The sequence below is a fragment of the Balaenoptera ricei genome, chromosome 6 (assembly GCF_028023285.1).
Source record: "Balaenoptera ricei isolate mBalRic1 chromosome 6, mBalRic1.hap2, whole genome shotgun sequence".
Taxonomy (NCBI): Eukaryota; Metazoa; Chordata; class Mammalia; order Artiodactyla; family Balaenopteridae; genus Balaenoptera; species Balaenoptera ricei.
The window spans coordinates 14,471,699-15,048,414 of record NC_082644.1 but is presented as its reverse complement, the minus strand read 5'-3'; the positions used below and the strand labels follow the sequence as shown (position 1 = coordinate 15,048,414).

The 576,716-nt window shown below is 38.0% G+C and overlaps 3 protein-coding genes and 1 pseudogene across 3 annotated transcripts; 2 read left to right on the top strand and 2 right to left on the bottom strand.

Annotated features, from left to right (window-relative positions):
• Window positions 1–26,469: 26,469 nt before the first annotated feature.
• Window positions 26,470–39,137, bottom strand: STC1 (stanniocalcin 1). The gene is made up of 4 exons (XM_059926863.1): window positions 38,812–39,137; window positions 36,651–36,793; window positions 35,718–35,929; window positions 26,470–29,575 (listed from the first exon to the last, which is right to left on the bottom strand). Exons 1-4 carry the CDS (start codon window positions 38,927–38,929, stop codon window positions 29,305–29,307), a joined length of 744 nt encoding a protein of 247 aa, XP_059782846.1. The 5' UTR covers window positions 38,930–39,137; the 3' UTR covers window positions 26,470–29,304.
• Window positions 39,138–169,496: 130,359 nt separating this feature from the next.
• ADAM28 (ADAM metallopeptidase domain 28) lies at window positions 169,497–528,784 on the top strand. Its single transcript, XM_059926284.1, has 25 exons — window positions 169,497–169,504; window positions 170,314–170,414; window positions 478,683–478,786; window positions 482,705–482,781; window positions 484,285–484,363; window positions 486,195–486,271; window positions 487,895–488,087; window positions 489,839–489,910; window positions 490,811–490,882; window positions 495,536–495,705; window positions 498,286–498,370; window positions 504,729–504,859; window positions 507,455–507,632; window positions 508,920–509,009; window positions 511,815–512,010; window positions 514,706–514,808; window positions 516,841–517,000; window positions 517,707–517,787; window positions 518,110–518,188; window positions 524,233–524,341; window positions 525,262–525,340; window positions 526,110–526,166; window positions 526,637–526,699; window positions 527,577–527,639; window positions 528,187–528,784. The coding sequence occupies exons 1-25, from the start codon at window positions 169,497–169,499 to the stop codon at window positions 528,205–528,207; spliced, it is 2,448 nt and encodes an 815-aa protein (XP_059782267.1). The 3' UTR covers window positions 528,208–528,784.
• On the bottom strand, window positions 385,601–386,002 carry LOC132367651 (ribosomal protein uL24-like; annotated as a pseudogene).
• A 26,205-nt stretch (window positions 528,785–554,989) lies between the features above and the next one.
• ADAMDEC1 (ADAM like decysin 1) lies at window positions 554,990–574,154 on the top strand. The gene is made up of 13 exons (XM_059926247.1): window positions 554,990–555,077; window positions 555,306–555,424; window positions 555,988–556,064; window positions 563,942–564,020; window positions 565,517–565,593; window positions 566,769–566,955; window positions 567,145–567,204; window positions 567,895–567,966; window positions 568,469–568,638; window positions 569,001–569,082; window positions 569,797–569,927; window positions 570,875–571,052; window positions 574,074–574,154. The coding sequence occupies exons 1-13, from the start codon at window positions 554,990–554,992 to the stop codon at window positions 574,152–574,154; spliced, it is 1,401 nt and encodes a 466-aa protein (XP_059782230.1).
• Window positions 574,155–576,716: the final 2,562 nt, after the last annotated feature.

The following is a 576,716-nucleotide window of genomic DNA, read 5'->3' as shown; positions in this document are numbered from 1 at the left end:
CTACATCTGTGAGTCTGTTTCTGTTTCGTAGATAAGTTCATTTATGTCATATTTTAGATTCCACATATAAGTGATATCATATGGTATTTGTCTTTCTCTTTCTGACTTACTTCACTTAGTACGATAATCTCTAGGTCCATCCATGTTGCTGCAAAAGGCATTATTTCATTCTTTTTTAAGGCTGAGTAGTATTCCATTGTATATATGTACCACATCTTCTTTATGCATTCATCTGTCGATGGACATTTAGGTTGTTTCCATGACTTGGCTACTGTAAATAGTGCTGCTATAAACATAGGGGTTCATGTATTTTTTTTTTTTAAATTTTTATTTTATTTATTTATTTATTTTTTATTTATTTATGGCTGTGTTGGGTCTTTGTTTCTGTGCGAGGGCTTTCTCTAGTTGCAGCGAGCGGGGGCCACTCTTCATCGCGGTGCACGGGCCTCTCACTATCGCGGCCTCCCTTGTTGCGGAGCACAGGCTCCAGACGCGCAGGCTCCGTAATTGTGGCTCACGGGCCCAGCTGCTCCGCGGCATGTGGGATCTTCCCAGACCAGGGCTCGAACCCGTGTCCCCTGCATTGGCAGGCAGATTCTCAACCACTGCGCCACCAGGCAAGCCCTCATGTATGTTTTTGAATTATAGTTTTGTCCAGATATATGCCCAGGAGTGGAATTGCTCGATGATATGACAACTCTATTTTTAGTTTTTTGAAGAACCTCCATACTGTGTTCCATAGTGGCTGTACCAATTTATGTTCCCACCCACAGTGTAAAAGTGTTCCCTTTTCTCTGCACCCTCTCTGGCATTTGTTATTTGTAGTCTTCTTAATGATAGCCATTCTACTGGTGTGAGGTGGTATCGCATTGTAGTTTTGATTTACATTTCTCTAATAATTAGTAATGCTGAGCATATTTTCATGTGCCTGTTGGCCATCTGTATGTCTTCTTTGGAGAAATGTCTAGGTCTTCTGCCCATTTTATGATTGGGTTGTTTGGGGTTTTTTTGTTATTAAATTGTACGAGCTGTTTGTGTATTTTGGAAATGAATCCATTGTTGGCCACATCATTTGCAAATATTTTCTCTTAGTCTGTAGGTTGTCTTTTTGTTTGTTTATGGTTTCCGTTGCTGTACAAAATCTTGTAAGTTTGATTAGGTCCCATTTGTTTATTTTTCCTTTTATTTCTATTGCCCTGGGAGACTGTAAGTTGGAGTTCTTTTTAAAAACTTTTAAGATTAATTAATTTTTATTGGAGTCTAGTTGATTTACAATGTTGTGTTAGTTTCAGGTGTACAGCAAAGTGAATCAGCTATACATATACACATGCCCACTCTTTTTTGGATTCTATTTCCATATCGGTCATTACAGAGTATTGAGTAGAGTTCCCTGTGCTATTCAGTAGATTGACATATACACGCTACTATATATAAGTCAGGGTTCTTGATGGAGTGAGAGTGAGTTGCTGGTGGAGGCAACAGCTCTACCTAAGGCAATAGGTGATGCTTATACTGAGGTAGTGTGTAGACAAAGCAATTTATTGGACAGACAAGTTCAAAAACCCAGAGCAGAATCTAAAATGGATCGTCAGACCATGGAAGGAGTTGAAAGCAGATATTAATAATTTCTATATTATCTACTATAGTAATAGAGCATTTATTATCAAATAAGCACTTTACATGTGTTTAAGCTTTGTGACAAACTTATGAGGTAGGAACTTCCAGCTTCCATGTTACAGATGAAGAATTCAAGGCCCAGAGAGGATACTTTTCCTTGCTCAAGTTCACACAACTAGGAGAACTAGGATTTGAGCTGACATAGTCTGGTTCCAGCATCTTCACTTCCAACTACTACATCAACTACTGCCTCTTAAAAGTTGGGGTGTAGAGTCAGGGAATGAAAAAGCAAGGAAGGATAGATTGAAGTGGGTGGTTTAAGTTGGGGGATAGGGTGGGGGAGGCTGGCAAATGTCTCCATCAAGTGCTGCTGCCCACAGCCGGCTTTCGTGTGGCGTGTGCTGGGATGCCGGCCAGGTGTAAAGGGTAATGATGGAGTGGACAGAGTCTCTTGAGAGTCTGAAAGCAAACAGTATGTATTTATTCATCCGTGTAAGTCCAGTGCTTGGTACTGGGCACACAAGATGCATCAACAGCCTGGTACCGAAGAAACTTGCAGTTCTTTCCAAAAGGAATAGAAAGCTGAGAATCTGACAGTTCATCTTTGAGGCTGCGTCCTCCCCTTTCAGAGCCTTTCCTGCTCCTTGATGCCTTTCTCCTTTCTGTCCTCCAGGGTCCAGTGCCATCATCCTTGCTTCTCTGCTAAAAAGTTTGCTCTCAGGAAAGGAAGGGAAACCCTGTTAGCCTGGGGTGTACATAACTAGGGAGGCATAAACGTTTACACTTCCTGGATGTTATTTTAAGCATGTTCTGTCTAGCTCTTCACTTTTACTCCTATGTCTCCCTGAAGAATCATGTAGTCAGCACCACTACGACTAAGCTCCAGACATCCCTCCACCCTCATTCTCAACCCAAGCTCTGGACCCTGCCCCAGCACAGGTTTCTGAATTTTCCTCTTCTTTCTGTGCCTGTGCTCGCCTTGGAGCTGATGACAGCATCTATCTCTTCTGTGACACCGCCTGGCTGCTATCCTTGTCACCCATCCCCAGCTCTGTCACGATGAGCCTGGCTGGGAACTGGGGCTGGACTGGGTAGACTTGGGCTGGGGCAGCTACTTAAGGGGCCTGGTATTGGGAACAGCCAGGGGATGAGTGTGACCATTCCTGAGGTCTTACCAGCCTCTGGACTTTCCATACTTTATCTTATTTAATCTTCCCCATAACCCTATGAGGTTAGTGACCTCATCTTACAGATGAGAAAACTGAAGATTAGAGAGTTTAAAATACCTTGTTCAAGCTCACACAGCTAGTGAATGACAGAGCTGGGACTCAATCCTTATGTGTCTGATTGCAAAGCCTCTCTGTGATATTTCCCCTTCCCTAATACCATGGAAGCGGAATCCTGTTGTCCAGTCCAAGGTGGCAAGGAAAGGACCAGAAATGAAAGAGAAAAGTGAAAGGGTTAGATGCTGAGTGGGCATTGAAGTGAAGCAACCAGAAAAAACCAGCAAGGGAAAGCACAGAACTAGAAAGTAAAGACAATCACAGTGAGTGAAGCTGGAAAGCCTGAATCTTCTTATATTTTGGCTTTGGGTCCCATGGTTGGTGGGAGGGGTGGTCTGGTGTTGGGACACAGGATGGGTCTTCCCAGCCGTGCTTTGACTCTCATTCCTGGACCTGTTCTGCTCATAATGACCACTTCACACATGACTTGGCTCCAGACCCCAGGACAGCACCCCAGCCTTGGCCAGCAGCTCCATGGGGCTCACCCCAGACTGTGCAGCAGGACCAGACAAAATGGGATCAAAGACTGTAAGCCTGTGAGCAGAGCTGGCAGCCTAGGATTTTAAGCATTAGCAGGTTTGTGGGGAGGGCAGTCTTCTTCATTCAAGGGGTCCTTCTCAGTATCCCTAAAATCCTACCCTGGTCAGTAGCTGCCTATTTTCCATAAGCCTGAATCTGGCTTCAGATAAAGTTATGCAGGTGATATTAGCCCCCTGGATGCTCTTACTTTGGTTTTCTGACTTCCTCTACAGATCCTTTCTCAGGAGAATGATATGCCTTTTCCTTTCCCTTCCCCACCATTATATACTTCCTGGCTGAGACGTGAAATGGAGTCCACAGATGGCTTGGGGGAACCCCAGTGGTCTTCAGCTTGGCTCTCGAAGCTGGAACAAGAGGATTCCAGCTCTGACCTGAATGGCTGACTAAACTCAGCTCCACTTGCAGAGCTCAGGGTTGTGTTGTTCTCTGCTTCTGGGCATTAGGCAGTGTCTTGAGAACCGCGTGGCTGAGAGAGAGGAAACAGGTGCACAGCACGTGGGCTGGAGGAAGCACAGGGTCACCAACTCCCGCTGGGGCCCCGGATGATTGCTCTTTTTGGAGAATGGCGTGTTAATCATCAGATCACCAAGGTGTCAAGCTGTAGAGAGGAAAGTGAGAGGGGGGCTTGTTAGGTTTGCGATGAGGAACCAATTTAGCACGGGTTAGAGTCACTTTCAGTTCCTTTTCTCAGTGATAAGTCGGACGTTGGAAAAAACCTGAACGTTGTCATTGACACCAGGCAGATTGCACGGCCCTCTACGCTCTGGAACTGGATAACTGGAAGAGACCACCTGGTCTAGTGCCTGGTGCTGGAGGGGCTCTGTCAATGTTTATTGAATCTTACTGGATTTTATAGAGGAGGGCAGTGACCTGCCCAAGCTTGTGCTGTACATTAGGACTGGAAGAGGTCGGTCCCAGACAAGGACGCCCTTCCCTATGGGGGAACATTGAATTCTGCACCGCCCTGGAAATCTGTCATAAATACGATTGCCAGAATGAGTTAAGTGGATGGGCAAAGATAAATAAGAATTTCACACATCACATGTTATTTTCCTATCGATTTGTTATTTAGAGATAATTTATCTTAGTTAACATCCTTCACATTAATTAGAATGTGGATCTCTAAGCCCTTCTCCCTTAGCTGCTCTGCCAGGATTTGCTTTGTTTTGTTTTGTTTTTTGGCACTTAATACTCTACAATCATTGCATGTTCTGTGGGGTCTACATATTTGTTGGGGTGGCAGTGTAGTTTAATAGAAAGAGAAATGGATGAGGGACTGAGCAGTCCTGGGCTTCAAATCCTGTCTCCACTGCTGATTAGATATGTAACCTCTGGCTTGTTACTTACTTTCTCAGAATTTCTGTTTTCTTATCTGTGAAATGAGAGATAGTAAGAACGCTTTCTGTGGGTTACTGTGAGGATTAAATGGGATAATACATGCTTAGCCTGGCATCTAGCACCTAGTAAGCCCTCAATAAAGGTTACTGATATTTAAGTCTTAAACTGAACAATATTTAACATTAGTTTTCTTTCACTTATAGGATATTCTGTCTTCAAAGTAGGAACCTCCCTGCCCACCCCCCTCCCCTGCTTTTAAAAAAATAGCCAAATAGCCTTTACTTTGTAAAGTTGAATGTTCTTATATTGGCTGACATACATGGAAATACATCATCTGTATTTTAAATTAGATCACCTGGTGTTTATAACCTCTCTAGGGTATACAAAGGACTTTTACATCAGTTTAGTTTTTTTTTTTTTTTAATAAGCTCATTAGTTTTCACAACATTCTTATGAGACAGGGATTAGACATATTGTTCATGAATTAATGAAAATACAGAGAGGTTTTGGCACTTGTCCAACAACACAGAAAAATCAGTGACAGCCAGGAATAGCATGGGCATCTCCAGGCTGCAAACTCCGTGTCATCTTGCTCTCAGCTGACTATGTGCTCCATGTTCATGCCTTTTCTCCTCTGCTTGGGTTGTGTGTATCTTAGGTCCTCTGTGGTACACGAAGGGTATGAGGGATGCACAGGTAGCCCCTACCAGACGATGACCACTGACCATTCCTGCTGCCCCTCCCCCATGCCACTTTCAATTAGATGAGAAGGAAGGGACCACCTGGACCAGCACTGCTGGAGATAAAATGAAGTGTACGAAATACCTAACTTTCTTCTATCCCACTTTCCATACCCTTTTGCCTTCCATGATGTCCATGTTTTTTGACCTTTCTGCAGCCAAGTTCCTTTCTTACTCTGACACTCTGTTCCTAGGGAAGGTGCTCTCTATTCCTCTCTCCCTGTTGATGGCATCTTAAGTCTTATCCTGAACAAAATCCATTAAGTTCTATTCCACGACCAAAGGCATCAGGCATTAGTGTGGTGCTGGTAGGTTATCTGGGGACCAACATGCCATTCCCTGTGTTCCTAAAATCAAGTTGTAATGTTGGGGACCTTTCTACCTCTGGGTGAGGGGTGCTGGTTGAAATCAGGGTGTCAGATCTGGGCTCCAATTGCCTTGCTCAGAGGGTGGACATAAGCCCCCCTGTGGTAGAAGAGGTCTGGTCTTCATAGGCAGCCTTGAGATTGACTCTGGAATGACCAGGTGACCACTTGCTCCCATATTTGGTCTCCTTGCTAATGCTGGCCATCTCAAACCCTGGGGTTGACTCATGGACTCTTCCTCTTCAATGTTTTCTGCAAAGCCTTGTTGTCTTGTGTTGCCTTGCCTGCTAACTGAGGACCTGGGGCCAGTCTTAACTCTATTTTGGCAGCTTTCACTGTGTTTCGATCTCCTTCTTCTAGATTCCTGGCAGCCTAGACTTGCACCATCTCTGATTTTGGCCTCAAACACCTCTCTTAGTGTTGACTGTTTAGTTTTGTCCCTCCTTGCTGTAAGATTAGAAGGAAGAGGGTAGAACAGGCTGGTGATTCACACAAGGTTTCCTGCAGGAGCTAAGAATTGAAATGGTACTTGAAGTTTGGGTGACATCCCAACAAGTGGAGAGAGTTGGGGAGGGGGCCCCAGGCAGAAGGAACAAGAGTTAGGAAGTGCAACATGGTGTCATAGAAAAAGCATGGTTTGGTGTTGGACAGAATTGGGCTCAAAGTGTCAGTGGCATCCGGTACTTATGGGACATCTATGCAGGTTTTATGTATGTTTTAATTACAGTGATCTTATTGCAGAGTTTGGGTCCAACAAGAGAGTCACACTAAAAAAAATTTCACAGGAAATTCTTTTCTCTTTCCCCAAACTACATACAAGATTGAAGCTGTGGTTGTATATACTTGCATATGCACGCATGTATTTAGCTTCTAAAGCTCCCTTTTTATCATAAAAGTAGTGAAGTCTCCATATAAGTTGTTTTCTACTATAAAAGAAGCAGCTTCTGAAAAATGTATGACTAGCGCTTTGAGTGTGAGGAATTATCAGAAAGGTTCTTGGGCAGACCTCTTAACTTCTCTGGACCTTGCTTTCTTATCTGTAAAATGGGGATAATATAACTTACTTATCAGTGTTGTTGGGACTATTAAATAGTACATGTGAAAGCAGCCAGCACGGTGCCCCCGGGTGGGTTCTCAAACAGTATGAATTTTTTGTCATTTCATGCCTTTTATGTCATTTCATGCTGCCTGAAATGCTGGTTTACTTAGGTAGTCTGGAGAAAGCCAGAGAGAGAGAGAGAAAAGCTCCTGTTTCTGCTCTAACCTCTTGCCTGGCCAACTGCTCAATTCTGAGCACTGAGGATGCTTCCTACAGATACGCCTGTTCCCCTGGGCCGGGCTTGAGTGTCTCAGTGCTAGAACTTGCACACCGGGCTAATGATGCTTTTTCTTGCCCTTAATAAAACTCAGCCTGGGAATGAAAAGTGGTATCAGCTCCTTCCCCTCCCAGGTGCCCCGTGTCCCTCACCCTCTTTCCTTGCGATAATGAATTCTAGCCGTTGGTGGCCTTGCACATTTAACACCAGGCATTGTTATGGAAACTCTAGATTTATGCTGAGTTTAGAGAGAACCTGATGTTGGGAGGAGCTTGGGCTCTTGTTAATCGGATGTGCTTGTGTGCTTATGAGGACATATCTTGTTCCAGCTCAAGAACCAAGGTGCCTATCTGAAGCTCTTTGTTTTAGGATTTCCATCTTAGGACTTGAACTTCTGCTGACAAGATGAAGTCGTTGTCTCTGGTTTTTGATTCCTAGTTTTTCCCTTACGTTTGATGTAGATGCTTCATCAGGCTCCATCTTTTTTCTTTAGTATCTCAAAATGCTACGGATCATTTTCCAGGTACCAATACTTTTGTCCCTGATATTGGATGTCCAGGATTCTTCAATTCTATCTTTAGCTGAGTCCCTTTAGCTTTTTATAGGTCAGAATCTACCTGACCACCTGCCAGAAATGCCCTGGGTCTGGAAGTACTTCTAGACTCCAAACTCTAATTCTGATTCAGCAGAGACTTTGATTTAGAAGGTTGGCTAGAGAAGGGGCTGGAGTGATGAAGAACTAAGGGGAAGTGGAACCTAGACCTGCCCAGAACTCCAGGTGCTTCTGATACAGGTGGCTCATGGATCATTCACTTTGAGAAACACTAACACTGAAGTTTCTAGAAATCTGACTTTCGTATAAAGGGAAATGTTGTCATCTTGGCTCACAGAGCTTTAAAGCCACAGGTAAGAAGGACTTGTTTTAAATCAGAGCTTCTTTGGGGACTGAAAACAGTTTCCTTTCCTAAGTAAGCTAAACATTCTTTCTATAAGTTTGTCTATCATAAGCATCTTTCTTCAGAGGAAACTCAGAGGTGAATTTCAGGCCATGCTTTGTCAAATAACTTTAAAATTTGAATTTGTTCAAGTCTTTGTTTATGAATTGTGCCTGGGCTCACAAAGTATAAAGTGTATTCTCATTTGGTACCATTGTCACTTTCCCCACCTGCCTCCAATCCTTGCCCTTAATCTGCCCCACACTCCTGCCAGCTCCCAGTAAACCTTAGTAATGTCTTTCTAATAAGTGCTTCATGGGTGATCTTTCTCTGAGCCGTATTTTTAGCAGAAGAGATGAAAGGAGACTGAAAAATTAAAATCAAGATAAGCAATCTCCCTCTTGGAATGTTATTGAGAGGATATAGTCATTTAAAAGTACTTTCCCCTCTTCTTCTCAGTGTTTGACATCTGAAGTCATGGAAGATGCTATCACACCTTGCTTTATTAACATAGCTAGAGTCACCTGTTTTGAAAGGCCCAGAACATTAACCTTAAATGAAAAGAAAGTGGAACAAAAGGGAAGATAAAGGGAGACTGGGTTTTGGCAGCAATAGATGCAGGCTCTCAGCCAGGCCCCTTCAGCTATGCTGTTAAATGGCCCCTTGAATTTATTTTACAGGGAGATCATTTCCACTATCTGAGTATACTGAGTCTGCTGTTGTTCAGACAAGATCCAGAAGCCCAGTTAAGTTATGTAACGTGTTGATCTTCCAGGAGAACAAGGGAGGGAAGTAGCAAGTTAACGAAGGGAATAGACAGGAAAGATGAAGCGGATTGGCCTTTGGAGCCCAGCAGGACTTGTGGAGAAGGGTCAGGGGTTCAAGAGAAGTTGGGCTGAGGATTATATACACTAAAGCCACAGTCATTGAGCCTGAGGCCAAAGGCATGTGCTGATAGAGCATGGCTCTTGCAGGAAAGGCGAGGTGAAGCAGAGCTGGGAAGGTGGGTATTACAGCAGTTGACAGAAGCCTTAAAGCAAGGCACTGTCACTAATTCCATTTTTTTTACACTGAGGCCTGGGCTTATCATTTTATTTCTTGTTGTTAGAGATTGAATGTTCCTGAAAGGTGGATGGGGTAGGGATGGGATAGGAGTGTGAAAAACTTATAGCCCAGATTTTACAAGATAGGCAGATTCCCAATGTCCTTCAATGACTTCATAACCCACTTGTCAAACTGTATGTCCTGACTTGGGGGGCTGAAGACCTTCATGCTTTGTTTCTCTGATAGTTTGTCACAGAGTGGCTTTGGGTTCTGTAAAACTTCACTTCCAGGTCTGCTACTTGCCTTCTAGAGTCTAATGAGGCAAGTGATTTTAGTTCATTAGAATATTAGAATAGCTTGTTATTCAGTAGAATAACGAGGATTGAGGAATGGGTTTGATCAAAAGTGCAACAGGTGGTTTTGCTCTGGTTCCTGAGCGCAGACAGAACTCCCCTACCTCAAGCTACCTTGCAAATGGTTTACCTCTGGTCGTAGAGCCAAAGGGAGAGTGAGGAGGGGGCAAAGATCAAGTGTGGATCCATTTTGCCATTTGGGAAAACAGCTCAATGTATGTGTCTTCTTGATGGCTTCATCATTGTATGGAAGAGACAGAAAATTTGTTCCCTGGTAGGAAATGTTTTTCATTCACATAAAAAATAAGGAAAAACTATAAACTGTTACCATTTAGTAGAGGTGAAAGGTGTTATAAGTTCTGGAATGTGATGAGTACAGAGCCTGGCACTTACTAGGAGCTAGATAATGATGTTGTGTGACGTATGAATTGCCTTAACCTTGAGTTGTGTGATTCAGCAGTTTTCTAGGAAAAGACACATGTCTCTTAAATTAAAATCATTGGATGTATTTATGAACAACTGGAAAGCAAATAAGACAAGGGAGTTTGCTACTTTATTTATTTTCTTTATTTTTGGAGTCAAAATGACATTATTATTATCTTTTAAACATCTTTATTGGAGTATAATTGCTCTACAATTTTGTGTTAGTTTCTGCTGTATAACAAAGTGAATCAGCTATATGTATACATATATCCCCATATCCCCTCCCTCTTGTGCCTCCCTTCCACCCTCCCTATCCCACCCCTCTGATGGTCACAAAGCATCGAGCTGATCTCCCTGTGCTATGCAGCTGCTTCCCACTAGCTATCTATTCTACATTTGGTAGTATTTATATGCCAATGCTACTCTTTCACTTCGTCCCAGCTTACACTTTCCCCTCCCAGTGTCCTCAAGCCCATTCTCTATGTCTGCGTCTTTATTCCTGTCCTACCCCTAGGTTCATCAGAACCATTTTTTTTCTCTTTTCAGATTCCAAAAATATGTGTTAGCATATGGTATTTGTTTTTCTCTTTCTGACTTACTTCACTCTGTATGACAGACTCTAGGTCCATCTACCTCACTACAAATAACTCAATTTTGTTTCCTTTTAGGGCTGAGTAATATTCTGTTGTATATATGTGTCACATCTTCTTTATCCATTCATCTGTCGATGGACATTTAGGTTGCTTCCATGTCCTGGCTATTGTAAATAGTGTTGCAATGAACATTGTGGCACATGTCTATTTTTGAATTATGGTTTCTCAGGGTATATGCCCAGTAGTGGGATTGCTGGGTCATATGGTAGTTCTATTTTTAGGTTTTTAAGGAACCTCCATACTGTTCTCCATAGTGGCTATATCAATTTACATTCCCACCAACAGTGTAAGAGGGTTCCCTTTTCTCCACACCCTCTCCAGCATATATTGTTTGTAGATTTTTTGATGATGGCCATTCTGACCAGTGTGAGGTGATACCTCATTGTAGTTTTGATTTGCATTTCTCTAATGATTAGTGATGTTGAGCATCCTTTCATGTATTTGTTCTCAATCTGTATACCTTCTTTGGAGAAATGTGTATTTAGGTCTTCTGCCCATTTTTGGATTGGCTTGTTTGTTTTTTTGGTATTGAGCTGCATGAGCTGCTTGTATATTTTGGAGATTAATCCTTTGTCAGTTGCTTCATTTGCAAATATTTTCTCCCATTCTGAGTGTTGTCTTTTCATCTTGTTTATGGTTTCCTTTGCTGTGCAAAAGCTTTTAAGTTTCATTAGGTCCCATTTGTTTCTTTTTGTTTTTCTTTCCATTTCTCTAGGAGGTGGGTCAAAAAGGATCTTGCTGTGATTTATGTCACAGAGTGTTATGCCTATGTTTTCCTCTGACAGTTTTATAGTGTCTGGCCTTATATTTATTTAGGTCTTTAATCCATTTTGAGTTTATTTTTGTATATGGTGTTAGGAAGTGTTCTAATATCATTCTTTTACATGTAGCTGTTCAATTTTCCCAGCACCACTTATTGAAGAGGCTGTCTTTTCTCCATTGTATATTCTTGCCTCCTTTATCAAAAGTAAGGTGACCATATGTGCATGGGTTTATCTCTGGGCTTTCTATCCTGTTCCATTGATCTACATTTTTGTTTTTGTGCCAGTACCATACTGTCTTGATTAGTGTAGCTTTGTAGTGTAGTGTGAAGCCAGGGAGCCTGATTCCCCCAGCTTTGTTTTTCTTTCTCAGCTTGCTTTGGCTATTCGGGGTCTTTTGTGTTTCCACACAAATCGTAAAATTTTTTGTTCTAGTTCTGTGAAAAATGCCATTGGTAGCTTGATAGGGATTGTATTGAATCTGTAGATTGCTTTGGGTAGTATAGTCATTTTCACAATACTGATCCTTCCAATCCAAGAACATGGTATATCTCTCCATCTGTTTGTATCATCTTTAATTTCTTTCATCAGTGTCTTCCAGTTTTCTGCATACAGGTCTTTTGTCTCCATAGGAAGGTTTATTCCTAGGTGTTTTATTCTTTTTGTTGCAGTGGTAAATGGGAGGGTTTCCTTAATTTCTCTTTCAGATTTTTGTCATTAGTGTGTAGGAATGCAAGAGATTTCTGTGCATTAATTTAGTGTCCTGCTACTTTACTAAATTCATTGATTATCTCTAGTAGTTTTCTGGTAGCATCTTTAGGATTCTCTATGTATAGTATCATGTCATCTACAAACAGTGACAGTTTTACTTCTTCTTTTCCAATTTGGATTCCTTTTGTTTCTTTTTCTTCTCTGATTGCTATGGCTAAAACTTCCAAAACTATGTTGAATAATAGTGGTGAGAGTGGGCAACATTGTCTTGTTCCTGATCTTAGAGGAAATGGTTTCAGTTTTTCACCACTGAGAACGATGTTGACTGTGGGTTTGTCATATATGCCCTTTATTATGTTGAGGTAGATTCCCTCAATGCCCAGTTTCTGGAGAGATTTCAATCATAAATCGGTGTTGAATTTTGTCGAAAGCTTTTTCTGCATCTATTGAGATTATCATATGCTTTTTATCCTTCAGTTTGTTAATATGGTGTATCGCATTGATTGATTTGTGTATATTGAAGAATCCTTGCATTCCTGGGATAAACCCCACTTGATCATGGTATATGATCCTTTTAATGGGCTGTTGGATTCTGTTTGCTAGTATTTTGTTGAGGATTTTTGCATCTATGTTCATCAGTGATACTGGCCTGTAGTTTTCTTTTTTTGTGACATCGTTGTCTGGTTTTGGTATCAGTGTGATGGTGGCCTCATAGAATGGGTTTGAGAGTGCTACTCCCTCTGCTATATTGTGGAAGACTTTGAGAAGGACAGGTGTTAGCTCTTCTCTAAATGTTTGATAGAATTCACCTGTGAAGCCATCTGGTCCTGGGCTTTTGTTTGTTGGAAGATTTTTAATCACAGTTTCAATTTCAGTGCTTGTGATTGGTCTGTTCATATTTTCTATTTGTTCCTGGTTCAGTCTTTGAAGGTTGTACTTTTCTAAGAATTTGTCCATTTCTTCCAGGTTGTCTGTTTTATTGGCATATAGCTGCTTGTAGAAGTCTCTCATGATCCTTTGTATTTCTGCAGTCAGTTGTTACTTCTCCTTTTTCATTTCTAAATCTGTTGATTTGTGTCTTCTCCCTTTTTTTCTTGATGAGTCTGGCTAATGTTTTATCAATTTTGTTTATCTTCTCAAAGAACCAGGTTTTAGTTTTATTGATTTTTGCTATTGTTTCCTTTGTTTCTTTTTCATTTATTTCTGATCTGATGTTTATGATTTCTTTCCTTCTGCTAACTTTGGGTTTTTTAAATTGTTGTTGTTCTTCTTTCTCTAGCTGCTTTAGGTGTAAGGTTAGGTTTCTTATTTGAGATTTTTCTTGTTTCTTTTTTTTTTAGTTTTTTTTTTTAGTTTTTTAGTTATTTATTTTATTTATGGCTGTGTTGGGTCCTCGCCCCTGTGCGAGGGCTTTCCCCAGCCGCGGCAAGCGGGAGCCACTCTTCATCGCGGTGCGCGGGCCTCTCACCATCGCGGCCCCTCCCGTTGCGGAGCACAGGCTCCAGACGCGCAGGCTCAGCAATTGTGGCTCACGGGCCCAGTTGCTCCGCGGCATGTGGGATCCTCCCAGACCCGGGCTCGAACCCGTGTCCCCTGCATTGGCAGGCAGACTCTCAACCACTGCGCCACCAGGGAAGCCCCTCTTGTTTCTTGAGGTAGGATTGTATTGCTCTAAACTTCCCTCTTAGAACTGCTTTTGCTGCATCCCATCGGTTTTGGGTCATCCTGTTTTTATTGTCATTTGCTCGTAGGTATTTTTTTTTTTTATTTCGTCTTTGATTTCTTCAGTGACCTCTTGGTTATTTACTAGTGTACTGTTTAACCTCCATGTGTTTGTATTTTTTACAGTTTTTTTCCTGTAATTGATATCTAGTCTCATAGTGTTGTGGTTGGAAAATATACTTGATACGATTTCAATTTTCTTAAATTTACCAAGGCTTGATTTGTGACCCAAGATATGATCTATCCTGGAGAATATTCCATGAGCACTTGAGAAGAAAGTGTATTCTGTAGTTTTTGGATGGACTGTCGTATAAATATCAATTAAGTCCATCTTGTTTAATGTATCATTTAAAGCTTGTGTTTCCTTATTTATTTTCATTTGGGATGATCTGTCCATTGGTGAAAGTGGGGTGTTAAAGTCCCATACTATTACTGTATTACTGTCGATTTCCCCTTTTATGGCTGTTAACATTTGCCTTATGTATTATGGTGCTCCTATATTGGGTGCATAAATATTTACAATGGTTATATCTTCTTCTTGCCTTGATCCCTTGATCATTATGTAGTGTCCTTCTTTGTCTCTTTTAATAGTCTCTGTTTTAAAGTGTATTTTATCTGATATGACAATTGCTACTCCAGCTTTCTTTTGATTTCCATTTGCATGGAATATCTTTTTCCATCCCCTCACTTCCAGTCTGTATGTGTCCCTAGGTCTGAAGTGGGTCTCTTGTAGACAGCAGATATATGGGTCTCTTTTCTGTATCCATTCAGCCAGTCTGTGTCTTTTGATTGGAGCATTTAATCCATTTACATTTAAGGTAATTATTGATATGTATGTTCCTATTACCATTTTCTTAATTGTTTTCAGTTTGTTATTGTAGGTCTTTTCCTTCTCTTGTGTTTCCTGCCTAGAGAAGTTCCTTTAGCATTTGTTGTAAAGCTGGTTTGGTGGTGTGAATTCACTTAACTTTTGCTTGTCTGTAAATGTTTTAATTTCTCCCTTGAATCTGAATGAGATCCTTGCTGGGTAGAGTAATCTTGGTTGCAGGTTTTTCCCTTTCATCACTTTAAATATGTCCTGCCCCTCCCTTCTGGCTTGCAGACTTTCTGCTGAGAGATCAGCTGTTAACCTTATGGGGTTTCCCTTAGTTATGTTATTTGTTGCTTTTCCCTTGCTGCTTTTAATATTTTTTCTTTGAATTTAATTTTTAATATTTTGATTAATATGTGTCTTGGCATGTTTCTCCTTGGATTTATCCTGTATGGGACTCTCTGTGCTTCCTGGACTTGATTAGCTATTTCCTTTCCCATGTTAGGGAAGTTTTCAACTATAATCTCTTCAAATATTTTCTCAGACCCTTTCTTTTTCTCTTCTTCTTCTGGAACCCCTATAATTCAAATGTTGGTGTGTTTAATGTTGTCCCAGAGGTCTCTGAGACTGTCCTCAATTATTTTCATTCTTTTTTCTTTATTGTGCTCTGTGGCGCTTATTTCCACGATTTTATCTTCCAGGTCACTTATCCATTTTTCTGCCTCAGTTATTCTGCTATTGATTCCTTCTAGAGTATTTTTAGTTTCATTTATTGTTTTGTTCATCATTTTTTGTTTGCTCTTTATTTCTCCTAGGTCCTTGTTAAATGTTTCTTGTATTTTCTCCATTCTATTTCTATGATTTGGATCACCTTTGCTATCATTACTCTGAATTCTTTTTCAGGTAGACTGCCTATTTCCTCTTCATTTGTTTGGTCTGGTGGGTTTTTACCTTGTTCCTTCATCTGCTGCATATTTCTCTGTTTTCTTATTTTGTTTAACTAACTGTGTTTGGGGTCTCCTTTTTTCAGGCTACAGGTTCGTAGTTCCTGTTACTTTTGGTGTCTGCCCCCAGTGGGTGAGGTTGGTTCAGTGGCCTGTGTAGGCCTCCTGGTGGAGGGGACTGGTGCCTGTGTTCTGGTGGGTGGGGCTCTATCTTGTCCTTCTGATGGGCAGGGCTTCATCCAGTGGTGTGTTTTGAAGTGTCTGTGAACTTAGTATGACTTTAGGCACCCTCTCTGCTAATGGGTGGGGTTGTGTTCCTGTCTTGCTAGTTGTTTGGCATGGGGCGTCCAGCAGTGGATCTTGCTGACCATTGGGTAGAGCTGGGTCTTAGTGTTGAGACGAAGATCTCTGGAAGGGCTCTCACAGATTGATATTACGTGGGGCCAGGAGGTTTCTGGTGGCCCAATGTCCTGGATTCGGCCCTCCCACCTTGGAGGCTCAGGCCTGACACCTGGCCGGAGCACCAAGACCCTGCCAGCCACATGGCTCAGAAGAAAAGGAAGAAAGAAAAAACAAAAAACAAAAATCAAAAACAAAAAAATGAACAGACAGAACCCTAGGACAAATGGTAAAACCAAACCTATACAGACAAGATCACACAAAGAAGCATACACATACACACTCACAAAAAGAGAAAAAGGAGAAGAAAAAAAAAATATATATATAAAAAAAGGAAGAGAGCCACCAAACCAATAAACAAATCCACCAATGATAATAAGCACTAAATAGTAAACTAAGAAAAACATAAAACCAGAAACAAATTAGATGCAGAAATCAAACCCCAAGTCTAGAGTTGCTCCCAAAGTCCACCTCCTCAATTTTGAGAACTTTTGTTGTCTATTCAGGTATTCTTCAGATGCAGGGTTTATCAAATTGATTGTGGGGATTTAATCTGCTGTTCCTGAGGCTGCAAGGAGAAGTTTCCCTTTCTCTTCTTTGTTTGCACAGCTCCTGGGGTTCAGCTTTGGTTTTGGCCCTGCCTCTGCATGTAGGTCACCCTCAGGAGTCTGTTATCCACCCAGACAGGGGGGTGTTAGAGCAGTAGCTGATTAGGGCTCTCTTGCTCACTCAGGCCGGGGAGGGGGAGGGGTACAGTAGTCATAATTGGAATGCAGGGCAAACCTGAGGCAGCAGAGGCCGGTGTGACATTGCAACAGCCTGAAGCATGCCATGTGTTCCCCTGGGGAAGTTGTCCCTGAATCACGGGACCCTGGTAGTGATGTGCTACACAGGCTCCCAGGGGAGTGTGGATAGTGACTTGCTCTTGCACACAGGATTCTTGGTGGCAGTGGCAGCAGCGTTAGTGGTTCATACCCGTCTCTGGGGTCTGAGCTGATAGCTGTGGCTCGCGCCTGTCTCTGGAGCTCCTTTAGGCTGTGCTCTGCCTTCTGTGGGCAGAAGGAGGAAGGAATCCCCTCTCCTCATGCACCCCGAAACAATGGTCTCTTGCCTCTTAGGCAGGTCCAGACTTTTCCCCAGACTCCCTCCCAGCTATCTGTGGTGCTCTAGCCCCCTTCAGGCTGTGTTCACACAGCCAACCCCAGTCCTCTCCCTGGGGTCTGACCTCCGAAGCCCGAGTCTCAGCTCCCAGCCCCCACCTTCCCCGGCAGGTGAGCAGACAAGCCTCTCAGGCTGGTGAGTGCTGTTCGGCACCGATCCTCTGTGTTGGAATCTCTCCACTTTGCCCTCTGTACCCCTGTGACTGCGCTCTCCTCCGTGGCTCCGAAGCTTCCCCCCTCCGCCACCCGCAGTCTCCGCCCACGAAGGGGCTTCCTAGCGTGTGGAAACTTTTCCTCCTTCACAGCTCCCTCCCAGAGGTGCAGGTCCCATCCCTATTCTTTTGTCTCTGTTTTTCCTTTTTTCTTTTGCCCTACACAGGTACATGGGTATTTTCTTGCCTTTTGGGAAGTCTGAGCTCTTCTGCCAGCATTCAGTAGGTGTTCTGTAGGAGTTGTTCCACATGTAGTTGTATTTTTGATGTATTTATGGGGAGGAAGGTGATCTCCACATCTTACTCCTCTGCCATCTTGAAGGTCTGTCGAGTTTGCTACTTTAATGAGGAGTTTTATATAAATATATATGGTGAGAACATGGTATTAATATTTTGGACCCTTTAAGGTCAAAATAAAGTAGTTTCACAGTAATAAATGACTGTGTAAGGCATGATTTTTGATTCTGATTTTGTAAAATTTTATTTTCGTTGTATAATAAAAATAGTACATTAGAAGAGTACTGGAAATACAGAAAAACCTCCAAAAAACAAAAAGCCAAAATGGCAAGTTATTCTATGAAACAAAAATAATCACTATCAACATTTTATTATGTAAACTTCTAGTCTGATATATAAATATTTATGGATACATACACACATATCTATATATTTTTATAAAAATAAGATCATATTGTACATGAATTTTTTCTAAGTTCTTTTTTCACTTATGTGTTTTGAATCTTTTCCTATGTTTATAAATATGCTTTGTATCCTTTTTAATGACAATATTATTTCACCACAATTTCTTTAGTCAATTTATTATTGTATATATAAGTTATTTTTGTTTATTTGGTAATAGAAAAGTTTTTGTGATAAATATCTCCATAGCAAAATGTTGTATATAGATATTTTCCTATAGTACATTTCCATATGTGGAATTTCTAGTTTAAAGCCTTTGTAAAACTTGAAGACCTTGGACAGATACTGATAAAATAGTCACCAAAAAGTCACTATTTTGCATTATTATCGGTAGTGTTTGAGAGTTTTCCTTTCTTTAAACACTAACACTGGAAATTATTATTTACAAAATCTTTCAAGTTAGATAGGTGCAGGTATACACATCTTGAACCTTTTTCACCTGAATTGGCCAACTGTATATGTTCTTTTGGAACCTGCTTTCATTTCCTTTGCCACTTTTCCTACCAGAGTGTTTATGTTTATAGATGCTAAGAGCAATTTGTGTCTCACATGTGTCTTGCTGTTGTCCCAGAATGAATCCTCCTAGAAAAAGAATGACCACCTTTTAATTAATTTAACTATGCCACATTCTTCTTCAGTTAAATTCAAGAAGTCTTTATTGAGTAACTATTATGTGCCAGGCACTATGCTTGACAATAGGCATTCAGTTTTCAAAAATGACACTGACCCAGCTCTCAAAGAACATATATTCTAGTGAAGGAAGAGAAACAAGTCTATAGGCAATTTAAATTCTCCAATAGAGAAATAAGCACTAGAAGCTTTGGAGGAAGTAGAAAGAGTACCAAACTCTGTCTTAGGTAGTCATAGAAGGCTTCTTGGGTAAAGGGATGCTTCCACTGAATCCCAAAGGATGAATGGCAGTTTAGCCAGACATGGAAATGTGTGTGTGTTTGTGTTTGTGTGATACAATAGTACTAAAAAGTTTTATTGTATTGTTAATACAATAGTATTAACAAAGGTCAAGGAGACCAAGGTAAGTGTATGGAATTGCATATACAACATGCGTGGCTGGAGCTCACAGTGAGAGAAGTAGGAAAGGGGTTGAACTGGTTAGTAAGAGGTGAAGCTGAAAAATCAGAAGTGGCCAGATTATATAGCATCTTATATTGCATGCTAAGCAGCATGCAACTTTTTCTGATGTTTTAGAGTTGCCACTGACAGTTTTCAAGCCATGGAGTAATGGAGTCAGATTTACTCTCTGGAAAGAGTCTTCTGGCTCTAAAGTAGGAAATGGATTTTGGGGCAAAGGCAGGGCATTACTGGAGTCTCAGAGAGAGTTTAGGAGGCTCTTGAGAATGGGGTAGCAATGTGAATGTGGATAAGTTGACCGATTAGAGAGATAATTAGGGAGAAAAACAATGGCTAATATTTGCTGAGAGGGATGAGGAGAGAGGAGTCAAAGGTGGTACCTATATTTTGGGTGGCTGGAGACGCCGTGAAATGAGTTTGGGAGCACAGTTTGGGAACACAGAAGAGGAGCAAGTCTCTGAGGATGAAGGCGTTTGGAGAATTCAGTTTTGGATCTGCTGTGTTGTTGGGGGCTATCATACATCAAAGTGGAAGTATCTTGTTGGATATGTGTTGGATATATGGATCTGAAGCTCAGTGGAGTTTTCAAGGGAAATACAGAGCTTTGGAGTTATCAACACATAAACAGGAATTGAAATATGAGTTCCAAAGAAGAGTATATAGAATGAGAAGAAAAGATGGGTCAGGACAGAAAGCTGAGGAATTCCAGTATTTAAGGGATGAAAAGAAGAGATGAGATGGAGTAATCAGAGAAAGAAAAAATGTTGCCATGGAAGGCCTTTTAAGGAGGACAGGATGTTTATCAGTGCCAAATGGTGTCCATTAATCAATAAGAATTTTGGATTTAGCAACAAGAGGTATTTTGACCTAGTTTACAGGTATTTCAATGGAGGTGGATGCCACATTCCAAAGCGTTAAAGAGTAAATGGGAGATGAGGCATGAAGAAAATAAATGCAGACACCTCTTTTTAAAAGACTGTAAAAGGATGAGAGAGATAGGGTGGTAGCTGAAAGATGGCTCTGAGAGGAAGCAGAGCGGGAGAGGCTGCTGATGTAGGAGAGAGGACACTTGAAATGACGGGTGAAATGGTTGGGCTCTAGAACTCAGGAGCATTCATTCTTCTGAGACAGCAAGAGAGATTCTGCACCTTTTGTGGCAGGAAAAGTAAATAAGGATAGGTGTAAATGGGTATGGTAGTGGGGAACTGAGGGCTTTTTGATGTGATGGTTTCTATTTTGTTTGTGCAGTAGGAGGCAAGATTCTCTGCTGGGTGTTAGAAGAGTCATGGTTGGGTAGGAGATTTGAATAGATTGGGGGTTTTAATTGCTGCTGTGGAGAGTGGAAAGGGGAGCCAAACGGGGATGGATAAGAAGATGCCCAGGCAACGCTGAGGGTCCTGTGGAGCTTGAAGCTGATAATTTTAAGTGACATCATATCTGTGCATGGCTTTATAATTTTCTTCTCTAGCTGAGAAGGCAGACTTCGAGGTTTGGGATTTTTCCAGTTGAGTGTGACGGAAGATTGATGGGGTAAGCTATTTGAGGGCAATGCAATTGCATGGTTGAAGTGAAATTAGCCATGGGTTTAAGGCTGGGCAGGGAGAGGATCATGATAGGAGGGGGGCTGAAAGATCAGGAGACTGTAGATGGGTCAAGGTCCTGGAGGGCGGGGTAAAGTTAAAGAACTGGTGTAAGTACAAATAAATGAGTAGGAGAGCTGTAAGGGAAAGATGTTGCAGTCAGAAGTGGAGATTTTGGATTTAAGTTTTCAGAATTGTACCATTTTCAGAAAAGGGTTGTATTCAGCATATTTAAGTGGTCTGATGCGGACAATGACCTATCAGAGTAAACCATACACAGTCATACTGATGTGTGCCTTTTGATTCCAGAGCGTAGGTATGGGGTTGAACTGAGGAAGGATGAGGAGAGTGAGTGCTGGATGAAGCATTCCCCTGAATATTGAATTTTTCCAGACTGAAGATGTGACCTGAGGATGAAAAGGAAAATCATGAGTCTGTTACCACTATCATCCAAAATGAGAGAGGCAATTCTTGTCAGTATCATGCCAAGATAATTTTGGGCTGGTTAACTGTGATAAAGAGAGGAGGAAAGTGGTAGAGTCAGGTGGGGCTGCTATAATAAAACACCATACATGGGTGACTTTCAAACAACAGAAATTTATTTCTCACAGTTTTGGAAGCTAGAAATCCAAAATCAAAGCATTGGAAGGTTTGGCGTCTGGCGAGGAGCTGCTTCCTAGTTCATAGATAGGTATCCTCTCACTGTGTCCTCACATGGTGGAAGAGGCAAGGAAGCTCTCTCAGGTCGCTTTTATAAGGACACTAATCCCATTCATGAAGGCTCCACCCTCATGACCTAAGCACCTCTCAAAGACCACACCTCCTAATACCATTATCTTTGGGGTTAGGATTTCAACATATGAATTTTTTTTTTGGCGGGGGGAACACAAACGTTTAGACCATAGCAGCCTACGCCTCAGTTGGTCAGAAGTTTTACAGGACAGTGGCAGAGTCATATTCTGAACCAGTGTTAGGAGAAAGGCATATGGACCCCACTCTCCAACCTTGGGGATTTGGAAAAATAAGCAGCCATTTGGGAAGATTGCAGGGAACAGTGTTCTTTGAGGAACCAGTAAAACAGGAAATCAGAGGGGATATTAAAAGAGAGGGTGAAGATACAGTAGACTGTGTTTACCCTGCAATGGGCAGAGTTTGGAATGAGGAGAGCAGTGGGAGGTTGATTCAGGGAAGAAGGACATAAAGCAATATGAAAATGTGCAGATAGGAGGATGCGAGATGTCAGAGAGGCTTACACCTTGAGTGCTATCTTTGGAGTGATTAACAAGCTGCAAGGTTTCCACATAATTAGTCTTAGCAGTCTCCTGATGGGTAGGGGATGGGGAGGATACGAGCTCAGGCCAGTGTGGAAAGAGTGAGCCGTGGCCTGGAATGATTGTGCTTCCAAGAAATCCCAAGACAGGTGAGCAGGCTGTCACTGGAATTGGTTCCAAGATTTTGACCAAACGTTGGAAACACCAACCGTCTCTTGTGGGACATGTATCTGGTTTTCCTACAGCAGAGTACACCTGCAGTGTGACTTAATTGTGCTGAAGTTGAGAATAACATTCTATCCTCAAATGGAAGCCACGAATCCCTTAGTGCAGAGTGGGGAGCTGAGATGCATTTAACTGGAAAGCAAGGGTCTGAATTAGTGAGTACTCAGTTTAGCCTTCTGTACGCTGTCTCCAGATACAGTGTCAAATAGCACATAGGTCTTCAGATGATACTTATTCGATAATTGGGCTTCAATTAGTTGTTTGCAAAACTGAGTGATGTGCATTGCTTTTCAGATTTTACAGTAGAGTGATGGGGTGGGCTTGGCCAATATCTCACTCTGGTCCTCAAGTTCTTCCTTGAGGTAAAAAATCAAAGGACCATGGGGAATGCTGTTTATGGCAGAGCTTGAGTATAGAGGAGAAGAATTAGTGAACTGAAGGGTATTATAAAAATAAGTACATGACAAAATAACTAAGGATACAAGAAAACTTGATGTAGCTTGACTTGCAGATGACCTTATTCCTTCCCTGTTCCAGCTCTCCAATATGATGCCTTGCACAGAGTTAGTGAATATCTAAACATGTTTGTCAATGAGTCTTTTGTTGCTCAGGTTACCAGGAGAAAGTAACAGCAAATGTATACTTTTATCAAGGGTAGTGCTGGAAAGGAATATAGCTATGTGGTATTGTTACAAGCTGGCAGACTTAAGGATACCCAACTGGCAGCTGGAATTAGTTTTCCTGCTCACCATGGTAACATGCTCTCCATTCCCCAGCATACTCTGCTATTGCTGCAAAGGCCCCAGCATCCTAGTGGAGGAAGAGTCATGGATTAGTTGATGGTGGTCAAAAGACTTCCTTCCTTCCTTCCTTCCCTCCTTTCTCCACTCACAAATGCTTAGCGCATGCCAGCTTTGTGTTAAGTACCGGGAATACAAAGATGACGAAATCCTCTCTCCTTGCAAACAGCCTTCAGTGCAATTCGCTACAAACTTGGGTATTCTGGGAAGGCTTCCCGGGTGATACAGGCTTTGGAGAATGAAAACGAGTTTGGGGAGAAGAATATTCATTAGCAGGAATGATAGGTGTGAAGTTCATATGTCAAAATAATGAGGCAGAAAAGGTCATGGTGTCTTTGGGGGAAGAATGAGAAATCAGCATTAACAAAATCTAGGATGCATACTGTAGAGAAGGGCCCAGATTTTGAGAGGCTTAAATTTGAAGTCAAGATGCCTGATTTTTGTGCTTTAGGCAGTGGGGAGCTACTAAAGCAAGGAAGTGAAATGATCGTACTTGCTGTTTAGTAAGATCCTTGTCGTGGCTGTGTGGAGGTCTCTAGGATTCAGTTATGTCAGAACAACTGGGACCTTGCTACTCGAATTATCCTCCGTGGAGTATCAGCTTCAATATCAGCATCACCTGGGAGCATGTGAGAAATGCAGACTCTTGGGCCTCACCCAGAGGTACTGAATCATTTTAATGAGATTCCCAGGTGATATGTGTGCACAGTAAATCGGAAGCTACATTGATAGGTAGCGCTTATGGCATTCATGTAAGACCCATGGGAGGGATGAGCTGAACTTTTTCCTTCTCTTATACCACAGATTCACAAACCACTCCATGATCTTTTTATCCCCATTTTTGAAATGCTGAGAGAAATTTTTAAATGTATATTTCAATAATTTGAGAAATTTTGAAAATTCTTTTAAGCCATGGCTTTTTGAAACATTTTTGTCACAGGTTGTTAATGTACGAGTGGGTTCAGGGACTCTTATATCTGTGCTATTTTATTTCTTAAGCTTGGTGATGGGATGCAGGTATTCATATATTACAATTTGCTGTTTTTGGTAGGTTGCAGTATTTTATCATTCATATTCATAAACTCTTGATTCAACAGTAATTTTTAGTGATGTACAAAGGGAAAAAGAGCAAGAAACTTCATCCAAAATGGTACCTCAAGACTCATGTCAGGGGTGGGAGAACATAAATGATGGTGATAATATTCGTGTGAATGGTAATAGTTACATTTGCTGAGTGCTTAATAGATACTATTTTGGGTCTACTCACTATGTGCTAGACACCATTTTAAGTGCTTTATATATAACTTGCTGAATGCTCATGACCGCTCTAGGTGGTAGGACCTATTATTTATCATGATTTCATAGGGACATATTTTTTTAAATTTTATCGAAGTATAGTTGAATGACAATGTTGTGTTAATTTCTGCTGTATACCACAGTGATTCAGTTATACCCATGTATGCATTCTTTTTCCTATTCTTTTCCATTATGGTTTATCACAGGATATTGAATATAGTTTCCTGTGCTATACAGTAGGACTTCGTTGTTTATCCATTCTATATATAATAGTTTTTGCATCTGTTAATCTCAAACTCCCACTCCATCCCTCCCCCACCCCCCATTCCCCTTGGCAACCACAAGTCTATTCTCTATGTCTGTATGTTTCTGTTTCATAGATAAGTTCATTTATTTCATATTTTAGATTCCATATATAAGTGATATCATATGGTATTTGTATTTCCCTTTCTGACTTACTTCACTTAGTATGACAATCTCTAGGTCCATCCATGTTGCTGCAAATGGCATTATTTCATTCTTTTTTATGGCTGAGTAGTATTCCATTGTATATATGTACCACATCTTCTTTATCCATTCATCTGTCGATGGACATTTAGGTTGTTTCCGTGACTTGGCTATTGTAAATAGTGCTGCTATGAACATAAGGGTTCATGTATCTTTTTGAATTATAGTTTTGTCAAGATATATGCCCAGGAGTGGAATTGCTGGATGATATGGCAACTCTATTTTTAGTTTTTTGAGGAACCTCCATACTGTTTTCCATAGTGGCTGCACCAATTTACATTCCCACCAACAGTATAGAAGGGTTCTCATAAGGATATTTTCATGGATGGAAAAAAAAAAAGTGTGAAGGTGTTAGATACCTGGCCCAAGGCCACAAACTAGAGTTTGGACTCAGTTCCCAGAAATCCCAGGTCTAAGTTCTTAATCACTACACTATAGTATAGTATGTACACAGCCTCTCTGCATAAATAGATATTGATTGAAGACGATTAAGGATAAAGGATCATAATGAAATAAATGTACTCTTTTTCCTTGGCCAGGTCAGAGCAAAGCAAATGCAATACATTTTTGGTTTTGGGGAGACAATTCTTATAGCATTTGTTAGCTGTCTTCTGTATATCTGAACTTGGGAAAATGCAATTTGGAGCTAGAAATGAATGATATTGAGAAACATCCCATTTGAATTTAAAATATGGAGAAAATCCACTAATTAAAAAAATAAACTATATAAGACCTCTCTTTGAAACATCTACACTGCACAAGTCCCCAATTTTCTGTGACTGAACTTGTAACCATCCTTCAAGACCCAGGTAAATGTCATTCTGCTGGAAATCTTTTCCCCATTTTCCAAGATGGGCCACCTCCTCCTTTTGTTCACGTCCCCTCTACCTGTGATGATAATAATAATAGCTGACACTTATTACATTACGGTGTGTCGAACACGTTGTTAGCACTTAACTTATTTTATCTTCTTCTAACAGCCCCATGGACAGTTATCACTATCCTCATTTTACAGAGGAAGAAACTGATATATTTTGAGATTAAGTAACTTGTCTGACATCATGCAGTTAATAAATGGCAGAGACAGAATTCAAATTTCAGAAGTCTGACCCTGGAGCTGGATCTTTATCACCACAGAGCTATCTGCCTCCCTTCCCACATTGATTCAATTGTCTTTTCCCCTCTTCTCTTTCTAAATCATTCATTAAAGTATTGAGTGTATCTTGCGAATTGGGTTTTCTTTCCAGTGCTGGGAACGCATTGGTGAACAAGCAAAGGTGCTTCCCCTCTCGGCAAAGGGTGGAGGGCAACATCTTCTAGAAAGTGAGAACAGCATAATTGAAGGTGTGGAAGGGAGAGAGTGAACAGTCCTTCCCAGAGCTCCTTCATGGATGGAGCCTAGAGTTCAATGAACAGAAGGGTGAGTCTTGAGGCTGGAGAGCTGAGCAGAGCCAGACCATAAAGCTGCTTCTAGCGTTGTAAGGAGTTCGGGTTGCAATTTCACTGTGAGGGTAATGGTTTTGAGGACATTCAGAAAATGTTCATTTAAACTATATTCATTTACATATTGGCACTTCATTAGCGACTTTAAGGAAACTAATCAGCCATTAACTTCATGTTCAGAAAGTCTCATTCAAGAAGTTTTTTTAAAGAATAACAATGAAAGACATTGGGGAAAAAAAAACCCAATAAAACGTAACACTTTATTATTATTTTTTATCTTAGAAGGAATTCACCAAAGGCTTCATATTATGCTATGGCATCTTTAATTATAAAAATAAGCAAATAAAATAACTTGCATCTGTCATTACCATGATATGTTTCATAACCTTTATATGCACATGGAGCTTAAAAATGTAATTTAACAATAAATAATGACATATACCAGATATGCTCACTGTTTATTCCAGTACTCAGCCAAAAACCTAAATATCATTTAAATTATAAATACATAATGCAAATATAATGGCACAAAAATGTCTAAAGTGCAACCAAATCACAAGAGAAGAATCATGCAAACTGGTCTAGGTCAGCCCCGGAATCACTCTGTGCAGCAAACACAAGACAAAGCTTTGGAAGTTTAAGGGGGAGTTGGAGGGAGCAGGATGGGAAGAAGAGATGCAAAAAACTAGCAACATTGTGAGAACTGCTTCTTTCCATATGTGTAGATATATGTATTATAGATACATATATAAATATTATTGTGGGGAGAAAAGGAGGGGGGTACCACGGTTTGAAGAGGTCACAGCAAATCAAAGAGAATCCACTGGACGGAAGTAAGAGAGAATTTTGTTAGGAATACTCATGAACTACTCATCGCATTGGGGTCCTGGCTTAGTGGGTTTGAGAAATGGACACAACACACAAAACTGTAATAGCTTTTCTGGTTTGGAGAAGCCAGCCTTGCCTGCAGGGGAGGAATGGGTGAGGGAGGGAGAGGGATAGTCAACTTAGAGTATGATCTACCTGATTTCCAAGAGGCTAAGGCAGTGTCCATATGTCTGGGGACCTGGGGATGGGACAGTTCTGAGTATAAAAATGCTCTTAACGATCTGATGTCAGCACGCTGAGAGGCTGTGTGGGGACAAAGGCAGCCACGCTTGTGCTGCTGCTGGGTCTGTTGCATTCGCTCTTGGTCCTTGAGCAGCACGTTACTGGTTTTAAAGGCTTTGTGGTAAAGTTGTATTGCTTTTTCGTTTTTCTGGGGATGTGCCCCCCCTCCTCCCACCAGCATCCCTAACACTCGATTTGGGCAAATCTGGAGTTTATCCTAGTGAGAGTCAAGCACCAATGGTTTCTACCTAAGCGAGTTTGGAGTGGCCCTTACAGTCCTACCCCTCCTCCCTCTTCCTCTCTCAACATTGACCTTTGGTGGGCAGTGACGCTCCTAAGGGACTGTTGGGTTCAAGGACAGTGACCCTGAGAAACTACTGTTGTTCATAGCTAGGTTAATCATTTGGCTTTGGTGGTCGCCATCTTGTAAACATCACGGCAGAAATGATCAAACCGCCAGCTCTTTTTTTCCTCTTTCTTTCATTTTTTTTTTTTTTTTCTTTTTTCTTTTTTGCAATCCTACAGAGATGGCCCAGCTGCCAGGACTACTTTGGCAGGCAGCGTGCTACAGGACAAAAATGTAAGAGGAGTCTATTAAGGCTGGACAGCCCAGGGTTATTTATACCCCCTCAGCCCCAAGTCCCCCAAACTAAAGACCCAAAGGCTGATTGACTCATTCCTGATTGAGTTAATGGAAAGCCTCCTACCCCATCATCAGGCTGCCAGAGTACCAGGCACTGATGAAAGGCAGAAAGTCAAGAACTGCCACTTCCCAAGGTATAGCAGGCCTTATCACACTCTAAGTGGTCCAAGCCCAAAGGGATGCTCTTTTTGGTTCCTGTAATTCTCAGTTGGATGTGACAGAGCTGTTTCAGGATAGGTCTAAGTCAAGAGTAGCCTCTGGGTTGAGGTGGGCTGGGAGATTAACATCTTGCCTGGGGTCCTTCAGATAAACCTGTTGGTTTTTCCTATCTCATACAGGCCCATCTTAAGTTTTGATGTTGAATAAAACTACTTCTACCCCCTTAGTTATAAAAAAGGCCACAAGGAGCATTTATGTGGATATCTGGAAGTGAGATAGTTATTCCATTCCCAGGAAAAGAAAAATAAAGCTAAGTTACAAAACTAAATCTATATGCAATAAAGTTATTATATACTGCTTCGTTTAAGCAGAGTCCTCTGGAATTTATGTACAGTACATTAGTTTTCACCTATTTATATTCCACAGTTAGACCTTAAGATTCTCTGGATTTAAGACAATTGTTAAAGATACTTTTAAAGCTCTGAGCAGTTACAGTACATAGAGATGTTAGCTTTTTGTTTTTCATTAGATGCAAGAAGATGCAGGCTCCAAGTCTGGTTGAAGGGCCAGGCTCGAGCAATTTGGTAAATGTGTTGGGAAGGAAATTAGACATTGAGGATCAAGACCGTAAGACACTAGCTCATGAGAGATCAAGAATTCAAATATGACATTCATATTCGTCCATGGCCAGCACAGATTCATAACACGAATTCCACTGAGCATCTTTATGAGCGTTTTAAGACATGCATTTAAATTAAGTTGCTTCTTACCAGCTAACTCTACTGGGGCAACCATTCTAAAGGGTTCCACATCTTCAAATTACAAAGTCTGGGGAATTACATGAATGTTTTGTGTTTGAGAGTCATTGGAGGGGAGCTGGGAAAAGACCTGGTAGAGGAAAGTGGGAAAAGAGGCCACTTTCTCCTGAGGAGAGGCAGAAAGATCACACGTGTTCTGTTGGTGAGAATGCCGCCATCGAAGAATGTTGAGAGATTGATTACAGAAGCCTAGTTTCATGCAATTTTTTTTTTAAGGGGGGGATAGAAAATAGGAACTACTTAAAAAAATCAAACCAGGCACAGTACACTCGAAGTTGGTGAGCGAACACCCTTAAAATGATCGTAGTTTGGTGAGGTTGTGAATACCTCTCCCCGGCTATGCACTCTCGTGGGAGGTGCGTTTGATGAGGGAGGGAGAGGCCACCTCACCTCGGAGGTTCCTGAGGAGGACTTTCAGCTTCTGTGGCTCGTTGGCACGCCTCCTGTTGAAGTCAGCTCGCTGGTGTGTGTGGGCACAGTGGTCTGTCTGCAGGATGTGAAAGAGGCTGGCCATGTTGGGTCCGATTTTCTCCATCAGGCTGTCTCTGATTGTGCTGACTGTGTCTTCATCACATTCCAGTAGGCTTCGGACGAGTCTGTTATAGTATCTGCATTGGGAAAGAGAGGGTCATTCAGTGAGAGCAAGGCAAGACCCAGGCTTTCATGTGGGCTCCAGTCAACACCCGTCCTGAATGGCCAGATCAAGCACCCACGAATAGTTGCCTCAGCTGAAGGTGGCTTTTGCTTCTAACCTTTAGGCAGTGTCTTCTTAGTGTGAGTGCTTGCGCTGCCTGGATTTACCACCCAGCGCAAGACAGCTCTGTGTTCATGTTTAAAGCTCAGGAGACTGAGATCTTACTTTGAATAGTAGGCTCGTGGCAATGTCTAAAATTTTTAGAAAGAGAGAATCATGGACCTAGATGGGATCGCAGAGATGATTTAATGACTCTTTCATCATTTCATTGTATAGAGAAGAAACTAAGGTGGGAGAGCTGAAGTGACTTGTCTGAGGTCATACAATGGGCTAGTGGTCGAAGCAGGACTTAGTCAAATGTATGAGGTGACCCAACACTCACACTTATGTTTTAATAGTCACTGCACATGGATGCAATCATTTGCAGTTATTTTGGTGCCTCTTTGCGATTTTCCTTTTTCTTGGTGGTGTGTGTGTGTGTGCATATTCTGATTAATTTCTATCTTTTTTTTCTTTTTTGGCCGTGCCGAGTGGCATGGGGGATTTTAGTTCCCTGACCAGGGATCAAACCTGTGCCCCCTGCAGTGGAAGTGTGGAGCCCTAACCACTGGACTTCCAGGGAAGTCCCTAAATTTCTATTTTTAAAGGAGATCCCTGTCTTCAGTATCTCATGCATTTTTCTACTCAATCTAATTTCCCTATCATACACTTGGCTAGCCTCTCTGAAGGCTATTGTCTCATCTCATTTTCAGTCTTCTTGCAAAGGTATATTGCAGTCAGAGGGCCAAATGCCAGGCAACAAGGATACTTAAATAGAAAGATTGGTGATGCTTAGTGGTTTGTGCTTCAATAGTTTCAAGAAGCCTTCTCCCACTGCTCTAGATTTTGCTGGCCTCTCCTTTTTTTGGGATGTTTTATAGATATTGGGTTACCATCGCACAGGTCAGCATTTGATGGTTTACTGATGGTTTTGTTTTCCTGACTAGGCTGTAAACTTATTGAAGGCAGGATATGTGTCCTTATTCTTTGTATCCCTCATGTGCCCATGTCCTAGGGTTATAGTGCCGGCTCACTGTCATTCTGTTGATTTATTTTGTGGCCACTGAGAGAATGGAGCTTTCAAAATAGAGTTCTTTCCAATGTCATGATTCCCAAAAGAAAAAATTATCTGTAGGTCTTCTGGTAAGTTTTACAAAAGAATTTGTGTTTGGTATAAATTTCCTTCGTCTTTGGTGCAAGTTCTTTAAGCCTCCAAAATGCTGCAGCTAACTGTTACGGCTCAGAAAGGATAAAACTGTCTAATATATATTTTTTCCTGAAGACTATGGTTTAATCATTTAAAATAGTCACAGGGCATGTTTCCACACATAAGATGACAGTGCAGAAGATGTGAAAACAATTGTGTAAATGTTGTACAGCAAATAGTCCTAGGTAATACTCCCTTTGATGCAGGTTTTTGAAACATCAGTACATATGGGTTAGACAGCATGGAAACTACCAAAAAAAGATGGAGTCTTTTATGACATAGAGAACACACTTAAACCGTGTCATTGACCTTTTATCAGTAAACTGTCTAATAGTTAAGGCATATAAATTACTCGTCCTATTCTTTGGGAAGGCACTTCGGGTATTTTCCAATTTGAATTGGGATGCATTTGCTCCATTTCGAGGTGGCGGTTGTCAGAACCCATTAGCTCTGTGTTCACTAATTAGGGACTGTCCTAATGACAGTGGTCTGCAGCATTTATGTGGAGAGACCCTTTCCTCAGAGGAGCCCGAGGACTGCCGGACCACAAGATCTTCCGTGAAAAGAAACCTGTTTATTTTTAACTCACCTCACAGAGCACAGGATCAAACATCTTTCCAGAATAACTTAACCCCCCAGAGAGGTCCTTTCAAGGATGTACAGTAAATAGAGTGGAATGTGGGCACTGAAGCAAAGCCATCACCCTTCTGTGAGGCAGCAGAACGAAGCTGGGCACGGAGGGAGAAATGTGTCTGGGTCTCTGATATAGTCCTGGCTCTGCCCCTCCCATGAGGGAGGATTATATCCAGCTGTTGTTAAAACTGGGATTCCCTGGCACAGAGACACATTTTCCAACCCTTTGGAATTATAAAGCACATGAGTCAAAACAGATCTCACTTGGATGGGGAAATGGGGAGAAAAGTGGTTTTGGAAAAACTGAGAATAAACTACTTTGTATCATCAGCTTCAGACATCTACACACCCACACAGATCCCCAGGCATCTCTTGGGCTCTGCTGGGATGTGGGTCCCCTGGATCTCTTTGTCTATTTCAAAGGGTGATTAGATTCTAGAGAATAAGGTTTCTGACCCCTCATCTTCCTGCCCCACAATAAGGACTTTATAACTTAGAAATTAACCCTTCCACTTCTAGAAAGAAAGAACTGTTCACACCAAATGATCTTCCAAATGGGCTGGAGAGGATGATCTTTCCTTATATCAACATTGAAAACTCTAGTCTGGGTGAAGAAGTCTAACATCAGTAAGGAAACTAAGCTTCTGTAACTAGCCTCACCTCTTTAAGGTCAGACGTGTTCTTCTGGCCCCCACTTTGTCAAAACACCTCTTCTCCATCTCTGAGAGAGCCTACCTTTACTGTTACTTTCTCTGCTGGCCCTCATAGGCCACCTGTTCTTGGTGCTTCTTGAGGATGACCCTTGCCAGCCTGACTGTTCTTAGTGACTCCCCCCAAATCTACCCTTAGCTTCGCCCATGGAGCTGGTTACCTCAGCAAGGGCAGGCTAAGAGAGCTCCTTGGAATAGATAACAACCATGGCTCCAGTAGAGGCTCCTGCAAGTGTGGGAAACCTATCAGGCTGCCTTGGTGACGACACCGTTTGCCTGAGCAAGCAATAGATTAATCCCACGCCTCTCCATTAAGGGCTGGAATATGGCATTGACCTCTGGGGTTGTGTGGGCTGATGAGACAGACCTTTCCTATCTCTAAGCCACTCAGTGAGGTTACTGAAGAGATTGTGTCTCCAGCGAAAGTTGACTTAGCAATTGTCATGTATTTCTTGATCCCTGTCTTGGACCAAGACTTGATGTTACTATAGCTATTGGTGAGAGGTGTACACAAATTTAATTGTTGATCACCAGGGGGTACATTTATTCCATTCTACTTGGAATTCCACTTTTGGATTGTGGATATTATCTGCAGGTTTTACTGGATGCCATTTTTGAAGTGGAAATCAAATAGCCTGGCGCAGGGCTGTGTGAATTCTAGGCTCAACTCTGTCATTCACTAGCTGTGTGACCTTCAGCAGGTCACCCCTCTCTCTGGGTCTCTGATCTTTAATCAGTAAAATGAGGCAGTCTAGATAACCTTTATGGTCATTTCCAGCTCTGACATTTTATGTTTCTGGGGTTCAGTATCTATGCTCCTTCTGAATTTAACAAAAAAATAGCGCAGCTCTGCTTAAGGCCCATCCTTGGCAGGAAGAGTTACAACTATTTAAGAGGATTCCTTTTTTCATCTTTATGGGGAGTGGTGGTGAGATGTACTCCCAAGACTTAATGAACTAAGTGTTCAGATCACCCAGCCTGGAAGGACCCTTTAAAGCATGTTTCTTTCCTCCCCCTTTGAAAATTCCATCACTGACTTTTTTCCTCCGTAAAGAATAAGATCAGATATTCTCCATAGCTACTGTTTCAGCCATGCTTACCCAAATACACACATACTGCCTAGGAACGTTCTGTGTGAAGGTTTATAAATAGTCCTTTGTTTCCCTTGATCAATATTATTCTTCTGTTTCCTGTTCCTTATCCATGCCCTAGAGAGTTGGAAGCTTTGTCAGTTTTCCCATCTGGATCTGGATTGGTATAATTTCTTCTCAGGCCTCATGCTGTCCAGCCTGCCCGATCAATTATGCCTGCTTCCCTCCTGGTTGAAAGTAGAGTTTGCAAATTCAGCCAGGGGGACACTCCAGCTATCCTTTGTGTTCTAAGTGCATTTCTGTCATGGAAAACCTCCCTGTTCTGGCTCCTGGTCCAGTCACAGGCTTTTGGATTCTCCCAGGCCCAAATCTCATGCTAGATAAGTCACAGGAAGGTGGAATGAACCTGTAACTACTTCCTTTCACAATTCTTTGCCAACTGGCAAGACGTAGTGTGTATCTATGGTGGGACAGAGGCTGGGAAAGCAGGATGTTTCAGAAGAGTGAGGAGATTAAATAGAGCAAATCGAGCCCAGCATGGAACCGGAAATCTCTAGCTCTGAGTAGGAATAATATTAGCCAGTTCAAGTGAAATAACTGGAGAAAGGTGAGAGCTGCATGGAGGATTCTAGTCTTCAAGAGATGACCTTCCTTAATTAGGATGATTCTTCTAAGATGATAAAGGGAGATAACTAAACTCCTGTGACCATTTTCTAAAGGTGGTGAAAACAAGGCACCTATTGAAAAGAACAATGGCCTGGTTAAAAACTCCGATTACTAGTCTCTTCTTAGATTGTTAGGGTCACCAATCCAGAATTTGTATTCTCCTTTCTGTAAGACCTCCTCTTCACAATGGAAGATGTTACCTCAATTGAATTCGAGATATCAATATTGTCTCAAAACTGGCCACATGCCATATTATAGATCATGAATTGTCACTGGACCATTAAAGATCAAAACTTGTAATAATGACTGTGCTAACATATTCCTGCCCCCCAGCTACCACACAAACACATACTAAAGAGACAGGGCACTTGAGATAAATGCTGAATTTGATTTTCCTGTTCTCAGAAAATCAGTTAGGACCATGACAGAGTCACTTCCAAGAACTGAACAAACGATTTTTATAAACTGACATGAGGTTCTGAAGAACAATGATCTGTAGTTAAGAGTGAATCAGAAATTTACAAAGTTTAACGTCAGAGACCTTAACCTTTCCCCGAGGAGGAGCCACTTTTCTCATTTTCCAGTTGCATGTATGTACATGACTAACCCACTGGTAAGCCCCAGTAGGACTAGGTTATTGCCAGTACCGGAAGAAGGGTGGCAGCATCTGGCTAGGAAATTAATCAGGTAAGTCTGCGTTAGCGCTCCTGTGGTCAGAATAACACGTAAGGTCTGATCTTTGTGAATATGTGCAGATTTGGCTGGAGAGTCAAAGAATCACAGCACTTCAGGACTAGGAATCAAGCCAGTGGCATCACAGGAGGCTGAACTTGACCATTCTGCACTGCCCCCGCCATGCGTCCATGCTAGCCCCATCAGCACCTTTCTGAACTTGATCACATATGGGGAAGCCCAGGTCTTGCCAGAAAACTTTCTACGCCATGGAATGAGCATGTCTGCCATCTCATGTCTTAGATGTTCACTCCTGGCTGGTAAAGACAGTGAGTCAAGGGCACAGAAAGGCACGATGCTCAGATATTACTAGCTCAGTGGCTTGGGATCAGTTTAGAATACTAAGATGAGAATGTGATCTGGGTAGTCACCAGAACATCATTCCAGGAAATCTTGGACTAGACAAATGGGATAACAGACCTGGAAGGGACCATAGGAATCATCTAGTCTAGCCACTTCACTTTTCCCAAAGGAAATTTGAGTCCCACCGAAGTCAGATGGTTCGCTCTGGGCTACCCAGTGAAATATCTGATTGGGCTTAGGATGGACTCAAATATATGCAGTTCTAAAACTCTGCATTATGACATTTGACTAAGGTTTTCATAATGGCCAATTGTACTGTGCATAGTCATGATTTCAGCCCAATTTGATATCTCAGAATCTTGTTTCCATAAACTTCACAATTCCCTTCAGGCTTATGGAAGGAAATGGACAATGCACCCAGGGATGCTGCAGATGAAGTTTTCTATTAGCTGCATGGAGAGACTTTTCCTATAACAGTGGAAAAAAAAAAAAAAATCCAGGCTGCTTAAGCTGTCACAACCAATCACAAACATATTTTTTTCCTGCAAAAGCTGGGAAGACTGCAAGCTAAAATAAGAGCATCACTGTGGCAATTTAACTCCTTCTGTGTCTGGCTCTGCCGACCAGCCACTCCCCCTCCCCCTGAACTGCCGAACGAGTGGACTCATCTTGTACCTGTTGGAGTAGTGATTAGGGAGCTGGACGACTTCCGTGATGGCTTCAGGGTTCCGCTTGGCGACACTACACACGTTCAGCTTGCTGTAGCACTCTTCCTGCACCTCAGCAATCATCCTCTGGAAAGTGGAGCACCTCCGAATGGCCAGGAAGACCTTGGAGGTGACCCCGTTGGCGATGCACTTTAAGCTCTCTTTGACAAATGCTTTTCCCTGCCGAGGAAGGGGGGTAGGAGGACACGATTTAGCTTGAGCTGACAAGAGAGGACAGGGCCTATGATATGTGGAACTTAAGGGGGCTCACCTTGGCACTGTCTCATGGCCCTCTCTGCATGTCCTTGCAATAAGCGAACTGTACCCCGCGACCAAGATTTTTTAAAAAGTCCCTATTCCCTTAGACTACCTTGAGAATTGAGCTACATAGAAATGAAACGAGACGAGAAAAAGAGAGGAACCATAAACAACTACCCTTCAGCCTAAAAATAGCCATAATATGGCTTTGTATTCTTGGGATTGAGATTTGATAACTCAAATCACAAGCTAGTAAAAAAAAACCAAAAAAAAAAAAAAAGCTAGTATGCTGGCTCTTCGTGAGAAGAACTTCTTTGTTAGAAGAACATTTTTATTTCCACTTGAAGAGGCAAAGATTTTCCGCTCATCACCCCTCCCTTAGAAGACAGCCTCTGTCAGCCTGTTGCAATTGTGCATTAGAGTGGGTGGAGAGTGGCTTATATAGAACCTATTTCTTGGCCAAAAGTGTGTGTGTGTGTGTGTGTGTGTGTGTGTGTGTGTACACACGTTGGAGATGAGAATTTAGACTGGGGAGGCTGAGAAGCAGAGCTGGTTCCCTACAAGGCTGGCTCCTAAGAACAATAGTCTCATACACTGTTAAAGACAAGCAGCCAGTTGTGAGCAGGGGTCAAGGTCTTATTACCTGAGTGTCAAATTTAGCAGCGCTGTACAAGAAGGATTTACAGATGTCGTACATCCCATCTGTGTCACAGGTGGAGTTTTCCAGGCATGCAAAAGCTCCACAGCCAACCTGCAGAGCGCTGTTGAGGCAGCGAACCACTTCAGCTGAAAGAGACAAATCCATCCAATCTGGGTCAAACGGTGAGGACAGTCTGGAGGGATCAAGTTGATGTGGCGGCAAAATTCAAGGAAAAGGGGTCAGAAGAACTTATCCTAGAAGTCTGTGATGGGGCCAGTAGATAGACCCATTCCGAGCAGGGTGGGAGTGAGGAAGAGAGGGGACAGGCAGATCCCTTTTGCTTATAAGAACCAGAGAACATGGAGGAGAGGGAATGAGTTTCCCCTCGGAGATACACTCTCTTGGTCTCACCATCACACACAGTTTTGGTGGCTGGAAAAGTAAGGTTGGAGTATGAGGCATGCCCGGTGCTTAAAGCAGCTCTGCAGAATCCAAGGGCATCCCTTAAAGGCTGAAAGCATGGGAAGGTAGATGGTAGTGGTGGGCAGTCAAGTTTAGGAGGAGGAAGGGCCAGGGAATCCATTTGGCTTCCAAAAAATACACTCCAGAGTCATAAGGATGGAATTTTGGTCTAAATGGCAGAGAAGAATTTGCCAGGAGTCCACTAGGAGACCCTTCTGATTTAGGGCTTTTAACTTACCTTCCTATTGACAGAAAGAAATATGATCCGTTCATGTTTCCTCCCAACCCCCCACTATAGGACAGTGCTTAGAGGTATGCATAATCTCTCTCATATTAAAAGCCTTTAAAAAAAAAAAGAAAGAAAAAAGAAACACAGGTGTAGAATAACCAGGCCAAGGCAACACTTGTGCAAGACGGGAAGAAAACCGCAGAGAACTTGCATGAGGCTTTCTACATTCTGGATAAGATCTTCCATAAAAGTAATTTCTCTCCTACAGAAGAGGGGAGTTCTGGCAGGCAGCTCCGCGAGAAATGATCTGCAGCCTTCATACCATAGGAGTCTCCTCCGAGATCAAAAGCACGGTTCGGTTAGGCGGCCCCTCCCCCTCCCACCACCCGCAGCCTCTGGGATGTTACAAGTCATTTCCCTAATTATATATTTCCACGGGTTCAAATGATAACTTTGCTTTAAGCAGTTTTAATATGCATTAGGATTGCTATTGTTTTAGGCAAGCTTGAATTGTGAATCACTGCATCTCTATAGCAACTAAGTACAAAAGGAAGTGAAGCAAAGCCCTCCGCTCGGCAGGGACCTGTGCTCTTCCGAGGGCAGCAGCGTCTGCAGCATTTGGACACCTGCGAGCCCATCTTTGCTGACAGTTGGGGGAGAGAGAGCAGTCATGGAAGGGGAGGAAGCTGGACAAGCGAAGTCCAAAGACAGAGGTGTCAATGCCGGCTTCCTAAGGACTCTTTTCCTTTAGAGACCAAGATGATACACAATTAACTGCTCAAGGAGTCAGGGCTAGAGTGAGACCTCCCCCTTGGAGAAATAGCTGCTACGTTTCACAGATACTCTTTTTCGAGGGGCTCTCTAGCCACGGGGCTGCGTGGGGACTGAATGGAGCCCGAGAGAGCAGGGAGGGACAGAAGGAACAGTGTCGAGGGTGGGATGTGTAGGGTTTTCTCTGAATCTGCCCTGGATTTGTCAGACTGGAGGGCTATGGTTCCGTAAATCAGTCTGCAAAGGGAGCTTTCTGTGTGTTCTCTTGAGGGGCAGGGCAGTCAAGTTATAGGGTCTTCAGGGTAAAGAAAGAGGGACAGCATCAGACAAGTCACGTCTCACCTTAAGATCAGCTTCAGCTTCTGGGAAGTATAGAGAGCGCTTTGAAGCATGCCAACATTCAAGTCTTTCCCCCGCCCCCTCCCCCCCAAGAGGGTACGTGCCAGATTTCAGGCAATCAGGCTAGGCTTATGCAATGAAATACCCTCAGCAGAGCGCCCAGCTTCTTCGTTAGTTGCATGCAATTTATTAAACAAAGGAGCTCCACTTCCTAAGGCTATTGGATTACACTGGCAGTTTATTGCCATCAGGCATGAAGCACATTTATTATCAAGATCAGCCGTCACAGACACAGTTGCAAAAGCGAGAGGCAAATGAGGACAGCTCTTTGGGGGAGAAACCGGTCCTGGGTTTGCCGCTTACCTGAGTTCTGAGCTGCCACCCGGGCTTTCCTGGGGCTCACAGAATCATTCTGCTCCGCCTCATGGGTTGCAGAAGCACTGATTACCAGCACCAGAAGCACTGCTGAGTTTTGGAGCATTCTCTGAGAAGTTTCCGCTAAGTTGTTGGGGTTTTTTTTTTTTTTTTTTCCTCCCCCCCTTTCCTCTTTCCCTCTCCCGGCTTGAGTGAAGATGTGGATCTGGATACACTGAGCGCCTAGGTGAGGATTTGATGAGGATTTTTTTTGTTGCTGCTGATGCTGCTTCTGCTGGCGCTTTTGCTGCTGCAGTCGCTGCTTCTTGCACCTCTGGCTTTTGCAAACTGGGGGCCCAAGAGCTGCACCCAGGGATTTTATAGCCGTTCTTATCGGTCCTCAGGATCAGGGACCAATCAGGTCCCTCAACTGGTCTGGCCAGCCAATCGGAGGGCATGCTCATTGGGCTGGAGCTGTTTGACTTCTTAGAAATATTTTCCAGCAAATTAAAAGTACCTGCTGCCAATGTCTTATACGTGTGTGTGACTGTGTGTGCAGAGATGTGTGAAAAAGCTATTTTCACAGAATTAAGGGATGACTTTGTATTGATCTAACGAAAGGGAAATCATATGACCATCTCAACAAGGTGCCTTGGGAAATCTATCCATCTTTTTAAAAAATGTGCTACGGGGAGGAATGGGCAGCACAGGCAAGATGAGTAGTGTGGTCTCTTTGGATTCGAATTTAGCCTCATTATAGCAGTTTTACTATCATTTTCACAGCACATTCTCTGTGTTGTAAGCTACATACACCATACCTCCCCATCTTCTCAGTTTAAGCATGTTTACAGGTCTGTGAGGCATTTTGGTTGTATGTGGACATCCTGAGTTTTCACATGTATGAGCCCTTGGGAAGGGACATATAGGAGGGGGAAGGGCCCCCATGGACTGAAATATGACAGCTCTGAGCTGTGGCCCGAGTTCCTCTTTTGATTAGCTCTATGACCCTGGTCAAGTCCTTTTACCTTGTTCTACCTGTTTCCCGATCTGTCAAATGCCAAAGTTGGAGTCTAGCCTTCTTTACGCCTCTAAAACTATGATTCTCTAGTAACACAAAGTAACCTCGACTCCATCTTTTTTGTTACCAGCAGGACTACAAACTCCAAGAACGTTACTTACTACAGGTAGACACATGCACACCTATGTACACTACACTCAACAGGGAGACATCATGAATGCCTGGAAATTAATAAACTGTGTATTCAAGCCCAACAACTTCATAATCACGTTGAAACAATAAGCTGGCCAAAGTAAGACTAAATCTGCTGGGTAAACCAATTCATTTCTTGGGGCGGGGGGAGGAGTAAGGTGGTGGGCAGGACAGAGAAGAAGGGGTTGGAGACCAGAATGTGTAGGAGAAAAGACTGATAAGCTCTAGACATAATAAGAAAATTACAGTGGCATCACAAACATGCCTAGGATAGAAGCTCATATTTTCTTATAAGTGGGCTGTAGGCAACACTGAGGCTTGTCGCTAACTTGTGAAGGAAGCTGATGATCTCAGAGAGGACTTAGGGTAGAAAAGTGGTCATTAAGGGCTGGGTTGAAGCAAAGGATTAAGCAAGACAACCTATAAACATTTTGGGGAGGTAAATGAGAAAGGGCCATTGGAGATTCATACAGACAGGGGCAAGATGACCTTGTAAGGAAACAGAGCCAGTGGCTTCTGTGTAAATCCTCAAATCTTCAAACAAAGGTTTGAAGAAAGAGCACCAACTCTATTAACCACAAACCAAGAATCGACCCTACATGTGTGTGGGGAGTGAGCTTGCTGAGTGATTAGAGGTTCCCTTGCCAAAAAAAAAAAAAAAAGTTGTTTGGAAAGCATGAAGTTTGCTAGAAAAAGGGATAGAGGAAATAAAGGATAGAGGGACTATCCGAAGAAAAGAAAGGGAATTTTCAAATTTCCATTAAATAATAGTGTTTTTCAATTTAGATTAACTGACAGTATTTCTCAAGTGTCTTCTAGGCTGGGAGCTAGTGGATGGGTCGGAAAAGGTAAAGGAGAAGAGAGATAGAAGGAGGAAAAGTAATGATTCTTATCATCGAGGAGCTTGTAATCAAGTTGGGAAGACAGTCAACCCCAGTCATATTTCCTAAAGGTTCAGGATGTCAGGACCTTGCATGGTAAGAGAAGAGCATGGTCAACATTGGCTAGAGATGTGGGGAAGGCTTCATGGAAGGGTCAGTGCAGGAAAGATGTGAGCTGCTGTTAGTGTCTTTTAAGAATTGAGGAAAAAGCCATGATATTTCATTTTTTTAAGTGCTTGTGTTCTGGAAATCTCAGAGGTTGTTTTCATTGCTTTAGGCAGGAGTGGTAGATGTGTGGCACTATGGCACTGCAACATAGTCATTCAGTGTTTTCTTCTAGAAGGAGAAAAAGAGGACAGATGCACGCCTATTATTCCCAAGGATTTGGATTTCTGTTCCTCAGCATTCTCCGCCTCCTTAGCCATTGTTTATTTTTCTTATTTTTTAAAAAATAAATTTATTTATATATTTATTTTTATCTTTGGCTACGTTGGATCTTTGTTGCTGAGCGCGGGCTTTCTCTAGTTGCAGTGAGCGGTGGGGCTACTCTTCCTTGCGGTGCGCGGGCTTCTCATTGCGGTGGCTTCTCTTGTTGCAGAGAACTGGCTCTAGGCATACGGGCTTCAGTAGTTGTGGCGCACGGGCCCAGTTGCTCCATGGCATGTGGGATCTTCCCAGACCAGGTATTGAACCCGTGTCCCCTGCATTGGCAAGTGGATTCTTAACCACTGCACCACCAGGGAAGTCCCAACCATTGTTTATTGTTAATGGCAGTGCTGTTTCTCTTGTTAGACTTTCCCTGTGTTGACCTACTGGCTTTGTAGGGTGATGACTTACTTCCCACCATCCACATTTTTCCCCCTACACTGTGGTGCTCCCACCAGAACAGATTGTTCCACAAGCGTCAGGATGTGTTTTGCGTTTTCTCTGATGTTGATTTATAGTTTCTCCTTATTTCACTCACTTACTATCATGTGCCTGGAGGTTCCTAGCGGGGTGTGTGAAGTGTCTCACAATGACAGATAAGCTGTCAGCTGAAGAAATCCAATAGTGGGCAGCCATATTGGTTTGCATATAATTAGTGCATCAGTACATTTGAGAACATCAAAGGCAGAAGCTGAAGCCTGAGTAGAAATGCCCAATGGAAATGAAGTTTCTTCCCCAGAGTTCAAGGATCTCTAAATGTCCACTATCATTGTGCGCCTCTTGGACTTTGATATAGCAATGACAGAAGAGTCTTGGGAACACTGAAGGTGATGTCTAGTTTCTAAGGAGTCTGAATATCAGATTTCAGAGTTTGAATACTATCTTGCAAGCAACAAGGAGTCAAGGATTCTTGAGTAAGAATTGTTAAATGTGTTGAAATTAGCATTTGGAGAAGGTCTTTTGATTGTACTCATGATGGTTTGGAGGAAGAAAAGAATGGCGGTTGTAAGACTAGTTAGTAATATCAGTTTGCGTTGATGAGGTCCTGGACAACCCCAGTAGTAATAGGAAAGGAAGGGAGAAAATTATGAGAGATATTTTAAATAAAATGGAAATTATCAATTAACCTAAGAAATTTATCAGAAAAAATCTTTCTCCTAGTTTAATGATAATGGAGATAATGTACATCAGGGTTTTCCCTTCCCCATTTATTGGTTATGATTTTTAGTGGATAAGACTACCTAGCATCTCGGTTAGGCAGGCACTTTCTGGGGTTCTGTTAAGGTAGTAATTTACCCAACAAAAGGACTTGATGTGCTTAAGGTAGGTGAGGAACTGTGCAGTAGGTGGGAGGGGAGGGAAGCCTTTGCCATCACCCCCAAGCAGGGAAAGTGCAAAGGAGTGGGTGGGAGAAGCTGCCAGCACCTAAGGCTGGGTGATGGTGCCCTGGCTGCGCCCATGCAAGGCTGGCATGAGTTCAGCGAGAAGATTAAGCCAAAGATCTCTGGGGCTTTGTTGGATTTGGCTAGCTTAAAGCTGAGCAGTGAATGGCTCTGGGCCTTTTGGTGAAAGCAGCCAGGAGCATGGTTTCTTGGTAAATGTTTCTTTTGTTGTTAACAGAGTGCAAGACTCATCAAGGTTGGTATGACATGGTGACCAAGGTTGGAGTGTCATCATCATTCTTTTATGGGAATTTTAGGCCTGACTGCACTGTTGGACTATTGAGTCATGCCTTCCTAACCTCGAGAAAAAGGAGGAGAGGAAGAGGAGAAAGATGAGGGGGAAAAATTATTTTCATCCTTCTATAAAGATACCAGGTTTTCTGTGTGTACAGTCTCAAATTCTTGAGTCTTAAATTCTTTACCTCTCTAAGTTGCCTTTGATTGCTTTAAACTCTGCCAAAGAAAGAAAGGGAGAAAATATATTAAGAGGGCAAACTCCCCTCACCCCCACTGATTTAGGGAGGGTTACTGAGTGCTTGGCACTAGGTCAGGTGATGTGGGAAATGCAGAGAAACATTTGATGTTTTCCTGTGCTCCATGAATTCCCAAACTAGTTCTTAACGCACGAATGTTGTATTTGATGAGGAAGAATATCTGTTTTCTGGAAATATAATACGGTAAGTGGGTTGGACTAGAGTTTACGGGTTTAGATTCAATTAACATTTACTGGGTGCCTATCTGCTCTATGCCAGGCATTGCTGCAGATGCTTCTTATCTGTGAGAAAAAAACCCTGCTCTCCTCTCCTCCCACAGGAAGAATATGGGACCAGAGAGAAAATGGTTTATGCATGGTCATAGGGTAGATGGTGGAGCTAGGTTACCTGAGATTTCTTATTCTAGAAGGTGCTCTGGGTTCTTCAGTTGTGTGACCCCCGCAGTGCAGGAGAACTTAGTGCCCGGCCCCTTGGGGTGGGGCGGGGGAGGGAAAAGAAATACACAGGATGACCTAACATGTTTAAACCAGAACAGGTAAGTTGACCTTAGCCTCAACACCTGTGAACACGGACATACCATCCTTTCAGGTGTAAGTTACAATGTCACTTTATATCAGGGAGGACAAGTTCATAGTCCCTGTCAATCTTCCGCTTCATACGAGGCTCCTGAAACAAGTACAAAGAGGAAACGTGTGTCATTGAATCTGTCAGTACCGATGGCCCTTTGGAGACTTGAAGGGACATTACTCTATTGAGACACATGAGGGCGCCCGAACCAACCAGCAAGGAGATGTTTCTTCTACATTAAAAAAAAGTGTGAATCCTGGCTATGTTAGATTGACCATTGATTGTTTCAGGCCATTAGTATGCTTTTTTAGGGAGTTGACTTATGTTTGTGGTTTAGGTCAGTGGTCCCCAACCTTTTTGTCACCAGAAACCCGTTTCGTGGGAGACAATTTTTCCATGGACCGGGGGTGGGGGGATGGGGTTGGTGGGGATGGTTTCAGGATGATTCAATCGCATTATATTTATTGTGCACTTTATTTCTATTATTATTACATTGTAATATATAACAAACTAATTATACAACTCACCATAATGCAGAGTCAGTGGGAGCCCTGAGCTTCTTTTCGCTTGCCACTCACTGATAGGGTTTTGAGATGAGTCTGCAAGCAACTGATTTATTATGGTCTCTGTGCAGTCAAACCTCTCTGCTAATGATAATCTGTATTTGCAGCCTCTCCCCAGCGCTAGCATCACTGCCTCAGCTCCACCTCAGATCATCAGGCGTTAGATTCTCATAAGGAGCCCACAAGCTAGATCCCTCGCAAGTGCAGTTCACAGTAGGGTTCGCGCTCCTATGAGAATCTAATGCCGCCGCTCATATGACCGGAGGTGGAGCTCAGGCGGTAATGCGAGCAGTGGGGAGCGGCTGTAAATACAGATGAAGCTTCTCTCTCTCGCCCACCTGTGGTTCCTAACCCCGGGGTTGGGGACCCCTGGTTTAGGTAACACACCTGTGACTTAGCCAGTGAGCTTGCAGATGACTAGCATGGTTCTACATATTTAGAAATTTTGTGATATAACCATTCTGTTTACCATCCTATTATTACTTAGTAGGGAAATAGGTTGTAGGCAAGTTTATTAACTATTCTACCCCAGTGCTAAGGGGAGGATCACGTCCGTACCTAACTGTTCAGGGCAGATGAGGGGATACGTCAGATAACACATGTATTATTTGGGCTCTTTGGTTTAAAAAAGGGATTCTATTTCAAGGTGGCAGTGAACATTTCACTTTGTTAGTGAAGAAAACAAAACTTCTTTGACCCATTTTTCTACTTAGCGTTCTTTCTTCCAGGGGTCTGCAGACAGAGGTCAAGGCTGACTAACTTTCCACTCAATTTCTGACACATTTTTGCATCTATCCTATGGCTTGGAAATCTTCCTGGGGAGTGTTGGGAGGTCGACGTGGAGGCAAACCTGTGCATGAGTGTTTTCTCCTGCTTCTTGGTCCTGCCCTCAAACGCCTTTGTGAAGAGGACATTTGTACTCCGTTAGATGCAGGAATACCTGAGGGATGGGACTGACCTGTCACACTGCACACTTCTGGGAAAGCCTTCCACCCAGCACTTAATGCAAACCTCTCCAGTTAGAGACCAAGGCTTATCACTTGTTGACTGATCCATCCATCAGTGTGTATTCCTTAAGCTCTCAGTGCCTGGGATGGTGCTAGCACTGTGAAAATACAGACAGTGCAGTGTGGGGTGAGACATAGAGGGGTGGACCTGAATCCAAGGCAGCAAATCCACAGGACCCAACTGTGAGCTATAATGAGTGAGACTGATGGGTGATGCCAATGAGTTTGTGAAATAGAAATTTTAAAAAATCCACTCCAGCAACCCATGCTGAAGCATCGTTCTGACATATGTAGCCTAAAGCCAGCTTGTCATTTGCAAAATGCTGTCCAAGTATAAAGAAGTGTCTTGCAGCCATTCTTGAGTGCTAGACAAATCTATTATTCTGAATTTATTGGCTGAGAAAGGGAGATGTGGGGAGGGAGCAGCCTCTATACAAAGTGACCTTGCAAGTTAGCAAAGGGACCAGTCTAAGAGACTAGAGATTTCTCTACTTGATGTTTGGAAAGCTTGCCAAGAAATTGATTATGGCAATTCAAGTGCATTTTATAATCAAGTTGCATTTAATATGCTTTAGGCTAACGTGCAATGAAGATAAACCGGTTCCTGGCTCTGGATGGGTGTCATGGGAATCTCATCATATTCTGATTACTATATCAGTGTAATAAAGTGTAGAAAGCAGAGTCAGAATTTATACTGTAAGGAGTTTATAATGGTAGCAAAAATGGTCGCCAAGTGCCATTCTGTTTGCTTTCATGGAACACGGTTTTTGTCAGCTGTTTGAGAAATGGACTCTCTCAGCTCTTTTAAAAATTAATTGTAAGGAAATTTAGTGGAATAAATGGAAAATCCTAGTGCAAAGGAAACACACTCTGGCCTCAAGGCAAGTATTTTCTTGAAGATGTCATTCTGCACTCTCCAGTGACAATAATAGGAAGGGGGAGGAAGAGAGAGAGAGAAAACGTTACAGCTTTGGAGGAAGTGGTGAAGTCCTTAAGGGCAAAAAATGTCATCAGGGAGTCAGTGCGCTAAGACAGGAAAATTTAGCTCAAGAAAGTGTGGAACAGCAGAATTTTATTCTTCTCATCCAGCAAATTTTAATTATATTTTCAGTGCTCCTCATATTTGTGCCTATAATAATTTCTTCACATAGTTGTGATTGATTGCCTTTACTGTTTTTTCTTGTTAAGTTAACAAAGGAAGTGCAGTTTCCTGTGTGTGTGTGTGTGTGTGTGTATGGGGGGGGCGTGGTGGTTTACCCTTCACTTGGCATTTAAATCACTCACAGCAGACTTTGGAATATGGAAAACAACTAGAAGTGAGCCACCCTGTTAAAATCAAACATTAGAAGTGAGAAAAAAGTATTTCCTAACATGATGTTAAACAGACCCTGAGAAGTAGATTGAAGGATGGGTCAATGTTTGGAGCTTTTAAAGTCATAGCTTCCCCCCCCCCTCTTTTTTTCTCCAAAGAAGTAGAGACACCGACTGATAGTTTTGCCCTATTCCATGAGTCCAGATGTCTTTCTGATCATGGAGAAAGGTGCAGGGATACGGAGTCATGTCTCTTATGACCTCAGGTGTGGCCCGCACATACAACCATCTCATCTCAACCTGGGCTGATCCAGAGCGGGACTCGGGGAAGCTGGCTATGTCCGTAGTTACAAGACTCTGAGTATCTGTACCTTTCCTTGTGTGTCTCTTTTCCAAAAAGTGATAAATTTTAAGAAGACCTTTGAAGCAGTGAGATTTTCTTTCAGCCCCTCTCAAAACCTTTCCCCCACTCGCTCCTTAAAATGTTGCCTTTTGCCATGAATTGGAAAGAACCCCTGAAAGCCCAGAGCTGCTTTCAGAAGCAGTGAATGCAAAGCCATCAGCTGTAAAATAGGTGCCCTGAATGGCTTTGCATAGGGAGGGGGAGAAAGCTTTGCCTTGCTGCAGCCTCTGTGGCTATTGCCAGAAAGGATTTGCTACGTGGTTGAAAATCCAAACCTTACTGAGTCCTTGAGCACTGCTTGTGAGAGGTGGGGAGAGGGGACCCCCAACCGACCTCACTATTAAGTGATTGAATCTGACTGCTGCTCTCATGCCAGGGGCTTGGTTTATAATTTTGGTTCCTAATTGGTTGGAACTTCTCCAGCTCCTGGTTGTGTGTGTGTGTGTGTGTGTGTGTGTGTGTGTGCGCGCGCACGCACACGCGTGCACATGCGCTTATGCACCTGCATTCTTGTACATTACGTCATTTAAAGGTATGGCCCTTATCAAGGTAACCAATGGTCTTTCTAAACTCTAGGCTTTCATTCTAATGGAGCTCCTGAATAGTAAATGTGTTATGATGCACCTATATTCCAGGAAAAGTACATTTTTATGTAATTATATATGATGTGTTGAACAGCAGTTGACATAATATCATGATGGTACATTTTGTAGACATTTACTTAAATATCTGTTTCAAATTTTTGCAGTTTTCTTATTTATTTTTTTTCCTTTGGAACCAGCAAAATTTTTCCCCAGTTCTTCATCATCTTTAAGCCCTTGAAGGGCTCAAAGATGCTGGGTACCATACTATAATGCCTAAGGTACAAGTTGGTTCTGAGCTTTAGACTTAAGAAGGAGTTATCAGACAACCCAGAGGCCCATTCATTTAAACCAACATTTCCTAGATTGTGTTCCAAGAGGTAATAGTCCCACGAAATGCACCATGAAAACAGGACCCCATGCTCAAATCCATTGGGGGTGGGTGGTTCGTGGTGAGTATCTAGCATATCAAAGTCACCCAGAAACCTTGCAATAAGAAAGCTATTAAATTGTTTAATCCAATGTTTCCCAAATACATTATTTAGAAAGATTTAAAAATAAGTAATACTTATCAATATCCTGCAGGACTAGTGTTCCTTGGAACTAACTTTGGGAAATGCTAGTTTTAAGCTGGTCAGCTCCTGGTCACCTCCTCTGAGTTTACCTTGGTCTTGCTCTGGACCAGCTTTCATCCTTGCATCCTCAAGCTCCCTTCTTTACAACCATAGTCCTAATTAGACCTACCTTTACTTGAGTGTCTACAGAGCTTTAGATGCTCGACACATCTCATTTAATCTTCATAACAACAGTGCAACACAGGTATTATTATGAATATTGTACTTACAAAGAGAGTGAGGTTCAAAGAAGTATAGTCATTAAGAAGTAGTACCTTGATTCAACATTGGGGCTGACTCTAGAGCACGTGATTCTAACCAATGATTCCATAAAAGAAAACTGAAACACTTAATTCAGATGTAGGTGTATTTAGGAAGACAAGAGAAAGAGTGTGTTTCTCTGTAGATTTCTGAAAACTCTACCTTCAACTGAACAAAACTCTTCCAAACTGCCTGTTGGAGCAGAGCAGAGAGGGAAGGAGAGCACAGGCACTCCTGAATGGTGTTTCGCCTCCAGCTTAGAAGATCCTCTCTGCTGCTACCTGTGATTCAGGGTTGTCAGGCCAGGCTGCACCCAGAAGTTTAGGAGGGCTGCTTCCTTTGGAATTTACCTGCTGGGTTCAGCTCCTCATTGGCTGTCTCCCCACACTACTTCTTCTGCTGAGTTTGCTACCGGCTACGCAAAATACTGCAGCAAAACAACATCATCTGGGTTGCCCTTGTCTGTGCTTTCTTTGTTGTTCTACCACCATTGCTCTTGCCTCTTGCTGGGGAATGGCTCAATCTCTGACTCAGCGTAATTTTCTTGTCTGGAGAAAACGGGAGGGGCAGCACAGTGGTGGCTTTGATGAGTCTGAGAGAGTTCAGTGGTGTGTTGGCTTTCTCTCTACTTGAAGAAAAGACTTTTAGAGTTACAACTATTACTGCTGTTCATTTGAGGGGTCCTGAGTCGTCACTCCTCAAAACTGCTGGGGAAATTCTAAGCTTATGCCTTTCCCCATTTGTATGTAGTATAAGCGATGTATACCTGGTAAAGACTATAAATCTAATTTTTTAAAGCACCTCTTTCATGGGAGGACATCTATGTGCCATCCCAATAGTTGATTCTCCATGTGAGGTCTTTTGTCTGTCTATAAAGGTATGTATAGTAATAGCCTTCCTATGTCTCTTATTGGGGGAGTGAGGGACAGAAATTTGTATATATATATATATTCTCCAGGCTTCACAATTATCTGAAGCTTTTTATTTTTATTTGATTTTTTGGCCGTGCAGTGAGGCTTGCTGGATCTTAGTTTCCCAAACAGGGATCGAAACTGTGCCTCCTGCAGTGGAAACACGGAGTCCTGACCACTGGACCGCCAGGGAATTCCCTTCATAACTAAATGAAATGACACATGGAAAAGCCAAATTATGGAAATGGAAAGGATTATCCATGTTATTTTTTTTTCTTTCACCTATTTATAAGCCAAGAACATCAACGGGGATAGGGAGAAAAAATGTGTTGTTAAATATTACTTAGGCGCTTGACATGTTATGAGGGGCAAAGTCCAACCACATTTTTATGTATATCATTATGTTCACTCCTCTATTAATATCAGTAGTTTGACTAAGTGGCAGTTACAGGTTAACGCAAACAAAGAGTCATCAATGTGCTGAGTGTTACAACTAAAAAATTCAAGACAATAATCAGACCGCGTGGTCAAAGAAGGTTTCCTAGAAGAGGTGTTTAAGCTGAAATCTCAACAATAACCATGATGTAGTTTGGCAATAGTGAGGGTAGGGCGGTTGGGTTGCACAACTCTGGGAATCACCAATCATAGCCCTCCTAGTCTAGATATATGATAACCTCTAGTTATTTAACCCTGATGTGGAAATGTGTGCAATGGAAGAGGGGGAGAGGTGTCTAGTGGGAAGCAGCAGCATATGTGGCCATCCTGAGATGCAGTATGGTGGGCCTGAGGAACTGAAATTTGTACAGTAGGTGAAACTTAGGGAGAGGAAGAGTGATATTAGGTGAGACCAAAGAGGTTGAATCTAGCTAGATCAAGCATGATTTTGCAGTCCATGTTAAGATTTCTCAACTCTTTCCTACAGGGGAATGAGAGACCATTAAAGAGGTTTAAGCAAGCAAGTGTAGTTGGTAAGATTGGTATTTAAAAATGTGTATTTCATACTACAGCATGAAGGAGGGATTGGTTGAGAACTAAGGTAGGGTAGGCACACTAATAGGAGATGAATGATGTTTGGACTACAGTGATAGTGGGATTAGAGAAAAATGTATGGATCCAAGAGACATTTAGGATATTGGATCAATGGGATCAGGTGATTGATATTTTGGGGTGGGGTATAGTAAGGAGAGAGAGATGGTAGATTCAGAGATAATTTCTGGGTTTCTGTCTTGAACTGGATGGATGGGGTGACATTTACTAACATATAAGACACTAGTGGGAGAGATTTTTGTGTGTGAATGCAAAATCATGACCTCAGTTTTGGACTGAATTAAGATGCTAAGTTGTCTAAAGGGAGATTTTGAGAGGGGGCTTATAGATCTGGGAGTCAGGAGGGGAATCTGAGCTGTAGTTATACATTTGGTGGTTGTCAGGGTTTAGAAACCCTGGAAGTGGTTGAGATCATTTAGGAGAAAGTGTTGGGTTAGAATCAGAGAAGACCCCCAAAGAAAGAGGTTTCTGGAAATCACACATTAAATGGTTGGGTAGATGAAGAGGAGGTTACAGAGGAGATTTAAAAGGAGAGTCCAGAGAGATAAGAGGGTGCAATTATCAGAAGCAAGGGAAGAGAATGTTTCATGAAGAAGGAGGTTGTTAACTGCTAAATGTTGTTGCGGGATGAAGGGTATAAGGTAGGATATCTTTAGATGCAAACAACAGAGAATCTGATTCAAACTTGCTTAAATTTAAACAACCAGGATATGTATCAACTCTTCTTACTGGAATTTAAGAAATATACAATAAAAGTCTTCAGGTTCACCTTATTCTAATGGCTCTGCCTTCATTACACTGGATTGGGTTGGTTTTACCTTTAGATGATGATGATTATTGTTACTATTAATTATAGTTGCTTCTGGCTTGATATCAATACTTCCTGGTGTTCAGAAGTGAGAGTTTGTCTCTTCCAACTTGCTCACTATTGAGAGTGAGAAAATTTATTTTATAGAAACCCTTGGCACACTATTCTGGATTATTATTGAACTATACTGAGTCACATGCTTATTCCTGGACCAAATACTGACCAGAAAAATACCTTGCATTGAACGAGTTAAATGTGATTCCTGAAACTATTACTGCTTTGGGGTGGGGTGGGGGGGAGACATAAACAGACCAATAAGGCTAATCCCAGGAAATAGGGCTGGAGTTATTTCCTCTTGTGGCACAAATCTGGAGTTCTTTTGGGAATGATGGGGAAGAGAACGGATGTAGGCTGGGCAACCAACAATGTCCAGTATATTAACATAAGAAAGGGCTGAGAATTATACTTTGAAATTTAAAAAATTCTATATATATTTATTGAGGTATAGTGGACATATATTACATTTACATTTCTAAAAGTGTACCATGAAATGGTGACCACAATCAGGATAAAGAACATATCCATAATAACAAAAGTTTCCTTATGACCCTTTGTAATCATTTTCTCCCCTTTCTGCCTATCATACCCCTTCCTCCTTGACCAGTCCTCAGGCAATCACTGATTGTTTGTGTCTTCTGAGGAATTTATCCCTTTCATCTACATTGCCTAACTTATTAATATAAAGTCCACAATATTCCCTATTCCTTTTAATATCTGTGGAATCTGTAATGATGTCACCTCTCTCACTGCTGTTATTGGTTACTTATGTGTTTTTCTCTTTTGTTCTACATCATTCTGGCTAGAGAATTGTCTATTGGATTTCTTCCTCCTCCTCCCCCTCCCCCTCCCCCTCCTCCTCCTTCTTCTTTCTTCTGTATGTTACTAGAAAATGGAAATTAAAAAATACATCAAGTTGAGACACTCACCTAAAGCAAGTACCTCTCCAGTAACAGCAAGTTTTAACAATTCTTTTTAAAATGTTAAGGTACTTTATATAAAGTAGTCATTTTCATATTGTGAAAATTTGCATTATGCAAGGTCAGAAAATAGAAATTAAAAGTCCTATTTTGTTTCTCACCTTTGTCCCTTTTTACAGTTTCCACACACCTTGACCTCCTGATGGGATTATTCGTAACAGTTTGGTGCATATTTTGCTAGATGCAATGTTCTCATTGTTTTAAAATTTAAATGGAATTACCTTGCACACATTGCTCCGAAATTTATTCTGTTTCCTGTAAAAATATTTTGTAGACACTTTCAGTTAAGTATACACAGATAGACATTATTTTAAAACCGTTTTATAGAATTAACGTGCAAAATATATAGGCAACTCCCTAATGGGGGGCATTTAGCTTGCTCCAATAGTTTCAACATTAAAAATATTCTACATCATTGTAACTGTCTTTTGTGGCACGTGTAAGACTTTCTGTGGACTATTTTCCTCAAGGTGAAATGTCTGGGCCAAAGAGTAAGCACACAAAATTTTATAGAGGTTGAAAAAGCATCCTCCTTTAATGAAATAGTGCCATTTGCAGAGACATGGATGGACATAGAGATTATCATACAGAGTGAGGTAAGTCAGAAAGAGAAAAACAAATAATGTATAATATCACTTATATGTGGAATCTAGAAGAATGGTACAGATGAACTTATTTGCAAAGCAGAAACAGAGTCACAGATGTAGAGAATAAACTAAGGGTTACCAAGGGGAGAAGGGGAGGGTGGGGTGAACTGGAAGATTGGGATTGACGTATATATACCACTATGTATAAAATAGATAACTAATGAGAACCTACTATTGGGTGCTCTGTGGTGACCTAAATGGGAAGGAAATCTAAAAAAGAGTGGATATGTCTATACGTATGGCTGATTCACTTTGCTGTACAGCAGAAACTAACACAACATTGTAAAGCAGCTCTACTCCAATAAAGAAAGAAAAGAAAAAGCATCCTCCTTTATACTGCCTCTTTGAATAGTCCATGAGAATGAACATTTCATCCATACACTCACCAATGCCGAATAGCAGCAGTTAGAAAATATTAAGTGAAATTATATTGTCATTTTATTTTATTTCCTAGATTATTATTATGCCTTTCAAAGTGAATCCTTTACTATAAATTTATTTTCATTTTTTGCTTTATTTGGATTTTCTACTCTTTTTTGCATGTATGTAGGCAAATTATATTTTTACTAGAAGAAAGTCATCCATCAATATTTACATTACATTGGTATAAATTTCTTCATGGTATTCCCTTTAAATTTATGAAATATCCTCTGTACCTGTAATTAAGACTATTTGTTGGCTTTTAATATTGTTTATTTGTACCTTCTCTCTTTTTTTTTTGTTAATCAGACTTAGTAAAGATTTTTTCATTATATTGTTTTCAAAGCACCATTTTTAAAAAGTCTTCTAGTTATTTGTTCTAGATTATTAATTTCTATTTTATCTTAATAAATTTATTCTTTCTACTTTTAAGATGCTTATTTTACTGTAAGTTTTACAGCCTTTTGGATTAGGAGTTTAATTTATTTGAAACATTTCTTGTTATATAATGCTTTAAGTGTATATATTTCCCTGAAAGCTACTTGGTCATGCTCTAAGAATTTTACCATTTTTTTCAACAATTTTTAATTTCATATTGTATTCCCTTTAAAAATAAATAATTATTTAGATAAATTTTAGTCTTCTAGTGGTACCACTAATATTTTAAAACATATTTGGAGTCATGTTTTTTCTAGTGATGACTAGTGTTATATTCTCCCTCAAGAATATTAGCATGCAACTACTTTTGCTTTTTCCACTGTCACCATGTCCCAAATTGCTATCTAATATTTTTTGTTTAGGTGTATGAAAGCCTTTGGTTGAATAATATGCCATTGCATGTATCTACCACATTTTCTCTATCCATTCATCTGGCAATGACTATTTAGATTGTTTCCACATCTTAGCTATTGTGACTAGCACTGCAGTGAGCATGGGAGCGCTAATATCTCTTTGAGGTCCTGATTTCAATTTTTAAGGATAAATACCCAGAAGTGGGTTATCTGGATCATATTGTGGTTCTATTTTTAATTTTTTGAGGAACTTCCATACTGTTTTTTATGGTAACTGCACCATTTTGCATTCCCACCAAAAATGCACAAGGATTCCAATTTCTCTACAACCTTGGCAACATTTGTATAAAGTTTCAATTAAGCAAGATGAGTAAGTTCTAGAGATCTGCTGTACAACATTGTACCTATAGCCAATAATACTGTGTTATACAATTAAACATTTATTAAGAAAGTAGCTCTCATGTTAACGTGTTCTTACCACAATAAAATAAAATTTAAAAAAACAGACTTTGGCTAAAATATGGGTATCAGTTCCTCATTTTCAACCAAATTTTAACAACTCCCAGAGATAATATAGACGTTACCCTTTTAATCTAGCAATAGCACATTTGCAAAATTAAAAAGAAATCCCCAAACAATAACAAGTGATATTAATCATAATGTAATCCCTCCACCTTGCAAAGTGAAAAAAATATGCAAATTCCTTTTTAGCACTTGAGGTGGTTGGAGTTTGTGGATGTTTTTTGCTTCATACTTCCCAGTTGATGAGATTGCTGTTATTTGGTTTGTCTGTGACAGGACTTTCAACTTTTCTTCTGGACAGTTTTCTTTTAATGGGATTCAAGCCAAGAATCTGTTATTTGGAGCACCAGTCACCTAAATAGGTCGTCGAACATTCTGGGATGATAATCATGGGCCTTAAGCAACATAATCAACAGAGACATCAGGAATGACTAGTGCCTTTCGTCTATCCCATAATTACATCTGGGTCTCTGAAAAACAGCATAATGCCTCTCTTTCCCACTTTCAGTAGAATTTGGATGCTTTGGCTCTCTGGATGCTTTATGTTCACCTCTAGATACCTGGCAAGTCAGTAGTGGACATGACAGCTGAGCTACCTACACTCCTACCTCCCAGGTCTGAGACCCTGGAGCTTCCCCCATCTTCATTTTTATCCAGGGAATGTAAGAACCTGGCTGCCAGCATTTCTGGAAATACTGAGGAAAGAGGACTGGAGTGTCAGCTCCTTTCCTTTTGTGGAAAGTTCCTCTCTAGAACTCTCTGTACTCACACAGATCATGGTGCAGAAGGAAGGATAATTGCAGACTCTTATGTAAGCACCAGGCATGCTTAGCTCTAGCAATATTGTCCCAGGGGGCAAATTCCTCATCTCTGATGCTAATGATATTAGTGATACAACCTTCCCCAACAATTGCTACTCTCACTGTCACCCTTTATGTCTTCAGATCTGAGAAAGTAGTGGGTGCTAGACAGAAGTTTCAGGACCTGGAGTAACTCATGTCCCATGATGGGTGGGTCATACTTCTGTATACAGTGCTTTTCTCTGTGTGCCTGTGGACCATGCCTCTCTGCTGCCATTGCCAGGTAGCCTGACCCACACCGTGGCCTTCCATCACTTGGGATGGCTCTCCCTTTCTCCTGTGCTTTCAAAAGTGTTTTTGTATTATTTATTCAAGTTTGAGAAATTGTGGCATAAAGCATTGTCTCTTGAGAGTCCTAGTAAAAATGCTAATATGTTCCTTGGCAAGATCAAAGGTTAATGTAACTACTTCCAACATTCATCAACAAATCTGTAAATTATATCAGATTCGCTAGTTACCCTGCATCATACGTAATAATGTCATTAACACTGGGACAGCCCCATAGTGGTGGAGATAGAGGCTTAGGATTTATTTAGAATCTACTAATTCTAACCATGAGGTGCTTGTCTTATTCCATTCTTATTCCACCCAGACTGGGTGGCTTATTAATAAGAGAATTTTATTTCTCACAGTTCTGGAACCTTGAAGTCCAAGATCAAGACACCAGCCTCCTTATGTTCTTGTGAAGGGCTACTCTCCAGTTCCTAGCCAGCTCCTTTTCACTGACCTCACATGGTGGTGGTGGTGGGGGGGGGGTTAGGGATCTTTCTGGAGCTTCTTTTATAAGGCACAATCTCATTCATGAGGATTTTGCCCTCATGACTTAAGTACCTCCCAAAGGCACCCCCTACTAATACCATTGCTTTGGACAATAGGAGGCACTTAAGGGGGAACACAAACATTCAGACCATAGCAGTGCTAAAGAAGAGTAATAGGAAAATAGTAGAAGGCAGGGGACAATCTTCTCTTAATCTACATTTTGCTTTTGTGTGGGCCTAATTTGACAAAGATTTAGTGGATAAAAGAAATTCCTGTGATGGAAGATAGACCTTTGCTGGAGAGGCTGGTTTTTAGCCCCTTGTATGCACCCTCTTCAATCCCTGGTCTTCAGATGAGCACGGTGAGCCTCAGTTTCACTTGCTCCTTTTTACTCTTCTCAGCATTGTGTTGGGAACACTAATCTGGTTCCGTCCATCATTTTATTTTTGAGGAAACTGAGCTCTATTTATCTCAAAGTGACTTTCCCAAGATCTCTTATCTTGTAGCCTGTGATAGTCACTGGCTCCCTTCAAAAAATTCAACTCCAGCCCCCCGAGTATGGCAGTGGACAGTGTCCCCTTGTGAGATTCTCCTTCTGAGACCAACCTCAGGGGATCTAAACACAGCTTTGCAAAATTCCTGGTGACCTTCCTTCCATGCAGTTTGTTTTCCTTGAATTTTTGGAATTGAATTTACATAGAGCCACAGTAACAGTGAAAGCTTTTGACAGTGATGACCTTGGTTTTAAGTAGACCACTATAATATAAAAAAAGAGTTATTTGAGGAAAATGTGGCAAACTGGTAGATAACTATCTGATTTGACGGCAGGCATGTAAGCAGGGAATAGAGAGGTATTGGTTTACCTAATATCTCAGGGTGAATGTTGTCTTGAGAAGACTGAGAAGGAAGCAAAGAGTGGAAGAAAAAAAGTAGATCCCCGGAAACCTCAACTAGAGAAAGAACTGGAGATGAGAGTCATAGCTTGTTTGCTTCCCCATGGCTATTTCTTCTTTCTACTTTGATTCCCAACAGTTGGTTTAACTGTATTGCGTATCAGATTCTCTCTCTCTCTCTCTCCCTCTCTCTCTCTTTTATTTAACAGAGATTATTTCCAAAGAACTTACCTGTGTATTTATCTACTTATCCATCTATCCATCATCTAATAGTAATAGCACACTTTGGGCTGCTTTTAATGGCATTTTTAATGGGTTTGTTCATTTCTCACATTGTACCGTAATTGTTTCATTACTGTAAACATGTTTTTTTTAAACATCAGACTAAGTTCCTTAAGGAGAGAATCCATGTCTTATTTGAATTCTGTATCCCAGCGGTCCAGCAGAGAGAGCTTTGGGATGAAGGAATGAGCTCATAATATAGAGATTAGACACACTGCCCTTATTTTAAATTAGTGTGTGTTTGTATGTGTGTTTGTGTGTGTGTGTGTGTGTGTGTGTAAGGTAAGTGGCTAACAAGTGGTACCAATATAAACTAATAGAAGAGTTGAGAAAAGCCAGAACGCATGAAGGCATTGTAGGGATTAGGCACTCAGCTAGTCCTTGAAGGATAGAGAGAAATTGAATAGGATGTCAGAAGATGTTTGAGGACAGAAAGAATGATGTGAGTTAAGATGTGGATTCAGAAAAGTATAAGGTGTGTTTGGGGGAACAGTTTGAATGAGGATGTTCAAGGTGGATGATTTATGTTGGGGAATGATTGGCAGAAGGCTCAAAGTTTGGCCTGGTCTGTGAGCATCTTGAATATCTGTACAATATGTACAAATGAGGGCACAAATGAGAATATTGGGATATGAAGTAGGATGGAAGGTACCAGCAGTTTTGATGAGAGAACTGCCACGATGAAAGTACAGGGGTAAGAAAGAGTTTAAAAGCACTTTATTCATTCTATACATCCTGTATGCCATGCACAATGCTAGCTTGGGATACAGCATTAAATGTATCCTGAGAGTCAGTAAGTATCCACCCTCAAGAGCTATAGAAGAGGCAGACAAACATTCACAATACACATGATAAGTGTTAAGGGGTCCACGTGAGATAATTGGCCATTAGAAGGAGCATCTGAGACATTCTTGGAGGATTGGCTGGAAGGCTTCCTAGAAGAAGTGACAACTTGACAAATAAAGGAGGCTTTCTGAAAAGGAAGATCCAGAGTGCCACAGAAAAGAGCATGGCACTTTCATGGCATTCCAAGTAGTTTAGCCTGGTTTGAGTATGGAGAAAAAGAGGATGGAGGGGGGGAATGTGGTGACCAGGAAGTAGTGACTGATGAAATTGAAAAAATGAGCATGAAAGCCCTGGCTTGCAACCCTAACCTAGTTAGAGATTGCATTATTCATACTTAAAATATTCTTCCTTATACCCCCTCTGAGATGTTTATCAAGGTTACTCTTTTTCATACGATGTCATCTAAATTCATTGCATTCTCTTTTCCACTAACAGTAAGGGCTTTCTTAGGTACCCAAGTCAAAACCAGTGGACTTCTGCCCTCAATGTACAGAGACTGTAGTTTTCTCCTTTGATAGTCTAATTTCTATTACTAGATTTCTAATATTATTATCATTCTTGAGTTCCTGGAATAAAACTTGTTTTATTAAAAAAGTATTTTTCTGATAATTAGTGAATTCATTTACCAGTATTCTATTCTAGATTTTTGCTCATATATTTTGTCAGAGAGATTGTTTTGCAGGTGTGTTTTTCAGTGGTCAGATATTAGAGAGGATAAGTATAACTTGCTGAAATGAATCACCAAGTAACTTTCCATTGTTTTCTATGGTCTAGTGCATTTTAAACAGTACAGGAATGATCTTTCCCTGAAATTTCAAAAGCTTTATTATTTAGTAAGGAAACCTTCTAATGGAGTCTTTATGATTTTCAGTATATGAAATCATGTCATCTGCAAATCGAGACAAGTTTACTTCTTCCTTTCAAAATTTGATGCCCTTTATTTCTTTTTCTTGCTTGATTACTCTGGCTGGGATTTCCAGTACTATGTTGAATAGGAGTGGTGAAAGTGGGCAACCTTGTCTGTTTACTAAATTTAGAGGTAAAGGTTTCAACCTTTTAACATTGAGTATGGTGTTAGTTGTGGGCTTGTCATATATGGCCTTTATTATACTGAGGTACAGTCCTTCTATACTTAATTTATTGAGAGATTTTATCATGAACAGATGTTGAATTTTTTTCAAATTCTTCTTTTTGCATTTATTTAGATGACTGTGTGATTTTTCCCTTTCATTCTGTTAATGTGATGTATCATATTTATTGATTTGTGTATATGTAGAGTAAGCACATGATAGTTGGCTTTTTTTTTTTTTTTTTTTTTTTTTTTTATTTTTGGCTGTGTTGGGTCTTCGTTTCTGTGCGAGGGCTTTCTCCAATTGCGGCGAGTGGGGGCCACTCTTCATCGCGGTGCGCGGGCCTCTCACTATCGCGGCCTCTCTTGTTGCGGAGCAGAGGCTCCAGACGCTCAGGCTCAGTAGTTGTGGCTCACGGGCCCAGTTGCTCCGCGGCATGTGGGATCCTCCCAGACCAGGGCTCGAACCCGTGTCCCCTGCATTGGCAGGCAGATTCTCAACCACTGCGCCACCAGGGAAGCCCCGATAGTTGGCTTTTTTGATTGTCAAGCACGTGCACGACATTAAGCTTTTGATACTCGAGGCATCCACTTCAAAGACAGCTATCTGGAATAAACATGCTGCCAGCCACATCACAAGATAAAGAGCCAGCACCCCCTTCAACCCAAATTTTTCTTTGTTTTAGTGATCTCTGGATGACTTAGATAACTGACCATCTGACCCCTTGTTTTTCCCCTCCTGTACTTTAATTCCTGCTCTTATGTTTCAAATTCAACAGTAAAGAGTGGACCTGTGAGACCATAGGCACCCCACCCTCAACCCCAATAAAAGCAGAACCCCAGGCCCAGTCTCTGTCTCTCACTCTTTCTCTCTCTCTCTCTCTCCTTGTGACCTCACTGTGTGGCCCCAGGCATGCTGTGTGCCCTCCAGGACCTATATGTAATGAAACATTTTTTTCCCAAGGTTCCCTGATGGTTATTGCTGAAGTGTGTCTTACAATCACAATAAGAACTACAAAGACTGGTCTGGCCACAACATTGTTTGCAAAAGGGTAAACGTCTCTGGGGGGCTCATTGTGGGCCCACGTGAGTGCCTCCAGGCATTTCTAGCTGACAGCATCACTATCAATAGACTGAGACCAGCACAGAACAGTATGTTGAACCATCCTTGCGTCCCAGGGATAAATCCCACTTGATCATGGTGAATCATCCTTTAATGTACTGCTGAATTTGGTTTGCTAGTATTTTGTTGAAAACTTCTGCATTTATATTCATCAGGGATATGGCCTATAGTTTTCTTTTCTTGTAGTATCCTTATGTGGCTTTTGAATCAGAATAATGCTAGACTTGAGTTTGGGAGTGTTCTCTCCTCTTCGATCTTTTGGAACAGTTTGAGAAAGATTGGCTTTAATTCTTCTTTAAATGTTTGGTAAAATACACCTGTAAAACCATCTGGTCCTGGGCTTTTCTTTGTTGGAGATTTTTGATTACTGATTTAATCTCCTTACTAGTAATAGGTCTGTTTAGATTTTCTATTTCTTCCCAATTCATTCTTGGGGGGTTGTATGTTTCTAAGACTTTTCCCATTTATTCTAGTTTTCCTAGTTTGTTGGTGTATAATTGTTCATAATCTCTCATGATCTTTTATATTTCTGTGGTATCAGTTGTAATGTCTCCTCTTTTGTTCATAAATTAGTTGATTAAGGTCTCCTCAGAAAAGCTTCTAATGGCATGAATTTTCCTCTGAGAACAACTTAGGCCCCACAAATTTGTTTAGTTATATAGTGCTTGTATCTTATTATTTTTCCATGTAATTTTTGATTGTGATTTATATTTCCAATTTTACTCAAATATTGCTTGAAAGTGTTTTGTAGTTTCTAAATTGGTTTCCCCCATGAATTAAAGTAGTTGCTATAATTTTTTTCTGTTTTAAAAATAAAATTGTGATCATAGATTTTGGTCTAGATTCAGAGTAAACAAATTTCTGTAAATGGCCAGATATAGTGGCTTTGCAGGTGTATGGTCTCTTTTGCAATTGCTCAGCTTTACCATGGTAGCAGGAAAGCAGCCATAGACAGTATGTAAGAAAATGAGCTGTGTTCCTGCTACTAAATGATCAGAAACATTGAGGTCCTTTCTCAGCATAAGGCTAAAATATTTCTTTAAAGAAATGGATATTTATGTGTTTAGTAGACTTTATTTTTAATGTAAAGGCAAGAAGCTAAAATATTTCACCATTCAGCTTAATACTAAACACCAAGCAATCTATTTGCATATTCACTGTGAATACTACCCTTTAGCGTCATAATATTACCCTCTTTGGAATGTTTTATGCTTTTGGCTATAAATTCTAATTTGTCTACCATAAATAGAGCTATCTCTCGCTTATTTATTGCCTCTTACCTGGAAAAATCTTTGCTTGTTGTTTTGTTTTAAAACTTTCTGGATCACTGTAGTTTAGGTTTGCACACAGAACTGATAGAGGATGGGAAGCATGGCATTTCCCAGTATGCACTGCTTGTAGGGTTTCTCTTGTCTCTCTTCAGCGCACAGTGCTTTAGGCTCATTCCTGGAAATCAGTGACCTGCTGCCTTCCTTCTTTCAGCCCACTTATTTCTGTAAGACGTCTTTTTCTACTTGTTTCAAAGAGTGAAGTCTGGTTTTGCCATGAAGAGAAGTCTTGATTGGGTGTTTCCCATCCACTTCTCAGTGGAAAAGACAATGTAATATCAGACCAGAGTCGGATATTACATTGTCTCTAAGCCTTAGGTTTTGGTGTGGTAAGTTTTCATATTTCTCTGTGCCCTCAGTTTTAGTGTAAATTTGGTGGAGATGGGCACCATTTTAACCAAGAAGGTCTAAGGGTTATTTTTCATTAGTGATCCCTCCTCAGCTAGAAAGGGGGTTAATGTTTCTGACTTAAATCTTTTTTTTTTTTTCGTTCTGCATGAATAATTTGGGGGAAAACAATTTTTTTTTGCTTAGCATTTCACTTTCCAGAAACATCAAGTATGTTATGACCATTACTTAGAAACAATGCATAGTTTGTTTGGGTCTTGTGTGTTTGGTGTGTGTCTGTGTTTTTCTAAACATATGTTGAGTAAAATCTTCAGGTCATGTGTGAGCCAGAATACTTAGAAGAATGCTTCAGAGCCCAGCCAACTTTAAACACCTTGTCAAATCCATTGTTTATTAAAGTGAAACAATGGAAAAGAGGAAGTAGTGGAAAGCTGCTGGGTTAATATTAAATGAAAGTCATCCCTCTCTTCCACATAAGACATGTCAAACCACAATGAATTATAAGCTAAATGAAGTTTTGAGAGCTGGTTCAGAAATCTTTGAACCAAACTATAACAAAACACAGCCCTAATGGCATGAATTTCACTTCAAATATTTTGCTAGGTTGTTCTACAGACCAGCAGTGAGTCTGCAAAAAGTGGGTTCTCAGGGTCAACCCTGGAACTACTCTGCCAAATAGGAGAAGAGGTGTAGCTGATACAAGCCTCAAGAACAGTGGATTTAGAAAGTCAGGGAAGATATTCCTGCTGAGAGAGAAGATCCGGCTCCACATTAAGTTGACAGAATGCTTATTTGTAAATGTTTCTTCAAGTAAGATCCAATGTCCACTCCAAGTAGGCTGTGAATTCCTCAGGAAGCCAAGTCACCAGGCAGAGGAGGCAGGGTTGGAGGGATCAAGATGATTCCCAATTTCCTTACTGTAATGGTTCATTTTATGTGTCAACTTCACTAGGCCATAGTACGCTGATATTTGGTCAAACACCAGTCTAAATGGCACCATGAAGGTGTTTTTTAGATAAGATTACCATTTAAATCAGTAGACCTTGAATAAGTAGATTACCCTCCATAATGTTAGTGGATATCAACTAGTCAGTTGAAAGCCTTCACTGAAGAAAGATTGAGGGCTCCTGGAGAAGAGGGAATTCTGCTTCCAGACTGCTTTTTGATTTGGGCTGCAACATCAACTCTTCTCTGGTCTCTAGCCTGCTGTCCTGCCCCATAGATTTCAGACTTTCCAGCCCCCACAATTGGTATGAGCCAATTCCTTAAAATAAATCTCTGTCTATCATCATCATCATCATCACCATCATCATCACCATCTATCATCTATCTCTATCCTATTGGTTGTGATTATCTGGAGAATCCTGACTAGTATTCTACCAAAGTGTAAAGAAAATATATTTCTCCATAGCCCCCTAGGCAAGGGCCAACTCATCTTTTCTTTGTTAATAACTCAGCCACCTTCCCCAAGCAATGTGGTCAGTTCACACTGGAATCTGAGAAACCCCTAGAGTGACTCCCCAATTCCCACAAAGTCATACCCAGACTTCTCTGGCTGTGAATTAAGACCTATTAAAATCTGGCTACATGGCCACTATCCTATCACCTTCCAACACAAAACTTCTGCCCTAGGTCGATGGTTTCTCTTACTCCACCTGCATTTGCCAGAAGAATGTCCTCTTCTGCATCTTGACATAGTCAGGCATCGAATGTCCTTCTGTCTTTTCTTCTAAAGTCCTTCCACTCCTTCCAAGCACAGCTCAAGTTCCACCTCCTCCATGCCATCTCTTCTGACTTTTCCTATCTCTCAACTCCACTTGTATCTCTAGTCTGCCTCACATTGCAATTATTTGTTCTCCAATATTGATTTGAGTATGTGTATTAGCTAAACTTTAGGCTCCTGGAAAGAAGACACCAAGCATTTTACTAATTATGCCTATTCCCCTGGTGTCTATTAGAGTGCTTAGCACATGGAGGCATCATACGGTCCTTGACAACTGATGACTGAAATATATGTCATCTGGGGTTATGCAACTTGACCTTGTGTCGCCTAGACCCATTGCTACATGTTAAACTGTAGTCTGCCACATACTTTCTTTTCAGATGACATGGTTCTGTTTTGATGTGGTTTCAATAGGACAATGCCAGTGACTTCCCAGTAATTATTGTTCATCTCACCCATTAATAAACTGCCACTTACTGCCTTGTGATAACTCCTGGTATAATTCTCTTTTGAGGTGTTGTTTGTATAGGCTGTGCTTTAATATTTCATCAACTTGAATCTCAGAGTTAAAGATTTGGAATGCTCCACAGTGCTTGGCACATAGTAAGACCTCCATTAACCAAATTATGATGTAAAGAGTATGGGGAAATGTTCTACCCTTTGCCACAATGTTCTTCCATTTCATACCTCCATACCTTTGTTCATGTAGCTTCCTATGCCTGAAACACTCTTCTTCTCTATTTAGAAACTCCATCTTATCCCTCAAAGCTCAGCTTGAATTTCACCCTTCTGTGATGCCTTTTCACTCAGGCTATGTTAGTTACTCCTTCTTAGAGGTTCATAGTTCATAATTCTGTTTTAGAACTTGAATTGTGGCTGTCTGCTTCTCTGTATTTCTCTCTCTGTCTTAGCCCTCAGTAGGATATCAGGTTCTTGAGGGCAGAACCTGTGTCTTATTCATCTCTTAATCCCCAGTCCTTGGTCCATAACAGATAATAACTTCTTGTTGAATGTATAAATGAAGAATGAATGTTGGTCAAAATAGTTGAATATGCTTATTTTTGGAGTCTTGACTTGTGCATGAGGTGGAAGTTAATATGGTATAGTTTGAGAAAGTCTTCCTGATTTTCTATATATCAATACCCTTTCCAAGTTCCCTCTGATTCTTTTCTTATTGATGGAAGATCATATTTTCCTTTAGTGGGGACTGTGGCCTTCATTTTGCTGTTATGAAGTAGACAATATATGATTACCCTTGGGAAAGGTCACAAACCAATTGTTGCTCACCATGAATGGTCCTAGAGTTAATACCAGAACTTTTCTGAGAGTAAACTTTGGTGAATGGTGGTAAGAGAACTGGAGTGGAGCATCAAAGTCCTGGATGCTTGATGAATTGGGTAAGACACCATAGTAAAAGGATGCTGGAAGTTCCAAGATGGCCTCTTTCAGTCACGCTAGGAACTCCACCGTGGCACTCTAAGATCACTGCGGGAGAGATCTTCTTAATACTCCTTGCAAGTAAGTATTTATTTGTCTCAGTTATACCAATTTTGCTACCTTCTCATATTCAGTATTTAGCCCTCTATGTCTCATTTCCTATATAAATGGGAATTATAATATATAACTCAGGAATCAGTTATAGGGACTAAATGAGATTATGGATATGAGAAATGATACAGCCCTTTGCAAGTGAAACAGATTAGTGTGTTATTTTCTATTTTTTTTTCTGGTAACTAATACGTGCCTGGCATATAATGGACATATTTTATGAATGTGACATATCACACATATGCAATGTGCACAACTTGTGGCCATGGTTGGGATTCCTGCAAGTCCATTTCAGGAATAAACCAGGAAAAGGGTTTGCAAGCAGAATACCTGACTCACCTTTTCTTTCTCCCAATGAGTATTATATTCTCCACGTCTGGTTGACCAGACCCAACCCAGTTGACCTCCTTTTTGCCCTTTTCCCGTTAGTGCACACACCTTATTTGTTAGAACCCTCTATTGTCACCTGTTGGATCCAAGAAACTTGGCAATTCTTTTGTTAAAGCCTCTGCATCAGACAACGCAGACTAGAGTGGATCATGGCCAGGAAGGGCTTCATGGAACACAGTCATACAGCGAATATTTTCATCAGCCTTTGGGAATTGGTCATATTGTGGCCTCTTACCCCATAGGAGATTCCCCTGACTCGAGGCTGTGCCTGTTCTTTCAGTTCCTTTCCCATCCAGAGGTTGCTCCACTACTCCTGAGCCCATATCATTGTTCATTTTTAAGTGCCCATTTATTTTTGAGAAAATTTCCCTCCTTTCCTGGGCTATGGGAGGAAGAGGGAGTTGAATTTAGGGATGAAGGGCTAGTATTCAAAGATAACAGTAGATTGGAGAGAAGTCCAGAGCTCATCTTTCTGAACGAGCCCTTGAACACCATAGAAAGGATCCTGCACTGAAATCAGCTACCTTGTCTTGGGCATGTGCCATGCTACACCACTTCTTGCTGTCTAGCGGTCACTCAGAGCCAGTATCTTCTGAATATTCCTCAACAATGGTAACTAGCAGGCCCACAGACTGCAGCTAGTTCGTCATGTTGAGAAAATTTCTTCAAGAAGGAGGGGATCCCACGAAACAGGAAATGCATAGTGGCACGTGTCAGAGTGCGTTAGATTTTGTTACTTTGTCTCTGAAAATGAACAACATGGGGATGTGGTTGGTGATCTGGTGTGATGGTTAACTTTATGTGTCAGATTCACTTGGCCACAAGGTGCCTAGATATTTGTTCAAACATTACTGGGTGTTTCTGCAAGGGTGTTTTTGTATGAGATTAACATTTACTTATTTATTTTTAAATTTATTTTTTATTTTATATTGGAGTATAGTTGATTTACAATGCTGTGTTAGTTTCAGGTATATGGCAAAGTGGTTCATTTATATATATATCCATTCTTTTTCAGATTCTTTTGCTATATAGATTATTACAGAATATTGAGTAGAGTTCCCTGTGCTATACAGTAGGTCCTTGTTGTTTATCTATTTTATACATAGTAGTGTGTGTATGTTAATCCCAAACTCCTAATTTATCCCTCCCCTCACCTTTCCCCCTTGGTAACCATAAGTTTGTTTTCAAAGTCTGTGAGTCTGTTCCTGTTTTGTAAATAAGTTCATTTGTATCATCTTTTTAGATTCCACGTGTAAGTGATATCATATGATATTTGTCTTTCTCTGTCTGACTTACTTCGTTTAGTATGATAATCTCTAGGTCCATCCATGTTGCTGCAAATGGCATTATTTCATTCTTTTTTATGGCTGAGTAATATTCTGAGATTAACATTTAAATTGATGGTCCAAGTAAAGCAGATTTATCTCCCTCATGTGGGTGTGTCTCATCCGGTTAGTCAAGGCCAGCATAGCACAAAAAGGCTGACCCTCTCCTGAGGAAGAGAGAATTCTGTCTGCCTGGCTGCTTTCAAACTGGGATATCAGCTTTTTCCTGCCTTTGGACTTGCTGATACATCAGCTCTCCTGGGTCATGAGCCTGCTGGCCTTCAGACTGGAACTTCACCATCAGCCCTTCTGATTCTTAGACCTTCCAACTCAGACTAGAACTAACCCATTCGCTCTCCTGGGTCTCCAGCTTGCCAACTCACCCTGCAGATATTGGGACTTACTGGCCTCCAAAATGGCATGAGCCAATTCCTTACAATAAATCTCTCTATATACACCTTATTGGTTCTGTTTTTCTGCAGAACCCTGAATAATATACCTGGTCTCTCTGTACAGTCCTGAGCTCTGCTTGAGATCTGGTGACTGGCCAGCATAATTGATAAAGACATAAAGTTCAGAGGGAGGTTATTCATTCAGCCAGCTCATGTGGCCCTTTCTGGTGCCTGGTTACTAATTCCTGTCTTGTGTTTCCAGTTTGGCAGGATCAGGATTTCTGGTATTCAAGCCTGGCCTGCCCTATGGCCAGACTCTGCTCTGTCCATGTCTTCCAGAAGGGGATTTTCTAGACCCTAGACCACTAGGGAATTTGGGGCTTTTCTGATAATCTCTTGGTGGAGAGAATCTGCCTAATGGACCTGGAAGGTGCCACATAAGGATAAAATCGATAGAATAATAGGGATCGAAGGGAGCCAGTACAACTGGCATAATAGGAACCCAACCAGATTTTCTGAAGTGCAGTTTTCACCCCAGTTACACTTCTTGGTGTGTGCTCCCTAAACAACAGTAAAATGTCCTTTTTGACTCTAAGACTCAATAGTTTCAGTGTGAGGGGTTTAGAAACTTTTGCCAACTATGTATGGGATGACGGTAAATGGGGAAGTACTCTTCGAGTCCAATTTTATTGAATCATGAGGGTACATGTCTAGAACAATTCTAGGGTAGAATGGGACTCAGTAAATAGCCACTAATTCTATTTCTACTGTTAACTCAGGAAATGACCTTGGGAAAGTCATTTAATTGCTCTTGATCTCCTATGTCCACTTGCCTCCCCAAAAGTGGTCCTCTTAGCAACTCTCAAGTATATGATACGGTGTTGTGAACTCTAGTCACAATGCTGTAATTTAGAGTCCCGAAATTATTTATCTTAGAACTAATCTAATTGTGGTAATCATTTCATAATATATACCTATATCAAATCATCACATTTTACACCTGAAACTTATGCAATGCTGTACGTCAATTACATCTCAATAAACCTGGGGGGGGGGGAAAGAAAAGTAAGAAATGAATGCAAAAAAAAAGTGGTTCTCAAACCAGCAGCCTCCATATCACCTGGAAGCTAGTTAGAAATTTAGAATCTCATGCCCTGCTCCAGACCTACTGAATCAAATCTACATTTTAACAAGATTTCCAGATGGTCTATTTACATATTAAAGTTTGGCAAGCACTGGTATGGAGGAAAGAGCACAACATTTTTGACTGATTTAGAAACTTCTGTTTTCTTGGTCTGGACAGTCCTGTGTGATTTTGCACATGCCACTGAAAATCTCTGAGCCTCAATTTCCCTATTTGAAAACGAGGGATAAAAATATCTGCCTACCAACCTGATGGAATTTTCAGGAGGATCAAAATAATTTAAAATGTCATACACATGTATTGAGTGACTTCACTGTGCCTGGCCCTATGCAGGACACTACAGGGTAAAGAGATGAACTGGACACAGCCCTGGTGTCCAGGAACTCTGCCTCTGACACAGTGGGAAAATATGTATGAAAGCGCTTTTAAATGCAAAGGGCTACCTAATGTTAGCTATTATTAGTATTAATGGAGATAATAATACTTGCCCTACTTATGCTGCATGGTCATTATTAAGCTTAAGCGAGATAAAGCATGTCAAAGCCATTTGAAAAGCTGAAAAGTCCTGACGTAAGAACTTATTATTAGTATTATTATTGCCATCACTGAGTGAATGATAATTAAGTCCAGTAGGGGAAAAACCTAGATTTAATTACATTTACTCAGGCCGCAGAGGATCCTGGAGTTTAAATACCAAACTTGGGACTCTTTGTTCAACACGCAAGGGGATTCTCACTTGCTTTTGGTTCCATAGAGGAGCTGCATCGAAAATTAAGTCTGTTAATACTTCTGCTATTTTAGACTATCTGATCCTAGAAGCAGGGATTTCTTTGCAGTTTACTGGCGACTCACTGAAATGCATCCACCTGTGAGGTGGAATGTTCTATCTGATGGGCAGCCTGACAGTGGCACTACCCTGCCGATTAGGATGTGGTCAGGTGGAAAAAAATACAAGAAGCCTATGTTCTGTGAGGTCCTCTACCTGGGCACCTGCTCAGGGGTAGTCTCCTGCTCCGTGTATTCCTGTCCTTGGAGCCCAAGGCATCCTGTGGAAACGCTGGGTGCTCATGGTGGGCAAAGGAACTTGGAAATCATCCAGCCTAATCATCCACGCTTCTTCAGGGGAAGTCACTGGCCTGGAGAGGCGACATGTCATATGTACCCTGCTCCAGACCACACTTCAAGTTGATGAAAAAGGAACTTGGCAAATCAGTCCTCCTAATTCCCAGTCTAGTGTGCTTGCATTTCATCTTAATGCACTGGAGGATGCTTTTTTTCTTTTGGGGGTGGGTCTGAGTAATAAACATAGCAGTAGGGAGACAGTTCTCATTGCGGTTGTGATCGGGAGGTCTCACATGTCTACCCTCTGCTCTTTGTTTTTGGTGGTTTGATGGTGTAGATGCAATCTCTGCTCTTCTTGCCTACTGGCTGTAGATTTTCTCTCTTAATACTGCCTGTGACATGGTCAGCGCAAATTTTAGTGAGGCAGAGAAAGGGCAAGATTAACATTTTCCTCCCGAACTGTCCTCATGCATGTTTGTTCTCTCGTTGCATACGGTCTGCTTTGATTTCCAGTTATTCATGTGTCTACCTCTCCCACCAGATTATAAAGCTCTGAGCTCTGAAGGTGGCAGCTCTACCGTTGAAATCTAGCTTTATCACTTGGTTGCCCTGTGATCTTGGGTGAATTACATATCACTCTGAACCTCTGTAAATTGGGAAACAATCATATCCACAGATGGTGAAAATTAAATAAACCATGTGAAGTTATTGATCTGTTGCAGTTACTGCAGTAACTGTAGTTACTCCATCTCTGCTGCTCTCAGATGTGGTTTGGGGGGTAGATGGGGAGCAATATCTGATCAACTTCAGCCACCCCCTCACTTCCCCACTCATTCAAACAGATTCTCAAAACAAAAATGGCCTGAGGACTTCCCTGGTTGCGCAGTGGTTAAGAATCCGCCTGACAATGCAGGGGACACGGGTTCGAGCCCTGGTCCGGGAGGAACCCACATGCTGCGGAGCAACAAAGCCCGTGAGCCACAATTACTGAGCCTGCGCTCTAGAGCCCTCGAGGCACAACTATGGAGTCCGAGGGCCACAACTACTGAAGCCCACTCACCTAGAGCCCATGCTCCACAACAAAGAGAAGCCACTGCAATGTGAAGCCCACGCACCACAACAAAGAGTAGCCCCCGCTTGCTGTAACTAGAGAAAGCCCGCATGCAGCAACGAAGACCCAACGCAGCCAAAAATTTAAAAGTAAATAAATAAATAAATAAAATAAAATTTATAAAAAAAAATGGCCTGAGCTCCCAGAAGAACTTTCAATAGCCCATAGGGTCTCTTAATTCTGACTATTGGTTCTTATCCAGGGAGGCTGGGTCTGCTTCTTCACGGCCCTTCATTATCATTCCCTTTGTTCTTTTGTTATTGCTTTTCAGCTCTGACATTTCTCATCCTTTCACTGCCAAGCTTACTCCCATTTTGTTTTGAAGGATGGTGATGATTCCTTCAGGAGAATAATATTATCTGTTTACCTATGCATGGAGGAATGCATGCTGAATTGAGAATAATTGGATGCCACTTGACTTGGGGCTCTGACTGGGACCTTGGCTCGTTAGTTATGGCACATTTGCAATCATACCTTTTCTCATCCTGAAGCTCACAGTGGGCAGTGACTCTTCCTCCTTTGACCCTGCCCACCTAGACAGTATATATCTCAAGGGCAGGCATGCCTGTACTGCTCTAGCCCCACACCCTCCCCCCCACCAAGGACCTTGAGTCTAATAGAAACTCTATACAGAGTTGCCTGATTCCTGCTTCTTGAACTTGGTGCTCCCCCTTTAATTAGAAGATGTTTTCCCTTAGCAGTAGGTATTAGAAGTTCTTTGAGAGTGTCTCAGCTCCTTCCCTAGGAAAATGCCTTCTTAGTTCACTTAGGGCAGAAATTGAGCCCCCAGGGCCTGAATGAGCAGTTAGTGGTGAGGTTTCTGAAGGAAAAGATACTTTGCATGACAGGCAGAAAAGTACTTTGCTGGGGAATGGGGGATTCAGGAAGAAGGCATGAAGAATGGAGAGAGAGAAAGAGAGAACTCAGCAGACAGGATGAGCATGATGGGAGAACGCTGTGTCCTTGATGTGATGACCTCTACCCAGCTCCCAAATAATTGGAGAAGCTTGGAGTGACCGGCTCTCCCTTGGATCCTGGTGAAAGGCTGATTCCTCCTGTGGGTGGATGAGAAGGCAGCTCTCGAGACTTCGCAGCTCTGTGATTTCACAAAAATCTGGGGAGGAGTGCGGATAGGAAACAAACTGGACTCCTCCAGACCTTGGAAACTGAGATCTGATGCAATGTGTGTGGGGTGCAGGAATTCAAGTAGTTTAAGTCTAGAATGCAAGCGGCAGAAGGATCTTAGTTAACCTCTGGCTTATATTCACATGGACGCTGGCACAAAGCCATGTATTGAAAATGATATCCTGCCAGGATTTTTTGTTTCTGTAGGAAGGGATATGGCAACATTTCAAGGGGACACTGTTGATATCAGAAGGCCACTTTGGGTCACCTCATCCAGGAGTCTATACGAGTTCCCATGATGCCCAGCCATTAAGAGAACTTTCGGCACTTGGCACCCGGCTTTCTCCCTCTTGCCCTCTATCTCAATATATACAGGTGCAGCTACCACTGGCTACCAGGCATTGGGGGAATCTTAATCTTGCTTGTGTCCTAAGCAAATATTATTGGCTCTGAACACGACCACCTCTCTTTCATTGAGATCTGTGGCACTAGGCTGGCAGCAGATCTTGCAAACCTGAAAAGGGGTCTCTAGAGCCTAGACTCCAGGCTCAATTTCCTCACCAGCATGATCCAAAAGAGGAGACAGCCAACCAAACCCATGTGCCTGTTTTAAGAATGAACAGATGAAGTTTTCTGAGCTTCTCAAATTATCTCTTCAAAGAGCACCTCAACAGGCCTTCCCGTGCTCTTGCAGCTGTGCAGCTGGCAACAATTGCTTACAGGGATACAAGAGTATAAGAGGTGGATCAATGTTTTTTTTCAATATGCCTTACCCACAGCTGTTCACATATTTGGTTTCTTCTAATGTGCTTTCTCCTGGACTTAACCAGAAGAGGAGTTTCGTGAACCATAAGGCAATATAAATTAAATTTAATAATGAAAGTTTTAAATTTAAAAATGACCTTAAATAATTCTTGGGTTAACAGAGAAATCAGAACTGCAATAATAGACTGCTTAGAAAAGAATCAACAACGAGAATACTCCATATGGAACTTACACCAATGTTGTTCTCAAGGGAAATGTCATTGTGCTCAATGCTTTCAGAAATAAACAATACGAATGGAAAAGAATTAAACTGAGGAATGCAAGAAGTTAGAAAATAATATACACATGAGGAAAGCAAGAAGAAAATTTTGAAAGTTGACATTATTAAATTAGAATAGCAAAATGTAATATAATGGATTAATAAATCTAACAGATATTTCTTTTCATATAATAAGATAGAACAAACTCTGCCTAATGTAAATTACAAATGTAATGAAAATACAAATATTTAATATGAGAAATAAGAAAAAATATATACCCTAGAGAAAGATGATTTAAAGAGTAAAAGAAATGTTATGGACAACTTGATGTTGGTAATTCTGAAAATACTACTTAAATAAATGATTTTCTTATAACTATGAATCACCAAGTTGACTCTAGAAGAAATACATAACAAGGACAGAGCAGTAGCCATAAAATATTGGAATAAAATGTTTAAAGAACTATTCTAAAAAAAGATCGTGGTTTGTACAGTTTTACTATATTCTTCTTTTAAATTTTTAAGGAAACCCAGAAATCATAAAAAAAAATAGACAGATTTGATTACATAAAACCTAAAAATTTATTATGGCACAAGATACAAATGAGGTGCCACGTAAAATGATAAATGAAGAGGCAGTATGTACAATGTATAAAAAAGGGTTACTATTCTTTGTATGCCAAGAGCTCTTAGTCATTAATAAGAAAAATCACCTAATAAAATAGGTAGAGCTTAAGAACAAATGAAAAGAAAAGGAGATACAATTTGTCAATAATATACAGAAAGATACATACCTTTACTAGGAGTTAGGGAAAAATAAAACCATATTGAAATACCGTATTTCACCAATTAGGTTGACAAACTGAAAGACTTATTTAAATGATTGAAACGTCCTTTACTGACAGGAAAGTGGGGACACTCATACATTGTTGTTGAGGTTAAAGATGATTACAACCTCGTTAGAAAGTAATTGGCCATATTTCTTAAAAATGCAAAATATGCCTGTTTATCAGAAAGCCTAGTTCTAGGAATCTATTTCTCAGAAATAGTTACTAGTTTTTAAAAATAAATGGATAAGGACTTTTATTGCACCATTGCCTTAAAATACCAAACATTCTGGAAACAATCCAAATGCTCAGTATAGGGAGATGATTATATACATCATGAAGGTAGTAATACCCAATTAATTTCTCAGACCCAAGTCTCTGGAACCATCCTTCATCTCAGTTTTCATGTATACACTGTATCTAATCCGTCAACAAATTCTGTTTTCTTTCCCTTAAAAGTGATTCCAAATATGAACGCACCTCTCCACTTCCACGGCTACTCCTTGGTCCAAGCTCCCATATTTCTACCCTAAGACTCAATAGTCTCCTACATGGTACCCCTGCTTCCACTGTGCTCACCCTGCCATCTATTATGTGTGCAGATGCCAGAGTGAGGAATTTAAAATGTAAAATAAGTGCTACCCTCTTGCTCAAAACTCTGTAGTGTCTGTCTTCCCATTGCACTTACAATGGTATCTGTAATCTGACCACAGCTTAAAGGTGCTCTTTGATCCTGAGCTTGGCCGTTGCTCAAACTCATTTCCTACCCTTCTTCCCCTTGCTAACTTCTCTGCCAACAATGACTTCTTGCTATTCCTTGAACATGTAAAAGGACCACTGAACTTGATATTCCATCTGCTTGGAAACCCCCCACCCCCAAGCTATTGGCACACTCTCTCCTTCACTTCCTCTGGATCTTTGTTTGATTTTGCCCTTCCCAGATCATCTTATTTAAAACAGCAACTCTTCTCTGATCCTATCTACATGACACATTCTGAGAAAACACAAGTCCCAAATGTAAGAAAGCATTAAAATATAGTATATTTTATTTTATTTTTTATTAAAGTATATTTGTTTTACAATATTGTATTCGTTTCAAGTGTACAGTATAGTGATTCAGTATTTTTACAGATTATACTCCTTTCCAGGCTATTACAAGATAATGGCTATAATTCCTTGTGCTATACAATATATCCTTGTTGCTTATCTATTTTATACATAGTAGTTTGTATCTCTTAAATTACTATACCCCTAACTTGACCCTCACCCCTTGCCTCTCCCCACTGGTAACCACTGGTTTGTTTTATGTATCTGCAGGTCTGTTTTTCTTTTGCTATGTACATTTGTTTTTGTTTGTATTATTTTTTAGATTCCACATGTGATATCATACTGTATTTGTCTTTCACTCTCTGACTTATTTCACTAAGCATAATATTCTCTAGGTCCATCCACATTGCTGTAAATGGCAGAATCTCATTTTTTATGGCTTAGTAATATTCCATTATATATATGTGTGTGTGTGTGTGTATGTATATATATATATATGTGTGTGTGTGTGTGTATATATATATATATATATATATATATATATATATATATATATATATATATATAACATATTTATCCATTTGTCTGTTGATGGACACTTGGGTTGCTTCCCTGTCTTGGCTATTGTAAATAGTGCTGCTATGAATATTGGGGTGCATGTATCTTTCTGAATTAGTGTTGTCATTTTTTTATGGGTATATAACCAAGAGTGGGATTGCTGGGTCATATGGTAGTTCTATTTTTAGTTTTTTGAGGAACTTCCATACTGTTTTCCATAGTGGCTGCACCAATTTACATTCCCACCAACAGTGTATGAGGGTTCTACCAAATATATAAAGAAGATATAATACCTATCCTTCACAAACTAATCCAAGCAACTGAAGGGATGAAACACTCCCAAATTCACTCTACGAGACCACAATTATCCTGATACCAAAACCAGAAAAAGACACTCCCCAAAAAGAAAATTACAGGCCAATATCTTTAATGAATATAGATGCAAAAATCCTCAACAAAATATTAGCAAACCAAAGCCAACAATATATAAAAAGGATCATACACCATGATCAAGGAGGATTTATTCCAGGGAGGCAAGGATAGTTTAATATTTGCATATCAGTGTGATACACCACATTAACAAAAGGAAGGATAAAAATCACATGATAATCTCAATAGACACGGAAAAAGCATTTGACTAAATTCAACAACCATTCACGATAAAAACTCTCATCAAAGTGGGTATTGAGGAAACATATCTCAACATAATAAAGGCCATTTATGACAAATCTACAGCTAATATCATACTCAATGGTGAAATGTAGTTGAAATCATTGCTAAATTCTCTCAAACAACTCCCAAATGTGGGTGACAGTAGTATCCCCTACACCAATTTAAGCACTTAACTGCCAAGCACTTTACACAAGTTGTCTCATTTAATTTTCACCATACTCTTTTTATCAGTATTCCTTATATACAGATCATTAATCCAAGGATGAGTGAGGTTGAAAACTTGCTCCTGATTTCCTACAGTGTGAGTGGCAGAGCCAGGATTTGAACCCTGGCAGTGAGGCTTGGCACCAACAGGCTGTACTGCCCCATAGGGCACTAAGCATTTCTTTCCTTCTTGCTTTTGCGCTGTCTCACAAAGCAAAGCAGCTGTCTTTAATCTCACGTTTCACTCTTTAAACGTTTCACAAAACTTCTTCCCCAAACACAGCCCACACTGGCTAGTTGCTCTCCCGCTGTTTCCTCCTTCCGTCCTCGGTCTCTTCTGCCTTGGCTGTGTTCAGTGTAAAACGTTCTGGAATCCTGGCTTCCTGAGCTCTGTATTACTAGCCACTTTGTCCTCATCTGCACACAAAAAATCCCAAAAGGCAGCCTGGGCGTGCCACACCCTCCTACAGTGGGGAAGGACTGGAGACAGGATCTTTGTCCCACTTATTTTCAAGCTCTTAGGAGATCCCTCTGTAGCACTTTAGTACTGAACACATACTTGCTGAACCATTCCAAGTGGACATGACTTCACCTCTATTTCTTTTTTTTTTTTTTTTAACATCATTATTGGACTATAATTGCTCTACAATGGTGTGTTAGCATCTGCTGTATAGCATAGTGAATCAGCCATACGTATAGACATATCCCTATATCCCCTCCCTCTTGCGTCTCCCTCCCACCCTCCCTATCCCACCCCTCTAGGTGGTCACAAAGCACCGAGCTGATCTCCCTGTGCTATATGGCTGCTTCCCACTAGCTATCTATTTTACATTTGGTAGTGTATATATGTCCATGCCACTCTCTTACTTTGTCCCAGCTTACCCTTCCCACTCCCCGTGTCCTCAAGTCCATTCTCTACGTCTGTGTCTTTATTCCTGTCCTGCCCCTAAGTTCTTCAGAACCATTTCTTTTCTTAGATTCCATATATATGTGTTAGCATACAGTATTTGTTTTTCTCTTTCTGAATTACTTTGTCTGTATGACAGACTCTAGGTCCATCCACCTCACTACAAATAACTCAATTTCGTTTCTGTTTAGGGCTGAGTAATATTCCATTGTATATATGTGCCACTACTTCTTTATCCATTCATCAGATGATGGACACTTAGGTTGCTTCCATGTCCTGGCTATTGTAAATAGTGCTGCAATGAACATTGTGGTACTTGACTCTTTTTGAATTATGGTTTCCTCAGGGTATATGCCCAGTAGTGGGATTGCTGGGTCATACGGTAGTTCTATTTTTCGTTTTTTTAAGGAACATCCATACTGTTCTCCATAGTGGCTGTATCAATTTACATTCCCACCAACAGTGCAAGAGGTTTCCCTTTTCTCCACACCCTCTCCAGCATTTGTTGTTTGTAGACTTTTTGATGATGCCCATTCTGACTGTTGTGAGGTGATGCCTCATTGTAGTTTTGATTTGCATTTCTCTAATGATTAGTGATGTTGAGCATCCTTTCATGTGTTTGTTGGCAATCTGTATATCTTCTTTGGAGTAATGTCTGCTTAGGTCTTCTGCCCATTTTTGGATTGGGTTGTTTGTTTCTTTGATATTGATCTGCATGAGCTGCTTGTATATTTTGGAGATTAATCCTTTGTCAGTTGCTTCATTTGTAAATATTTTCTCCCATTCTGAGGGTTGTCTTTTCATCTTGTTTATGGTTTCCTTTGCTGTGCAAAAGCTTTTAAGTTTCATTAGGTCCCATTTGTTTCTTTTTGTTTTTCTTTCCATTTCTCTAGGAGGTGGGTCGAAAAGGATCTTGCTGTGATTTATGTCATAGAGTGTTCTGCCTATGTTTTCCTCTAAGAGTTTTATACTGTCTGGCCTTATATTTAGGTCTTTAATCCATTTTGAGTTTATTTTTGTGTATGGTGTTAGGAAGTGTTCTAATTTCATTCTTTTACATGTAGCTGTCCAGTTTTCCAGCACCACTTATCAAAGAGGCTGTCTTTTCTCCGTTGTATATTCTTGCCTCCTTTATCAAAGGTAAGGTGACGATATGTGCCTGGGTTTAACTCTGGGCTTTCTATCCTGTTCCATTGATCTATATTTCTGTTTTTGTGCCAGTACCATACTGTCTTGATTAGTGTAGCTTTGTATTATAGTCTGAAGTCAGGGAGCCTGAATCCCCCAGCTCCGTTTTTCTTTCTCAATATTGCTTTGGCTATTCGGGGTCTTTTATGTTTCCATACAAATTATGAAATTTTTTGTTCTAGTTCTGTGAAAAATGCCATTGGTAGTTTGACAGAGATTGCATTGAATCAGTAGATTGCTTTGGGTAGTAGAGTCATTTTCACAATATTGATTCTTCCAATCCAAGAACACGGTATATCTCTCCATCCATTTGTATCACCTTTAATTTCTTTCATCAGTGTCTTATAGTTTTCTGCATACAGGTCTTTTGTCTCCTTAGGTAGGGTTATTCCTAGGTATTTTATTTTTTTGTTGTTGCAATTGTAAATAGGAATGTTTCCTTAATTTCTCTTTCAGATTTTTCATCATTAGCATATAAGATTGCAAGAGATTTCTGTTCATTAATTTTGTATCCTACTACTTTACCAAATACATTGATTAGCTCTAGTAGTTTTCTGGTAGCATTTTTAGGATTCTCTATGTATAGTATCATGTCATCTGCAAACAGTGACAGTTTTACTTCTTCTTGTTTGATTTGGATTCCACTTATTTCTTTTTCTTCTCTGATTGCTGTGGCTAAAACTTCCAAAACTATGTTGCATAATAGTGGTGAGAGTGGGCAACCTTGTCTTGTTCCTGATCTTAGTGGAAATGGTTTCAGTTTTTCACCATTGAGAACGATGTTGCCTGTGGGTTTGTCATATATGACCTTTATTATGTTGAGGTAAGTTTCCTCTATGCCTACTTTCTGGAGGGTTTCTATCATAAACGGGTGTTGAATTTTGTCAAAAGCTTTTTCTGCATCTACTGAGATGATCATATGGTTTTTCTCCTTCATTTTGTTGATATGGTGTATCACATTGATTGATATGCGTATACTGAAGAATCCTTGCATTCCTGGGATAAATCCCACTTGATCAGGATGTATGATCCTTTTAATGTGCTGTTGGATTCTGCTTGCTACTATTTTGTTGAGGATTTTTGCATCTATGTTCATCAGTGATATTGGCCTGTAGTTTTCATTTTTTGTGACATCTTTGTCTGGTTTTGGTATCAGGGTGATGCTGGCCTCGTAGAATGCATTTGGGAGTGTTCCTCCCTCTGCTATATTTTGGAAGAGTTTGAGAGGATAGGTGTTAGCTCTTCTCTAAATGTTTGATAGAATTCGCCTGTGAAGCCATCTGGTCCTGGGCTTTTGTTTGTTGGAAGATTTTTAATCACAGTTTCAATTTCAGTGCTTGTGCTTGGTCTGTTTATATTTTCTATTTCTTCTTAGTTCAGTCTCGGAAGGTTGTGCTTTTCTAAGAATTTGTCTATTTCTTCCAGGTTGTCCACTTTATTGGCATATAGTTGCTTGTAGTAATCTGTCATGATCCTTTGTATTTCTGCAGTGTCAGTTCTTACTTCTTTTTCATTTCTAATTCTATTGATTTGAGTCTTCTCCCTTTTTTTCTTGATGAGTCTGGTTAATGGTTTATCAATTTTGTTTCTTTGTCTCTTCTTCTTCTCAAAGAACCAGGTTTTCATTTTATTGATCTTTGCTATTGTTTCCTTCATTTCTTTTTCAGTTATTTCTGATCTGATCTTAATGATTTCTTTCCTTCTGCTATCTTTGGGTTTTTTGTTGTTGTTGTTCTTTCTCTAATTGCTTTAGGTATAAGGCTAGGTTGTTTATTTGAGATTTTTCTTGTTTCTTGAGGTAGGATTGTACTGCTATAAACTTCCCTCTTAGAACTGCTTTTGCTGCATCCCATAGGTTTTGGGTCATCGTGCTTTTATTGTCATTTGTTTGTAGGTGTCTTTTTATTTCCTCTTTGATTTCTTCAGTGATCTCCTGGTTATTTAGTAGTGTATTGGTTAGCCTCCATGTGTTTGTAGTTTTTACAGATCTTTTCCTGTAATTGATATGTAGTCTTATAGCATTTTGGTTTGAAAATATACTTGATACGATTTCAATTTTCTTAAATTTACTGTGGCTTGATTTGTGACCCAAGATATGATCTATCCTGGAGAGTGTGCCATGAGCACTTGAGAAGAAAGTGTATTCTGTTGTTTTTGGATAGAATGTCCTATAAATATCAATTAAGTCCATCTTGTTTAATGTGTCATTTAAAGCTTGTGTTTCCTTATTTATTTTCCTTTTAGATGACCTGTCCATTGGAGAAAGTGGGGTGTTAAAGTCTACTACTATGATTGTGTTACTGTCGATTTCCCCCTTTATGGCTATTAGCATTTGCCTTATGTACTGAGGTGCTCCTATGTTGGGTGCATAAATATTTACAATTGTTATATCATCTTCTTGGATTGATCCCTTGATCATTATGTAGTGTCCTTCTTTGTCTCTTGTAATAGTCTTTGTTTTAAAGTCTATTTTGTCTGATATGAGAATTGCTACTCCAGCTTTCTTTTGATTTCCATTTGCATGAAATATCTTTTTCCATCCCCTCACTTTCAGTCTGTATGTGTCCCTAGGTCTGAAGTGAGTCTCTTGTAGACAGCATATATACGGGTCTTGTTTTTGTATCCTTTCAGCCAGTCTATGTCTTTCAGTGGGAACATTTAATCCATTTACATTTAAGGTAATTATCGATATGTATGCTCCTATTACCATTTTCTTAATTGTTTTCAGTTTGTTTTTGTAGGTCTTTACCTTCTCTTGTGTTTCCTGCCTAGAGAAGTTCCTTTAGCATTTGTTGTTAAGCTGGTTTGGTGGTGCTGAATTCTCTTAACTTTTGCTTGTCTGTAAAGTTTTAATTTCTCCATCGAATCTGAATGAGATCCTTGCTGGGTAGAGTAATCTTGGTTGTAGGTTTTTCCCTTTCATCATTTTAAATATGTCCTGCCACTCCCTTCTGGCTTGCAGAGTTTCTGCTGAAAGGTCAGCTGTTAACCTTATGGGGATTCCCATGTATGTTATTTCTTACTTTTCCCTTGCTGCTTTTAATATTTTTTCTTTGAATTTAATTTTTGATAGTTTGAGTAGTATGTGTCTTGGTGTGTTTCTCCTTGGATTTGTCCTGTATGGGACTCTCTGTGCTTCCTGGACTTGATTAGCTATTTCCTTTCCCATGTTAGGGAAGTTTTCAACTATAATCTCTTCAAATATTTTCTCAGACCCTTTGTTTTTCTCTTCTTCTTTTGGGACCCCTATAATTCAAATGTTGGTGCGTTTAATGTTGTCCCAGAGGTCTCTGAGACTGTCTTCAATTCTCTTCATTCTTTTTTCTTAATTCTGCTCTGTGGTAGTTATTTCCACTATTTTATCTTCCAGGTCACTTATCGGTTCTTCTGCCTCAGTTATTCTGCTATTGATTCCTTCTAGAGAATTTTTAATTTCATTTGTTGTGTTGTTCATCATTGTTTGTTTGCTCTTTAGTTCTTCTAGGTCCTTGTTAAACGTTTCTTGTATTTTCTCCATTCTATTTCCAAGATTTTGGATCATCTTTACTATCATTACTCTGAATTCTTTTTCTGGTAGCCTGCCTATTTCCTCTTCATTTGTTTGGTGTGGTGGGTTTTTACCTTGCTCCTTCATCTGCTGTGTGTTTCTCTGTCTTCTAATTTTGCTTAACTTACTGTGTTTGGGGTTTCCTTTTTGCTGGCTGCAGGTTTGTAGTTCCCATTGTTTTTGGTGTCTGCCTCCAGTGGGTAAAGTTGGTTCAGTGGGTTGTGTAGGCTACCTGGTGGAGGAGACTGGTGCCTGTGTTCTGGTGGATGAAGCTGGATCTTGTCTTTCTGGTGGGTAGGACCGCGTCCAGTGGTGTGTTTTGGGGTGTCTGTGAACTTGTTATGATTTTAGGCAGCCTTTCTGCTAATGTGTGGGATTTTGTTCCTGTCTTGCCAGTTGTTTGGCATGGGGTGTCCAGCACTGGAGCTTGCTGGTCTTTGAGTGGAGCTGGGTCTTAACGTTGAGTTGGAGATCTCTGGAAGAGCTCTCACCAATTGATATTACTTGGAGCCGGGAGGTCTCTGGTGGACCAGTCCTGAATTCGGCTCTCCCACCTCAGAGGCTCAGGCCTGGCAGCTTGCTGGAGCCCCAAAACCCTGTTAGGCACCGGCTGGAGAAGATGGTCTATGAGTTTGTTGTCAGCCACTGCCCTGTTGTAGGTCTCCCTCAGCTGTCTCCAAAGGTCACCCAGATACATTGCATTATTCCAGCATTCCTCAGAACGTGCACATGCCAGTCTGGGATTTATAGATGTCCTCCTGATACTCTTCATTGAAATACCTTGCATTCATGGTGGTGAGAGACACTAATAGTGTTGGTTCTCTTCAGTTCAGAGACTAGAACAGTCTGAGCTTTCATGTGGCCAAGTCAGGAGCAGCTGGCCAATGGTCCCAAAGTGATAACATGTCAGATTTCAGGAAGGTTTTCTGCAACACCCGAGCAGTGGTTCCTAGAAGCCGCTCTGCTCAGCTGCAGCACTCTGACTGGGGAACTTGGTGGGACCCACAATTGAGGATTTCTTCCGGCCCTAGAGCCTGACTTGCCCACCCAGGCAAGGAGCTGAGGAGAGTGTCTCCCAGCCCTGTCTCACCAGAGGAGTGGACACCTGGAAGCTGCTTCACCTCTCTTTCTATAGAACATATTACCTATTCCATTCATTTCACCCTAGTATATAACAATATAAGGCAATTGGTAGCTGTGCTGCCTTGAGCAAGTTACTTTCCCACTGCATCTTAGTTTCTTCCTCTGTAACATGGGGAAAAATATCTACATTATGGGTTCATTGTAGGAATCAAATAACAAAAGATACCTAGTAATACTTGACATATAGCTGATGCTTATTAGACATGAGTTGATATTGAATCAGAATCTGAAGGCAGAATATGTACCTTTCCTCATGCTTGCAATGTTGTGTCATTGTATGTATTGTATTTTCCTGAGGAAATCACTGGAAAAGAAGCCTAAATTTCACAGCGAAGGAATATCAAGATTACATGGTATATAAAAAACAAAAGAAGCAAACAAACAAAATACATGTAAGCATGCTTCTAACCTTCCTGTGTATGGTTTCCAGGTCAGACATTTCTAAATGTAGCCTTCGATGGACACGTTTGAGCACTGGATGCCCACGCATGGCATGATGGATATAGAAATGGACTGAGATAGGGGATCTGAATTCTGGTCACACTTGCCTCTAACCAGCTGTGTGATCCTACTCAAGACACTTACTTTCCTTAGGACTCAGTATTTTTGTGTCTTAAATGGGAAATACCCATAAAACAACCAACCAAATAACAACAGAAACCTTCTCTGCTTGCTTAATAGGGTGGCTGGTTCAAGAAAGATAACCTAGATGAAGGTACTTTGTGTATCATAAAAGAAAAAAAAAAGTATAAAATATGAGTGTTATACTAATTTTATTGTCTTCCTTTCAATTGAAAACAAAATACAGCTGTAAGTAAGCATTTCCCCCAGGGTCGGCTTGATTGCCAGGCACATTCTGTAGATGCTGAGCAGCTTGCACTCCTCCCTTTGGGGGGAATGCTGCTCTAGGGCAGTTGCATCGGCATCAGGATTAGGAATGACATGGTCAACAATTGGATCTTGAACTAAAACTGATCTCCGTAGGTCATTGGATTGCTTCCTCTGCCTCTGATAGGATTGTGACTCAGCTCTATGGGCCGGAAGGGGTCAATGCCTGTTGGCCATGGAAAGATCTCAGTCTCTCTCTCCCTCTCTCTCTCATATCTATGCATATCTATTTATTTTTTTAACCATGGCTGAGCTTCATGATCCAAATTCCTCTTTTTGCTGCAAAAGCTAGGTTTATTTGATGTCATAAAATAAGAATGCTCCAGAACGGCTACCTGCCACACAAATAAAGACATATATCTCTCCATTATATGTTTCCAGATCTTTCTATCTATCATTCCAATGATAGATAACAAAATGATATCATTTTGTTCAATACATTCATTGAATTCTACCTGCTAGAGTTTACCCTTTTTCTTTATCTTTTGCCTGTCTTTGGGCCCAATCTGGCATAGGAACTATGGCTTCCATCCAAGGAAGTTTCATTCAGTTTGTTCTCAGCCAAGTGATGGTCTAAATTTAGAACCCCCTGAGGTTTCGAGAATGTCTTTCAACCTTTGGATGATTATCTGAACTCAATCCAAACCTTCATGCTTGAAGACTCTGCTATTGTTAATTATAGCTCCTCTTCGCTGCTGGTCAGTTACCTGGCTGTTTTCCTTTTGCTTAGGAAATGACCTTGTACAAATTTCCTGGATTGTTTAAAACCAGCTGCATGGCAGAGGCTGACTGATGATAGGTGAACCAAAGAAGGTTGATAGCATTCAGCTTGGCTTTCCCTGGCCCAGGGCCCAAAGCCCCAGGCTTTGCATAAACTCAAATGCAATATCACCTGAAGAGCAGCTTTCGCTAATAATTGTTTATGGTACTGTCTAAATCACAAAAGCCTTATGAGAACTCTGGGCCAGAAAGCACAGGAATAGGCGTGGCCAAGACAGTAGTGGGGATAGGACAGTTGATTATAGGATACAACCTACCTCCCTCATCACTGATGGAGCTTTTGTTTGGCAGTTTGATTTTAGTACATCCTAATTTGGTCCCCTCTACATTGAATTCTAGCTGGGGACTTGAGAAAGAGCTTTTATTTCATTCTTGGCTTAAAAAAATAATAAAGGCAATATGTTCTTTTAAAAGAGAAAACAACAAAACAGGTTTTGCAAGGGCTGGATTTTCAGTTCTGGAGTTTCCCACACTACCTATGAAAGGCCTTGGCAAGAGCAGCCCATGGCTATTTAGGGTGGAAAAGGTAAAAATAATATCTTATATTTGAGTAAAGGTTATACTTTACAGGTCTTTTCAACAATCATTGATTGCATACATAATTTCTACTAGGCGATGTGCTAGGGGAACAAAGGATGTAAAGCAAGGTCCTTCCTTTCAAGCAGCTTCCAGTGTAGAAGAGGGAGACCAACCCTGATGTAAACAGATGTAACAACCCACTGTTCATGCTACCATACTGTGCATCTCTACAGTGGAGAGGAGGGAGGAGACAATTCTGTTGTGTTGAGGGTAGGACACTTAGAAAAGTAGGACAAAACTATTGTAAAATATTCAAACTTGATGGAACTTCGTTTTATATAATCTTACATACTCAATTTAAAGACGAAAGAACTGCATCCCAGATATGAAGTGACTTACTTGAGGTCACGCAGCTAGATGAGCAGTGCAATGGGTCTGGTATATTATTCTTTCATTTCTCAGGACAGTAGTTTTTTTCTCCCCACAACAGTGTCTTGCATCTTCAGGAAGGGACCTGAGCAGTTTGATGGGGCTCTGGACTGTGCTGGTGAGGGTGCCACTTCTTCCTCGTCCTGCACACAGAGCTGATCCAAGGCCAATCAGGACTCCTGCCCTTCCTCTGTGCCTTTTGCACTTTCTTTCAGTGATGACTAGAGTTTTGGTCCTCAGGGTCTCTCCAAGATTCAGATATTCTCACACAGTCTGCGGTGTTCATGATTTCATTTTGTAATCTCCCTCAGAGCACAGAATTTAGGAGAAGGTCTTAGGAAGAGCATCTAAGAGCCAACCTTCAGGAATTTAGTACAGATATATTTGGGGCAGGAGAGGTACCCATATCCTCCCAGCCACACTCCACCAAGGGCTACTCAGTAGTTCTAGTTTCTGGGACAGTGAAATTCAGGGGGAAACCTCGACTCTGTTGTCAGAACCATTCCTCAGCTCATGGAAGGAAGTGCGCTGGGAACCTGTACCATGGCTCACAGCTAAAACTAGGTAGAGGAGCTACTGGTGTTTCAGAGGAGAAAATCCAGAGAAGGGAGGTCAAGGTCACACGGCGGATATGGGACCTTGGTGCTCACGCTGCCTGATCGAGTCTGACTCCCTTCTTACCAGCCTCTGGCTCAGTGTGGACACTTACAAGTGCAGTGAGAGTGGTGAGACCTGAGAACCACGACTGGAGGGAGAGGCTCTCTGTGCAACTGTGTGTGTCCATTACTCTCTGGGCTCTTGGTATTGCCTCATGCTTCGCCCCCCGAGTTGATCTCAAGAAGAAGAACAAAGTACTGTCCCCATTACTGGACAAACACTTTATGTTGTGGGTCTATTTTGTTCCTTAATCCCTGGTTGCTTTTTGGCTCTATGTGCAGAACATTAGTTCCTGGGGCAGCTGTGTGTGTGTGTGTGTGTCTCTCTCTCTCTCTCTACATGTCACACAATATACAATACATTTCTGCAGTTTGGTCCAGGCATCTGAGTTTGGTAATATTTGGATTATGAAGACCTGAATCCCAGAATATTCTAAATTAAACATATTTCAAGTTAAAGTCATAGAATCTTTATTTTTTAAAAGTCCCAGAACTATGGCTAAGAATTATATCTTTATCTGTATCTATCTATCTATCTATCTATCTATCTATCATCTATCTATCTATCATCTATCTATATCTATCTATCATCTATCTATCATCTATCTATATCTATCTATCATCTATCTATCTATCTATCATCTATATCATCTATCTATTCATCTCTATTAATATATCTATATATTTAAAAATATAATATCTATTTATTGTTTTTTGCCACAGGTGTATTGCAACTGTACCCTACCATGTGCAGTGTAAATAATGCTAGAGTGGAATCAAGGATGTGGAGTAGGTATAGGAAAGAGAAAAAGGAGGAAGAAGCATATTATAATTTTTCAAGGTGGTATGATTGACCCCTTATTTTTTCTAAATAAAAATATTTACTGTGTCTAACACATATGTGAGCAGACATATACATATTCACCCATATTTAAAATAATAAAGGTAACAAAGCAGAATTTATATATCAGTTTGTAGTAAGGATCCCCAAAAAGGCCACCGGTCTCTTTAATGATCATGTGCTTCACGGGAAGCAGCACGGAGTCCTGCGGAGGAGGGAGTGGCTGTGTGTCAGGTTTCAAGTTGGTGCTGCTACTTACTTGCCCTGTAAGCTTGGCAATGTTACTTCCTGTGGGCCTCAGTTTCCTACCCTGTAAAATCAGGGGAAATGATGTTATCTCAGGGGATTGTGAGAATTAAACAAAATCTTAAATTGCCTGGCACATGGCCAGCATTCAATAAATGTTAGTTTCCTCATAATCATAGAAGTCTTTCTGTTTACAAAGCACTTGCACATTATTATGGGCTGAATGTTTGCGTGTGTGTCCCGTTCCCCACCCCCACCCCCACCCCCCGCCCCTGCCCTATATGATGATATTTGGAGATAGGACCTTGGGGGGGATAATTAGGTTTAGATGAGGTCATGGGGGTGGGACCCCCACGATGGGCTTTATGCAGCCCTGGAAGAAGAGATACCAGAGAGCTTTCTCTCTCTACCATGTGAGGACACAGGGAGAAAGCGGCCGTCTGCAAACCAGGAAAAGAGCTCTCCCTGGGACAGAACAGAGTCAGCTGGGACCTTGCTCTTGGACATTCAGCCTCCAGAACTGTAAGAAATAAATGTCTGTTTAAACCACTCAGTCTGTGGTATTTTGTTATAGCAGCCCAGGCTGACTGACACATATATGATGGTATTTTATTTATATAATCCCCAATCCTGAGGGTAGGTAGGACTGACTTGGTTCCTATTTCCTGGATGAGGAAGTAGGAGGCTCAGGGAAGTCATGAAGCCCAGCGTTTATACAGAAGGGTCAGATTCAGTGTTAGATGCTGTGTCTCTAGTGTCTAACCCAGCATTCTTCCGTGATACCACATTGCCTCTCTATGATGATGGGGCCTGTCGTGTCAGAACTGGAGGGAGTGTGGACTTTAATCTTATTTCATTGTTTCTGATTCAATTCCTTATTGGGCTGACAGAAGTCTTCTCAATCTGGGACAGTTTTACCCCCCAGGGAACATTTGGCAATGTCTGGAGACATTTTTGATTGTCTCCATTTAGATTAGGGTGAAGGGTGCTACTAGCAGCTAGTGGCTAGAGGCCAGAGATGCTGTTTCAGTGTGTGGGACAGACCTCATAGTTGAGAAATACAATGAAAGACAGTGGAATGCATTTTTCACCTATAGATGACAATACTTATACTGTTTGCCTTCTGCCATGGGCTCTGCTGAGTTTGGGGATCAACAACTTGCTGCAAAGTACAATATAAAGCTAGAAGAGGAAAATACAACCAATCTCAGAAATAATAGTCCTTGAACACTTACAAAAATATTATGGCACTGATCAAATCATATTAAAATAACAGGAGATCTCTAAGATAAAATATTTCTGAATCCCATTACCTAATTAAATTGTTCCCATACATACTTAAAATATGAGATATTCACAGCCATCCAAATCTTAAGCTTATATGTAAATGTTCACCTGATTCTAGAAAATGGCTGTGTAACCCTAGAGAACTGACAAAACATATTCTAGAACGTTTCTCAAGAACGTGTTATTAAAGAAACTCTCTGAAACTTTGATGAATTGGATCCCTCACTAACTGGAACTGCTATAATCGTGTTTAACAGAAAAGATAGAAATGGCAAGAAAATAAACTCATGAAGGGATTTAAGGATGAAAGGAATTCCCAGGACATTTGTCGGGGTCAATACTGATTCCCTACCCCCTGTAGGTACTGGAACAATCTGGTGTCTGATATAAATGATCCTAGGGCCTGTGATTGCTTCAGTTTTCCTGGACAGAGTTACCCTGACTTTGCCAAGGCAGGAAAGTAAATCTAGAAAAAATTGCATCAGAATAAAGGACTGGGGGAGAAATGCTGTAAAAATGTCTTTTGGGGGATTCCACATTAATTGCCTGGAAAAATCAATACCCCAAGTTCTCTATTAATAGGGTTTTACTGTAAAACGCCCCTGTATATGTGAAAGATTGAGTTTGAGGCTTGACAAGGATGCAATGGAGGTACACTCCAGCACATACGTTTTGTAGAGGTTAGAGGTTAGAGGTTAGAGGTTACTGCAAGAAGCTCAGGGAATTCATCCTCAGCAGAGCATCGTGAGAGGTGTTAGGCTGGAGGATATTTGATGGTGGTGCCTTCCACGATTCCTCCCCCAAAGCACATGGAGATTGTGGCAAAGAAATTCTTTCTTTTGAGGATGAGATCCATGAAGGTCATGGAAAGCCCTGAACAGTAACTTGGCAAACTTCTTTTTTAAAAAGGAAACTATTATTTTTCTTAAAAAATTGAAATCCACAGAAAATTAAAAGAAAAATACTATAATGTTTTGAGAACTGTAATGAACACTATGTACTCCTTACTTAGATTTTTAAGCTGCTAACATCTTGCTACACCACCTCCATGTTACTTTCTCTAGATAAACACACTGCCTTTGTGCCAAACCATTTAAACCATTCATTAGTAGGCTGCAAACATCATGACACTTCAGTCTTCAATACTTCAGCATTCATCTCCCAGGAAAAAGAGAGTTCTCATACATAACCACACCATTAACAAACCTAAGGAAATTAACATGAATTTAATATTATCACCCAACAAACAGTCCCTACTCAAATATTCCCAATTGTCCCAACAATGTCCTCTATAACATTTTGCCGTTGCATTACCTAATATGTTTCTTTAGTTTCTTCTAATTTAGAACAATCACCAAGTATTTCTCTGTTCTCCATGACATTGAAATTTTTGAAGGGTCTGATATTGGTCTGACAGTGTCTTCATGATTAGAATCAGGTCAAACAATTACAGCAAGAACACCACACAAGTGACGTTGTGTGTACTCATTGTGTCACACAGGAGGCATAAAGTATCAGCTGTCCCACTGTTGGGGATGCCAAGCTTGACCATTTGGATTAGGAGGTGACCACCAAATTTCTCCATTGAAAAGGAACCCCGCCCCAAATAATAAGTAATTTGTGGGATGATACCTTGAGGTTTTGCTTTTAACATACATTGATGATCTTTGCCTGAATCAATTATTACCTTGGAGGGTTTTCTAATTTTAGTTACTAGTTGGCATCTTTCTCTAGAAAGATTTCCCTTTTGTTCTTATTTTCTCTCCACTCCCTTCCTTGCCCCTTTCTCTTCCCCCGATGCCCTCTCTCTCTATTTTTCAAGTATCAGCATTAACTTACACATTTTTTCAATGTTGTAATTTACCACCATTTTTGTTCCACCCCAGTTTTGGACAACGAGAGCCCCTCTAGACAGCGCCTGTGTTCTTTTGACCTGTATCCATCTGTCTTTGAACACTTGCTCCCTTTCCGGCTCCAGATGTGTTAGGCTCATCTTGTTCTTTCCCTGTCTAGGCCTGGAGTCAGGGTTTCTCAATGAATTCTGGTTCCTATTAGTGGGGAGTGGTATTAGAAATACATACACATGCTCATTTCATATTTATACATCTAATTTACATAGAACATCACAGAATTTTTCCTCAGCTTCTCTCATTCCATATTTATATCTCCCTCCCCTCACAGTGAAAACGCTGCCCTACAACATTAGTTTATATACCGCCTTACTCTATATTACATCACAAACAAAGTAGCTTCAAAATTGGTACCGAGCAGGACCCTGTGGGGTTCCTGGGCACAAAAGCCTTTCTGTGTCCCCCATTTCTTTGATTACAGGAAGTAGGCTTCACTCAGCCTCCATGACCTTCCCTGAGTTCCAATGGGCAGGTTCAAATAGTTGCTAATTAGGGAAGGGAGAGGATGCAGAGACAGGGGAGGAATAGTCAAAGGAAACAGTACTGCAGCCTTGGGACAAGGTCCTGGTTCCCCATCAAAGGGTACACATAACAATTTCTTTGAGCTGTTTTGCAGATACTGAAACCCTCTCCAGGTGGGAGAAATTAACTAATGGTATGCTGCCCGCAAGCACGTAGACCCCATACTGGTTGGAACCAGAAGGTCGATGATGGCAACTCCCACTTACCTCCCCACCAACCAATCAGAAGAATGTCCATGAGCTGATCATGCCCTCTTTGAACCATTACTGTAAAACTCCTCACTACCCCCCTCCAGGTTGGGACACACAGTTTTGAGGGCATTAGCCTGAAAAAGCAATTCTTTTCTACTTCACTCAAAACTCTGTCTCTGAGAATTAATTTGGTGTCAGGGTACAGAGGCCAGATTTGGCTTCAAAATTACAACAATAATACCACTAAGAATAGCAAGCCTAACTGTAAATTTCACCATTTATTTGCTGTTCTTCTTAGACTCTATCCCCTTATATTTAAATTACTTGAAATAAGTATTTTTCTCTCACTACATGTGTTTTTAATTTGATATAAGTGTTACTTATTTTTGTTTGTATTCAATTTTAGAGTTTGCTTGTTACATCATTTGTGATTTTTATTTTTTGGATATGTAATGTTATTTTTATTTTTTTAATATGGTTCAAAAGTCAAAACTCTATAAAAAGATATACTCAAAGAAACCTCAGTGCTTTCTGTTATCTTCTCCACTCCACCCCCACAGCCTTCTATAGGTATTATTTTCATCAATTTCTGATTTATCTTCCCTATTTTTCCTTTTCATAAAAAGTAAATGAATACATATATATACTCATATTTTCCCATATTTCTTTTACAGAAGGCAGCATCCTCTATAACTTCTTAAACAGGTGAATGTATAACATGCAAAATGCAAGTTACCTCTCTCCTCCCTCCTCACTCTACTGTCACTTTCTAGAGATATCAGAGCTCCCAGTTGGCCATCTAGCCTTCCTTGAAGAGTTCTAAGTGAGCAATGAGATCTTAGTGAGCATCTCTGGATACCAGTTTGGAAGTCCTGTGGGATCCTACCCTCTACTGTCCTGTCATGCTTAGAGTGTTTTCAGTGTGGTCCAAAGTAGTCCCAAGCTCCTTGTGTCTGCAGTAGTGGTTCATCATCCAGAAGCCTAGGTTTGGTAAGGGAGACATGTAGCTAGGTATGAGCAGAGAAAGGGGGGCACAGGCCAGGTGGCAGGAAATCATGAATCTTGTAAACAGCGGGGGTCCATGGGCAGACAAAGAAAAGCAGGAACCTCCAGACTGACAGGAAACCACACATTTTGAGTGGTAAGTGTCCTGGAGACAGACAAAGGAAGGTGGGGAAAGGAGGGAATCTCCTGCGCCTGGATGTAACCTGTTGTTCATTATGCTCTCATTACAAGAAACTTAGCCTTGCAGATAAGAAGTTCTCATCATGCACCGATGCCATGACATGTCCCATAAAAGCTAAATAAGGACAAAAAGCCCTCCTCCCCTTGGGAAGGTAGAGCTGGGATGAAAATCAGGGAATACAACCCCCAAACCCCTCCTCCCTAGTGAATATTCTGTCCGTTCATTTGTGTGCTCCTCATAATTGGTTTCTCAAAGAAACCCAGGGCAGCAGTTCCTCACCTGTCTGCTTGCTCTCCCTATGAGAGTGTATTCTCGTTTAAGTAAATCCTCACTTTACCTTCTTGACCTCCCCGTCTCATCTCTTCATTCTTTCTGCGACGAGACAAGAACCTTAAATTCACCCGGGGAACAGGTTGACCCTTAATTTTGACACAGCTTTCCATCACCTTGCAAATCCAGGACTCTCTTGTCTGGGGTGCTAATGAGAGAAAGCTTTGTTAACGCAATCCTCTCAATTAAGATATTGTATATACTGTGCTTTTTAGCATAGTGGTCGGGGAGAATAACACACAGCATATTTCCCTTTGAACAATGCATGGCTCCCAAAGGGGTTTGTGATGGTTCATTTTATGAGTCAACTGGGCCAAGTGGTGCCCAGATTAAATATTATTTTTAGATGTGTGAGTGTGTCTCTGGATGAAATAGGCATTTCAGTTGGTGGACTCAGTAAAGTAGATGCCCTTCTCGATGTAGGTGGGCCTCATCCAATTCATTGAGGGCGTGAATAGAACAAAAGGCAGAAGAAGGAAGAATTCACCCTTTTTTGCTTCCTACCTGCCTGATTGAGCTGGGACTCCGGTCTTCTACCCTTGGACTGAGATTTACACTTTTGGCTCCCTTGGTTCTCAGGCCCTCAGATTCTTCAGACTGGAATTACATCACCAGCTTTCCTGGACCTCTAGCCTGCGGACAGCAGGTTATGGGACTCAGTGTACATAACTGCATGAGGCAACTCCTCAAAATAAATCTATCTATCTATGTACATATCTATCTATCTATTAACTATCTATCTATTTATCTATCTATCATCTATCTATCTACACACATATATTCCTATTGGTTCTGCTTCTCTGAGGAACATTGGCTAATACAGTACTGAAAGTTTATGTTTGGTTATAAATTTAACAATTGGCTAAAATCACCACCAGGAGTGCCTTGAATGACAGCACCACCTCTTCTGTTAGAAAGAGGCAGGCTGGGCAGATCCTGTTAATGCTGGAAAACCCATTTAGAGATACAGAAAAGCAGATAGACTAAGTTTTCAAATTTATAACCCTATGTATTACCTATAAAAGCAGCTTTCTGCTAATTCCTCTTTGCCCCAACTGTATGAAGTATCTCAAATTTCAGTTGTTTTCTCCACGCATAGAGAAATTATCAATGAGGCAATAAAACAAAAAGATCCTTTCCAGGCCCTGAGCATCATCTCAGGAGAGGTGCCAGAGCTGTGGCAAGAGTGGCCCCCTCAAGGGAGAGTTTGCTAATGGCATGGAGAGAAGTCCAGGGTCAGGATGGCCTAGGAAGGGGCTGCTTTGTTAAGTTGGAAAATGCCACATGAAAGCATGATCCTTTTTCCCGAGGGGATCTTGGAAAGGAAATCATAAACACAGGGCTTTGGGGCAGACTCCCCTGGAAAACCATTAATTGCTATAGCTTCATGGGCTTGGAAATCTTGTCTCCAGCACAGCACTAGCTTGAATTCGTTCTGTCTTGCCCAAGCAATTGAGTCATGTCCCCACCAGGGTGCCTGCCACTCAGATAACTTTTGGAGACAAAGACAACAAGTTATTAGTACAAATCTCTCCTGGTGCCCTATGTAGAGAATCCAGGTCCTTCTGCAATGCATCTGGATGTCTGCCAGATTTACCATCTGCCCATCTCAAAAATGTTCCATCTTGTTCAACAGGGAACCAGTTTAACTCTGGGTCCCAGGCTGAATGGGTCCTGCAATAACATTATATTTTATCAGGATGAAAACCAGAGAGGCTTTTGCCCATAGCATGAATGCTCAGACTGAAGTGCTTCTGGGGCTTTACTTTTATCATCTCCTTCTTCCAAAAAAAAAAAAAGCAGAATTACGTGATTATGAAGAATAAGACATAGGGAAAGTGTTTATCTTTTCCCAGGCTCCCTTATACAGAGGCCGGAGATGGTGGCAAGAATTATCATCTCCATTCTAGATGGGGGTGGATTAGTGTTCTGTAGACCACACTCCCACCTTTCCCCAGATCTCTTTGACTTCCTCAGTGCCCTGGAAAGTGGGAGTGGGTTTCAAAAACAAATGATAGTGGGAGGAAGGGGGAGAGGAACTAAAATGTGTTGAGTACCTTGTACTTCCATAACATACTTTGTTTGTGAAAACCTATCAATGACCCTGCAAGTTAATTATTTCTCTCTGTATTCTACAGAAGAGGCAACTGAGTTTCCCTCAACTGAACGGTTCGCCTAAAGTCACGCAAATAGTGAGGGGTGGAGCCAGGATTTGAATCTACTCTTGCCAGCCCTTTTCAGTAAATCACACTGCCTCTCTACACTGGAGTCACAATAAAGGATCCTTATAGGAGAGAAAATGTTGGGAAGAAATGAAACAATGCCCAATGCTGAGAGGAGAGGCAATAAAAGACACCCTCATCCTTTTCCTCCCCACTCACCTCCCATTATCACAGGATCAGGGCTGGAGGGTGGGCTGCAGAGGGTGGTACTTCTTTGGAGATAAGTGAAGGGAAAACAAATCAAGGATAGCGGAAGGAGGACACTCTTTTGAGAATCTGGGAGAGAAGGTCAAAAGGCAATTACCTTTTTCTCTCTCTTCTTTTTTCTTTCATTGTTAAGGCTTCAGCCCAGTATGCATTCAGCTGAAAAGACACTTTTGACTATTGATAGCCAAGAGTAGTGGTTTTCAAACTTTCTAGTCTCAAGGTCCTCTTACTTCATAAAAATTATTGAGGAACCTTAAGTGGTTTTGTTTATGCAGGTTATATTTACTAAGGCAGAAATTAAAATAGAGAAAATATAAAAACATTTATTAGCTATTTAATAGGAACAATAATATACCTATTATATGTTAATGCGTTTGCTTAAAAAGGACTACATTTTCAAAAAAATGTAATGCGTAGACTGGCTTTTTTTTTTTTTTCTTTTTGCAAATCTCTTTCATGTGTGGATTAGAAGACAGTGGCATTCTCATATCTGCTCTTGCATTCAGTGTGTTGCAATATACTGTTTTGGTTGAAGTATATTTGGTAGGAGCTTCATACAACTCTGTCTTTGGAAAAGGGATTACTTTCATAGCTGTTTCAGATAACTGTTAATATTCTTTGATACTTCAACAAAGCTTAACAAATGGTAGTTTCTTAAAGGAATGTGGAATGGGAAGCCTTATCAATGCAGTGTTCATGTTTTGTGAAACTGAAATCGATTGCTCTACCTTGCACTTTCAATATGTCTTTATTCATGCGTGATTTTGTAATTTTCCTACGTTGGTTATTTGGAAGATATGAATTCACGAGTCATGCAAATCTTCCAAATGTTGATTGAGTCCATTAAAAATCACATTCATTAATCACTAACCTCATCAAAAAAGTCTCTAAGTACTGGAAAGCTCTCAAACTCTTAATAACAGATACAAGTTTTCCAATATTCTTATTGTTTCTTGAAAGTTCAAATTTTACCACTGATGACAAACACTAATTAATGACTGTTTCTCTTTAAATGACAGGCTCACTTTGCTCATTTTCAAGAAAATGTCTGCCAAATACACAGGTCTAAATAACCAAAGTATTATGGTTAGTCATTCTTTCATGTAAAAATGGTACTCCATGAAACAAGTGGATAGTTTAGCTCAAGTTCAATAGTCACACAAGTGCTTTTCCTTGAGACAACCATTGTCCTTCAGTTTGTACCAGAAGTGCTTTAGGCATATGGCCCATTTTGTCACCTTGCATATTAAAAGGTCTTGTACTCTGAGATCAAAATTTAATAACATTACTACTTTTTTCCTGTCCTTCATCAAGGACACTCTAAAGAGAAACTGGTATTTTTTGTCCCCTTGCAAGTATGTGGGTTGAAGAATATGACTGCTAAGAGAGTTTGGTGTCACTTCCTTGATTTATGTTAGTTATGTTTTATCCACCATTGCTACTGCACCATCACTGCAAATGTCAACATAGTTGGTCCAGGATAAAACATTAGATATTTAAAAATTATTCAACACTTTGAATATTTCAGTACCACTTGTGTTTGCTGCCAAGCACTCACGTAGAACATCTTTGATCATTAGTTAGTGCTAATACCAGACAAATTCAAGCAAAACTACAAGTCTAGCCATAGGTTCATCTGTAACAATACAAGCGTGCAATTCTGCAGATGTGACGCTAACTCATTTTTCATGTTTACAGCTAAATAATTTGTCAAGTTACTGTATTTTTGGAAAGTGGCAGGGTCATGATTTCTTTAAACAACTTTTCATCCAGCAGGCATTCAGCAAATGTCAAACGTAGAAGCTTTATGAAAGCCTCAGTTATTATGTACACTTCTCCAGACAATGCCTTGGACACTAAATCTCAAAATGATGCCACCATTTAATTGACACCAAAGTGCTATTCAACAATGTTCTGCTGCATAATACACAATAATTTAGATGGTAAGTTATTATCATTAATAAAACTGAAGAAAAGATAGCTTTCTTTATATATTTGCGTCTTATTTACATTTTCTTCCAGTTTCTTTCTAGTAGTTTCTTCTCTTCCATGAGTCAAAGAACTCTTTGTTATCTCAATTTTATCTTTTTCAGCATTTTAGAGGTAGACAGTACAGCTGTGGGTTGAAAAGTAAACCTTAATTCCCCCTTTTAAGCCAACAATCTGTCCTAAAATACAAAACATTTGTATTTTAAAGGAATTAAAGGAAAACATTAAAGGAAACATTAAACATTAAAGGAAAACATTTTTTAAACATTTTTATTTGTTTCAGAATAAAATTATGTTACATTCCAAACTAATGTTTTGATAAAACTTAGAAAGTTTAAGAAGTAAAAAAAGATTTTTTTTGCAAAAGAAGACAAAAAAACTTATTCATTTTTTGTTGTATTTCCACATAGGTATGAAGAAAAGTTAGAAGCTTTAAAATAATAATTTGTTGGAGGGTAAGGAGATAACATGAATTATAGCTGGTGTAACTGAAGATAACTAGGAAACTCTCAGGAGAATTCTTGAGAACAAACTGAGCTAATCTCACATGTTTATATCCTAAACCCACAACTTAAAAACATTCTGAAAACCCCAGGAATACACAAACTAGCCATCAGAGCAATGGCAGCATCCCGTATCATATAGCTTGAGAAAAGTACCTCTATATATTTGTGAGAGAATAAGAGTGAAAAGGGTGAATAACATCTTAGTGATATTAGGACAATAATTTTGACATCTGGAATTCCCTCACAGAACTGCTGGTTGTTTGAAAACTGCAGGATAAGAGAAAACTGAGCTAGGATCAGAGCAAAGAAAGAAAAAGCTTAACTATTCAGGACCTTTTTTTTTTTTAATCTTTAAGGGAGAGGGATAAGGGACTTGAGGCTTCCACATCATTGGCCCTGGCTTATCTGAGTAGGCAAGCCGAGAGGAATTTGGAGATAACTCCTCTAGCCAGGAATAGAGGGTAATTCAGCTGGAGTGTATCTTGTTTTGTGATTCTAAGTTGACTCTATGTAGAAGATTGCTGGCCTGGGTACCAGTCTCATGGAGTGTTGGGAACACATAATAGCCATCGATCAGCCTGAGGTCTTTTAAAGGTGAAAAGGGGAGAAAGAATGGAAAAAAAAAACTGCATTTGAAAGAATTACCTGCCCACTCCTGAACCTTCAGATCTCTAGTTCTTACTTGTCTTTTTCAAATCATACTTAAAAAATTAGGTGAATATTTATTTCTTCACCAAAGTTCTTCCATTATCGTTTCTGATTCACATTCCCATATGTCCATTTCATTGCTTAGGATTTGGATTAGGATTGCCAGATGGTACAGAAACCGTGCCGACCCAAAGGTGACTCATTGAAGAGGGATGTCTCAGTCCATCTGGGCTGCTATAACAAGATACCATAAATTGGGTGGCTTATAAACAAATGTTTATTTCTCACCATTCTGGATGCTAGGAAGTCCAGGATCATGGTACCAACACATCTGGTGTTTGGTGAGGGTATCCTGGTTTATAGATGACTGTCTTTTTGCTGTGTCCCCACATGGCGGAAGGGGCAAGCTAGCTCTCTGTGGTCCCTATCATGGGGGTTCCACCCTCATGACTCAATCATCCCCAAAGGCCTCATCTCCTAATACCATCACCTTGGGAGTTAGGTTTCAACAAATAAAATTTGGGGGCACACAACATTCAGACCATAGCAAGGTGTAATGTTGGGTCTTCAGTGCCAACGATATTGTCTGGAAAGGAATGGCATTCTAATTGTTTAGAAAGAGCAGATGCCCTTCTGATTAATTCTCCCCCCATTGAATCCTAACTGGCCGATTCACAATTTCCATTGTTTTATACTTCATCTTTCCCCACTCCATTCCATTGGAACATTTAAGATAAATAAAAAACAAAACCAAAAATATTAACAAACAACAATAAAACTCTACAGCAGCACAGTTCATTAAAACTTTCTACAGTGATGGAAATGTTCTGTATCTCTGCTGTCCAATATGGTAGCCACTCATCACAGTGGCTATTGACTCTTTGAAATGGCTAGTACACTGCTAAATTGAATGTTTTAATTTAACTTAACAGCTTAATCTTAAATAGCTAGATATAGCGAATGTCAACCATATTTGATAGCACATCTCTAGACATCTTTGGCCACGATCGTTCTTCCCGGTTTCATTTCTTTTCCTGTACTCCTAAGCTCCTTGAGTTTTGTGATATTGTGATTTAAGATGGGGGTGGGGGAAATGCTGGTATTCTTTTTTCCCTACCTGATGCAGTGGTCATGGGACCAGGGCTGGAACTGTAAGGCTGATAGGAGGGATGATTCCTAAGCAAAAATCTGTAACTGTGTTTTTAACCTTTACATCAGAATTCCTAAGGGACTGATGGGGCAGGATGTGCCTTCACCTCATCTGGTAAAATTGGGATTAGCATTGAATGTAGCTATATTGCCTGATTGTGAAGATAGCCCACTAGTTCTGTACCTATGTAATCTACGTGACTACATGAACAGGAGTAGACTGAGGGGGAGGGACTTGCTGCCTGCAATCTAGACCAGCACAGTGACTGAACCCATCCAATGGTGTAAAAGTCTGAGTATAAATGGAGAGAAGGAAAAGTGGTAGATGAATAAATGGGTTATATAATGAGGGAAATCCAACGTGATACTAGCACCTCTAAAGAAGCTCAGAGCAAGAGATGGTACTGTCTCTTCGCTCAAGTATACCAGATGCCTGAAAGGGTAAAGTCATATATTTCTGACATCACGTGTACTTTTGGAACCCAATAAAATCAAATGGAAGTCTGCAAACCTGCGTGGCCTTGCCCTGGGAGATGTTTTCACAGGATATGATGATGGAATGGATATTTGCTAATGACTGAATGGGATTATAGTAATGTACCAGTATCTTTTGACTTTTATGATTGTTTTGCTATAGGAGATTGTGTTCAAAGACCATGGAGGGGGAATGTGATATTGTGATTGATAATAAGAAATGCATATTTGGTCTTCATCTCTATTTCTGGCACAGAGCTCTTAAAACCCTTGAAATTTCCTAAGTGATAAAGGTGTCTTTTGTTATGTTAGTGAGGTGACTTCTGGACTGCACCAAAACCTCTTGGGGTGGTAATAATGAGGGCATGACCAGGGAGTTAGATAGACGAGTTAGCAATTCAGAGCCAAATATCAGAGAAAGATTTTCTTGGACAGGTGTCATATGCACCTGTATTCAATGCATAGGAATCTTAGAACTGCACTAAAGGCATGGTTTCTATCAGATGGGAAACAATGCTCATTAATTGTTTGTGAAATAAAACTGGATAAAACGTAAATGTAAGTTATATGTTTTATTTTATTTTTTAAAAATTATTTATTTATTTATTTATTTTTGGCTGCATTGGGTCTTCGTTGCTGCGCGCGGGCTTTCTCTAGTTGGCGGCGAGTGGGGGCTACTCTTAGTTGTGGTTCACGGGCTTCTCATTGCGGTGGCTTCTCTTGTTGCGGAGCATGAGCTCTAGGCTCACGGCCTTCAGTAGTTGTGGCACGCGGGCTTCAGTAGTTGTGGCTCACGGGTGCAGTAGTTGTGGCTCATGGGTTCTAGAGTACAGGCTCAGTAGTTGTGGTGCACGGGCCCAGTTGCTCCACGGCATGTGAGATCTTCCCAGACAGGGATCGAACCCGTGTCCCCTGTATTGGCAGGCAGATTCTTAGCCACTGTGCCACCAGGGAAGTCCCAGTTATATGTTTTAGATATAAAATGTATAAAGTATAAACCACATATACACTGAAGAGAAATATACAGGTCTAGGGTGACTACTTTCTGCCATCAAGTAGTTCATATTCTTGATAGAGAAACAAAGACATAGACAACTAGATGGAACAATACCATAATGCTATATTAATTTGAATAAAAGATGAAGGTAAAAGTGATTAACTCTGTTTTTTATGATCACATTCTATTTTTCCAAATATGAATCCACCATTTGTGCAGTGTTTTGAGGGTATAGAGATGTTTGTCAGATAGAGGAATGGATGACCTCTTAACAAAGAGCTTTACTTCTGGTTCTTGTAATCTGAGCCTCACCTCATTACAGCTCCTTAAGATGCTTTCAAACTACCAATTCTAGACCAGTTTTAAACCTGAATACTTAGACAACTTTCCTTGCAGCTGCAGATAAACATTCAATCAATGTTGGTGGAGCATCTACCAGGAAGATAGAAGATCATCTTTGGAAGATAATGTATAGGTCCTTGTCCTCAAATAGCTTAGAACAAGAATAATGCGTTTAAAATTTTACCACCAATAGAATAGAGTGTGCATTACATATCAGATGAATGGTATAGACGTTAAGTACTAGGCCAGTTCAGAGGAGGGAAGGATGTTTTCCAGCTGGTGTGATCCAGCTGTTGTGATTAATCAGCATGAGGATGCCCTGGGGGATGGTAGTTGGCTCTGTTTTCTGGGGCCTTTAGTGCTGACTTAGCCATTCCAGGAGTAAAGGAAACGGACTCCAGTGAAAAAGTCCCAGCCTGACTTCTTTTCTAGAAAAGCATTGGCAAGTGGACTCTCTATTGTAATTCAATGATGAACAGCTTGACACAACTGTCATGGATTGTCCTGCCTTCTCCTGGATGTGAATTAGATCCTTTTGTAAGCTGCAAAAATTCCTTAAGGTCACAAAGTACCATTCTGCTGTCTTGCTCTGCACATTATAAAAGGCTCCCTTAATTATGTACTTGGGAAAAGTACAAGGATTCTCATAATGTATTTGTAATTCATGGTCATGTGAAGTAAGATCTGTATTTGAATTCCAATTTTGTCATTTGCCAGCTGTGTGACCTTGGAGAAGTCAGTCTCTCTGGTCCTTCCTCACTCTCCCCCCCTCCGCCCCCATAGATTTCTGCTTTTAATCCTGAGTATGTAAGTGTTAAATGACATCACACATTTATCCAATAGTTACCATTCAGGTTAATAAGATCCAGGATCTGTAGTTTATCCATTTTCCTTTTCTTTTTTTTTTTAAATCAGATAATTCTTTCTGTTTCTAGTTTCCCCCTTTGGATATGGATTGCATTATACTATTTCCAATATAATTACCTCAAGAAGGGAGACAATCAAACTTCCACCAGAGGCACCTAAAATAAGGGCTGCACCTTTAAATACTGATAGGGAGACACCCCACCTAAATTTAGTCTATCATGGTTGTGCTACGGTATAGAGATATAGGCTTCATGAAAGATTATCCAATTAAGGATAATCACTTATTCCCTCTTCATCATTTATTCCCTCTTCAGCATTCTTTCTTTAGTTATATAGATCTCAGTTTTGAATTATTTTCCTTCTCTGTGCAGAACTTTAAAAAAATACTTTATCTTTTAGAGCAGATTTAAGTTTACAACAAAATTTCAAGAAATGTACAGAGATGTCCCACATGTCCCCTTACCCCAGACAAGTATAGCATCCCCCCTTACCCACATCTTCCACCAGAGTGGTACATTTGTTACAACTGATGAACCTACATTGACACATCGTTGTCACACAAAATTCGTAGTTAACATTAGGGTTCATTCTTGGCGTTGGACATTCTATGGGTTTGGGCAAATGTGTAATGACATGTGTCCATTATTATAGTATCATACAGAGCATTTTCATTGCCTTAAAAATGCTCTATCCTCCACCTATTGTTCCTTCTGTCTGTCCCCAGCCCTTGGTAACCACTGATTTTTTTACTGTCTCCATAGTTTTGTGTTTTTCAGAATGTCATATAGTTGGAATCATAGAATATGTAACCTTTTCAGATTGGCTTCTTTCACTTAGAAATATGCATTTAAAATTTCTCCATGTCTTTTCATGGCTTGATAGCTCATTTCTTTTTAGCACTGAATAATATTCCATTGTCTGGATGTACCACACTTCATCCATTTACCTACTGAAGGACATCTTGGTTGCTTCTAAGTTTTGGCAATCATAAATAAAGCTGCTATAAACATATGTGTGTGGGTTTTTGTGTGAGCAAGTTTTCAATTTCTTTGGAAAAATACCAAGGAGTGTGATTACTGGATTGTATGCTAAGAGTATGTTTAATTTTGTAAGATACTGCCAAACTTTCTTTCAAAGTGGCTTTATACCATTTTGCATTCCCAAAAGCAATAAATGACAGTTACTGTTTTCCACATACTCACCAGCATTTGGTATTGTCAGTGTTCTGTGTCTTAGCCATTCTAATAGGTGTGTAGTTGTATCTCGTTGTAATTTGCAATTCTCCAATGGCATATGATGTGGAAAACTTCTTTTAATACTTCTTTCAGGGTAGGTCTGTTAGCAATGGCTTTCCTCAGTTTTTGTTTGTTTGAGAAAATATTTCCCCTTCACTTTTAAAGGATAATTTTGCTGGATACAGAATGCTTGGTTGGGAAGATTTTCTATCAGCCCTTGAATATTTCACCCCACCTTCTTCTTGCTTGCATGGTTTCTGGTGAGAAGTCCACTATAATCCTTATCCTTGCTCCTTTATAGGTAAGGTGTTTCCCCCCATCTTGTTTCTTTAAAGATTTTGTTTTTGTCTTTGGTTTACTGCAGTTTGAATATAATATGCCTAGGTATATATATTTTTGATATTTACCCTGCTTAGTATTCTCTGAGGTCCCTGATCAATAGGTTAATGTCTGTCATTAATGTTGGAAAATTCTCAGCCACTATTACTTCAAGTATTTCTTCTACTCTGTTCTATCTTCTTCTGGTATTCCAGTTATCTATATATTACATTTAAAAAATTGTCCCACAGTTTTGGGTGTTCTGTTCCTATGTTTTAAACTCTTTTTTTCTCTTGGAGAAAGAGAGTTTGAAAAGTTTCTATCTGACCTATCTTCTAGTTCACTGATTCTTTCCTTGGCCATGTCCAGTCTACCAATGAGACCACTGAAAGCATTCTTCATTTCTGTGCAGTTATTTTTGATTTCTAGCTTTTCCTTTAGATACTTTCTTAGGATTTCCACTTCTGTGTTTACATTATCCATCTGTTCTTGTATTTTTTTCACTTTTACCTCGGATCCTTTAACATATTAACCATAGTTGTTTTTAAATTCCCTGCCTAGTAATTCCAAAATGGATGTCATGTCTGAGTCTGATTCCGATACTTACTTTGTCTCTTCAGACTTTTTTTTTCTTTCCTTTTAGCATGACTTCTAATTATTTTGTTGAAAGCTGGACATGATATAATGGGTAATAGAAATTGAGGTAAATAGATCTTTGGTGTGAGATTCTATGTTAATCTGGCTAGGAGTTGGGCTATATTTAATGCTATTGTAGCTGTAGGTTCTGGAGGCTTTAAACTCCCCCAGGTGTCCTTGCTTTTTTCTCCCTTGTTGTCATTGGGCTTCCCTAAGAACTCCTCCTCAGATAGTCTCCACCTCAAATTTTGTACAGCTATAATCCACTGTTATAGTAGAGTCCTGTTGGTATGGTGTTAAGTTTTGAAGGAGGAGGAGCATTCTAAAATCTTACGATTAAATCTAAGTCTTTTAGTGGATCTGTGTTTCTGAGCTGTGACCTTCACATGTGTTTCTTAGTCCACGCCCCCATCTTTTTTTTTCACTCCTAGGTGAGACAGCAAAATTAGAGAGGGCTGGATTTGAGAAATGCAGTTTCCCCAGGTGGAATAAACCTCTGAAAAGGCATTTCCTCCAGAGAACAGGCCTTTGTTATAAAGATTGCTCGGGGTATATTTCACAATGGTTACTTTTCCTCTCCTTTTGCTGGAGCCAGAAAGGGATGTTTCTTGGCTCTTCAGTGTAGGAAACTGGTGGAATCCCTGGAGGTAAAAGCAATGAAAGTGTACAGGTCCCTCTAAGACTGTGTTCCAAAGAGTTTCTCACTCAAGCTAATGCACACTCAGCCCTGGGCAATTCATCCAAATTACCATTTAAGTGTTGCTACCAGTTTATGGCTCCAGCAACTTCAGCTCCAGGATCTTGGCAATGAGGCTCTGAATTTGCCCGTCTCTCCAGATTTCCAGTGCTAAAGATGTACACTTTGACTGTTGTATTTGAATGGACCCTCCAAGTTAGCTGAATTTTTCATATGTGTCCTTCTCACATGCAAATCAACCTTGGCTCTGAAATAACACTTGGTTTTCAAGCTTTTTGTTTAGGTTTCTTCTAGGGAGGCATTGGGAACACAAGGAAAGACGAGCTTTGCATTATATTTTGCATCTAATGAATTCTTCAGCTTCTGTTTTATTTCTTGGGCTTATGGAAACAAGTTTTTATAATTACAGAGGGACACCCTGAAAAATCTTGTAATTCCTTATATCTGTGATTCTTAGTTTATGTTTGAGATTGAGATAAATAGGAAGAAACTTATGTGGCTTCAGAGGTTTTTTTCCAATAGGAGATCAGAGCATTTGGTGGTAAAAACTCTCCACTTATTCTGCTATTTTCCTCATTTTTTTTCCCCATGGGATGTAAGCGACTGACCTATTATCAAATCAGGATAGATGGAAGAGAACTGGCCTTCTCTCTTCAGGTCTGTGCTGGCTCATGAAACCTGGAAGATTTCCTGTCCCTTCCCTCAGGCCATGCAGACATGTGTGTTGCAGCTGCATTTACTAACCTGGTTGGTCGTCCTCCTGAACTGGATAGCCACACAATCTACCACCAACTACCATCGTGTATGGTATAGCTTAGAAAATGAATCATTTAAGAACACTTTAAAAATATAAACGATATTTTTATTTCTTTATATTACAAAAACTGGAAAATAGAGATAAATAACAAGCCAATTTATTTCACAATGAATTTTCCCTTTTTATAGTACATTTCCTTCCTTCTTTTTCTTATATATGTTTTTCATATAACTGCAGTCACAGTTAACGTAACTACATAATGTAGTTAATGTGACCATGGTATAGTGAACTTCTAGTCATTCTGATATGTGGGATTTTCCACCCACAGCACCAAGGAATTCTTCAGCACCAGCTGGGTGTCCTACAATTCAACTCAATTCTGACACTATCTACCCAGAGATAGCATCAGGTTGCACAGGTTAAGGGCTCAGTCCCACAAGACTGCCCTCTGCTTCAGATTCCAATCACAAGTCCAGGTTGTCACCTGTGCTTCTGACAGACTGGCTATAGATCAGAGGTTCCCATGACCCCCTCCTTGGGTTCAGCTGATTTGCTAGAGCAGCTCACAGAACTCAGGAGACTAGTTTACTCACTAGATTACCATTTTATTACAAAGGATATTACAGGATAAGAATCAACAGCCAGATGAAGAGATACATAAGAAGGTTTTGAACAAAGGAGCTTCTGTCCCCATGGAGTTTGGGGACCTGACACGGTGGCACATGAAAGCACTCTGGTTCACCAACCTGGAAGCTCTTTGTAACCCCTCTTTTTTGGGTTTTTATGGAGGCTTCATTACATAGGCATGATTGATAAAAATCGTTGGCCATTGGTGACTGATTCCACCTCCAGCCCCTCTCTCCTGCCTGGAAATCAGGGGATGGGATTGAAAGTTCCAACCCTCTATTCATGGTTGGTTCCCCTGGCAACCAGCCACCCCAACCCCATCTTTAGAGGATTTCTAAAAGTCATCTCATTAACATAAACTCAATTGTGATTGAAAAGTCCGTGTTATGAATAGCAAGACACCTATTTCACCTTTATGACTCTGAAGCCGTTTGAGGAACTGGGGACAAGAGACCAAATATTATAACAAAAGATGATCCCCTCACCCTTTTTTTTTTTTAGTTGAAATATAGTTGATTTACAATGTTGTGTTAGTTTCAGGTGCATGGCAAAATGATTCAGTGATACATACGTATATATCTATTTTTTTTCAGATTCTTTTCCCTTATAGATTATTATAAAATATTGAGTATAATTCCAAGTGTTTTAGGAGCTGCGATCTAGGAACCATGTACAAAAACAAAAATATGTATTTATAACTTATATAATATTGTACATCAACTAAACTTCAATTTTAAGAATTAAATTTAAAAAGTAAAATAAAATATAATCCCTTAAAAATGTATTTATTATAAATCACAGTATCACGCATAATTAATTCTAAGAAAGCAGGATACAATTTGTCATGGCAGGCAAGAAAGGACTAGGCAGCTAACTGACCTTCTGCTCTCAATCTGTACTCACATTGGTGCCAGAGACTTCAGGGGGGTGCGACCCAAAGGTATTTCTTTGACATGAAGTCATATTTTCTGATGGCAGTTATGGGAAATGAGATTGGAAAGGGTTAACAGACGGTTTTCAGTTCCTTCAAGAACCCTGCTGACTTTTGTACAGTAAAATAATAAAGTTCCAATTTGGGAGAAAATTTGCTACTGTGACACTAATACAGCCCCAGGCTATTAGAGGATTAGATGAGCCCAAAGCCTTATGAGCCATCAGCTGTGGTGCTGGAGGGTGATTCAGCATGTCGGTTGCTGGGAGCAGAGCTGTTAATTGGAACGAGAGAGAGAGGAGCCCTAGTTTGGCAGATCAGGTTTAAATGGGTGGATTGTCTGACGGAGACTTTTTCTGTTCTCTTCTGGCTTTGTTCAATGCTTATAGCCAGACTGCCCTGCTCCCAGATGGACGTTGCTTGCCTTGGAATGCCTTTTTTTTTTTTTTTTGTCGCTTTGTAGTTCCAGATTTCATAGGGCTTGGGTAAGTGAGAGGAGCAATATAGCCTACTTTCATCATCTGACTCTGTGATTTCTCTGGAACCATATTTTACTTTCCAGCTCATTTCATTCTTCTGTCAGCATTGTCCTATGCTCCTTCCCTCCTAATCATAGAGCAGGCATTGCTGCAAGTTTATTTTCAGTACAGTTCAATTCAGCAAGTGTTTATTAGGTCCCTAATGAGATGGCAAGAGCAGAGGATGTGGTAGCCAAAGACCTAAGTTCAGAAACTGCTTTTACTACTTAGATAACTTGTAAGTTTGATTAGGTCCCATTTATTTATTTTTGCTTTTATTTCTATTGCCTTGGGAGACTGACCTAAGAAAACATTGCTATGTCAGAGAATATTTTGCCTATGTTTCCTTCTAGGAGTTTTACGGTGTCCTGTCTTTTTAAGTCTTTAAGCCATTTTGAGTTTATTTTTGTATATGGTATGAGGGTGTGTTCTAACTTCATTGATTTACATGCAGCTGGCCAGCTTCCCCAACACCACTTGCTGAAGAGGCTGTCTTTTCTCCATTGTATATTCTTGCCTCCTTTGTCAAAGATTAATTGATCATAGGTGTGTGGGTTTATTTCTGGGCTTTCTATTCTGTTCCATCGATCCATTTGTCTGTTTTGTGTCCATGCCACACGGTTTTGATTACTGTGGCTTTGTAGTATTGTCTGAAGTCTGGGAGGGTTATGCTTCCAGCTTTGTTCTTTTTCCTCAGGATCGCCTTGTCAATTCTGGGTCTTTTGTGGTTCCATATAATTTTTAGGATTATTTGTTCTAGTTCTTTAAAAAAAATGTAATGGGTAATTTGATAGAGTTCACATTAAATCTGTAGATTGCTTTGGGTAATATGGCCATTTTAATAATTCTAATTCTTCCAATCCAAGAACATGGAATATCTTTTCATTTCTTTGAATCATCTTCAATTTCCTTGATCAATGTTTTATAGTTCTCAGCATATAAGTCTTCAACCTCCTTGGTCAGATTTATTCCTAAGTATTTTATTTTTGGATGCAATTTTAAAAGAGATTTTTTAAAAAACTTTCTCTTTCTGATATTTCATTGTTAGTGTAAAGAAATGCTACAGAATTCTGTATGTAGTAACTCTTCTGATGGCTACCTCTTGCATTTATTACTATTTGCTGACTCTTCCATTTTAGAGTAAAATCTATTGACTTCCTATCATAGAAGATGTGAATTTATCTCTATTTCATCTCTTTTCCTAAACAACCCCTCCCCACCACCATATTAGTTTCCTGCTGCTGCTATAACAAATAACCACAAACCTAGTGGCTTGAAACAACAGAAAAAATGTATTCTTTTGTATTTCCATAAGTCTAAAATTAGTATCACTGGGCCAAAATCAAGATAGTGACAGGGCAGCACTCCCTTCAGAGGCTTTGGGGGAGATTCTATTCCTTGCTTCTTTTGGCTTCTGGTGGCTGCCAGCATTCCTTGGTTTGTGACCACATCACTTTGATTTAAGCCTCCATCTTCATACTGCGCCTTCTCCTCTGTGTGTCTGTCTGACCTCCATATGGCTCCCTTTTATATGGATACATGTGATTACATTTAGGACCACCAGGTAATCCAGGATAATCTCCTCATCTCAAAATCCTTAATTTAATCACACCAAACAAGGACCCTTTTCTTTTTCAAATCAGGTCACAATTACACATTCCAGGGATTAGGGTCTGATATCTTTGGGGGACATTATTCAGCCTTCTTCACCACCTGCATTCATTATGGATTAATTTGATGTTTTGTTCAGCTAATATTTTGTGCTGACAGTTTTTCTTATGATTATGTAGATATTGTGCACAGCTGAACCATGTAGTATACTATGATGGCATTTCTTATATTGTTCACCATGTGTTTTCTTTGGAGGAAACCATTTTTGATTTGTGGGGTTTTTTATTAGTTTTCTAGGTGCTCTTCACCAAGTCAGTCTCAATCTTTCCCACAGAATCATGAAACTCCTCTCAATATGGATAAGCATATGAGGGGCTCCTCGTCACTCTTCTCTTTTTTGATTGGATGCTCCAGTGTGGGCTGGATGCTCTGTCCTGTGGCATAGCTGTCATCTCAAGACTTCTCTCCACCATTGTCCTCACCTTTCCTTGATCCCTTGCTTGTGCTGGAGCCTCTGTCTCTTGGAGCCCATGTCTTTTCTCTTCATGATTTTCTTCCTTGTTCTGATAGAGTAAATCATGGGGTGGGTTTTTTGGGTGCCTGAAAGATAACATTTTGGAGATCCTTTATTTCTGAAAATATCTTTATTCCACCTTCATCTTTGATTAATAGTTTAGGTATATGATCAAGACTGTACCAAACAAATCCCAGAATTCTCTGAGGGTTGGTTTCCAGGGGTCACTCCTGGTACCAAGTCCTATATCAGCCAGGTTTCAATCAGAAAAGAGAAACCACATTACGTATTTGAAAGAGATAATTTAATATAAGGAAGGTAAAACGGGTGCTGGAGAACTGAAAAAGTGAAAAAGGGCCCCGAAGGAAACACAAAGATAATAATTGTAGGAAGACATAGCATACTTAGGGCAATGAAGGGAAGGTGTTGGGATCCTTAGATCCAGAGGCTTGAAGGGGGAGCCTCATGGTGTTAAGATCCAGACCCCAGATGAGGAGGTGCGGCCAGCCAGTGCTGAGCTCTCTGAGGGGTAGCACAAGATTGGTTCTGGAGTTCTAGAAAAATAAAATACCCAAAGCCTGGAGAATGATCAACTGCCCCAGCCAGGGGAAGGGCTGTTACAGAGATGATGCTGATGGGAGTAGAAGGAAACAGGAAAGAGCCTGTCCTCGTCCCTTCTCCAGAATCCCAGTCTCCCTCTCTGCCACCTATTGACAGATTCTAACGGGAAGCCAACTAGCGAAGGAGAAATGTGTGGCAGAGTCCCAGCTGTGGGGGGATTGAGGCTAAGGGGAAAGCTCAAAACCCGGCACAGTTGTCTTCCTGCAACTGGCGTTGCTAGAAGTTTAGAATCTTCTCTGTAACCTTGGTGTTATAAAATTTCACTTAAAGTACCGTTGGGTGGATTTTCCTTTCAATGACTGAGTGAGGCATTGGTGGGTCTTTTCAATCTGGAAACTATATTCAGTTTTAGAAAAATGTCTTACATTACTACTTTGGTCATTTTAGCCCCTCCATTGTCTTTATCTTTCTAGAATTCATACTGTATATCTCCTTTACCTCTTTGATTGTCTAATTTTCCTATATTCTTGTCTTGTGTTTCTTATCTCTTTTTCTTCTTGTGATGCTGATTGTGAGTTTTTTTCTCAACTTTCTCTTCTAACCCTTTTAAGTTTTAAAATTTCTGCTAATATATTTTTAAATTTCCAAGACCTCTTTTTAATCATCTTGTCTTCTTTTTTAAATGGCACTCTATTCAACAACAAATAGCACTCTTCATAGATCTTGATCTTGTTTCATCCTTTTCTTATATCTCTTACGCTATATTAAATATATTTAAAATTTTTTCTTCTACTGCACTTATTGTCTCTCTCGGTGTGTCTGTTATGTTATAGGCTTTCCTCAAATCTCGGATACTGATTGGCCATCCTTTTGAAGGACCAAGTACTCAAAGGCTGAATGGAACAGCTGTGTGTTGGGACAGGGCTCTCTGATTGCTGAATCTCACTATAGGAAACTCAAGTAAGAACCTGGGTAATTACTTAGTAATCAAACAGCAATATCTATAGGTATTTTTGGTCCGCCTCCCCATGCCCCCATCCTTGGACCTGTCAGGTTGCACAGAGAGGAGCTTTTTAGTTTCCAGCCGGGGGCTGTATCCTGGTTGCCTTCTCAGAGAGTTAACTAGGGAAGGTGGAGGTGAAGGTGGAGGTGCCCACCATTCATGACTCATCTTCTATCGAAAGCTCCTGTGTTCTGTGCAGTGTCTCCCTCCTTCCCATTACCGTGCCTAGTATTCCTGCTTCCAGAGCTTCTTTGTTGACTCTGTTCAGAGAATAAACCTCCCCTCCTCTGCCAGGATAGGAGATGGCGTGATGTTGGCTGTACACGCTGGGCGAGACCTGGGAGTCTATCTCTTCCTTGCACAGACTTCCAACCAGTTCTTCTCTTTTCCTCCCTCACCCTCACTCTGGCCTTTGGAGGCTCCTGCTGCCACCAAGTGCTGAGCCTTTGGAGCAGCCCTCTCCCTCAAGCAGAGAGATGTGAGAGCTCATCTCCTTTGGACGTGCATACTGCCCCGTCAGGACTGAAAACCAGCAGGCACAAGCGTATTTCAGTTGGAAAAGATATTGTAGGAAGTTTACTAAATACTTGTTCCACTGCAGCGAGAAGGTTTTATGATATAAGCATTCCCAGGAGCCCCCTTTTGGCTCCACTTTACACACTCACTCAGGACAACTGGGTGTGGACAGATCTTTGACCAATTATGTGCTGCCCACCGCGTTCTTCCTGCCTTGTTTTAAGCACCCACGTGACCCTCACATCCTCCGTGAAGCCTTCCTGACTACTGCAGTTCACACTTCCGTCTTTCTTTCTGGTTCTAACTCTCCAGGGTGCCTATCCCTAGGCTTCCCTGGGACATCTTCTCACCTTGCTGTCTAGTATGATTTATTCATTGTTTAGGTGTTTACAACTTTTGCCCTGCACGGATGGTGGGTACTTTGGGGGGATGGTGGAGCCGAATTCCACCTGTTTGTATCCCTTCATTCTGTGCAGAATGTCTTCTTACACACACACACACACACACACACACACACACACACACACTCACAAAAACCCTCCCATTACTTCGACCAGCAGTTATTTGATTATGAATAAATAATGACTGAGGGGAATATTAGTATCACACATATATAGTTCTCTATAAAAAAACCTTCGCATGCTTTGTGCCACTTAATTTTCATAATTGGGGAGGAGGATGTGTTGTACCTTTTTGATGGCTGAAAACACAGAGGCTCAGAGAGGTGAGAAAACATGCAGGACTGACAGCCACGTCTTTCCTTCTGACAATCAAACACTCTTTATTTTGGACACAAATATTCTTAGCAACATTATTTGTAATAGGTCTAAACTGGAAACAACCAAAATATCTAACCATCTGAAGATGAATGGATGAGCAAATGGTGGCAAATCCATACAATGAGGTACTACCCTGCAATGAAAAGGAATGAATGATTGATACACAACGTGGATAAATCTCAAGATAATTATACTGAAAGCAAAAAGCCAGACAAAAAAAAGAGTGCACCCTGTAGGGTTCCACTTATGTAAAACTCTAGGAAATGCAAACTAACGTATAGCCACAGCAGATCCTGTGGTTGCCTGGGGATGCGAGTGAGAGTCAGACACTCTTTGCCATGCACTACAGCTGACTCTCTCACAAAAGGAGGGCTGGCAGACCCTCACCCCACCTGCTCACAGAGGGGCAGCCTTGGCCCTGGCAGCACACGAGTAGGTAAGTGACCTGACGAGGCTGGCAGAGCCCAGGTGTCTAGTCTTCCAGTCTCCTTAGACCCCACTTCTTCTCAGACCAATGTGGGATTGTTTTGTCATAAAAATACAAGTGTAGTCATAAAACATGTCTTTGTGGGAGAAAAAAGTTCCCAGGCCTAGGAATGTGTGTGTGTAAATGTGAGACAAGCTAAGACAGGTGTCCCCCCCCTTCCCTCCCCTAGCCCGGGGCCAGGGTGGCCAGGTGTGAGCTCGCGCTAACCTACAACACGAGGGAAGCCCTGAAAGGCAGATGGCATCTGATACCTTCTGTATCAGGCTTAGAACAGTTTCCCAAAAGCTTTGCATTCTCTGGGTCAAGAGCTCTGTTTTTTTTTTTTCCCCCCCGCCAAACACATGTGTATTTCAGCAGAAATTCAATCCCCAGAGTTCCAACTCCTTCACACTTACATCAGTTAAAATAGCATTTCTGAAGAGACATGTGATCCTGCAGAAGTCTCTGGAGACTAAGCTCGGCTTGGTAGCCCTTCTCATTTCTTGACCTTAAACCAAAAAAGAGGAAGTCACATTTCATTTTCTAGATCATCTTGACAAAGTCTTTCCTTCGGATTGGCCTGGATTGAATCTTCTGCTCTCATGGATTCTTTTGCCACATTGTCACATCGCTTTGCCTGATAGGAGCAGCTGTCAGACTCCAGGCTGTGGCCGGTGGGCTGTGTCCCTGAGTCCCCGCTGCCTGCTTCCTCCGTAGAGCTGACCCGAGGGAGGCTGGGGCTCTGCACCAGGTCAGGTGAGTTGTAGTTCCCGAAGGATCCTAGAGGTTACCTTTCACTTCCTTGTTCCCCCTTCTAGAGATGAAGAAACTCATGCCCAGGGGGCAAGTGTCTTCCTAGGATCACACAGATAATGAATAGAGATTCCCATTTTTTTAGGGCCCAAAACTGCCAGACATCATGCTAAATGTTCTACATTGATTATCTTATTTATCTTGTTCAGTAATTCATTACTAAGTCACTGTTAACCCATTTTACTGATGGGAGAAATGAGGCAATTTGTCTAAAGTCACAGTGCTTCCATGGCAGGATGGAGATTGGAACCATGTGCCCACGTTTGTGTGTTTCTCTTAACAAATGTGCTATTTGGTTCCTGCAGGACTTGGGGGTGCGAGGAGGAGGCAAGAACCCAAGCCTCTCCACACCTGTCCTCTAATGTGTTTCTTGGTTTTGACATTCAGAATATTTTATGTAACCACTAGACTTCAGTGTATATGTCTAGTTCCTGAAAACTTGAAGCTATTTTCGCCTGACTTTGGTGTTGTGAGAGCTAATACTAGGTGATGCTGTTGATTTAGCTTTCCACGCAGTTGTTTTCTTTCTAACCCAGTCTAGCCCCTCCGTATCTCTTCTGTTCATATCTTCCATCTCTTGTTGGCACCCAGTTCTCTCTTCCTTTTAGACAGTTTCAAGAAAGGATCTACCCTTGGTGACTGATCACTCAGTGTAAACTTCAGCCAATCGAGACTTCTGCTGGGGGTATTTGTCTTATTCCCGATGGTGGAATGGAGAGATTTCAAGGAAGAAGGAAAAAAGCAAGGAAATGCCACTCACTGGGATGTATTTTGTGTCAGGTATTGTGCTAGATTCTGTTACATAGCTTTACTTATAAAACACTTCCTTTCCTCCTCCCCGTTTTTAACAGATAAGGACCCTGAAGCTTAGAGATGTTAAATAACTTGCCCCCAGTCCTCAAGTAGTGACTTCTATTTGTGGGATTACTTCCACTGTACCATCAGCTAGAAGGGGAGGATTTTGAGGGTGATCAGTTCGGGAAGGAGGGGCTTCCCTGCGTCCTTGGATCAACTGTGAGAGGCTGACCTCTACTGGAGCACATAGCACTTGAACATGAAAAGGGAGAAATAATTTTCTTAGCCTCAAGTGATATTTTCTCACATTTTGGAGAGGAATCTATTTAACATAGCTATGCCAAATGCCTTCTACCTTTGAAATACTGCCCTAACTGCAAAGGTAAAGCAAATATAAATCAATGGGCCTGTGTAAGTAACAGTAGGAACAAGCGTCCTACACCCGGTGTGGCCAGCTTCACCAGGGAGGTATTTCCAAATAGTGAAAGACAAGTCTCTTCTCGAAGGACTTGAAGACTCTGGTTTAGCCAAAGAGCAGCCCTTCTCTAGGTATATCCTTCTCATATCATATTCCATGTGTTATAATATGCACATCTGCATTCTGTGTCATTATTTTTGTCCCCTTGTCCATTTTTTTTTTCATGCAACATTGATTCTTTAAACAGCCATGTTCTCTGAGAATCACATAAAATGGGTTTGAGACACAGAGAGCTGACTCTTATGAATGTTTTATTTACTTATCTGTCATTCTTATCAGTGGCCTTCTCCCCTGTCTCTGGTTACCTTTTTCACTTAGCTGGCCAACTGAGAATTAGGTGAAGGATGGAAATAAATTGGCAGATTGCCTCAGCTGCTAGACAAGGGTTCTTTCTTTCTGTGGTTTAGATTCACAAAGGGTTTTGTGGGCATTGGAAGTTGATACAAAGCAGCATGGTCTAAAGGTTGCAGCCCAGAAGGATAAATGAAGAAGTCAGGTTCGTTGGCTTCATGCTGCCAGTTTTTGATGTGATGAAGTCACTTGTATCTTTTTTTTTAAATTGAGGTATAGTTGATTTATAATGTGATAGTTTCACGTGTAAAGCAGAGTGATTCAGTTATCTATTATCTATGTATCTATCATCTATCTATCTATCTATCTGTTTTTTGCCAGATTCTTTTCCATTATAGGTTATTGCAAGATACTGAATATAATTCCCTGTGCTATACAGTAGGTCCTTGTTGCTTATCTATTTTATATATAGTCGTGTGTATCTCTCAATCCCATATTCCTAATTTATCCCTCACACCCTTTCTCCTTTGGTAACCATAAGTTTGTTTTCTGTCTGTCAGTCTAGTCATTTCCACTTCTTGTCCCTTTCCAGCACTTGGAAGAATTATTTGGAATTATAGTTGATTATTATTATTATTTTACATTTTGTTTGGAAATTAGTTTTAACTGACCAGAGGATGCGTCTACTGCAGTTGTATAGCACTCAGCCTGAATGGCATCATTTAGCAGCTGGGGATCATGTACAAAATCACTCTGCATATAAAAGAAGCACTTCTCTATTAATTTCTAATGTTTTTATTGTGCTCATCTTATTACAAAAGTATTTCATGCAGAAAATTTGAAAAGTACAGATAAGCAACAAATAAATACATAAAAACCACTTGAATCCTGTCACCTAAAGATATCCACTGACAACATTTTATATTACTTGTTATACTTTTTAAATGCATCTTTTAACATAAGCAATACTATGCTATTCACAATATTTTTTGAATTCCTTTTTCTTTCAGCAATATATCTGAATATCTTTCCATGTCATAAAAATCTTCTAGAATATCGTATTTCATGGTTCCTTTGTATGTGGTTCATATAGGAATATCATAATTTATTTAACTATTTTTTAGGAATATTTAATTTATATCCAACATTTTGTCATTTTGTCACATTTTTGCTCTAAACATCTTCGTTGCTAAGACTTTGTGAACATTCATGCTTTATTCTTTAGATCAAAGTCTAAGGGTACAAAAAATTTAAGGGTTTTGATATTTGTTGCCCAACTGATCCCAAGAAAGTTGTATCGGTGTATACTGCTACCCATCGAATCATACTTGGGAAAATAGTAGGTGATCGATTATTTTAAAACTTTGCCAATTTGATAGACTAAAGTAGTGTCACATACGTATTTAAATTTCTTTGATTATTACTGAAATCAAACAGTTTTTGGATTTTTATAATATACTACTGATTTTTTTTAACATCTTTATTGGAGTATAATTGCTTTACAATGGTGTGTTAGTTTCTGCTTTATAACAAAGTGAATCAGTTATACATATACCTATGTTCCCATATCTCTTTAACCTTTAAAAGCTCTTTATTTTAATTTGTATATAATTACATTAAGGAATACATAAGGCATGGTTCTGAAGACAAACTGACTGGGGTCCAGCCCAAGCTCTGCCATTGCTGGTCATGCTTAGAAAGACCTACATTCAAGACCATATTAATATTAACTCCTATTTTTTCCAGGTACTTTAGAGTGCAATTTTCTACACTTCTACATTAAAAAAAACTATGTTAAAAGGGCTTCCCTGGTGGCGCAGTGGTTAAGAATCCGCCTGCCAATGCAGGGGACACGGGTTCGAACCCTGGTCTGGGAAGTTCCCCCATGCCACGGAGCAACTAAGCCCGTGCGCCGCAACTACTGAGCCTGAGCTCTAGAGCCCGAGAGCCACAACTACTGAGCCCACGTGCCACAACTACCAAAGCCTGCGTGCCTACAGCCTGTGCTCCACAACAAGAGAAGCCACCGCAATGAGAAGCCCGTGCACTGCAACGAAGAGTAACCCCCACTCTCCACAACTAGAGAAAGCGCGTGCACAGCAAACAAAGACCCAATGCAGCCAAAAATAAATAAATAAATAAATAAAAACAAAAAGCAAAAACTCTGTTAGTGGTTTGGTTGGTTATTCTCCATCACCCCCCTCCAGGTCCATTTCCTACCCTTTTCCAGCTGCTCTGTGCCACAGGGGCTGCAGGAATGGGTTGCACCAGTGGGCTGTCTTGCCTTTTGGCTTTGGTTGGGTCCAGCCAATGGCTGGCAGTGAATGAAAAGGGAGAGGCTGGAATATTCTATTGCAGAGAACAGCATGTGTTAGGCTGAGGAGTTTGGATTTAAAACTATACCTAGAGGGAAACTGAGAAGACTTTTAGGTAGAGGAGGAAGAGGATCAAAAATCGAAGTGGCAAATTAAGACAATTTGGTGGCACTGGGCAGGCTCGCGGAAGGCTGAAGTCAGAAAGCACCACGGGAATGCTAGAATTACAGTAATGAGGCTGAACTTGTATAGGTTGACTACAGGGGAGGAAAATCATAAAGAACTGATTTAAAAGACACTTCTAAAGAAAATGGCCTGGTCTTAGGGTGTGTAAGGAATTGAAGAGTAACACTGCTAGTATATCATTTCCTGACTCTTGCCTTTCTAGTGTGTCACACTAGATCCACTTGGATCTTTGCAGAGAGAACCTACCTAGTGTCTAATAAGGAGAACAGCTTCCTTTATCATCTTGTTACTAAAGCCAAACAATGTTTGTGTATTTTCTCTTTTGTTTGATTTCCAGGCTTTAGAATATTATAATTTCCTGAAAACATATACTTAAAATAACAATGACTAACTTTTTTTTCCTTAGTACTTACCTATTATCTCATTTAATATTTCTATTCCTAGTTGGCCTAAATGTTATTGCATAATCAGTTGAAAATCCTAATTGGGAGGCCGCCTGGAATAGAGAAGAAATATGGGCAGGGAGGCAATCAGAGCTGGTGCCAAGCAAAATGAGGCATCTACGTGTGTCTTTCCTCTTAAAGACTCTCCAGCTGCTCGTGTGCTGTCCTTTGGTAACTTCTTTATCCTCTAAATACTTTACTTGAAAATATGATTTCATCTGGGTGTAAAGTATGTGAAAATGTGGGAAGGAGAGAGAATTTAGTTATAATACTTCGAGATATATGGTAGATCTGGACTTCTTTGCCATTGGCACTGCTTTCTCTTAGGCATTTACCAAGATACTAGTTTTGGTCTGATAATTGAGCAATGGTCATTGTATCGACTAGTCACATCGAAAGTGATTTTAGATATTGTGTAATCCAATCTCTTCATTTTGCCCACAAGGAAACCAAAATTCAAATCCCCCCTCTTTATCCCTTGGTCTCCTCACACTGGAAATCTTTTACTTTCTGTGAATCAGCTCCATTAAATGCTGTTGACATTTGGATAACTTGGAGGTGCCTGGCAAAATGTGATGACCCTCATCATGAGCCCTGGGTCTCTCCTCCAGCTCGTTGGTGATTTCTTCATGTTGTCAGCACCTATTCAGATTTTATATTTGCTTTTACTTCTGAGGGTGTTGATTTTGGTGAGGACTAGAGCACATTGGGTCTGGGTAAGGAGCAAGTGACCTTTGCTCAGCAGGGTTCAATAGAAGAAATGGAGAAAGAGGTACACCTGTGACCTGTAGGGCAAAAAGGCAAGGTTGTATCTGGACAGGACCCTCCAAGTAGCAGAAATTCTGTAGGATTAACTCTTTTTCAATAGAAAAACCCCTGTGGGACTGGAATGCTATTCTCTTTTCCATGGTTTTAGATTTTTCTCTTTGTATATTTCTTCATTCTCCAAATTTTCTGTCATGAATGTCTAACTTTGGTATCCAGAGAAATTAATTTTATTTGTATGTATCTATATCACAATTTCTAAAGGAACTAAAATGCTTGGGGGAAGCAGCTTTGAAAACTTTGTGGACAATTTTCAAGAAGATTGAAATGGAAGTCCTAAACAGCATTTCCTAAAGTGTTTTGTGGGAAGCAGTCTTGGAAAAAACGTTGCCTGGCCAAATACACTTGGAGCAATGTGGTTCAGCCTCTTCTTGGAGAATTATAATGCCCATTAAGGGCTCTGGAACTTTCTGCAGGAAAAATGAAACAAAACACGAAATTCTGTTTCAATTCTTTTAACTCAGTGTTTCAAAACATATCTGACTTAAGACTACTTTTTGTGCTTTAACATTCCAGCAAAACCAATATTTTCTGAAACACACTTTGGGAGGGCACCCTTAAGAGAGTTCCACAGAAACTCTTTTCGAAGCCCCGTGGGTCTCAGAATAAGCCTTTTGGAGTCTGAGGCAACCAAATCATGATGTCTCTTCTTTCCTCTGTTGTTGTCCAGGTGAATATCAGTTAAAGTGGATATTAGAGCTTGCCTTGAAGGGGAGAAGAAGCCCTAAAACCACAAAGCTTGGAGTAGGAGGGGGAGTGTCTTAATGGGGGAGGGTCAGACTTAAGGCCTGTTGGCAGGGGTACCCTTGCATCAGTGTAGCTGGAAGGGTCTCCCCTTCTCATTGGTCGCTAACTTCCTGAGTCACAGCCCAGGAGTCTGGTTGCAGCCACTTCCCCAGCCAGGAGGGGGCACCTCTCTTCTCTGCTGGAGGCCCCAGGGAGGTGACATCTGCATGTATTGTACTGGGTCCATCCTATGTGTACAGCAGCCTTCTAGGCACCCTGGGGTGGCCAAAGGAGACAGCTTCCCTCCTACCTTACAAAGCTAACAATCTAAGTTGAGAAGATGAGGCACATCCATATAAAGTGTCAGAAAATATAAGGTTATCATATTGTGCTTTGTCATGTGATACAGATTTTAAGGTATTGTAGGCATTTAGAGAAGAAGAGGACATCAGTGAGCTTGGGGTGATTAGACAGACTCTCCCAGGATGTGGCAAGTAGGGCCAGAGGAATGAATAGAATTTGAAAAGGTAGAGATGAGAGGGGAAGGCAATCATGCAGGGGAAAAGCCTGGAAGAAGCACATGATTTGTCCAGCGGCAGCATTACCACGTCCCATTAGGAAGCCCCAGGCCACTCTGAAAGGTGCTATACTCAGCAGAATTTTTCAATTAGATTCTAGGGGTGGCTGGAGGCCTGAGCACCTCCTCCACGCCTTCTTCCCTGACCACCCTAGTCTCTTCTCTGCTGTGGCAGTTATGGTTGAGTAGCTGGTCCACACTTCACAGTTCTGGGCTTGCGTTTATGTCCTGTGGATGTATCTTGTTTCCTCGTTAGGCCTAACAGCATTTCGAAGGCGTGAGCACGATGGTCTTATTCTCTGCTTCCCCTTTCCCTCCTACCCATTGGCCTAAAGCATGTCACACAATGCTCAGAATAGATCATGCACTTAGTAAATGTCTGTGGATGGATCTGCTGGGTTCTGAATAGAACCTGTGGCTTAGACGCACATCTATGACCTCATTACATCATCAGTGACTGCTGGTGTCTCCATTGCACTGGGGGTCGTAAAGGGGATGGGGGAACCCCACACACTCCAAGGTGGTTAGAGAACCTCATCTAAAATCTCTCTTTTGAGGCCTAAGAGGCCTTTGCTGGCTCAATTCAGTGTAACAGTAAGCACTGGCTGAGTCCTAGCCTCAGTCTAGTTTGGTGTGTGTATTTGTGTGTGTAGCGGTGGGAGTGGAAGGGGAAGAATAAAGTGCAAAGATGATGTGGATGTCTTCCTACCCTCAAGAGGCTTACACTCTGGTAAGAAGAACCAGGGTGGGCACCATCACCTAGAAAGGAGTTGCCAGCCAGCCTTTAGGGGGATAGGGGTAAGAGGTGCCCCTTCAGTTACTTGTTGTTGAAGGAAGATGGCTCAGGGGTCTCTTCTGTTGCTTTCGGCAGAGCCTCTTTTCTCATTGATGCTGAGTAGCCTGCCAGCACCCTGGCCTCATCCCGCCTCCCCTCGTGCCCTGGGACAATGACAGGAGGCTGCTGCAGCTTCTTGGCGATTCCAGAGCAGCCCCTGTACCTCCAGGCACCGTCCACCAGAGGGTGCAAAACTAATGAGACACCCTTCATCGTGGTCTATTCAGCTTATCAAACCCGAGATTGGACAGCTGAGGAGAGAACTTCGTTTCCGGGAATTTTCCACTTCTGAGTTCAGCCAGAAGGGTGTGAAAATGCACCCTTGAGACCCGAATAGAACATTTGGAGTAGATTTAGAAATTAAAAACGTGTGTGCATGTGTGTGTGTGTGTGTAAAGAGGTCTTCTTTGTAGGCAGAAAGGAAGCGCTTGCCTACACGTGGAGTCTGGGAGACCTCCTGTCCTCACCCCAGATATTTTTACACCTCCTGGCTCAGTGCTAAACTTCATGCCACAGAGTCGTAAAGGTGGTCAGGTATTAATACTCTAGGGAGGAGTAATAATGCCTCATATTTTATTTTTATTGGAGTATAATTGCTTTACAATGGTGTGTTAGTCTTTGCTTCATAACAAAGTGAATCAGCCATACATACACATACGTTCCCATATCTCTTCCCTCCTGCATCTCCCTCCCTCCCACCCTCCCTATCCCACCCCTCTAGGTGGTCACAAAGCACCGAGCTGATCTCCCTGTGCTATGCGGCTGCTTCCCACTAGCTATCTATTTTACATTTGGTAGTGTATATATGTACATGACACTCTCTCACCCTGTCACATCTCACCCCTCCCCCTCCCCATATCCTCAAGTCCATTCTCTAGTAGGTCTGTGTCTTTATTCCCGTCTTGCCACTAGGTTCTTCATGACCTTTTTTTTTTCCCTTAGATTCCATATATATCTGTTAGCATACTGTATTTGTTTTTCTCTTTCTGACTTACTTCACTCTGTATGACAGACTCTAACTCCATCCACCTCATTACAAATACCTCCATTTCATTTCTTTTTATGGCTGAGTAATATTCCATTGTATATATGTGCCACATCTTCTTTATCCATTCATCAGATGATGGACACTTAGGTTGCTTCCATGTCCTGGCTATTGTAAATAGAGCTGCAATGAACATTGTGGTACATGACTCTTTTTGAATTATGGTTTTCTCAGGGTATATGCCCAGTAGTGGGATTGCTGGGTCGTATGGTAGTTCTATTTTTAGTTTTTTAAGGAACCTCCATACTGTTCTCCATAGTGGCTGTATCAATTTACATTCCCACCAACAGTGCAAGAGTGTTCCCTTTTCTCCACACCCTCTCCAGCATTTATTGTTTCTAGATTTTTTGATGATGGCCATTCTGACTGGTGTGAGATGATACCTCATTGTAGTTTTGATTTGCATTTCTCTCATGGTTAAGGATGTTGAGCATTCTTTCATGTGTCTGTTGGCCATCTGTATATCTTCTTTGGAGAAATGTCTATTTAGGTCTTCTGCCCATTTTTGGATTGGGTTGTTTGTTTTTTTGTTATTGAGCTGCATGAGCTGCTTGTAAATCTTGGAGATTAATCCTTTGTCAGTTGCTTCATTTGCAAATATTTTCTCCCATTCTGAGGGTTGTCTTTTGGTCTTGTTTATGGTTTCCTTTGCTGTGCAAAAGCTTCTAAGTTTCATTAGGTCCCATTTGTTTATTTGTGTTTTTATTTCCATTTCTCTAGGGGCTGGGTCAAAAAGGATCTTGCTGTGATTTATGTCATAGAGTGTTCTGCCTATGTTTTCCTTGAAGAGTTTGATAGTGTCTGGCCTTACACTTAGGTCTTTAATCCATTTTGAGTTTATTTTTGTGTATGGTGTTAGGGAGTGTTCTAATTTCATACTTTTACATGTACCTGTCCAATTTTCCCAGCACCACTTATTGAAGAGGCTGTCTTTTCTCCACTGTATATTCTTGCCTCCTTTATCAAAGATAAGGTGACCATATGTGCGTGGGTTTATCTCTGGGCTTTCTATCCTGTTCCATTGATCTATATTTCTGTTTTTGTGCCAGTACCAAACTGTCTTGATTACTGTAGCTTTGTAATATAGTCTGAAGTCAGGGAACCTGATTCCTGCAGCTCCATTTTTCGTTCTCAAGATTGCTTTGGCTATTCGGGGTCTTTTGTGTCTCCATACAAATTGTGAAATTTTTTGTTCTAGTTCTGTGAAAAATGCCAGTGGTAGTTTGATAGGGATTGCATTGAATCTGTAGATTGCTTTGGGTAGTATAGTCATTTTCACAATGTTGATTCTTCCAATCCAAGAACATGGTATATCTATTCATCTATTTGTATCATCTTTAATTTCTTTCATCAGTGTCCTATAATTTTCTGCATACAGGTCTTTTGTCTCCTTAGGTAGGTTTATTCCTAGATATTTTATTCTTTTTGTTGCAATGGTAAACGGGAGTGTTTTCTTAATTTCACTTTCAGATTTTTCATCATTAGTGTATAGGAATGCAAGAGATTTCTGTGCATTAATTTTGTATCCTGCTACTTTACCAAATTCATTGATTAGCTCTAGTAGTTTTCTGGTAGCATCTTTAGGATTATCTATGTATAGTATCATGTCATCTGCAAACAGTGACAGCTTTACTTCTTCTTTTCCAATTTGGATTCCTTTTATTTCTTTTTCTTCTCTGATTGCTGCGGCTAACACTTCCAAAACTGTGTTGAATAATAGTGGTGAGAGTGGGCAACCTTGTCTTGTTCCTGATCTTAGTGGAAATGGTTCCAGTTTTTCACCACTGAGGACAATGTTGGCTGTGGGTTTGTCATATATGGCCTTTATTATGTTGAGGAAAGTTCCCTCTATGCCTACTTTCTGCAGGGCTTTTATCATAAATCGGTGTTGAATTTTGTCGAAAGCTTTCTCTGCATCTATTGAGATGATCATATAGTTTTTCTCCTTCAATTTGTTAATATGATGTATCACGTTGATTGATTTGCGTATATTGAGGAATCCTTGCATTCCTGGAATAAACCCCACTTGATCATGGTGTATAATCCTTTTAATGTGCTGTTGGATTCTGTTTGCTAGTATTTTGTTGAGGATTTTTGCATCTATGTTCATCAGTGATATTGGCCTGTAGTTTTCTTTCTTTGTGACATTTTTGTCTGGTTTTGGTATCAGGGTGATGGTGGCCTCGTAGAATGAGTTGGGGAGTGTTCCTCCCTCTGCAATATTTTGGAAGAGTTTGAGAAGGATAGGTGTTAGCTCTTCTCTAAATGTTTGATAGAATTCGCCTGTGAAGCCATCTGGTCCTGGGCTTTTGTTTGTTGGAAGATTTTTAATCACAGTTTCAATTTCAGTGCTTGTGATTGGTCTGTTCATATTTTCTATTTCTTCCTGGTTCAGTCTCGGCAGGTTGTGCATTTCTAAGAATCTGTCCATTTTTTCCAGGTTGTCCATTTTATTGGCATAGAGTTGCTTGTTGTAATCTCTCATGATTGTTTGTGTTTCTGCAGTGTCAGTGGTTACTTCTCCTTTTTCATTTCTAATTCTATTGATTTGAGTCTTCTCCCTTTTTCTCTTGATGAGTCTGGCTAATGGTTTATCAATTTTGTTTATCTTCTCGAAGAACCAGCTTTTAGTTTCATTGATTTTTGCTATTGTTTCCTTCATTTCTTTTTCATTTATTTCTGATCTGATCTTTATGATTTCTTTCCTTCTGCTAGCTTTGGGGTTTTTTTTGCTCTTCTTTCTCTAATTGCTTTAGGTGCAAGTTTAGGTTGTTTATTCGAGATGTTTCCTGTTTCTTGATGTAGGCTTGTATTGCTATAAACTTCCCTCTTAGAACTGCTTTTGCTGCATCCCATAGGTTTTGGGTCGTCGTGTCTCCATTGTCATTTGTTTCTAGGTATTTTTTGATTTCCCCTTTGATTTCTTCAGTGATCACTTCGTTATTAAGTAGTGTATTGTGTAGCCTCCATGTGTTTGTATTTTTTACAGGTCTTTTCCTGTAATTGATATCTAGTCTCATAGCATTGTGGTCGGAAAAGATACTTGATACGATTTCAATTTTCTTAAATTTACCAAGGCTTGATTTGTGACCCAAGATATGATCTATCCTGGAGAATGTTCCATGAGCACTTGAGAAAAATGTGTATTCTGTTGTTTTTGGGTGGAATGTCCTATAGATATCAATTAAGTCCATCTTGTTTAATGTATCATTTAAAGCTTGTGTTTCCTTATTTATTTTCATTTTGGATGATCTGTCCATTGGTGAAAGTGGGGTGTTAAAGTCCCCTACTATGATTGTGTTACTGTCGATTTCCCCTTTTATGGCTGTTAGTATTTGCCTTATGTATTGAGGTGCTCCTATGTTGGGTGCATAAATATTTACAATTGTTATATCTTCCTCTTGGATCGATCCCTTGATCATTATATAGTGTCCTTCTTTGTCTCTTGTAATAGTCTTTGTTTTAAAGTCTATTTTGTCTGATATGAGAATTGCTACTCCAGCTTTCTTTTGATTTCCATTTGCATGGAATATCTTTTTCCATCCCCTCACTTTCAGTCTGTATGTGTCTCTAGGTCTGAAGTGGGTCTCTTTTAGACAGCATATATATGGGTCTTGTTTTTGTATCCATTCAGCCAGTCTGTGTCTTTTGGTGGGAGCATTTCATCCATTTACATTTAAGGTAATTATCGATATGTATGTTCCTATTCCCATTTTCTTAAATATTTTGGGTTTGTTATTGTAGGTGTTTTCCTTCTCTTGTGTTTCTTGCCTAGAGAAGTTCCTTTAGCATTTGTTGGAAAGCTGGTTTGGTGGTGCTGAACTCTCTCAGCTTTTGCTTGTCTGTAAAGGTTTTAATTTCTCCATCAAATCTGAATGAGATCCTTGCTGGGTAGAGTAACCTTGGTTGTAGGTTTTTCTCCTTCATCACTTTAAGTATATCCTGCCACTCCCTTCTGGCTTGCAGAGTTTCTGCTGAAAGATCAGCTGTTAACCTTATGGGGATTCCCTTGTGTGTTATTTGCTGTTTTTCCCTTGCTGCTTTTAATATGTTTTCTTTATATTTAATTTTTGATAGTTTGATTAATATGTGTCTTGGCATGTTTCTCCTTGGATTTATCCTGTATGGGACTCTCTGTGTTTCCAGGACTTGATTAACTATTTCCTTTCCCATATTAGGTAAGTTTTCAACTATAATCTCTTCAAATAATTTCTCAGTCCCTTTCTTTTTCTCTTCTTCTTCTGGGACCCCTATAATTCGAATGTTGGTGCGTTTAATGTTGTCCCAGAGGTCTCTGAGACTGTCCTCAGTTCTTTTCATTCTTTTTTCTTTCTTCTGCTCTGCAGTAGTTATTTCCACTATTTTATCTTCCAGGTCACTTATCCTTTCTTCTGCCTCAGTTATTCTGCTATTGATCCCGTCTAGAGTATTTTTAATTTCACTTATTGTGTTTTTCATCGTTGCTTGGTTCCTCTTTAGTTCTTCTACGTCCTTGTTAAATGTTTCTTGCATATTGTCTATTCTATTTCCAAGATTTTGGATCATCTTTACTATCATTATTCTGAATTCTTTTTCAGGTAGACTGCTTATTTCCTCTTCATTTGTTAGGTCTGGTGTGTTTTGACCCTGCTCCTTCACCTGCTGTGTTTTTTTGTCTTCTCATTTTGCTTATCTTACTGTGTTTGGGGTCTCCTTTTCACAGGCTGCAGGTTCGTAGTTCCCGTTGTTTTTGGTATCTGTCCCCAGTGGCTAAGGTTCATTCAGTGGGTTGTGTAGGCTTCCTGGTGGAAGGGACTGGTGCCTGTGTTCTGGTGAATGAGGTTGGATCTTGTCTTTCTGGTGGGCACGTCCACGTCTGGTGGTGTGTTTTGGGGTGTCTGTGGCCTTATTATGATTTTAGGCAGCCTCTCTGCTAATGGATGGGGCTGTGTTCCTGCCTTGCTAGTTGTTTGGCATAGGGTGTCCAGCACTGTAGCTTGCTGGTCGTTGAATGAAGTTGGGTCTTGATGTTGAGATGGAGATCTCTGAGAGATTTTTGCCATTTGGTATTACGTGGAGCTGGGAGGTCTCTTGTGGACCAGTGTTCTGAAGTTGGCTCTCCCACCTCAGAGGCACAGCCCTGATGCCTGGCTGGAGCACCAAGAGCCACATGGCTCCACACGGCTCAGAATAAAAGGGAGAAAAAAATAGAAGGAAAGAAAGAAAGAGGATAAAATAAAATAAAATAAAACTATTATAATAAAAAATTTAAAAAATTAAGAAGAAATTTATTAAGAAAAAAATTTTTTAATTTTTAAAAATAAAAAATATGAAAAAACTTATTAAAAAATTTTAATTTCTAAAAATAGAAAATAAGGAAAAAATTATTAAGAAAACATTTAATAGGAAAGAAAATTTTTTAAGTAAAAAAAGAGAAAAACAAAAAAAACAAAAAAAAAAACGGACGGACCTAACCCTAGGACTAATGGTGAAAGCAAAGCTATACAGACAAAATCTCCCCCAGAAGCTTACACATATACCCTCACAAAAAAAGGAAAAGGGGAAAAATTAATGTATCCTGCTCCCAAAGTCCACCTCCTGAATTTGGGATGATTCGTTGTCTATTCAGGTATTCAACAGATGCATCACATCAAGTTGTTTGTGGAGTTTTAATCTGCTGCTTCTGAGGCTGCTGGGAGCGATTTCCCCTTCTCTTCCTTGTTCACACAGCTCCCAGGGTTCAGGTTTGGATTTGGACCCGCCTCTGCGTGTAGGTCGCCTGAGGGCGTCTGTTCCCCGCCCAGACAGAACGGGGTTAAAGGAGCAGCTGCTTCCGGGGCTCTGGCTCACTCAGGCGGGGGGGGAGGGGTACGGAGGAGGCGGGGCGAGCCTGCGGCGGCAGAGCCAGGCGTGACGTTGCAGCAGCCTGGGGCGCGCCGTGTGTTCTCCCGGGTAAGTTGTCCCTGGAACACGGGACCCTGGCAGTGGCGGGCTGCACAGGGTCCCCAGAGGGGCGGTGTGGAGAGTGACCTGTGCTCACACACAGGCTTCTTGGTGGCGGCAGCAGCAGCCTTAGCATCTCCTGCCCGTCTCTGGGGTCCGCGCTGATAGCCGCGGCTCACGCCCTTTTCTGGAGTTCGTTTAGGCGGCGCTCTGAATCCCCTCTCCTTGCGCCCCGCGAAACAAAGAGGCAAGAAAAAGTCTCTTGCCTCTTCGGCAGCTGCAGACTTTTTCCCGGACTCCCTCCCGGCTAGCACCGAAGCCGGAGCCTCAGCTCCCAGCCCCGCCCGCCCCAGCGGCTGAGCAGACAAGCCTCTCAGGCTGGTGAGTGCTGCTCGGCGCCGAGCCTCCGTGCGGGAATCTCTCCGTTTTTCCCTCTGCGCCCCTGTTGCTGTGGGGTCCGCGATGATAGCCGTGGCTTGCACCCGTCTCTGGAGCTCGTTTAGGTGGCACTCTAAATCCCCTCTCCTTGCGCGCCGCGAAACAAAGAGGCAAGAAAAAGTCTCTTGCCTCTTCGGCAGCTGCAGACTTTTTCCCGGACTCCCTCCTGGCTAGCTGTGGCGCACTAACCCCTTCAGGCTGTGTTCACGCCGCCAGCCCCAGTCCTCTCCCTGCGATCCGACCGAAGCCCGAGCCTGAGCTCCCAGCCCCGCCCGCCCCGGCGGGGGAGCAGACAAGCCTCTCGGGCTGGTGAGTGCTGCTCGGCGCCGAGCCTCTGTGTGGGAATCTCTCCGCTTTGCCCTCCGCACCCCTGTGGCTGCACTCTCCTCCGTGGCTCCGAAGCTTCCCCCCTCTGCCACCCGCAGTCTCCGCCCGCGAAGGGGCTTCCTAGTGTGTGGACACCTTTCCTCCTTCACGGCTCCCTCCCACTGGCGCAGGTCCCGTCCCTATTCTTTTGTCTCTGTTATTTCTTTTTTCTTTTGCCCTACCCAAGTACGGGGGGAGTTTCTTGCCTTTTGGGAGGTCTGACGTCTTCTGCCAGCGTTCAGTGGGTGTTCTATAGGAGCAGTTCCACGTGTAGATGTATTTCTACTGTATCTGTGGGAAGGAAGGTGATCTCCACGTCTTACTCTTCCGCCATCTTGCCGATTCTCTCCTGCCTCATATTTATTTAGAGCCTTGCGTGTACTTTCATACCTATGATTTCATTAGACCTGTATAACAACCCCGTGAAGCTGGTGATGTTGTCATAGTTGTTTTATGGATGAGGAAACCGAGAGTCAGAGATAGTAAGAGTCCTGAGGTTACACACTTGGTCAGTGATAGAGCTGCTATAGATCAAATGGACATCTTCAAGGGTCAAATCTCTTGCTCTTTTTCACTCCACTGGGCTGAATTCTCTCTTTAAATGATAGGAATCCAATTTTTTAAAAAAGTAGGTGGTGAGAGGGAGAAGGAAGAGAAGAGTGGAGAGAGGTGAGCTCTTGACAGAGCAGAGAAAGCACAGTCTAAGGGAAGACTGGGGACCCAGAGACAAGATGTGCTTCTTCAAGTTTTCTTGGGCCAATTGTGTGTGTGTGTGTGTGTGTGTGTGTGTGTGTGAGAGAGAGAGAGAGAGAAGCATACTCACATATACATACATGAACACAGAGTAAGTATCACCTTATAGAGATGATGCCCTGGACTCTTGTGGTTGCAGTGAAACAGATGAGAAAATCAAGTAGTAAACAAGAAATAATAGAAAATAAGCAGATGAAAGCTGTCTCCCTGTTAAATCAAGGTTGCACCAATAGCCCAATACAGCAGTCCATGCCAGCCGAGGAGACGTGGTTTCCATGCCCTTGCCTGACCTCCTCTCTGAGCTGCCTGTGTACTTGCCCTGCTGGGCCACATAGGCAGCATGTTGTGAGCCATCATCATACTTGCTCTGCATCTCTCATTCTTGCCTTCCCCCCAGCCCCCGACAGAACCTGCGAGACTGTCACAGCCCTCAGAGCCTGCCAAGTGAGCACAGATCCTTGAGAATCATCTGTGCTAAATATATTAGTGAATGCTAATGAGTTAATGGGCTGCTTAGCTAAGATTTTATTTTATTCAAAGCATTATACACAATTTAAAACAAAGCAATATGGAGGTTTTAGGCACTGATGTTGGTCAGGTCTTCAAGGTTCCCAGGACTCCTCAGGATCTTGCACGACACACTGTTTGTGCAGTCAGCCCATGGAGTCAGCTTTGTAGCCTGCCCTTAGAAATGTTTTCTGTTAAGGGGTTATATCTAACCAGGCAAAGTCATTCCTATCTTCTCTCTTCTTTCCCACTTTAGTGCTCCTGGTCTAGTTAAGATTCCTAGGACATCCAACCAGATTATTGCAATAATCTCCTTATGGCCCATTTCACCTCCAGCTTCCTTGTATTTTCATCCTAGAGGGTGGCTGCTGGAAGATGTTTTATACAACTTAGGTGGATCGTTTTACTTTTCTTCTTGAAAATCTTAAATACCTCCCCCTATTTCTTTTTCTTTTAACAATGGCTTTATTGAGATATAATTCACATACTATAAAATTTACCCATTTAAGCTGCATGAATCAATGGTTTTTAGTATATTCACAGAGTTTTGCAAGTTATCACCACTATAATGGACTGAATTGTGTACCCCTAAAACTCATATGCTGAAGTCCTAACCCTAGTACCTCAGAATGTGACTGTATTTGGAGATAGGGCCTTTAAAAGCTAAGTAGGATAAAATGAATTCATATGGATGAGCCCTAATCCGATATGACTTGTGTCCTTATAAGAGGAGGAAATTAGAACACAGACAACCCACAGAATGAGGGGCTAACACATGAGAACACACAAGTCGAAGAGAGAGGCTTCATAATAAACCAAACTTGCTGACACCTTGATCTTGAACTTCCAGCCTCCAGACTGTGAGAAATAAATTTCTGTTGTTCAAGCCATCCAGTCTGTGTATTTTGGTTTTGTTGATTTTTTCCTATAGTTTTTCTATTCTCTACATCATTTATTTCCACTCATATAATTTCTTTCCTTCCTTTTGCTTTGAGCATAGTTTACTCCTATTTTCTCATTTCTTATATCAAAAGTTAAGCTACCGAATGGAGCTCTTACTTCTTTAAAAAAAACATATGTATTTACAAACATAAATTTTCTTCTAAGCACTCCTTTAGTTATATCCCATAAGTTGTGGTACGTTGTATTTTTGTTTTCATTTGTCTCAAAGTATTTTGTTTCCCTGTGATTTCTGCCTTGACTCATTGGTTGTTTAGGAGTGTGTTGTTTAATAGCCATATGTTTGTACAATTCCCAAATTCCCTGTTACTGTTTTTTTTTTTAACATCTTTATTGGAGTATAATTGCTTTACAATGGTGTGTTAGTTTCTGCTTTATAACAAAGTGAATCAGTTATACATATACATATGTTCCCATATCTCTTCCCTCTTGCGTCTCCCTCCCTCCCACCCTCCCTATCCCACCCCTCTAGGTGGTCACAAAGCACCGAGCTGATCTCCCTGTGCTATGCGGCTGCTTCCCACTAGCTATCTATTTTACATTTGGTAGTGTATATATGTCCATGCCACTCTCTCACTTTGTCACAGCTTACCCTTCCCCCTCCCCGTATCCTCAAGTCCATTCTCTAGTAGGTCTGTGTCTTTATTCCCGTCTTACCACTAGGTTCTTCATGACCTTTTTTTTTTTTTTCCTTGGATTCCATATATATGTGTTAGCATACGGTATTTGTTTTTCTCTTTCTGACTTACTTCACTCTGTATGACAGACTCTAGGTCCATCCACCTCACTACAGATATCTCAATTTCGTTTCTTTTTATGGCTGAGTAATATTCCATTGTATATATGTGCCACATCTTCTTTATCCATTCATCAGATGATGGACACTTAGGTTGCTTCCATGTCCTGGCTATTGTAAATAGAGCTGCAATGAACATTGTGGTACATGACTCTTTTTGAATTATGGTTTTCTCAGGGTATATGCCTGTTACTTGTTTCTAATTTCATTCCATTATGGTCAGAGAACATACTTTGTATGATTTCAATACTTTTAAGTTTGTTGCAGCTTGTTTTATAGCCCATAATATGCTCTATTCTGGAGAATCTCCTGTCTGTGCTTAAGAAGAATGTGTATTCTGCTGTTGTTGGGTGAGTGTTCTAAAGCTGTCTTTAGGTCTAGTCAGTTTATAGTGTGTCCACATTTTCTACACTCTTGTTGATCTTCTGTGTAGTTGTTTTAACCATTATTCAGACTGGGGTATTGAAGTCTCCAACTGTTATTGTTGAATTGCATATTTCTCCTTTAATTCTATCCATTTTTGCTTCATGTATTTTGGGGGCTCTGTTGTTAGATGCATATATAATTGTTATATCTTCCTGATCACTTAAGTCTTTTACAATTATACAATATCCTTCTTTATTTCTAGTAACTTTTTTGTTTTAAAGTCATTTTGTCTCAGAGGCGTTATGTCTTATAGATACAATACAGGCAATCTAGCTTCTTAGAGTTGCAATTTGCATGATATATTTTTTTCTATCCCTTTTCTTTCAAGCTATTTGTATATTTGAATCAAAAGTGTGTCTCCTGTAAACAGCATACAGTTGGCACTTGTCTTCTTAACCATTCTGCCAATCTTTGCCTTTTAACTGTATTAATTCATTCATGTTTAATGTTCTTATTGACATGGTTTGAATTATGTCTGCCATTTTGCTTTTGTTTTCTATATTTCTATATTTGCATTGAATGGATATTTTCTAGTGTAACTTTGTAATAACTTTGATAATTTTTAAAACTATATTTTTTGAGCTAATCTCTCAGTGGTTACTCTAAAGCTTACAGTATATATATTAACTCATCAGAAAATATATTTTAAACAATCAGAATCAGATTTATACTAACATAATTCCAATGAGATAGAGAAAATTTACTCATATATAGCTCTATTCCCCCTCTCACATTTTAGTTATTATTTTTATACATATCACATCTATAAATGTTACAAACCCAACTATACCTTATTGATAGTACGTCTTTATATATTTTAGTCTTACTTTTAAATGACCTAAGACAGAAGGGTAAATACATATTTATAGCTTTTTTTGTTTTAAATATTTACCTTCTTATTTACCGTTTCTGGTTTTAAAATTTTCTTCCTGTGCATTTGAGTTACCATCTTATGTCATTTCCTTACTTGAATATAGCTTTGTTTCTACAAGTATTCATCAAATGTGTTACATGTCTATATTTTGTAAGCTCAACAATAAATTATATATATATATATACATATATATATACATATGTATATAGTTTTATGCAATTGCTTTTAAAATCAGCTTTGAGGAGAAATAAAATTAGTCTTTTATAATTAATGATATGATAACATTTACCGGCACCCTTTGTTTGTACCTGTGGATTTGAATCACTGTCTGGTGTCACTTCTGTTTTGCTTAAAGAACTTCCTTTAGTATTTTTTGAAAGACAGGTCTGCTAACAATGAATTCTCTCAGTTTTTGTTATCTTGGAATGTCTTTATTTTGCCTTAATTTTTGAAAGATAGTTTTTCTGTATGTAATATTTTGGTTGACTTTTTAAACCAGCACTTTGAATTAGTTACCTGTTTATTTTAAAATATTTATTTATTTATTTATTTGGCTGCACTGGGTCTTAGTTGCGGCACGTGGGAGCTTCTTTGCCACGTATGGGATCTTCCTTGTAGCATGCGGGATCTTTTTAGTTGCAGCATGCAGGATTTTTAGTTACAGCATGTGAACTCTTAGTTGCGGCATGTGGGATCTAGTTCCCTGAACGGAGATTGAACCTGGGCCCCCTGCATTGGGAGTGTGGAGTCTTAGCCACTGGACCACCAGGGAAGTCCCTAAACTATCACTTTGAATATGTAATCCCACTGTCTTCTGGCCTCTGTTGTTATTTTATGAGAAGTCAGCTGTTAATCTTACTGGGGTTTCTTTCCATATACTGAATTAATATTCTATGCTCCTTTCAAAATTTTATCTTTGTCTTTCAACATTTGATTATGATGTGTTTTGGTATAGATCTCTTTGCATCTGTCCTACATTGAGTCCTTTGAGAATTTTGGATGGGTGGATTAACGTTCTTCATCAAATTTTTAAAATTTGCAGCAATGATTACTTTAAAGTTTTTAATGCTCCTCTCTCTCTCCTCCCTTTCCAATACTTCCATTTAGTGTATGTTTGAGTGCTTAAATATTGTCAGAGGATTTGATCATTTTACTTTATTTTTTTATCACTCTGTTTTCAGATTGCATAATCTCCATTGACCTATTTTAAAGTTAGCTGATTCTTCCTTCTGCCAGCTTATATCTACTGTTTAGCTCTGCTAGAAAAATGTTCATTTCTGTTATTGTAATTTTCGACTCTAGCATTTCCACTGGGTTATTTTAAAAATAATTTGTATCTCATATTGATATTCTCTATCATTGTTCCTTTCTTTAATTTTTTAGGTATGGCTTTCTTTAGTTCTTTGAACATATGTGCAGTTGACCTTTGAACAATGTAGGCATTAGGGGTGCCGACCTCCTGCATGGTCAAAATTCTGTGTATAACTTTTGACTCTCCCAAAACTTAACTATTATTAGTTGAGTGGAAGCCTTACTGAAACATAATCAATTAACATATTTTTAATGTTATATGCATATATGTATATCTATAAAATATATCTACATGTGTTTTATGCATTTATGACATACTTTTAATTTTTTGGTATTTCTAAGCTATGTGGTTCATCTGTGAGTTTTTTCAAATTTTTGCAAATCTTAACATTTTTCCAGTATATTTACTGAAAAAAAAAATCCCATATAAGTGGGCCCATGCTGTTCATATCTGTGTTGCTCAAGGGTCAACTCTACTGGCTGTTAAGTTAGAAACAGTCAGGCCCTATCCTAAGTATTTTCTGTTGCTTGGTTTTTTTCTAGGTATGGGTCACACCACTGTTTCTTTGCATGTCTCATAAATTTTTTGTTTAAAGCTGACATTTTCTATAATACACTGTAGCATTTCTGGATGCTGATCTCCTATCCTGAAATGTAAAAATGGGCAGTAAAAAGAATATACTGTTTGACCTGACTTCTAACCTATTTCCTTGTCTCAGTGTTCTCAGTAAAATTTCATAGTAGATGTTAAAGACATACTGAAGAAAGAGAAATAGAGAGGTATCCAGGAAAGAAAAGATTGAGAAGAGGTATAAACATTCTCTATTCTAGAGGATAAGATAGATACCTTTTTCCTACCTCCCCAGGTTGAATATTATGGGATGGATGGGGTAAGAGGACAGCTGCAAGGGGAGCCAAAGCAAAGAAATAACTTCTCTATATACTCTTTTTGAGAGTAGTGTTTTGATTTTACACTGATCTACTTTTAAAAAAAAAAAAGCCTTATGAACTCTGTGCTTTTGGAAAACAAGTGAGAGTAAGACAAATCCAAAGGAGAAAACAGGAGAGATGACTATTTAGCATTGTCTTTGAAAATGAGAGATGAGCCCTTTGAGTTTTCTGTCTAAATCATCTAGTGTAAGTGGCTAGAAGAGAAACAAAGGCACTTTTTAAGGAGTAAAATCTCAAATAATTAGAAAGAGTCTGAATTTGACTGGATTGTGTCCCTGTGTTGTTATGGTCTGCCAACCTCTTTTCCCTTATTTCATAGTAACATCACCCCCTTTAATTTGGGGGGAACATCTCTTCCTCCGTTTCTCATTCAAGAGGAGCAGTTGATTCCAGTACTTAACCCCCTATCCTTCCATTCTTCCTCCACATTCTGTGAACTTTACTGTATTCATGTGATAAATATCTTTTCCCCTTCCTTAGGTCAGTCAAAGTTTGTTTCTGTTGATTGCAATAAAAGAATCCCTCAACACCCAGACCCATGTGGTAGATGTCTCTCTAGAACGTTACTGAAGTTGATGAGATCCCGTAACACATGATAATATTACTAGCCAAATAACACTGATAACAAAGCAAACATCTATTTCAAATTCAAAGACAGTAAAAAAGAGAATGATTATAAAATGAAGAATTTGTTTAGGAGAGCTTGATACTACTGACCCTTGACATGCTAGTCCAGAGGAAATATTGAAAGCATAGCTGGATGCCAGAATGACTAAATTCAGAATTTGAACAGGGAACTGGAAGGAACCTGGAAAGAGGCCAAGCTATTGCTTTGAACTACTTTAAAGAGGAAAACAAAGAGCTACCTGTAATGCAGAAAGTAGTATGAGAAAATCCTGCACACACCACCAAAGCAAGTTCTGTGCCCTGGCTGTTTCCTCCTTAAGCCCTACCCCTCCGGGACTTCTGTGCATGAGCTGCACTCTGCATCAGGGCCTTGGTCTGCCAGCTAGAGCACTTCCTCCTGGAGGGGCCGTAGCTGCTGCTGCTGCGGGTGCAACGTTGTTGGCAGGTTCCCCAGGGCTGCCCCCTCCCCAGGGGTCGTCTGTCACCCATCTTCCTTGCTGAGCCTCCCTCTCACCACTGCCTTTGTCCTCTGTTCTCTGTTGCTGGGCCCTCTGATGACCTCATGCCCGGGCTCTTGTATTGCTGTCCCCTTTCTGTTCTGCCCCTGCTCTAGTCTCTTCCAGATATGCCAGGACTCTGTCTTCCCTTCTGGCAGAAAAAGTAAATTCTTCAACATCTCTTTCCACGACCCTCCCTCCAGACAAAAACAAACACACTGACCCTGGCTCATAAACATGAGCTCTGTTGGTTAGCTGTCAATGCTCCTCAGGGCTCAGAAAACAGAGGATCTCTGGGTCAACAACAGGTTCCAATTCCATAAAACCAAGCTTTCACCTTGCTCTTTCCCCAGGATAAGAAGGGAGAGACCGAGCAATCTGACCCTCCAGGCAGAAGCACTGGATGCCGTCCTGTACTCTTCTTGATTCCCAGGATTCTCCATGGGGGATTACAATCAACTTCTTATGCCTATAGCTCTATGAGGTCCCATCACAGCTAACGCTTGCTCTCTTCTTCATCTTCTTTCCCCATTCATTTTACCCCAACAGTCCCATCTGTCTTTAGGGGGAAAATCCTCCTTACTCCTTCAGTGACCTTGCTTTATGGCTCCAGCAGCCCCGCCTCTCCCCACTCCTCCCCACCAGACACATGCAGTTACCTGAGGTCACATCGTCATGGACTTTCTCATTAGGAGCGATTTTAGACCATCAGCCTTTCAGGTGAGAGTATATTTTTGGGGATTTCACAAGTTGAGAAGATGTATGGACCTTTTTGTGCAGAGCAAGTTTGACACATCGCCAACAAAGACATCTATCTCAGCAGGCTCCTTCCGCACGAAAGGTATGTGCGTGTGCCAGTGTGTGGGCGAGTCACATCACCCCTCCTCTGGACATCTAGTGTTTGAGCATTGGAGAATGGTAAACTTTACTCTTCTTCTGTTTTTCAGAGACATTCATTGACTTGCACTCGATGGTCTGTGCACTTCACAAATTCTTTAGAGAAAAGGGGAGGGAGAGAAAGGTCACACAAGTATGAGAGAATTGAGAGAGGCATTTCAGGGGTTGGGAAATGAATCCTAGTCCTTTGTTTCTTTACTTTTAAACAAAGATTAAATTCAAGAAAATGGGGGCAAAGATGACAGTGGAAGATGGACAAAATATGGCAGGTTTTAGGAGAGAATTTTTACTACTATAAGGCTGAATAAAAGGTTCTAAGGAAACATAGTACCTTTTTGATAGTGTGGGGAAGATTAAAAGAAAAAAACCTTGAAAAAGCAACATTTTTTAAAAGATGTTTTTTATCAGAATTAATGACACATTTATCTCACATAAAACAAACAAAATCATGATTGGAAAGATTCAAAATACTTCAGATTGAGGTTCAGTGGGTAGTTATTGAAGGCTTATTACATGTAAAGATTTATATCTGAGGCTTTCATGTATGTAATCTCATTGAACACCTAAAGTAATCTTATAAAATTGTCATCATTATTCCCATTTTACAGATGAGAAAACTGAAGCTTGAGCCAATTAACTTATTTCCCTAGAGTCAAAGTGAGAGTCAGATAAAATTCTTTCCTCCCACCTCCTCCCCAGCTTTATTGAGGTATAATTGACAAGTATAATTGTAAGATATTTAAAGTGTACAATGTGATGATTTGATGTACGTATACATTGTGAAGGATACTCCCATTGAGTTATTTAACACATCCATCACCTCACATATTTACATTATTATTTTTATTATTTTTGGTGAGAACATTTAAGTTCTACTCTCAGTAAATTTCAGTTACAAATACAAAATACAATACAGTGTTTTCCACTATAGTCACATTAGATCCCCAGATCTTATAACTGAAATGTGTACCATTTTATCAATCTCTCCCTTATTTCTCCCAGCTCCTGGCCCCTGACCATCACTTTTCTACTCTCTGTTTCTATGAGTTGGGCTTTCTTTATTTTTTTTAAGATTCCACATATAAGTGATACCATCTTCCTAATGTTCTTGAGCTGTTGCAAAACCAGTACAATTACTGAGACCTAACAGAAACCAAAGGAAATGACTGACAATGAGAAATGAGCAGAACCCTTTCTCCAGCCAGGAGGAGAACTTGCAGGCAGGCAGTTATCCTTTTGCCTAGGGGAAAACAGAAATTTTCTCCAGGAATGGTGCAGAGCCCTCAACTACCAAAGCCGGGGTTTCAGAGGGGCTCCTAATCCAGGCCTGAGTTCATAAATATTCATCAGGCAGAAGTGAGGGCATTGGGAGAAGGACACATGCCTACCACCTCACAGAGGACAGTATTCACAACTGTTGGAAATGTGACAGGTCTATGAAAAACAGGGGAACTCAGTCTCATAAATTGTCTTGAATCTTTTGAGCCACTGTAAAAGGCGCACATTTTTCATCGTGGTGGGAAATGAAAGCAAAGTACAACTATGAACACTTGTAGAACTCGTGCTTCAATTGCAGGAGGGTTTGGCCTACCCACAGCCCAAGATGATGTGTTCAGCTCACCTTGACTGGTAGGCAGGGGTCTTACTCCTTTTGAGTGGTCTTCCCTGCCTAGTAAAATCACCTCTTGGAGAGATGCCCACACCCTACTCCTTACCATGTTAAACTACTCTGCGTGCAGTCCTGCCCTGAACCAAACATTTTATTCATGCTCTGCTCATGCCCTTCTTGGGCGTCTGTGTGGCTGAATCCCTTTATTTCAAAATGAGAGACACTGTTTTAAAAACAATTCTCTTACAGAATGCAGGCAGCATAATATCTCAAGTAAGAGTAAAAATAACTGATGCTCAAGCTTTTTTGGAGGTCTTATCTGGAGGTTTGGGTAGAGCCAAGGAAGAACCATGGTGGTGGTTTAGTATAAGAGAACTCTACCAGCCTGGGAGTCAGAGCCCTTGATGCCAGGTCTGGCATTCAGGGTTAAGGGGTGATTTTATTTTTTATTTTTATTAAAAAATTTTTTTATTGAAGTATAGTTGCTGTGTAATACTATATAAGCTACGGGGGTACAATATAGTGATTCAAAATTTTTAAAGGTTAGGCTCCATTTACAGTTATAAAATATTGGCTATATTCGCTGTGCTGTACAATATATCCTTGTAGCTTATTTTATACATAATAGTTTGTACCTTTTAATCCCCTACACTTATCTTGCCCCTCCCTGGTTTGTTCTCTATATCCATGAGCCTGTTTCTTTTTTGTTATATTCACTAGTTTCTTGTATTTTTTAGATTCCACATATAAGTGAAATCACACAGTATTTGTCTTTCTCTGTCTGACATTTCACTTAGCATAATGCCCTCCAAGTCCATCCATGTTGCTGCAAATGGCAAAATTTCATTCTTTTTTTATGGCTGAGTAGTATTCTATTGTATATAATACCACATATTCTTTATCCATTCATCTGTTATTGGACACTGAGGTGGCTTCTGTGTCTTGGCCATTATAAATAATGCTGCTATGAACATAGGGGTGCATGTATCTTTTTTTTTTTTTTTTTTTTTAGAGATTGGAGTTTATTTATTTATTTATTTATTTATGGCTGTGCTGGGTCTTCGTTTCTGTGCGAGGGCTTTCTCCAGTTGCGGCAAGCGGGGGCCACTCTTCATCGCGGTGCGCGGGCCTCTCACTATCGCAGCCTCTCTTGTTGCGGAGCACAGGCTCCAGACGCGCAGGCTCAGTAATTGTGGCTCACGGGCCCAGTTGCTCCGCGGCATGTGGGATCTTCCCAGACCAGGGCTCGAACCCGTGTCCCCTGCATTGGCAGGCAGACTCTCAATCACTGCGCCACCAGGGAAGCCCGCATGTATCTTTTTGAATTAGTGTTTTTGGGTTTTTTCCGGATATATATATACCCAGGAGTAGAGTTGCTGGGTGATAAGGTAGTTCTATTTTTAGTTTTTTGAGAAATCTCCATACTGTTTTCCACAGTGCTTGTACCAATTTACATTCCCACCAACAGTGTACAAGGGTTTTAAGGGGTGATTTTAAATGAGAGGCTTCTATAAAGTGGATCTGTTCTATACTTTTTAATGAAGACATAGGTAAGATAAAGTGTCTGAAAGCATTAGGTATGATTCCTGGAACATAAAGACCTGAAGACATTGATGAACTGAAGATGCGCTTGGAAGTGTCAGAAAGGGAGAAACAGGCTGAAGGGGAAGCTAGATATTTGAAGACCCATTCCCCTGCTTGGTGGGTTTTTCAAGGGTAACCTCTAGGGGGCTCAGAGGTAGAGGTTCTCAATATGTGCTAGTTTCCTTCCTGTTCTCAGTGGAGTGGGCTTGATGGCCGTGGATGATATTGATTGCTCCAATGACACAAATGCTTCAGTTTTTCCAAGTGAAAAACAGGGTAAAAAACTGGTTCCTTGCCCAAATCCACCTGATAATGATAGAGGACTATGTTGTTTCCTTTCCAGGCATGTGGGCTTTCCCCCCAGCCCCCTGGAATACTGCAGAGTGCACTAGCCTAATTGTCACAAATACAGACTTATGAAAATGAGGTCGCTCTTGAGATAGCCAAAGTGAAATTTTGAACATCTGGGAACATCAGGTCAACAGCTATCTCTGGCTCAACTGCCACTTTTCCTTCTTTGGGATGATCCAGAGGAAGAGAATTGAGTTGTTGAGGAAGGGAATTGCTCAATTGCAAATTCCTTTGATATCAGGCTGGTGGGCAGAGTTTTAGAGAAGGAAAGCTTTTTTTTTTGTTCCCTATGACATTACTCTGGAAAGTTTAGATTGCTGAGACAATGCATAATTGACTTTTGAGACAGTCATTGGTTTTATGATTACAGGTGAGCTCTGGGACTTTAAGTTTGGCTGGGCAAGAGTGTGCAAGAAGAGGCAGTATTGACTCTAGAATTTCTACATTGGAGAGGCCTTGGGTAGCAACCTGCTTGCAAGTATGGGTCGAGATAGGACAGAGTGTGGTGGGCTGGGTCAGGGGTTTGTTGGGTGTAGTAGGTACACTGCTTTTAGAGAATATACTGCCCTGGGGTGGGTTGGAGAGCATGCTGATTCTGATTATGGGAGAGGGCACCCAAGCCCTGTCAGCAGCTCCACGGTGTCAACTCTTAAGAGGAGATGAGTTGGAGAAGCCAGGGCAGTTGCTCATTGAAGTATAACGGACAGTACTTGACCGAGGAAGTTGGTTCGTAGATCTGAGTTCCAGCCCTGGCTCTGCTAACAGTCTCATTGTAGGCAAATCAGACTCTCCTCTTTTTAGGTATTAGGTTAGTTATGTTTAAAATGAGGGAAGTCATCTAGATCAGCACAGTCATGTAGAAATATAATGTGAGAAACATATGGATTTTAAAATTTTCTAGCAGCCACATTTTAAGAAGTCCAAAGAAACAAGTAAAATGATAATGGTCTGTTCAACCCCATATATCTAAATTATTACCATTTCAACAGGTAATCAGTGTAAAATTTACAAACGAGACATTTTACATCCCTTTTTGTACTAACTCTGCAAAGTCCAGTGCGTAGTTGACATAGCACATCTCAACTGGACCAACACATTTGAAGTGCTCTGTGGTCCCACGTGGTCAGCGGCGGCCATATGGGACAGCACGAATCAGGAGGATATCTGAAGGCACTTCCAGCTCTAACATTCTATGATTCCATGTCAGGCCATCCGTGGACTGCTTTGCCTTTTTCTTAGTCATCCTTCTTCTTCTGGGTTCTCAAGTTTCAAGGACCCCTGTGTCAACGTGAGTACAGGAAGAAATAATTTGTGACTAGACCCTCATGTCCCAGATAGGCTAGAGACCTCCCAGGAATAAAGCAATTAACTCCCCTACTTACCTTGGGAAATTGCCTTGAGATCCCGTGTGAAAGGAGATGATACATACAAATACAAAGTAATTAGTCTGTGAGCATGTCTTCTTACACAGTCACCTAAGTAAGTGCAGTCTCCATGCATATTCCTGCCCGAAGCCTCAGGAAGCCTAAATAACTATCTCCTGTAAAGTGCAAGAGATGCTCCAGATGAAAGGTGGCCAGTGGGAGCCAAACTTCATCCAGAGGAACATTTGAACGTGCCCATCCCCAGGCTGCACCATTCATTACAAGCCCGGACAGAAGTCAGTCACTTTCTGCAGGTAGCAGCTCTTCTGCCTGGGGAAAGATGTAATGGGAGTGTTCAGGCCTCACCAGATGACCCATTAAAACAAACAAAAAAAAGAAACACCCCCAGACTTTTGCTCCAGCGACCTTGCTTTGTCATAGATTCCAAGAAGCAGATCCCATTTCCCCTAAATTGCACACTTATTGCCTAACTGAGTGCTCTTCTCCTAAAGCTGAAGTCACTTCAGGTAGTAAATGCTTTGAATACAGTTTTTCTCATTTTCTTTCTGCTAAGTTGAGTTGGCGTTCAAGGCAAATGTGAAGAAAGTGGGGTTTATCTCCAGCACATGTGTATTTTCTCTTCCGAAGGCCCATTGCTCTTCCAAAGGACTCAGCCATCTAGCAGCCCACCCAAGCCCTTGCTTCTGTTCCTCATCCCCTCCTGCCCTGCCATCTCCAAACCACGCCCTGGACTCATTTACTCCCCTCTCATCTTTTTTTTTTTTTTAAGTCTTTATTGAATTTGTTACAATATTGCTTCTGTTTCATGTTTTAGTTTTTTTGGCCCCAAGGCTTGTGGGATCTTAGCTCCCCGACCAGGGATTGAACCCACACCCCCTGCATTGGAAGGCGAAGTCTTAACCACTGGACCACCAGGGAAGTCCCTTACTCGCCTCTCATCTTTACTACTGCTTTCTCACCATCGGCATCTCATAACAATTTTACCACATTCATTCTCCCAGATGTGAAGCCTTAGTGGTTTGTCTCATTTGCTCCTTCCTGCATCATCCGTTCATTAACTCAGCATCTGTGTGTACCAGTCGGTGTGCTTGGTAAGCAATGAACCAGGCTTCAGAGGTAAATGGTGCCCCTTTTGATGTTTCATTTTTTTCTGTCTGTCCTGCACATTCTGATGTTCCCCTGGTTTCCAGCCTCCTCATTCATTCACAGAATGTTCTCCTCCTTTCATGTGCTCTCCTGAGGCCCGCTGCACTTCGCAGTGAAGGTTGTGAACTGTGCAACTCCAGGGAATAGTGGGATGGAGTTGAGTTCTACAACAGTTGGTCCTGCTTTTCCTGAGAAGTCTCAACTCTGCCAAGGACCTCCAAATCTGTATCTCCAGGCCTCTTTGAATCCTAGGCCTAGATTTACTTTTCTCCCCCTTTATTAAAAAATTGAGTTAACACATACTTAACCAGCGTGCCGAAGGTGCTATCTTAGATTAAGACACTTTAACAAAAAACCCACAGACTGGGTGGCTTAAAAAACAGACATTTACTCTCATAGTTCTGGAAGCTGGGAAGCCCAAGAGCAAGGTGCTGTTGGTTGCTGATGAGGGCCCTTTTCCTGGTTTGTAGATTGTGTTCTTGTACCCTCACATGGGGGAGAGGGAAAGAGAGAGAGAGAGAGAGAGAGGGAGGGAGAGGGCATGCCTCTTCTTATAAGGTCACTAACCCTATTGTGAGGGCTCCACCCTCATGACCTAATCACCTCTCAAAGGTTCCCAACTCCAAATATAATCACATTGAGAATTATAGTTTCAACATACAAATTTTGAGGGGGCACAACCATTCAGTCCTTAACAGGTGCTCATCTTAAGTGTACAGTTGCTGTGTTTCTACATATGTGTGTTCTCTATCCGGTTCAAATATAAAATCAGTCCAGCTTCCTAGAAGGTCCCTTCATTCTCCTCTTCAGTCAGGCAGGACCATCCTCTGGAAGGAACCATTTTAAAAACTTTTTGACCATAGATCAGTTTTGCTTGTCCTTCAACTTCAGATACATAGAATAGAGTCTGTATACTTTTTTGGTCTGGCTTCTTTCATGCAACACAGTATCTGAGAGATTTAGCCTTGCTATTGCCTATATCAACATTCAGGCCCGTATTTCTAGTAGTATATCTATCTACCTATACACCCTGCTGAGAAATCCAATGCTATATATCCATAACCAAACACATTATTTCTATATTTTGAAATCTGATGGAGGGTCACCCTATCATCAAAAGAATTAATACTGACCTGAAATAATAGTTAACATGTCAAAGAGATAATGTACATAAAACACTTAGCAAAATTCTCAAGTGGTTAATGTCAAAAAAGTTATTCAGAGTTGAGGGAGGAGTGCCATTCTCATGGGTCCACATTAATCTTAGCTGCTTACTTTCTGTTCGTGGAAAGTGGGCTCTGAGCCATCTGATGTCATGTTTTTATCTTAAATAAAATTTTAATCTTTAATAGGACTAAATAAAATGATTTTTTTTGCTCTGGGAATTTAGCAATACGTTGGGGTCTACTGATTTGTACATTTTGAATGGGAGTTAATTTTTTAAGATATACTATCAGGTTTGGAAGTGACTTAATTGACAATTCAGTGTTAGAAAAACAGTCTAGATGTTTTGTTACCTTTCAGCACAGAGTGACATTTTTAATCACAGAGGGAATCTTAATACAAATAAATTAAAAAATCAATATAAAATATTAACACCCTTATAGGCAGCCTCCATTCCAAGTAAACATTCTAGTAAATATCAGACTAACTCTATTGCTAGAATGGTGAGTTATTCACTTTGCATAACCTTAAGCTTTAGACATAATGTGAATCTATGGTCCTTACTGACGTTCTACCAAACATTATAAATATCTAGACAAAGGAAAGAAGGAAACAAAATTCCAATTCTGGGAATTTGGAGTAGAGAGTCAGGGAATCTCCCACTATGGGAACAAATATTAGGATCTAGGAAAGCAGATGAACTGCAGATGTCCGGAGTCAGGAAAGAGTTGGGAGTTACTAGAAATTCTACAAAGGAAAAGTTAACCGCTGAACAGGAATCAAAGTTTCACAAATCTCTGAGGCTGTAGCTTTAGTCATTGCAATGCTCCTACTGTAATACACACCTAACATGCCATATCACTGGCAAAATTCTAACCCCTTCCACACCGAACATTGTCAATGTAGCCTAATGTGAAACTTTGGTCGTCATAACACACTTTAAAAATAGAAACAATAGGGAAATAAGATTTACTTTATACAGATATACTTCTCAGCTCATTCTGTGGTCATGGATTTACTCTATAATATAATGGATTCTTTAGTGAAATGAAAACGTTCATCATTTTTTTCCCCAAAGCCTCCTACTTCTCAATCTCTTTGTGTTAAGTGCAGTAAAGAGAATATAGGAGCGACATCATGATGGAAATGGAGAGTCTTCTGGTGGCCAAGTGCGTCTGTTGGCTACTGAGAATTTGGGGCAGCAATAGACCAGCTGAAAGGGTAGCCACAATCGAGGGGGTAGGGCTCCTTCTGAGCAAGGCTGTAAGGACCCTCATGTCAAAGAGACATGAGAGCTCCCTCCCAGCAAGGCAGTGACAAAGTGTGGGGTTAGCAATTGCCCTAACCTCTCTGTCCCTTTGTTCTCCTCTCTGAGTTGACGATACTAATGGCGTTCATTGAATATTTATTATACTGACTCAGTATAGGATATTGTGTTAGGTATAGAGCAGCACAGATATGAGAAACACATGGAAACTCCTGCATTATTGCTGCTCCTTCTTTACCATGAAGATGACCTATTTCATGAGAAGAGCTGTTGGCTTGGAGATGGAAGAACCAGACATAAGAACTTCGGGTCATGGCTTTGTGGGCAAAGGTCAAGGAGAAAGAATGTGTGATGGGAGAAACACAGCATGGTGTAATCCTAGAAGTGTGACTAGTAAGTCAGGGTTGAAATCTCACTTCTCTGCCTTCCTTGTGTGTGACCATGGACAAGTTACTCTACTCTTGGAACTTCCTTTGTAGAGTGCAGATGATAGAACCTTCTCAGGGCTGAGGTGAGGATCAATGATGTAACATAGGAAAGGTGGAGGAGAGGAAAGAAAGTGATAACAATGTTTCTTCTTCCATTTATTAAGCAACTACTCTTTCAATGATTCCTTTTTTTCACTTACCAGGGGCTAGGGCCCAGTGACCTAGCAGAGAGCAGGACAGCCCTTGCAGCATGGAGAAGGTCAAGTCTGTGGCAGCACACATTAGGGTGAAACACAGCTTTTCTGGGGCTTGGATTGCAGCTTGGGGCCAGATCTGTGTTGGATGGCAGATTAGGAAACGTGGGCCGTACCAAGAGTTATCTTCACTTGATTCACTTAAGTTGGCATATGTATTTCATCATATATTTGCTTTACCGTCAAGAGTATTCTGGGGGTGAGTGGTATAAAACAGGGATGGAGGGAATAACTAATATGTCGGTTTGTTGATATCTGTTTAGTTAGCCCAGATACTCCTACAAGACTGTCATTTGCTTTCAGGGAAGTTCATCTCTGAATTAAACTGCCAGTGTGCAGAGGCCTTACTTTGCATAGCAATTGGTTTCCTAAGAAGTAACATGTAAAAAAAAAAAAAGAACCTTATTAAACCCACTAGGGCAGTTATGGATTATATATGCTTAGGTAGTTCGAAACATAGATAAGTAATCAGTCCCTAATTTTATTACTCTTGTAAAGTTAGATGATTGAGTCTTGGATTTTCTCCAAATGAGAGATATCCTTATATTTAGTAACAAAAATGAACAGCCACCACGTGGGCTTCCTGGGGGCAGTTACGAGCAGGTTATTCAGCTCCTGCTTTAGATAAACAGTGGATAAGAATGTCAAGTCTCTAACCACCCCTCCCCCCCTTTTCCGGCTCCCCACACACTCCCCCCAGCTCTCCCAGATGTTTCAGATTCCAAGAATGTTTGCATTGATTAAACATTCTATTTTTTACTTATTTCCCCATCCCAGACCTTGAAAATGTTATCTTTACTTTATTGCTGGAGATCACGGCTATTTCTGGAAGCTGTGGGGTTCAGGGGAAAAAAATCACATTTTGTGCGCTTCTCTCCCCTGTTTTTTTTTCTTTTGTACAGGTGGGAGCTAACATGGCTTCAAGGGCAGCTCTTGTAGGAGGAGAGACTATCTAAAGTCCATCAGTGAAGGACTCTGCTGGACTGTTCCCTGAGCAATAGATAAAGGAGCGTCCAGGGTCTTGTTATGTATCAATGATTCAGGCATCTTCTTTAGAACTCCGCTGTCTTGGCTTAGTAGTTTGAGTATGGATTAATCTCTGTATGTGTGTGTGTGTGGAGGGGTGGGGTGGGTTATATAGGGGAGGGTGAGGATAGTCATATGCCCATATCCTGGGGAAGGAAGTCAAGGGCAACAAGGCTGAGCGACTGCACTTTGGAAAATAAGTCACAATCTCTAGGGTTGGCCTGTCAGTCATCCAGCAGTCTAATTTTAACTCTAATTCACTTCAGTGATTTGGTACCTAGGTCACTGCCTTCAAGCTATGCCTGGGCCAGTGATCAGAGGCAACCACGGGATAAAATACAACACATTGGGGACTTCAAGTCAGGAGCCTTGGAATAAAACTGGATGCTGCCACTTCCTAACGCGATAGCCTTGGGCAAGTCAGTGAACCCCTCTGAACCTCAGTATCTTTATCTACTAAAACAGGGGTGACAACATCTGCCTTATAGGATTGGCATTTCAGTGTTATTGTAAGAATGAAAGGGAATAATGTATGAGGAGATTCCAATCCAGCGTTTGGCATACAGTAGGTGATTTGAACTTTCAGGAATTTTGAAGTTCATAGGGTGCCCTTTTCTGGAAAGGTCCCTTCCTGGGGACTTGGATGCTCCAAAATCTCTTTGAAATCATCTTCACTTGTCTAACAGTAAAAGTGATTTGGAGAATTCTGGGTCCAGTCTCTATCAAAAGGGACATTTTTATTCATATTTCATCAGCGGCTGTTCTTTGTAAAGTTTTCCTCACTTGCTATTGTGTAAAACAGGGGGCTTTTGCCGAGACTGAGGGGGTTATGGTTTTGGGAATGATGGGGAGGCTTTATTTCCTCCAGTCTGGAGCTTTAGTTGGGGTCCATGGAATTGCCTAGGGAAGGTGCCAATGCTCAGGCCCATGACAGATCTGTTGCATCAGAAAATCTAAGGGTGGTGCCTGGAAATCTGCATTAAAAAAATCAAGTCCACTTGATGAGTCTTGTGCACAGAAAAACTGAAAGCCACTGCTTTAAACTGTTATTTTGATTTGTGTGGCTGGAAATCAGGGAAGGAAAGTTGGCCCAGCTTAGGGTGAGAGGTGGGAAGTCAAGGTAGGAATAACCAAGGACCAGTTCTGCTGCCTTCATTGATTTGAGGCCAAGTTCCCTGCCTCATCAGAAAACATCATGTTCTGTGGAGGGAGAGGAGGACTGATTCCCAAGCACTTGAGTCTGGAGTGAATCAATAAACTAACTCACATTTTTTAAAAAAATTGATTTATTTTATTTATTTTTATTTTTGGCTGAGTTGGGTCTTCGTTGCTGCACACGGGCTTTCTCTAGTTGAGGCAAGCAGGGGCTACTCTTTGCTGCGGTGCCCAGGCTTCTCATTGCAGTGGCTTCTCTTGTTGCGGAGCACGGGCTCTAGGCATGTGGGCTTCAGTAGTTGTGGCTCGTGGGCTCTAGAACGCAGGCTCAATAGTCGTGGCACACGGGCTTAGTTGCTCTGCAACATGTGGGATCTTCCCGGACCAGGGCTCGAACCCGAGTCCCCTGCATTGGCAGGTGGATTCTTAACCACTGCACCACCAGGGAAGCCCCTAACTTGCATTTTTTTCCCCTGGATTTTTTGGTTTTGCACAAGGTTCTGACAAAGCTCGGTGTTGCGCTTATGGATACATGATAGGAAGCTTAGAAAATGTACTTTGACCATGGATTGGGCCGGTGGGAACTTTCTTTCCTCTCCAGTAACCTTTTTGAGCCTAAATCATGTATTTGCTGGCAGCATTAGAAACAGTCATGAATTAAGTTATTGCATTTCCTGAATTTAACTCTGTCTTTGTACTACTCAGCCCACAGGAATAGGGATATGTTTTCTTCCCAGTGACACATCTGTGGTTTCTCTTCTTACCTCCCACCCAAACAAACTTCAAGAAAGGGAAGAGAGCTTTAATACCAAGCACAAGGAGGTTTCAGATAATTCAGCAGGTTGTTGTGGAGTTCCTGGAATGGAGCAGAAAGCTCAAAATAGATATCAGGAAAGAAGAGGAAATGGTGACAAAGAACTTACTTTAAAATGGCAAGACCCTCCTTTTATGGCCACAATTGAGTCACGTGAACTTTTAGTCTCTGCCATGGAGAGGGGTGTTCCCATGGATTGATTCATGTTCTTTGTTTCCTCCTTGAAGAGAAAAAAGAAAAAAAAAAAGGAAACTACTCTGCCTATCTGAGTAATTCCAGCCATCAAAGTAGTGAGGACTCATTGATCTCAGGTTCACACAGAAATCTCAGTGAAATAAGGCAGGGCTTAGAGATTCTGTTCCTGTGAAAATTCATTCACTCAACAAATGTCAGTTGGGTGCCTACTATATGCCAGATGCTGGGATACAGAAACTAATACGAAATTGCCCCTTCCATTAAGGACCTCTTTGTCTGTGGGAGAAGACACAAAGTAAATGAGGAATGCTATGAAATATGAACCTAAAGGACCACTCTGATTTTCTCTGTGGCCCTTTAGGGGCTACTGCCCAGTGAAATCCAACCAAAAAAGAGTTTCGCAGTTTACTTGCTGTAGTGGGTTGTATGGCGTTCTCTCAAAATTCATGTCCACCCGGAATCTCAGAACGTGACATTATTTGGAAATAGGGTCTTTGGAGATGGAATTAAGATGATGTCATATCAGATTAGGGCGGGTCCTAAATCCAGTGATCGATGTCCCCATGAAAAAAGTAGAGGGTACACAGAAATACACAGGGAGAAAGGCCGTGTGAAGATGGATGCAGAGATTGGCATGATGCTGCCATAAGCCTAGGAACGCAAAAGACTGTCAGTAACCAGAAGAGGCTAGGAGAGAGGCATGGAGCAGATTCTCCCCTGAGCCCCCAGAAGGAACCAACCCTACCAAAATCTTGATTTCAGACTCTGCTCTCCAGAACTCTGAGACGATTCATTTCTGTTGTTTCAAGCCACCCAGTTTCTGACGGTTCGTCACGGCAGTTCAGCAATGCAGAAGTTTCCATGGTTACTTTCTTCTTTGCCTTACACTTTGGTATTTTTTAATCAGGTTATTCTGCCTGGTTCTTAACCCCTCAATACTGGTAATTCCCTTGGCTGTCGCTGTCCTTCTCTCCATTCTTACCTGCTGTCCTCCTCCACTTGAGTTATTTCCAACATCCTTTTTAGAAAAGACTTTGATCCTTATAACATTCTCTTGTATCTATCCACATGGAACTGCTAATTCATGGTTCAGTTGTGATTCCTTGGCCTCTCCTCCTTGGCAAAGAAGGTAATGACTGTGTGAGTAAGCCAGAATTTTAGCCCTATATGCTTTCAGTTTTACTTGCAGATGTAAGAATGTTAACGCAGGGAGAGGCAAACCTAATACATTTTCTATCGTATTGATAGAGAAGTTGAGGTGAGTGCTGCTGCTTTTCTAATATCTCAAAATTATCAGCACCAGAGTTGAGATTGGATCAAAGATCCTTCCCTCTACCTCCCTGCCGGCTGTGTCGGGCAGGAATGGCATGGTCATTATTCCCCAGATTCCAGCAGCACAGATGCCAGAGATAAGGCTTTCTCTATCAGGTTGGTTTGTCTGGGAAAATTTAAAAAATTCGACTTCTCTTCCCTTCCCCCAGACTCATTTATTAAGCAAATGCCAGATGGTGAATTTCAGATTGTATTTCAGTTTCTCCATTCACTCAGAAATTTTATGACCTTGGTTTCATATCCACAGGGGGAAAAATGTTTCCAAAGAAGCTTGAAAATTATTGAGGGGGTTGAATGTCTCCCCAGTCGCCCCCTGGGACACATCTAGGGGTAAATGTATCTTTTTAATCTATTCATTTTTCTTGTCTATGGGGGCTACCGGATACATCATTTAGAAAGAAAAAGTAGGTTAATTTAATCAAAGAAATGGCCTGAATGATTCCTACTCTCTCCCTTTGTTATTCCCAAAGATGATTGGTTATGAAACTTGTTCTAGAAGGAGAACTCAGGATTGTTACTGGGCCAACCACCCACCATACTTCTGTTTTACAACATCGGCACCCAGATCACTCTACCAGCCAAGGAATAGGCCAGCCATACTGAAAATCATCACAGCAGCCATAAGCACCCATTCCCACTTCCAAGTACATACCTGAGTGAAAGGACTGGCTTCTGAGTGGCGCTAGTACTTATCAGGGGTGTCACTTTGGGAAAGTTGCTCAACCTCTCTGGCCTCAGTTTCCTATCTGTAAAATGATGGTCATGCTACCCACTTCTCAGGATTACTCTGAGGATAAGAGATAAGGTACCTAAAGCAATGCAAAGAGTCAGTACTCCATAGCTAGGAACCACGCTTATCATTTTTAAAATTACAGGGGTCATCTGTGTATCTTTATCCATAGGCTTGATCATGATGAAATCTTCAATGGGAGGAAACTTCCCTTAGGCTTATTAATTTATTTAAGAGGTAAGACATCTTTGAGTCACCTTCAGTCACGTTTTGGCTGCAGTTCATCTGCTTATTAATATGTCTGGACTTTCTCGAGGCTCCTGGCCAGCTGAAGATCCCATGGCCTCTGCCCAGTCTCAGGTGCCCAGATGCAGGGACTGGGTAGAGGGCAGTAGGAAGAGGCAGTGAGGGGTCCCCGCTCCAAGGTTTCCTGCACACTTGGCTGAGTTGCTCCAGCCCCAAAGGACTCGTGCCTTAAAAGGGACATCTCAGAGATTTCAGATAAGAGCAATTCACATTAGGGGGACATCTCATTGCTCTGTCTGGCCCCTCCGGGATAGACAGATTCTCTGCCCTGCAGCAATCACATCAATTCTTTCCATAACCCTTTTGGATGCTGTTTGATCTCCTCTCCTCCATTTTTTGCATATTTCTGACAAGATAGGGCACTATTTCCCTTATCATCTAACAGGAATTATAGTTTGTGCTTCTCAGTGCTTAAAGGAAAGATTATAGCTGGTGTGTTATTAGGTTTGCCAAAAGATCTGAACCAATCTAAGATTAAAAAAGCACCTATCTAATATCTTCCTTAAAAGGTGAAAATTTATACGATCTGAAGAGAAACCAGAGTATCCTAATATCTTCCTGAAGATATCAATTTGGACAAAACATTAAGTATCTAAATACTGTCCAAAATTGGGACCAGAGGGGAAGATGGAGGGAGTTACAGATAAACAAATGAAGAATTATAAACGAAATGGTCACATTATCTGTAGGCATATGAGTTTCAGTCTGAACCTCTGGGCAGCTGTGTTAGACTGGAAAGGGCATTGCATTTGAAATCAGAAAATTTGAGTTGTTTCAGCTCTGCTTTATACCCGTGCTCTTACGTCAGGCAAGACTTGAGCCTTAGTGTCCTGGTCTATAAATGGGGATAATAATTCCTGTCCTACCTGACAGACTGGTTGTGTCAATCAAATGAATTTAACATCTGTTAAAATGCCCTGTAAATTACAAAATGCCCCAAAATATTATTATCTGGTTATGGCCCAATAAAAAGGGGTTCCACATCTGTCTTTATACACTCAGTGCAGAGCCGATCTTGATCTCCAAGGAAATCGGGATCGGCTAATGACTTCAGATGGAAAACTAAAGGAAAGTGTCTGCACAACCCAAGTTACCATCTATGGCAGCTTCTTGCCATTTCCAAATGAATCCAGGAAGAATTCAGCAGCTGAAGCAGTTTCACTGCTTCATTTGCTTTCAAAACCTCAAGTCATCTGGAAAATTACAGGGTTGGAGTGGTTAAGAATGTAAAGTCACTGAGGAAGGCATTTCTGGAGGGCCCTGTGGCCTGGTCCTGCTGGGTTGTACTGCATACACCATGGAGAAGTTTGCTGTTTTCAAGAGAGATGGAGTTGAAGAAACTAAACTAACTGGGAGAGGCTTTCTGTGTTCAGTCCCGAAAGCTGAGGAGGAAGTTAATTTGCTCAAGCTTTGCTCAGGACCTTTCTGGTACAGTGGGGAAAAGACCAAAAAAAAAAAAAAAAAAAAAAGTCCTTCATGAATAGGAGGATGTGGAACACTCTGGACACCCTGTCTGAATTGCTGGGGCAAGAAGGATCCAGCACAGGGCATGGAGAATCAAGTGTGTCCCTCCCTCGATTCCTTACCTTGATCTCTTTCCTGGCAGGCTAGGCAGTATTTGCTTCACTAATAGAGTTCTTGAAAGATTTCAGCCAGCATGTGGGCTCATGTAGGAAACACTTTTCCTTCACACCGCGATAGTGGTGGATTTATGTTAGGACCGTGAGGTATGTCTTTCATAGCGTGCCCAACTGAGGGATTAATGCTAACATCAGTTTTTAAGTTCATAATGGTTCCCATCTCTGGGCCTTGGTGTTAGAGAGCCATAAATGTTCCCAGTCCCTAAAATTCTTTAGGATTAGACCTACCTCTAATGAGAGGAGGGGGAAGGGAGGGGACTGGCTCATGGTGAATAGGCAACACGCCCCAAATACTAATAGCTTCATTTATTCACTGGGTTCTATGCTTTACTTACTGTGTTTTCCAAGTATTTATTCTCATCTAATCATCAAAACAGACTTATGAGGGATGTATTATTACCCCATTTTTCAGAGGAGAAAACTAGTGCTGACAGAGGTTACATAACTAGCTCCTCATAATCACGCAGTACTAGATGTCAGAGCCAGGATTTGAACCCAAGTCTGTCTATAGTTGACCGTACTGTTTCAACTAAACAAAGATCTAATGAGAATTCCTCAATCCACACTCTTGAAGATGCTGTGCTGTCTTGCTCTGTGCCTTCAATGGGTTTTCTATCTTATAGGATAAGCAAAGAACACAGATACCCGTAACATAAGACCCTGCATGGTAGATGTCTGAAGGATGGGTCAAATTCACCAGATTGTAACAATAAGTAACTGACCAATCAGAACAGGTTCTGGCATGAAACAGTTGTCCTGCTGTACCAGTGGGTACAAGCTGATTAGCAGTCCCAGTATTGGATGAACGATTTGAAAGCCATATTCACTACCAACAGTCAAGGAGGGATAAGGCGAATCATGCTTGTGAGCCTACAACTAGAACTAGTTAAAACTTTTGTAAGTCAAGTTATAATTCAACAAACACTTACTGCACTGTTGTGGGAAATTAGCTCCCCATCCTACCCCAAGTGTCCCCCAGTTACGTCTGAGAGTTTGCCCCATTGTGTAACATCCCATGGGATCTTTATCTGTGGACTGCTGGTCTCCTAGGCACAGCCATGTTTTTTTTGTTTTTTTAAATTTTCTTCCAGATTTGTTAGAGTAATGGTGTGTTGGTTCATGGTTCCATCCCATCTCCTTTATTTAAAAAAAAATTAGTTTATTGAAGTATAGTTGATTTACAATATTGTGTTAATTTCTGCTGTACAGCAAAGTGATTCCGTTACATATACATATATATTCTTTTCCATATTCCTTTCCATAATGGTTCATCACAGGATATTGAATATAGTTCCCTGTGCTATACAGTAGGACCTTGTTGTTTATCCATCCTAAATATAATCGTTTGCATCTGCTAATCCCAACTCTCAGTCCTTCCCTTCCCCACCCCCTCCCCCTTGGCAACCACAATTTTGCTCTCTATGTCACAGCTGTGTTTTGGTGACCGCCATCACGACCCCCGCCATGGACTCTACAGAGGGGCCGCTGCCCTCCTTTTCCCTGTGATAGACTCATCATCTTGGGGGTAGTTCTGCTTACAAACCATTTTGCTGTTTAGAGTCTATTTTATTCTATTCTCAGGGATCTTTATTCTCCCTTACCTGTCTGGAAGAGTGATAGCAACATGGTTTAACTCTGGCACCATCCTCTTTAACTAATTTTATAGCTGGGCTAAATGAAAATTTATCCTTCAGCACCTAAGTCACAGAATACACATTGAGCTCTTACTGTTTACCCTGCTAGGTGCCCTGTCAGAGACAAAAAGACAAGGCACATTTTAACTCTTGAAGGGATTTTTACCTTTTCTAGAGAAACAGGACCATTGAACACGTGTGCTCTGATGGGGACGGAGCATTCAAGAAGGAGCTTGGAGATCAGCTCTGCCTTTTGATCCTGGTGTGACCTTATTCACGTCACTCAGCCTCATATTGAGTCTTCATGTTCCCATCTTAAAAGAATTGGCCTTGATGATATTTCATTGCCATTCCAGCTCTTGTTTTCTAATTCCATGAAACACAAGACAGCAATGCTGAATGGTTTATAACCTACTGTGAGGATAAGAAATGGACTGTATGTGTTCCAAGAAAGGGAAGAATCATGATGTGCTGGGGGTGTCCCTGGAAGACTTGACGTATGAGAGGGGACTCATTTGAGTATTAAAGAGTAATAAGGTTTGGATTAGCAATAGAGAGGAAGAATTTGGTCCATTTCTATCCCGGGTATAAATGAATTGGGTTAAGGGAGTTACTATCTAAAGTGAAATTTTAGTTAGTAGAGGTGGTATGTGGGTGGGTGGATTAAGTGTGCACTTTTGATGAATTTGCTGTATTTCTGTCCTCAATTTGTTTTCCTAAAACCCAATTCCATTTCTTGTGCTTTTTTTCCTGCCCTTTAATCAAAAAATCACATTTTGGGGGTGCATTTCACCACTTCTTGTTCCTGAATTCTGAGGGAAAGAAAAGTTTACGTGTGTATTAATAACTGTCCATTGTTGTTCTTTCCGGAACTCCCTTCCCAAAAATCTTCAAATCATCCTAAGGGCTCTCCCCCCACGTATAAAGAGTACAGTGGGGGGCTTCCCTGGTGGCGCAGTGGTTGGGAATCTGCCTGCCGATGTGGGGGACACGGGTTCGAGCCCTGGTCTGGGAAGGTCCCACATGCCGCGGAGCAACTAGGCCCGTGAGCCACAACTACTGAGCCTGCGCGTCTGGAGCCTGTGCTCCGCAGCAAGAGAGGTTGCGATGGTGAGAGGCCTGCACACCACGAGGAAGAGTGGCCCCCACTCGCCACAACTAGAGAAAGCCCTCGCACAGAAACGAAGACCCAACACAGCTAAAAAAAAAAAAAAAAAAAAGAGTACAGTGGTAGTTAGTCTTCGAAAAACACCCTCCCACCCTCAGAGAATCATGCCTCACCTTAATCATACTCCTGTATAGCCCGCTCTTTCTGAATCTGGACTATCCTTGAAACTCATTCAGTAGAGAAGTGATACCGCATGACTCCCAGGAATAAGTCATAAAAAGCTTTCATGATTCTTTCTGAATCTCTTGGAAGTTTCAGTCCTGGAAAACCCCCCATTGGAAACTAGCTAGGATAGTTTCCTAGCTATAGGATAGCTAGGAAAGAGGACAACCGCTAGGCCATTCTGAGGACCATCCTGCTGGGAGAGACCCAAGTCATGTGGAGAAGGCCAGGAAAGTGAGATGTCACGTGGAGAGAAAGGTCAAAGGACACCAAGATGGCTGACACGTAGGTGGTAAAAGTCACCTTGAAAGTAGATTCCCCCAGCCTAGTTGATGCCACATGAATCAGAGACAAACCTACCAAATCTTTCCCAGATTCCTGACCCATAGAATCATGATCACACAAAAATACTTATTTAAGTCAGTAAGTTTTGGGAGGCCGTGTTTAAGCTGCAGTGGATAGCTGGAGTAAGTACCACCGAGCCGCAATACTATTCCAGAAGTGTTTGCTGCAGGAGATTGGAAGATACAAAAAATGGCAGTAGACTGTAAGGCTGGAAAGAGAATTCAGGCCAGACTGTATTATTCTAAGACACTTGGGTTTTTTCCATTAATAATGGAAAACTATTAGAGTTTTTGATTAAGAGAATGACCTATTTGAATAAAAAATTACCTAGAAATCTGGCTGGTGCATCAGAGAGGAAAAAAACGGAGCCAGAAAAATCACTTAAGAAACCAAGGAAAAGAGTAAGGAGGGTGTAAAGTAGGAAAATGGCAATGGCAGTGGAGAAAAGGGACTGGGCAAAGTATGTTGGCAGGATTATTATAAACAGAACTTAACAACTAACTCGATTGGGGGTGCAAGGAAGTACAGAGGAGAGCCTACGAGAAACCTGAGTTTGTAAGCCCACACGACTTGAAAAACTGTCCATTAATAGAACCAGGGGACTTCGGAGGAGGATTTAGTTGGGAAGTGAGGGAGGGGATGGGAGAGGACGGATGATAATGAATTCAGTGTTGAGATGTTTTATTGGTTATCTAGTGTTGTGTTACAAAGTATCCTAAAGCTTAGTGACTTAAAACAAACATTTATTATATCACAGTTTCTCAAGGTCAGGAATCGAGGAGTGGCTTAGCTTGATGGTTCTGGCTCAGGGTGTCTCCTGAGCTTTCAGTCGAGCTGTCAGCACAGGCTGCTGTTATCTAAAGTTGTGACTGGGTCTGGAGGATCCCCCTTCAAGCTCACTCACGTGGCTGTTGGCATGAGATGGTAGTTTCTTGCCACGTGAACTTCTCCCAGTATGGCTTCCTCCAGGGCAAGTGATGAAAGAGAAAGAGGTGAGAGGAGGAAGGAAAGGGAGGGGAAAAGATGAGGAAGTGGGAAGGAGGGAGGGAGGTAGAGCCTGAACCCAAAGGAAGCCATAGTCTTTGCTATGGTCCTAGTGTGTCCCCCCCAAATTCTTATGTTGAAACCTAACCCCAAGGTGATGATATTAGGAGGTGGGTCCTCTGGGAGGTGATTATCTCTCATGAATGGGATTAGTGTCCTTATAAAAGAGGCTCTAGAGAGATCCCATGCTCCTTTGCACCACTACTTATCCTGCAGGGAGGATACTATGGGAAATCCACCACACGGAAGAGGGCCTTCCATGGACCATGCTGGCCCTCTGATCTTGAACTTCCAGGCTCCAGAATTGTGAAAAATAAATTTCTGTTGTTCATAAACTTCCCAGTCTGTGGTACTTTGTTACAGCAGCTCAAAGGAACTATCAATAAGACAGCCTTTCTATAATCTAATCTTGGAATGGATACACACTCTCCCACTTCCTTCCGTTGTTAGAAGCAAGTCACGAAATCCAGCCTCTACCACAAGGGAGGAAAGTTAAGCTCCACCTCTCTAGAAGAGAGAATTTGTGAACATATTTCTGTTTAACTTTTTATTTTATATTGGAGTATGATTGATTAACAATGTTGCATTAGTTTCAGGTGTGCAAGGAAGTGATTCAGTTACCTATATATGTATCTATTCTTTTTCAAATTCTTTTCCCAATTAAGTTGTTACATAATATTGAGCAGAGCTCCCTGTGCTATACAGTAGGTCCTTGTTGGTTATACATTTTAAATATAGCAGTGTGTACACGTCAATCCCAAACTCCCTAACTATCCTTCCCTACCACCCTTCCCCACCTCAACCATAAGTTGGTTCTCTAAGTCTGTGAGTCTGTTTCTGTTTCGTAGATAAGCTCATTTGTATCATTTTTTTGATTCCACATATAAGCGATATACGATATTTCTCTTTCTCTGTCTGACTTACTTCACTCAGTCTGACAGTCTATAGATCCATCCATGATGCTGCAAATGGCATTATTTCATTCTTTTTAATGGCTGAGTAATATTCCACTGTATATATATACCACATCTTCTTTATCCATTCTTCTGTCAATGGACATTTAGGTTGCTTCCATGTCTTTGCTATTGTAAACAGCGTTGCAATGAATATTGGGGTGCATGCATCCTTTTGGATCATGTTTTTCTCTGGACATATGCCCAGGAGTGGAATTGCAGGATCATATGGTAGCTGTATTTTTAGTTTCTTTAGGAAGCTCCATACTGTTCTCCATAGTGGCTGCACCAACTTACATTCCCACCAACAGTGTAGGAGGGTTCCCTTCTCTCCACACCCTCTCCAGCATTTATTGTTTGTAGATTTTTTTGATGACAGCCATTCTGACTGGTGTGAGGTGATTTTTTAAATCACTGCAGATGTAAGTTTTAGCTGCTGAGAGTCTATCTAGGTGAAGAGAGTTGGTGGACCTTAGGAAATGTGTGTATGGAATTCAGGATTGAGGTTAGAGTGTAAACCAGGGGTTGACGAGTTCTGTTTTGGTTTATTTTAGAATTGTATTCTGAGCATCTCCAATGTGCCAAGCACTCTGCTGAGTGAGGGGTATTCGCGGGTGAATAAGACAAACAAGGTGCCTGTCTTTATCCTGCTTACAGCCTAGAGCAAAATTCAATTAAGTCAACAGGAAGTTAAAAATAGAAAACTGTAATACCCTAGGAAATGAGGAGTCGGGGGTAAAGTTTAAGATGAGATTTGGAGGATGTGTAAGAATTAACTGGATGAAAATGGGGTTAGAAGAGAGACATAGAGGCCAGTGTAGGGATAACATGGATGTTGGGAAAAAAGCATGCTGCCTAGGAGATGGGGAGCTGGGCCATTGTTTTCAACCCGGCTGCTCATCAGCAGAATCTGGCCCATGGACTTATTTTATTTGGCCTGAATTCTGTTTTTTTTTTTTTTTTTTTGTAATGAAATAGTTGCCAGTGTTTAAAAGTCCTGGATTTCTATTTTCTTTAAAAATTTGCATTCTCACGTGGCACATCCTGCTGGCGCTGAGACGGGCTGCCTTCTTCTGAAGGGTCTTCACTCTCGTTTATCCCCCTCCCTGACACTTTCAGTTAACTCCACTGCCGTCGTTGCTACTTGTCTCATTGACACTGTCCGATTGGCTTGCTTTGCTCAACCACACTTTCTGCCCCGTTCTTGTTGCCATGTAAGTTTGCATCCTAGATTTGACATTTGGATGCATTGGGTTGGCCAAAAAGTTGTTCGGGTGTTTCCATAAATTGTTCCGTAAGATGTTTTGGCCAATGCAATACTATGGTTCATAGAGATGTTTAAGTCATCCAAGATGATGGCAGATGTGGGATTGGGAGAAAAATGATCCCACAGAGGAGGAATTTTAGAGGGCATGGCAGAAAGGTCTGGAAGGGAAGGGAGGCTTGGCAGCATGGTCAGAGGAGTAGGAGCAGTTGTCTATATTGGATGAAGTGCTGGAGAGGACAGTGTGTGGGATTAGAGTCAGGGCTGTGAGACATTGTGAGTGCAGCAGGGCCACAATCTCTGAAAGAATAAGTCCTGGCAGTCCCGCGAAAGATGATGAAAATAAGAAGAGCCAATTGTTACTGAGCACTTTATATGCCACGCCCTCCTCTGGGTCCTTCATATGACTGACCTCAGTTTGCTCTCACGACAGCTCTGTGAGGAGGTACTAGGATGACGTCATCATTTTTTTCTTTGCACATGGGGAAACTGAGGCAGAAATGAATTGCGTTATTACAGTTAGCCACAAGCAGAACAGGATTTTACCCCGGACCGTGTGACTCTAGAGTCTGAGCTCTCAACTCCCAAACTGTGGGAGAGAAAATTTGAAAGCAGCTTCAGAATGAGCCAGTTAAGACCTGCATTAATTGCATTTGTAAGGGATTCCTCCTCTCTCTCTGGTAGATGTAGAGAAGCCAGTCTCTCTGAAAGGAGGTAACTTCACTCTGGATTAATTGTGTACTCTCAGTTTTAGTTGATTATTTATTTATTTGTTTGTTTTTTAAAAACTGTTTTTGGCTGTGCTGCACGCCATATGGGATCCTAGTTCCCTGAGCAGGGATCAAACCCGTGCCCGCCAGAAGTGGAAGCACTGAAAGCGCGGCGTCTTAACCACTGGACCACCAGGGAAGTCCCAGTTTTAGTTTATTTTTAATTTTGGGGCAGGCTCCAGGGAGAAGTGGTCTGTCTTGATGCTATTGGCAGCAGATTCCCCAGACAGGATGAAGGGGACCGATCTTGCCTGTGAAGATAGTCTCAGACGGCACATTGGTGGTCAGATGCCTCGTTTCTCAAGGCTGATCTAAGTGCACAATCCAATGCAAGATTTCTGGAAATCCATATTTGTTACTAGTCACAAGCTCTTCTCAGGGGTGGGTCCAGTCTTGAGCTTGGTCTGTTGGCATCTTGTGTAGTCAAACATGGCTCAGGGTATGCAACCACCAGTGGGGTGCTGGAGGGCTGTACCCAAGCCTCAGAGAGTGCCCTGGCCTCACCAGCACAACTGGAAATGTTCAATCCTGACAGCCTACTGTTCTTTGCTTCCAGCTCTATCTTAGTGATAACTTCACTCTAGAATGGAAATCTTGAAATTCTGATGGCTAAAGCTTCCTCTTTCTTAGACCAGGTTTCTCACAGAGGGACCAATCAAATTCGCAGATGCAGATAACTTTAACTTGAAACGTAGTTTAGCAATATGGTTTGGTTTATCTCTTGGCCCTTCTTGAGTCCTGGGGACTCTCTGAAGAAAAAATGAACCCTTCTGGCTCCTGATTTGGGTAATCACCCTCAGCACTGGCTGCAAAGATTTCTTCCTAGCTGTATGGTGCCAGTTTTCTTTCTCGTTTTTCCTTCTTTTGCTGAATCAGAAAAAGCCTCAGAACAGAAACTTTCTCTACAGCAACATTTGCCCAACATAGGCATCTCGGACTGACAGCAATATTGCTGTGGCAGTTTGGACTTCCTGGAAATATTTTTTTCACAGTTGGAGACATGCTTAAATAATAAAACTAGGCTGTCATCCCTGGGTTAAGGGTGAAGGAGCTATTTATAGATGAACCAAAAAATCTATGTGATAACTCACATTATTGTACAAGGACAATGGAAAATTCTCCAGGAGACAGATAGCATAAAAAGAATTTGAAATTAACCTCATCACATTTTATTCATCAAGACCTTAAGTGGACTTTTTTTTCTGAAGGCCATGTAATTTTGATTCCTTTTAGTTCTTTTTTTAAAAAAAATAAAGCAGCAAGCCATTTAAATAATTATGCCAGGTCACAAACTGTGATCCTACGGGCCTATCTTGCCTGGAGACCTACTTGTTTTGCTCAATAAATATTTAATATTTTAGAAAATTTCAGTTGAAGTCCTGAAGCTGGGCTCAGGCCCTTGAGTTCACTATAGTCTATGCTACTCTTGCCTGCGGTTCCCGTGGACATCCAAGTGTGTGATTCCTGCTCTGGGTCTTCTCATGCCCAGATACATTCCAAGCCCTATGGCTTTGCCTTGTGTATTGCAGCCCCAACTAGTGTATCTTCCTTACCCCTTTCTTCCAATCCAAATCTTACATATCTCATACACTGCTTCCAAGAAGCCTTCTCAGGCTATTTTGGCCCATGGTGATCTCTCCCCTTCCTGTCTTCCCAACACACGTAGTTCCCGAAGACTAGGGGAAACAGAGGAAATGTGATCATTAAAAGATGTTATAACAATGTTATGACAAGATTTAAGATCCCTGAGGGCAGTTTTCATGCCATCTAATTGAAAATGCGCACCTCAGTGTCAGGCACAAAGCTTACACCTTGGAGTTCATTTAAGCATGTTGCATTTCAGGTTTACCTGGCTCATTTGTTGTAAAACTTCAAATAATGAAAACTGTGGGGTAGGAGGGAGGGGGGGTAGGGGGAGAGAGAGAGAGAGAGAGATATTAATTGTGGGGGAAGGAAGGAGGGAAAGAAGGAAGGGAGAGAAGGAGGAAGGAAAGACAAAAAGAAAGAGAAAGAATAGAAAGAGAAGGAGGGAGAAGGAAGAGACGAATTTGGAGTAATATAATGCATAAAGAATCACCAAGATTAAAATTGGATCAGACCTTAAAGAACATCTAGTGATCCTGCCTCATTTTAGCGCAGGAAGTTGATGTGACTAATTCAAGGTCATACTGCTAGTTAATGGAAGGGTGGAGCTAGTAATGTAGTCTGCAAACTCCTGTTACAATGTCATTTCTCTCTCTCTCCCTCCCTCCGTTCCTCCCTCCCTCCTTCTCCCAAAGCCTGAGTGTGAGTATGTGTGTACGAACAGGTGAGGGTGTGCACGTGTGTGTGCAAGCATGCGTACCACGGTATACATAGAGGATGCTTTGGAAGCCTCTCTATAACAAAAGCTCACTGATACACCAGAAATCTTTTCATGCTAATGGATAAGGGATGAATTGAAGGTGTAATATTAGGAATGCATGGTTCATTTGAATTGAGAAAGGGAATCCAGGGATACCTTTTAGAAAAGTTTTCATCTGTAATGGTTAAACAAAAAGTTGGTGCTTAAATGTGTCAAAACCCTTCAACCAACTAGAAAGCTTGACTGTCCTGACTGGCTCCTGCCCAGTTTATAGATGGTTAAGCTTTCACTGCATCTCCATTAGTTAGCAAATGTGATGCCTCAGCCTGTCTGAATCTTGGGAACCACGGAGGGAGGCTCCAGGTGGAAGGGGTGCCCTTGCGGGCGGCTTCTCTTGCCTTCCTGCTCTGTGTGTTTCGGGGATTGATATGCAGCTGTTCTCCAGATGCCGGCTCTTCCCCAGAAGCAGCTGCGTCTCAGCAGGGGCCCCTTCTATCAATGTGACAACCTGCTGAGGGCTTTGGAACTCTTCCAGATGTAAGGCATGTTGGGGCTATAAAACATAATCATTAGCATTATCTCCATTTTCATTTTAGAGTCTCAGCTGTTAAAGTTTCTTGTACAGATTTAGGGCTTAATTGTTCTCATTTTTCTTCATAGGTAGCTTCTTTTAGGCAGCATGGGACCTTCCCTTGGAGCTGCTTTCCAAAAAAGAAAGAAAGAATAGCTTATGAGAAATGTTCCTTAATTCTGGCAGGCCGAGAAGGCTGAGATTAGGGAGCAGTATTTTCCCAGCTGCAGTTATATGTGTGTCTACGAGCTAAACAAAATCGTCTATGGCTTTTTTTTTGCTGAATCACAGGGCTTTCTTTTGCTGAATTCACTTGGAATCAATTTCTCCTTTCTTTTTTCTTTTCTCCCTCCCCACCCTTTGTCAACACAGCCCCTGGCTTCCATATTGCCTGGAGAGAATCTCTTGTTACTTCATTTTTCTTGGCATCTATGCTTTACTCAAGAGGGAGAATATATATATATACACACACACACACACACACATATATATATATATACACATATATATATATATACACATATATATATACATATATATATATATATATTTGGGGGGGTTGCTACTTGAACATTAAAAAGCTAATGTTTCTTTGCAAGACTGTAAAAAGGCATTTCATAGTGAAGGTGAAGAAAATTAGACACATGGAGTTTGAAGGTCTGTGGAAACATTAACCAAAGACATAGATAAAACAATGACCTCGATAAATTTGCCCCTAGAAATTCATCTTGTTGGTTTATGCTCTAGCTGTTTTGTCTTGGAAATAGAATTTCTCAGTGCACAGCCTCATAATCACACTGAGTTTTGATGACAGGATTAGAAGTATTCGCAGAACTCCACGCTGATCTTCACAGGCAGGCGTCTATGGCATCAGCGCCAGGCGACTCGTGCCAGGAACTGCTGAGAAGCATTTGTTCACATAGGGAGCTCAGTAACTGGCCAGAAGACAGAGACTTATGCATACTGATGTCTAAATTTCCTGCAATGGTTTACAGGTCTTGAATTTGACATTCAGAATGTTCTTTTCAGTTTCCCAGACAGTTTACAAGATGCTGGACAGGCTTTAGCTACAGACCTCTCCTGAGGTTGGGTCCTGGGCTAGGTGGCCTTGAGATCCACTGTAAGCCTGGCTTCTCCAAGGAGCCAGAGTCTCTGCAGAGAAAGACATATAGGCTGGACAGTGGGTGCTGAACTTCAAGTCAGAAACTCCTTATTTCACCTAACAACGTAAAACAGTATGCATAGTAAGATCCTATTTTTTTAAAAAGTACATACACACCTATCTATCTATCTATCTATAAAATATTTGTTTAAAGGAAGATTATAAGACACAAAGCTAATACTGGTTTTGTCTGGGTGGTAGGATTATGGATTATTTTTTCTTACAAAGAAATAATATTTTGAATTTATAAAATAGCCATTTGTATTTCATTTTTTACATTTTTGTATTTCCTGATTTTTTTACAATAACCATGAGCTACCTTTATAATCAGCAAATATCTACAGATGTGTACAAATTTCTTAAATGTTTGAACCCCGAATTGGCGTCAGAATTGGACAGTATCAGTGCTGAGAGTCTTTTCTCTACAAACCTACTCGAATCTCATTGACTTGGGAAATCCACTCTGTGTGCCATAAAAGCTAATTCAGACAAAAGCTGTGGAAAACCCAGATTGACCATTTTGTCATCAGTGTTGCAATGGGTTTCTCTAATACCTGTAATTTTACATCTTCTTTCAGCTGGTTATGTGGTGAATTCACTTGTCAGAACTCTAAAATCTCTTACGATCTGTGTATTTTATTGTTTTTTAATTATATACCAATAAAAAAAGAAATAAAAATTAAAAGTCAATATAAAGAGGAATGTACTTTTTCCAGACCTTTGTAATGTCTGTGAGATTATGCCACATATTGAATGACCTGGTCAGACCAAAAAAAAAAAAAAAAAAAATGCCTGATGGGAACAGAGTATTAGTCTGTTATTTATGTAGTGCCAGAACCAAAGTATGAGATGTGGTTAATTTCCCTCCGTTGGAAACTGGGATAAATATAATATTAGGAAAAGCCATTAGGCCATCTCTTCCCTAAGAAACGGAAACTTAAGACATGCTGTCTCTCCTGTTGGAAGACATCAGTATCAGGGAAGGAAGGTCCTGAGCAAAGCCCTTTCTTCAGGTGTCATATTGGGAGACTGACGCATGAGAATAGAATAAGAGGCCCAGTGACATGAACATGTTTGCAGGTTACAAAGCATCATCTGTAATTAAGACTCTAGGGAGGATATTATACAAGATAACTTACATGGGGTATCTTTCATTTTAAAAGTAATAAGGTAACCTTCAAATTGTGATTTTCTCCCTCAGTGTTTGATGTGAAAGATACTCAGCCTGAGGGTTCAAGTCTGAGCCCAATAGAGGGGAGATGTGCTAGCAGAGCTGAGGGAATTTTGGGGGGGGCATTTCAATAATGAGTAACTGGCCTTAAACACCTGATAAGACCAAGAGCTTATTTCTTAGGACTTCTTTTAAATTTCAGTGATGCAAGGTGAATTGGATGATTAATCAACTATGTTTTGCTATTTAGCTAATGAGGTAAATGTAACTAGTGGTAAATATTTACCTAATGAGGTAAAATTAGAAAAATTCCAATGAGTGTCTCAATCTTCAATTTTAGGTTATTACATATAGAAACATTTTTTTTCTTTTTTTTTTTTTGTTGTCTTTTGTGTTTATTTTTCAGTCACACCACGGGACATGTGGGATCCTAGTTCCCAGACCAGGGGTGGAACCCGTGCCCCCTGCATTGGAAATGCAGAGTATTAAGCACTGGACCACCAGGGAAGTCCCCTAGAAACATTATTATATGAATAATAATATTTTAAGTTTATAGTGCATTATAGTTTGAAATGCATTTTCACCTACATGCTCTCAGTTATTTACCTTGACAACCCTCAAAGAAGTCAGACTAGAAATTACTCTATTTTTATTTTAAGGAAAATTAAAGCTCAGTGAGATTAGGTGACTTTCCCAATTCCACTGCTAGAAATTGGATCTGGCCCCCACTTTGACTTCTGATATCCCTGATTCAAAAGGGACCCATGCTACTTATTTCTACTTTTGAAAAATCTAATTAATCAGAATCCACTATATTAATGGTCTCAGACACTCCAGATAAGTATCTTGTGCCTTCTAATTACCGAGTCTGCATCAACTTCAGGCTCCTCATGCCCTCACTGGTCTGTGGACTCAACTGAGGTCACTGTGACAGTAATAATTTAAATTTCTCCAGATCAGGCTAACCCCTTGAACAAGGTAGGAACTTCAACCCTCAGTTCCCCACTACCCACCACGTTATTTCCTTCTGGGCATGTTCTGTGAGTTCTCATGAATGATCTCATTTCTTCCCACTAAGGGCCCATGGGCTTGGTGGTACTTGGGAGGCAGCCCCAGACCACTGCTATTGCCATCATGCCCTCCTGGGATGCTGTGTCTCACAAGGGTGTCCTTGCTCAGGCCCTGGTTTACCAACCCTGCAAGTACCAGAGTAGCAGAGGTGGGGCGAAGCTGGTACAAATGATTGGACTTGGAGATTCAGACAGGAGTCAGCCCAACTATGTCAACTGCCAACATAAACTGGTAGTAAACAGCTTAGCCCACGTGTCATTGAAAAGGGTCTGCAATTCCTTTTTTTTTAATATAATCACAAAGTTTGTGCTTTTTTTTTTAAAATTTTTATTTATTAATTTATTTATTTTTGGCTGTGTTGGGTCTTCGTTTCTGTGCGAGGGCTTTCTCTAGTTGCGGCAAGCGGGGGCCACTCTTCATCGCGGTGCGCGGGCCTCTCACTGTCGCGGCCTCTCTTGTTGCGGAGCACAGGCTCCAGACGCGCAGGCTCAGTAGTTGTGGCTCACGGGCTTAGTTGCTCCGCGGCATGTGGGATCCTCCCAGACCAGGGCCCGAACCCGTGTCCCCTGCATTGGCAGGCAGATTCTCAACCACTGCGCCACCAGGGAAGCCCCTGCAATTCCTTTTTAAAATGGGATCCAAATCTGCTTTTGGTAGCCCTAACCTTCCCTAAATCTCCCTGCTAGGCTGAAACCCTGAGAAGCAGGCAGTATGCTTCTCTTTATCACATGGGCATCAAAATAGAAGAGCTTAGCTCCCTTGCCTCAAGAAAAAAAAAAAAAAACTCCCTCAGCTCTGCTAGCAAATCTCCCCTCTATTGGGCTCAGACCTGAACCCTCAGGCTGAGCACGGAACTGACATCTGAAGCCAGATACCTGACTCTCCCCAGCTCCTGGTCTTCCCCTCCGCCGCTTGGGGATGCACACAACGTAGGTGCTCAAAACCTTCAGCAAAGACCTCCTATGCAAATAACTTACGATGGCCACAACTATGAGTCATCACACAGGCCAGAGTGCTCAGACCTATCTGGATCCCACTTTTGGCTCAAGCCAAACCTCTGCCTCCTTATCCAGTTGGAGCAGCAAGGTTAACGCCTGTGAAAAGATTAGCGCACGATCCAAGATAGAGAGTGTAATGAAATGCTAGACAAAGTATATGTCCTCTAAGTTCTGTAGGGTTTCAGGGTCAGAAAAGGTTAGTGTTGTTAAGAAAGACCACAGGTGAGGACAGCAGTATGCTGAGCCCTGAGGCAATGGCGGGGTTTTGATGAGGGACCCTGTGTCATTAATTCTACTTGAGGGGTATTGAACATGCACATCCTGGTAGAGGACGCTTCATGAGTTTTCTAATTTCAGGGTTTTAATTGAAACCAAGTTACTGGCTTATTTTTCCCCCCATCTTCTGGCACTAGAGAGATAAGCATTTGAGTTCCAATTCCATGCTTTAATGTACTGAAGTGATCAGACAAGAGATGCGGTGTCTTAGATCAAAGTAGAAACTGCAGAGACCGGAAGTTATTAGATTCTCGTGTTTGCTGATGGATTGGATGTGAAGGTGAGGAAAAGAAAGGAGTTAAAAATGATTGCAAGAATTTTGGCCTGATAAGTTGGGAGGATGAAGGCCCCACCAGCTGGGATAAGGAGGGCTGCAGGTTGAAGATGTGTTTGAGGCGAGCAGATTAGGAGTTCAGTTCTGGGTATTTTCCATTTGGTATCCACGTGGAGATACCGAGCAGCCAGTTAGATATATGAGTCCGGAGGGCAGTAGAAAGCTTTGGGGTGGAGATACCACACTGAAGTCATTGGCATTGAGATGGACTTTAAAAACCACCTAAAAATGGGAGGAGATGGAAAAAGAGGCAAAGTCCCACGTCTGAGCCCCTTGAGTTAAGGGGGCAATCCAACATTCTCAGTAATTAATTTGTATTCCGGATCCTTGGGCTTCCGTTCCCTGCAAGCTACTTCCGGTCCAGCTTCTGGAATCAATGAGCTGCCATGCGGTGTCTGCTGGACGCTGAGCAATTTTCTTTTGCCGTGCAGGACATTCGCAGACTCCACTACCTGAGCCAGGCACCACTGCCATCTGCTGGGCACTCATGAGGCTTCTCCTGGTACAGCTGCACCCTCTGGATGCCATGATGCTGTCTCCTGCAGAGCTGTTGCTGTCCGGGGTACGTGAGGTCTCAGAAGTGGGTGGAAGGGTGGTGGCGTGTACGTAGGGGCATACAGGTTTACCAAAGCAGTACGGCTTATGGCCCCAAATTTAATAGCTGAAAACTCCAAATTCCCCCTCCTGCAGCCATCTACCCCCATCACATTCATAGAATTCAAAGCCTAGTGACAAATACCATGCCAGCATGAGGATTGTCCCTTCCCTGACCCCACTGGACATGCTTATCTGTTTGACCTTCTCTTCCCTTGGAATGAATTCTCCCCTGGGAGGTTTCTTCATCCTTCATTCAAATAGACATTTGGCAAGTGTAGCACATCGGTTTGCCAGACATGCCTAGATATGCATCAGTCCTAACAGTGGGGCTTTTAGGCGTTTATGGGGCCCAAGTTCAGACTTTTTCATATGAGAATGCATCTCACATATTAGTTACTCGGAAGTTTACTGGTTTAGCTTGCCACATATCTGATTCATAGTAACATGCAAAAAGATGGGATCTGCTGATGGGTAGGTTTGTTTTCTGAAACCTCTTTGATCATTAGTCTGAAGGAAACAAAGTTTCAACTGGCATCAGGTAAGACAAAGCACTTATGTGGCAGTTGCTAGCCATTTGCTATTTAGCTGGTTTGGAGGTGAAAGTATGCAGAAGTCTTCTGGACAGTCATTATGCTTTTACGTAGTGAACAATGCTTAAAAGTATGTGGAAATGTGACTGTTTTTTTTTTAAACTCCTTACTTTTAAACGTTTTTTTCAAAGACTGTTTGCTTTTAGTTTAATTTAATTTTTTTTTTTTGGCTGCGTTTGGTCTTCCTTGCTGTGGGCGGGCCTTCTCTAGTTGCCGCGAGCGGGGGCTACTCTTTGTGGCGGTGCGCAGGCTTCTCACTGCAGTGGCTTCTCTTGTTGCGGAGCACGGGCTCTAGGCACGCAGGCTCAGTAGTTGTGGCTCACGGGCTTAGTCGCTCCGTGGCATGTGGGATCTTCCCGGACCAGGGCTCGAACCCGTGTCCCCTGCACTGGCAGGCGGATTCTTAACCACTGAGCCACCAGGGAAGTCCTGAAATGTGACTATTGAAATCGCATTTGTATTCATCTTGTTAGTTTTGATTATGCTCATGCTTTAAAAAATTTTAAGTTTCAAAGTTTAAAAAAAATTATATTACCATTAGGAACCTACATAGGCCTTAATATATACTTGTTTTTGAAGGGGGGCAGGCCCCACAGAAGATTTTGTCCATGTACGTATCTTACTGGTTATACCACTTCCCCCACTATATTATCTGTAGATCTGCTGAGACAAGGCTGACATTCTGCTGGTCAGTGTTTATTCTGACGGCTAGGAGTTCTCTCTGATGAGTCCATGCCAATGTCACATCAGTCAATAAATATTTTGAGTAGCATCCCTGGTTTTAGATAGAGCTGTTAACCCATTGATATAGTAATTTACATTTTATAGAATGATTTTACATACTTATTACATTGGAAAATTATAACAACCCTATGAGGTAGATGGGGGAGGTGTATCAATAATAGTCATTACTTTCATTTGAAAGATAAGAAAACTCAAAGTCACAGTGACCATGCCCCAAATTATACCATAAGAAAATATCAATGTCATCTTTAGAACTCAGGATCTCTGATCCCCAGGAAAATGTTCTCTTCATTAGGCAACGCTCCCTTCTCAAGGTTCTTCTGCCTTTTGTGTCATTATCCACACGCACTCTGGTTTCTCTTCAGAGTTACTATAAAGGAGAAAAGGTACAGAGTGAAGTAAGTCAGAAAGAGAAAAACAAATACCGTATGCTAACACATATATATGGAATCTAAAAAAAAAAGAAAGAAAGAAAATGGTCAGAAGAACCTAGGGGCAAGATGGGAATAAAGATGTAGGCCTACTAGAGAATGGACTTGAGGATACGGGGAGGGGGAAGGGTAAGCTGGGACAAAGTGAGAGAGTGGCATGGACATATGTAAACTACCAAACGTAAAATAGACAGCTAGTGGGAAGCAGCCGCATAGCACAGGGAGATCAGCTCAGTGCTTTGTGACCACCTAGAGGGGTGGGATAGGGAGGGTGGGAGGGAGGGAGATGCAAGAGGGAAGAGATATGGGGATATATGTATATGTATAACTGATTCACTTTGTTATAAAGAAGAAACTGACACACCATTGTAAAGCAATTATATTCTATTAAAGATGTTAAAAAATTAAAAAAATTTTAAAAATTTTTAAAAAAAGGAGAAAAGGTAGAAACTTTTGCTTGGACATATTTCCCACAATTCCTTTTTTTTACAAAGTGACATCCCCTCCTCATTCTGGGTTTGCATCTTTGGAGGAATGTCGTATCTCCATGGAAAAATTAAGATGTGAATTTATAGGCTGATGTATGGGCTAGCGGAGAGGAGTGTTTGGTGGGTGATGACAGGGGTGTGAGGGATGTGAGGCTGTGAGCAGGTGTGTGAGAGGGTGTGATGGAACACAGAGATGTCAGGCTGAGTAGCATTTCCTCTCCACAGGGTAATTTACTATGGGACACTTGACACAGCAGGAAATGGAGGAGTAGATAGTGTAAGAACAGCTGGAACACCTGGAGAAACTTTAGACTTGGAGGGAACTGTGGATTCAACGTCTTCATTTCATTTGCTACCTGGTATTGTTTGTTATCTTTCTTTGGATGTATTAGCTTTTTTTTTTTTTTTTTTCCACCTAACTGCGTGCCAAGCTTCCATATGGAAGGAATGGTATTTTGCCTCATTTTCTCCTTGCAATGTCTGGCCAGCAGACATTGCATGTGTTTAGAACCCATTGTTAATTGATTGATTCCTGCCATTCCCAGTGGTCGTATATCTTATTACTCTGCAAGCTGTAGTTAAAAAAATCCATGAGCCCCAATAAGGGAAATCAGTTCACAGTTGCTGCTTCCCTTAACTCTTAAGGAGTCCAAGCACAGCAATGCTGTCATTTTGGTCTGTAAATAGATTTTTTAGTCAAAAATTTAACCAAAAAACCTGAATAAACATTTTGGAAAGTCTGGCTAAAATAGTTCTCTCAGAAAGGTTTTGTTTACCTAACCTTAATAATTTTATACCCTTAATCATTTCTTTTCCAAGATTTGCCCCGTGATCTATCTCATCCCAGATTTTCCTAGTTATCATTTGCTAGCAGTAGAAACTTAGTGGCAGAAAGGATAAAATGTGAGCTCCATGAAGGTAAGGACGTGGCACAAAAAAGGTGATTGTAGTAGATTGCAAACATGGCCGCCAATGATTCTTCTTCCTCTTCTACAGCCCCTTGTAATTGATTTTATAGGTCTTGTCACATTTGGAGTCTCTTTCTCCACTCCTTAAACGTGGGCTGAACTTGATTTTTGTCAATGGGACATTAATTAATGTGATGCAAGCAGAGACTTGAAGAGTACATCTTCACTGGGACTTTGCCCTCCTGCTACTCTTGCAGTCTGGAGCTGCCATGTGAACAAGTCCAGGCTAGCTGACCACACGAGAGCCACGCAGCTCAGCTGCCTCTGTTGCTCCAGCTGATAGCCAGCCAAACCCCAAAAGCAGAGCCACCTTAGCTGACTGACAGCTGACCAAAGACACAGGAAAGACCCCCAACGGAGACTAGCAGAAGAATCACACAGCTGAGCCCTGACCAAATTGCCACTCTGACAGATTGTGAGCTAAATAAATGGTTGGTGTTTTAAAGTACTAAATTTGGGGTGGTTATAAAGCAAAAGCCAACTAATACAGTGCTCCCTAAAAATTTCTGGAATAGATAAATAAAATGAATGAATGAATGAATGAAATAGGTGATTCTTTTATGCAGTCTCCCCATTCCACAAGTAAAGAAACTGAAGTCAAAAGAGTTAATAACTTGGCTAATATTAGACAGCCAGTTAATGGAGGGGCCAGTATAAAATACCGATTGTCCTTTTCTTTTAAAATAATGTTCTGTCTCCCTAATAATATTGTAAGTTTCTTGGGACCAGGAATCTTCACTTCTTTAGATCAGCAGTGTCTAACAAAGTATTTTATGCCTTTTCTCTATAAAAATTACTTTTGAACATAGAACACATACACACAGCTCACAGGTGAAAAGTTACAGAAGCTTCAGTGAAAAGCAAATCTCTCTCCCGTCCCTTTTACTGAGCTTCCCAATTTTCTTCCCTAGAGGCATTTACCATCAAAAATATTTTTGTTTGCTTGGTGGTTTTGTTTTGTGTACATTATACAGTATATATCATACTGATGTATACTGATGGTCTATCCTACATGTATACTGATGGTCTGTCCTACATTTGGTATAGAAGATGGTGACTAAAACTCAGGGCTTGTTTCCAAAATTCAGGGAAAAGAAAGTAGGGGCAACATAGAAAACCCAGTCTCCTGCTTTCCTCCCAGCCATCCATTACACTATTGACAAAGCCACACTATTTGTGGAGACAGAAAAGAATCAGGGCTGATCAGAGTAAACGTATCTTTTAGGTTTTGGTGATCTATATCTGTCCTGGTAAAGCTAAGGAAAACAACAGCAATGTGGAAACGTAGGAGTTTCCCAGGACACTGACCTAGATCCGTGTCCTTAAATGTTTTGTCTGGGTCAGAAACAACTGAAATGTATCTCCAAAGCATAAGGCTCTGAGGAATGGCCTTGGTTTGCTATACAGTTGGCCAGTGAACAACATAAGGGTTGGGGCCTTCACCCTATGCTCAGCGACAATCCGCGTATTAATTATGGTCAGCCCCTTCTTATAAGCGGTTTCTCCATATCTGCCGTTCTGCATCTGCAGATTCAACAATCCCCCATCCCTGTCACACACAACTGTGGTTATTTACGACCGCAAAAAAAAAAAAAAAAAAAAAGAAAAATCCGTGTAGTACTGGCAACAAAGGAGAAAGGGAAGAATTGAATCCCAGGACAAATCAAGAAGGATGGGGCTTTCAACAGTTTAAAATGTGGTAGAGAAACTAAAAAAAAACGAAGGCTGAAAAAGAGTGTGGGGTTAGTTGGAAGGAGGCCACTACCCCATGGAAGTTCAATACAAATACATTTAAGTAGCAGCTGGGAGGGAAAAGCCAGATTGCTGGGGATTAGGAAGTGAGGGAAAGAAAGAAGGAGGACTTACAGAGAAACTGAAGGTAGCACATGACGACCATGTGTGCGAAGCTTTTTTGGCAATGCTAGGAGAGTGAAAGATGGGGTGGGAGAAAACACTAAAATAAAGCTTTTTATATTTTTTGAGGTCATTTTTAATATAGGGAAGTTCAGGACATGTTTGAAAATGGAAAGAAGCTCCCCAAAAAAGGGTTAAAAAAATTTAAAATAAGGGGGACACATTCAGTTGTATTAATAACATATGTAACATTTTGTCAAAGTGCTTCAAAGTACTTGATTTCACAGGTATTTCCTCTTCTAAATACACTTACATGCCATACAAATCTGTAGGTCTTTCCCTCTGTCCAGCAAGGCAAAAATTTTTACAATTACATTTTAGGTTCTTATCAAAATTTAAAAAGTACACATTTTCTTTTCTCACCTCTTCTTTCTCTCTTTCCCCTAATACCTTCTCCTGTTACGGTTCCTATTCTACACATGCCTATTTGTTTCAGCATCTGTCCTGTCAGAGGTCATGAATGTCATCCCCCTGACCCTGTTGGTCATTTTCTTTCAACACAGCTCCACAAAGTTGTTTTAGCCTAAAATGTTGCTCTGTTTCTCCAAATTTTTCACTGTCAAAATTTTATAGCTCACCTCTTCTCTACAAGCGGACTTCAGGCAGGGACTTTTCTCCTCCAGAGTGACGTAAGTTCTCACCAGCCACCTGATGCATAGTGCATTTCCCACACCATCTAGCCTTTCATTGTGATGACCATCACATGAGGCAGGCTGACCTGACTCTCAGCAGAGTGTTTTTTCTACCACGATGACATCTCAGTTTTGCGGCGTGAGCGTTTTTTAGGTCCTCGAGGCCTTTTTTCATGTGTGCCAGGGTTTCCTGCAAATGGGAGAGCTAACTTTCTTTCTGCAGGTGCCCATGGGAACAGGTCCTTCTCAACATTGCCCTGCATTTGCTTCTTCTCACCCACTCCCCTTGCCTTGCATTAGGTATGTCTTCTTTTTGGAGGCTAACAGGAAGCATGGCCTAAGAAATTTTTCACAGAGAATTGTACTGTTGCACAAAATCAGAAGATCGCCTTGATGTTACGTTCTGGAAATTTCATGGCCCTGGGAAATCAGGGAGTGGGCGGTTTGTTGTCAGTACTCCCAACATCTCTTTCTGAGATTCTGTTGTGCCTCTTTCCACTTCTCTCCCCAAAGGGCTCTTGCTGTTAAAACTGGGGCAAAGACATTCATGAGAAGGTGCCAGTAACTTTAGGGAGAAGGCAGTGCTGGATGTGATCCTCCCATGATGATTTCTTAGACACCATGAAACTCCGAGGAAGAGATAGGTTTGGGCCAGGGCAGGGTTTCCCAGATGTTCTCCAGGCCCTTACGTTCTCACCTTCTCTGCTTGCTCATAAGATGGCTCTGACGGTAATTTTCAGTACTTATGCAAAGTCTTGAGGCTGCCTTTTAGCCAGTGCCTCCGTGTACCCCCATCACCACCTCAAAGCTCCACCCTGCTCTGCCAGGCTGGCCCCCTGCACATAAAGGTTGTATCTTCCCTGTCTTGTCTCTGGCAACTTTGGTGTTCAACTTCCCTGAACCGGATGAAGAGGAAAGAAGAAGAACTGAAGAACCCTCCTGGCTGAGAATTCATTCCAGCACAGTTCCCCGGCACCGAGCAGTGCCTCCCACACACAGCCTGCGGCTCCCCTCACGGTGTCTGCACAGCCTGGCCCCTGTATCAGCTTTGATAAGAGCCCGGGTGTAATCAGCGCAGCCGCAGTTCTCTGGCTCTGATTTTCCCCTTGTGGCTTCTTCATTCCTGTTGATAATTAAAGGAAGCTTTTCTTGCCATGCTGAAGGCTATATAAAATAAGTTAATAAGTAATAAAAGAAATGGCTTGGAGCCAGGAACTGCTTCTGGGATCCTTCCCATCCTTGTGGTGTCATTACTGAGGGGAAGCTTGGCTCAAAACAAAACTCAGCCTTTGGAATCAGAGAGCTGGGAGAGCAAGCTGAGCTTGGCACTCTGCTGAAAATGTAAGATGCATAGAGAACATTCTGTGAGAGTGTTTATATGGGCCTTGGCCTTTGAAGGAGATGGACCAGTGGTATTTCTTCCTATCTTCCCATCTAGGATTTGCTTTTCTCAAACCCTAGATTTCTTAATTCTCTTTGTCATCTGTAACATTGTAGGGCTCACCCTATTGTATTAAGTTTAAAGTAAATGCAGAGGAGACTTGATCTCCGAAGAGTATGTATGCTCAAACATCAATTCCTTTTCCACCTTTTCAAAGCTTTATGTGGACCCAACATTCAAGATGAGTGCCTTGAAAGAGTGCTGTTTATTTGGGGTTTACTGTCTGTCCACTTATGCTGTCTTGAAGTGGCCATGGGTCATTTTCCTCTTCCTGGAGGCCTTGGATAAACCCTCTGTAATGAGGTTTAGACTCCATCACCTGTTTTGATTAGTCACAGATGCTTTTCTTGCATTCAGTCTGCCTTTGGCACAAAGGGAGAGAAAAGTTGAGGCCATTCTTCAAGTTATTTGGGTTAAAAAAAAAAAATCCCCATAGTCAACTTCCCTGTCAAAAAAGAAGGTGATTTTGGATGTGAATGAGCCAAGATGTCTGTTTCAATGAATGAGTATAATTGATGCTCAAGACATATATTTGCTTTTATCAGCTGCCCACATTGTTCTCTGGCATCAAAAAGGCACAACGCTGTAAAAGACTGGAAGGACAGTTCCAGGAACACCTCACAGCAAAGCCTCTAATGCAACCCCTCTGAGGCCTCACAGCCCCCAGTCCACTGGCTTCTAAGTACAGCACCGACAAAATTAACTAAGGTCTATTCTGGAATTACGTGCAGTTCATCTCTGGTTTCTGTGTTTGACATTCAGCTTCCGGTTTCATATATTTCTCCCCATCCATCCCTTGTACTGACTTCAGAGTTGCATTCAAAACCTTAACATGAACTCTCTTTCCTTCCGGAATGCCGATGCATCATTTCTTATCTGCTTCACTTGTACTGTCCCAGGGTTAGTCTTGGTTGATTCCAGATTTGCTACCCTAAGTTGGCCCCTGACTCCAGCTCTTCTTAAGGTTACTCACTGTGAAACTTGACTTCAGGGCAGGTGATGAAACAGTTACTGCAGTACATCTATTTGCTGACTCATCCTGGAATCCCAAAGATATAATTATGATAACTTCCGCTGAAATTAATCAACCGCATTCTAAGACCAGGGCTGCCACAATGCACAACTGCAGGGCACTCAGTTCACAAAGGGTGCGATGTGAATGGTGCTTCCCAGAGTTGTGATGTGTGAAGACTTAGATGAAAGCTTTGTCCATGTCAACCAACTCTGTCTTCAACCTCAATGTACAAAACCATATTTTAGAAGAATCTGAAAACTGACATGTTTAGTGATTGCAAAAATTTTAAGATCAGACTTGCCATACAGTTAACTGATTTCTTATTGTCTTCTGTGTCTACACCCTAGGTACAGATGAAACAGCCACATTCAAGCTGGTCATCTATCATATTATAAAAACAGAAAGTGGATTATATATACCTACAAAAGACACTTTCTTTCACAGCAACTCTTAACACACTTAAGCATCTTTATCCCTAGTTTTCTCAACTGTTTTCAACCTAGGACATTTCCTACTATTCAGGGTCTTTGTTCTATTTTGGGTTAGCCCATCTCCTTCCTCACACATACTGAATCCTGACCTCCTTCTTCTTTTTACCTCTAAAAGATGGGTTTTGGCAATTTTGTTTGGCAATTATACTTTCTCATGTAACTTCTGGAATTCTTTGTTGGAAGGTTGGGAGAGATGGGTTCTTTTGTTACCAGGAGGACCAGGAATTGGCTAAGCTATAGACATATCCCTTCTGTGTATATATATATATATATATGAATATGACTCTGGTGTCAGCTTTGTATCCCTTCATTTATTTACTGTTACTGTAAGAGGATTGGACGATATAGCTCCAGTGATATCACTGATTATTGAACATGTTACATATGATAATTTAGTACTTTTTGAATGTCTACTATGTGCAAAGTTCTGTGCTAGAGCTAAAGTAGCAAATAAGAGAAACATGGATCTGATGTTATATCAATGGAGACAAATATTTCACAATTTATTACAGAATATTTCATTCTAGTTCCTTTAAGTTACCTTGAGAGAGAAGTATAGTAGGCTGGAGGATGATAAAGGGCAACTAACATGTCTTGGGGGAAAGGAAAGACTTCTTTGAGCTGGAGTTGAGATTTGAACACAGAGTAAGAATAGATAAGGCAAAGAGGTGAAGTTATGGTGAAAACAGAATTGGGCAGTAGATGTGAGTTGGCATTAAATGTTCCAGGTAGGGCCTAAGACATATGAAGATCCCAAGACAGGAAGAAAAATGCCATATTCAAGGAACTGAAAGACAGGGTGGCAGGAGTATAGAGAGCTTGGGGAAGCATGTGATAGGAGTCAGCAGAGGTCAGGTCATGTATGATCTTCTAGATCATGTTAAGGATACTATCACAAGTCGGACTCTCCAGGAAGCAGACTCTGAGATTCAGATTAGCAGGTAGGAAGTTTACTGGTGAGAAGTCTAAGGATCAGTATCTATGAGCAGGTGAAGAAAGTAAGACTGTCTGGGCAGAGAGATAAGTTGGACTATAATACAGTTGCAAGAAACTTATCAGTCCATCCTAGAGGGAGCTGCAAGAGCCCTTCAGAGTTGTTACAAGTTTAGGTAAGAGGGCTAGGTCTTTATAATTTCTCAAGTGCCAGTTGACCACCGGTTGAATGGGAACTTCCCTGAGAAAGGGTGTGTGATCATGGTTGAGGTGGCTTTCTTTCTCTGAGGGCAAATCCTGGAGAGGGATTCAGCTGAGAGCTATCAGTTGCTACATGCCAGAAGCTGGGGGAATGTGCACCTTGGTCCTGAGTGGGAAAACCTCGGTGCACACAATGGCATTCACTACAGATATTATTCTAAGTCTGGTTAGAAAGCAGTGGAAGGTTTTCAACCTGTAAGTAATATCATATTTGTATAAAAAGATTATATTGGTTGTTGCATAGAGAATAGATTGGAAGGGTGGCAGGTTTGGCTCCAGAAATACCAGCTACAAGGCTATGACAGCAATTCAGGTAAAAGATAAAAATAGATTGGACTGTATGATGACAGAAGAGATGAAAGTGTGCATCAGGTTAGTTATGGAAAAGAGGATCTGACAACAGATTGGTTGTGGGAGACTGAATGATAGAGAGATTCAAGCATAATCACAGAGTTCCTGGCTTATAGTACTGGGAGGATGGTAAGGTCATTCACTGAGCTTCTTTTATTTTGAGAAGAAGAGTAGATCTTCAGTTCAATTTAGGGTAAGTTAAACTGAGGTGCTTGTGAGGCATGCAAACAGTGGAGCTAGTTGGATGTATAATTTTCAAGCTCAGAAAAGATGTCTGGCCTGCAGAGGTAAATTTTAAAAAGGTCATGGTATATGAGACCATGGGCTTAGGTAAAAGGTGGCCTAGAAAGTAGTGTGGAGTAAAAATGAATTTAAAAATGACCCTAGAGGAACTCCCACTTTGCAAGATCAAGTGGATGAAGAGCTCCTAACTAAAACAGAAGAGGAATAACTAGAGGGGTAGGAGGAAAGCTAAGAGAGTGTAACATCACGGAAAACAAGAGGTGTGTCAAGATGAAGTTTCAAATGCTGCTTCTGTGGTCGGTAAAACTATAGCCATGTTTTAGACACTTTTTATATTATAAAATGCTATCATCGAAAAATGATGTAAATGTATGTAAAAATAAGGTTATGGAGTTTTCTGTTTCTTTTTCGGTCAGAGCTACTTTAGCCAAGGTTTTAAATAATCGATGGTTGTTCACGATACCCGAATTAAAGAAATACTTTCCCCGGATGCAAAGAAGGGAACATTCCTTTTCTCTTTTATCACATAAAAAAAATAACTTGTGAAGATCTACTGAGTGCCTACTCTATTCTAGCACCCAGCTAAGTACTGTTGGATGCATGGAGGCCAAGGTCAGGTCTGTGCTCTCAAGAAGCTTAAAACCTACTTGAAGAAATAAGACCTTCTACTTCATTAGATATGCCTTAATACCCAAACAAATGATGCTACAGGATATAAGAGCAAAAATTATGGGACAGGGAGATCAGGAAGGGGTTAGGTGGAGATACTGAAATTTTTCACTTGGCTCTGAAGGTTGGGTAGGATCCGGGTGTGAGGGAAGATACTTCAGGTGAAGGGTAGGATTTATGAAAAGGTGGAGAGGGTGAAATAGGCAAAATACATTTAGGAGATTTTAATAATGGAAAAATGCATAAACGTGGTGGTACGTGAATGCTGTTTAAAATAACTGTCATATTCTAAATTCTTATCTAGTTGAGAGGCCTTTGAATATCCTGATATTCAGTTTGTAATATCTTTTGAGGTTTTGAAATTTTCTGATGACATATTTTCTATTTGCTTTTCTTTTGAATTTTAATTGGTGTGTGCCTTGCTTTGTGGTTTTAAATTTCAGATTGGCTAACTTAGCCATCAAGTCCAGAGAGGTTTTCTCTGAAATGCAATCCAGTGAATCCTACATTGTACTTCATTCTTTTATCCCTACCCCACCCAAAGAGATCATAACATGTGCTTTTACTAATGAATTATAGATAACAGTTTGGGTGATGTTTTAAAATCCAGAACGGGTAATTCTTTGAAGCATCTAAAACCTTTGCTTACACACTCTTTCCACATTTATTTAGAATTGATAGACTGTAAAAAGGGGAAAATATGATCAGCACATATATGTTGAAATAGTCAGCAGGCATAGATCCACAGCATTATGTTTATGATAATTGAACTTATTTATTAAGTGGCAGATTGCTGTCTGGCTCTTTCCCAAACATATGATACTGAATATCATTTTGCAGGCTTGTGCAAACCTAAACTGCTACACGCTTATCTTTTCATGCTTGCTGTGATTGCAACCAGTTCTCAAACTGAACAGCTCCGGAAAGTATCATTGACATCCTGCTTTATGTAAATTCCATCTTCTACATAAACAAAGAGATTAAAAAACAGAAGCTAAAAACTATGAAAGTTGAAGGATCAGTATGTTCAATATCCAAATATGTTGGTACCCAGAAAGAAGAATTCATTTATTCGTAATACAAAAGATTCACAAAACTACAGATCATGAGTTTCCAGATTGAAAGGGCCTACCAAGCATTCAACATAATAAATATCTTTTAAAACAGTCACCCCTTAGCATCTCATTATGAAATTCAAGAACTCCCAGGATAAAAAGAACCAAAACATTTTCCAAGGGAAAATACAAATCACATCAAGGAATAGAAATCAGAATAACAATGGACTTCTCAATGGCAACTCTGGAAGTTATGAGGCCGTGAATCAATTCCTTCAAAATTCTGAGAGAAAATCATTTTTACCTGGAATTCTATACCTAGCCAAAATACCAAACTAGGAACTAAAATAAAGATATTTTCAGACATGAAGTGTGTTGGGTAATTTACCTCCCAAGCTGCTGAGTAATGCTGTCTGCCAAAATAAAGGAGTACCCCAGAAGAGAGGATAGTTCAGAATCTAGAAAATTTAATAGTGTCAGGAACAAAGATCCTAAAACTATCTAAAAAGTTAAAACCTATACAAAGAATCAAGAATCAAAATACACCAGTCTTTTAGAGAGCAATCCTGCATGCTAGAAGAAAATGGAACACAGCCTTTAAAATTCTTGGGGAAAATCAATTTCAACCAAGAATTCTTTATTCAACCGAACTATCAATCAAGTGCTGGAGTAGGTAAAGATGCTACATAGGGTTAGATATTGGGTCTATCCCTTCCTCCTGTGGCTATGCGGAAGCTAGTGGCTTCCATAAGGCGATAGCCCAGACTTCACCTCTACCTACTTACATCATTTGCAGGCAGAGCTACTATAAGTGGTACAGACTGTGCATTGCACAATTAATCATAATTGAAAAAACTTTTTTTCTTCTCTTTCCTTCAGGACCTTTTGTTTGTTTTGCTCTCTGGCTTTCCTCAAATATCTGATGATCCATGGCAGTATTTAATAATTGGGAGTGAAATTTTAAAAGGTAACCTCTGTGTGAGGCTTGTCAACTGGTGTGTTCACTGTAGGATGACTGGGGCACGCTGTTTCACTGGGCTGGTCAATTTCTCCAGAAAAGAGTCTTTTAATCTTCTGTTGGGGGCTTATAAGCTGGCTGTTTTTATTCTAGGAGTCAAATAAGGGATGGAACAGTGAGTCTCACTGTTCAGTATGTTTACTTTCCTCTAATCCCTATGTAGGACTCTGGCCCTCATCTGAGCCTGGTGTTCCTTTAAGACATTCTTCCTCCACTGCCTAAGAAGCAGCCAGTCTTCTGGTTTCTTTTGGGAGGGTGAGGAGGAGAATTATATATTTCTATTTTTTTGCCCTTGTAGATTTATGCCTTTAAAAAAACTCTTTCCCTTGTTTTTCATAGATATTTGAAAGGCATTGAAAGTTGATCTTTGTGATCTCCTCTGTTTAACCTGTGGCCAGAGGCACCCTCTTTGGAGCCCAGGGCCTCCTGTCCCTTTAGACACTTTCTAGGGCTGTGATGTGAATCTCAGACCTCCATATCACTGCAGCCACAGTGAATTCTAGAAGGTGATGGTCCCTGAAGCTATATCCACTAGCTGTGCTCAGAGTCTGCCTTCATGCGTGGTGTTTTCTCACTCTTACTACAATCTCCAGTGTCCCTCCTTAGGGCCACCAAAATAACAGCTCACCGGGGTTTTGTATGGATTCCAGAACAAATAAAATTTGTTGTCTATTAGCCAGGCCCCACTCTATGAATTCATTAAGGTTCTTGTTCTCTGGAATACTCTGCCTGCCACCAACGAATACCTGAGCCCTGCCGGTCCCAACGTTGCTCCTCATGTCTGTCATCATGTCATCTACAGTGCAGCCTCTCCAGGCCCCTATCTTCCCACTTCCTACTCGTCTCACCCCCAAGCTAACTCCTACATCACTCTTCTCTTTGCTGCCCTCTTGCTCACCATTCCTGGTCGAACGACATGATTAACAAGCTTTTCTTTATCTTTACATCTTTATAACATTCTTCCTAACATCTTTGTTTAACTTTGCTTAACCTGACTACATTTTAAAACTTATGAGCCCCCTTTAAAATATATCATAATTTTTCTGGCCCTTTTTTGTCATCTTTTAAAAAAATTTTTTAGATTGGAGTATAGTTGATTTAAAATGTTATGTTAGCTTCTTTTGTACAGCAAAGTGAATCAGTTATACGTACACATATATCCACTCTTTTTTAGATTCTTTTCCCATATAGGCCATTACAGAGTACTGAGTAGAGTTCCCTGCGCTCTACAGTGGGTCCTTATTAGTTATCTATTTTATATATAGTCGTGTGTATATGTCAATCCCCGTCTCTCAATTTATTCCTGTCTCCTCCCTACACTTCCCCCTGGTAACCATAAGTTTGTTTTCTCCATCTGTGACTCTGTTTCGGTTTTGTCAATAAGTTCATTTTCTTGAGTTTAGAATTTGCTTAATTATTTTTGAACGGTATGGGATAAAGAAGTGCCTTCAAGTAAAATGTTTTGCTTGTGTCAGCATACTTTTCAAGTTCATATTATAAGTTTCATTAAAATGCAATTTTACATTGGATTCTCCAGCCAAGAAAGAGAACAATAGAAATTTACATATATATATTAATAATAGAGATTATTCATTATTACCTGTACATATTTAAATATTTTATCATATGTACGTTTTAACTGTTCCCATTGAAAAAACGAAGCATACTTTTTATTTCACTGTGAATTAAAACACATCTATTTTAGAAACTAAGTTGAAATTTAATCGTATATTGCTTCATCAGGGAAACACTTTATGGTCTAATGTTCAGGATTACTTCACTTTCCATTTTAACTGAAACTTAGCTCTTCTCATAAGGATGCTGTCTTCTTGTGGCTCTCTTGAGTAGAGACAGCTGTCCCCTCATCTCACAGGGCACAAATATGCCATCAACAATTTCTTCCTTCCCTTTGCCAATCTGACCACAACTGTCTGAATTTCGGGAATTCTCCTTTATTAGTTAAGGGCGTTGTCACCTGGCTCACTATCCTCTTGCATCTTCGACAGGATTGTGTGCTATAATGGTTGCTTGCCCTCTTCAGGCTGTGGAGGGGAGTGATATATCTTACATGTTTGACAATACTAGCCTGGAGCAGCTCTGCATTGCCTCTGAAATCGTACACTCCAATAACTGCTCTCTACCCACAACTCTCTATGCCTGTAGCCCTTCCACTTACCCCAAGTACACTGGGCTCGGACCTCACTATGATCTCAAATATCTCATTTCCTTTTATTCTCTTGGTCCATAAGCCTCCTTCGTGGTTTGACTTCTTCCCCATCTAGCCTAGACCTCCATCGCATTATTTAACTAGTATTTTTTTTGTATCATTCTTAATACTTTATCAGTAGTAACAAAAGATGACATTTATTAGCATGTTTAGGTGGTAGGTATGTTACTGACCACTTCACATAGATGATATGTCATTCTTTAAAGAAAAAGCTCTATGGTTAGATACTTCCATTATCTTTAATTTATAGATGAAGAAACTATGACTGAGAAAGGTAAGATACCTTGCCTCTGGTGACACGGCTGGAAAGAGTTATACTGAGTTTCTGTTTAGCTCCAGAACCACTACTCTTTTAAATCATTGGGCTGACATCTCAGCTCTTTCCTCTTACCTGCCTTGCAATTGCCCCTTGGATCATTTTTGTCATCTCCCTTTTCTACACTTATATCAGGACTTCTGATTGCTGCTGGAGAAAAATCACCACAGTGCTTGGTACCATGACAGAATCATGGTCTGCAGAATCACCTGGGCTTTTCTGTTAATCCAGTTTACATGCACCTTATCAGAAGACTCTTTCCCTTTCTGCAGTGGCAATTCCAAACTTTCTTTACAATCCTCAAGTCCTTTACCTTCCTCCTGTCTCGTTTGCTCTTAGCAAATGACTTTAACTCCTACTTCACTAAGAAAATCATGACTATGAGGTATAAATTAATTTTCTGCCCACACTGACAAATAGACATATCTGCAACTACTGTAGTCTCTTTTCCTGCAGTCCAAGAAGATGATGCCTCTGCTGAAGACTAATTCTTATGTCTGGATTCTGGACTCATACTCTTCTATCTAGTCCAAGAAAAGGATCACATCACACATTTCTTGCTTCGTCTTCCATACATCCTGTCTTCCCATCTCCACTCGTTCCTCCTCTTCACTGTGATCCATAGCCTCTGTTAGCAGGCTTGAGATATGCATTAGCCGTGGTCCTAGCAGAAGCAGACAGGGCAATTTGAAGAGAGTTTAATTAAGAGAGTACAGTGGACCTTTGAACAACTTAGGGAGGTTAGGAGCACCTACCCTCTGCACAGTCAAAAATTCACCTGCAACTTTAAAGTTGGCCCTCCAGATTCCAGGTTCCGCATCCATAGATTCAACCAACCATGGATCTTGTAGTACTGTAGTATGCATTTACTGAAAAAAATCTGCATGTAAGTGGACCTGTGCAGTTCAAACCTGTGTTGCTCAAGGGTCAACTGTATTTGCAAAGCTATGAGCAGACTTCAGGGAAACTACAAGCCCAGTAGACACACAGGGCTGAGGGGCGAGGGAACTGCACAGCTACTGGAACCCAGAAAAGAGTTACATGGATAGGGTCAACTTAAGAGGAGTTGGTCAAGGGACAGAGCTAGTCCTAGTTGACTCTATAGGAAGATTTCTAAGCAATAAATATCCCAACCTTGTTCTTCTCCCTCCAGTTTCCTGCCAGAGACTTCCATAGGCCAGACACAACCAGAAGCCAATGGACAAAAGATTCCTAATTATAATTAGACTCCTTAGAGACCAGTATCTTAAGGCACAGAGCAGAAGGAAGAAAAAAGTGGATCTAGATGGGGCAAACAGAAGATAGAAATAGTGTATGGAATTGTTTTTTTTTTTTTTTTTCTGGAACATCTTTATTCTAATTTTCATTGGAATGTTAATTTTAAAGAAGATATGTCCTTCTAAAAGTTTTAATTGTCATTATCTGATTTCTAGGTGGTAGAATAAATTTCAAAAAATACATAATTGAGAAAAGGTCCTAATTGCTACAATTTTTTGGTTCCATCACTCTGTGTCCATTTACTATGTGCCTTGAATATAGTAGGTGCCAAGTCAATGATTGATTGGATTTGTTTTAGCTTCACTACACACCATTCTCTATTTGCTTGCATTTCTGTTGCCTTGGTAACTTTCAAAGGCTTCATTCCATAAACAACAAAGGTGAGAGAAAAAGCAAAAAAAACCAAAAAACAAAAAAACCTCAGTTTTTTTTTTTTTCCCCAAGTATCACAAAGTAAGAAACAAAACTAAACAAAACATGGAGCAATGTTACAAACAGTGGAGAAATCTTAATTTTAAGGTAAGGAAGTAGGCTTCCCCACCATGCCTGTTTTTGGCTAAGCCATGGTGCATCAAGGCCAAACTGTATGTGGCCAGGGTGGGCCCAAGGGAAGTCCCCCTTTCAGAACTGGCTGACCTCACACCTGCACAAACACCCTTTAAGAAATGGGCAGTTGTATTTGGCGGCCAGTTCCCCATTGCTATTTCATCAGGGCTTTCTCTTGCTTTTCTCCATTTATTCACCATGGACTTTGGCTAGCATGTTCCTGACATGGATCTGTCTGTGGTTTTCCTGGGAGCACGATGTCGAAGAGGGTGGGTGTTGGCTTCCTGCGGTTGATTAAAGAGTGTCCTGGTTTGCTCGGAAACACTGAAGCCCTGAGTGTCCCTCGGGTCTGTCTGAAGGTTTGCACAGCTGTCTCACGCTCAGGATAGGGTGCCTCACCACCAATTATTTTGTCATCATTATATCCTGAAACGGTAACACTTTGCCACATGGGCGTATAAAGAAAATATGGGAATACACTGGTGGTTATGGCCTGGCGAGAGTGTGACATGCAAAGCTCAGCCTTATCTTGAAATCAGGCAGATCCTTAAGAAAACTCCATTGTTTTCTGCGGAAATCTGAATCATTTGTGCTTACTTTTCAGCCTCTGTTTTCCCCTTCAATTTTCTATTTCCCTTTATTATTCTACTTAAAAAACGTCTCCTACCAACAGGCATGAAATAGGACAGGCACAGGTCTCGTCACCATCCTTTGATACCTGGACATCTGTTCCAGTCTGTACACTAAGCAGGTTTCAAATGGCCAGGCAATCTTACAGAAGCTCTTCCTTGTTACAAGAAATTATAGCTACACTTTGGTTATACGCCGCCAGGTGAACAGTGGAGCTGGAACAGGTTAAATGCACACTGACTGAACAATTGAAAAAGACAGGGATGTTATTCTTAATAGTCTCACTCATTTCCATATAATTGAAAACCTCATATTGTACATACATTTGAATTAAGATAAACCACAACTACTGAGCCTGCATGCCACAACTACTGAAGCCCCCGTGCCTAGAGTCCATACTCTGCAACAAGAGAGGCCAACGCAATGAGAAGCCTGTACACCACAATGAAGAGTAGCCCCCACTCGCCGCAACTAGAGAAAGCCCACGTGCAGCAACGAAGACCCAACACAGCCAAAAAGAAATAAGGCTTTATTCCTTCTTATTACTTTATAGTCATCTTCCCCTCTGTGAACAATCCTCACAAATATTTATTGAAGGCCTTTTATTTCTTATTATTTTTTGTTTTGTTTTGTTCTAGTTTTGGTTTTCTGTTTTTGTTTTTTTTTTAATTTTCTTGAAGTATAGTTGATGTACTATATTATATAAGTTACAGGGGTACAATGTAGTGATTCAAAATTTTTAAAGGTTATACTTCACTTATAGCTATTGTAAAATATATTATAAAATATTCGCTATATTCCCCAAGTTGTACAAAAATAAATAAATAAATAATTTTTAAAAAAGAAGGGATTATATACTTTATCTATCTGTGATGGTTAATTTAATGTATCAAGTTGACTGGCCATGGGATGACCAGATGAAACCTTATTTCTGGGTGTGTCAGTGAGGGTGTTTCCGGAGAGATTAGCATTTGAATTGATGGGGTCAGTAAAGTAGATTGCCCTCCCAAATGTGGGTGGGTCACCCAGTACACTGAGGGCATGAATAGAACAAAAGGCGGAGGAAGGAAGAATTCACCCCTTTTTTCCTGCTTCACTGTTTAAGCTGGGACATTTTTTCTCATGTTCTCCTACTCTCCAACTGAGATTTACACCGGTGACTCCCCTGGTTCTCAAGGGAGACTTAGACTGAATTACACCACTAGCTGTCCTGGGTCTCCAGCTTGCAGACAGCAGATCCTGGGACTTCTCAGCCTCCATAATCAATCACATTAGCCATTTTCTCATAATAAATCTCCTTTATATATATATATATACACACACACATATATAAATGTTCTGTTTCCCTGGAGAGCACTAATACTTTATCTATCTACCTATGTATCTCTCTATATATCTCTATCTATCTAATCTATCTATCTTTCTATCTATTTATCTATTATCTATCTATCTATCCGTCCCTCTGCCCCATATCACTATCATCTACATATCTATATATCTTTCTATTCTATCATTTATCTATCATCTACATATCTCTATATCCTATCATCTATCTATCATCTATCTATCAATCAAAAGTATATTGCTATATTTTTTGAGTTTCTGCCTGTTTGAATGCTTGGTGAGCTGGATGGCCATTCAGCCCAGATGATGGTGCAAGTATAATATATTCATAGGATTTATTGAATCATCCTCCAGAGAGTCAGGAATGCTCAGAAGTAGGAACCAGGAACTGAGAAGCTTCAGCAGCCAAGGAATAGGAGAACATTACTCACTGAGCCTGAGCTGGATTTGTTTGAATGGCTGCAAGTGGTCAAATTCCATGGGTCAATAGTGCTCAGAGCTTTCTTGGAAGCAGAATATGTTTTGTACAGTAGGATTGGGCTTGTGAATCTTCAACAGGCCCTGCACTTGGGTGACTGGCAGTCTGTGTTGGCTCTGCGAGATGCACTCAGTAATAGAGGTGGAGAGGTGAGGGGATATCTGGAAGCATCAGTAGACCAGTTTGACTGGAACAGAGGTTTTGAAGAAAAGAGTGAGAGAAAGTATTAGGAATGCAGGTTAAATTGTGGAAGGCCTTAAACAGTGCTTTAAGCAAGTCTTTATGGATGAGTAAACCTTGTTACCTCATCTCTAAAATGGGGATAATAATACATATCTCATGAAGTGAACATGAAATGACTTAATACATAGAAAATGTCTAGCATTAATTGGACACATACTAAGTGCTTAATAAAGAATAACTGCTACTATGATAATGAAAATGGTATTTAAGGATGATTAATGTGGCAGTAGTGTATAGGGTTAGTTGGAGGAGGGAAGTAGTGGAATAGAGAGCCCAGTTACAAGGTCATTTGAACAGTCTAGGCATAAACGTAGTACTAACGAAGCTGGGAAAGAAGAAACCAACGAGAAATCACGTGAAAGAAGAATTAAGAGGCTTTGGAGACTGCTGGGAATATGCCATAGAGGAGATGGAGAGCTGAAAGATAGCTGGGATTTGGGCCTGAGTGATAGGGAGAGTGATGGACAATTCCAAGGATGGAACTGGTATTGACTAGGATTGTTAAATGACACAACCACCAAGCAGGGGTGGGCTGGGAGAGAGCTCATGCCAGAACAGGTGTCACACTGGAGAAAGGAGGATGGAGAGGTCAAGTAAAAGCTGAAGGATGAAAACAGACCAGCCCAGAGGAGAAATGTCCGATGGCAAGGCCTGATGATCAGAGAGAGAAGAACAGTGTCAAGGATGAACTGCCTAGTCAGCCGTGGTAACTGGAGGAGAGAGTCCAGGAACTAAAGCGGACTCCTTCCTCCTTCTATTCTTTCTTTCTTTCCTTCCTTCCTGTTTCCTGTTTTTCTGCCTTTCCTCCCTTCTACACTCTCTGCTTTGCCTCCCTTCTTCCTTTCTTCTCTCCCTCTTTACCCCCCTCCTTTCCCTGCTTCCTTCCTTCCTTCCTTCCTTCCTTCTTCCTTTCCTTCCTTCCCTCTTTTCTTTCTTCCTTCCTCCCTCAGTTACAGATTGGGCTACATCCTGTGCCTGCTACTGGGTGGATAAAGTTAAATAACTGAGATCCTTGCTCTCAAGAAATTCACTATCCAAAGTGAGTTAGAAAAAAAGGCTGAGTAAAAATGTGAGAAATAGTTCAATAAATTAGATCTGGTTATACTGAATTGGGAGAAAAAGAATTAACCAACAAAGTAGAGATCTTTTTGTTTCTTTCTGGAGATCCAGGAAGTGTTAGATAAGGAGATTTAGGTGCATTTGTTTGTTTTATATTTTAGTTTATAGGTGATATGAGTGTATTTTCATCTGTAGGTAATATGAGTGGCTTTTCATCTGTATGTGATATGAGTAGATTTTTTTCCAGCCCTTCTCTCTAAAGTGAGAAGTATGTGAACTCTGATGAAGAAAGTCGATTTTGATGTTCATTTCAAGAATGTTGAGCTTACTACGTTTGAAATGGATCCATCTCACAATCATGATATATGGCAACATTTTTTCTTTACCTTTCATTCTGAATTAAAAATGCCCCTCTGCTGACGATGAGCCATTAGGTCCATCATTCTCAAGGATGGTTCGTGGACCTGCCTCAGCAGCAACCACACCTGGGAATTGGTTAGGAATCATTATTCTCAGGTCCCAACCCTGCTGAAACAGAAGTTCTGGAGGTGGGACCCAGCCATCTGTGTTTTCACAAGACCTCCAAGTGATTCTGAGGCCAGCTAAAGTTTGAGAACTGCTGCTTTAGAACCCAGCATACGGCCTTGCATTTAGTGGGTAAACAATAACATCTGTTGAATCAAATTAGTAATATCTGATGCTTTTTTCCACATCTACCCAAGAGGTGGTAACAAACTCTCGGGTGAAATGCTGTCTAAAGTTCTCTTAGAAAGTGGAAGAAACAGAGATTTCTTGTCCTTTTCTTGCCTGGCTCGATTTTCCTTTTGTACTTAACCTCAGCAGTCGTCAGAGTAAGCTTCCTATTCTGTGTGAGACCCAGGTTCCATCTTCGGGATAGCTTCATCTTCTGCTCGTTACGCTACAGTGAGTAACCCGAGGAAAGAGAGTCACGGGTGGCCATTTTTAGTGCCTTCCTCAGTCTCTAGGCTTTATATGGAATCGGAGAAACAAGCACAGGTGCTTGGTTTAGCCTCACCTCCTGGCCATGTGACAGTACTCGATCCTGTTGATCAATGCTGCCTTTTTGAAATTTGCCCTCTCTTAGCTTCCACCCTGACCTCTGCTCTCTGTCTTTTGCGAGCTTCTTTTCCTGCCCTTGACTGTTTCTCTGTTCTCTCTGTTTTGGTGATTTCAACCACATCCAGGGCTCCAACTACTGTATCTAAGGGAATTTCTCTCAAGTGTATCTCTCAAGCACAGGTCTTCATCAGAGCACTCAGTCTCTACTTCTAACTGTCCTCTGGAATCTCCACCCGGATGTCCCACTGGTACCTTAAACTTAACCTGCTTGAAAAAAAATTCCTCAATTTTTCCATCATTCGACCCTTCCTCCCAACTTTTCCATTTCTGTTCAGGGTGCCACACATGAAATAGCAGAATCATCTTTAATGCACGGGATCAAGGTGAAGGCAGGATTAAGGCAGTGCCCCGCTGGTTCCCTGTCAGTTACGCCCCTGTGCTGGCTCACTCCCTCCCTTCTAGTTTAGCCCTTCACTGACTCTCACCTATGCTGCAGCAGGAACTTCCTCCTGACTTACTTTTCTCTCTGTGTGAGACTCAAGGATACTGTGAGAAATCGCCCTTAGCTTTTCTTTCTCATTTTCAAATTTCCAAGTCATTATTAAATATGTGGGGAAAATCATCTTGCTCTGCAGTTGTATAATAAAGCTCTCGGTGGCAGCTTGTTCAGCGTGGGCTTGAGAGCATAAACAAACGGAGGTCATTTTGCCTTCTGGGGACTTATTTTTAATATCCAAGATTTTTCAGTTCCTGCTCATTTCCCCTGCTTCTTGCTTCAGAAGTGCCTCACAGCTAAATCCATTGATGGCTTCCACAAAACATAAATCCCAGAAAAGAATGCATAATTTATTCATTGAGGAGACCCTCAGACCTTCAATCTAAACATAGGTGATAATGTATTAGACACATTCTAACGTGTGTTATTACCTGGCTTTGCACACCACATGGAAACAGCAAATTAGATTTCTGAAAGGAGAGGGGATGGCTCATAATGCCAGGATTTACTGACATTAGGAGTGACCTTTCAAAACAAGTAAGGGAAAGAAAGGAAATGAATCAATATTTTTTTAAGTATTTTCCTTCAATTGTTCAGTTAATCCTGATGACATCTCTTATTTAATAGATGAGGAAACTGAGACTCAGAAATGTTTAATAACTCACTCAAGGTCATATTTCTGCAAGAACTAGAGATTCTAACTTGAGTACCTTGGACCTCCAAAGCTAATTTTCTCTTTATCACACCAGTATCTTCCAAAATGATTCAATGGAATATGAGTTTGTTGGAATGGTGACCCGTATTCTATGTAAAAGTTTGAGCAAGTTACAGGACAGTCTCAATACTGCTGTTTTATAGTCAACTTCTCTCCCTACCCAGCTCCTGGCAAACAATGATCTCTTCTCCGTTCCTATAGCTTTGGCTTTTCCAGATGTACTATAAAGGGAATCATGCAGTATGCAGCCTTTTGGTTTATCCCTCCTTCTTTCACTTAGAAAAATGCGTATGAAATTTATCATGTTGTATCAGCAGTTTGTTCCTTTTTATTGTTAAATAATCTTCCATTGTTTGGGTGTTGAAAAACATCCCAGTTGTTTCTAGTTTTTGGCAATTGAGAATAAACCTGCTATAAACAATCTCATATAGATAGGGCAGTAAACATAAGTTTCTATTTCTTTTGGATGGGATTGCTGGACAGTGGAGAAGAGCTTGGAAGTTAAAGGAAATCTTATATCTTCAGCCCCCACCGATTCTGTATTTTCTTGATAGCTCACACTTGACCTTAACATTGACAACTTTGTCTGAATTTTTCTTAAATGTGTCTGGCTACATCTGCCCTAGGTAAGTAGGACTACAGTTCTGTGTCTCCCTGCAAATGCCTTTTAAGTGCCTGCCTTTCTTTAGATTTCTTGTTAGTTGTTGTCCTAAAACCTTAGCTCTGTGATGGACTTATGAAAAATTGTGAATTTACAGTTTGCTTGTTTTTTTTGTTTTGTTTTTTTCTGGTTGTCATTGTTGTAAGGGTGAAAGCAATTATATCTCAAGCTGAAACAAATCCCAAGCTAGAATTCTATTTGCTCATGTTTTTAAAAAAACCCAAATACAAGTAATTATTTTGAATAGATCCAAGAGATTCCAAAAACTGGTGCAGTTTACTTCCAGTATTGTTGATAGATGGCTTTATATGCATGGTGGAAAATTTCTTCAAATATAACTTTCTCATTTGTAAATATGAAAGGTTAATTTCCATGGACTCCAAATTGTTATGTATTTCTATATTATGTGCTTGTATGTCCTATAAAGAGGCTTGACATCTAGCAATAGGACTCTCTAGCTGATTTCATTCCAAAGTAATGTTTCTTAGATCTATTAAGTCTTAAATCAATCTCATGCCTGTCTATGCATGTGTGCATGTGTGTCTTTGTTTGAGAGAGACAGAGAGAGAGATCCATATATAGAAGTTAGCATTTTTCTGTCTACTTCAAGCTCATGAAAAGAAAATACAAATACTTTTGGATGCCCATTTCTGCTATATATACTTTCCACACTCCCTTGATTTTGCTGTCATCATCTACCAACTTCTTGACCACTATAGCATGTCCACTGGGACCTTGGAGTGTACAATCTTTCTATAAATCCCAAATTTTACCATCATCTAAACCATCCAATACCCTAGCCTCTCAGAATTGCTGGAGATAAATTACCAAAATGGTGCTTCTACAAATACGTGTTTCCAACCTGACTCCAAGTCTCAGACTTCACTTCAAAATCCTTTTACGTGCCCCTAGCCTACTTATTCTACCATTAACTCAGAGGATATCCCAACATATTAACCCCCTCTTTAAAAATTTCAGGCTACTGTCCAATTGCTTATTCAGCTGATGACCTCATTGCCTACAGCCATCATTTGGGATTTGTGACTAATTTTTTCCATGCTCCACAGTTTATTTTTGTGCATTTGTCCTAATCTCCTCTTTTTGTTTTAGTTAATAACATTTTCTCTTCCAATCTAAGGTTAATATTTTCTTTAGAACCCAGCAATTTCCATCTAAAATTTTGAGTCAGCTGTCAATTTTGACCAAAAAACCATTGAGATTTTGGGTGGGAATTATTGAATCTATAGAGAGATTCACATTACTCATTAAAATAATAATTTTTGACATACATGGTAATATTTCCTGCTTTAAGGTTACTTTTTTGATATTAATGTAGTCATTGCAGCTTTTTTTGTTTTTTTTTTTGTTTTTTTAAACGTGGACCATTTTTAAAGTCTTTATTGAATTTTTTACAATATTGCTTCTGTTTTATGTTTTGGTTTTTTGGCCGTGAGGCACGTGAGATCCTGGCTCCCCGACCAGGGATCGAACCTGCATACCCTGCGTTGGAAGGTGAAGTCTTAACCACTAGACCGCTAGGGAAGTCCCCAGCTTTCTTTTGATTAGTATTTGCATCCCCTTTCTCTCCCTTTACTTGTAATAGATCTGTGTTTTTATATTTAAAGTGAGATGCTTCTAGACAACATATAGTTGGGTTTTCCTTTTTTCTCCAGTCTGAAGATCACTGTATTTAAATTGGAGTGTTTAAGATATTTATATTAACATAATTACTGATATGGTTTGGTTTTTATTTAACATCTTACTATTTGTTTTCTATTTGTTTCATCTGTTCTCTGTCCCATTTTCCTTCCCCCCCCCCCCCCCCTTCTTTTGGACTAATTCAGTATTTGATATAATTTCATTTGATCTCCACTCTGTCTTTTAGTGATATCTCTTGTTTTATTTTTTGAGCATTTGTTCTAAAGTTTACAATGAATCTTTAACTTATCACAGACTACCATTTCATGGATGATTTAAGACTCTTACAACATAAATTTCCATTTCCTTTATTCTGTTCTTTGTCTTGTACAAAAGTTTAAATCAAAATTTGTTTCTAGGTTCAGGGTCATCGCCACTATACCATTTGGAAAGGCATACTGTGATGGATACCAGCAATACTAAGACATAGACCCCATCCCTAAGGCTTTTACTTGAGAATATGGAACATATTTAAATAAAAAGTAATTGTAAGAGGGCAAAGAAGTATATGTGGTAAAAGTCTAATGGTCAGAACAGATACCAAGTGTAAAATAAACTAAGAGAAAATCAGCATGGATTGAAGTGACCAAGAAAGGCTCCATGAAGAGGATGGAACTCAAAAGAAGGACTTACCAAAAGAATTTTATTAACTAAACAAGAATGAGCAAGATGGCAACTCTGGGATTTGGTAGAAGTAGTCTGGTGAAAATGAGCTTGACTAGAATGAGGAACCTGAGTTACAAATGGTAGAATATAAATTTGGAGAGGTTGGCATAATACTTTTGTAAAATTAAGCACAATGTTTTTGCAGAACACTGTCTCATTATTTTACAAATTGTATTTCTACAGCTTTGTCCTTTTATGCTATTCCATCCCATTCTTTTAGGTAACAGTGATTTGTTACACAGCGTTCCAAAAGCAGCTCTGCTTTCATAAACCTTGCATCTAATAACTGTTAATGAATTACTGGAGTGAGGAAAGCAGAGCTGGGAGGCAGAGAATTTAATAAGTTATTGAGAAAGTAATAATGAGTCTAGTGGAGAATATCACTTTTAGACTTGAGAAAAATTTGCTTGAAAAAGAAGAACAAATATTTCTTTTTTTTTTGTTAAAGTATAGTTGATTTACAATGTTATGTTAATTTCTGCTGTACAGCAAAGTGATTCAGTTATACATATACATACATTCTTTTTATATATTCTTTTCCATTATGATTTATCACAGGATATTGAATATAGTTCCCTGTGCTATACAGTAGGACTTTGTTGCTTATCCATCCTATGTATAATAGTTTACATCTGCGAATCCCAAACTCCCTCTCTCTTCCTCCCCCAAAACCCCTCCCCTCCCCCTTGACAACCACCTGTCTATTCTCTATGTCTGTGATTCTGTTTCCCTTTCATATATAGGTTCATTTGTGTTATATTTTAGATTCCACGTATGAGTGATATCATATGGTATTTGTCTTTCTCTTGCTTTGCTTAGTATGAGAATCTCTAGTTGCATCCATGTTGCTGTAAATGGCATTATTTCAAAGAACAAATATTTCTTAGTTTCATGCTCCTTCTTTGAGTCCCTCTACTGCACTGCATATCAGATTTCTCTCTCATTTAAATATATCTCTAATTCATCCCTCATGTCACAACTTGTGCTGCTTCTTAAGTCCTAATTAATATTTCCATGACCTGCTCAGTGACCTCACTCCATAGGTGTTGCTTGATAGAAATGGTCTATCACCTCTTTGATGGAACCATCTGAGTGGCTGTGCAGGTTATTCTCCTCTTCCTTTACTATTTCATGGCATTTCTCAAGGAGAACCTTTTATTGATAGGATGATTCTCATTGATATAGGGAGACTATTCTTCAGTCAATAGTATATTACATCTATATAGTCAATGATATGTAAACAGATGCCCTGCATGGTTGCTTACAGGGCATTATGACACTTCCACTGCCACCACCTCTAGCAGTACACAACCACTGCTACCAACCACTGCCACCAACCACTGCCACCACCAACACTACTTCCGTTTCCATTACTGCTCTCACTCTTGGCTGTTATGATCAGTACTGTGCTGGACATCGTCTCTACATCTTTTCTAATCACCCAAGACTCCTGCATTATTGTCCTCCTGCTGCATGAGTACACTGATCATCACGAAGATTAGAGAATGTGTCTAAAGTTAGTGATCAGTAAAGCCGGGGAGTAAGCCTAAGTTTGTCTGATTCTAAACCTAAAGTTCTTTCAACCATCACAAACAGCCTATCCCAAAACCTCCGTTAGTTTTACAATTCACTTTCCGAAGCCTACACTGGATGTCTACAGTGCCTATGCGGATAAACCTATTGTTGATATGTTCCCAACAATAATCGTTCTGATTATCTTAAGGTTTTTACTTGTTTTTATTTTCTTTCTTGTTCTTTTTGTTTCTTTCTTTTTTGCTCCAAGTTAAATGTCTGATCCATGGTTTGGAGCCTCTGTGGCAGTTGGTGATCACTCTAGTGAATGTCAATTTTATTTAAAAAATGCTGTTTAAGTGCTGTTGAGCACCGTTTTCAATGTAAAGTCATCTCATAATAATGAAAATTGGCACTAAGTATCATAATGTTCTTAGAAGTGGTGGCACATGGAAAATCTAGTTTGAGTCTTTTCTGAGGGAGTGGAGAGGGACGTGTGATGGTGCATGAAGGTGTATGTTGTTAACTTATTTAAACACAGTCACATGGTAACTTTTCCACACTAATAAATTGCCAATAGTATCTGGTCTCAGGTTAGCCATATCTGTGTTTCCTATATAACCTTAAAGAACTGCTACAGCTGCTGGCTTTAATTATTTCATACTTTGCCATTTTAACTCCTATTCCCTATTTCCAATCTTATCCATTTTCTGTGATTCCTAATCTCTTGGATTTTCATCTTGTTTCGCTCTTTGGAGTTATTATCCTGCCTTCATCAAATGAGCAGATGCTATTGGTTGTTCTTTTCATTCCTTTGAACGCAGGCAGGGTTGCAAGCTTGGCTTTATCGCAGCAAGGAGGGGATGTATTTTGATGAGTTTTAACCAATCATAGGTAATTTCATTGTCCTTGACTGTGACTGATTTAAACATTGACATTTAATGCAATTTTGGCAAATGAGATGTGAGAGGAAGTCTGTTGAAGGATTTTTTGCAAGCTTTTTCTCACTGATAAATATTGACAGTGGCGGAACTATTTTTCTTCCATCGCTCAATATTTTTGTGGCTCCTGTGATGCATGGAACTGCAGCAGCTAACTTGTGATGATGAGGAACAAGCATAAAGTTGAAAGAAAACAGATCAAAGATGCCATGCCAGAAGATGGGAAGAAGCTGTGTCCCTGGAAACATTTTTGAACTGAGTTAATAAATTCCACTGAAATTTAATACTTATGTGAGAAAAAAAACACCACCAGGCATGAAATTTGTTGATGTTACTAAATATCTCAAACTTTGAGAAGAGGTCTTTTTTTTTTTTCTCTCTCTCTTTCCTTTTCCACAGCAGCACTTGTCAGAGACTGGAAACCAATGGATATGTGAAGAAGAAGCTCATCAAATGGGAGGAGGCGGAAAAATTATTTTATAATTATTAAGATATAAATATCAGCTATCATTCACACTATATTGAGTTTCTAATGCATGCATTACTATTAAGTGTGATCTAATTATTCTGGCCTTTATTATTCTCAAGAGTATAGAAAGCTTTAGAAAAGAAACATGGTGATAAAGTTTTCTGCTGACCTCAAAGTCTTCCATGAAGTGCTTTAGACTTCCATCCACATCAATTCAGCTATATCTGCTTTTTCAAAGGAAAAAGGCACAGTTGAAGAGTTGGTTTATATGAACTTTTGTGACAGAATGCCACATTCAGACTTAAGTATTTTAGGCGATAATAAACGGGAATGGCATATGTAAGACTCATTGACTTACAGAATTTTAAGAAATAAACTGATTTGCCAAGTCCTACAATCGTGCAAGTGACTAATGTTCAATAATAATAATAGCTAAATAAATAACTAAAACAATTAGTAGATGTGTTTTATTCCTTCTGCATGGAACATGCTAGCTGATTTTCTTATTCTCCTCTATTATTGTCTTCAATAGTATCTAACTTTTCTGAGAACCCTAGGTGTATTTCTTCTTCCTTTCTTTGGAGCCGTATCTATTTTATTTCTCATGCTGTCAAATGCTAGAATTTGCTGACAAATTGAAAGTAATCTGATAAAAATACAAGATCATCTTAATGGAAGTCAGAAGACCTAGGTTCTGGATTCAGGGCCATCATTGACTAACTGCATAACTGTGGACCTGTTAAGTACATTTGCTTTATCCATTTTCTAAATGACATAATCCAAAGCCAAATTGAACTGATTTTTGTATAATCACAGCAGGCTCTGGTTGTCATGAATCATTGGAGTTGACTATAGACTCAAACTTGTCTTGCTTATCATATTATGCAAACCCAGTACTATTTTCTCATTGTAGATTATGAAGGCCCCTGACCTTCAATGCTAATAATACACAGGCATAGCTGGTCAAGATACGGTCTGGATCTCTGGGGCCAAGTAAAGCTCTTTGTCTCACATGGACACATTTCATGTACTTGTTATCCCTAAACCTCCACCAGCTGTGTTTATTGGCCTTGCTGCATATCAACTTATTATGGATATCCATGCCAGAAACTGTTGAGATGGGTGCAAGATACTGAACAGATGCACAAATCCCATTAATGGAACTCTAATGATAGTGAGCTATAGAGCTGATTATGTGCTGCCTGTCATTCTAGGCTGAATGTTGACTTTGAACATGGCATCAGATCCAAGCCTCTCCTCTGCTTCTCCATAGTTGATTTATAACCTATTGTCAAGTGATAATTTGATGAGATTAACTCATGTTTTCTAGGGAAATAAGTCTGCATTGCTCACACTTGAGAAATTTTTAGGTCACACCTGTATTCTGGATACTTCGCATAAAATTCAAACTTGCATGTGCTGAGCTCTTATTATTTATTGACAAGACCTCTGTTGGTCCTCTTCAGACAGCTCACAAGCAAGGGTTTTGTGTGAAGTTCAGACCAGCACAATAAGATGTGTGTTTTAAAGGATAATGCAAACCTGCTTATTTATCAAGAATGGAAGAACTTGGAAGACCAAGGAGGAGAGAGAAGAATGATGGATGGGGGAAGGGCAGAGCAAATATAACCACTAAGAAAATTCATCCTGCAGAAAGTGATAGGGAGGAATTTTCTTTTTAAGGTTTAGAAGATAATGGTGTTCTACATTTTTTTTGGTGTGCTTCTTATTTATTCTGGTCCTACTGTTAGGATTGCAAGGCCAGATAAGTTCATGTGCTGAATTCAAGTATCTCAAGGTCAAGGAAACACTAAAATATTGAAGTTTTTGAGTCAGAATGCAGCATTTTTGTTTGTTTTTTTGTTAGTTTTGCATCTGTGTTTGCACCTGTGTTTGAGGCTCTATTCCTAGAGATTCAGTATCACTTAGAAATGCTGTAAAGATGAAGTGAGGTGATGGGCATGGAGAGAAGAGATTGTTCTTCATATTGTTGTTCAAGCCAAATTGTGTGTGACAGTTTCAATGGGCAGAGCTTTATAGAGAGGTTGTGATTAGAGGTATCTTCGTTGAACCATAGAATGACAGAGCAAGAGTGTGGGCCTTGATGATCAGTCTGTCCTCCTCCTTTTATAGCTACTTTATTTATTTATTTATTTATTTATTTTTGGCTGTGTTGGGTCTTCGGTTCGTGCGAGGGCTTTCTCTAGTTGCGGCAAGCGGGGGCCACTCTTCATTCACGGTGCGGGGACCGCTCTTCATCGCGGTGCCCGGGCCTTTCACTATCGCGGCCCCTCCCGTTGCGGGGCACAGGCTCCAGGTGCGCAGGCTCAGTAGTTGTGGCTCACGGGCCCAGCCGCTCCGTGGCATGTGGGATCTTCCCAGACCAGGGCTCGAACCCGTGTCCCCTGCATTAGCAGGCAGATTCTCAACCACTGCGCCACCAGGGAAGCCCCCTCCTCCTTTTATAGAGAGGACAACTGAGGATGAAAGAGATGAGACAATTTTTTCAAGACCACACAAAAAGTTAGTGTCAAGAGTCAGTAGGATATTAGGGATACCAAATACCAAAGGGTATAGGTATGTGGATTTTGGAGCTGGACTCTTTGGTTCTGTCACCCATTAGCTATATATTCTTGAATAATTTACCTAATCTTCCTGGACCTCATCTTCCTCATATACAACATGGAGATATTACCTACTCTAAAGGTTTGCTTTTCTTACCCTATAAAGTGATTACATATGATAATATATGTAAATTATCAATAACTGTGAAGTAAATAAATATATTCTTGGGCAATACCTAATAAGTGCTCAGTAAATGTTAGCTACTATTAGTTATTGTTACATCAGCTAGCATTTTGTTGGTGTATATTTTTGCACATATTTACTCAAATGTTGATAGCAATAAAGATGATTCAAGGTCATAAAGACATCATTTCTGACTGTAAGAAGCTTAGGGTCTGATTCAGGGGTCAAGAAATGATGCCTGAATAGTTAAATAGCAGGGAAAGGTAGTAATATAAGCTGGTTATCCATAACAGCTGGCTTGCAAGATTAGGCAAATGGGAGCATTTGGGATGGTGCAGCCATAGAAGTGCAAGTGGCCTCTCAAGGGATTTTCTTGCAAAGCTGGAGTCTTTAGCAAAAGGTCCTAGGAACAGCTAGCTATTGAGGATAAGCATTGAGGGTATCACAAAAAAACCCCAAACAAACTTGGAAGCTTCATAGGAAAAAGACTCAGATTTAACTATTTTTTGGCCAGAAGGCAGTTTATGATGATGCTAGTCAAGTAACATTGTTTTTGTTCACATTACATCTTTTATCTTCCTTTCCTCCAACCTCAGAAGAGGGGATCAGACTTAGCAGCTGGTGTGTAAAGGATAGAAATGAGGGAGAAAAAGTTACCTGCAATCTCTTTCCTAAAGGCAGATATCCTGATTTCAATAAGGCTTAGCTTGGGAAGGGTATGGGGATAAGTCCTACTTTTAATCAGTATAAATTATTAGGCTGGATAACTTTGATTACTGAATTGAGAGAGTGTTGGTGACTCAAACTGATGGTAAACATTTTTATTACCATAAAGAATCTAGAGGAGTTAACTGAATTTTCAACCAATGGCAGAAAAAAACCCGTAACATTACTGAATACCATTAAAGAAACAGTGGAAGAAAAAATAAAGTTACTTTATGATTATCTCCATAAGTCTTTTATCTTTGAAAAATCATGTAGCATTTTGACCCAACTTTGGTATCAGCTGCCAAATTATTCCAGCCAATTTTGTCAGTGGAAGGCATCATGATAAAATAAATTTTATTCTTTTAAATCATTTTTTAGAACAAAGAAAGGAAAGCACACCTACCTACATATATATATATGTGTGTGTGTATTTACATACAAACTCAGCACAATTCTCTAGACTTTTTTATACTCACTTTTTCAGTGGTCCTTTACAATGTATAGCATTTGTCAGGCATGCACTATGGGTGAAAGAAATAGCACAGAGAGAAAATCTGCCTTAGTTGGCCAAACAGTACAACAAAACAAAAATTTTTAACAGTTGAAAGAAAAATGAACTAGAGAGTGAACTTCTGAAATGGTAGAGTAAAGATCTCAGTGAATTTTCTCTTCCTGTAAAACAACAGAATTATGGCAAAAACAACTAAAATCAATAATCCAAAATCAAGTGAAGAAATCTGGTAATAATCAAAGCCATAGGACAAACTGGAAATCATCTATCCAAGAGAAACTATTGAAACTCAGTGAGAAGTGGGGTCTGTGACATTCGAACTTGGAGCTATTTGTTTTCCCTCACCTTCCCCAGTTCAGTAGTATGGTAACCAAAAGTTGGTAGCATTGCAAGTAATGGAAAGATCTGACTGCTTTTTGAGATTTGCTAAAAGCACCATCCCCAGAGCACAGTCAATATTTTGTCCAAACATCAACCGTGGGAAACCTCTGTTCTCAGAGTGCAGTGGTTATTTGCTTTGACTAGAACTCAACTCAGTGTGTTTTGTGTGTGTGTGTGTGTATGTGTGTGTGTGTGTGTAGGGAGAAGCCTTCCTCAGGCCTTTATTGAAACAATAGTAAGCTGCTGGCAAAGTGTCAGTTGCCTAAGGTTGTGATTTCGGTTGGGTAAACAAGAGCCTGACTTGTTTTAAAAGCAAATCCTGCAGAACTTGACAACCACAACAAACATTGAAAAGCTCAGACATATTTCTGGAAATCTAAAAGGCTGCACATGTGCAAATGCCCAAGAAAGACCTCGGAAAGGACAAGGCACCAGTCACTCACTTCTGGATGACCTTGAGGCCCTAAGCAAGTAGGACGTAAAAGTAAGACTGTTTTGTAAACTGCCTCAAATTTTAAAGCTTGAAGTTTTACACAGACCCCCTTGAAAAAGGTTGGAGGTTTTAAATGCAAAAGAATTAATAAAACTTTCTGACCAACTATTTATTGACCACTAAATTATACTGAACCAGGTGTGACACCTAGGAAGTCAGACTTAAAAATAAAAACAAGAATTAAAAAAAAAAAAAAAAAAAAAACCTAGCAGAGAACTCAGAGACCACACACTTCAGGGAATACAGAATCTAGGAAAGTTGCTAAACAATAATCAGAAAAAAGAAAAAAGAAAGAGTAACAACAAGAAAACTTGGGGTTGGGTGAGTGGAGGAAACTGATATCACAGTTGTTACAATACATTATTTAGGAAATCCAATCTAAACAAAAAATGAAGTCTTTGTCTAGTAAGTCCCTGAGGAAACCAGATGTTGGACTTACTAGACAAAGACTTTAAATCAGCTATTTTTAATATGCTCAAAGAACTAAAGGAAACTACGTTTCAAAAATTAAAGGAAAAGATGACAATAATGTCACATTAAATAGAAGATATTATTAAAGAGTTAAACATTATAAAAAATAGCCCAATAGAAATCCTGGCATTGAAAATACAATAACAAGAATTTAAAAAAATTACTGTAGGGGAATAGCAGATCTGAGCTGGCAGAAGAAAGGAACAATGAACTTCACAAACTTTCTATCGAGATTATCTAGTTTGAGGAACAGGAAGAAAAAAGAATAAGGAAAAATAAACAGTCTCAGAGATGTGGGAAACCATAAAGATACACATAATGGGAATCCCAAAACAGTAAGAGAAAGAAATGGCAGGAAAATATTAAATAAATGAAGAAATAATGACCGAATATTTCTCAAACTTGATGAAAAATATTAATCTACACATTCAAGAAGCTCGATAAACTTAAAGATATCTATTACACATAGACATATCAATCATAGTCAAATTGATGAAAGTCAAAGATTGTCAACAAAGAATCCTGAATCTGGATAATTTCTTCTTTTTTTTTTTTTTTAGAAAAATTAAGATATTTTTAAACCAGGAGATATAGAGAGGGAGAGAGAGAGAGAAAATGTTGCTTACAGACCTGCCCTACAGGGATACTAAAGAAAATCCTTCAGGCTGAAGTAAAAGTACACTAGACAGTAACTCAAATCCATATAAAGAAATAAAGAGCACCAGTAAAGGTAAATGACAGATATCATAAAAGACAGTATAAATATATTTTTGATCGCAACTATTTCTTCTTCCACACGTTTTCTGCATAAAGTAGTAATTATAAAAGTATTTGTTATAAGCCCATCAATGTATAAAGACATAATTTATTTGACAATAATAGCACAGCAGAGGGGATGGAGCTATAGAAGAGCAAAGGTTTTGTGTAATATTGAAATTTTGTTGGTATTAATTTGACTAAATTGTTATAAGTTAAGATGTAAATAGTTATCCCCAAGGCAATCGCTAAGAAAATAATTTTTTAAAGTATGCAGTAAAAGAACTGACAAGAGAATTAAAATGGTACATTAGACAATATCTATTTAACACAAAAATAGACAGAAATTGAGGAATAGAGAAAAAAGAAATGACATGCAGCAAAAAGCAAAATAACAGCCTTAAATTCTACTTTATCAGCAATTATACTAAATGTGAATGGATTACATACACCAGTCAAAATATAGAGACTGGAAAAATGGATTTAAGAAAGAAAACATGATGCAACTTTATGCTATCTACAAGCAACACACTTTAGATTCAAAAACATAAGTTGTAAGTAAAAGGATGGAAAAAGACATAACATGCAGATAGTGCCCCAAAAAAGAGGTGAAGTGGCTATACTGATAGCACTCAAAATAAGCTTTAAGGCAAAAAGTGTTATTATAGACAAAAAATGGTATTTTATAAGAATGTCAGTCCTTCAGGAAGATGTAATGATTATAAACATATACACCTAAAGCATAGCCCCTAAATACAGGAAGAAAAAGCTGATGAAATCCAAGGGAGACATAGAAAATTTAACAATAATATTTAGATATTTCAATATGGGTAGAACAACTAAGCAGAAAGTCAACATGGAAATGAAAGATTTGAAGAACTAGACCTAACAGACATCTATAGAAAATGTCACCTTACAATGGCAGAATGCACATTCTTCTCAAGTATACATGGAACATTCTCTGTGATAGATTCTATTCTGGTCCATAAAACAAGCCTGAATGTACTTAAAAGGTTTGGAATCATACAAAATATGTTTTCCAACCAAAATAGAACTAAATTAGAAATTAATTATAGAAAAACATTTGGGAAATTAAAAAAATATGTTGAAATTAAGTAATACTCTTCTAGATAAATAATGGGTAAAGAAGACATTGAAATAGAAATTAGAAAGTACTTTGAGACAAATGAAAACAAAAACACAATATACCAAAGCATATGGAGTGCAGCTAAAACAGTGTTACAGGGAAACTTATGGTTGTTAACAAATATTAAAAAAGAAGTTCTTGAGACAATAAATGAACCATTTATCTTAAGAAACTAGAAAGGCAGACATAACAACTAACTCAAAGGAAGCAGGAAGAAGGAAATAATAAATAGTACATCAGAAATAAATGAAATAGAGAATAGAAAAACAATAGAGAAAATCATTAAAATCAAAAGTTGGTTTTTTGTAAAGGTCAACAAAATTGATACTTTTTTTTAAATTAATTAATTAATTAATTAATTTATTTATTTATGGCTGTGTTGGGTCTTCGTTTCTGTGCGAGGGCTCTCTCCAGTTGTGGCAAGTGGGGGCCACTCCTCATTGCGGTGCGCGGGCCTCTCACCATCGCGGCCTCTCCCGTCGCGGAGCACAGGCTCCAGACGCGCAGGCTCAGCAATTGTGGCTCACGGGCCCAGCCGCTCCGCGGCACGTGGGATCCTCCCAGACCAGGGCTCGAACCCGTGTCCCCTGCATTGGCAGGCAGATTCTCAACCACTGCGCCACCAGGGAAGCCCAAAATTGATACTTTTAAATAGACTGAAGGAAGAAAAAAAGACTGAAATTATTAAACCAGGAATGAAAGAGAGGACATCACTTTTGACCTTTTAAAAATGAAATGATTTATAAGGGAATACTGTAAGTAACATTATGCCAACAAATTGAATAATTTAGAGAAATAGATAAATTCCTAAAATAACAGAAACTACTGAAACTGACTTAATAAATAAAAATCTGAATTGACCTATAACAAGCAAAGTTGAATTAGTAATTAATTGCCCTTCCAACAAAGAAAAGACCAGGCACAAGATGGCTTCACTTGTGAATTCTACCAAACATTTAAAGAAGAATTAATACTAATCCCTTACAGACCCTTCCAAGAAAATATGAGGAGGTAATATTTCCCAACTATAAGGCCAGTATTACCCTTTTACCAAAACTAGACAAGGCTATCACAATAAAATCATATACCAACATTCATTATGAATGTCGATGCAAAAACCCTCAAAAAAATGCTAGCAAACCAAACCCAGCAACATATAAAAAAGATTATACACCATGACCATGTAGTATTTATCCTAGAAATGCAAGAGTGGTTCAACATTTGAAAATTAATCAATGCAATAAACTAAATCAATAGAATAAAAGACAAAACACATGGGCATCTTCATAGATGCAGAAAAAGCATTTAATAAAACCCAAAACTCTTTCATGATAAAAACATTTGACAAGTAAGAATCACTCAACTTGATAAGGGGCATCTATGAAAGACCCACAGCTAACATCATACTTAATGGTGAAAGATGGAATACCTTTCTCCTAAGATCAAGAATAAGACAAGGATGCTGCTTTTGCCATTTCTATTAAAACTTGTACTAATAGTTCTAGCCAGGGCAATTAGTGAAGAAAAAGAAATAAAAGCCATTCAATTTGAAAAGGAGGAAGCACAATGATCTCTATTTCCAAATGATTTTGTATATAATTTCATATATAGAAATTCATAAGGAACCACTAAAAATATTTGAACTAATAAACAAGTTTAGCAATGTAGCAGGATACAGGATCAATATACAAGAAATTGTGTTTCTGTACACTGATGAGGAACAATTTAAAAATAAAATTTAAAAACAATTCCATTTACAATAGCATCAAAAAGGGAAATATTTAGAAATAAGTTCAACAAAATATGTACAAGACTTGTACAATGAAAAGTACATTGCTAGAAATAAGGAATATCTAAATAAAAAAGCAAAGATAAATGAATAAAAGGAAGACATCTATGTTCATGAATTTGAAGACTTAACATTGTTAGGATGACAACAGTCCCCAAACTGATCTACAGATTCAACACAATCTTATCAAAATCCAAGTTTTGTTTTGCTTTGGGGTTGTTTTTTTTTGCAGACATTGGCAAGCTGATCCTAAATTTCATATGGAAATGAAAGGGACCAAGAATAGTCAAATCAATCTTGAAAAAGAATGAAGTTGGAGAACTCACTCTTTGCTACTTCAAAACCTACCACAAAACTATAGTAATCATGTTCAACAATAAGAATTCTGGTTAGGTTGAGTTAGAGCTTCAAGTGTGGTAGAGCCAAAGGGTTCTGCCTTGGAGTCAGGAGACCTGAGTGCTGGCCCCAGCTCTGCCACCTAAGACAATCTCTCCAAGGTCCAAGTGCCTTCTCTATAAAATGAAGCTGGCAATCCTTTCCAACTTGTTCATACTATAGGGCTTTGAGTACACCCAAGTGGAACACCTCATAAAGTTTAAAAAGTTACCTTTACAACTCCAGATTGGGAACTGTTTGAAGGAAGGGATTCACTTTATACCCCTTGTGTTCAAAGCCTGGCATACCATAGTATCTCAATTTTTGAGTGAATTTTTGTTTAGAGTTTAGAGTGTGTCATTAGTTGTTAGAATTATTTCTGGAGAGCTGTCAACTGCACCTCTTTGCCTTTTTTAGAACTTAGGAAGCAGCAGGAGCCTTACCCCACAAATCCACATCTGCCCTATGACTTGGACAGATCATAGGAGACCTTAAAAGCCTAAAGGCTAAAGCAGATGGGAAGAGAGGAACCTAAGATCAAAGACCAACCCAGAGCAGAGTCCCTGATTACTGACAGTGACCATGACTCACTGAATCAAGATTTGGGGGGATGGGGAAGGAAACCCCAAGGAATAGTTCAAAATATCCTGCTTCCTCATTGACACATATACACTACCAAATGTAAAATAGATAGCTAGTGGGAAGTAGCCACATAGCACAGGGAGATCAGCTTGGTGCTTTGTGACCACCTAGAGGGGTGGGATAGGGAGGGTGAGAGGGAGATGCAAGAGGGAGGGGATATGAGGATATATGTATACATATACCTGATTCACTTTGTTATACAGCAGAAACTAACACACCATTGTAAAGCAATTATACTACAATAAAGATGTTAAAAAAAAAAAGGCAAACCTATAGTAATCAAGACAGTGTGGTACTGGCATAAGGATTATATGTATTCACCAATGGAAGAGTATTGAGAGTCCAGAAATAAACCCTTACATTTATGGTCAGTTGGTTTTTGACAAGGGTGTCTAGAAAATGAATGGGGAACAGAATATTCTTTTCAACAAATGGTGCTTGGATAACTGGATAGTCACATGCAAAAGAATGAATTTGGTTCCCTACATCACACTAAACACAAATATTATTCAAAATGTATCATAGATCTAAATGTAAGAGCTAAAACTATAAAACTCCTAGGAGAAAACATAGGTGTAAGTCTTTGTGACCTTCAGTTAGACAATGATTTCATAGATATGAAACCATAAGCACAAGTGACAAAAGAAAAAATGATACATCTGACTTCATCAAAATTGAAATTTTGGGGCTTCAGCCCAATAGAAACTTGGGGCTTCTATTAACAAGAAAGTGAAATACCCAAAATAGGAAAAATATTCAGAAATCATATATCTAATAAGGAATTTGTATCCAGAATATATAAAGAACTCTTATAACGCAATAATAGAAACACACATCACCAAATTTAAAAGTAGGTAAAGGATTTGAATAAACACGTAGCCAAAGAAGATATGCAAATTGCCAAAAGATACATGCACTCTTAGTCATTAGGGAAATGCAAATCAAATCACAGTGAGATACCACTTCATACCCAATGATGATTGTTAAAATAAAAAGAGATGGAAAAGAATGTGTTGGCAAGAATGTGGAGAAATTGGAACACTCATACACTGCTGGTGGGAATGTAAAATGGTGAAGCCACTTTGGAAAACAGTTTAACAGTTCTTCAAAATGCTAAATATAGAGTTTTTATATGATCCAGCAATTCCACTCTCAGGTATATATTCAAAAGGAATGAAAATATATGTCCATAAAAACTTGTATATAAACATTCACAGCAGATTTATTCATGATAGCCAAAAAGTAGAAACACCTAAACATCCATGCATTGATAAATGGATAAACAAAATTGGTATATTCATAGAATGGAGTTTTTTCAGCAATAAAAAAAGAATAAAATACTGATATGTTACAACACAAATGAACCTTGAAATCATCTTGCTAAGTGAAAGAAATCAGTCACAAAAGATCACTTAGTATTTGATTCCATTAATGTGAAATGTGTAGAATAGGCAAATACATGGAGACAGAAAGTAGATTCAGAGTTGTCTTGGGTTGGAATGGGGTTGGGGAGCAGGAATACAGTGTGATTGCTAATGTGCATGAGGTTTCTTTTTGACCTGTTGAAAATGTTCTGAAATTAGAATGTGGTTATAGTTGCATAACTCTGTTAATATAGCAAAGGCTACTCAACTGTACATGTTAAGTGGGTGAATTTTACAATATGTGAAATATATCTCAGTAAAGTTACAAAAAAAAGACCTAGAATTCCAGTTTCTACAAACACCTCTTTTCATTTGTATAGTGAGCCTTTGTGAAATTAAACAGCTTGTTTAGTGTTATATATGTGGGATGTGGCAGATTCAAGACAGAAACTAGCTCGGTCTAACATTGGGATTTGTGTTCTTAACCCTACCTAGCTCTTTACTAAGTAAAAAGATCTTACCTGAGATAACCATTTCATGCAGAATTGCAAAACATTGGGTGATTTAGAAATAGCCTTTGATATTTATCACATTGTATGCTAATGAAATGAGAAACTGATATAATTATAAATCATCTGCTTAAAGAAGAATATAAATATGCATTTTCCCCACGTATATGATTTAGATTGTCTTAGTACAACATTCTTTTCTATGTGATACTGGGAGTTTGATTCAAAAATTTTGAAGAAGTTGAAAAGACCGTATAATAAAGATTCTCCAGTAGATAGATGTATGTGAGGGTGTGTGCATACATGGGGTGTGAAACATAGGTTTATATCTGTTTAGACCCCTATAACATTCAGGAGAGTGTTATGTACACGGGGAACCATCAGCAACCCCTCTTGCTTATACAATCAAGACCACCTTTGATGGCTTAGTATTTCAGGCTTTCTATTCATCAGCCATTTCATCCATATCTCCTATAAACATCTCTCCATACAGCATATGTTATAGCCAAAGTACCCATAGGTGGTTCCTCGGTCACTGCTTGAGCTTAAAAGGTTCTGACCAAGGACACAGTCTTGGGAAATGTTTCCACAAGGATGAGGATACAGTAAAGGAGACAGAGAAATAGCCTCAGAGGCAGGAGCTTTCTCATAGCCAGACTACAGGTACTTATTGAGTATTTACAATGTGCTCACCTTGGCAGTGTAAACAAAAAGAAAAATATCAGGAAAACAGGGGTAGGCAGGCATTTTAATATGGAAGGATCCTTCAATTTGGAGATTAGTGGGGGACTTCCTCATCAGGAGAGGTGAGAAAAATAGACCGATTATGATGGTTTGTGAACACTGCAGACAATGAATATATGAATCTGACTGTGAAAGGAAATAAAATTCACAACTATAAGAGGGACAAAATATTTTGTGAAGGGCTTTTTAGGCTGGAAATGCAAAGTGTGTTTAAGCCAAGAGGAGGGAAGAAATAAAAAGATAAGCATTGCAGATTTTGGTTGCAGCCCCTTTGAAGGATATTTTAACAAAGCCATGGTCAAGGGTTCAGGTGTCATTCAGTCCAGTTAGTCTTCCATAATAAATGCTTTGGTATTTTTTTTTTTTTGGACACAGCTGCATCCCTGGCCTTGGACTACCACTTGACATTGCATAACTTTTGACACAAGGAAAGTCAGGCAAGCCAGAGCTGTGAATGTTTTGATACAGATTCATCTCAATACCTGAAAAGGAAACTTGGATCTATACAAAATTAGTAATGGTGAAGTCAGTAAAAATCCCACTAGGCTTGGATTTAGAAAATCTGGATTGCAATCCCTCTCTGTAGTGTTCCCTTAATACTCTCAGAACACTTCAGTGCTCTGGTTACCTGACATGACTGAAAGTAGCATAAAAGTCTTCATTAAGACAATTTACCTGTCTTTTAATAAAAATATAGTTACTTCATAATCATGGCATGACAGGGAAGAAGTAGTAATACTGGTTCAGTCATTTGTTTATTCATTTAACAAATATTTATTGAGTATCTATTAATCTGTCAGGCACTGAACTAGGTAAGGGGACACAGAAGTTGAGAAGATAGATGAAGTCTCAGGGAAACAAGTAGAAAACAAGTAAACAAAAAACAGATAAGACGTTTAGAGATCGTGATAAGTTTTATGAAAGAAATAAAGTAGGTAATGAATTCGAGTAACTGAGGGTAGCCTCTGTAGAGAGAGTGGCCATGAAAAGCCAGTTTGGTTATTCCAGAAACAGACTCTGAGATAAGAATTTGAGCACAAGTAGTTTATTTGGGAGGTGATCCCAAGAATCACTGGAAAGACAGTGGGTGAGACAGAGGGAAAAGAGCCAATCAAGGATGATTTATCGATCATGTTATCACTTGGGCAACTGCAGTTGAATCTCCCTGGGAACTCTTGGAAATGATGTTGAACATGGTCTCTGAGTTACCCCATGCCAGGAGAGCGAGAGTTGGGATATTTACAAAATAACTACTGTCAGTTATTGGTTGAGAATGGCTGGGGGTGGAGGACACTAATCAGGGCATTCCTTGGCATTTCCATCCTGCTGCACATGTGGCCAGGGGAAAACCCTCAGCTAAAGAAATGCAAGTGCAAGCAGTTGGAAGTCAGGCCTGCAAGGTAGAGGTGAGAGGACATGGGTGGGAATGACGAAGTCTGTCACAACTTCCAGAAGATGGGGTTTGAGTAGATATGTGAAGAATGAAAATGATGCCACCATATGAAGAGCTATAAGAGGTGCATTCCTGACAGAGGAAACTGCAAGTGGAAATTCCAAGATGTAGGAAAGAATTGGTGTGTTTGGACTGAAAGACAGGCCAATGTAGCTATATATTGAGAGTTAGGAGAACGTTGTATATGATGTTCATAGGTATGATAATCCAGATCAGGTAGAGACTCAAAGAACAGAGAGAGGGTTTGGCAGCTATTCCAAGAACAAAGGGGACTAATGAAAGAATTTTAAGCAAGAGAATGTTATTAAAAAAAATCACTCTGGCTTCTATGGGCTGAATGAATTAGAAGAGGGGCAAGAGTGGACAAGGATGGTGGCAATGGGGATGGAAATAAAGAAATGAGTTTGATATTTGAAAAAAAAAATCTAGAAATGGAACCCAAGGGTCATGATTTGGTAAGAAGGTGAAAGAAATGGAGGACAAAAGGGTGATTTAGATACTTGGTGTGAGCAAGCAGGCAGATGGTGGTGCCGTTTCCTGAGACAGTAAAGACTGGAGGAGAAAGAGTTTGGACAAATTGAGTTTGTTTGTGATGTCTGTTAGACATCCAGCTAGAGGTATTAAGTAGCATTTGGTGGATGAGTCTAGAATTCATGAGAGAACAAAATTTGACAAGTGACTTTAGGAATTACCAACATACAGTTGACCTTTAGAATTATGAAGCTAGATTAGCTCACCTAGGAAGAGGGTAGAGAAAAAAAGGAGGAGAGGTTTGTGCACGAATACTCAACAAACACAGGCATTTAATGATCAGTTCGAAAAGGAGACGGAGAGACTGTGGAAAGGAGCCGTGGAGACTGAGAAAGAAGGGCTCGAGAGGTAGGAAAAAATTGGTGTGTGTCCTGTCGTGGAGACTATATTGATAAATGCATTTTGGAGGCAAGTGATGACTAAAATAAATCTTAGCTGGCTTAAGTAAAAGAAAGAATTTATTGAACTGTGAAATCGAAAGCTCTAAGATTAGCCAGTTTCAGGCATGGTTAGATCCAAGGGCTCAAATGATGTCATTTATTATTTTTTGGCTCTATTTTCCTCTTTTTTCACCTTATTCTTAGGCAGACTCATGCATGGTCACAATATGTTCCTCTGACTTACAAATTCCAATGGCAAGAGAGTTTCTCTTTCCCAATGCCCATCCTGAATCAAGGACTGTGGTCAAAGAATGTGAGAAACAGAATAGTACAGTGATTCGGAGTATGAGATTCAACTCAGCACCACCATTTATAAGCTGAGCGAACTTGGACTATTCAACTATTCTGTGGTTCAATTTTGTTATTTCTAGAATTGGCTAATGTATTTATCTCATTAAAGTATTATAAATATTAAGTGAATTAATATTCCTACTATGTTTAGAACAATACATGTCTTGCACACAGTAAATACAATGCGCTATTATTATTTGATTGTCTGGGGCTGAGGTAGAGGGTCATCCCTAGCTGATATGATATGACCAATGGAAAAAGAGGAGGACAAAACAATGTTGTTACCAGGAGGAAAAGTAGATCCCAGTGGAAGAAATTCAGTAGACATCCACTGTAGAAGAAGAAAACAGAAGAATGTTTCAAGAGGCAAGCATAGTAAACAGGATTATATACTGCCAAAGAAGAAGTCAGATGAGAACAGAAAAGTATTCATTGGATGTGGAAACATGAGGTCACCAGACAACAGAGGCCAGAATGAAATAGCATAAAGGGAGACTTGAGGACGTGGACAGAGCTAATAGAGACAACTGTTAAATTTGGCTATGAATTCTTTGAAGAAGCTGAGCAGCCAATGGTAGGAGATGTGAGGGTTACGGGTTTTTAAATGTTTGCTGTGTTTTTTAGTGACAGATATTAAAACATATTGTATCCAATGGTAATGGCCCAATAGAGAGGGAGACACTGATTACACAGGGTGTGGAGAAGGGACAAAGGAAGAGGCTGAGTCTTTGAGAAAGCAAGAGATGATGGTTTCCAGATCTCAGGTGGAAAAAAATGCCTTCAATCAGAGCAGGACCTTTCTTCCAATGTAATAACAGAGAAGGAGGGGAAGAGGGGGCTGTGTGCACGCAGGTTTATATTTTTGGTTAAGAGAACTGGATGCAGTTTTCCTTCATTACCTTCTTCAACAGTGGAGTAAAAAGTGAGGTCATCATCTGAGAATAAGTGTACATTATGGGGGAAGGATTCTGGAAAGTTTGAGGAGAGAGATGAGTTCTGATGTAACCTTAGTGGGACCATGTGAGAGGGTAGGTCATCATGATGAGATAGTAGCCCTGTTAGTGGGGAGGGATGCTGAAGCCCTTTCGAGGTTTGGTGCCCCACTGTGGAGGAGCCCTGGTATTCAGGGGCTCTCATAACATGGAGCAAGTTAAGAATATTTCTGATCTCATTTTTCTGATTTCTATATTTATTTTCAATCACTCAAGTAACATGTCGGTATTTCAACTTCTGTCTCACCTCTGAGGAATCTTGCGCTGATACTTCAGCACTGTCACCTCCCCACCACTGCCTCCTGTACCAAGTGAGAAGTTTCTCCTTTACTCTGAAGGATGCTCAGTGTCTCACTCTCCTTCTGTGGATTTACAGATGTTGAAAGGTGGGATTTTTCTTTATGTGGTCAGAGCATGAACCATTTGTATTAGTTAAGGTTCTTCAGAGAACTAGGACCAGTGGGAGAACCAGAAGAGCTGATGGTGTAATTCAGCCTGAGTCTGAAGGCCTGAGAATGACAGTCTGATTGTACAAGTCCTGCTTGGAGTCCAAAGGCATGAGAGCCAAGGGTGCCGATGTCCGAGGCAGGAGAAGATGAATGTCTCAGAGTAAGCAGAAAGAGCAAATTCTCCCTTCCTCTGCCATTTTTGTTCTATTTGGGCATTTAATGGACTGGATGATGCCCACCTGCATTGATAAGGGTGATCTTTACTCAGTCCACTGATTTAAATGCTAATCTTTGCCAGAAACACTCTCACAAACACACCTCAAAATAATGTTTTACCAGTTATCTGGGCATCACTTAGCCCAGTCAAGCTGACACATAAAATTAATCAGCATACTGTTTCTGGGCTCTCTTGGTCAATTTCTGGATTTTTGTCGAAGGGAAAGCCTCACTGGGTTCCCATGCGAAAGGCTGGAGTAGCTTCTGGTCATGGAAGATGAGCCGTCTTCATTCCCATCTTGACTGAGGTGATCCAGAACAGTAACTCAGCTGTTCAGCATAATTCATAAGTAATATACATGTATGATTGTCTTGATCATCTTTGAAAAATATATTCAAAGATAAAAATTTAAATAAAGTATTATGAGATAAAGATGAAAACATTAAAATTTATTTAACTATAATTTATTAATGATACTAGAAGCACTTTTGCTCTCATTAAAGTATTACTGATAATTGTTATTAATAATGATATATTTAGTGAGACTAAGGTAATTGAATATTGTGTTTGGAATTAAATGGAGTGTTTTGGGTCCTGAGAGTAGTTTTTTATGAGTCTAACTCTTCTTTTTTTTTTAGCCTTGAATAGCCCCAGGCTAGTCCTGGAACATGTTTAACTTGGCTTTAGCAAAACTTCACCTTGAAGACATAATCAATTATTCCTGAAAGTGCGAAGCAGATTGGTTCAAAACAGAAAATTGGCAAATTGGGCATGGGGGTTTTAATTCCAAGTTTCTGATTTTATTTGACCCATACCTTTGTTATTCCACCATTTTCTCATTGCCAAAGTTAATTATTTCCTGAGTTAAAGAATCCCCTCATTAACAAGCGCCACACAGTATGTTGGGGCCATTTGAGGTAAAATGTGTTGCTTTCCCACTTTCCCACCTTTTATTAAGACTATAATTACAAAGGCAAAGTAAGAATTAAAAAAAAGTCATTATGATCCCTTTCCTCTCCCCACGTTTTTTTTTAACTAGGTAGTAACAAAACATTGATAAAATGACGTCAGAATAATTGGTGACTTTTTTCATTTTTTAATCATTGATCATGCTAGATTGACCTAATTAGCAGGCTGGAGAGAACATTCCAGGCTGTGGCACTGATCACCTACATTCTATCTGCATCTTTGGTTAAAGGGATACCATTAAGGCATGACTATGAATGAAGGACCTTTGCTTTCCCACAATACACGAATATGCTGTGTGAGTGCGTGCAGTCTCCTTTAAGGGACACCCCTTCAAATGCAATACATTTATACCAGTAATACTGTCATTGCTCAGGACAATTTTTATAAATTCTACTTTTTAATTGTCCTTAGAATTCATCACTAGTTACTCAGTGAAACTAGTGCTAGCATATTAAAAGTCCACTTAATTTTTAACTGAGTTCAATTGCATAAAACATTAGAAAATTCAGCCTTGAACGGATTTAGACTGTTTCTGAAAATCGCAGTGATACTCACAGGAACATATGACAAGTTCTGAGCATAGTTCCAAATGAAACAGCTAAGTTTGGAAATGGAATTTAAGAGTTAGGGGGAAAGGGTTTGAGTTATTTTCAGGACTAAATAGTTAATACATATGAGAGCCAATCCTAACAGAGTCTGGCATTATTAGGTACATGGCAAATGCCATGTTGTTATGGTGACAAAGTAAGATCACATTTACTTCTTTTCCCTTTCTCATCCCTCTCCACTCTCGTGCAGCTCCCTAAAGGCTTCTGTGTGCATTTTGTACTGTTATTCACACTGCCAACTCTCCACTGGACTCTGGCCACTGGAGCTACTTAGCCTTCCTGCCACCCAGAGAGTCCAAAAGTACCTGGAATTTAATGTCCCACCCCAGGTGGCCATATGTAGGGATTATGAAAGCCCAGCTTCTTTTCCTCCTTCAGACCTAAGTCATGCTCAGTGGGGACCGAGCCTGAAACCATCCCTATCCTGCTTCCTTCTTTCTCTTCGTGGTTTCTCCATAAGAGGCACGTCTTCAATGAATTACTTGCACGTGAACGCTCCCCCTCCAGGATGTGTTTTTTTGGTTTAAAAAAATTTTTTTTTATTTTTTATTTTCGGCCATGCCGTGGCTTGCAGGATCTTAGTTCCTTGACCAGGGATGGAACCTGGGGCCCCTGCAGTGGAAGCGTGAAGTCCTAACCACTGGACAACCAGGGAATTCCCTAGGATCTCTTTTTGCACACACTGTTCTCCTGGTCTTGACATTTTTGTTTAAATCAGTGGCAATGTTCAACTATTGCTACCATGTAAATATTCACTGCGGAGATAACTAGTATGCCATAATTTTATTTCCTTTTTTGATTTTAATTTTTTCTTAGTTTTTTTTATTGTCATATGCTGTTGTCATAACCTGAACATTTTTAAAATACATCATTTTGTTGATCATCCTAATGAAGCCTCTTTAAGATACTTCCTTCCCAGAGCCCTTCATCCTCCTTAATCTGGTATTCTGTAGGCTTTTGTACTTGTTCCCTCTTCTTAAATGTTCTTTGCCCAGATCATTCGTTTTTATTTTTGAGATTTCAGCTAAATGCAAGTTCCTCAGAGAGGTCTTCCCTGACCATCATAGGTAAGTAGCTGACCCACCTCCAAAGCTCCTCTATTATTTCTTGTCTATATTGTCATTTTGTTTTCTTGTCTTTAGGGCACTTATCCCAATTTGAAACCACTTCACGTGATTAGTGTGTTTTGTTTGTTTGCTTGTATTCAGCCCCACACCTGCCAGTGGAACATAAGCTCTGTGAGTGATTGTTTTTGCTTTTTTACCATTCTTCCTCAAATATGTAGAACAATAGCTAGTAGGGAGAATGTACTCAAAGCATATTGGTTAAGTGAATGAATGAACTGAAAGTGTAATGAAAAGTGAAAAGGTCAGGCAGGAAATAGCTCCAAGCAGCATAAGGGCACTGGAAAAGAATGAACAAACCAAAATGAAAATACCCAATATTATTTCAAAGCAATTTAAACAACACAAATCATTCTCTGCCTAATGCCCTTCACTGGCTTTTCTGTTTTTTTTTAATAAATTTATTTATTTATTTATTTATTTATTTTTGGCTGCATTGGGTCTTCATTGCTGCGCGCAGGCTTTCTCTAGTTGCAGCGAGCGGGGGCTACTCTTTGTTGCAGTGTGCGGGCTTCATTCATTGTGGTGGCTTCTCTTGTTGCGGAGCACGGGCTCTAGGCACGGGGGCTTCAGTAGTTGTGGCACACAGACTCAGTAGTTGTGGCACACGGACTCAGTAGTTGTGGCTCGCGGGCTCTAGAGTGCAGGCTCAGTAGCTGTGGTGGATGGGCTTTGTTGCTCCGTGGCATGTGGGATCTTCCCGGACCAGGGCTCGAACCTGTGTCCCCTGCATTGGCAGGTGGATTCTTAACCACTGTGCCACCAGGGAAGTCCCCTACTGGCTTTTCTTACTCTGAATTCCAAACACCTTCATACAGCCTACAAGGCTCTCCAGGAGGTGGTCCCTGCCCACTTCTCCTGACTGATGGCCAACAACTCTCCTCTAGGCTCCATCCTCCAGCTATTCTGGTCATCTATCAGCAAGCCAGATGCGCCCTCATCATTCTTGCTCAGTGGGACTTTACACATGCAGGCCTTCTGTCCCATCCACTCTCTCCTCTCTTTCTGCTAAGCTTTCTTCCTAAGCACAATTCAGGTCTCAGGGAGAGGCTTGTGATTCTCCAGACCAGCACCAGCACCCTCACGCTTGTCATAGGCTCCCAAAACACTAGCATTTCCTTGGTCATCAGTAATTTAGTATCTCCTTTTCCTTCTGGTGTTTATTAAGTAAACTCTTCTGAAGACAGCCCTGATCAAGATCATTTGTGATTTTTTACTAAAAAAAAATTTAGATCCTCAAACTTCACCTTCAAAAGTGCTGTACTGGGATCTGAAGAAGAAGTAGCATTTTTTTTTTAATTTTTAATTTTTAGCTAGCTCCACAGGTGCTGCTTTTGCCCTGCATGTTGGAGAACCTCTGCCTTACTCAGTAACATCTAGGGTCTGTAAATATCTTGGTCTCTATGTATCACTGGAGTCTATTGTATTGCCTGTAGATGCCAATAAGTATTGAAGAAATAAGTTCCTTGGTCATGGTATCTAAGTCACAGAAAATGTAAGACAGAGCCTAAGTCTAAATAGTGGTGGAGGAATAACATCAGAATACATGAGAAGAGGTCAGAGTTCTTACTGGTGCTTGATAAAGGAATCAGAGAGGGCTCTTCACTTCCAAATGACAGAAACTTACAGGCTAAACCTGGAGAAGAATTTGTTGAATCATGTAGCTAAAAATTCAGGTGTATGCCTGGCTTTAGATATGAATGGATTCATAGGCTCAAATGATGTCACCATTAGAACTCAGTCATTCACTTTTCTCACTGAGATCAAAGCTCTATTTCTTATTTGGTGCATATTCTACCCTCTTGGTGGCAAAATAGTTGCCATCAGCTCCAGGCTTACATCTTCCAGCTCAGCAATCTCAGCAGAAGAACATCTCTTAAGTAGTAACTCAGAGGAAGTCCCGAGATTGAGTCCATTTGAGCCAATGTGGTTATTTGACCATTCCCACATTGGTCAGGGTGATGGAATTGATTGGCCACCCCTGAAAATGTATGTGCTCCTTCAATGGTGAGCAATAGAGTCAGATATACCCAATCCATATGGATTGAGTGTAAGAGTGAGTTTTCAAAGCAAAAATGAGAATGCATCACATCTCTATTACTGGAAATTCATTTGACTAATCATTATTTTTTGATCCCCATGCTGTGTGCCAAATTGCTTTATGCACTAAGCATACAGCAGGGAACAAGACAAATCAAAGTTTTTAAGTTTGTGTTCATATGGAGCTTACAGTCTGTCCAGGCAGGTGGACAATTCCATTATAATTACAATAATATTAAGTAAGTGTTGCAATAGAGGATTAACATGAAGTATTTACAGAGAGAGTTTATTTAGGCTAGAGAATGAAGGAAGGTGTCCTAGAAAGAGTGAACGTTGAGTTAAGCAGACTCCTGAAGATTGATTAGGAGTTAGCCAGAACTGTCAGCGGGTGGAAGAGTTCTAGGCAGAGAAACTGTTCCAGAGAATAGAGATCATAACACGTCTGAGGACTTGAAATAAGTGCAGCTTCAGGGAAGGAGTAGTCCTCTCCATCTCTGTGGTCTGAGCTCTTACCAGGCAGTTTTCTTGTGATATCACTTTCCCCCAGCAGCCCCGGCTTATCGGTTATGGTAATACTATCTCTGCCCTGAGTCCCTCCGATCCTAAGGGTGGTCACAACTGTTGACTGGGTTACAATGTCTCGGTTATGTCACCATCCCTCCTTTGGCTTTTCAACTCTTCCATCATTATGCAACCAATTTCCTGTATTAAATGCTCTCAGTTTGAGATACCTAGATTGGCTTTTATTTTCCCTTTTGGACATGGTAGAACTTAAAGCCATGAATGGTTAGCTTGTTTCAGTGTTTGATTTTCAGAATTCTGTTTCTGGTTTGCCTAGTTTTCATTTCTGATTTTTCAAAGTTGACGTGCTAGAGTTCTTTACTTAATCTTGTGACCATTATTTATGTTGCAAATATTTTTTCAAGATGATGTTGAGTTTTCACTCCTCATTCACATTTTTTGATGTCCTGAATTTTAAGAAACTCAAAAAATCTAAACAAACATGTTATTTTATGTAATCAAATCAAAAACACTGAGTATATATTCACTTATATTTTTTCAGTTCTTCTCTCTCTCTCTCCAAGTTTAATCTTTTATACATCTAGAATGTTTATGTTATATTGGGTAAAATAAAGAGCCAGCCTACCTTGTTTTCCCCTAAATGATGAGTTAGAATTATTTATTGTCACTCTATTCTCATTCTGCTGTCACACATTTGAATCATGTTTCTTTATCCAGGTACCATAAGGTTTGCATTGTAATGTATTTTTGTGTCATTGACATTTATTGAAGGACAATAGAAGATTATTTTATTGAATGTTTGGATATATTTTGAAAAACTAGCTGAAGCTATTGTACATGACATAGGTACCAAGACACTCAGGGGGTAAGTATTTTCTTGAATTTAATTAAAAATGTTTATTATCTCATTATATTTTCTGCAGATTGGAAAGAATTCTTTTCTCAGGATATAAAAACTGTGTAGTGCAATATACCATTTAACTAAAAAGTGAACATATTTAGCTCTGTATTACCTAACATCTAACTATTTAAGTCTTTCCCTTTTGGAGTCTAAAAAACATCCTTCCTTCTGTTTCCTTAAGAAACACTTCATTCAGGTTACTCTTAGTTGTTATGATTGATCTGCAAACTTACCTCAAATGAAGTGAATTTGGAAGACACAAAAAACAACAGTAAGTTCTTTAAGATGCCAGTTTCTCTATAAGACTAGGTATGAAAATGAAGGTTTTTTTTTTTTTTTAGATTTGTCCTTTATTTAAAGAATTCAATGCTGAGAAGCTCATATGGGAATAATCCATGAGCTCAATATCATTCAAGTCAAATTAACAACTCTAAACATCTAGAATGCATTAATTCATTCAATCAACAAATCAATCAACAAATTTTATGCTAAAAATATCAGTTAGGCACTAGGGATTCATGAGTGAACAAGATACATGTTCCTTGCCCCCAAGTAATTTCCAGTCTGGTGGGAGAAATGGTACATCATCGATGTGATGTAGGTAGTTAGTAGTTGTTCTTTAGCACACATGGGGACCATGTTCTATCTAGTTTTTGTAGGTCAGGGAATACATCTTGGAGGAAGTTCACCTGGAAATCTAAAGAACACAGCAGTGGTGGATGAGATATGTATGACTTTAAGACAAAGAAACAGCATATATAAGGGCCCCATAAGAAGTCCATGGGGTGTTAAGAGAACTTTAAGTAGTGAGTATGATTTAAGGAGAGAGGATGATGACCATGAAGTCCTATAAGTCAAATGAAGATATTTGTCCTGAGGGGAGTAGGAGTCACCTAAGGCCTATAACCACAGGGGAGGGCATAATCAGATCTGCTTTTTATTTGCTTTTTATAAGCCTCATTTAGCTTCAGCTGAAGAATGGACTGGGGAGAGAAGGCCAGAAGGGAGGCAGGATGACCAATTAGGGTTTGCAGCATGGCCAAATGAGGGGAAGTGGACAAATTCAAGAAAGCTTGAAGAAGTAAAATCTACAGGAAGTGGTGATACATTGGAGATGGGGCAGAGAGAAGAATTCAGGATGGCTTTAGGTTTCAGTGTTGGGACAGTGAGTGAATAATGGTACAGTTTATTGGCATGGTGACCCCAGGAGAAAGGACAGATCAGAAAAGAAGGGGCTGAGTTCAGTTTGGGGCAGGTTAAATTCAAGGTTCCAGTGGGACACCCAGGTGGAAGTGTCTAGTAAAGGTTAGGGTACATGGATGTAGAACTCAGGGATCCAGGTGGAGATTTAGAAATCACCAGTCTGTGAATGGAGAATGGCATCATGAAAATAATTGAGGAGATTTGTTATTGCTCACCTGATTCTGTCCACTACCGTGGGCAGGAATGACTACCAAGCAAATGGAAAGAAGCCTCCCTGCCATTTGCCTGGTTCATAAGCACAGGTAAGCTAGTGGTATTCCCACCTGAACAATTCCATCTGTGATTTTTTTAAGACAAGTACAAAGCTGCAATCTTGACACCTTTGCAAAAATATAAATTGAAATATATTATTAAGGAAAGAAAAAAAAATTAAAAGTCTGTGTTGGTCAGTGATGTTCCCCAAAGCTTAGAAGATTCCCTGGCATGTAGTAGGCCCTTAACGAATATTTGATGACTACGTGAATGAATTACAAATTCTATACAAAGAAATATAGTATTGATCTAACAGCCCATAATGGTCTCCAGGCCTTTTATTAAAATACAGTAAATGGCTCATTGAGTGTGTCTTTTATTATAGTTTTTAAATATCCAAAATTCATACCTAAAAGGTGAATTTTAAATAAAAAGGTTCAGAGCCTAAGGCACAAAGCCCCAAATTGCAGAGCCGATTCTGTACCAGGTCTTGCACTGGTCCCCAATATTGCTTCTATTTCTGTGACTCTAAGATCAAGAGAAAGGGGGAAACAGATTACGTTGTTTTCCCACAAACTCATCCTGTGTTCCCAATCTGTATCTCCTCACGTGGCCAGCCCTCCAGTTCGATCCTTTGTAATCTCTGTTGCCAACTCTCTGTCTTCATGTGCGGAGAAAATAGTTCTTTTTCATCTAAACCTTAGAATATGACTTGTACATGAGATATCCTAGTGAAAATGTTTTCCCAACCTGTTGTAGCTTCCTGCCCTTTGTTTGAAAAGAGTGAAACAACACGGACTTTACTTTTTGACCTTTGAGCATTCATGAAGGAGACAGAGGAGCGAGGCAAGAGCGAGGAAGCCTGGGAGAACGCAGGCCCATAAACCGCTGTCATCATTTGAGCCTCTAAAAGGGCAAGCCTGTTGCTAAGGAAACTGCTGCTCTGGGAGGGCTAAACACTCAGTGAAATCGCAGGGAAAGAAAGGCACAAACAAGTCAGATGCTTGGGGGAGGGGTAGCACGAAGCAGCCTGAGAACTTCTAAACCTTTATTGCTGGGAGCACATCAAAGGCTGGGGGGAAGGGAGGTTGACAGGGTAGGAGGGGTTCAAGCATCCGTATGCCTTCCTAGAATATAACTAGCTGGAATTTAAAGGGATCCTAGACTCTTCTGTGAATTTAATTTTGCCCAGCGCACAAGCAGGAAGACAAAGTGGCTGTTAACTTTCCATTAACCTTCAGGAAGTTTATAGCAGTTTTTCAAGTTTAATCACCTTCATTTGTAATATGCCAGATCATTAGAACAGATGTACAATGCTCAAAAGCATCTTTTGATTTATTTTGTGCTTGATGCTTACTATTAATGGGGTTAAATAACTATAGATGCAGTCATTTTGGAAATTATGTGGTGTGCTTTTTAAAGAATTGCATAACTCTCCACCTTTCTTAAAATAAAAATTATGTTCTTAGTTAGAGAATATGTTTGACACTATTTTCTGTTACTCATTTGTAACCAAATGAGTCTTGAGTTGCTTAAGTGAAGAAATCAGCTAAATTAAGAATATTGGAAATATAATTTTTAACTTTCTACTTAAAAATTAAGAACTATAACTTCAAAGACATCTTCTATTGTTATAAAATGTCTCCTTTTTACACCAATGAAAAGTTAAATTTTTTATATAGAATGAGTTGGCACAGCATCTAACATGGACAATCTTTGGTCTTTCCATTGCCCTGGCTTGTAAAAAGATCTGCTTGCATCAATAAACATTTCCTTCCCTTCCATACTCTCTTCCAGAATAAAATAAGTCATCAGTTCGCAGCTATGCTATCTAGATTGGTACATTATTGAAGTTGGATTGTTGCTTAGAGAGCATGTAATCCAAGCTTTTCATTTAACATGTGATGATATCTACATGCAACTTTTGCTTCTTCTTTCTGGGGTCATTTCCAAACCCATTTATGAATAGGTATCCGTAAAACTCTAAGATTAAATTCATGTGGATACCACCAACACACCTAAAATTTTGCTTTGAAAATATCCACCTCCTTGTTAACATCAGCAGTATCCACAAAGATTTTTTTTATCTCAAGGGGTATTTTACCAAAATAAGCATGTGCAATAGAGTCATAGAAATTTTAAAATAAGGATAATTCTTTGTAGGTAACAGAAAGCTAAGTTGAGCTGCACAGCATTAAATGAGAAGGCAGGGACTTCCCTTGTGTCCCAGTGGTTAAGAATCCGCCTGCCAGTGCAGGGGACACAGATTTGGGCCCTGGTCTGGGAAGATCCCACATGCCGCAGAACAACTAAGCCCGTGTGCCACAACTACTGAACCTGTGCTCTAGAGCCCACGAGCCACAACTACTGAGCCTGTGTACCACAACTACTGAAGCCTGTACACCTAGAACCTGTGCTTCGCAACAAGAGAAGCCACTGCAAATAGAAGCCCTCACACGGCAATGAGGAGTAGCCCCCACTCGCCACAACTAGAGAAAGCCCGCACGCAGCAACGAAGACCCATCGCAGCCAAAAATAAATAAATAAAATAGGTAAATTTATTTTAAAAAAATGAGAAGGCAGCAGAAAAGCCAAGAAGCATTCACCCACCTTGTGCCCAGCATCATATGTATAGATACACAAAGTAGAGTATGTGTATCTGCAGGTGTGTGTGGGTGTGGGGAGGAGAATGAAAGAGAAATCAAAGATATAAGCCTAGTCTGTTGGAACCTAGAATCCAACCAGGTTACTTGAAGGAAGCCAGCTCATCACTAGTAAGTGTTTTGGTTCAATAGGTGTTTACTTCAAGAGATATTAAAGTGAACATCAAGTGTGTACTTTGATGAACTCAACGTACTATTACCAAATGCAAGTTCATGTGCCTGATGCATAGTAAGGCCAAACAAACCAAAACGTTGGAGTTTGGAGCAGAGATAGGGTTATTGCAGGGCCATACAAGGAGATGGGTGGCTAGTGCCCCAAAACTCCCAACCTCCTAGAAGGGTTTCAGCAAGGCATTTTTAAAGGCAAGGTGAGGAAGGGATGTAGTTAGTTGTTGCAAACTTCTTGGTGTCGGAATCCTATGTTCTTACAGCTGTTTACGTAGGTAAGGTCATGATGTTCCTGTAGACCTCCAACAAGACAAATATTATTCTCTGTTCTGCAACTTATCTCTATATGAATGGACTCTTAAACGTCAGAGCCCTGAGAATAGGCTATCCTCTATATTTCAGGCTACAGGCAGAATTCTTTTACAAAAGGTGCAGACCAGCCATGACTAAGCACAGGCAACAAAGTACAAAGGTTGAAGTAAAAGGAACAGATCCAATATGGAGTCAGATTCGTTCTCCCCTATTATAATACCAGACCCTAAACCCTTACCCAAACTGGCCTTACCAGACTTCATTGTTCATAAGGTCAGTGTTTGACTTCATAACATAAACGAAGGATAATTTTATGGCAAAAAGCTAAGTTTGTTTTCTTTTAAATTGGTGCTGAATTTCTAACTCAATATTTTTATGGAGATATTTTGAAAGAAGCTCTTGAGTTCTTAGTGATATTACTAAGCAGTCTTAAGAAAAATCAAACAGACAAGCATCCTAAATGGTCCTAGCTGATTTAAGTTAATTGTGAAAATGAGAAGGGCAAGAGTGCCTTAAAGAAAAAGGAAGATAGAGTAAAAAGTAATTTGAAAAATAAAGGTGGAGTTAGAAAGATATCTGAGAACATGTAGATTAATTAAGAAAGTCAAAGGCAAATAGAAGTGGTTCATTCATTTTTAAAAATTCTTTTATTCATCATCCAACAATTAACTGAGGTCTGACTGAATTCCAGGCACTGTGTTAGGTATTGTGTGGAAATATAATGTTAATAAAATACAGTTTCTTTCCTCAGATAGCTCACACTTTAATATGTGGACTAAAGACAGAATTTATGCCAGTAATAATATATGATTTTATATGGAGCTTATTTCCTGCTTTATAACATTTAAATATGGGGAAGTATTAGAAATCACCTGTTATAATTCCTTTAAAGAAAGACTAAGATAACATTTCATGTTGTAAACCAGAATCTGTTTTACTGCTCTGCTTGTTTGGTCAGTGATGAACTTCTGAAATGCATAAACAACAACAAAAATATATGTTAATAAAGTTTTAGAATATACAAAACACTGCCACACCCATTATCCTGCCTGATTTGCACAATGTCAGTGCTAGATTTATTACCTCATTGCATAGATATAGAAGTTAGGACAAAGAGAAGTGAGTGGCTTTCTCAAAGTCACTTGGCTACTAAGAACTAATTCTGCAGTCCATATCTTTGGAACACAAATACTCTTCTTTTTATAATCCTGGAGCTATGTGTGCAGTTTAATTTTCTAAAGAATATTTATTCTGATTTTAAGAGTATTATATTGTATGCATTTTAAAATGAAAATAATAGTATTATTTCATTATTGATTATTCTTTCTATTAGTCTAAAATATACACAACATAGTGTATAAAATACACAAATCTTAAGTGTACAGATCAAGGAAAAAATTTTTATATATCCTGTAACCATCATCCAAATTGAAGTGCAGAATACTTCCACAGCCCAGAAAGCTCCATCATATAGCTTTTGAGTTGATATCCCCTTTCCTTCTCCCACACTGACCCTCACAAAAATAACCATTATTCTGACTTTTATCACCAGAGGTTAGTTTTGGATGTACTTGAACTTTGTATAGAGTCTTACTATATATTGACATTTGTGCCTGGATTTCTTACTCAGCATTATATCTGTGAGATTTGTCCATGTGGTTGCTTGAATTCATAGTTTTTTTCCTTTTTTATTGTTCCACAGTATTTCATTATACTCTATAGTATGAATATATTATAATTTTAAAATGCTTGCTACTATTGATGAATATTTCAGTTTTTTCAAGTTTTTGGCTATTATAAACAAAACTTCTATGAACATGTCTTTTGGTGGACATTCCCACTAATTTCTCTTGTGTATATACCACTGAGCAGAATTGCCAGGTCATAGGGTATACGTGCTTCTGGCTTTAGTGGGTGCTGTCAAACAATTGTTCTAATTGTTCTACTTTCTCATCATCTTATGCCATTGTCAGTCTTTTTAAATTTGGGGGCCTCTGTTTGTAGAGGTATCTCATTGTGGTTTAAATTTGCACTTTCCTTATCAGTACCAATATTGAGTACCTTTTCATACATCCATTGGCCAGTTAGAAATTCTCTTTTGTGCTTATGTTTAAACATTTTTATATTGAGTTCTTTGTCTTTTCCTTGTTAATTCATGGGAGTTCTTTTATGTCATGGCTATAAATACTGTGTTAGAGTATGTATTGCAAATATCTTCTCCCAGCCTGTGGCTTACCTGTTTTTCTCACTTAATCATGTTTTTGATGAATGAACATTCTTAAGTTTAATGAATCTCAATTTATCAATTTTTCTTATATGGTTAGTACCTTACCTTTGCTTCTCTCAAGTTCATGAAGATATTCTACAATGTTTTCTTCTAGAAGCTATGTTGTTTTACACTTAAACTTTGTGTCTATGATACATCTCATAGTTATTTTCTATATATTGTGAAGGAAAGGTAATTGGATGGGAGAAAATACCTCATTTTTAAAACTTGTTTTTTCCCCTAGCTTACAAATAATGTTGACAATTCTTTCAACTGCTTCCATTTACTTCTCATTTTTTTCAACCATTATTAGTTGCCCATCCTGTGCTAACACCAGAAATACAGCAGTAAGCAAAACAGACAAACATATCTTGCCCACTTATATTTCTCCTGTGAGTGTTCTTGGTCATATTATTTTTCTTTTTTTTTTTTGCTTGGCTGTTTGCAATTTTTTTTTTATTTGTATGAGTGCTTTTTATATATTTTTAGGTTCTTAAGCTTGTGTTGTTTGTTGATTATTTTTTTTTCTCAGACTTTTCACTCATCTTTTGACTTTATGGTGTCTTCTGATATTCAGAAAGTTTAAATTCTTTCGAGGTACAATCAATCACTCTGACTTTTTACCTTTTGGTTTTTACCAGGCTCAGTGCATCACTTAGAAAGTTTTTCTGTGATCAGAGAAAATCTGACAAAGACTAACTTAAACAAGTAGACCCTTGCTCTGCTATATCACAGGATGTTTGAGGATAGATAGTCTGGGGCTGGTGGTGGAACTCCAGGATCCTTTCCACTTTTTCTCTTCTATCATTTTTAACACAAGAGCTGTTGTTTTTATGCTAATTTATAGTTGCCAGATGACTGCTGTAGTTTCCTATCCTGGGTTCATACTTCAGGCAGGAAAAAAAGGAAGCAGAAGAGGTAGCACCAGCAGATGTCTGTGTACATCTCATTAGCCAGAATTGTGTCTCATGTACACAGAAAGGCTGGAAATGGAGTTTTAGTTTTTATAGTCTGTATAATAGAAGAAGACAGGAAATAAGCTAGAAATGAAAGATGGATAACTCAGTATATACAGATGCTAAATTTAGGAAAGACTCTGTGGTGGATTGTCAAATCTTTACTAGTTGCCTTTAATAATTAACTGTTATTTATCCTATTATATCTGGAATTTTCTCCAACCTTGTATGGATACACCTGCTCCACACTTATTGCTCGCTCTTGTGGAGGAATTCTTAAGTTTTTATGTCTTTGCTTCTTTCAACTCACCAGGCTAGCTGTTGGAAACCTTTCTTTTGTTTCCCAGAAAGTGAAGCTATAGCTTAAATCTGTGGTTCCTCTCTTGCCCACAGACCTGCTCCGTTTTCCTGAAAGCACTTTGTTACAGGTGCTCTCTCTCACTGCTGCACTCTGGAGTGTGCCCAAGTAGCCGGCTGCAGAGTGGGAGGAGGTGTAGGTTTAGCACTTTGTGTGTTGGGTGTGCCTGCAGACCTGATGGGGAGGGGTTCTCGGGGGAGGTTCTCCCAGAGGCTTGTGGGTGGACTTCCTGCTGAAATCCTGAGGGCAATCAGCAAGAACTGCATCTCTTTAACGCCTTTTGATCTTCTTATCTGCCTCTTTTCCAATATCCCCCTTCCCCCAGCCATGGAGTTCCCACCTCAGTGTTCTGGGTGCTGCTGGAGAGAAACATGTTTCTCCAGCAGCATCCTGCGCAGGTTGGGTAGCTGGGCACTCACTCACCACTTTCCTTTCCCTCTCAGGAGAGGTTGCTGCTGGCTAATTCAGCCATGTGCTTTGTCACCCTGCAGGGAGGCTGTGCTGGCAAAGTTCCTCTTAACCTCTCCAAATGTATCCAAACTCATGTATATATATATATATATGGTTCCAATGGCATGCTGGAATATTCCCTCTAGAAGGATGGACTTCTACAAAATCTCTCTCATCAGTAAGTATCTTCTTAAGTCAACACTCTTCAAAATTTCCCTGACTGTGGGTGAGAAGGGTTGGGGTGGGTTTGCCAGTTCCTCCTCATTCCATAACCTGAATGGAGGTCTGTCTGTTTACTACTGGATGCACAGCTGGACAAGATTCCTCCCTGGTCCGTCGGCTTATGGTGCTGGGTCCCACAGCTCCCACAGAAGCATTTCTGTTCATGAAAGGATGCCTAGTTAGTTGTTAAAAATGGGGACAAAGAGCATGTTGGATGAAATAAAAGTTCTAATGACTTTTCTTGAACCCATTAGGGATTTAAAGTTGCAGAGAAAACCATCACCTAAAAATCTTATGCCACTGTGATGCTGACATCACGGAGAACATAATCATTAATTAGATAATTATCTTTTAGATCAATAAACAATAAGAGAAATCAAAATTTTATTTTACTCTCATTTATTCTTTCTCCAATGCTTTTCTTTTCTTTACATGGACCCAATATTTGACCTATATCATTTGCCTTCTGGCCTCAAACTTGTTTTAACATTTTTTTGTAGAGCAGATGTGACAGCAATGAATTACCTCATATTTTGTTTTTCTGAAAAAGTCTTTATATTTCCTTTGTTTTTGATAGGTAATTTTGCTGGATATAGAAGTTTAGGTTGGTTTTCTTTTAAAAATATTTAAAATAGTTCATCCCATTCACTTCTTGCTTGCATGGTTTTTGATGAGAAGTCCACTGTAGTTCCTGTCCCGTTTCCTCTAGAAGTAAATTTCCCCTCCACCCTTGCCTTCTTTAAATATTTTGTCTTTGTCTTCCTGTAGTTTGAATACAATTTGCCTAAATATAGATATTTTTGGTGTTTATTCTGCTTAATGTTCTCTGAGCTTCCTGGATCTGTGGTTTGATGTCTGTCATTAATTTTGGGAAATTCCAAGACATTATTCTTCCTTTCCATGGCTGCAGAACTCCTAATCTAATTCCTGGAAGCCCTGAGGCATGTTAACTCTGTTTTTGCCACTTATGTGAGATAGGAAGGCTAAAGGGGGCTAGAGCAGGAGGAATACCCAGTAGTCCATCTGGGATAAGGCTCTGGAAAAGTTTCTTAACTGAGAGTAGGGCTGTATTATGGAGAGGGAACTGGGCACATTTTACAGTGATTATTCTTCCGTTCTCCCATCAGAACCACAAGGAGGAAGTGTTCCTTGTAGTAAAACCCATGAAATTGTATGTGTGTGTGTGTGTGTGTGTGTGTGTGTGTGTGTGTGTGTGAGGGGTCTCCTAATACTGCATTCCCTAGTAGTTTTCTTACTCTCACACTAGCCCACATTCAGGCTCCAACAATTCATCCAAATTACCATTTAAGGTTCCTACCAGGTTATGGTTCCAGCATCTTCTGCAGCAGGTAAATAGATTTCAGATATGCCTCTCTGGATATACTTCTCTTTCAAGATTTTGAGGTGATTGTTTTCCCTGCAACTTTAAATCCCTGATGGGTTCAAGAAAAGTTATTAGGATTTTTATTTTGTCCAACATGCTCTTATTGTAAGGACTGGAGTGATGACTTTTAAGGTCTTTATTTGCAAGTTAAACCATTGACACTTATTGCGAGTAAAGCTTCTGCTACTTAGCATAGCTGAGGAAGGGGAAGAGGAGCTCCTCTTTCTTGAGTTACTCATATTATTTTCATCTTTATCCTTTCCTATTATTTCTAAGAGAAACTCAAGTTTTTCTCTTTCTTCATAAATACTATTTCTGTAATAATTAATCAGCTTTTAATTGTCCCAATTATACTTTCAAAATTAAGTATTCTTAAGTTTTGTTAAATTTCCAAAAAACATATTTCTTGGTCTAATGATTTTTCATTTAAGTCAGTGTTTCCATCTGCTTAAGAATTTTAATACTTCCTTGAATTTCATTAAAAATAAAAAATTAAAGATGTTCTAACAAGTTCTCTTTTTAAAGCAACTATTTAATGAAAGAAATACTAGTTCTAATTTTTTAGATTGGTCCTTTAGTTAAAAATGTAACACTCTTTTCTTATGCTTGACTCATCCTGACAAAGGGGGTCTAAGCTGGTCTAATTGCTTATCAAGAGAGTTCTGTCAGCAATTAGGTGATTCATTATTGGAATCTGTCAGGTAAAATTTGTCTTTACTTTGCTGGAATATAGGTACATATAAGTATATTGTATACAGCTATGAAATATAGCTACTGTTATAGAGTAAGGAGGAAGCTATAACTAGCAATATCTAAGTATAAATCTTTGTCTTTGGGACAAATTATTTCTTTAACGGGTTTGTGATGGCAACCTTCTTTAAATGCCAGAACTCTCTTTTTATGACATAGCCATGACACCCCCCCTGTCATATTTAGCAAGCAACCCATCCACGCCTAGGGTAAGCTAGAAGTAATCCTTGGAATAGGAAGTTTGCTTTGTCAAAACTCTAGTTTCTCTGATATGTCTTTAAGACCTTAGAAATCCCAACACTTGCCCTAAACAGCTATCCCATAAACATATCACTCTAAATTTAGGGTAGCAAAGACTGGTGGTTTATTCTATCTATTTCCCAGTGGACGTTTAGCCCTCCTCTACGATTAATCTGAAATTGGCCAACTCTCCATCTCTGCTTTTATTTGGTGTATAGTCCTCTCATTTTCTGTAATCATATAGATTTCCCTTTATTTCCTTTGTCTACTGTAGAAAAAATTGGAAGCGAACAGAGAGGAGGATGGTTTTTAATCCTGTGTGCTCAGATTTCCATCTAGATCCTTAAATCTGTTTACTTTTTCCCCAGTCTCTAGGTTAAATCCCAGGTTTGAAGCTTTTCAGATTATTTGATGAATATCATACTGTCAGTGTATTTAAAAATTTTAGAGATTAACAAAGTAGCCCCATCTATGTTAGAGATTACAACCCACAAAATAATGAATTTCAGTTTATCTACAACTAGCTGTCTCCTTACACTCAAAGTGATATGTATCTTACAAAAAGTTCTCAGTTTTGAGACCATTTATATACACTGAGACATCTCTAAAGCAAAACCTGAATATTTGATAATTATCACTGGAAAGGCAAATGTTATGGACCCTTCACTATGTGTTAGTTTTTATAGTAGTTCTTTGCATGCATCTCACCTTAAAATGAAATCGTTCATGAGATTTAGCTCTGAAATTTCTAATTTTGCTATTGCAAAAGGTCCTAAGGTTGGAGGATTTATCATAACGCAATTTTGCTGAGCAATTGTCAGCCTGGAAAACTTGCTGTCAGAGAAAATTAGAAATAGCTTCACACAACCAAATTAAGAACGGAATTTGGCAATATATTTTGGTTGCCTGCCCAATATTTAGTATTACTTCAGGGAATGTCTGCTTTTAATGAAAAATAGATTTGCAGAGTGAAAGAACATTTTTATTTTCTCCTTTATCAAAATTAGCGATACTGATTAAGAATAAGGTAGTTTTGCATATTTTTCTTGAATATTGCAGATATTCTCTAAAGTTAACACATTCCACGTCTTGAAGAAGAATACCCTTATTTTATCCCTCTCCAGTCTACCCAAGACTAGCCTTGAATAAAATTGTGAAGGAACTGAAGTTTATTTCTGACTATTCTAGAGTAACTAAGAACATATGATGCCCGTAAAGTCAGAGCAACCTCTAAGTAAATCTTCCTGAGCCTTAGTTCCTCATCTGTTAAATAAAGATAATATTACCTATGTCATAAGATTTTTGAGAGGATTAAATGAGATAATATATACAAAACATCCAGTATTGTGCCTCTTACTGAGTAGTAGCTCAATAAATGACAGTTTTTTTAAATTATTATTTATTAATAAATGCAAGTTCCCGTAGCCAATTTCTTTTCCTTTGGTGCCTGAAAAAGTAAGTAAAAGAATGAAGTAAAGGGAAGCAGTTTAGGAATAACAAGAGACTAGCTGTTTTGACTTTGAACTGATAATTAGAGTCCTGGATCTGTGTTTCTGTTCAGCAATTTTCTGTTTCTACACAAAACAAAGCAAATACCAACAACAAACAAACAAATAGAAGCACACACAAAAGGCTTTGTACCATGGCAGAATACTTAATAATAATAATCAATAAGTGTGTACTGTAATCAACATGACAAAATTATGTCTGTGATTCACAGTGGAAAGTGCTTCTCAATTTTAATTCCAACAATTTTAGAAATTTTAATGACCAGATTTTTTTTTGTCTTGTTTTTGTTGTGGTTGATCTGTATCTATCTGGATGCCTAAATGCATGGATCAGTTGCAGTATGGTCCTTTCAATGGAACTGAACCTTTCCCTGAGCATGTGCCAGCATGAGGTGCAGACTGGAAAAAAAGAAGAGCTTTTATGAAATGAGTGATTAAATTCAGTTCATTGCATTCCGCCCATTTTCCCCATTTTTTGGATCAGAGCTGTGGTTTGGATTGAGTTCAGAGGGAGAGGTTTTTCAGAAGTTGAATTGTTTATATGATTTCAGGAATTTGTGTAAACCCACGAGTTGTTTGCTGTAGCCTCCTTTTCTTCGCACTTCTTTTAGAATAAAGTCCGAATCCTTTTAACATGGTCCATAAAGTCTCTCCTTTTCTAGCCACATCTCTCACCATCTTCCCCTCACCCTATGTGACTCAGCACTTCTCAGCTTTGTTCAGTCCTTTGAACCTGTCATATCTTCCCTTACATCTAGACCTTCACATGTGCTCTTTCCTCTGCTGCGAAAATCCTTCTACACCCTCTTTGCTTTGCCTTCAGGTCTTCAGGTCTCAGCTTACATGTCACTTCCTCCATGAAGCTTTCTCTGATAACCAAGTCAGGGTCAGCTCCCCTCCTAGGTGCTTGTACATTTACATTATAGTAAAATAACATACTGGCTGTTTGTCTATAATACTCACTGTTCCTGTATTCCCATGTGGGTGGAAACCATGTTCATTTTTGTGTCAAAGACAGTACCCAACACGTAAGAAGAACTCAATGAATATTTGTTAAATCAATATACTTGATCTGTATCTTAAATACTAAACAGGAGGATTTTGTGAAGGTACATATGTTTTATTTACCCCTTAGCTATTTCTAGTCCTTTTTTCCCATATCTCTATCATCCTTTTCTGGAACTTGGGTTTTAAGTAGAATATTAAGAACCTTCACAGACAGGTATGTTTAATGGTATTGAGAACTTAAGTTTATAATGTATATGATGAGAAGGCAACGTAGCTTAGATGTTAAATGCCAGATTTGGAGTTAGGCAAGCCTGTGTTTAAATCCACCCTTACAGGTGCTGATTCTCAGCAGTTTACCTTATCTATGCAAGACTTAGTTTTATCATCTACAGAATCAGAATAATGATGCATTCATTACTCATAGGATTTCATGACAATTACATGAGATATCTTATATGTATTTGATTTATTGAGCATTAGGGACTCAATAGAATATGAGCAGAAGACCACTTAATTCCTTCTTTGTTTCCATCATTTCTTTAAAATTGTTCTGCTGACTTCTTCATTTCCCCTGATTGAAATCTCAAACAGATAAATGTGTTTCCTGATCATTCTTTAGTGTTAGCATATAGTCTCATTTTTCAGGTGTTAAAAAGTCCAAACCATTTTAATTTCAAAACTTTCATTTCTCATTTAATTCTGATCTTTTTTCCTGTGTCCAGCTTGAGGTTGCCTCAGATTAGAAAAACGTGGTTGGGAGAAGGTTCTGGGGGAACTTGTTCAACATTGCCCCACATTGTTCTTTTCCTCTTCCTCCCCTCATTCACCACACTGCCTCTGCTCTTGCAGGGTGAAGCCTGGAGAAGGGAAGACCACAAAAGACAGAGAAGCTCTTTCTTGCTAGCATAGTTTTACCTGGTATTGGTGCCTTTCTAGCGTGGCAGAGGAAAATGCTGGCCTTTTCTCTCTTGTGCTCTTTTTTTGTTTCTCAGAGGATCTTGTTCCTGGGAATCTTCGTTTTGCTCTTCCCTACGTCTTCATGGCTGGTTGCTTAAGAGCGCCTTCAGCCCATTTCTATCTACTCCAAATGACTTTCTTGAAGGTGACTTATCCCTCCAAGCCTACCTTTTGGACAGGGTTCCTTTCGAGTTGACTCATGTCTGGTTCCCCTCCCCAGTGCCTACGTCTCTTCTTGTCCTTGAAACTCTAGAAATTCTCAAGGTGAAAGATGTTCTTAACGGGACCCCATCTATTCTCTGTCATGCCAAGCTTCTCTAAACAGCTTCTTTCCTTTACAAGTTTTTGTTGTTGTTGCCGTTGTGGAGGTGGTTATAAGTCAGGTAGCAGCCCCCTCCCCCAAACTTTAGAGAACCTGTGTCAAGATTTCTGAAACTCATTTTATTTGGATGGGGATGGGGTGGGAGAAAGGAAAAATAGCATCTTGAAATGCTCTTGCTAAGGAAATGCTTACTCTCCGACACCTCTTCCCCAGTTGTCAAGCATTCCTGGTTGTGTGTGTCCTCTAGGTGTCCCAATGTTTGCTAAGCCTGTTTGCCGGACTACCTGTTAGATGATCTGGTATCTCTCTTTAGAACTTTGGCTACTTATGACGTTTTGGTTTCAGGTTTGGGGAACCAACCAATATTAACATGATGAGAAAACATCTCGTTTGATATCCTTTTGCATATGTCAAGTTTACATGTAATATAGGTAATTAGTAAGTGGTGTAGTAATTAGCTTGTTATTAAAGCAAAGCAGATGCATCAGCATCAATTCTGTCATATTGAGTCATTCTCCCTTTTAAGGATGGTAGGAAGATTTAAGTGCTGAATGTTAAATAAAATGAAGGATGAAAGAGAACTATGTCTGTCTATGCCATAATCACCACCTAGTAGCTTTCCACTCCTGTTAGAGAAAGAGGTAGGAGGAAAGGATTTCCATTTCCTCACATATATTGGGATTTGATTCCACATGCTATTTCTTTGGCTTGGAATCTCCTCTCATCTACCCTTTGGCCCATTTGCTTAGAAAATTCCTATTTATTCTTTAAGACATAGGAAATGTTTTATTGTATTTTGAAGCTTTTCCCATTCTATCTCCAGAGTTGGTCTTTCTTCATACTCTTATAACACTCTATGTAGACCTTTATTTGGACACTTGGAAAATTGTATTTTACATTTTTGTATTCACAATATTCCTAAGAGAAAGAACTACACCTTATCATTGTTTCTCAGGTAACCAGTATACTTGAGGGGGCCCAAGTTGGCTTTCAATAAAAAACTATAGAATAAATATATCACAGCTAATTTGCTTATGTTGGCTCTCTAAAATCAGAATGTTAAACACAAGTTGGAATATGCAATAGAGCTTTGACTAAAATGTAATATTGGTGGAAATTTTATGGTTAGAAATATATAATACTCTGAGAAATATTTATTTCGTGTCCCAGGTATAGCCATCCTTTCTATTGTTCTTATCAAGAAACATTTAAGCCCACTATACATCTCGTGTTTCACCCACCTCAACCTTAAAAACCATTCCAGGTATGCCAACAGTACTTTTCAAGAAGCAGAGCCAAAATATAAAGGCCTCGTTTTATACAATAGATATATTGGGGGAGATATTTTCTAATTTTGATACAAGTTTTGTAGCATAGGTTATTTGTATTAAGACCTTCAACGGATCAGTGGAAATAATAAACTTAACATTTGCAAAGAATGCTCCTGTTTACACAAACACTATTATAGTTATTATCTCACTTATTTCTTAACACATTATGAGGTGGTGGGTTTATCATCCTCATTATAGGAAAATCGAAGCCCAGAGAGTTTAATAATTTGCCCAACAGCACATAAGTAAGAAGTAATACATAGGTTCATTATTCAAATCAATTCTCCTGACTCAAGGTTCCATATTCTTTTCATTATACCAAGGCTCATTTTGTAAGCTATACAATTAATAACAACAAAAAGATGTACATATGATTTATCTGGAACAGATCTAATGCATAATCTATTTATAGGTAGTGTTATCAGGCAGCCAATATTCAATACAAGAAATGATATTATAATATTGTTTAAATGTATACTAAATTTTCATATTTTTATACACTTAATACTTTAAAAAATGCTTCAATTTCTCTACTGCTTCCTACAATAATCCAACTCTGAGACTTTTCCTCCTTTATTATCTTAATAACTCATAAATATTCTAAAAATAGATATAAATTCAAGCATTTTGTGACATTTCATAATACAGATACTCGATTACAAGGTTCTGGGAAAGTGAAACCATAAATTATAATGCCATGTATAGATTTGAAACAGAGACATATTCTCTTCTTTTAGTGGTAAAGCGATTGTTCACCCATTTATTCACTAATTAATTGTGCTTCTATCATCATTAAGGAACAGGCTTTAGAGCCGCAGAAGACACTAAAATTAATAAAGTTTATCCTTTGCTATCAAATGCCTTATATCAAGTACCTTCATATATTTGAGATTGAAATATATGACATAAACTTATATGATTCAAATATTTAGTAGGAAAGGATAAAAGACTAAAGAACTATTGACGTTCTGTGGAAAGAGAGTAATACCACCTCAGGGAATCAAGAAACACTTTAGGGGAAAGAAGACATTTGAATGGGACCTTGAATGATATAATCAAGTGAAAACAACATGGAAGAATCTTCTAGTCTCAGTGAATAATAAAATCAAATGCAAAATACGAAAGCCCAGGCTGAGTTTTGGAAATGATTTGCCAGGTCATAGAATGTATGAAAAGGAGTACAGGAAGATAGATCTCAAAAGGTATTTGAGGCCAGGTAGTGAAAAGCCTTGAATATCAAACAAGGAGGTGGATTTTATTCAGTGCGCCATGGGGAGCTACCAAAGGATTTTGATTAGGAAAGTGTCACAAATTGGGAGCTATAATCTATAAACCTTTTGATATTTAAAAAAAGTAGAAGAGGCATCAATCTGAGTGACCATAATTGTAGATCTGATTATGTCATCCTTCTTCTTAAATATGCTTCAATGATTTTTTTGTCTTTAGGAAACAATGAAAATTTAACATTTCTGAGAAGACCCCATGTTCTTTCTCTTTTTTGCTTCTCCATATGCCTTCACTTATCCCAACATGCTGTGCTTGCTCATTCAAGATACCTTTACATATGCTATTTTCTCTGCCAGGAAAATGCTTCCTCCGTCTTCTTACTGGACTAACTTCAAGAATATGTGTAAACGTTATTACTTCCAGGAGATCTTGTAGTCTCTCTATAAAATAATAAAATACCCCTAGCTATGTGTCTCCATAGTACCATGAACTTCTGTTCTGATGCTTATTGTATTTTATTATGATTAATTGTTTAATTTTGTCTTTCCAGTTATATTATAAGCTCTCTGGGAGCATAAACTGTGTCTATCTTGTAGAATTATGTATCCCTAGCACAGTGCCTAGTTCATGGAGGTTTCTTTACAAATATCTGTGGAATATAAATGTGCGTATATATGGAAGAAATCCACATATGAAAGAAATCCTAGAGTAGCAGCAAAGATATACATACTATCTTATAGCTAAGAATGAAGATTATAATAGCAAATAAACACTTTAACAAGTTACCTTGTATGTCCTTCCTTATATAGGTTAGAATGACCAAGCTTTTTGGTTGAGTGAAGTCAAATCATATATATTTCTGTCCACGGTGCTAAATATTAATATTTTGCCCTTGAGAACTGTTATTTCTCTGGGATTTGGAGAGTGGGAAATGTGCTTCTTTTCTCTTGTGCATGAATTTACATGGTTGTGCCTCCTATCAACATGATCATCATGTCACCATCATCATTATCATCATTATCACCATCACAGCAGCTCTCATTTTCTGATCGCCTACAATGCACTAATCTTTGTGCTAAGAGTTTTATTCATCTTATTTCACTTAATTTAAGCAACAATGTAAGACAGTCTCTGTTTTATTTAATGGGGAACTGATAGTGTTCCTTTATCCCATTAGCACCTCCCATCTATACCTTATCAACTGGTCACCTTTCTCTCCAGAAATGAAGCCTCTCATCTGTGGAATTCCCTTCCTCAATGGACTCCAGAGTGCCTTAAGCCATCTGTTCCCCTCCATCACCACTCCTACCCAGTCCCAAATCTACCCTCTTTTCTCCTTGGCCTCAGGCCTCAGTCACTAGGGGCAGACCTCGGATCAATGAGGCTGAAGAAGGGTATGAAGGGTATGAAGAGAAGTACTCCTCCTTGGTCTGGGACCAGCATCAAGCATCAGAACTCTTTAAGGTGGCTCTTTCTCCTCTTTGATTTTTATAAAAACAATGTAAAATGGACCAAAGGAGAAGGTGTTAAGTCCATAGATAGCTAGGTCTTAGACACGAGGTTGGCATTGAGAGTGAGGTAGTACTCAAGTTCACAAGGTGATAGGAGCAGATCCTTGTAGGGACATGAAATGAGCATAATACTCAAATAGGAAAGGGATGAATAGAAAGGAGTTGGAATAGAGACTTGCAATGGAAGCTAAGAATAAAGCCTAATTAGATGAACTGAGCCTGCAGTGATGGTGAACCAGGAGGAGCTTGAAGATACTCTAAGGACCAGGGAGAGGCTAAGATTTATGGTGGAAGGTCAGCAAACAGAGCACTGAGAAGCTGGGGCAACAGCAGCGAGTGAAATCAGGCAAGAATACTACATTCACTGAAAGGAATCATATCTAACTCCTAATTTGAAACAAAAGGGGGTTTACATTAGATGCAGTGGCAGAAATATTTATGTATATTTTACTTCATTTGATCCTCAGAACAACTATAGGTGATGCTGTTGTCCCATTTTTTCATGTTGAAAAGCACAATTTGCAACATGATTCTTGGTTTCATACAGAAAGTGTGATGTTAAAAGCACGAGAAACTATGGTGAAACAGCAATTTCCTTTTTACTGCGATCATTTTAGATATGAGCACTGTCACGTCACTATCTTTCTTAAGTAGCCAGAATTCCTAGAACTGGAAAAAAAAAAAAAAATGAAAAGAAAGGAAAAAAGAAAGAAATCCTGCTCAGCCACTATCTGATGGCTGGAAGTAGTTTTTCCTTAACACCATGCCAGAGAACATTTTTGCTCTGTGAGCTGTTGCTATGCTAGCCTTAGCCCTGGGATCAAACACTTTACATGTGTTGGCCCTGGGAGAGTGCCCATCTCCCTAAATGTTTGGTTTAGTAAAAGCTAGTGTTTGAACTCAATGATGAGGTCATCTGATTGACTATAGTTAATATTAACATAGACTGGGGATGAGTTCAAGAATTTGGAGCTCTCCCTTATATTCTGTGCCCATCCCCAAAAAAATTGTGTATGGAGAAGATGAATCTGGGTTGTCCTTAGAATAAATCTATGCAGCAAGCAAAGGTTTTGGTTAGTCTATGGCCAATATCTATGCGGCCTGTTCCCTTATAGAATTGTCAAAACTTACAAAGCAGAATCACAACATTTGGAGGACAGAGAGACTATTGCAATCTTGAAGTTTTTCCACCCATTTACCTACTTCTTCATCATGCTATCAGGGGACCGAATGTCACAAATGTCAGAATATTTTTTTTCCCTAGGTAGATTTTTTTTTTCTCCCTGTTGGTGATCAATCAGACAGGATTTCTTTGAGCAGAGAATCATTTTGGCAGGATGCCTAGTATTGTGTTGATGAATGAAAGTTCCTAGATTATAATATGCACCTCTGTGCAAAAAAACTATACTGCAATATGTAAAGTTACACATATAATGAGAAAAGAACTCAATGGAAAATTTGGAACACTAGTGGCTCTGTTCTTAAGGTCTATCAGAAGTTTTTTGCCTTCAGGCAATAATTTGGGGTGCCTTATAGTGAGTGGCAAAGGAACTTAATGAGTACACTAATATGTCTTTATCCTTGGACTGTATTTTCCCCCTGCTTAGGAAAATGGTTCCCTCAAGATTGGGATAATGAGCCAGACTTGTGTGGTGAAGTAAAGGGTCACACACAGTGTAGGTGAGATCTTTAGAGAGGGACTCCACGTTGCAAAACTTGGCTTTATAATTTCTAAACTGTGAAACCATTATATTCAACCTATTACAGTATTCAGACCCCTCTGTGAAAGAATTTTTTTTTTTTAAACCAGGAATCTAAAGGACTACTTTAGAGCCAGAAAACATTTTTCCCATCACAATCATACGTGTGAAACTAACAATCAGGTTAGAAGGCAGTTGATGAATATCTGGGATCAGGGAAAGAAGAGTTTAATAGAGCTTTCCATGTATAAATAATCTCAACCTCAAACTATTCTGGATGCCTGATATTGACTAGTGGGAGGAAAAGAGAAGAGAGATTAGGTAGAGAAGGGGTGGAGACATTTATAAGGATATAGGACTTGTCTCCAAAGGTTATCTATCTTTGTCCAATATAGTCAACAAAGAATCATGACAAATGTGTGGTTTTATTCTGGCTTGAGTGGACATCTAAGGTGGCATCATCTAACATGGGATATAAGACAAAAAGACATTTATGTTATTAGTAATACTTTTAATTGGGTATATGGCACCATTGGTTTCCAGGTACTTAGAATGCTTGCCGCAGCATCAGGGAAAAGCTAAAATGTTAGGAAGCAAGTACCAGCCTTCTAGAGAAAGGCACTGATAAGACAGCATGGTAGGGAGTCCAAGCAATATTCAACCCAGCTGGAGATGCAGATAGATTTCCAGGCCCAGCAGGAACCTTCAGTGCCAGGTAAGAATTAGAAAGCAGAAATCTAATTAGATGCAATGAACCAACATGCATGGAGAAGAAAAATCTTCCACTGATTATGGAAACTATCCAGTATATTAGGAACACAACAAAGTCTTAAATTTCTCTTGCTGCTGAGGCTGAAGTTTTTAAAATACTCCTGGACCTGAAAGGAGGCTGGTTTGTGAAAGGTTTGGGGACTTAAAATTAGTGTTTTTCAAACTTTCTTTTAAAAGATCTTGTACCACTCTCTCCCACCCACCTTCTCTGCCCACTTTCCAAAGGAATGAAGAATTGAATGATAACCATGGAGTGGAACTCTTTAGGCAGGAGTTCCAAATATCTTCATGTGCACATGCCCAGTGGAGATTTTTTGTGTCATCCAGACTCACTGACAGAATATGGGTTTAGAGTTTTCAGTAAACTCTGTTAAAACTTCAATTTTATTTTATGAATTTTAGTTTTGGTCATTCTTTATTTCCCCAGCTTTATTGAGATGCAATTGACACATAACATTATGAAAGTTTAAGGTATACAATGTGATTATTTGATACACATGTATATTATGAAATAATTATGACAATTAGATTAGTTAACATATCCATCACCACACATAATTACCTTTGTGTACGTGTGTGTGTGTGTGTGTGTGTGTGGTGAGAGGACTTAAGATCTACCCTCTTAGCAACTTACAAGTATACAAAACAATGTTTTTAACTATATTCATATGCAGTACCTTAGATCCCCAGAATTTATTCATCTTAAAACTCAAATTTTGTACCCTTTGACTAGCATACCTTTATTTTTCTGATGCCCCAGCCTTTGGCAACCACCAGTCTACTCACTGTTTCCATGAGTTTGGCTTTTTTAGATTCTACATATAAGTGAACTCATTCAGTATTTGTATTTCTCTATTTGACTTATTTCATTTAACGTAATGTCCTCAAGATTCATGCATGTTGTTGCAAGTGGCAGGTTTCCTTCTTTCTTATGGCTGAGTCATATTCCATTGTGCATGTCACATTATCTTCATCCATTCATCCATCCGTGGACACTTAGATTGCCTTCATGTCTTGGATATTTCGAATAATGCTACATCAAACGTGAGGGTGCAGATATCTCTTTGAGAGAGGGATTTCATTTCCTTCAGCTATATACCCAGAAGTGAGATAGCTAGATTATATGGTAGTTCTATTTTTAGTTTTGAGAAACCTCTATACTGTTTTCGACAGAGGCTGCACCAATTTATATTCCCACCAACAGTGTACAAGGGTTCCCTTTTCTCCATATCCTCGCCAATGTTTGTTATTTGTGTTCTTTTTGATAATAGCCATTCTGACAAGTGTGAAGTGATATCTCATTGTGGTTTTGATTTACATTTCCCTGATAATTAGTGATATTGAGCATCTTTTCATGTGCCTGTTGGCCATTTGCATGTTCTCTTTGGAAAAATGTCTATTCCGTTCTGCTGCCTCTTTTTTAATCAGGTAGTTTGGTTTATTTTGATGTTGAGTTGTTTAAGCTGTTCGTATATGTTGGATATTAATCCCTTATCGGTCATATCATTTACAAATATTTTCTCCCATTTAGTAGGTTGCCTTTTCATTTTGTCAGTGGTTTCCTTTGCTGTGCAAAAGCTTTTAAGTTTAATTATGTCCCATTTGTTTATTTTTGCTTTTATTTCCTTTACTTTAGGAGACAGATCAAAAAAAATATTGTTGTGATTAATATCAAAGAGTGTTCTGCCTACATTTTCCTCTAGGAATTTTATAGTATCTGGTCTTATATTTAGGTCTTTAATCCATTTTGAGTTTATTTTTGTATATAGTGTTAGCAAATGTTCTAATTTCATTCTTTTACGTGTGGCTGTCCAGTTCTCCCAGCACCACTTATTGAAGAGAGTGTCTTTTCTCCATTGTATATTCTTGCCTCCTTTATCAAAGATTAATTGCCTAGGTCATTGATTTTAATCTATTCAGTTTTTCTAACATAAGCATTTAACGTCACCTATTCTCTCTAAACATTGCTTTACCTTGATCTGACAGATTTTGATGTATTGTGTTCCTTTTCATTAGTTCACAATATTTTCTAATTTCCCTTGTGGTAATTCCTTGACCCAATTTCCTTTAGAAATTGGGTGTTAAATTTCCAAATACATGAATATTTTTTAGATTTCTTTTTGTTGTGAATTCTAATTTAATTCTATTGTGTTCAATTATATTTGTAAAATTTTAATGATAAAATTTTGCATTTATTGAGACTTATTTACTTTATGGAGACTTGTTCTGTAGCCAAGAATATGGTTTATCTTGGAAAAATTACATAGTCCATAAAAGAATATACATTCTTCTGGTTGTGGCGGTGTGGAATGGTCTCTAAACATCAAGTCAAGTTGCTTGATAGTATTATTAAACTTTTCTATAACTTTCCTGACTTTTCACCAACTTCATTTCTATCAATTATTGACAGAGGAATTTGAAATCTCCAACAATAATTGTGGATTAATTTTTTTTCTTTTAGTACTTACTGTTTTTATTTGATGTATTTAAAGCCATGTTAATAAGTGAATACATTTTTAGGGTGCTTATTTCTTCTTTATTAACTAAATGGTTCCTTTATCATTATGCAATGACCGTCTCTGTCACTGGTAATATTTTTTGGTTGTTCTGTACCTACTTAGTGTGATATTAATGTAGCTACTCCTGTTTGTGTGTATGTATGTGTGAGTGTGAGTGTACATGCATGGTATAATTTTTATATTTTTAACCTATATATGCCTTTATATTTAATGTTAACTTCTCATAGATAGAATATAGTTTGACTGTCCTTTTTCATCTAATCTGTATAACTCTGCCTTTCAATTGGTATATTTTTATAATTCGCATCTAATGGAATTTTTTTAAGGCTTATTTATTTATTTATTTTCTTATTAGTCATCCATTTTATACACATCAGTGTATACATGTCAATCCCAATCTCCCAATTCATCCCCCCACCTCCCCCACCCCCCACTGCTTTCCTCCCTTGGTGTCCATACATTTGTTCTCTACATCTGTGTCTCAATTTCTGCTCTGCAAACCGGATCATCTGTACCATTTTCTAGGTTCCACATATATGCGTTAATATACGATATTTGTTTTTCTCTTTCTGACTTACTTCACTCTGTATGACAGTCTCTAGATGCATCCACGTCTCTACAAGTGACCCAATTTCGTTCCTTTCTGTGGCTGAATAATATTCCATTGTATATATGTACCACATCTTCTTTATCCATTCGTCTGTCGATGGGCATTTAGGTTGCTTCCATGATCTAACTATTGTAAATAGTGCTGCAATGAACATTGCAGTGCATGTGTCTTTTTGAATTATGGTTTTTCAGGGTATATGCCCAGTAGTGGGATTGCTGGGTTATATGGTAGTTCTATTTTTAGTTTTTTAAGGAGCCTCCATGCTGTTCTCCATAGTGGCTGTATCAATTTACATTACCACCAACAAACAGTGCAAGAGGGTTCCCTTTTCTCCACACCCTCTCCAGCATTTGTTGTTTGTAGATTTTCTATTGATGTCCATTCTAACTGGTGTGAGGTGATACCTCATTGTAGTTTTGATTTGCATTTCTCTAATAATTAGTGATGTTGAGCAGCCTTTCATGTGCTTCTTGACCATCTGTTTGTCTTCTATGGAGAAATGTCTATTTAGGTCTTCTGCCCATTTTTGGATTGGGTTCTTTGTTTTTTTAATATTGAGCTGCATGAGCTATTTATATATTTTGGAGATTAAACCTTTGTCTGATGATTCATTTGCAAATATTTTCCCCCATTCTGAGGGTTGTCTTTTCATCTTGTTTATGGTTTCCTTTGCTGCACAAAAGCTTTTAAATTTCATTAGGTCCCATTTGTTTATTTTTGTTTTTATTTCCATTACTCTAGGAGGTGGATCAAAAAATATCTTGCTGTGATTTATGCCAAAGAGTGTTCTTCCTATGTTTTCCTCTAAGAGTTTTATAGTGTCCAGTCTTACATTTAGGTCTCTAATCCATTTTGAGTTTATTTTTGTGTATGGTGTTAGGGAGTGTTCTAATTTCATTCTTTTATATGTAGCTGTCCAATTTTCCCAGCACCACTTATTGAAGATACTGTCTTTTCTTCATTGTATATCCTTGCCTCCTTTGTCATAGATTAGTTGACCATAGGTGCATGGGTTTATCTCTGGGCTTTCTATCCTGTTCCATTGATCTATATTTCTGTTTTTGTGCCAGTACCATAATTTCTTGATTAGTGTAGCTTTGTAGTATAGTTTGAAGTCAGGAATTCTGATTCCTCCAGCTCTGTTTTTTTCCCTCAAGACTGCTCTGGCTATTCGGGGTGTTTGTGTCTCCAAATTTTAACATTTTTTCTTCTAGTTCTGTGAAAAATGCCATTGGTAATTTGATAGGGATTGCATTGAATCTGTAGATTCCTTTGGGTAATATAGTCATTTTCACAATATTGATCCTTCCAATCCAAGAACATGGTATATCTCTCCATCTGTTGGTATCATCTTTAATTTCTTTCATCAGTGTCTTATAGTTTTCTGCATACAGGTCTTTTCTCTCCTTAGATAGGTTTATTCCTAGGTATTTTATTCTTTTTGTTGCAATGGTAAATGGGAGTGTTTCCTTAATTTCTCTATCAGATTTGTCATCATTAGTGTATAGGAATGCAAGAGAGTTCTGTGCATTAATTTTGGATCCTGCAACTTTACCAAATTCATTGATTAGCTCAAGTAATTTTCTGGTGGCATCTTTAGGATTCTCTATATATAATATCATATTATCTGCAAACAGTGACAGTTTTACTTCTTCTTTTCCAGTTTGGATTCTTTTTATTTCTTTTTCTTCTCTGATTGCCGTGGCTAGGACTTCCAAAACTATGTTGAATAATACTGGTGAGAGTGGACATCCTTGTCTTGTTCCTGATCTTAGAGGAAATGCTTTCAGTTTTTCACCATTGAGAATGATGTTTCTGTGGGTTTGTCATATATGGCCTTTATTATGTTGAGGTAGGTTCCCTCTATGCCCACTTTCTAGAGAGTTTTTACATAAATGGGTGTTGAATTTTGTCAAAAGCTTTTTCTGCATCTATTGAGATGGTCATATGGTTTTTATTCTTCAATTTGTTAATATGGTTTATCATATTGATTGATTTGCATATATTTAAGAATCCTTGCATCCCTGGGATAAATCCCACTTGATCATGGTGTATGATCCTTTTAATGTGTTGTTGGATTCTGTTTGCTAGTATTTTGTTGAGGATTTTTGCATCTATATTCATCAGTGATATTGGTCTGTAATTTTCTTTTTTTGTAATATCTTTGTCTGGTTTTGGTATCAGGGTGATGATGGCCTCATAGAATGAGTTTGGGAGTTTTCCATCTTCTGCAATTTTTTCGAAGAGTTTGAGAAGGATGAGTGTTAACTTTTCTCTAATTGTTTGATAGAATTCAACTGTGAAGCCATCAGGTCCTGGACTCTTGTTTGTTGGAAGATTTTTAATCACAGTTTCAATTTCATTACTTGTGATTGGCCTGTTCATATTTTCTATTTCTTTCCAGTTCAGTCTTGGAAGGTTATAACTTTCTAAGAATTTGTCCATTTCTTCCAGGTTGTCCGTTTTATTGGCAGAGAGTTGCTTGTAGTAGTCTCAGGATGCTTTGCATTTCTGCAGTGTCTATTGTAACTTCTCGTTTTTCATTTCTAATTTTACTGATTTGAGTCCTCTCCCTCTTTTTCTTGATGAGTCTGGCGAATGGTTTATCAATTTTGTTTATCTTCTCAAAGAACCAGCTTTTAGTTTTATTGATCTTTGCTATTGTTTTCTTTGTTTCTATTTCATTTATTTCTGCTCTGATCTTTATGATTTCTTTCCTTCTGGTAACTTTGGATTTTGTTTGTTCTTCTTTCTCTAGTTCCTTTAGGTGTAAGGTTAGATTGTTTATTTGAGATTTTTCTTGTTTCTTGAGGTAAGCTTCTATAGCTATAAACTCCCCTCTTAGAACTGCTTTTGCTGCATCCCATAGGTTTTGGATTGTTGTGTTTTCATTGTCATTTGTCTCTAGGTATTTTTTGATTTCCTCTTTGATTTCTTCAGTGATCTCTTGGTTATTTCGTAACGTATTGCTTAGCCTTCATGTGTCTGTGTATTTTACGGTTTTTTCCCTGTAATTGATTTCTAATCTCATAGTGTTGTGGTCAGAAAAGATGCTTCACATGATTTCAATTTTCTTAAATTTACTGTGGCTTGATTTGTGACCCAAGATGTGATCTATCCTGGAGAATGTTCTGTGCGCACTTGAGAAGAAAGTGTAATCTGCTGTTTTTGGATGGAATGTCCTATAAATATCAATTAAACCTATCTGGTCTATTGTGTCATTTAAAGTTTGTGATTCTGTATTAATTTTCTGTTTGGGTGATCTGTCCATTGGTGTAAGTGAGGTGTTAATGTCCCCCACTATTATTGTGTTACTGTCGATTTCCTCTTATAGAGCTGTTAGCAGTTGCCTCATGTATTGTGGTGTTCCTATGTTTGGTGCATATATATTTATAATTGTTATATCTTCTTCTTGGATTGATCCCTTGATCATTACATAGTGTCCTTCCTTGTCTCTTGTAACATTCTTTATTTTTAAGTCTATTTTATCTGATATGAGTATTGCTACTCCAGCTTTCTTTTGATTTCCATTTGCATGGAATATCTTTTTCCATCCCCCCACTTTCAGTCTATATGTGTTCCTAGGTCTGAAGTGGGTCTCTTGTAGACAGCATATATATGGGTCTCGTTTTTGTATCCATTCAGCAAGCTTGTGTCTTTTGGTTGGAGCATTTAATCCATTCACATTTAAGGGAATTATCGATATGTATGTTCATATTACAATTTTCTTAATTATGGGGGGTTTGTTTCTGTAGGTCCTTTTCTTCTCTTATGTTTCCCAGTTAGAGAAGTTCCTTTAGCATTTGTTGTAGAGCTGGTTTGGTGGTGCTGAATTCTCTTAGCTTTGGCTTGTCTGTAAAGCTTTTGATTTCTCCATCGAATGTGAATGAGATCCTTGCTGGGTAGAGTAATCTTGGTTGTAGGTTCTTCCCTTTCCTCACTTTAAGTATATCATGCCACTCCCTTCTGGCTTGTAGAGTTTCTGCTGAGAAATCAGCTGTTAACCTTATGGGAGTTCCCTTGTATGTTATTTGTCCTTTTTCCCTTGCTGCTTTCAATAATTTTTCTTTGTCTTTAATTTTTGCCAATTTGATTACTATGTGTCTTGGTGTGTTTCTCCTTGGGTTTATCCTGTATGGGACTCTCTGTGCTTCCTGGACTTGGGTGGCTCTTTCCTTTCCCATGTTAGGGAAGTTTTCCACTATAATCTCTTCAAATATTTTCTCGAGCCCTTTCTCTCTCTCTTCTCCTTCTGGAACCCCTATAATGAGAATGTTGTTGCGTTTAATGTTGTCCCAGAGGTCTCTTAGGCTGTCTTCATTTCTTTTCATTCTTTTTTCTTTATTCTGTTCCGCAGCAGTGAATTCTACCATTCTGTCTTCCAGATCACTTATCCGTTCTTCTGCCTCAGTTATTCTGCTCTTGATTCCTTCTAGTGGATTTTTAATTTCAGTTATTGTATTGTTCATCTCTGTTTGTTTGTTCTTTAATTCTTCTAGATCTTTGTTAAACATTTCCTGCATCTTCTCGATCTTTGCCTCCATTCTTTTTCCGAGGTCCTGGATCATCTTCACTATCATTATTCTGAATTCTTTTTCTGGAAGATTGCCTATCTCCATTTCTTTTAGTTGTTTTTTTGGGGTTTTATCTTATTCCTTCATCTGGTACATAGCCCTCTGCCTTTTCATCTTGTCTATCTTTCTGTGAATGTGATTTTTGTTCCACAGGCTGCAGGACTGTAGCTCTTCTTGCTTCTGCTGTCTGCCCTCTGGTTGATGATGCTATCTAAGAAACTTGTGGAAGTTTCCTGATGGGAGGGACTGGTGGTGGGTAGAGCTGGCTGTTGCTCTGGTGGGCAGAGCTCAGTAAAACTTTAATCCAATGTAATTGTTTATATGCATGGCTTTAAATCTACCATCTTGTTATTTATTTGTCCCATATGTAAGTCCTTTGTTTTTCTCCTTTTCTGCTTTCTTTTGGATCAATTAAGTATTTTTCATAACTTGATTTTTATTTCCTTTGTTGCCTTTTTTGTCTAACATTTACATATACATATAATTTTTAATTTATAACAATCTTCATTTTAATAATAGTATACTGCTCCATGCATATCATAAGATAGTAAGATATATTGCTGGGTATAGAATTACAGGTTGACTTTTTTTTCTAGTACTTCAACACTGTTGCTTCACTGCATTCTGGCTTGTGCTGTTTATGCTTAGGAGTTTATCATGATTTTTACCGTTGTGGTTTTGTGTGTACTGTGTCTTTTTTCCATGGCTGTTTTTAACAATTTTACTTTATCTTTGTTTGGCAATAATTGGGTTATGATGTGTCTTCTTGTGATTTTCTTCATGTTTATTCTGCTGGGGTTTTCTGAACTTCGTATTTCTGTGGGATTATAGTTTCCTTCAAATTTTTGAGAATTTTAGCAATTATTTCTTCAAAAAATTTTTTCTGTCTCACTTCTTCCTCCTTCTTCTAGGATTCCAATCATGTATTTGTTACACTGCTTGATATTGCCCATAGCTCACTGTTACTCTGTTTATTTTTCAGTCTTTTTTCTCTGTGTTTTATTTTGGATAACTTCTCTTGCTATGTTTCTAAATTCTAAGTTTTTTTTTCTTCTTCATAATATCATGTCAGGGTACTTTTATGTTAAACTTTATATTTTTATTTCCAGAAGTTAAATTCATGTCTTAAAATCTTCCATCAGGCTTTTTATCATGCTTATGCTTTCCTCCATCTTCTTGAACATATTGAGTTATATTTACAGTAACTATTTTAACATCTTTATTCACTAATTTATCATTTGTGTTCTTTCTGAGTCTGTCCCTGTTGATTGACTTTTCTCCTTATTATTAGTTATATTTTTCAGCTTCTTTTCATGACTGATAAAGTATAACTCTATTTCAATTATTATTTTTATGTTCTTGGGTTTTAGATTTGCTTTTACTTTCTTAAATATATTTATTTGGTCTATATTCTGGGACGTAGGTACACTACTTAGAAGTTTGTTTTTAGCTTTGTTATGTGGATTAAGAGCAGCTTTTTGTGTAGGGTTAATTTGTCCCAACTAGTGAAGCAATAGGTTTTTGCAGTCTCTACTCTAGAGTTGGGAAACATTTTCCTCTCAAGGGTCAGATAGTAAAACTCGCTCCAGGCAGTAATCTGAGGTAATCATAGGACTCTTAGTTTGGTTTAGTAGTTTGAGTCTTAGAAAATCATTGTCATGATTTTACCTGTTGTCCAATGTCTGAAAGCTGTTATTTATAGCAGTTTATATTTATATATTTTGACTTTTTTTAGACAGGTATATAAATCTGGTCTCTATTACTCTGTCATAACTGGGAGCAGAAGTCACTTCCTTAAGTACTTTTTATTATACTTACAAAGTCTCAATGTTATTCATATTGTCTTTGTACCAGGATTCCAAGGGGTTAAATTCTAACTTTAAAAAATATGTTTTACTCATTTTAGTTCTTTATGTACATTTTACTTGTGAGTTGAGACTTTGGAAATCATCGTTCATTATGTCATTTGTTAAAATAAAGTTTCTGAATCTTTCAACATTATTTCCTCTGAACTTATAAAAACTTATAAATGTAAGAGGAAAATTTTCTGCCTTGTTTTTACTTTTCATTTTTTTCCACAAGCACATATTTAAACTTATTCTGCTAAAACTGCTCTTGATACTTACCATTTCCTATTCATATTAATGGATTTTGATTAAGAGACATTTCCTGCTCTATTCTCCCTGATTTTCTAAAGGAGTATTTTCCTGTCAAATCCTAGCTTAAGGCTGAGAAGGAGGGCGGCTGAGAGGGTTTTGGCACAGCTTAGACCTTATTATATTTCAAGATTGAAATAAAAGAGTGGCAGTGGATAGAACACTAAGAGAGAGACAAGAAAACAAGCCAGGTTGACATTTTAATGTGGGGTTGCACCCAGGGATGGAAGCAATTAGAAAGTCTGGGCGGGTAAATATCAAGATGTCCTTAGCTAGATGACAGAACAAAGTTGTCACTGAGCTCTTGGTTTTAGTCTGATCCCATGTGTACTATATCTGGTAAGACTTCTCTGGTAATTGTAAATGTGGACTACACTCTTCTGTTGTTCATAGTTCTGATGCTCTTGGCCCTCATTTCTGCACCTCCTAGGTTATTTTAGCCTAGATATGACTTAGAAGGAAAAGGATGGGAAGGGTCTGCACCCCAAGTGGGAAATAGAACAATTCCGAGCAAGTTCAAAACCTTCTGGGATTACATATTATGAGACATTTCAGATGTTATATCAACTAAACACTTCATTTAGTCCATCAAGATGTACTGAGTACTTGTTATTTGGTATACACTGTGCTAAGTAATGAGACTATAAGGATGATTATTAGCATATGTTTTCTACTTTTGTGAATGTTATTTTCTGGTTGGGAATATAGACATGCAAATAATTAACTGTACTTTTTATCTGTAGTATTAGGGGTATATGTGAAATGCTCAGGACCCTAATAGAGCAATTAGCAAGCCCTGTAATGACTTCCTAGTAAATACATTCGTTATAATATTCTAAGTCTTTATTACTCAATGTAACAAGATACTCCTGTCTTGACCATTTACTCATTATTTGCAATTTACTAACAGAAAAAAACATGGTGCTATTTTCTCTCTTGAGCTACCAATTTTCTTCTTTCTTTTTTGATATGATGGAGTAAATCATTATTTTACTTTTCCTTGAATTTGATCTAAATATGTTTTGGAAGTAGCACTTTTTAAATATAAATTGTAATAATCTACTTTTGGGTAGTTGGAAAAAAAATGTCCAATCCTTCTTAACCCTAGAGGACTGATTGTCATTTTTAGTACATTTGTGGCCTGAGATTTATGAGATTTATTCATGAGATTTATTTAATTACTCAACATCTAAAACAGATAGATGTTGACTAAGAAGGAAAGGATCACCATATAATTTTAGGACTGGTTTCAGGTGATTTTGCCTATTGTCAGATTATGAACTAGTTGCTGCTTTTTCCTTCCTCCCTCCCCTACTTCTTTTTCTTCTTTTGGGCATGTTAAATTAACCTAGTCTGTCTCTTCCTGAGACACAGTAATGAGAAGCCAATTGCAATAGTCTTGTAATAGAATTCATGTGTGGGTATTAGGATATTTGAAAATAGTTTCTCATGGAGGATAGATCAAGATGATTATGTTTGCAGATGTCTTTGGAACCCTGGTACAGTATAAATTTGGTGGTAAAAGGATAAACCCAGGTCTCTTCCAGAATGTTAGTTGTAGAGGTGAGGGTGTAGAGCAGTAACATCTGAATTGAAAATCACCTGAAGGGATGGAGCCTGTTTCACCAGAAGAACACGTGAATTGCTGTGGTGAATCTGATTTATCATTCATTCACCCTGGCATTTATTCTTTAATAACCTCCTGAAATTCATCTGGTTGGTGTCATTTTTCTCTTCACGTTCAGGTGGGATGCATGCTGGGGAGTGTATAATCAGACCAATGAGAGAAGAAACAGACCAAACCATGCAGCTGGCACCATGTGGGCAATCAGGAAATTCAAAGCTAAGTGGGCAAACTGCATAGTATCAGCAGACATCTGTATCTGAGAGTGCTTAATCCAGCAGGTTGGGACTAGCATTAAAGTCCAGGGGACAGACAGCGACATCTGAAGTGAGACGGTGAGCAACTGAAGATCTGGGGAGCAAGGCCAGGCTTACATGGAGGCTTTCAAGGGTGTCAAGACTAGGTAAGCTGGAGTCAGGGAGTCAAAAGCAAAATATCCAAGGTTGGACCAGCACAGTGGGGGCTAAGGTTAGGGGAAGGCTGTGTATATACAATGGGACTGGAGGAAGGGAAGAATTCACAAATATGATTAAAACTCCCCAGGCATATTAAATACTATTTTATGTGAGTGAGATTACTTTCAGTGTCTACTGCTGATATAGTGTCCTTCTATTTTTTTAGATAAGCTTAGAAACTAATCAGGGCTGGACCTGCCAATGAGGAGGTGAGGCAATCAGAAGGTGACTCTTAGTGCTCGTGCCACAAGAGCAAACAAAGGGTCCTACCTGAATATCTAATTTCCCTCATGTCTATTATCTATGCTCCCTTTCTACTTTCTATTTTTTGCTTAGATTTCATTTTGCTGGTAATAATTTCCTGTGAAAAATAAAACTTCCTTTTATCTATCTTACAGAGGGGTTAAATTAATAAATATAAGTAGGGTCTCTTCTAGCTCTAAACATTTATGATTTGGGATCTCTTTCTATATATGTCTATATAGATATATAGAGAGAATTATACCATCTATCTATCTATATCTATCTATTTATATATGTATATATAGAAATAAATGTATATGTGTGTACATATATATGTAGATATGTAGATATATGTGTGTATATATATATATATATATACAGAGAGAGAGAGAGAGAGAGAGATCTAGAGCTAGATGTCTAGAAATCTAGAGCTAGAAGAAATCTTACTGATACCTATTAGTTTTATAAACTTAAAAATTTCATACATATAAGAGTTATAAATATATCTTTATATGTAAAGATATGTGTATGGAAAAAATATATGTAGAGAGAGAATGATATCACATTATTTAAGAAACACATTTTAAGTCACCCTACTCAATAGCAGGTATTTATGACAACAGTCTTTAATATTGTCAATTGCTGCCTGTCCCTAGCCTGTCTGGTGAAAATCATTCGTTTTTTCATTCAACAATATGACTAAGTACTTACTACATTGCTGGTGCAAAGAATGCAAAGATGAATAAGATATGGCCACTATTGAAGTCTTGCTACTAATAGACACAAAAGGGTTTGACTCTTCTCCATGTCTAGACAAGACTGACCTCCTAAATCTATAAATAAAGCATCTGCTGATGTTACCAATGTTGCCAGATGACCAGCAGCCTTTGTTGCCTAATCCTGGACCAGTCCTTCAATGAGCCCAATAGATGCTTATTCCAGATAAGGTTCATGTTTGGTTGATTTGGACTGATGTTCTTTTCCCGGATGGGGACAATCCTTTCTTCCTAGTAAATATGTCCTGGTTTCACCTAAAACTAGTCCCAGCTTGCTCTCTCCTTTTGGCTGGAAACTTCCAGCATACCATGTGGTTTTAGCAAGAGCTGTATTAAGAAAAAAATGATTAAAATTTTATTTCTAGGCCATGAAAAAAAAAATAAACACGTCATTTTACAATAGTAGTTAAATTCATGTTCATTCTATATATGATTTTTTTTTCTTTTTTTTGGTATTTGATTATTACCTTCCTCCTTTCAGACTGAAGAATAAGACATAATGTATCAGTTAGGGTTCATTCAGAGAAGTAGAACTATGAGTGATAAAGGGTAAGAGATTTATTATAAGGTTTAGACCTTATTCAGTGGTGGGAGCTGGTGGAGGTGTCTGTACAATGTTGTTGTCTCTGAGTCTGGGTTGATGTTGAAACCTTTATGAGTCAACCAGACTGAGAGGTAGGAAGAAGAGCTGGACATGTAGAGAAACAAGGAAAACTGGAACCAGAAAGGATGAACCCATAAGAACAAACTGAAACCTATGTCTGTCTCTCATCACCTGGAGCTGTTCCCATGGATGACCTGGAAAAGAAACTGAAACCTGTTACCATGGGCTGTGCATGTTCTTGATGCAAGACTCAGAGCAACAGAAAGGGAAGATCTGGCAGGATCAAGGGTATTATTGGTCTATGGTGTTAGCAGGTTGGGCACTGTTATCAGATCAACCTTGGTGAATGTATTAGTCAAAGTTCTCCTGAGAAACAGAACCAATAGTATACCTATGTGGAAAGAGATTTATTATTAGGAAATGGTCATGCAATTGTGGAGACAGAGAAGTTCCAGAATCTGCCATCTGCAAGCTGGAGATCCAGGAAAGCTGGTGGTATAATTCAGTCTGAGTCTGAAGGCCTGAAAACCGGGAGCAAAGAGGACAGGAGGAGATTGATGTCTCAGCTCCTGCCATCAGGCAGGAGGGGCCAGAGTCTTCCTTCCTTCATCTTTTGGTTCTATTCGTGCCCTGAAGGAATAGAACGATGCCCACCCACACTGGGGACAGCCATCTGCTTTACTAAGTTCACCACTTCAAATGCTAATTTCATCCAGAAGTACCCTCACAGACACACCTTCACAGACACACCCAGAAATGTCTGGCCAAATATCTGGGCACTGAATGACCCAGTCAAATGGACACATAAAATAACTTTTCCAGTGAGTGGAAGTCCACATCGTTAAGCACATGCATGATGTACATCATGCTGCCATAACCACTTTATCAGTCCACTGGGCAATGAAAGTGGTAGTTGGGAAAAGAGGTTGCTTGATGTCCAGAAAAAAGGGTAGTTTTATCCACCTGATTATCAAGGTCCTCCTCTGCTGAGGGCATCCATTGATGAGCATTCATATGGGACACAAATATCTCTATACTATACCCATTTAGGATCTTCTCTCCATATACCTCTTCCCAAGATCTCCTTATGGACAATTTTTCAATTTTGTTCCTTCCAAGCCCCTAAGGATCCAGTTAAACCATTCATCACTCTCCATGAACCAGATATATCTGGCCACCTTTTTTATCTATGCCTTCAGAATCTGCTTAAATTTCCTCCTTTATATCACTTTCATTTGGTTATAGAATGCTACTGTGCAGACTTTTTGGCTTTGTAGGTCAGACAACCCCAACAAATGATGGGCAGCTCAAGTCACATGGTAACTTAATGGCCCATGATTAAGCATTCAGTCTATACCAGGGTCCAGCAGTAAGCCAGAAGCTGTTCCTCAAAATAGGAGTTATTGATAGAGGATGGCATAGCTTTTCTCCATAATCCTAGAAATCTGCACTGTAATTCACCTAGAGATCCTGCCCAAGGCTCTTTGCTTCATGCCTACCTGCTTCAGATATTTCAAGCACCATCATATCTGCTGGATCATACAGCCTGACAGCAGTTTGCTTGAGCCTTTTCTTATTCTGTGCCCCACTCAGTGTGCTGACAAATAGAAAATCTTCTAAGTTTAGACTGAAGGACAAAACTGAATTTTAAAAATTCAACAGGTTATGGATACCTATGAAGGCTTTGGAAAAACAGCTAGTCAGCTTTTTCTTTGTCAGTGACACACACATTGCTTTTTCTGATCACTTTTGAAAGATGTTCTTTTATTATTTTCTTTCTTTTTTTTTTTTTTTTTTTAGTTTCTTATCAACTAAAAACCTTAGAGCATTTTTAAAGATGCAAATGAATAACAAAGAGAACCACTGGGTCTGTACAGTCCTTCTAAACCCTGAGCATGCAGTCACACGATAAATTGGTTGAATTAATACTTGAACAAAGAATGAACCAATAATTATAAATGGGACAAATGTATGAATAGGTAGAAGATATGGATTAAATATATATGATAGTTTATATAAACCCTGATACCCTTATGTACCCAGATAAATTACTCAGTTTTTCTTTAAATTGAAAGTTTTATTTATTATAGGGAATGGATGTGATCAAATAAACTTTAGAATAGTTTTAGATTTACAGAAAAGATGTGAATATAGTTTAGAGATACCCCACATACAGTTTCTTCTATTATTAGTATCTCCCATTAGTATGGTACGTTTGTCATAATTAGTGAACCAATGCTGATACATTATTATTAGCTAATGTCCATAATTTTAAATATTTCCTTAGTTTTTTACCTAATGTCACTTTTCTGTTCTAGGATCCCATACAGGATCCAATATTACATTTAGTTGTCATTTCTCCTTAGTCTCCTCCTGGCCATGACAGTTTCTCAGTCTGTTTTTGATGACCTTGAACGTTTCGAGGCATATTGCTCAGGTATTTGGTAGAATGCCCTTCAACAGGAATTTGTCTGATATTTTTCTTATAGATATATTGGAGTTATGTGTTCTCGGGAGTAGGACCATAGAGGTAAAAGGTCATTCTCATCACATTTTCTCAAGAAGATACACATACATCAACATGATTTATCACTGTCGACATTAACCTTCATCATCTGACTGAAGGAATGTCTGTCAGTTTTCCCCCCTATAAAGTTAGTCCTTTACCACCTTTCCACACCGTACTCTTGGGAAGGAAGTCCCCATGCAGAGCCCACATTTAAGATGTACAGAGCTATGCTCCTCACTTGTGGGTGAAATGATAAATTATTTGGAATTCTTCTGCATGGGAGATTTATCTCTCCTCCCCCATTTATTTATTTATTCAGTTTTTATGGAACTACGTATGGGGTCATGATTATTTATTTTGTACTTTGGGTTATAATCCAATACTATATTTTGTTGTTCAAATTGTTTCCTCTTTGGTCCTTAGGAGCTCCTTGAGTTTGTCTCTGTGTTTCTTTGACATACTATAATCATTGTGAATTTTTTGAATACTTTCTCTCTGCCACTACAAGAGGCTCCAGGCTCATCTTGTATATTTCTTGCCTCAGGCCTAGAATCAGACATTTCCCCAAGGCCTTGGTTTCTTTTATTGGAGAATGGTATTAGAAACCAAGATCTGGGTACTAGGTGCACTCAGTCAATGCTTCTATAGTGTCATTGTTTCTAGGCTCTCAGATGACAGAGCAAAATATATGTGTGTGTGTACTAAACTGTGTATATACACATATTCATAAATATTTCTATATGTAACCATCTGCTTCTATATTAAGCTGAGTTCATACTAATGAATTGCAAGCTATTATCACATGGATCATTTTAGCTTTCTTCCCTTGCTTTTCTGTAAACTCCCACTCCAAATATGAGAAAACTTACTTCTACCGTTTGTCCTATATTTACCCAGTTATTCTTTCTTAGCATGTAAGTGTTATAGACTGAATGTTTTTGCCCCCTCATCAAAAAATTTCATATGTTGAAACTCTAATCCCCAGTGTGACTGTATTTGGAGATTGAGACTTTAAGGTGATAATTAATGTTAAACGAAGTCATAAGGATGAGGCCCTAATTTAATAGTGGGGGTGTCCTTATAAGAAGATGAAGAGATGCCAGAGATCTCGGACCCCCATCTCCCCTCAACCCCCATCCCCACCCCATGCACACACACAGAGAAGAAATCATGTGAGCATACAATGAGCTGCTGGCCAGAGAGGCCTCAACAGAGATCAACCCTGCTGGCACCTTGATCTTAGACTTCTAGCTTCTAGAACTAATAAACTAATAATAATCAAAAACTAATGACCTATTAGTAAAATATTAATAAATTAATAATATTCTAGAAAAAATATCTTTCTGTTGTTTAAGCCACTCAGATATTTTGTTATAAAAGCCTGAGCAGACTAAAACATGTAGTGGTTTCAGAATTGCTAACCCATATTTACATGGGAGATAAATTTATCAACTAAAGTACAACCCTTATATACACTTTCTTTTGCTTTAGTCTTACAGTTACTTAGGTCAGCACCTCCCCACCCCTGCAACTCCCTTCAATGAAGGAAGGAATTATTTCATACATTTGTAATATATTTAGATTCTTTTGTCACAGTCTGCATTCCATCCTAAAGTTCCCCAACATCCTAAATGATTTTTAAATGTTTACACACATCAAGATTTACTCTTTGTGTTTTAAAGTTCAATGGGTTTTGACAAATGCATAGTGTTGTGTATTCAAAATTATGGTATCAGACCATCAGACAAAACAAATAGTTTCACTGCCATGGCAAAAATCCCCTGTGCCTCACCTATTCAGAAACTTCATTGCCAACCACTGATCTGTTAACTGTCTCTATAGTTTGCCTTTTCCAGAATGTCATATATATTGAATTGTACGGCCTTTTCTGACTGATTTGTTTCACTTAGTAACATGCATTTAAGAGTCATCCATGACTTTGCAGGACTTCATAGTGTGATGACCAGGTTTCCTAGTTTCTCTACTTCATGCTTAGACACCTTGGGGCCTTGCTGATCCTGGAGGGATTGCCCCTCCCAGGATTAGCTAGTTCCTAGAGAGAGCAAACAAATCACCTTTGAACATACCTTTCATATGTAAACTAACCAATCCAAAGCCCACACCCGCAACTGTCTTCTTTGTTGGGCTGTCACATTTTAGGCCACTATCTCCTTGCCCTAATCACACAGGGCCAGGTACCAGAAAATTAGGGACAGCCTTCCAGCCCAGAGGCTGCTGACATTATTCAAACTAATCCTAAACTTGCTTAGCCTACTTACCCAGCCTACTGATTCCTTCCTGTGAAAATCACAATAAAGGCTCTTGTCCGCATTTGCCCCCTTGCTCCTTGGCCTCCTAACTGATCTATGTGGCCCCCCACGATGTGCCATGACATGATATCTGTATAACAGACTATCTTTTAAATGGCAAACATTTCCAGCTCTGTTGGCCTTGCCATACCTGAATAATAATAAAGCCTACATTTTAAAACACCGAGGTCATTCCTTTTCATTACTGAATATAATTCCATTGTAGAGATTCACTACAGTTTGTTTATCCTTTCACCTACTGAGGAGCATATTAGTTGCTTCTAGTTTGGGGCAATTACAAATAAAACTGCTATAAACATTCATGCGGAGGTTTTTGCGTGGGCACATGTTTGAAAATCAGTTGGGTAAATAAATACCTTTGAGTGCAATTGCTGGATTATATGGTAAGACTATGTTTTGCTTTATAAGAAACTACCAAACTGACTTCCAAATTGGCTGTACCATTTTGCATTCCCCAAAACAATGAATGAGAGTCTCTATTGCTCCACGTTTTGCCAGAAATTGGTATTTTCATTATTTTAAAATTCAGCCATTCTAATAGGTGTGTTGTTTTATTTTGCATTTCCTAATGAAAAATGACATTCAGCATCTTTAATATACTTTTTTGCCATCTGTATATTTTTTTTGGTGAGATGCCTGTTCAGATCTTTTGTCCATTTTTTAATTGGGTTGTTTATTTTCTTATTGTTGATTTTAACAGTTCTATGCATATTTTGGCTACAAGTACTTTATCAGATATGTGTTTTGAAAATATTTTTTCTCCCAGTTGGTGGTTTGTATTTTCATTCTCTTAACATTGTATTACACAGAGCAGATGATTCTAATTTTAATAAAGTCCAACTTATCAATTTTTTCTTTCATGGACCACACTTTCTTATTTTGTACCTAAAAATCACTAAACTCAGGACCACTTATACTTTCTTCTATGTTTTCTTCGAGACATTTTGTAGTTTTGAATTTTACATTTAGATCTATGATCCATCTGAGTTAATTTTTGTGAGAAGGTGTAAGGTTTTTTGTCTATGTTTCTTTTTTTTTTTTTTAATTTTTGCCTATGGATGTCCAGTTGTTCCAGCAACCTTTGTTGAAAGACCATCTTTTTTCCATTGAACTGCCTTTGTACCTTCATCAAAGATTAATTATATTTGTGTGGCTTATCTCTGCTCTCTTTATTCTGTTTCAGTGATCTGTCTTTTTTCAGCCGATACCACATTGTCTTTATTATTGTAGCTTTATAGTAACTTTTGAAATAGGGTAATGTGTGTCTTTCAACTTTTTTTTTTTTAAGAATTGTGTTGGTTATTTTATGCCTTTTGCCTTTCCTTATAAACTTTAAAATCAGTTTGTTGATAGCTAAAACATAATTTTCTAGGATTGGGATTGTGTTGAATCTATTGATGATGTTGAGAAGAACTGATATTTTAATACTATTGAGTCTATCAGTCCATGAACATGAAATATCTCTCCATTTATTTAGATCTTCTTCGATATTCTGTTTTTTCTTTCTTTCTTTTTTTTCTTTACATTTCAGTTTGGGAAGTTTCTATTGACCTATCTTTAAGCTCAGTGATTCTATCCTCTGCTGTGTCTAGTCTACCAGTCAGCCCATGAAAGATATTCTTCATTTAGGTAGAGTTTTTGTGATGTCTAGTATTCCCTTTGATTCTTTTTTAGAGTTTCCATCTCTCTGTTACCTATCAGTTCCTACATGTTGTCTACTTTTATCATAGTTATTTTAAATTCCCTATGTAATAATTCCAAAATCTGAGTCATGTCTGAATCTGATTCTGATGCATGCATTTTCTCTTCTGACTCTGTCTCTTCTTACATTTTAGCATGCTTTCTAATTTTTTGTTGAAAGCCAGAAATTTGTCTAGTAATCAAAACTGAGGTAACTAGGCCTCTAGTGTGAGCTTTTATGTTAATCTGGGTATGCATTGGGTTGTGTTTAATATTTTCTTTAACTGTTGGTGTCAGAGGATTCAAAGTCCTTGTTTGTGTCTCCCTTGTTTTCTCTGGGTTTCCCTAAGAACTCTATCTTAGATAAAGTCTATGTCTTAGTGCCCTTTGAGTTGTATTATACTACTATGTCACTGCCATTATACTAGAGACTTATTGGTATTGTGTAAGGTATGGGGGAAGGGAAGCACTCTATAATCTTATGATTAAATCTCAGTCTTTTCGTTGGCCTGTCTCTTTGGGCTGTGACCTTCACACGTGTTCCTTAGCTTCTCCCTCTTTAGTTTAGAGAGCAAGTCTAGAGGAGGCTTGAATCAGAGAAATGACCTTACTCTACAGGGGATAAGGCTCTGGTAAAGTTTTTCCTTCTGGAGAATAGACCTTGTTATGGAGAAGGTCCTGGGTTCATTTCACAATGTTTATTCTTTCTTGACCTCTGATATAACCATCTTTCTTGGATTTTCACATTGAGAACCTTATGTGTGTCTTGAAAATAAAGCCCAGGAAAGTGTGGCATCCCCTAAGACTGCCTTCCAGGAGTTTTGCTCTTTCATGCTAGTCTACATTTAGCTTCCAGAGGCTTCTGCTCAGGGCAAGCAGATGTCAGCTGTAATTATCTGCAGTCACCTGTTTCTCCAGCTTTTGTGGTGGCAGTTTGCCATGAAACTTGTCTTATGCATCCAAGAAAAGACATTGGTTTTCAGTCTGTTTACCATTTAATTGTTGTAAGGATGGGAGTGACAACTTCCAAGCTCTTTATATGCTATAGGTAAAACGGGTAGTTGTGGTCATACAGGTTTAACTGCTCATCTTTTATTGTTTTTGGTATAACATTGTAATGATGAGTAGTGTGTTTTTATTCCCTGAGGTAAGTATTATTTATCCTAAGGAATTAGAGTCACTGTGTAATATAATTTTTTTACTAGATGTTTTATGATTTTTAGTAAAGAAGACACTGCTTTCTTTCCCAAATGGTATACTTAAGCATTCCTTTTCTTTGAACTGAAGTACTTATATGCAAGATGTTTTCCAAGTTGTTAAAAATCTTTACCCGTCAATGGATATGATTCTCTGGCTTGGATTATAGCTCTGGGAAGTGGTAACAGATTTGGGTAACTAAGTAAAGTGGCTTTTCCATAAAGGTTATTTTTTTTATCCTATAAAAGTTTAATTTGCTGTAGGAATAAATGAAAAATAGGCCAGAAGAACTAAAATCTAAAAACGAACCAAAGTTATGATGAGAACACTTGAAAACTTTTTTCTATGTGGCAAAGCATACATCTGTGTCTTTATTAAATGGAATTATTGCCCAGCAGATCATAAAATTACTTGATATAATTTCCCTGAACTACAGAACTTCCTATGACTCACAGATATGAACTACCTTGTGTTTAGTACTTTTTTTCTAATACAAACCAAGAGCCAAATTAGTTATAATGCTTCCAGGAAAATGAACAAGATTGTCCTCACTCTTATTCTCTCTCTTTAAAACCACAAATTTACTTGATGCTCTGTTTTTTTTCTTTTCAAATAAGAATTCCTTGCCAATTTTAATAAAAATCCAAAGCAATTGGCAGGCATTGATATTTCCTCTCTCCTCTTCATGTCTTATGAAAATGACCCTCCAATATGGCTCTGTGTAATTTACTTCTCCATTTCTGAAAACACCATTATTAACATTAACACTGTTTTGAGAAATAGGAGTTTAATCTGCTCATTGGCTAGCTTAACAGTCGACCTAAACACTATTCAGTACTCTCTCTGGTTACAGGAATTTCACTTCTATTATATCCTTGCTTGTAGAATATCAGACTTTTATGTGTTCTTTTAACAGGACAGTACGATGACACTAATTTATTAAACAACTCTACTTTTCTAGAAATTTTACTAGACAATTCTTTCATTTAATTATCACTGTAATTTTTTTTTTTAATTAGAGAATTAACAGGGCTGAGATTCAGCTGGTCCCCCTAGTATGGTTACACGGATTGTTTTGAGCATCACTATCCTGTTTCTAAAATGAGAACTATCTAGAGATTAATGACCTTACTCAAGATAGTTCAGCTAGTGGCCAGCTGAACTAACATCTGAACCAACCTGTCACACCATGCCAAGTTATCTCAGATTACTTCACTTTGCAGGAGGTCAGTGGCTTTCAATGGGCAGTGAGTGTTTCAGTTGGAATAGCAAATATAAGTGCAATTTTTTGATACAAAGACTGGAAAAGAGCAGTAGATTAAATTCATCTACTAGAGTATCAACTAGTGCAACGAGTTGTGCAACTAATGATCAAAACCAGGACAAGTTCCCATGACCAAGAGAAGAAATGTGAGTAACTTTCTTGCTCTCTGGAGTATTTTCCCTCCTTCCCTCTCTTTCCCTTACTTTCCCTCCCTTCCCTTCTCTTCTTCTTTTCTCTCCACTTTTCCTTCCTTCCTTCCTTCCTTCTCTCTTTTTCTTCTTCTTCTCCTCCTCTTTCTCTCTCTATACATATATACATATATGTGTGTGTGTATATATATAATATATATATATATATATATATATTATATATATATATCTTTCTCCTTCTTCTTCTCCTTTTTTTCCCTACTTATACTGAAAAAAAAATACAAGGAGAAATTGCATTTGGCTAAGTGGGCTGGCAGTTGTTAATGTGGTAAATTTTGAATTCTAGTCACCATATTATGGTCCATGGGCCATATCTTTCTTGCCATCTGTTTTTATATGACCACATGAGTTAAGAAGGATTTTTACATTATAAAATGGTTAAAAAAGAATCATTCATGACACATAAATATTATGTGAAATTTAAATTCAGTGTCCATAAATAAAGTTTATTGGAACACAGCCATGCTCACTTATTTACACAGTGTTTCTGGTTTCTGTCCCATTACAGTGCAGAGCAGAGTAATTGCAATAGAGACCACATGGCCCAGAAAACCTAATTATTTACTATCTAGCCCATTATAGAAAAGTGCGCTTTTTTAGAGGACTAATCTTTTTTTTATATATATATAAATATTTATTTCTTATGTTAATAAAAATGTATTGAAATCCTACTAATTGTACAACCTATTTTTGGTGATGTGGAGATATATATATATATATATATATATATATATATATATATATATATATTTTAAACATCTTTATTGGAGTATAATTGCTTTACAATGGTGTGTTAGTTTCTGCTTTATAACAAAGTGAATCAGTTATACATATACATATGTCCCCATATCTCTTCCCTCTTGCGTCTCCCTCCCTCCCACCCTCCCTATCCCACCCCTCTAGGTGGTCACAAAGCACCGAGCTGATCTCCCTGTGCTATGCGGCTGCTTCCCACTAGCTATCTATTTTACGTTTGGTAGTGTATATATGTCCATGCCACTCTCTCACTTTGCCCCAGCTTACCCTTCCCCCTCCCCGTATCCTCAAGTCCATTCTCTAGGAGGTCTGTGTCTTTATTCCCATCTTGCCCCTCGGTTCTTCATGACCATTTTTCTTTTTTTTAGATTGCATATATATGTGTTAGCATATGGTATTTGTTTTTCTCTTTCTGCCTTACTTCACTCTGTATGACAGACTCTAGGTCCATCCACCTCACTACAAATAACTCAGTTTTGTTTCTTTTTATGGCTGAGTAATATTCCATTGTATATATGTGCCACATCTTCTTTATCCATTCATCTGTTGATGGACACTTAGGTTGCTTCCATGTCCTGGCTATTGTAAATAGAGCTGCAATGAACATTTTGGTACATGACTCTTTTTGAATTATGGTTTTCTCAGGGTATATGCCCAGTAGTGGGATTGCTGGGTCGTATGGTAGTTCTATTTTTAGTTTTTTAAGGAACCTCCATACTGTTCTCCATAGTGGCTGTATCAATTTACATTCCCACCAACAGTGCAAGAGGGTTCCCTTTTTAGAGGACTAATCTTCATCCTCAAAATCTTCACCAGTGCTTGGAATTCAACCATTAGACCTTCCTATTTTGAATGGAGGGATAATTGTTTATTAAAATACAGGTTTTTCTGCTAGGCAAATACAGTTGACTCTTGAACAATGCGGTGGGTAGGGTGCCAACCCTCTGAGATGTAGTAAAAACTCTGCCTATAATTTATAGTTGTCCCTCCATATCTGTGATTCTTTGGTGTCTGTGGTTCCGCATCTGCTGATTCAACTAACCACAGATCATGTAGTACTGTAGTATTTACTACTGAACAAAATATACATACAAGTGGACCTGTGCAGTTCAGACACATGCTGTTCAAGGGTCAATTGTATTCCTATTATTCATTTAGAATTAGTAAGGCTAATAGGAATACAGTCCTTAAATGCATCTAATGAATAGCTAGGACTAATAGCTGAAAGATTTGAGAGGGAATAGTTTTCTCTAGGCCATTATGAAAAGATGGGGTAGATAGGCTCTGATTGGGGTGCTGATCATAGGCTGAGAAATACAAGACACAGACATTTACTGCAGACTTAGAATTCAACCCAGGGCTATCAATTCCCCCATAGCCATGATCACACTTAATTTTCTTTTCTTTTTACACAATTTTGCTTAGGATTGGCTCCAATTACATCATTGTAATATTAGCCTAACTCTTATATTATCACATTCCTGCTTACAATAATGAACTCCCTATCAGATCAGTTGGTTGAGTTCTTTTGTTTTGTTTTGTTTTTTTGCAGGCTGTAGTTGGGTGTTGACACAGCCCAAACAGTTTTGATGTACTATATGGTTCCCTGGGGGATGGCTAGGGGAAGTGATGACCCCAAAAATCATACTGTGTTCCACCTTTTACTTCCTCTTCCCCAGTCTACCAGGTTAAATCTTAAGGAATTGTCATTTAAAAATCAAAAACATTTGAAGTTCAAAAACAATTTCATGAGATGCAACCTAATATATTCATTCTGAAAAGGTCTTTTAGAATAGGAAGGGGCTGAGTAATTCTCTATCTCAGCATGTTGTTAGGGGAATGGGTTGCAAATCAGACACTGATCTTTCTTACTGCCAGTAGCTGGAAACACTTTCTTTACTACTTCCTATTTTTATCTTGAGCCACAAGTCCCTGCAACAACTATCATGTACACCTATTCTCCAAAAACCCAGTGGACCAGAATAAATGTTTTTATTAATTTAGCTATGATCTTCTATTACAATGACAGTCATATGATCAAATGTGTGTGTGGGTGTCCATATCTTTAATTATTTCCTAGGTTAAGGATGGAATGTGTCCAGATTCATTGGCCTTAACTCTCACACAATTTTCTGACCAAAATGCCATGAATCTCATATTGACTTCTTATCTAAAATTAGAGGCAATTGAAATGAATTATAAGGTGTTTCATAAGATTCTTTTAAAAATAGTTCTTACTTCTGTTTGTAATTCTTCATAACATCATTTTCCCTTCACGACTACCCTGTGTGGGGCTATTTGTCACTGCAGATTTTCTCATATCCTCGATTTTTTTCTCCTTTAGTTTTTCATTAATTCTGGGCTGCTGCTATTGGTCTAAGTTGTGGTTTTACTTTTTCCTGGTTAAAAAAATGAAACAATATGTAAGGAAAATTATCCATACAAATGACTCAATGTTTACAGATCTTTTGATGGAGAAAGAAAATGCCTGGCCTGATGGAGAGAGTTGGGGTCAGTGTGGACATTGAGAAAGAAAAAAGATTTTCTAAATTATTTCATTTATGGGCTTCTGGGGAGAATCACTGTGGTGAAACTTACACAAACCTGTCTCTGAAACTTTGCTGCTCACAATGTAGATTCATGGCTTAAAAGGACCAGATCTCTCAGTCAAGTTAGAGAAACAAGCAGCGCTGAGCTTAGGTTAACCTACTGGCGATTTTAGCTTTCCATCTTAAACTCAACTGACAGTTAGCTACCTTTTCTATGTTCAAGGTTAGATAGCAAACACAGGTATTTATGTTATGATTAAACTTCACAGACTAGATCATTGATCGTTTTACCCAAAATGCACTATTTAACTGGAAAGCAAATTTACTGACCCCTGTTGATTCTTTGTTTTCCTAACACCATTGTTTAAAACTTAATGGACATTCAGGATATGCATTTTAGCACTGTGTATTATATATTAAACCGATGCTACTAAATAGGACAATGACTTACCAAGGTGTGAAACCCTCAGTAAATCTCAACATTTTCTTTTTTCACCCCACGTATTGTAGATATGAAATACTCGATTAAAAAAAAATGTTAAGGAAGAAAAGAGGTCAGAGAGAGTGGGATCTGTCAAAGGACGGGGTGGTGAGGAATTCCAGCTCCATTTTAAAAAATCTCAGTGGTGTATAAATGTTTCAAGAAGCAGAAGTGCACAGTGTATAAGCTGCCTAGACCCTGAGAACTGGCTTGGCGGTTTTGTCAATCAACCTATCCTCCAACTGTTGATCTGAGAAGGAGACCCGGCCATTACACAAGCAGACAAGGAAAATAACTTTAATTTATAGAAGAGATTGAAAATATTTCAGAAGGGTGTTGGATCCTGAAGATTTTATAATTTTTGTTTCAAAACATTAAGGAAAACCCAATGTCCATGCTACTTAATCTGTTTATTTTACCAAATCATTACAATATACAGACTACATTTCGGCAGAGGGAAGACAGATGATGAGAAAGACAGATGAAATCCACTAATGAATGTACAGTTAATTTTGCATAGCAAACAACAAAATTAACTGATGCACAAATTACTGAGAGTAAGAGGTGGAAAGGGCCTGGGGTCCATTCACCTCCTCAGTAGTGCTTGGTAATCAGCAGCAGCTAGAGAAAGGGGATTTTTTGGTAGGGGGAACAACCAGTGTAAACACTGAAGTTGCAGAAGGGTGTGTGTGTGTGTGTGTGTGTGTGTGTGTGTAATGGTGAGAAGCTATTGATGTGGGGTGAGTAAGGGGAGAGCAGTAGAGGACATGACACAAAGAGCAGGGAACCAGAACACAGGAGGCCTTAGGCCACACAAGTCTGATGTCAGGACCTGCAGCTTCAGCCCTCACTGAATGCATGTTAGAAATGCAAAATCTCACCTTGACCCATTGAATCACAGTCTGCATTTTAACAAGGTCCTCAGGCATTTCTCAGACATATTAAAATTTAAGAAACACCGTGGATGTAAGACTTTGGCTTTTACTTGGGGACAATTGTTGGCTGCCCATTGGTAGAATGTGGGGACTTTAAAAAATAATGATACCCTACTGCCACGCCCAGATGCTCTGGCTTAGTGGGTTCAGGGTAAAGTCTGAGCATTAGTATTTTAAATGCTCCTGCTGATTCTAATGGACAGTAAGTTATTTGGCTGCTCCAAATAACATGATTTGATTTTCCTTTACAAAGGATCAGTCTTGCTGCTAGCAGAGGTAAGATGGCATGGGGACAGGAGTAGAAATAGTTATGAATAAAATGGGCAAAAATCCAATTCATGCCAATGAGAAAAGATATTAAAATTGGTTTGGAATTATATGAAGAAAAATATGTAACTTTATTGAGTATACATTAATAAGGATTTAGAAAAAAATAAAGTGGAAATTCATACTGTCATCTTAGGAAGATCCAAATGGTAAAGGTGTCCACCCTGTTTTTACTGATATATTTATTTAATTCAATTCTCATCAGAATTCCATAAGATTTTGTTGAAACTTTATAAAATACTTCTAATCCTCATCTAGATGCATTGAAAGTATGAAAAGAGGGACCTACATTTTGATAAAGAAGAATGAATTATAGAAAGTAGTGCCAGAAAGTGTTAAAACCTAACAACCTACAGTAACTATTTCAATAGATGTATCAGTGGAGATACAATAAAAAGTCAAGGAATAGACATAAATACATGTAAGAATTTAATATTTTCAAAAGGTGATATTTCAAACTGATGCTAGATTACTCATTTGGGATGTTCCTATCTCATACATTTAGATAAGCTCCAGATGGAAGTATTAAAGACATATATGTTAAAGAATTCCCACAAAACACAACTAGAAAAATATTGTGCCTATGCATATATATATGTGTAAATATATTTTTGGAGTGGATGAGAATTTTTCAAAGCATGATAAAGGCAGAAAGCATAAGGGAGAAAATGAGTTTGCTTAGACAAAAACAATTTATACATGTCAAAATAACCATAAATAAATAAAATACAAACAAGACCCTGTGGGAAATATTTGTCACATATGTGTTAGTCAAAGGGTTATATATATATATATATATAAATCTTACAAATCAGTAATCAAATTGATAAATACTCCAGTATACAATGTGAAAAGGTTACCCAGAAAATACAGAAGAAAAAGTACTAATGGAGAGTAAACATACTAACATATGTCCAACCTCAGTGTATTTTCAAGAAATTTAAGTTAAAAGCATAATGTAACATTTTTTGCCTGTTGAATTGAAAAGTATTTTAAAATTATTTCATATTAAAATAATGATACTTAAGCTGGTAAAGAATATAGCAAAATAAGCATTCTCATATACCTCTTTTCAAAATTGGCATATCTGTTAATCCAAATAATAATTTTATGGGAATTTTTATTAAGACAATAATTATTCCTGTAAATAAAAATTTGGCCCCAATATATTTTCAGAGTATATTTTTAAAGAATAAAAAGTTAGTAACATAAAAATTTTATAATTGTTCAGTATTTCAGTAATTTAAGATAGATCTGAACAATGTAACACCATATAGACATATTGTAGGAAATAGTCAATATGATTGAATGTTGAAAGAATGCATGTTCTAAATTAATATTTGACAAATAGATATACTTACACATACTATTAAGTAAAAACTGTATTTGAAGATAATACATGCAGTTTGAATTAAAGATATTTTTTCACAGAAAAAAATCTGGAAGTGCCAAAATTTTGGGAAGTCATCTTTGAGTTATGATTTCTTTATATTTCTGCTTATCTGTATTTTTAAAATTTTCTGTAATAAATATATATTTTTTTGAAAAAATAAATTTTCTAGCTTGGAATAATTTTAGATTTACAGAAAAGTTGCAAAGAAAGTGGAGTTCCTATATAACCTTCACCCAGTTTCTCTTAATGTTAATATATATATATATATATTTTAATTTTATTTATTTATTTATGGCTGTGTTGGGTCTTCGTTTCTTTGCGAGGGCTTTCTCTCTAGTTGCGGCAAGTGGGGGCCACTCTTCATCGCGGTGCGCGGGCCTCTCACTATCGCGGCCTCTCTTGTTGCGGAGCACAGGCTCCAGACGCGCAGGCTCAGTAATTGTGGCTCACGGGCCCAGTTGCTCCGCGGCACGTGGGATCTTCCCAGACCAGGGCTCGAACCCGTGTCCCCTGCATTGGCAGGCAGATTCTCAACCACTGCGCCACCAGGGAAGCCCTTAATGTTAATATATTATAAAACTGTGATACATTTGTTAAAACTAAAATGTTAACGTTTGTATATTACTATAAACTAAACTACGGATTCTTTTTGTATTTCACCAGTTGATCAACTAATGTTCTTATTCTATTCCAGGGTCTAAGCTAGGATACCACATTGCACTTAGTGTATTACTTTTCTAAAAAAGATAAAGCTTCCAAAACTCACTGAAAAATAATAACAACAATATAAAACCTCCTAATTGAGGAAAACTAACATTTGAGCATAAAATGGGCTTTTTCTGGGCTCTATTGGTCAAGAAAAAGAGGCAAGGATGATAGGAAACGTAACAATTCATCGGCTGGCACTATTTCCTCTACATCCTTGAGGCAGGTAATTGATGGCAATATGGAAATTGGGGGAAGATATTTACATACTTTTTCAAGGAACCTGATAGAAAAACATATATTTCTCTGCATGACAGCTATCTATAGCAACAGATCATTAGCCTGGTTAAAACTATATTGACCACGTATACTTCTTTAATCCTGCTCAGAAACTGCCTTTAGCTGTCATACCTTATTCATAAGGAATTGAAAACTGGTTTATTAAATGCAATTTGGTACACTTTTGTGTTCTGTGGGGGGAAAACAAGAAGAGATATTTGATGTTTAGGAATACCTGTGGCTTAAAGAAGTATTTATTGCCAACTCTTATTTAAAAGGAATCAAATTGTGTTGGTTGATTCCATTTCTCTTGCTTGGCTCCATTAGAGACAAGAAGCTTATCTTTGTAAGGCAGCCAACACAAGACTTTAAGACAGAGTGAAGTGTTAAGGGCCGTTCAGGTTTTGCATATCTGAGAACTATCTTATCAATGCATATGACACCCAAGGAACTCACTCATTTCATGTCCTGAAGCCTGAATTTATTCAGTGAAAAAATAAGAAGTATTAGGTGATCTCTTTTTTTTCCCAACTGCAGTGCTCCTTGCTCTGAGATAGGACCAGTATCTCAGGATTTATCTGGCCTCATGAAATAGGATTTGACTGGAAAAATCCAAAAACTCAACCTCAGTGACTTAGAAAGCCTTCTTTCTACCAGTGTTCTTTCATTTAGTGGGATGATAGGGAATTGCCATTGTGGAATGAAGCTATATAGCTGAATGTCAGATATGTTTACTGGGCTCTTTGATGCCTAAAACAGATTGTTGGCTGACATCTGGTATAAATCCGCTATGTTGATTTCCCTGGTACCCCATCCTTTGCAATTGTTTTTAAGCTGTTTTATACCTAGGCAGTCTAATTCTGGATAGAGCATAGGTAGTGAACGATAGACTCCCAAGCCTATGCAACAATAAGCATTGCTGAGGCAAAGGCACACTTGTAAAACCAATCTTGCTTAGGAAGCCTTGCTGTGTGATGGACCCACACAGACTTCAGAGTAAGGTAGAGCTGGGTGTAATTCTGTCTCTGTCACTTAGGTGCTGTGGGATTTCAGGTTTGTTCCTTACCCTCACTGATCTTTCACTTCCTTATTTATTAAGAGGAGATCCTATATCCTTTGCAGAATTATGAGGATTAAATGAAATAATGTCTATAAAATATTTGATACATAATAGTCATTCAATTAATTATTCTTTTTTTGGTCCTGCTTCTTCCCTGAAAATCATGCCATCTTGATCCCAAAAACATAATTCTTATGTAATCTTATTGTTTTGAAGCAAGGAAAGGGTAAAATGAAAATAACAACACCTCAGTATTTCCCAGTAAAGTGACTTGAGAGTTTGGGATGTGAACATAAAGATATGCCCTTTTGGATCATGGGGTCTCAGAAAGGTGGGGTGAAATTATTCTGTGATTTAAAGCTCCCATCAGTCTGAATTTCCAGAACTAGTTACTCTGTAGAGGCTTTGTGCTGATAACTCAGTTTCTAGATTCATTTGATCAGTTTTCCCACTAAGCCAGAAATAAATGAATCCCAAATGACTTCAAGCTATTCTAGGACGAGTGTCATTTTCCTTAAAGCCAGTCATTACACCTCTTCCCCTGAAGTGTATCTCACATTTTTCTTGCCAAGCAATTTCTGTAATAAAGATTACAAAAAAATGAAAAAAAGTGTTTATTTTCAAAATATTCCTAGCTACTCTAATTGAAAGAAGATGAAATGTAAAAACATCAGCTCTAACACTAATATGATGTAGTTATGAAGCTCTAAAAAAATGTAAGAATGAAAAAAGAGAGAATTTAATTGTATTTTATTAGAAGAGAATAATTTTGTGCTATAAATGCACTCTTTAAAAACGAATGCACCAGTTCTTAATCCTTTGTACATCTAAAAACTAGATGGATTGTTTAATTTGAAATGTGAATTCTTAGGTTTCACTAACAAAGATCCTGAATCAGTGGGCTGGGGTGGTACCCCTGTAATATTCCTTTTAAGAAGGCATATGGTGGATCTCATGTAGATTTCCTTTATACTATATTTTGTGAAACAATTGGAGAATGGAACTTTGTGGTGTGCAGGTCTTCGAGTAATTCAGCTCTACTTCTTTTCACAAAATCGCCCTATCGGCCTACAATTCTGAATTGTTTAAATCATCATTATTTCAGCCTTCCACAATTCCAATATTCCAAGGAGTTCAAGATGCTCTGAACTTAAGAATGAAGCCAAGGTAGTTTAAAAATTGTAGAAATAGCAAACATCCTTATTTAGGGTATGCAGAAATGTCTCCATTATTCAAAGAAAACTATGGAGACTGCTCAGAGCTAGCACAATGAGTTAATGAGAAACACACTTGACTAAAGTTACCTAGAGATGTAACTGAGATGAGAGAATTGCATCTTGTATATTGGATCTAGCAGTAAGTTTACTTAAAATTTTAACCTAGGGCTTCCCTGGTGGTGCAGTGGTTGAGAGTCCGCCTGCCAATGCAGGGGACACGGGTTCGAGCCCTGGTCTGGGAAGATCCCACATGCCGCGGAGCAACTAGGCCCGTGAGCCACAGCTACTGAGCTTGCGCGTCTGGAGCCTGTGCTCCGCAACAAGAGAGGCCGCGATAGTGAGAGGCCCGCGCACCGCGATGAAGAGTGGCCCCCGCTCGCCGCAACTAGAGAAAGCCCTGGCACAGAAACGAAGACCCAACACAGCCAAAAATAAAAAAAAAAAAAAAAAAAAAAAATTTTTTTAATCTAGAGACTGGTAGTACAGACCAGAGCTTCTCAACGTGTGTTCTGTGGACTGATGTCCATCCTTGAACTGTTTGTTACCAATTGGTGACAGAATAAGTACAGAAATTAAAATTAATTTTTCAGAAACTTTAATAGTCTTTTGAAAGAGTAATTTTATGTTTGTTGTATTTAGTAAGTAAAATAAATTAGGCTTGCATTTTGTACATCTTTTCTTACTTATACTTTTCCAGTAATTCGTTTTGATTGAATTTACAAGGTTATTGGACCATGATGTATTGGAGATTTTAAATAAAATTGTTCTCTCACCACCAATAGTTTGAGAAGCACTGGTTCTAGATCACCTTATTTGCAGTTATCCTTGAGATGGTTATTTAAAGTTACTCAGAAATTGACCATTTCTTCTACTTCCTGACTCACACCATTGTTGTTGCCAACCCTGTTTATAACTAGACAGTGAAGATAAAGGGAACTATTAATTATATTTATTATAGTATATCTACTTTGTTCCAGAAAGGACTTAAGGAGCCTGGCTTGGGGGCGAAGAATGCAGAGATAGAGTGAGGCTCTCTAAATTTGGAAGACATTTTCTGTTTTCAAAGGAAGGTTTTAATGGCCTTTGGATGGGGGACCTCCTTGTTTTTCTCCCACCCTCTGACAGATGATTAGCAGATGGGAGCTGGCTTTGTCTGTCTCATATTTGGATTTATGTGGGTCTCAACTCTGGTTCATGTTTTGACTAAGTGTAAGGCTACTTATCAGGTGGAACACAGAAAAAGCTACTCTGAAAATTAAGTATGAATCATGTCCTGTATTATTTACTAGTTGACCTGGCCTATGCATAACTTACAACTCCCCGAAATTAAATTTGGGGAGAAGAGAAGCTTTACCTATTAATACTGATGACAAAGTACACCTTTATTACATTTCTGAGTCTCATTCCCCACCTGGCAACTGTCCCATGTAATGAAGTAGATGGTGGTAGGGAGTCCCCAAGCCCAAGGTCAGCATTTTCAGAGTCCATTAGATTCTACCTATTAACCTGTAATCACTAGGCAGGTCTAACTCCTAATTTTCCAATAGATGCTTCCACATAATACTGCAAATACCATAATTTTCTATGACCCTGTGTTAGTTTCTTATTTCTATTGAAACCAATTAGCACAAATTTACTGGCTTAAAACAAATATATTTATTCTTACAGTTTTGGAGACCCGGAGTCTGAAATGAGTCTTACAGGGCTAAAATCAAGGTGTCAGCAAGGCTGGTTCCTTCCCAAGGCTCCAGGAGAGAATCTTTTCTTTGCTTCTTCCAGCTTCTGGCGGCTGCCATCATTCTTTGCCTTGTGGCTGCACCCTTCCAATCTCGGCTTCTGTCATCACCTCGTCTTCTCCTATTCTGTGGTAGCATCCCCCTCTGCCACTCTCTTTTGAGGACACGTGTGTTTACATTTAAAGCCCACCTAGATAATCTAGGTGGGCTTTAAATGTAAACATAATTTCCCCATCTCAACATTTTTAACTTAATCACATCTGTAAAGTCCCTTTTGCCATATAATGTAACACAATCACAGATTCCAGGGATTCAGACATGGACATTTAGGGGGCCATTATTTAGCCTCCCACAGGCCCCAGCAAAAATCCCTTATCCCCTTTTCCTCTTCCCATTACATTTTTGAAATGTCAAAGCAGAGACTACAGAAAAGCGGTTAAGACTACGGACTCCGTAGGCTTAAACTATGTAGGTTAAAGCTAGACTATTTGGTTCAAATTTTAACTCTGCCACTTATAGTCTCTGTGAAATTGACCTGTTTGTGCCTTATTTACCTCATTTATAAAATGGATAATAGTACTTCCTAAGCTTATTATGAGGATTAGATGAGTTAGTTTATGCAAAGAACTTAGAAGAGTATCTGGAAATGTAGTAAGTGCTCAATAAATGTTAGCTGTAGCCAGTATTACTAAGCAAATATATATTGGCTCACCCTGGGCCAGGCAGTGTGTGAGAGCCCAGGGATTTTTTTCATATGTATTACACCATTTCATACTCATAATAAAAGCTGTGGTGAATATTGAGAGTTGACTTACTCAACCTTTATTCCATCTACTTCTAACATGTCTGCCTTAGGTGAGTTCCGCAGGAAACAGATTCTAAGGTGAATATTCATATTCAGGAAGTCGGTATTGGAGTGACCATGAGATCAATAGTTGTGGAGAATAAAGGGCATAGGATTGGGCAGAGACAGGAATTGAACTGTGAGGCTGTCACGACAAAGGACTCAGTCAATTACATGAGGACCTCTGGAGCTGGGATGACCTTCAGAGGTATCCTGCCTTGAGGCAAAGGGTCTGGCTCTTTATACCCTCATGGGGACCAGTAATTATGGGGATGCCCCAAATTGCCTTGCCAGCAGTGCCCTCCTACACTAGATGTGCTGTAAGTCCAGCATCTCAGGGTCTTACACTGCCTTCCAGCTAGAGGGCTGCATATGATTTGGATTCTAGCAATGAGAGTACTGCTGGGAGGTTTTGATTCAGAACTGAGTTAAGGAGGGGGAAAAGCAGATGGTAGACATTCATCTTGCTGACTAGGGCTGTGTCACAGGCATGGTGGTTTTTGGTTGGCAGCTTCATTATATGGCACCTTCTTTCATTGGTGGTGACAGCTCTCCTGCCATCATGGCAGAGGCAGTGTGATGTTGGGGACTGGGAAGTGTTTCAGGAAGTCAGCCTAGAGCTGGCTCTTCCAGCTTACCTATGATTTTGTAAGCCACTTAATAGTACCTGATAATAAATTATCTCTGCTTAATTTAGTCAGAGGCTAAATATTTTGCAACTGTACCCTAACCAATTATAATAATCTTCCCGTATTTTGTTTCATAGATAAATAAACTGAAGTCAAAGAGGTGCAGTGATGTGCATAGGATCAGAGCTTGTAAGTGGCGAAGCCCAGATTGGAATCTAGACACTCTGGCTCCAAACTCTAATAGCAAGGTTACAAAATACACGTTATGGGTACCATCACTCCAACTCTCTTCCCTTGTCCAGAAATGGACTCACAATCTTTAGCACAAAGCTCTATTCATTGATAGAAGTTAGCATATAGATAAAATCTATGTTTAATTTAGCTCGATATCACACAATATATAACTTCACTAAAGTAGGAAGTCTTGTTTCTTGGTTCTCTTCCTACCTTTCTTTCTTTCCTCTTCTCTTTTAATACGTTTCATGAGTTCTTCCCAGTCTACGCTCTCAGAGGTCAGCCGTTCTCTTCTGGAAAGATGTTGTCAGTCGAATGTCTTATCCTCATACCAGGGATCTTGACACTTAAAGGAAGATCTTCAAAAGAAAGAAGACAATGCTTAACCCTAAAGAAGAAACTAATAATGAAGGGAGTTTACAATACTTTAAGAGAGATGTTTCAATAATTTCTGGGGACTGGCACTTCCCCTAGTACAGCACTTTGCACAATTTTGCTCAATAAATATTTTTTGATTGAATGCTTTTCTAATTTGTCTGCTAATGGCTGTGTGGGCAATGGCAGAAGACTTGGATTCAAAACAAAGAACAGTATTAGGGTTAAAATGGTTTCTTCCAGGGACAGCTCCCAGGGTAATATTCTGGAGCATAAATTTAGCTTGGCTGATCTTTTGTGAAGGAAGTAGAGGAGTCTTTATTTATTTTGAAATGCAATAGCCAAGGATTCAGCCTTTGATTTCTCTCCAGATATGGTTGGAAGTCCTGAATAGGTCTCTGGGTGCCTTGATCTTGCTACCCCAGTGCGAATCTTCTTGGTGTCTCTCCTGGGTAGCTATAATCTGCCTTTGATCTCTCTATTTCTGGGGGTGTGTGTGCGGATATTTATAGTTGTACATTTGTTTGCTTCCTTCTATATGCCCAACTGATCCATTTTTCAGCTGGGGGTCAATAACCGAAAGCTATGACATTTGGTGGCACTGCCACCCACCCCATTCTTAAAGTGAACACATCTGTGTATTATATAAACAGGATGGCGTTACTCTCACTGGGGAATTTATACCAAAGCTCTGTGTTTTTTCAGATGTATTAAATAAAATTTTCCTTAACTACATTGGTGGTTTAACAATGGATTTAACCTAAAAGCGACCATATGTAGACCTCACCCAGTAGGACGCAGATAAAGGAGCTAACATTCCTTGAACCTTAATTATGTTAGTCACTGTGATAGGCATTTGAAATACACAAATTTTATTTAATCCTCACCATGTTTTGTGACATAGGCATTATTACTCTGAGACATAAAATAAGCCAAAAAAGGGTACAGAGATTGGAATCTACTTGTAATTGACTTCTCAGAACATCATTTTGCCTCCTGGTGGTCTGGGTAGGATGTCATGAATTCAACAAGTCAGTAATACAGACTTTCAAAGACCTTTATATATTAGTCCAAAGTAGAAAATTATTTTTTGCCCACCTTAGACACATTCAGAAAAAAATATATATTTATAAAAATAAAATGGCAAGCCTAACCTCACCAATTAATTGACAGTCTTAACATCCTATACTTGTTTATTTGAAAATTTTCTCCATAATAAGAATAGCTGAGTGATTTTTCCCTGTCCTACCTCCATGTCATATGAAGCAATGATAAAAATATTTAAATTACTTTTTGCAAAATCAAAACCAAAAAAGCCTGCTGGAGGTTAACTATGGAGGTTTGCTGACCAGGTGTGGTCTTAGGTTTTACCTTCACTCTATTCTTTCATTTATGTCCATGTAAGTGGAGGAAAAAGTAGACTTGGAGTGAGAAACCATGAATTCCTATGCCAACGTTGCATCAACTTGCTGTATAATTGGCAAAATATTTTACTTGTTTGGGCCTCTTTTTCCTCATCTGTAAAATGGGTAAATTGGGCTAAATGATTACCAATTCTCTCATACAGCTCTCCCAGCTGCCTGGAAGTGGGTGGAGCATGTTTTATAAAGGATATTTCACTTGATCTGAGTCTGGAAGAATGCACAAGAGTTCACCCACAAAGGAGAATTATGGCTGGGAGAGATAATAATAATACTGAGAAAGAAGAATACTGAGAGAGAAAACAGAATGTTCACCTCTACATGTATGGTGTCTTGGAGAATGGTGAGAAACTAAGACTTTGGGTAAAACACACACTGAGATGTGAAGAAATATGAAGCTGCAGAGGTAGGTTGGGGTGAATTGTAAAGTGCCTTGGATTATCATTTAAGGAGTTTGGATTTAATCCTGTATGTAGGAAATCGATGAAAATCTTTAATCCGTGCAAGTTATTGTCAGAGCTGTGCTTTAGGAAGATTTGTCTAACAGCAATACTGAGAATGGATTGGAGAGAGGAGAACTAAGATGGTAAAACAATAGGTTTTGCATATTAGTTGTCTAGGCAAAAAACAATGAAGGCTGAAATTAAGGTTTTAGCAAAAGGAACATAAAAAAGATACGAATTTCTAAAGAGATATCTGGGGAACAAACATTTTCCTGTCATAATGATTTAAATTCTCTTGTATATTTCATAGATTCTAAATGCACAGAGTTTTAAAAAACATTTTTGAAAATGGGATTCATCTTATCATTGGTTTATCCTGATTTAAGTGGCACAGTATTCTTTCTTCTTTCTAAATGAACAAAAATAATGGTGAGTGAAGCAATCTATGGTGTCTTATAGATAATGAAATAAGATCAATAGTCATCCAATTATTCCCTGTACAAAAGCCCTCTAAAATCCTCTAGTCCAGTTGAGATTAAAAAAAAAAAAAAGTTGCCTTTCTTTTGTTAAGTGGAGCAAAATAAAAAACTAAAAATCAACTTGGCTCTCCTTAGTACATACAGGATCGAATTGTTTGTTTGTTTAACATATAAACCCATTCTCTGTTAAAACTGTTTGTATGTAAGATGAAGTCAATTCTCTTCTCTAAATGAAACAGCCAAGTAATGATTCCTGCTGAAGAGAAGCACCAAGGGATAATTAAAAAAAAAAAAAAAAAATTGTCAGAAGCTCTAATTTTGAGTTCTGTGTTTGGGGCACCAGTTGTGTGACCTTAGACAAGTCTTTTAAGTCTTTCCAAGTTGCTCAGTCGTCTCACCGGTAAAATAGTTATAAGATCAGTCTCATAAAATTATTGGGGGACTTCCCTGGTGGCGCAGTGTTTAAGAATCTGTCTGCCAATTCAGGGGACACGGGTTTGAGCCCTGGTCCGGGAAGATCCCATATGCCGCGGAGCAACTGAGCCCATGCGCCACAATTACTGAGCCTGCGCTCTAGGGCCCGTGCTCCGCAACAAGAGAAGCCACTGCAATGAGAAGCCCGCGCACAGCAGCGAAGAGTAGCCCCTGCTCGCCACAACTAGAGAAAGCCTGCATGCAGCAACAAAGACCCAATGCAGCCAAAAATACATAAATAAAATAAATAAATTTAAAAAAAGTTATTGGGAGGCTCAAATCAGATAACATATTCGCACGGATGACACAAAAGAAATTTCCCTGTTAATCCATTATCTTGTGTGAGTACTTCGTAAGCTTCAAATTACCATGCAAAACCTAGGTGTTAATTGCTGGCTATATCTGAATGCCCTCATGGTGTGTTCATAGCCTATCTACGACCCAGTATCTCAGACCTCCAGAGAGTCGTCCTGTCTAACCTGTTTTGTGATTTGGCTCAGAAAGCACATTTTGGTGGCGGATGTGGTATTACAAATGTTCTAGAGGGGAGAGTGGTTTGCCAGGAAGTTTTGCCAATTGAAAGCAAAGTGAAAATTCAGAATTACGGAGGTTTAATTTCCTGCTGAATAATTCTCCACAAGCTGTGTAAACTTCACTGAACAAATACTCCGAATAAAATACCTTAGATGCTCTTTTCCTTTTTAATAAGAAATGTTCATATTATTTGAGAGTGGAGCCAAAGGAAGAAGGAGGTCTGGCGCTCCTGAGCTGAGTTTGTGTAAGTCATCAAGAATCCTGCTGTGCCTTCAACCTGTGGAGTTTGGAAGGTTGGGTGAGAAGAGTGGTTTTCCAAGGGCTTTTTTCCAGCCAGAGCCCCACGGATTGCCCATGGGCAAGTTCTCTGCAGTCTAACTTTATAGTTCTTTAATGAATTAACCTTTTATAGAAGATGCTTTAAAATAGCGCTTGAGCACCTACAAGGTGCCATCCTTGAATAGCAAAATAGGAGTAGTCCTTGACTTCCTAGAACACAATTTAGAAGAGGATTCAACCAACAAATATTGACATAAATAAATATAAAGTTGAAAACTTTGATAGGTGTTAGTTTATATCAGTGCATCAGAGAAAGATGCTTTCAAGAAAGGACATTTGAACTGGAACCTAAAGGGTAAATGGGAGTTGGCTAGCTGTCAAACACTTAGATGAATGTTTTAGTCAATGGTGGTCTTGTGTGCAAAGTCCCCAAAGTGGGGCAACAGCTTGGTGCATTTGAGAAGCTTGAATGAGGTCGGTATGGCAGACAGGACATAGTGAACATGATGGAGAATGGTACAATATGAAGAGAAAGCATCGGTTTCAAGATAGAAGCTCCCAATGACCTACAAGGAGAGTGGGAACCCACTGAAGAGTTTAATCAAGGGAATAACTTGATCAGATTATGTTTATGAAATCACTTTGCCTGCATGTGGAAACCCAGTGAAGAAGAGCAAACCATACAAGCAAGGAGACTAGTTAGAAAGCTCTTATAATTGAGGTGGACTAACTTGGTGACAAAGGTGATGAAGAGAAGTATACCACTCTCAGATGTGTTGGAATTCAGGATCCACATGACTTGGTTCTGAATTGGATGTGAGAAGTGATGGAGAGGGAGTGATCAAGGTGGAGTCTGAAGTGTCCTGCTTGAACACGAGCTAGGTTTATGGTGACGCCATTTACTGACTCAGTTACACTGAAGGAGGCAGGTTTGAGGGAAGAGACCCAGCTCAGCTTCCGTCATATTGAGTCTGAGCTTCCAAGACTCCCAAGTGAAGTCATAGAGTGCATGTTACATGCATGTGGTGCTTTCAGCAGAGTTCAAGGTTGGAGTTACAAATTAGGCAATTCATCAGCAGATGAACAGTCTTAAAAACCATGAAATGATGGGATTCCAGAGCATTGTCACTAAGAGAATTTGGGGCAAGCTCTTCCTTTGGAGCTAATGTGTTAAGATTAGTTGATGGAGTCAGGTTATTGGGACACAGGCCATGATTGAGAAGGTCAAATTGATCATTATAAAATGAGAGCAATTAGGAGTCAAGCTTCTGTTTTGTTTTGTTTTGTTTTTTAAGCAGCACTGTCTCTCATTTGAAACATGATAGATTTTTGATTAAACAGAAACCGTGTAACAGGCACTGTGCAAGACATTTTATAAACATTTTTTCCAATTTAAAAGTTTTTAAAAGTTTGTATTTTTATAAAATTTATATATGCATATAGGTTAAGGAGTCAAATCATTCTACACAGATTATTATAAAAGTAAGTTTCCTCTGCCCTACCGTGTCCCATTGCCCATTACTCATAGGCAAAAGCTTTCCATTCTTTTAGCTTTTACACTTGGTATCAACAAGTCTTGAACAACATGTTTATAATGTTAATTCTTGATTTTTATTATTGTTTTGTACTTTAAGGCATTGTATTTTGGCTTTTCTCTATAAAAGATGAGAATTTAGCCCTTTTTCATCAAGCTTCTCCCCTCAAACACAAAGGCACTGAGAACGTGTCCCCTCAAGTTATAGACAGTGTATAGTAGAGAGCATTTTAAAAGCCTCTCTGGTGGTGTTTGAATTGTCAGCTGGGTCTTGAAGTGAGAGACATGTCTTGGTGGGATGTGAGGGCATGGCAGAAACAGCTCACGTTGGAGAAGAAACATCTCCCTGGAGAGGAGTGTAAGATACAGACACCTTGGAGATGACCATAGCACCTTGCATTCCAAACGGTTTATCTCTCCACAGTGTTTTTCACACTGACTCTCTAAAGGGTTCCTGATATTTCAGTGAACAAGGTTGGGTGGGTATTATTATTCAGACTTTTTTTTTCCTCAAGGAAGTAATTGAAGTTTAGAAAGCATGGACCATTAAACCAAAATGAGTGGCAATGGTGGTCACAGGAATGAGAGAAATAATTGATAGCTAAATAGCCATATATCAAATTCCAAATGAACATATGGGTAATGTTCATGTTTCCAATAATCAAGAAATATAAATTATATACACATGTATGTCCATAATATGTATATTACATGTGCATATAAATTATATAGGTGTATAACAGTGTATGTATCATTTCATTCACTGTGAAAATATCCTGTGTGTGTGTGTGTGTGTGTGTGTGCACGCATATGGCATAAATTGGTGCAAACATGGTAGGAAATATGAAAAGGTAAAATAATTTAGTTGGGAAGATCAGATTGTGAATGATGGATAAAAACTGATTTTCCCCTGCTATTATACAGTTACATTATATTTTCAAAACAAATTAAAAAGTGGTGGGACTTAATAGGTATTGAAACCAACTTTTAAGAGTTTTGGATTTTACACTGGAAATGCTACAGGCTCTTGTTTAGAGATCCACACAAATAGAAAATTTTAGAAGAAGTTACCAAGTGAGCATAATTATAGTTTGAGAGGGAGAATAAGGATACAGTCTCTCCCCACTTTCTAATACTCCCTTCCCAATTCCTACTTCTTTACATATTTCAAAATTGCAATTTGGGGAAGTATATTATCCAGTGAATCACGATTATCCTCGAATCAGCCATGTAAACTCATGAAGAGATTTACCACTGCCTCTCTTCAACACACAGCCACACACCCATGCTTTTGTCATGGTGCCCCTCTTCAGGGTAGTCATGATAATACTTGCTGGGAAAAAGAAAGACTAGATCAGAGAGAGATTTATTGCTGTGAGTTAATCACGAGAGAGATAACTACCCAGATGAAGTTAAGGGTAAGGTAAGAATTTGAAGACATATATTTTCCCTGAAGTTTGGTTGGAAAAAAAAATCAATATTCTGAAAACTGCTTAATATGTGATGATTTCTGAAACTTCAAGGCAGTGTAGCAGGCATGTCATTGAAAAATAATTAACGTAGCAATTGGAAGTAGGGTTGAGAATGTCAACCCCCTTCTGTGCGTCTGTGAAAAATGCAAGGTGCCTTTAATGGATTTAAACATGAACTGTTTAGTGTAACATCCCTTGTGAGAACATAATGCCTGTAAATGTAATGAAAAGTCACGGGAGGCTAAATTGCAACTTATTAGCATAACTACTAGAAGAGTGAATTGAAGAAGAAATGTAACCTCCTTGGCCTGCTTCCATAATGGATATGACACACATTCAGATGGCAGCCCACACTCTGGGTCACACAGGTATAACCAATGCTCTGAAGGATCACAAGTAAATAGCGAGCTCTACTTTGTTCCCTGTGATATGCTTAGCTCTTGCTGATGAATGCATTACTTATTTTGTAATGCTAAGTGACTACTTAAAATGAATTTTTCTCCCTAATTAGGAATACTTCCCTATGTGCTCTACTCTCTCCCCAAGCGAAAATTTGATTTGGTGGGAAAGTTGCTTTAAGAATGTCTGCATGGACATATATACACTACCAAATGTAAAATAGATAGCTAGTGGGAAGCAGCCGCATAGCACAGGGAGATCAGCTCGGTGGTTTGTGACCACCTAGAGGGGTGGGATAGGGAGGGTGGGAGGGAGACACAAGAGATAGGGGATGTGGGGATATATGTATATGTATAGCTGATTCACTTTGTTATACAGCAGAAACTAACACACCATTGTAAAACAATTATACTCCAATAAAGATGTTAAAAAAAAAAAGGAATGTCTGCATGAAAAAAGAACAGGTGTACAACTTAGAGTGATCCAGGAATTTTGCATTTTATTAATCTCTCATTCTCAATTGTTGTTGAGATGAGTTTTCACCCACCTTGAAATAAACCCTTTATGTCTTTATAGGCAGCAAGGACCTCCTACACCAGAATCTAGGGATGATTTAAGTTTCTATGTCACTGGATTAGTGAGCAGAGCTTTATTGCCCCCAGGATAGGAGATAGGGGCATCAGTTTACGTTCACAAGTGAACCATCCAGGGGCTCTTTCTCTTAAGAAAATCTTGAGCTGTAGAATGAGGTGGCAGGGTACCTCATTTGGCTTATGGGAAAATAAGAGTTGAAGGCCATTGCACGTTTGGTAGTGCATCTTTCATTGGGAGTGACCTTCTTCACACATCCTCCCTCCCACAGTGTGTAAACCTTTCTCCCTTTGTTGTGGTTTTTACAGTCGTGGCAGAAGTCAAATGGTTGAAGAGAATTAAAATGTTCTCAGTGATTTCTTTCTCAACAGGCTCTTCAAGTCCATCATATGTCCAGCCAGTACTATTTTCAGGGTGACATGTGTTTGTGCTTTTTTTGGGTTGAATATCCACAGTCTGGCCTGTTTCCCTGGCTATTAGCCCCTTCCTTCTTCGCTCTTCCAGCAGAAACAGAGCTGCTTTTCACCTCTTTGTGACTTCCTAAGGACAAGTGCCCAACCACAATCTCATAGACTATGTATCTCCACCATAGGAAAATTCAAATTTAATACACACACTCGCATGCATGCACGCACATACACGCCCTAGGTCCTTGCTGCCTATGGCTGCAGATCAGGATTCGATCCAATTTTTTCATTTTTTTTAAAGCAACTCTCTTTGAAGGGATAATCACCTATTACTCAAAGCCTCCATTTTTTTGATCAGTCACATACATCAGGGTGTGTGTGTGTGTGTGTGTGTGTGTGTGTGTATTTAAATCTGATGAGCGTGAATCTAGTCTTCCTACCAAGGATGTTGAGTGCCCTCCTTTCTATAATGCTAACTCCTCCCCACTTATCCCCAAGGGTACACCTTCCTGCCCCCTTGCCCCACCCAGAATTGTGCATATTGAGTTTGAATCACTTTATGCTTATTGGGTACCTACTTTTCTTGTGAGCATTCCGTTTATGTACATTGCCCATTGTTCTACTGGAGGTATCTTTCCTTAGTGTTTTGTTTATTTATGCTAATCTATTTTAATTTCCATTTTGGATGATCCTTCTGTGACTTAGCTCAGATATTTTGCCAGAATGTGTTACACAGTCAATCTCTTCTTTGATTTCACCTGGGATGTGATGAGCTTTCTTAATTTCATAGAGTCAGATTTTGCTTGAAAAAGTTTCACTCTATTATATCTTTGATTGTCATTTGGGTTCCATACATTCTCATATGGTCAATCCTAATGATTCATGGATGCTGTATTTGTGAATTTGCCTACTCAGTGAAGTTTATTTGTAACCTTGAAATCAACGCTTGTGGCACTTTTATAGTCATTTGCGCACATTCACATGCACAGAGCAGCAAAAAATTTCAGTTCCTCATGATGTGTAAGTTCTCAGCTGAGATAGACAAAGCAACACTCTGCCTTTTTGTTTCAGCTCTCATACTGGAAAACAGTGTCCTTTTCATGGTGTATTTAATGCCACATTTTTTTACATTTTGCTTTTTTTGTTGGTGATTTCTCTGTTTACAATGGCACTCAAGCATAGTGCTGTTTAGTGTTCCAACATGCAAGAAGACTGTCACGTGCCTTATAGAGAAAACGAGAGTTTCCAGGCAGGAATTATAGTGCTATTGGCTGTGAGTTCAATGTTAATTAATCAACAATATATATTAAATGAGGTATCTTTAAACAGAAATACACATAAAAATGTTATGTATTAATCAGTTGACGAATGTGTCCAGAAGCTCACGGGAACCTAACTCTGTATTTCCCCTGGGAGCAATTGTCCAGGATTCACTAGTTCAGTGTTCAGAATCACTTTATAGAAAATAACTACCACAAATAGTGAGAATTGACTGTATATTTTTCAGACGCATTGATATTTTGAGCCTGTCCTCTCTTTCTACCATTTCCCTTGCTTGTTAACCTTTTGATCTCTTAGATTTCTTTGTGAATTTTCCTAACTTGACTCCACTCATTTGATTCAGTTTTCTTTTTTACAGCATTAAATATGCTTTTTTACTACCTCCAGTAAGGACTATCAGCCTTCTGTTTTGTTGTTGTTGCTGTGATTTTTCATCTGTTTGTATCTTTCTGGCTATTAGTGTGAAATATCTGAAGTCTTACCAGAGCTTACTGAAGAGATGTCATTTTGAACTAGAAGTCTGCTGATTATTCTGGTTTTGTTTTCAGTTGTTTTGTGTGTCATGAGACTTAGTATATCATAATGACATGCAGACACAAAGATATTATCTTCATTCAATTTCTTCAATGATAAAAAGGGCTACCCTAGATATGTCAAGCAGTAAAAAAAAGGGTCATTTTCCCTTAAAATTGACTTAACTATTCACCCCCCCCCCACTATGGTTCTACTTTTAGAAAATTAAAGCCAATGTTTATCCTTAAAATTAATGAATCCACAGTAACATCACTCCTTTTTTAGTATGAGGTGAAGTGGGGATGAGGCAGGAAAGACAGCCGTGAGATTCTTTTACCACAAGAAACTCACCTTTATTGATCCTTGTCAGGCATTTAAAACACTATCTTAATAATTACACAAACCAAATAGTATAGGCATTTATACACTCAGTATAAGAGTAGTTAAGAGCTGGGGTTTGGAGGAGACTTCTTATATTTTAACCCTGGTTCTGTTACTTATAAGAATAATGATGAGCTCTACCTTATAAGGTTATTATGAACATTGCATGAATTAATTCATGCAAAGCACCTACAAGAACTCCTGGCACTTATGTTCAGATATAAGTGCTATTTTTTTGTAAAGAAAACATTTTTTAATCTTATAATACAGTACCTTAAAAGTACAGTAGTACAGTACAACAGCTGGTGCTTCTTAGAAGTACCAGCTACCTCACTGCTACTTTTACGCTTGCTTCCGGACATCCTGGGCTTGAGATAAAGATACTGTACTACTGTACTCTATACAGTACTGTGAAGTATACAAAATAACGACCGTAAGTGCTATTTTTGGAACTATAACAATCTTTCAAATGAACTCAAACTCAGAGAGATCAAGTAATTTTTTGAAGTCACAAAGAAAATAAATGGGAGCACCAAGACTCAGACCAAATTTTTCTGTCTTTAGATTCCTTATCTTTCTCGTGTCATTTACTGTCCCTTAAGATAAATATTACAACCTGTATTTGTGTTATAACCGTATGTGCGGCAGGGTTTCAGGGAGGCAATGATCAATGTGTTCTTCAAAATGGTCACTTACTTCTCAATAATGATAAAAATGATAATTGACAATGCATTTAAAAATATTACTGGTATTACATAAATATTTACATACTTACTCTGAAAATATGTGCTTTTCACTAATTTTTCCCTTTACTGGTTTGCACGTCACCTGTTGACCCTGCCATGTTGCAAAGATCTACCTTTCCTCCTGGCAGTTGGGATCTCCTTGACCTTTTTAGCTGGAGGGATGCACTGAGGCATAATCTCAGTAGACAGAGTCTTCTGTGCCATGACCCCTGTGTTCCCTTCTATGAGTAATTCAAGAAACCCATTTTGAAATCAGTTGTGTCCCAAACACAGAACTTTACTGTCTGTCACCCCTTGCAAATATTGTAAAACAAATCTGGTTGTTGTGGAGATGTTGAAAATTGGTTCCCAGATCCTAAAGGCTGTCTCAGTGGCTCCAGCCCTCATGCCTAAATGGGCAGAGGTATAAGATAGCCAAAAGACTACAGTCTCTGGAATAATTAAAACCCTGGTCTGGCCATTCAATAACAATGTGACCTCAGGCAAATTAGTTAATCTCTATGACTCACAAACTTATCATTTAAAAAATACCATAATGATGCATATGATAGAGAATAGTTGCAAATATTTAATGGGAAATATACATAAAGCATCCATCTATATGTCTGTATATTAAATGTATTCTTCTATTTATCCTCCCATTATAACTCCCACTGTCACATGTATGTGAAGAGCATGCCTCACTTCTTAGAAGGTTAAGATGACACTGCAACTTTCAAAAGGATTTAATAAAGAAAATAGGATCAAGAAAAGAATTAACAGGAGATGTTATTTCGGGATAATAGGCTCTAGGGTAAATGATGAGATTGAGAAATTTTCCCTGAATATTACCATCAATTTTTGACCCTGGTTTCCTAATTTAGGGGAGTTCTTCCCTGTTGTTCTGGGAGCATTGCTTTCATGGGGAAAGTATATCGATGTGCTACTTCTACCATCATGTGTTTTAGACTGATATAGATCTGTGTGTATATACAGTATAACACTTCAATAATCAATGTAGCCACCTCAGTGAAAATAAGTCAGAAGAGTTTTTAGCATCATAGAAACACTTTATCTTAGAAAAAAGAATTCTTATAGCTTATTTTGGAAATAGAGATATGATCCCAAAATAACCAGATGAAAGATGAAAACAAGCATCCTTCAAAGTAGTGTCCTATTGGGGGTATAGGAAAGAATCACCTGTAGAAACTTTAAAATATAGTCATGCCTGACATCAGGTCTCAGAGGTTCTTATTTGATTGGTGTGGGTGGGGCCTCAGTATCTGTATTTTGTTTTATAGCAGCTGTATTAATATAACTCACAAACCAAGCAAGGTATCAAGTGGATTCAAGCATGCATGCATGGCTACAGCTTTCTGCCATGGTTTTATAATTATCATTGTTTCCCCTATTTTAAAGATAATGCTATACTAGTTATTTTTCTTTTGCTCATCCATGTTCAATGTCCACTCTTTTCTATGCTGATCTATGATCAGATAAGCTAATCTTTAGGGTATTCTTTCCATTGCTTCCCCCCTTGCAAAGGAATCAGTCCTTGGGCAACCTCTGAACTCTCTGGGATGTGCTAAGGATGCCCTCCTCCAGGCCTAGGTGTTGTAATACCTCTTGGCTCTTGTTAACTCAGAATATGGATTCTGTTTCTAGCCCCAGCTACTTGGTTTTCTTAAACTTAGTCAATACCATGTGTGATGGTTAATTTTATGTGTCAACTTGACTAGACTATGGAGTGCCCAGACATCTGGTCAAACATTATCCTGGGTGTGTCTTTGAGGGTATTTCTGGACGAGGCTAACATTTGAATCAACAGACTGAGTAAAGCAGATTGCCCTCTTGCTGTGTGGGTGGGCCTCATCCAATCAATTGGAAACCTGAATAGACCAAAATGGTTGAGTAAGTGGGAACTCCTCCTCCCTGACTACTGAGCTGGAAAATCAGTCCTTTTTGGCCTTCAGACTGGCACTGAAACGTTAGCTTTTCTTGGATTCTTTCTGGATTTCAGTCTGGAAGTATGATCATTGATACTCCTGGTTCTCAAGACTTTGCACTAAGACTGGAACTACCCATTGGCTATTCTGGGTCTCCAGCTTGCTGGCTCCAGCTCTTGAGACTTCTCAGCCTCCATAATTGCATGAGCCAATTCCTTATAATAAATCTCTTTATCTCTCTCTCTCTCTCTCTCTATATATATATATATATATATACATTCTATTGGTTCTGTTTCCCAGGATAACCCTAACTAAATATACATTGTAAATAACCACTTTATCAAACTCTCCTCAATCAACCATTTCTGATGAGCCATAACCCTGCCTCCTGATACATATACCTAATTCAATGAACTACGATGACTAATCAGTTATTCCACAACTGTCTTTTACTTTTAAATTAATTTTTATTGGACTATAGTTGCTTTACAATGTTGTGTTAGTTTCTACTGTACAGAAAAATGAATCAGCTATATGTATACATATATCCCCTCTTTTTTGGATTTCCTTCCCATTTAGGTTACCACAGAGCACTGAGTAGAGTTCCCTGTGTTATACAGTAGGTTCTCATTAGTTATCTATTTTATACATAGTATCAATAGTGTATATATGTCAACCCCAATCTCCCAATTCTTCCCATCACCTCCTTTCCCCCTTGGTATCCATCCATTTTTTCTCTACGGCTGTGTCTCTATTTCTGCTTTGCAAATGAGATCATCTATACCATTTTTCTAGATTCCAAATATATGCGTTAATATATGATATTTGTTTTTCTCTTTCTGACTTACTTCACTCTTTACGATAGTCTGTAGGTCCATCCACATCTCTACAAATGACCCAATTTCGTTCCTTTTTATGGCTGAGTAATATTCCATTGTATATATGTACCACATCTTCTTTATCCATTCCTCTGTCAGTGGACATTTAGGTTGATTCCATGTCCTGGCTATTGTAAATAGTGCTGCGATGAACATTGGGGTGCAAGTGTCTTTTTGAATTATGGTTGTCTTTGGGTATATTCCCAGTAGTGGTATTGCTGGGTCATATGGTAGTCCTGTTTTTAGTTTTTTAAGGAGCCTCCATACTGCTCTCCATAGTGGCTCTATCAATATACATTCCCACCAACAATGCATGAGGATTCCCTTTTCTCCACACCCTCTCCAGTATTTATTATTTGTAGATTTTTTGATGATGGCCATTCTGACTGGTGTGAGGTGATACCTCATTGTGGTTTTGATTTGCATTTCTGTAATAATTAGTGATGTTCAGCATCTTATCTTGTGTTTGTTGGCCATCTGTATGTTTTCTTTGGTGAAATGTCTATTTAGGTCTTCTGCCCATTTTTTGACTGGGCTGTTTGTTCTTTTGCTATTGAGCTCCATGAGCTGTCTGTATATTTTGGAGATTAATCCTTCATCAGTTGCTTCATCTGCAGATATTTTATCCCATTCTGAGGGTTATCTTTTCATCTTATTTATAGTTTCCTTTGCTGTGCAAAAGCTTTTAAATTTAATCAGGTTCCATTTGTTTACTTTTGTTTTTATTCTCATTACTCTAAGAGGTGGGTCTAAAAAGATCTTGCTGCAATTTATATCACAGAGTGTTCTGCCTATGTTTTCCTCTAAGAGTTTTATGGTGCCTGGCCTTACATTCAGGTCTTTAATCCATTTTGAGTTTATTTTTGTGTATCATGTTAGGGAGTGTTCTAATTTCATTCTTTTACATGTAGCTGTCCAGTTTTCCCAGCACCACTTATTGAAGAAGCTGTCTTTTCTCCATTGTATATTCTTGCCTCCTTTGTTGTAGATTAGATGACCATAGGTGTGTGGGTTTATCTCTGGGCTTTCTATCCTGTTCCATTCATCTATATTTCTGTTTTTGTGCCAGTACCATACTGCCTTGATTACCGTAGCTTTGTAGTATAGTTTGAAGTCAGGGAGCCTGGTTCTTCCGGCTCTGTTTTTCTTTCTCAAGATTGATTTGGCTCTTCAGGGTCTTTTGTGTTTCTGTACACATTTTAAGATTTTTTGTTCTAGTTCTGTGAAAAATGCCATTGGTAATTTGATAGGGATTGCGTTGAATCTGTAGATTGCTTTGGGTAGTATAGTCATTTTCACAATATTGATTCTTCCAATCCAGGAACATGGTATATCTCTCCAACTGTTTGTATCTTTGATTTCTTTCATCAGTATCTTACAGTTTTCTGTGTACAGGTCTTTTGCCTCCTTAGGTAGGTTTATTCCCAGGTATTTAATTCTTTTTGTTGCAATGGTAAATGGGATTGTTTCCTTAATTCCTCTCTGTGATCTTTCATTGTTAGTGTACAGGAATGCAAGAGATTCAAAATTCAACACCCATTTATGATAAAAACTCTCCAGAAAGTGGACATAGAAGGAACCTACCTCAACATAATAAAGGCCATATATGACAAACCCACAGCAAACATTATTCTCAGTGGTGAAAAACCGAAAGCATTTCCTCTAAGATCAGGAACAAGACAACAGTGTCCACTCTCGCCACTATTATTCAACGTAGTTTTGGAAGTGCTAGCCATGGCAATCAGAGAAGAAAAAGAAATAAAAGGAATCCAAATTGGAAAAGAAGAAGTAAAACTGTCACTGTTTGCAGATAACATGATACTCTACATAGAAAATCCTAATGAGGCCACCAGAAAGCTATTAGAGCTAATCAGTGAATTTAGTAAAGTCACAGGACACAACTGTCCTTTTGATTTTTGATTATATTTTATAAAAAAATTCCAGTAAATCTATATAAATTGACATTATTGACTTTATAAAATTATTGTGTTTTTATGCCAAAAGTAATCTACTGAGAAGTTTTATAGACATTTTAGAGCATTTTAGAAAATTAGCTTCTTTCTGCAAGTGTTTTGCTTTTTTTTATAAGTTCCAAATGTAGGAGTGGATTTGCTTTGTCATCATTCATTTCAATTTGTTTGTTGTCAACTCTACCAGGGCACTGGTATGTGTGGGTCTTAATGAAAATAGTTTAATAATTCCCAGTGGAAAGAGTGTCCAATTGTTTTAATTTCTTTTATCACAGCTGTTAAGGAGCTCTTTCATCTTTGCAGTGGATCAACTTTTGTTGCACTTGAAATCCTTCAGAATGAAATTTGGTCAATTAATGAGGAGAATATTGACCTTGGAATCTGTGGGCACTGATTAAATGTGCAGGGTCATGTGGGGAGAAAAGCTGAGTACTCTAGTGAGGGCTCCAGTGACTGGGGTTGTTGATCTACTTGGAAAAAACCTTGACTCTCATCTGGAACTTTTACTGAATAATCAATTCATTACACTCTTTGGTTGAATTCTCACTAGCTAGGTAAAATTTATCCAATATGAATCCCCACTGAATTTCTTCATTCTTGTCCAGAAGTGGATCAGTCATTTCAAGCAGTGAAGGTAAACACAATTCTTTAATAAGCTTAAGAGATATCTACCACTAGGAATGGTTCTCCCCTGATCATCTGTGTGATTGAGCAGAGTTATGCTGCTCTGTGTGTTTCTTCTCTCCAATATAAAACATAATTTCTCTACTACAAAAACATTTATGCAAAGATAGGTATAGGCTCCAGATATTAGGAAGGAACTTAGTTATTATCTAATGTATAGGTTCTCATTCTGGGAGCCATGGGTTGGACATTAGAGGTTTGTGAACCCATGAAATGTAAAATTTTGTAAATGTGTACCACATGGGGGAGGAGATGAAAAGCCATAAAATGCAACTGGTTGGTTGGTTTGTCTCTTGAGAAGCTCTCTTTGAATCTTCATCATCCATACAAAAATCTAGGGATCTCTTGTACAGCAGAAGGGCAGGTTCAGGTCACACACACACGCACACACACGCACACACACACACACACACACACACACACACAGAGTCCCTTAAAGACTAAGTCTTTCATTCATGTTCAAATGATGCAGCCCAACCCATACAGAGTCCAAAGAGTGAGGAGAAATTAGTGAGTTTGTTCCCTATTCAGAAAGGAAAGACCTCTCTCAGAGACCATTGGGGCATCCCATGTGGATGCATCTCTTCCAGTGGTGATCTCCTTACTTGTGTTCTAACTCCCCTTTTGCACAGTTATTTGGTCCTTTAACCTCTTCTTTTTCTCCAGAGTTCTTGCCTCCTTGTGTATTTCACTTGCTGGACAGGGCAAGGGGAAACTTCAGGTCCTGTCGGTAGAGGAATGTGAAATGAAAGACAACAGGAGTCCTTGCTTTTGGATAAAATCTCTAAAATCAATCAGATATCAAGTTTACATATCAGCCAGGGGATCAAATTATTAAAAATACCTCTTGTTGTTAGCTTGCTCTTGGAAGGTACCAAAGTGGAAAATAGAAAATGTGAGAGGAGAGACATTTGTCCAGCTTTGTACATCCTTCTGTTGAGAAAATTTACCTATCAGTTTTGTGAAGTTGTCAAAGGAATATATGATATAGAAGGATTTAAGAGCCACTGCTTAAATGGAAATTTCTCATTTTATAAATAAGAAAACTGATGTTCAGGAAAATGGGGGGAATTGCCCAGACTCACACAGGTAGAGACAGAGGGGTGGAACACAGCTAAAATGCACTTTTGCAGACTTTGTTTCTCATTTCAGCTCTACTTCAGAGATACACTGCTGACTCTAATATCACATATAAAAGGAGGTTTTACAAAATTTTTCTCAAGGAAGATGACATATAAGTTCAAGTTAGGGTTCTGATTAACAGAAGAACTACTCTTGAGAAGGCCTAAATCAAACCCCCCAGTTAGGGATTGCAGTTTTGGAACTGGTTTGTTTCTTAGGGGTGATGACTATGAATGACAGCTGCAAATGACCAGCATCTCAGTATTTACTCTGACCCATAATGGGAAAGCAGGAGTGCTTTATGCTGGGACTAGGGGCCAGATAATGCTCTGTAGGTGGGAGGGAGAAGAGAATTTCACTTTCCTTTTCTGGCTTTAATCACCATGGATACAAATTGAAAATGATAAAATATTCATTCATTTCGCCTCCTTGACCCATATCTTCATGTTTTTAATCCATACATATTAAAATTCAGGCATTTAATCATAACCATAGACATATAGAACCTGCAATTGTTAAGGCTCCTTAATAGTATCTCATAACTCATTGATCTCTGATAGATCATGTGTCTGTGGTGCTTCCTAAGGTTACCTTATGGTACTTGTAACTACTTTTATTGCCATTCTATTGTGCAACAAATAACATGCTTTCCTAGTCTGTAGCTTCCATTGTACCCTCTCTTTGTGTGCATAAGAATCCCTAAACTGAAAACTGTGCTTACTTGCTTCCCTGGTCCTTTCTATCTGGGAACCTGTTGGCTAAAGCATATTTGAAATTTACCATAATACACACACAAGGCATATGCACACAAAGCATATGTACAGAATGTGACTAGATATTGTTCCCATGCATGTGGTTGACTAAGGCTGGTTACTAGCCAAGAGGTATGAACTGGTCCCAGTAAGCAAATTGATTCTGGGTAGACCTGAGTGGTCCACATATACCACTGTAGCCGTGTCCAAACCACTTTGATTCCTCCGATTGCCTCCAGAAATTACCTGCCCACCACAGCGTACCACAGTTACTCAGATCACATAAAGCCATCAGAACATAAGCAAGGTATCACTTACACAATGACTGAAATAAGATAGTTACTTACATGCTTCCTATGTCTCTGCCTCTTTACATATACACACCTTTCTCTGTAGTCTCTCTAACATGGGGAGAAAGGCTTAGGCTATGTCCTTCTACTTTGGTAGGAGGGTCCAGACTTAGGAGCTTGGGAGGACAACATTGCTGTTCAGAGCATTGCTGGTAGGTTCCGGGGTGACTTTCTGATTTCTCTAATCAGAAAAGGACTTACAGACTTTTTTTTTTTTTTTTTTTTAGTATTTTCTCTAGAGATTATAATATACATCTAATTTATCACTGTCTACCTTGAATTAATATAACGTCATATCACTTACAATGTAAGAGTTTTACAGCAATGTGTTTCTATGTATATCCCTATCATCTCCTGTGCTATAATTGCAATATATTTTACTGCTGTTATAAACCCTATAATATATTGTTATTATTTTTTTGCTTCACTGAGTCAATGGACTTTTAAAGAATTTTGAAAAAGAAAGAAAAACTAGTCTTTTGTTTTTTCGCGTAGTTACCATCTTTACTGCTTTTTATTTCTCCCTATAGATTTAAATTTCCATCTGACATCATTTCACCTTTATCTGAAAAACTCCCTTTAGCATTTTTTGTAGTACAGATTTGTAGAAGACAAATTCAAGAAGATTTTATCTGAAAATGACTTTTCTTTTGCCTCCATTTTAAAGATATTTTTCACCTAGATGTAAAATTCTAGGCTGACAGTCCCTTTCTTTCAGCATTTAAAAAATATTGTTCCACTGTTTTATGGCTTCCATAGTTTCTGAGAAGTCAACTTATTGCTATCCTTGTTTCTCTATAGCTAACGTGCCTCCTTCCCTGGACTTCTTTTAAGATTTTCTCTTTATTTTTGTTTTTTAGCAGTTTGATTGTGATATACCTCCATATGGATTTGCGTGTGTATTTATCCTGTTAGAATTTCCTGTATTTGTGTGATGCCATTTTTGATCAATTTTGGAAAAATTTCAGCCAATATTTCTGCAAGTATTTTTATTCACAATTACCTTTCCTCTCTCCTTCTGAGATTACAATTACACATGCATTAGACAACTTAACTCTGTCCCCCTTGTCATTGACACACTCTTCATTCTTTTATTAAAAAAATTTTTATTGTGCTTTAATTTTTAAACTATTTCTTGACTTTTTTTTCACATTTACTGGTTTTCTGTTGTGTCCAGTTTGCTGTTATTACCATCCAACAATTATTTATTTTCAGTTATCATATTTTTTAGTTTTAAGATTTCCTTTTGTTCTTATTTATAACTTCAATATATAAAATATGGCTTCAGTACAGGAAAAAATATATATCTCCCTTGAAATTCCCCACCCTTTTGCCATTGAATCCATTTTTGTTTCCTGTAGCCTCTTTAACATAGTATGTATCATGGTAACTTAAAAGTCCTACTTTGTTAATTAAATTTGGGATGTCAGGGACATTTGTAGTTTTATTTCTATTAACCATTTTTTTCTTCACTTATAGGTCATATTTTTAAACTTCTTTGTGAATCTAAAAATACTTTATTTTATCTAAAGATTATAGATTATATTAGATTCAACGTTGCAGAACATTGTAGAGAATTTGGATTCTGGTATCACCCTCTGAGGGGTGCTGAGACTTGTTCTAAGCTCCCCGGAGTCTTACACATGTATTGTTCAGGGATCAGCAAAGAATTTGAGAGAAGTTTATACACTAATTTTGTAGCTCCCCTTCTGTGACTTCCTCCATTAATTTCTAGCCACTCTGGCAGCTCCAAATTCTGTCCCATGACTCCTAAGGCCAATAATGGTATGAGTTTGAGTTCTATCCTTTGAGTGCAGTGCAGACAAGGGAATAACTTCAGCAGAGTTAGGACAAAGGTAAGGCAATAGAGGCATCTAGGATACAATATTAGAGGAGGTTTTCACTATTAGCATCATGCAAATGCATGGTCATTACTTGGGATCAAGTGCCTCCTTACATGGACCCCAGGCACCTCTCTTCCTCATCCCCCTCCCAGTCTGGCCTGACCTTCAGGAGAAAAGCTATATACATTAGGAAGGAGAAAAAAAATGGAAGGAGAAAAATAATACTACCTTTATCACTACACAATAAGAAAAGAAAGAGAAAGAAACACCTCTATTCTCTAGTGAAAACCTACTTATAAAAACTCATTATATACATATACATATACATATGAATATATGTATACTCTCCAAAAGGAAAAATAGAACGGAGGGGAGACTGTGGACCAGAGATGTCAGCAGATTTGGAACAAAGGAAACAGCTGGCTGAGTGGGATCTATTCAGCATAAAGGAGAAAGCTGAAACCTAAGGGCTTGGAGAAGAAATGTGAATGAGAAACAAGGGCATTTGAATCACAGAACTCTGGAAAGGCAATAGGTTACCTAGGTTACTAGGGCATAACTAAAATCAGGGAGTTGGAAGTCTGTGTAAAGATTAGTTAAACCCTAGTACCTCTCCTCCTGTCCCAAACAGGACACCTTGCCCAGCTTCACCAGCACTTCAGAGGACAGGAGGTTATTTCTAATAGAAATAACCATGGAATACCATGTCTTAGGCCAGCGGTTAAGCACTGTATAAAAAGCAGTTGAGAAGCGTGTATTTCAAGAGAAAATACATGTCTGGTAGGGATATTCTTGGCTGTCTTTTGATACTCTTCAGCTAGCATGTTGGCAGTCAGCCTTCTATCTCTCTTGGCAAAGGATCGGAAGATTATTCTCTGGAAAAACTGACCCAAGAGAAACGCCTACAGATACTAACATTTGGGAGTTCACCAATGAAATGTTCATGACCTGGCCAGAATTATAACAACAATGTGAGATTTAAATCCACTTATCTCAGAAGCTAATAAGCCAAAAGAAAAAAAAAAAGTCTTTAATTATGTTAGAAAAATCTTTGATACATAAAATGTATCTAATAAACCAGAGATGAGAAAAAAATAGACTATTAATAAAATTTGACTGTGTATTAAGCCCCAAAGAAAAAATGTCCATAAATTTCCATAAAGCAGAATTTTTATGAACATTTTCTAGGTCTAAAATAGGAAATTATAAATTACCAATAAAAGTACTTTTGGTTGCAAGCAAAAGAACTTACTATGACTATTTTCAGCAGCAAAGAAAGTTATTGGAAAGATAGTAGGAAGCCTACAGAACTGACGTAGGTGGGAGAACCAGGTAAGATACAACAAGGACAGGTCAGACAGAACTCATGGTGAAGGTCCAGTTTGGATGTCATCTTGTGCATAATCATTTGATACTTGCTGCCACTGGAATCTTGCTGCTACCCTCATCTCTGGAGTCTCCATTAAGACTCATCCTGTAGAGCCTGACCTCCAAATTGGAGGGGTGGCTGAATGCTAGGTAGCACAAAACAACAAACATCAACTATTGGAAATAACAACAACAAAAGAAAATGAAAAGAAATACCCTCTGCTATTCACATGAATATTTTCTTAAAAATTCTTTTAAATATTTCAAGTTAAAGAAGAAATCAATGTTGAAATGACAATCTATGTGGGAACGAATGAAAATGTGAGCAAAATCAAAACTGCCAAGGCAATACTTAGAGTAAATTTTTTAACAAAATTATATATTAGAAAATTACATATAAAAATTATATATTAAAAAATTGAAGATAAAGCACATCACTGAATAAATTAAAAAATAACCACTGTTTCAATGACAGAATACCTGAAGATATGAATAATCCAGGGAAAACAGAACACAGTTGCAAATCTGTCACATCAATGAAGCTACTGGCCTACATTACTGAAAGGAATTCTACCTAATCTTGAAGGGATAGGTAATTCTATTTGAACTGTTCAAACAGAAAAAGACAAGAAGTCCACTAATCTATTCTATGTAGTTACAGAGTCCTCATGAAAATTACTGGACAACGATAGCATAAAGAAAACTGTAGATCAATTTTACTTGAGAGCATTAATACAAAAAAAATGAGAATGTTATTTTCAAATTAAGTACAGTAATGGATTGACAGAATAACCACATTCCAAGCATTGTTTATTCCAGGATTGCAAGAATGATACAACAATTGAAATCTATTACTCTGAATTAACATATTAATTGAAAAAACAAACACATATTATCTTCTCAATAGATGTCACAGGAGTTTTGATAACATTTAATATTCTTTCCTGATTTTAAAAGACCTCATCAAGCTAAGACTAGAACCGAGCTTCCTCAGGCTGATAAAACTCTCTATCAGAAAATTACAGTACCCAGCCTAATAATTTCTTTTTTTAAATTGAAGTATTGTTATTTCAATGTTGTGTTAATTTCTGCTGTACAGCAAAGTGATTCGGTTATACATATATATATATGCACATTCTTTTTAAATTTTCTTTTCCATTATGGTTTATCATAGGATATTGAATATAGTTCTCTGTGCTATACAGTAGGACCTTGTTGTTTATCCATTCTATATATGACACAAATGAACCTAATAATTTCTGAAACATTAGACATAGCCTAATGTAAGTCACAGTAAGTCAGGGTGGCAGGCACTCTTGGTTGTCTACCCATTATCCATTCTTCCTTTCTTCCTTTCTAACAAAACGACACTGTCCTTTTGGGGGACGAAGATGCTCAGTTAAGTACTCATTTTCTCAGCTACTTTTGCTGTAAGAGGTGGTTATAGGATTGAGTTCTGTCCACTCAGTTGTACATGGAAGTCCCCTGTGCATTCTGAGAAAGCTTGTTTTTCTTTCTTTATAGAAGGAGGTACCAGACTGTCCCGAATTTCCCCTCATTCTTTTGCCTTGATTGTGAGAAGGACCCATTTTTAAACCCACAAATAGTGAGTCTAAGGAAAACCCAACATACTAAGGAAGATGCAGAGAAAGATATAAAGAGCTCGACTCACTGTTGACACTCTTCTTGAACAGTTGTACCACACCAACTACCTATGAACTTCTAACTACTGAGGGGAGAAGGAAACTTTAGTTGAATTATTCAGAACTGAACACATCTAACTGAAACAGCCAGAAATAAGACAAGAATACCCACCATAACCAATATTATTTAGTGGTGTATTAGAGCTTAAAGCCAATGTAGTAAGATGAAACAATTAAACAAAAACTTTAGGCAGGCAATAGGACAAATTTTCACTATTAACAGACAATATGCCTGCCTATAAAATTCAAGAAAGTCAAACTGAAAGATATTAGAATAAAATAGAACAGTAAAGTAGCTGGTTACAATACCTATGTTCAATGATCATCAGCTTTCCTAATCAATATTTACAACCAATTAGAAAATATGGTGGAGTAAACAGCCCCATTCACAAGAGTAATAAAATCATAAATTATTTAACAGGAAAAGTACACGATCTGTATATAATAGGAAAACAACTGAAGGTCAAATAAAGACAGGAAGACATACCATGTTCTTGGATAGAATGACTCAATGTTGTAAAGATGCCAATTATTGCAAAACTATTTTTAAAATTCAATGGACCATGAAGTTAAGCCCCTGGTAGGATATTTTATTAAGCTTAACAAGCAGGTTTTAAAGTTTCACAAAAGACAAAATGGACAAAAAAGGCAAGTATGTTTGAAAACATCAAAATATAAATGAATCTACCCTATCATATGTCAGCGTATTACAAAGCTATAACAATGAAAGCAATGTGGAATTGTCACAGTAATAAATCAATCACAGAACTGGATAGAGTCATGTTAATAATCAGTGTGTCTGTGTGTATACATATGTAGGCCAGCCTCTTCTATGTCTGGAGTTAAGGACAACACGATGCTTTGGAGATTTTTTTTTTATTAAAAGAAGCATCATTTAGGTGGGCTACATTAGTTATGTAAGTGTAAGTGACCCGTTGTCCTAGTAGAAGGGTACTCAAAGGTCCTAGTGAGAATATTGTTCAATTAATATATGGGAGGAAACGCCAGACCTCTAACCCCTTCCTTTTTATAGTCCAGTGTTGTTATAACTCTCTGATGACTTGAGATTGTCCCACTCAGATCTATTAGAATCAAAAGACATTAAGAACCTAAGAGGGTGCTCACTGGAAAGGCGGTGTCTTGTAGGGTTGAGGCGGGGTCCTCTGGATTGGCAACCAGCACTCCACAGCAGATCTTGGATTGCAAGAAAGAGTAGAGGGTTCTTTCTCACACCAACTGTAGCGAGTCTTGAACCTCCTTCAAGCTTTGCCACTCTGGCAAAGTGTTGTGATTTGGGGATGAGAGCTGAGCATGTGTGTGTGTGCTAACAGATTGGCCACTTTGGAAGAGAAGGCAACTGCAACTGCAACCTTGGAGACATCTGAGCCAGCAAGGACACAAACACAGCAGTGGAAAAGTGATCATCATACTGTGTCGGGGTCAATGTTTAAGAGCAAGGCCCTATGGCGGGACAAAAGTGATTGGTAATAGTGAATAATTCAGCCTTTTCAGTGCTATTAGTTTGTCTGGTATATGGAAGCAGGCTTGAAGAGGACGCCTCTCCCCCCACCCCCAGATTTTGTACAGAATTTAAAGTTAAGAAGGTGAGAAGCCTTCCAGAAAGATACCAGATTTCCTACTGGTAAAATATTTGAGGTTTGATAATTAGAAAAATAAATCAGATATGACTACATATGTTTCCCTAATTGATGAAGATATTCACAGTGGTGCAATAGATGAAGTCTATCTTTTCTTCTTAAAATTGCAGATGGAATTACAGTACAAATGTATTGTTATAAAATTTAACTGTTTTTGCTTCATATATATTTTAGACTTTTTCTACGTGAGTACACATAGATATAATCCATTCTTTTAAAGTGTTTTCTAAGATCTTATTGTAGGGATGTACAAAAATGTATTTATTTTGCCCCCTGTTGATGATTATTAATTCTTTCTAGGTTTCTGCTGTTATAAAAATGCAACGAAGAATATCCTTGTAACGATATCTTTGCAACATTGTGTAATTTATCTGTAGAATGAATTCCTAAAAGTAAAACTGCTGGATCAAAGTGTATGTATAAAATATTTTGAAGCTACTGCAAAATTGAAAATTATGTTTCAGTTTATAGTCACCAAAACAATATTTAAGTGGGCCTGTTTTCTTATTAGCAAATATTGAATATTCTCAAACACATCTTTGCCAATCTGATATATGGAAAATTGCATCCCTTTATCACTTTCTTTTGAATTTCTTAAAACATGAGAGGCTGAGAATATTTCTGAATTTGTTGCAATTTATATATGGGTTTGTAGTTCTTTATATATGGTTACCTGAATTATTCTTTGAACTGAATATTTAGTAAGTATTAATATTACTATTTTTAATTTTTTCATTTTACTAATATATTTTTCCAGGTTTTGTTTTTAACCTTTCTGTGTCATTCTGTTTTATATATTTCCTTGGGAAATAATAATGAGCTATTTTGAAACTAATATAATATTCTTGATTTTAAATAGATAAGTTGAACTTATTCATATTCATTATAAACTCTGATCTGCTTGGTTCACTTTAGGGCATATTATTTTATTTTATTTTACCTCTGTATACTGTGTTTTTTAAGTTAAATGTCCTCTCCCACTTCCCATTTCCTTAACAGTAAGATAAATACGTTTTCTGTTTCATCTTAATTCCTTAAGTGGTTTGGGCATGATAGATCTCAAGTATGTTCTAATAATAGCTATGCTTCAATTTTTAACAGACTTATTTGAATTATCTATCAAAATGAAAAATCTATACACTAACAACATACTATCAGAAAGAGAAATTAAGAAAACAATCCCATTTAACTTGCATCAAAAGAATAAAATACCCATGAATAAATCTAACTAGGGAGATAAAAAACCTGTACTTGGAAAACTGGAAGATACTGATGAAAGAAATTGATGATGATGCAATCAAATGGAAAGATATACTGTGCTCATGGATTAGAAGAATTAATATTGTTAAAATGACCATACTATCCAAGGCAATTTACAGAGTCAATACATTCTTATCAAAATACCAATGGCATTTTTCACAGAACTAGAACAAATAATTTTAAAATTTGTATGGAAGCACAAAACACCCCAAATAACCAAAACAATCTTGAGAAAGAAGAACAAAGCTGGAAGTATTATGATTCCTGATTTCAAATGATACCACAAAGCTACAGTAATCAAAACAGTATGGTACTGGCACAAAACAGACACACAGATCAACAGAACACAATGGGGAGCCCAGAAATGAACCGACACTTACATGGTCAATTAATCTATGACAAAGGAAGCAAGAATATACAATGTGGGAAAGACAGCCTCTTCACTAAATGGTGTTGAGAAAACTGGAAAGCTACATGCAAAAGAATCAAATGGACTACTTTCTCACACCATGTACAAAATAAACTCAAAATGGATTAAAGATTTAAACATGACACCTGAAACCATAAAACTCCTAGAAGAAAACACAGGCAGTACACCCTTTGGCATCGATCTTAGCAATATATATATATTTTAATGTCACCTCTGGCAAGTGAAACAAAAGCAAAAATAAACATATGGGACTATATCAAACTAAAAAGCTTTTACACTGCAAAGGAAACTATCAATGAAATGAAAAGGCTACCTACTGAGTTGGATAACATATTTACAAACGATATATCTGATAAGAGGTTAATATCCAAAATATACAAAGAACTCATACAACTCAACACCAAAAAAACCAAACAACCCAATTAAAAAATGGGTGGAGAAACTGAATAGACACTTTTCTAAAGAAAACATACAGATGGCCAACAGACAGATGAAAAGATTTTCAACATCGTTAATCATCAGGGAAATGCAAATCAAAACCACAATGAGATATTACCTCATACCTGTCAGAATGGCTATTATCAAAAGGACAGCAAATAACCAATATTAGTGAGGGTGTGTAGAAAAGGGAATCCCATGCATTGTTGGTGGGAATGTAAATTGGCGCAGGCACTGTGGAAAACAGAATAGAGATTCCTCAAAAAATTAAAAATAGAACCACCATATGATCCAGCAATTCCACTTCTGGGTATTTTTCCAAAGAAAATAAAAACGCTAATTTGAAAAGATGTATGAACCCCAATGTTCACTGCAGCATTATTTGCAATAGTCAAGATATGGAAGGAGCCTAAGTGTCCATCGATAGATGGATGAATAAAAAGAGATGTGGTATATACTATATATACAATGGAATTTTACTCAGCCATAAAAAAGAATGAAATCTTGCCACTTGTGACAACATGGTTGGACCTAGAAGGTATTACGCTAAGTGAAATAAGTCAGACAGAGAAAGACAAATACCATATAATTCCACTTGTATGTGGAATCTAAAAACCAAAACAAATGAAGGAACATAGCCAAACAGAAGCAGAGTCATAGTTACAAGGAACAAACGTGGTTACCAGAGGGGAGAGGGGTGGGTGGATGAGTGAAATAGATGAGGGAAATTAAGAGGTACAAACTTTCAGTTACAAGATAAATGAGTTACAAGAATGAAATGTAAAGCATGGGGAATATAGTCAATAATAATATATCTTTGTATGGTGACAAGGGTAGTCAAAAGGTACAAATGTCTAGTTATAAGGTAAATAATTACTAGGGCTGTAATGTGCAATATGATTAATGTAACTAACATTGCTCTATGTTATTTATGAAAGTTATTAAGAGAGTAAATCCTAAGAGCTTTCAACACAAGGAAAAATTTATTTCTTTTTCTTTTCTTTTGTATCTATATGAGATAATGGATGTTCACTAGATTTATTGTGATGATCATTTCATGATGTATATAAGTCAAATCATGGTGCTGCACAGTTTAAACTTATACAGTACTGTACATCAATTATATATCAATAAAACTGGGAAAAAAACCAAAAAAATTTAAATGAAGAATTATATTATTATTTTTTTAAACATCTTTATTGGAGTATAATTGCTTTACAATGGTGTGTTAGTTTCTGCTTTATAACAAAGTGAATCAGTTATACATATACATATGTTCCCATATCTCTTCCCTCTTGCATCTCCCTCCCTCCCACCCTCCCTATCCCACCCCTCCAGGTGGTCACAAAGCACCGAGCTGATCTCCCTGTGCTATGCGGCTGCTTCCCACTAGCTATCTATTTTACATTTGGTAGTGTATATATGTCCATGACACTCTCTCACCCTGTCACATCTCAACCCTCCTCCTCCCCATATCCTCAAGTCCATTCTCTAGTAGGTCTGTGTCTTTATTCCCGTCTTGCCACTAGGTTCTTCATGACCTTTTTTTTTTTTTTTTCCTTAGATTCCATATATATCTGTTAGCATACTGTATTTGTTTTTCTCTTTCTGACTTACTTCACTCTGTATGACAGACTCTAACTCCATCCACCTCATTACAAATACCTCCATTTCATTTCTTTTTATGGCTGAGTAATATTCTATTGTATATATGTGCCACATCTTCTTTATCCATTCATCTGATGATGGACACTTGTGTTGCTTCCATGTCCTGGCTATTGTAAATAGAGCTGCAATGAACATTTTGGTACATGACGCTTTTTGAGTTATGGTTTTCTCAGGGCATATGCCCAGTAGTGGGATTGCTGGGTCATATGGTAGTTCTATTTTTAGTTTTTTAAGGAACCTCCATACTGTTCTCCATAGTGGCTGTATCAATTTACATTCCCACCAACAGTGCAAGAGGGTTCCCTTTTCTCCACACCCTCTCCAGCATTTATTGTTTCTAGATTTTTTGATGATGGCCATTGTGACCGGTGTGAGATGATACCTCATTGTAGTTTTGATTTGCATTTCTCTAATGATTAATGACGTTGAGCATTCTTTCATGTGTCTGTTGGCCATCTGTATATCTTCTTTGGAGAAATGTCTATTTAGGTCTTCTGCCCAGTTTTGGATTGGGTTGTTTGGTTTTTGGATATTGAGCTGCATGAGCTGCTTGTATATTTTGGAGATTAATCCTTTGTCAGTTGCTTCATTTGCAAATATTTTCTCCCATTCTGAGGGTTGTCTTTTGGTCTTGTTTATGGTTTCCTTTGCTGTGCAAAAGCTTTTAAGTTTCATTAGGTCCCATTTGTTTATTTGTGTTTTTATTTCCATTTCTCTAGGGGCTGGGTCAAAAAGGATCTTGCTTTGATTTATTTCATACAGTGTTCTGCCTATGTTTTCCTCTAAGAGTTTGATAGTGTCTGGCCTTACACTTAGGTCTTTAATCCATTTTGAGTTTATTTTTGTGTATGGTGTCAGGGAGTGTTCTAATTTCATACTTTTACATGTACCTGTCCAATTTTCCCAGCACCACTTATTGAAGAGGCTGTCTTTTCTCCACTGTATATGCTTGCCTCCTTTATCAAAGATAAGGTGACCATATGTGTGTGGGTTTATCTCTGGGCTTTCTATCCTGTTCCATTGATCTATATTTCTGTTTTTGTGCCAGTACTAAACTGTCTTGATTACTGTAGCTTTGTAATATAGTCTGAAGTCAGGGAGCCTGATTCCTCCAGCTCCATTTTTCGTTCTCAAGATTGCTTTGGCTCTTCTGGGTCTTTTGTGTCTCCATACAAATTGTGAAATTTTTTGTTCTAGTTCTGTGAAAAATGCCAGTGGTAGTTTGATAGGGATTGCATTGAATCTGTAGATTGCTTTGGGTAGTAGAGTCATTTTCACAATGTTGATTCTTCCAATCCAAGAACATGGTATATCTCTCCATCTATTTGTATCATCTTTAATTTCTTTCATCAGTGTCCTATAATTTTCTGCATACAGGTCTTTTGTCTCCTTAGGTAGGTTTATTGTTAGATATTTTATTCTTTTTGTTGCAATGGTAAACGGGAGTGTTTTCTTAATTTCACTTTCAGATTTTTCGTCATTAGTGTATTGGAATGCAAGAGATTTCTGTGCATTAATTTTGTATCCTGCTCCTTTACCAAATTCATTGATCAGCTGTAGTAGTTTTCTGGTAGCATCTTTAGGATTCTCTATGTATAGTATCATGTCATCTGCAAACAGTGACAGCTTTACTTCTTCTTTTCCAATTTGGATTCCTTTTATTTCTTTTTCTTCTCTGATTGCTGTGGCTAACACTTCCAAAACTATGTTGAATAATAGTGGGGAGAGTGGGCAACCTTGTCTTGTTCCTGATCTTAGTGGAAATGGTTTCAGTTTTTCACCATTGAGGACAATGTTGGCTGTGGGTTTGATACATATGGCCTTTATTATGTTGAGGAAAGTTCCGTCTATGCCTACTTTCTGCAGGGCTTTTATCATAAATGGGTGTTGAATTTTGTCGAAAGCTTTCTCTGCATCTATTGAGATGATCATATGGTTTTTCTCCTTCAATTTGTTAATATGGTGTATCACGTTGATTGATTTGCATATATTGAAGAATCCTTGCATTCCTGGAATAAACCCCACTTGATCATGGTGTATAATCCTTTTAAAGTGCTGTTGGATTCTGTTTGCTAGTATTTTGTTGAGGATTTTTGCATCTATGTTCATCAGTGATATTGGCCTGTAGTTTTCTTTCTTTGTGACATCTTTGTCTGGTTTTGGTATCAGGGTGATGGTGGCCTCGTAGAATGAGTTTGGGAGTGTTCCTCCCTCTGCAATATTTTGGAAGAGTTTGAGAAGGATAGGTATTAGCTCTTCTCTAAATGTTTGATAGAATTCGCCTGTGAAGCCATCTGGTCCTGGGCTTTTGTTCGTTGGAAGATTTTTAATCACAGTTTCAATTTCAGTGCTTGGAATTGGTCTGTTCATATTTTCTATTTCTTCCTGGTTCAGTCTCGGCAGGTTGTGCATTTCTAAGAATCTGTCCATTTCTTCCAGGTTGTCCATTTTATTGGCATAGAGTTGCTTGTAGTAATCTCTCATGATCGTTTGTATTTCTGCAATGTCAGTGGTTACTTCTCCTTTTTCATTTCTAATTCTATTGATTTGAGTCTTCTCCCTTTTTCTCTTGATGAGTCTGGCTAATGGTTTATCAATTTTGTTTATCTTCTTGAAGAACCAGCTTTTAGTTTCATTGATTTTTGCTATTGTTTCCTTCATTTCTTTTTCATTTATTTCTGATCTGATCTTTATGATTTCTTTCCTTCTGCTAGCTTTGGGGTTTTTTTGCTCTTCTTTCTCTAATTGCTTTAGGTGCAAGGTTAGGTTGTTTATTCGAGATGTTTCCTGTTTCTTGATGTAGGCTTATATTGCTATAAACTTCCCTCTTAGAACTGCTTTTGCTGCATCCCATAGGTTTTGGGTCATCGTGTCTCCATTGTCATTTGTTTCTAGGTATTTTTTGATTTCCCCTTTGATTTCTTCAGTGATCACTTCATTATTAATAGTGTATTGTGTAGCCTCCATGTGTTTGTATTTTTTACAGATCTTTTCCTGTAATTGATATCTAGTCTCATAGCGTTGTGGTCGGAAAAGATACTTGATATGATTTCAGTTTTCTTAAATTTACCAAGGCTTGATTTGTGACCCAAGATATGATCTATCCTGGAGAATGTTCCATGAGCACTTGAGAAAAATGTGTATTCTGTTGTTTTGGGGTGGAATGTCCTATAAATATCAATTAAGTCCATCTTGTTTAATGTATCATTTAAAGCTTGTGTTTCCTTATTTATTTTCATTTTGGATGATCTGTCCATTGGTGAAAGTGGGGTGTTAAAGTCCCCTACTATGGTTGTGTTACTGTCGATTTCCCCTTTTATGGCTGTTAGTATTTGCCTTATGTATTGAGGTGCTTCTATGTTGGGTGCATAAATATTTACAATTGTTATACCTTCCTCTTGGATCGATCCCTTGATCATTATATAGTGTCCTTCTTTGTCTCTTGTAATAGTCTTTATTTTAAAGTCTATTTTGTCTGATATGAGAATTGCTACTCCAGCTTTCTTTTGATTTCCATTTGCATGGAATATCTTTTTCCATCCCCTCACTTTCAGTCTGTATGTGTCTCTAGGTCTGAAGTGGGTCTCTTGTAGACAGCATATATATGGGTCTTGTTTTTGTATCCATTCAGCCAGTCTGTGTCTTTTTTTTTTTTTTTTATTTATGACTGTGTTGAGTCTTCGTTTCTGTGTGAGGGCTTTCTCTAGTTGCGGCAAGTGGGGACCACTCTTCATCACAGTGCACGGGCCTCTCACCATCGCGGCCTCTCTTGTTGCAGAGCACAGGCTCCAGACGCGCAGGCTCAGTAATTGTGGCTCACGGGCCCAGTTGCTCCGTGGCATGTGGGATCTTCCCAGACCAGGGCTCGAACCCGTGTCCCCTGCATTGGCAGGCAGATTCTCAACCACTGCGCCACCAGGGAAGCCCTGTGTCTTTTGGTGGGAGCATTTAATCCATTTACATTTAAGGTAATTATCGATATGTATGTTCCTATTCCCATTTTCTTAAATATTTTGGGTTTGTTACTGTAGGTGTTTTCCTTCTCTTGTGTTTCTTGCCTAGAGAAGTTCCTTTAGCATTTGTTGGAAAGCTGGTTTGGTGGTGCTGAATTCTCTCAGCTTTTGCTTGTCTGTAAAGGTTTTAATTTCTCCATCAAATCTGAATGAGATCCTTGCTGGGTAGAGTAACCTTGGTTGAAGGTTTTTCTCCTTCATCACTTTAAGTATATCCTGCCACTCCCTTCTGGCTTGCAGAGTTTCTGCTGAAAGATCAGCTGTTAACCTTATGGGGATTCCCTTGTGTGTTATTTGCTGTTTTTCCCTTGCTGCTTTTAATATGTTTTCTTTATATTTAATTTTTGATAGTTTGATTAATATGTGTCTTGGCATGTTTCTCCTTGGATTTATCCTGTATGGGACTCTCTGTGTTTCCAGGACTTGATTAACTATTTCCTTTCCCATATTAGGTAAGTTTTCAACTATAATCTCTTCAAATATTTTCTCAGTCCCTTTCTTTTTTTCTTCTTCTTCTGGGACCCCTATAATTCGAATGTTGGTGCGTTTAATGTTGTCCCAGAGGTCTCTGAGACTGTCCTCAGTTCTTTTCATTCTTTTTTCTTTCTTCTGCTCTGCAGTAGTTATTTCCACTATTTTATCTTCCAGGTCACTTATCCGTTCTTCTGCCTCAGTTATTCTGCTATTGATCCCGTCTAGAGTATTTTTAATTTCATTTATTGTGTTTTTCATCGTTGCTTGGTTCCTCTTTAGTTCTTCTACGTCCTTGTTAAATGTTTCTTGAATTTTGTCTATTCTATTTCCAAGATTTTGGATCATCTTTCCTATCATTATTCTGAATTCTTTTTCAGGTAGACTGCCTATTTCCTCTTCATTTGTTAGGTCTGGTGTGTTTTGACCCTGCTCCTTCACCTGCTGTGTGTTTTTTTGTCTTCTCATTTTGCTTATCTTACTGTGTTTGAGGTCTCCTTTTCACAGGCTGCAGGTTCATAGTTCCCGTTGTTTTTGGTATCTGTCCCCAGTGGCTAAGGTTCATTCAGTGGGTTGTGTAGGCTTCCTGGTGGAGGGGACTAGTGCCTGTGTTCTGGTGGATGAGGTTGGATCTTGTCTTTCTGGTGGGCAGGTCCACGTCTGGTGGTGTGTTTTGGGGTGTCTGTAGCCTTATTATGATTTTAGGCAGCCTCTCTGCTAATGGATGGGGCTGTGTTCCTGTCTTGCTAGTTGTTTGGCATAGGGTGTCCAGCACTGTAGCTTGCTGGTCGTTGAATGAAGCTGGGTCTTGATGTTGAGATGGAGATCTCTGAGAGATTTTCACGTTTGGTATTACATGGAGCTGGAAGGTCTCTTGTGGACCAGTGTTCTGAAGTTGGCTCTCCCACCTCAGAGGCACAGCCCTGATGCCTGGCTGGAGCACCAAGAGCCTTTCATCCACACGGCTCAGAATAAAAGGGAGAAAAAAATAGAAAGAAAGAAAGAAAGAGGATAAAATAAAATAAAATAAAACTATTATAATAAAAAATAAGAAAAAAATTAAGAATAAATTTATTAAGAAAAATTTTTTTTTTAATTTTTAAGACTAGATTTAGTAATTTTTTATAATAAAAAGTAAGAAAAAAATTAAGAAAAAATTTATTAGGAAAAAAATTTTAATTTTTAAAAATAAAAAATATGAAAAAACTTATTAAAAAATTTTTTTTAATTTCTAAAAATAGGAAATAAGGAAAAAATTATTAAGAAAACATTTATTAGGAAAAAAGAATTTTTTAAGTAAAAAAAGAAAAAAAACAAAAAAAACGGACGGACCTAACCCTAGGACTAATGGTGAAAGCAAAGCTATACAGACAAAATCTCACCCAGAAGCATACACATATACACTCACAAAAAAAGGAAAAGGGGAAAAATTAATATATCCTGCTCCCAAAGTCCACCTCCTGAATTTGGGATGATTCGTTGTCTATTCAGGTATTCAACAGATGCAGGCACATCAAATTGTTTGTGGAGCTTTAATCCGCTGCTTCTGAGGCTGCTGGGAGAGATTTCCCTTTCTCTTCTTTGTTCGCACAGCTCCCGGGGTTCAGCTGTGGATTTGGACCCGCCTCTGCATGTAGGTCGCCTGAGGGCGTCTGTTGCCCACCCAGACAGGACAGGGTTAAAGGAGCAGCTGCTTCGGGGGCTCTGGCTCACTCAGGATGGTGGGAGGGAGCGGTACGGAGGAGGCGGGGCGAGCCTACGGCGGCAGAGGCCGGTGTGACGTTGCAGCAGCCTGAGGCGCGTTGTGTGTTCTCCCGGGTAAGTTTTCCCCGGATCAGGGGAGGCTGGCGGTGGCGGGCTGCACTGGCTCCTGGGAGGGGCGGTGTGGAGAGTGACCTGTGCTCGCACACAGGCTTCCTGGTGGCGGCAGCAGCAGCCCTAGCGTCTTCTGTCCATCTCTGGGGTCCGCGCTGTTAGCCGCGGCTCGCGCCCGCCTCTGGAGTTCATTTAGGCAGCGCTCTGAATCCCCTCTCCTTGCGCCCCGTGAAACAAAGAGGCAAGAAAAAGTCTCTTGCCTCTTCCGCAGCTGCAGACTTTTTCCCAGACTCCCTTCCAGCTAGCACCGAAGCCGGAGCCTCAGCTCCCAGCCCCGCCCGCCCCGGCGGGTGAGCAGACAAGCCTCTCAGGCTGGTGAGTGCTGCTCGGCGCCGAGCCTCCGTGCGGGAATCTCTCCGCTTTGCCCTCCGCACCCCTGTGGCTGTCCTCTCCTCTGTGGCTCCGAAGCTTCCCCCCTCCGCCACCCACAGTCTCCGCCCGTGAAGGGGCTTCCTAGTGTGTGGAAACCTTTCCTCCTTCATGGCTCCCTCCCACTGGTGCAGGTCCCGTCCCTATTCTTTTGTCTGTTATTTCTTTTTTCTTTTGCCCTACCCAAGTACGTGGGGATTTTCTTGCCTTTTGGGAGGTCTGACGTCTTCTGCCAGCATTCAGTGGGTGTTCTATAGGAGCAGTTCCACATGTAGATGTATTTCTACTGTATCTGTGGGAAGGAAGGTGATCTCCGTGTCTTACTCTTCCGCCATCTTGCCTCATCGAATTATATTATTAATAGTCTTCCTTTTTTAAACAAGACAAGATCTCAGCCTGTTTTAACTTTCCTCCTTTCCTCCCAGTCTATTCTCAAAAATATTTGTTTTGCTAAAATAATCTGGAATTTTAGCTTTAGGTTGCTATTATTATTACCAACTTTATTTTATATTTCCCACTTGTATTTAAATAATTTTTTTTTCCTAATAAGAGCAGTCAGTTTCACAGACATTATGAGCAGTGGCTTAGATTTACTCTAAGTTTTCCTGTTTGGAGCTTATCACTATTTCTGCTATAGCATGTCTTCTCCCTTCCTGAAGTATTGCTCAGATTCAGTTTTGCTTATTTGGTACACTTCATCAGGGATTTTTCTCCAAAATTTATTTAGGAGAAAAAAAATAGTATTTTTTTGTATTTATGTATTTAAAATTGTCTTTATTTTTCCCTCACATGGAAAAATAATCAAATTTTCCTGTTTATAGCTTTTAAATGTCACAATCTTTGAACTGAATGTGGAGGAATGAGTTTGAATTCTAATCTCTAAGTTAACTGAGAGAGACGGGAACATTCCAGACAGAAGAAAAGGTATTTGGAGAAATTTTAAGGCACTGATTTTCATTAGATTTATCTTTGGATATAAGGAATGATGAAAAGGAATATATTGAAAATAAGGAGATAGTTAAGGAAGAAAACAAATGGAGTGGCTTGGGAAGTAGAAGAAAAAACATAAACATAATGCTTTATGACATCATTTTCCAGTTGCGAAAACTGGTAGAAGTGGTAAGACCATACAATATAAATGAGAAACCAAGATCAAAGAGAAGCATAAAGAGAGGTTCAAGAGTTAAAAAAGGAGAAAGATTCAGACTTAAAAAGATAGATAGATGGACATAGAGAGATGATAGATAGATAGATAGATAGATAGATAGATAGATAGATGATAGATAGATGATAGAAAGAATTGGGTTTGGCAGGCAAGAATAAATTGGTGCCTCAAAGAAGACAGTGGACATGAAAACTATAGAATGTTTTATTTGAGAAACTTGGTTTAAGGAAAAGAGAGGTCTAGTCTAGTAGTTGAAAATTAGCCTTCATACAGAAATGGTGAAATGGCTGTAATTGTCCTGTTTCCCTCAATGTGTAGAACATGCATCTGGAAATATAAGGAGGTCTGACTTTGAACTCTATCTGCTTTTCCAAACAATTGTTCCCTCTCTTGACTTTAACTTAAAATATGATTTTATTTTTTATTTAGCTGATGATTTCCCATGTTTCCCAGGAAGAGGTATAAATTCTACTATTTGGGAAATATTCCTGACAGGGGCACCAATTATGGTTATATCATAGCACTGACTACTGGCACAGGGAAAGCCTCCTCTGACAGACCTCCTTTGCTATCTCTGACTGCATGCATTTATTTCTAGGTAAAATGATTACTGCAAATGGAAGACTCTTCTCAATAAATTTCCTATGACATTCTTTGAGCGACCTCAGTTTACCTTCAAATGAGAAATGTTCAGGTAAGAATTCCGCAGAGACTGGGTTTAACATAGCTAAGATTATCTGTCCTTGGTAGTGGAAAATGTTTTCTCTCTCTTTGGATGCTTGGATTCAGCCCCATGGGCTTTCTCTTAGATGAAGCAAGGACATCAGTCTTAGTTACAGCTGGGGTCTGCCCAGCTGCTGGCTTAGCTTATCTAAAATTGCTCAGAGATGGAGTAAATATCATTGAGATGGTAAAAGCCAAGAGGTCCACACTGGGCATGTTCTATTTGGTTTTATGTATCAGGCATTACAAAACAATTAAGCTATCTTAAGTAAACTTTTTTTTTCCTGCATTTGCAAAGAAAAGCCAAGTAAAGAGAATGATTGGATATTAATTTTGTGCACAGGTATTCCAATTTTGAGGTTTACTCTAAGAGATAGAGTTTGTTGTAACCTCTTCATACCCCTTCCTCCTAGTCTCCTGGCACAAATAGCCTGCCACTGGCCCAACAGGGAGGTGATTTTGGAAACATTTTCTCTTCTGTCCTAGGGTAACATTTCTCATTGGGTAAATATCCCTCCCTTCTTCCCATCACCACCCCCCTTTAAAGAGCAGTATAAATGTAAATGGGTTGAGTGATTTACAGCTGCTCTCACTCATAAAGCTAGAGGAAATTGCTTTTATACGGAGCTGGTTCTTGCTTAGTGCTCTTAGATATTTTCTGATTTTTCCATAAGCAAGCTGTGCTGACCAGGGAGAGGGGGTGTGTGTAATCCTTCATTAACTTGACAGCAGAAGAGCACTTGACAATGTCACAGCATCCCAACTCCTGGCAGTGTGGAAAGGTGACCTGTCTCTTTATAGGGGAACAGGGAATGGAAGAAGGTATCTTTTTCCCTGAATGAAAGCTGGAAAGAAAGGAAACACTTATTATATATTTCTTACTCTGTATTGAGAACTGTATTAAATGCTTTTGTTTGCTAGTAGTTATTACTTTGACACTCTATGAAGTAGATAATAGTGTTCCCATTTTTATAGATGAAGAAACTGAGACTCAGGAAGTTTAAGGTACTTGCTAAGGCCATGTGGCAACACTCTTTGGCCAATAGCAACTGTCCAGTCCTGCCGAATAGTGAACCTGATCATCAAATTCTTTGGCTCCTTTGGAGGGAAGAAGTGCTGAACTAATTCAGACCACGTGATGATCAAGGTCATTTGCTCCCAAAAAGATTCAGGAAAAGTTTAAAAAGCCTCTTGCACCTTCTAGTGCACACAGTAAACATGCTTCTAGGTCAGTGGGCGTGAAACATTTTCTAGAAACACATTTTATATTGTGACCCATAACCAAACATGCATACTGTTTTTCACAGATGTCTATTTCATTAGAAAAATGCTCATTGGTGCACCATGAAATTGATTTCATGATCACTTATATAGTGGCCTAAACCACAGAAATGAAAGAAAAAAGAAAGTTCAATCCCTAGCCTCACCCAATCTTTTAAAATATTTCTCCAACTTTCTCTGACCTTCTACTAACACTCCTCATTTCAAGATCTAACTGCTAGATCCTCTTTTTCCTTCAAACTACTGTGTTTATTGATGACCTTTGACTATCATGGGTGTATTTGGTAGAAGTTAAAATCTGGACTTAACCTTCAAAGGAAGTTTAAGATTTGGACTTGACCACTCAGAACCATATATTAAATTTTAATAAAAGGTAGAGGCATGGTGTTTGTTTTAATTTTGTGAATTCTTCATGTCAGGAATGGTCTTAAACCACATAGCATACTGTGATCCCTTGCTTTAAGATGTCATGGTATCAATATTTAAACTTGAAGATGCCTGATGAATGTTCCGCATTGGTGGGAAGGCCAGAAAGTGGAACAGAAACTAGTAACTTGCATGGCTTGAGTGATGGCCTCTTGGAGCTATTTCATTATAGCCACAGGGGTATCCAGAACTCCTGGGTACAAAACTTAGAATTCATCAGTTATACCATGAGATTTATCGTGAGTCAGAAGACTCAATATGTCACCTCATCTCCTTTTTAAAAAAATGATTTATGAGCAGTCTGACACTGACCTTACCGTTCTATTTCTTTAGTTTGCAAAGTTGAATATAGTAATTAACTATAGAGGTGAACTGTAAAGGCAGAGATCATCCTGCATAAATGTTAGTATAAATATGTGACATTCTTTGCTCAACTTGTGTCCCAGTCCAAGTTCCAGAACCAAAAGGGATTTAAAGGCTTGTTATTGCTGGTGGCTCCAGGGGTTTCTGGGGCTACTGATTTGTAGCATCTCTGTGGGAAGTCAGCAAACAGAAGCAGAGGTGTCATATGCTTCAGTGGTGAGGCATATCATCAGGCTCCAGACAAATCGTTTTCAGTTCTCCTCATGGAATTCCATGCATCTTATGAGCTCAACAAACAAATATGTATTTTGTAGGAAAAACATGGGGAAAGGAGGACCCAGCAAAGCCTCCCAGAGCTGTTGGTATCTTTGGGGGGCCAGAACTTCAGCAGAGCTTTCAAGCAAGTAACATTTATCTGCCTGCATATTTTCTAGGCTTTCAGAGTACAAGAAGGGGACAAATCCAGGTTGTCATTAGTCTTTCAAGACTGAGGCTATTGGAGAAGTGATTAAATGCTCTCACTGAAGCTAATCAGGGAGAGTTCAGGGTAAATAACCCTGTGCTTTCAAATGTAGTGCAGACCCAAACTAAATGTCTAAATGACTTTTGTTATTAACACCATCAGGGCAGGCTATTTCAAAAGCTGTCAGTTGTCTTGTTGTGGAAGATTTCCTCCTAAAACAGGGCAGGTCATAGTATAGATATTTATTTATTTATTTAATATTTCTTTTTTTTAACTTTTAATTTTATGTTGGAGTATAGCCGATTAACAATTTGTGACAGTTTCATGTGCATAGCAAAGGGACTCAGCCATGCATATACACGTATCCATTCTCCCTCAAACTCCCCTCCCATCCAGGCTGCCACATAACATTGAGCAGAGTTCCCTGTGCTATACAGTAGGTTCTTGTAGGTTATCCATTTTAAATCTAGCAGTGTGTGCATGTCGACCCCAAACTCCCTAACTATCCCTTCCCCCCATGCTTCCCCTTGGTAACCATAAGTTTGTTCTCTAAGTCTGTGAGTCTGTTTCTGTTTTGTAAATAAGTTTATTTGTACCATTTCTTTTTAGATTCCGCATATAAGGGATATCATGATATTTCTCTTTCTCAATCTTCCATCTCCATTTTTACCTGGACTAGAGAAATATACCCAGGCTTGGATGTCTTCCTCATATTCGTTTCTTACACACCATAAATTTTAATTTCTTAAACAACAATCTGCAAAAAGACTGCTTACTACTGCAATCTATTTTGCTTCGTTGCCTTGGAAATAGATTAATTTCTAATGTAGATAAAAACTCTCTTAAAACTCATTTCTATTTTTCAGTCAAGAAAAAGAAATAGGTTAGAAAAATATAATGCCATATGTAGAGGCACTCCAGTTCAAGAATTTCTTGACCTTTCCTCAAAACTTGATTGAATGTGAGTCCCCCAAGGATAGGTATCTTTGCTTTCTTTACTGATGTATCTCAAGCCTCTAGAACCTTGTCTGACATATAATAGTTGCTCAAAATATTTTGTTAAATCATTTGCTAAACTCTTGGTTCTTCAGAAGTCTGGTTTCATCTTCCTCAGGGACATGACAAGATGCAATCTGGACTTACAATTGAAATCAATCATCCAGTGGGAATTTATGGAACACCTCTTATGTGTGCGTTCCAAACCATTTTTTAAAATATGTTTGTTGCAAGGAAAGGCATTGAGATTGCCTTTGGGTAAAATATGGAATAGGAAAATTTTCATATTGCTTAGATTCCTTTCTTCTGCTCCCATATAGAGTAAATGCCCTGTTGCTCATTACCTTTTCTCCAGCCCACAGCACCTCATTTATCCTTGTTTAAGGAAGATATAGCTCAATTATTTACACCATAGTTTGAAATTAGGTGAAAAAGATAATGAATGGGAATGCCTAACTAAGTAGGGATAAATAACTATGTGTTCCTTTTAGGACAAGATTTCTCAACTTTGCACTATGGCATTTTTGGACCAGATGATTCTGTTGTAGGGTCTGTCCTGTGTAGAGTAAGATGGTTCGCAGCATCTCTGAACTTTATCTATTAGATGCCAATAACACCCCTATTCTCCCCACTCCCTCTTACCCTGTTGTGACCATTGAAAATGTCTTCAGACATTGCAAATATCTCCTGGGGGAGTGGGAGCAAAATATCCTGCTGGTTGAAGACCACTGCTTTAGAGAAATATATGATTTCTCCAAGTATATTCAAGCTGAGTTTCTTGCTAGAGGACTTTCAAGAACCTACAATTGGTATAATAGGGAGGTATTTGTTGGGAGGTCTTTTGAAATGTTTTTAAAGGGACTGCTTATTTCATTTGCCTTTTAGAACAGTCCTAGTTCAGATTCTTATGACCTTGCACCTGGGTAGAGGTTGAGTAAATCAAGCATCTATGGGTTATCCGAGGACTCTTTTTGATTGTATATATCGGGTTAGACCTTGCCCCATCCTCATCCCCACTGACCTTGCCCCAGTTTTCAAGATTGTTGGGATATAATTTTTCTATACTTAATGATAACATTATAGTGATGATATGATTATGTTATTATAGTGATGAACTGGTTATGGTATTATCATGATAATTATAATAAAAATGCTAGTGAGTGCTTTGTATGTGCAGGCACTGTGTTAACTGCCTTATGTAAAATAACTCACTTAAACATTTCAGCAGCCCTGTGTAATGGATGACGATAACAATTGTGTAGCAGGTAGAGCAGATTTTATGCTAATAGTCATCATTATTAAAACCTGATTTCAGAAAAGAAAAATCTTCCTGAATAGTTGATATGGGCAGAGTACTCTGGGGAATAAAAGGAATTATATCCCACACTAGCTGTCTTTAAATAGTTGTTAAATGGTTTATTGTGTCATCCGTCCTTCTGCCTCACAACTATTTGTATACACGTCTGTCTCTCTCCACTAGACTCTTTAACTATTTGTGAGGGTCTCACTTATTGCTTTTGGTATCCTCAGTGCTCACCTCATAACAAGTACTTCAATGTGTATTGAATGTGTAACAGACAGAATTCCCTGGCGGTCCAGTGGTTAGGAGTCTGCGATTTCACTGCCGCAGGTCTGGTTGGGGAACTAAGATCCCACAAGCCGTGAGTAGCGTGGCCAAAAAAAAAAAAAAAGTTGAATGTGTAACAGAATGGGTAAGCAAATAGCGGGTTGTTAAAGAGAACAACACAAGTTCTGCTGGCTTGCCGTTTCCAGATTATTTGGTTCAAACATCAAGACTCTTTTTTTTAATTTATTTTTTTATTTTCTTGGTCCCTTTTAGTTTCTTTTTCTTTCATATCTACTATGGGATTCTTATATGATGTCTTATAAATGCAGTTATATAGAACAAATGTTATTATTTTGACTGAAAATTATAGTCACAACTGAAAATTTTTGGAATTTGCCTTTGTTTTCTTTTTAATTTTATTGAAGTATAGTTGATTTACAATGTTGTGTTAATTTCTTCTGTACAGCAAAGTGACTCAGTTATATATATATATATATATATATATATATATATATATATATATATATATATATATATATTCTTTTTCATTTTCTTTTCCATTATGGTATGTCACAGGATATTGGATATAGTTCCCTGTGCTATACATTAGGACCTTGTTATTTATCCATCCTACATATAATAATTTGCCTCTGCTAATCCCAATCCCAAGGAAAGGATTGAGAGTTTGGGATCAGACATCAAGACTCATAAAAAGTATCCTCTCCCATACCTCTTGCTCTGGGGGTAGAAAGTTCTTAAGTCTTATTTTATAATGCCATCCTTGAGGGTCAGAATGAAAGAGAGAGTGGCATTTCCGTGTCACCCATTATGTGTTAAGCACATTCTCAGATGTTATTTCATTTTATCCTTGCATGGACCCTTATAGGTGGGCATTATTGCCATCAGCTTGACGATTAAACAACTAAGGTTTAAAGAAGCTGTTATATTCCTTTTGTTTCAGATTGATCATTATCTTTACAGGGCATTTTGAAAGCAGGTCTTTTGCTCCTTTCCTGTTTGCCCATTTCTGTTCCCCTCTGACCTTAGAAGAACCTAATGATAGGAATTGTGATCTGAATTCACACCATGCCTTGTCTAACCTGTTGATTCTTTTCCTAGATAAAAAGAAGTACCCCCAACAGCCCCCCTTAGCAATCCTGCAGGCAGATCACGCAGGCAAGAAAACATCTCAAGAAAGAGTCAGCCAGTCTGCATTCAATGGAGAATGATGCAGAACCCAACCTCTTGCCTTGATGATTCACTGAGATTTTTTCTCCCTATTTTTCCCTTTGAAAACTATCATGGCTGAGCAGAATCTTTGGAGTTGGTCTCTGGACATGAGTCCACCATCTCCCCAGATTGTTGGCTTTTCTGATTAAAGCAACTTTCCTTTCTACTGACACTTGCCTCTCGAGTTATTGGCTTATGAGTGGCGAGTGGCTGAACCTGGGTTCGGTTACAATTTCACTTGTACTGAATTTTTAATTTATAGTCCAAGATGCACATTGATCTGACCTTCCTCCTCCCCCCCAGAAAACTCTATCATATAAAATGACTGTGCATTCCAATGTAGGGACCAAATTTTATTATTGCCTTTCCTTTAACTTACTGTGGGATTCTGATGTCTCATCTTTCTCATCCTTAAAATATGAACATTGTTCATTTCTGCCATCAGACCATGTCAGTGAGTACTTTGAAAACCTTAAATGAAAGACCCTACATAAACAACAAATACGGCATTCCAGTGGCAGTAAACAAGAGAAAGAAAGTAACTTGGGACTAAAGTGTCAAGTTTAATCCTTTGAAATCTTTTATCTCCAAGCAGAGCCAGGGTGGATACATCTTTCCCTAAACTTCCCAAGAACCACACACTAAAGAGTTGGGAATTCTCTTTAGTTCTGCAAAAGATAAAGAGTTAAGTAAATCATACCAGGGCTTCAGCCCATGGCTCCAAGGAGTCTAGGTACATCAAACCAGATGTTCAGACCACTGAGCCATGCCCTCCAGCTGTCCCAGGAAAACATTTTTTAGACTAAGAATGAACATCTTACATGTCATTGTCGAGCTGCACATAGCTTCCAGCAAAGTGAAGGCTGGTATATTTTTAATTTGTTTTGCTATTCTTAAACTTTGTTCATTCTTGTGGTCTACTTTATTTGTGTGTGAGAAAGAAAGGCTTAAAAAAAACCACACATATTTGTTCTCTGTTTCTTTTGGTATTTTCTTGGGGACAGTCTTAATTGAGGACAATTGGGGATTTGCCCATTGGCCAGTAGAGTCGTGCAGACTGTTGTCTTGTTTTCCAATAGGAGGATAAAGGCCAGCAACTGTTTCCTTCTGAAAACTGTCAATATGCAGAAATGTCTGGCCCCAGTTTTTGGGTGTTATCTTCAATTTTGTAGAAAATATTATTTTGACACTTTAGTGTTCCAGAACACCTCTACCTTCTACTATTTCATCCTTTATGCTAATTGAGACTTTACCAGTGTAAAGATGCAACAGCTGGAGCACAGCATTAATAAAAAGCAGGAAAAACATCTGGATTCACTTATCTTTTGGACATCTGCCTCTTCCCTTGCGTTTAATCTACCATGCACGAGTTCTGGGTACCAGGTTAGAGAATAGAATGTCCTAGGACATTGGTGTCCGAGATATTTTCCTTCTTCATGATATCAGAAAAGATGAAATCACTTGAAAAGCATTTTTCCGTCTTTCAACTAGCAACTGTAAGGTAGAAATTAGGTTAAGTTCCAAACCAGTGCTTTGGTAAAGCTGATGTCTAACAAAATAAATGGGATAGGTAGCATTCCCCCCACCTCTCTTTGATGGCAGTTTTGACAATGGAAACACTGTTACCTTAGAAATATGCACCATTGCATAAAAGGCTTTTTATCTTGGGACCAAAATAAATGCTTTTGCGGTTTTAAATACACTAGAAGAAACCTCAAGAAAACCTGGAGCAAATTAGTCAATTGATGTCAAAATGACAGAGTCTGGTATATTTGCCTTCTTACTGTCACAGACTGGCTGCTACAACCTTCTGAGTTTCTAGTAGCTTCCCTCCACTTAATTTACAATATTCAATGTATTTTTGTTTTGGTTGTTAGGTATTGTTTACTTTCATCCTTTGGCAGACTAGCTAGTTACTTGGACAGAGACAATTTTTTTCTCCAAAGTGATGTAAAAGGAGGAAGTATACCCTTTCATTTTAAATCCTGGGGTTTCTCAGAAAGTGAAACAGAGCTTTAGTAATATGCACTTAAAAGGAGTCAACCAGACAAAACTAGAATTCAGAAAGATACCTGCATCCCTATGTTCATAGCAGCACTATTTACAATAGCCAAGACATGGAAACAACCAAAATATCCATCAACAGATGAATGGATAAAGAAAATGTGGTATATATATACATTGGAGTACTACTTAGCCATAAAAAAGAACAAAATAATGCAATTTGCAGCAACATGGATGTAACTAGAGATTATCATACTAAGTGAAGTAAGTCAGAAAGAGAAAGACAAATACCATATGATATCACTCATATGTGAAATCTAAAATATGACACAAATGAACCTATCTACAAAACAGAAACAGACTCACGGACATAGAGGACAGATTTGTGGTTGCCAAGGGGGAGGGGGTTGAGGGAGGAATGGAGTGGGAGGTTGGGGTTAGCGGATGTAAGCTACTATATATAGACTGGATAAACAACAAAGTCCTACTGTGTAGCACAGGCAACTATATTCAATATACTATGATAAACCATAATGGAAAAGAATATGAAAAAAAGAATGTATATACGTATAACTGAATCACTTTGTTGTACAGCAGAAATGAACACAAACATTGTAAATCAACTATACTTCAATGAAAGAAAATTAAAAAAAAAAAGGAGTCAAAACCTCTGCTTATAAAATCTGTGTTTTGCAGCATCTTGAATCTTTTGCTATCCCTTGCCTGATACCAATTCATGAAAGGCACACTCGTGCTTGTAGTCAAGCTTCAGGAAACCACCTTCCATTTCGAAACTGGGTGACGTTGAAATACTTTCCTCTTGCTTACTCATCTGAAATTAAAGCTTTGGGCATTACTGATGGCCTGACAGTGCCAATGTGGAGCAATTAATAACTGAAGACAAATATGTCCAAGGAATGCTTTCTCAAAACAACAACTTAAGCCAAACTTTTTGAGAGACAGCATGGGTCCTGTGCCACATGAGTTCACCATCACATTTTCCTGTTGTTTTGCCCTCCCACATGTCTCACTCTGTTTCCCACTCTTCTTATATCCTTTATTCAGATCATACTGAAATGTATTGCCTTTCAGTCGGCTTATGACTTGGACATGGTACGAACACTAGAAACCTTAAAAGTAATCAATTATGGGAAATGGTAAATTTCAATAAAATAAACACGGAAGTATAAGAAACACATTTTATTGCTGAAACTTGACTTCCCAACTTCCTTCCTTTTCCTCTTCTCCCCCTTTTTAAACCTTTATTGGTTCTACATCTTATTTGGGGAGAGGGGAGGTTCTGGATGCTCTCAAGAATCTGAGATATGCCATTATTTCAGTATAGTTTTCCAGAGTAAAACGATTAGTATAAGTATATTTGTTGGAGGTATATGATTTTTCTCCATCTTGTCATTGATTGGCATTAAGATTCATTAGGGCATTAGCAACAAGCTTATCCCTTAGGTTTCTTGGTTAGTATTAATAAAATATTTAATAAAATTCTATCTGAGGCATTACGGTATGTAAAGCACAGTGCACAAAGCAATTTTACAAGACCCATCATTGCTATATGAGCTTATGCTCACAGATACTCTTCAACATGATCTGGTGGGGATAAAGTTTGAATTAGGAAGTACAGCCCAATTCTTTCTGCCCATTCAAGAACTATTTAATGAAAAGATAGCTCTATGTGGCAGTACCATAGAACAAGTTACTGGATATACAGAAAAGTTATGTAGAAACTGTCAAGTCTCTTAAATTAGACCCATGGGATATGCAAAAAATGCAGACGAACAAAACTTCAAGATAATGATATGGGATTCAAAATATCAACAATCTTTCTGTCAGGTGTTTATGAGTGAATTTTGGGAGATATAAAAGATGAGTTTAACCAAATAGGAAATACAAGAAGAAAAATTCCGGGATTCTTTTTATGTCATGAAATTACATTGTTGATCAAGAGTAATTAAGATCATGTAACTTGGTTCCAAGTTACTTTGGGATACATTTTTTTATATGTATCCTCTGACTGAAGACTCACCAAAAAAATAAATAAATATAAGAGTAATTGAGATCATAGTTATAGGTCTGATTTTTCACATGCCACTGAAAGGCAAAGTTTTAAAAGACTTTAATCTCTGAATATGAAGAAGGTTTAGAAATAAGCTTTTGGATGTGGAAAAACAGTAGTTATGTTCATTTGTATAAATGAATGTTTGTTTTTGCTGGACTTAAATATATGTCTATACTTAATATAGTGTTTCTTATCTCCAAAAATCCTGTTATTTAAATTGAGAGTATATTAAAAATATTTAAAATATATATTTTATCTAAACTCTGAGGGTATAACAGTGACAAAAGTCCCTGTTCTCATGGAGTTAATCTTCTCAACAGAAAAGATAAGAAAAAATTTTGCCTTTGCTGAGTCTATCTTATGAGCTTAGTAAGTTAAAAAAAAAAAAAAAAAAAACAGAAATGAAATGATTTAATTTAGTAACACATATTGCAGACTAAATAAACTGGGCTGTGAAGTAAGTTCTTTTTTCTCCCTGAAACTCAGTCTCCTCATCTGTAAAAATGAGGTGTTGATTTACCTGTTCTTGAAGCTCACCTCTGGCTTTAACAGTCTAAGGATCTATTGAATATGTATGTATTAATGAAATACACTAGCTCATATAAATTTTACAAAAGATGTATAAAATCATCATTATTACACTTGGTGCAGTCAAAGGGGCAGAAGGTCACTGACAAGTTTTGATGGGGATTGATGGTCAGCACCACTTTCGCCTTCTAGCTTTAAGGAGAAGCTGGGGACTCAGAGATGGTTGGAACAGTGACCGAGAGCTGACAAGTTGATATAGAGAGAGCAGGTGCTATGGACTGAATGTTTGTCGCCCCGCCCCACCCTCCTCCACCCCCACCATTCATATATTGAAGCCCTAACCTCAAATGTGATGGTATTTGGAGGTGAGGCCTTTGAGAAGTGATTAGGTTTAGATGAGGTCATGAGAGTGCGATTTTCATGACGGGATTAGTGTCCTTACAAGAAGAGGAAGAAAGACCAGAAGTCCCTCTCTCCATTCACAAGCACTGAAGAAAGGCCATGTGAAGACACAGAGAGAAGGCAGCTGTCTACAAGCAGGAAGCAGGGCCTTACCAAGAACTGAATCCATCAGCACCTTGGTCTTGGACTTCTCAGGCTCCAGAATTGTGAGAAATAAATGTCTGTCATTTAAGCCCCCAGTGTATGGTATTTTGTTATAGAAGCCCCAGTTAACTAAGACAACAGATAATGGTGTTGACCAGGCCAAACAACTAAATAGGAAGGGTTAGAGACAGCAGGCATGCAGAGGAGTGAAGACCAGACTCAGAAGGGCTTGAACCCAGCCCTGCACTTTCCTGTTGTGTAACTTTAGCCAGTAGCTAAAGTTGACTTCTTCAAGCCACCGCCTCCTCATTCATTAAGAGAAGATAATATCTAATTTACAACATTGTGAGGATTCAAGATATGTGTATAAATAGACTGAAACATGACAGACACATATTATTTTTTTCTTTTTTAGGCAAGAATTTTTGAAAGGCAACAGGCTCTAAGGCACATCAACAGATTATGCAATTCTGCCCTAAAGATTCTCTGTGCCCTGCCTATTCATCCCTTGCTCCAACTTGGAAACCACTGATTTTTTATTGTCTCCAGAATTTTGCCTTTCCCAGAATGTCAAATAGTTGAAATCATACTGTATGTAGCATTTTTAGATTGGCATTTGAGGGCTAGTAATATGCATTTAAGTTTCTTCCATGTCTTTTCATGACTCTTTAGCTCTTTTTTTTTTTTAGATGCTGAACAATATTCCATTGTCTGGATGTACCACCATTTATTTATCCATTCACCTACTGAAGGGCATTTTGGTTGCTTCAAAGTTTTGGCAGAGATGAGTAAAGCTGCTATAAACATGTGTGCAATTTTCTGTGTAGCCCTAAATTTTTAACTTCTTTGGGTAAATACCAAGGACCATGATTGCCAGATCAGAGTACTTCTTTTTCAACTAGAATTTGAATTATTAATGTTACAAATCCCCACAACTAATAGAGATTTAAACATTTAGATTTAACATAAATCTTATTTTGCTATTTATCTGCTTCTATTACTATTTTTTATTGTGGTTAAATAACACATAACATGTAATCTACTCTCAAAATGTTCTTAAGTGTATATTACAGACAGTACTGTTAGCTATATGTGCATGGTTATACAGCAGATCTCTAAAACTTTTTCATCTTGCATGACTGAAACTCTATACTCACTGAGCAGTGCCCCATTTCCCCCTCCCCCAGCCCCTGGCAACCAGCATTCTACTTTCTGCTTCCATGAGTATGGCTACTTTAGTTACCTACTACAAGTGGAATCATGGAGTATTTGTCCTCCTGTGACTGCCTTATTTCACTTAACATAATGCCCACAAAGTTCATACATGTTGTAGCATATGACAAGGTTTCCTTCTTTTTCAAGGCTGATTAATATTCCAAGTATGTATATAACCACATTACCTTTATCCATTCATTCATCAATGGACATTTAGGTTGTTTCCACCTTTGGCGATTGTGAATAATGCTGCAATGAACATGAGAGTACAAATACCTCTTCAATATCCAATTTTTAATACTTTTGGATAAATCCCCAGAAGTGGGATTGCTGGATCATATGGTAGTTGTATTTTTAATGTTTTTAGAAAACTCCATGTTTTTCAGTTACTGCACCATTTTACATGCTCACCAACAAGACACAGGAATTCCAATTACTCCACGTCCTCATCAACACCTGTTATTTTCTTTTATTCTCTTTCTTTTTCTCTTTCACTCCTATACTCCCTCCCTCCCTTTCTCTCTCTCTCTTCCTCCCTTTCTTCCCTCCCTCCCTTCCCCTTTTCTTCTTTTCTTCCTCCCTCCTTCCCTCTTTCTTCCTTTCTTTCTTCCTTTCTTTCTTTCTTTCTTTCTTTCTTTCTTTCTTTCTTTCTTTCTTTCTTTCTTTCTTTCTTTCTTCCTTTTCCTTCTTTCGGCCATCTCAGTAGGTGAGAGGTGATATCTCATTATGGCTTTGACTTGCATTTTCCTGGTGATTAGTGATGTTGAACATGTTTTCATATACCTGTTGACCATTTGTATATCTCTTTTGGAGAAATGTCTATGCAAGTCCTTTGCCCATTTTTAAATAAGGTTATTTGTTTTTTTGCTTTTGAGCTGTATGAGTTTCTTATATTTTTTGGTTATTAACTCCTAGTCAGGGATATGGTTTGCAAATATTTTATTTCATTCTGTAAGTTGCCTTTTCACTCTGATTTGATGGTTTCCTTTGCTGTGCAGGAGTTAGTTTGATATAGTCCCACTTGTCTATTTCTGCTCTTGTTGCCTGTGTTTTGAGGGTCATATCCAAGAAATCTTTGCCAAGACCAGTGTTATAAAAATTTTCTCATATGTCTTCCTATTGGAGTTTTATGGTTTTAGTTCTTGTTTGTAAGTCTTTAATCAATTTTGAGTTGTTTTTTGTGTATTGAGTTGTTTTTTGTGTGTGGTATAAATTAAGGGTACAATTTCATTCTTTTGCATGTGGATATCCAGTTTCCCAAGCACTATTTGTTGAAGAGAGTATTCATTTCCCTTCATGTAGTCTTGGTACCCTTATAGAACGTGAGTTGACTCTATATATGCGGGTTTATTTCTGAGCTCTCTATTCTATTCCATTGATCTATGTGACTGTTTTTATGCCAGTATTATAGTTTTGATTATTATAGCTTCATAATATAGTTTGATGTTAGAGGAAGTATGATGCTTCTAGGTTTGTTCTTATTTCTCAAGATAGCTTTGACTATTCAAAGTTCTTTGTGGATTCATAAGAATTTTAGAATTGTATTCTTCTCTTCTTCAAAAATGCCATTGGGATTTCAATAGGAATTGCATTGAATCTTTAAAATGCTTTGGTTAGTATAGGCATTTTAACAATATTAATTCTTCCAACCCATGAACATGTATGTCTTTCCATTTGTTTGTGTGTTCTTTAATTTCTTTCATCAGTGTTTTGCAGTTTTCAGTGTATAAGTCTTTCACCTCCTTAGTTAAGTTTTATCCTAAGTGTTATATTTTGGGGGGGCTATTGTAAATGGTTTTCTTATTCTTAATTTTATTTTCAGCTAGTATATTGTTAGTGTATAGAAATGCAACTGACTTTGGCATGCTGATTTTTTTTTTTTATTACACTTTTCTTTATTGTGTTTTGAAGATACTGTGTTTTTTACAAATTGCCAGTTTTTTTTTTTTTTAAACATCTTTATTGAAGTATAATTGCCTTACAATGGTGTGTTAGCTTCTGCTTTATAACAAAGTGAATCAGTTATACATATACAATATGTTCCCATTTCTCCTCCCTCTTGCATCTCCCTCCCTCCCACCCTCCCCATCCCACCCCTCTAGGTGGTCACAAAGCACCGAGCTGATCTCCCTGTGCTATGCGGCTGCTTCCCACTAGTTATCTGTTTTACATTTGGTAGTGTATATATGTCCATGACACTCTCTTACCCTGTCACATCTCACCCCACCCCCTCCCCATATCCTCAAGTCCATTCTCTAGTAGGTCTGTGTCTTTATTCCCGTCTTGCCACTAGGTTCTTCGTGGCCTTTTTTTTTTTTTTTTTTCCCTTAGATTCCGTATATATGTGTTATGGCATGCTGATTTTTTATACTGCAACTTTATGGAATTTTTTTATTAGTTCTAACAGTTCTTTTGGAATCTTTGGGGTTATATAATATCGTGTAATCTGCAAACAGAGATAATTTTACTTCTCTCTTTCCAATTTAGATGCTTTTTTTTTTCTTGCCTAATTGCTCTGGCTAGGACTTCCAGTACTATGTTGAACAGAAGTGGTGAGAGTAGGCATCCTTGCCTTGTTACTGATCTTGGAGGAAATGCTTTTAGTTTTCTCCTTTTGAATATGATGTCAGCTGTGAGCTTTTCAGATATGGCTTTTATTATATTGAGGTAATTTCCTTCTATCCCTAGTTTGTTGGAATTTTTATCATGAAAGTGTGTTAAATTTTGTCAAGTGTTTTTTTGGTATCGATTGAGATGATCATGTGATTTTAATCCTTTGATCTGTTAATGTTTTTCATATGTTGAATCATACTTGCATCCTAGATATATCCACTTGGTCATGGTGTAAGATCATTTTAGTATGCTGTTGAGTTCTATTTGTGAGTTTTTGTTGAGAATTTTTGTATTTGTACTCATCGGGGATGTTGGGCCATAGTTTTCTTTTCTTGTATTGTCTTTGCCTGGCTATGGTATCAACGTAATGCTGGCCTCATAAAATGAGTTAAGAAGTATCAATATTCCCTCCTCTTCAGGCTTTTGGATAATTTTCAAGATTAGTACTAATTCTTTATTAAGTATTTAGTAGAATTATCTAGTGAAGACATCTGGTCCTGGACTTTTCTTTGTTGAGAGGTTTTCACATTCTGGTTCAATACACTTATTAGTTATAAGTCTGTTCAGATTTTCTATTTCTCCATGACTCAATTTTTGTAGGTTGTATGTTTCTAGGAATTTATCCATTTCTTCTATATTATCCAATTTTTGGCATATAATTTTTCATATAATTGCCATTTTGTTAATTGTTTTATGTTTGGTTTGTAACATTTTTATCCCTCTTTCCCTCTCTTGCTGTTTTCTTTGTGTTTTGTTGATTTTTAAGTGATATTCTTTAATATCTTTTTCTTTTTCTTTTTGTCTTCTATGGGTATGTTCTTTGTGGTTACCATTGTGCTTACATGAAACATCTTATTCCTGACAGTTTATTTTCAACTGATAATAGCTTCAATTACTTATAAAAACTACTATTTTACTTCTTCCCTCTCTCACCACACTTTATATTATTTATGTCACAATTTATATCTTTTATACTGTGTATCTATTAACATGTTTTTATTACAGTTATTTTTTATACTTTTTCCTTTTAACTTCTACACCAGAATTAAAAGTGATTTATCCACCACCATTGTTGTAATACTATATTCTGTATTTGTTTATATATTTACCTTTACCAGCAAGCTTTATACTTCCATACGCTTTTGTTACTATTTAGTATCCTTTCATTTCACCTGGAAGGACTCACTTTAACATATTTTTTAAGGCAGGTTAGAAGTGAGATACTTTCTCAGCTTTGGCTTATCTATAGAAATCCTTATTTCTCTTTCATTTTAAAAAACAGTTTTGCCAGAATTTGCATTTTTGGATGGCAGTTTTTTTCTTTTAGTACTTTGAATGTATCATCCTATTCCCTTTCTACCTACAAGGTTTCTGTTGAGAAATCTGCTGATAATTTTATGGAGACACCCCTGTATGTGATGAGTTGCTTTTCTCTTGCTGCTTTCAAAATTCTCTTTTTGTCTTTGACTTTTGACAAATTGATTATAATGTGTCTGGATGTTCACTCTTGGTTCATCCTTATTGGGATCCACTGGGATTCTTGAAACCAAATGTACTTTTTCTTTGCCAGCTTTGAGACATTTTTGGCCACTGTTTCTTTAAATAAGCTTTCTGCGTTTTTCTCTCTTCTTCTCCTGGGACTCCCATAATGCATGTATTGTTCTTTTTGATGGTACCCCATAAGTCTCCTAGGCTTCCAATATAGTTTTTCATCCTTTTTTCTTTTTACTTCTCTGACTGGATAATTTCCAATGATCTGGCTTCAAGTCCACTGATTCTTTCTTCTGTTTGATCAAGTCTGATGTCGAAAACCTCTCCTCCACCCCCAGTAAGTCTTTCAAATTCATTATATATTCTTTAGCTCCAAATTTCTCTTTGGTTCTTTTTAATATTTTTTTAATCTCTTAGTTTATATTCTCATTTTGTTCATGCATTGTTTTCCTGAGCTTTTCGAGCATCTTTATAAAGGTTATTTTGAATTATTTGTCAGATAATTCATATACCTCCATTTGTTTAGAGTTAGGTTTTGGACTTTTATTTTTCTCCTTTGAATGGCTCATGTTTTCCTATTTCTTCACGTGTCTTGTAACTTTATGTTAGGATCTGCATATTTGAAAAAAAACACCACTTTTCACAATCTGTATGAACTGGCCTCACAAGAACTTCACCAATCAGTTTGGCTAGAGATTATGGGACCTCTCAAACTTTTCCTGTGGAGGTATCTTCTCTGGATTTGTGGGTAAATTCTCAATTTGAGAAATTTGCTGGTGTCTTCTTTCAGGAATCTGTAATCTCTTGCTCCCTCTCATGTCTATCTGTGGTACTACAGGTGCTCCAGAGCTTCTGCAAGCCTCCCAGCTCTCTTTTTTACCCTCAGCAAGCCCCCAGGCTTCTAGAGTATGCCAGGTATCATCCATGCTCCAAATTTGTGAAACAGAACTTGGTCTCTCAGGTAGCTCCCGGAAAATCTAGAATGTTGTACACATGTTCCAACTCTTTCCCACCTCAAGGAGAAGCTGGAGGTTAGGGGTTTTCTCCTGCTTATTCCAAGTTGAGCCAGGAGGAGGGATTACGGTCAGTAAGTGCATGCTAGCCCAGAATGTCACCTTTGTCCTCAGTGGTTCCCAACCTGCAACCCTTTCCTTCCAGCACTGAGATTCAAGCAAGACAGAAGCCAGTCCCACAGGCAGCCCCTCAAAATGTCTGAATATTGGATGTACAGTCCAGTGTTCTTTTTCCCTCCTCAGGAACTAACCTGGAGCTGAGAGTTTCCTCCTAACTCCAGTGCACTATGCTGGTGGGAGGGACTATGATGAGTGAATGCCATGAATTTCCCTACCAGCTTTGATGAAACTGGTTTCATGCTCACTTGAGGTAGAAATGCCTCTTAACTGTTTTGTTTTGTTTAATTCCTCACAAAGGGAATTGGTCCATATATTGTTGTTCAGTTGGTGTCTCCATGGGGAAAGGAGGATCTGAGGTTTCCTATTCCACTTCCTAACTGACATCATCTATTATTTTGCTATTTATAAGTGTAGCAAATTTTAGTAATCATTTTTTAAGAAGCATTTGATTAATATTTGGTAACACGTATAAACTTAGTTAATTAAAGTTTTAAAAATATTTCAAAATGCATTTATCATTTATCATTTTAATATATCTTAAGTACTTTGATTGTCTGATAAACCTTCCCAAATTCTTAAGTAGATTTTATAATCTAATAAATTAATTTTCTCTAAAAATCTCTTAATTTGTAATTGTATATTAAGTTTATAAGATTTTGAAACTTTTGAATATCAATTATTCAATTATACATTGTAAATTTGGAATCCTAAGACTGATCAGTCAAATTCTCTTTATATTGCACCTAAATGCCAAATACCTATCTTTTAGAACATAAATCAATAATTATACTGACAATTAAGAATTGGAAGTGGATTATGTCCAGTTCTCTCAAGCCATTGTTATCAGAAACTTTCTCAGGTATCTTGTCCTCCCTCCACCCAAACTGAACCTATTGTTTTATGGAGCTGAGCATAACCTAGCATGACTTAGCCTTAGGGGAAATTTTATTCTTTTGACTGGCAGCATATTGATATCAAGAGCTCTCCCTGACTTGATCTGTTTCATCTGATGTCAGGGGGATAGTTTTGGCGGTTTTGAGATTTTCAAGGGCAGTGTTTATCATCTTCTTGGATCTTTCTAGCATAAACAAAACCTTAAAAATAGCCTCACTCCCCTTTTGCCTTTCCAGTGGCAGGTGGATCTGTACTACTTCTCCAGATTAAGGTAGACAGAAAAGTATCTCCAGCATACTTTTCATCTTCCTCCTGTATCCTTTTGAAAGTCTCAGTTTACCATTAATGTCTCCACATTGCTTCACTGTTTTCATTTATTTATTTATTTGCTTGTTCCACATGGATGCTCTTTATTATATTACTGCAAGGAGGTTTTTTTGCATTTAATTTATTTTTTAAATTTTAATTTTCTTCCAGTTTTATTGAGATATAATTGAAATGCAGCACCGTATAAGTTTAAGGTGTATGGAGTAATGATTTGACTTACATACATCGTGAAATGATTACCACAATAGTGAACATCCACTGTATCACATAGATAAAAAATCAAGGGAGTAGAAAAATTTCCTTGTGATGAGGACTCTTAGGATTTACTTTCTTAACAATTTTCATATAAAACATACAGCAGAGCAATTATATTTACCATGTTGTGCATTACATTCCTACTACTTATTTATCTAATAGCTAGAAGTTTGTACCTTTTGACTGTCTTCATCCAGTTCCCCTTCCACCAACCCCCACCTCTGGTAACTACAAATCTGATCTCTTTTTCTATGAGTTTGTCTGTTTTTGAAGTATAATTGAACTCCAACTCTATGTTAGTTCCTGTTGCACAACAAAATGATTCAGTATTTCTGTACGTTTCAAAATCATCACCACGGTAAGTCTAGTTACCATCTGTCACCATACAAAGATAATACATAGTTATTGACTATATTCCCCACACTGTACATTTCATACATGTGACTCATTTATTTTACAACTGGAAGTTGGTGCCTCTCGATCTCCCTCACCAATTTCTCTCCTCCCCCCAACCCTCATCCCTCTGGCAACCACCTGTTTGTTCTCTGTATCTATGACTCTGTTTCTGTTTTGTTGTGTTTGTTCATTTGTTTTCTTTTTTAGATTGCACATGTAAGTAAAATCATACAGTATTTGTCTTTCTCTCTCTGACTTTTATTTCACTTAGTATAATACCCTTTTGGGTCCATCCATATTGTTGCAAATGGCAAGATTTCCTTTTTTTTTATGGCTGAGTAGAGTAATATTCCATTGTATACATATACCACAGCTTCTTCATCCATTCATCTATTGATGGACACTTAGTTGCACACTCAACTTTATGGTTTGGTGGGTCTGATAGCACCAAGTTCATGAAGGACAGCTCAGGTCCATGGTAATTTGGTGGACCATGCTCAAGCATTCAGTCTATAGTAAGGACCAGTAGCAGGCCAAAAGCTGTTTCTCAAAAGAAGGGTAATTATCTGCAGATGATGTCAAGGCCTTTCTCCAAACTCTGAAAGGCCTGTGCTGCAGTTCCAAATAGCATCCCTATGTATCAGTGACACTTCAACGTCATTGAATCTGCTGGATCATATGATCCAACTGGTGAAGCAGCTCACACAGCAGCTTGGACCTATTGTAAAGCTTTCCCTTATTCTGGGCTCCACTCAAAACTAGCAGCTTTTTTGGTCACTCGATTAACAGGCTGGGATAAGACAGCCAAATTAGGAAGATATTGCCTCTAAAATCCAAAGAGAGCCACCGGATGTTGTGCTTCTTTCTTGACTATAGGATGGACCAAATGCAACACCTCATCCTTCACCTTAGAAGGGGGATATCCCAACATGCCCTACACCACTGTACCCTTAGAAATTCCACTGAAGTAAAAGGCCCCTGAATTTTAATCCAATTTATTTCCCACCCTCTGTCAAACAAACGCCTTACCAATAAGTCTTCTATGTCTGATTATTTCCCTTTCCCCAATGTATGGTGTACCTTGGTAAAAAATAATAGTTCATGGAACAAGATTGGAAAATTGGTGACAAAGAAATTTGGTAAGCGGTATATGGATAGACCTCTCTGAATTGGCAAAATACATGAAGATATTTGTGTTCCACCAAAGGGTGACCTTAACAGAGGATGATTTTAATAATCAAGAGTCTACCCTTCGGTAGATTCCTGTCATTGCCCAATGGGCTCATGAACATATTGCCCAGGGTGGCAGGGACGCAGATTATGCATGGACTCAGAATCATTGACTTCCACTGACCAGTGCTGACCTGGTGATGGCCACGGCTATGTGCCCAACCTTCCAGCAGCAGAGACCAGTGCTGAGCCCCCCTGATACAGCACCGTTCCCTGGTGATCAGCCAGCTAGCTATCTGGTGGCAAGTTGATTACGTTGGACCACTTCCAACATAGAAGGGACAGAGTTTTTGTTGTAATAGACACTCTGGATATGGATTTGCCTTCCCTGTACACAATGCTTCTGCGAAAACTACCATCTGTGGACCTAAGGATGTCTTATCCATTGTCATAGTATTCCACACAGTATTGCTTCTGATTACGAAACTTATTTCACAGCAAAATAAGTGTGGCAATGGGCCCATGATGGTGGAATTCGCTGATCTTACTATGTTTCCCACTATCCTGAAGCAGCTGGCTTGATAGAATGATGAAACAGCCCTTTGAAGACTCAGTTACATTGGCAGCTAGGTGACAGTAATTTACAGGGCTGGGACCTCCAGAAGGCTGTATATATTCTGAGTCAGTATCCAATATGTTTCTCCCATGACAAGGATTCATGGGTCCGAGGATCAAGGGGTAGAAATAAGAGTGGCATCACTCAGTAGTACCTCTAGTTACCCACTAGCAAAAAGTTTACTCCCTGTTTCCATGACTTTATGCTGTACTGGCCCACAGGTCTTATTTCCCGAGGGAGGGTTGCTTTCACCAGGAGATACAACAATGATTTCCTTGAACTGGAAGTCAAGTCAGCCACCAGGCCACTTTGGGTTTTTCATTCCTCCGAATCAACAAACAAAGCAGGGAGTTATGGTGCTGGCTGGGATTATGTATGGGTCATAGGAGATCCTTTAGAGTGTTTCTTAGTGTTACCGTGCCCATGATTAAGGCCAGTGGAAAACTACAACTCAATCCAGGCAGAAAGAGTAGTGTCCCAGACCCTTCAAGAGTGAAGGTTTTGTTCACTCCAGCAGCTAAAGAACCGTGAACAGCTAAGGTGCTTCTGAAGACAAAGGGAATACAGAATGGTAGTAAAAAATGGTAGTTATAAATGCCGGTCATAACCATATGACCACCTACACAAATGAGTAGTATAATTGTCATGAGTGTTTCCTCTTTATTTTGTTATGAATATGTTGTATGTATATATACATATATTAAGCAAATTGCTTTGTTTTCTTTCCTCTCTTATTCCCTTATCACATAGTATCAGATGTTAAACACTTTACATCAGTGTTTAGGGATTGCTAATTTCACATCTAGTATTTAAGTTACAGGATATCGGAAGAATAAACGTTATTTAAGGACTTTGCCTCCTCTTCTGGGGAAGGAATTAGTGAATTTTTGGTTGTATGCAGGATAGTTGTATCATGTTAAGTTGGATTAGTAGCTTGTTAATATATTTATTTGGAGATTAAGTTTGGTTTAAGGAGATGCATATGAATGCCAAGTTGACAAGGGATGGACTTGTGATTACAATTACCTCACTGGTTTTCCTGGTTCTCCAGCTTGCAGATGACAGATTGTGGGACTTCTCAGCCTCCATAATCACATGAGTTAATTCCTCTAATAAATCTCTATTGGTTCTGTGTTTCTCTGGAGAACCCTGATAACACACTCATATCATTAACCAGTCATTCTTCATTGATCTGAATTAAAGTGAAAAGAGTATTTTACTTTTTGTTTTCTTTTCTCTCTGATAATTACAATTGACTTTAAGGCAACTCAGGAATAAACCTGATATATCTGATTCTAGCAGAATTAGACCTCGAGTTGATCCCTTCTTAAATTTTGTTCCCCTAGAAATTGTTATATCATCATCATCTTATCGCTTTCATAATTACAAAACTAGAGTCACACATACATTAAAATATCTTTCTATATTTCTTATCACATATAGGATTCTCTAAGTGCAATCAATTTTATCTCATGTTGCTCCCTAGTGCAGCTAGGGAGCTGCTAGATGTGGAAGCAACACAATATTTGAAAATTTCATCTTTTTATTGCATATTTGATGACAGTAAAAGGGGTGTTACAGAGGTGTACGTGGTAATAACCATATATCCTAAAAATAAGTGTTATAGGCATTCTGAAGGAGACAAGATGACCTCAGCCTGAGGTTGACAAGTATGGCCTTAATGAGGAGGCAAGATTCTAGCAGGAAGTATGGTGAGATTCAGAGAGGCAGAAAAACTTGGGATGATGGGAGCAAAGACTTGATCTGAAAGCATAAGATGAGATTTGGAGAAAGCTGATCTCTTTGGCTAGATTGAAGAATTAGAAGAAGATTGATGTGAGATTTAAACCTGTATGAGTTTAGGTAGAAGAGGAACAGAATCCTAGAGATGATTGAAATGTTAATGCCTGGAGCCTTGAAGAGGAAGTGGCCTTGACCTCTGAAGAGGAAAGTTTGGTACATGGAGGGAGCATGTGAATTAAAGAACGGCCTAGACTCTATGCTATTTAATATCCCCTGGTATTGAGCCATTCTGTTTGAGATAGCTTACAAAAAGGAAAGAAAGGAGATTGTTCAGAGGTTTATCAATGGATGTGCTGTCTGTAAGCATTTTTATAAAGTCACTGTGTCTTGCTAGCGTACACTTTAAAAAATTCTGTTGGTCTTCCTTTTCATGTTCATACTGCTTTGCGGCTCACCTGGAATCTTATAGTGCTTGTACAAAAAGGCTCAAGTCATGCTGGGCATCTCAAGAGCCAGAGATTAATCTGATATTAAATCTGGGTTTGGCTTGCATGTCTAGATGAAGAGATGGACTTTTTGTCCAAGTTTGGCAGTCGCTTAGATGTTGAAGTCTCAATGTTTCAAACTCAGCTCAAAATCCTTTGGTGTGTTTTGAGTTTGGCTCTTGGCAAGGGATGATTTCCTGTTTCTAAGAAAAAAGACTCATGAGAGAGCCTCAATAAAGCTTCTTGGACATCAAAACAACATTTTGATGAATTAATTGTAAATGAATCAGAAACATATGGATTCATTCTCTTGAGACACACATGTGTTTAAAAAAAGAGGGGGGCGGTTATTGCTCAGGGCTAAATGTGTTTTGGGTTTTATCAAATGCAAAATGCTTAGGGGGCAAAAAGAGCAAAAAGGATGTATTGGAACTTCTTCCTTGTCTTTAAATAGATGGGCCCATTAACGATCTTATTTACTGCCACCTATTTTTGTTCCAGAAGAAATTCAGCAGTCATGACTAATCACTACCAGTCACGCCTGGTGATTTACACCATTACATAGTTTTCAGTCTTAGTGGCTTGAGACCTTAAGCAAGGCGTTTGAGGCTTAGGAAAGAATAGGTCTTGTTTTCATATTATTAACAGAGTTAAGGTTGGTGAGGATTGTTGTCTCTTATGAATAACTTGTAAATCTACTCATCTTTTATTGAATACTCTTTTGTCCTCTTAAGTGTAATGGCTGAAATGAAGAGCAATTTTCTGAAAATCCTGTTTCAAAAACTAATGGAACAACCATGAGATACCATTTCACACACGTTAAGATGGCTACTTCACAAAAACAGAAAATAACCAGGGTTGATGAGGATGTAGAGAAATTGGAATACTTGTGCACTGTTTGCAGGAATACAAAATGGTGCAGCTGCTATGAAAAATGGTATGGCAGCTCCTCAAAAAATTTAAAATAAAATTACCATATGATTCAGCCATTCCATTTCTGGATATTCCCCAAATAATTGAAAGCAAGGCCTCTAAGAAATTTTTATATACTTATGTTCATAATAGCATTATTCACAATAGCCTTTACACGAGGTATCTCAAGTAGTCAAAGATAGACTAAAGATAGAAAGTAGAATAGTGGTTCCTATTGGATGGGGACCATCCAATGGAGGGGGATGGGAAGTTGTACTTTAATGGGTATAAAGTTTCAGTTTTGCAAGATGTCAAGTGTTCTGGAAGTGGATGGTAGTGATGGTTGCACAACAATGTGAATGTACTTAACACCATTGAAATGTACACTTAAAAATGGTAAAGATGGTCAATTTTATGTTATGTATATTTTACTACCATTTAAAAAAACAACAAACTAAGGGACCTTTATTTGAATACTGTCAACCAGAGTGGTCTCAAGTATATATGACATCTTCAATCCAAAGGATTTTGTTCTTTGCATTGATGGAGTCCAATTTCTAGACTAGAAGGATTTGGTTATACCCATGAGAAGGTGACTTGACCACACACACACACACACACACACACACACACACACACACACATACACATGCAGAGATCTGCCCCAGCCCCACCTCAGACTAAAAGTTCTATGACATTTTCCGACATATTCCCCTGGCCCAAAGGCTGTGCTTGGTGTTCATTTTAAGTAACTATCACCTGGAAATCAATCTTGTGCTTGGAGAAGGAAGCATAATTGATTTCCCAAGTTCTGCTTCCTTGAGGATGGTCCTGTTTATTTCTGCATATTATCATGCAACTTACATCAGGTTCTAATAGGGTTATTTACATATAGGAAATAAAGGAGAGTGTTGTTTCTTGGTTAAGCTTCATAAGTGGCATTTTTACTACTATATAGAATACATTTTACCCTGGATGTTTCTTTCCAGCTTATGCCTATAAACACTTTATCTTTTTTTTGAGAAATGAGAAAAAATGTGTAATTTATGGATTATATGATTGATTTATACTATAGCTCATTCCAAAAAGGATGTGAAGTAACTTACAAATAAGATAAAAATAAATTGGTGGTAGAATTAGGATTAGTATACAAAATATATGCCATAGGAACGCTATCATTGCTACAGAGAGGTTAAAAATTTAACTCTGGGCTTCCTAACCAATAAAGCAAGGAGGAAAATATACATTATAAGACTCACAGAAATGAATCTTTCTCCACCTGACAAAGGGTCTCTTGAAATAAATACACTAGATATCTTAGTCTGATTTTATTTTATTCTCCATATTTGCTTAATTCAATTCACCAAAAAATTTGTTTGGTGCTGTAGAGTGGCCAAGAGACCCAAGGTTTACTAACTTTAATAGACAATACTGGAATTGATAATCTATGAACTACCTGTTTTTTGAGTCATCAAGATCTTTGCTTATTCCTTCCTCCTTCAAACTCTTCTAATTCTCTATTCTTATTAATATCTCCTGGAGAAGAAATAAGGATTAGATGAGAGGAAATAAAATTCAAGTTTGTCAAGTTTTTCACTCTGTTTGCTTAGTTGATTCCTTTAGAAAATCTCAAGTTTAGTCACTATTTGGTTCTTCCTGTTTAAAATATTTACCTGGAGGTCTAAACAACCATGTGACTTTGGGAACCTTCTCTAATCCTTATTCTGTGCTGTGTTAACAACTGGGTAGATTGGCAGAGTGGAAAAGTCAATCTATTAAGAGTTAGCTAGAACTAGCACGTGGTGTGAGAAGTTACTGGCTTGTCTGTGCCTCTGTCCTGGTCTCTAATAACACAAGGAGGGTTATTTAGACAGTCTCCTAGGTCCTCCTCAGCTCTACATTATACGAGTTCTTTAATCTTCTTGCTCAGAGAAGACTCAAGTACATGGAAGTATCCTTTTGTGTAGTATTGTCTTTCAATCATCTCTATTCAACAACCTCTAGCTAGGAAATGTTGATAATAAAAAGACTGCTTAAAAGTGCCTCTGAGTTTTTTGGGGCAGGAGTCCAAGAAGAATGCTTTCTGTAATTAAAAAGACAGGGACATGAGTGAGAGACAAGGGAAAAGAGGTTGGGATATTACCCTAGGATGAAAATGACTACTCTGTACACAATGGAATTTGGCAGCCTAGATTGTTTTGCCTTTATTTCCATTCTCTTAAAACAAGTGTGTGCGGGAAGAAGTGTGTGGGAAGTGGGGATGGAGGAGATATAAGTTATTTTGGGTATTGTGCATTAGTCATTTTTCATCTGTGAAGTCACCACCTGAAAGAAACATCACATGGCAACAGACGTCATTCATAAGCAAAAGCGAGACTTTTATGGATGTGATTAATCCCTGTTAAACATCCTATGCCACTGGGACTGGAAGCCATTCTCATTGTGTATTCTCACTTGTGAAATGTCACGACTCAGGAAATACATGAACTTTAAAAACTCTTCTGGCTGGATCCATACATACTTTGGGAACGGGGGAAGGGAGATAGAGTAATCTGACTATTCAAGCCTTGAAGATTTGGAAATTTAGTCATAAATCACCCAGATGATTCCTTTAATTTTCTGTGTCCTTTTTTTGGAAGTAGATACTGTTGATTTTGCATCCAAAAGCAACTTTTTTTTTTTTCATTTAACTATAATACTTCAAATTATGTCCATGGTAATTTACTGGTACAACTTGGAGCAATAATTATACACACATTTACAGTAATTCTCTACAATGTTGCTTGTGATGGTCTTAATCTAAAACTGGTGGACAGGATTTATTTTTAATGTAACCTCAGTATTTTGCTAGAAGGAATGAAAAAGTCTTTACAAAAGGAAAGGACAAATAGCTTTTGTATTAAGGTAAAGCCCTGGGTTAATATATATGTCCAGACAACTCACTGACTAAACAGACACACCAGTGAACAATCTGAAAGGGTGGTAGCCATGAGGTGGACCTGTGATGTGGGTTTTTCCTTTCCCAAATTTAGCCATAATTGGAAAATGTTCCAGACTTTATTGACAACTCAAATGATCAAATCCACATTTGATGTGAGTTAAAATATGTTTAAAAATATTTTGAGAAAGAGCCCATAGTAAGTAATGCCATTTTTATAAATTTGAGTTAGTAGTGAGTTGTAATTTTATTTGGGTACATAAATCACTCTAGCAGTATGATGTTACTTCCTACTACTACCTTGCTGATATTTTAAAACTGGCTCCATCCACAGTTTAATTGATTAATTAAATGTAAAATACCGAAATGTTTAATTTGCCCTACCACTCCCTGGTTTGACAAAGACTGTCATGACACAAAAATACAAAACCAAAGACAATAGCAAAACCCAATGAATATGTGTATCCAAAAGCCAAAAGAAGCTACTTGGCATATTTTAACAGTTTAATTCTATTATAAACTTCCTATTGATTCAAATAAAACTCACATATAATAAATTCATTTGGAGGATCTAAGTTTGGTGACAAGAACATGTCTTCAGGGTAGTCTTTGATATATATAAAATGTAAAATTGGTGAGTGACTTTGTGGAAGTTCAGACAACAGGTGCTCCTGGAAGGCTTTTATTCTTAAGCTTTGTGAATTGACATTCACCTCTGAATTTTGAAGTTTCCTAGTTACTTTCTGCTTGGAACCTAGGAGCAATCCATCATTGTAGTTCCAAGGTATGAAACATCTTCAAAAGGTTCATATCTTGAGAATTGTTCAACTCTCTAAAGAGTGAGCCTTGATCCTCAACAATTTATTTTATCATCTATTTAGAAAGAATCTTACTTAGTTAAATTATAGTCCACTCATTTTTTAAAATTTTTAATTGTGTTAAGATACCCATAACATAACATTTACTGTCTTAACCATTTTTAAGTGTATAGTTAGCATTAAGTACATTTAGTAGCATTAAGTACATCAGTAGCATTAAGTACATTAAGTACATCAATAGCATTAAGTGCATTAACATTGTTGTGCAACCAATCTCCAGAATACTTTTCACAAAACTGAAACTGTATACCCATCAAACAATAACTCCCCATTTCCCTCTCCCTCCAGCCCCTGGCAACCATCATTCTACTTTCTGTCTATGAATTTGACTATTCTAAGTACCTCATACAAGTGGAATCAAAAGTATTGTCTTTTTATGTCTGTTTCATTTCACTTAGCATCATGACCCCAAGGTTCACCCACGTTGTAGCATGAGTCAGAAGTTCCTTCCTTTTTAGGCCTGAATAATATGCTATTATATGTATATACCACAATTGGTCACCTATTTATCTGTCGATTGACACTTGAGTTGCTTCCACCTTTTCACTATTGTGAATAATGTTGCTATGAACTTGCTTGCACAAATACATCTTTCATAGTATTTCATTTTTTAAACCAAAATTTTATACCTTACAAATTAGAGAAGAAACAGCTTCTGAAGCAGTCAATCTAAAATGTATGCTTAATTCTTTATTAAAAAATTCTAACTATAATTCATAGAGGAGCTATTCTTTGAATTATCAATGTTAAATCCTCTAATACTTTGTTAAGAATTCCTGTGTGACTCGCATAATGTATATTGGCCTGACGTTGACCTTTCACTAGCATTTAATTAATGAACAAGAAAAGTTATGAATTAAATTAAATGAAATCACCTTAGATCTCTGATTCTTAAAATTAAATCAAAACCTATGCTTGATTCTACTTTTCAGAATCATGGTACATTGGAATGATCTTTAAATAGATCATATATCAATTTCCAGTGAAGTAAAATAAAATGGGGATGTGTTCTGCTTTCTCGTTTTAAATTTCATCTTAATGATTTAACAACACTTTTCTCCCCATGCACTATCCATTCCCTAATTTAGTTATACAGTCCATGAATCTTTATAGAATCTCTACTGTTTCAGGCACTTTTCTAAGTGATGGGCCCCTAGCTATGAATAACACAAAAAATGTCCTAAATTACACACTACTTACATTAAATACAAACAATAAATAATTCACCTCCCCCTAAAGTATTTTTTTCAATTATGGGTAAGTGCTACAAAGGAAACAAATCAGGGCAATACGGTAGCTTGAATTTTATTTGATGTACAATATGATAGTTCTGAGAAGGAGAGTGACATATTCTGATTTTGTCGCTTAAAAATCACTCTGGCTTTTTGGGGGATAGGAGAATTGGGGGATGAAAGAATAATGGCAGAATCATAGGGACCAGATAAGAAACTGTTGCATTAGTTAAGGAGTAAGGTGACTTGGACTAGATGCTAACCTTTGAAATGGAGAGAAGTGTAGATATGGAGAATATATTTTGGAGAAAAGGGTGATGGAAACTCTTGTTATCCCACTCTCTTCCTGCCACCTCATAAACACACGTAGTCACACCACATATAGTCACACCAGTATAGATTTATCAATTAGAGTTCTTTCAGCCACAAGTAACAAATACCCCAAATCTAACTGGCATGAATTACATCGATTACTACTGAGTCTGACAATTCTTAAATGTTGTTTGGTCATTTCTGTGTCTCTTGTTTTTAATTAATCTCTTGCCAGATCATATGCTCTACTTTAGTTTTTTTCCTTTTCTTAGTGATTCATAAAAACTTTTAATATATTAAGGATATTAAACATTTGGGTGATGTGTGATGAGAATGATTTTTTTTCACTTTTTATCATTCACTTTAATTTTCTTAACAGTGATTTTAGTATTCAGATATTTTAAATTTTCAGAGTCATATATAAGTATATCATTTTGAACTCGTTTCAATTTTTTCTTAGAAACAGTAACTATCACATAAAGGAGATTAAGTATACTTACACATACATTCTTCTATCATAAATGGTTTATTTGATTTTTTATGATATTATGGACATGTTGTACATACAGATAAAAAGTAAATACATCATGATTAATCAAAGGCAATAGCTGTCATTATTTTGGTATTTATGATTCCAGATTCTTTTTAACATGAAAATATACATTGTTTTTTAACTTGCTGTTTTCACTAAATAATATATAGTACATTTTTTATCATTTCATATTCTATAAAATTATTTTTATAACTCTATGATTTGTATTTCTTTATTAAGAAAATCTTTTTTTCTTGAACATTTTCAATCTTCTGCTATTGTAAAAAAAAATGTTGCTGGGATACCATGGTAATTAAATCCTTGCGGACATTCATGATTATTTCCTTAAGATCTGTTTCTAACACAAGTTAGTATGTCATGGGTATGTCTACTTTAAAGTCTCCCATCAGGGCAACAGACTACTAATTTTGAAGTGGGACTATGAGGTCAGGCTGCTTCAGTTAGAATGCTGGTTTTGCCCCTCACTAACCATGTCACAAATTCTCTGTGTCATTTTTCTCATTTGTATATCATCTGTAGTAGTATCTACCTCAGAATTGGTATGAGATTATGTGAGCGAATATATATACTAGCAAGAGTGTTTGGTACATAGTAAGCAATCAATAAATGCTTTTTATGGTTGTGTACAGCCAAATTGTTCTTGTAAATATTGTGACTATTTACAATTTTACCATTACATTAAAAATTCCCACTCCTACAGGTTGTTATTTTATTTAAAAATCTTATCTTATAATTAGTTTTATGTTTTAATTTGCATCTATTTAGCTTTCTAGCAAGACTAAACTTTTTAATTCATATATTTGTAGCTGATATATGTATATATATATTTCTGAATTACTTGCTTAAACATTTTCCAAAATTTGTATTGAGATGCTTGTTTCTTATTTATTAATAAGATTTTTTAAAATGCATTGATATTAACTCTTATACCTTAAATACTACAATTATTTCCTGTCAGTTGTTTGCCTTTTAATTTGTATACATGTTATGACTAATTTTGTTTGACTAATACTGTTTTTATTATCATGGGTTTATAGTATGTTTTACTCTCTGAGAGGATATTAAATCCTTTCTGACTCTTGTTCTTTAACATTTTCTGGCTGAACTCTCCTCTTTATTTTTCCCAAAAAAGTATAGTATTTCTTAAGAGAAAAATAATTAAAACTATTCCAGAGGGATTTTTTCCCAATTTTTGAAAATTTATGTATACATTTGGTGAGTATTGCTATGTTTATAGCATCTTCCCATCTGGGAACATTATATATGTGTAATTAATATTTTATTCTATGTCCCTAAAAGTAGTCATACTGTATACTCTACCTATGTATGTATGTATGTATGTATGTATGTATGTATCTATCTAGATATACATATATATATACACACTTTGTGCATATTTAGACAATTTATAAGTATAAAATGGTTATGTACTCTTGCATATTTAATATTTTAAAATTTGAATTGCCAATGCAAGATTTTACTCATATATTCTTTCAGAGAATTGCTGATAAACAGCAATACTACTAGTTGTCAGACATTTATTTTCATCTGGATATCTTAGTAAATTATTTTTGTTTAAGTAGTGCATCATTCTCTTTAGATTTCTAGATAAGTAATCATGTCATCTACAGATATGAGATGCTATTCTTTTATTTCCCAGTAGAAATTACTTTTTTTTCCAGTTTCACTCACTTATCAGGCACTTATAGGATAGTGTAAATAACTGTAGTAAAAATTATTTCACCTTAAGTTTTGCTGTTCTCTTTACTTTCAAACATTTCTCAAAGAAATGGTCGAATGACGTTTTCTACTATCTAGTCTCCAAAGAACACCAGTTTTGACAATCACCCACAGGCAAGAGTGCCTTTGTGGAAGTCCAGGAATCCAGCAGAGAAGTTCCTGCATATCACTTGAGTGAAAAAATATAAAATTGATGCATCGACGAGGGTAAAAAAAAGTTTCACTTTACCTACATCACCCCTCACTCGTGGCAGAACAGGAAGTTCCAAGAGAGATGTTCTCAGCCAGAATTTCTCCCACAGGGAAAAGTGAGGGTATGTGAGTGAAAAGCTGGTGTTCCCAGAAGTGCACGCCACTGCCAAAGGGCTCAGTTTGGTCTTGCCCCATCAAGAATAGAGGAGTTCTGCATAACTAGAGGGCAGGGAGAAGCTGGGGGAACATCACGCAGGGTTTTCAGAAAGGACCAAAGGGACTCGGGTTTTGCTAACTACTGTAGGGTCCATCAGGAAGTCTGCCCATGAGTCACTGGGGGTGCTTTGACTGAAGATTCTCTCAGCAGTCAGTTGGAGGAATCTGGAGGTGGTGATTGCTTCTTCAGATTTGAAGATAGCAATGCAAGACTTCAAGGAACATGAAAGATCAAGGAAACATGACACCACCAAAGGAAAACTAAAATTTTCCAGTAGCTGACCCCAAAGGAAAAGAGATCTGTGATTTGCCCAATAAAGAATTCAAAATGGTTATTTTAAGGACGCCCAGTGAGCCTCTGGAAAACAATACATGAACAAAACAAGTTTAACAGCTTTAAGGACACATATAGGTGCAAAACGATGGGCTAGAAAAAGGTATTTCATGCAAATGGAAACCAAAAGAGAGCAGGGGTAGCTATACTTATATTAGACAAAATAGACTTTAACTCAAAAGCTGTAACAAGAGACAAAGAAGATCCTTATTTAACGATAAAGGAACCAATTCATCAAGAGGATATAAAAATTGTAAATTTTATGTACCTAACATTGGGGCACCTAAATATGTTGAGTAAATATTAACAAATCTGAAACAAAGAAATAGCAATACAGTAATAATGGGGGATTTCAATACCTCACTTTCAACGAGGATAGATCTTCCAAACAGAAAATTGATAAGAAACCATTGGGCTTGAACTACACTTAATACCATATAAACCTAACACATATGCAGAACATTCCATCCAACAGCAGCAGAATACACGTTCTTCTTGAGTGCACGCATAACATTCTCTAGGATAGATCACATGTTAGGCAAGAAGACAAGAGAAATTAGTCAGCGAGAGCAAGACAAATACTGTATGATCTCACTTATATGTAAAATCTAAAAATGAAAAATTAAAGTTGAACTCATATAAACAGAGAGTAGAATGGTGGATACCAAGGGCTGGGGGATGGAGGAGATGGGGAGATCCTGGTCAGTCAAAGAGTCCAAGCCTTCAGTTATAAAATGAATAAGTTCTGGGGATCTAATGTGCTGTCTAGTGACTATGGGTAATAGTATATTCTTAAAAACATATTTTTTATAAGTATTCTTTAACACTTCTCTATGTGTATTAACAGTTACATTCATTCACTGATATAACACCTTTCTCAAATGTAGCAAGCAAGTAGCATTTTTAGAAATATCCTTTTTTTAACAACTGTACTTAAAATATTTCTCTAAATGCATACAGAATGTACTTGAAATTTTCTGATAGTAGACCATAAGTGTTCTCGCCATACACACACAGAGAAAGGTCACGAGGCAAAGCAATGGATGTGTTAATTAACCTGATTGTGGTAGTCATTTCACATAGTATGACAAATCATCTATTTGTACACTTTAAATGTACACAATTTCATTTGTCAATTATACTTCAATAAACCTAAAAATTTCTTTGTTTTGTTAAAGAAAAAAGTATTTTCTAAAAATCAGGAATAGGAGTTCACTCATCAAATTATAATTGAAAAATTATTAGTCAATACTTCCTATGAGCACAGTATTAAGTATATCACATGTCCGATTGCATTGAATCCCCACAACTCTATAAATCAGGTATTATAATCTCAGTTATACAGATTAGGAAATCATATTTTGGAATGTTAAAAAAAACTTTTCAAGTATTATATTTGAAAGTGGTTCCTGAGTTTCAAATTCGTGATCTTAAATAATATTCTATGCTCTTTTTTTTAGGGTTTTATAAACACAATTATATTCTTTGTCTTCTTTGACTTATTATAATGAATTAAAGTAACTAATTTTTCTTTAAATTTTTTCTTTCAATTTCTACAATTGGCCACGCCAGTTACTTATCGTGTAGTGTTGGATTCAAGTAGGTAGCACTTATTTATGATATATTAAATTATATACATACATGCTTCTCTGCACTTTTGTTTTGTTCAATTTAGAAACAAGAATTAAAGTATATCATACTTATGATCTCAATTTCTCTATTTTCATTTCTCTGGCCACACTCCAATCTCACATTTCTACCACATTATTCAAATTCAACTGAATTTGTCACTTCCATGCTATCTGTCAAATTTAATGGTCAATTCTCTGTCCTTATTCACTATCTTCAGCAAACTTTGAGACAGCAAACCCATTCCACTATCTTGAAATTCTTTCGTCACTTAGCTTCTGAAACGAATCACTGCCAGATTTTCTTTCTCCTTCAGTTTTCCTCTTTCAATTGCCTTTTCTCGGTCATTTTCCTCTTCCCCAGCTCCAAATGTTAAATTTTTCTAAGACTTAGTGCTTGGACTCTTATTTTCTCAAATTACACTCTCTCTCTCTAGATGATCTTAGTCAGTCTTGTGGCTTTAAATGTCATCTATATGCTAATGATATTTGTGTAGGAAAAACCCAGTTCTCTTCCTGTTTCTCCTTTATTCTCATACTACTACCACACTCACATTTCTGACACCAGATGTATGGGGTTTTTTCCACACCAAGTAATTCTGCAACACCAGCTGTGTGTCCTACAATTTAACTCAATTCTGAAACTATCTACCTAGAGATAGTGTCAGGACCTACACGTTACAGGGCGCCCTTCCCAACATCAAATGCCATTAAGGGCTCAGTTTACAAGACTGCTTCCCCTCCTCCAATTCAAATGCCAGTTGCATATCCAGTTTTTTACCTGTGCTGACCAATTGGCTATGAATTGGAGGTTCCGATGGCCCTCCCTCTTCAGTTTTGATTAATTTGTTAGAGCAACTGACAGAACTCAGGAAAAAAGTTTACTTAATTACTGTTTATCAGTTTATTGTAAAAGGATACAATAAAGGATACAGATGAAGATCCAGAAGGAAGAGATGCATAGGGAAAAGTATGTAAGAATGGACATGGAAATCCCATGCCTTCTCCACTCTCCCCACCTCCACCTGCTCACCAACTCAGAAGCTCTCCAAACCCCGTATTAATTCTATTTTCAGCCCTCATCCCTCTCTGGAGAGTCAAGGATGAGGCTGCCAATTCCAAGCTTCTAATCATGGCTTGGTCTCTCTGGTGATTGGTCCCCATTCAGGAGCCCACCGAGATTCACCTCATTAGTACAAAAGACACTGCTATCAACAAATTCCAAGGGATTTAAGAACTGTGTCAGGAACTGGGGTAAGGAACAAATATTAGAACAAAAGAGGCTCCTAGTGCTTCAAGGACATTACACTTAGGAAATTATAAGAGTTTGGGGGGCCCTGTGCTGGGAATCAGGGACAGAGACCAATATCAATATTTTCTATTATCTCACAATATTCAAATGTTTCCAGTCTTGGTTTATCCAGTGAAATCCAGACTTTTGTTTTTTTCCAACTAACTTTTTGATTCCTCCATTTGGATATCTAGCAGAATTCAAAATTGGCATAATCAAAATGAAACTTAGGACAATTACCAATTTTAGTGATTAAAAATAAGAAAAATGTGTTTTATATTTACTTCATTTCTGTTGTTTCCAACCCTCTTCCACATTTCTGTCTGGTATCATACTCCTTCAGCCTGAAAATTTTCCTTTAACATCTTGTATATCTCAGATGTTCTGAAGAGGTTTTATATTTTATCTTCACTTTTGAAGGGTATTGATATGTTACAGAATTCTAGATTGCCATTTTTTCAGTACTGTAAAAATGTCACTCCATTGTCTTTTGAATTACCTAATTTCTGCTATTGTCCTTATCTTTGTTGCTTTGAATATAATTTGATTTTTTTCCACCTCTGACTGCTTTGTGGATCTTGTATTTATCTTTGAGTGTTAACATTTTACTATTTGTCTGTCTGTTTGATATTTATCCTGCTTGGGTTTCTTTGAGCTTCTTGGATTTAGGGTTTGATGTATCTCATTATTTGGGGAAAATTCTTGGTCATTTTCTCTTTAAGTATTTCTTCTATCCATTCGACCTTTTCCTCTTAGGGTTTCAATTATCTGTAATTAGATTGTTAAATACGATCCAACAGCTCTTGAATGTTCTGTTTTGTTTTCAGTCCTTTTCCCTTTGTGTTTCAATTTGAATATTTAAACAATAATGTGTATCAGCTTATTTTCTAGGTCACTGATTCTTTTATCACCTGCAGTAAATCTACTGATGAGCTCACCTAAAGAATTCTTTATCTCTGCTATTGTGTGTGTATTTATTTATAACATTTCCATTTAACTCTTTATCAGTTATCAGCTTAAATTTCCCATATGTTTATCCATGTTTTCCATCTTTTCCACTAAGCCTCTGGCATATGAATCACAGTAATTTTTTTTTTTTTTTTTTTTTTTTATGGCTGTGTTGGGTCTTCATTTCTGTGCAAGGGCTTTCTCTAGTTGCGGCAAGCAGGGGCCACTCTTCATCGCGGTGCGCGGGCCTCTCACTGTCGCAGCCTCTCTTTGTTGCGGAGCACAGGCTCCAGACGCGCAGGCTCAGTAGTTTTGGCTCACGGGCCTAGTTGCTCCGTGGCATGTGGGATCTTCGCAGACCAGGGATCGAACCCGTGTCCCCTGCATTAGCAGGCAGATTCTCAACCACTGCACCACCAGGGAAGCCCCATAGTAATTTTTAAATTCTCTGATTGATAATCCCAGATCTGATTCATCTCTGAGTCTAGTTATAGTCATTGCTTTAGTTCTTGACAGAGGGTTGTTTTCTCCATGCTCTGTTCATGTCTTATAACTTTGTGTTGAATCCTGAACATGATATAGTGGATATTGAGGTAAATTATATCCATGGCTGGAAATGGACATGCATCTTTATCTGCCTTGCTGTTTGTGTGGAGGTTTCACTTATTTTAGCCAGGGGTTGAACTATCTTTGGGTTTTGTTGCTGCTATCATTACCTCTAATGCTCCACTGAATTCAAAGTTCTTTAACAGTGGTCTTCTGTTGTCTTGTGGTTAGGGTGGGGACTGAAATATCAGAGGGTTTTTGTCAGTATTTCTTCTCTGGCCTCAATTTTCAACCATCCCTTCATGCCTGAACCACATATGGGGCTCTTCCCACGTTCCTTCCCTTCTCCCGGCAGCTGACATATCTTGTTTGTTACTCAGGGCCAGGTTCATGGCTGGGGCAGGTGGGTCTTCATCCAATCTCAGTCTTAACAACCTCAGTCTTGCTGTGCTTGAATCTCAAGTTTAAGATTTCTCAGTGTTCTTGCCTGTCCTCTCCTTGGAAGGAAATCCCTGTCTTCACAGTTGATTTTGAGAGGGAGAGATTTTTTTACTCCCCCAGTGGTAGTGGACCTCTGCTTAGTCTGCTGATGATTTCTTGCCCTTCCTCCAGAGAGAGATAATTTATCTCATCTTTTTTCAAGCCTCAGTGCTTTTTCCAAGCATCCCTCTCCAAGGAGACCAATGTGTCCTACAGTTGGAAAGGTCTCCGATTTCTCCCCAAGAGGTAGACAGACTGTGCTTCTCTTCAATTCCCTAGAAGCAATCAGTCTTTATTTGTGCCAAGTCAGGAGGTTTGCTATTCTCTTACAGAAGTCCATGGGTGTTCTTCTGACAAGAGCGTTATACAAACTATCCAAAGACGCCCTCTGTATATTGGTTCTATGTTATTTATTTCTTTACAGCAGGCTGGCACCTTTAGCTCAAAAGCCTGCTGGGGCCACACTAAAATTTTTACATATGCATTTGCTCAAAAATATAGTCCAAATCAGCATATTTTTAGTGACTTAGAGCATGCCTGCTTTGCATCTTCCGCAACATTGCACCCAAAATCTGTTAGCCATAGATAAGACCAACACTGGGATTAGAAAAGACCCAAAACCACTGGTGCCTTTTGGAATTCTTTTCTCCAGAGACTCCTCATTGAACTGCTCAGTGACATTATCCAGACACAAAGGCTCCCTCACAAATTTCTCCCTCTCTCAGGAGTTCCCTAGTCCTTTTCCCCTTTGTCTCTGGAAGCTCTCATGCTATGAGGTACTCCCTTCACCATCCCACATGCAAATCTATCAAAACGCCACCCAAATAAAGCTTATTGTTTGTTAGTCACCTTGTGGTCATATATTTTTCCTTAATCAGCTCCAAGTACATGAAATCACCACAAGTGGCTATGAGGACCAGGTGATTTTTGGTGATGATCAAGGAATTCTATGGTGCCTAACCAGTCCGTAAAACAATCTATTGGCAAATCCATCCTGGACATCCTTGAGTGGTTGAGACGCCAAAATTTGGAATGCCTATGTGTTAGTTTGGCATGGCATTGCTTGGTGCTGTATTAGGCTCTATATTTTTCATGGTCTCCTCATGTGCTTCATTAGCCTGGCAGTACCACCAGTATTTGAGCGAACCCATACCATTAGAACTGACTTTGGGGGTCAGAAACACCGAGCTGCCCAGGGAAAGTGGTCAGCCCACCTGCCTGGGTTCCCCACTAGGCAGGTGTTGAATTTTGTAATACCTGGGGACATAAGTAGAAAAAGGGGAGAATTGCATGCCTCTAGACTAAGGATGGGCCACTGATAACCCCATAACTGGCTAAAGTGGCAGGAATTCCCCATAGCTGGGCCAGTGATTTGGGGTACTCTGAGACTAGAGGATTTCCTCACCTCTGAGGATTTGTGTAGTTGGTAAACAAGCCAATAAGGCACAAACATGAGGCTGCGGCCAGTCTCCAAAGTACAGTTGGAAGAATAGCCTTTGCAAGCAGCTAGCATGCCTCTGTGGTACTTAGTTATGCTGCTGTGATGTCATCATTGCAGTTTCCCCTCAGAGGAATATTCAGACCCCATCCCTTGGCCTGAGCTAGGTAGATTGTAATTTTAAGTGAATAAAGGCCAGGGGATTTAAATCCTTGTCCACCCCAGGACTCCAAAGAGATAGCTGAGCTGCTGAACAGATGTTCCAAACCATAAGTTGTATGCTGGGCCTTGCTTGTGGCAGCTTCTCACCAGGAGGTCACACAGAGAGGAGGAGAAGTCCAAGGTCTTGAGGGAGATGATACAGATTGGAAAGACCCTAGGAAGGTGGATTGGTGCTCTCTAGATGAAAAGGCAGCACAGTGTCTCCATTACTGTGACTGGGATAATTTGCCCTCTGCTTTGACAGTAACCATCCACAAAGTAATAAGAAATACAAAAGTAAAGGGACAAATTCTTTTCCCATTTAGGTTATTACAGGATATTGAGCAGAGTTCTATGTTCTATAGTAGGTCCTTGTTGATTGTCTATTTTATTTATTTATTTTTTGAAGTGTATTTTATTTATTTTTTTATACAGCAGGTTCTTATTAGTTATCTATTTTATACATATTAGTGTATGTATGTCAATCCCAACCTCCCAATTCATCCCACCACCACCACCACACCCCCATCACTTCCCCCCTGTGGTGTCCATACATTTGTTCTCTACATCTGTGTCTCTATTTCTGCCTTGCAAACCAGTTCATCTGTACCATTTTTCTAGATTCCACATATATGCGGTAGTATACAATATTTGTTTTTCTCTTTCTGACTTACTTCACTCTGTATGACATTCTCTAGGTCCATCCATGTCTCTACAAATGACCCAATCTCATTCCTTTTTATGGCTGAGTAATATTCTGTTGTATATATGTATCACATCTTTATCCATTTATCTGTCAATGCGCATTTAGGTTGCTTTCATGACCTGGCTATTGTAAATAGTGCTACAATGAACATTGTTGTGCATGTGTCTTTTTGAATTATGACTTTCTCAGGGTACAGCCCAGTAGTGGAAATACTGGGTCATATGGTAATTCTATTTTTAGTTTTTTTTTTTTTTTTTTTAAAGAAATTAGTTTTTAATTTATTTTTATTTATCTTATTTTTGGCTATATTGGGTCTTCGTTTCTGTACGAGGGCTTTCTCTAGTTGGGGCAAGTGGGGGCCACTCTTCATCGTGGTGTGCGGGCCTCTCACTATCATGGCCTCTCTTGTTGTGGAGCACAGGCTCCAGACGCGCAGGCTCAGTAGTTGTGGTTCACAGGCCCAGTTGCTCCACGGCATGTGGGATCCTCCCAGACCAGGGCTCGAACCCGTGTCCCCTGCATTAGCAGGCAGATTCCCAACCACTGCACCACCAGGGAAGCCCTATTTTTAGTTTTTTAAGGAAACTCCATACTGTTCTTCATAGGGGCTGTATCAATTTACATTCCCACCAACAGTGCAAGAGGGTTCCCTTTTCTCCACACCCTCTCCTGATTATCTATTTTAAATATAGTAGTGTGTCATATACAGTAGTTAAACATGTCAGATAAATGTATGTATAACTGAATCACTTTGCTGTACACTTGAAACTAACAGAGCATTGTTAATCAACTATGTTCTAATATAAAATAAAAATTTAAAAAAAAAGTAATGGGCCAAGAAGGAGGAGAAGGGCCTCAATTGGAGGGGAAACACAGCTTCTTTCTTACTGTGGGGACAAATCTCTCCTCAAGGAGCTAACCCAGGAAGCAAATTAAAAAGGGGCTACTTTGTTATGTAGAATGTATCTGGTGGGGAGTGAGCTCCAGCTAACAGGGGCTGAATTTAAACAATTGGCTACTATAGTTTTGGATGCAAAAATTGGATTTGGATCCTACTAAAGGATCTTGCACAATTAGCTCAGAAGGTGGGAAAAATCCACAGAGGAAGCTTTGGACCCTGGTACACATATACTTTGCTGATGTGGATTTTCAAGTCCTGGAAAGCTATTCAGCCTACATTAGGTCTCATAATGGCCTGGGCAGACTGTCAATGGAAAATGTTAGCTGAGGCCAAAGATATCTTCCACGAGTTAGGGATTTTGTAGTAAGTTTATCAGGCAACAGATGGTGTTGTAGCATGATGACTTGGCAGGTCCAGAGGACGCTGATGAGTATTGAATCCATCTAGATGTTTCTCAGAGTGGCTTCTAAAAAATATAAGTTCTCTTTACTGGCAACGATGGCCAATACATAATTTAAGAGACCAGAGATATCCTGGATTTATAAGAAGTTCTGATAATCATGTCCCAGGAGTTATCCACACACATTAAACAAATGGCCTAAGAACTGGAACTCATGGCTGAATCTCATCATACTTTAGGGCCCATGGTGTTAAATGACCACATGATGCATTACTTATTGGCTGATGAGGGGAGGGGGTGGTCTGTGCCCTTGCTGAGACATCTTCCTGTAGATAACACTCATCAAGTTTTACTGATAATCAGAGACATGTACCAAAGGGCCATAATGTTACTCTATTATAAATAATTAAACAAATCAAAGTCTTCTTTTCATCTATCCTCCTGAATTTCCCCAACAAACTGGACAGACTGGCTGCAAATGGACTATGAAATCCTAGTTTGTGGCAATATAGGATTTTGGGTCTTTAGAATGCTTTATCACTGACTCCAAACTCAGGCTTTATGAAATAACTTACCCTTAGATCGTATAGCAACATGGGTCAAGGGATATATTGTAATACAAATGAGCCAAAAATTACCTCTATATATTGGTCCAATGTTTAATTCTTCACATCAGGCTTTTGAGAGTGGGACCACTCATCCAATTGCTTTAAGTATAGCCCATGAAATTTTGAGAGAGTCTAGAAATTAAAAGAGGCTTTGAACTAAAATAAAATGGAAATACAGGGACTTCTCTGGTGGTCCAGTGGCTAAGACTCTGCACTCCCAATGCAGGGGGCCGAGGTTTGATCCCTGGCCAGAAAACTAGATCCTCCTTGCCACAACTAAGAGCCCACATGCTGCAATTAAAGATCCCACACACAGCAACGAAGATCCTGTGTGCCGCAACTAAGACCTGGTGCAGCCAAATAAATAAATAAATATTTTTTAAAAATGGAAATACAACTTATCAAAAATTGTGGGATACAGTGAAGCAGTGCTTAGAAGACATTTTGTAGCATTGAATGCATATATTATTAAAGAAGAAAGATTAAAATCAATAATTTAAGCTTCCATCTTTGGAAATTAGAAAAAAAGAACAAATTAAATTCAAAGTAAGCAGGACAAAAGAAATATGCTATTAGAGTGTAAATCAATGAAATTAAGAACAGGAAGTCAATAGAGAAAAATCAATGAGGCCAAAAGCTGGTTATTTGAAAAGATCAATAAAATTGATGTAACTTTAGCCAGATTAAGAAAAAAAAGGAGAGGATACAAATTATAAAGTAGAAATGAAAGAGGGGACATCACTACATATCACATGGACATTAAAAGGATAATAAAGGAATATTATAAACAACTCTATGACTCTTAGAGAGCCTCATCCAACAGAGGGCAGACAGCAGAAGCAAGAAGAACTATAATCCTGCAGCCTGTGGAACAAAAACCACATTCACAGAAAGATAGACAAGATGAAAAGGAAGAGGGCTATGTACCAGATGAAAGAACAAGATAAAACCCCAGAAAAACAACTAAATGAAGTGGAGATAGGCAACGTTCTAGAAAAAGACTTCCGAATGATAGTGAAGATGATCCAGGGCCTCAAAAAAAGAATGGAGGCAAAGATTGAGAAGATGCAAGAAATGTTTAACAAAGATCTAGAAGAATTAGAGAACAAACAAACAGAGATGAACACTACAATAACTGAAATGAAAAACACACTAGAAGGAATCAATGGCAGAATAACTGAGGCAGAAGGACGGATAAGTCACCTGCAAGACAGAATGGTGGAATTCCCTGTGTGGAACAGAATAAAGAAAAAAGAATGAAAGGAAATGAAGACAGCCTAAGAGACCTCTGGGACAACATAAAACGCAACAACATTCGTATTATAGGGGACCCAGAAGGAGAAGAGAGAGAGAAAGGACCTGAGAAAATATTTGAAGAGATTATAGTCGAAAACTTCCCTAACATGGGAAAGGAAAGAGTCACCCAAGTCCAGGAAGTGCAGACAGTCCCATACAGGATAAACCCAAAGATAAACACACCAAGACACATAGTAATCAAACAGGCAAAAATTAAAGACAAAGAAAATTTATTGAAAGCAACAAGGGAAAAACGACAAATAACATACAAGGGAACTCCCATAAGGTTAACAGCTGATTTCTCAGCAGAAACTCTACAAGCCAGAAGGGAGTGACATGGTATACTTAAAGTGATGAAAGGGAAGAACTTACAACCAAGATTACACTACCCGGCAAGGATCTCATTCAGATTTGATGGAGAAATCAAAAGCTTTACAGACAAGCAACAGCTAAGAGAATTCAGCACCACCAAACCAGCTCTACAACAAATGCTAAAGGAAATTCTCTAAGTGGTAAACACAAGAGAAGAAAAGGACCTACAAAAACAAACCCAAAACAATTAAGAAAATGGTCATAGGAACATACATATCGATAATTACCTTAAACGTGAATGGATTAAATGCTCCAACCAAAAGACACAGGCTTGCTGAATGGATACCAAAACAAGACCCATATATATGCTGTCTACAAGAGATCCACTTCAGACCTAAGGACACATACAGACTGAAAGTGAGGGGATGGAAAAAGATATTCCAAGCAAAGGGAAATCAAAAGAAAGCTGGAGTAGCAATACTCATATCAGATAAAATAGACTTTAAAATAAAGAATGTTACAAGAGACAAGGAAGGACACTACATAATGATCAAGGGATCAATCCAAGAAGAAGATATAACAATTATAAATATATATGCACCCAACATGGGAGCACCACAATACATAAGGCAACTGCTAACAGCTATAAAAGAGGAAGTCGACAGCAATACAATAATAGTGGGGGACTTTAACACCTCACTTACACCAATGGACAGATCATCCAAAATGAAAATAAATAAGGAAACAGAAGCTTTAAATGACACAATAGACCAGAGAGATTTAATTGATATTTATAGGACATTCCATCCAAAAAAAGCAGATTACACTTTCTTCTCAAGTGCTCATGAAACATTCTCCAGGATAGATCACACCTTGGGTCAGATATCAAGCCACAGTAAATTTAAGAAAGTTGAAATCATATGAAGCGTCTTTTCTGATCACAACCCTATGAGATTAGAAATGAATTCCAGGGGAAAATAGGTAAAAAACACAAACACATGGAGGCTAAACACTACGTTACTAAATAACCAAGAGATCACTGAAGAAATCAAAGAGGAAATCAAAAAATACCTAGGGACAAATGACAATGAAAACACAATGATCCAAAACCTATGGGATGTAGCAAAAGCAGTTCTAAGAGGGAAGTTTATAGCTATACAAGCCTACCTAAAGAAGCAAGAAAAATCTCAAATAAACAATCTAACGTTACACCTAAAGGAACTAGAGAAAGAAGAACAAACAAATCCCAAAGTTAGCAGAAGGAAAGAAATCATAAAGATCAGAGCAGAACTAAATGAAATAGAAACAAAGAAAACAATGCAAAGATCAATAAAACTAAAAGCTGCTTCTTTGAGAAGATAAACAAAATTGATAAACCATTAGCCAAACTCATCAAGAAAAAGAGAGAAAGGACTCAAATCAATAAAATTAGAAATGAAAAAGGAGAAGTTACAACAGACACCACAGAAATACAAAGCATCCTAAGAGACTACTACATGCAACTCTATGCCAATAAAATGGACAACCTGGAAGAAATGGACAAATTCTTAGAAAGGTATAACCTTCCAAGACTGAACCAGGAGGAAATAGAAAATATGAACAGACCAATCACAAGTAATGAAATTGAAACTGTGATTAAAAATCTTCCAACAAACAAAAGTCTGGGACCAGATGGCTTCACAGGTGAATTCTATCAAACATTTAGAGAAGAGCTAGCACCCATCCTTCTCAAACTCTTCAAAAAAATTGCAGAGGAAGGAAAACTCCCAAACTCATTCTATGAGACCACCATCACCCTGATATCAAAAGCAGACAAAGATACTACAAAAAAAGAAAATTACAGACTAATGTCACTGATGAATATAGATGCAAAAATCCTCAACAAAATACTAGCAAACAGAATCCAACAACACATTAAAAGGATCATACACCATGATCAAGTGGGATTTATCCCAGGGATGCAAGGATTCTTCAATATATGCAAATCAATCAATGTGATACACCATATTAACAAATTGAAGAATAAAAACCATATGATCATCTCAATAGATGCAGAAAAAGCTTTTGACAAAATTCAACACCGATTTATGATAAAAACTCTCCAGAAAGTGGGCATAGAGGGAACCTGCCTCAACATAATAAAGGCCATATATGACAAACCCACAGCAAACATCATTCTCAATGGTGAAAAACTGAAAGCGTTTCCTCTAAGATCAGGAACAAGACAAGGATGTCCACTCTCACCACTATTATTCAACATAGTTCTGGAAGTCCTAGCCACGGCAATCAGAGAAGAAAAAGAAATAAAAGGAATACAAATTGGAAAAGAAGAAGTAAAACTGTCACTGTTTGCAGATGACATGATACTATACATAGAGAATCCTAAAACTGCCACCAGAAAACTGCTAGAGCTAATTAATGAATATGGTAAAGTTGCAGGATACAAAATTAATGCACAGAAATCTCTTGCATTCCTATACACTAATGATGAAAAATCTGAAAGAGAAATTATGGAAACACTCCCATTTACCACTGCAACAAAAAGAATAAAATACCTAGGAATAAACCTACCTAGGGAGACAAAAGACCTGTATGCAGAAAACTATAAGACACTGATGAAAGAAATTAAAGATGATACCAACAGATGGAGAGATATACCATGTTCTTGGATTGGAAGAATCAATATTGTGAAAATGACTCTACTACCCAAAGTAATCTACAGATTCAATGCAATCCCTATCAAATTACCAATGGCAGTTTTTACGGAGCTAGAACAAATCATCTTAAAATTTGTATGGAGACACAAAAGACCCCGAATAGCCAAAGCAGTCTTGAGGGAAAAAAACGGAGCTGGAGGAATCAGACTCCCTGACTTCAGACTATACTATAAAGCTACAGTAATCAAGACAATATGGTACTGGCACAAAAACAGAAACATAGATCAATGGAACAAGATAGAAAACCCAGAGATAAACCCACGCACCTATGGTCAACTAATCTATGACAAAGGAGGCAAGGATATGCAACAGAGAAAAGACAGTCTCTTTAGTAAGTGGTGCTGGGAAAACTGGACAGCTACATGTAAAAGAATGAAATTAGAACACTTCCTAACACCATACACAAAAATAAACTCAAAATGGATGTGAGACCTAAATGTAAGACTGGACACTATAAAACTCTTAGAGGAAAACATAGGAAGAACACTCTTTGACATAAATCACAGCAAGATCTTTTTTGATCCACCTCCTAAAGTAATGGAAATAAAAACAAAAATAAACAAATGGGACCTAATGAAACTTAAAAGCTTTTGCACAGCAAAGGAAACCATAAACAAGATGAAAAGACAACCCTCAGAATGGGAGAAAATATTTGCAAAAGAATCAACAGACAAAGGATTGATCTCCAAAATATATAAACAGCTCATGCAGCTCAATATTAAAAAAACAAACAACCCAATCCAAAAATGGGCAGAAGACTTAAATAGACATTTCTCCAAAGAAGACATACAGATGGCCAAGAAGCACATAAAAAGCTGCTCAACATCACTAATTATTAGAGAAATGCAAATCAAAACTACAATGAGGTATCAACTCACACCAGTTAGAATGGGCATCATCAGAAAATCTACAAACAACAAATGCTGGAGAGGGTGTGGAGAAAAGGAAACCCTCTTGCACTGTTGGTGGGAATGTAAATTGATACAGCCACTATGGAGAACAGTATGGAGATTACTTAAAATACTAATAATGGAATTACCATATGATCCAGCAATCCTACTACTGGGCATATACCCAGAGAAAACCATAATTTAAAAAGACACATGCACCCCAATGTTCATTGCAGCAGTATTTACAATAGCCAGGTCATGGAAGCAACCTAAATGCCCATCAACAGACAAATGGATATAGAAGATGTGGTACATGTATACAATGGAATATTACTCAGCCATAAAAAGGAACGAAGTTGGGTCATTTGTAGAGACGTGGTTGGATCTAGAGTCTGTCATACAGAGTGAAGTAAGTCAGAAAGAGAAAAACAAATATCGTATATTAACGCATATATGTGGAACCTAGAAAAATGGTACAGATGATCCGATTTGCAGGGCAGAAATTGAGACACAGATGTAGAGAACAAACATATGGACACCAAGGGGGGAAAGCGGCTGGGGGGTGGGGGTGATGGTGTGATGAATTGGGCAATTGGGATTGACATGTACACCCTGATGTGTATAAAATTGATGACTAATAAGGACCTGCTGTATAAAAAAATAAATAAAATGAAATTCAAAAAAAAAGAAAGAAAAGACTTGTTCATCATTAGGAAATCTATTAAATAAAAAGGTAAAACCAAAAACAAATAAAATAAAATAAAAACTAAACAACACTATGCCCACAAATTTGATAACCTAGATGAGATGGACCAATTCTTTTAAAGACACAATCTCTCAAGTCTCACACAAGAAGAAATAGATTACCTGCTTAGGCCTATATCTATTAAGGAACTTAAATCAATAATTAATAGGAAAATTAAAACAGGAAACACCAGGCCCAGATGGGTTTATTGGTAAATTCCACCAAATATTTAAGAAAGATATTATGCCATTTCTCTAGAATCTTTTCCAAAAGATAGAAGCAGAGATAATAAATCCCAACTCATTCTAAGCCAGCATTAACCCAATACCAAAACCAGACAAAGACATATGAGAAAAGAAAACTGCAGACCAATACCTCTCATGAGCATAGACACAAAAATCCTCCAGAAAATATAAGCATATCAAACCTAACAATATATAAAAAGAATTATACACAGTGACTAAGTGGGACTCATCTCATGTATACAAGGCAGATTTAACATTCAAATATCAAGTAAACTGATCCATCACATCAACAAGCTAAAGAAGAAAAATTACATGATCATATCAATAAATGCAGAAAACGCATTCAACAAAATCCAACACCTATTCATGATAAAAACAGTCATCAAACTAGAACAAGAGGGGTACTTCTTCAACTTGAAAAGAACGTTTGCCAAAAAATCAACAATTGATATTATATTTAATGATATTAAATATGAAACTCCAACTTATTCACCAAAATTAGGAGCAAGGCAAGGATGTCCTATCTTACCATTCCTTTTCTGCATCATACTGGAAGTCCTAGCTAATGCAGTAAGACAAGAAAAGGAAACAAAACCTATGTAGATAAGAAGGAAGAAATAAAACTATATTTGTTCACTTATGACATGATTGTCTATAAAGAAAATTCAAAAGAATTGACAAAAAGCCTCCTGGAACTAATAAGCAATTACAGTCAGGTTGTAAGACATAAGGTTAATACACAGAAGTCAATCACTTTCCTGTATGCCAGCAATGAACAAATGGAATTTGAAATTAAAAACACATTATCATTTATATTAGTAACTCTCAAAAATGAAATACTTAGATATAAATCTAACAAAATATATTTAAGTTCTATATGAGGAAAACTTACAAGTTTGATGAAAAAGACCAAAGAAGAACTAAATAAGTAGAGAAAGATTCAATATTTATGCATTGTGAGACTCAATATTGTCAAGAGGTCAGTTATTCTCAACTTGATCTGTAAACTCGGTACAGTTCCTTTCAAAATATCAGCACATTATTTCTTGTATATCAACAAACTGATTCTAAATTTTATATGGAGAGACAAAAAAAAGTCAGCATAGTCAACTCAATATTGAAGGAGAAGAACAAAGTTGGAGGACTGACATTACCCAACTTCAAGACTTTCTATAAAGCTACAGTAATCAAGACAGCGTGTTATTGGCAAAAGAATAGACAAGTAGATCAGTGGAACAGAACAGAGAGCCCAGAAATAGACCTCCATAAATATAGTTAACTGGTCTTTGAAAAAGGAGCAAAGGCAATATAATGGAGCAAAGATTTTTTTTTTTTTCAACAAATAATGCTAGAACAACTGGACCACCACATGCAAAAAAAGAAAAAAAAAAGAAGTAAAAGAAAAAAAGAAGAAAAAAGATGCATCTAGACACAGACCATACATCCTTAACTCAAAATGTATAATATATATAATGGACCTAAACGTAAAATGCCAAACTATACAATTCATAGAAGATAACACAGTAGAAAATCTCCATGATGCTGTGCATGGCAATGACTCTTTGTTACAATAGCAAAGTCACAATTCATGACAGAAATAATTGATAAGCTAGACTTCACTAAAATTAAAACTTCTGTTTTATGAAAGACAATATCAAGAGAATGAGAAGACAAGCCACAGACTGGGAGTAAATATTTGTAAAAGCACATCTGATAAAAGACTGTTATCCAAAACATACTAAGAACACTTAAAACTCAAATATAAGAAAATGTACTACCTGATTTAAAAATGGGCAAAATTACCAACCAAAGAAGGTATACAGATGGTAAATAAATATATGAAAAAGTGTTCATTATCATATGTCCTTATGGTATTGCAAATTAAAACAACAATGAAATAAACCACCCACCTATTAGAATGACCAAAATCTAAAACACTGACAACACCAAATGCTGGTGAGGATGTGGAGCAATAGGAACTCTCATTCATTACTGGTGGGAATAAAAAATGGTACAGCCACTTTGCAAGGCAAGTTGGCAGTTTCTTACAAAATTAAACCTACTCTTAACCATAGGGTTCAACAATTGCACTCCTCGGCATTTACCCAAATTAATTAAAAAGTTATGTCCCAAAATAAATGGGCATGAGGATATTTATAGCAGCTTTATCCATAATTGCCAAAAGTTGGTAGCAACCAAGATGTCCTTCAGTAGGAAAATGGATAAACTGTGGTACATCCAGACAATGGAATATATTACAGCACTAAATGAAAATAAGCTATCAAGTCATAAGTAGACATGGAGGAAACCTAAATGCATATTACAAAGTGAAAGAAGCCACTGAAAAGACTACATATTTTATGATTCCAACTACATGACACTACCTGACACTTTTTCTTACAGAAAAACCCAAAAGAACTTTTTGGCCAACCCAATATATTAGGGGATACACGTCATTACACATTGTTAAAACCCAGAGAATGTGCAACTCCAAGAGTGAACCCTAATATAAACTATAGACTTTGGGTGATAATGATGAGTCAGTGTAGGTTCATCAATTGTAATAAATGCATCACGGTGGTGCAGGACATTGTGAGGTATGAGTGCAGGGTGTAAATGGGAACTCCATATCTTCCACTTAATTTTGCTGGGAACCTAAAACTGCTCTAAAAAATAAAGTCTATTAAAAAAATCTGTACAGTTAATTCTCAAAGTACTTTCTCAAAACACTTTTTGGGTTTTTCTGTTTATTTGTTTTTAGGTTGTTTCCTATCCAGCTGCTGAAAATAGTCTAAAGTGGAAAAAAATACCATTGAGTTTTTGGTAAAGGATTTTTTACTTCTCTTCCTCTTCCTCCTCCTCTGTTTTTTTTTTTTAACCTGAACTTTTTTTTACTGGTAGACTATAGAAGGTAGTGTTTTAGAGTGCCCTGGTGGTATCAGACTGACTTCATTCAAATCTAGGCTCCACCCCATACTTGTATGGCTTGAGGAAATTTACTTACCTACTCTAATCCTCGAGCTTCTCAGATATACAATGACAGGGGAAAACACATACCTCCTTTGTTTGTCATGAAGCATTCTGTAAATTTTAAATTCACAGAAGCTATTGTTAATATGATTGTTGCCACTGAGGAGGGAAATGGGTTGGTCCTGGGGAAATGGGTCTATTGTACAGAGAAGTCTACTCAAATCCCTGATCCTGTCCATTGCTTGGTTGTACTTAGTCATCCTAAAGAGTAATTTCTGCCTTTTAGGTTATGCCCATTACCTGTCTTTAAAGATTTATTTTTTGCACAAAATTTATACTTCTTTGTGGACCCAAAGATGGAAGAGGAAGGAAATTTTTCTTCACAATAAGGAAGAACTCCATGAGAATAAGTCTCAATAAGAAATACAGATTGCCAGCAAACACATGAAAGAATTCTCAACATCATTAATCATTAGAGAAATGCAAATCAAAACCACAATGAGGTATCACCTCACACCAGTCAGAATGGCCATCCTCAAAAAATCTACAAACAATAAATGCTGGAGAGGGTGTGGAGAAAAGGGAACCCTCTTGCACTGTTGGTGGGAATGCAAATTGATACAGTCACTATGGAGAACAGTATGGAGGTTCCTTAAAAAACTAAAAATAGAACTACCATACAACCCAGCAATCCCACTACTGGGCATATACCCTGAGAAAACCATAATTCAAAAAGAGTCATGTACCACAATGTTCATTGCAGCACTATTTACCATAACCAGGACATGGAAGCAACCTAAGTGTCCATCGACAAATGAATGGATAAAGAAGATGTGCCACATATATGCAATGGAATATTACTCAGCCATAAAAAGAAACAAAATTGAGTTATTTGTAATGAGGTGGATGGACCTAGAGAATGTCATACAGAGTAAGTCAGAAAGAGAAAAAGAAATACCATATGCTAACACATATATATGGAATCTAAAAAAAAAAATGCTTCTGAAGAACCTAGGGGCAGGACAGGAATAAAGACACAGATGTAGAGAATGGACTTGAGGACATGGGGTTGGGGGAAGGGTAAGCTGGGATGAAGTGAGAGAGTGGCATAGGCTTATATACACAACCAAATGTAAAATAGATAGCTAGTGGGAAGCATCTTCATAGCACAGGGAGATCAGCTCGGTGCTTTGTGGTCACCTAGATGGGTGAGATAGGGAGTGTAGGAGGGAGGAACAAGAAGGAGGGGATATGAGGATATATGTATACATATAGCTGATTCACTTTGTTATACAGCAGAAACTAGCACAACATTGTAAAGCAATTGTACTCCAATAAAGATTAAAAAAGAAAGAAAGAAAGAAAAGTCTTACTAGTTTAGGGGTGATTAGCAGTCCTTACAAACTTTTTTCAATTATTCATTTATAAAATGGAAATGATGATATTTATATTAGATCATGGTTGCAAAGATTAAATGAGATTCAGGGTGCCATGCTCTCAAAATATCAGCTCCTTTTGCAAATCCCTGTGATTTTCATCCTTTTATCTTATCTGAAAGGAACAAATCTCAATTTCCCACTTTTTTTAAACATCCATAGTTGTCAGGGTGCCACACATTATGCACAGAAAGGCCCTGTTTTCACCTTCTGCTTTAACGTAGCACTTATTCTACTGTAGCTAGGGCAAATATAAATATAAGTGCACGTACTTGAGGACAGAAATTTGCTAGAAAGCTAAAAATGTTCCAGCATCCCCTACTATACTTTTGTTCCTAACTTTTCATGTGTGTGTGTGTCTCCTATCAAGGAGGGAGGCAAGTATTACCCTTGTGCATGCACGCTTCAAGTAAGCATTCATGAGGGTAAATGGCAAAGCAGTCAACGAATGGAGACCCAGGTAGAAAGCAGAATTCCTGGGCAGGGTCCCTGAGTCCATCTCAAAATGAAAGTATTTCCGTCTTGCTAGTGTCAACATGTGTGTGTGTGTGTATATATATATATATATATATATATATATATATATATATATACATACATTTTAAACTTTTTATTTTATATTGGAGTATAGCTGATTAACAATGTTGTGATAGTTTCAGGTGCACAGCAAAGTAACTCAGCTATACATATACATCAATGTGTACATTTGATATAGTCATCAGGAAACTATATATAGCAGACTGCAGTCATTGAACTTGAATTCGAATTATTACACTGTCACTCACCAACTATGGGGCCATAAGCAAATTTACATCTGTGAACATGAATTTCTTCATCTGTGAAAATAGGAATTATACCTGCTTTGGGGTGAGATAATGAATATGCACAGAAAAGATAAATGTTTGTGTGACTCTAGTCAGAAAGATCTAAGTAAACTTAGCAGAATACATTAGTGTCCAAGTGGAAGAACATTTCCTCAATCCCTCACTGCTCTAGCCTCCTGCAGTGAAAAACCCAACTTTAAAATCCTCACCAATTAAGACACAATTAATTTACTTTTTATGAGTAAGCAATTGCAGAATATCAAGTGCTTTGTGTTTGTAATTTCCATGTCAAGAAGAGTACTTTCAAGTGAAGATTTATGTCCATTTCTAAGCAGGATCTTAATGAGAAAGTGAATATTACAAAGTCCATTCAACCCTTTGTTCCCAGTAAATATTAGAAATGTCCATTTAGCCCCACAGCATGTGATTATCTTCTTGATATCTAGTTTATAAATATAGGGAGTTCCGTGCCCTCAATTTTAAGTCCCCTTAATAAATATATACATTGCTTTCATTGATTTATTTATCCATATCCCTTACAATCTTCTTTTCTCAAGAAAGACAGAATAGTAAAAGATAGGGAGGCACATTTGTGTCATATTTATCATGGCTCCCCTTTCTTGTGCCCACAGCAGACATCATGAATCAATAACAGAACTCATGGTCTCAGAATCATTCACAACACAGGGTTTCAAGTAATCACTACCGATCTGTAATGTTTGACTAATAAAATGAAATCCATATGCCATCCAGTCTATACGGAAAGGAAGAATGCACAGGAAGTCAACAGGATTGCTTTACTCTCAACTCTCTTAAAGGTCTTAGATATATCATACAACTTGTCTAAGACTTACTTTTCACATTTGTAAAACAAGAGAATTGTGGTGGTTTTGTGATGTGTCAACATGGCTGGGCTGAATTACATACCCATAATTTCCTTTCCTGTGTGTTTCCAGCTAGCGCTGGCCAGAAGAGAAATCCTTACAGGCGACTTGGAGGACAGAAGTGAAGCAGCAGCCATTCTGTAGACCACACACACTGTCACTCATCTGCTGATTCACCTTGCTTGTGTGAGGCAGCAGATGGGCCTGTGATAGCTTCCCCTTGCCAAGGATCCTCTTTCTATTTCTCCAAGTCCTGGGCCAGGTATGTTTGTGTCCCTGGCTCCTGCAGGATATCCTCATCACCAAGTACAGAGGTGACAAGCCTGATGCAGGTTTCACACCATCCTTTAGCTTGTGTTTGTGGGTTCCCACTTGGTCTTACTCTTTCTCATCCCTCACCCATCTTCCCTTCCCAACTTCTGTCCTGTGAACTTTAGACTCCAGAACTGGACACAAAAACCACAACCTTACTGAGACCCACAGCTGCATAGGATCAAGTCACTGTAACAAATCCATGTATAACCTAGGGATTCTGCTTCTGTGATTGAACCCTGACTGATGCAGGAATTAAAATCACATGTCAGATAATTTCTAAAATTTCTTCTAGTTCCTTCTTCTTACATATGGGAAGCTCAAACAGCAGAATGGTTAGGAGCCCACACTGTGTGGTCTAGGCTAACTCACGTTCAAATCTTAGTTCTGACACTAGCTGCTCATGTGTCTTTAGACAGTTTTTAACCTCTCTGAGTGTCAGATTTCTTGCCTGTAATAGAGTGGTATTAATGTTTATCCCTTTCATAAGACCATTATGAGGATTAAAGAAAATTATAGAATGCCTAGCATAGTGCCTGACACTCAACAAATAGTAGCTTTAAAAAAATGTAACTATAGATCTTTAGTCTGATTACATTTTGGATTGACAGGATACTAAAATAAAAACTCTAAAAATCTTCTTTGATTAACTCAGCTGTGAATAAGCCACGTACGAGAAGGAAAAAAATAAAAATATCAATGTTATCGACAAAAAAGTATATTGCTTATACTTCTATTTTCTTTTCTTTTTCCTTAAGCTATAATTTGATATTTGATTTATAGTTCTTTATTTTAAATCAGTGGCTTTACATTTTGAAACAAAATACTTATCTGTCGATTAATTCTTTTTTATGCTGTCCTAAGTCTGTGTATGTCAATGTTGTACAGTGGAAAGTACACCCAGACAGCTCCAAAGTCCTGGATTCAAGCTTGACTTCCCTGCTTCTGACAGGGAACAATTAACAGAGCATTACTAAAAATTGCTTCCTTATCCATGAAATGATGGTAATACCTCATAGGGAAACTTGATTTTAAAGGGTTGTCATGAAGGTTAAAGGTGAAAGAATGTTGGTAACTTCAGAGTGCTATATAAATGTATGATAGTGTCATCATTATTAGACGTATTCTTATTAAATGCCAATCTGAATTGTTCTCTTGCCTCTGTTTAGCCAAATAGTAGTACTATTTAATTTCCACTTTAGGAAGATGACTTGGGAAGCATGAAGTCCAAAGGGAATCAAGGTTTGCTCTTATTCCGCAAATGAGAATAATGCAACACATTGTGTTTATTCATTATTTAACCATTTGGAAATGTGGGAGGAAAAAAAACAGAACTCCCAACTTTCTCCATTACACTTTTTTTTGCATGGTAGGTGTTTATTTTGAATAAATGAATAATTAAATGCTAGCTCTAAAAAATAAAGTTAGCACACATTTATTCAGTGCTTAGAATAGTCAGGATACTTGGCCAGGTGTGATAAGCGCACCAAAAATGAAATTGATAGAATCTCTGTCTTTAAAGAGAAAGAGACCTAATAGGGAGAATAGATCATGTCACATGTACAAATTAAATATAATTCACAATAGAAGATGAGTGTCAGCATCTGGAGGAAACCCCAGCCTAGATAATCAGATAATTTCTTTCTCATCCAGGGCATTTTTATAGGACCTTATACTTTTTACGACCAAGTTTACTGAAATTGAACTAGCATGATCCACGTGAACTCCAAGTTAGGCAATTAGGCCAAGGCTTGGTATCTTGATCAAAAATAATAAAAATAGAGAAATAAAGAAAAGATGGCTCCATTGCATGTATTTGTTAGTGAGCCTGTTGAGAACGCTGAGAGGAAATGATATATTTAAACAAATCTATTTCTTGATCTTATTTGTGTAGAGAAGAATGTCATTTTTGATGAAATGTGATTTATTTAGACAATGACACTCGGTAATGCAAGGAAAGGAAATTTTCTTCGCATGGTCAGGAATATTTTGGAGAGGAAGTCTAAACTTGGTCATGGGAAATAAGTTTCGGTGGAAAAAATTGCTCAGATAATTCCTCGTATTCATAGTTAAAACATGGGTAAATAGGATTTCCAACTATCAGATCAATATCTACTTCGTCTCTACTAAACCCAGATGCTATACGGGTCTTGATTTACTGTCTGCACACATAAGGAGCTATTCATTCCAGATTTCTCTAGCACACTCTTCCCAATCCCTGGAATACTTTCTTATAAATTAAGATTCACTTGATTTCTTTTAATTACCTATCTTGATTCACCATTTCTGCTATTTAGGATCATTATTAATTTTAGTTTATTGACTTTTTTGCAATATCTTATTTCCAATAGGTCATCAATTCACATAGATTTTTAAATTTTGTTTTCAAATTTGTGAATGCAACACACATTCAAAAAGAAAATAAAGAATAGATGTCCAGTACAATGAATAGTAAAATAAATATCTACACAACTATCGCACAAGTTAAAAAAAAAAAAAAGGAATACTGACAAAATCCCAGAAGTGCTTCTTATGTGATTCTCCTGGGTTTTCTATGTAGAAAATAAAATTGTCTTTTTATAACAAAAATTTTGTTTCTTCATTTCTAATTATCTTATCATTCTTGTTTTGTTGAGCTGCATAGAATCTAGAGTATTATAATTACTATTTCTTATGCGGGACCGTATTTAAATGACATAAAACCCAAATAGAAATTTTGAGATACTAGATTTTCCCAAACAGGAACTGGCAAGTGGCATCTCTCTCATGGTGACTATAGAATCCCTTTTAGTATCTTGGATAATTAATGACCTTTTTTGTAATTTCCTGTCATATTGGTACTTTTTATTTATTAATTATATAATTTTTTCATGTTTTTGTTTAATAAATGTGAATTAGCAATTCATAAATGGACTCACTCACCAAAAAGTTTATGATCTAGCTGGAGCGCTAAAACATATACACATAAAACTTAAAAATTTTTACTGAATATTTAACAATGATGTAGTAATTAAAAAATGATGTAGACAATAAATGCTTTAAGATTTCTCGTGAGATGACATGTATAGAGAGAGCTGATTTACAGCTGGACTGGAAATGCTGGATCTTTATCTCTGGGGACCCCTGGATGTCTGGTTTTACTTTTAGCCAAGATAATGGCAGTGGTATTTATGATGCGCTGAAACTCCTCTAGTGACCTCTAGGTCAGTTTCTTTACTGAAGGTCTGTAACTGGCCTAACTGGTTTGATAACCTGACTTGATTACTTAAAGAGCCACTGAGAGCTTTTGGGAGGATTTCTCCCTAAGATCCCTGGCACAGATTTTCTGGTTCAAGCAAGAGGCTCAGTCCATTGCCTGGTGCACAGAGAAAGGGTCCTGGGGAGTTTGGGCCAAGTGACATGTCTTGGACCTCTGATACTCCCCTGCATTCTCTTTTTCCTGCTGTCCTGTACCCTTTACCTTGAAATAAAAGTCTCACGTGAGTGCACTCTGTAGAGTCCAGTGGTGGCATACCCAAACTGGAGAACACCTTAAACTTAGTTGAACACCAGACAGCCACCCAGATGGGACATCTGAAATGACACTCCCCAATGCTGTAATTTAGATAAGAAAGGCTAAGGCGTTGTCTAGGAAAAGGAAAAATGAGGTAAGTGGTTAGGAATGAAAACATTGTTTCCGTGTGGTTTCTCCCTGTCCACACCTAGGCTGAGGTCCCAAAAATATTCCTTCTACTCATGAGCAGAAAAGCATTTGTAGACCCAGGGCCTAGGGAGGTAGCTAAATGGATAACACAAGGGATTCAAACAGAGGGGAAGTCAGTCAAGAAGATGTGTCTTTCTAGTGAATATAACAAAAAAGATTGGGATTGACATATACACACTATTATATATAAAATAGATAACTAATAAGAACCTACTGTATAGCACAGGGAATTCTACTCAATACTCTGTAATGACCTATATGGTGGACATATGTATATGTATAACTGATTCACTTTGCTGTACAGCAGAAACTAATACAACATTGTAAATCAACTATACTCCAACAAAAATTAATTTTAAAGAAAAAGAAGCAGACTCACAGATACAGAGAACAAGCTAGTGATTACCAGTGTGGGAGAGGGGCAATATAGGGGAGGGAGAGTGGGAGGTACCAACTATTGGGTATAAGATAGGCTCAAGGATCTATTGCACAACACAGGGAATATAGCCAATATTTTGTAATAACTGTAAATGGAAAGTAACCTTTGAAAATTGCATAAAAATAATATTTTTTTGTAAAAAAGTAAGAGGTGGCTTTTTGCTCCTGTCTGTTCTAACTAAAATGACTGAAAGCAGAGTGAAGCTACCAGAGTCACTGTGCTAGGACCTGTGACTGTCTGTCTGTCTGTAAGGGGGAGGAATGGAGTGTCCAGGAAGAATTTGCTTTGACTGAAATTTGGTAAAGAGTTAAGTTACCTTTTCCATACATTTTGCAGCTCTTTTTGGAATTGCTTTTGAAATGGAAATTGGATTTGGAAGGTTAGAGGTGACAGCCTGTGCAATCTTACTCAGGATCCTACACTGGTTTGCAGCCTTCCTAGAAATGGGTGTAGAGGGATGAACTCTCACTCTGTTAAATTGCATAAATTGCATAAAGGCAAGAGTATGTGGTGTGTGCCCTGAAAAGGGATATTGCCTACCTCCTCTCTTACATATTAAATGGAATACCCTGAGGCTGCTGAAATGCTGGAAATGCTAGAAGCTTTAGATTGATTGCATGATGATGCATAACCCAACACTAAGACTCTGACTCAGGTGATGACTGATGCTGAGATAAAAGGGAGCTACAACTTCGTGGAATCCTCAGTACCTACATCGTTGGGGGGATAAGAGCATGTGAGGGAAGCTGCCCCAGATCTCCTTGCTCAGCTCCCCTGAATGGGATTTAATGATAGGAAAAAAAAATTAAGAAGACTGAGACGAAATGGAACAATAAGAATATGAGAGATGGGGGGAAAAAAAACCTTGGACAACTGAACCAGATAGAAATGTCTTATAGTTGATTAAAAATGGCATGGAAAAGGAAGAGATCAATGAAGTAGTCAGTAAATGTTAACGAATCACTATAAAAGATTACAAAAGCTCCAACACCAACTCCTCAGATTATAAAATGACAGTCATTCAATTTATCCTAGCTTTGATGGATTAAAAATCTGAGTATTACACATAAGCAAAGTCTAAAATCTCTTCAGAGCCTAGGCCAATGGAAAAAGTGCAGAGGAAAGAGAGGATTATGACTTTGAGTGAGGGGAGAACCCAAGTCCCAGAAAAGCTCCAGCCAGGGACCCAAGGCCATTTACACTGGTCTGGTACCAGCAGCCTATGGGTGGTGAAAAAACTATTGGGATTGCTGGACATTGGTCCCTAAACCTGCTCATGAAGGGTTTAAGGGCAATATAACTACATTTGGAGAATATGGTGATGTAAGTGTAGAAGGCTTGCAAGTGAAAGTATGGTTCAAAGTGGGGATTTATGAATACAAATTGTGCATGGTTATTGCCTCGCTCTTACAAAGAATGTATCATTGCAATGGATATGATGTCTGAATGGGGACCCTTCCCTTATCCGAATCATTGAGAAAGGGATGTTGTGCAAGCCTTCTCTGGTTAATTTAAAACAATATAGGATGCCCTGGAGAGCAATTTTGGCTTTAAGTATGGATCTATGATATGCAGTGATATCAGTGACCACAAATCCCTTGTTTCATAGTTCAGTAAAGTCTCTAAGAAAAGCTGAGAGCTTGGAGGTTAACTTTACATAGTAAGAGAACTGAATAAGGAAATGGGTGATGATGGTGGAAGTTTCTACTACCTGCAGTTCTGCTGACTGGAGTTTCCGGCAAAAGTCTGTTACTGCCATCCAGCGGCAACAGCCAGGATTATTGGATGAGGACTAATGGACTGGTAAAGTAATTTGGAAAAGGGGGGCTTAGATGACTAGAAAATTAAAGGAATATTGAACTGGGGTCCTCTGTTATGGAAAACCTTATGGATCTGAAGAAGGGAATTAAAGTGGGACATATTTTTGCACATCAAAAAGCCCCCTTCCCATTTCTAAGGTGATGAGCCAAAAAGTAAATGCCCCACTTGCACTTTGAAGGTAGACTTTTGGATACAGGAGATCAGTGGCTGGAGAGATATTCAAGCAATGCAACAATGGGCAGGAAAAAGATGTATTCAACTATCCCACTCAGAAACTTGAAAGGTGATTAAAAATTGTTATTTTTGTTGACAAGAACATGAGAGACTAAAGATAGCCATGGGCTTCATACTAAGGTGATCTGGGTCCACCCATAGCTGGCAGGTAAATTTATGATTCTCTGGTGGATTCCAATGGTTCTTCACTGGGATAGATTTTCATTCTGGGTTTGGATTTGCATATCTGGTAGCGGAAGTAAATTCCCCTAACACAGTATAAGCTAGAACAGAAAATACAGTTTCAATTTGGACTTCTTGCTTATTTATCACCTAATCAAAGAACCAATTTCATCACAGGTACACTGCAATGTGAACTAAAAAGCATCATATACAAGGAAGTTTACCCCTACAAAGTCATGGGTTGACTACAAATTGGAATAAGCAGATGAAACACTTGCTTACTAAATTGGGAATGATCATAGACTGAAGGGATGGCTTCCAAGATTGGATAAATGTGTGTTCAAATTTAATATGCATAGAAGTAAGGGGGGGTTGTCATTAGATAGATTGTTGAGAAACTGTGGAGAAGATGGAGAGGAGGGGGTGGGGCATAGGAGCTTACATAAACTTTTTCTCTACCTGTAAATTTTTTTCTTTATCTTTACCTGATACTGTAGTGTCAGGACTTGGGTTTCATGTAAGAATTTCAGATAAAGAATCAATTGCTTAACATGACACCATGATGGTAGCCCTAAATATCACTGTACAATTTCCTAAGGGAATGATGGGTTGTTTTTTTTCCCCACCTGCCTAAGCTGGATCTCTGTCTGCTTTCCTACCCAGTGAATGGGATAGTCATAAGCTTGTACTTATCCAACCCTACTCCATTTGACTGAAATGGACAAAGGGGAAGACATTGACAAGACTCCCTCTTGCCGCTTGTATGGGTCAGTCCTCTGCTGAACCTTACGGTTGTACTGAGAGGATGGCAGGAGGATGTGGGTGAAAATCAATAACAAATTAAAAAGAAGAAATGTTTTCTGATCTCAGGGGGCTTTCAAATTACAATGATGGGGCAGACATAGAACAGACATTCCCTTTCCAAAACTGAGAAATGGCAAGGAAGCGGGGGAGTCATGGGTCCTCAACAAGTCTGAAAACTAGCAGAGCAAATTCCATTAGATTTTAAGGCTTGAAACTAACCCTCTTTGGTTGAATGCTTTGTCTTCTGGGCCCCTCGGTGGCAGCCCTGGGTGATGATCTGCTTCCTCTGCTCCTGGGAAGCAACCCCGCCCCTTGGAACGCATGATGTGGCCCTACATTTTGGAACTGAGAAGGCTCCCTTGGCCTTTAGCCTCAAAGTCCTAATGTCAATGACAGATCCACTGGCCTCTGAACTTCCCTTGAGGTCATTCTTCCCTTTTCTCAAAGAATAACTGATAGTCACAGCCAGATAGTTCTATTTGCCTGTTTCCTGCCTGTAGAATCTCAGATGTCTGACAGCCTTCCTTTATTTCATCTCATCTCTATCTCCTTCAGTCCAAGCTGCATGTGTTTCTGCTGAAATGGTGGATTGGACTCACAGATCACATGCCTAGTCTCTTTAGCAAACGGTTGTCCAGCTACACCCCTGGTGTTCTCTCCAGAACATGCTTCCTAATTTTCTGCAACGTGGATTGGCTGACAATTTCCACATCTTCACATTCTGGTTAAAAATTCCTTCTTTGGTTTATTACTTTCCCCACTTACAATTTCTTCTTGCAGCCCAACAGAACACAATTCAGATAAGTTCTCTTCCTCTTTATGATAAGGATGACCTTTCCTCCAGTTACCCATAACATACTGTTCATTTCTGTCTGAGATACCCCCAGAAGCAATTTTAACATTCATATTTCTACAATAGTCTCTTCAAGGTAACCTAGACTTTTTCTATCAAACTCCTCAAAGCCTTCTAGCCTCTACCGATTACCAAATTCCAAAGTCACTTCCACATTTTAAGGTATTTGTTACAGCAGCACTCCACTTACTGTTACTAACGTCTGTATTAGTTTCTGGTGCTGCTATAACAAAGTACTACGAACTGGGTGGATTAAACAACATAAATTTATCTCACAGTTTTGGGGGTTAGAAGTCCAAACATCAAAATGTTGGCAATGTTGATTCTTTCTGAGAGCTGTTCACTCCATCCCTATATCCCCCAAATCTTAATTATTTCATCATTAACTCCAAGTCTAAAACCTTATCATCTAAATCAATCAAATCAATTAATGAATGAGACTTGGCATATGATTCTGGTCTGTGCTTCTTTCCTAGTTTCTGGTCATTTCAGGCATTCCTCAGCAAGTAGATGGCATTCTCTCTACATCTTTACTTTGTCTTCCTTTTATGCGTGTCTACCTCTGTGTCCAATTTTCCCCTTTCTAAGAACACCCATAATATTGGTTTACACCATAATGACCTCATTTTAGCTTGATTACCTCTGTAAGGACCCTATTTTCAAATAAAGCCACTTTCTGTAGTACTAGCAGTTAGGACTTCAAGATATCTTTTTTGGAGGAAACAATTCAACCCATAAAATTATCTATATTATTTGCCTTCTCCTTGAATAACTTATTTTAATATTTCTTGAGGGTCTTATCTAATTGCGATGAATTACCTCAGCTCTTGTTTGTCTGAGAAAGTCTTTATTTTTCCTTCACTCTTGAAGGATAATAATTCTAGGTGATTAGTTTTTTCCTTCAACACATAAGATATTTCACCCCATTCTTTTCTTGCTTGCATGGTTTGTGACAAGATGTATGCTGTAATTCTTATTCTCCTACCTCCCAGCTGTCTTTGATTTTCTGCAGTTTGAATATATTAACCTAAGTATGGTTTTATTTGTTTTTGGTATTTAACTTGTTTTGTGATTTCTGACTTTCTCTAATCTATGTCTGTCATTAATTTTGGAAAGTTCAGGACCATTATTACTTTATATAGTTCTCATTTTATATTCTCATTTTCTTCTCCTGCTGGTATCCTTATTACACTAATATAACAACTTTCCATTAATTAAATAAATATGTACTGAACACCACTATGTAACAAATACTATCTTAAGAACTAGAAATATACCTGTGTACAAAAGAGACAATAATATAGTAGATGAATTTTAAACTGTATAGAGATATGGTCAGAATATTTCTAAATGATTTCACCTTTAATTAGAAACTGTATACTGTTGAACACTTTAGGTATAACTTATTTTGATCACATTATTGAGATATAATTTATATAACTTGCAATTCACCACTTTAAAGTATAAAATTCAATGGCTTTTGGTACATTCACAGAGTAATTCATCTACCGTCACAATCTGTTTTAGAATATTTTCATTGCTCCCAAATGAGAGCCCACATACCTTAAACGTCACTCTTCAATCCTTCCATTCTACCCTCTAGGTGTAGACAACTAATAGTCTGATTTCTGTCTGTGTAGGTTTGCCTATTCTTGACATTTCATATAAATTGAGTCACAACATGTGGTCCTTTGTGACTCTTTCATGTGGCATAATGTTTTCAAGGTTTGTCTATGTTTTAGCAAGTAATGATACTTCATTTATTTTTTTTCTTAATAATATTCCATTGTATGGATATACCACATTTAATTTATCTATTCATCATTTGATAGACATTAGATTGTTTCTACCAATTAGCTATTATGAATAATGCTGCTGTGATCATCCATGCGCAAGTTTCTATAAGGGCACATGTTTTCATTTATCTTTCATTTCATTTCATCTCTCTTGCTTGTACAACTGAGAGCAGAATTGCTGGGTCATATGATAACTCTATTTTAACCTTTTCTGGAATTGCCAGATTGTTTTCCAAAGCAGTTGCACCATATTACATTCACACCAGCAACGTAGGAGGGTTCCAATTTCTTCACATCCTTGACAACCCATTATTATGTTATATTGTTATTTTTATTATAGTCATCTTAGTGGGTATGAAGTGTTATCTCATTTGCTGTGCAATTCCCTGATGGTTAGTGATGGTGAGAATATTTTCATGTGGTTTTTTGTCCATTTGTATATCTTCTTTGGAAACATAACAGCTCAGATCCTTTGACTATCTTTTAATTGGGTTATTTGTTGTTTTATCATTGAGCTGTAAAATGTTTAAAATGTATTTTAGATTTCATGAGTGCAGTTGAGCTGGGAGACAGAGCACAGCTGCCAGGTGTCAGAGTAGCCATGTAAAGCAACAAGGCAAAAATGAAGGAGTTAAGCCTTTAATCACTAACCAAGATGGTATAAACAAGAGATTAAAATCAGAGAAAGTACAGACTCCCCTGTTCCATTTTTCCCCATGGAACAATGTACCATTCGAGGGTCACGTGGATCAGCCTGGTGCGGGGGTTGTCTCATGGTCAAGGAAGCCCCCAACAAAAGCCTCTGGCAGTTTTATGGACCATGGATTTGGGAGGAGAAAGAGGGGTAAAGCTTGTGAAAGTGCTGGGTACTGAGTTGGAGTAGTTTAAAGTGTCTTCAAGGTGTTCTCCTCCTCCCCTACATAAGGAGGTCTTAGCAGAGGTGTTTGGGAAGATCTGCCCAAGGCTAGGAATGGAGCTAGGAATGCAAAAAAACAGCATGACCTTGACCAGCCAGAGACGCTTGAGTCCTTGACTACAACTCTCTTCAGAAACTGCAATGCGTAGCTATGCACCAAATTCGATGTGAGGAGGGAAAGCTTTCCCATATGAGGCCTGCCTGGTAAAGCCTTTGTAATTGCCTCTGCTCAGATATGAAAAATCACGCACAGATTTTTACTCACGAGTTGAACTTCTTATTAGATACAAGTTCTAGCACTAGATACCAGTACAAGTATACTAATTACAATATGTTTAGGGAAACTTTTCTCCTATTACCTACATTGTCTTTTTACCTTCTTGATGGTTTGGGAAGTTTATATTGATCTATCTTTAAGCTCACTGATTTTTTTCCTTAGCCGTGTTCAGTCTACAGATGAGCCCATCAAAGGCATTCTGCGTTTTTGTTACAGTGTTTTTGATTTCTAGCATTTCCTCTTGATTCTTTCTTAGAGTCTCCATCTCTCTGCTTACATTACTCATTTGTTTTCACATCCTGTCCACTTTTTCCATTAGTGCCTTTAGCGTATTAATCATAGTTACTTTAAATTTCCAGTATAATTCCAACATCTCTGCCATATCTGAGTTTAGTTCTGATACTTGCTTTGATCCTTCTGTCTTTTCTTGCCTTGTAGGCTGCCTTGTTATTTTTGTTGAAAGCCTGACATTACGTGTTGGAGAATAGGAAGTGAGCTAAATAGGCCTTTAATATGAAGTTTGTGTTAATCTGGGTAGGAGTAGGTTGTGTTTAATGTTTACTGTAGCTGTAGGTGCCAGAGTCTCCCAGTGAATTTAGTGTCCTTGTTTTTGTTTCCCCTGTTGACTTTGTACTTTCCTAAATATTACTCCCGAGAGGGAGTCTGCGTCTTGGAAAACTAGCAGCTGCAATCCACTGTTATTCTACTGGAGGCCTGTTGGTGTGGTGGTAATGTGGGGTGGGGGAGAAGAACCATTTTGTAATCATATGATTAAATCGCCTTCTTTTAGTAGGTCTATGTCCCTGTGCTCTGACCTTCACAATTTTTTTTAGGAAACATTTTCAATTTTTATTCTCAGGATTATTAATCAAAATTGCAGAAGCTTATTTACAGAGCCACAGATCAATAACAGAACAGGAGGGAAATGAAACTTACAAGAGATAGCTTGAAAAATTCCAAAGGAATACACACTAGCTAAAAATCTACAGTTAAATTGTGGCTGCACAACTGGCTATGGTCAATCCTGTATTTAATCAGTAAGTTCTTCTTTATATCGTAGGCTTTCTCTTTTCCAACTTGTCACGATTTGGCTTTACATTCGAGAATTTTTTTTTTCTTCCAGTTTTAGCCTAGTGATAACCACCTTGCTCAGATGAACGTCCACGTGGACAATTGTACTGTTAGCCTTCTCGCACCCACTTGATGTAGATGATATGTTTCTGTGCACCTGCACTGCGTTGCCAATTTGCTGACCTAGGTAGTGTTCCTGGGCCACCTGGAGCTCGTCGTCCTTGCAAAGGCGGATAGACCAGACATTGTACTTCTGCTGCATCTCCTCTGAGAGCCAGGCAGACATGGGCCAGGGGGCACTGAAGTGGTGTTTGCTGCAGTCCTAGGTCACAAAGGGATTGAACTTCATGATGACTGTCTACCTGGCACCGGCTGGGCTCAGAAGTGTACGCTTTCACATGTATGTCTTATATCTCCTCACCTCCTTTGGTGACTCATGAAATCTAGAGGGTGATGCAAGTGAGAGAAGTGCCTGTATTGCAGGTGTGACAGGCTCTGATGAAGTTTTATTTTTCCCTGGAGAATAGCCCTTTGTTATGGAGAAGACTTTAGGCATATTTCACAATTGTTACTCTTCCTCCTTTCCTGCCAGAGCCAGGAGGGGCTCTTTCTCAGAATTTCACCATGAGGACCTAGTGGGTTTCCTCGAGGTAAAGCCCAGGAAAGTGTGAGGCCCCATAAGGCTCCGACCACCAGGAGTTTCTCTCCCATAGGTTGGTCCAATTCAGTCTCCAGCAGTTTATCAAAATTACCATTTAAGTGTTCCTACCAGTTTATGATTCCAGTGGTTTCTGCTCTTTGGGTAAACAGATCTCAGCTGTGACTCTTTGGAGTCACCTGTCTAGATTTTGGGGTGGCAGTTTTCCCAACAACCTCAGTTCTCTGGTAGGTCCAAGAAGAGTTGTTGATTTTTAGTTCGTTTTACTTGGCTTAGTTTTTTTCTTAGTTTTTTCTTAGTTTTTTTCATAAAGATGAAAGTGATGACTTCAAGCTCTTTACATGTCAGAGATGCTGGAAGACATATGTGGACTATTAGAATGTTAACTCTTTATTCTCTGATTTCCAGAGTGGATGCATCGTCCTCTTTAAAAAAAAAAAAAAAAAATCCCTCTCAGTTCAGTTTTTTTTTTTGGTTGGAAATGACTGATTGTGGTATTTCATGTCACTGCAGGCAATAGGCAATGCACTTAAGGACTTGACTCTGAAGTCGAAAGATGAGAGTTTGAATTCTGGCTCTACTTCTTTTCCAAGTACGTTACTTTGAGAAAAATATTTCACATTGTTGTTCCTTAGTTTTTTCATCTGTAAAATGAGGTTCATAATAGTAACTTTCTCTCAAAAAGAGGATTAATTTTGTTAATACATACAAACATCTTAGAACAGTGTCCAGCACAATTAAGGACTTAATAAATATTGACTATTAATAAATTTCTCAGAAGTCTATTTGTTCCTCTATTGGTGTGAGAGTACGGGTGTGTTTTTAAGACAGTGTTTTCACTGTCCCTGTAGAGTTTAGAGAACAGGCTCAGATTGGCATCAGAACTGATAGAAATCAGCAAGCAATGTCAAGCCATGAGCGTAGGCTATAGCAAAGGGTTTTCTAATTGAGACACGCCTTTGATTCTGACAACGAAGGGCAAAAGTCCAAGAGCTTTGTTTTATTTTGTTGAAATCATTGTGTTTTTGAAGAATTATCTTCATGGATAATTTATGGATTCTGGAAAACTCCCTACAAAAACAAGACTCTTTGATCTACAAGTGTTTGTTTTTTATCTCAAAAAAAACAAAAAACAAAAACAAAACAAAACCACCACCAACAAATAAACCCAATAAAAATTTTTAAAATAAAAAGTTTTGAGGAGGTTTGAAGGCCTGTCCTTCTCCCTAGAAAGCATCCCTCACTGTTATGATATACACAACTGCATTGCCATGACTGGGAATGTGACCCAGGTCCTTCAAGTGAAATGGAGATGTTCACGTAAAGGGGGATGACCATGTAGGAGGATGTTCTCTTCTGAGCTGACTGTTTGGTTCCACAGTGATTTTTTTATCCATGCCAAGACTGGCTAATAATGACATATTGAGGTAAAAAATTTGTCCTCAAGAATACCCAAACTATTTTGCTCTGTTCACCAGTTTCATCTTACCTTCAAGCCTATAAGCTTTCCAGTATCATCAACAGCAAACATTAATAGGTGTCTGTAAGTTGTATGCAAATGTGTTGTAAATCATGAGAATTATCACATGGGGTTCTTGCTCTCCAAGGTTTCACAGTCTAGTCTTTTATGCTGCTCTTTGAAACTTCGACTTAGTTCTGCCTTCCTTGAATCTTACTCTGTATTTTCTCTTTAATTTTTCCACTAAATTACATACCCTTGGAGGGAAATATAAAACTCATTTAACCCCATTCATTTAACATTTTCTGGCAAAGATAATGCTATCATGCTGTGTGCCCAACGTTTCAGCTTACCTTACATCTAAGGAATTCACTTTATTCACTAATTTTCAGAATTGATGTCATGGAGTTTTTGTCTACGGAATGTAGTCAGAATGATAGAAGCTATCTTCAGGTCTGGCTCTCAAATGATCCTACAAGGTCTTTCTTGCTTTCTCTCTCCCTGTGGAGCCAAAAATGAAGGACTCCAAAATAACAAAGGCACAATATGGAAGGGGACTGGTCCCTAAATTACTTCTTGTCAGAGTGCTACCCCAAGGGCCATTTAAGAGTCACCTGATAAAGAAAATCTTCATCCAACTTTGAGATCAGAGAATATAATTTATTATGTATTAATAATTACTGATTTATTAATACACAATAAATGAGTTTATTTTACAGGTGTTTGTTACAGCAGTTATCATTAAGTAATACCCAGGTAGAGAACTGAATCTCAGAGAGTTGAAGTAGTTTGTTCTAAATGACATATGGTTTTGTGCCAGGGCTGGAACTAAAAGTTTCTGATCTCTAATTTGATTTCATTTTCTCTTTATTCCTTTCACTGTCCAGTCTCAGCTAGTTATAAAAAAAGGGGAAAATATCAAAACATGAGAAATTAACATTGAGCTGTTTAATGTATAATAATTCCAATCAATTACTTCCTCTCTGTGCTTAAAAAACACAACTACTGAATTTCAAGACACTCATTCTTTGGGTACTTGCCATTGCTTCTCCTAACATAATTTCTAAAATTGTGAATTTCAAGAAGTCTAGCTAAAAGTTGGGGAGATGTATATGGATATTAGACAATTACTCAAAATTAAATCACAAGATAACTCTGTTTATGAAATAAATCCATTTTCTGTCCCAGGGATGAAATTTCCCTTTGAATTGAAATGATAGTCACATGAGTTTGTTAATCTTTAACTCCATTTAATACTCCATCTATGCCAATGGGATGAGTTGGACAGTTAAATGGATCTGAGTAAAAGAAATAATTTAGGGCCAGAGTAAACAGTTGAAATGCGTTGCAACAGAGCAAATGCAAATCTTAGTGGGTTTCTCACCATCAGCTGAGAAAATAATAAAATATTCATATCCCACAGAAGCATTTTTAAAAAGGTTGAAGACAGGGCAAGGTTTGTTACTTGTTTCCTCTATGCTGCAAATCTCAGATCAGTTGCAGTAAAAGTTGAAGATTACTTGAAGAAGTCTGGCCTGTTTCACACGGGGTACATAAAGTGTTCCCAACGCAAAGCTCTTTAGTTCAATGGCTCTTAAAGTAAGTGATTATGACTAAATCACAGAATGTGACAACTTCTGAGGACCATGCTGTCACCTCAAATGCTCCAGTGAGTAAATGAAGAATGCCAGCCAGCGAAAGGAAGAGTATTTTCTTACCCAATTCTCTTTTTTGGCATAGTGAAACATTTGCATAAAGTGACTCAATCAAAAGCAAACTGCATATCTGTTGTTATGAAATCTTACATTCTTCCACAGTGAAGGGGAAGAGGAAAAAAAAAAGCATAGAAGAAGAGGGCATTTTTATTTTACAAGCAACAAGAGGTTAACTTTTTCTGTGAGTTTTTCCTTAGGAAATTGTTGGGAATCTGGTAGTGTTATGAACTATATTTCAGTTTTGATTGCTGGATTTTGCATTTTCCATTTTTGGAAACTTTCCATGTTCTGTTTCTTTCTTTCTTTTTTTTTTTTTTAACATTTGTAAAGTAATTCCATGAAATGACTTTTTAAAAATCTTTCCAGAGTTCTCTGCCAAAGATCTTTGAGTAACTTTTCCTACACTGTGTTACTATAGGTCTTTCTTCAGAACTGATGAGCTACTCAGATGCCCTAGGGCAGGGCTATATGGACAAATAAGAACAGCATGGCTTTTGAGATGTATTCATTCATATTATTTTGGCATTCATATAAAATGAATACACTGCACACCATACAGTTTCTATGTAGTAATTGTCTAACGAAAATATGTCTGTGTAGTATAAGGATAATTACTACAAAAATCTCATCATAGGGAGTATTCTAATGTGAACTTTAGAGAAGGTATTTTAGAATAGAGTCAAATATAGAGAGTATACATATATACTATCTTATGGTGTTAACTTAAACTTTGACATTATATGTAAGAAGCATTGACCTGAACAAGATAACCTATATGTTTTATACTCTATTAAAAGTGAAGAATTTCCTCATTCAATCCTCAGAGGATAGGAGAGATTGTGCTACATACGCCCTTATTAATGCTGACAATCAGATTGACTTTGGACTTTGACCTAAAGCTCAAGGGCTCTGGACTATCAACTAAGGAAGCGACCTCATTGGAAAGACCAAAAACCCAAAGGAAAGCCACACCTGTTCTTCAAGGGGAAAACAGATGATAAATGACATGATGTACTTTCTCCCATAACTATTTTCTTTTTTCCGCTTGAGTAATTTTTCAGATATAGGCGGTCCCCATCTTGTAAGTTCACAAAGTTCATTTGTCAGGAGAACTGTTGGAACTGAGAACATAACATCCCATAAAATCAGTGTTATGCTGGTGGTTACTGAGGTTGATGTGGTTTGTTTTGTTTTTTTCTGGATAAATCCCTCCCTTTTCTGCTGTAGATAGTACCCCCTTCTCTACCTCTCACCCCATGGCCCTCAGAGAACACCTCCATACCCCTTGACAGCAACTTTCATCAAAGTTCAGTGATAGTCAAAGAAGAGGACACAATTTAACTTGGGGGCAATCCTAGTAATCCTCCCTAGCCCTTAGTCATAATGACTTATCTAAGTGGTGGACATGTGGCTCCAGCTGAGCCGGGCTAATTGGATTCCTTTCCAGGAATATTTTTCAATGGAGCTGTAAAGAAAGAACTCTATTATCTCTGTTCTGAAGCTGTGAGGCTGTGAACCCACTGCTTCTAGAGTCAAAGTCTCCCACTGTGTGAAGACACCGGCTTATAATAAGAAAGAGGAAAACTAACAGGCAAGACCAGAGATGAAAAAGGAAGCGGGGGAGGCAGAGAAACCTGACAACATTGGATCCTGGTTTTCATTACCTGAGGACCAGAACTGCCTTAGTTTCTGTTTTCTGAGGTTGGTTGTTCAACTCTTTGTTTGAGTATATAAGCCCCCAGTACTTTTCAAGCAAAGCAAACAAAACCTCTCTCATCCACATTTTTTTTCCTTAGGTCTTTTAAAATTGTGTTTCTGTCTCTTATAATCAGATGTCCTACCTAAAATGGTTGATTTCTGAGGCTAGGATTTAGAAATGTATTCTGTCTATAATGTAGGAAACTAGCCATTCCGATGAGTGTAAGGACCCTCTTCTTCCTTTTTCCTCTGATCTGCTTTCAACAAGGGTTCAGTGAGAGCACATAACCTAAAGAGAGAAAATTCAGGCCCAGGATTTTAAATTAAATATCTCCTCCCCTAGCTGTAATCACAAGTGATAACAATATAGTGAAAAGGGAACATATTGATTTGAGAATTATTGCAGTTTTCTGGGACCCTCAGCCCAAGTAAAGAGTCCATGCAGACCTTTAATGTTGTGTAGGCTGACTGTTAAAAACAGTATTTATGAAGGAGGCAGGTACAATGCTGACAATAACTGAGATAGCCAGGGCTTTAATCATTTAAGAAGGGCTTTCATGGCATACTCACCCACTCATTTGTACTTTGTTTTGTTTTCCGAAACAGCTGAATCATCTCAACAATGGAAAAAAACTTAAAAAAAAGTACTGCTCAAAATAGCAGTTACATTATTGTGATGATTGTGATTATAATCAACATTTATTAGAGTAGTTCATTTCAGATGAGAATATTCTTCATTTTTAGAGAGGCGCGAATCCTCTGAGACTCTGATAATACTTTGCCACACCCTAAAACAATTAATTCTTATGCACTTTTAAATTACAGATGTTTAATCTTATGTATGTGCTCTATCATCTCAATGACCACCTAAAAATACACACACACACACGCACACACACCACTGCTTCTTGACATAGCCACACTCAAACCAAATACACCTGTATAACAGTGTCTTTGGTGAAAGGCAGGGGGTGATTAGAAAGAAGAGTACATCATTGAGCTATTAAGTAAAAATGTTTAAAACTATTATACACATAAAAAGGATCCAAAACAACAAAAAAAGATGATATAAAAATACTCAATAACAGAGTTAAATGAAATCAAATAGAACTTTTAGATATAAAAGTGACTTTTGGGGTTATTAGCAAGATCTTAGAATGGGAAGTCCCAGCCCTTGTTCTCTCACAGAAACACTGATTTAACATCAATGGATGGATCAAAATAACTTTATGCAATTTCCAGAATCCAGTTAAGAGGCTGCAACGTCCCAGATGAGCACACATCCAAGAGTAAACTCATTGAAATGGATAAGAAGAGCAGTTTCACTTTTCCCATGTTAGACCCTCCCCCAAGCTGTCTCAGGTCAGCACTGAGAGAGATCACCTTGGCCTGAGATGTCTCTCTTGGGAGAAAGAGAGAGTAAAACATGCATTCAATGTCTCTAGTCTTTTGAGGCATTGCCCAAGAGACCTACTTCTGTCCCACTTAACCCAGAGTGAAGTGTTGAGGGAATCAATAAAGTGTGAAAGTCTAGGGGTAGATAAGAACAAAGAAAATGGGCAGTTGGCTCTCAGCAGCCAGCATAGATCTGCAAGGTTGGGAAAAGGTGTATAGGCCATGAAGCTTTCCCTTTAGGAAGGAAGGAGAGAAGTGGAACTTGCACCCAACATCCAGGCCATTCACTGCACCAACCTAATGAAAAGGAGTGGGTAATTTATGGTGACCTGCATGGCTCTGCAAGATTAGGAGAAGGTGCATACCTCTGAAACATCTCTTCCAGGAAGAAGGATGAGGAATGGACTATGCATATTCATAGAGAAGGTTTTCGAGGGTCCCAGAATTTCAAGCCAGGATGATTAGTGAAGATCTTTCCCTGTCAAAGTCAGTCCACAAAGACTGAAGGGATGACTCCTTCTTCAAATGTGCCAACATGAATGCAAAGCTACAAGAAGTATGAAAAATCAGGGAAATTTCCACAGGCAAAAGAACAAAATAAGTCTCCAGTAACCAACACTAAAGTAACGGAGATCTATGAATTGCCTGAAAAAGACTTTCAAAATAGTCATTTTAAAGAAGCTCAGTAAGCTACAAAACATAAAAAAACTAAATTAAATCAAGAAAACAATACATGGACAAAATGAGAATATAAATAAAGAGAAACCATAAAGAGAACCAAACAGAAACTTTGGAGCTGAAGAATACAAAAACTGAGCCTAAAAATATAATAGAGAATTTAAATAGAAGACTTGATCAAGTAGGAGAAAGGATCAATAAACTCAAGACAGGTAATTCCAAATTATACAGTTAGAGGAGGAGAACAGAAAACAAGAATTAAAAAAAAAAAAGTGTAGAGAGCCTAAAGAACTTATGGAATACCATTAAGTGAGCCAATATGCATTACGGCTGAAAACGTCCCAAATATCGAGAGGGAAGTAGACATTCACATTCATAAAGCCTAAACCTTCCGAAGAGGATGAATCTAAAGAAATCTACACCAAGACACTTTATAATCAAATTGTTAAAAGTCATGGACAAAGAGAAAATTCTGAAAGCAACAAGGGAAAAGCAACTCATCACATATATGGGAGCCCCCATGACTATCAGCAGATTGCTCAGCAGAAACCTTGCAGGAGAGAGTGAGATGCTATATTCAAAGTGTAGAGAGAAAAAAAAATTGCCAGCCAAGAATACTGTATTCTGCAAAACTGTCCATCAAAAAATGAAGGAGAAATACTTTTCAAGACAAAAGATAAGGGAGTTAAATCTTCACTAGACCTGCCATATAAGAAATGGCAAAGGGAGAAATGCTAAGGGGAGTTCTTCAAGTTGAAACAGAAGGACATTAAGCAGAAACACAAAAGCATATGAAAGAATATAACTCACTGTTAACTCTACAGACAAGTACAGAATACTGTGGTATTGTAATGTTGGTGTGTAAAACAATTTAATTTTAGTATAAAAGTTAAAAGAATTTGAAAAAGAATAGAAAAAAGTTAAAAGACAAAAGTATTAAGTATAACTACTATTACAAAAGTTTGTTAATGAATATCCAATATAAAACACGGAAATTGTGACATCCATAAGATAAAGAGTATGTGTGAGAGAAGTAAAAGTGTAGACTTTTTGTATGTGATTGAAGTCACTTTGTTATCAGCTTTAAAAAGACTGTGTAACTAAAAGCTGTTTTATGTAAGCATCATGTTAACCACAAGCAAAATACCTGTAGAAGATACACAAAACAGAAAGAAAAAGATATTCAAAGAATATTACTCTTAAAAAATCAACAAAACACACAGCAAGAAAGGAAAGCAGAAACAAAAGAACAAGAAGATGGACAGAAAACAATGATAAAAATGACGTAGTAAGCCCTTCCCTATCAATAGTTACTTTAAATGTAAATTAAACTCCCCAATGAAAAGACATAGAGTGGCTGAATTGACTAAAAATCAAGATTCAACTATATGCTGTCTACCAGAGACTCACTTTAGACTTAAGGACACACATGGGCTGAAAGTGAAACCACAGAAAAAGATACCCAAAGGAGGGCAAGTGTAGTTATATTTAGACAGAATATACTTTAAGCCTAAAATGGTCACAAGAGACACAGAAAGGCATTATATAATGATAAAGGATCAATTCATTAGGAAGATATAACAATTACATATAAATACATATGCACTCAATATGAGAGCTCCTAAATATATAAAATGAATATTGATAGTACTGGGGGAAAAATAGACAACAATAAAATAATAATAGGAAAATTCAAAACCTCATTTTCAACAATGAATAGAACATGCCAACAGTAAATCAATAAGAAAAGGGAATTTGACCAATACTATAGACCAAATGGACCTAACAGACATGTACAGATCATTTCATCCTACAACAGTAGAATACAGACATCACAAGTGCACAAAGAATGTCCTCCAGGAGAAATCATATATTAGGCCATAAAACAAGTCTTAAAAAATTAAGGAAAACTGAAATCATACCAACTATCTTTCCCAACCATATTGGTATGAAGTTAGAAATCAAAAACAGAAGGAAAATTGGGAAATTCACAAATATGTGGAAATTAAACAACACACTCCTAAGCAATCAATAGGTCAAAGAAGTAATTAAAGGAGAAATTTTAAAAATATCTTAAGACAAATGAAAATGAAAGCACAACATACCAAAACTTATGAGATGCAGCAAAAGCAGTTCTAAGAGGGAAGCTTCTAGTGATAAATGTTACATTAAGAAAAAGGAGATCTCAAATAAACAACCCAATTTTACACCTCAAATAAGAAAAACAAACTAAGCCCAAAGTTAGCAGAAGGAAGGAAATAATACAGTAGAGCAGATATCAACAAAATAGAGATCAGAAAAAATAGGAAAAAATCAACACAACTAAGATCTTTTTTTTAAAAAAAAAATAAACAAAATTGACATTTAGCTAGATGAAGAAAAAGAGAACACTCAAGTAAATAAAATTATAAATGAAATGAGACATTATAACTAATGTCATAGAAATAAAGTGCAAAATAAGAGGCTAAAGTGCAACATATGAAAAATTATACATCGACAAATTTAATAAGCTAGAAGAAATGGATAAATTCCTAGAAACATACAACCTATCAAGACTGTCATGAAGAAATGAAAAATCTAAACAGACAAATGTGAATAAGGATATTGAGTCAGTAATCAACACCCTCCCAACAAAGAAAGGCCCAGGATCAGATGGCTTCACTGGTAAATTTTACCAATCATTTAAAAAAGAATTACCACCAATCCTTCTCAAACTCTTCCAAAAAATTGAAAAGTAGGGGACACTTCCAACCTCATTTTATGAGGCCAGCATTATCCTGATACCAAAGCCAGACAAAGACACTGCATAAGAAGAAAAACTATAGACCAATATCCCTAATGAAAGTAGATGCAAAAATTCTCAGCAAAATACATTATACGCAACAGTTAAAAGCTGAAAGCTTTTCATTTAAGATCAGGAACAACACAAGGATACCCACTCTCATCACTTCTATTAATATAGTATTAGAAATCCTAAGTGCAACTAGGCAAGAAAAATAAATAAAAGGCATTTAAATCAAAAAAGAAAAAGTAAAATTATCCTGTTTGCAGGTAACATATATAATAGGTTGTACACAAGCCTAAGGACTCCACAATAAAACTGGCAGAACTAATAATTCCATGAATTGGAGTAAAATTTTTAAAAATTAAAAGAGAAGTGAGAGAATGGACTCAAGGCACCAAGTGGGAATGCATTATGTTATGGAAGAATCTTTTACACTCATTCTCTTGGAAAAGAAGGATTTGGCAAGTTATGTAGTCTTTTCTCTTACTAACTCTTCTATCGCTCAGATCCTCTTCACTATGAAGCATTGTCCATCCTTGACCATGGCTGTCACACAACCCTCAAATATTCATGGCATTTCACAGTAATTGTTTTTTTCCCAAGAATTCCAAAGAGAACGTTTCTAGGCATCTGAATGATGTTACTTGTAAGACCAGATATTTAGTTTTAGGTTGCAGTGTACTAACACAGTGTTGACTTCCAAGTGACAATAGTTTTAAAATATTCTGTGTGTGTGTGTGTTGTCATATGCAGGACATTTTAAAATACGGGATCCAAGAACCTCTCTTTCCCAAGTGTTCAAGTAGTACTGCCAACTGGAGTACTGGAAGGACAGAATAAAGAGAATGCAGTATTAAAAAAGGAATTTTCTCAGAAATAAAAGAAGACATAATAGCTTAGAAGCTCAGATTCAGGAAGCCTAAGGAATCTAGTGAAGGATAAATAAATTAGATTGAGCTAAACACATCACAGGGAACCTCAAGACACCAAAGGAAAAAGAGATTCTATAAATAACTGGAGATGAAAAGTAAATTTTCTACAAAGAACATGTTTACCATTAACATACTCATACTGAAGGAGCCTCAAAGAATGTACTTCCTGAAGAAAAACAATAAAAACCTAAGGAAGATAGGATATGCAAGACAGAATGGTAAATAAATAAATTGGTACACATGAGGGAAAGTATGAACCAACATTAATGGTATAAAATAATAATAATGAAGACTAATTTAATGGAGGGCATATACAGGTGCAACTAATATATTGGCCAATGATACGATGTAAGTTGAAAGGAGGATAATTGAAATTTAAGTGTTCTAAGACTCGAATATTTTGGGAGAAGAGTGAAAATTATGGTTAACTTTATACATTGTTGAGGAAATACATGTGCTACAAATTTGGGGTAATCAACCAACAACAGAAATATAATGTATAAATGTCAAACTTAGTGAATAAAAGAAAAAATAAAACAAAGAAATCTGTAGCAGCAACATGGTAAACAGAAACACAGAAAAAGATGGTAAGCATAACTTTAAATGTATCGGTAATAAGACAAAGCTTATCAGCTAAAAACTTGTGAAATTTAATAAAAAGGAAAAAAGGGGACTTCCCTGGTGGCTCAGTGGTTAAGAATCCGTCTGCCAATGCAGGGGACACGGGTTCGAGCCCTGGTCCAGGACGATCCCACATGCCGCAGAGCAACTAAGTCCACGCGCCACAACTATTGAGCCTGCGCTCTAGAGCCCACGAGCCACAACTACTGAGCCCATGAGCTACAATTACTGAAGCCTGCATGACTAGAGCCTGTGCTCTGCAACAAGAGAAGCCACTGCAATGAGAAGCCCATGCACCGCAACAAAGTGTAGCCCCTGCTCACCGCAACTACAGAGGGCCCGCAGGCAGCAACCAAGACCCAAAGCAGCGAAAAATAATAAAATAAATAAATTTTTAAAAAATTTAAAAAGGAAAAAAAGAATTTCGGTCACATAAAAACGTATCTAAAACAAAAGTGCACTGAGAGGTTGAAAGTAGAAAGATAAAAGTTACAATAGACAAATCACCAAATAAAAGCTAGTGAAGTTACAGTACTATCAGAAAAAATATTTTAAGGCAGAAACATAGAGATAAAATGGTTGCTGCATAATCATAGAAAGAAAAACTTATGAAGAAGATACAAATGTGTATGCTTAAAGCTTCACACTGTATAAGGCAAAACGATAGAATTACAAGAAGAAAAATATAAATACATCATTGTAGTGACAGAATTTAGAGTATGTCACTAGGTAATTATTTGATTAAGAAGAAAATATCTTGGTTAACCATATATAAAAGTTAAACCACACAATGAAAACATGATAGATAGATAGATAGATAGATAGATAGATAGATAGATAGATAGATAAACCATGATACATAGATAGATATGGATATATGTAGATACATATAGATATATACATAACTTATGAAATTACCTCTATTCAAAGATTTTTTTTTAATTTTTAAATTTTATTTATTTATTTTTGGCTGCATTGGATCTTGTTTGCTGCCCGCGGGCTTTCTGTAGTTGCGGTGAGCAGGGGCTACACTTCATTGTGGTGAGCAGGCTTCTCATTGTGGTAGCTTCTCTTGTTGCAGAGCACAGGCTCTAGTAGTGTGGGCTTCAGTAGTTGTGGCTCATGGGCTCAGTAGTTGTGGCTCACGGGCTTAGTTGCTCCGCGGCATGTGGGATCTTCCTGGACCAGGGCTCACACCTGTGTCCCCTGCATTGGCAGGTGGATTCTTAACCACTGAGCGACCAGGGAAGCCTTATTCAAACATTCTTGACTTAATATTGGCAATTAGTTTCATATGGTTCAATAGAGAATATAGAAGAGTAAATCCATTACACATTCTTTTCAATCACTCTTGATAACTAAAAGTTATCACAACTAATAAAAGTTTATTAAGGTAGCTGGATACTAGAGAAACAAAAAATTAACTGCTTATTGTAGCCCAGAAGGCAAAGGTAAAATCTAAAAAGTAATGAAAGAAATGTTTATTTCCCAATTGCAATTTTAAAAGACCCTTAAAATACTACATAGAAATAAATTTAACAGAGCTACATAAGACAAATGATGAATTAGTAAATTTAATTATACAAGAAAATAATTTTAAAATGTTGTGGTGTTCTATTTTTAAGTATAAGAACACTAAAGACTGTTGACTGATAATTTTCTGGCAGTTTTCATCTCTACAAAAGAGGAGATAAAATATTCTGGAACTGATTTAAAGTAGTAAGTTTGTGGATGTGGCAGAAGGAAAGGAATAAAAAGGAACTGAGGGTTCTGGTAAAAGGGTAAGTGATTGTCTCTGGGGCCTTGCCTCGGTAAGATTAAGTGGTAAGTGAGGGTTGAGAAATTTTTTTTAAAAATGGAGGCTAGAAACATATAAAGGCAATGGTAATGGAAACAAGAGGACATATTCAAGAAATGCTAATGAATTAAAATAGGTAGAAATTGTGATTAAGTGAAAGTGGGGGTTGATGGTGAGAGAAATGCCTAGAATAACTCCAATGCTTCTGTCTCGGATAACTGAGTGCATTTATACATTAGGGAATATGGAAGGGGGAGCAGGATTAGGAGGAAAAGGATAAAATCAGTTATCAACAAATTGAGTTTAAGGTGCATGGGGATAATCCAGGTGACCATGTTTAATAGACAGTTTTATAAATAGATTACAAGTCCAGCAGCATCTTAGGTCAGTTTGCCCAGGAGATTCTGGGAGAAAAATTTATGGGCAAGTGATTTATTAAAGTGCTTCCAGCAGTAGTGGAGGCTGAATGAGGAAGAGAAGTCAATCAAGGATGCAGTCTCTGGTGAAGTCCCAGCCTCCTCTGATCTTAAAAGGAACTCTGCAGAATAAACCACACCTCAAACTTGTCTTGCTCAAAACAAGGGAGCTGGGCTTTTATACTGTTGCATCCATCATTAGCTATGGTCTGCCCCACAGGACAAAATTCCAGGTACTTAAGTTCTTCACATGTTCAGGCAAAGTGGCTCCAGTAGCCCAAGAATTGCCTTCAGAAGAGGGATGCAGATGCAGAGGCAAGCCTTCAGAAACAAAGCATGCAGAACCTGAGGGTGGGCACATGGAACAAGAAAACAGGATGTGAGAAGGATCTAGCCAGAACACTGAAGCATCCAGAAAGAGACCTAAGTTTAGAATTCATCCACCTGTTTGTAGAAGTTAGAACAAGAAGTGGATGGGATATGAAAACAGATGGTTTAGAAGATAGAAATGATCCTTGAGAATAACATTTCAAAAGAAGAAAGGCCTGTGAAGAAGCTTGAAAAAGCGAAGAAAACATCAAGAAAAATCAGAAGAGGAGCAGACCATGGCGATATCCTGGGATGTAATCATTATTGGCTTTTGATTATTTGCTTTATAACTATTCACATACTCGTACTGCTGTTTTAGAAGAGCCAGTTGTGGGTACCAGTGGAAAATACTTGTCAGAGTGGTACAGATGTCTCTCCTGGGGAAGTCCAGGCATCTATCCCAGAAGCACCGTTCAGCTTCCTCCCCTACTTTCCATAGAACCCCAACTAAAGCCAAAGGACCCTCACAGCTGTGATGTACTGAGCCACGTTTGAATATGGAGAGTCTTGAGAGAGCTCAAAGTCTTCTTGACCAAATGTGGAGTGTTTTTAATTAGGCAATCTAGGAGGCATCAATAGGACGATCAAGCACAGACATTCTGAAAGGGTGAAGGGAAATTGCCTGAGGGACTCGGAAAAGCCTTGGGTAATATTTATTTAAAACAGTGGGTGAATCAGACTGTGCTCAAGTCTTCTGGTCTGAGTCCCAAACAGGAAATAAAGCTATAAGAATTGTGACTCAGAGGCTAATCTCACTACATACCTGGCGGGAAGAGGGAGAAGGGAAGGGAAAGGGGGAGGGAAGGGGAATCTGGGATGGGGATGGAAATCTTTCCCATTGCACAAGAAAAGTCTTCTGATACTCTCAACAATTCTGATTCTTTCCCTCCAGGTCCATCCTCTTCTTTTTTTTTTAAAGGACAAATTTTGCCTTGGGTCTGTTGTTATTTGATACTTGTTACATAAGAATTATTACTTAAATAACACAATATTTACTTTGGAAAAATGATAAAATCAAAAATTATTTTGAAAATCACCTACATTCTTATAAACATAACTTTTGGACATTTCACATGAGTAAAAGTGTTGATTCGTAGAGTTACATTGTGCTTTATTTTTATGTTAATACATATTTTAAAAAATAATATTGTCTTATGGCTATGCCTTATAGAATATCCCTTTGTAGAAATATCACAATTTATTCAACCTCTTGACTATTGTTTGACATTTTTTTTCTAGCCTCCTGTTTTGTTTTTTTTTAAATTTATTTATTTATGGCTGTGTTGAGTCTTCGTTTCTGTGCGAGGGCTTTCTCTAGTTGTGGCAAGCGGGGGCCACTCTTCATCACGGTCCGCGGGCCTCTCACTATCATGGCCTCTCTTGTTGCAGAGCACAGGCTCCAGACGCGCAGGCTCAGTAATTATGGCTCACGGGCCTCGTTGCTCCGCGGCATATGGGATCTTCCCAGACCAGGGCTCAAACCCGTGTCCCCTGCATTGACAGGCAGACTCTCAACCACTGTGCCACCAGGGAAGCCCTAGCCTCCTGTTTTTAAACTAAGTACAATAAGCCTAACATAATAACTGAAATTTGAAGCCTGTGTGAAATCTTGGAATCCAAGGGGACTATCTCCAGTAGCACAACAGCCACCACTTCTCACTCCTCTTCATAGAGTAGGATAAGAAAAAAAATGTAAAATATACTCCCTGACCTGAAAGAAAAATGCCATCTAACTGGGAATGGAGAACAACATAGGCAATATAAAAATTATTCCTGCCACTCTCTCCACTGCCCCCCAAAATACCCTTTTGATATTCTTAACCTCTTTACAACCACTGCATTTATATCCAAATTTTATCAAACTCTCTCTGCCATGTCTGCACTTTGAGGCAAAATGATTCCAAATGCCAGTGAATTTGGATTCTATTTCTCTTACTAAACTCTCATTTCTTTCATGCCACCTGCTCATTCCAATTTTTTCATCCTGATTTCCAAATACCCAAAGCTGTATGTTTTTTCTCTTAATTCTTGTAACTCATAGCTAGGTCCATTACCTTCTAAAGTTCTGGATCTTATGGTCAGACATTCAAAACCTTTTTTCATGAATAGCCTAGCATTCTTGTTTCTTTCATACTCCACATGTTTACTTCTGATTCCTAGTCCATTATGTGTTGCCAAAGAAAGTCTCAAATCTAGGATATCATATTCTCTATAAATTCATGATTTTCCACCTTCATTGTTGTATTGACAGATGCTCAGCAATCCTTTCATTCACATTTTATGGATTTCTTATGGCATTATCCACAGCTGCTATTCCAAAACCTTTCCATACTCCTTTGAACAATCTCTGTAAATTGCTTGACCTGAAATATTTCCCCCTTTGTTATTTGCTAACAGAAACCCACTTTTATTCAGGAAGCAAAATGTTCAGCCCCGGAATAAAAATTGTGATTATTCTAAGCCAGTCATGCTAATCTCATTTTCTTTGCTCATTTATGGTCATTTATTGACCAGTATTGGTCAATGAAATTAGGGGATATTTGCTAGTGGCTTCTGTAAAACATTATATATCTGTGTGTGTGTGTGTGTGTGTGTGTATATATATACACATATATACATATATGGTGTGTATATTTATATATAAAATATCCATATGTAATATCTATCTATATTCAGGAGAAAATGTGTTTCTTTTCTATCTTTTTTCTCCCTTCTTTGGAGAGGTCATGTAAAATCGTGATGCAACAGCCATCTTACCACTTTCAGAAGAAGATGGAGAAGATTTTGAAAATGACATACCTGTATCCTAACATTTACTGAGTTCCTCAAGTCATCCTGGAATTGCCTGTTTCTAGGTTTCTTATATCCGAGACAGTCAGTTGCCTGTAAATTACTCTTAGTTGGCAATTATGCTACTTGTGAGCCAAAATATCCTAAGGGATCAACTTCTTAAGCTCCAGACCTTATTACTGCCTCTTGATCTCGCAGATGTCACTGCTTCCTACTTTACTAACTATCCTGCAAGGGCACAGCTAGATCACCACCCGTTCTATTCTCCCTTTCTTCTATTTAATAGGATGAAGCTCTCTTTCTTGGCAAAATTAACTCATTTATCTACCCATTGGAGTCCCTCAGCTTATCCCTGCTCTAGGACATTGCTCCATCAAGCCTCTATTTCACTTGAGCCTTCATTTCTTTTTTGTTTGTTTGTTTTTCTTGCCTCCTCCTCACCATATTGGTTACAGAGGGATTCCCACTGTAGGGTTATGGGGATGGCCAAACACATGAAACCTGACACTGTACAGGTTCATTTGACAACAGTTTATTAGTCACATGTACTCACAGACCAGAGGAGGACACCACTTGTGACGCATGGTCACATGGGGTTTGCATTCAGAAAAGAGTGAACAACCAGAGGCTGCCTAACAAGGGCGTGAGGGGAATCCTGGTACCTATAAGAGGACGTGAGTTGTTTGTTTGAATAGTTCTGTGGGCTGGCAGGGAACTGAAGCCTGCTACTTAGGGATAAGGAGGTCTGTGCCTGGTCCCCATGATAAGGAGGGTTGTTTGGCTAAGGGAGCTTATTGAAAACACAAATGTGAACATATTGTTCACATAACAATAAACTTAACACCTAAACATAAAATATACTATTGATATATTTTTAAGACTTGTTTTCTTTTAATTTTGTGAATACTTTTCCATTCATTTAAGCGTATACATCTACAGTGTATTACTCATGATTGTATTGTCTTTACTCAAAGACCAAAGTTTAGATACTTATTTGTTTCTGATGGTATGCTCTTGTTGTATTTTTGCCGACTATTCTTATGGCTAGATATTTGCACATATAAGTGATTTTTTCCCTTTGAATTAGTGCTAGGAAATAGAAATGTAAGCATTAGCTACATGTTAATTGTCATATAAAAAGTTCATCCTAATTTATACCCTCAAAAATGTACTAGAGTGCACATCCAATACTTTTGATAACACCAAGCTTTATACTATTTTAATTTACTTCAGTGTGATAAGAAAACTGTCACTCTTGTTTAAATATTTGTCTCTCCATATGTTTATTGGCTATTTATATTTCTTCTTTCATAAACCAGGGATTAATATTTTTCTCATTTTCCTATGTATATGTTCATATCATTTTCTGACTGAATACTTATGGGATATTTTTGTTCTAGAAATAATTTTTTAAATTTCCTATGTCTAGTGACAAATATATTGTTGGAGTGGGTACTTTTTCATTAAAATTATCTAGTTTTTATTTAGGACCCCTCTGCATCTAAATATCAAAGTTTTCTTATCTTAGGGCAATTTTCCTCCCTTTTCTTTATTGTCTTCTCCTCAATTCATTTTTTAAAAAATTCCTATTATGACTACATTTGACCTCCCTATTCTGTTATCTACATTTCTGACCATTTCTCTCTTCACTTTTATGTCTTTATAGTCTTACTCTGATTTTTCTAAGTAACATTAAAATGTCCTCTAATTTTTAAGTTTCATTTTAAGCACACTGCCTCCCTTGTACTTTTTTTTGTTTAACAATCAAGTTTTGTTTAACTTCTATTCTGTCATGAGTTTCTTTCTTTTTCCAATTTCATACATGCAATATCTGCTCAGGTTTCTTTGAAAGTTTAATTAAAGATATTCTAAAGTTTTCTTCTGCTTCTTTCAGTAGCTGTGTTCCATAAGATATATTCACTTACTGATTTCTCCTCTATAGTGATCCTTCTGTTTATTAATCTAATAGAAAGAGACCATAATTTTCTATTTTAGAGAGTTGAAATGGATGCTTTTGGATAATGTTTAGGCCCCTGTTTAAGTCACTGATACCCTATAGGAGGTGGAAAGATTTATATTTATTAGAGTTTAACTTTGCCAGATCATATATCCAAGACCATTGCTGAAAATAGAGGGCTGTATCTCATGAAGGCAGGTTTGCTTATGTGTTAAATAGTTGCCCTTTACAAGGTTGTTGTGACAGCCTAATTATATCTTAGCCCATGACCCCCCTCTTTAACTAATCCCAATACTGGCCAGTGGAATATTACCCACGTTTCATTTAGCTTGTTCTTTACTCAGCAACTCAAAGGTGTGACTTTAAAAAGGGAGTCTTTACCTCCCCAAAAATATCAGTAGGCTAGAAAATAGGCTTTTACCAATCCCCCCAGAGACTTCTTCCCTTTCCGTGTCTTGTTTTCTACACCAGAAGATGTTATTATAGTTCTGCTGGGTAGTGAGTTCTGTGTTCCTAAAACAGACTTTTTCTATTATGTGGTAAACAGCAGGTCACTCAGAATTCCCTCAATTCTGTCTCACAAGCAGGTATATGTCAGATATTTTTCTTCAATATTATTCAAAGTGTTGGTGTATTGCTGGAACTATTCTTTTGTTTTTAGTGTCAATACAATTTTTCTCCCACTATTTTTATTTCTTATGATTATTTTTAAAAAACTTTGATAAGGATGAGGAGGGATGATTCTCTTCAGTTTGTATTAAATATTTTAAATGGATAGTTGGTACTCTTTTCTCATAATTTTTTAAAATCAATAACTCATTATTAAGTCCTTAAATCCACTTACTGCTTAGAAATATTCAAGTAAAAATTCTGGTTATTTTAATTAGTCTTATTTAATAAGTTCTTACTTTTTCTTACTCCCTGTATCAGTCAGGATAAGCTATCTGTATGCTACAGTAACAAACAATCCCACCACCTATGCGTTTAAACAAATGAGATGTATTTCTCGCCCATACTGCATGCCCTTTGTGGGTTGGCAGGGGGCTCTGATGCACACACACTATGTCCTCATGCTTTGTCCCAAGCTAATGAAGCAGCCATTATCTGAACCTTCCATCACCATGGCAAAGGAAACAAAAGGAAGCATCGGGAAGTTCTCATTGACACTCAAAGCTTTCAATGGAAAATAATACATATCACTTTCAATCACATTTCATTAGCAAAACAAGTCAGGGAAACACAACCTTTAATGTACCACGAAGAAGAGAGAGCTAGAATATTTATGGACAGTTTTAATAACTACCACATTTCCTATCATTTTTAACTTTTAATACTATTGCCAACCCAAACTTCTAAAATTTCCTCTTTGTTTTCCATGACACGAAATCCCTAGCTCTCTGATTGTTTATCATATTTTCCTCCAACTTCTTCTCTTTTTGCAATGACCTAAGTGTAGTTGATCCTTAAATTTCTGTCCTTGTTCATTTTCAATTTTATCTCTTTTGTCTGTCCTTGAGTGACCCTATAGTAACATTAGATACATATTATCAACCCAGTCTTTCATCATTCATTTACCAGGCATTTATTGCCAGTCCTGTATGTGCTATGGGACATAATCAAGATAAAAGCCCTATCTTCAGGGAAGTCACAGATTAGTTGGAATGGCAAAACTCAAACAGTTTTAAGTAAAAAATGTGCTGCATGTTTTAGTAGATTTGTGGTATATGTGATATTAGAACTTATGATTCTGATGAGTAAGAGAACGAAGTAATTTGAAATCTGACAACATTCGAAGTTTTTCTTATAAAATTACATTTAAAATATGAATAATAGCAGCTAAATCTCTGAAATTCTTAATGGCATCTTTTACTTAATCATTTTCAGGTAAAATTTGCTGTTTGAATATTTACATGAAAGAACTCTGGAGGAAAACTATCATGAAAAGAAAGTTTCAAAGGCATGCCATTTTAAATTTAATACTTCATGTGGATTATTCCTGGTTGTGAAAACACTACTAATCTGGAAATTTGAAATGGCACGTGCCAAGGTTTTGTTTTTTTTTTTCATTTTCTCTAAAATGATTAGAAAGTGTAAGAAATGGTTTTGACTACTTGAAAGTCAAATCTACCTCTTGATCTCTGTGTCAAGCAAAACACTACACAAGGTAGTGCCTGAAAAATATTTATGAGATGAAATGAAATTGATTTATTCTCTATCTTAGGAAAATTTGGCTTTTTCATCCACTTACTACCTGGAAGTTAAAAAAATCCAAATGGAATATAAAGATTAATGAAAACAATAAAGTAAGGGCTATTAGAGAAGAATGAGATTGGAGATTTGAATCTACCACTGTCTGTGCATGAGCAAGTTACCTTACCTTGCTGTGGTTTGGTTTTCTAGCTTTAAAGCTTGAGGAATCAATGATTTTGAATTGGAATGGGATGGTGATAAGAACAAGTCTAAGGTAGTACCACTTTTCTTTCGTACCTTTGGATTTATGTGTATTTGAGCTCTTCAAAGAATCTAACACCCTTAAAACCCTAACCTCCAATGCCAAAATCTGTATTATATATTATTTTGAGAGTGGACATGATGTACAATTGTTATAGGTAGTTTATGGAAGTCAATCTGCACCCATCTTAGAAAAGTAGACATCTGAGGTAAGTGTCCAAATTAATAAGGTAAAAACAAATATTTTCCCATAAAACCCAATAAATCACTGGCATTTCTCAAATTTAGTATAATGGGGACCTGAGAAAGAGGTAAGTAAGAGAGAAAGAAGTACTATTTAATTACTTTCCATTTCAGGACCTGAAGAGTCTCTGAATTGTATATTTTTATAAAATGAAAATCAGTTACTTGCAATCATATTAGTTCCCTAATACCTTGGAGAAACCCTTTATATAACAGATGTGTGTTAAGATCATTTGAACTATTAAGGAAGCCATACTCAAGCATCATTTAAAATTTAAAGAAAACAGTAGGGATTTGGTGAAAAAAGATGACCCTGAAGGGTGAGTCTGTTAGGTTTAAACCTGTAAAGGGACAGCCAGACTCAAACATGAGGGTGAGTGAACGTCCACTTCGTAACTCAGAAGTTAAAGGCACATGTTTAGTATTTGGAGAAAATGTGAGACTTTTCATTAGCAGGTGAGACCCTAAATGACTCTGCAGGAAGAAAGCATCTTAATTGTGAATTACACATCGGCCATTGCAAATGCTCTCAGTGGAAACTTTCACTATAGCAATCTTCTCAGTAGATGACTAAGCCAGACCTAACTGTCTCTGTTAATTAAGTGCTCTGTCATGATGTTTCTTTACTAAACCTTGTTGGAGCATTTAATTAACACATTAAAGTCTGGAATATTTTCTTTCTTTTTCAAAAATTTATTTATTTTATTTTATTTATTTTTGGCTGTGTTGGGTCTTTGTTCCCGCTCGCGGGCTTTCTCTAGTTGCGGCAAGCGGGGGCTACTCTTCGTTGCAGTGCGCGGGCTTCTCATTGCAGCGGCTTCTCTTGTTGCGGAGCACGGGCTCTAGGCATGCGGGCTTCAGTAGTTGTGGTGCACGGGCTCAGTAGTTGTGGCTCGCGGGCTCTAGAGAGCAGGCTCAGTAGTTGTAGCGCGTGGGCTTAGTTGCTCCACGGCACATGGGATCTTCCCAGACCAGTGCTTGAACCCACATCCTGTGCATTGGCAGGCAGATTCTTAACCTCTGTGCCACCAGGGAAGCCCTGGAATAATATTTTCTTATGTGGGACAAGAGTTTAGCTTTTTCTAATACAAGTTGAATTTTTTTCTTTACCCCTTTTATCATTTTTTTGGCAGAAAATGGATAAAAGATGCATGATTTCCAATACAAATCTGAGTACATTTGCTTGAGGAATAAAAGTATAATGGATTATTTATGCTATATTGTTTTCATGATGTGCTTTAGAATCAGTACATTCAACTTGTCACCTTTAACTACACTTAGATAGTTGAAAATAATTCTGTTTTGGTTCCCTCCTTGGCTGTGGAGAGCATGATTTCTTTCCTAGTAGAACGTATGAGTCTTTCCATTAGATATATTTGAGTTTGGGACTCTGACTTCTCAGCTTATTGTTTCTAAGGAAATGACTCGGAAAGGTCACACATCAGTTTTTTAGAGTAAAAATAATGAATGGGCATTTGAAATGAATAAGAATTAGTTCTCACCCTCTGTCCCACCTAGGCCACGTGTTTGCCTTGTGCCTCATTTCCCACAACTGGAAGCTCCCAGCTGAATAATCACATCCAAACATGCTGAGCTAATTGAAGAAAGGTGCTATATAAACACGAGGTAATATTATTATGGTCATTTTCCCAGACCTTGGGCTTCCCCACCCACTTCCTCTAAACTTACAATGAGGTGGAAGGCATTGCTTCCTCCAACTAGATGCAGAGTTTGAGAGCAATGCCTTTGGTGCCCTCAAGTGGTTGCCTCTAGTAGACATGAGCTGTGGAGCTGAAGCTCATGGCATAGAAACGATGCCCTAGAACACGCCAGTTTAGAGGGGGAAATATATATATATATATATACAAAAGCATATAAGGCTTCTTAGGTTAATATTTTTCAAACAAAATTATTTACATGTATTAAAATACCAGGCAGTCTTCACTATATTTGTTTATTTATTTTTATTTTATTTTTTTAACATCTTTATTGGAGTATAACTGCTTTACAATGTTGTGTTAGTTTCTGCTTCATAACAAAGTGAATCAGCTATACATATACATATATCCCCATGTCTTCTCCCTCTTGCGTCTCCCTCCCACCCTCCATATCCAACCCCTCTAGGTGGTCACAAAGCACTGAGCTGATCTCCCTGCGCTATGCAGCTCCTTCCCACAAGCTATCTATTTTACAACTGGTAGCGTATATAAGTCCATACCACTCTCTCACTTCGTCCCAGCTTACCCTTCCCACAACCCTGTGTCCTCAAGTACACTTTCTACGTCTGCGTCTTTATTCCTGCCCTGCCCCTAGGTTCTTCAGAACCTTTTTTTTTAGGTTCGAGATATATGTGTTAGCATATGGTATTTGTTTTTCTCTTTCTGACTTACTTCACTCTGTATGACAGACTCTAGGTCCATCCACCTCACTACAAATAACTCAATTTCGTTTCTTTTTATGGCTGAGTAATATTCCATTGTATATATGTGCCACATCTTCTTTATCCATTCATCTGATGATGGACACTTAGGTTGCTTCCATGTCCTGGCTATTGTAAATAGAGCTGCAATGAACATTGTGGTACATGACTCTTTTTGAATTATGGTTTTCTCAGGGTATATGCCCAGTAGTGGGATTGCTATGTCATATGGTAGTTCTATTTTTAGTTTTTTAAGGAACTTCCATACTGTTCTCTATAATGGCTGTATCAATTTACATTCGCAACAACAGCGCAAGAGGGTTCCCTTTTCTCCACACCCTCTCCAGCATTTATTGTTTGTAGATTTTTTGATGGCCATTCTGACTGGTGTGAGGTGATACCTCATTATAGTTTTGATTCACATTTCTCTAATGATTAGTGATGTTGAGCATTCTTTCATGTGTTTGTTGACAATCTGTGCATCTTCTTTGGAGAAATGTCTATTTAGGTTTTCTGCCCATTTTTGGATTGGGTTGTTTGTTTTTGTGATATGGAGCTAAATGACCTGCTTGTAAATTTTGGAGATTAATCCTTTGTCAGTTGCTTCATTTGCAAATATTTTCTCCCATTCTGAAGGTTGTCTTTTCATCTTGTTTATGGCTTCCTTAGCTGTGCAAAAGCCTTTAAATTTCATTAGGTACCATTTGTTTATTTTTGTTTTTATTTCCATTTCTCTAGGAGGTGGGTCAAAAAGGATCTTGCTGTGATTTATGTCATAGAGTCTTCTGCCTATGTTTTCCTCTAAGAGTTTGATAGTGTCTGGCCTTACATTTAGCTCTTTAATCCATTTTGAGTTTATTTTTTGTGTATGGTGCTAGGGAGTGTTCTAATTTCATTCTTTTACATGTAGCTGTCCAGTTTTCTCAGCACCACTTTTTGAAGAGACTGTCTTTTCTCCATTGTATATTCTTGCCTCCTTTATCAAAAATAAGGTGACCATATGTGCATGGGTTTATCTCTGGGCTTTCTATCCTGTTCCATTGATCTGTATTTCTGTTTTTTGTGCCACTACCATACTGTCTTGATTACTGTAGCTTTGTACTATTGTCTGAAGTCAGGGAGCCTGATTCCTCCAGCTCCATTTTTCTTTCTCAAGATTGCTTTGGCTACTCAGGGACTTTTGTGTTTCCATACAAATTGTGAAATTTTTTGTTCTACTTCTGTGAAAAATGCCATTGGTAGTTTGATAGGGATTGCATTGAATCTGTAGCTTGCTTTGGGTAGTAGAGTCATTTTCACAATATTGATTCTTCCAATCCAAGAACATGGTATATCTCTCCATCTGTTGGTATCATCTTTAATTTCTTTCATCAGTGTCTTATACTTTTCTGCATACAGGTCTTTTCTCTCCTTAGATAGGTTTATTCCTAGGTATTTTATTCTTTTTGTTGCAATGGTAAATGGGAGTGTTTCCTTAATTTCTCTTTCAGATTTTTCATAATTAGTGTATAGGAATGCAAGAGAGTTCTGTGCATTAATTTTGGATCCTGCAACTTTATCAAATTCATTGATTACCTCTAGTAGTTTCTGGTAGAGTCTTTAGGATTCTCTGTGTATAGTGTCATGTCATCTGCAAACAGTGACAGCTTTACTTCTTCTTTTATGATTTGGATTCCTTTTATTTCTTTTCCATCTCTGATTGCTGTGGCTAAGACTTCCAAAACTATATTGAATAGCAGTGGTGAGAGTGGGAAACCTTGTCTTGTTCCTGATCTTAGTGGAAATGGTTTCAGTTTTCACCTTTGAGAACAATGTTGGCTGTGGGTTTGTCATATATCGCCTTTATTATGTTGAGGTAAGTTCCCTCTATGCCTACTTTCTGGAGGGTTTTTATTATAAATGGGGGTTGGATTTTGTCTAAAGCTTTTCCATCAACTCTTTTTGAGATGATCATATGGTTTTTATCCTTCAATTTTTTACTATGTTTTATCACATTGATGGATTTGCATATATTGAAGAATCCTTGCATTCCTGGGTTAAACCCCACTTAATCACGGTGTATGATCCTTTTAATGTGCTGTTAGATTCTGTTTGCTAGTATTTTGTTGAGGAATTTTGCATCTATGTTCATCAGTGATATTGGCCTGTAGTTTTCTTTTCTGTGACATCTTTGTCTGGTTTTGGTATCAGGGTGATGGTGGTCTCGTAGAATGAGTTTGGGAGTGTTCCTCCCTCTGCTATATTTTGGAAGAGTTTGAGAAGGATAGGTGTTAGCTCTTCTCTAAGTGTTTGATAGAATTCACCTGTGAAGCCATCTGGTCCTGGGCTTTTGTATGTTGGAAGATTTTTAATCACAGTCTCAATTTCAGTGCTGTGATTGGTCTGTTTATATTTTCTATTTCTTCTTAGTTCAGTCTCAGAAGGTTGTGTTTTTCTAAGAATTTGTCCATTTCTTCCAGGTTGTCCATTTTATTGGCATATAGTTGCTTGTAGTAATCTCTCATTACCCTTTGTATTTCTGCAGTGTCAGTTGTTATTTCTCCTTCTTCATTTCTAATTCTATTGATTTGAGTCTTCCCCTTTTTTTCTTGATGAGTCTGGCTAATGGTTTATCAATTTTGTTTATCTTCTCAAAGAACCAGCTTTTAGTTTTATTTATCTTTGCTATTGTTTCCTTCATTTCTTTTTCATTTATTTCTGATCTGATCTTTATGATTTCTTTCCTTCTGCTAACTTTGGAGTTTTTGTTGTTGTTCTTCTTCTTTCTCTAATTGCTTTAGGTGTAAGGTTAGGTTGATTATTTGAGATGTTTCTTGTTTCTTGAGGTAGGATTGTATTGCTATAAAATTCCCTCTTAGTGATGCTTATGCTGCGTCCCATAGGTTTTGGGCCGTCGTATTTTCATTGTCATTCGTTTCTAGGTATTTTTTGATTTCGTCTTTGATTTCTTCAGTGATCTCTTGGTTACTATTAGTGTATCATTTAGCCTCCATGTGTTTGTAATTTTTACAGTTTTTTTCCTGTAATTGATATCTAGTTTCATAGTGTTGTGGTCAGAAAAGATACTTGGTAAGATTTCAATTTTCTTAAATTTACCAAGGCTTGATCTGTGACCCCAGATATGATCTATCCTGGAGAATGTTCCATGAGCACCTGAGAAGAAAGTGTATTCTGTTGTTTTTTGAATAGAATGTCCTATAAATATCAATTAAGTCCATCTTGCTTAATGTATCATTTAAAGCTTGTGTTTCCTTATTTGTTTTCATTTTGGAGAAAGTGGGGTGTTAAAGTCCCCTACTATGATTGTGTTACTGTTGATTTCCCCTTTTATGGCTGTTAGCATTTGCCTTATGTATTGAGGTGCTCCTATGTTGGGTGCATAAATATTTACAATTGTTATATCTTCTTCTTGGATTGATCCCTTGATCATTATGTACTGTCCTTCTTTGTCTCTTGTAATACTCTTTATTTTAAAGTCTACTTTGTCTGATATGAGAATTGCTACTCCAGCTTTCTTTTGATTTCCTTTTGCATGGAGTATCTTTTTCCATCCCCTCACTTTCAGTCTGTATGTGTCCCTAGGTCTGAAATGGGTCTCTTGTAGACAGCATATAGATGGGTCTTGTTTTTGTATCCACTCAGCAAGGCTGTGTCTTTTGGTTGGAGTATTTAATCCATTTACATTTAAGGTAATTATTCATATGTATGTTCCTATTACTATTTTCTTAACTGTTTTGGTTTTGTTATGTAGGTCTTTTCCTTCTCTTGTGTTTCCTGCCTAGACAACTTCCTTTAGCTTTTGTTGTAAAGCTGGTTTGGTGGTGCTGAATTCTCTTAGCTTTTGCTTGTCTGTAAAGGTTTTAATTTCTCCATTGAATCTGAATGACATCCTTGCTGGGTAGAGTAATCTTGGTTGTAGGTTTTCCCTTTTCATCATTTTAAATATGTCCTGCCACTCCCTTCTGGCTTGCAGAGTTTCTGCTGAAATATCCGCTGTTAACCTTATGGGGATTCCCTTGTATGTTACTTGTTGTTTTTCCCTTGCTGTTTTTAATATTTTTCCTTTGTATTTAATTTTTGATAGTTTGATTAACATGTATCTTGGCATGTTTCTCCTTGCATTTACCCTGTATGGGACTCTCTGTGCTTCCTAGGCTTGCTTAAACATTTCCTTTCCCATATTAGGGAAGTTTTCAACTATAATCTCTTCAAATATTTTCTCAGTCCCTTTCTTTTCCCTTCTTTTTCTGGGACCCCTATAATTCAAATGTTATTGTGTTTAATGTTGTCCCAGAGGTCTCTCGACTGTCCTCAGTTCTTTTCATTCTTTTTTTAAATTCTGCTCTGCAGTAGTTATTTCCACTATTTTATCTTCCTGGTCACTTATCCATTCTTCTGCCTCAGTTATTCTGCTATTGATTCCTTCTAGAGAATTTTTAATATCATTTATTGAGTTGTTCATCATTATTTCTTTGCTCTTTACTTCTTCTAGGTCCTTGTTAAACGTTTCTTGTATTTACTCCCTTCTATTTCCAATATTTTGGATCATCTTTACTATCATTACTCTGAATTCTTTTTCAGGTAGACTGCCTATTTGCTCTTCATTAGTTTGGTCTGGTGGGTTTTTACCTTGCTCCTTTATCTGCTGTGTGTTTCTCTGTCTTCTCATTTTGCTTAACTTACTGTGTTTGGGCTTTCCTTCTTGCAGGCCACAGGTTCATGTTTCCCCTTGTTTTTGGTGTCTGCCCCCAGTGGCTAAGTTTGGTTCAGTGGGTTGTGTTGGCTTCCTGGTGGAGGGGACTAGTGCCTGTGTTCTGGTGGATGAGGTTGGATCTTGTCTTTCTGGTGGGCAGGACCACGTCCGTTGGTGTGTTTTGGGGTGTCTTTGACCTTATTATGATTTTAGGCAGTCTCTCTACTAATGGGTGGGGTTGTGTTCCTGTCTTGCTTGTTGTTTGGCATGGGGTGTCCAGTGCTGGAGCTTGCTGGTCATTGAGTGGAGCTGGGTCTTATCGTTGAGATGGAGATCTCTGGGAGAGCTTTTGCCATTTGATATTACGTGGAGCCGGGAGGTCTCTGGTGGACCAATGTCCTGAACTTGGCTCTCCCACCTCAGAGTCACAGGTCTGATACCCGGCCGGATCACCAAGACCCTGTCAGCCACACAGCTCAGAAGGGAGAAAACAAGAAAGAAAGGAAGAAAAATAATAAAATAAAGTTATTAAAATAAAAAATAATTATTAAAAATAAAAAATTAAAAAGTAATAGAAAAAGAAAAAAAAGAAAGAAAGAAGAGAGCAACCACACCAAAAAACAAATCCACCAATGATAACAAGTGCTAAAAACTAAACTACAAAAAAAAAAAAAAAAAAAAAGGACAGACACAACCCTAGGGCAAATAGTAAAAGCAAAGCTATACAGACAAAATCACACACAGAAGCATACACATACACACTCAGATAAAGAGAAAAAGGAAAAAAAATATATATATATTTCTTTGCTCCCAAAGTCCACCGCCTCAATTTTGGGATGATTCATTGTCAATTCAGGGATTCCACAGATGCAGGGTACATCAGGTTGATTGTGGAGATTTAATCTGCTGCTCCTGAGGCTGCTGGGAGAGATTTCCCCTTCTCTTCTTTGTTCGCACAGCTCCCGGGGTTCAGCTTTGGATTTGGACCCGCCTCTGCGTGTAGGTCGCCTGAGGGCGTCTGTTCCCGCCCAGGCAGAACGGGGTTAAAGGAGCAGCTGCTTCCGGGGCTCTGGCTCACTCAGGCCGGGGGGAGGGAGCGGTAAGGCGGAGGCGGGGCGAGCCTGCGGCGGCAGAGGCCGGCGTGACGTTGCAGCAGCCTGAGGCGCGCCGTGCGGTCTCCTGGGTAAGTTGTCCCTGGAACACGGGACCCTGGCAGTGGCGGGCTGCACAGGGTCCCCAGAGGGGCGGTGTGTAGAGTGACCTGTGCTCGCACACAGGCTTCTTGGTGGCGGCAGCAGCAGCCTTAGCGTCTCACGCCCGTCTCTGGGGTCCGCGCTGAGAGCCGCGGCTCGCGCCCGTCTGTGGAGCTCGTTTAGGCCGCGCTCTGAATCCCTTCTCCTCACGCACCAGGAAACAAAGAGGCAAGAAAAAGTCTCTTGCCTCTTCGGCAGCTGCAGACTTTTTCCCGGACTCCCTCCCGGCTAGCACCGAAGCCGGAGCCTCAGCTCCCAGCCCCGCCCGCCCCGGCAGCTGAGCAGACAAGCCTCTCGGGCTGGTGAGTGCTGCTCGGCGCCGAGCCTCTGTGTGGGAATCTCCGTTTTTCCCTCTGCGCCCCTGTTGCTGTGGGGTCCGCAATGATAGCCGTGGCTTGCGCCCGTCTCTGGAGCTCGTTTAGGTGGCTCTCTGAATCCCCTCTCCTTGCGCGCCGCGAAACAAAGAGGCAAGAAAAAGTCTCTTGCCTCTCCGGCAGCTGCAGACTTTTTCCCGGACTCCCTCCCGGCTAGCACTGAAGCCCGAGCCTCAGCTCCCAGCCCCGCCCGCCCCGGCGGGGGAGCAGACAAGCCTCGCGGGCTGGTGAGCGCTGGTCGGCGCCGAGCCTCCGTGCGGGAACCTCTCCGCTTTGCCCTCCGCACCCCTGTGGCTGCGCTCTCCTACGTGGCTCTGAAGCTCCCCCCTCTGCCCCCCGCAGTCTCCGCCTGCGAAGGGGCTCCTAGTGTGTGGAAACCTTTCCTCCTTCACGGCTCCCTCCCACTGGCGCAGGTCCCGTCCCTATTCTTTTGTCTCTGCTTTTCCTTTTTCTTTTGCCCTCCCCAGGTACGTGGGGAGTTTCTTGCCTTTTGGGAAGTCTGAGGTCTCCTGCCAGCGTTCAGTAGGTGTTCTTTAGGAGTTCCACATGTAGATGTATTTCTGATGTATTTGTGGGGAGGAAGGTGATCTCCACGTCTTACTCTTCCACCATCTTGAAGGTCTCTCCTCAGTCTTCACTATATTGAAAACTAATATTAGTATCTCTTCTGAATGGCAAAGTATAGCCACAATAAATTTTTTTCTTAATAATCTAATCACTCAACAGGTTGTTGGGACAAATCTTTCTGTCCCTACACTGAAAGCTGCCTTGTGGATACATGAGGGCTTATGGAGGTACTGAGCAGACAATCGGTTCTTCATAAATGTTTCCTGAATCTTTCTCTTGTCTCAAGTCAGCCACTATCAAGCTGGGTGAGGTCAGATAGTTACTTGTCCTAGTTGACCTATAATTTCTTTATTCTTAAAAGATAAGCACTTAACCAAATGACTGGTTTTTAAAGTTATCTATTGGTTTGATCCTCTGATCCTCTTTTTATAAAAGACATATTCCATACAACTTCAAAATGTCAAATAAATGGGAGTGGGACTATTCTGGCTTAGGCTGTGTTGAAGAGGCTGACTTTTACCTGTTTAGTCTTCTTTTCTTTTTATCCTCACCCCACCCCCAAAGTCTTTGATACACCTTAGAGAATCCCAGAGCTCCAGAGAACACAGTTATAAAATCATAGTACTAATGATCATTATTATTTATTTAAGCTCCAATTTTAAAAACTGTTTCAAAATATTTAGTTAATTGCCTTATAGGTTCCTACAATTTTAATTTTTCTATTGTTCTGTAATAAAACTTTTTTTTCACTTCAATCATCAACATGTGCACAAAGGCAGTAAAGTAGAAAAGATGAACTTTCAAGGTTCATATCGATCCTCATGCTTTGGAGACTTTATGAATCTATAAACAATTCTATTTAATCACACACACTTGAGTATCAGAAACTCAACTTGATGTTGGATTTGGTCAGGATAAAGAAACTGGTTGAGGTATAATCTAACTGACAAAACTTTTGAAAACTATAAAGTACTGTATCATAACTAATTGAATAACACTAAAATATATATGAGTGTTGAAATTCATGTGATAAAGTTGTCTGAATTTTATTGCTGTTCAGAGGAAAGGGAGGCCAGTATATTTTGCAGGAGTCAGAAAAAGGACAAAGTGAGATGAGCTGAGTCTAGAAGAAAGCAAGACTTTGGACAGACAAAAGGATCAGAGGTTGATGAGGTCCTTATACAAGTTTGGTGGCAGGACTGAGTGCACGGAACCCAGCTTTGTGAGGCTGTGTGGTATGCAGAAGGACCAAGAGCTGGGGTCAACAGCTCTGCTGCTGGACCCTGACTTTCCTCCTTAGTCAATGAAAGAATGTTTGTGAAGACACAAAGAATATTTGGCACTAAAAACCATTCATTTGTTCTTCTCTCTTAGAGGGGGATATGAGGAAAAACTTAATCCACTCTGCTCCCACGTATATATTATTTTGACCGTGTCAAAATATTGGAAGAATACAATGTATTTATGGTATAAGTGCACAACTTATACTTTGAAATGTATTTAAGTTTTGACCTTTACTCTAAGCAGAGAATTCATTTTTCATATGTAGATTGGTGATGTTAAGAATTGGTATAATATCTTCAAACGTGAATGCATATAGTTCTGTGAAATATTTCTTACTGTCAGGTAGTCATGCGTAAGGAGCTCTGCCTGGTAGGTCGATGCTGCCCAAAACAGACGGCACAAGTCATGGGGTATCAGCTGTTCCAAGAAGTGGGATATGTTATGTTGGAAATCTAGCTTTTCACATATAAGAGGTGGAATAAGACTAAAACGAAGGGTGAAATGTCATTTTTAAGGAACAAGCCCCAGATAGATAAGGTAGGATCAACTACTACCATGTTACCTCTTACCATATCTATCTGGGCTTTGTTCCTTAAAGATGACATTTCACCTTTCGTTTGATGATTTTATAAATCATCGTTGATCCTATTTGGTGAAGGAACAATAAAAATCTACCCCTCCATAGAAGTTGGTGGTGTTTCTCCTCTTAAATTGCTATTATTTTTCTCTTTCATTTCGCACCCTGGCTCATGGGCTTTCTGGCCCTGAAACAGGTTGAAGCGAAAACAGGAAAACATCATTTCTCCTACTCTGTTTCCTGACAAGTCAGCACTAGGAAGTTCTAAGGACCTGGAGGTGTGGACTCAAGTCAGTTCCTGAAATCTTTCTAAATCAGTCTGTTTCATTCCCTGAGGAGACTTGCTGTTAATAAGATTGTGACTCCCACCAAGAAAGAACATTGATAGAAAGTCAATTAACATATTTTATCACATTTATAGGCCGAATGGAAGAAAAATATGATACTCTCAAACAATGCTGGAAAGCTATTTGAAAAAAGAAACTCAACATCTGTTCACTAATGAAAAATATTTTAGGACACTTGGAATCAAAAGATGTATAATACTAGAATAAATAGGCAATATGTTTTTTAGGGAAAATAATATATAAATAATGGAAAAGAGGACAAAGAATTATTATTATATGTACATGATGCACCAACCAGGAAAATGAATAAATTACTTTGACAACTATTTAGAACCAAGAGATTTTAAGTGCATGATTATAATATTTACATATGAAAATTATTAGATGTTCTCTTTAGAGCAATAACAAGTTATAATGTGAATGGGAAATATTCCACTTACAATATCAAGAAAAATGAAAACATCATGAATAAAACATACCAAGAAATGTTTTAGAAAAAATTTTGAAGGACATAGTAATAGAAAATGATTTAATGTAGATATAATCTATTGTGTTACAGAAACTTGCAAAGTTTATTTCTTTAGCTGTGTCAGCTTTGGGGTGCAAGAGGTAAGAGATTATAGCTATGCTACTATTAGGAAAATTCTCTGCTTTTCAATCTATGCCCTGAGCTGAGAATTCTGGACTTTTAAGTTGTTTCTCCCTATCTTTAAGTTGTCAATCACTATTAGGAGCCACCAGTTCACCTCCAATCCCTTGAAATTCTCATGCCCTACATATTCTTCCATGCACAGACCACTCAGACTTCCAAGCTTTGCCTGTAATGCACCGTTTATTACATGTGATCCCAGACAGCCCATGCATGCCTCTAGCTGCCAGAGTTCCAGCCCTTAATTGCACCAGGATTTTTCACTGCTCTCAGCACCAACTAGGCCAGTAATACATCCTAAATTTCACAAACTTTCTTGGTGGAATTGTTGTCAATTGCATTAGTTCAGTTGTAAACATGAGAGTCTAACTTATAATGTTAAGAGTCCAACAAAACATTGCTATAAGCAAAAGGATGATGGTTTATATAAGCAGGAAAGGATTATTAAAAGGATGGTGGTAACTGACAGAATCTCTTAAGGTGCCAGACAAATAGGTGTAGAGGTTACACAGAAAAGAATGCCTCAAATCCTACCCAGTACTCTTCTGCTGCTGCTGGGACGTAGGTAGTACATATGACTAAAACTGGACACTAATGCCACTGGAATTGCTGTCGCTGCAGCTCTTGGAAACTAGAAGTAGCTGCTGCCTCTGCTACTACCTATCAACACAACGTGAATTTCCAATCACTAAGGGTGTGATTGGAAAGGGTGTGAGGAATGGTGTGTCTGATTGGCATGGCATAAACTGTGTGACCACAACTTGAGCTATGGAGGCTGGGAATACAAATACTTTACATTTACAAGTCTTCTAAGGAGGCAGCCTTAGCTTCTTCAGGAAAAGGAGTCCCTAAGCATAGGAAGGGGTTCTGTTGCCGGGATGCAAAAACAATGACAAATAGTAAGTAGGGGAAGTTCTTGCTCATGTATTTTCTTTCTGAAAAACATTTCGTCTCAACATTTCTATCTTATTTTTTGTTTCCAAAGGAACCATAGGGTCACATGATATGTTTTGAAATAATTAAGTAGAGTTCCAACTTTCATTAGAGTAGATTTAAATCAATCAGATAACTTGAAAAAAATTTACGTTTTATGATACCCAGTATTTCCATCTAGGAATATAGCATGACTCAATTGATTTACATATTCATTTATATTTTATAACAAAGTCTACAAATATCTTCACGTGAAGATAAATTTACTGAATTTATTCCAAGGTAATTTTTCTGTTTTAAATGATGTCTTCATATGGTTTTTAAACTGGCATTTGCCAAAATATAGAGAAGTCATTGATTCGTAAGATTGTTTTATTGAAATATAATATACATTTAGAAAAGTGTACATATCACATGAATTTTCATAAATTGAATATATCCTTATAATCAGCAACTAGATCAAGAAACAAAAAATTACCAAGCTTGACACCAAAGGGAAAAATCTTAGCATAATTTTCTTGAGCTCTATCCTTGTTGCTTATACGTATCAATAATTCATTTCCTTAGAGCTGAGTAGTATTTCATTGTATGTATATATCCCAATATATTTATTTATTCATCTGTTGATGGACATTTGAATTGTTTCTAATTTTTGATTGTTACAAATGAAACTGTTACGAACATTATGTGTAAGTTGTTGTATGGACATATGCTTTCATTTCTGTAGGATAAATATTCTGCCCTAAAAACTTACCTCAGGTTCCCATCCCCATCTTCATAAATCAGGGAAACTACACATTGAGTCTGCCTTCTTGTGCTTTGTCATGGAAAATCTTTCTAGGCTGGAGTAAATGTTAAGGCTTACCTCTGTGTTTCTCATCATTCTGGTATCACTGTCTTTGAATTGCTAAACGTCTAAATTCTTGAAAACTGTTACTTAATGAATTTTTTCCAGTTGTTTATTTGTGTCTGCTAGGAGGGTTAATGCTACTCCATCTTGGCTTGAAGCTGAAGTCCTAGTAGATTTTTTTTTTTTTAAATAAATAGCTTTACTGAGAGATACTACACATGCTATAATGTTCACTATTTCAAAGTGCAGAATAATCATTCTGTAGGTTGCCTTTTCATTTTGTGAATAGTTTCCCTTGCTTTGCAGAATCTTTTTAGTTTTATTTAGTCTCACTTGTTGATTTTTGCTTTGGTTGCTTTTGCTTTTGGTATTAGATTCAAAAAATCATCACCAAGACCTGTGTCAAGTAGTTTACCACCTATATTTCCTTCTAAAAGTTTTATGGTTTTAGGTCTTATAGGCAAGTCCTTAATCCATTTTGAGTTAATTTTTGTGTCTGGTGTAGGATAGTGGTTCAGTTTCATTCTTTTGCATGTGGCTGTCCAGTTTTTCCAATACTATTTATTGATGAGATTGTTCTTCCTCCATTGTATATATTCTTGCCTTCTTTGTCATTAATTAATTGACCATATTTGTGTGGGTTTATTTCTAGGCTCTCTATTTTGTTCTATTAATCTATGTTTTCATGCCAATACCATACTCTTGATTACTGTAGTTTTGTAATATAGTTTGAAATCAAGAAGTATCATGCCTGAAGCTTTATTCTTCTTTCCGAAAATTGCTTTAGCTATTTGGGGTCTTTTGTGGTTCCACACAAATTCAGGATTGTTTGTTCTATTTCTGTGAAAAATGCCATTGGAACTTTGATAGGGGTTGTGTTGAATCTGTAGGTAGCTTTTGGTACTGTGGACATTTTAACAATATTAATTCTTCCAATGTATGGGCATGGAATATCTTTCTATTTATTTGTGTCTTCTAATTTCTTTCACTAATGTCATAATTTTCAGTGTACACGTCTCTCACCTTTTTGGTTAAATTTTTTCCTAGATATTTTATTCTTTTTGATGCAGTTGTAAATGGTATTTTTTTTCCTCAATTTTTCTTTCTTGTCATTATTATTACTGTATAGAAACACAACTGATTTTTGTATACTGATTTTGTTTTCTGCAAGTTTACTGAATTTGTGTGTTAGTTCTAACAGTTTTCTGGTGTCTTTATGGTTTTCTATATATATGATATCATGTCATCTGCAAATAATGACAGTTTTACTTCATCCTTGTTAGGATTAGGATGCCTCTTATTTCTTTTCTTTTCCTTGGCTAGGACTTCCAGTACTAAGTTGAGTAAAAGTGGTGAGAGTGGGTATCCTCGGCTTGTTCTGATCTTAGAGGGAAAACTTACACCTTTTCACCATAGAGCATAATTTAATTATGGGCTTGTCATATATGGCCTTTATTATGTTGGTGTCCATTCTCTCATACCCACTTTGTTGAGAGTTTTTATCATGGATGAAAGTTGATCAACATAGTCTTATATTTTTCTTTGTACATTTGTTTTAAATCAGATAGGAGAAGAAAAGTGTCACAAACAAAAATACACTCATATAAAAGAGTAAATGGATTTCATTTTATTGCTGTTTTTTATTTCTTCAGTCAATCAAATCTTCTAGTATCCTTTAATTTCAGCCTGAAGTGCTCTTTTAAGCACCTTGTAGTGCAGGTGTCTTAGCAAAAGAGTCTCTCAATTTTTGTTGTCTACAAATGTTTTAATTTCACCATCTTATTTTGGAGGATAGTTTTGTTAGACATAGAATTCTTGGTTAACAGTCTATTTCTTTCAGCACTTTCAATAGATCATTCCACTGTCTTCTGGCCTCAATAGTTTCTGATGATAAATATTCTGTTAATCTTATGAGGATTCCCTAGTATATGATGAGTCAAAAGTGACCGTTGATGTTGTCAACATCCACTCTTTTTCTTGACTTTTGACAGTTTAACCATGATGTTTCTAGGTTGAAACTCTATGAATTAATCCCAGTTAATATTTGTTGAGTTTCTCAGATGTTAGATAAATGATTTTCCTTAAGCTTGGGAAATTTTTTGGCCATTATTTCTTCAACTATTTTTTCTACCCAATTCTTTCTCCTTTTCTTCTGGGACTCCAGTTGTGCCTACTTTGGTATGATTTTTGGTCCCCACATGTCTTTGAGACTGTATTTTTCTTTATTATTTTTCAGGGAGAAGCCAGACAGGTCAAATAGTGACAATTTCCTGTTGGGTGTTTAATAAAAGTCTGTTATTAACAACAATATCTAATACTTAAGTTTTATTGTATGTTATGAGAATCGATACCTGAACAATTTTGAGTATTCCAATACATAAACATGGTTTATTTCTCAATTCATTTAGCTCCCTTTAATTTCTCTTAGCAATATTTTATAATAGTCAATGTATCAATTTTGTACATATTTAAAAAATTTTGTCCCAATTATTTCATGATTTTTGTTGCCATGGTTTATGGTATTTTTAAAATTTCATTTAAATTATTTGTTGATAATATGTAAATATACAATAAATTTTGTATATTCACCTGTTTGCTACACTCCTCTTTAGTTGTAATACTTTTACTGCAGATTATTGAAGATTTTCTACTTAAATTATTTTGTCTTCTATAAATAAAGACAATTTTACTTCTTCCTTTCCAAACTGTTAGCCTTTTATTTCTTGCCTTATTGCACTGGTTAAAACTTCTAGATAAATGTAGTGAGTAGATATTCTTGGCTTATTCCATATTTTAAGTATAATGTTATCCAGAAGTTTTTCATAAATGTCCTTAATCATGGTTGTTGAATTTTTTCAAATATTCTTTTTCTTCATCTATTGAGAAAATCACATGTGTTTTCTTCTTCATTCTGTTAATATGATAAATTACACTGATATTTGTGGTAAACCAACATTGCCTTCTTAGAATAAACTATGGTTAGTCATGATATATTATTCTTTTTATACGTAGCTGGATTAGATTGTTAATAGTTAAAAAAATTATTTTTGTATTTGTGTTCTTGAGAGAGGTCACACTGAGCTTTCGTTTCCTGTGATATCTTTGTCTGACTTTAGATCAAAAGTATTCTGTTCTCATAAAGTGAATCTAGAAGTATTTGTCTCATCTATTTTCTGAAGGAGTTTGTGTAGGGTTGGTCTTATTTCTTCTTTGAACGTTTTGATGGAATTCATCAGTGATATCATGTGAGTCACCTAAAATTCTGAGAATAGATACATGTATAGATTATAAATTCAATTTCTTTAGTAGTTATAGGACTACTGAAATTTTCTTTTTCTTGTATCAATTTTGGTAATATTTATCTTTCATGGAATTTGTCCATTTCATTTGAGTTTTCAGGTTTATTGGCACAATTTTTTTCTATAATACTCCCTAATTGCCCTTTTCATTTCTATGAGAACTATAGTACTGAAATCTATTTGATTCCTGATATTGGTCATTTGTACCTTCTCTCTTTTTTCTTGATCAGTTTAGCTAGAAGTTTATCAATTTTATTGACCATTTCAGTAAAACAGCTTTTGGCTTCATGGATTACTTATTGTTTGTCCATTTTAAATTTTATTTATATCTATTTATTACTTTGTATGTTTCTACTTACCTGGGTTTAATCAACATTTATTTTTCTAGCTTGTTAAGATGGAGACCTAAGATTATTAATTTTATAATTATTATTTATTTTCTAATATAAAATTTAAATTTAACTGTTTCTAACACATTTTGATACACTATGCTCTCATTATCATATAGAAGGGCTTCAAAATAAAAGAAACAAAAAAACCCTTATATGAAAAGAGAAATAGAAAAATATGTAAGCTACAGCTGTTTTATTATTTGTGTTTGTATAATGCATTTTTTCCTGTTTTTTTAACTTTAAACTTATTTGTTTCATTAAATTAAAAGTGAATTTCTTAAAGACAGCCTATAGTTGGACTCACATTTTTATTCAGTCTGATAGTCTGAAAGTCTGACTTTTAATTGGAGTATTTAGTTTATTTAAATTAATGTTATTGATAGAGTTAGATTTAATGTACCATCTTGATATATAAACTGCCATTTTATTTTTTTCTTCAATTTTATTGTCTTTTTTTGATTAACTAGTATTCTTAGTGTTCCATTTTATCTCCAATACTGTGTTGTTAACTAACTCATCTACCTTAAAATATTAAGCATTTACAATATGTATTTTCAACTTTATTAAGTCTTTTTTCAAATAATGTTATTCTAATGCACATATAATTTGGGACCTCTGTAAAAATATACTTTCATTTCATCCCCACTGCTTTTGTATACAACCAATTTTTAAGGAATAAAAGTTTTTAAGGAATTTAATAATTAAGAACAAGTAGGTTACATTTCCCACATATTTCTATTGCTCTTCATTCCTTTGTTTGGACACCATTAGAAAATGAAATGCAAATCTCATTCTGAATTAATTTATTTGCAATGTATATATATGACAAGGAAGTAGGACCCTTAATAGATAAAACTCATAAATTAATAACAAGTTAAAGCAAATAAAAATGGTCAAAAGATTTGAATTAACACTTTACTAAAGACGGTCTTGAATGGCTAAAATGCATGTTGAAAGATGCTCAACATCATTAGTCACCAGGAAAATATCAAGATGAGACTGTAATAGATATTATATAGCCTCTAGATAGCCTCTAGAATGGCTGTAGTCAAGAAGACTGAAAATACCATGTGTAGGGGATCTTGTGGAAAACTGTCACTTAAACACTGCTGGTGGAAGTATAAAGTGGTAGTAATACTCGGGATAGTTTTTGGATATTTCTCATACAATTAAACATTTTGAGAATAATCATAAAATCCAGCAATTTTACTACTAGGTATTTATCCCAGATAAATAAAAATAGATGTCCATACTTGGTCTTGAACAGAAATGTTCACAGCAATTTTGTTAATAATAACTTCAAATATATATCAACAGGTGAATGAATAAGCAAATTACGGTGCATACATGCATTGGAATTCTATTTATCAATAAAAAGAAACAGTCCACCAATACAGGTATTAACACGGATGACTCAAAATATTTCACTAAATGAAAGAAGGCAGATGTATAATAATACACACTGTATGATTCCATTGATATGTTCTATATAAAACAAAGCTTGATATTAATAGAAATCAGGTCACTAATTATCTGGATTAAGGAAGAGGGATAGCCAGCAAAGGGGCAGGGAGACTTCTTTGTGTAAGGAAACATTCTCTGTCTTGATTGTGATGGTAGTTACATCGGTGTATACATTTTTCCAAACTCATTGATCAATTTAATTAAAGTAGCTGGATTTTATTGTAAGTAAGTTATAACTCAATAATATTGACCTAAAAAACAAAGAATAGAAGTTTGTACTTTAAAGGACCACTGAGGGCTGGTCATTTTGGGAGGAGAGGATTTTAATAACTTTTGCTATTTCCTCTTTGAAAATCAGTATGTTTTTAGTTCCTATGTTTTCTGTAGTCATTTGAGTATATATTACATATTTTTAAAATATTTTCCATTTCATTCATATTTTCTAATTTATTTGCATAGAAAACAAAGTTGTCTTCTATGTATCTACATTTTTCTCTTTTTCTGTGGTTATTTTCCATTTTTTAATTCTTTAGGTAACTTTTCATCTGTGTTTTTTTTTTTTTTTTACTAGATTTAGATGGTGATTTATTTTCTTACAGAACCATCTTTCTTTGTATTTATTAATTTTACTCTGTTTTCTAGTTGATTTTTGCTTTTATCTATCAGTTTTGCCTTTTGTTTTCCTGTAATGGCTTGTTTTTCCTTTTCTACTTCTGAATTTATATGCTTAAGTTATTTTTTTAATTTTTTCTTAATAATGCTATAATTTTTTCTGAGCTATACTTTAACTGCAGCCTACAGACTTTCCTATATACCATCATATCATTATTTTTGGAAAATGTGAAACTTTTGCTTTATTATATAATTGACCCACAAGTTATTTAAGGTAAAATAATTTTTATTTACAAGCAATAAGAGCTCTTTGTTTTCTGGTTTTCTTAGTAGTTTCCAGTCTATTGCTTGAATCCCTTTTCCCCCTAGGATGTTTTTGAAGAGATTTTGCCATCTACTCCTTTGAAGAGGCTGGAGCAGTTTTGGGGAAACTTGTTGAGAATATCAATGACATTGCCAGTAATATTTATTTTAGGGTCCTCTTCATTCTCATTCACACTTTTTCAGAAAAAAAAGCAAAGCATGTGAAACTAGACTTCTACTAGAGAATGGACTTGAGGATATGGGGAGGGGGAAGGTAAGCTGTGACAAAGTGAGAGAGTGGCATGGACATATATACACTACCAAACGTAAAATAGATAGCTAGTGGGAAGCAGCCGCATAGCACAGGGAGATCAGCTCGGTGGTTTGTGACCACCTAGAGGGGTGGGATAGGGAGGGTGGGAGGGAGGGAGACGCAAGAGGGAAGAGATATGGAAACATATGTATATGTATAACTGATTCACTTTGTCATAAAGCAGAAACTAACACATCATTGTAAAGCAATTATACTCCAATAAAGATGTTAAAAAAAAAAAAAAGTTAGAGTCAGGGACTTCCCTGGTGGCATAGTGGATAAGACTCCGCGCTCCCAGTGCAGGGGGCCCAGGTTTGATCCCTCGTCAGGGAACTAGATCACACATGCGTGCCGCAACTAAGATGCCACAACTAAGGAGCTCACATGCCGCAACTAAGGAGCCCGCCTGCCACAGCTAAGTCCCAGTGCAAGTAAATAAATAAATAAATGAATAAATGGGGGAATAAGAAATAAGAAAGATAATAATCTTTAAAAAAGGATAGACTCAAATAGGGATTACTAAATGTACTGAAATTGGCTCTAAAGTCAATTAATTTAAAAAAAAAATTTCAAGACATTAACTAAGGCAATGGAAGAATATCTTTAGAATAAGTAAAGGAGATAACTTTCAATGGTGACTACTTTGAAAGCAATAACATTCATATGCATCTGCAAACTCTGCATTGTTTAAAAAAATATATTCTCATTGTATCAGTACAGGCTTGTTCAAAATATAACAAATTTGGAGTTAGCTACCTGAGTTGGCATCCTGCCTTAATCAGTCACTAATTGTGTGATCTTGAGCAAGTTCTATTACTTCACTGAGACTCAGTTTTGTCATAGTTAAGCATATAATAATAATAATGTCTCATAAAGTCATGATATGAGGGTTATAAATGTAGTTTATTGAAAGCACAAAACCTGCCACAATGAATACATCCTTCAAATGGTAGTTATTTCTGTTTGTGCTGTTATCAAAAGAACCGAAGTAAGAGCGGAAGTGTAAGAATCCTCATCTCACTCATTATATTGTACTATTTTCAATTTTGTGAATCAGTAGTATGCAAGCTTTTTAAGAAACAGGATTTATGCATCTTCCACAGAACCCAGATATATGACTAATGTGGAAGAGTTATCCAAAAAATTTATTCATTCCGCGTTATCTTATCGAGCACTTATTATGCTCATAGAAACATAAAATTGAAAAATAAGTTGGGAGTGCTTAGATCCATCTTGTCTTGGTGTGTCACAGAAAGATTTAACCACGAGGTGGCAGCAACATATAGGGAAAGACACTGACTTTCTCTTGTACAAGTTAGCTGGTCTGTGTCAGCATTAACCAGCGCGTCAGCTTCCCGGCTGCTGGTGATGGCCTGAGTTACTTCCTAATTGTCACTATGAATCCATTTCATAGCTGATGCTAATGAAGGAAAGCCATAGGTTCTCTCCTTGACTATCCCAACAGGATTCTCAGAGTGATATTTGGGGATTTCTTTTTGTTTCAAGTGAAAAAAATTACTAAATGAACAATATACTTTAAAAGTGCTCCCATTGCACTTGGTACTATCTCTACTTCAGCTCAAATCAGCTTGTCCTCTCTCTGTTTCTGTAGCTGTGTCACGAGCCCCTGGTGAGGATATATATATTTTTTACCTTTAGCATATTTAAATTTATCATTCTTCAAATTTAGTTATAATATTCTCTAGGGGCCTTTGTTTTAACCAATTAGAACACAGATTGTGGAACTAGCTGTGATTTTTCTAAATTTTATACTTTTTTATTTTGGAATAATTTCAGGTTTATAAGAAAGTTATAAAAATAGTACAAAGAATCCCCAACTATTCTCCCCATGAGGATATTTTACCTCTCTCCGTAACCTTGATGGCTAGTACCATTCCCCACAGTTGAAAAAGAAAATGATTCAATAATAATTACTCCAGAAATAATCTTACTTCCGAAATGTATTGTGTAGGATGGTTTTAAGCAAATACCAGAGTCCAGATGAAACTTTCTGTATCTAGTCACCATCCCGAGAAATCCAGCATCTGATAGTTACCTTTGTTTGCCCAAGGTTTTGAACCAAGTTGTTTCTTATTGCCATTTCAAAACTCTATTCGTACCTGCCTGCTTGCATTTTATTCACAATTCTCAAAGGATTTTCATGTATTTACTCTTTTTTTTTTTTTTTAAGGTTTTTCTTTTATTTATTTATTTATTTATGGCTGTGTTGGGTCTTCGTTTCTGTGCGAGTGCTTTCTCTAGTTGCAGCAAGCGGGGGCCACTCTTCATCGCAGTGCGCGGGCCTCTCACCATCGCGGCCTCTCCTGTTGTGGAGCACAGGCTCCAGACGCGCAGGCTCAGTAATTGTGGCTCACGGGCCTAGTTGCTCCGCGGCATGTGGGATCCTCCCAGACCAGGGCTCGAACCCGTGTCCCCTGCATTGGCAGGCAGATTCTCAACCACTGCGCCACCAGGGAAGCCCATGTATTTACTCTTTACTGCAATCTTTATGAGTAGATGAAACAGGCATTACTGTGTCAACTTTACAAATTTCACAGATCATTAAAGTGACAATTAGAGAGATTAACTACATGGGAACTAAATCAGTGTAGGAATTTATACTGAAGAGTTTGACTCCCACTTTACCGTTCTTTCTTCTCTACCTTGCTGCTTTTTCCTCAGTAGAAATATCATGATGCTGTCCTGCAAATACATCTTAATAAGAGGTAAGAATGAATTAGGCTCTAAGGCTTTGAACAGCATTTAATCTGCAGGCTAGACATTTGAAGACAATCTCTTTTACTCTATAGTTTTCAGTAAAATGGCTCAAATTGTCCTGGTAAGAACTATCCCTTATAAATAACCTTTGAGGGCTTAGAGATATAAAAAATTTCTCTTCATCCGACATTCACACATACCCTTTGTAACAGTCAGGGCCCTTTGATCAAAAGTGACAGAAAATCCAGCCTGCCCTGCTTTACACACCAAAGGGATTATATTGATTTCTGACTAAAAGTACAAATGTGGGTCTGACTTCAGAAAAGACTTAATCTGGACACTCCAATCATGTTTTTGAGATTCTGTTTTCTCTCTCTCTTTATCCTGCCTTCTGCAGTGTCAGCGTCTTCCTCAGGCTCTGTGTGTCCTTTTTCCCATCCCAATCTCCTTGTCCCCAAACAGCTCCATGAGCAAAATGACTGCTGTGGTTCCAGACCCCAGACTATACCATCTAAAGATAGAGAGAGATCCTCTTCCGGAAGATCCCAAGCAAATCCTGGGATTTATCTTTTCTCTTTGGCCTGAATAGAATATTATGACTATTCCTCAAACCATACAGAGCAGGAGATAGGATTCACTGATTGGCTTTAACTAACCAGGGTCCATTCCCATAGCTGGAAAGGAGCTAATCTTGCCAAGTCCCAGGCCACAGAATGGAGGCAGCCTCGATTCTCCAAAGTCTTTAGGCAGAAGAAGAGGGAGATGGATATTGGGTGGCAGTCAGCAAATTATGCTTCCTTCACTGTGCCCCTGTTTTTAGGCTTCTTCAATATATTATTTCATCAATTATTACTTCCTCATATTTCCTCACAGTTACTTCCTCTCTTTGAAATCCTCTCTTTGGAATACTTGGGGTGAGATTTATAATAACTGAGATTTTTCTGTAGTATCAAGACCTTTTATCAGGAGTCATATCTTGCTGTTGGCTAAACACCAAGATATTTAGCCATATTTAGATGGTTAGTTAATTTTGCTGGATACAAAATTTACTAACCATCTAACTTAAACACATCACAAATTCTGAGTCAACAATAAAAATACTTAATTCTTGAGGGATTGAGATAGCAGAGGTTAAAGCACCTAGCAGAAAATTGGTTCCCTTTTTTCTCATGAATGACTTGAATGGCTCAACTAGACAATGACCCCTCATCTACCTGAGTTCTAATAGGGCTTGGCACTAAAATGCATGTTCCAGAAAGCTCTCTATCCACTTCATCCAGGTGTCCCCAATAATTTTGTCAACTTGGTATGGTCGTATCCTTGGGTTATATCCTTCTCCACAGGAACATTGTGTAACTGGAGGAATGAAACCATCACCAACCATCTCTCCCCCAGACAGACCAGAAAGGAGGACAGTCTCTGGTTAAGAATTCACTTGACTTCTAACAAGTGATAATTTTAGTAGTTTCAATGTGCTAAGAGAATGTCCATTAAGAGACGTTTTGGTCTGTACTAGGTTTCTCTCTTGTTATCTTCAAGCCTGAGAAGGGAAATTTTGAAAACTAGAGTATGAAGAAAAATAACTAAAATTGCTATTCATAGTAAGGTAAGGTCGTAAACCTAGAGCAATAGTTCTCAACGGGGACAGCTTTGTCCCTCAGGGAACAATCGGCAATGTTTGAAGATATTTTGGGGGGTCACAAGTGGAGAAAGTTGGTGGTATTGGCATCCGGAGTTTAGAGACCAGAGCAGCTGCTAAACATTCTATCAGTACAATGCACAGGGCAGCTCCTGACAACAAAGAATTATTCACCTCTGCTCAAAAGTATCATTGTAGAATATGGGACAGAAAAAATATTTTTTTCCCTTCTTAGTGGATTATATCCTACAATCTGTGAGATTCGTTGTGTGTCCTTCAGGAGGGGTGTGTGTGTGTGTGTGTGTGTGTGTGTGTGTAGTTTGTGTGTTTGACTGAACAGTTACTTACTGAATAACCAGGAGAATAAAGAGGTATGTCTAGCTGGGGCTAGATTGGACTCAATTTGGATGTCACTGCCTTCCTTGTAGAAAAAGTTGAAGATCTAAACCAATACTTTCCTGTGCTTTGCCATTCAAGAATTTCCAAATATAATTGAGACTAGGAAAAATGTACTTCTTGAGAGAGGGACAGGTACTGTGGGTACAATGGTGAGCCCCAAGTGAAGGTGGAGAGTCACATAGCAGAATTTAGAAGAGACAGACAGTTTCACAGAGAAGCACGCACAGGACTATGGATGGGGGGCGGGGCATACATCCCGGGTTCTCAGCAGAGTTCTAATTTACCCCTGTTGTCCAGATAGCTATTAATAAAGCCCTCTTTCATCCGAATCATGGAGCAAGCTTAGCCCCCAGAGTGAACACATAGAGCCCACACAGGGAAGGATTTTATTTCTTGAGCGCTTTGCCATTAGACTAACATAAAAGTACAATTTTAAGTGTTTATCCTTCTCCTATGTTGTAATTCATTTTTTAAGTTTTCCTAACCCTTCAATAAAATCTGATCTAAAGTTGTGTCTGGAAAATAAAGAAACAGGCCTGTCTGTCTCACCCTCATTAGCAACCAGCAGCCAAGTACAGAGTTCAATGACCAGAGAGGTCGTCAGAGGCAGATCTGGGAGAAGAGACCAGTGGGGAGAAGCAACCTGGGTAAATCAGAAGGATTTAGGTCTTTTGAATTAACGTTTTTTGACTGGGGACTTGAAAAGCTGATTTAGTTATCAAAAGTTTTTTTGTACCTTAATCTCATTCTCTGCACACTGCTTGGCTCCATTTTATTTATTTATTTATTCACTCATTCACTCATTTATGCATTTATTATGTATTCCTCATTTCCTGTAAAACTCCTATTTATCCTGCCTGAGTATTGGACGCTACGCCTCTCCCCTCAGGCGGATCTGACTGCTTTGTTCTTGCTTGTCAACCAGACATTTCATCCACTCTTTATATAGTTCTTGGAATTAAATTTGTTCCATGACATGACTTTTAAGTCATGGAGCAAATTTAATAACTTTCACGGTTATTCATCTACTCATGTTTCAACATACTCACATTACTGCTCGTGTTTCTCCTTGAGACATAGGAAAAAAATAAAAGCAGAGTCCTGGCCTTGTGTGGCTGGTATAAGAGAGAAAGTAACAATTACATTTCTCGATTGGTCCAAGGTCTGAAAAGTGGAGCTGAAAATGGAGGTCCTCCAGGCATTACGAGAAAGGAAACCCAAAATATGGAAGCCCAGAGAACAAATCTGGGGTGGAAAAGCTTAAGGCAGTATGCTCTCACACCTGGCAGGTCATCACATTACCTGTAAAATTTATAACGCATAGATGCCATGCCCACCACAGATATGCTCAATGAAAATCATCCAGATTGGGATCCAAGGATCTGTACTTTTGGAAAGCATCCCAGGTGATTCTGAAGAGCAATCAAGTTTAAGAAACTGGGTTCTGGGGATTTAAGGTGAAGAGCTGCCTTGCAGGTGTGACTGCACTTATGGATCCTGCCATATCTGGGGACAGGCTTACAGAGTTTCTGAGATGCAACACGTATTGCTGGCCCCTGAGTCCTGCTTGGGCCCAGCTTAATTTGCATCATATACCCTCCTGTACTCCAGTCTGGGGGGGCCAGGTCCTCACTGCCTGTGTTCCTGGCTTTAGGTAGAGCACTGACCTAATATATAGATCCCATCAATTTGTATTGGGCCTTACTCTCTTTCCCTTGGCTTATACTCATGGCACAAAAAGAGATGAGAATAATTTTTTTAAATTAGCCACAATCCCGTATATATATATTATTTTCCATAAAATCTGTGCCACAAGGAAGGAGTGGTTTCCAAGCCTGGGAAGCCTCTTACAGCTGGTGTGTGCGATTTTGTTACTGAGCTGCCTCTTCTGAGTGGCTTGGCTTATCTCACTGCTTGCTGCTGGAGATTTTTAAGCTACAAAATATTAATTGCATGATTTTCAGGGAATTGGCATAATTCTGTACAATGGGACCTCGTGTTTAAAAAAGACCTTGCCCCAATCCATATATAATATGTCTCCTAATCTTGCACTCGTGATTTCTTTTAAAAATTTGAACATATTTATTTGTTTTTCTGTTTTCCACACTTTCTTGTTTTTTTTTCTTAACTACCCTGTTATTAAGAACACCTTCCCATTATTAAAAAAAAACCAAAACAGTGATTATAGTAATGTATGACTTAAAAGTACAGTCTTCCCACAGGACCTTCTGATTTAGGCATATTTAATATTCTTAATTTGCAACACTGTTGTATATTAAGTGTAATGTGTACATATGTTTAAATATAAAAACACAGAGGCTCATAATTTGAAAGCATAAAAATAAAAACTAACCTGGTAAAAAGCAGGCTTGGAGTGTGTATCATTGAATGGATTCTGAGATGACATCCCTATACTAATTATATGAGTCAATGAACAAAAAGATGAGCTTACCCTCAGCATTTCAGGGTCATATCTTTGGGGTTTGGTATAAAAAATTAAAACTACATGAGGTTAAAATGAAACTCAGGGGATTCCAATAGTATTTTATACTTGGTGAATTAGTGCCTTTATAAAAGAGGCCCCAGAGAGCTTATGAGGCCCCTTCCACTATGTGATGATAAACGAAGTCTATGACCTGGAACAGGACCCTCACTCTACCGTGCTGGTACCCTGATCTCAGACTTCCAGCCTCTAGAACTTTAAGGAATATTTTTTGTTATTTATAAGCAACTCAATCTGCTATTTTGTTATAGTAGCCAGAATGGAGTAAGACACTTAATATAGTGGTCAGTGTCTGGTCCCTATTGAATTCATGATATCATGTCCTTGCTTCACTACCATCCTTAGGTACTCATCATTCAAGGCCAAAAATTAAAATTATCTAGTTTTATATTTCCAATAACTTTCATGATCTGGCTATAATCACTCCTTCAAGCCTCATTTTCACCTAGTTTTCTCTAAGAACCCTCTGTTTCACCCAGACTACACAGTTTCCTCATTCCTAGGGAAAATACCTTTGTTCAGGATTTCCCACTCTTCAGAAAGGGCAACCAAACTTTTTTCCATATATCTGAGTCCTACTTGTAATCTAACACCTAGTTTACATTGGACCCAAACTGAAAAGCCTTTCTTGACCTCCCAAGACCAAAGTGTTCTTTCCCAGAATTTCTGTATCATTGAAGGCCCATTTCATTCTACTGGCCCTTAACATAAGTTGTCTGCACTGTCAGTGAACTTTAAAGCTATGTTTGTATCTTGTTATCTCAGTTATGTTGAAAGTCCCTAAGGATAGAAATTTGGAGGTTTCTTCTTTGTAATCTTTCATAGCATAAAATGTGCCTTTCATACCACACTCAAATATGTATTTAATTTTTGGTACACCCAACAGAAGTAGATATAGAGTAAGTATTACACAACTGAATATCTAACTGTTTCTAACAGTAAGGTATTTTTTAATATATGAAAAAAGTTAGTATTCGTTCCAGTCACTTATTTTTTTATTTTCATATTATCTTTGGATAACATGTGAGTTTCTTTTCCAGTTTTTTTCAACAGTCCCTAATTTTAAATGTTCAAGCACAATTTTTAAAGATGTTAAATGGTAATTCTGGCTAAAAATAGTTCTTATTGAATGGCTCTGATTTGGGACTAAACTTTGAAAAGAAGACAATCAATGTTTTTCCTAGAGCTTCTTATTAAAAGCACAATAAACATTCCCAGAATTGTGGAGAAGTTATAGCACAGTTAAGTTTGTTTGTCCTGGAGCCAAAAATTCAAAGGAACATATGTTTGTCAAGTTAGTGGAGTGTGAGAAGATGGGTTTAAATAATCACAGGATAAATCTGTTGCTAAGTTTTTCAAGGATTTGAAAGTTTTAGATGAATTTGATTGAGATCAGGGGACTGAGGGAATGAACAGAGCCTGTTAATTGTGGTCATTTAGTCTATATTTCTTTACACTTACCATGATTATGTTCTCCTTTCCCACAGCAAACAGATGTTTGCTCTGTAGTATTCCATTACTCAGTTGGAAAATCAAAAGCTACACATTTCCAGGATTGTTCAGTTACACACTGTATTAGGGCCAACCATCCTAACTCATTCTGCCTTCAGAGTTAATCATGTCCATAAGACAATTACATACATCGCTAACTTAATACCCTGACAATAACTGAGGTGGTATTTTCCAACTGCTTGTATTATAACTCACCTAAATATCCTGAGAGGACGAGACAGAAGTAAGGGGACTTGACTTTCCCATTCAAGACTTCAGAGAGTAATTTGGCATTTATTTGTTTCACTCTCAGAATTCAACTCTTTAAAAAAAGAAAAACCCATGTGGTTTTAATTAAAAACAGAGTACAGACTTATACTAGATAATTTGGAGGCAATAAACAAAGAAAAAAAAGAAAAAATTTTCTCATATTTCCATCCATCTGTCATGACCCACTATTAGTATTTTGTAGTATTACTGTTTTTTCTTGGAATATATAACATATTTTTAATAAAATCTGAATCACATGATACTATTTTATAATTTTCTTTTAAATTTAACAATACAATGTGCATGTTATACCATGTTATACATTACTTATCTTCTATAATGTCATTTAAATATTTTTGTAGTATGCCATTATCTCCCTATTCTATATTTTAATTAATATTTTAGTAAGGAATGTTTATGCTTCTATTTGTAACTATCATAAATACTTCTGCAGTAAATATCTCTGCTTATTTTTTGTTACAGTCATTGCAATTTTCTATTATATTCATATTGTATCAGATGAGTTCTTTGTTCCTCTTTATATGTTTTCTGTGCAAGCACTTTTCTTCTGAATTCAGGACAATTTCTCAAGCTTGTTTTCTAATTCCCTTTCTTATCCAATCTAATATATTCTGCCTCCTCTACACTTCAGTAGAGATTATATTTTTCGTCCTAGAATTTTCCTTATTTGAGCTTTTTCCCCCCTCATAAAGGCCTGGTCTAATTTCAAGATGTAATATTTTATCAGATAACTTGATGAACAAAGATTAAATATTTACAAACATTTCTTCCATTTCACAATGTATGTGTTTCCTTGAGGGCTATTTGTTGATGTCTCAGCTCAACTCCTTTTTTTGAATAGCTGTCCTTTCATGTGCAGCTAATCCTCCCCTACACAATGATCCTATGTAATAAGCTATAAAAAGACACATGGTCTGAAAAAAAATTTTTTTTTAATTCTTTTTTTTTTTTTTTTTCCATTTATTTATTTTTAGCTGCGTTGGGTCTTCGTTGCGGTGCATGGGCTTCTCACTGAGGTGGCTTCTCTTGTTGCGGAGCACAGGCTCTAGGCACGCGGGCTTCAGTAGTTGTGGTGCACAGGCTTAGTTGCTCCGTGGCATGTGGGATCTTCCTGGACCAGGGCTCGAACCCGTGTCCCCTGCATTGGCAGGCGGATTCTTAACCACTGAGCCACCAGGGAAGCCCTGAAAAAACATTTTAATGCAACTTCTGGGTGACAAAAAGCATGCTAAGAAGTATACCCTAAATGTTAGAATTTCTGGAGTATCTGGAAGGTATGTTCTCTACGATGGAGGCTGTCTGTCAAATAGTATTCTGATATTAATGGTTTCCTTCAAAAATGGACAGGATCGAAATTTATTTATAGATGAAATCACTGAAATTAATAAAAGGAAGACTAATTGTTAGTGCATGTTACTATTTATGTCAGCAAATTTTGTGCAGTCTTTTATTAACATGGCTTTACAGAAAGAAAGCAAGAAATCCATTTTATCATGTTAGGAGAATTTTTTCTAGTTTCAGGTCTATCTTGTAATCTCAAGACAGTGCTATTTTTAAAATTCTAACTTTAGGTGTAGGGTAAAAAAATCTCTGTTAATGGCTATTTCTCATTAGCTACAAATTTCTGAGTTTTATGTTTTGGAGGAAAGGGGTCAGGAGCGTGTGTGTGTGTGTGTGTGTGCACGTGCTTGCACAAGCTTAGGAGGAAGTAAGGGAGAGAGAGAGAGAAATAGAGAAATGGGGGGGGGGTTGTTAAGAGAAGCTCTAATAGAGAGGATCACTAAGAGACATTTTATACTGAAATCATCAAGAATGATACCACCTAAAAAAAGTGAATGAATGACAACGAACACTCATCAAATTATAACCTTTGTGGGAGGGCAGGTTTGATGCCAGCAACTGGAGACACCTGTCATGCTGAGACGCTAGATGGCTGATATAAGTTTATGGCTTAACAATGACGAAATTCTTTTCAACTCCTGTTAAAACTGAGTTGAGAAAAACTAACAGTATCTCTCTATCTTACAGTGGTATTGTGTTATAATGTTGTGAGTTGCTGGGGCAAGGAATAAGATAGCGACTTTATTTGGAAAGCCAGTAAACCGAGAAGATGGTGGATGAGTGTCCCCCAAAACCATCCTGTCTGGATTTGGATGCTAGTTTCTTTTATAGAACAAAGAGGGGGTGATGAGAAGGTAAAGTAAAAAGAGGATAAGTTGTAGCAAATATTTCCTGGTTCCTGACAGACTTTGGTGGGAATGTGTTCATTTCTTCTTTCCTCCAGCCATTGACAGGTGGGCCTGGTCAGGATGTTTCCTGTGGGCTTGAAGAAAGGTGTTTTAGCTTAACATTTAGGCTTGGGAGGCAGAATTGCCAGTGATGGATTATTATGTATACTTTATGCTATGGGCAACATTCCTTCAGTGATTAACTTGTGGTTAGCAAAAGGCATAGAATACAAAAGTTAAAGTAAAAGAAACAGACCCAATATGGAGTCAGATTTGTTCTTCCTTATTACAATAATAAGAAATATATATCTTGATCCTTGTCCTTGACTCCTGGCCAGACCTCCTAAAACCCTTGTAATTTCCTAAATAATAAGAGCAAAAGGAGCATCTTTAGTTACATTCCTTTTTTGTCCCTAGTTCCTGAAAATGGCTTTGGAGCTATAAATGTGAAATTTGCATCTTTTCTTATTCATAACAGGTTCATTTCAACCTTTATTATGTTAATAAAGTGACTTTTGGAAAGCCTCTCAGGATGGGGGTGCTGGTTGCCAGGAGAAACAACCACATGACTAAAGAGGGTTAATCACCAATGACCAAAAAAATGGGCAAATGACCTGAATAGACATTTTTCAAGAGAAGACATATAAATGGCCAATGGGTGCATGAAAAAGTGTTCAACGTCACCAGTCATCAAGGAAATGAAAATCAAAACCACAGTGAGATATCACTTCACACCTGTTAAGATGGGTATTATCAAAAAGACAAGAGATAAGTACTAGCAAGGGTATGAAAAAAATGGAAACCTTGTGCACTGTTGGTGGGAATGTAAACTGGTGCAGCCACTATGGAAGACAGTATGGAGGTTCCTGAAAAAATTAAAAATAAACTACCATATTATCCAGCAATCTCACTTCTGGGAATTTATCCAAAGTAAATGAAATAATTATCTTGAAGAGATAGCTGTACTCCCATGTTCATTGCTGCATTATCCATAACAGCCAAGTTGTGGATGTAAGCTAAGTGATCATCAATGGATAAATGGAAAAAGAAAATTATATATATAATTTAATATACATATATGTATTATATATATCTCCAACGGAATATTATTCAGCCTTAAAAAAGAAGGAAATCTTGTCATTTGTGACAACATGGAAGAAGCTGGAGGACATTATGCTTAGTGAAATAAGCCAGACTGAGAAAGACAGATACTACACGGCATTCCTTACATGTGGAATCTAAATCCCCCAAAAGTGAAACTCATTGCAATAGAGAGTAGAAAAGTGGTTGTCAGGGCTTGAGGGTGGGGGAAGTAGGGAGAGGTTAGTAGAAGGCTACAAACTTTCAGTTATAAGATGAATAAGGTCTGAGGGTCTAATGTATAACCTGGTGACTACAGTTGATAACACTGCATTGCATAATTGAAATTTGCTAAAACAGTAGAATTTAAATGTTCTCACCAAAAATAATAATTATAATAATAATAAGGTAAATATGTGGGGTGATGGATAGGTTAATCAACTCAGTGAGGGAAATCCTTTCATAATATATACAAATATCAAGTTGTATACCTTAAATATCTTACCATTTTATTTGTCAATTACACCTCAATAAAGCTGGGAGGAAAAAACCACTAATGTCCAATGATGTAATCAACGATGCCCATGTAATGAAGCCTTTATAAAAACCCCAACTAACGGGATTCAGAAAGCTTCTGGGTTGGTGAACACATCAAAGTCATGGGGGCGGGGTGACACATTCAGAGAGAATATGAGAGCCCTGGGCTCCTTCCCCCCATGCCTTGCCCCATTCATCTCTTCCATTTGGCTGTTCCTAAGTTGTATCCTTTAAAATAGACAGGTAATAATAAGTGAAGGTCTTTCCTGAGTTCTGTGAGCCATTCCAAGAAATTTTTTGAACCTGAGGAGTTGTTTAACCCTTTTCTATTTATAGCTGGTTGGTCAAAACTATTTGAGGCCTGGACTCGTGATTGGCATCTGAATTTGGAGCAATCTTGTGGGACTGAGCCCTAACCTGTGGGATTTGAAGCTAACTCCAGGTAGATACTGTCAGAATCGAATTGAATTGTAGGGCAACCAGCCGGTGTCAGAAAATTGGTCAGTGTTGGGAAAAAATCCACATGTGTGTGTTAGAAGTATTGAGTGATGGAGAAACATTTTTTTCCCCTTTCCTTACATATGTCTACCAAAATGACATGTTAAAAGAGTTTTTTCAATTATTAAAAACACAGAGTACATTGTCTTTTCTCAGCAACAGAGAGAATCACCAAATAAAAGTTGTTTTATCAGCCAACTCTGAGTCATGTATTTATTTATCACTTAGTGACCAGTTATTTGATATACTTTGCAGTAAAGAGTAGAAATAGAGTTGAATACACAGGATTGAGTTTCTGTGATACGGCCTATGGTAAATTAAACTTTAAGGATTGGAATAATCAAAGAAGACACTTTGTTAAATTAAGTATTGATGATATATGACAAACTGGAGTTTAGAAAATGTTCACCAAAGTGCCTGAAAAAATGGTTTAATATCCTATTCAAGAGTCAATAATTTGTCCTTAGACCCAAAACACCGGTGCCAATCATTACACCGGTCTTAAAGACAGCAAGATGGCAATCAACACAAGTTTTATATTAAGTATTTTGTTCTTGTTTTGATAGGATCTTAACATGTGCCTAATTTGTAGACTGTCTTTAGCTTTCCATGGTGCAATAAAGTCTATCTTTTCCTCTACTATCTGTGGGACAGGGAAATAATATATTATTTTCTTTTTCTTTTTTTTTGGTTGGGTTGGGTCTTCGTTTCTGTGGGAGGGCTTTCTCTAGTTGCGGCGAGCGGGGGCCACTCTTCATTGCGGTGCGCGGGCCTCTCACTGTCGCGGCCTCTCTCGTTGCGGAGCACAGGCTCCAGACACGCAGGCTCAGTAATTGTGGCTCACGGGTCCAGTTGCTCCGCGGCATGTGGGATCTTCCCAGACCAGGACTCGAACCCGTGTCCCCTGCATTGGCAGGCAGATTCTCAACCACTGCGTCACCAGGGAAGCCCGAAATAATATATTATTATCCCCTGTTTACTAAGAAGAAAGGACACGAGACTGGAAGTGATTTGTTGAAATCACCCAGCAAGTCAGTGGTAATTCCTGGGTCAAAATATTGGTAGCTTGACTTCTCAGCTGCTGCTTGCTTCCCCTCCACCCATCCCTTCCACACATACCAGCAGAATCACAGCACCAGCTCGCCCTTGTGCTCAGTTCTCTAACTGCTCCTTATGACATTGTACACTTTAAACACGTTTCTCACAGTTCAGTTTAAAGGTTATATTTGAATCTTTTGATTGGTGCTGTTTAACATGTAAATACTGTACATAGGACACATTTAAGATTTTCTCCTAATGTATAATTATATCTCATAAAGTTTCTACATTTTAATACTATTCTCTTCTTAATTTGATTTTTCTTCATTTTTCCTTTTTTATGTCATGAATTATGTTCTGAACAGCAAAAGGGGAGAGGGGCCAGGCACAGGCAGAGAAAAACTTGCATTTATACCATATGTTAGGAATAAGTTGTAATAAAAGGAAGGTTTGTTTTCGTTTGTTTGTTTGCTTGTTTTTGCGTGATGTGATTTTCTAAATACATATTTGGTTTTTGATAGAAGTTTAATTTTGTTTTTGATCTTAAGCTGGTGACAGCTGACAGAGTAATAGTTATAACATCAAAGATCAGCAAGTGAACTCTCTTCTCAGTTACCTGTATTAACCAGTAATTTGCTGTGTCATTTGTTTATTATCCTTTTGCACAGGTCTATGTATTCTAGCCAAGGTCAAGGTATATACACTTAAATGTTGTCATATCTGACATGTTGACTATAACTTGACTTTGATGAGAGACAGCCATTCACCTTGAGGCTGAGCCTCACAAAGGATTGCTTCTTTTGCAATAAAAATCAGGTTTTAAAAAGGCACAAATGCATTAATCCTTCTTAGGTCCAATGATTCATATACATTGTAAATCAACAAATACGCATTCATTATCCACACTGTGATAATCTCTGGGACATAACGTAAGCTCTTCAAGAGTGTTCAGTCTAATATACTACTACTACTATCACTGCTATGATGGCGTCTGCCAAGCGCTATGTGCCAGACACTATTCTAAGAGTTTGACATACATTAACTTGTTGAATTTTCACAATAACCTAGTGAGACAGGTAACATATTACATCTAAGAGGAAACTGAGACAAAGAGAAGTGATATCACTCTAACTAGTATGCGGTGGAGCTGAAATAAGACACATACATGGAAAGATCATTGATGTTAAAAAAGAAAAAGAATTGCACTAACTGCCAAATGAGTGTTAGAGGCCGTAAGTATCATACAATTGTTGTTCATTAAAGCAAGAAATCAGTGTGGGCTGTGTATGGTCAGGGAATGTGTCTTGGTAAGTACAGGATCTTGACAGATAAAACAATCTCTTTCAAGTATACTGTGAGCTTACTGGAGCATAGTTGATTAAGATATTGTCAAGCTCCATGATTTTTACCTAACCATATATTTGCAGTGAGAGTTCAAAGATAGGGGCAGAGATGGCGCTTGGTCACTGCCTGTACTTCTTAACTATTCTTCTTTTTTATAGGCAATCCTCTGTTTTGTGGGTGTAGTGATTTCAAAGAAAACAAACCATTTAAAGCAGAAATCAAGGTGAAATAGATTAGGTTTGAACATGAGAAAATGGTTTGTAAGACTCTACTGAGTTTTGTTTCCCTTCATTCTCTTTAAGGCTCTAAATAAATCTGAAATAGCTTTAGCCATGTCTTTAATGATTACCTGAGATCTTTTCTCAAAGTGACTAAGTCGACTTTGGAATATACACAATAGGTGCCAAATAAATACTTGTTGTCTAGTAGACTAAACTGTAATATTAGCTCTTGATGTTGTAGACATATGTTGTTGATTGGATAGTGTTAAGGCAATACTTGAATCTTCCTAAATCTTTCTCCTCAAGGTGCTAGTAAACTTTTCTTGTTAAGACAGCTTATTTTTTTTTCTTTTATTGTAATATAATTGACATATAGCATAATATTAGTTTCAGACACACAACAAAATGATTCAATATATGCATATATTGGGAAGTGATCATCACAATAAGTTTAGTTACCATCTATCACCACACATTGTTACAATTTTTTTTCTTGTGATGAGAAATTTTAAGATCTACTCTCGGCAATTTTCAGATATACAATACAGTATTATAGTCGCCATGCTGGGTATTATTTATTTTTTAACTGAAAGTTTATACCTTTTGATCCCCTTCACTCATTTCACCCACCCCTGATCCCAGCCTCTGGCAACCAACAATCTGTTCTCTCTACCTATGAGTTTGGCTTTTCTTAATACATGTTTACATATGAGTGAGATCATACGGTTTTTGTCTTTCTCTGTCTGACTTATTTCACTTAGCATAATGCCACAAGAGCCAACCAAGTTGTAGCAAATGTCAAGGCTTCCTTCTTTTTTTAGGGCTGAATAATATTCCAGTGTGTGTGTGTGTGTGTGTGTGTGTGTGTGTGTGTGTGTGTGTATCACATTTTCTTGATCTAGTCACCCTTGGATGGACACTTAGGCTGTTTTCATGTCTTGACTATTGTAAATAATGCTTCAATGAACATGGAGGTATAGATATCTTTTCAAGTTAGTGTTTTCTTTTCCTTTGGATAAATACCCAGAAATGGAATTGCTGGATCATATGGTAGTTCTTTTTTTTTTTTTTTTTTTTTTTTGAGGACCCCCCTGCCGCATACTGTTTTCCATAGTGGCTGCACCAATTTACATTCCTCCCAACAGTGCCCAAAGTTTCCTTTTGTCCACATCCTCACCAACACCTGTTTTTTTCTTGTCTTTTTGCTATGGCCATTCTAACAGCTGTGAAATGCATATCATTGATATATGATATATATCACTGTGGTTCTGATATATCATTGTGATTCTGATTTGCATTTCCCTAGTGATTAGTGATGTTGAGCACATTTTCATGCACTGGTTGGCCCTCTGTATGTCTTCCTTGGAAAGATGCCTATTCAGATCCTCTGCCCATTTTTTAATAAGATTGTTTGTTTTACTATTGAGTTGTATAAATTTTTACATGTTTTGGATATTAACCCCTTATAAACTTATGATTTGCAAATGATTTCTTCCATTCAGTAGGTTGCTTTTTCTTTTTTTTTTTTTAATGGTTTCCTTTGTTGTGTTGATGCATTTTAGTTTGATGTGGTCTCACTTGTTTAGTTTTGCTTTTGTTGTCTTTGCTTTGGTGTGAAATCTAAAAAAATTCATTGCCAAGACCTATGTCAAGGAGCTTACTGCCTATGTTTTCTTCTAGGAGTTTTATGGTCTCAGGTCTTAACAAGTCTTTAACAGCTTGTTCTTTGTCTACTTTAAATCTGACATTTTAAAATTTCAATTTTCAATTTCCAGTGGATGTGTTTCTTAGACAAACTTAAAGAATAGACTTTTACTTTATTTCAAGATACATCAAAAATTAGTCACTTCCTATTATAAAACTCTTCAGCAATACTTAGGAAAGGAGTCACAATAATAAAATAGGGAAATGAGAACAATTTATTCATGGAGAAGGGAATTTTTACAAAGGGAAGTAATGAGCTAAGACAACCATCCAACCTCTTTACCCAGATATTTTAACGAAGCAGATTTATGGACCAAAAGCCTGAGATTAGAGGTTCTTAAGCCTGGCTGAGCATTACAGTCATCTGGGGAGCTTTTAACAAACACCAAAGTCTGGGTCTCACCCCTGGAGTATCTGATTTAATTGGCTTTGGTGATGTCTGGGCATTGGTGCTTCTTAATAGCTCTCCAGGTGATTCTAATGTACAGCCAGTGTTGAGAACCACTGGTCTAGAAACTGTCTCTACTGCCCCTATGAAATATACAGATAATATAATCAGAAGTACGTTTCATTGGTTTTTCTACTCTACCTGTTGAACTTAATCATCTTAAACTCCTTTCAGTTTCAGGAAATATTGTAGTTAGACATTATACACACACAGGCACAACAGAACACCCGACTGGCTCAGATCTTTAGAGCAACAAAGAGGTTCAGACTTTATCATGGTCTTTAAATGCTATTACTCCAAATCTTCAAGTGGCAATACATGTCACAGTGATAATCACTGGTCTTTAATAAAAATAGAATTTCACAGTTTGTGCCTCTAAGATTAAACATTGAATAAAGCTCTTAACTCTAGTAGTATAGACATGAATTGACAAATTCTTTGGGAGAGGCTGTCCAGCGATCTTTTATTCATTCCCTCTTGGAGGTGAAAGTGACAACACGTGGAGAGTGAAAGTAGGGATGTGGATGGGGGTGCAGTCCTCATCAAAATTTTCTTCCACATTGAGAAACTGCTATAATTCAAAGTAGTTGGGCTGAATGTAGTCAAAGACACCTGGGAATATGCCCATAAGCTTCACAATTGAAGAGCAAATAGGTAGGAAGAGAGTGGCAGGATTCAGCATGATGAGGAAGGAGGTAGGGTCTCCCTACTAGAAACATGCAAATTTTTTTTTAATAACCATTTATTATTTACTTTTATTAGATTATACTAGTAATTTAACATACTTTCAGAGATTAGTTGGAAGTCAGTGCTGGACAAGAATGAAACATTGACTAGGTAGCAGAGTTGAGGCGAAACATTTTCCACCAATATATTGGAAGCCTATATCCAAGTGTTTTCGCATAGATTTCTCTTCCTCAAAGATTAACATGAGTGGACTTCCCAGTCCCCTACTCCCCAGATTCTGTTATTGCGACCTAGGCTTGCATCCTTTCCTTCTGTACTATCTGAATCCTTCTTGGCCATTGGCAGGGTGCCTATTGGAGATCCCATTAAAATTCTGGCTCATAATACTTATGTGACATTTGTCAACCTCAGTGTGTAAAATGGAAATGATATGACTTGTCCTATGATTTTTATTAGAGCAAAAATTAGATTAACGTATGGGAAAGTATACTGTAAACTTTTGCTACTCAACCTTAACCAAAGCTCAACCTAGGAAAATTCACGTTGCTTACTTTCTTTGTTTTTTACTGCCAAAGATCAATGTGGGAAGTATTGCAAATATGCTGATCCCATTGACATATTCAATGTCAGTCTGTACCTCACTGCCGTCCTATAGTTCTTTTCTTTAACTTTTGTGGCCTCTCTGTTGCATTATCTAAAACGGTTGTTTCATACTTTTTTCACTTGCCTCAAATCTCTACTTCTGCCTCATTTCAGCTCCTGTGAGTAGATGGCCTTGGCTCTATTGTCAAGAATGATTGGGTCCATCCAATGGGAGGTCCCTTTAATGATTTTGCATTTTATCTGGATGTATTTTCCTGGATTGTCATCTTTCCTACCTCTCTTTGCTCCTGCCCAAAATCTCTCCTAAAGATTAGCTTGACTGAAGCCCATCTTCTCCTGCTCCTATGAAGCCTAAGTCATTATCCTCTCTCTGCTCAGCCTCTTCCCTCACTCCCTACTCATTGACTTGTTGCCTTCAGACATGTTCAGGTCTCACTACCTCCATATAAACTCTCCTTCACCCCGGTTCTATTTTATATTACCATGACATCTCCCTCTTTCCTGGATCCCAAGTCTCTTATGTGAGTAGTCTTTCCTCATCCCCCTTTCAATATTTAACCCTCGTTATTTCTCACACCCTGTTTCCTGTGACTTTTCAGTTGTCCTTCCCATCTTTGTGGCACTAGCATCTTCTTTGGTCTCTGTGACAATGGCTGTCCCCATTTTTGTCTTACATCTCACACTCTTTCACTGACTCCCTTTTCTTTCTTGTCTTCCAAATAGTTTTACACTAAATCCATTCCACAGCCATCTTTTCATTTTAGAATTTCTCCCTTAAGATTATTAACCATTCTCACAAATTCTAATATGTACATAACTCTCAAATTTGGTCAATGCCAGTCTTTTGAGTTCTATTCTTGTATTTCCAATTGTTTGATGATTACCCCCACCAAACTCATATTTAAAATTGAATTTGTTGTATTTCCCTCAAGCACATTTTCTCCAGTCTTCTTATTTCTATTAATGACATTATCAACTGTATAATATTGGCATTTCAATCTCACTCAACCACTGACTCAATCATATTTAGTCTAAATGTCTAAACGTATTAGATTCATATTTAAAATCATGTAATCAGTCTAGTCCATGCAGTGAAAAAACCTCCTAAATACATACACACATTTTTCCTCTATATCATTTATTTTTGTGAATAACATGTAAATATTGTGAGTATGAAATTGGTTACTAAGGATAATCTGATTTGATGGCATTGTATTTATTGGAAGAAAGGAATGTATTTATAGTAATTGGACATGCAACTATTGTCCAAGAACTAACCAAATCAAATACATATTGTAGCATGAATGTCTTTTACAGTAACAAATGCATTCTGCCTTTAGTGTATTTTAAAATTTGTCTTATTTTATATCTTAGGTTGAAATGTTAAGTGATAGCAGAAATTGTATTCCATTCATCTCTGTTTTATCTGTGGCCCCTAGAACTTGCTCTTGTAAAATAGGTAATCAGTAAACATTCACTAAATTTACAAAGGCATTCACGAAGTTCTTGAGGTATAATGCAAAAAGCCATCCCAAATGTTGAATGGCTAGTGGAACAATTGCTGACAACAGAGTAGAAAGGTTGCAAAGAGCAATCTTTACTTATTTATGTATTTTTTCCTAGGCCCAGACATTACTGTGGCATCTTCAGTAAGAAACAAGGACATTAATACAAGAAATGCATACATTTCTACCCATATTAACACTTTGTGTTTTTTAATTTTTATATTATTTATTTACTTATTTTTAAACTTCTTTATTGGAGTATAATTGGTTTACAATGGTGTGTTAGTTTCTGCTTTATAACAAAGTGAATCAGTTATACATATACGTATGTTCCCATATCTCTTCCCTCTTGCATCTCCCTCCCTCCCACCCTCCCCATCCCACCCCTCTAGGTGGTCACAAAGCACCGAGCTGTGCTATGCGGCTGGTTCCCACTAGCTATCTGTTTTACATTTGGTAGTGTATATATGTCCATGCCACTCGCTCACTTTGTCCCAGCTTACCCTTCCCCCCCACCCATATCCTCAAGGCCATTCTCTAGTAGGTCTGCACTCTGTGTTTTTTATATCCCATCTTTTTCTTTGTGATTGGCAAGCCCTACATATTTAGCTTTATGTTCATTCTGGGTGTCCTTCTAGAAATATCATGAGATTAGCTCACTTATGAAACTTGAGCAATTGTACTACATGATTATTACTTGTAATAATGATAATGAGTTAATAAAGAGAAACATGGATTCAACAATTCTCAAGACCAACAGAGCTCTATGGAACCATTTGAAGTCCAATTGGAGGCAGTGCTTAAAGAGACAGTGAGCAAAATTTAGACATTTTATAAAAGTAGTCTGTGCCAAGAATTATGAAAACATAAACCTTAGGGAAACTAACTTCCAACTTTATAAATTTCCCTTTAAGTTTCAAAGTTATTTGTTTAAAAAAAATTATAAAATTCCAGTACTTTCCATTTTATTTTGGAACTGGATTGTCTCAGAATCAAGCCGCTATTCTTATCTGACTTTTGGTTGGTTTCATACTGCCTTTTTATTAGTTTGGCTGGTGTTGGTTCTAAGCACCATGCCTAAAATTGTGGGCATGTCAACAAAATCCAGTTTTTTATTTTCGTTGCCAGCATGTTATATATACCCTCATAGAATACTTAGTGGGTAAGTGGAATAGTCTCCATTCTTTGTGGCAATAGGAATTATTTTCAAATGAGTCATTTGCTGTAAATGAATGTGCTGGTGTGGGCTACCGCTTATACCAGCAGTGTGTAAAGTTAGAAACATATTCTAAGAAACCTTAGAATATGAAGACATGATTTAAATCTTGGAAAGTTTTTAAATTGATAGTTTGATATTTGATTTCTTAGACTCACACATGATGTATGGAATATTTACCAGGGAAGAAATAAGGGGAAAGAAAGGAAAAAAAAAAACCCCACAAATACCTTTTCTTTGACTTTTATTTTTTCTTTTAGCCTACACAGATAAAACAAAGTTCAGAATTTACTGCCAAACACTTATTCATGAGTGTAAGTCAAATTAAATAAAGACAAGTTAATAATAGCACTTTGTAAAATGATAAATAGCTAAATAAAAGGAAAGCATTATTATATTGCAAATCATTTAAAGCAATATTGGACAATATGGAGTTTAGGAAAGATTTGAATTTATGACGGATTGTAAGCTCCTCAATGTCAGGAAAGAAGTTCTGCTTCATCTTTGTATCTATTCAGAAAGGCGGTATATTTTAAGTGAAGATATAGATGTAAATGTATTAATATAAAATTTTATATTTATATATAAAATATATTAACATATAATTTGCATATGTTATATATAAATGTTATATATATATGAAATTTTCAAAGAAGTAGTGCAACCTTAACAAGGTTTTTTTTTTTAATTACCTTAAGAGTCACCAGTATATGTTTCTATTGTTTTATGGAAACATAAAGAGTTAAATTCAGAAAAGTAAGAGAAAGCAGGGGCCAGAATTCTCCAGTGTGACACACTAGAAATATTCCTACAAAACAGAAATGTCTGTGGATTGATGTGTCGTATCTCAAAATATGGCCCTACAAATATAATAGGATGAAGAAAACATCTTGCTGACTCATCTATTTTCAATAGATGCTCTAATGCAGTATTGTAAATGGGAGGTATTCCTGTCCCAAAATAACACACCCAAACCTGTTAAATAAATTCAACTTCATATGTCTGTTTCTTTACAGGAAATTTTAAAGCCAGTTGTTAACACACTTTGGAGACTTAATAAAGGTTCACCAAAAACACAGAATAGACTTCCTCCCCTGTTCATTAATCCTACCAAACCCTCCAAATCCAGGTCTCACTTTCTCCTGGACACATCCACACTGCAGAAAGGAAAATTAAAAATCATCTTATCTGGCTGTTATTTCACAGGTGAGAGGATTGAGCTGTCGAGAGGTTATGTGAGTGGCCTAAAGTCACACAGTTGTTCTGAGGCCAGAACCCAGATCTTCAAGTCCAAGTCTACTTCACTTTCACCACTTCCTCACCATCCCTAGTGAATTTCTCAGGCTTTGAAGATGACCAATAAATGCAATTTAGGGAGGTAGTGTTCTAGGAAATGGGTTAATTGTTCCGGGACCACCTACCTAGTAGGGTCTTTCTGACAAAGAAAATAGGTGTAAGAGGCTTCTTAGAGGTGAAACCTCACTCTTTAGTTTGAGGGGGTGATGTTGGCAGTTACAACAGAGTGGGAACAACCTCCTTGCCAACATTATTATAGCTTACCTTTGATATCAGGAATGAGTGTACGTTCTAGAACACTGGTTTTGAAAACAAATCAATAAATGGACTTCACAGGCTCAGTACTTCTCATGAAAATCTATGCAGAATTTTGTTAATTTTTTTTTTTTGCATTTATTGGCCAAGTCCAAAGATTTCCTCAAATTATCTAAGGGTTTTATGAGCCAAAGAAGACATAAAAATCACAGATCTAGACTGTCAAAGGAAGTAAGTCCTGCTCTAAAACTGCAAAGTTGATGCTTTTATGTTTAGTATTTCCAGCCTCTCCTTTCTGTAATATTTTGTCTTCATTAACAATATTCTGTTCCAGTCATTCCCTCCCATATCAATACTCTGTTCTGATGGTCTTTTTCTCCCTCTTCAAAGCCTGTCTTCAAGAAAAAAAATATTCAAAACTCTTTCCTCCCCACTGAGATGGATGTGACCCATAAAGCGGTCATTCATCTACTCTCTTCTGTTTAGTTGAGCTGGAGGTTTGAAGGTGTCCAGCCACTTCCCGCTTTGGTAATGAGAGGATGTCCTCAACATTCCTTGGCTATTTGCCATCCTCTCTTTCAGACCAACTTTAATGATTCCAGATGGGATATAATTCTTTTCCTGTGTTTATCAACTTCATGTTCTAGAGAACATGCAGTTTTTTTCGTGAAATGATTACCACAATCATACTAATTATCATATCCATCACCTCCCATAGTTAACATTTTGTGTGTGTGAGAGAGAGAGAGAGAGAGACCTACTATCTTGGCAAATCTAAAGTATACATCATTATTAACTCTGGTCACCATGTTTAACATGAGGGCTCCAGAATGTATTCATTTTATAACTGACAGTTTGTCCCCTTTGATCAGTATCTCCCCTTTTCCCTTACACCCCCATTCTCTGGTTACTATCATTCTACTCTCTGCTACTCTGCGTTTGACTTTTTTTTTTTTTTTTTAAGATTCCACATATACATGAGAAAAGGACTGCTGGACTAGCCTGAAGAGAAGGGATCTGCTTTGGGAATTATAGGAAGTAAGGCCGAGCACCTACAGGAAGATAAGTTATGTAGGGTCTTCTATTCCATGGTGAATTTGAACAGTGTTATCTTTACAGATTTAGGTACAGAACATGGTCTCTTTGCGGGGACTTTTGGAAAAAAAAGATGCTCAAGAAAGTGACTTGCCTGCAAGGGGGACTCTAGAGGTGCAGATGGGTAAAGGGGACAGAAGACGATTTGGTAAAGAATGCAGGTGGCCAGTGAATCAGGTATTCAGAGCAAAATAGTAGGGAATTTAGGCAAAGGTTAGTTTTCAGATTTCGGTGGGAAGGTAAGGAAGTAGTTGTTATTTGTGAAAATTCTTCCTGGATGACAAGATTCTTCATACTAACTTAGGTCTAGGGCAGCGCTCGAGTCTTGAGGTGGGACTAAGACAGGTGTCAGGTTATCTCTCTGTACAAATACACACGTGCACGTTCGCACATACATTATCCCATATCAAAGACACAGGACAGCAGGCTAGGCCACCATTTGGTTAGGCTGGCGGAGGAATTATATCAGTTGTACAACTTGTATCCAGAACTCTTTTCTGGAAATACAAAGCTCTGGGTTAGCAAAAGGGACTCAGAGGATACAGTAGCAACCCAACTGGTACGACTGGACCACCCCTACCCCCTCTTTTGGTAGAAACAATTCTTAATCTAAAAAATTCCAGTGTATCACAGAGAGTATTGAAAAAAAACTAGAAAAGCTCTCTGTTTCTACTTGATGTTTTAGACTGTTGCTGAAACATCTCACTAGGGGCTAAATTTATGCTTTTAGGTGCATTGCTAACTTTCTAATTTTGCCAAAAGAGATTCTGTGCAACTGAATAAAAGCTTTTGCTCCAAGCCATCCAATGTCCTTTCTGGACCAGTAAAGATCTTCATTTCAAGAATGGGCTAGACAATGAAAAAGAATGAAATAATGCCATTTGCAGTAACATGGATGGACCTAGAGATTATCATACTAAGTGAAGTAAGTCAGACAGGGAAAGACAATTATCATATGATATCACTTATATGTGGAATGTAAAAAAAATGATATAAATGAACTTATTTACCAAACAGAAACAGATTCACAGACTTAGAAAATAAACTTATGGTTACCAAAGGGGAAAGGTGTGGGGGAAGGATAAACTAGGAGTTTGGGATGAACACGCACACACTACTACATATAAAATAGAAATCAGCAAGGACCTACTGTAGAGCACAGGGACCTCTATTCAATACTCTGTAATAACCTATATGGGAAAAGAATCTGAAAAAGAATAGATATATGTGTATGTATAACTGAATCACTTTGCTGGACACTTGAAACTAACACAACATTGTAAATCAACTATACTCCAATAAAATTTTTAAAAAGATGTGCTAGACAGAACTCAGGGGTGACACCCCAGTTTATTAGGCTGGAATGGAATAAAACTCAGGTTTCTGGGTAGCTTGAGCTCAAATTACCTACCCGATACCTCCTGAGTGCCTCATTCTGATCTACAAGATCATGTTTGCTCAAAATGCCATCTGAAGTTTCCCTGAAGTAAACATTGACAGGCCAAAACGAAGCTAGAGTGACAGTAAGAGCATAGAACCATGGTTAATATGCACATAGGGCTTTTGGAGAAGACCTGAGTGCTACACCATTTACGCTGGGATCAAGCATTAATGAGACGTGATAAAGAGAAGCAGAAAGTAATCATGACTCACTTTGTCATCTGGTACAAACCACACCCTCTGGTGTGCAAACATGTCCCTCTTTCCCATCCAGAAATGGTGGGAACAGATGGCTTTGGAAAAACTTGTTTTGTAAGATGAGCCTCTGAAGGGTCTAGTGTGTTTTTTACATGACCCTTATCTCCAAACACAAGGCCCTCAAATCCTGTATTTTTTCTCACACTGTGTGTGTAGGGGGCTGGGGGAGGGAATGCAAATTCTCTCAGTCCATGCGAATAAATCTCTTGCCCTGGCCCTGGTCCATTTCTGCCTAAATGAACTCATAAGAAATACTATAATTGGAGCCAAGGTCTGCAGCAAAAAAAAAAAAAAAAAGAAATTTTTTTTGACTGAGAGAGAGAACTGACTTTATTTCCTCCTGGGACTTTTTAAAAAGATAACTTAGCCTTGTTGACTCCAGCTTTCTTATCAGGAAAATAAGTAGGTTTGGCTAGAAGGCCCCCCTAACTAGTTATTCTGTAACTCAGATCCCTGATACATTCAGCAGCATTTCTGTTGGGGTTAATAATGGTGTATCGTGCAAAGCAAGCTTGATTTTCACAGCTCAATCTTTCCTTTGCTTGGTTCTGTCTTCTCCCTCTCCTCCAAATTATCTTCTCGCCACGCACATTATCAGTTCACTTCACGTCACATAGCATCACCGGCCTTCCTGTCCCTTCTACCTTTCATTAGTTCTAAATTCTAAATGTCCTCTCTTCATTTCCTCAATGGTTCCTCTCTCTCAGCCTTCAATCTTGTACCCAAGTCATGAGCAATCATTACAACTGTTCCCTTTATGTCTTCAGCCTGCTTCTTCCTCTCTAAGTCTTGTTTATTCTTTTTTTTTAAATTGGGGTATAGTTGCTTTACAATATTGTGTTAGTTTATACTGTACAGTAAAGTGAATCAGCTATACATATACATTTATCCCTTCTTTTTTGGATTTCCTTCTCATTTAGGTCACCACAGGGCATTGAGTTTCCCTGTGCTATACAGTAGGTCCTCATTAGTTACCTATTTTATACATAGTATCAATAGTGTATATATGTCAATCCCAATCTCCCAATTCATCTCAACCCCCCCTTTCCCCCTTTGTATCCATACATTTGTTCTCTACATCTGTGTCTCTATTTCTGTTTGTAAATAAGATCATCTATACCAACTTTTTCAGATTCCACATATATGTGTTAATATACGATATTTTTCTCTTTCTGACTTACTTCACCCTGTATAACAGTCTCTAGGTCCATTCATGTCTCTACAAATGAACCAATTTTGTTCCTAAGCCTAGTTTATTCTTATAAGAAGTTTTCTTGCCTGGACAGAAAGAATCAATAAAACACAACCAATGAAAATATTGCCTCTCTCCTGCCATCTTCTCCCATACGTAGTGTGTTATTTAATCATTGATTTTATGATATTCAGGTCACCGGTTCTTGATGATAAATTCTCAGAGAAGAAAAACATTCTCTGCTTGAGCAGTGGGCATGGGAGAACCCAATTCTCGTGCTTATTTTGTTACTTGCTTTGTGATCTTTGGCAAAGGACTGTTGTATGATGTATGCAAATTCATGTTAGTACCTGTCGCATGATCTCAGAGTGTCATCATGGTGTAAATGAGTTGCTTTCTTCCCTTGCTCTATTTTTTTCAAAAATGCTCAGATTAGGAGCTTTTGTGAGCCTCTTGAAGGTAGTTTCTTTAGTGTCTGCTCTGTGTGTGTGTGTGTGTGTGTGTGTGTGTGTGTGTGTGTGTATGAGAGGGAGAGGGAGAGAGAGAGGGAATGTGAGAATATAAAGAAGGTAATGAGTAATCACTTATGGAGTGAGTGAATGAAACTGGTTAAAAAATATGAAAATCAATGGGGTGTCATTTTCTATTAATAATTAGAACAGAGAAACACATTCACCTACTAATTTATACTTAAGTAAGAAAAGCCAAAGTTTTGAAAAATTCAATGAGATTTTTTTTTGTAGCTCCCACTTTTCAGATTTATTTCAGGATTTTCTAAACCCCACATCTTCTTAGAAGGTGTATTTAAGGTTTTTAAATGTAAGTAAAATAAATCGTGCTTTCAGGAAAATGTCACCATGCTAAGAATTAGTTGATTTCAAATTCTCAGATGACTATGCCTATTAATTCTCAGTTGATAGGGACTTTGTGAGCACACTACGCTCAATAGCGTGAGATCTGCCAACAACAGGTATATTTTTGTTTCCAGTGAAAGGTGTTACCTATTTTGGCAAGAGTGGAACTAATTTATAAATCACTAATTTACGCTGGTGTTGTGTGTATACACACACACACAATTACACACATGTATATTTATATATGCATACACTCTCCCAGCAAACAGCCCAGCTATCCAAGACTGCATTCCAATTTGCCAGTATCAGTAAAATTGGCTACAATACCAAAAGATGTTCTAATAAAATTGCGTATCTATCCCCAAATGGTGAAAATGTTCACATGCTTCTGCACGAGTATTTTCTGTAACATTGTGACCATGAAACGTTGGAAGCAATCCCAGCAAAAGTGCATTAGTTAAATTGTTGTGCATCCATCCAGCAGAGCACCGGGCAGCAATACAAATGCTTCAGAACTGTACCTATTAAGTTAAAAGATCTTCACAATACATTTTTAAATGTAAAGGAAAGCTATAGAACTTAATATCATGGTCTCATTTTGGAAAAAGTAACACACATATAGATGTGTTGAAAATTTTCTAAATGAATATACCCTGGTGAGAACTTGTCCCTGGTGTGGAGAAGTTAGAGCCTTTAAAAGCCTTTCTCTTTTTTTGCTTGTTGGTACTTTCTGTTCTTCTATACTCAACATGAGTTAATATGATAATAAGGAAAAACACTTTCAGGATGGCTATTTGGCCATATATGTTAAAGCCCAAGAATCATCATGCCGTCAGCATAAGAAAAATTTTATAGTTTGGAATAAGACCCAAGAAAATGATTAGAATGTATACAACGTATCCAAAATATTGGACTAATTTCCCCTTCCTTTAGCAGTGATATCCTTGGCAATATTAAGCACTATCATTTTAAAAATCTGTGCCAATTTGATGGGTGAAGAATATGTTTATTTATATTTATATTTTATATATTAATCTTTAATTAATGTGGAATTAGTATATCAGACAGGAATTCTAAGTCGATGTTTTTCTTTTCTATATAGTTAATTAGACTTATTAATTAGTAAACCTACTAATTAATGCCATTTATTGAGGACCATAAGCTGGTATGAAAATTTAACCTTATTATACACTAAATTTATAGCTATATTATGGCCTATTTCTGGACTATCTAGTCGATCTCATTTATCTGTCTGTTACTCTGCCTGGACAAGACTTTTAAATATTGTAGCTTCATGATTTAACTCTGGTGAAAATTTGCCCCTCCTTGTCCTCACTTTAATGAAGGGGTGTTTACTTAAATGAATAGAGAATTATTAATCAAGGAACTCAAGAGCATGAATAGGACTGTTTGGGGACCCCTTACAAAGTTTTGACAGGTAAACTTGTGATGTATTTCTCTAGGTATCTGGGTCAGTGATATCACTACGACTTGTTTGCACACATAGACAGTGTTCACCTGCAGATCAGTATTTCTCCTAATCAGCTTTTCTACTATAAATGTTCTTACTCCTTGCCACCCAGCTTCTTTCCTAGGAACAAGAAATAACAATGTAGAAACTTCAGATAACTCCTTGTGTTCTGTGGGTCATGTTTCATTCTATTCATCCTGACCCCATTCACAAGGTTGTTCCTGATAAATACCTTTCCTATATATAGTAAGACATGTGCTAACAACTCTGGTAAGTCAAGCAACCCTGGCAGTGATTCATTAGAGAATTGCATACTGGAGACATCTGAGATTGCTTCTGCAAGTCTCTGTGATCTATGAAGATAGTTCAAGACAATATTTGTACCTGAAGCTCTCATCCCCCATTCTGCATTCTTCTTATTCTTCCAAGTATGTTCTCCTAGAGCTGTACCTTTTTCTTTTTTTAATTTAATTTTTATTTTATATTGGAGTACAGTTGATTTACAATGTTGTGTTAGTTTCAGGTATACAGCAAAGTGATTCAGTTTATATATATATATATATATATAGTTGTGTGTGTATATATATATATATATATATCCATTCCTCTTCAGATTCTTTTCCCATATAGGTTATTACAGAGTATTGAGTAGAGTTCCCTGTGCTATATATTAGGCCCTTGTTGACTATCGAACTGTACCTTTTTCTTTCAAGTCCTGCCATTCGTGGTCATCTTCCAGGTGAAAACGACTTTGGTCAATTTTTTTCTATATTCTTGTCTCAAAATTTCTCTGTGCTTCTTGTGCCACCTTGTCACCACACCACTGCTCTCTTTTCAGGCTTTCCATTGTGCCTTCCAGAATGACTGTGGCATTGTTTACAAAACCTGTGTTACTTTTGACATCGCTTCACTTCATTCAGCTCTAGCAAGGATAATGTACATCTGTAGCTTTTTAGTAGACAGTCCTCATTCTATTACCTCCTAAGTATGCAGGAAGCAGTGTTCAGTTTTCCTAAGTTTCCCATCTATTAGCATCTTTCCTCTTCTACATGTGTGCAAATCTTTTTTCCTTTGAAGCTGGGCAGCACTCTATATTTGCTTAGCCTCCGAGCTACTTCTGCATATTCATCTACAAGTTAGCACACTTTTCACAGATTTTCCTCTTTCAAACCCTAGTTTCTGCCATTATGCAAGTGAGTACAATGTTCATGTAATCTGATAAAAAAAAAGCTGAGCTTATCGCTCCGTTCCTTGACATTCTGTTGCATTTATCTTCCCTTTATGTCATTCTCAGAAATAGCTTCATCCTCAACCTGTTCATCACTCTAAAATTCTCCAGTTTTGGAATATTAAAAAAAGTTTTTGATTTCTAATCTATTATATAAAATTAATAATGTTCACTTTAGAAAAATTTTAAGAGAATTTAAGTATATAAAGAACATATAACTCACCAGTAAGCCCAGGATATTGATAATTTGTAAGTTATATATCAATCTACCTCTATATCGATCTATCTATTCATCCATCCATCCATCTATTTATTGTCTATAATGTGCATGTTATCTAGCTAGCTAGCTAGCTATTTACCTATAATTCTCCCTCTCAAAACCCTCAGCCATACACTAACACACATGTACTAATATATAGGTATACATACATCATTTTTTCTATGTCTGCATGAAGTGGCAATTGAAACTCATTCTGGCCCAAACTGCTAGGCATAAACACGTGCCCTGGAACTATGGCTGTGTAGGTGAATTCCCAAAGTTGTAATGTTGAGATCCAAGCAGATTTGAGCAAGAAACACACAGTTTCAGCCTTATTGACTCTCAGAGTCTAAACAGAACACCTCTTTAACTGCCTATTGCTCTTGAATAATCATGAATAGTGTGACCAACAGCAGTGCAGCAACTATCCTGCAAGACACCCAAGTTCCATCATGTTCTGTGTACCTCCAGGGGACTTGTAGTGTCTGGAGCAGAAAGATTAACTCCCTAGGCTCACATGGCCATCTGACACAGGTGTTCTTGTGCATGTTTTTTTCATTACAGGTAGCTCTCTTTGCACATGTAAGTGTGTTTCCTTCTCATGGCTTTCTTCACCTGTTATACAGAGATTTAAAATATATGTACTTTAGGGCTTCCCTGGTGGCGCAGTGGTTGAGAGTCTGCCTGCCAATGCAGGGGACACGGGTTCGAGCCCTGGTCTGGGAAGATCCCACATGCTGCCGGGCGACTAGGCCCGTGAGCCACAGTTACTGAGCCTGCGCGTCTGGAGCCTGTGCTCCGCAACAAGAGAGGCCGCGATGGTGAGAGGCCCGCGCACCGCGATGAAGAGTGGTCCCCACTTGCCACAACTGGAGAAAGTCCTCGCACAGAGACAAAGACACAACACAGTCATAAATAAATAAATAAATAAATGACCGTGAATTTCAAAAAAAAAAAAAAAATAAAATAAAATATATGTACTTTGCATGGGGCAATGTATGACTCCTAAATTGTTTTATATATCTTTTAAAAAATTATTTTAACAAGCATGCTTTTTTTTTTTTTTTGGAAACTTGAGAGCAATACTTCATTGCCTCATTTCTGCATATATTTTTATAGACTTCAAGTTGGTTATTTTATCTATATTCAGTTTGAATGGAAAGATATCATTCTAGTTCTGGTGTTTCCTAATATACACGCTGATGGAGTTGCAACAACAGATTTATGAATCCTAATGTCCAACATGCTCCCCCAGTCCCTCACCTAGCCCCTACCCCTTACTTTTAACACATGACTTTGCTCTTATTTTATGGAGAAAGTACTTTTCATAGTGTGTATACTTCTTCACCAACCTTCAGTAATACTTTTTAGATGTTCCTTTATCTTAACAATTTATAACCAGAACCTTAGTTTAATCCATTTATAAACCCTCACATAAATAATCAATTAATATTTGACAAAGGAGCCAAGAATACTCAATGGAGAAAAGATAGCCTCTGCAATAAATGGTTTAGAGAAAACTGGATAATAACACACAGAAGAATGCAGTTGGACCCCTATCTTATACCGTACACAAAAAATAACTCAAAATGGATTAAAGACTTAACCATAAGACCTGAAATCACAAAACTCCTAGAATAAAACATAGGAAAAAATATTCTTGACAATGGTTCTGGCAATGAGTGTTTGGATTTGATGCCAAAAGCAAAAGCAACAAAAACAAAAATAAACAAGTAAGACTACATCAAACTAAAAAAATAAAAAATAATAAAACAACAAACCAAAACTGCACAACAGGTAAACAATTGACAAAATGAAAAGGCAACCTACAGAATGAGAGAAAATATTTGCAAATTATATATCTGGTAAGGGGTTAATAACCAAAGTATATAGGAACTTATACAACTCAATAACAAAAAAAATACAATCCAATTTAAAAATGGGCAAAGACCTGAAAAAACATTTTTCCAAAGAAGACATACAGATGGTCAACAGGTACATGAAATGATGTTCAACATAACTAATCATCAGGGAAATGCAGAACAAAACTACAATGAGATATCACCTCACGCCTGTTAGAATGGCCATCATCAAAAAAACAATCGATAGGAAGTGCTGGTGAGAATGTGGAGAAAAGGCAACCCTTGTGCACTATTGGTGAGAATGTTAATTGGTGCAGCAACTAAAGAAAACAGTATGATGATCCCTCAAGAAATTAAAAATAGAGCTACCATATGATCCAGAAATCTGACTTGTAGGTATTTATCAAAAACAATTGAAATCAAGATCTCGAAGAGATGTCTGTACTCCCCTGTTCAGTGCAGCATTATTCACAATAGCCAAGATATGGAAACAATGTAATGTCCATTGATGGATGAGTGGATTAAAAAATTTATATATGCATACAATGGAATATTATTCAAGCTTAAAAAAGAAGAAAATCCTACCATTTATGATAACATAGATGGACCAGGAGAAGGTTATGCTAAATGAAATAATCTAGACATGGAAAGACAAATACAGAATTATCTCATTTATATGTGGAATCTAAAATCATCAAATTCATAGAAGCAGAGAGTAGAATGGTGGTTACCAGGAGCTGGGGGGAAGGGAAATGGGGAGTTTATGGTTAAAGGGTACAAAGTTTCAGTTTTGTGTGGTAAATAAGTTCTAGAAATCTACTGTACAGGAGAGTGCCTAGATCTAACAATACTGTATTGTATACTTAAAATTTACTAAGAGGGTAGATCTTATGTTAAGTGTTTTTACCACACAAAATAATAATAATAGTAGTAATAAACAATAATTTACAAAGGAGGTGGGAGGAAACTTTAGGAGGACTTGGATATATCTGTGGCCTTGATAGTGGTGATGACTTCACAGGTGTATACTTATCCCCAGACACATCAACTTATATACTTTGAATACGTACAGCCTTTTTACATGTCAATTATACCTCAATAAAGTGGTTTAAAAAAAAGTCTGCTGACTTAAATGTTAATCTCATCAAAAAACCTTCATAGAAAGATCCAGAATAATATTTGAACAAATATCTGGGTATCATGGCTCAGCCAAGTTGCCACATAATATTAACCATCACATATTTATAAGTTAAATTCTAAATCTTAATTTCTTCAAACTCTTCTCAGTTCCTTGGCATTCAGTTGCATTTATCTTTTCTCTTCTTAAGCCACTCTCAGAAATGGTTTTATTTTTTTTTTTAAGGAAAGTTTTATTCTTTTTTTTTTTTAATTTTATTTATTTTTGGCTGCGTTGGGTCTTCGTTGCTGCATGCAGGCTTTCTCTAGTTGCGGCGAGTGGGGGGCTACTCTTCGTTGCGGTGCACGGGCTTCTCACTGCAGTGGCTTCTCTTGTTGTGGAGCATGAGCTCTAGGCGCATGGGCTTCAGTAGTTGTGGCACGTGGGCTCCATAGTTGTGGCTCGCGGGCTCTAGAGCGCAGGCTCAGTAGTTGTGGCACACGGGCTTAGTTGCTCCGCGGCATGTGGGGTCTTCCCGGACCAGGGCTCGAACCCGTGACCCCTGCATTGGCAGGCAGATTCTTAACCACTGCGCCATCAGGGAAGTCCATGGCTCTATTCTTGACCTATTAAGAAGATCTGCTCAACACAAAATTAATTTAATTTATGAATAATTGAGTGGTTTTCATTCATACATATAGTGCATAAATGATCACACATTAATAAGAGCACGGGTTAGCAGTTTTGCTTGGTTAAGTCCAGAGAGAAATCAGAAAGGATCACCCAGTCCTATATTCTTATTCTATCAAGCTTACAGAGCACTTCTTATCAACACAGAGCATGTGACACAGAAGTAGAGTTTGTAGAATGACTAAGTTACAAATAAATAAATTTGTTGAATGTGACTCCTGGAACAATGTTCTTCTATACAGTTTGTATAAAAGTAAGGACAATGCCTTCAGCTTCAAGGTTTTTGTTGGTCCTGGTTTTCATGATCCCACCAGGTCAAAAGATGAACAATTGGGTCTGAGAACCTACTCAAAAAACATTTACTCAGAACTTGCAATCAGCATCTTGCTTTCACTTCCTGTTGTGAAAGTTCAGGTGTTTAAAGTTCATTTTAATTAACCTGTCACAGCTTTGGGCATTATTACTCATGTGGGTATCCCTTCCTTTGTACAGTGGGCCCAAGATTTCTAATCCTGAGTTGATCCTCTTTGTCTGGCAAAGGATCTCTTGGAGAGCCCTCTTTGATATGCAAATGTAGGGCTAGCAGGAACACATTTTTCTAGGATTAGAGAATTAGTGTATAACCAGTTCTTTTTTTTTCTTTTTTCAATGATGAAATAGCTGCAATGTGGAGTACATCTCTATGGAGGGAGTGACAATTTAAATAAAAAGTCCTGGGCTTTCTGGAAGGAAAGAGTCAAATCCCAATCTATATGCCCAGTGTATGATTAATTTTCTATGTTAACTTGGCTAGACCACAGTACTAAGATATTTGGTCAAACAATATCCTGTTCCTGTTAAGATATTTTTGCAGATGACATTAACATTTAAATCAGTAGACTTCAGCAAAGGAGATTATCCACCTTAATATGTATAGGCCTCATCCAATTAGTTGAAGGCTTTAATAGAAAAAAGAATGACCTCCCCTGAGAAAGAGGGCATTCTGCCAGTAGCCTGCCTTCAGACTTGAGCTGCAATCCTAACTCTTCTGGGTTTCCAGCCTGCTAGCATACCCTGCAGATTTTGGACTCGCCAGCCTCCACAATTGTGTAAGGCAACTCAGGGAATACTTCAGGATATGAGGACCAAAGACAGAGACCTCTGAATTAAATAGCATGTGGGAAAAGGGAATTTAAGCTGGAGAACAGGCTTTAGACAAGGCCTTAAGTTTGATTGAGAAGAGTTGATTTGAAGCAATACGCAGCTGCCACTTCCTTTAAATCTAGCTATCCTTCCATGAATAAGCAATGTGAACAATAGCTAATGAAGTCAATGTGAACTAAGAACCTTAGTGCCTTATTTGGAGCACCATCACTATCCAGGGAGGGTTCAGAGCCTGTAAAAATACTTCTATATTATGGACCAGTTTTTCCATCCAGTGACAAAACAGTTGCAATAATAGACCAATCAGAATCCAGTTCTCTGTCTCTGCTTAATATCTTGAAAAGGCATGACGTACTTTCAACTATGTAAATCTGTAAGAGTTTTGAATGATTTGGGGAATGGAAGGGTGTATACAGAGAATTATAATGGGTTTCCTGTTAAGTGTGTAATGGGGGCTGAAGTAGGTTACTAAAAACTTTTCTAAAGTTAAAATATATATCAGAATTTTATGTTAATAGATAAAAGAATTTTTGCTCCAATTTTTTAATGTTTAATTTAAATTCATCCATTTAAAAAACATTAACAAATATTTATTGGGCACTTTTTCTAAAACATGCACAGTTCTAAGTGTTAGAGCTAACTTATTGAACCATTACTTGCTTCATGGGATTTACATTCAAGGGGATGAGAGAAAGAAAGGCTTTCAAAATGAATAAATAAACACACAAATACATAATGTAGAATGTTGGTGTGTAATAAGTGCAATGGAGAAAAATAAAACAGAAAGGGTATGAGTTGTGCTAGAGAAAAGAAAAATGGAAATTTCTGATTAAGTTACGTCTCATTGAGAAGGCAATCTTTGACCAAATACTTGAACTAATCATTCAGGTACATGTCTGAGGGAAGAGTATTTCAGGCAGAAGGAAGAATCACAGTGAATGCTGAGGCAAGCCTGTGCCTGATTATTCAAGAAATATGGAGTAATCCAGTGTGGCTTGATTAGAGTGAGCAAGAAGATGAGCTCAGACCAGAAGGGACTGAGGGGTGAGTGCCGAGTGTCAGAGTGCAGGTCCTGTACAGCCTTGAAAGTCATTGTAATGGATGGAGTTGAGTTTAATTAGGATGGTGAAGATTTTTCAGTCAGTCTGGATTTTCAAGTGTAGGAAGACCATGAGGGGACGACCATAAGAAAACTTTCTCTACCTTTGATTGTAAATAAGAGGAATGAGATTTCCCTATGGGAGTTTAAATGTGAAATCAACACATAATGAATCAAAACAGATATAAGCAGAATGCCTCCCTGGTCCCTTTGGAAAGGATTACTGTTTGATTAGGGAACCTTATCCATAAAAATAGAGTAGGGAGGGGAATTTGTAGTTAGGCCAATCCAGGCCCTCTTTTTTTTTTTTTGCCATATCAAAGCACACATATTATTGGATCTTAATTTTAGTTTTTATACCAGATGAAGGGTAGGGGAGAGTGTAGGTCAGCAATGGAGCACAGAAAAACTAGAAGAATCACAGATATAAAGATGGACAATGTTTATTCTCATTCCATCTGGAAGACAGAGTGTTCTGACAGCTCTATCTGCTTGTTAAGTACATCAGATTATGCAAATGATGCATCAGTTTGATTGGACTCAATAAATCTCTGTGATTAGCTACTGCTTTTTAATTTAGATATTGTATGATGAGAGGAAAGGTCACTTCATGTTACAAAGAGCCTAATGCAATGTATCAAGTCTTAAATAATAGCTAGGAATTCAGGGTGATTCAATGTGAGAGGAGTTATTGGCTGATTATAACAGTAAAACTTAAGCAAGAAAGTAAAATCTTATGTAAATATAGTACCTGAAAGGAGATAACAAAAACCTCTTGGCTTTTGTATGTAAAAATGTATTTACAGAGCTTAAAAGCCAATAGCTTTCTTTCTTTGTGTTACACTATCTACTTACCACAGGTGGGAACATAATAAGTTAGAAGAGGAAACCTTAAGGCTTTACCTTTGTTCTGGTTTTAAAAGACTAACAGCGCTTTTCTCTCTTTTCTTCTAAGACTCAGCTGCTCAGGGCTTGTAGATCAGGGGCTCTACTTGTTTTTTGAGTGATCCTCCTTCAAATCATTAAATCAGTGTGCAAACATATATTCATTAGCTACTATTTTCTAAGCACTATGTTGGGGTCTTGAGGGTGCAATGATGACTAATATGTATCCTCAAGGAGAGCTCAGTTTAGGGGAGAATAGGTCTGTCTATAGTTTTGGAAAATATTTTGATTTTTGTGTTTACTTTATGTAATTTTTAAATTATAAAAATAATAGCAACCACTACTTAAAAATTAAGAAATACAGAAAGAAAAGAGGTAAAAACACTCATCTTGCCAGCACATACAGAAACACCTCCCTAAATATTTGGGAATTTTTTTGCTTTTTTTTTTACTCCAAATAGGTTTTTGAAATTTTTATGTAGTTGTGATCATTTTGTATATAAATTTGTGGCTTCAGTTTTATTCCAATATTATAATGTTAAGATTTCCCATAATATTAAATTTCATTGTAAGTGGCTTAATATTTCATTGAGTAGGTATGTAGTTGACTATATGCCCATCTTTTTATTTTTGGATATTTAGTTTTAGTTTTATTCCTTATAGATAATGTAATTAACATCTTGTTGCATAAAACCCATTTTATATTTCAGACAATTTTCTTAGAGTGATTCTCAGTGGTTGAATTACTTGTTTAAAATAGAAAATATTTTAAAAATCTTGAATTTGATGACCACTCTGTCTTCCTTTAAACTCTAAGTTTGTATTTTTGTTTGTTCTGTTATAGAGATGTGATCCAATAAATTTTCAACATGTGTACAGTACGTGTATAGAGCAGGCAGAAGGAATGCATTCAGCCGTGTTAACGCCTGAGTTCCTTATGTTCTACAAGGCATCCTTTAATAGCGTCTCTGGAAGCTATTTAATTTACTCAGTGCGAGCTCTGTGTAGTTCATTTCTGGGCACAGGGAAAAACAAACGTGGTGCCTCAGTATTCACTGACCCTGTAGTGTGTCTTTGGGTTGAAGGAATGGTACCTCTCTGTTCCAGAAGCAATTTTGTAAGAGTGTAGGAATGTTTTAATTAAATAAAAACATATTGAAGAAAGATCCTACACCCAGTGGTCCCAAGATTTGTCACACATGCTCAGAAAAGATCAATACTGGGACTTCTCTGGGGGTCCAGTGGTTAAGACCCCACACTTCTGCTGCAGGAGGTGCAGGTTCGATCCCTGGTCAGGGAACTATGATCCCGCAAGCCAGAGCAGCCAAAAAAAAAAAAAGAAAAGAAAAGATCAATATCAAGTCTTTGATAATTCAATGACACTTCCTTCTCTAGGTTCTAGGTTGTGGTGAAGATGATTCATGTTAATACAAAGCAACTGGCACATTCTAATCACACAGTAAGCATTTGCTCCTTTCTTCCTGCTAAGAAGACCTTGCATCCCCTTGGTCTGAGTGGCATCAGGTAGGTGGTGACTGAATCATCCTTTTCTCCCAGTTCCAATACTAACACCATTTGGTCTTTTTTCTATGTGATGTCCTTTGAACTAATCCGAATGGAAAGCAGAAAGAATAGTGAGAATCCTGGGCTGAAAAGAGATTTTTGTGAAGTTCTTTTGAGGAAAAATACAGTCTTCCATGTGTGCTATTCCTCTTTGCCCTTAGTGAATAGGGACAGAGCTATAATGGTCCTGGGAGGTGAAACAGTGACAGTAAGATCTTCCTGGAGCTTCAGTGAGAACCCATCTTGGGCAGAGTTCAAGACTTGATCTCTCATTCATATGATTTGATGATTCTAAATAATTACCGTTGAAGAAATTTTGAAAGCCTTGAATGACATAAACATACAGAGAACACAGCAGAACGATTATATTTATTAAATCTGATACAATCTATGAGTCTTAGTAACCTACCCATAATTGGGTCCTTTTTTTCCCATGATCCCACTCTCGGTTTCAGGTCCATCTGCTCCTAAGAGGTAAAGATAAGGTGTTTTAAACCTTGATCACCTCCCCTACCCATTTATCTATGTCTGTTTCTCCAGAAGTTTCTTTTTTGAGGCGTGCAGCAGGGAGGAAAATAAGAAGGGAGGGTATCCTATTGTGGTACAGATACTCTGCTCCAAGAAACACTTCCCAAAGCATCAATGAAAAGGCAGAGCTCAAGACCAGATCCTCCTGGATACATTGATCCTCATTCTCTGTCTCCTGCTTGGTGCTGTGGGGTCCTTTCACTATCAGTCTTTCCCAGCCAGCATCCCTAAAGGATTTCCTTTTTCTGATAATCATCTCCCAGTGAACTGTGGCCCTGAAGGATGGAGTAGGATCTGAGTAACTCCAACGCTACCAAAAAACAATCCTTCATAAGCTACACACTGCTGGAGTCCCTGCAAAAACTCCCTTAATACATCTGGACCTCAGTTTCTGCATATGTAACTTGGAGTTGTTGATACCTACATCGAAAAATTTTAATAGGAACTAGTGACATCACATACAATGCACTTCAAATGGCATCAGGCATCTATTAAAGGGAAGGGGCTTTACAAGTGTCTTATACATTACAATGCATAGGAACTACACAATCTGGAACACCAGTTCAAAGTGGTAATGTTCTTACCTGTGTCCGGATCAGATTTCATTCCTATTTTTAATCAAATGATTCAAATGGATCATCTTGTTAGAATCCTCTTTTTAGGTGACATTTAACTAAGAGAAATTTGTGTAGAATAGAGGATAAAGTGAACATTTTACAAACGCTTTTCAAATGTATATTATCATCTGATCCTTATAAAGTCCAGTGAAGTAGAATGCTGGAAGTTATTTGCTACATGACTTTGGAACTTAACTTTGCCCGTAATCAAGATTTAAGAGAAAGTTATATTCCCAGTGTAATAAAGCAAGTGGCAGAGTAAGAACTTGAACCTGTATTTTCCCACTCAAGATCCTGTGCTGATATCACAACATCTTCCCATTCCGCCAGGCACTCTTTGCTCCAAAAACACCAAAACATTACCAGCCATAAACTAATGTGTTATGTGGCATCCTCCTAATTTCTTCTCACAGTTGGTTCTTCATTGATCTCATTGTTCTTGCCTCCAGGAAGCCTTCCTTGCCCTGCTAGGATTTCGGCATAGAGGTCACCTCTGACCTCTGACCTCTATGCCTAAATCTATCATAGCACTAAACACAAGGTACTGTGATATACGGACAGTACTCACTTTGCACAACTTCATGGTAACCGTTCTTGCCTATCTGCCTCACCAGACTGTAAGCATCTCAAAGGAAATGATTGTGTTTTCAGCCATGACCTCAGTGTCCTACGCATAAGATACTAATGAATGTGTACAGAATTAATGGAGAAAAACCATGTAATCATTTAAAAACAGATGTATTCTTTCTGTTCCCTGAAAGAAACAAACCAGTAGAACTTGGATGGAAGAGACAAGACACCTGTGAGATTCCCAGTCCTGATGGCTGAAATGTTCAATAACTAGATTAAAAAATTCCCTTATGCTTGTTGGCCAATATGTGTATTATCATTTGGAGATATCCCTTTTCATTGCAATCACTAGTATAAGAATGTGCTTCAGAATCCATAAAATGATGCATAATTTTAGTGGACCAGGAATGGGTTTTGTAATAATACTTCAGGGTTTTTTAGTAGGAATTGTATATTTATTTCTCAACAGAAATATAACTGGGTGTATAAATCAGCTCCATAAGTAGGAAGCATTAGAGCCTGTGAGTAGGAGATCAGACAACAGCAGGTCCAAATTCCACTCCTACCACTTACTAGCTAGGTAACTTTGGGCAAGTTGCTTACTCTTTTTATTCTATAAAATGAGGAAAACTGAGTCTTAATCTCCTGAATTTTTAATCTTTTTAAACCCCTGTTTTTTTCATATACAAAATACGGGTAAGATGATATTTATCACACAGGAGTATCATAAGAATCAGTATGATAATAAGTATAAAGGACCTGGAAATTAGTAAGCAGCTCTAATTAATATTAGCTATTTAATTAGCTATACTGTGTGATATCTGGGCATGCCAACTTAGACTCACTACCACCTGTGACAACTCCTGAAATTTTCCTGGAAATTACATTTTTTGAGTCTTAAAGGCTTCCCCCAACCCCCTTCTCTTGGTTGTTATTAATGATATGAATACCCTTGGGGAGCTGAAAAACCTTGAGCTTATAGAGTCCTACATTCTTATTTCATGATAGTTCAAGCTCCCTGAGATCACCATTGTGGAAGAACAGGCTAAGGATACAAAATAATTGGAAAAGAGAATTTTATATAATAATGGGATTGGATCAGAAATTGCTTCACTGAACCACATGTATATGTGAGAGAATAACCTTCTCAATACATTTTTGCCAACATAGCAAATACATATATAAATACATAAACATGTATTTATTTTGCTTTTTATTTTTAAAATTTTTATTTATTCATTTTTTTATTGAAGTATAGTTGATTTACAGTGTTGTGTTAGTTTCAGGGGTCTGCAAAGTGATTCAGCTACATATATATATATACTTTTATATATACATGTATATATGTGTATATATATATATATATATATATATACACAAATATATATACTTTTTCAGATTCTTTTCCTTTATAGGTCATTACAAAATACTGAGTATAGTTCCCTGTGCTATACAGTAGGTCCTTGCTGGTTATCTATTTTATATATAGTAGTGTGTACATACACATATATTTATTATACACATAATAAACCCACACATTTATCAAGCTACATTGAAGCCACTATTGCAGTGGCTTATTGGAATATAGTATTTTATTGGAAATGTACTACTTCTGAGTGGGGAATATGGGGAAGAAAGAAAGAGAAACAATAGCGTAGGATCAAGGCACCTTAGAGCCAGACTGCGGCCAGAACTTCCTCCTGTTGTGCCATTGTCACAGGACCATAGCTCTGAGGTTGTGCAACACCTTTAGTAAACACTTCCTGAAGCAGAGACAAGAATGAGCCCTGAGGTTTCATTCTGTCTCACTTGAGAGGAAGGTTCAGACCCAGCAGCGCACGTCTGCTTGAGACAGAAGGACAGACACCAGGCTCCTGGGATCCCCCAGCATGTGGCGAGGGCTTCTTTTGACGACCACTTTCCTCCTTTCTCCACCTCCGGGTAGGTGTTTAACTCCTTTTCAGGTTCTGTTAAATACCCAGGGAACTGCCTGCTTTTCATCTTCTCCCAGTATTTTTTTTTAAACAATTTTACTACCCAGTTGAGCTGGTTTAATTTGTTGTTTTGGGGGGCTCTGACTGATTTAAACACTCAGTGTAAAGGAGAGGCAAGCAGACTTCTTGAATCAATATTTACACATCTGATCTGAGAACAGTTAGAAATCAAAGGGGAAATTTCATTCAGCGTCATTTAAACAATGAATGTGATCTTTGCATTAAAGAATGGAAGGCACCAAAGTCAACCCTGTCAGTTTTTAGAGCAGTTAAGATGAGGCAGATTTGACTGGTTATTGTGGTACAGAAGGCTTCAGAAAGTATCTGTTATTATTATTGAGGCCAGTTTGATTTGTCCTATTCCTTTCGATCACATTTTTATATTTAGTCCTTTCATTATTGGTGATGATAAATATGACGAATTAGAAATAAGTAGTGGACCCATTTCATGTTTATAAAGCACTGTGATATTACTTGATCAAAACAATGTTGCCGTTGAACTTATGTTGATCATTCACTTCCATTCTGCTGGTTAGATCAAACATTTGTCGACTGAAAAAAAAAAAAAGCACAATGTGAGAGTTGTGAATGAAGTTTTATTTGGGGCAAAATGAGGACTATAGCCTGGGAGACAACCTCTCAGATAACTCTGAGGAACTGTTCAGAAGAAGTAGGGCAGGGAGATCGGTATTATGTGTTTTGTTGAAGGGGGATCCATGGAATCAAGCATACATTTTGGCAGGAGGTTTCTGCTAGTCACGGTGAGCGGATGTCTCCATTAATAATTTTAGAGCTTTTCTAGATATGAGAAAATGCAAGAAATTGGGTTCATAACATCTTCTCGTAAAAGTATCTAATTATCTGAAGGTCTGTTCTGCCAGTTTTTCCCAGAGTACAGAGTGTCTCATTTCTGATCTTTGTCGGCCCTGAACTCCTGTTTCAGGCTGTGTGTTGAAGGTCAACTACTGCAGTGGCCAGTGACTTCATTCTTGAAGTGCCATATGGCGAGCAGCAATTTTTAGTTTAAGAATTCAAAAGTAGAGTAATATTACTTCCTAATAATCAATTATATCTAGCATGTCTCTCCATCTCTGATGAATTCTCCAATTAGATTTTGGTTAAATTAGATTGGCTAACACATTTCCTTTGTTTATTTCTACTTCGAGAGCTTATTGAAGTCAGCACGTTAGCTTCAGTGCGTGAGACTCCTTCCCTGGTAAACCCTCTCCTGGGCTTTAGAATGTTTGCCGGGACCTAGAAATGGGAACAAATTATCAACAAGAAGGATGGGGTTAGGTAGGGAAATATTCTCCTACCCCTTTTGCCCACACAGTACTTTGTCACTAAAAGCGACTTTCCTTTTATGCTGGTTTCTGATTTGTTTTTCAGACTTGGGAAAGTTTTACTTAATATCTTTTGGTATAGAACTGTGCTAGGAATTTAAATTATTGACTTTAAAATTCCTATTTTTTGAGTCAAAGTTATTAGAAATCTTCTTTCCCTACATTCTCCAAAAGTAGGATCACTGAACACTCTCTGGGACACTTTGCTTGGTTGAAACATAAGAATTGTTTGTGTACTAGACTTACCCAAGAGCATAAAGATCAAGCTGGATCTGTTAACAGAATAACATAGCTACCAGTGCGGTCCACCCACATTATAGCCTTTTCGGTGAATTTGGGCATACCAACTGATTCTGTTCTCCTGTCTTTGCATTCACATCATTTGCCCCAAGAGACGAAACATTTTTAGAGGTCGTGTCTCAAAGTGTGCCATCTCTGAATACTTGGTGAGAAGGGGACAGAGGTTCTGAAGTGGCTTTTGAGAGGATGGGGGGATGAACAGAAAGCTGCCTTTCTGTTGAACTTAAGTCCAACTTATCTTCCATCTGGAACAGAAAGCTGCCTCCTCTTTTTTATTTTCCATCGTGTATTTTCAAGAATGTCTCCATGAATCCGCCTGCCAATTCAAGGGACACGGGTTCGAGCCCTGGTCTGGTAGATCCCACATGCCGCAGAGCAACTAAGCCTGTGAGCCACAACTACTGAGCCCACGTGCCACAACTACTGAGCCCACGTGCCGCAACTACTGAAGCCCATGCACTGAGAGCCCGTGCTCCACAACAAGAGAAGCCACAGCAATAAGAAGGCCACGCACCGCAACGAAGAGTAGCCCCTGCTCACCACAACTAGAGAAAGCCCGCGTGCAGCAACCAAGACACAATGCAGCCAAAAAAAAAAAAAAAAGGAATGTCTCCATGGTCACTGAAATAACTCTGAAATGAAATACCCACTGAAATGTAAGGCGTAAAGCAATTTCCATTTTCCCATCTCCTCCTTTTTTTGTTTCTCTGCCCCCATCATCCAGAGAATAAGTATGTGCCCCTCCAACCATGACTTCTGCCCAGTTCTTACATACGCAAAACTTAAAAATGAGGTCAAATCAGGCCAACTGTTTGTAATGAGCTTTACAATCCCCTGAGAAAAATAACTGATAAGATTTCATTGTAGGAAAGGGAAAAAAATTTAAAGAATGTGACAGGTGCTTGGGGGTGAAGAAGTAAGGAGAAATTTCTTTACTTCAGCAGAATATCCAGGGGGTACAGTACTTTTTGAAATTATTTTATTTCAAATTGCAATTTCTTCCTGTCTTCATAAACCGACTGGAAGACCCCAAAGAGTATACGTAATTTAATCTTTATAGCCAAAGTGATAGACTTAATTAGGATGTGTTTTTTCCCTTAGTGTTTGTACTCACTTTCACTGCATGAAGTTTAAAATCACCAGATAGTTTGATGGGGTACAGAGAATCCCAGAACTTAAAAGTCCATGTCATTGCATAAACCCTGATTCAGGGCTTAACATCATGTGTTTAGTTTGAAAAGACATTGCTTTCAACAGTTTGGAACAGATTTGAAGAAAAATGGAAATATCAGTATTATGTACAAAGGGGCTAAACTCTAAAATGGCTCCAAACACATTAAAAAATAAAGTAGCCATCCAGACTAATGTCTGGTATATTAATCTTGTCAACAAGATTTAACTTTTCTAAAGACAGAGGGAGGAAGGCAGAGAGAGAAAGAGAGATAGAGGAAGGAAGAAAGAGAAAGAAAGAAAGAAAACGGTTGGAAGGAAGGATGAAGGGAGGGAGGAAGGAAGGAGAGAAGTTTCCAGATTAAAAGAGAGTAAAGAGACATGAAAACTAGATAAAATACCTGACCCTAGAGTGGACCCTTCACTGGAATGGGGAAAATGCTATAAAGGATATTATTTGGTCAATTGACAAAACTGGAATACAGATGGTAGATTAGATAAAAGTACTGGCTCAGTGTTAAATTTCTTAAATTTGAGAGCTGTGCTATGGTTGTGTAAGAGAATATTCTTATACTTGGGAAATACTCAAGTTTGTAGGGGTAAAGAACCATGATGTATGTAGTGTAACTCATCCTCAAATGGTTAGAAAAAATTGTGTGTATGTGTATGTATATTTATATACATATGTATGTGTATATACACATATGTATATATGTGAGAGACTGAGAATATTCAAAATCTCAGTGACAACAACCTCAAAATATTGGTGGCTTACAAGAATACTTTATTTGTCACTCATGAACATGTTGGCAAAAGGGTAAATCTGTGAATTAGGTAAATCTGGGTGAAGGATATAAAGACGTTATTTGTACTATTCCTATTCTTGCAATTCTTGTATACATTTGAAATTATTGCCAAATAAAAAGTGTTTAAAAGTACCCCCCCCCAAAAGATTTAACTTTTCTAAAACTAATAAACAGTGAAAATAATTATCTAACCCAAAGCCAAGTAACAGTTTTATTTTTCTTGATCCGGTTTTGCTAGTCAAAACTAATCCATCCTGTGAGTTCTGTGGGAGGGAGAAAAGCAAGTATTAAAATGAATTAGTAGAAACATATTGTGTTTCATCTCAGCTTTGTGTAATCCCTGGATGACAGTTAGTTGTGTTTGTTCCACAGGCCTCAAAATAATTAGTCTGCTATTATTCAGCTGGGAGGAGACTGCACCATCACACTTTAGGATGAATGAGCCAAACAACACTTAGGTCTATTGCCTCTCTTTAACTGCTGTATAGTTTGTTGTATCTCAAATCTCATTCTTTCAGGGCCTTCTTGGTTTCAGAAAAAGAAGGGTCATTAAGGGAAATTCTATCTGTTATCTTTAGAGAATGTACCCTGTTGCAAGAATGTGAAAAGCTGGAAATCTTTTCACTTCAAACTGAAGAAAGTGAGAGGTTGCTGGAGGCCTTTTCAAAAATATTCTGGTTTAGGGGCTTCCCTGGTGGCGCAGTGGTTGAGAATCTGCCTGCCAATGCAAGGGACACGGGTTCGAGCCCTGGTCTGGGAAGATCCCACATGCCACAGAGCAACTAGGCCCGTGCGCCACAACTACTGAGCCTGCTAGTCTGGAGCCTGTGCTCCGCAACAAGAGAGGCCTTGATAGTGAGAGGCCCGCGCACCGCGATGACGAGTGGCCCCCACTCGCCGCAACAAGAGAAAGCCCTGGCACAGAAACGAAGACCCAACACAGCTAAAAAAAAAAAAAAAAAAAAAAAAAAAGTCAATTAGCCTTTCTGAATTCTGATATTAAAGCCTATTTAAAAAAAAGCAGATAATTATATATACATTCATGAGAGAACTCATTAAAAAAAAATAATAATAATTACGTTTAAAAAAAAATTCTGGTTTAGTTTATTCATTGATTTGTTTTGGTTGCCATTTGGAAGTGCTTGGCCATCAAAGAGTTGGAAAGAAATTTCTCCACTGATTTACAAGTTTAGACTCCATATTTCATAGTCAATTGGGAAACATTAGCATTTAGATACTAACTAGAGGCATGGAGATCAATGTGTATATCAGAGAAAACTTGTGTTGGTTGGATTGGCCTGTCCCCTTCTCACCACTTCTGATGGGGAACATGTGAGTGTTATCCCCTTCTGCTTTTATAAAAAGAATTAGTTGGGTAGTTATTATTTCATGAACTGAGGGCAGCTTGGACTAATATTTCCCATCAGAATAATGTGTGTTTCATGCAGCATTTTTAGAAGAGTTACTCTGGTTGCAATGTTGGTGAATATATGGCTTCATGAGCTCCATATTAATGGGACTAATTGCATTGATTGAACACAGTCCTACAGACAGCATGCGGGTGCCTTATGGTGTACTTAGAGAGCAACAGGAGACTGTATGGAATTGTGTTGCTACCATCAGTTAATTTCTGGCAAGAGTAATTTTCTTACTCTTGGCATCCTATTATTTTGAAATAATTATGATAATTAGGACAATTTTCACTCGATGGAAAGAAAATGACTGATTTACTGTTCCTTTAGGCTTTGGAACCTCGCTTATTGTTTTAAAACTAACGTTATTACTTTCCTCTACCAAAAATTAATTAAATAGAAATAAAAGATGCCCAGTGATTAGCTCTATAACAGCAAGAAGTAAGTGACTGAGGGAACTTGTGATGTAATTCTTGAAGTGTGACTGTGTAATGAGACATTTTATCACAAGGTTCTGATTAGAACATTATTGAAATGATCATCACCTATTCAAAGAGATCACTGGAGATTCTGTATTTATTTGCATAAAATTGTAGACTACTTGAATTGTTCTTCAAGATCATTTAATCTGCCCCCTCTTTTCACAATTAAAAAACCCAAACTAAACCCAGAGTTAATGTAGTCTAGTGTTGATGCCATGGCTTTAAGTGTTTTTGAATTATTTTTAACAGTAAATCTTGAGCCAGTGAAAGAAACGCCATTTCATCACTTTAACACTCCATTTTTGACCCAGTGAGCTTTTAGCAAATTTAATCACTTTTTCTATTCTTCAAAGTTAGATGCAAATGGCTCTTGAATGGTCAGATGAATGAAAGCCATCCTAAAATGATAAAAGAAAATCGATATCACTAGGAATTTTGAAAAGTTTCTACTTTAGTTTCTGAAGAAACTTTGGAAAAATAAGCATTTATTCTCTGGGGCATCACTGGGATAAGTGTACATTCATGCAAGGTGACTAATGAAAAATACTGTTTTATTTGCTAAAAGATCAACCCCAGTCACATAAATTTATATTACCATAGAATTTAGGTCTGCCTATTTTAATGAGCTAGAATTACCCTCTAGTCATTTAAAGCCTTTCCAGTTCCAGTTAGGAAACTGCTGGGTTGGGGCCATACTGTGGATCCCTGTTCCCCTGTACCTACATTCTCTGTGGATCTGCAGCCCCTTAATCTCTAAAGAGCTGCTCTGTTGACATTTCTTCAGGCACTTCTTTGTACAGAGCAGGGACTGGACCATGTGGGCAAATAAAATAGAAAATTCAGCGTCAGCTTTGGGAAAACTGAATTTCTCTAAAAAAAAAAAACTTCTGGAAACAACATTGGAATGAGAATTCAAGATGCCAATAGTAGGTTGAATCTTTCCAATTCTCTTTCAATATAACTGCAGGTTCAGAAGTTTTCCTTCCAGGCCAGTCCTAGTGTTCTAATTGTCTGCTTCTCCAAGTTTCATATTTTTCATGTTTTGTATTCAAAAAATGAAGGTATGTCTGTACTGCAAAAGTCAGCCCATTCTATGGTGCTGATATTGGAGCCTTTTCTTACTGATTTCATTTCTTTCATTAGTGTAAAATATTGCTGTTGGAAAACCCAAGAAAAATATATTAGAATCTGAAATGGCATCCATTAGTTACTTCATTTTTATGACACTGTGTAGTTTCAGAGTGCTTCAACTTGATTATTCTGACACTGATTAGCTTCTTAGAGGATTAGTTTGGCTTCTGTTCTCCTGTCCTGGCTTTTGCCTGTACTGTTTGCTACCTTCCCCTAGGGGACACAAAGTGGTAAAGAGAAGCGGGAAAATTCCAAAGAAATATGTTCACTTAGCTGAGAAACACCGGTAAACTTTCAGTGGGAAAATATCTGAAGATATAGATTAAAGATCTGAGAGGAAGAGTGGGCTTCTGATTTTGTTGATCTTTTCTGGTGTCTGCACTTTTATAACTCTCTCACATAACTCAGTTAAAGCCCCTGCGTGTGGCATCATTCATCAGAAACGCAATCAAGATGACCACTACCGAACAGCCTATGTTACTTCTGCTTAGCTGAATCTTCTCTAACTTTTTTTTTTTGGCTCAGTAAATTCTATAAAAGAACTCCCTGGAGTGAAAAACTATGAAGTGGTTTATCCCAGAAGACTTCATCCACTACATAAAAGAGAGGTCAAGGATCCAGGTGAACAGGTACAGCTTTTGATTTAATAAAGAATTTTGAATACACGCACACACACACACACACACACACACACACACATACACATATATATATATATATATATACACACACACACATATGCATATATATAACTATATTTAATATGTAGATATATATACATATTTTTGTATATATACATACAAACATTTGTGTATGTTTTTTAACCTATCTTATCTTTATTAATCTTCACGATAACCCAACATTCTATTATTAGCTTTATTTTGATTTTAGAGTTCTGGCAGTTGAAATTAACTGTCCAAGGTCACACAGAGGGTAAATTTTAATTATTTGTGGTAATTTATAACTTATTCTGTTACTTCTAAAGAATTTGATGCAACTTCTTTTATCTATCTCTTTATATATCTCTATCTATCATCTATACATACACACATACAAACAAAACCGTGAACACTAAAATTGAAGTAAAAAATAAAATATTGTGGGTGAATAAATGCATATATGTGTAGTAAATTAGGATTAATTACTGTAATTGAACATAAAATTTACCTCTGTTTTTTCAAAAAAGTCGGCTATTAAAGTTTGTAGAATTCTTACCACTTGACAAAACACACATTCTCAGTCAAAAGAGGAAAGCTAAAACATGATGATTCATTCCACAGCAATTTTCTAATTACCTACACCTGGAAGTCTTCTGCTGGGAACCAGGAAAATACAAATAAATGAGACATAAATGACAACTTTTACATCTACCTATTGTAAGATGAAACTCACTGGAAGCTCATATTCCCCAACTGGACAAAGTTTCTCACAAATTATTTTTTCTAAAGCAAACACATGTATAGCAACAGAACCCAGAGTAGACTCTGTTTCCCAAAATAATTGTCTGTCAACAAAATGTTTCTGCTAAATTTATATAGGACACATATGCATTGGATTCCCTGTCAATATGGCTTTCTTCAAATGCTTTCTGGCAGTCTCTTAAAAATGCCAGCTACATTTTTCACTGAATATTTTGAGGTGAAAGCCAAGTTCCTAGAAATTAACTTTGTGGTTTCTGTGTTGAGACTCTTGGTCTTCCTTGTGCAAATAATTGATTAGCAATTACTTGAAACATTTAGAATTTAGAGTGCATGGGACAGAGGGGATCTCTGTATCTATGTAGATCTCAGTCTGGATTGATCACTTCTCAAGGCAGTGAAGAGGAGGACTCTTGTACTTATTATTATACCACTGTGCCCTCTGCTGGACCAGAGAACTAAGGCAGCAACATTACCTGTCAGGTATGCCAAGAACATGGCCCATCTTTCTGACTTCATCACACCTGGCCACATTACTTAAGATTTGAGCTAGAATGAAGTAATCCTCTGAAAAATTTTCTGGAGGAGGCACTAACAGCCAAGGCAGAATCTTAAAGATTTGATTCATGATTGTATCCTTGATTGTATTTTACATACATGGCATAAGGAGACCTGAAGAAGCATTTGTTGAATAAGTGAGCAAATGAGTAAGTAAACAAATAGACAAATGAATGAGTGTAAGTGGAATACATTTCCTATAAACCTGCATAGATGTATAGTCAACACATTCTCAGTTAAGGTCCCTGATGTTGAAACTTACATTCTAAAGGTGGTCACTGTTCTTCCTAGGATTCAGTCTTCAGATCACATGCTTCCTTAGAGGCCAAAATCATCTTGCTGTTGGTCCATGCCTTAAAACAGAATATCTGGCATCACAATGCCTCCCCTATTGGGAACAATGTCAGGCGTTAGCTAGGTCCACCAGGGCTTTCAGAGGCCTGGGATTACTGTATGTTATCACAATAGTTGGGCTACAGGGTTTCCTTTGTGTACTCACAGGCATCATGTTGACTTTACAGTTCTGTTTCCATCTCAGAACCATACAGGACTCTAATCGTCCCAATCCACCCACTAGACCTTACCCATGGTGTTTCCTGGAGGAAATTTTTATTTATATGTCCCTGTGCCCAGCTAATCTTACTCAGTGGGCTCCAAATCATTTCCTTCTAGTGGAAGCTCTCCAAATCAAGGTGCCTATTTCCTCTCCCAACCCATAGCTCAGAACCTAGATAGAATACAAATAAGACACACTTCTTATTAGCAGGCATTGTTCTCCACCATGAGCTTCTACTTGAGAAGCACAGTTACAACATTACCCAGTGCACCCTCTTTCATATAGTCTCTGGTTTTCTTCTTTGCTGTTTTCTTTCATCCATACCCTCTATGATAGTATTGGCTAAAACTCCCATTACCCGATTATCTTTTCTGAAACAACCTCCAAATAATATTTTATCTGAAAATCTACTAAAATCCATTGCTGACAGAAAACAGATATCTGGAAGGCTCTTCTGTATGGAAGGTCATATCTGGTATCCTCCTAATATTTTCATTTTATCTGGCCTTTCTTAAGCCTGAACAAGAAGTGGTGACAACAATTCTCCATGACGTTTGTTTTCAACCCTCAGGCTTTTTTCCAGCTCTTGTTATTCATGAAAGTGAACTGAATTATAGCAGCTTCCCCTCATCTAGACCCACAATGTAGGATATTTATAGTCTGAGATTTTTGACACCAGAGAAGACTTCAATAACTGAAAATTTAAAGGAAATTTTAGCTGAAATAACTGACCTTGGAGATGGCAAATCCCTGCACAATATTCTGACCAGATGGCTCTAACTTTCTTTTTTTAATCAACAATTTTATTTTATTTTAAAAAATTTTTATTGGAGTATAGTTGCTTTATAATATTGTGTTAGCTTATACTGTGCAGCAAAATGAATCAGTTATATGTATACATATATCCCCTCTTATTTGAATTTCCTTCTCATTTGGCTCTAACTTTCTATTGTCCCTGGATGAGCTCAGGTCCTTTTCTCTCCTTCAGGAGAGGGAGTAGACAAGAAAGCTTGACCTTAGGTGTAACACAGCAGCGGAAGCATCACTGAGTCCATAATAACCGGTGCTCTATCACATTTGTTCTGCCATATTGGATCTCTTTAATAACGACAATGTCCTGGTACTTCCCAGTGAATTGGTAGATATTACGTGTCACCATGGCTAATAACCTTGTTTTATAGAACAAAGTCAGAATTCAGTACCTGATAACATCTTCTTTAAAATTCTTCTGTATAGACATCTCTATCTCCTCCTGTATATATAAATCTAAACTTAAAATAGTTCTCCTTTTCCACACAGTTTACTAGAAGTGACATTTTTTTCTCTTTCTGAACACCCGAGACTATGTTTTCTTCCTGATGACTTCTTCCTGCCTTGGGGTACAGATTCCTGTTATTTTGTCCATATTCTGCCCTCCATGTAGCCTTGAGAAGACCTCTAGACCAAAAATCATCAGTTGAGAGGCTTGCAGGTCTTTGGGTCTGTGTGCATAGTAGTACTTCTTCTCAAATAACTTCCCCACCCTGTGTCACCTGGCTAATTCATATCTCAGCTTACATGTTCCTTCCTCAAGAAAGCCTTTCCCTGCCCTTAAGATGTTAGACATCCTACCCTGCTTCCAGATTCACACCCCTTATCATATAACTCACGTTTATTGTCTGTCTTTCCACAATATTATAAGCATTCTGACAGTCAGCACCGATTTTTCCTGCTCAGAGGCCAGTTTCCAGAACTTAACAGTGCCTGGCATATAACCCGCACTCACATCGTCTTTGTAGAATGTGAGGCTGGCTGGATGGATAGATGGGTTTGTATAAAGGTCTCAGATAATTTGTCTATTCAGTTGGCAGTTGTTTGACTTGTTAAAAGAGACAGAAGCAGACATTTGGAATTATAGAGACCACTGTTAAAGAAAAGCAGGCATTGCTTTCTAATGATGAGACAGATGGACATAGCCAAATGAATCTGTGTGTGTATGTTTTTAATCACCAGTAAGTGTTTGTGCATTTTTGCAGGAAAAATTTGAAACTGAATTGAAGTATGAAATGACAGTTAATGGAAAAATCGCAGTGCTTTACTTGAAGAAAAACAAGTAAGAGTCTTTACTTCTGATACTGTCCTCACCAACAGCCAGTTAGCATGTGGCAAGTATGTGACAATTGAGTCTGTTACTACTTATGACTCCCACAAACCTTGGCTAATCACCTTTTACTCTCAACTGACCCAAGGGTTTCCGCAAGTATTTGTTCGTACTGAAGTAGTAGAGACACTGAGTAAGGTAACAGTTTACTAGTATTCTGCTAGTTGAAGTCATAAAACACAATGAATGAGGTGCAAGCAGACGTATATTTTATCAACTTCTATGAAACAGCACATAAATTTTTAAGTCTCCCCCATGCATCACTGCATTTTGTTATTTTAACACTGAAAGATTAGATATTAAAAAATTTTGCAACTATTTTCATCAGAAAAACAAGACATACATAAGTTAAATAAACTCTAGAGCCAAAAAACAAGTCAGTGGTAAAAACTGAATCAGGGTCCCCTGATTGCAACGCCAGTGCTCTTTCTACCCAGCCAACAACTAACCCTCCATTTTCTCATACATTACATTTTCCTGTATTCCTTCATTCTCTTCATTCGGTTCATTGAAATTCAACATTCTTTTTCAAATTTCACTACCTCAGCTCTCACCCAGATCTTGATCATCCTATATCTAGACTATATCCAAAGTAGTTTTTTCCTAATTCTATGCTTTCAAGCTTTTTTAATCCCTAAATTGTTCAATATAGGGCAATGAGATTTTTTTTTTCCCCTCAAATAGACTATCACCTTTTGCAAAAAGTCACAACTGTCGAGAGTTTGGAAACAGTGTGGTACAATGGAAATAGTACGGGCTTTGAATTCAGGCAAATCTGGATAGGATTCTTTGCCACTTGAACTGTTTAATCTCATCTGCAAAATAGGGAGAGTAATATTTATCTGGTAGGATTGTTGAAATGATTAAATGATATGTGTAATAGGTCTATCCCAGCGGCCAGGATAGAGATGGTACAGAATACATATTAGTTACTTCCTTTTTTCCTTGCCCTGCCTCTTTTAAAAATATATTCAGACTCCTATTTGCTGGTGGATAATTGAAAGAACTTTAAGAAGCTCAGTGAGAATGCTGAAAGAGCCCAAACTACCAAGTGCAAGTCAATTTTCAATACACTTTCCACTGCTGCAACTGTTAACAGTTACTGGTAACTGACAAAGACTGGGTGAAAAAGGCAGTCATCCTTAGCTGTGGGGAAGAACATTGCTCTTTTCAGTCATTTTTATCAACTTTGCCCTACTCAGTTCTATTTCTTCCTCAAATCTCTCCTCAGACAAACATGCAGAGTCTGATGAGGCAACAGACATTGTTCCACACTACTCAGGAATGTCCCTGCCCTTCCCACTCTCTCCAGTTTAAGCATCCCTTTCACGCTTGGATTTGTCCTGAAGGGCTAAGAGATAAAACTTTTCTCCACACCCAGGGAAAGCTCTCACTTTGATCACTGGACTTTGCAATTAGTATGAGTAAACATGACATTTTCCCCCCCACCCCCAGGGGTCTCCTTGCACCAGGCTACACGGAAACATATTATAATTCCACTGGAAAGGAGGTCACCACGAGCCCACAGATCATGGTAAGACAGAGTATCCTAAATTCATTGCTAATTGACATGTGACCCACACACTCAGAGGCAGTGTCATTGCCAATCAGTGAAAGTGAAATGGTGTTATAGCAACGATGTTTTTTTCAGCAGTAGTAATTTCTTTTTTTTAACTTTTATTTTAAATTGGAGTATAGTTGATTTACAATATTGTGTCAGTTTCAGGTGTACAGCAAAGTGATTCAGTTATACATATACATATATCTGTTCTTTTCCAGATTCTTTTCCCATATAGCTTATTATGGAATACTGAGTAGAGTTCCCTGTGCTATACAGTAGGTCCTTGTTGATTATCTATTTTATATATAGTAGTGTATATAAGATGTGGTACTTATATACTATGGAATATTACTCAGTCATAAAAATGAATGAAAAAATCACATTTGCAGCAACATGGATGGACCTAGAGATTATCATACTAAGTGAAGTAAGTCAGACAGAGAAAAACAAATACCATACGATATCACTTACATGTGGAATCTAAAAAAAAATGATAGAAATGAACTTATCTACAAAACAGAAACAATAGTAATTTCTTAATAGATCCTCTAAAACTTTTACAGTTTGACAAGAACAAATGTATTCCTTGACCACCTTTAAGGACTCCTTATAGGAGAGTGGGCAGAAAGAGCTTCTTATTTTCATTTGAAAAGTAAAGAATTAAATGTATCTGGTGTTCTTACTCAGTGCCAATCACCTCTCAGGATCATGTAGTCTCTCAAACTTAAGACTATTTCCTCTATGGTAGAATTGTAGAATTCTATGTTTTCCCTAAATAATTTCCACTCTGGACACTTATTCAGAGAAGAAGACAGGATGAAGTGGTATGAGGAGTGTTTTATCCTTGCCATTTATTCCGAGGAAGTTTTTCAAGCATCTTCTTCCATAGCAATGCACAGAGGTTTATGTGGGCCAATACCTCACCTGTTCCAAAGTAGAAAGGTGAATCTGACTGAAGTACATCCATGTGGAAAAGTGCTAAGACTGAGCATTTTGCTTCGAGTGGATACAGGGATGTTAAACTAATCTAGTTAGTCTGGTGGCACTCTTTGGATAAATCAAGAAATAACAACACAAACTGAATAATCCATTCGTTGGAAAGAGCTCATCAGTGTTAGGAAAATTTAATGAGCAATTAGCCAAGGGAAAGAATGAATGTCTGGTGTTTTGGGGGCTCAGGTTTTAAACTTACACCTGTGAATTGATTTTTTCCCAGACTGTATTCATCCCTGTTATCCTTCTTCTGCAACAACAAAATTTACAACAGTGTTTAGTTAATGCCCCCTAAGCATTTGGGATCATTATCTAAATAGTAAAGATTTTAACCACAAAAGGCTGTTTTAAAAAAATTTTTTTTAGGGAGATTTCCCTGGTGGTCCAGTGGTAAAGAATCCACCTTCCAATGCAGGGGATGAGCGTTTGATCCCTGGTCGGGGGACTAAGATACCACATGCCGTGTGGCAACTAAGCCTGCATGCCACAACTACTGAGCTTGCGTGTCTCAACTAGAGAGCCCATACACCACAACTAGAGAGAAGCCAGCACGCCGCAATGAAAGATCCTGCATGCCTCAACGATGATCCTGTGTGCTGCAACTGAGACCCGATGCAGCCAAAGAAAGAAAGAAAGAAAGAAAATAAATTTAAAAAAATTTTCTTTTACATCTCTAATTGACTGTTGTTCAGCATAAAATGATTTGAAAACATTATAGATCTTGTTTCAAGATTTCAAATTCAAATTTAGTAGCGGGTCTAAAATACATGCACACTCTTCCTTTGTCAAACCCCTTTTCCCTTTTCTCTAGGATGACTGTTACTACCAAGGACACATCATTAATGAAAAACTTTCTGATGCTAGTATCAGCACATGTAGGGGTCTAAGGTAAGGCTTCATAATGGTTTGTATGTACCTGTGATGATGGGTGTGTATGTGTGTGTATAATTACCTAAAGAATCTCAAATATAATAAATTATACTATAGTTGAGTATGAATTCTAAGGGCTCAAAAATTTTGAAATTTGAAGGAAACATGGCTTTTCTTGGTAGTAGTTTGTAAGTTACCCCTCTGAATTGCTTGCAGAGTTGTTTTTGTTTGTTTGCTTGTTTTCAAAATATAGTTTTTCGAGTCCCAGTTTTAGAGTCAGAATCTTTAGGGAATGGGAGCACCTCTCTTCACTCTAAACTCTCTCTAGTGTGTCCAATCCATGCCTATGACATCCATTTCTTTCGGGATGTTAATGACTTGTCATGTATTTGTCTACAGTAAGATATCTCTTCTGATGTCCAGACTTCATTATCTCACTTCCTCTTCCATATCTCCATATCTCTCCATATCTGGATATCTTAAGGAAATCTCAATCTTAATATACTCCAAATCAAACTAATGATATTCTCCCTAATGTGGTGTTTTTCCAGTGTTTCTTAACTCAATAAAAGATATAGTCAACCAACCATCTAATGCAGAAACCTAGGTTCCTTGATGACTTCTTGCCTTTCAAATATGCATTTTCAATCCATTTAACAAGCCCTACTGATTATGTGTTCTAAATATTCCCTGAGATTATTCACTACATTCTCTCTCTACGGCCACATCCTAGTCCAAACTGCCATGATCATTTAGGCAAACTATTGCAATAAATCACCTAACTTATTTCCCCAATCCACTCTTCTACTTCCATGTATGCTTAGTCCAGTCCCCCTTCTATATATTCTCAGACTTTTTCTTCCTAGTAATTATCTGCCATAATTGCATGTATTACGTATACATCATATAATTGTATATATTTGTGGATCAAATGTGATTATTCGATCCACATCCATCTTCCTTATTTGAATATAAGCTCCATGAGATGAGAGACCACGACTCTTTTCCTTTTACCTTCTGCCCTTGCTCCAAAGTCTAATGAATAATGGTGCTCCCTAATTCATGGTTAAATCACTCTTAGCTCAGGGCTTCAGCAGAGAGAATCGAGAAGAAATTGATAATATTCATTGATTATGTGCCTTACGTATCATCTCCTTCAATCTTTACAACTATCCTATTAGGTAGGTATTATTATTCCCATTTTAGAGGTGGAGAACTGAGGCTATGTGAGTTTAAGTCATTTTCCCATGGTATCATGGATAATAAGTGACAGACCCAGAAGTTTACCCCTATCTATAAGACTTCAAAGTCTCTTTTATTGTCGGTGTATCTTTAGAGCAGACCAGGCATGAGAATCGGAAGGACACTTGACTGAGAGTCAGGAATTTTCCATTCTAGCACCAGTTCTGACACAGGTTAGCTATATGACTGCAGTAGTTACTTCTCCCCAACTAGTCCAATTTCCTCATAGAGAAAATAAGTTTAGGTAATCTCTAAGGGTCTCTTCAGCTATAATGTTATACTATATTTTACTGCCATGAGCTTAGAATGCTTTGGCATTGGTCATTTTTTGAAGTCGACAAGTCGTTAGTGCTCAGAACTGGAATATTTTTAGGAAGCTTAGATTCTTGTGTTTTTCAGGGGTTACTTCAGTCAGGGAGATCAAAAGTACTTCATTGAACCTTTAAGCCCCACAAATCAGGATGAACAGGAACATGCACTCTTCAAGCACGATCCTGATGAACAGAAGACTAACAGCAACTGTGGGATGGATGACATGTTATGGGTACCTGAAATTCATCAGAATGCAGTCCCATCGGCCACCAGTCTTGTGGTATGCCTACTTTTATTTTTTATTTGCAGTGCTCTCATGTATCTCATCCTGGCTGCTCAGGGCTCCAGGCTTAGTAGCTCCAACTGACTGAAACTTTACAGTCATTGTTGAAACTAGTAGGTTACAGAGACATTAAAACCTTACTGTGCATTGATGATTTATTTAATGAGTGTGTAAGAATCAACTATTATTAACAACATGTTGTGTGCAAGGGTTAAAAAGATGCATAGATATAATGCTGGCCTCCTAGAAGCAGACAACTTTCACGATGCTACAACATACAACAAAGGTGTAAAGTATTATTACTGCTTTGAGATAAAATACCCTGCTGTCTCCATGAATGAATTTATTCAATAAATCTTTCTTAAAGTACTGCCATAGGTGCTGGGGATATAGCAGTGAGCAAAATAAATATCAGATCTTCCCACAGGAACTTAGAATATTCTTTCATACCTGGAATTCAGCTTCTGGTCACAGAAGGAAAATGAATATTGCTTGTGTTTGAAACTATAAAATATATACACAAAAACTTTGTCATTATTACCTTAATTTTCTTTAGGATACACTTCACATCCAATCAACTCTTCTACTGATACATGTTCTCAGAATGCATAAGCACTGGACAGAATAGGTTTGAATAAAATAGAATCTCTGTTGGGTTCAATTTGCTATGGGTTTAAATTCTACCAGCGGTATGATATCTAAGGGTCCAGGAAAATCACTCTGAGCTATATGTTCCTATGAATGTTGATCTCCTGGTTTAGCTTGGTACAGGCCTCTAGTCTTTCTGTCTCAATTCCTTGGTAACTGTGTGCAAATAACCTCGCTCTCATGACATCTTATTGTTTGGCTTTGCTACTCCTTCTCAGTTCCTCTCACTGTTATCCCGCCTCTGATGGACCACTAAATATTAGAGGCCTCATGTAACTCAATACTGGGTCCCATTTTTTACTTTATCTACACATTCCTCCTAGGTAATCTCATCCAGTGCTATGTCTTATTTAAATAGGAACTCTGCGCTAATTACCATCAAATGTATATCTCCAGCCTTTGCCTTTAGAGGCCAGACTGTTACAAGTAGCTACCTACTTCATGCTTCTAACCCTTGTCTGAATCTCTCATCTGGCCTCTTATCAATTTGTATTGATTAAAGAGTTCAAGAACCCAGGTCAGTAAAAAATCTACTGTGAAACATGGTTTTTGTTTTTGTTTCGTTTTGTGGAGAGGAAGAAACTGAAAATAGGGAGGCTTGGAATGTGGGAAGGAGATCAAGAACTATCTGAGATGAAAGGACAGGCTGGGTGCCGTGGTGTCTCTGGGCTTTGCACCATTGGTAAAGGAGGGTGTATTCACTGGGATAGGAATAAAAGGCAACCAAAACAAAACAAAACCCAGGAGGATGCTGAAGTTAACGTGCCTCTATTTCACAGCAGGCTAGTAGAGAAAGTCCACCGTTCAAAAAATATGAAGACTTTGGTTTTAGCTTTAGCACTCAGTTGTGTAATCCTTTACACTCTTTGGTAAAAATGAAGGGGCTAGACTAGAATATCACCAATGTCTCTTCTACCTCTGACATTCTGAGCCTTGTCTATAGATGATTCTGGATGGTTAGCTAGAGTCAAAATGGTAATATTGTCTTCCTTCATTCCCAGACCAACCAACTCTTACAAAATTACACATTTAAAATTTAAGAATGACTCTTGCAGAGAAAGATGTTGTCTTAGTAATCTTCTTTTTTATGTTTATTATAGAAGTCCAAAGACCAGAAGCCTTGGGAACAAAATAAATACATAGAATATTTTTTGGTCCTGGATAATGGTGAGGTAATTATATCAGATAAATGTGTCTTTTAAAATGCTATACTACATAAATTTATTATGCAAGATATTAAATAATGGATAAGCTTTTAAAAATAATGAGTATGAGCTATTCTTTTTTACAAATTGTTTTGAACCTAGGAAATATGACATATAATTAGACTGATATGATCTTACCTTTTAAGGAATGTACACCTAATATGATATGCATAGACTGATTTTTTTGCACTGTAATGCTCCTTTCTCATTGTCTTAAGAGCTCCAAACTTATTTTCCAATTAAATTCCTTTGTCACTTTGTCTTCTGTTAAGTAGTTAAATCATTGGTAAATTAAAGTTTATGCTCATCAGGGAGTGGTAAATAAAAAAAAAAAAACTAATGGATAGAATTTTCTGAAAAAGATGATTTTTTGGTAATATTCATTGTTAATCTTCTTTTATAAGAATGCATTTTATATATTGATTATTCTAAACCTGAAGTCCACATGTGTGCTCTCAAAAGGAAAAATTTTGTGTTATGATAATATGAGTAAGTTAGTTCAGACCCTAAAATTTTGACCTCTCTTATTATACTAAATTCACTTACTGCTCATATTTTTTGAAATAAGTAGACTATTCCTTGCACTAGTGCCCCACAGCTTAGGAAATCATGGCATTTAACTGAAAATATGTCTGCAATAGCTCCTTAGAGCTTTACACTGAGCTAGTACTTCAGGGGACAAAACATCATCTCTTCTCCCAAACTGCTTTAAATTAGGTAGAGAAATAAGGAAGTGCTTTGTTTTTAATGTTTAAATGTTAACTTTTATAACTGATCATTAATTATAATAAGTAAAATAAAGTGAAATTGCTTTTTTTTACCTTCCAATTATATTCATTTCTATCAATGTCTATATTTTGTCTGTAGTTTAAAAAGTACAATCAAGATCAAGAGGAAATAAGAAAGAGGGTGTTTGAGATGGTCAATTACATCAACATGGTATGATATATTTTATTAAGTGTAATTTTAACAATTTGCTACGTGGTGTCATTGGGTGTTTCTCTGAATGCTCATGAAGCAGGGAAGAAAAGCCAATAGTCCTAAGACTAATATTGCTTACTGGCTTTTGAAGGGTGACCACAACTTTGGCAACTTAATTGAATATTAATATTACATGATAGAGAAGTAGCTCACGTACTCACCACACTATTCTCAGGTCCATGAAGGTATAGGAGGTGGTTTTGTTTCATGGTTTTTGTTTTTCTAAAACCCAGTAAGAAAATGCTGACATACAAATCCCAAAAGAAAACCAATCTAAGGAAGAAAACGGAAAACCAACCAACCAACCAACCAAAAAACAAAATAAGCCAAGCTCTGGTACAGTAGCAGCTTTCAATACCTAATCTCATTTAATCCTTGAACAACACTAACATATTATTAAATGTAATTTATAGCTAAGAAATTAGTTTCTAAGATGCAAAATAACTTGCCTAAAATCACAAAGTGAGGAAATGGTAGAGAGAAGATTTGAACTTAGATTGGTTGGATTTCCAACCCTATTTCCATTGTACAACTGTTGATTCAGTTCTTTAAACATGATTTTATTATCTAATTTCTAAAAACTTTTAAAAAATGATTTTTATATCCCTTCTATTTAAATCTTGTTAGTTTCCTATTAGTTGAACATATGGTTACCTACTTAGTTGAAATGGCTGAGTCACTTGTGGTCCTGCAAATCCTCTGAGGATAGAAATAAAACGAAGGTGGATACAATGACCAAGGTCATATCTCATCTTCTCACCACAAAGAGTATGCTGACTCTTCTTAAGGAGCCCGAAGAACTGACCATATTTATTGAGCACCTACTTTGTGTCAGGTACTTTTCTAGATTATGGAAATAAAATGGGGGACAAAACTGACAAATATCCCTTTTTTCAAGGAGTTATCCTTCCCTTCAGGAAGTTAGCATCCTTGTTCAAGGAGGCAAACAAACAAGTCAAATAAAGAGTACGTAAGATGGTGATAAGTGCTATAAAGAAAAATAAAGCAGAGTTTTTAAAAAGAGAGAGAGAAAGGGGGAGAGAGAGAGAGAGAGGAGAAAGATTGAGATATCTTGGGTGCTGTGGTAGACAGGGAAGTCATTTCTAGTAGGGTAACATTTGAGTAGAGACTTGAAGGAAGGGAGAGAAGTCTGAGCCTAGGCAGAGCAAAGGACCTGAGGGCAGAACCTAGATTGCCTTGTTTGAGGAATAAGGGGAAGGCCATTGTGGCTGGTTGTAATAAGCCAGGGCTAGGGTGGGAGATGACATCTAAAGGTAGCAGTGACCAGAACCTGAAGGCCCTGTGGGTCTGCATAAGGACTTTGTTATTCTTTTTTTTTTTTATTGAAGTATAGTTGATTTACAATGTTATGTTAATTTCTGCTGTACAGCAAAGTGATTCAGTTATACACACACACACACACACACACACACACATATATATATATATATATACACACATTCTTTTTCATATTCTTTTCCATTATGGTTTATCACAGGATACTGGGTATAGTTCCCTGTGCTATAAGTAGGACCTTGTTGTTTATCCATCCTATATGTAATAGTTTTCATCTGCTAATCTCAAACTCCAAATCCTTCCCTCTCCCACCCCCTCTCCCTTGGCAATCACAAGTCTGTTCTCTATGTGTGTAGTCTGTTTCTGTTTCGTGGATAGGTTCATTTATGTCATATTTTAGATTCCACATATAAATGATATCAGATGGTATTTAGCACTTTGTTATTCTTAATGAATGAGGAAGACATTGGAAAGCCTGAGCTGAGGTGTGACATGTTCAGATCTGTGTTCTTAAAAGATTACGTTGGCCATTCTGTTGAAAATAAACTGAAGGAAAGCAAGGGCAGAAACAAGACCAGGTAGGGGAATCGTGTCATAATTCAGGGCAAGAGAAGATGGTGGCTTGAGAAAAGGCAGTGATGGGGGACCTATTGAGAAGATCTGATGTCTGGATAGAGTCAACTGGGTTTATGAGGTGGGTGGAAGATGAGAAGCATAAGAAAAAGAGTGGAGTCAGGTGACATCAAGGGTTTTGACCTAAGCAACTTCAAGAATGGGGAACAATGGTGGGGGATAATGGAAATCTATCAGAGGAAAGATTAGGATTTCCATTTTGGACACATCAACTTTGAGATATCTCTTTGTATAAAAATTTTTAGGTGGAAGTGCTGGAGATACAAGATTGAAGTTCAGGGCAAGAGATGGCAGGTCCAGGTCCATAGATAAATCTATGTCTTTACCACATATAGATGCATAAGACACAGGTTAGCAAACTGTAGCCTGTGGACCAACTCTGGCCTGTTGCCATTTTATTCAAACACAGTCATGCCCATTTGTTTACGTTGTTTATGGTTGCGTCCCTGCTACAATACCAAAGGTGGTGAGTAATTGCAACCAAGACCACATGGCCTCAAAGCCTTAAATATTTTCTACCTGGACCTTTGCAGAAAATGTTTGTAAAATCACCAAGGGAATGGGTGTAGATAAGTAGGAAAAGGACACAAAGATATATACTCGAAGTACTGCTCTAAGGAGGAGTAAGAGGGGAGGAGGTGAGAGTGGAGGTGAGACCACGGAGTAGACAGTGAGATAGGAGGAAATCCAGGAGAGGTTGTTATTCTGGAAGCTACTTGAAACAAAAATCTATCAAAGGAAGACATGATCAATGCTGTGAGATGCTTCTGAGGGCCAGGGACTGGCCACTGGATTTAACAGAGTAGAAGTTATTGGTCTCCTGGATGAAGCAAGTTTCTGTGGGTGTAAAAGCATGATTCCAGGGAGTCCAGGAGACAATGAGAGAAGTGGAATTAGAGACAGCAAATACAGAAGTTTGGTTATAAATGGAAGCAGGGAAATGGGGCATAAGTCATTGGAGGAAGAATCATAAGGAGAAATTCCGGTCCCGCCATGATGAGGCATCCTTTTTATGCTGAGGAGAACCATTGCACGAAAGGCTAAACACTGACAATGCAAAAAAGATGGAATAATTGTTGGAGGAATCTCTTTGACCTGGGGAGAGATGGCAGGTCCAGTGCATGCGTGGAGAAGTTGCCCTTGGGCTCACAGTTCATTCATATAGTGAGGAAGGGGAAGCACAGGTTGTTTGAACAGGTGTAGACCAGTCGGTGGTCTGGGTGGGAGCTTGTGGAAATTCTCTTCTGGTTGCATCTATGCTCTTCGATGAATTTGGCAGCAGGGACATCTGCTCGAAGTGAGGATTTAAAAGAAAGTGCCAGAATTTTTGAGAAAGAAGAGCAAGCATGAAAAAAATGTATAGAAGGTTGTGAGAGTGAATGGGTTTTGGAAATGCAGCAGGTTTGCTGGAGGGTGGTTCAGACCACTTGAGGTTAGTGGTCATGGCTTCTAAGTGAAAGCAGCCAACATCATTTGCTTTCCCCTGTCTGTGTTCGGGGCTTGATGGAGGAGAGACAGAAGGGAGAGTTTGTTTTAACTGGGATTGGAGTTTTGTCAGGTGAGTAAAATAAAGAAGAGAGGAATAAGGAAGTTGGAAAAAAATCAAAGGCAAGATTTTAATCTGATTAGATTTTTACTTTACTTTTGATGATAATTGCATTCCTCAACACTTTTCTTGTTTTCTTGTTTTTTTTGAAAAAATATCTCCTCAGGTTTCTCAGCAGAAAGTTGTCCCAGGAGAAAGCCTGTAACTGTAGTTTTTTCCCCAGCTTTATTGAGATATAATTGGCATATTACATTGGGCAAGTTTAAGGTGTTCATTGTGTTGATCTGATATACTTATATATTGCAAAATGATTAGGTTCGCTCACCTAATAGGTTGGCTAATACCTCCATCACGTCACATGATGCCACCATTTCCTTTTTGTGATGAGAACATTAAAGATCTACTCTCTTAGCAATTTTGAAGCATAGAATACAGTATTATTAACTTTAATCACCATGTTGTACATTAGATCCCCAGAACTTGTTCATCTTATAACTGACAGCTTGTACTCTTTGACCAACACTGTGCAGTTTTATAAACTATAGTAGTAATTTAAGTTTTTATCTTTAGAGTAAGTGTATTGTCTCATAAGCTTAACTAGTTATTTCTAAAGGTTATTCTATATGCATTGTAGATTATTTGGTTCAGTCCAGTTTCAAGTATTAGAGGTCCTTTACTTTATTGTAACTCACATTGCAAGACTTTTTCATGTAGCCTGTTCCTTTTCTGATGTCCAAATCAGCACCGAGTCAAGCCTGCTAATTCTGAAAAATTATGACTCTGAGGAGGTTACATAACATTTGAGGAAATATATTTATAGTAAAGTCATAGTCATGAACTACTAGCAGGAAATTATAATATTTTTTGAGGTTGCAAGCAGGAAAAGTTTTAGACCCTTTGTCCCAAAAAAGGGAGCTTATAGACCTGAAATATCTAAGGGTGTCTGTCTTGCCTACAAATGGGGACGCTAGTGTCTGCCAAAAGAGATGGTAACCTCCATTTCACAAGTACATTTGGAAAGAAGGTTTTTACAGTGCTGTTGTAAATAAGTTTCAAAATCTAAAGTACATTGAAAATATTAAAAGATAATAACACCATTATGCGTTGTTACTTTGCCATTTATTCTCTTTCAACAGCTTTATAAAAAGCTCAATACTCATGTTGCCTTAATTGGGATGGAAATCTGGAATGACAAGGATAAGATAAAGATATCCCCCAATGCAAGCCTCACCTTGGAAAATTTTGCTAAATGGAGGGGGGGTGTCCTCCTAAGAAGAAAGCGTCATGATGTTGCTCAGTTAATCATGTATGTATAGATTTTCCCCTTTGTATGTTCTGTGGTATTTGCCATAGACATTTTTCAAAGCCTTGGCAAAGCAAATGGTATCTCAGGTTACAGGTTTACACATAGAGCGTTAAAGTTTAAAAAGTATTCATTTGGATCGTATGTTGCATGTACTCTTACTTTTGTTCCCACTATTTCTTTTTCTTTTTTTCTTTTTTTTTAAGAGAGAGGCTAGTAAGTGAGCAATGATTCATAACAAGCTTGTTTGTTTTGATTGTGTAGAACAGAAAGGAAAGGCAGGTTTAGATAATGGCAAGAGGGATTTAGATTCAATGTTTTAAAAGAATGGATTAGCTTTATGCACCAGTCAGGACAAACTTCTAGGACAGAAGGAAAACTGAACATGATATTCTAATCCCATACTTCTACCATCCTGCCAAAATGACCAATTAGTGACTAATTTAAAAAATAGGGGAAATAAATCCAACAGCTATACATGACACAAGACTGCTAAGCATATGCCTCAAGACAGTTCTGCTGGATGGTTTGCAGCTGGAATCAGTTTGCAACAAAGAGTGATTTAAAATTACTTGAGTTTCACTACCTAAGAAAACAGTGGGTGTCATGGGAAATAAGTGGACTAGGTCCTGTCAGAATTAATTGATATTCTGTGCTGGTTCTCTATGACTGCATGATGCAGCAGCCCACAACTTCCAGACTTAAACTCAGTCTTCTTCATTTATATGTCTAGTGACTTGCGTGGGGTGCTGGTTGGTCATCTCTTTGCATATACAGCTTTTCATGTGGCTAACTTGGACTTCCTCCAATATGGCAGTCTAAGGTTTCTGGAAATCTTAACAAGGTGACTAGCTTTCCCCAGAAGAAGCATTCTAAGAGGCCCAGGAGAAAACTTCAAGGCTTGTTATGACTCAGTCTTAGAAATCACACATCACTTCTGGTGTATTCTGTTGGTCAAGAACAAGTCATAGACCTATCCAGTTTCAGGGAAGGTGCTACACAGGATATGAATATCACAAGGCTGGCTCATTGGGTTATCTTTGAAGGCTAGCTGCCACAGTTCCTTAATTTGGAAAGATGTGTTCCAGACTCAGGGGCCCACCACAAGACATAGCTCATTTTGGGGAGCGGTGTGGTGATTTTCCAGGGTCTCGAAGGTAGTGAGTAGTAAGGGAATTCAACTCTTACCAGACTGGTCCCAGGACAAAGCCAAAATTGTAGTTGAATCCAGTATTGTGAAGTAATAGGGTAGAGAAATATAAATTATAGACAAGATGACAGATGTATAGATAAAAAATAGTAATCCAGTATCAAGAGTAGATTTCCTGAATAGACCAGAATAAACAGGATAAAAGAACTAAAAAGATAAGGATGGAAGGAAATAATTGTCCTTTCATGTGTAAATTGAAAGCCTTACCATTTACCTGACAAATTAACAAAATATACCCATACCTGGGCATAACCGGGTATGAATCTTAGAGTCCAAATATACTCTATCTACTGAAAAGAGAAACCAAAATAGTTAATCCCATAATAGAGGAAGATTTTATTTTTTTATAAATGAGCTAGTAGTAAGAATTAAATCCACAAAAATGTAGACTTAAGTATAATTTTACAATATAATTTTAAAAGAGAATATAAATGCCATAAATCTTTAAAATATCATGTATGATACAAAATATCATTTCAGAATAACAGATATTGAAAACTCCATAGGGAATGGAAAGTGGCAGGAAGTTCTCTAATTTCCTCATTTTTCATGGCAAAATGTGTACTTGCCATTCTTTATGTTGATAAGTGGGAAAATATAGGTTCAACTTTTTATGTAAATGCACCTATAAGGGAATTTTTAAAATGATGCATACTTGCAAATTTCTAGATGCAAATCAGGGTCAGATTCTTAACAGACAATAATAACAGAATAATAATAACCAAAAAAGCACATGGAATTATTAAAAATTGAAAGAAAAAATGAAACAAAACCAAAATAGAAATTAAAATTACTAAAGACCAAATATATCATCTATGTAAATAAATGCAAGTGGTTCAAATGTCTCTCCAATAGGACAAATATTGCAAATGCATAAATGCTTCAATAACACAAATACTTATAGAATGAGCCCAAACTTAAATCAAGCTACAGCTAAAACAGTGCAAAAATAAGAGTAAACGTATATAAAAATACATGAGGAGAATATAAATTAAAGCGAGACATGTTTCATCTTAATTTATATATTTATATAGATTTATACATACATATGTACATATAAAGCAAAACATTTGTTAGAAAAAAAATCCCCCTTTATTTCCTGACAAGAGATGAATTCCACAATGAAAAATATAAGAATCATGAGTAAGAGATATAAAATATTAAAGTGATTACTCCCAGATGCTTGCATTTAGGTGGTATGAAAACCATCATATTTTAAAAAATGCCTTCTGCAAACTCAAACGCTGAAGGAAATATTTGAGTGATGATTTGCGATGTGAGTTTCTCTGTTAATTAGTTAGGGTTCTGGATGAATTGTCTATAGAAAATATACTTAGAGTCATAAGCTTTATCAATTTCTCTCTTTTTCGCAGGGCAAGTGAATTTTCTGGAACAACTGTGGGCCTTGCTTTCACGTCTACAATGTGCTCTCCGTATCATTCTGTTGGCATTGTTCAGGTTTGTTTAAACTGTTGGTTCTACAGCTCAAGCCTGTCAAATGCTGTTCTGCTCCATCTATTGAGAAGGTCATGTAGTTTTTCTCCTTTGGTCCTTTGGCATGGTAAAAAACAGTGACTGAATTTCAAATGTTGAATCAATCTTGCATATCCAGTATAAACCCAACATGGTCATAATGTATTATTTGTATATATGCTGGAGTCAACATGATAACATATGTTGAGGATTTTTGCATCTATATTCATGAGGGATATTAGTCTGTAGTTATCTTATCCTGTAATGTGTTTTTCAGGTTTTGTTATTAGAGCAAATATCAGGGTAAAGCTGGCCACATAAAATGATGTGCTCCCAACTCTTCGATTTTCTGGAATATTTGAGTAAAATTAGTATTATTCCTTCCTGAAATGTTCGGTATAATTCACCAGTAAAACCATATGGGTCTGGCATTTCTTTGTGGAAAATTTTTAAACTACATTTTCAATTTCTTCAATAGATATTGGACTTCTCAGGTTATTTATCTCTTCTTGAGTGAGCCTTGGTAGTTTGTGTCTTCAAGGAAAGTTGTCCATTTCATTTAAGTTGGCATATATTTGTCGATGATATTCCTTTACTATCCTTTTAATATCTGTAGGATTTGTAGTGATTTTCCCTCTATCATTCATGATATTAGTAATTTGTGGGGGTTTTTTTCCCCATGATCAGTCTGGCCAAAGGTATATCAATTTTATTGATCTCAAGGAAACAGTTTTTGCTTTACTGAGGCTTTCCTAGTTTCAACTTCATTGATTTCCGCTCTTCTCTTGATTATTGATTTTTTTCTGCATTCTCTGCATTTAATTTGTTACTCTTTTTCTAGTTACTTAAGGAAGAATTTTAGATTGTGAATTTGAGGGTTTTCTTCTTTTCACATATAATCATTTAGGAGTCAGCAGTTAGGAGTTAGGGCTTCAACATATGAATTAGTGGGCAGGACACAATTTAGTTCATAGGAGTCTGGGAATATACTTTGTAGAATTTTGATATTTTAAATTTTTTTGAGGTTTGTTCTTGGTCATTACCCCATATGAACTTCAAAAAGAATGTGTCCTGCTGTTGTTGGAGTGTTCTGTAATTGTCAATTATGTCAAGTTGACTTATAGTGTTGTTCAGTTCTTTTGAATCGTTTATGGAGTGTTTAAGTACCCAAGCAGAACTGTAGATGTGTCTGTTTCTTCTTTCAATTCTATAAGTTTCACTTCATGTATTTTGAAGCTCTATTGTAAAGTGAATACACAGAGTTGTCATGTCTTGTTGGAGAACTGATCCATTTATCATATTATGTCCCTCTATTTCCCTGAAATATTCCTATTCTGAAGTCTACTTTGTTCAAATTCAGTATAATCACTCCAATACTTTGTGGCTATAGTGTACTTGATACAACCTCTTCCTTACTTTTATTTTTAGCATATGTATTTCTTTACATTTAAAGAAGGTTTCTGCTAGACAGTATATACTTGGATTTTATTTTTTATCTAATCTGACAATCTCTGTCTTTTATTTGGTATGTTTAAATAATTTATATGTAATATCATTATTGATATTGTTGGATTAAAATTTTTCATTTTGCTAGATGTTTCCTATGCCATCTCTTCTATTTTTTTCTGCCTTTTTAGGATTGAGTATATAAAAAAAAATTTCATTTATCTCCATTATTAGCTTTTTATTGATTTGTTTCTTTTTAATGGTTACCCTGGGGTTTATTATACATCTCTGCTTGTATGTTTTACCTTGAAATGGTATTAACTGGTTCACATATAGTATAAGGACTTTACAAGGGAGCACCTCTAATTACTCCCTTCCATCCTTTGTGCTATTTTTATCAAATGTTTAACTTCGCATGTACTATAAATACAATATACATTGTTACTAATTTTTCTTTAAAAGTCATCTTGCCGTGCAATTTGAAATGAGAAAAAATTAGTTTTCCATTTATCTTATCTTTACTGGTGCTTATTTTGGTTACATTACCAACATTCTTCATTTCTTTGCAGAGAGAAAATTTCTATCTGGCATAATAATATTTCTTCTTCCATAAGAATTTTTAAAAAAATATTTCTTATAATACTACTCTCCTGTCCATGAATTCTTTCCATTTTTTTAAGAAGATGACCTTATCTCTCTTTCCTTTTTGTATATATATTTCACTGGGTTTACAATTCTGGGTGGATAGCATTTTTCTTTCAGCACTTTTAGTGATTTCACTGTCTGCTGGAGTTCCTAATGAGAAATCTGCTGTAACTTTACCTTTGTTCCTCTCTAATGTGTGTGGGTTTCTTTTTTTTTTCTGATTTTAAGATTTTTCCTTTGTCCTTAATTTCTTCAATTTGATTATAATTATAATTATGTTATAACTAAGGGGTTTTTGTGGGGAGAGGTAATTATCCTACTTAGTGTTCCTTTGTCCTGGGGCTTGGTATTTGTGATTAATTTTGGAAAATTTTAGGCTATTATGTCTTCAAATATTTCTTCGACTCCATTCTCATCCTTTTTACTTTCTGGGATTTCAATTACATATAAGTAATTGAACATATATGTACGATCATTCTATATTACCCCACAAAACTTGTATCTCCATTGTTTGTTTCATTTTGTTTGGTTTTTCCTTTGTATCATTTTTTTCACTTCGTGTTACCATTTGGGTAATTTCTGTTGAAATATTAAATCCACTGATTCCTTCCTCAGTTATTCCGGATCTACTGTTAAGCCTATGGAAGGCATTATTCATCTCTGTTACTGTCTTTTTCAATTCTAGTGTTTCCATTTGATTCTCTCTTATGGTGTCCAACTCTCTGCTGAAATTTTCCATCCAGTCTTATATGATAGTCATCTTTTCCACTGGAGCTTTTAACACATTAATCATAGTTATTTTAAAGTGCCTCTCCGAAAGCACTAATAATCTGAGTCTGGTTCTGTTGATTGGCAGGGTATTGTTTTTTCTTGGTTTTTTTTTTTTTGGATGCCTTATTATTTTTTGTTGAAAGTTAGGCATCTCGTGAAAGGCAATAGTCTGAGGTAAATAATTTTTTTTTTTTTTTTTTTTTTTTGGCCTGGAAATGATCACTTCTTTCCTTCTTCTAAGACTTCAGTGTGAGGATTTGAATCAATCTAGCAGGAGTTGAGCTGGGTTCGGTATTTTTTGGTTGGTATGGCCATCCTCAGTACATCATAGATGTTACATTCCTTTCACATTACTTTGTGTTTAGAATGAAGGATGGTTTGCCAGAGTTTTTCTCACTGTGTGTTCCACACTCGTCTTTAGGGCTTTACTGCACCTCACAGGGAGTCTCTTTAAGCTGTTATCCATCTCCCATCAATAGGTTGTTGTTACTTGTTACTGGATGATTGTTGGACTTTTGGTGGGAGGAGGGCATTCCCTTCTGTTCTCATTAAGCTCAGTCTTAGGCAAGTCCTGCATCTCTTAGTTTCTGGCGTGGGTCCTTCTAGTGATCCTGTCCCACTGCCAGATGGTAGAGACGTCTAGTGATGTAAACCCAGCAGGCATTCCTGCCCCTTCTGCCCCTCCCCTCCAGTGGTAGAGGTTTTTTGGTTTTGGGGGGGGGTTTTTCCCTTTCTTTTTCTTTTTCACAGTTGCATTGAGACTTCACCAGTGCCTTGAGGGTGACAAGATTGGTTGCCCTTCTCTCAGAAGTTTAAGACCTTAGTTAGGGCTAGGACTAGAGTAAGCCAAGTGAGGCACTTAGCTCACCCTGGTGCTGGTCATGTTTGCTCCATTACAGGGATAAGGGAGAAGGATCGTGAAGGGGTTTCATGACTTTGCTACTGCTGTTCTGCTCCCCCAGGCCAATACCATGATGGAGGATTTCCCAGAACTCTCACTTAGTGACGTCATGTTGAGAAAAATCTGTGAATAGGTGGGAATTCCTCTTATGTCTGAATTCCTCACATTTTGCATATTCTTTTGCTATTCCACAATCAACATTTATCAGTTTTTTGGGGTTTTTTTTGGTATTTTCACCACACTTTTTTTTTTTTTAATAGATCTTTATTGGAGTATAACTGCTTCACAATATTGCACTAGCCTCTGTCACAAAACAAAGTGAATCAGCCACATGCACACATACATCCCCATATCTCCTCCCTCTTGAGCCTCCCTCCCACCCTCCCTATCCCACCCCTCTAGGTCATTGCAAAGCACTGAGCTGATCTCCCTGTGCTATGCTGCTGCTTCCCACTAGGTGACAATTTTACATTTGGTAGTGTATATATGTCAATGCTACTCTCACTTCGCATCAGTTTTTAATGTTTTGTATGAGTTATTACTGGCATCTGGTAGTGTCTGCCCCAGGTAAACAGAAGTTCATGTCCATCTCTCCCACTAGGTGCCAGCCTGTCTTTCTTTAGATTTCAGCCTTGTTGCCTTGTGACCTCAGCTCTAGGAGTGGTTCTAGAAAATTGTGAATCTGACTACAATAAATTTGGGTGTGATGCTCTGTCCAGCTTTCTATTATCTGGTGATGGGAAACAGGGGTCAGGGAATTCTCATCTGACTTTGTCTAATTTCAGTTTTCAGCAGGCCCTGGGTCTCAGCAGTTAGGCTTTCTCAGTGATCCTGCATCCTTTCAATGGCAGCAAAACTCTGCTTTCTGACTTTTGCAGATCATTCCTGGAAAAGAGTTTCCTGGCCCTCCTGCAATGGCAGAAAACCTCAATTGATATCAATATAGGATCCTAGGCTCAGGATTTTTGTCTGCCCCTCTCTCTTAGGAGCAGAGGTTTTTGTAGTTTTGTGGGGTGTGTGTGTGTGTGTGTGTGTGTGTGTGTGTGTGTGTGTTAAACTCGTGCCCTATCTGTAACAGGTCTTCAGTTCTGCTATAGGTTGTTGCTACTTCTCCCGTCAGTGAATATGTATATATCTCTCCAATATATCTTATGAGTCTGGGTTTATGATAGGCTTCCTATGACAAACAGAGGAAGTAAAATATGTATTTTAAAACTTGGAAGTGCCTACCATAAAATTGGAAGAGAAACTAGCCTACTTAAAGCAATAGTTAATAATATATGATAGTAACATCCATAAGATGTTATGGAAAAAACCTGAACAAACTTTTTGGCCAAACCAATAGACTTAAAACTGCAGTAGGAATCCAGAGGAGAGGATTGTTGATGAAGAGTAATGTGGTCAGGAAAAGTTGCATTAAGATGAACCTCAAAGCATGGATTGGATTTAAGGGGAAGAGAGGATGGAGGTAATTCCAGTAGAAAAAACCATTTAAGTTTTGAAAATAATTATTTAAAGGAAGGTACCCTAAATTTGAAGGAACCTCAAATAAGGCAATCTGGAAAGTGTCTATTTAAACACATTTCTTTTTTTCTTAAATTGGTTGGTTTGTTTTTGTCCCCACTGAAGACACTCCATTTTAATAGATAGTAAGGTTACCAGGTTCATCTCAACAGGATGAAACAATATTGTGAGTGGTAGGTATTAACTTCCTGTCTCACATAAGTGTTCCTTGTTTGCCAGCCTTGTACTGTGCCTGATGGACTTCTCTATTTTGTTCTTTGAAATGAAGTACATAAGGGAATCAGTTTTCTGTGGGTAGGTTTTATTGGCAGATTCCTGTATCCCTACTGGGAAATTACAACCAGCAATGATTCTTTAGTGTTGTTTTATTGCTTCTGGATAACTTGGAGGCCCTGGTCCAACACCTTTAATCAGAAACTATCTGGTAATGAAGTTGGCTACTAGCTGAACTTCATGCAATAAGGCAAGTCTGGAGTTGACTGATGTCTAGTCTTGGCAGTAGTAGATTTGAAAAAGATACCAGTGGTTCTAAAGTTCTAGGTTCATGGGCACTTCTAGATCCCTATGAACTAAATACATTAAAGACCTCCAATTATTGATAAATTGGAAAGAATTTGAAAAACAATCCGAATGTGAGGGGGGAGGTATATCAGTTTTAAAAAATTCTAACTTCTTATTATTGTTGAAAAAAAGTTGTCATTATCCATCATGGCAGGAAATAACAAAAATTTTCATTATAGGGACCCATTGACAAGAACAGAGAGTAGGCTGTATGCCTTGAGATGGGGATTCAGTACCAAAGGGGTGTGTGTGTGTGGGGGGGGGAGAGACAGCAAGAGATACAGAGACAGAGAGACAAAAGGGCAGAGAAAGTCAGGGTGAGAGGCAGGAGAGAAGGGAAGAGAAGGAGAGAGGGGAAGAGATGGGTAAGGTGAGGAGACTGAAGCTAAAATCAGACTCTCTACTCCACTTGACTACAGTGAAAATACTTACTATGTCCTGAGTGATAAGTCAATTTGCAAACCAGAGGATCTGTCTCCCTATTCTTATCCTCAGGACCACAGTCACAACATGCTTAGCGTTGCAGGGACCATGGCCCATGAAATGGGCCATAACTTTGGAATGTTTCATGACACCTATGCTTGCAAGTGCCCTTCTACAGTATGTGTGATGGACAGAGCACTAAGGTGAGCCTTTCTGGGAAGATGCTATTTATCCATGTTTTGGGTTCACTCTGGGCTGTCATCTTCAGTGACATGTTCAAACTTTCAAATTATTAAATAGCAGTATCAGGACAAAATCATGGAGGTGTATCTATACCAAACTACCTTGTACCTCATCTATGTGTAATGTTTTTCATTAACTGAGACATTGTTTAAACATACTGTCTCTTTGCTGTTGGGGTGATGTGTCACTTTATCCTCATCTTAGCTACACAAGATCTGGGTTCAGAAAATCATTAGCATTTATCACATTTTCAGTGAATTCAGATTGGGTGGTGGTAATGGAGAAGTTTTAGAAGAAAAATGTAATTAAAGAAGAATGATTAGAACACTTCCTAACACCATACAAAAAAGTAAACTCAAAATGGATTAAAGACCTAAAGGTAAGGCTGGATACTATAAAACTCTTAGAGGAAAACATAGGCAGAACACTCTTTGACATAAACCACAGCAAGATCTTTTTCAATCCATCTCCTAGAGTAATGAAAATAAAAACAAAAATAAACAAATGGGACCTAATTAAACTTAAAAGGTTTTGCACAGCAAAGGAAACCATAAACAAAACAAAAATACAACCCTCAGAATGGGAGAATATATTTGCAAATGAAGCAACTGACAAGGGATTAATCTCCAAAAATATACAAACAGCTCATGCAGCTCAATATCAAAAAAACAAACAAACCAATCAAAAAATGAGAAGATCTAATTAGACATTTTTCCAAAGAAGACATACAGATGACTAAAAAGCACATGAAAAGATGCTAAACATCATTAATTATTAGAGAAATGCAAATCAAAACTACAATGAGGTATCAACTCACATGGGTCAGAATGGCCATCATCACAAAATCTACAAACAATAAATGCTGGAGAGGGTGTGGAGAACAGGGAACCCGCCTACACTGTTGGTGGGAATATAAATTGGTACAGCCACTATGGAGAACAGTATGGAGGTTCCTTAAAACACTAAAAATAGAGTTACCATATAATCCCACTCCTGGGCATATATCCAGAGAAAACCATAATTCAAAAAGATACATGCACCACAATGTTTATTGCAGCATTATTTACGATAGCCAGGACATGGAAGCAACCTAAATGTCCATCAACAGAGGAATGGATAAAGAAGATGTGGTACATATATACAAAGGAATATTACTCAGCCATAAGAAAGAATGAAATAATGCCATTTGCAGCAACATGGATGGACCTAGAGATTGTCATACAGAGTGACCTAAGTCAGACAGAGAAAGATAAATATATGATACCACTTATATGTGGAATCTAAAAAAAGGGTACAAATGAACTTAGCTACAAAACAGAAATAGAGTTACAGATGTAGAAAACAAACTAATGGTTACCAGGGTGTAAAGGGAGGGCAGATAAATTGGGAGACTGGGATTGACATATACACACTACTAGATATAAAATAGATAACTAATAAGGACCTACTGTATCATGCAAGGAACTCTATTAAATACTCTGTAATGGCCTATTTGGGAAAATAATCTAAAAAGAGTGGATTTATGTATATGTATAACTGATTCACTTTGCTGTATACGCGAAACTAACACAACATTGTAAAGCAACTATACTCTAATAAAAATTTTTTTAAAAAAAGAAGAATGTTCTCACAGGAAGATGATGAGAGTCTTTGAAAAGAGATTACACATTCCTGCCACACCTTAGGCAAAACTGCCCTGGAATTTTATTTTTAAGAACCCCACAATCCCTTTTATGTGTTCATTTCCTCTTCCAGCTCATTCAAGCTAGGGTTAGTCTCCCATGCCCTTCCACAAAATAGCATACGGCTGCATGCCAGTTACATATCTTATGCTATCTCTCACAGATATTACTGCATTTTAAAAATTTTTAAAAAATTTTATTTAAGTATAGTTGATTTACAATGTTGTGTTAATTTCTTCTGTACAGCAAAGTGACTCAGATAGATAGACATATATATTTTTTTCATATTCTTTTCCATTATGGTTTATCACAGGATATTGAATATAGTTCCCTGTGCTATACAGTATGACCTTGCTGTTTATCCATCCTATGTATAATAGTTTGCCTCTGCTAATCCCAAACTCCCATTCCTTCCCTCCCCCCTACTCCCCTTGGCTACTGCTTTTTTAACCTCATTGTTATTTGTGGAATGAAGAGAGGCTGTCAACAGAAATCCCTCTGAAGGAAAATGAATTCTTAAACATGTAAATAAATATAATTTTAGTGCCTTTAGGACTTCAAAACCAAAATGACCGAAGGCTGAATGAGATTATCTGGATAAATTAGAAGGGTTTTTAGTTTATTAAACAGCAGCCTGGATGCTCTATTTTGAGATGTGACCATGCTTGCCTTGCTCATTAAGCCGGAGGTGTTTATACCTGCCCGGTGGGCTAATTCAGGCGCAAAAATAAGAGCTCATGATTTAGCAGTTGGTGAGTGTATTCCCTTTGATCTTTTGGGTCACGTTTTGAGCGTATCACACCCAGTGTCTGATATTTCTCCCTATCTGCTCAGCGTGACTGTATTCCATTTTCTTTTTCCTTACCTTTACAGCTTCTACATACCTACGGACTTCAGTTCCTGCAGCCGTGTCAGCTACGAAAAATTCTTGGAAGATAAATTATCCAATTGCCTCTTTAACGTTCCGCTGCCTACAGATATCGTATCCACCCCGATCTGTGGGAACCAGTTGATAGAAATGGGAGAAGACTGTGACTGTGGGACCCCCGAGGTACCACCAAGTTCTTTCTAAAATGATCTACTTTGTTTTTCAATTGCTGAGAGATAAACTATCAAAGAATGTGCAGTTCACTAAAAAAATCACACTTCTTGTAATTTTGTAAATGTTTGTTTGTAGACATTTGTCAGGCCAACTTTGGGACTCAGGACTTGTTACCATTCGAAGTGCCTGGCTTGGTCCCATCCTCTTGACAGGGCAGCCAGGATTCTGAATGGGACCTTTGCCCCCATCTTATTAACACCTAATGCGAGTACCAGGCCAAGCTCTCAGGGGGTCAGCTTTTCAGTAACTTCAAAATAGGATTACACATTTATCCCTTCTGTGAGAAAAAGGAATCTTTCCCAGATGATGTTTGTTTGAATAAGGGCAAGAGTTTTAACCCTAAAAATTGGTAACTGAAAATACCTCACTCTGAGGTTCCCAAAGTAGGAGTTTCTCCAAAGACCTGTGCAGATGCCTGATTTCTCAGAAGCAAGGTGGGGAGAACAAGACAAAGTATACTGCTTTACAGAGAGCTGAATTAAATGTCAAACTTGAATAAAGAACTATATTTTTAGATTTTCAGTACATGCTCTAGAGATTAAGTTTACTGCTGCATAGATACAAAATTGATGAGCTGAACTAATTATGTTCTGTAACTATCCAGAGGAATTTGATTTTCAAAAACTGTCCCTTACTTTTGTTTTCTCTCATATTTCACCAAAAATAAACCATGTTCAGTATTACTATGGGAGACTGGGGGAACTAGAAAAGATATTCAAATAAAAAAATGATATAAGTAGAATTCAGATAAACTCAGTATTTTTTTTTTTTTAATTAATTAATTTATTAATTTATTTATGGCTGTGTTGGGTCTTCGTTTCTGTGCGAGGGCTTTCTCTAGTTGCGGCAAGCGGGGGCCACTCTTCATCGCGGTGCGCGGGCCTCTCACTATCGTGGCCTCTCTTGTTGCGGAGCACAGGCTCCAGACGCGCAGGCTCAGTAGTTGTGGCTCATGGGCGTAATTGCTCCGCGGCATGTGGGATCTTCCCAGACCAGGGCTCGAACCCGTGTCCCCTGCATTGGCAGGCAGATTCTCAACCACTGCGCCACCAGGGAAGCCCCCAAACTCAGTATTTCTAATGTTAAACTTTGTTCTTTTTTTTTTTAATTTCCCCCCAAATCATTTCAGACTGCATCAAAGAAAGGTCTGTGTGATGAATAAATTGTATTATGAACTGTGCCGAAATGAGACCAAAAGGTAATCTTGCATTTGCATTTGTTTCTGGTATTTCTTAGGAATGTACCAACGTTTGCTGTGATGCAAAAACATGTAAAATCAAAGCAAATTTTCAATGTGCAGTAGGGAAATGCTGTGAAAAATGCCGGGTAAGATTATTATTTTATTCTATCTTAATAATTATGATTACTCTTTGTTTTTTCTGTATTAAAATCTTAGGGATTATGTTAAATGAAATAGGCAAAGTAATATTTTTCTGTCTATAAAATAATGTTACCTACCATCTATCAAGTCCTCACTGAGTACTTTGCGAAGATGGGCTCTTTAATCTTCCAACAGCCTTTTGAAGTGTATATTATAATTTAATTTTGTTTTAGAGGGGACAGAGTCTCAGAACAGATAATGTACAAAATAATACAGCCACTAAATGGCAAAAGCCAAGTATGATCAGTTCCAAAGCCAATGCTTTGTTACTCCCACCTGCTATTTCTTCTGATGCTGTGTGACCCTCTTGGACCAAATCCAGTAATTGCTTGCATATCCCTTTTGTCGGCAAAAAATTAATCAGTCGATCTAAGAAAGAAATGGAAAATTTTATTCTAGCCAAATTGAGGATTATAACCGGGGAAGAGCACCTCAGAAAGCTCCAAAAACTGTTGAGCCAGTTAGAAGTCAAAGCACAGTTGTGTAAGTTTTTTGAGACAGAGGGCTGTACGTTAAATGGCATATGATTGATAATTTACACAATCAATATCTAAGCGTCACCATGGTCCCTTACAAGATCAAGAAGGAATGTTATCTTTTAAGGAGTTATCTTGTTGGTGCTGGGAGTATGTTGGTCTTTATGGTTGAGCAGGTATTTCTGCTGATGGGGAGGTCTGGTCAATGCCTAATGCAGATACGCAGTGCACGGTGTGGGGAGAGAGGAGGCCAGAGGGCAGAGACAATTTCTTATGTTTAAATTTTCCGTGTCTTGCCATAAAATATGAATTTTATTTCACACTTTAATATGGTGTAGTGGAAAAGCTTTTAATTTTAATAATATAGGGGTTCCTCTGTCTTCAACCTTTGAAGTCACTTCCGGGTGAAATTCTTAGAAAAAAGACATAAGATGAGGATGCCGTGTCATTTTCTCTGGGGGGCTTTTTTGACTTTCTCTTCCAGCTAGAGTTCAGCATGTTACATTCTACTGTTGCAGAGAATTCTCTGTTATGATTATTTGTTTATGTGTCATCTTAGTTAGACTGATTCTTAATGTCTGGAGTCTGATTCATGCTCACCTAACACAGAATTGCGTTCATTTTGAAAGCCCAATGACCATCTGTAAAAGGAATGTGCAGATGGCATGCCAGGTTATAGGCAGTGTTTGAGATAGGGTTTTTTTTGTTTGTTTCTTTTTTCTTTTTTCTTTTTTTAATGTTGGAGGGAGAGGAAAGAAATAAAGGAGGCCAAAATGAAGAAAATTTGAGAACTTAAGCAGTATTCAACAAGTGTTTATTAAGTCTTGTTTGTTAGAGATTATGGGTGATAAAGAAAACTAGTATTTGACTTCAAAAAACTTGCTATTTCTTTAGGGTGATGATATACATAACTAAAACAGACGAAAATATAATACGTGATTAAATGCTCAGGTAGATTTTATAATGACAGATGGCCATTATATGGGTAATAGTTTCCACATATATTTTCACTTAATGTTCATAATGACCTTATAAAGTTAGTATTGGATCGGGAAATGGATTTTCAGAGAGATTAAATCCATTTGCTAAGGGTACACATCTAGCCACTGGCAGAGCCAAGATTCAAACCTGTATCTTTCAAATCCAAATCCAGGGCTCTTTTCCTACCACATGTAGAAAAGATGAACAGTGATTTGCATTGAAGAGGTCAGAGGAGACTTCATGGAAAATGAGGCTTTCAATTAGTCTGGAAAGTAGTGAGTAGATTTTAGATAAATAGAAAGAAAAAATTCCAAGTGAGCAGGCAAGGAGAAAGAAGAAAGAAAAGAAGATATAAGCATGGTTTGTGTGACATCTGGTAAGAAAGCTAGTCTGACTGGAGTAGGGGGGGCTTGAATTTGGAGGGTCTCATATGTTCTGATGAAAATTTGGATTTTTTAAAAAATATTTATTTATTTATTTATTTGGCTGTGCCGGATCTTAGTTTTGGCACATTCTTTCACCAGCGTAAAGATATGGAAAGCCTTTTGATGATATGAGAGCATGCCTTCTCACTTCAACTAGAGAAGGGTATGCTTCCAATATCCACACAGGCCTCTTCAGATTTGTACGAATGGCAGAATTTCTTTTCCTAAGGTTTCTCTGAGCTCATAAGAGCAAGACTCGCAATAATAGATTGCAATGGAATTAATTAACACATGAAATGAATATTTGGTTGTTTCCTCCTTCTGATAAATCATTCCATAGAAAGACGTGAGTTGAAAAGAAATATCTGACCATACAATAAAAGGAATTAAGGATTAGGAAACTCTATGCCTGGGAAGGTCTCAGAGCATGCTGATCTGGGCTTGTAAACTTATCTTCCTTACTATGGAAGATTTACTTCACCAATAACTCTGAAGCTGCAGATTTAAATCTCCTTGAAAAGCTTGTCAAAGATGCATTCAGCAAAGGGAGAAATAACTTCCTTCTTTCCATCTAAGATATTGCTCAGTTTTCTTCTGTATTTTTTCATTGTTATTTCTATAACGTTTGCTCTACAAATTCAGAATTATTGATTGCTTAAAGACTCAGGGCTTGGCCAAAGTCAACAGAAGTGACATTATAGGAGATGGCTTTAGCTTATACAATGAAAACGTGAACTAAAATAGAACGATGCCTCTAACTACGTTGCCAATAAAAGGCCACAGGGAAAATATTATTTGAATCAATTTGAGACATTAGGGTTAAGTCAGGTGGAAAAAAAGCCTTCTCTCCAATTTTATTTCCCTACAGTTTAAAAAGGCTGGTGAGGTGTGCAGACCAGCAAAAGATGAGTGTGACCTGCTCGAAATGTGTGATGGCAAATCCGGTCTTTGCCCCGATGATCGATTCCAAGTCAATGGCTTCCCTTGCCAAAATGGGAAGGGCTACTGCTTGATGGGGATGTGCCCCACCCTGGAGGAGCAGTGCACCGAGCTATGGGGACCAGGTAGGAGGACAAACCCCAGTGATGCTGGCACTGCCTTTGTACATACAAAGGAAAATCGTATCACTCCAAGTGACAGTGTTTAATCATGGCCAAAGTAGCATTCTGTCCCTTTCTTCCATCTTAGAAACTGTGCCACTGCTCAAAATCCTGGATAAGTGGAGAATTTTGGTGCTGCTAGATTTAGCAAATAAAAATAAGGACAGTCCAGTTAAATTTGAATTTCAGATTAACAATTTTTTTTTTTTAAGTATCAGTATGTCTCATGCAATATTTGAGTTAGACTTATGCTGAAAAAAAGTCTTTGTTTTTATCTGGAATTTAAATTTAACAGGATGTCCTGTACTTTATCTGGCACCTCTAACCAAAATCCTTCCCAGTTAAGCAGACCCTTGGAATTGTGTGTGTGTGTGTGTGTGTGTGTGTGTGTGTATAGGGGTGGAATGCAAAGGAGCAGTGAGGAAAACTGAAAGTTCTTAAAATGTTTATTTTGTCCATAATACCAGAATTTTAGAGGTCATATTCTCTGATTACACCATAAAAAAGAAATTAAAAGTAAAAGCATAACTTAAGAATCTTCAAAAACTTTAAACCCAAATTTAAATTATGCTAAATAACTTGATTAGAAGAGCAATTTTTAAAATATCAATTCTTTGGACTTCCTGGATATGATGTATATTGTGTACATATATTTAATTTTCATACCATTTTCTGCTACATTTCCAGATTCCTACTTAAATGGCTGAAGGACTATTTTTAATAGGGAAAATACATATTCCTAAAAATATCTGAAGAAGGTTATCATATGCTGGAAACTTTCCATAATTCCTGAAAATATACATAAGACAAGATGAAAGAAAGCAACAAAAATCACTGATTGACAATACACCCAGAAAAAAAGAAACCTGGGAAATAAATGAACAGGAACCTAGAAAAACCCCTGAATGAAAGCCTCTGTATCAGACTAGGGTGAGCTGAGACACAATTTGAGGAGAAAGCTTGATACCATTGGTGCATCAGGAAGTGCTCTGATGGTCTGGAATTCGGTTCTGGCTCTCCTCCAGTTTATAGGTAATGCAGATGGACGTGCTAAGTTACAGGTGCAAGCAAAGATGGCTTTGCTGGTTAAAGAACTTGTACGTCCTTGGCTAACTTCAGTACATGGCAGAAACCTGGGGAAAGGGAATCTTCAGCACAGAGATGAAGCTCTGAACATCTCCTTTGTTACTTGGCTATAAATCACTGTGATAAAAACTATTACTTTTCTTCTTTTTGCCTGACCCTTCAATATCGCCTCCCTTACAAATCTGTAACTTTTCTAGTACCTAGACACTGTTTTGTTCATAGTTGTTATTCCCAGTGTATCCTAGCACAGGGCCTGACTTTAGTAAATGTTCCAAGTGATCTATTGAATTAATGTTGAATATATTTATCCGATATTGGAAGAGAGAAGAACTTTTAAATCATATATTTAAAGGTGGCCTTTATAAAAGACCAGAAAAATAGATTTGCCTAAATAAAATTTCAAATTTTACAGTTCACAAGGATCACACCTTTATTTTAAATTAGTCTTCAAAGTTTGAAAAGTCTTATAACACATATAAGGGGGAAAAATCACTGCCTTTAACCTCCTATAAATCATTTGGAATTCCAAATATTGAAAATGTGACCAAGGAATAAACAGGCAATTCATCATAAAGAAGTACAAGTGTTTAATAAACATTAAAATCATTTTAACTCACAAGCAAGAAGTATGAAATACTATTAATACATCAGCACATGCAATATATGGTAAGAAATATAAATGAAGACAAGTTAATCTTCTACACTTGTTAAATTGCAAAGCTTTGTTACAGTTAATGCTTAGTGTCGGTGAGGATGTGACAAAACACTTAGTTTAATATGCTCTGGTAAGAGTATGAATTAGTACAATCATTTCACAGAGAATTTGGAAAAATGTACGTGCAACCTAAAAAGAAAATGTGCTCCTTTCCTTAGCAATAGTACCCAGGAATATTTATTTACAAAGGATTTTCAGCCAGCATTTTCTTTCTGAACCATGTACTACAGAACAGGCACTCTTCTCAGTGGCTCACATATATTAACTCATTTAATTCTCATAATAACGCTATGGGGGAGGTACTATTATAGAATCCTTATTTTTACACAGAGCAAACCAAGAGGTTAAGGCACTTGCCAAAGACCACACAGCTCTTACTTAACGCCTGAGCTCTTAACCACTGTGTTCTGTTGCCCCAGTTGATGGGGATCTGAGGAAGATTACATGAGAAATTAAACATGCGATGCTCATCTCTGTGCCTGGCAGAGTAGAAGTTTGACTAAGCACAGCATGTACTTGTCACAGCTGCACCCTCCAGCAGGATAACATTCCAGTATCTGCCTGTGGGCTGCTACTACGATGACTACAGCTCTTCCAGCTAAGTCTTCAATCATCCAGATGTTTCCAAATATTTAGATAGCCATTATTCAAAAATAGGCTATCTAAAAGATTGTTTTAACTCCAGCCATCTCTCTTGATATCAAACCAGCGCAACCTATATTTACAAGAAGGGTCAAGGGGATGATGCTAAAATTGTATTCCTCATGCTGGTTTTCTGTTTCATGAATCCTTTAGGGCACTGAACTATTTATCTCTTTCCTTTTCAACTGTGTGCCTACTGACTATGCCTGGTCCCAGGAACCCAGGTTGCAGATAAGTCATGTTTTAGCAGGAATGAAGGTGGGTCAAGTTACGGGTACTGTCGAAAAGTGGATGACACACGCATTCCCTGTAAAGCAAAGTAAGTGGCCTTGTTATTTGAACCTTCCTGCTCATTTTGACACATTCTGATTTATCCCATTTAAAGAGAAAGTGAATTTGGACATCATTCATTTGATAAACATTCATTGAGTTACTATTATATGCTATATTTTAGGCTGGGCACTGAGTTAAAAAGACAAATAGGGAATGATCTCCTTTTTCCAGTCTCTCATAATGGATGCTTCAAAGGACACCAAGTACAGCTGTTGTTAAATAGAATGAATGTTTGAGACCGAGCATGCAATAGTTAAATGGGCCTGCTTGAAAATTTGCACACTGATTCTCCAGTATACTTTAGATGCTTTTCCATCTAGTGTCTTTCATTATGATTCTAGGGTATAAATATGTATCTACTCAGAGGAATAAGCAATACGATGATTGTACAGTTTTATTTAAACTTGCCATGGCATTCCATAAAGAAAAAATACAGTAAGGGAAAGATTGAAAATTTACCTAAAGAATTTGTTTTCCTTTTTGTATTGATAGTCTGAAAAAAATGATAGAACACCATAAGCAATGAACTTGAGATTTTTCTATATATTTTCCTTCGATTCTGCAATTTTAAGATGACATTTAAAATTCAAATGATAATAGATTAAACTTTATACCTGCTCCAAATTTTACACATACAAACTAATGTGTAACCAGAGATTGAATGAAAAAAATCAGCATTTCTCAAAGTTTTTCTATTAAAATAACACTAATTTTTCTCAATGATAGATATTACCAAACAAACTATATTTTGGACAGAAGGTCATCTCTTGGGGAGTCTGAGCCTCAAAGATAATCATACCCTGTGGGCTCTTCTTTACAGGAAATCAGGGAAAATTATGTAAAAGGCAATATGTGTGGGAGAGTGGGGTGGGAGTGTGGCAATATTTAGTCTGAGAGGTCGTGACAGGGAAAAGAGACTAGGGTAACTCCATCTTTCCTCTTTAGAGTGTATACACCCTTGTCCTGTATAACTTTGCGTGAACACTGGGTAATTTCTGCAACCAGAGGCACAAGCATTTCATTTCTTCCCACAGGCTGACCTCCTGGTCACTTCTTGATAGTCTTTGGCTGTAGTGGGAAGTAAGCCTGAAAGTCCCTGTGTCCTAGAGCTTTTCCTCATAAAGCTCTCCTAAATGATTCAAGAAAAACCCCCTCTCAAGTCTGGAGAGAATGCGTGCCTTTCTCCACTCCTCAATGGTATTTTCTAAAAGCCTCAGAGACATCAGAAGAATCTGATTCTACCACTCTCAGAAGAGGTTTTCAGAGTATTCCTCTAAATTCTGCATAAAGCAATTGTTTCCAATTTTGTTGGCGATGACTTTTTTCCTCTTGCTAGTGAAGGCAAGGCTTTAGTGAGCACTGAGCAGTTTCATCTGAATTTGCAGGGGTTCTTTCAGTAACACACACGATGCCTTGGAGTGACAACCAAGGCTCAGCCTTATACTGATACAACTATAGTCGAGGGAATTATTCTGCTGCCCTTCATGGCAATAAATAACCTTAGCTGAAACAAGACAGAAACTGATTTCCTAGGTGCCCTCCATGATGTTAGACATCCATCCTCCTTATAACTTCTTTCTCCATCATACGTATGACCTCCTCTCCCAAATGTTTCTCTCGGTCTGTGATGGCTTCTCCAACTCCAACCGTCATATTCCAATAAGCAAAAAGGAGAAAATATTGAGGAGAGGACATATACCCTCACGTAAGGCCACCCTCAAGAATCTGCAGTTAAGATTCTGCTTCCTTCCCATTGGCTACGATTTAGGCAACTGGCCAAAATTTGGGAATATGGGAGACATGGGATTTTTCTCTTGAGCAACATTGTGCCTTGCTAATATTCAATGGTTCTATTACTGAAGAATAAGGGGGAAATTGGTATAAAGGAGAACTAGAAGTCTCTGCCATAGGGGGAAATACCATTAGTTAAATATCGATAGGGAGCTGATTTACATTTGTATAAAACTGCATTTTGGATCCTGCTATTTCAAAGGCAGCAAATTTTGGCTTTTCTTCAGTGATGCCATGTGTGGGAAGTTGTTCTGTAATGGTGGGTCAGATTATCTGCTCTGGAAAGGACGTATAATAACATTCCTGACATGTAAAACATTTGAACCTGAAGACAGCAGTCAAGAAATCAGCATAGTAGCCAATGGAACCAAGTGTGGAGAGAATAAGGTACGTTGAAATGGTGGCTTTTACTCAAAATGTTCTGGTTGTTTGTTCGTTTTGTTTGCTTGCTTCTCAAGGCCTCCTTGTGTTTCATGGAGCACAGTTTTCAAAGCAATGTTTATGCCATTCATGTATACATGACTGCATTCTTCCCTTCAATGTTATTTAATAAGTACCTATCATGTGCTTAGTACTAGCTTGTTAAATTTAGGTAAATTTTATTTCCCCAAAATTGGTAGGTTCTCAATAAATGATAGCCATTCTGATGATAATAATGAAAAAAATCATAACAATACTATTTATTTTTACATGAATGATAATTATCTTAATATTGGAGATGATGTGATATTACCATGTTTTCCATAGTATTTTTGTTTAGGATGGGTACCTTATATCATGTGCAATGCTTAGCTCAGTGCTCTCAGTCTTCAGAGTTGGACTAAAGAGGTGCATTAAAGATGACCCATGAGGAATGACGTGAAGTAAGGAAATCTTCTTTAAAGAGGACTTCCTAAGTATTTTATTATAAAAATTATCTAGATTCCATATTCCTATTTTCAAAAGGATTTGGTGATTTCCCTAATAAAAAGGCAAGTTTGATAACAATAAGAGTAGCTAAAAATACAAGGCTAAATACCAAAGAGTCGACAGTTTGCAGAACTGAAACCACTGGACATTCATGTCTACTTTGTGTTTTTCATATCACTTTCAGATTTGCATTAATGCAGAATGTATGGATGTCGAAAGAGCTTACCAATCGGCCAATTGCTCCTCTAAGTGCAAAGGACATGCTGTAAGTCTTGACAACGTTTCCCCAAGCTTGCTGAATCTTGTGTCATTTTAGGTCAGACAGTTTGGATGATGTTAAAATAATGTTTCAGCGTTGAATGATTAAAATTATTATCTAACTCCTCACTAGTTTGATTCAATGAAAAATTCCTTCAAAGAACCTGGTACTGAAATTCCTATTACTGATTCATACATTATGTAGACAGTTGAAAGGCTACAGAGCAGAGGTTATTCTTTTTTTTGGAATGGACTTAATTATGGATGAATCAGCCTTCGGGTTGGGGATTAGTCCAGTGAGAAAACTAACAGGATCATTGCTCCTCTAGGTGTGTGACCACGAGCTCCAATGTCAGTGTAAAGAAGGATGGGCCCCTCCTGATTGCGATGGTTCTTCCATGGTCTTCAGTAAGTAATATTGCACATCTAACGTGAGAAAATTTCTCTCCTCTTCCAAGCTTTTATTTCCTGTTACGTAAGATTTCATTGCCTTTTTTCCACTCCTCTTGGAATTCCTATTCTGTAGATATTGAATCCACAATATTAATCCCCAAAGTCTCTCCAGCAACTTTTTAATCACATTTTCCACATTCTTATGTTTTTATGCTACATACAAAAAGATTTCTTGAAATTTTATATTTGTCATTTTATTTTAATTTTCCAAATTTTCTTGCTTTATGATTGTTCCATTTTCATAGCAGACTTGACTGAATGTACACTAGATATAATATCCTCATAAAACTCTAAGAATATGACATTATTTTTGTAGGTTCACTTTGTTCTCGAGATTATCTCTATTTCTTTTGAGTTGAGTTGTTTTGTTTTTTCACCCTGTCTCTTGTATTTCACTGCGCTGTTTTTCTTCAGGATGTATGATCCTTCTTTGAATGTGGGATTAGGTTGACTTGCTCTTTATAACTAATAATAATAATAATAATAAAATATTTTCTTATTTTTTTGGCCATTTGGATTTTGTCTTTTGCAAAACATTTGTTCAAGCCATTTTGTTTATTCTTCTATTGGGTGTCTCCCCTGACCCCTTAATAACTTGTGTAAGTTTTAATATATTCTTGATATAAGCTATTTTTTCATTTATATATGCTGCAAATAACTCCCTTCATTCTGTCTTTTCTCACTCTCTTCGTGATGTCATGTGATTAAAGAAGCTTATTTTATTATTATTATTATTATTTTTAATCTATTTTTGGCTGCATTGGGTCCTTGTTGCTGCTCGCGGACTTTCTCTAGTTGCAGCGAGCAGGGGCTACTCTTCATTGCGGTGCACGGGCTTCTCATTGCAGTGGCTTCTTTTGTTGCGGAGCACGGGCTCTAGGCATGCGGGCTTCAGTAGTTGTGGCTCGTGGACTCTAGAGCGCAGGCTCAGTAGTTGTGGCGCACAGACTTAGTTGCTCTGTGGCATGTGGGAATCTTCCCAGACCAGGGCTTGAACCCGTGTCCCCTGCATTGGCAGGCGGATTCTTAACCACTGCACCACCAGGGAAGCCCTAAAGAAGCTTTTAATTGTAATGCAGTCAATTTGTTAATCATTTCCTTGATGATTAGTTTTTTTTCTTTTTGTGTCCTTTTTAAGGAAATTTTTCCTATCCTGAAGTTATGAATGTATACCCATATATTATCTTCTAAAAAGGATTTTTGTATTGCCTTTTCAAATTTAAGTCTATAACGTATCTGGAATTATTTTGTGTGTGATGCAAGTGTTCAATTTCGTTTTTGTCTCGGATAGATGCCCAGTTGTCACACCATTATTCATGTAATAGATCATCCTTCCTTAATGCTCTGTAGTGCCAGTTTTCTAATAAAGCACGTGTGTCTATGCACGTGGGTTGTTCTGGGATATCTATTCTTTTCTGGTGGTCCTATTTGGCTATCCTTATGCCAGTATAACACTCTTTTATTATTGTATCTTTAAAAAAATTTTGTTATCGTATAGGAGGTCCTTTAACTTTGTTCTTCAAGAACGTTTTGGCTATTAGCTTTTGTATTTCCACATATATTTTATAATCAGATTCTCAAGTTATACACACAATTCCTGTTGGGATTTTAATTTAGTGTAAACTACAACTATAGATTTACTTGCAGAAAATGAGCATATTTAAATTATTGAATTCCGGGCTTCCCTGGTGGCGCAGTGGTTGAGAATCTGCCTGCCAATGCAGGGGACACGGGTTCGAGCCCTGGTCTGGGAAGATCCCACATGCCACGGAGCAACTGGGCCCGTGAGCCACAATTACTGAGCCTGCGTGTCTGGAGCCTGTGCTCCGCAACAAGAGAGGCCGCGATAGTGAGAGGCCCGCGCACCGCGATGAAGAGTGGCCCCCGCTTGCCACAACTAGAGAAAGCCCTCGCACAGAAACGAAGACTCAACACAGTCATAAATAAATAAATAAAAAAGAACGTGAATTTCTTTAAAAAAAAAAAAAAAATTATTGAATTCCAAACCTATTGACATGAAATATCTATCCATTTACTTAGTCTTCTTTAATTTTGACCAATAATAGTTAATGGTTTTCACCATAGAAATTTTACATATATTTTGTTTGATTTGTTTTATAAGAAATTAATTTTTATTGTATTTTTAAATGGTATTTTTTGAAAAAATATTTTTCAACTATTACTAGAATATAGAAGGTCAACTATTTTTTGTATATTTATTTTTATATCAAGCATCTCTGCTAACCTCTCTTAATAATTTTAGTAATTTATTTGTAGATTCTGTTAGATTTTCTACATATTCAATCATTCTGTTTCAGAAAAATGACAGTTTTGTTTCTTCTCTAATCTTCACAATTTTAATTTCTCGTACTTGTTTCCCTTCACTGAGTAGTACTCTTGTGCAATGCTGAATAGAAATAGAGATAGCAAGCCTCTTTATTTCTTTCCCAATCTTAGGAAAGACTTTCAGTATTTTGCCCTGTTATCTGAAGGTATTCTGTACATATTGGATCCTCTTCATTTGATCAAGAAAATTCACTTTTATTTCTAGTTTGCTAAGAATTTTATCAAATACTTTTTATTTATTGGTTAAGATTTTTACCTCTTTACTCTGTTGGTATTGCAAAATAAACTGATTGATATTTGAACATTTATCTAACTGTTCGTACTTTGGATAAACCCAACATGGAAATAGCTCTTACGGATACTGATGGATGATGTTTGCTATTATTTCATGTTCATGAGTGGTGCCTGTACTTGCTAAATTTGAGTATCATGGTTATGCTAGACATAATAAATGAAGTGGAGCGTTTTCATTCATTTAAATTCTCTGGAAGAGTTTGTATAAGAATGGAAGACTCTTTCCTTAAATATCTGGTAGAACTTGTCAGTAAGCCATGTAGGCCTAGAATTCTGGATAATATTTTAGTTAAAGATTCAGTGTCTTTAGTAGCTATAAGACCCTTCAGGTATTTAATTTCTTCTTATGCAAGTTTTAGTATGTTATATTTTTCCTAGACATTTTCCCACTTCACCTAAATTTCAATGTTTTGGTTTAAGATTGCTCATAATACTCACTTATCTTTTCAATATCAATAGTATCTGTAGCATTGTTTTTTCTCTTTTTTTATATTATCCTAACAAAATTTTAAAACTTATTATTGTTTATGATTTATTTTTTTAACATTTTTTTTGCTATTTCAATTTCTACTTTATACAATTCCATTTCCTTAAGTTTATTTCATCTTTAAAAAAAAAATCTTGAAAGGAATCTTTGGCTCATTAATTTTCAGTTTGTAGACCATATCATAATTGGTATTTTCATTATCATTTGGTTCAAATTATTTTCTATTTGCCATTTGCTTTCTTCTTTGGCCCTTGAACAGTTTAGACATATATTTCTCAACATACATGCATATGGAGATTTTCTAGCTTTTGTTAAATTAATACTTAGCATAATTCCATAGGGATCAGAAAACCTACTGTGTTGAGAATATGCTGAAATTTGTTGACACTTGCTTTATGACCCAGCATATTCCCATATTGTAAGTGTTCTGTCTATGCACACAAAAATGTGTGTTCTGCACTTATGTGCAGTGTTTTCCATATGTTTTTTTTTTGTTTCCATATGTTTTTAATGCCATGTTTGTTAATTGTGTGTGATATATTAACCCTTACTGATATCTTGTTTGTTTGTTGTACCAATTACTGAGGCAAGAGTGTTAAAATCCCCCACTATAACTGTGAATTTGGCTATTACTTCTGGTTCTATCAATACCTATATATTTTGAGACCATGCTGTTATCTACAATAAAGTTTAGAATTGTATGTCTTCCCAGTGAATTAACACTTTTGTCATTATGAAATGCTTTTGTGTATCTCCAGTCTTCTTGCCTTTTTAAAAGTCCACAGTTCCTGGAGAAAAATATAGCTGTACCATATTTCTCTTGGTCTCTTTTGCTTTGGTATAACTTTTTCTTCATACTTTTACTTTCATCCTTTCTGAATCCTCATGTTTTATATCTGTCTCTCATTAAAAAAAATACAGATATATTTTAAAATTTTAGTCTCAATCATTTTTTAAAATCTTAGTCCATTCAAATTAAATGTAATTATTGATATATAGTTGGGTGTAATCTACAATCTTATTATATGCTTTTTATTTGTCCCGCCTGGTTCCTCTTCCTTTTTCTCTCCTTTCTTGTTTTCTTATGGACTTACTGAGGATTTTAATCACTTCATTTTTATTTTTATTAATTTGGAGATTATACATTTATTTTATATTCTTTTAGTGGCCAGCATAAAAATTTCCATTTTATTATTTTTAATAGAGACTTTACTTTTTAGAGCAGTCTTAGGTTCACAGCAAAACTGAGCAGAAAGTACAGAGATTTCCCCTATATCCCTGCCCCACACGTGCACAGTCTCCCACGGCTAACATTCCCCAACCAGAGTGGAACGTTTGTTACAATTAATGAACCTTCATTGACATGTGATTATCATCCAAAGTCCACAGTTTACATTAAGGTTCACTCTTGGTTTATTTACTTTTCATTCCTTTCTGCATTTCTGAGCTTCCTTTTATGATCGTTTTCCTTCCTGTGTTTCTGAGTTCCTGCTTTCTCACTCCAAAGTAATTTTCTCTCACTCCAAAATAATTTTCCCCTATTTCTTCAGCACTTCTGTGCTTTTAGGAAGATTCTTTTTAAAATTCATTAGTTGTTTTTAGTGAGAGAGCTAGTCCAAATTTCCTAGACCACCATTTCCAGAAATGGCTGAAACAGAAAGGGCTGTATTTTTTGTTCACTGACATCTTCAGCTGTAAACCTGCTTCCTGTTATAATACTCTCCATCTGCCTTATGCCCCGGCTTTACCTCTAGACCACATCCTTTCAAACTATGGGTGTCTGTGAAGTACTGCCAAGTTCCTCTTTATTTCCTCTGGACCGTGTCACTCTTTTGAAAATAGCTACAATTCTGTTGTTAGTGCAAGTACACTTTTAAAATTCTGAACACATCTATACTGTTTCTAACACAGATGCCTCAGAACTTTATTTCCTTTGACTTTTTGGGTAGGAATTTTTATGGAGGGTAGAGAGTATTAGGTATTTGAACTGTGATTATCTTACCTAGAATTCTACTTCTGAGGTCTCTATCTTTCTGCATGTATGTGTGCTCACACTTGTGAACTTTATGCAAAAATCATTCTTATTATTGATTTACTGATCTCCACCATCTCTGTAATAAGAGAGCAGTAGCTGTTTGCATTGCTCTTCAAATTTGTACCTCCTGGTCTTTGTGCTTTCAGATTATTATAAGAGAAATGAATATATGAGATAGCAAAAGATTGAAGTTGCATTCATTAATTAGATTAGTAGGTAAAAAACACCCTATAAACCAAAAAACTTTGTTAAAACCATTCCCCAATTCACAAGGTCACATAATTTTTTTGTCCATAATAATTCCACTATAGAGCAAACATCAGCAGGACACTCACTTGTGTCCTATCTATCTATCACTTATCAGTTATCCATCAATTCTCTTTTTCACGTCTCAGCTTCTTACTTGCTACTAAGAGGAATATGATTTCAAGTCTTCAGATTCTTTTCACTGGCTTTATTCCAAGGCTGAATTTTAACGTTTCCCTCTTCTTCCGCATCCTCCTTACTTCATATTCTTTCTGATCTCCCAGCCTTTTGTTTTCAATTTATTACAAACATCACCCCTTCTAAGAATTCCCAGTAGTATGATGCTTTACCTATCTCATGTAAAATGTTTTCCCTAGACATCCTCTTAATTTCTTCTATCTAAATAATATTATAATAATCATTATCAAAATATATTTTCATTTTACTGGCTATGAGAGATTTTCCAGGGACTGCATGTTCTTTGGGGAAAAGGTAGGTGGAGTTTGTGATAAATAAAGAAATAAGGACCAGTGTGATGTATATTTGTGAATTTCCCATATTCTCACGAGGCCCTCGTTCTCTTGGTTGCAGATTTCTCCATTGTGGTTGGGGTGCTGTTCCCTGTGGCCGTCATATTTGTGGTGGTTGCTATAGTAACCCGATACCAAAGCACCAGAGTAAAGCAGAAGGAAGTCCAGAGGTAGGCATTATCTTGCCTTGGGGACTTTTTTGGCCTCTAACTCACTTTAAATGTAAGGACCCAAATTATCCAATTTAATTTTAGTTTATTTCAAATACACAGAAATAAGTACAGATACATTTTTCTTGGACCAGAGGCTGGTTATTCTTTTTATTGGGAAATTCCTCACAGTAAGATCTCCTTTTTTTCTTCTGTTAATCACCATTTATAATTAAGAATAACTCTCATTATTAAAGATTTTTACGCTCATTATCCAAATACAGTATCTAAAATGTATTGATCATAGCTTTATGACAAGCACTCTGCTTAGCCCTTTTACATATATTATGTCATTTAATCTTCATAAGGAAATAATAGTTACGATTATTTCCATTTTATAGATGAAAAGGTGTTATAGATTGATCCTCACAACAATCCTGCAAGGTCAGGCACTTCACTTTTTTACTGATGTGGAAACAGAAGCTCAGGGAGATAAACTAACATGTTCAAGGTCTTACAAAGTAAGTAATGGAGTCTAGGTTTGCACATAGATCAGTCAGTCTTTCAAAGATAATCTTGACACTACAGTCTCTTTCTAACATTTTTAAAAATTGATTTATTCACCCAGAATGGGCTTTTAATAAATATTGAATGAATAAAACAAATCTTTAATTAAATGGCATAATTTAGATAAAAGTTGGATTCAGCACCATCATTATTAGGTTTCAGGGATTGGTAGAGAATGGAAAAGAAAATTAGTGGTAATGATTATTAATTACAGGACAAGAAAACCTGCAGGATGTCCTAGGGAGCAGCTGAAAACCCAGTCAATTACCAAGTATGAAACAATGGGCAAAGGAAACTAGCAGACTTCTCTTGAATCTCCCTCTCACGGGGAAGGAATTTCTAAGTCAGTTTATATGATATGCTTTCCCATACAGGCCACTGTCTACCACTGACACCGGGCCACACAAGCAGAAGAGGAAACCACAGACGGCGAAGACTGTTCAACCCCAAGAGGTGAACCATAGTCTGTACTGTGTTTGCCCTGGGTCCCAGTTTGTGATTCTCTCACTCTCTTGTCCTGACCAGCTGGCTGTCATTTCTACCCAGCAGTGTTTTACAAATCCATCTCACTAGTTAGTATGTAGCAAGGACTGTGGGCTCTGTAACTACACATTCAGAAAATTCACCTTTGCCTTTTGTTCAATGCAAAAGAGTCTCTCTACAATTCAGAGGCTGCTTTGCTGGGGTTCACAAAATGCAAAGAGAATAAAGAGAAAGGAGAGGGCAGATGCCCGCTCTCTCTTTCTCTCTCTCTCTGTGATTCTAGGTTGATTCCTTATTCCTTTTGCAATATCCCAATAATGGCAATAACATGTATACTTGTACGGCAATACCTGTAATATGTATAATCCTTAATGCCCTAGTTGTGTCCTGCAAGTTTAAAAATTTAAGTGGCAGTTATCTAATGACAGTGACATTGGTAATAATGTTTTTGATGGAAACTTACCCATCTCTGATAGCTCTGTACACAGCAGAATGCAGCAGCTGGGCCACTGTGATTTTCCATCCAATCTCTTAGTGTCGTCTTAGTTCTGAGCTCACACGATCAGAAAGGGATGCTTATTTGGAAGCTGAAATTAGGATACCAATCGTTTCATTTTTTTAAATTTATTTTTATTGAATGAAACATTCTTTAAATTCTATAGTGTTTTACAATTTTCAAAATTTTCACACACATGATTTCATATAAACCCATTTGAAAATTTTATTTTGTTCTTTTTAGATGAAGCTTGACACACCTGACCTTCCGGCAGAGGAGGATGTGCCTCCAGCTTCTGTTGTGAGTTGGTAACTTCTCTTAAAACTCCCTTCCAATCTAACCTCAAGGGAATACTAGTGAAAGACATAACCCACAATGCCCAATTATTTCTTCAGGAGAATGTTCAGATCTGTGTGAATATTCATAGAAAATATGGATTCTTCTGCAAAACTTTTTGAAAAGACGAAATACGAGCTTGCCTTTCCATTATACTACTAAATTTAACCCTTCAACCTGAATTACCGGGTCTGAAAAGCTAATTCATTAAAGAAGAGAACCGATCTGCTTCATAGAATGCTATCTTCATCATATGTCTGTTGGCATTGAGCTTATTTCTGAACTGCATGTGTGCACCTAAGTGAAAGCAATTAAATGTACAGGTTTAGAAGATTCCTAGTCTTCCATTTCTGAAAGTGATTTAAGCCTTTCCGTTAAGCACACCTGTTTTCGAGGCCCCGTTTTTAAATTTTTTTTTTTAACCTTCTTACTAGCTAATTACGAAGCCAGATTTTTCTCCACCGCCGATTCCTACATCTGTGTCATTCTCTTTCCTTGTAAGTATCAGATGGTCACTGGCAGTGTTTTAAATGTCTCTTGTGCCCAATGTGAAGGGTGTCTTCAGATTTCTGGGTTCCCTTTCAGGGTATGCTAAGGTAACCTGAGATATCATAGCCCATAGGAATATCTGAGAAAGAAGGCCTACTCACTATCTACAAATTAGAATGGCTATTAATTTTTTACTGTTAAAAATAGTTCTACTGTTACATAATTGTTAAGAAATGGTAAATGGTTCTGCTGTAGAAGTTGAATTGTCTCCTTCACAGGTTAGTTTCTAGATGCTTGTTTTGGAGGATACAAAATTGTATTATAAATTAGACTGTACTTGTTTATTCTAGATAGAATAAATAAGGCCTATATTATTCACAGTTTTCTAGAGCAGGAAGGGTATGAAAAATGGAGCACATGAAGGCAAACCCAGAATAAAAGCCAAGCACTCATGAAGTAACAGGTAGAGTCATTCGCTCAAATGAATCCAGAACATATTCCCCTCATACTTGGTACTTTGTTGTGAGTAAATGAGAAGGAATTAAAACTTAAGGTCATTTTTTTCAATAATTTTTACATTTTTGGTGGGAAAACAAGTCATATGCATATGGAGCACTTAACTCCTCATATATTACATGTGCCAAAGCAGGCAGTACTATTGAGAGAAGTATGGTGAGGGGACAATGAATGGGGTAGGAATGGGAAAGTAAGAGGAAGGTCCATTGACTAAGTGGTTGGAATTTGTACTGGACCCTTAGAGTTGGGTAGAATTTAAAATAAGTGACAAGGAGATAAGAAAGGATTTAAATAAGGAAATAAGTATAGCAAAGATGGGAATTGCACAGCATTCCTAATGCCCTACCATTATTTTTGTCCCTAATATAGCATAAAGACACAAAAAGACTTTCCTCTACTGTTTTCAAGGATAAGCCAATGTCTACACTTAAGGTAAGAGATCTATAACCAAACTATTCTAATCTTGTAGCCCTCCTAGAATCAAGGACAGAAGTTCTAACCATGTCTTCCTAGAAGATGTTCACTAAGGACAGTGTCTATATGAGTATATTTTGGGTTCTAGTATATGTCTTCCTTCTGAGCTTGGACAAAAACCAAGAGAAAGAAGATGTAAGGGTCTTTGCTAGAAAGTGATGATGACCCCAGTATTCTTTGTTTTCTCAGAAAAATTACCCAGGGATAGTGAGATGGAGAAAATTCTCCACAGAAAAATTACTCAGCGTGGCATAATTCTTCTCCCGATGCCCCACCCTCTACATTTGATAAGTGGCCAGGTGGATAGTTGAATCCCAGTGTGATGTTTTTCTCTCCTTTCTCTACCCTCTTATGTTTCCACTCCTTCACTGTGAAGTATCAAATAAGCTACAGAATAGGAAGTGTGACTACAGAGAAATCATTTTAATTTCTTAATAGTTCAAAGTTATGTAATATCTAAATTTTTAGGAAAAGTTCATTATTTAAGAGTTCTGTCTTTTTTTAGGGCTCCAATCCAAAAGTCTGAAGTAACAGCTAAGCAAGGATTGGTGGGTAAATGATCAACTTAGAAGACTGGACAATCTGAATGGAAGAGAAATGTACTAATATTGCTGTTGACACTCAAGGAGGTTACTATTTCTTGATTATACTTTGAAGACATAAAACTTTCAAGAGAGACATACTCTTGAGAATCTTTGTATGAATTAAAATTTTCTGTTCTCTATACTCATGGGAAAGAGGATGGCTCTAAAGAAAGAGCTATAAAGCTGAAATCTCTAATTAGGTGAATTTCCTAACCTTCCCCACACCCCCCCCCCCTTTTTTACTGTGATGTTGACTAATATTTGTTAAAGGGTTTTGAGCACCTTGATTTTCTCATTCAGTAGGAATTAATTCACCCTCTAATGAAAGCAAAAAACAAGAAATCACAGGAAACTGGGAAGGATGGGAGAAAATTGTATACTCCTCATTCCATGACTAGCAATAGCTTAATTGTTTTAACCCTGAAACTGTCAAATTAGAACCCTCAGTTACAAAGAAAATTATACAAACATTCTCTGGTTTATATCATGTCTTTTTCCTACCCTTTCCTACCCTACATTATCTTCTGGAATTCTTATTAGCTGTGTCATTGGAAGTTCACTACAATTGATTAAAACTTTATTAATTAAATTGTTTTTTCATAGAAATTTGTATAATTCTGTTACTGGCAAGCTTAAAGTGAACATTACTTTCTAAGTAGAAAAAGTTTTAGTTAAACAAGTTAATAACATAAACCAGAGGTTGTAAACTGCTGGCCAGCAGGATGTGTCTGGACTGCAGATTTGTTTTATTTGGCCTCAATGATTTTGGCCAAAAAGTATTTTTTAATGTTTTGAATGTATTGCCAATATTTAAAACTTGGGAGATCTTGCGTAAACATCCAGATCTCCAGCATTTTAAAAGTAATCAAATGGTTTGTCAACACTGGAATCACATTGCCCACAGCAACCATCAGCTTAGTTGACTGGTGATGGAACAAACATTGTAGGTTACCTACCAAAAACTCCTTTCTTGCTTTTCAGAACCCAAATTTTGTTCAGTTTTCCATATGCATTTCCATTTTCATGCATGCATGAAAAGATAATCTCTGTAATAACCTATATGGGAAAAGAATCTGAAAAAGAATAGATAAATGAATATGCATAACTAAATCACTTTGCTGTACACCTGAAACTAACACAACATTGTAAATCAACTATACTCCAATATAAAATAAAAAATTAAACAAAAAAGATAATCCTAACTCCATCTCCTGGATACATTTCTATCACTCTAAGTCAATCATAATAATCTCATTTCCCTTACCAGTGGTTGATTGATTTGGAGGTAAGTGTATTAACCCACCCTACCCCCCCCCCCCCTTTTTTTGCCAATGGGACAAGACAGGAGATATGCTGGGGAATTTCTAGGAAAGATATCCTTGTCCCTTCTGGCTATTTGGATATCCTATCTGGTATTGTTGCAGCCATGTTGTGATTATGCGGGTATGGCTGATATACTGAATAAGATAGAGCAGAAAAATGAAAAGAATAAAACCTGGTCTTTTAATGATGTCATGAACTAGTAGATTAATAACTGCCTGAATCACCATGTACTTTCTTGGGACTTCTGTTGCATGACCAATAAAATTTTCTTATTGTTTAAGCCATTTCAAGTTAAATTTGCTCTTATTTGTGACAGAAGCCATCCTGACTAATAAAGTAGCTGCTCCTATTATTAGGGCACATGCTTTCCACTTCATCATCATCGCTATATATTGCTTCCAGAAAAAGACCTTCCCTTGCCAATGACAACTTTAGACATTGCTTAGCAATTAGTCCTGGACAGTCTGCTATTCTGCTCAACACTAATACAATATTACTATTCTTAATCTGCTAAATAAGTAATATTGTTATGGAAACTAAATCCCTAAGCAGAAGAAAATTATGGTATGCAGTTTACTATGAAAGTATCTCCTTGTTAAAATTTAATTCTTTTCTCTCTCACACCTGGTGTTGAAGTCCATACTCTTTTTTTTAAAATAAATTTTTTAAAATGTATTGTGGTAAGAACATTTGACATGACATCTGTCCTCTTAACAGATACTTAAATGTACATCAAAGTATTGTTACCTGTAAGTACAATATTAGACAGCAGCTCTCCAGTTCTTATTCATCTTGCATAATTGAAATTTTATGCCCATTGATTGGCAACTCCCCATTTTCCCCTCCCAGCCTCTGGCAACCACAATTCTGTTCTTTGCTTCCAAGAGTTTGCCTATTTTGGACATCTCATATAAATGGAATCATGCAATATTTGTCCTTCTGTAATTCGCTTATTTCATTTAGCATAATGTCCTGCAGGTTCACCCATGTTGTTGCATATGACAGGATTTCCTTCCTTTTTTAAGGCCAAATAATATTCCTTTTTACGTATATAACACATTTAAAAAACCCATTCATTCCTTGATGTTACATTGCTTCCACATTTGGGGTATTATGAAGAGTGCTGCAATGAACATGGGATTGCAGATAACTCTCTGAGACCCTGATTTTAATTAGTTTATATAAATACCCAGAGGTAGAACTGTTGAATCATATGGTAGTTCCATTTTAAATTTTTTGGAGGAATCTTCATACTGTTTTCCATAGCAGCTGTACCAATTAACACTCGCACGAACAGAGCACAAAGTTTCCCTTTTCTCCACACCCTCGCCAACTCTTCTGACCTCTGGCCTCTTTGATACTAGCCATCCTAACAAGTGTGAGGTGATATTTCATTGTGGTTTTGATTTGCATTTCCCTGATGATCAATGAGGTTGAGCACTTTTTTATATACCTGTTGTCTGTCTTCTTTGGAAAAATGTCTGTTAGACTCCTTTGCCCATTTTTTTAAACCTGGTTGTTGTTTTGAAAATATATATAAAAATTTTACCATTTTAACCAATTTTAAGTTTACAATTCAGTGGCATAAGTACATTCACAATGCTGTGTACCCATCACCACTATCCACTTTCAGAACTTGTTCATCATCCCAAACAGAAATTCTGTACCCATTAAATACTTCCCATTACTACTTCCCCCAAGCCTGATAACCTTTCTTCACCTTCTGTCCATATGAATTTGCCGATTCTAGGTACCCTAATAAGTGGGATTATACAGTATTTTTTTTCTTTCACGTAACTGGTTTATTTCACTTAGCACAATGTTTTCAAGGTTCATCCATGTCATAGAATATATCAGAATGTCATTCCTTTAAAAGGCTTAAGAGCCAATATCATTTTAATATATTTATTTTCTCCTTAAAACAGTTGGAGGCAATTTCTGGGGTTCCACATCCTCACGCACATTATCACTGTTTTCAGACTTGCTCATTTCCTAACCCACTAATTCTTTTTACACGTTGCTTCTTGATGAACATACTTTTGAGTTGATCATTTTACTCACTTTATTCTTAGTATTTTAGAACCTTGTTTTAAAGCAAGGGTCTTGCTAGCCTCTTCTTAGCAAGAACCACGTCTTAAGTTGCTTTCCTAGCCTTACCAAGCATCTGCATGAGCTGAGTGTTGAAATCCTTAGTGTACAACCCTGATGGGGACCTAAAGGAAGCTGGTAAGTTTGTCTAAGTGAAAAACAGGGTGATAACAATCTGACTATAGATAATGGTCTCCTCCTGATGTCCCAGTAACTTCTGATGAAGGTGATTGCAGCCTCTGACTGCACAAATTGTTGCATTTGAGAAAGCCCCTGATTCAGAGGCCAAGTACATAATGACTCAGTATATAACATTTTCCCTCCTAAGTCAATGTGTGTCACCCGTTTGGCTTTCTAAACTCCAACTGCTGTGACGTAGCCTGCTGAGGTTTGTGTGTCTTTGGGGACATCTTATAACTATAATTAGAATGGAGTCTACAGCAGCCAGTTCTAGGCAGACTCCTTTAGTCCTACTTGCCAATAGCAGGCCGAGCAGACCCAGCGAAAAGCTGAAGTGTCAGATGGGGACCCGGAGAAAGTCAAGAGCAAATTTAATGGAAATGTTCAGAAAAGAATCAGGAAAAGTTTTAAAAAAATGTTATGTGTGGGGGATATACAATACACAGGGATAAAAGCAGAGACAGTTCTCCCAGCTCTTCCATTAACTAGCCTTTTAGACTTAGTAAATAATTTGAACTCTGTGGGCATCTTTAAATTTCCTATGAAATGCAATTAACAATTCACAAATTGCCAATATCTAAAGAGGGTTTTCTAAGAAATGTGTAAAGGTAGTATGAAAAACATAAAAAGAAAAAGAGAAAAGAAGAGAGATGTCCATAGTCTAGAAGGGCAGATAATGTCCATCTGTCAAGGATCTACCCATAAGATGCTTCCATTCTTGGATTTGTCAAAGGTGGAGCCCTTCTCTGTACAGGCTACTGTTTCACGCATCTTTGAGCAGGAAGTAGGGCAAAGTTACTTATTATGTGTAGATACTTCATTGGTGAGCCTCTATTTTTTTTAGTGTTTTGTTGCGTCTATGAAGTGCTTTTAGAATTTGTCTCCATACCCTTATTCCTCCTCTTCCATTAAGTCTAAATCTCAGCCAGAACTTCTGGGTTAAATCAAACACTGTCCTAGATTTGGGGCTGCCATGTAAAATGACCTGGAATTGATATCTGAGGGAAATCAACAAGCACTGGATCCATAAAACTATTAGAAAAAATGAAATCACAAATGATTGTAAATTTGGTGATTTTTTAAAAAGTTAGAATATCATAGGGTAATGATAAAAGTTTACAACTGTAGAGTACAATATGATTTATACAAGCCTGTGTGTATGTGTGTGCATGTATGTCTTCGCTTAATCCTTACAACATTGTCCTCATTTTACAGATGAGAAAACAGAGATAAAAATGAGAGTAGGTTATTTTTCTCTAGATTACTCAGCTAGGACGTGTTGAAATAGGGTCTCAAACCCAACTATTCTGACTCCAAGTTTTTAGTCCCTTCTACACAACCATACTGTCTGCAGCAAAACTATTTTGAACAGAAAGGCTCATTTAACGTTATAGTACTAAGTAGAGAAATTCCCCTTTATCTCCAGCTATAATTTCCTTTCTACAGTGTTACCAGTGAAAATTTATCTATTGCTGGAGTCAAATTTTATGCCCCTTGGCTGTCCACTCCTTCTGAAAATAACTTTTAATTTTTCTCCCCATTCTTCCCGCTATTGATAGCACAGAGCCTGGAAAATGGTAAGTACTCAAAAAGTCCTTAACAAAAGTCTTTGGTCAAGACTCTGGATTTAGCATTATGCAACTTACACTTACCTGGTTGTTTTCTTTTGTTCTTTAATGCAAACATTTACAAAAATGTCAATTTACTATGTTGACTTTTGGGATAGAAAGATTAACCTCTTTCCCTGCTGTCCTGGGACACACAGCCTCGTTCTAAAGACTGATGTAAATAAATATAGAAATAAACTTATTGCTAAAATAACAGCACCAGGGAACACGGGGGAAATATTTATCAAAGCAGGGCATGAGAAATTTCTCAGGGAGGTGCCATTTAAACTTAAAATAGCAGGTTTGTCAGGCCTATAAAGGAAACAAGAAGAAAGGGGCATTCTAGGGAGATAATGAGATTCAACAATAGCATGTATGAAGTTATGGTTCATCAGGTTTATCGAGGTTAGCCTGAAATAAAGCGTTTTATTTATTTATTTTTTAAGGAGTCTCTTTATATATTTACATACACCACCCTTCATTAAACATACACACACATTGTGCACACACAAATTGTGGAGGTTTCAAAAAGTATAACAAAAGGAAGAGAAACAGTTAAGAGAATTAGAAAATAAGAAAGCAAGAAAGTTCCAGAAACCATAAAGCCATGGGTAAAAGATGAGACCAGTGAAATATAAAACATACAGCCCTACAAGTTTAAGTATGAGCTCTAAGTTTTACTCCAAACTATCTGAAGACAAAAAAGTAAACAAACAAGAGAAGTAAACAGGATTGATAGGAGATGGATAGCACCCATAAAATAAAAACAAACATACTATCAACAAGGATAATAAAACTACATAAACAGAGCAAAGCCAACCAAACAAATACATAAAAATTAGAAGGAGCACAGCTCTTCCTGTTTCTGAGAGTTTTCATGGTGGTATCGTTATTGGATCAAACTTGAAAACCTGACTTTGCCTTTTTCCTGAGCTCTCACACTGGTATCCCCCAGGTATTTCACAGATACAGATTCTCGACTACTTGCCCTAACCCATGCTATACTCACACCCAGTAGGAAAAGAACCTCAAAAGGGAGGAATGTGTAGGCTCAATTCAGCTCATTGGCCCAACCTTTTCACCAGTGACTTTAATCCATTACTTGTCACAGTAATGGAGTAATTATTTCTAACTAAGCTGTAAACCATGAATTGAGAAACCAGATAATTGACCTTTCTCATGCTAATATCTCATATCATCGCTGAACAAATGAAATAGGTATTTTAACCTGTTTTAAGAGTACTTGCAGCAATATGGATGGACCTAGAGATTATCATATTAGGTGAAATAAGTCAGACAGAGAAAGACAAATATCATATGATATGACTTATATGTGGAATCTAAAAAAATGATACAAATGAATTTATTTACAAAATAGAAGCAGACTCACAGACCTAGAAAACAAAGGGTTTTCCAAAGTGGAAAATCAGGGAGAGGGATAAATTAAGAGTTTGGGATTAAAATATACATATTATATTATATATATATATATATATATATATATATATACACACACACACACACACACACACATATTGTTACATATAAAATAGATAACCAACAAGGTCCTACTGTGTAGCACAGGGAACTATACTCAATATCTTGCAATAACCTATAATGGAAAAGAATATATATATATGTATACACATATGAAACTGAATCACTTTGTTGCACACCTGAAACTACCACAACATTGTAAATCAACTATATTTCAATAAAAATTTTTTAAAAATTAAAAAGAGTACTCAAATTTTTTAAAATGTGCATTCATAGCATATTTAAATTTGCCACTGAGAAAATTTAATATCTGAAAACTGGATGGCTTTACACCAAGTGACACTGGTTACATTTTATATCATTTTACAAGCATTAGTTATAAATGTTTCTATTTCAATTGATTATTTGGAAACCTGAATCTATTGTTTTTCTATAAAATCATTTCTAGCCTCATTGGATTGATAGTTTTTGGTCACTAAAATATTTAGAGAGAGTATTACAATATTCTCTCTCCTGCAATAATGAGTCTTGATGAAAGGTGAGCACTGAAATCATCTATATTACTTTAAAATAATAAGGGCCCCACTTTATACCAACAGAATTTGAACAGAGGAGGAAGGAATCAAAACATCAGATTTTTAATAACTTCTAGAGGTGATCCCGATGTGTACTCTTCACTAAGAACCAAAGATTTAATGGGAATATATCAGCCATCATTTGCTACCTATATCCCATTCCTATATCCTAACTGATCTTGTTTGTTCATGGAAATTAGCATCAGGAACAGGAAAAGTTATTTGATTACAAAAATATTTTAAAATATATATGTTTTTCAGCAGTCACAACCTCTTATCCAATACATTGTAATTAAATTATAAACATAGGGTATTTTATTGGTATTGATATTTCATTCCAACTGATAAAAAACTTTGGGGCTTTAACTGAAGTAAAAGGAAGCCAAAGTTAAGTATTAGAAACAAAGGCTACAGACAATATTGAAAATTTAACTTGTAAAGAATCAAGAACGAGCAATATTTATATTTGAAGCTATCATTTTCTCTCTTGGTGTTCGCTGAATAAGAAAGTTGTATAAGGATATCAAGTGTAAACAACAAAATATATGCAACTGTAGCAGAACCCAAAGCAATTGGGATAATCTGATTAGTTGCCACACACATTCATGGTTCACTAAATTTTTGAGGTTCATTCCCATGATTGAAGAGAAAAGAGAAAGCTTTTATTTTCTAGAGCAGTTTTGGGTTCACAGTAAAATTGAGTGGAAGGTACAGAGAGTTCCCACGTACCTCCTGCCCCCCCCTCACATGCACACAGCCTCCCCCACTATCAACATTGCCCACCAGATGGTACATTTGTCATAATCGATGAAACTACATTGACACATTGTTATCATTCAAAGTACATAGTTTACATTAGTGTCCACTTTTAGTGTTGTCTATTCTAGGGGTTGGACAAACATATAATGCCATATATCCACCATTATAGTACCATATAAAGTATCTTCTTCACTCTGCACATTCATTCTTCCCACCCACCCAGCCCCTGACAATCACTGATCCTTTTATTGTCCCCAAAGTTTTCCCTTTTCAGAATGTCATAGAGTTGGAATCATAAAGTATGTAACTTTTTTCAGATTGGCTTCTGTCATGTGGCAATATACATTTAAGTTTCTTCCATGTCTTTTCATTCTTGATAGTTCATTTCTTTTCAGTGTTGAATAAAATTGCATTTCTGGATGTACTACAGTCTATTTATCCATTCACTTGCTAAAGGATATCTTAGTTGCTTCCAATTTCTGGCAATTATGAAAAAGCTTCTATAATTATCCATATTCAGGTATTTGTGTGAACATAAGTTTCATGCATTTGGCTAAATACCAAGGAAAGAGATTGCTGGATTGTATGGTTACTCCAAATTGTCTTCCAAAGTGGCTGAAACATTTTGCTTTCCCACCAGCAAAGAATGAGAGTTCCTGTTGCTCCGCATCCTCCCCAGCATTTGATACTGTCAGTGCTCTGGATGTTGGCCTTTCTAATAGGTGTGTAGTGGTATCTTATTGTTGTCTTAATTTGCAGTTCCTCATGATATATGATGTTGAGTGTTTTCATATGCTTATTTGCCAAACATAGCCTTTTGAACTGATCCAGGCACCTTTTATTTTGTTGCAACTGAAGATAATGTCATAATAAAATTTATATTTGAGTCCTTCTAATATCTCTTGAGATGGTAAATCTTCCATGCAGTGACTCAGATGACCTCAAATGATACCTCCATTAGCAATAGGTGGGTCTTACAACTAAAGATACATGAGCTGTTTGGTTTAGACTTCTGCTTTCTTCTTGGAACACAAAATGGAGAAGTAAAGAGGGAAAAAGGAAGCTAGGCTGATACAAATAGGTTTTGTAATTAGAAAGGGATTTTAAAGGACACATTCAGCTGAATGATCTAATTCTAGGTAAATTTATTTAGGAAAGAAAACATGCATATCTTGTTTACATTTAAAAATCATCCAGTCATTTCAAGGAAATAAGCTGATGTGGCACATCTGGCTATTTCTTTAGTCCCAGGAGAACTTAAGGAAGCTGGAAGACTTCCCCAGATAATGTGGGAGTGGGGGTGGATTTGTTTTTAGATTTCTGTGTGTGGCTTTGGCTTGGAACAGGAGGCAGCCTGGAGATCTGTGAGAGGGTAAAAGAGGAACAGAAGGTATTGAGCTTCTCTGGCTGTTTGCCAGCTTTGCCTTGAATACACAGTGTGGTGTATTATATCTGCTCCAACTGGGGTTAGTCCTGGTGGACTCAGGGATAAAATCAGGGCAATAGAGAAACGCTGAGCAGTATGATTCCAGAGGAAATGAGACTAACTAATCCTTGACAGTTGTTTTCTCACCTCACCCGCTCTAAACTGACAAAGGAAGTAACATCTAAGGAGTTTATCTTACTAATGCTGTTTCTCTAGGGGCAAACGATGAAGGTCTGAGAGCTGTGTGTGGGTGGGGAGTAACTGACTTGTTTCCTTGTATTTGAGGTTTTCCACCCTGTGGGAGATGCATCAACTTCCCACTTTCTAGCTTTTCTAGCTGACAATATCTGAGGCTGTCCTTCTCTATATACATTTCTTAGTAGAATAAGCAATAGTGTTGTGTAAAAATGAGGCAGCTGACCCAAAAATAACACATTAGGGAAACAAACATTTCCAAAGACAAGCAATATGTTGGATTACAGATTCCAACCTAGGCAGAAATATTAGAAGAGAGGAGACAAAAATAATAATAAACATACTAATAGGAGTAAAGGAAGATAGCTCAAATATGAAACTAGGACAAGAAAACATAAAGAAAGGAACCAAGGGAAAATATGAGACATAAGAAAACATAATAGTTGAAATATATAGAATAAAATAGATAGAATAAATAATAGAATGGATAGAATTGAGGAACAAATCAGTAAACTTCAGAGACCAAATAAAAAGTTTTTTCCAGAAAGAACCAAAAAATAACGAAGAATTTTTTTTTTTAAAAAAAGGAGAGCCAAAAATTATGGAGGGTAAAAGTAAAAACGCTGAAGTCCAAATAATAGAAATCCCAGAAAAATGATATCTCAACAAAGGGGAGATAAGTAAATACTTGAATAATGGAGATGAATTTTCCAGACTTAAAAAAGAGAAAAGAGCACCGTATGAGAAAAGCCATGGAGAGTCAAAGGGGAAAGGGAAACAAAACATTAAAAAAAAAATCTTGCCCCTAGCAAATGTATGGCAAATTTAGGAATATCAAAGCAAAGAAAAAAATCCAATGATTCCAAGAGAAATAGCACATCAAATAGAAAAAAACCCAAGATTTTCATTGACCTCACATTTTCCAACAGCTGTAATAGATTCATGAAGGAAATACAATAGCAATTTTAAAGTTTTGAAGGAAAAAACTTAGAACTAGGATTTTATACCCAACCAAACTCTATTTAATTGTAAGGGTTTGTTCAACAATATTCTCAAGCATCAGGGGTTACAGAAATTAACTACACAAAGACCCACTTGAAAAGCCTTTTGGATAAATTAATAAATAAGACAAAAAAAAATCCAGAGTACACCACAAGAAATATATGAAGCAGAGATGATTAAACACCTTGATAAAATGTATGTATCCTAAAACAAAATAGTTATAGCTCCCTCCCCCAAAGTATATCCATAATTTCCCTGATTTGAAAGTCTGGATCAATTCTATTCAAGAAAACTTTCTGTTATGATGGAAGTATTCTACATCTTCACCCTGTAAATGGTAGCCACTAGCCACATAACTATTGAATGTTTGAGATATGGCTTCTATGACTTAGGGACTGAATGTTTAAATTGTATTTAATTTTAATTAATGTTAATCTTAATAGCCACATGTGGCTAGTGACTACTTTTTGGACAGTATAAGTCTAGATGATATCAATAAAATGTAAGACTTGGGAAAGAGCAAGGAATATGAAAGCCAGGTGAATTCTCGTCTTATTTGGGGAGAGAAATAGTTATCAATTATTTAAAAAGTAAGAAAGAATGTGAAAAGATGAAAACAAGGACAAAAAATACCAATAGTAACAATAAATATAATTAAACTAAACTTACAAGTTAAGAGACAAAGATTGATGAACTAAATAAAAATAAAATACAGATATGCATAGTTTACAAGTGAAACATCTAAAATATAATTTCATGTAAAGTGAAAAGATAGGAATAGAAATATCAGGCAAATATAAATAAAAAGAAACCTGGGGTATCCAATTATCAGAGAATATATACTTTATGGTAAAAAAGCATTATGAGGGATGGAGAGGGTAGGGAACAAAGAGAGTTACTGTATAATTTTAAAAGGTACAAAATAAAACGTAGTATCTTATGCATCTGTACACCTAATAAATTTCTAGAACCACAAGGGGAAAGTGATAAACTTGCCTTCATTGTAAGAGATCTCAACATCTTCCTTTTGATTATGAACAGTTCAAACAGACAAAAAATTAGGAAGAATATATAGGTGATGTGGACAATATAATTAACAAGCTAGGACTAATGTAATTATATAGAGGTCTGCATCAAACAACAAGAAAAAAAATCTAAAAAAAGTATTACAAAGAGATATAGCCAAAAATCCAAATACAGGGATTAAAATGTGACACTAAAAAAATATTTGAATACCCAAAAGAAGGCAAGAAAGGAAAAACAAGAGAATAAAAAGCAAATGCATGCAGACTCTGAAGGGGCTCATGCCAGGGAGTGCTTCCTGGGGCTTCTGCTGCCGGTGTCCTTGTCCTCACGGTGGAACAGGGCCACCCCCTGCCTCTGCAGGAGGCCCTCCAACACTAGCAGGCTTTTAAAAGGCTACTGCCAAAAGTTGTTTACATAAAAACTCAAAAGAGAAGAGGAACCAAGATGGTGGAGTAGAAGGACGTGTGCTCTCACTCCCTCTTGTGAGAACACCAGAATCACAACTAGCTGCTGGACAATCATCGACAGGAAGACACTGGAACTCACCAAAAAAGATACCCCACATCCAAAGACAAAGGAGAAGCCACAATGAGATGGTAGGAGGGGCGCAGTCACAGTAAAATCAAATCCCATAACTGCTGGGTGGGTGACTCACAGACTGGAGAACACTTATACCACAGAAGTGCACCCACTGTAGTGAAGGTTCTGAGCCCCACGTCAGGCTTCCCAACCTGGGGGTCTGGCAATGGGAGGAGGAATTCCTAGAGAATCAGACATTGAAGCCTAGTGGGATTTGATTGCAGGACTTCAACAGGACTGGGGGAAACAGAGACTCCACTCTTGGAGGGCACACACAAAGTAGTGTGCACATCAGGACCTAGGGGAAGGAGCAGTGATCCCAGGGGAGACTGAACCAGACCTACCTGCTGGTGTTGGAGGGTCACCTGTGGAGGTGGGGGGTGGCTGTGGCTCACCGTGGGGATGGGGACAGTGGCGGCGGAGGTTCTGGGAAGTGCTCCTTGGCATGAGCCCTCCCAGAGTCTGTCATTAGCCCCACCAAAGAGCCCAGGTAGGCTCCAGTGTAGGGTTACCTCAGGGCAAACAACCAACAGGGAGGGAACCCAGCCCCACCCATCAGCAGTCAAGCGGATTACAGTTTTACTGAGCTCTGACCACCAGAGCAACTGTCAGCTCTACCCACAACCAGTCCCTCCCATCAGGAAACTTACACAAGCCTTAGATAGCCTCATCCATCAGAGGGCAGACAGCAGAAGCAAGAAGAACTACAATCCTGCAGGCTGTGGAACAAAAACCACATTCACAAAAAGATAGACAGGATGAAAAGGCAGAGGGCTATGTGCCAGATGAAGGAACAAGATAAAACTCCAGAAAAACAACTAAATGAAGTGGAGATAGGCAACCTTCCAGAAAAATAATTCAGAAAAATGATAGTGAAGATGATCCAGGATTTCGGAAAAAGAATGGAGGCAAAGATCGAGAAGATGCAAGAAATGTTTAACCAAGACCTAGAAGACTTAAAGAACAAACAAACAGAGATGAACAATACAATAACTGAAATGAAAACTACACTAGAAGGAATCAATAGCAGAATAACTGAGGCAGAAGAACGGATAAGGGAACTGGAAGACAGAATGCTGGAATTCACTGCTGCGGAACAGAATAAAGAAAAAAGAATGAAAAGAAATGAAGACAATATTCATTTCTGGGACAACATTAAACGCAGGAACATTCACATTATAGGGGTCCCAGAAGGAGAAGAGAGAGAGAAAGGACCAGAGAAAATATTTGAACAGATTATAGTCAAAAACTTCCCTAACATGGGAAAGGAAATAGCCACCCAAGTCCAGGAAGTGCAGTGAGTCCCATACAGGATAAACCCAAGGAGAAACATGCAGAGACACATAGTAATCAAATTGGCAAAAAATAAAGACAAAGAAAAATTATTGAAAGCAGCAAGGGAAAAACGACAAATAACATACAAGGGAACTCCCATAAGGTTAACAGCTGATTTCTCAGCAGAAACTCTACAACCCAGAAGGGAGTGGCATGATATACTTAAAGTGATGAAAGGGAAGAACCTACAACCAAGATTACTCTACCCGGCAAGGATCTCATTCAGATTCGACGGAGAAATCAAAAGCTTTACAGACAAGCAAAAGCTAAGAGAATTCAGCACCACCAAACCAGCTCTACAACAAATGCTAAAGGAACTTCTCTAAGTGGGAAACACAAGAGAAGAAAAGGACCTACAAAAACAAACCCAAAACAATTAAGAAAATGGTCATAGGAACATACACATCGATAATTACCTTAAATGTGAATGGATTAAATGCTCCAACCAAAAGACACAGCCTTGCTGAATGGATACAAAAACAAGACCCATATATATGCTGTCTACAAGAGACCCACTTCACACCTAGGGACACATACAGACCGAAAGTGAGGGGATGGAAAAAGATATTCCATGCAAATGGAAATCAAAAGAAAGCTGGAGTAGCAATACTCATATCAGATAAAATAGACTTTAAAATAAAGAATGTTACAAGAGACAAGGAAGGACACTACATAATGATCAAGGGATCAATCCAAGAAGAAGATATAACAATTAAAAATATATATGAACCCAACATAGGAGCATCTCAATACATAAGGCAACTGCTAACAGCTATAAAAGAGGAAATCGACAGTAACACAATAATAGTGGGGGACTTTAACACCTCACTTACACCAATGGACAGATCATCCAAAATGAAAATAAGTAAGTAAACAGAAGTTTTAAATGACAGAATAGACAGATTTCACTGATATTTACAGGACATTCCATCCAAAAACAGCAGATTACACTTTCTTCTCAAGTGTGCACGGAACATTCTCCAGGAGACATCACACCTTGGGTCACAAATCTAGCCTCAGTAAATTTAAGAAAATTGAAGTCATATCAAGCATCTTTTCTAACCACAACGCTATGAGATTCGAAATGAATTACAGGGAAAAAAACGTGAAAAAACAAAAACACATGGAGGCTAAACACTATGTTACTAAATAACCAAGAGATCACTGAAGAAATCAAAGAGGAAATCAAAAAATACCTAGAGACAAATGACAATGAAAACACGCCGATCCAAAACCAATGGGATGCAGCAAAAGCAGTTCTAAGAGGGAAGTTTATAGCTATACAAGCCTACCTCAAGAAACAAGAATAATCTCAAATAAACAATCTAACCTTACACTGAAAGGAACCAGAGAAAGAAAAGCAAACAAAACCCAAAGTTAGCAGAAGGAAAGATATCATAAAGATCAGAGCAGAAATAAATGAAATAGAAACAAAGAAAACAATAGCAAAGATCAATAAAACTAAATGCTGGTTCTTTGAGAAGATAAACAAATTTGATAAACCATTAGCCAAACTCATCAAGAAAAAGAGGGAAAGGACTCAAATCAATGAATTTAGAAATGAAAAAGGAGAAGTTACAACAGACACTGCAGAAATACAAAGCATCCTAAGAGACTACTACAAGCAACTCTATACCAATAAAAAGGACAACCTGGAAGAAATGGACAAATTCTTAGAAATGCACAACCTTCCAAGACTGAACCAGGAAGAAATAGAAAATATGAACAGACCAATCACAAGTAATGAAATTGAAACTGTGATTAAAAATCTTCCAACAAACAAAAGTCCAGGACCAGATGGCTTCACAGGTGAATTCTATCAAACATTTAGGGAAGAGCTAACACGCATCCTTCTCAAGCTCTTCCAAAAATTTGCAGGGGAAGGAACACTCCCAAACTCATTCTATGAGGCCACCATCACCCTGATACCAAAACCAGACAAAGATACTACAAAAAAAAAGAAAATTACAGACCAATATCACTGATGAATATAGATGCAAAAATCCTCAACAAAATACTAGCAAACAGAATCCAACAACACATTAAAAGGATCATACACCACGATCAAGTGGGATTTATCCCAGGGATGCAAGGATTCTTAAATATATGCAAATCAATCAATGTGATACACCATATTAACAAATTGAAGAATAAAAACCATATGATGATCTCAATAGATGCAGAAAAAGCTTCTGACAAAATTCAACACCCATTTATGATAAAAACTCTCCAGAAAGTGGGCATAGAGGGAACCTACCTCAACATGATACAGGCCATATATGACAAACCCACAGCAAACATCATTCTCAATGGTGAAAAACTGAACGCATTTCCTCTAAGATCAGGAACAAGATAAGGATGTCCACTCTCACCACTATTATTCAACATAGTTTTGGAAGTCCTAGCCATGGCAATCAGAGAAGAAAAAGAAATAAAAGGAATACAAATTGGAAAAGAAGAAGTAAAACTGTCACTGTTTGCAGATGACATGATACTATACATAGAGGATCCTAAAAATGACACCAGTAAACTACTACAGCTAATCAATGAATTTGGTTAAGTTGCAGGATACAAAATTAATGCACAGAAATCTCTTGCATTCCTATACACTAATGATGAAAAATCTGAAAGAGAAATTATGGAAACACTCCCATTTACCATTGCAACAGAAAGAATAAAATACCTAGGAATAAACCTACCTAAGGAGACAAAAGACCTGTATGCAGAAAAGTATGAGACACTGATGAAAGAAATTAAAGATGATAGCAACAGATGGAGAGATACACCATGTTCTTGGATTGGAAGAATCAATATTGTGAAAATGACTACACTACCCAAAGCAACCTACAGATTCAATGCAATCCCTATCAAATTACCAATGGCATTTTTTACAGAACTAGAACAAATCATCTTAAAATTTGTATGGAGACACAAAAGACCCCGAATAGCCAAAGCAGTCTTGAGGGAAAAAAACGGAGCTGGAGGAATCAGACTCCCTGACTTCAGACTGTACTACAAAGCTACAGTAATCAAGACAATATGGTACTGGCACAAAAACAGAAACATAGATCAATGGAAAAAGATAGAAAGCCCAGAGATAAACCCACGCATCTATGGTCAACTAATCTATGACAAAGGAGGCAAAGATATACAATGGAGAAAATACAGTCTCTTCAATAAGTGATGCTGGGAAAATTGGACAGCTACATGTAAAAGAATGAAATTAGAACACTCCCTAACACCATACACAAAAATAAACTCAAAATGGATTCGAGACCTAAATGTAAGACTGGACACTATAAAACTCTTAGAGGAAAACATAGGAAGAACACTCTTTGACATAAATCACAGCAAGATCTTTTTTGATCCACCTCCTAGAGTAATGGAAATAAAAACAAAAACAAGCAAATGGGACCTAATGAAATGTAAAAGCTTTTGCATAGCAAAGGAAACCATAAATAAGACGAAAGACAACCCTCAGAATGGGAGAAAATATTTGCAAACGAATCAATGGACAAAGGATTAATCTCCAAAATATATAAACAGCTCATGCAGCTCAATATTAAAGAAACAAAAAACCCAATCCAAAAATGGGCAGAAGACCTACATAGACATTTCTCCAAAGAAGACATACAGATGGCCAAGAAGCACATGAAAAGCTGCTCAACATCACTAATTATTAGAGAAATGCAAATCTAAACTACAAGGAGGTATCACCTCACACCAGTTAGAATGGTCATCATAAGAAAATCTACAAACGACAAATGCTGGAGAGGGTGTGGAGAAAAGGGAACCCTCTTGCACTGTTGGTGGGAATATAAATTGATACACCCACTATGAAGAACAGTATGGTGGTTCCTTAATAAACTAAAAATAGAATTTCCATATGATCCAGCAATCCCACTACTGGGCACATACCCAGAGAAAACCATAATTCAAAAAGACACACGCACCCCAATGTTCACTGCAGCACTATTTACAATAGCCAGGTCCTGGAAGCAACCTAAATGCCCATTGATAGATGAATGGATAAAGAAGATGTGGTACATATATATGATGGAATATTACTCAGCCATAAAAAGAACGATATTGGGTCATTTGTTGAGACGTGGATGGATCTAGAGACTGTCATACAGAGTGAAGTAAGTCAGAAAGAGAAAAACAAATATCGTATATTAACACATGTATGTGGAACCTAGAAAAATGGTACAGATGAACCGGTTTGCAGGGCAGAAGCTGAGACATAGATGTAGAGAACAAACGTATGGACACCAAAGGCGGAAAGCTGTGGCGGGGGTGGGGGGATGGTGGTGTGATGAATTGGGTGATTGGGATTGACATGGATACACTGATGTGTATAAAATTGATGACTAATAAGAACCTGCTGTATAAAAAAATGAATAAAATAAAATTCAAAAATTAAAAAAAAAGCAAATGCAAAAAAGAGAAAGAAAACAGCAAAATAGCATATTCTCCCCACCATAATAAAAATATCTAAAATGAAAATGGGCAAAACACCTAAAATAAAACAGCCTAAGCAGATATATTAGAAGAGAGAGTCCAAAAATAACAATAAACTTATTAATAGGCATAAGAAGTTACTCCAAATATAAAACAAGAAAACATTAAAAAATATAAGGAAAAATATTAGGCATGAAAAACTTAACAGTTGAAATACAGAATAAAATAGAATAAATTGTGGAATGTACGGAATTGAAGAACAAATCAGTAAATTAAAGAAATCAAGTAGAGAAAATATTTCCAGAAAAAAGTTTAAAGTTTGATTTACATCCATAGAGACATATACTCAATAGTACTGTAAAATAGAATTGACCATAAAAACACATATCATGTAAACACTCTTTAAGAAAGCTAGTGTGGTTACATAAATATAAGAAAAAATAGATTTTATACAAGAAATACAGCTGGAAACAAAAAGGGACATTCATCATGAACATATAATAATGTCAAATGTTGTGCACCAAGTTATAAAGCTTAAAAATACATGAAACACAAACTAAAAAGCATTAAGGGAGAAATAGGTAAATCCACAATTATGGTAGGTGATTTAAAATACCTCTTTCAGGCATTGATGGAACAACCTGGAAAATTTTAACAGTACAGTTATAGAAGACTTGAACAACACTACCAACTAGGCAACTAGTATGACTTAATTAATAATGAGTACAGTATTATATTCATAACCACAGAAAATATATGATTTTTAAGAGAACATGGATTTTTCACTAATATGTTGATGAATGTCTCATATATTTCAAAAGACTGTAATGTTACAAAAATTTTCTCAGAACACAACAGAAATATATTAGAATTTCATTTAAGTGAGATATATTGGAAAGCTCCAAATATTTTGCAATTAGGCAGTATGCTTCAAAATCTCATAAATTAATAACAAAAATAAAATTAGGAGATATTTTTAACTGATATTTTTATCTCTTTTAAATAAAAGAAATAGTGGATAGTGCTGAGAAATATATAGCTTCCCAATGTTTATGTTAGAAATTTAAAATCAATGATTCAAATAATAAAAAAATTAAAAAGAAAATAAATTAATTAAAATTAAACTTATAAAAAATAAGAAAAAATGAGGGACTTCCCTGGTGGTCCAATGGTTAAGACTTCACCTTCCAATGTAGGGGGTGCGGGTTCAATCCCTGGTTGGGGAGCTAAGATCCCACATGCCCCGTGGCCAAAAAATCAAAACATAGAACAGAAGCAATATTGTAACAAATTCAATAAAGACTTTAAAAATAGTCCACATCAAAAATATCTTTAAAAAAATAAGAAAAAATGAAATGGCACACAAAAAATAATAAAGGAATGAACAAAGTAATAATTTGATTTGAAAAGAGAAATTTGGTAAAGGTTTGATAAACTTTTACCAAACATATCAAGTATAAAGAGAAAGCAGAAATTACTAATATCAAGAATCAGAGTGATGCCATCAAAACAGACCCTTTAGACATTAAAAGGATAATAACAAAGTAGTGTGAAAACTTTACAGTAAAAATTCAGCAGCTTAGATAAAACAGAAAAATTCCTTTAAAAACAATTTAACCAGGAAGACAGAGTAGGTGTACTTTTCCTTATTTCTCACATGAAGTACAACTAAAAACCGTACGTGGAATATATATAAAATAAACATAATAAGACTCAAAGGTGGAGAGAAGACAGAACATCTAGGACCTTGGGCTGCAAGGAAGGACATAATGGTGAGTTCCCTGGGTTTTCTTTCACCCAGACTGTATCTGAAGAAGCCATCAACTTGGAAATGTCAATGGACGCAGACAAGAAAATCCTCAACAGAAGTCTGTTCATTTTAGTCAAAGAACCAGGAACAAGACAGGTTAGCAACACAGAAAACTTCAAATGCTCTACTCCAGCCAAACACTACACAAATATTTATGGCTACACTCCAACTATATCAGCAAAAGCCTTTGACCCCCATACTGGGGTGATGTCAGACAAGGCTAAGTGGAGGCCTGAGCTTTTTTCATTCTCACCAGGCGGTAATGATCATGACAGCCCCCTCCCCTTGGTCTCAGTGGAAAAGAGGTAGAGAGCCTCGACTTCTACTCCTACCTGGGGATAATGAAGAGCTCCCTCCCCACTCACTGCTGCAGGGTTGTCAGAGGAAGCTTAATGGAGAGTCAAGATTTTCATCACCTCCCGGGTGTAACAAGGCCACTTTCCCTAACCGAGGTGTCAATGGAGACCATGTGGGGAGCAGTAACAAGGTGCTCCTACCTCTCCAGAGAGGGAAGTGTCAGTGGAAACCTAGTGGGGAGCCAGAACCTCCACTCCTACCCAGGAGTGATAAGAAGCATTCCCACCTTTAGGTGTCAGTTGAGTTAGAGAGGAGAATGTGGATTTCTACCTGCAGTAGGAAGTAATGAGGCAGTGTCCCCCTTCTCCTGCCAGAGAGGTGTTAGAAGAAGCCAGCTAAAACAGAAAGTTTAAGTAATATTTAGTGTTTCAAAGCATAATATCTCCAAAGCCCAAGTTTTAATAAGAAATTAGTCATTATACCAAGAACAGTGGGTATCTCATACTAAATGATAAAAAAACAAAAACAAGAAAACACCCAGTATAGATGACAACACTGAGATGACAGAGATTATAGAATCATCTGACAAAGATTTTAAACCAGTCTTTATAAAGATGCATGAAAGAGCAACTATTAGCATGCTAGAAACAAAAGCCAGTATTTAAAAATCAATCACATTAATAGACTAAAGAAGAAACATCAAATGATCATATCAATCAATGAAGAAAAAATTTAACAAAATTCAACTGTAGTGCATGATTAAACCCTCAGAAAAAAGGAATAGAAGGGAATTTCCTTAATTTGTTAAAGAACTTCTAACAATTTTTTATATTTAATTATATAATATTATATTTAATTATATTTAATGATGAAAAACTCAGTGTTTTCTCCTAAAACTGGGAACAAGGTGAGGATATCTCCTCTCGTCACTCTTATTCATCAGTGTAATAGAAGTGCTAGCCAGTGCTACAAGCAAGTAAGGGGGAAAAAATCAGATCAGAAAAGATAAAATAAAACTTTATTTGCAGATGACATGATGGTCTATATAGAAAATCTCAAGGAATCTACAAAATAATCCTAGAATAAGTAAGTTCCACAAGGTTGCAGGATACAAGATAAACATATAAAAATAAGTTTTATTTCTCTATATTACTAATGAAAACAAGGAAGCTTAAACTAAAACTACAATCCCATTTGCAGTTTTTTAAAAAATTAAACATGCGTGTAAATCTAACAAACATATATAGGATTTATATGCTGAACAATAAAAAATGCTGATGAAGTATATCAAAGAAGATTTAAATAAATGGGGAGACCTACCATATTAATGGTTAGGGAGACTTAGTATAGTAACATGTCAATTCTTTGCAAACTGATACATGGGTTCAACACAATTCCTATCAAAATCTCATGAGGATTTTTTCTATATACAGACAAGATAACTCTAAAATTTATAGGGAAAGGCATAGAAATTAGTATAGCTAAAACAATATTGAAAAGGAAGAAGTGAAAAGATCAATTTACCTAATTCCAAGACATATTATATAGCTATTCTCAAACTCATTTTAATAGGTTTTATACATTTTTTTTCTCTAGCTCATGAACATATTACTAGTGGAGGACTGGTCTGATACAACCTAGTCCACAATAGCTGGGAGCTTTCTTTGGTTGATACCCAAAATACTCTTCTCTTACCCAATTCTGTATTTTCTTTTCCCTCATGCACCATTCCACTTACTGTTCAGTGTAATTTTCCTCACAATTATACTATTGAATCTCACCTCCCAAAACCCTTATACAAAGCCTGGAACATAAGGAATTCTAAATATTTGTTGAATGAATGAGCAAACCCAACTGAACCCTCTCTCATTCCTTTTACTTTATTCACCTGAAAATATACTTACCCCTCATCTTCAATCTCTTTACCATCTGTCATAACTGAAATCCCATTCTCCATTCAATGACCTTGTTACCTTGCATGCATTTTAGGGATATTTCCAACATACTCCACTTATTTCCCACATTAATTGGGAAAACTGCTAGTTCACCAAAGATGGCTTTAAAACTATTGCATTTTCACTTTTACTTCCATTAAGTCTCATGTTGCTCAGCTATCACCTTCTATTTTTACTTATCTTTGATATCCAAAAACTTGATGATAGCTAACAAATACACATTAAAGCTGTGTGATGTAGCTGTTCACCAAACCCATTTCCCTCTCCTCTGGAATCATGTAGCTGGACTATTGTCCCAGCCTTCCTTACAATTAAAATGTGACCCTGTAAGTTCTGGCCAATGGAGTTCCAAAGATGTGATGTTATTTCCAAGCCTAGCTCCATAAATGCTCCACTCTTTCTCTTCCTCCATCTTTCAGATGGATGTTGATGTCCATGGTAACACTGAAAGTTACGTGTTGAAAATGGTGGGGCCTCCATCATCCGGTGTCTCCGAATGACTGTGTGGAACAGAGCCCCTTGCTGCTGATTGGATTTTAAGTGAACTATATGTTGTGTACAGCCACTGAGATTTAAGATTTACATGTTACTACCCTTAGAATTCCCTTTAATAGTGCAGCGTGGTACTTCTCCGTATCAGTAAAGTCTTCTATAACTTTAGAACTTTTAATATTTAAAGAGCCGGAAGCATACTAACATTATAGTTCTTGGATCTTACTGCAAGACAAAACTTTAACTCTAGTGGTATCAAGCCTTACTATCATTTCAGATAACTTAGGTACCTAATCTATTGTCTAATATGAGACTCTTGTACATCTACCTCCTTCTGTGATTTATAACCTTAGTTGTTTCAGTAATACTAACTAAACAATCTTCTTACCTTTCCTTAGTCAGCTCCCCTTCCATTGTTTTGAATAATTATTCTGAGTACTTATTTATTTTCTTATTATAGTTGATTTACAATGTTGTATTAATTTGTGTTGTACAGCAAAGTGATTCCTTTATACATATATATACATTTAATTATTCTAAACCCTCTCTTCTCATCTCAAACCTCTCACCCAACCCACTAATTCCTATCCTCTCATATTCTTAAAATAGGCTTCTTCCTTGAAGGAATTGAAGCCATCATGGATCTCTCCCATAATAAGATATTTGAAATACTTTAGTTCTCGTATCAAGCAACTCTTCTCCTATGTCAGTGACTTAGGAGACATATTACAGACCTTCTGGATGATTTGAAGTCTCTTTGAGTCATCTATAAAATTGGAATCATAATCTTTGAACTGACTACTTAGATCTATTAGGATTACCAAATAAAAGAATGTATGTAAAATATTCACATTTTAAGGGATTATTGTAATTTTTATTCATGTTGCTGTTCTATTTTCATTTCTAGTTAGACACTGTTTAAACATCTTTCCCAGTCATCAAGTATACTTTATTATGAAACATTTCAGAATGTTAAGTTTTATGGGAACAAAATTCTCTGTGGTCAAGACGTTGGTCATGATTTCTTAGTTTTATGATCATAAATTAAGTCCTATGTTTAGTAAATACTTGGATAATGTGTTCATAAGGATACATGTATATGTCATTCCTCATTCCCTCCAGATGCAACAAGTAAACAATCTCTTCACTATTATTTCCATAGTTTTAATTTATAGACTGATACTCAACCATTTAACAAACAGCATTCGTATCTCAGGAAGATAGTTCAGTTTACAAACTTCTTTCATTGAATATGAGTATTTTTGAACATCTATTATCTTCAAGGTGCTGTGCTCTTGAAAGACACACCAGGAGATATATATCCAGCCTTTAATGGTTATAACTAAACAGTCTGATCAACTGACCAAATGGGAAGATGTCATCTATAAGATTCATACAGTTGCTCAAGCTGCACCTTAGAACTCATTCCAGATTTTTCTATCTTCCTTAGTTGTTACATCCAATCAATTAGCAAGTGTGACAATTTTATGAGCTAAATATTTCTCAGATAGGTACCATTTTCTTTAAGCCCTTTAGCATTTGTCTCTCCATAACTTGGCTCCCTGCATATCTCAAAAGCTTTATGCCATATACCTATTACTTTTTCTGTTATGTTCAATCATGGAGAATATATTGTAGTTCTACACACATATTATGATTTTCTACATATCCATGGCTTTTCTCACATGGTTTTCTCTCACAGAATACTCATTCCCCTATTTCCTTTCCAGCTAATATTATCTGACTCTCTCTGCCCACCAAATGATGTATTCTAAAATCTACCTGAATGTAGTGCACAAGCCTCAATCATAATGTTTACCATTTGTATAAACTGACCTATTTGTAAATTAATCTCTAATCTTATTAGACTTTGTTATGGGACTATCACAATACTAAGGGTAGTATCAGGGTCATCTTGAAATGCCCAGAAATGTAGTATTAATTTAATATAAACTCAAATTTAACATGATCTCAATAAATATTTAACTTATCTTGAAATACTAGCTGTATAAGTAACCAAAAATTAATGTGGTGTTTAATAGTCTGAAAGCAGACTTTTCAACAGCAACACTAGTTGTCAAAAAAAAAAAAAAAAAAAAAAAAACCCAGTAGAATAGCTCACAAATGCTGAGACATTGTCATTCTAAAACTGTATTCCCAGCTAAACCACCACTGAAGAATAGGGTGAAATAAATACCCTCAGAAAAAAAATTTTTTTAAAAAGTAGTGTTTACTCTAAGAAATGATTTGTCAGAGAATATGTTTTATAAAGACTTTAAAAAAATAAAATACTAATGCTAAAAGGATCTGTAAGCAAAGAAGGTGGTATGAGTGTGAGTAATTTCAAATAGTATTATCTGTATAAAACACAAACTAATGATAATGACTAACTTAGGGGTGAAAATCATGGTAGAACTAAAATACCTGACAACAACATGTAAGATGGCAAGGGGTGGGATGTTGATAAGAGTTACACCATTCTAAGGTCTTGTATTATTTGATGGTAGATGTTAATTAAGATTATATTTTGTGAAATTTTAATGGTAACTACTATAGGATATATGTAGACTGTTGATCTTCTGGACCAGCAAAAAAATATATATATATATATATATAAAATATAATATATATATTAATAATATATATATTATATATTTATATATATAATTATATATAATATATTATATATATATTTTATATATATATATATATATAAAGTTATAGAGAAAGCTTAAATGACTCAGAATGTAGAAGAACAAAAAGAAGCATAAACATGGAGAGGTAACTATAAAACTTACAATCCGATGCTAGCAAACTCCCAAATGTATCAGTAAAAACTAAGCTCAGTAGTTAAAGAGCATAGATTTTTAGACTGGGAAAACTCTGCAAATGGGAGTGTAATTTGGAGCTAATTCTCTGAGAATTACCAGGTCAATGTATACCAAGAATCTCAAATTGTTCTACCTTTTTAACTAAATAATACCATTTCTAGTAATTTATCGAAAAGAACTAATCAGAAATTCAATCATAGAAATATACACATATAGCGACATATAAAACATTACACACAAGGCAATATTCTTAAGTCATTAAAATAACACATTAATATACAATAGGATGACAATGTTTATGTTATAATGCTATGCAAAAAATAACAGGTTCCCCAAACCTTTTCTACAGTAAGAACTATAGTTTATAAAGTTTAATTTTCTTTTCTTTTCTTTTCTTTTCTTTTCTTTTCTTTTCCTTTCCTTTCTTTTACTAGTGCATGGAAGAGAGATGAAAATAAGTTGTCAAAATGTTAACAGAAGTCACTTCTTGATGTTGGGCTGTTGGGTGACCAACTTCTTTGCCTTAATATACTGTTTTGATGCCTATGACCATGAAAATGTGTTATTTTTGTAATCAGAAAAATAGTTATTTCCCTTCAGTAGAACTCATAGTGCGTTTCAAAAATACTTTATATGCAGTATAATTTGAGGTTAACACTGTCAAGAGAATTTACATTTGCACATTATAGTTTTGTGTGTGTGTGTGCATGCATGTGTGTGTGTTACCTTGTATGAACTTTATAAGAAACTTAGGGTAGGTATCGTTATCATCATCCCCTTTTCACAGATAAGGAAAGTGAGGGTCAGAGAAATTATAATATCCTAGCTTATAAAACTTTGTCTGGTGCTTGTTTTACAGATTGTTTTCTCTGTGCCAATTTTTCAAAATATGTACAGGTTACTGAAATATTTTCTAAATGTATGGATCAATTTCTATAACATTACCGAACAGCATGAGCAATGGCTGAATTTAATGAATATGCAAATATATGCACACACAGCTCAGTCTCAGTTGGTACTTTCCCACTACTATAGGAGCACCAGGGCCAAGCAGCTGTCCAGATGTGACTCCTTAAGCTGTAACCACAGACATAAACACCTCTCATAAATGAAGAACATTCTCACGATCTTGACACTGCAATCTCTTAGCAACTTCTCAGTGTCATTAGGAAACATTCCTCAATCTCCCAAAGAAGGTCTGAGGTTTTTAACTTTATTATTTTTTTCAATTTGTAAAGAGAAGTAGGGGAAGATAAAACTGGACAGCTGCGGGGGACAAAATCTTCATGTTGTGTGGGACATCTCAGCTACCTACAGTAGCCAGCATGTCTTTGGTCCTGCTTTCCACCCTCTGGCTCATCGTTCAAGCTCAAGGTAAGTACTAATATATTGACAGTTCCAAAGAATTGTTTCATCATTGTCACATCTTTCCAGAATAGGGAGAGAAAACTAAAGAAAAAGTTTTTGTTATCAAAGCTGAACTGGAGGAGTAACTTGTTCTTCTCAATATTTCCCTTCTCAGTGGAAATTGTCTTCCACTCAGTTTCAAGAAACCAACCAACAGAAACCTTAATTTTGTCAGTATTACCTCTCTTTCTCTAGCAATAGCCATAAAGCCGACTCCTGAACTAGAGCCCTATGAAGTAGTTCGTCCTAAAAAACTACACATTTTACACAAAAGAGAAATACAGAACAACCAGACAGAGAAGCATGGCAAAGAGGTAAGCAATGGGATGACCGTGGGATTTTGCTGTCATCTAAAGAGACAGTAAAGGACCTTTTTACTAGTAGAAGTCATGTCACAGTCAACATCTAGTAGTTTAGTCTTGAAGCCCATTTACACAAATGCTCCCCTTTGCCCAGGAGAGGGCATAGGATTTCTCTAAATGCTTTTACAATTAAGCAGCAGGAAGGGAGTTAACTCCCACACTGGCTCAGAAAAAATAAAAGTTTGGGTGTTTCTCCAAGTCTGTGGGGGGAACAAAAAAAAAAGGAGGACAGAACGGCAGTATATCTAGGAGGAGACGTTCCTTGCCAAGCCCACCAAACCCATGTCTCCTCCCTACCCTCACCCCCTGGCCCCACTGAATTGCCTTTTGTCTATAATAGATAAATCATATTATCTCATTAATTAACAAGATTTTAAAAATGTATTATAGATATTAACTTTCTGACTATTACATTTGTAATTATTATTCTATACAGCTACCTATATCATTATATTATAATTATTTTAGATAGACTCATAAATATAAATTATCATTATATTATTAAATATTTTTAGGAAAGATATGAACCTGAACTTCAGTATCAGATGATATTAAATGGAGAAGAAGTCATTCTTTGCCTACAAAAAGCCAAGTAAGTTGTATTTCCTGCAAGTCTAACCACTGGATTATACCTAAGAGAATGTGGAAAAATAAATCTTCTTGAGACTCTGTATACTGTACTTTGACATAGAAGACATGAAGCATATTGAGCATTAGATTCTAATAGTTGGTGTTAATATTACCTAAGAAGTTTGATGTTTCCCTAGGAAATTGTATGCAAAGAGTGAAACAAAGAAAGCTGCACGAATGACTTTCTTCCCTGCTGCTTTTGGAATTTACTGAAAATATTTTCCACCCAGATAAACTGAAACCTTTGATGTGACTTTCCATTACTTTTTGTTGCTGTTGTTGTTCTGTAAAGCATTTTAATTTTTTTAAACATCTTTATTGGAGTATAACTGCTTTACAATGGTGTGTTAGTTCCTGCTTTATAACAAAGTGAATCAGCTATACATATACATATATCCCCATATCTCTTCCCTCTTGCGTCTCCCTCCCACCCTCCTTATCCCACCCCTCTAGGTGGTCACAAAGCACCCAGCTGATCTCCCTGTGCTATGCAGCTGCTTCCCACTAGCTATCTATTTTACATTTGGTAGAGTATATATGTCAATACCACTCTCTCACTTCGTCCCATCTTACCCTTCCCCCTCCCCACGTCCTCAAGTCCATTCTCTATGTCTGCATCTTTGTTCCTGTCCTGCCCCTAGGATCCTCAGAACTATTATTTATTTATTTATTTATTTAGATTCCATATACATGTGTTAGCATACAGTATTTGTTTTTCGCTTTCTGACTTACTTCACTCTGTATGACAGACTCTATGTCCATCCACCTCAGTACAAATAACTCAATTTCATTTCTTCTTATGGCTGAGTAATATTCCATTGTATATATGTGCCACATCTTCTTTATCCATTCATCTGTCGATGGACACTTAGGTTGCTTCCGTGTCCTGGCTATTGTAAATAGTGCTGCAATGAATATTGTGGTACATGATACTTTCTGAATTATGGTTTTCTAGGGTATATGCCCAGTAGTGGGATTGCGGGGTCATATGGTAGTACTATTTTTAGTTTTTTAAGGAACCTCCACACTGTTCTCCATAGTGGCTGTACCAATTTACATTCCCACCAACAGTGCAAGAGGGTTCCCTTTTCTCCACACCCTCTCCAGCATTTATTGTTTGTAGATTTTTTGATGCTGGCCATTCAGACCGGTGTGAGGTGATACCTTATTGTAGTTTTGATTTGCATTCCTCTAATGATTAGTGATGTTGAGCATCCTTTCATGTGTTGTTGGCAATCTGTATATCTTCATTGGACAAATGTCTATTTAGGTCTTCTGCCCATTTTTGGATTGGGTTGTTTGTTTTTTTGATATTGAGCTGCATGAGCTGCTTGTATATTTTGGAGATTAACGCTTTGTCAGTTGCTTCGTTTGTAAATATTTTCTCCCATTCTGAGGGTTGTCTTTTCGTCTTCTTTATGGTTTCCTTTGGTGTGCAAAAGCCTTTAAGTTTCATTAGGTCCCATTTATTTATTTTTGTTTTTATTTCCATTTCTCTAGGAGGTGGGTCAAAAAGGATCTTGCTATGATTTATGTCAGAGGGTTCTGCCTATGTTTTCCTCTAAGAGTTTGATAGTGTCTGGCCTTAGATTTAGGTCTTTAATCCATTTTGAGTTTATTTTTGTGTATGGTGTTAGGGAGTGTTCTAATTTCATTCTTTTACATGTAGCTGTCCAGTTTACCCAGCACCACTTATTGAACAGGCTGTCTTTTCTCCATTGTATATTCTTGCCTCCTTTACCAAAGATAAGGTGACCATATATGCATGGGTTTATCTCTGGGCTTTCTATCCTGTTCCATTGATCTATATTTCTGTTTTTGTGCCAGTCCCATACTGCCTTGATTATTGTAGATTTGTAGTATAGTCTGAAGATAGGGAGCCTGATTCCTCCAGCTCCGTTTTTGTTTCTCAAGATTGCTTTGGCTACTCAGGGACTTTTGTGTTTCCACACTAATTGTGAAATTTTTTGTTCTAGTTCTGTGAAAAATGCCATTGGTAATTTGATAGGGATTGCATTGAATCTGTAGATTGCTTTGGGTAGTAGAGTCATTTTCACAATATTGATTCTTCCAATCCAAGAACAGGGTATATCTCTCCATCTGCTGCTATCATCTTTAATTTCTTTCATCAGTGTCTTATACTTTTCTGCATACAGGTCTTTTGTCTCCTTAGGTAGGTTTATTCCTAGGTATTTTATTCTTTTTGTTGCAGTGGTAAATGGGAGTGTTTCCTTTATTTCTCTTTCAGATTTGTCATCATTAGTGTATAGGAATGCAAGAGATTTCTGTGCATTAATTTTGTATCCTGCAACTTTACCAAATTCATTGATTAGCTCTAGTAGATTTCTGGTGGCATCTTTAGGATTCTCGTTGTATAGTACCATGTCATCTGCAAAGAGTGACAGTTTTTCTTCTTCTTTTCTGATTTGGATTCCTTTTATTTCTTTTTCTTCTCTGATTGCTGTGGCTAAAACTTCCAAAACTATGTTGAATAATAGCAGTGGGAGTGGGCAACCTTGTCTTGCTCCTGATCTTAGTGGAAATGGTTTCAGTTTTTCACCATTGAGAACGACGTTGGCTGTGGGTTTGTCATATATGGCCTTTATTAGGTTGAGGTAAGTTCCCTATATGCCTACTTTCTGGAGGGTTCTTTTCATAAATAGGTGTTGAATTTTGTTGAAAGCTGTTTCTACATCTATTGAGAATATCATATGGTTTTTATCCTTCAATTTTTTAATGTGGTGGATCACATTGATTGATTTGCGTATATTGAAGAATCCTTGCATTCCTGGGATAAACCCCACTTGATCATGGTGTATGATCCTTTTAATGTGCTGTTGGATTCTGTTTGCTAGTATTTTCTTGAGGATTTTTGCATCTATGTTCATCAGTGATATTGGCCTCTAGTTTTCTTTTTTTGTGACATCTTTGTCTGGTTCTGGTATCAGGGTGATGGTGGCCTCGTAGAATGAGTTTGGGAGTGTTCCTTCCTCTGCAATTGTTTGGAAGAGTTTGAGAAGGATGGGAGTTAGCTCTTCTCTAAATGTTTGATAGACTTCACCTGTGAAGCCATCTGGTCCTTGGCTTTTGTTTTTGGAAGATTTTTAATCACAGTCTCAATTTCTATGCTTGTGATTGGTGTTTATTTTTTCTATTTCTTCCTGGTTCAGTCTCGGAAGGTTGTGCTTTTCTAAGAATTTGTCCATTTCTTCCAAGTTGTCCATTTTATTGGCATAGAGTTGCTTATAATAATCCTTCATGATTCTTTGTATTTCTGCAGGGTCAGTTGTTACTTCTCCTTTTTCATTTCTAATTCTGTTGATTTGAGTCTTCTCCCTTTTTTTCTTGATGAGTCTGGCTAGTGGTTTATCTATTTTGTTTATCTTCTCAAAGAACCAGCTTTTAGTTTTATTGAACTTTGCTGTTGTTTCCTTCTTTCTTTTTCATTTATTTCTCATCTGATCTTTATGATTTCTTTCTTTCTGCTAACTTTGGGGTTTTTTGTTCTTCTTTCTCTAATTGCTTTAGGTGTAACGTTACGTTGTTTGAGATTTTTCTTGTTTCTTGAAGTAGGATTGTATTGCTATAAATTTCCCTCTTAGAACTGCTTCTGCCAAATCCCATAGGTTTTGGGTGGTCGTCTCTTTACTGTCATTTGTTTCTAGGTATTTTTTGATTTCCTCTTTGATTTCTTCAGGGATCTGTTGGATATTTAGTAGTGCATTGCTTAGCCTCCATGTGTTTGTACTTTTTACAGTTTTTTTTCCCTGTAATTGGTATCTAGTCTCATAGCATTGTGGTTGGAAAACATACTTGATACGATTTCAATTTTCTTAAATTTACCAAGGCTTGATTTGTGACCCAAGATATGATCTATCCTGGAGAATGTTCCATGAGCACTTGAGAAGAATGTGTATTCTGTTGTTTTTGGATGGAATGTCCTATAAATATCAATTAAATCTATCTGGTCTATTGTGTCATTTAAAGCTTGTGTTTCCTTATTTATTTTCATTTTGGATGATCTGTCCATTGGTGAAAGTGGGGTGTTAAATTCCCCTACTGTGATTGTGTTACTGTCTATTTCCTCTTTTATGGCTGTTAGCATCTGCCTTATGTTGAGTTGCTCCTATGTTGCGTGCAAAAATATATACAACTGTTAGGTCTTCTTTCTTGGATTGATCCCTTGATTATTATGTAGTGTCCTTCTTTGTCTCTTGTAATAGTCTTTATTTTAAAGTCTATTTTGTCTCATATGAGAATTGCTACTCCAGCTTTCTTTTGATTTCCATTTACATGGAATATCTTTTTCCATCCCCTCACTTTCAGTCTGTATGTGTCCCTAGGTCTGAAGTGGGTCTCTGGTAGACAGCATATATACGGGTCTTGTTTTTGTATCCGTTCAGCCAGTTGATGTCTTTTGGTTGTAGCATTTAATCCATTTACATTTAAGGTAATTATCGATATGTATATTCCTTTTACCATATTCTTAATTGTTTTGGGTTTGTTTTCGTAGGTCTTTTCATTCTCTTGTGTTTCCTGCCTAGAGAAGTTCCTTTAGCATTTGCTGTAAAGCTGGTTTGGTAGTGCTGAATTCTCTTAGCTTTTGCTTGCTTGTAAAGATTTTAATTTCCCCATCAAATCTGAATGAGATCCTTTCTGGGTAGAGTAATCTTGGTTATAGGCTTTTCCCTTTCATCACTTCAAATATCTCCTGCCATTCCCTTCTGGCTTGCAGAGTTTCTGTTGAAAGATTAGCTGTTAACCTTATGGGGATTCCCATCTATGTTATTTATTGCTTCTCCCTTGCTGCTTTTAACATTTTTTCTTTGTATTTAATTTTTGATAGTTTGATTAATATGTGTCTTGGCGTGTTTCTCCTTGCATTTATCCTGTATGGGTCTCTGCGCTTCCTGGACTTGATTAACTATTTCCTTTCCCATATTAGGGAAGTTTTCAACTATAATCTCTTCAAATATTTTCTCAGTCTCTTTCTTTTTCTCTTTTTCTTCTGGGATCCCTATAATTTGAATGTTGTATTTAATGTTGTCCCAGAAGTCTCTGAGACTGTCCTCAATTCTTTTCATTCTTTTTTCTTTATTCAGCTCTGGGGCAGTTATTTCCACTATTTTACTTCCAGCTCACTTATTCGTTCTTCTGCCTTAGTTATTCTGCTATTGATTCCTTCTAGAGAATTTTTAATTCCATTTATTCTGTTGCTCATCATTGTTTGTTTGCTCTTTAGTTCTTCTAGGTCCTTGTTAAACGTTTCTTGTATTTCTCCATTCTATTTCCAATATTTTGGATCATCTTTACTATCATTACTCTGAATTCTTTTCCAGGTAGACTGCCTATTTTCTCTTCATTTGTTTGGTGTGGTGGGTTTTTACTTTGCTCCTTCATCTGCTGTGTATTTCTCTGTCTTCTCATTTTGCTTAACTTACTGTGTTTGGGGTCTCCTCTTCACAGTCTACAGGTTTGTAGTTCCCGTTGTTTTTGGTGTCTGCCCCCAGTGGTTAAGATTGTGTCAGTGGCTTGTGTAGGCTCCTGGTGGAGGGGACTGGTGCCTGTGCTCTGGTGTATAAGGCTGGATCTTGTCTTTCTGGTGGGCAGGACCGCATCCAGTGGTGTGTTTTGGGGGTGTCTGTGAACTTATCATTATTTTAGGCAGCCTCTCTGCTAATGGGTGGGGTTGTGTTCCTGTCTTGCCAGTTGTTTGGCATGGGGTGTCCAGTGCTGGAGCTTGCTGGTTGTTGAGTGGAGCTGGGTCCTAGTGTTGAGACAGAGATCTTGGGAGAGCTCTCACCAATTAATATTATGAGGGGCCGGGAGGTCTCTGGTGGTCCAATGTCTTGAACTTGTGTCTCCCAACTCAAGTCTGAGACCCAACTGGAGCACCAAGACCCTCTCAGCCACATAGCTCAGAAGAAAAGGGAGAAAAGAAAGAAAGAAAGAAAAGAATAAATAAAATAAAGTTATTAAAAAAAATAAAAAGATATTATTAAATTTAAAAAATTTTTAATTAAAAAAAAAAGATGAGAGCAACCAAACCAATAAACAAATCCACCAATGATAAGAAGCACTAAAAATAATACTAAGATAAACATAAAAATCAGAAACTAGTCAGTCACATACAGCAAACCCCAAGTCTACAGTTGCTCCTAAAGACCACCACCTCAATTTTGGAATGATCTGTTGTGTATTCAGGTATTCCACAGATGCAGGGTACATCAAGTTGATTGCAGAGATTTAATACGCTGCCCCTGAGGCTGCACAGAGAAATTTCCCTTTCTCTTCTTTGTTCACACAGCTCCTGGGGTTCAGCTTTGGATTTGGTCCCGCCTCTGCATGTAGGTCACCCTCTGGCAACTCTTCTTCGTCCAGACAGGAGGGGGTTAAAGAGCTGCTGATTAGGGGGCTCTGGCTCACTTAGGCCAGGGGGAGGGAGAGGTATGGAATGCAGGGCGAGCCTGCAGCAGCAGAGGCCGGTGTGATGTTGTACCAGCCTGAGGTGCACCATATGTTCTCCTGGGGAAATTGTCTCTGGATCACAGGACCCTGGCAGGGGCGGGCTGCACAGGTTCCCAGGAGGGGCGGTGTGGATAGTGACCTGTGCTTGCACACAGGCTTCTTGGTGGCAGCAGCAGCAGCCTTAGCATCTCATGCCCATCTCTGGGGTCTGCGCTGATAGCTGCAGCTTGTGCCCATCTCTGAAGGTCATTTAGGTGGTGTTCTGAATCTCCTCTCCACGTGCACCCCGAAACAGTGGTCTCTTGACGCTTAGGCAGCTCCAGACTTTTTCCTGGACTCCCTCCCGGCTAGCTGTGGCGCACTAGCCCCCTTCCGGCTGTGTTCACGCAGCCAACCCCAGTCCTCTCCCTGGGATCTGACCTCCTAAAGGTGGAGCCTCAGCTCCCAGCCCCCACCCACCCCGGCGGGTGAGCAGAGAAGCATCTCAGGCTGGTGAATGCTGGTTGGCGCCGGTCCTCTGTGCGGGAATCTCTCCACTTTACCCTCTGCACCCTTGTTCCTGCACTGTTCTCCGTGGTTCTGAAGCTTCCCACCTCTGCCACCCACAATCTCCGCCCACAAAGGGACTTCCTAGTGTGTGGAAACTTTTCCTCCTTCACAGCTCCCTCCCAGAAGTGCAGGTCCTGTCCCTATTCTTTTGTCTCAGTTTTTTCTTTTTTCTTTTGCTCTACCCAGGTACGTGGGGAGTTTCTTGCCTTTTGGGAAGTCTGAGGTCTTCTGCCAGCGTTCAGTAGGTGTTCTGTAGGAGCTGTTCCACATGTAGATGTATTTTTGATGTATTTTTGGGGAGGAAGGTGATCTCCCCGTCTTACTCCTCTGCCATCTTGAAGGTCCTCTCCTCCATTACTTTTATAATAACATATATCTAATGCTCATTCAGGGAACACAAGTTTGAGATAGATCCCAGGGGATGGGGCTCCACCAAGTTCTATAATAGTCAGTAAACTTCTCCCTGAATGCAATGGTCTTTCATGTGTATTTATGACCCAACACCCTACAAAGATCCTTTGGAGGCTATATCCTTGGTTCAAAGAATCCCAAAATAATCCATTTGAAGGTAGAAAAATTCCTATGTAATTTTTCTATCAGTAAAGTATTTCAGGGTATTTCTTTCCTCAGATCTAAGAGGTATAACTAATGCTTTGATTTGCTTCAGGAGCAGACTTCTGATGTTGGAAAAGGACCAGTGGGTCAGAATGCCAGCTCTTTCTCACTGTAGACATTATCATTCCTTTAGTACTGATGATCATACAGGAATATTAGCCTTTATTACCACCATGAGAGTATCATGCAACTTTCTGCTCTCTACAGGCATCTCCTGGGGCCAGACTACACTGAAACATATTACTCACCCAGAGGAGAGAAAATCACAACAAGCCCTCAGAACATGGTAGGTTCCAAATGCTTTCTGGGACTCTTACTTGGATCTGCTGCTTACATCATAAGATTCATAGGTTCAAGGACAACTTAAAAAAAATTAAAGGACTTGAAAACAGGGTGCTCGTCTAAGACCAATGAGATAACAGATGAAAAAATTTGTATCTTTTTTAAAAGATAGAAGTAGTAGGAGGCTTCCAAGTGTTGCATTTTTAGAAGCAACCAAAAGTCTGCTTTCCCCTAAACCATCTTATCAATAGGTTAGAAATATTCTCCCCTAGGTACTTGAAAGGTCATGTCACTGTTTACTGTTTTCTAGTGATATATGCATTTATCCTGAGATCAGCAAAGGTATATCAATTATTTAATTAATATAATTTTTTATCTGGTTAAACCACCATCATATGAATAATGCCAAGGTATAGATATCAGACATAGAGAATCAAGGCCAAGGAAAAACAGGAAGAGAATATAAAAAGACTCATTCATAGAGTATTACCAAGCTAAGCGAGTTTCTCAGAGCCACCCTCCACGGTGCCCCAAACATCTATGTTTCTATAAAAAAACAGACAAGACTTATGCCACTGAATGACTGTCCATTCCTTTCTCAAATCAAGACTCTCATTTCATGGACGTCTGGATTGTTGCTAACATTGACCTCTGGGGAAAATATCTGATAAATTAATTCATGCTCAAGTGTGAATGGCCAGTGATATCTTAATGTGGTACCTTTTCCAAGTCATCTATAAGAAAATGTTTATGATGACAAGGTTTCTTACAAAGGAAAGAAAGACACAGATGGATTTTCAGACCCTGAGGCAAGTCAGTTTATTTTGAGCAAGAGTTTATTCATTAGCTTTCTTGGACCATTCTACATAAGTGAGCCACTACTTTGCTTCTACAAAGCGCCAACCATGTGTGAATCTCTAGTTGTAGATAAATTCTCTGGGCTTTGGATGCTGGTAAAGGGTTGCCACTAACACACTAGTTAAAATAATGAGTTGGACCCGTTAGTCTGAGGAGCTCAGGAGTGGTGGTGTGGCCCCTTGAGGACTCTAGAATCTGGAAAAATGAATACCTCATTTTATTGATATGTGATGCACAGTGGAGCTTGCACAAGGGAACTAAATTCTCAAAAGTTGGCACTCAAACCTGAGAGCTCTTGGGGAGTGCTGTAGATCCCATGGGGGACCTGGCTACTTCTCAAATGCAGCATCCACTCTTGTCATGAGTCTATTTAGATTCAAATTCCCCGGACTTTTCTTTAGTGTGAATTAGTATCAGAAAGACAGCTCAGCCACCAAATATGGAGAGTTTCCAGGGTCAGTGGTGGAGTAGTTCATGAAACCACTGAGGTTCTCAATGTTTTTGTTTCTGGGAACTGGTCTGGCCACAGCCACTACTTGAAGAACTTTCCTACATATTCAAGATAAGAGCTTTCAACACAACTGTGATATGTTTATTTTTGTAGTTAAAAAAAAAAACAAACACATTTTTTTCCAACCTTAGGAACACTGCTACTATAAAGGACACGTCCTAAATGAAAAGGATTCTGTTGCCAGTATTTGTACTTGTGATGGGTTGAGGTGAGTGTCACTTGCAAAAATGTTAAACATCAAGCACCATTTTGTTACACAAAATTGAGTCTTTCTGAACACCATATCTTCTTGCTATCTTGGTAAAATTGTCTCCAATAATAAAATGTTGAATATATGTGGTTAAAGTGAAGAATAATGTATCATCCTTGCACTCATTTCATTATCTGTGGTTCTAGTAAAAGTTAAAGTTAGCAATTTTTAAACAAGTACTACATTCTGGAGCATGATGATATCTGGATCCATTTTCATGTTTATCACCCACTCTACCACTCACTCCCCAAAACTACCTGTTTCATTTTCTTAAAGATTCTACCCTGCAATTGTCATGGTTGAACATAATTTTTAGAAGTTTGTGTGTATGGGTGTGTGTGTGTCTGTGCGGTATTTCTGTTTACTAAAGTAATTCTTGCCAATTAGGTAAAATTTGTAAAGTGTGAGAAAGCACAAATACAAAATTATCCACCATAAAATTTTACCTCTGTGTATCGCTATTATTAATATTTTGTCATGGTTGCTGCCTTTTATGCATATAGACAAATATATCTTTTACATGATTGAAATATGAAATAAAATATACATGATTCTTCTGCCAACCTGGGACATACCACATGACATCATAAGCCTTTTCCCAGATCATAAAATACCTTCATAGATGTAATTTTTAACAGCTGTGTTGGCTTTCTAATATTCCATCATATGGACTTACTTTGTATTTCTGAACTAATTTTCCTTCTAAGAAGAGAAAATCTTTAAGTTAATACTAATTACAAACTGTTCCTCTGGCTGATCTGCTCATCATTCTTTCTCTCTTCTGGGGTTCTTGGTATCTAAACATGCCTTTACTGCATTTTCCATTATATGTCTGGGACCTGCCAAGAAATATTTGCTAAATGTGAAAGTAAACTATGGTGTAAATTCCAAATTCTTTGGGATAGCTTCATCTTAGTACTTCTTGTTCAGAATTCTCTGGGTAATTAAAATAGGCTCTATTTTAGTATTGACAAATACTGAGTATAACTTAAGTTAGCAAAAGTTAGCTGCAAGGCCTACGAATGAAAACTCTGTGTGTGAGCTTGGGATTGAGGGAGAGGTATCCCTCCACTCTGGTCAGTGGATGTGACTCTGGCAGACAATCTTGAAATATGAGCCTCTGTATCTCACAGGGGATACTTCACACATCACAATCAGAGATACATGATAAAGCCTCTGAAAATCACAGACCAAGAAGAACATGCTGTCCTCATACACAACCAGGAGGAGCTAGACCCAGCTAATCACACCTGTGGTGTAAGAAATGTTGGCAGGAAACAGGGCCTTATTCGAACCTCAAGGTCACTCAAAAGGCCAGAGGTGAGTGCAGCTTTCCGACCAACATTCATTTCAACTATCTCAGTAATGATATATGAAATACTGGTGCACCCAGCAATGACTCGTATGAGTAAAGCCCAACCCTTATTTACTTATTTAAATCTCTTTGTAAGCTTTTTAATCTCTTAGGTTGAAGACATTATTAACAATGTTCTTTCACTCTTTGTAAAGAAAGACTTTCTTCAGGCTGAGAAATACATCGATCTCTTTTTGGTGCTGGATAATGCCTTTGTGAGTATGAAATATAAGTACTTCTTGGCCAGTTAAGTCAATTTTTAAGTTTTCTTATCAAGCGGACACAAGCAATAAACTATTCTAGCTGAAAATACAAAGCCTGTCCACCTGATTGTCTTGTCTGTTCTACCTGCTTTGTCAGAAATAGTTTTCATTCATCCCCCCCTTTAAAATCTTCTGCCAAAATATTCAGATATTGGAAATATACTTAATGCCAGATAGCAACAGTAAAACAACCACAATAACTAGAAACATAAAAGAATGGGTTATCTTTTTAAAGTTCTCACTATAATACGTAAATATAGACATAAAACTATATATACTTTACAAGTTATATTCATATGGTCAAAAATACTAGAATCTGTGCTTCTAACTCTGAAATACTGCTTTATAACCAAATTTTAATAACATTAAATTGGTTTAAAAACATTGAAATTAATTTGATTTATTCAACTTAATTTGAATTGAAATTTTATATGAATGCCAAATTGTTCTCCTGCCAAAAACTTCTTACATTTGAATTAGAATTTGTTGAAACAGATTCTTATGTAAGATAGACGTGGAATGAATAGACATTTATTTACATTGAAATGTGTAATTTTTCTTAGAATGTAAAATCCTGTACCCCATCAGCTTTCTCACTTTAATTTGTGGTTTTAATTACTCTTTGCATTTTGTGTTTTACAGTATAACATGTATAATAGGAATATAACTTTGATAAGAAGCTTTGTGTTTGATGTGATAAACCTACTCAATGTGGTAAGATATTTGTTCTCTAAACATATATTTCCACACAGGAGCTTAGGGCTTCCCTATGTGTTCACCAAATAAGGAGCTGGGAGAGTCACAATGGCTTATGGCCAGCAGTTTTGGGAAATTTAGCAGATAATGATCAACATCAAGGTAAAATCACATATACTGTAGCAAAGGCAACTTCTAGGTTTTCTATTTTCAAAATTCGGATACATTTATCCATCACTTGTGGTCAGTAAAATATCTAAAATACTAAAGAAATCTCTTCTACTATATAGCACAGGACACTATATTCAATATCCTGGGATAAACCATAATGGAAAAGAATATGAAAAAGAATATATATATATATATATATATATATATATATATATATATATATATATATAACTGAGTCAGTTTGCTGTACAGCAGAAATTAACACATTGTAAATCAACTATACTTCAATCAAAATTTTTAAAAAAAGAAATCTCAAACATTTTCATGAAGAAAAATGTTCTTTCCACAGATTTATAATACCATAGACATTCAAGTGGTCTTGATAGGTATGGAAATCTGGTCTGATGGTGATAAGATAAAGGTGGTACCCAACACAGGTGTCACCTTTAATAACTTTCTGAATTGGCATCGTTCTAACCTGGGGAAGATGAAGATCCATGACCACGCTCAGCTACTCAGGTGAGCACACGCTGGACAGGGCCAGGCCTATTTTGGCAGAGAAGATAGTTATCCCAAAGGTTTCTTGGCAGAGATTCCTGTTCAATTCTACCTCCCTGATCAGATGTCAGAGAGCCTAAAGTTCTACTAATAGCAGTTCACCTGTGAGATTATTGGAGACCCATGTCAGATCACTAAAATCGACTCTTGGATGTGGGATAGCCATCTGTGGTCATTATAGTGCTATAGAACAGCAGAAGCTTTTCTGGGGCCTCATGAATATGAAAAGGGTAGGGGAGCTAGGGAAATCTCAAACATAGTTGAAAAAAGCTGATGGTTCCAAAGATTCAAATTGTGACAATGTACCTGTAACTTTCACACAGTGGAGTTGGCTTCAGAAATCGAATTACAGGACTGGCAGCCTCGAATTCCTTGTGCTCCCCATCATCTGTTGCCGTTATTGAGGTTTGTAAAAATATAGCTCCATGAGGTTCTATAACCTCCAGGAAGACAAGCACAATGTCTTATTCAGAGTTAGCACAATGTACATTTGCTGAGTCAGTAAATAAAAGTAGAAATGAACCTCCTGCTAGATCACTACACTGAAGATTCCTTGGATTATGAAACAGAATATCTCGTTTACATTGACCATCTCAGAGGTTTCACTCTTTAGTTTGTGTTAGGGAATAAGAACAGGAAGATTGGGACATAAAGGGAATCCAGGTACCCTCTGGGGCCCGAGGCAACTTCACATTAATCATCCTTAGTATCTATGGCCAGGAAGGTCAGACAAAGTGCATGCTGGTGTCATATGGCCAAACACTACCAATGTCATAAGCATCACGGCAATAGTTTTTGGAGGTTTTGAGTACATACTATGGTGTATTTTAGTACTTCTTATGAAGAATGGAATTACCATAATTTAACCATGGTTTACCAAGAATTCATCATTAATTCAGCAAATATTGATTGAACACTGGCTCAATGGTTAGATTCCCAGGAGGCAATCATTTCAAATGTTTATGCAACAATTTACAATAACCAATGACAGGGGAAGAAGCTCAATGATTCAATAATTTTCATCTGTCAAACTATTTTTTTGTAACACTGAACATTGGCAAAAATTAACAAATAACTGAATAAAATCAGAAGTAATAGATATTTCTATTTGTTTTCCAGGGTAAGAGAAAGAATAGTGTCTCTCTTGTAGGAGTGATGGCACATGAGTTGGGTCATGTCCTTGGTATGCCTGATGTTCCATATAACACCAACTGTCCCTCTGGGAGTTGTGTGATGAATGAATATCTGAGGTGAGCCCTTGTCACCCTAGAGAAAAAGATACTTCTTAAATCTTAAAGAATTCAGATGCAGCCTATATAGTTGGATGGACATTTTTTTACGTAGGGCTGTGCTTCCTGCTAATTCACCCTCTAGCTTCTTTTTTCTTTTCTTTTTTTTTTTTTTTTTTTGGCTGCACCACACAGCATGTGGGATCTTAGTTCCCCAACCAGGGATCAAACCCGTGTCCCCTGCATTGGAAGCACAGAGCCTTAACCACTGGACTGCCAGGGAAATCCCCACCCTCCAGCTTCTTGATGTATAGGATTTACCAGCTAGCAGAGTTCATTATTAAAGATCTCCAAATATGCCAAGATAGAGTTTATAAGTATAGTGACCATGTTATTTTAACTTAAAATAATATATTTTCTAAAAATATTTATCTAATTAAGATGATGACAACATCCTTATAAATCCCCATCACCAATCAACTCATTTTTATGTTATTAATAGTTGCCTTTTAATTCCAGGCACTTTGCAAGGACTTGGGATAGAAAAATGAATAAACATACCTTGCTTTTGAAGTGTTCATAAATAGAAAGATAAATATGTCCATAGAACCTCTAATTCTGCAATTATTTCCTTTCACTATTCATTGTTATTATCGCTTACCTCTTAGCCCTTGGCGAGATGAGTGAATGAAAACAAATGGCGAGGCTCATCACTGCTGCCCTTTAGGACAGAAGTGAATCCACACGGAAATTTGAATTCTTCCAACTCTACAACTGGGTGTCTAGGAAAAGAATTTTCCAACCAGCATAGTATGCATGCTCTATTATCACGCTCCACATATAACATGGTCCATTTATACTAAAATTGGAATTTTCATTGAACTACGTAATATAGTTAGACAAGTCAGATTCTCATGTTGACTTATCACTGTGTGTCATGGTATTTCTCATTTTTCTTCTGGTTACAGTTCAAAATTCCCAAAGGATTTCAGTACAGTCAGTCGCTCACATTTTAAAAAATATATTTTATCTCAAAAACCAAGATGCTTGCTGCAAACATTGGTTCCTAAAAATATGATGATAAAACCAGTGTGTGGGAACCAACTTCTGGAAGTAGGAGAAGTCTGTGATTGTGGCTCTCCTGAGGTATGAAAATATCCACGGTTTAAAACATTTACTAAAGAGTTATTGTTGCATAAGAATTATACTGTTTTCTTTTTTTTTTTTTCCTTTAAAATGTTCTTTTAGAAATTCTTTTTAAAGACAAACTTGGCATCTTAGTAAAAAGTAGGCTTGTGCTTGTTTTCAGTACTGCTTTTAGTAATCTTTTGAAAAGCACTTCAAAGCCAGGATACAGTTATGACATGATTTTATGAAGTTCAGTGTAAAGAAGTAAATCATTAACTATAGCATGTCACTTATGATCTTTCCTAGATATATTAGTCAGAAATTCCTAAATCACATAAAGTCACAGCTGATCATTTGTTGAGCAATAACAATTAAAAGTCTAGAAGTAAGTTCTCTCCATAGAAAAAGCTGGCCTTCTCTCATCAAACCAGTGTGTAAACGAGGAGAAATTAAAACAGAAGGAGAAAAAAGAAAAATCACACAAAACTGTAGGAAATGGGTTAACATAGAACGTCTAAGATAATTACTATACTTCTGCTAATCTTCATAAAAATCTGACCCCTTCAAGGCATCAGTGTACTCTAAAGAATGTCTCTGATAGTATGTTTACTAGCAATCCCAGACTAGGTTTCTAAAAGAAAGCATTCTATTTTCTTAGCAATCTTCTTTTACTTTGAAGACTAAGAAAATGAGTTACTATTTGAAGAGAATTTTTATGTGTCAATCGCAAAATGCTTTTATAATCACAATCTCCTTATTACTCACAACAAATCTACAAAATAGGTTTGTTATTTTCCCAATTTAGAAAAGAAGTGAGACTCAGAAAATTTAAGTAACTAGATCCAAGGATACAAAGCTAGTAATTGGTGAAGCCTGTTGCAACCCAAGACTTATCCATTACTTTAAGAGGCTCTATGACAATGGGGAAGGCATGTAATTTCCCTATGCCTGAGTTTATTTATTCAGAAATTCTAAGCTATTGAATTATATTAAAAGTTTACATGGTGCAACTTAATCATTTGCAAAGAATATTGCAAATATTCTCTTAATTATAATGAGATATGAAATTTACAAATGATGTGATACTTTACAATAGGTTAGACTTATTCTTACTTCCTTCCATTCCCATGTGGTTTCTTGGGTGGAGGATCATTGAAGTTGTTCACAATCCTTGGTATTTCTAATTTCAGCAGGTAAATTACATGTATTCAGTACATACAGACACACATACAAAAAAAGAGGGAGGGAAGGGAGGAGGAGAGGAGAGAGAAACTACTATATATATGATGTATAATATCTAATAGTCTTTAAGTATATCATCCAACTGCTATACTGTTTCCATATCTTGTTGATTTTCTTCTTCTGTAGTTGAATAAACTCAGACAGTTAGAGAGTTCGAGCTTACGAACAACTGAATTTTTAAACAACTGTTTTCTTATCTAAAAAGTAGTGTATATATACTTTATATAGTATCCTTTAGTGAAAAATCCAGTTTTCCATGATCTTATATGCTACTTTATTATTTTTCTGTACGTATTTAGGTATTTTCCTAGATTTAAAAAATAATCATTCTATCTGTCTAGATATTATCACACAACCGGAATGCTATTTTAATGACTGTAACTATGTAACACACTTTAATATCTTTAATAGAAAATTTCTTCACTGGCTTTTTTTTTTTTTGCAGTGTTTACATAGCAATTATTCAGTGTCCATTCTTCCATAAAACTCCCGGTATTTTTTTTTTGTCAACTTGCCCACAAATACAATTGAGATTCTGGTTGAAATGTGTTAAATTCATAATTCACTCTGAAGGCCACTGGCATTTTCACAATGTTAAGTATTGTTTTAAAAGACAAGTTGCCTTTGAAGTTTTTCAGGGAAGTTATATAAAATGTTCTTCATGCAGTTCTTGCACATTTTGAAAGTTTATTTTGAAGTATTTTCAATTTTTTCTTTTTGCTATTAATATGTGTAATGTTTTCTTTTTTATTTAGGTTCTTATTTATTAGTATTCTTGACGTTATTTTATTGTTATCTTAAACAGCTATCTTAGTGACTCATTCAAAGTTTTTAGAGTTGATCCTCTCTTTTTTTCCTAGGTCAAGAATTGTATCACATATGAATAATGAAAGTGTGATTTTGTTCCAATTATTATACTTTCATGTATTTTTTCACTCATAGCATTTGTCAGAATTTACATTAAAATATAGCCTATGAGTAAGTTTTTAAAATTAATTTTTATTGGAGTATAGTTGCTTTACATAGCTTATAAATAATTCTTGTCTTATAGTTTACATTATTGAATATATTTTTGCTATTCATCAGATAGATTTTATCATAATGCATAACTCTGTTCATAGTTTACTAATATATGCTTAAATAAATAATGGCTACCTAATTTGTACTAATTTTTGCCATCTATCACAATAATATTAGTTGTTTTCTCCCCTCAGCCTTTTAATATGATGGATTATATTACTTTATTCTGTACAGTTGAGTCACTCTTGCATTTTTGGTGACAAAAAAAACCTGCATAGTTTGTAGTAGAGAGTTGTTATATTAATAAGCTAGTGTTTTACTAATATTTTATTCAAGTTTTTGCATTTATATTCATAAATGAGAATAGTATGTATGTGTATATTCATTACCAAATCTCATTATTGAAATTATGCAGGCTTGGTAAAATGAATTGAGAATTAAGAAAATTTTTTTCTCTATCTTCAAGCTGTTTGAATAGTATAGAAATATTGTCCTTTGAACTTTTAAATTAACTTACATGTAATATCATGTGGGCAAATTTATTTGGGATAATTCTTGGATAATTCTATTTTTGTCCTTTTAGGAGGTAGTTTTCATTACTCAGCATTTTTTCTATTATTAAATTTCTTTGGTCATTTCCACTGGAATTTGTATAGCAGAGTAATTTAGTTTAAAAAGTGAAATTTCACTGTCATCTTGTACCAGAATTCTGTGCACCTAGTCTACAGGAAAAAAAAATACTTGAACCTACTTTCCCATTGTTTGTGTGCTTTAAAGGAATGTGCCAATCCTTGCTGTGAGGCCATGACCTGTATGTTAAAACCTGAAGCTGACTGTGGAAAAAACAGTAAACCATAACACGTAAGACTTTTTTTTCGTTCTTTGTTTCCAAATATTTTCATACTTTTATGTGACTTAAAAAAGATGTGACACTGAGTTCTACAATACACTAAAACACAATTTATTTTACATTTTTTAAATGACAGTTTCAGAAATGAAAAAAGCCATCAATACGAACGTAAATAGCTCAGAGTTGTGTGTATACTAATATAGTAATGAGAAAAGTGGCTACTTTATCATCTACTAGATCAGGACTGCTGAAATCTGTGCTAAAATTTGTATAAATTTCTATTAGATAGTTATAAGTTTAATACAACGTAGTATGACAGACAGAAAATTTTATTTAAAAAGGTCTCAATTAAAGAGCAAATTTTGTTCTTAAATGCTGGTCATTGAAACTTGAAGCATAGTCAGAAAATAACATTTAAGAACACACTACAAGATTTAGCAATTTTATTCCTTTCAAAATGCCTCAATAATTCATAATTCACTTATTATTTTTGTGTTTCACACACTCCTACATGAGTTAGACTAGGAAACCTAATTGTTCTGAATATATTCCTTCCAGTGAAAAACAGTCTCCAAATCTAAAAATGGCAACAACAACAAAAAGTTATAAATAGGGGAAAGGTTCAGGATAAATTATATTAAAGGAGCTATTCTTACAAATCCCCACCCTTTCCTGAATTTCCTGAATCTTTTCTGGGACGGAACCTGCAGAGAGATTATAAAGGGAATAATTGACTCAAAGACCATTGACTATAACTTCCTCAAGGAAAGGCTCAGAAAGGTCATAAGATGAGGAGTATCATTCATTCTCTCACCAAGCATCATTGCACTCAGCTGAAACCCTGGTGTGATCCACTCTGCAGGGAATGCTAGACATTAGGCCCATTTTCTTCCTCTGTCACAGAGACCAGAAGCATAGCATCACAAAAAATATCCATTCAACTCTTTAGGGGCTTGGAATGATAGGTGGGCATGCCCCATTACCGGGCAAGATTGGCAATTTAGTATCATGGAAAGAAAATTGGACTTGGACTAAGGAAGCTTCGATTCTTTTCTTAGTTCTTCCCAAAACTAGGGACTTTAAGCCAAGTTCTTTAATTAGTTTTCTCACCTGTAAAATGAAGCTAATGATATTGTCTTTCAGTAGGGTTGTTAGCATTTTTTAAATTCTGTAAATATTTATTATCATTACATATTTTATAATTTATAATAACCATGGCTTCCAAACTTTTTTCTTTTGATCAGAGAATGAATCCAAAAATCCACTTCATTGAGATGTTACTTGCCAGGACAAGAATCAAGAAATCTAAACATGCCAAGAATCTTGCATATTCTCACTGTTGTCCTGAGATATATTTTGCTTTTCACTTGTCATTATGCTTCCTATATTTTTACCACTCCAGCCAGCAGGTCAATAAATGTATTTAGAGAAGCTGCATGTTTTCTAAGCCTGATCTTTAATGTATTTTTAAGGACCCTGAAGCTGTTGTTTAGCTCTGCTCTTTGGAGAACAAAAGAAATTAGCCTTTGACTAAAACACCTCAAAATGTTCCGCTGAATTATGCAGGCTCAATTCAGAATTGTAAAATGACAAGTGTCTTGTGTCTTAACCCCACTTTTATTTTAGTATAGTCCATGAAAATATAAGGCCATTTGAAGAGTAAAGTCTTTGGTGGAAGAAAGGAAAGCAGAGTTCCCGTGTCATTTCTTGCTCTTCAGTGTTCTGCTTACCTTGCTCTTAGAAATGTGGTATTTTTCTATATCATGTCAAGACTAATTAAGCATTTTTAATTTTGTCATGTGTAATCCTCTCACCATCACACTTAATATTAATTTGGAGAAGTCTGCATTGCTCACACTGGAATTTAGCCACCAAGGAATGCTTCATTCATCTATTGGCGTAATGAACCACAATGTCAATGAATAAAAGCACAACTTTTTGAGGATTTTCTGTGTGGTCATTTTCAAAAATGAATATTTTCTAGCTTCGCTATAGGTCTGTGTTAGACGTTAAAGCCTCACATAATTAGACAATTTTCCCTCTGGTCATTTGATGGCATTGCCACGGAGAGCTGGGCATCGTGATGGAGATGGAAAAGGTTACATCATATTTTAATGCCCAAAATGAAATGACTTGAGGCCAGTTGCACAAGACTAGACTTCTTTTTGAAGTTTCTCTAAACCCTTTTTAACAATTAAAATAATTGCCCACATTTCCACTGATGCCTGGGCTGGGAGAACAGGAACTTAAACATACTTCTAAAGATTAGCTTTTGAAACAAGCAACCTTCCAGAAAGCCCTGCTTGCTGGTGTCGGCTGTCTTCCCCTTCCTTGCTTCCATGTTATTGGTGGGTTTGTAACTACAAGTGTTACAGTGAAGCTGCACATCTGAGGTTGCTGGTAGCCCTGCTGTGGCCAGGACTTGTCAATATCCCCCACTGTCCACTGGTCTGATACAAACTCCCACCCAAATCTTCCAAGGAAAAAGGGTTTCTTTAGGTTTATTTCTCCCCTACCTCATGCTCAGATAGAGGCTTCTTATAGTAAAACTGCTTGACCTGCAAGGATTA

Coding starts and splice junctions, on each gene's coding strand:
- ADAMDEC1 (XM_059926247.1), top strand. CDS start 554,990: ATGTTGTGTGGGACATCTCAGCTACCTACAGTAGCCAGCATGTCTTTG. Junction 567,967..568,468: donor TGATAAACCTACTCAATGTG/GTAAGATATTTG, acceptor TTCTTTCCACAG/ATTTATAATACCATAGACAT. Junction 568,639..569,000: donor GACCACGCTCAGCTACTCAG/GTGAGCACACGC, acceptor ACTTTCACACAG/TGGAGTTGGCTTCAGAAATC.
- ADAM28 (XM_059926284.1), top strand. Junction 495,706..498,285: donor GATGTTGCTCAGTTAATCAT/GTATGTATAGAT, acceptor TCTTTTTCGCAG/GGCAAGTGAATTTTCTGGAA. Junction 507,633..508,919: donor GTGACTGTGGGACCCCCGAG/GTACCACCAAGT, acceptor GGTATTTCTTAG/GAATGTACCAACGTTTGCTG.
- STC1 (XM_059926863.1), bottom strand. CDS start 38,929: ATGCTCCAAAACTCAGCAGTGCTTCTGGTGCTGGTAATCAGTGCTTCT. Junction 35,930..36,650: donor CTGCTAAATTTGACACTCAG/GTAATAAGACCT, acceptor CTTCCTCGGCAG/GGAAAAGCATTTGTCAAAGA. Junction 29,576..35,717: donor CCTAATCACTACTCCAACAG/GTACAAGATGAG, acceptor TTCCCAATGCAG/ATACTATAACAGACTCGTCC.